Below are 576,716 nucleotides of genomic sequence, written 5' to 3'. Positions count from 1 at the left end.
CTCTGCTGTAGCAAGACATCATATTAAAAATGTTTTACATTCAGTCCTCTCAAAAACTATGGAATATGTAAAATATAACCATTTTATAGATGAGGAAAGTCAGTCTTAAGATTGTTAACTAATTGCCCAGTGTCAGATTGGAAATTTGGACCAGGTCTGTAGGACTTCAAAGCCAAAGCCCTTTGGCTCACACTCTGCGGTCAGGCATTATTCTGTTACACAGAGTTTAAGGGCAGTCTACAGCACAGGGCAAAGTCACTTCAACCATCACCAGGAACATACAGAGGACAAAGGACAATAAATAATATTGATTTTCCTCATCAATAAGTAAATAGGAAATGTATGTGATTGCCTGGGGCTTCAGACAATCATGCAGTGACTAAGGCAGCAGCAGAAAAAGGGGAGAAGTTGGAGCTAAACAAGATGAGAAGTCTTGAGTAAACCTGCCCTCTCACCGCACCCCAGGACAGGAAGAGTTTATCTGGGGCACGAAGGTCTGGAGGCTTTGCTTCTAGATTCAACCACAGAGACTTCAGGTCCCCCTTTTATGAACTGCCTCACCTTCTCATCTTCCATGTGTGTGTGTGTGTGTGTGTGTGTGTGTGTGTGTGTGTGTGTGCTCAGTCACTCAGTCATGTAAAACTCTTTTGCAACACCATGGACTGTAGCCCGCAAGGTTCATCTGTCCATGGGATTTCCCAGGCAAGAATACTGGAGTGGGTTGCCATTTCCTCCTCCATGGGATCTTCCCAACCCAAAGATCAAGCCCACAATTCTTGAGTCTCCTGCATTGACAGGCAGATTCTTTACCCCTCTGGGGAAGCCCCTCTTCTTCATAGTGCTACTTATGAATCTTCATTTTAATCAGGTCTATCTGACCATATGAATAGATGTAGGGTTTGAAAGAGGGGAGGACACAGTGAGAGCCTCAATCATTAGCCTAACAGTGTAATTTCACTCTCCAGACACTGTAGTCAGTCGACTTGTTTCTTTACTGTCATGAGTAAAGAGGCAATAAAGTGGGATGCATAGTGCTCAGATTGTGCTCCACCATCAACAACTATGGGATCTTGAACATCAACAACTATGGGTTGCTTGATCTCTCTGTGCTGCAATTTATTCATCTGTAAAAGGAGCACAGTCATAGTGCCTGTCTCACTCTAAGGCATTGCGAAGAATAAATGAGATAATACATGTGGTGCACTTAAGATGTTGCCTGGCTCAGAGTAAGCGCTCTATGAGCATTTACTATTATAACTACTATATAATGCATGTGTCATAAGAACTACAAAAATGATGCCTAATATTCAATGAAAGATGCAATGCGATTTCTGTCTATTCCTCCCATGAATCTTGTGAAGTAGATGCTACCACTGTCCCAATTATAAATGAAACAGAGACTCAGAGAGGTTAGAGAGGAGTCCAGAATTAAACAAAATTAACTTTATTTTTTGGGCTCCAAAATCACTGCTAATGGTGACTGCAGCCATGAAATTAAAAGATACTTGCTCCTTGGGAAAAAAAAGCAGAAACATTACTTTGCCAACAAAGGTCCGTCTAGTCAAAGCTATGGTTTTTCCAGTAGTCATGTATGGATGTGAGAGTTGGACTATGAAAAAAGCTGAGCACCAAAGAATTGACTCTTTTGAACTGTGGTATTGGAGAAGACTCTTGAGAGTCCCTTGGACTGCAAGGAGATCCAGCCAGTCCATCCTAATGGAAATCAGTCTTGAATATTCATTGGAAGGACTGATGCTGAAGCTGAAACTCCAATACTTTGGCCACCTGATGTGAAGAACTGGCTCATTTGAAAAGACCCTGATGCTGGGAAAGATTGAAGGCAGGAGGAGAAGGGGATGACAGAGGACGAGATGGTTGAATGGATTTATTGACTCAATGCACATGAGTTTGAGTAAACTCTGGCAGTTGGTGATGGACAGAGAGGCCTGGCATGCTGAGTCCATGGGGTCACAAAGAGTCGGACATGACTGAGCGACTAAACTGAACTGAACTGAAAATTAACCAAGGAGTAAGTAACAGGGTTGGGACTCAAGTCCAGCAAATCTGATTCCAGAAATAAGTTCTAAACCACCATGTTATTTCAGATGGGTAATAATAATTGCTAATAGCTACTGAAGTTTTGCTCTGTGCCAGGCTTTGTTCTAATAACTTTAAATCTCTTACAGAATACCTTATATCTCTTGTGAAAATTAAGCAAAATTCTTAAAACTATCTTACGGGACAGATGCATTTATTGTTCCTATTTTACAAACGAGAAAACCAAGAGGTTACGTGGCCAAGATCACACAACTGGCAGATGGCTAAAGTAAATGCACCTCATACTGAAAGGTGGGGAAAGCTGAGATGCTAAATTTAAATTTAACTGATGTACAGTCCATGGAATCACAAAGAGTTAGACACAATTTAGTGACTGAACAACAACAATATCAGATTAAGCATCACAATTTTCAAAAAGAAAACTCCTTCCTAGTATATCCATCTGAACAATTTCTGAGCCAAAACGATTAAGATAGATACTCAATGTTGGAATCATAAAAGAAGGAACTGATTAAATGCTAATTTATTCTGATTTGCCTTACTACTCAATCATCTTCCCACCTCTAATAGCAGCTATTTTCAGTAGTCATTTTCATTCTACCCTCTGCAATTTGAATAGATTCACTATTAGTGAATAAGGATCAACTTTTCATAGGAAGCAAGACCATTACCTTCATGCATTTCCTGTCCCACAGAAGTTAAGAGGCAATCTAGAGAGAGATAGTGGATGAATATTCAATCTACACAACTATGACAAGAGGAGAACTGATAAGCATCAGTTGTAATGGATAACAACTGATTGGGTGCTGAGCAGGACCACAGTAGTCCTATAACTCTTGAATTATTTAAGCAAATTATAAAAATAAGCCCTGGTTTGGTGAGCAGAGCACAGGTTTCATGGTAGCCCAAACAACTCACTGAGCCTCACCAGTGTGAACCAAGGGTCTGGTGTATGTTTCAAATGGATCTCAATGGATGTGAGCTCATGTGGGAAGGTGCCTTTAGAAGTCCCGAGAGACACGATGCGCAGCAAGGACAGAAACATACTGTTACAGATCTTGGGAACAGAATGAATAAGATACAAGAGTTAGGGAGGACGGTTAACAAATTTTTTTATAGAAAGATTGTGTAGGAAGACAACAGTGTGCCATGAGAAATAATACCAGTCAGGTGATTAGAACAAGTCATCAGACCTCTTTAGTCACTGCACAATTAAACACACCTGATTTTCTAGGCAAAAGAAAGCCCAGTATGAATCTATTTATATATTATACCTATATAATATATATATAGAATTAAGATTTGGGGCATTCTTCAGAATGTTATTCTCAGTAAAGAAAAGGCTGACGATCAACTGTGTGGTCACAAATTAACTCAGTAAACAAATAATGAATTAACAAAACATACAACAAGAACCTGATTAAGAAAGAAGACATGTTGATGAGAATAGTAATAAATTTAACCAAAACCAAAACAGAATCCGGTAGTTCCTGAGCACTTCATGTATTTTACATACATTACCCTTACAATAACCATATGAGATCAGTAGCATTATTATTAATAGAACCATTTTACAGATAAGAAAACTGAAGCTTAAGAGATTATGTGATTTAACCAGGATCACTCACATGAGGTAATAGAATTTGGGTTTAAAACCAGATGGCTTAACTTTGGAGTTTACATGCTTGAGCACCATGCTATACAGCTAAGTATTAAATTAATGGAAGTAGCCACAATTAACAAGAGCACAGATGTAAGTACCAGACACATCAAATGTTGTACACCTCTATGTGCATAGAGAAAATCCAGGATAATGAGGCTCCTGATAGCGATAAGAAACCTGACCAGAATAGAGTGATGGAAATAATGAGACACAATGAAATTCAAATGCTCTTAAAAGGATGTCTCCCCTAACCAGGAAAATAGTTTACAATAAGCAAGATTCATAATCAACAAAATAGAATGGACTTCAATGCCTGGCTTCGTCGTCTCACTTTGGAATTGACAGAGAATCAGTTTGCTGTGTAGGCATCTCATGGTAATGACGTTACTATTATTAACAGTGACAATAGTTCCAGGCAATATTTCATATTTGCATAGCAAGCCTTCAACAGAGGAGCAAAAGCACCTGGCAAACTTTCTCATTTTTATTATTGATGGCTTAGATTAGCGGAGCACTTTTCTGTCAAGGAGTTCACTAATGCTTCCATGGACTCTGGTGACACAGACAGACAAGCAATCCATTTCTGCGTTTTTATATATGGAGAAACCAAAGCCCAAAGACCTTTTTATAACTGCTTAGTAACACTGTGGCTGTGTCTACAATGACATCAAAAGGAACCTGGCATTCCCCTTCCTTACTGATGGAAGCCCTTTTTACTCCAAATTATCTGAAGGTGGGCACCTTCTCTATCTACTGGGTCCTTCCCTACCCATTCTTCCCACCTCTTCAATTCTCCTTCGCTCCCTGTAACAGCTCAGCTCACATCCATCCTCTCTCCTCCTCAAACCACTCTCAGTCTTGCTGCCAGACTCCTTTTCTTCACCCTGCTCAGACAACAGCAGTAGCTCTCCTTTCCTATGGGAAACAGACCCAAATTCACAACCTCCCTTAATCTGGCCCCAAGCTTTTTCCCAGTCGTATCTCTGACTGCAATCCCCTCTGTGCCTCTCCACACAAGCCTAAACTTAAGAACTCCCAGCCTACTCTTCTCTTTACTCATTCTATTCCCTCCTCTAGAAGTAACCTTTCTAACTCCAACGCTGACTGCTAAAATTACCTTCCCAGTTCCACTCTGATGCCATCTCCTCGTGAATCCCTTCTAACAACACTTTAGTTAAAAACGGCTGCTCCCTCCAACTCCGCAGTACCAATTTAACCTTTATTTGTTGCACTCGCTGAATTCTACCTGGGGCTACTGTGACTTATAAAGGCATATATCTATCTTTTTTTTTTTTTTTTTTTTTTAACGTTTCTCATCATTTTTTTTTTTTTAATTTTTTTTTTAATTTATTTTTTTATTTTTCAGTGGGTTTTGTCATACATTGATATGAATCAGCCATAGAGCTACACGAATTCCCCATCCCAGTCTCCCATCCCACCTCCCTCTCCACCCGATTTCTCTGGATCCCCCCAGCCCAACAGGCCCGAGCACTTGACTCATGCCTCCCACCTGGGCTGGTGGTCTATTTCACCACAGATAATATACATACTGTTCTTTCGAAACATCCCACCCTCCCCTTTTAGAACGTTCTATCACTGAGATTCACAGAGTCAACAAGGGGTTGGGCCCTGTGACAGCTAATAGGTGAAACAAGAGACACAGATCTCTGCCTTTACAGAGGTTACAATCTTACAGAATTTCTCATCTCTGAGTTTCTCCTTTGAATGACCAAACACACTATAGCCTCTGTTTCTCCACGAATGATGCCATTCTAGGTCATAAAAGAGACGTTAATTCATTGCATACAATAGATGCTTTTTAGAAGTGGTTCTTCAGACTTCCATGGTGGTTCAGTGTTTAAGCATATGCCTGCCAATGCAGGGGACACGGGTTCAATCCCTGGTCTGGGAAGATTCCATATGCTGTGTGGGCAACTAAGCTGGTGTATGGTAACTACTGAGCCGACATTCTAGAGCCCTTGAGCCGCAACTATTGGGCCTGTGTGCTACATCTACTGAAGCCCACACACCCTAGAGCTTGGGCTCTGCAACAAGAGAAGCCACCTCAATAGAAAGCCCCCATTCACAGCAACTAGAGAAAGCCTGCATGCAGCAATGAAGATGCAGCACAGCCAAATGTAAATAAATAAATACTTTTTTAAAAAAGTTGCTCTCCAAGTATCATACATGTGTTCAGTCACACAGTCATGTCCAACTCTGTGCGGCCCCATGGATTGTAGCCTGCCAGGCTTCTCTGTCCATGGGATTTTCCAGGCAAGAACACTGGAGAGGATTGCTACTCTGGGAAAGCATCATATATAGATATCCTGAAGGTCTTCAAGACTTTTTCAGAGGGGCCCCTGAGGTCAAAACTAACTCCAAATAATATTAAGACACAGTTTGCCATTTCACTCTCATTTTTCTCTCAGATTTGTAATACAGTCCTCCAGAGACTACATGGTGTGTGATATAACAGCAGATTGAAGGCATAGGTAGGTGGGAGAATTCAGCTGTCTTCCATTAAGCCAGTCATTAAACAGATATACAAAAATGCAATACCAAGCTTGTCGCTCACATTTTTGGTTTGTAAAAGGCAGTTTTCATTAAAAGATACATTATTTTTATTTAACATACCTAACAGTTTGCTGTTAATTTTTAATTACCTATTTCAAACTGATATCTTAATTTCTGATACTGTAAATACCAATGGTTGGGGGAGGCTTCCCAGGTGGTGCAGCGGTAAAGAATCCGTCTGCCAATACAGGAGCCACAGTAGATGTGGGTTCAATCTCCGGGTCGGGAAGATCCCTTGGGGAAAGAAACGGCAACCTACCCCAAATATTCTTGCCTGAGAAATCCCGTGAACAGAGGAGCCTGGCTGGCTACAGTCCATGGGGTCGCAAAGAGTCAGACACGGCTGAGCGACTGGGCATGCAGGCAAATACCAATGGATATAACGCACATGAACAAAACTTCTTCGGGTTTCTCAAAGATTGTCGAGTGTATAAAGGAATCCTGAGGCCACAAAGTTTGAGAATGGCTACCTTAGAGAGCAGGGACTCATGTGTTTCTGTGGAGCCCCAGTCAAGAATGTCTGAGTGATTAGTTGAGTGGCTTGTAATTGCACTGTTCCCCAAACTTGTCCTCTGTTAAAATAACTATCCATCCTACATGTGAGATGAATTTATTATTGATGCCGCAGCACCTCTCACAGAGGAGGCAGCCAATAAATACTTGAGAGAGGAAGGAAAGAAGGAAGGAAGGAGGGGAAGAGAGGATGGGATGGAGAGAGGAAGGGAAACAGGAAAGCAAAAAGGAAGGAGGGAGGGAAAAGAAGGAGATGTGTCTCCTTCATTCGTCAAAAATTCTACCACAGTAATCTGTCCACTGAAATTATTAACCTTCAAGTAAATGTGTCATATTGATATGATTTCTAAGGTGATTAAGATGCCAGTAGTCTTATCTGATGTGTTTGTACATCCCAAATACAGCTTAGAAACCATGATTTTAAAGACAAAGTTTTAAAGAATCTTCTCATAAAGAAATGAACAAACATTTATGCACACTAATCCTTCAATATCAGAGGATAATTTTAAGATAAAGAAAGATACAAATTAGGAAAACGGATGCAGTCAGTTTGGTTGTGTATACATAAGCTATCTTCCTTATGGATAATAAAATCTCAATAATTAAAAGGGACTTCCTATAGTTAAAATACTTTATCCCTAGATTTAGAGTGAGAATGGGTAGAATTGAGCCAAAGATAAAAAAAGGGGGCGGATCAAAGCAAAGCTGGGCATAGGCGAGTCTATCTTCAAGATCCTCTAAATCTCTATCTGGCCTATTCTTCCTTTTCAGCTGCCCATGATGCTGCTTGTTATCCCTATGAAGTCCCTTCACTGAGCAAGGCCACCCTCATCAAGGTACTCCACTTGGCCTGGCCTTCGGGGCATTAATCTATGCTTTAATTCAATCTGTACAATTTAACCCATATAATTTTTATAGTCAAAAAGAAAGTTAAACATCATCTATCACTACTCCCTCATACACAACTGAAACTCAACTAGGTTAAGACTTGCCCCAGCAGGTATTAATTCATGCCAAAGCTGCAGTGAGAATCTAACATCAAGTTCTCTTCCTTTTCCAGAAATAATATAATGAAAATTTTAAAATAATCTGCTAAACCCCTTACAAAGCACTCTCTTTCAGACCACTCTTAATTCCCTCTTCATATAACAACTTTTCCTATATATTCCATTTCCTTAGTCTCTCTCCTATGTTAATGCAGTAAGACATTTAATCAACCATGGATGTTATCTATATTCAAAATCCATTAAAGTCAATTCATACTTTAACTGAGGTTAGTTTATCAGGTTAGTTATCCAACCACTTTACCTCATAATATTTTGGGGGACCTCACAGCATAGATTGTGGGATCTTAGTTCTCCAACTAGTTCTCCAGATCCCAGCAGTGAAAACACCAAGTCCTAACCACTGGACCACCAGGGAATTCTCATAAGATTTCTATTGTAATATGAATAGTCTTTAACCAAAGGAGTAAGTGAGAATCTCAAGCATTATATCAGGGTCAGAAACAAGAGAACTGAGAACCAGAGGACATTCTGGCTCCTTAAATCATGACACAAAGTAAGAGAGAAATATATATACATCGTGCATGCATGCTCAGTAGCTTCGGCCATGTACGACTCTTTGGTGGGCTGCAGCCTGCCAGGTTCCTCTGTCCATGGGGTTCACCAGGCAAAAATACTGGAGTGAGTTGCTATGCCCTCCTCTAGGGGATCTTCCCAATCCAGGGATCAACACAGCATCTCCTGCATCTCCTGCAATGCAGACAGATTCTTTACCACTGAGCCACCTGGGAAGAGAAGCTCTCTCTCTATATATATACATATATATATACATATATATGGATATGGATAGATATATAAATAGAAAGAAAGAAAGAAAAAGAAACAGAGGAAGGAGAAAGAAAATAACAAGGAGAAAAAAACATAGCCAAAGGGACTTTGTAGAAAACTAACTAGATCACCAAAAAATGCATCAAAAATTGTACCTCTGGATACAATTTGGAAATTATACAATTGGGGAAGCAGCCTAACAACCTTCTTTGTTTTATCAACCAGTCAACATATATTCATGCAGTACTAACAAGTGCCAGGCACTGTGGTAGGTATAGACAAGTCAAAGGTAATTCGATCTGGCTCAAATCACTCACAGGCTAAGGTTGTGAAGAAAGCTGAGTGCCAAAAAATTGATGCTTTTGAACTGTGGTGTTGGAGAAGACTCTTCAGAGTCCCTTGGACTGCAAGGAAATCCAGCCAGTCCATCCTAAAGGAGATCAGTCCTGGGTCTTCATTGGAAGGACTGATGCTGAAGCTGAAACTCCAGTACTTTGGCCACCTCATGCGAAGAGTTGACTCATTTGAAAAGACCCTGATGCTGGGAGGGATTGGGGGCAGGAGGAGGAGGGGACGACAGAGGATGAGATGGCTGAATGGCATCACCGACTCGATGGGCATGAGTTTGAGTAAACTCTAGGAGCTGGTGATGGACAGGGAGGCCTAGCGAGCTGCAATTCATGGGATCGCAAAGAGTCGGACACGACTGAGTGACTGAACTGAACTAAGGTGGAGAGGTAGACATATAAACAGTTAATAAAACACTGTAGTAATGCAGTGAGAAGCTCCAATACTTTGGCCACCAGATGGAAGAGCCAACTCATTGGAAAAAACCCTGATGCTAGGGAAGATTGAAGGCAGGAAGAGAAGGGGGAGACAGAGGATGAGATGGTTGGATGACATTACCAACTCAACAGACATGAGTTTGAGCAAACTCTGGGAGATAGTGAAGGACAGGGAAGCCTGTCGTGCTGCTGTTCATGGGGTCACAAAGAAGAGGACGCGACTGAGCAACTGAACACCAAAATGGAGTGAGATAGACATACACAGGCTGAGGTGAAAACCCCAGGAAAGAACACCTTATAGAAAGATTCAAGAAGGTTTCTGGAAGGAGATAACATCTGATGAAGTCTAATGTGAGTCTAAGCAGCACCTCTTGAACACTAAATCACCTGAGAATCTTGTGGGGAAAATTCTGAATCAGTAGATCTAGGAGGGACTTGAGATGCTGCGATACTAATCAAACTCCAGAAAATGTTGGAGCTGTTGGTCCCCAGATCATTCATTCTTTGAATTCCAAAGGTCTTAAAAGATGGCCAATGACTAAGTAAAGGATGGAGAGGGTGAATACAGGCAGAAGAGATAGTATGAAGCAAATTCTAGAAGAAACATTTACATGTGTGATGAAACTGAAGCACGTTAGTGTCCCCAGGTAACTGGGAGATACTCATTGCTAAATTGGAGGTAGATGGGAGTATAGTATATTGTAAGTAGAAGGGAATTTATTACATAGACAATGGAGCATATCTAAGTAAGCTGGGTGGTTACACAGTAATAACTGCACATCGAATCTGGAGGTTTCATTGGTAGAATAATGAGCAAGAAGATAATATGCTAGACTACTTTAAATAAAGCTGCTCACAGTGAAGATGAGGGCCTAATTTGGGCTGTTAGCAATAGATTTATTTCAAAGGGAACTGATGTGAGAAATGTTTAGGAGATAAAGTAGGTCAATTTATTTTAACTTATTAATTCAAAAAAATCAAAAATGTTGCTATTTCTTTTCATTCTTTGTCATCCAGGTGTCTATTCTTAATCTGACAGTAACATGTGATCTTGAGCAAGACACTTAACTTCTTTTCACACTAGGTTTCACATTTTAAAACAGTAAAGAGTTGACCCAAATAAACACTGTGGTCTCTTTAAACCCTAAACTTTATAATCCTATGAATTAAATTCATCTCTCATTGAATAGTGCAACCATAAAATATACTCTTAAAGCCTACCACAAGACCTGGAATATAAATATTACAGGTATATTAAATATACATTGTATTACTAACTTTAAAGCTACCTAGCCAGCAGTTCTGAAAATTTGAGACTTTTAAAATCCTCCCTCTTTTTCACCCACGACATTCATTACTGGGTCCAGTTAATTTGCACTTATGTCCTACTGACGATTCTTTGGTTTATGCCCTTATTGTTTTTTGGCTGAGCTCTTGCAATAGTAGCTAGTGAGTCCCCTGGCTCTAATCTAAACCCCTTTCAAACATGATTCAAGAAACTGCTTGGTGGCTCCGTGGTAAAGAATCCGCCTGTCATGCAGAAGTTCAATCCCCGATCCTGGAAAATCCCACGTGCATGGAGGAAGTAAGCCCGTGCACCACGACTGCTGAGCCCTCAGCCTCCAGCCCACCAGCCTCAACTACCGAGCCCACATACTGCAACTCCTGAAGCCCGGGTACCTAGAGCCTGTACTGCACAAGAGAAGACCGTTCCCATGAGAAACCCACGTAACACAACCAGAGAGTAGCCCCCGCTCACTACAACCGGAGAAAATGAAGCAACTCGCAGCAATGAAGATCCAGAACAACCTAAAATAAATAAATAAAAATAAAATAATAAATTAAAAAAAAAAAAAGAAACTGAAGAACTCTGGAGTCAGAAAGACCTGGGCTTAAATGCTAAATCCTCTGCTTCTTAGCCATGTGATTGCTAGCAGGTTATTTGACCTCTCTAAACCTGAGTTTCCTTGTCTATACATCATACGGATGATAGGAGGATTAAATGTTTGTAAAGTGCTTAGCACAGTGCTTATTACACAGCAAGAACTCCATAAGTGCTAGTTGTCATTCTGAAAGACTAGTCTCATAAAGACTCGAGCAGGCACTTCACAATAGAAGATCAAATGGCCAATAAAAGTTTGAAAAAAATTCTTCCTCCTTAGTAGTCAGCAAATGCAAACTACTACTTCCATGAGTACAATTAGGTATCCACCTGATCAGCAAATTCTGAGAACTTAAAAATGAAGCATTGGTGAGAATATAGAGCTTCTTATATACTGCTGGTGGGAGTGTAAATTCATGCAATCAATTGAGGAATATATTTGGCAATATTTAGAAAAACAATGTGCACATACTCCAAAAATCAAGAGTTCCTTTCCTTGATATATATCCTAGGAAGTTCTTATACATGTACTACAGAATCTATGAGCAATAATATATATGCATAAAGTACCATATGTATACTTAATGTTATTATATATAAATATATGTACTTATTTAAAATTTATCAGGTTAATAATCAGGGTTGACTTCCTTTTGGACTGACAGAGGAAATCAACCCTGAGTATTCATTGGAAGGACTGATGCTGAAGCTGAAGCTCCAATACTTTGGCCACCTGATGAAAAGAGCTGACTCATCAGAAAAGACCCTGTTGCTGGGAAAGACTGAAGGCAAAAGGAGAAGAAAATGACAGAGGATGAGATGGTTAGATAGCATCATGGACACAATGGACATGAATTTAAGCAAACTCCAGGAGATAGTGAAGGACAGGGAAGCCTGGCATGCTGCAGCTCACAGGCTTGCAAATAGTTGGACACGACTTAGTGACTGAACAACAATAACACACTCACACAGACACACATAAGTAATATAGAAACAATCCAAATGTCTATCCATGGTGAAATGGACAAGTAAACTCTGATGTATTCACAGAGTAAAATACTACATAAGTGACTTGAATAAACTACATACATTAACATGAGTCTTATAGTGCTTCACAGGCTTCCCTGATGGCTCAGTTGGTAAAGAATCCATCCGCAATGCAGGAGACCCCAGTTCAATTCCTGGGTTGGGAAGATCTGCTGAAGAAGGGATCGGCTACCAGTATTCTGGCCTGGACAATTCCAAGGACTGTATAGTCCATGGGATCGCAAAGAGTTGGACACAACTGAGCAACTTTCACTTTCATTAGAGTGTTTCATAAAATCAAGTGATTAAGAATATATATATACTACCATGGCTTCCCTGGTGGCTCAGACAGTGAAGAATCTGCCTGCAATGCAGGAGACCCAGGTTCAATCCCTAGGTCAGGAAGATACCCTGGAGAAGGGAATGGCAACCCACTCCAGCATTCTTGCCCCAAAAATTGCATGGACAGAGGAACCTGATTAGCTATAGTCCATGGGGTCGCAAAGTTGCTCAGACACAACTGAGCAACCGTCACTTTCTTTCACCATGATTACAAGACTGAAACCCTACAAAGAAAGGCAAGGGAATCAGTGACAAAAGGCAGAGTAGTGGTTTCCTCTAGCGGGGAAGGAAAAGCATGTGGTCTTAAAGGAGCACAAAGGGCTTACTGGGAGTCTACTTGGTGGTTATAAAAGGTTGGCTCTGTAATTATTCTTTAAACTGAATTTGTTTTATGCACTCTTCTAGGTACACAGTATTTTCTAAAAAATAAGTTCCATGACATCATTCTACTTAAAATCTTTCAGAGGTTCTTTATTCTGGAATAAAATACAAACTCCTTAGCTTTGTCTTAAAAACCCTTTCATGCTATATCTCCTCTACCTTTCTTCAGCTTTATCTTCACCACCCCCATTTATGCCCCAGCACAGTAAATGACATCTAGCTCCCCCCATCAATCATGCTCCCTCAAGTCTCTAGGCCCTTGAAAAACGTTCTCACTATTCCCCTTCTTCTAGCTAAACTCTTACTGTCCTTAACATTCAGCTAAAATCTCGTTCCCTCTGGGAAGCCTTCCCTACCAAGCCCCCATCCCATCTGTCTTAGACTCTCCTCTGCGGCACTCCCTTCAGCACTGCATGGCTACCCATTTAATAGCAGTGGATACGTACCCCACTCCTTAGAAATCGCTCCCTTTTCTAATGACACACTTTATCATAAGTGTCACATACTTTAAACACAGCTCCTTTAAAGCAGGTGCTGTCTTTTTCATCTATCCCAAGTGCAAAGGATGATATCTCTACTACAGATCCTCAGTAAATGTTTGCTTAATGAATACATGTTTAAGAGGGTGCAATATATATTTTTGACATCCCTGGGAGTGACCCATAACTCAAAAGATTAAGTTCAGCCATAAAAAAAATCACTCTTGTTTGAAATCAAAATCGTTGATTACTGGCAATTACATATGTTTCTCATTCATAATAAACATTCATTTAACACATATTGATTAAGTACAGCATAGTGATGACTATTATATCTGCTTCCTCAGTGTAATCGTAATCAGACTGTAATGAGAATCATGATGTGAAATAAGTACAAGGTTAATTTCATCAATCCTCCACAGTTATGGGTTATGCATTGATTCATAGGGCGGCCTATATACCCAGAGTTATATAAGCCACTAAACAAATGAAAGAGAGCTATCGATCACTAGTTCAAAACAGCTTCTTTTGGAATCTTACAAGCATCACTGTCATAATCTATTTCTCAGAGATGTTGTTTGGCAGATTAAACCTGGTTCATCTCTGCTGGAGTCTATTGATTATTGACATTGGCAACTATGAAGCATCAAGTATTTGATTAAAATATATATTTTCCCTATGTGAACTGACATTTTTATAAAATAATAAGATTTTAAAATGATTCCAACTAGGATCTATTTTTAATACTGTCTTTACTAAGCAAAGAATTTGTAGGCTAAAATGTCCACAAATCGAGTTTTATAAAACTATGATGCAGTTTCTCTTCCCTTATGTCTAAAGAGCTAAACGCTATACAAATATATATCACATATATCTTACACACATATATATGTACATGCATGCTGTCTGTATGCTAAGTCGCTTCAGTCGTGTCTGACTCTTTGCAACCCTATATGAACTGTAGCCCGCCAGGCTCCTCTGTCCATGGGATTCTCCAGGCAAGAATACTGGAGTGGGTTGCTATGCCCACCTCCAGGGGAGCTTCCCGACCCAGAGATCGAACCAGCGTCTCCTGTGTCTTCAGCATCTCTTGTGTCTCCTGCATTAGCAGATGGGTGGGTTCTTTACCACCAGCACCACCTGGGAAGCCCCATATACAAGCATACATGTTCCTGAAAGGAATTAAGTGTCAGAATTTAGCTCAGAACCAGTATTCTACTAGAGAAGATGAAGCAGTAAAATGTAGAATTATGTTGCAGATAATAAATGCCACCGAAAAATACTGTTATGTAAATACCCAACTGCTATGCAGCCATAGGAAATTGCTCACTGCAACCGTCTTACTTAGACTAGTATCATCCAGGGTGGTAGCATCATGGTGCTGTATGACGCACTTATGCACCTAAAGACCTCAAGCTCCTTCACATGGTATTAATAGCACCACACCATCAGTTAAACATTGATTTTCACCTCTTTAGTTGACATGATTTGGGAGCAGTATTTCTTCAAATCCACACACTAAATCATATGCAACATTGAAATTGTTATATAGATCACATGTTTCCTGCAAAGGAATGCTTTTAAGTTTGCAACTCACCACTGCTTGTATGGTTTCTCATCTACAGGAAATGGGTCTAATTCAACAGCTTCTTGCCTGAGTTGCCATAACAGAGATCTGAGATGGTGTTGCCGTTGGTGTTTCTCACGCTAGCCTAAAATCAAAGCAAAATCACAATCAAGTTTGATTTTAACATTTCAGTGGGGATTTCACCTGCATTTAGAAAAATCAAAAGACTAACAAAGATGTTGGGGGATGGGTAGTGAGTACACAAGGGGAGGGAATAAAATCTCAAGGTAGTTCACTCTGTTCAAATTTATCAAACACCAGAACTTCGGTGTTGCCATCACCAGAGTAGCTGGATATTTTAAAATCTGAACATAAGCCCAATTAGTAATTGTTACTTTGGTTGACATGGATTTGAGTTTCTGATAGGAGACACCCTATTCAGCTTAGACTATAAGCTCCCTGTTACACGTTTACACAGTCTGCTCCTCATACAAGAACAATGGGTTCATATGGAAAAATGCGTTACAGAGTCATCGATAAAGGAGAAGTTGGAAAATTTTCTGAGCTATGTGAAATAAAATGAAACTAAACTGAATTTGAGCAACCATACTCCAACAAAAATTATTTAATAAAGAAGGCAAAAAATAAATTAAAATGTTAAAAAGTGAAGTTGGTGTAAAGCTAGAAAGAGACCTGCTGTATATCTGATCCAGTTATCTGATCCATAATCTGATCCAGTTACAAAAGTAGATTTGTAACTTCAGTCTGTTACTGTTACTTTTTGACATTATATTGGAAAAAAATCTCCAGGACTGTGCCAGTTTTCCATGTTCTAGGGCTTCCCTGGTGGCTCAGTGGTAAGGAACCCACCTGCCAATGCAGGAGAAGCAGGTTAAGTCCCTGAATCAGGAAGAACCCCTGGAGGAGGCAATGGCAACCCATTCCAATATGCTTGCCTGGAAAATCCCATGGATGGAGGAGCCTGATGGACTACAGTCCATGGGATTGCAAAAAGTCAGACACAACTGAGCATATACACAGTTGTTCCAAGTAAGAGCTCCCTTCCAGGCCAAGTGCTTACAACTGTTGTTGGACTTCTCCCCCACCACATCTTCCTGCCCTCCCCATCCCAACGTGGCCTACCACCATTTCAGAAGGGGTGAATTTCTTGCTCCTGTGAATCCCTATTGCATTTGTTGAATAGGGACACTTGATCATATACTACGTTTATTATTTAAGCTCATCTCCCTAAATGATTATAAGCTCCCTAATGGCAGAAGTTGTGTTGTATGTGTGTGTGTTAGTGGCTCAGGCATGTCTGACTCTTTGAGAGTTCATGAACTCCTCCGTCCATGGGATTTCCCAAGGGAGAATACTGGAATTGGTAGCCATTCCCTTCTCCAAGGGATCTTCCTGACTCAGGGCTCGAACCCCGGTCTCCTGCATGGCAGGCAGATGCTTTACCATCTGAGCCACCAGGGAAGCCCAGAAACTGTGTTACAGTTTCCCAAACTCTATCACCCACACTACTTAGATAACTCTGTGCCTGGGATACCTTCATTCATGGAATATTGATTGTGCCCCTACTATGCACCAGGCAGACACAGTCAGTGCCTGACAGAGATTATAACTGAGTAGTGAATACATGGAGTCCAGGAAGAGGCAATTACTGTGCTGCAGGATAAGGCTATGACAGAGGAAGCACAGACGCTGAATGAACATTGCCAAATAGCAGACACACCAGCCTGACTTCACTATCTGGGCTTTCAGATCCTATTTCCAATGTATGAGAAGAGGATGATTACTTTAAGAAACTCATTTTCCCGAAGCACGTGGAGCACCCAGGCAGGTTAACATCCAAAACCCACGAGGCGGTTTTACATCTATGAAGACAAGTCAGTACTGGGTTATGTGTGTGTTTTTGTGCTTACACGCACACACACACACACACACACACAATGTAGCAGAAGTCTTGTTTGTTACTATGCAGGCCACTCTGCAAATGCCTAATTGCCCTGGAGGAGAATTTCATTTTATACCTGTGTGCCAAGTGAGGTTTTAGAGCAACTATGGGTTAGGAATGCTTCTAAGGAAACTTCAGTTCTTTCTTTTTCCACTCAAAATTTAATTTCCATCCCTAGGAGCATTAGTTCGATAAGCCTATGAGTTTCACATCTCACAGTCACCAGGGATAAGATCAGTGAGAAAGGCTTGTTATAAATCTAAAATGTCAATTCAACTGGAAAATCCTTTATCAAAAATAATTAGAAACTTGCAGTCCACTTTTCAAACTAAAAAATGTTTCTTTCAATTTAAGAATTTTCAAATATCACCTGAAGTCTCCATTTAGAGTTTCTACCAAGATTCACAATTAAGAAATAGAGTTCTCTTTCATTAAATAGTGGGGGGAAACAGAACCTGAAACATACAGGCTTTCCACTTTTCCCTCTTTGCCTTGATTTTCTTATAAGGATAAAATGTACTCAAACTAAAATATCTTTCGTCAAAACCCTTACAAGTCTGCTATGAAAATATGTACAGATAGGTACATTTCTGAAAATCCAGGCTCCAGATCCAAATTAAATTTTCAATCAATATGCAGCATGATCTCGTATCTGAATCAGCAGCAGTGTCTCATTTCAGACTTATGCAATGCAATAAATATCTCTCATATGCTAAAGAAGCAAATGGACTCTGTTCTTTATCAATAAGCATCTCCCCCTGTAGTCTAAGGGCCCAACTTTTTCCACAAGTCCTTGATCCTCGGAAGAAGCTGTAAGAGACGCAAGTATGGTAGGAAGGAAGCCCCCAGCCTGTGGCAAATAAGGCACTGTACCCCTTTTGTGTCATCCTTGGACACTTTGTCCCTCTTTTAGCATAAGGGCTGCAATGTCCAACCAGAAGCATAAAAGAGACTACAAGACAAAACGGGGGCAATGGAGAAAGAATTTAAAATGTCAATTTATCACTTCTTATTCTAAGTGAAGCAAGTCTCTCTTGCCTTGAGTTCATTATTCTGACTAGCAACTAAGCAATCATTTGATTTGGGCACACCAATCCCATATAAAGTCTTATAGCTACAAATAGGACTTGCAGCCAGAACCAGATCAGGAAGGGAGAGCATCTGCCCTGGTGCTTAACAAGAGAAACCCAATTTGCCTTCTTTCCCTTATCATCTGTATTCAAAGACTACTGCACTAAGATTCACTTACATAAAGTCACACACACACACACAAAAGCCCTCCCTTTAAATATGGGAGGCTTTATCACATTACTTAAAAATTAGGCAGATTCCCTTTGCTTATGATATTCCTATAGGCTATACTAACAAGGGAAATCCTATGAATTTTCCTGTAATTTTAAAATATACATATATTTTAGGGCATCCACCATTCATTCTCAGTTCATTTCAGCCTTGAAAAATATTGACCACACACTATGAAACCATTAAACACTAATAGCTGCAGACATACCAGACAATGACAGCAAAAACACACTTGGTCCCTCTGGGATCCGTTCATGAACATCCCCTTCCAGCCTGGCAAACACGCTCCTCCCCACAGCAGATGCTGTTCTGGGGCAGACAAGCAGGAAGCTGGAGGCAGCACCTGGTCTTTCCCACTGGACGTATCATTTCTTACTGTCTCATCATCAAGAGTCTTTTCACCCACACTGTGAAGATTTTATAACACCAGGAGACTGTCGGATTAAAGACACCTTGCAACAGCGAGAGGGAGTGATGCGCAAATGAGGAAGCAAGAAGACTCTTTTAATATCTAAGGTCATACCACCTTTGTCATTGGATTTTCCAGTTCCGTTGTCAGCACGAGAAAATCCAGTGTGCTTGTGTGATCAAATAAGCTAACTTAGTACTTTGTTTCAATTTTAAGATTGAGATCAAGGTAGTGGAAGGAGTACATACCACAGAAAGCAAAACTGCTACATCCAAACTGTCTGACCCCTATAATCCGATGGCTCCAAAGTGGAGTCGGAAGCTGGCGAGCTCATCCATGAGCGTGAGCATCACTGTCTAGATGTACAACACAAACACTCACCTAAGGCAGAAAATTTACAGAAGCCTCTCTGAGAGCCATGGCCCTTCCTGCAACCATTTTAACACATGCATCAGCATTCTGTGAGATCTTCCGGGGTCTGACAACTGGCAGACGAGGGGCAGAGGGAGGAATCAGACCTCGGACTGGCAATGCCTGCTGCACTTAGACCCAATTTCCTTCCGTCTAAACTGTGGCCTGTCCCATAGGACTTAGCCTGCCTCTGTCGGGTCCTTTCATAAAAGTTACTGTCAACACCCCAAGGCAGGGAGGGCGGCTGGACAGACGCTGTGGATCTCTGCAGCAAAGACGGCCCATGTAAACAACCTTGTGATTGCTTCAGCGCCAACTGCCATGGGATAAGCCATTCTTTTGCCGTGGTTAAATTGCAGTACCCTAGGAATTTATGCATTTAAGGGGGTGAAAGCAGAAACTCAGTCTCTAGATTTAAAAGAAGAGAAGAGGGGGAAAAAAAAAGAAATATGCATGTAATTTTCTTGAAATGGCTCTCGTCTTGATTTACTTAAAGATTTTCCAATAAATCACATTTATTTTGCTGCAGGCACAAAGACATCAATTCTGCTAAATATATTGCCCTGGTCCTTTCTGATGATAGATCTTTTTCTCCCAAGTGAGCTCTGACATTTCTAGGGGACACGGTATCCCAGTACAGAGTACCTGGGAACCATGCCATAAAGAAAAAAATGCTGCCTGCTGTTGACTAGATCACTTTCTTAAAGGGACCCTTTACCTGTACGACTGCAGTGCCAATATTTCCTCTTATCTTTAACCTGACCCTCCCCACTGCCCATTCTATGTTCCTCTCCACAGCTCAGATTTAGCCTTGGGTCTCTCTGCAAGAGTGATGCTGTTAGTTTTACAACTACAATATAAAAAATACCATTCCCTAACTAAAATATGTAAATATGCCCCCAAATATCTCTTTAAGCACAACATCTCATGAAGTAAACATAAATGCACAACTTAAAGAGGTGATTTTTTAATGTTTTATGGAACCCACAGCATTTCTTAAATATGGGACTGAGGCAAGCACTTCTAACAGGCACAGCTGTTTCACTCTCTCTCTAATTTTCTCTTCCTTTTTGCAGCTCAGCATTGGTCTAAAAAACCCCTGATCACAATAAAAATGCTCCCTCCCACCCTCTGCCAACCCTCACTCCAAACAGAAAGGTTTCAACACGCCCAAGTCCTGGGAGAGATGCTCAGCGCAGAAGGAAAGGCTGGTGGCTTCTCGCCTCAGAGGTAGTTCACTTCATTAATCTCCTATCCACCCCATCTCTGCCCCGCTCTCCCATGCTCACTCTCCCGCCCCACCAGGAGCAATCAATAGACATCACACCACCCTCCAAAAAACCGGTTAGAACCCAGAATGAGCAAAGAGCCACCTACCATTCCGTGCTTGAGAACTACGATCCTGATCCAGCAGTGTTTGCCCCAGAAATCCTCCCTACTTGTCTCTCATTAACCACATTCCAAACTAATAAGGAATAGATTCTTTGGAGGTGGGGAAATTGTTTTAAATTAATGATGGACAGGTGATTGCCAAGAAAACCCAAGCGTAAAGTCACTCAAGCCCCTAGGAATCGAGGGGTGAGGAGAAAAATGGAATACTATTAAAACGAAAAAGGAAAGAAAAAAGGTAAGCTCAGAACAAGCACCAACCACCCCCATAAAAATAAAAAGAGAAGGGGAGGTTTAAAAGAAAAGAAGAAGAAGACGACGACGAATAGTGGCTTGCTGAATCACCCTCTTTCACTGCCTGGAAACCATTGTGCAGCGCGATGCTGCCTGTACCATTGTGGAACCTACCAGAGGAGACGGACAGAGGGCTTGGGGAATGGGGTTGCTATGGCAACCAAAAGGAGCACACGTGACGTCAAAGCCCAGAGAGGTCTAGGGAGGGGGGGGAGGAGGGGGAAAGGAGAAGAGGAAAAAGTCTCTGTGCGTCTGCTGCTACCGTGTTTTCCGATGAAATGAGGACCTGGCGAAATGGAGAGGAGCAGGGTTCGTTGGCGGCTGTTCTCAGCTCCTAGGACATCAGGCAGCCAGTCTGCGCAACGGAAACCGCTCCCTCCACACAGCCCTGGCCCAGCGCACCGCAGCGCTCAAAAAACAAATGCTTGCAGACCCAAACACCATTGGAAATGTACTCAATCTATGCTTTTCAACTCGCTCAGCTTTTTGCAAACAGCACAAAGGCATGTCGTGCCTCTAACTGTCAAAGCAAACAAGGATGGTAATAACCTCGGAGGCCAAGGGAGCATTTGGGTCCCACCTGGACCCCAGAGGTCATTTGAAATGTCACAACCCTTCTTGTCTGTTTCCTTATCTTTCAGAAAAATCCTAAATAAATGCCTACTAAACCAAAGTCAGCAAACTAATTCTGAGACTGCAGCTTGAATTTAGAAAGAAAATACTGATAATTTGAGTTAACAAATCTAGATTCTTTTTTTTTTTTTTTTAATTGGGTACTTCTTTAGAAAATGGATCCAAATTGCATTATTACTATTTGGGGTATATATCTCAATTTTATTTAAGTAATTTGCCCTATCTTTGACTGACAGAGTATATTTTTGTCTCCATGTATTAATAGTTTGTTAAATGTTAAATATAGGTGCTTAAATATAGATGTCATAGATTACTAAATCTAGAGTATTAATCTATAAATATTAGGTTTCTAGAGAGAGTTCGGAATAATGGAATACTCCTACAATTGTTTTAATTATCTTTTTTTTTTTAACCTGTTAAAAATATTTTTTAAGTAAGGAAATTTCTCAATACCTATTTGGCCTAACCAGGCTCAACCCTTGGGCATCTCAGTTTACATAATTGAATCAAATTCCTTTTTTTGCTTAAATAACTTTGAGGTGAGTTTCTGTGTATTGCAACCAAGTAAGACTGAGTTTTATACCACTTAACACTATGTTTTAGAACTAGCATACATACATGAATAAGGAACTTCTTCCATACGTTAACAGAAAAGATAACAACTTGCAACAGATACAAACCAAGCAATGACTGATTCACTGAAACACATTATAAAACCATATGTGACCACATCAGATTCCCTCATTTTAGGAGGGAAACTAGGGGGAAAAAAAGTCTTGTGTGTTTTCTTTTTCATCCACTGGACAAGATTTTGCACATATTGCTTTGTTCTAATTTCAGGTTCAGCAAGAAGCAGTTGATTATCCATTTTTAGTCTTGGCAAAAGACCTACCTTACAAGACAAGTTTGTCTCAAGGGAAAATATGTATTGACAAGCCAAATGACTTTATAGCACAATATAATTGGCATTCCAGCTTTTAATTTACTTTATTCTAAGTTTTGATGTCAAAAGTTAACTCTTAATAACTGGATATCAATGAGGGAAAAATGAACTTCAACTCCTACCACACACTGCAGACATAAAAATTAATTCAAGGTAAATTTACACTGAAACATGAATGCCAAAATATATAAAGCTATTAGAATAAAGTGTATCTTTCAGAAGAAAAAATAGCTTTCTGTTCTCAGAGCAGGCAAAGATTTCTTAGGACACAGAAAGTACTCACCATAATAGGAGAAAAAAAAAAATGGACTTGATCAAAATCAAAAGCTTCCAAAATAACCATTAAGAAAATGAATAGACAGCCTCAGGCTAGAAGAGAATATTCTTGATAAACATGTCTGAAAATACTCTTGATTGTCACAATTTCTAGATTTTTAAAAAAATATCCCACAACTCAACAATAAAAAAAATTTGCTCAATGGGTAAAGTCTTGAGCAGGCATTTGACAAAGAAAGATATATATATGGTCAATAAGTACATTAAAAAGTATTCAACAGTATTAAAAATAGTATTAATAACAGTATTAAAAAGTTTAAAAAAAAAGTATTCAACAGAATTGGTCATCAGAGAAATGTAAATTAAAACTGCATAAATGCCATTTCACACTCACAAAAAAAATTGACTAAAATTGGAAAAACTAACAACACTAAGTACTGAGTAGGATATGAAGAAATCAGAAGTCTCCTACATTACTTGTGGGAGTATTAAATGGTAAAACTACTTTGGGAAATGATTTGGTGGTTTCTAAGATAAGTATATACCTACAGTATGACTCAACAACTCACCTAAGAGAATAGAAATATTTGTCTATCAAAAAAAGTTATACATAAATGTTTATGCCAGCTTTATTTATAATTGGTGAAAACTGGAAACAACTCAAAGTATATCAATGGAAGAATGGGTAAGAATGGGTAATCAATATATCAACTATGGTATATTCATATAACAACACACTGTATCAGCAATGAAGAAAGAATGTTAACTATGAACATGTTAAAAACAATATATCTTCTATTAGGTGTTCATTCTTGATTTGACAAATAACAGTGGTAGATGCCAACACTGCACTGGGGTAAATTTTACTAGGGCTTTAATACGCCACCTACTCATTTCAGTAATGTTTAGATGATTAAAATGTTCTTTTAAATCTATTTTATATAGCATAGAAAAAATAATTTCCTAAAATTAGATCATCTAATACAAGCTAATTTTTAACACTTAAATATATTTCATTCCTTATTGGATAAAACCAAAACTCTTCATTTAAAGTCCTCAGTAAGAGAATATCACACTTTGAGAATGAACTATGGAAATATGCAACAATATAAATAAATCTCAAAAACATGCTATGTTAAAAAAAATAAAAGAAAAGAGAGTGTTAAGTATATAAATTCACTTATATAAAGCTCTAGGACAGACAGAAATATTCTATGGTAATAGAAATCAGAACTATGATTGAGGGAGCCACACGGCTGAGGAAAATTTATGTAGTGATGAAAATATTCAACATCTCGATAGAGGTGTGAGTTATTATGTAGATGTAAGCATTTGTCAAAACTCTTCAAACTCTAACTCTTAAGATCAGTGCATTCACTCAGTGTAAATTAAGTTGCTGTTTTCAAAAAATTAAAGTCAATTCCCAAGAAGAAAATTGCTGAGTGAACAATAAGTTAGAGCTCCTAAACCTACAAATCTGGCCCTATACCTGAGTCCTGACTTTACAAACCCAAGCAGACAAATAGAGGAAAACAACAAAATGGAAAATACTAGAGATCCTTCAAGAAAATTAGAGATACCAAGGGAACATTTCATGCAAAGATGGGCACAATAAAGGACAAAAATAGTATGGACCTAACAGCAGCAGAAGATATTAAGAAGAGGTGGCAAGAATACACAGATCTACACAAAACTGATCTTAATGACCCAGATAACCACAATGTTGTGATCACTCACCTAGAGCCAGATGTCTTGGAGTGTGAAGTCAGGTGGGCCTGAGGAAGCATCACTACAAACAAAGCTAGTGTAGATGATAGAATTCCAGCTGAACTATTTCAAATCCTAAAAGATGATGCTGTGAAAGTGCTGCACTCAATATGCCAGCAAATTTGGAAAACTCAGCAGTGTCCACAGGACTGGAAAAGGTCGGTTTTCATTCCAATGCCAAAGAAAGGCAGTGCCAAAGAATATTCAAACTACCAAACAATTGTGCTCATTTCACATGCTAGCAAAGTAATTAATGCTCAAGATTCTCCAAGCAAGGCTTCAATAGTATGTGAACTAAGAACTTCCAGATGTTCAAGCTGGATTTAGAAAAGGCAGAGGAACCAGAGATCAAATTGCCAACATCCATTGGATCATGGAAAAAGCAAGAGAATTGCAGAAAAACTTCTGCTTCATTGACTACCCTAAAAAAGCCCTTGACTGTGTAGATCACAACAAACTGTGGAACATTCTTAAAGAGTTGGGAATACCAGACTGCCTGACCTGCCTCCTGCTAAAGCTGTATGCAGCAACAGTTAGAACTAAACATGGAACAATGGACTGGTTCCAAATTGGGAAAGGAGTATGTCAAGGCTGTATATTATCACCCTGCTTATTTAATTTCTATGCAGAGTACATCATGTGAAATGCTGGGCTGGATGAAGCATAAGCTGGAATCAAGATTACAGGGAGAAATATCAGTAACCTCAGATATGCAGATGACACCACCCTTATGACAGAAAGTGAACAGAAACTAAAGAGCCTCTTGATGAAGGTGAAAGGGGAGAGTGACAAAGCTGGCTTAAAACTCACCATTCAAAAAACGAAGATCATGGCATCTGGTCCCATCACTTCATGGCAAATAAATGGGGAAACAAAGGAAACAGTGACAAACTTTATTTTCTTGAGCTCCAAAATCACTGCAGATGGTGATGGAAGCCATGAAATTAAAGGAAGCTTACTCCTTGGGAAAATAGCTATGACAAACCTAGACAGCATATTAAAAAATAGAGACATTACTTTGCCAACAAAGGTCCATATAGTCAAAGCTATGGTTTTTTCAGTAGTCATGTATGGATGTGACAACTAGACAGTAAAAAGGACTGAGTGCCAAAGAAATGATGCCTTCAAACTGTGGTGTTGGGGATGATTCTTGAGAGCCCCTTGGACTGCAAGGAGATCAAACCAGTCAATCCTAAAAGAAATCAATCTTGAATATTCATTGGAAGGACTGATGCTAAAGCTGAAGCTCCGATACTGTGGCCACCTGATGAGAAGAGTCGACTCATTGGAAAAGACCCTGAGGCTGGGAAAGATTGAGGGCAGGAGGAGAAGGGAACAGCAGAGGACGAGATGGTTGGATGGCATCACTGACTCAACGGACATGAATTTGAGGAAGCTCCGGGAGGTGGTGAAGAACAGGGCAGCCTGATGTGCTGCAGTCAACGAGGTTGCAAAGAATCAGACATGATTGAGCAACTGGACAACACAAAAAAGCAGACCAAGAAATAGAAATAGCTAGACTCCAGGTCACCAGGATCTTAACACATGGAGCAATCCCTCTGCAGTGAGGAAGACATTTGATGGAGATTTGCCTAACAAACAAGAAATGAGATGTTTAAAAAGAGATTTTTAAGGACGCCTGGCAAGAGCTAAATTCCCAGCTTCCTCTGTAAGGATTATTATTCAGCTACAGGACTAAAACTGAAGGAAATGAAGGTGATCAATACCTGGTTTTCCAAACAATAAATGGCAAAGACCTCAGGGATTGGAGAACATAAAGGAATTAAGTCAGTGAGATTGGACTTCCAAGTAGGAATTTAATTTCTAAATCTAAGTCTCAAGTACATTCACGGGGGCTAACTGTAAAACCAATTTCTGTACTAAGGTCTTTTGGGCTTCCCTTGTGTGTCAGCTGTTAAAGAATCCACCTGCAATACGGGAGATGTGGGTTCGATCCCTTGGCTGGGAAGATCTCCTGGAGAAGGGAAAGGCTACCTCCTCCAGTATTCTGGCCTGGAGAATTCCATGGGCCATATAGTCCATGGGGTCGCCAAGAGTCTGACACAACTGAGCAACTTTCAAGGAAGGAAGGTCTCTTACCAAAACTGGTCCCAGAACAGAGAGATCAACTAGTTCTCATTTGCCAGGGACTTCCCAGATTTTAGGAAGTCCACATGCCAGGAAATGCCTCAGGTTTAAGCAAACAGGGAAGGCTGCCCTATTCCAGAGTCTAGAATGGACTTGAACCCTCAGAGGAGAATTCAAGGTCCCACCTGCAAAGAAATTATACAAATGAACTTACTTACAAAACAGAAACAGATTCATAGACTTAGAGAATGAATTTATGGTTGCTGGGGGGAAGGGCAGGGGGAAGGGATAGTTAGGGAGTTTGGGAGAGACATGTACACACCGCTATATTTTAAGTGGATAACCAACAAGGACCTACGGTACAGCACATGGAACTCTGCTCAATGTTATATGGCAGCCTGGATGAGAGGGGAGTTTGGGGGAGAATGGATACATATCTATTTATGGATGAGGCCCTTCGCTGTTCACCTATCACGACATTGTTAACCAGCTATTAGCCAGTTAACATTAACCCCAAAACAAAATAAAAATTTAAATAAAATATAATAAAAACACTGAGAAAAACTGAGGTTAAAAACAGCTATGTAAATATCTTAAAATTACATCAAAATTTATATCTCAAAATAACTTTTTGAAAGTAATTTTTAATTAATATATTTTATCATTCTACTTGGATAGGAAACACATGGCCAACAGCTTACCATGGCCATAATACTCTTCAGTGAAACATAACACATTATTGACCAGAGATATACTAATGCCACGGCTGTTAATTTCTGCAAAAATTCCCCAGTCAATACTGTGTTAAAGTATTAATGGTCCTTCATATGATCCAATTTCATTTCTGGGTATTTTTCTTAAAGAAACAAAAATATTAAATTGAAAATACACAGGCACCCTCATATTCATTGCAGCATTATTTACAACAGCCAAGATATGGAAGCAACTTAAGTGTCCATTGATAGATAAATGTACAAAGAAGATTGGTGTATACATAGTGTGCATATACATATATATGCATATATACACACACACACACACACATATTTACTGGAGGCTCAGATGGTATGAGTCTGCCTGTAACGCAGGAGATCTGGGTTTGATTCCTGAGGTGGGAAGATCCCCTGGAGAAGGAAATGGCAACACACTTCAGTATTCTTGCCTAGAGAATTCCACTGACAGAGGAGCCTGGCAGGCTACACTCTGTGGGGGTCTCAAAGAGTCAGACACAACTGAGCAATTAGCACACACATATATATACTGTATATATATATAAAATCACATACAACAGAATATTATTCAGTCATAAAAAATGAAATATTGCCATTTTTGACAGCATGGATGGACCTTGAAGTATCATGCTAAGTGAAATAAGAAAGAAAATACATATGATCTCATTTATATGTGGAATCTAAAATAAACAACTGAAAAGACAAAAATCAGCTCATAGGTACAGAGATAGATTGCCAAAGGCAGGGGCCATGCCCTCTGTGCTCAGCTGTGTCTGAGTCTTTTGCGACCTCATGGCCTACGGCCCACCAGGCTCCTCTGCCCATGGAACTTTCCAGGAAGGAGCACTGAGGTGGGTTACCATCATTTCTTTGTTGCTGTTGTCCAGTCACTCAGTTCTTTCTGACTGTCTGTGACCCCATGGGCTGCAGGACGCCAGGCTTCACTGTCCTTCACCATCTCCTGGAGCTTGTTCAAACTCATGTCCACCGTGTTGGTGATGCCATCCAACCATCTCATCCTCTGCCGTCCCCTTCTCCTCCTGCCTTCAATCTTTCCCAGCATCAGGGTCTTTTCTAAGGAGTCAATTTGTCACATCAGGTGGCCGAAGTATTGAAGTTTCAGCTTCAGTCCTTCCAATGAATATTCAGGATTGATCTCCTTTAGGATGGACTGGTTGGATCTCCTTGCAGTCCAAGGGACTCTCAAGAGTCTTCTCCAACACCATAGTTCAAAACCATTTGACCCTAAGCCTTCTTTATGGTCCAACTCTCACATCCATACATGACCACTGGAAAAACCATAGCTTTGACTAGAAGGACCTTTGTTGGCAAAGTAATGTCTCTACTTTTTAATATGCTGTCTAGGTTGGTCATAGCTTTTCTTCCAAGGAGTGAGCATCTTTTGAGTTCATGGCTGCAGTCACCATCTGCAGTGATTTTGGAGCCCAAGAAGTAAAGTCTGCCACTGTTTCCACAGTTTCCCCATCTATCTACCATGACATGATGGGACCGGATGCCATTATCTTCATTTTCTGAATGTTGAGGTTTAAGCCATCTTTGTCACTCTCCTCTTCCACCTTCATCAAGAGGCTCCTCAGTTTCTGTTCATTTTCTGCCATAAGGGTGGTGTCATCTGCATATCTGAGGTTACTGATATTTCTCCCTGCAATGTTGATTCCACCTTGTGCTTCATCCAGCCTGGAATTTTGCATGATGTACTCTGCATAGAACTTAAATAAGCAGGGTGACAATATACAGCCTTGACATACTCCTTTCCCAATTTGGAGCCAGTCCACTGTTACCTGTTTTGTTCTAACTATTGCTTCTTGACTTGCATACAGGTTTCTCTGGAGGCAGGTAAGGGGTTTTAGTACTCCCATCTCTTTAAGAATTTTCCACAGTTTGTCATGATTCACACAGTCAAAGGCTTTAGGGTAGTCAATGAAGCAGAAGTAGATGCTTTTCTGCAATTCTCTTGCCTTTTCTATGATCCAATGGATGTTGGCAATTTGATCTCTGGTTCCTCTGCCTTTTCTAAATCCAGCTTGAACATCTGGAAGTTCTTGGTTCACGTGCTGTTGAAGCCTTGCTTGGAGAATCTTGAGCATTACTTTGCTAGCATGTGAAATGAGTACAGTTGAGTGGTAGTTTGAACATTCTTTGGCATTGCCTTTCTTGGGGATTCGAATGAAAACCGACCTTTTCCAGTCCTGTGGCCACGGCTGAGCTTTCCAAATTTGCTGGCATATTGAGTGCAGCACTTCCACAGCATCATCTTTTAGGATTTGAAATAGCTCAGCTGGAATTCCATCACCTCCACTAGCTTTGTTCATAGTGATACTTCCTAAGGACCACCTGACTTCACATTCCAGGATGTCTGGCTCTAGGTGAGTGATCACACCATTGTGGTTATCAGGGTCATTAAGATCTTTTATGTATAGTTCTGTGTATTCTTGCCACCTCTTTCTAATACCTAAAAAAATTAAACACTAATTTATTTTTTTTTTCATTTATTTTTATTAGTTGGAGGCTAACCACTTCACAATATTGCAGTGGGTTTTGTCATACATTGACATGAATCAGCCATGGAGTTACACGTATTCCCCATCCCGATCCCCCCTCCCACCTCCCTCTCCACCCGATTCCTCTGGGTCTTCCCAGTGCACCAGGCCCGAGCACTTGTCTCATGCCTCCCACCTGGGCTGGTGATCTGTTTCACCATAGATAATATACATGCTGTTCTTTCAAAACATCCCACCCTCACCTTCTCCCACAGAATTCAAAAGTCTGTTCTGTACTTCTGTGTCTCTTTTTCTGTTTTGCATATAGGGTTATTGTTACCATCTTTCTAAATTCCATATATATGTGTTAGTATGCTGTAATGTTCTTTATCTTTCTGGCTTACTTCACTCTGTATAATGGGCTCCAGTTTCATCCATCTCATTAGAACTGATTCAAATGAATTCTTTTTAATGACTGAGTAATATTCCATGGTGTATATGTACCACAGCTTCCTTATCCATTCATCTGCTGATGGGCATCTAGGTTGCTTCCATGTCCTGACTATTATAAACAGTGCTGCGATGAACATTGGGGCGCATGTGTCTCTTTCAGATCTGGTTTCCTCAGTGTGTATGCCCAGAAGTGGGATTGCTGGGTCATATGGCAGTTCTATTTCCAGTTTTTTAAGAAATCTCCACACTGTTCTCCATAGCGGCTGTACTAGTTTGCATTCCCACCAACAGTGTAAGAGGGTTCCCTTTTCTCCACACCCTCTCCAGCATTTATTGCTTGTAGACATTTGGATAGCAGCCATCCTGACTGGCGTGTAATGGTACCTCATTGTGGTTTTGATTTGCATTTCTCTGATAATGAGTGATGTTGAGCATCTTTCTATGTGTTTTTTAGCCATCTGTATATCTTCTTTGGAGAAATGTCTGTTTAGTTCTTTGGCCCATTTTTTGATTGGGTCATTTATTTTTCTGGAATTGAGCTTCAGGAGTTGCTTGTATATTTTTGAGATTAATCCTTTGTCTGTTTCCTCATTTGCTATTATGTCCTCCCAATCTGAGGGCTGTCTTTTCACCTTACTTCATTAGGTCCCATTTGTTTATTTTTGCTTTTATTTCCAATATTCCGGGAGGTGGGTCATAGAGGATCCTGCTGTGATTTATGTCGGAGAGTGTTTTGCCTACGTTCTCCACTAGGAATTTTATAGTTTCTGGTCTTACATTTAGATCTTTAATCCATTTTGAGTTTATTTTTGTGTATGGAAATTAAACACTAATTTATTTTAAAAGAGTAAATTTTGTGACTTTTCAATGTCAGGAAAGAGAAGGAATCTACCTATGAATGCCTTTTTCTTCTTAATGAACAGACTTTATTATTTTAAAGTAGTTTTAGGTTTATAAGAATATTGTGCAGAGAAATACAGAGAATCCCATATACCCTGCTTCCCTCTTCATGCAGTTTCCCCCATTATTAACATCTTGTATCAGTGCAGTAAATTTGTTACAGCTGATGAACCAATATTAATACATTATCATTCACAGAACCCATAGTTTATATCAGAGTTCACTCTTTGCCTTATGGGCTTCCCAGATGGCTCAGCAAGTAAAGAATATGCGTGCAATGCAGGAGACACAAGTTCAATCACTGGGTTAGGAAGATGCCCTGGAAGAGGAAATGGCAGCCCACTCTGCTATTCTTACTTGAAGAATCCCGTGGACAGAGGAGTCTGGCAGTCTACAGTTTCAGAGTCGCAAAGAGTTGGACACAACTGAGCAATTCTACAGATTGCACTCACTTTTAATTTTCTTCCTGCTTAGGAGTCAATTTTACATTCAGGAAACAACTGTTTTCATGTCAAAAGGAAGTAGATATTGGCCTGCTGAAAGTTTTTCCTAGTGGACAGGGCATTATTGTAAGACTTTAGTGGCAGGAAATGTACCTTGAACCAATATTTATTAAGCTTATAAAAGCACTGATTTTTTTTTTTTCAGTGGCAACACCTATAACTAGCCAAATTATGTCCCTTAGTGGTTAAACACACTTTGATTATAAATGCAGAATACCTGCTGCTTGGAAAATAGTAGTTATATGCCGCTTTTGCCTGATAGACTTTTTCAAACATCTGGATTTAGTTGACAATAATTATGGGTGCTGGGATTCTATTTTTAAAAAATAGCAAACTAGCTTAAACTTCCTCAGGTAGTTTTAAGCAACAGCTTTAAAAATCTAATTAGAGCGTTTGTCTTTTGAACAATAATGCTAATAGAAAATTGCCCTTCCTCAGATCCCAACAGAAGCTGGTGTGTGAGATAAAGAAAGAGCTATTCTTCCCAGACATCCTCAGGTTTATCCACACGTCCATCCATGCACATCTGCAGCAATTTCAATTTTCCTGATCCCTGCCTACTGCAGTGCCACCAAAGCACAACAAAAGCGTGGAGACAGCATGGATTATATTCGAGTCTGGCCTAGAAATTGAACTTCTAACAACTCTGTCGCAATTCATATCTTTATTAAAAGGACTATTCTTTTTTCCCAGCTTCATTGAGGTATAATTGACAAATAAAATTGTAAGATATTTAAGGTGTACAATGTGCAGATTTGACATATGTGTACATTGTAGAAAGATTCTCCCCACTGAGTTAATTATCATATCCATCACCTAACGCCACATATTTATGCTTTATTTTTAATGAGAACGTTTAAGATATACTCTCTTAGCAAATTTCAACTCTACGATATAGCGTTCTCCGCTGCAGTCAGCATGTTATACATGAGATCCTCAGAATTTATTCATCTTATTTTTGAAAGTGCATACTCTTTTACCAAGCTCTGCCTATTTCCCCCAGCCTCCAGTCCCTGGAAATCACTTTTCTATTCTGTTTCTGTAAGTTCAATTTTTTTCAGGTTCCACATATAAGTACTATCATGCAGTATTTGTCTTTCTCGGTCTGGTTTATTTCACTGAGCATAATGCCCTCAAGGTCCATCCTTGTTGTCATAAATGGCAAGCTTTCTACAGAGGTTGTTCTCACCACTGACTCTGATTTGCCCTCACAGCACTCAAAAAGCAAACAGTCATTGACACAGGCCAAGAGACAAAGTGCAAGCCCAAATTTTTGTAATCAAATTTAAGATAAAAGGTTAGCGTATCCTTTTTATAAATACAGATCTTCTATCACCACCAAATGAACTTTCCTAATATTAGAGAGCCTATTTTTAAACACTGATGTAAGAAGACTTTTTAAAATCACCAAATTAGCGAGCAAATTCTGGGTCTGTGAGATAGAGCAACAGGCTACATAATAGTAATGCATGCTGAGAGTATCCTAGCAATCAAAAGAATAGTAACCAGAGTTAATAATATAATACAGGATTTGATCTCCTTGGTCTTATATTTTTAAACCAATAGTCACCAGCATTAACTTATATGTACAGCTTACACTTGCTAGATTTTCAAATTATTAACCAAAAAAAAAAAAAGTCTGTGTATCCTAAAGATGCCATTTAACCTTTATTGAAATGCTATATTCAAGAAAGAGGGGGGGAAATAAGAATCCAAATTTGCAAATTATCTAAATTCACAAAGAGCAATGATGACAGTATAAATTCAATGAACGTCCTGTGAAAGTCTTTGGATCTATGCTGAAGACATTTTTTTAATTACAAAATAAAGTGTAAATACTTTTTAAAGTTCACTTGGAATACTGGATAGTGAAAAGAGTATTAGATTCGCTAACAGATTTTGCCTTAATCTGTTGTTCAAATAGCCATCCTGTTTCCTATCTGTGTGAGTTACACAGACCACACATCCTATTTCTTAATTTAAGCATTGACATAATGGGTGTAATAACATTGCCTCCACAGAATTTTTGTGATAATCAAATTAATTAATGTATATTACAGTGCCTGGCACAACCCTTGGTACATGATAGTCAAAAAATTGTCAACCGAATCTATTCGCAATAAGAAATATGTAACCCACAGTTAAATTTAAATTTCCTGGTATGCAACAAGGACCTACTGCATAGCACAGGTAAATCCACTCAATGTTATGTGGCAGCCTGGATGGGAGGGGAGTCTGGGGGAGAATGGATACATGTATGTATGGCTGAGTCACTTAGCTGTGCGCCTGAAGCCATCACAACATCGTTATCAGTTATGTTTGTGCACACTCCATCATGTCCAACGTTTTCCAACCCCATGGACTGTCAGCCGCCAGGCTCCTCTATCCATGGAATTTTCCAGGCGAGAATACTGGAGTGGGTTGCCATTTTCTACAGCTGAGTCACTTTGCTGGGCACCTGAAACCACCACAGTATTTTTAAACGGCTATATTCCAATATAAAAGAAAAAGTTAAAAAAAAATTCCTGGTATGACTTTGGAAGTTATGAACACTGTCCAGCACCCCAGGAGCATTCATCTTCTATTGCTTGATAATGTTCTTAAAGCAGATACACATGAGGAGGTGCAGTTGATCATATGCTACTTGGCAGGATTGAAGCAGCACTATGGAACTAATAATAAACTTGAAGGAATTTGAGCCTACCTGCCAGTCTACACTTGAGAAGCTATTCAGGACATCAGCAATTCTCCCTGGAAATTTCCCAGAGAAAATTCAACTACTTGTTCAGCAGATATTCAGAGATAAACTCTTTCACGAGAAATAGAGAACCAGATCAAGAAAACTAAGCAAAAAAATAGAACAGCTGTTGGAACCGCTTGACATTTCTATAATTTAATTAAAGTCCATTCAATTAGCAAATCACTGAGTAGCATACAAATACAAAATCCTGAGTTGGAGATTTGGAAAAGAAGTGCAAGACGAGGTACCCGTTAAAAAGAGACTCATGATCTTATTGCAGAGTCAAGACTGACCCACTAGATTAAAAAAAAAAAAACTCCTTAAATGTAAAAATATAAAATTATATAAATATAAAATATAAAAATATTTAAAAGTCCTTAAATATAGGATAAAACAGTGGAGTCTCTTTTTAGAAGAGGGAAGCCCTTAACATGGGGATCTATGCTGAAAGCAAGGACCTCAAATCCTGTGTGTATTCAGGAGGAGCATGTTCCATTGAAAACGGAGAGCTAAGTTCTAATTCCACTATGATGAACCATCTAGAAGGTGTTGGGCGGGCAGATGCTCTCCAGATTTCAGTTTCCTCTTCTATAAGATATGATAACTATTATTCTGCAGCAAAATGGAAGAAAGAGTCTTAAGATGCAATGAATAGCAGCGAGCAATGAATAGAATTTGGACAATTGGGGACTTAAGGACAGTGAGCTTAAAAGTGAAGAAAAACATATCACATTTATTTGGTTTTTTTTTTTTTAAACATATCACATTTAGACGAGAGTAAAGATATAATACTTCCCTGGTTGAAGAGAGTAGGAAAGTGGTGGGAGAAATGGAAAATCTTCAACCAAATGGTCTTACGAGGCAAAAGATGGAAACCAAGCATTTATATTACAAATGAAAATGTAAGGTAGAGACAACAGGATCCATGGCTGAGGTCAGTTCTGGCTTTTTGAGTCACTTAAAAAACATTATTTGACAATAATCATTCATAGTTGTTATCATTTGTATCACTAATATCTTCATAAACATCTTTATAGTTATTTTTGCTACTATCTTTTAAGAACATACTCTGTCTCAAGAGCTAGGCTAAATTTACAGACATCAGTAACAATCACAGAGCATTTCTTGATCACTCTCTCACTAGCAGGTACTTCCCAGGTGGTGCTAGAGATAAAGGACCTGCCTGCCAACACAGGGGATGCAAGAGACACAGGTTCTATCCCTGGATAGGGAAGATCCCCTGGAGAAGGGAATGGCAATCCCCTCCAGTGTTCTTGCCTGGAGAATCCCATGGACAGAGGAGCTACAGTTCATGGCATCGCAAAAAATCAGACATGACTAAACACACATCTCACTAACATTTATCGACAAGCCACTATGTGCTTGGGTCCACACTCCAAGACCACAGTCCTCACTATTATCCCATCAATAGGTAGGATTATTGCCCCTACTTTGTAGACAAGAAAACCAAGATTTGAAGTCATTAGTCCAGGATCACCCAGCTAATAACTAGATGCATCAGGATTTAAATACATGTCTATCTGATTGAAGTTCCTACATTGAGAGAGTAAGAAGGGAAATGCTAATGAGCTTAAATTATAAAAGTATTATCCTTCAAAGAGAACGTCTTGGCACACACGCAGAATGGGAGCACTAATCATGGCCTGTTGTTACTGTTGCCTTACATGGTTTGTTGTTGTTCAGTTGCTAAGTCATGTCCAACTCTTTGCAATCCCATGGACTGCAGCAGGGCAGGCTTAATTGTCCTTCACCATCTCCCAGAGCTTGCTCAAACTCATGTCCATTGAGTCAGTGATACCATCCAACCATCTCATCCTCTTTCGTCCCCTTCTCCTCCTGCCTTCAGTCTTTCCCAGCATCAGGGTCTTTTGCAATGAGTTGTCTCTTTACATCAGGCAGACAAAGTATTGGAGTTTCAGTTTCAGCATCAGGCCTTCCAGTGAACATTGAGGGTTTATTTCCTTTAATATTGACTAGTTTGATCTTCTTGCTGTCCAAGGGACTCTCAAGAGTCTCCTCCAGCACCACAGTTTGAAAGCATCAATTCTTCGGCCTCACGTGGTACACATGGAAAATTGTCAGGGCAGTACAACCTTGTGAGCAGAAGCAGAGAAACCCCTAAAGAGGAAGGTAGAAGAAGCCCTTCAAAGATGCAGTGTAAATGGGCAAAAACAGCTTTTTAAAAATATGATATGGCTGTGAACTGCTGAGAAACAGCAGTAGCTAATAGAACACCTGGTGTTCCTCTGCAAGGAAGGTGACAGGTTCTTTTTTCAGCAAAGGTTTTAGGCAAAAGCCACACATTATCAGAAGCGACACCACTGCCACACTGGTCAGAGACACCGGTGATTCACAAAGTGTGGGGAGCATCTGCGGAGGAAAAGAGAAGGAAGTTTTCCTTCATACACACCTGCACACGACACACACAGCACAGTCAGCAATGTAGTTTGTGGGACATTTGTAGGGATATAGAGAAGAAACTAGCTTAGAGTAATGAAGAGGCGGCTGACTAAAGATATATAGACCACAAGTAGGAATACTTGAAACGCAGAAATGGGCTAGGTTACCCACCATCACAAACAATACCAAGAGACTGCAACAGCTTCTAGTGATGCATTTGGGAGAGACAAACCAGAAATGAAGTTCAAGTTACAAGACCAATAAAAATTCAGTGGAAACAAGAATCAATTTGCAAGAAATTTAACAGTCCAGTAGAAAACACTCTCTCAATCCAGTGTGTTAAGTATTCCCTTACCTCCTGTGTCAACCTCAGACGATTTTCTGTGATGAATTCTGTGAACGTATTGTCATTCTAATGCAAAAGATATAAGTACAAATTAATTCCCTCAATCCCACAATAGTTTAACACAAAATAGCGTCTGCAGTATGCCAAGCATCGTACTGTGGGCTTTCACACTTATTCCTCTATCCTGGGCCTTATCCCACCCCTCTATTTATCATTATTATTGTTGCTGTTATTATTATTAACTGCACTGGTCTTCATCGCTGCACAGGCTTTCTCTAGCTGCAGCAAGCAGGGGATTACTCTTTCTAGCTGCAGCGCGCTTCTCACTGTGGCGGCGCCTCTTCTTGTGGAGCGTGGGTTCTAGAGTGCACAGGCTTTAGTGGTTGCAGCATGCAGGCTCAGTAGCTGTGACTCTTGAGATTTGTTGCCCTGAGGAGGTGGAATCTTCCTGGTCCAGGGATCGAACCCACATCCCCTGCTTTGACAAATGGATTCTTAAGCCCTGGACTACCAGGGAAATCCTGCCTTATCCTATCCTACTGATGAAACATAATTCACACTCATTTGGTAGGAAGGATTGAGATTTGCCTACTCAAACTCCAGTAAGCATTCAAAATAAAGGCAAACATTCCAAAACCAAAGAAGTTATTCCCTTCTTTTCCTCCTTAGATAGTTTCAGGACTTCATCTTTCAGTCTAGTCAGATAGTGTTACACAAAATGTTTTTAACTTTTTACTGCCAACTCAAAATCTGGTCAAAATATATTCCATAATATCAAAAAACACGCATACAACACCTCTAAATAAGTCATTATTTTAGCTAAGTGAATAACATAAAAGAAACATGACTTTTACAGCTGGAAATGCAGGCATCAAAAAATGGAGGCCTAAAGCTAAGCAAACACTGTAAAACCCAACAAAAAGCTTCCTAAAAAATGAGGAATCCAATTCATCATATTCAAACTTCATGAGAAAGGCACTATGACAGTTCAAAATTTTTGCCTAAAGTACATGTGTAAATCTGCTGTTAAGATCACATCCTCAACTAGACTGAATGCTTGTTGAGACCATGTCCCAAACATCCCATCATCCCTGGTAGCTAATACAGTGCTCGATAGGAAAAAGAAAAAAAAGGAAGAAATCATATTTACATAAGGACTTAAATAATTAAGACAGTTGCCTTAAGTCCCTAGCATCCGATATGCTAAGAACCAACCATGCCCTTTCCCAAGACTAATGCAGAATCTCTCAAACAAATATTTTGCGGAACACATTCTGCCATGTCTTTTGAAAACAGAGAAAATAATTTAAATTCAACGCAAGTGAACCACTAGAGTGAAGATGACTTCCAGAGACAAATTTCCTATGGGAAATTCTTCTCTTAGGTTCCTTCTGACCCTTGCTGGGGGTTTCTGCTCCAGAGTAGCCCATCAAAGGTGATGAGAAATATGATGGCTTTATAAGCAGGAACCCATTTCCAAGGCTGAGTGTCCATATCATAAATAACTAAAGCCCACAGACTCTTCAGAATTCTATGGCAGCCAGTCATTCCCTGTAAAGTAGCTATCTTAAAGAGATTGGGGAGGTCTTTGATGAAGCTTCTCCACTTCCTAAGAACTGTCTTCCCGTTGGGTTGGCACTAGCACTTTGAAGATGAAGGCCATCCGGATTCTCCTTGACTTAAGGCCAGTCTTAAACAGATCTCTGAAGACAGATGTTCACAATGGCAACAACTCCCAGCCGAGCTTTATTTATTCCATAGCTCAGAAGACTCAGATTTCCAGAAGAAGAGAAGGTGATTCTCCCAAGTCCTAGAGAGAAGTTGACCTAACAGTGAGAATAATGATCTACTACAGCTGCCTACAGAGCCTCCCAAAGAGCCTCTGCGATCAGGAGTTGGCAACTGAGCTGCAGGCCTTGGAGAGAGGGATCAGAACCAAGGGCTAGATGACATAAACTCTTACTGGGAGGAGGAGGGAACATGTATCTTGGACTGCACATTTCATGAGGGCAAGAATGTTTTCTATTTATGGCTATATCCATCATAGCTAGAGGAGTTCCTGGGAAACACTTAACGTGACCCTTCTTTTAAAGTGAATGAAAAATAATGAATCAGTGAAACAATCAAGTATGAACAGTATAAGGAGCAAATGTTTTAAAGTTTCTATCATGGATTGAATTGTGCCCCTCTCAAAAAAGATGCATTGAAATCTTAACCCCCCAGTACCTTAGAATGTGATCTTATATTTGGAAATACAGTCCAGATAATTTGCAGATACAATTAGTTAAGATGTGATCGGGGACTTCCTGGTGGTCCTGTGGCTAAGACGCCACACTCCCAGTGCAGAATCTGCCTGCAATGCAGAAGACCTGAGTTTGATCCCTGGGTCAGGGAGGGCCCCTGGAGAAGGGAATGGTTACTCACTCCAATATTCTTGCTTGGAGATTTCCATGGACAGAGGAGCCTGGAGGGTTACAGTCCATGGGGTTGCAAAGAGTTGGATATGACTGAGCAACTAACACTTTTATCCATTAAAGACAAGATGTCCTTATAAAGAGGGGAAATCCATACACAGATGGACATGCATTGAATGAAGATGGTATGAACTGGCCCCAGGAAAAGAGAGCTATCTGCAAGTCAAGGAGGGAGGCCTGGGACAGATTGCTTCCTCACAGCCTCAGAAGGAACCAGCCCACACCTTGACCTTGGACTTGAAGCCTCCGGAACTGTGAGAGAGTACATTTCCATGGTTTAAGCCACCCACCTGGTGGTATTTTTGCTTTAGCAGCCCTAGCAAACTAAATAATCCTCCAGCTTCTCCCTGCTCCTGTACTGTCTGTCCTCCCCAGAGCAACCACTGTGATCAATTATACCACGTCTCTTTGCCACACAAAATACACAATAGCTTCCCCCACGCTGAGAACACAATGCAAATTCCTTATCGTGGTCCACCAGGCTCTGACTCCTGGCTCCCTCACTGACTTCATTCTCTACCCCTTCTCTCCTTCCCTCCCTTCTCCCTCCAGCCTCTTTACTGTATCTCGAAATAGTCAAGAATGCTTCCATCTCATAACCTTCCCTCTTGCTGTTCATCTTCTCTAAGACTCAATTCCTTAATGTGTGTATTATCTGTACCTGAGTTCATTCAAACCTCATGGGAAGGACTTCTAGAGAGGACTTTTGGATAAATCTGTCTAAAAGAGCAAACCACAGCATCTTTATCCCTTATTCTGTGGCTGTACAACAGTTACTGCTTTCTGATACATTCAATGTTTACATGTCCATTTTCTGTCTTCTCCTTTAAAATGTATGAGGATGGAGACAATGGTTTATTCACATTTGAGGATACATTTGTATCTGCAGCACCTCAGAAGAATGCCTGACACATAGTAGGTACACTCAATAATTATGTGGTGCAAGACTGAGTGCAAAAATCTTACACACTTGCTCTGACATTCTTGAAAATTCTATAAAAAGAAGATATCACTCAGTCACTAAACATCTACTTGGCACTTCTTTTGCAGCTGGGACTGGAATAGACACAGGAGAGATACATATACATCTGTCATGGACGGAGCCCTTGAGAAGCTTGGAGAGAAATATAAGCATGTTCCATGAATTACAAAGGAGAAAATGGTCAGTCCTACCTGGTAGGTAAGAAAGGCTTGGAATAAGTAACAGGTGAATGTAGGCTTAAAAGAACTTTCAATATAAAAGAGGCCCCACAATCATGCCTAAGATAGCATGGGACAGACTGGCGGATTTGGATGACAGAAAGTACTTGTTGGAGCACAAGAGCTCATGGGCACAAGAGCCCAGTGCAGATGTGGTTAGAGTTGAGGTTCAATGGAACAGCAGGGGACAGATAGCTTATTTCCCATTTTAAGAAACTGGGAGTTTATCCTAGAGCCCAAAGGATTTTCCTAAGACCCAGCCCAGAGGACACATTACTAGTTTAAAGTCTGAAAGGGATCACAGCTCTACTACCAGCATCTGTTGTTGTTGTTGTTGCTTAGTCGCTAGGTCGTGTCTGACTGTTTGCAACCCCAAGGACTGTGGCCCACCAGGCTTCTCGGTCCGTGGGATTCTCCAGGCAAGAAGCCAAATCTCTAACAACACGTATCACAACTCTAACTACCAGCATCTGTTGCTGTTGTTCAGTCACTATGTCATGTTCAACTCTTTGCAACCCCACGGACTGCAGCACACCAGGCTTCCCTGTCCATTACCAACTCCCAGAGCTTGCTCAAGCTAATCTCCATCAAGTCAGTGATGCCATCCAACCACCTCATCCTCTGTCATCCCCTTTTCCTTCTCCCTTCAATCTTTCCCAACATCAGAGTCTTTTCCATTGAGTCAGTTCTTTCCATCAGGTAGCCAAGGTATTGGAGCTTCAGCTTCAGCAACAGTCTTTTCAGTGAGTACGCAGGGTTGATATCCTTTAGGACGGACTGGTTGGATCTCCTTGCAGTCCAATGGACTCTCAAGAGTCTTCTCCAGCACCACAGTTCAAAAGCATCAATTCTCCAGGACTCAGCCTTCTTTCAGTCCAACTCTCACATCCGTACATGACTACTGGTCCAGCATTTACCATATTGCAAAAAAATTGTTTTGGAATAACAGCTAAAAAGGAACACAAATATATGAGGGCAATTTGATTTGTTAGAGATGAGAACTTTGGTTGTTGGTTTCTTTTTATTTTCTATTAAAGTGCGGTTTGGTCAAGGTCTATTACCTGTTGGCTTAGAGTCTCAAGTTTTATAATTGCTACTTCTCTATGTTGGTCTGATTTCCCTGGCACCAACACATCTCTGGAGAGAGCATGTCACAATTATTTGTTGATTTTGCTTGGAGTAATTTAGCCCTCAACTGTGTGTTAGTCCCAGTTTTAACAAAGAAAACAGGCCACTCATACATAAGGACTGCCGCTGACAAATTGGTTTTTCTAGCCATTTTAGTCCTGAGCTTCAGTTTTCCAATCACAAACCCTTAGGGCATTTATCTAGTCTAACTTGTTTTCAATTTTCTTAATGAAATCCTTTTTTCTTTTCCCAAGCAAAATCTCACACAGAGTCCAGTGTATAAAATCTGTACGGCAATGTTTAATTCATTACAAATACATTATGCAGACTTAAGTTTGTACCACTTGTTTATAGTAAAAATGATCAGTGACCGCAACACGGCTTTTTTGATGAATCAGATATTTTCAATCCTGACATGGAAGACAGCCATGGACCTGTTATTACCACCAGGAAATCTGGTTCTATGTATATATTATTATTTTTGAAAATAATTTCTTTTCTGAAACTCACTCGTAGATTCTGAGAGCAATCAAAGCAGAGCTAGAAACTTTATCCTATGTCTCATTTGTTGAATATAATTAGTTTATATAAGTTGTATGTTGGGTGTTGTAAACTCACCACTCTAGACTCCAGTTTAGTTCAGTTTAGTTCATAATATGTTTTCTAACTAATTGCCATTGTTTACAAATTGAAAGATTTTCCTTAAAAATCTGGATTTCTTGCTGGAGAGGAGAGGGTGTGGAGAAAAGGGAACCCTCTTACACTGCTGATGGGAATGCAAACTAGTACAGCCACTATAGAGAACAGTGTAGAGATTCCTTAGAAAACTGGAAACACCACTGCCATATGACCCAGCAATCCCACTGCTGGGCATACACACCGAGGAAACCAGAATTGAAAGAGACACATGTACCCCAATATTCATTGCAGCACTGTTTACAATAGCTAGGACATGGAAGCAACCTAAATGTCCATCTGCAGACAAATGGATAAGGAAGTTGTGGTACATATACAAAATGGAAAATTACTCAGTTATAAAAAAAGTATGCATTTGAGTCAGTTCTAATGAGTTGGATGAAACTGGAACTTATTATACAGTGAAATAAGTCAGAAAGAAAAATACCAATACAGTATATTAATGCATATATGTGGAATTTAGGAAGACAGTAATGATGGTGCTATGTGCAAGGCAGCAAAAGAGACACAGATGTAACGAACAGACTTTCGGACTCTGTGGGAAAAGGCAAGGGTGGGATGACTTGAGATAACAGCATTGAAACTTGTGTATTACCATATGCAAAGTAGATGACCAGTGTATAAGTTCGATGCATGAGGCAGGGCACCCAAAACCATCGCTCTGGGAAAACCCAGAGGGATGAGGTGGGGAGGAAGGTGGGAGGGGGGTTCGGGATTGGGGGGACACATGTGCACCTGTGACTGATTCATGTCGATATATGGCAAAAACCACCACAACATTGTAAAGAAATTAGCCTCCAATTAAAATAATTGGTTAAAAAAATAAAAAACAAAAATAAGAATTAGAGAGCATTAGGGTAGGTCACTTAAAGTATGATTAAAAATCTGCTGCATTTCTTAGATGGCACAAAATCTTAAGTGTGCCATTTCAGAGCTCACTTCCAATTATATCTTATGTTTATTTGTGTATTTTCTTGTGCTCTTATATTGACATTATTTCAGAACCACTTGTCCATTTAGTTTGTATTCATAGCATTGGAGAGCTATTTTTTTTCCCTGAAATTGTTGCTGTGTAAGAAAATTTTATCTATTGTTCTCTAAAACCTTTACAAAATTCTGGTAGATTTAATTAAGCATGCTATTTATTAATTTATGAAATAAAAAAATATTTTTGTAGATATAAATATATCTCAATTTCTGATTTCTCTTGAAATCTCTGAGAATCTGCAAATACTGGAACTGTATTCCTGCCTACAACTACTTCTTTAGATGGTTTGCTATTTCCAGATAGCCTTACACACACACTCACACAATCTTCCACTCCATACCCTTACGGGTCCTATAGCAATTACATTTGTGCTTCCTGAACTATACATCCAAAGATGTTGGGAGAAGCTGTGTTCCCTTCTCTCTGTCTCTACTGTATCTCTCTACCCCATTACGCCAATCCAGGATACCATCAGGCTCCCTGTGGACAACTGCAGTAACCTCCTACATTCTTATTCTGGGGCTACCCTCTCTGTGCAAGCCTATTTGTGATGTATTTGCCCTGGATCCATTCCTTGTCCTTCCCTGCCTCATGTAGCCTGCATTTTCCAGACACTCCTGTTATTAGCTGTCTTCTGATTGGGTTCAGCCAAGTGGGCAGCACTACAGAAGGTCAGTTCAGTTCAGTTCAGTTCAGTTCAGTCACTCAGTCATGTCCGACTCTTTGCGACGCCATGAACCACAGCACACCAGGCCTCCCTGTCCATCACCAACTCCCGGAGTCCACCCAAACCCATGTCCATCGAGTCAGTGATGCCATCAAACCATCTCATCCTCTGTCATCCCCTTCACCTCCTGCCCCCAATCCTTCCCAGCATCAGGGTCTTTTCCAGTGAGTCAGCTCTTCGAATTAGGTGGCCAAAGTATTGGAGTTTTAGCGTCAGCATCAGTCCTTCCAATAAACACCTAGGACTGATCTCCTTTAGGATGGACTGGTTGGATCTCCTTGCGGTCCAAGGGACTCTCAAGAATCTTCTCCAACACCACAGTTCAAAAGCATCAATTCTTCGGTGCTCAGCTTTCTTCACAGTCCAACTCTCACATCCATATGTGACCACTGGAAAAACCATAGCCTTGATTAGATGGACCTTTGTTGGCAAAGTAATGTCTCTGCTTTTTAATATGCTGTCTAGGTTGGTCATAACTTTCCTTCCAAGGAGTAAGCGTCTTTTAATTTCACGGTTGCAATCACCATCTGCAGTGATTTTGGAGCCCAGAAAAATAAACTCAGCCACTGTTTTCACTCTTTCCCCATCTATTTGCCATGAAGTGATGGGACTGGATGCCATGATCTCAGTCTTCTGAATGTTGAGCTTTAAGCCAACTTTTTCCCTCTCCTCTTTCACCTTCATCAAGAGGCTCTTTAGTTCTTCTTCACTTTCTGCCATAAGGGTGGTGTCATCTGCACATCTGAGGTTATTGATATTTCTCCCAGCAATCTTGATTCCAGCCCAGCATTTCTCATGATGTTCTCTGCAGAAGGTCAGGTGAGGATAAAAGGAAAAGCCAGCACATGCATGTCCCTCCTCTCTGCCTTGTGCAGCATCTCTAACAGGAGCATCTCCCTCCCATGACTCTATCTCCTGAAGTCTTCACACAGGTCATTTCTTCTATTAAGAATAGCCTTGGGGTCCCAACAAGAAGGAGATGGCCCATTTGAAAAGGATAATTCAAAGTGGATTTATTTGCAAAGGGATTATTTACAACGATATAGGTACAGAGGAACTTGGAGAAGGAAATGGTAACCCACTCCAGTATTCTCGCTTGGAATATCCCGTGGACAGAGGCGCCTGGCGGGCTACAGTTCATGGGGTCACAAAGAGTTGGACGTGACTAAAGAGTTGGACTGAGTGACTAAATCACAGAGGAACCACAGGGGTTAGCGCTTAGCCCTCCCAGACTCAGTGACAAGGAGAGGGTCAGGCAGAGGCTCGCCTTCATGAGGAGCAGGTACCTTCAGGCGAGAGATACAGCCAACTGAACACAACTCCGCAGGAAGGAGGGAGGGGAGCAAAATCCCTCGGAATAAAATTACTTTCTCCCTTCCCCTGGGTTTCTCTACCATGGAACTATGGACATCATTTTGGGCCAGTAATTCTACGTGGAGAAGCAGGGCCGTCTTGTGCATTGCTGGGTGCTTAGCAGCGTTCCGTGAGATATTGCAACAACTGAAGATGTCTCCAGACACTGTCTAATGTCCCCTGGGGATCAAAATCACTCCCCAGGTGAGAACCACTGAAGTTCAACTACCTGTTGTCATCCATTCAGGTCAGCCGCCTAGAGCAAAGAGAGAGGTAGAGAAAGGGGGAGGATGGGTCTGGAAGGGCAAACAAAAGACAGTTGGCCCAACCCTTCACTCCACGTTAACCTGGCCTGGTATTGAACCCCCACTTTTACCTGGCGCCTACTGAGAAAGCCCCTTCCTAGCCAGCCCCCCACTTGTTAAATAAAACTCTCACTCATCATTCTAACTAACTCTTCCCTTTTATTTCCCCTCAGAGCTTATCACAGCTTGCAATAACGTATCTTATGTGTCTGTTTATTTTTAATATATGTCTCACCTGTGGACCAAAGCCCTTCTGAAGGTATGGGTCATGACTGCTAATTCACCTGTCAGCTAGCACAGCGGTGGCATAAAGTTGGAGTTCAATAAACATATGATGAATAATTTAATTATGATGAGTGAGCTAACTTGACAGTGTATGTTAATGTGCTGGAGGTTTTTGTTAGGTTAAATTTGTTTTGGATCACATTTGAGTGTTCTCGTAGTCAAACAAACAAAATATATTTCAAATATAGTCAAGAAATAAAATCTGACTCAAATATTCACATAACTCTTACCTCAAGTTCATGAAAAACAAAAATCTCTTACCTGGTAGAGCTTCCTTATTTTATACATGAAGCTAAGTTAAACTAATGAGACAGATAAAACCAGGCAAATTAATAATAAGAGTATTCACAAAAAGAATGCAGAATTTCTGTAACAAATGTAATTTGATCTATAAAAATATTTTAAATGAGAAAAATTTAAAAGGTAGAAATAAAAGGTAGTTATTGAGAGCAGTAACTTAGTTAATAAAAGTGAAAACAAGGTTTAAAATGGATAAACTCACTTGTATGCTCACATTCATAGAAGAATTGATCACAGCAGTCAGAAGATGCAAGGAAGCCACAGGTCTATCAACAAACTAATGGATCAACAAAATATGGCATAGCTTCCCTGGTGGCTAAGCTGGTAAAGAATCCACCTGCAATGCAGGAGACCTGGATTTGATCCCTGGGTTGGGAAGAGCCCCTGGAGAAGGGAATGGCTACCCACTCCAGTATTCTGGCCTGGAGAATTCCATGGACTGTGTAGTCCATGGGATCACAAAGACTCAGACAAGAGTGAGCAACTTTCACTTTCATATACATATGATGAACATTATTCAGTCTTACAAGGGAAGAAAATTCTGACACATGTTACGTTATGGATGAATCTTGAGGACATTATGCTAAGTGAAACAAGCCTGTCACAAGAGGGCAAATTCTATATGGTTCTATTTATATGAGGCACCTAGATTAATCACATTCATAGAGACACAAAGTACAATGGTGGTTGCCAGGGCCTGGAGGGAAGGGGTGATGGGGAGTTCTTTCATGGGCAAAGAGTTTCAGTTTTGCAAAACGAAAAAGTTCTAGAGATTGACTGCACAGCAATGTAAATATACTTAACACTATTCTTTAAATGGTTAAACTGGTACATTTTATGTTAGGTATATTTTACCACAAAAATAAAAGTTTAAAAAGGCAAAAAGTAAGTAAATATATAAATAAATAAGATCACTCAAAATACAAAAATAAAATTAAGCAGTATCTATAGCAGTACACGGAAAAGGCAATGGCAACCCACTCCAGTGTTCTTGCCTGGAGAATCCCAGGGACGGGGGAGCCTGGTGGGCTGCCGTCTATGGGGTCGCACAGAGTCAGACACGACTGAAGTGACTTAGCAGCAGCAGCAGCATAGCAGTACAAGGAAAGCTACGACAAACCTAGACAGTGTGTTAAAAAGCAGAGACATTACTTTGCTGACAAAGGTCCATATAGTATCACCAACTGCAGTGATTTTGGAGCCCAAAAAAATAAAGTCAGCCACTGTTTCCACTGTTTCCCCATCTATTTGCCATGAAGTGATGGGACCAGATGCCATGATCTTAGTTTTCTGAATGTTGAGCTTTAAGCCAACTTTTTCCCTCTCCTCTTTCACTTTCATCAAGAGGCTTTTTAGTTCCTCTTCACTTTCTGCCATAAGGGTTCTGTCGACTGCATATCTGAGGTTATTGATATTTCTCCAGGCAATCTTGATTCTAGCTTGTGCTTCATCTAGTCCTGTGTTTCTCATGACGTTCTCTTTTTCCTATTTGGAACCAGTCTGTTGATCCATGCCCAGTTCTAACTGTTGCTTCCTGACCTGCATACAGGTTTCTCAAGAGGCAGGTCAGGTGGTCTGGTATTCCCATCTCTTTCAGAATTTTCCACAGCTGATAGTGATCCACACAATCAAAGGCTTTGGCATAGTCAATAAAGCAGAAATAGATGTTTTTCTGGAGCTCTCTTGCTTTTTCAATGATCCAGCGGATGTTGGCAATTTGATCTGTGGTCCCTCTGCCTTTTCTAAAACCAGCTTAAATATCTGGAAGTTCACGGTTCACATATTGCTGAAGCCTGGATTGGAGAATTTTGAGCATTACTTTACTAGCGTGTGAGATGAGTGCAATTGTGCGGTAGTTTGAGCATTCTTTGGCATTGCCTTTCTTTGGGAACTTCTTAAATTAGTTATTAAAATAAATCAAAAGAATGTCTCTAGGTTGTAAAAATCTTACTAGACCCACTCCCATAATTTACATTTTAAGATAACAGGATTAGCCAGAAGGTTTTCAGGAAGGACGTATCCTCAAGCAGGATACGTTGTTCTATAATCCTTAGTACAGAGTTTAAACTGAGTTGTTTGTCGTTTAATCATCAGTTCAGGCTTAAAGAAAAAAACGTTTTATGTGACTAAGATTAAGGAATGTAGAGGAAAAAAAAAAGATGTTTGTCCTTTCATCCTCCTTGAGAATTCCAGACCACTATCTCCGCTTTGAGTGCCCCAGACCCCTTTCTCCTCCTCAGGGACCCTGGACTTCTTATCCACCTGCGTAGGAATTGACTCTCTCAATACTACATACTTCATAAAATCATTGAAAAAATTTTTGTATTTATAAGAATTGAGTTAAGTGTTTTTAAGTGCTTAGAAGATATATATAGATAGATAGATATGTGGATATACAGTAAATAAAAGAAATGTAGTCTCAGACATACATTCAGCTTCCTTTCCATGAAATCTTCTTCTTTTACTTTTCTTCCCTTTGGGTATAAGACTGAAAGAGTCCATCCTTCTTCCAACAAACTGTTCCCTTAAAAGGTATTGTGTATTTACTCTAGGCCAAGTGGCCAGCAAGTGGCAAATCCTTTAGTCTTCCAAAGGTCTGTCTATGCATTGTGGCAACAATGGCTGTCAGGATCTCCCTGCTGCCCGAGGGAGCAAGCTTTGCCCAGGCAAGGCTAGAACCTCACCACCTGTTCTCTTACTAACCCTTTGAGCCTTCTTTTTCTACTTGACATAAGATGGGCAGGTTGATCAATAATTTATAAACTCAACTCCCTTCCTGGTTTTTTAATTTTACATTTTTCCATAGAACATCTTAACATTGGAAAGCCAACATTTATTAATTTCAGAAGAATATGACCTATATGTGACCCAATAAACATTGTACTTTTATGTCAACTCAAGATGAAACATTAACCACAAATAAATGAGTTTAAACACGTATACATGACTTCAAAACCATGAAATTTTGCTTGCATTCCATAAAGAATAAAATAATAAATATTCCCTTCTTCAACTGTATGTTATCCTTTAAACAAAGATTTAATATAGGAAGAAGATACAGAAAATTTACTTTTAAAAAAATTTAAATACCATTACAAAGAGTTGGGGGAAATACCAAGAATACAAATGATTTTTAAAAAGAAAACTGAGACAACCATAAATAGAGATGACATATTGTACCTTACATAGAGTTGAAAGGCAAAAGAGGGAATACCTATGACTAAAGTGCATGATAATTGTAAAGAACTAAATGGCCTGGTTTCTCTTCTTCGATTAATTTTTCATCTTCACATCTCTTTGCTCTCATTTCTAAACAACCTAAAAGACATCATTTCTTTCATCATTATCTCCCAAAGCTTTGTGGACTATCTAGTACTCACTAGCTCCTACCATACATTTAAACATTACAAGCGTTGAAGAACACGAAAGCTCTCCTTACACATCACCATTACTGTCTTTTATCTGGGCCATCTCTAAAATATAGAATGTTGGCTTTGATTTTGTCATCAGCCTGTTTATCCATTTAGCAATTTTTATTGAGTGCCTCCTATACCAGGAGCTGGGAAATAGCAAGAAGTTCCTGCTACATAAAGGCTATAGTCCAACTGCAGCGACAGAACAGACAGACCTTTAAGCAAAAGAACTTTGCATATTCAAGGCAGAAAGAATAACCAGTGGAAGAACCAGAAGGTAGGACAGAACTTGGTATATGCAAAAAACAGCAAGAAAGCCTGGAAGGAAAGGGAGAACAGCAGGAAATGAGGCCAGAGGGGTAGCCAAAAGGTGTGGTAAGGACTTTGAATTGTATTCTGTGTAGTAGGAAGCACTGGAGAACTGAAAACTGTTTTTCCTTCTCTTTAGGTGGATGTTGTTAAAACTTTAGTGTTTTCTCTTAGTACAGGTGTACATGACAATTTCTTGATCTACATAAACTTTGCAAGATGAGTTTTCGGAATTTTATGAAACATTTGTAAATAAAAAGCAAGATTTCCAAATAATTACATTTAAATTGTTTTCTTATGCATGTAATGCTTTTGGGCATAGCACTGGCATAGTAGAATTTATTGGGGATTTTAAAGTACATAAAAACAAAATTGTTCATAGTTTGATCTTCATGCACTTTACTACCTATCTTTCTCAACTTTAGATTTAAAAATGTTTCAGTGTAACATTAAATAAACATTTCTGTAATTAATGAATGGAAGTATCATCAAATATTCTGCTGACTAGCCACTGCAGAAACAACTGGCAAATTCCTAATTGAAATGACAACCCTCTCCAGTATTCTTGCCTGGGAAATCCCATGGATGGAGGAACCTAGTGGGCTCCATTGGGTGGCAAAGAATCACACACAGCTTAGCAACTAAACAACAACATTCAACCACTTTAATCTACCAATCACTGCTGATCATTTTTACCATTCTAACAACTATTGTTAATCTACCATTTTAAAATCACTCAGTATCAGAAATGATACAAGCTTTCTAAAGGATTTCCTCACACCTAGTGAAATTTTTTAAAAAAAATTTTAAAAGCCCTGTGATTGACTTCAGCAGTGTCACTTCCTTCAACTTACAGCTTTGATAACATTTCCTAGGTGCCTTGTCTTTCTTTACAGTAAAAATCATTTAATCATTGGTCCTTTACAGATTAATCACATATGTTCAATACAAACTGATAAAGATTAGTTATTTCTGAAAATCTACTTGGTTTCCATGATGGGCTGCCCACAAACTTTAAACTAAAGAAAACAAATCTATGATTTAAACTTGTAAACACCCACACACAATGAATATAATGAGCTCCCAAAATTAAGGGGAAATTAAGAGATTGCAAATATGAGACTGAGAAGTTTGTAACACACAGCACTCCTGGGTACAATCTCCAGGATGTCAGAAAAGTGGTTACACATGTATGCTATGCTGCTTCAGTCGTGTCCACCTCTTTGTGACCCTATGGACCGTAGCCCACCAAGCTCCTCTGTCCCTGGAGTTCTCCAGGCAAGAATATTGGAATGGATTGCCGCATCCTCCTCCAGGGGATCCTCCCGACCCAGGGATTGAACCCATGTCTCTTACGTCTGCTGCACTGGCAGATGGGTTCTCTACCACTAGCACCACCTGGAAAAGTGCCTATAATTTAGTAAAATGAAACAATCAGTTGCATCGTGTCTAATGTAAGGAAAGACTATGAATAGCAACCAGATATTTAGACTAAAGAACACAAAAGAAAACCTTAGGGTTGGAGTATTTACCCAGTCTTAACCAGATAAAGAGAGACAAAAGGACTGGTAAAGGAAAAAAATATTTCATCCTACTTCATTATTTGTAATTGCATGTTTAATATCTGCCTTCCCCCACTGGGTCATAAACTCCATGAAGGGAGGGACCACATCTGTACACCACTGTATTCATAGTGCATTTGGTCAGAAGGGAATTCCACCACTCCACTCCTGGATGACATAGAGATATAGTTCCCCAAACACAATTATGGCATCTCTCTGTCCCTTCACACATCCCTCATGTAAGAGAAGACTTTCCCAGGTTGCTCAGCAGTAAAGAATCTGCCTGCAATTCAGAAGACATGGATTTGATGCCTGGGTTGGGAAGATCCCCTAGAGAAGGAAATGACTACCCACTCCAGTATTCTTGCCTGGGAAAGCACATGGATAGAGGAACCTGGCAGGCTACAGTCTATGAGGTCGAAAGAGTCAGACATGACTTAGCGACTGAGTGTGCACTTGTGTAAGAGAAATGAAAACTGGGAAGAACAATTGGGCATTCTCAGTTGCACTGTTTTCTCTCTTGGGAGCTGCCTGCCTGCAAGAGGGCATTTTTCACTTCCCCTGTAGGACCTAAGTCCCTGAGCAGGAAAACTCTGTCCTGGTCTAGGACTGGAGGGACCATGAGATTAAGTATTTCTAATTCTGAGATTCAGTTCATCAGCTCACTTGATTCTCTGACAAATCTATGCCATCATTCCTGCTCTATGAGCAACAGAGGTGATATTTTTATTTCTATCTGCTGTGCTGGTTTTTTTCTTAAATTATTCAGAATTCAGGCAGGGAGGGAAAAGTTCTTATTTATTTGGCTCTCTTGAATTTCTACGCATCGCACAATATCTGACTTACTGTAGTTACTTAGCAAATATTTGTTGATTGACTGTAGAGATTAGTACAAAAGGTTGGTTCTGCAACTGAAGTCCTCTGCCAACAAGAAGAATTAGTGTACTACAGGTTGAAACTTCAAGGCTTAAGGCCTGGCAGCTGAAAGCCCATTTTTCAGATAAAATAACAGAATGGGCTGGAGTCCTGAGATCTAGGTTGGGTTGGGATATCCTATTGGTGTCTAGGGAGATATCTACTGACATATTTCCTAGGATATCCTAGGAGATCCTTTTAGGCTGGAGACTGGGCTGAATATGGAACATCATTCGACTTAGGACTTCAATAGAGGAGAGAAGTGGGCTGACTATTCAATCAAAAGGAGGTACAGAAATTTAAAAATCTAGATATGAAGCCAAAAGGATAAAAACCAGGGACATAATACACACATGCAATCCATTCTAAATGGATTAGAATAAAGGCTTGTGGAGGGGAGAAGTTCTGGAGAAATACTCCGATCAGACTTGCAGACAGTTGCAGTGTGTTTTCTTATAAATTCTGTCACTGGAGCTGGGGTAGGGAGGAAGCAGAGGGGAGTAGGTTAAGCTGGAATTGTTTGGCTGGCTTTGAGGGGACAGCAGTCATGTTCTGAGACAGGGAAGATATCCCTCAAGCTTAAACAAAGGACTAAATTGCATTTTACTTGAACAAGAAAAAAGATCATATCTGGCCTGTTTCAACTTAATTTTGCCAATGATTTTCTGCTCCTGGGTATTATTACCAAAATGTACTCATTAAAACATCTTGTATTAAACTTGAAACAATAAATTAGGGTTTCCTTTCACAATGAACAACTACATAGGTGCAAGCCTTTACTAAATCACACAATACTTAATTTTATCCATACAACCAGAATCTTGACTTTGAAAAAGCATTTCCTGATATTTATTCTCAAGGTTCAGGCTTGGACCAGAGTGAGTCTCCGAGGCACCTATCTCTGGGCAGCCGGCAGTCACTGTGGTCACGGCCCCAGTGTTCTATTCAATCTCTTGAACAGAGAAAAGCAAGGGAAGGGAAAACCTTGGTCACCTTGTTTGGAAGCTGTTATTTTTACTATCCTCGTATGGTAGAAGAAAGGTAAAAGGAAAAAACAGCCACATAGTTCATGTTGACACAACAAGAGTAAACTGAACCTTCTTCTCCAATTAGTGTTTTCTGAGTTATTTTTTAGGGCTCTCATCATATCAGACTCCCCAAGCGTCACGAGTGGTAAAGAATCTGACTGCAATGCAAGAGACACAAGAGATGTGGATTTGATTCCTGGGTCAGGAAGATCCCCTGGAGAGGAAATGGCAACTCACTCCAGTATTTCTCATCTGGAAAATTCCACAGACAGAGGAATCTGGTGGACTACAGTCCATAGGGTCACAAAGAGCTGACACAACTGAACACATATGCCAAATGCCTCCTAATATCAATTATTTCTTTTAACTGAATCTAGTTGGTTCTTATTTACATAAAATACAATATGCTACTTGAATATAAATAATGCTTAAGGCAGTTACTTAATATAATGAGAAAGTTCTTTTATTTAAAAATTATTTTAAATATACACACATAAATATGCAAGAAATATTTAAGATCAAAGTTCATAAAATTACTAAACAAATGGTAGATTATCAGCATAAATTTGTGAACTGGATAACTGTTTTGTAATCATGTTAGAAAATTCAAAATATTAAAAGAGCCATAATGTATAATGTAACTTGTAATTTACCTCATACAGTTCAGAAAAAAAAGTGTGTTTACAGAATATACACGTGATTTACATAAAACATGCCACAGCTCCCATGGGGCATTGTACATTACTTATTTTTGTCAGTTAATGTGTATTCTCATTATAGCTATGACCAAGGGTATAAAAATGTATACGAGTATTTATATCCGACTCTTTGTGACCCCCACGGACTGTAGCCTGCCAGGTTCCTCTGTATATGGAATTCTCCAGGCAAGAATACTGGAGTTGGTTACTGTGCCCCACTCCAGAGGATCTTCCTGACCCAGGGATTGAACCCACATCTGTTGCGTCTCCTGCATTGGTAGGTGGGTTCTTCACCACTAGCACCGCCTGGGAAGCCCCTAATATAGTATCAATTTTCCCATACAACTCTAAAATCAATAACTAGCAAATATTAACACCAAACACTACAAATTAAAAAATAAACACAAGAAAAATCAAGCAGATTATCACAGAGCCAATTCAGTTATTTGCCAAATGACATATGAGGTGAACTTTATTCATTGATCTTTATGGGAATTCGGATTAAAAGAGCAGGAAATACAGTGTCTGTGGCTTGCTGCCCCTGGAAATCCCGACCACCGACTTAATGTCACAAAAATTTGTCTGACTTTCTTTGTGTTTCTTGTATATAACAAGTCAATCCAACAATGGCAACAGAATTCATGTAACAAAACAACATTCATATTGTTTTTAGTTTTGTAATGGCTCCATGGTAAAGAATCCGCCTGCCAGTGCAGGAGACACAGGAGACGAAAGTTCAATCCCTAGGTGGGGAAGATCCCCTGGAGAAGAAAATGGCAAACTCCAATATTCAATATTCTCCAATATTCTTGCCTGGGAAATCCCATGGACAGAGGAGTCTGGCAGGCTACAGTCGATGGGGTTGCAAAGAGTCAGACAAGACTTAGCAACTAACAACAATTTTAATATAAGCATAAATATAACCACATATAAAGATAAATAATAATAAATCATATGAATTATACCCATGACATTTCTGTTTTCAAAAGGAGACCTAGATGAGTGAAATTTATTCAATACCACAGCTCATCATTTTATTTCTAGCCTCAATAACACTGCCTGGCACAAAATAGACACATAATAAAATTTTATTAAATGATTTAATGAATGAATAAAATGATACAATGTATGTAATATTCTTGGTAAAATAATTAAAATATAGAACTCAATATGCTAGTTCTTAGCAACAACATCTACTTGTTTATTAATAATACTACATTGTGGTTATATGCACTATATTAAATAGATATTTGTTCCCTTATGAATGTAGTCTGAATATGAACTCTTCTTCAAACAATGAGAATAGTTTCAAAATTGACAAAGGCATATGCATGCCCATATGTACATATATCACATGCACAAACACACACACACAAGCACAACTCTTCCAAGCTTTAAAAGTATTAAGCTTATACTTTTAAAATATTGATGTTGGAAAGTGCAAGCAAAGCCTTGAATTGTAAGGGAATAGTGATACCCTTCACTTCCTTTAAACTTTTACTTTATGCTAGGTATCTATAAAAGCAAGAAATAGTAATACTAACTAATATTTATAAAGTACTTAAAGTGATTCCTATATTTAATATAAACCTGTAAGGTAGACACTGTAAGTCTCCTGATTTTACAAATTAAAAAATCAGGGCAAATTACTCAGGATCACACAACTGGAATGCAGCAGAATCAGCCTAGAGTCCAAGTTCATAACTGCTATGCCATCTGCGTCTCAGTGGCAAATGAGATTCAGGTGACATGATGGTAAGAGACAAAGGATTATAGCACTATGCAAAATCTGCAATGAGACCTCAAAGCTAAAAGTATTGCTTATGGAGAGCTATTCTGCCTATGCACAGAACAGACCACTGACCTTGCAGGCTTTCAGGAAGCACAGAGTTTAGAGATGGGCAGATTTACAGAGGCAGAAGTGAGTTGACAGTAAGTACATAAGCAAGGCTACTTGGGTCACACTTTTGCCCAGAGTTTGATCGTCCAAAGCAAGTTCATTGGAGTGAGTCTGGCTGACTTTCAGAAGTTAGAAGCTCTTACTCTGCTTGGCTGGCCCACAGAAGTATATTCACTCAGGTCAGTTTTTATTGATTCTGTCACCAGTTCTGGCACTTACTTGTTTCCATGGCTAAAAAATAACGAGTCTTTTACTAGTAGTGTGGAAACTATCGTTCTTAAACCTCCCTTTCAGTCCTCCCTGAGCCAAAGCTGCACATGAAACCATCAAGAATTGTCCAGGTGTTATTGATGCACCTTAAAGACAACTTTCCTTGGTAGAGATGTGGTTTCAATTTGAGAGTAAATCAGCATGATTTCTTTTTGTTTTTTCTTTGACTCATCTAAGAGAACAGTGGCTGCCTAGAAAGCGTTTAAGGCACTAAGAGATATGGAACAAAAGTGAAACAAACAAGAATTGAAAGTACAATATTATAAGAAGAAACTAGAAGGCATTCTGAAAATATAACCCTAGATTTCCTAGATTTACAAGGCTTAACCAAGTAAACAAGCTCTTCCTGCGGGAAGTTGCCAGGGGAAACAACATGTAAGTTTCAGCATTGGAACTTTCAGCCCCACCCACAAGCTCTTTCACCTCCTGCAAAGGGGAGAGAGGTTGGCTGGTTGTTGCTCTTCAGTTGCTAAGTCATATCCAACTCTGTGACCCCATGGACTTTAGCATGCCGGGCTCCCTGTCCTTCACTATCTCCTGGAGTTTGCTCAAATTCATGTCTATTGAGTCAGTGATGATATCCAACCATCTCATCCTCTATCGCCCCCTTCTCCTCCTGCCTTCAGTCTTTCCCAGCCTCAGGGTCTTTTCTATGAGTCAGTTCTTTGCATCAGGTGGCCAAAGTATTGGAGCCAGCATCAGTCCTTCCAATGAATATTCAAGACCTTCCTACTCTGGGCCTAAAGTGGAGGCAGCCTCCTACCCAAGTCACCTAGAGTAAGGGAGTGGGGACCTAAAGTCTATACTACTCTTCAAAGACATTTTTTTAAACAAATTCTCTCTCCCTTCTCCACTTTCCGATTCTTTTTTTTTTAATTAAACTTAATTTTTTTGTAGTACAGCCAATTAACAATGTTGGGATAGCTTCAGGTGGACAGCAAAGGGACTCAGCCATACACAAACCTGTATCTATTCTCCCCCAAACTCCCCTCTCATCCAGGCTGCCACATAACATTGAGCAGAGTTCCCTGTACTATACAATAGGTCCTTGTTGGTTATCCATGTTAAATACAGCAGTGTGGACATGTCCATTCCTGGAGAAGGTAATGGCAACCCACTCCAGTATTCTTGCCTGGAAAATCCCACGGACAGAGGAGCCTGGAGGGCTACGGTCCATGGTGTCTTGAAGATTTGGACACGACTTAATGACTGAACAACAACCACTGCTTTATTTTCTTTGGAATCCTAACTCTATAATAACGGTAAATATTATCTGCCTTTATTAAAATTTTTCTCTGAGAATAGTCAGGAGGTTACAAACTCAGAGCCAACTGAAGGAAGTGTAGTCTTGGGAGTTTCTGCCTGTGCATTGCAGCTTCACAGTATGCTGGGAAGAAGTGGTGTCAGCCGCTTTAGAGACACAGAAACTCCAGCAGCAAGAGGAGAGCCCACAGATTTCACAGGAAACAAAAGTTTGCCCCAGTGAGGCCAGCTGGGAGGTTCACTCACTGCAGATACAGTGCATGGCCTTTAAACTTCTGAGGACAAGAAGCTCTCCGAGAAAGATCACTAGTCCAAAGATCCCTGCTCGTTGGTGGGATCTCACTCTGCATAGGAGATAATCCTTCAAGAAGCTGTTCTCTGAGAATAAGGAGGTTAGGGCTTCCCAGGGCTTCCCTTGTGGCTCAGCTGGTAAAGAATCCACCTGCAATGTGGGAGACCTGGGTTCAATCCCTAGGTTGGGAAGATCCCCTGGAGAAGGGAAAGGTTACCCACCCCAGTATTCTGGCCTAGAGAATTCCATGGACTATACAGTCCATGGAGTCACAAAGAGTCAGACATGACTGAGCGACTTTCACAAGGGCTTCCCAGGTGGGGCTAGTGGTAAAGAACCCACCTGCCAATGCAAGACAGGTAAGAGATGCAGGTTAGATCCCTGGGTCAGGAAGATTCCCTGGAGGAGGGCATGGCAATACTCCACTATTCTTGCCTGGAGGTTTCCATGGATAGAGGAGCCTGGTGGGCTACAGCTTATAGGATCGCAAAGAGTCAGGTACAACTGAATGAATTAGCACGCAACACATGTCCATCCCCAACTCTCTAACTCTCTCCACCACCACCCCCCATTCTTCCCCCCTCACCCTTTCAGCAACCATAAGTTCACTCTCTAACTCTGTAAATCTCCTTCTACTTTGCAAATAAGTTCATTTGTATCTAATTAAATTTTTCATTTTCAATTCTTGCAATTACAAATCTTTATTTTCTTCAAAAATTCTGCATCTTTTTGGTTTATCACTTTAACAGGCAGGTCTATTGCAATGGTTTTCAATCCCATCCAACCCAGTACACACTTATAATAACAAAGCTTTTTATCTCCCTTTCTTACTACCATGGAGTAAAATTTGTAAATAACACAACCCATCTTTGTAAATAACACAACATATACAATTTCAACTGTGAAATAAAAAAATAAATAATATTTTACATATACACACACTAAAATCATATACATTTCAGTATTTAAATGTTCAGGTGTGCCTCCACCAGAAAAGAAAACGAAGAAGCCAGATGTTTGCCCTCACTTCATTGAATAAAGTTGTATTTAAGAAAAGGCAATATTCAATTGAATATTGCCAACCTTTCTTCTCTGTATTTGTCATTTTAAAGTAGGGGATAAATAAAAATATTCAAAGTTGGATAGATGAGAGAAAATGGCTCTTTCAACATGGATTCAAGAGCTATAAATGCAAAATGATCCACTTTAACAATTCAAATTCCACAACTGACACTGCCTTCAGTGACATATTGTGAATTCCTTGCCAACTCCTAGGAACTCTGAAAACATAAAAAGATTGTATAAAATCTTTCCTCCACTTACACAGTAATTGCATTCCTAGAAAATTCAGGATATATGAAAATCATGACAAAATATAAAGGTTTGTCCCATGTGATATATTCAAAAGTCTCACAGAATATGGGACAGTTTCTCATTGTGTGGGGCTGTCCCACACACTGCAAAACATCCAGCCCCCTTCTTCCCTGTGAGTTAAAAGCCAACTGAACCCCCAATCACTAGAAGACCCAACAAAGACCAAAAAATCCAAAACCTCCAAAACTTCTCCTGGGTAAGTGTGACATATCTTTTCCCATCAGGAATCACTCATCTACTGTCTCAAGATGCCTAGAGCAAAACTTAGATGTTACATCTCTTACATCCTGATGGGAGTGAAGGAAGTATAAAATCTTTTGGGTAGCGTACAGAAAAATAAAAGGTCTTCACCCAGAGCATAATTTTGTGTCATTCAGTGTGACTAAATGCTACTACCAGAGAAGTGAAAGTGAAAGCCACTCAGTCGTGTCCAACTCTTTGGCACCCCTGGACTATTCAGCCCAAGGAATTCTCCAGGCCAGAATACTGGAGTGGGCAGTCTTTCTCTTCTCCAGGGGATCTTCCCAACCCAAGGAACAAACCCAGGTCTCCCACATTGTTGGCGGATTCTTTACCAGCTGAGCTACTAGGGAAGCCCAAGAATACTGGAGTGTGTAGCCTATGCCTTCTCCAGCGGATCTTCCCCATTGAATCAGGGACTCCAGCATTGCAGGCAGATTCTTTACCAGCTGAGCTACTGGAAGCCCCTACTTACCAGAAGTTTACAGCAAAATCAAGATGCCAATAGTTTCCTCTTACTTAGCATATACCTATTTCCTACTTGAACTTTAACACTTTACAAAGGTTAGCAGTGATGATTAGGCTGATGAGAAAAAAGCAACTTTTTAAATAAAAGGTTTTTATAAATTTTATAATTCTTATAATTTTATAAAATTATAAAAAAGTTTTTAAAGGCTTTTGTAACTTAAAAATATATAAATGTTTAATAAATTTTATTTAAAAATTATAAAATGATGCTCTGATAATATTTCTTTACAACCTAATGTGGCCAAAAATGCTAAATATCTGAATTAACAATACCTGTGCTATTGATTTTCATATATTAGAATGTACCCTGGCCAGATTTCCAAATATTAACTTTCATCCTCTATTAATAGATGAAATGCCCACAGACAAGTGCTTAAAACTGAAAGTGAAAGTCACTGAGTCAGGTCTGCGACTCTTTTACGACCCCATGAACTGAATTCTCCAGACCAGAGTACTGGAGTGGGTAGCCGTTCCCTTCCCCAGGGGATCTTGCCAACCCAGGGGTCAAACCCAGGTCTCCCACACTACAGGCAGATTCTTTACCAGCTGAGCCACAAAGGAAGCCCTTAAAGCTGAAGGCATCTTTATAAATAGTGATACCCGTTGTCAGGGTATCACTAACCTAGCCCGGGTGGCTCAGCGGTGAAGAATCCGCCTGCCAGTGTAGGAGACGGGGTTCCATCCTTGGGTCAGGAAGATGCCCTGGAGAAGGAAATGTGCCCATGGAGCCACAAAGAGTTGGACCCGACTGAACAATTAAACAGCAGTCACAGCAGCATCCCTGGTTAGGAGAGAAAAAAAACATACTCCTTCGTGTAAGTGTTTTGTGCAGTTGGTTCTTACTCAAAAAGCAAAGTAAATACAATTGTAAGCATTTATGAATGATTTGCCTGACATTCCACAAATAGAAATATATGTTTCAGCATATCCTTAGCAGCACATTATAAGGCAAACAGGCACGTGTCTCTTACAAACGTCCTCTCCGCCAATCAGCTACTGTGAGCTGGTTTTCAAGAAGCTGCATCATGGGCGAACAGAGAAAACCTCATCTCTGCCCTTAGATAAATTTCCTCCAGTGTGAAGGCAAGGGTTAAAACAGTATTTCAAAAGAAAAAAAAAACAAAAACTGTGTTTCCGTACAGAATTATCCATGGCACCTTTAACTCAGTATAACCCTAGGGAAATCATTTACTCTCTTGGTTCCATCTAAAACAAGTGATCTGAAACAAAGACTTAACTTTGTTACTCAAGAGTAGCATGGAAACATATACATTATCTTCTGTAAAAAAAAAAAAAAAATAGCCATTGGGAATTTGCTGCTTGATACAGGGAGCTCAATCCAGTGCTCTGTGACAACCTGAATGGGTGGGACGGGGTGGGAAATGGGAGGGAGGTTTAAGAGGGAGGGGACATAATGTATACCTGTGGCTGATTCATGTTTATGTATGGCAGAAACTAGCACAATATTATAAAGTAATTATCCTGCAATTAAAAAAAAATTTTTTTTACAAGAGTTAACTGTAAAGAAAAACAAACTACCTAGCAACTCAGCATTGTTCAGTATACATGAATAGTAGCTGTTATATCTGTGTTAAGGCCCCTATACCTTCTCCCAAGTAGTCCAATATTAAGTGCCTTCCAAAACACTTAGGGCCAGAAAATCAAGCTACCAATCTCTGTCCATGTTGAAATTAAACTTCGTATTTTCCTGGGTTTGCCTCTTATAGAAACTGGCCCTCAAAGTAATGTGCCACACAGTTGCTATCTCAGAGGTTTCATTATTTTAACTATCTACATTACCAGTGCATCCTTTTTGAAAATATTAGAATAATTTTTAGGAAAGACCCCTTTTTTCCACATTTGGCCACATCTCACACATGAAAGCCTATATACAAAATCAGATATGAATTTGAGAAAGATGAAACTAGACACGCATAATTTACATCCGAACCTATTTGTATATTTAATGGCATGTCCCTTAAGCATGGTTTTAGTCCATGAAATTATATGAGAATTTCTCAAACTGCATGTCATCAGAATGCAAAGCTCTATAAATATTATCATAGATCATCACTTTAATTATTGTAAAAAAAAACTCTGCTTGAATAATTATCCTTTCAGATAAGACCAAATGGAAACAATTTACATTTTTATTTTCTGGTCATATTAACCAGAGTTTAATCTTTAGCAATACCATGCATATGTCTACATGCAAGTTATTCAAGTATATTATGATTGAAGAATAATAGAATTATCCACTCAAAGTAGTCACAACTATTTTTGCAATGCCACATCAAGCCAAGTATGAAGTGCAAAATGAGCAGAGGCCCAATCCCATACCTTAGAGTCCAGCTCAGTTCAGTTAAGTTCAGTTCAGTTCAGTTCAATTCAGTCACTCAGTCGTGTCCAACTCTTTGCGACCCCATGAACTGCAGCACACCAGGCCTCCCTGTCCCTCACCAACTCCTGGAGTTTACCCAAACTCATGTTCATTGAATCGGTGATGCCATCCAACCATCTCATCCTCTGTCGTCCCCTTCTCCTCCTGCCCTCAATCTTTCCCAGCATCAGGGTCTTTTCAAATGATTCAGCCCTTTGCATCAGATGGCCAAAGTATTGGAGTTTCAACTTCAACATCAGTCCTTCCAATGAGCATCCAGGACTGATCTCCTTTAGGATGGACTGGTTGGATCTCCTTGCAGTCCAAGGGACTCTCAAGAGTCTTCTCCAACACCACAGTTCAAAAGCATCAATTTTTTGGCATTCAGCTTTCTTTATAGACCAACTCTCACATCCATACATGACTACTGGAAAAACCATAGCCTTGACTAGACAGACCTTTGTTAACAAAGTAATGTCTCTGCTTTTTAATATGCTATCTAGGTTGGTCATAACTTTCCTTCCAAGGAGTAAGCTAGCTCTCTGTTCAATCAATTCCCTCTCTGGTAATTCAGAGATTTCATATATGAGTGTGGCACTTGGGGAGATGGAGAGAGATATAAAAAGAACTTTTAGGAAGTTATGCTCTAAGATAAGCTACATGGAAGATTCCTATACAAAGGAAGCATAACCTAAGTTTCTGTAGTCCATTGTTCAAGGCTTTGGGAGTTAGACTTATGTCTTTGACCAAGAGCTCTTACAGAGGCTGACTTCAAGACAGAGCACATTTGCCAGGTTTAATGAGGATTACCCATATGTAATCCTCAGGGCTTCCCACGTGGCACCAGTGGTAAAGAACCTACCTGCAATGCAGGAGATGTAAGAGACACCGATTCAATTCCTGGGTCAGGAAAATCCCCTGGAGGAGGAAATGGCAACCCACTCCAGTATTGTTGCCTGGAGAATCCCAAGGACAGAGGAGCCTGGCGGGCTACAGTCCATAAGGTCTCACAGAGTCAGACATGACTGAATCAACTTAGCACACACCTGTATGTATTTCAATTCTTTAAGTAGAAGTCAAATTCAAATGTGTTGATAAAAATGGGCATATTTTGACACTTTATCAGAGAAAAAAATAAAAGAAACCTTTTTCCCTTCAAGAACAGTTTTGATTGGAAAGTTAAGATCATTTAATAAGATAATTCCAAATGTGCACCCAATAAGCCTATGGTTATTTACTTCAACAAATTCAACTCAAATTTTTGGCCATCTAAGTTCATTTCTTATAGGTTCCTCTTTTATATCAAGCTTACTTCTTTTTTTTTTTCCTTTTTGCCACACCACAGATCTTAGTTCCCTGATTGGGGATAGATCCTTGACCCCCAGAGTGGAAGCATGGAGTCCCTGGGCAACCAGGGAATTCTTTGCTTCTTTTCTTAAAAGAATAATTTACTAAACTTTGTTAATAATAAAAAGAAAAGGTAGGACTTCCCTGGAGGTCCAGTGGTTGAGACTCCATGCTTCCATTGCAAGGGTCATGGGTTCAATCCCTGGCTGGGGAACTAAGATCCCAGTGTCATAGGGTGTGGCCAAAAACAAATAAATAAAGCATTCCTTTTTGTAAAAAAAAAAAAAGAGGTAAATTAGAGAATAAAAAAAATGTTACTACTATGTAAATTGACAGTCCTACAATTTTCATAATTGAAAAAATATTCATGATTATCTACAACTCAGTAATGTTTATGACCCAAAGTAATGTTTCTAATAGGATTACTAACAGGCAAACATTAACAAGCTGAATATTATTATTTTAATATTTTATATTAAATATATATTGAATATTTTAAATACTGCCATTATAGCTTTTGTTCCATTAAGTTACTTTTTTCCATAGTCATCAAGGAATATTTTTAGCTTTTTAAGAAAGAGCCAATCTATGTTGTGATGCTAATACAAGCATCCTTTACTTAATCTCAGTAAGACACTATCTTTAAATCCATGGGTCTGTTCATACTCAAAGACTTTAAGCAGAATGGCAGAAAATGGAAACAGAACTGAAAGCTCTCCATGACCCCAGGGATAACAATAGAAACATGATTCTAAGCTCCACAGCAACTCTCTCTGTGACCTTAAATATCTTTCTTGCTCTCTTTATGTCTCACTGACTTGCATAGGTTAAGGTCTTCCATAAAGGTATTAAAGATCCACTCTGTTGTGGCAACTTTAAGAGCATAACGTTTAAAACATGTGGAAGCAACCTAGATGCCCATCGGCAGATGAATGGATAAGGAAGCTGTGGTACATATACACCATGGAATATTACTCAGCCGTTAAAAAGAATTCATTTGAATCAGTTCTAATGAGATGGATGAAACTGGAGCCCATTATACAGAGTGAAGTAAGCCAGAAAGATAAAGAACATTACAGTATATTAACACATATATATGGAATTTAGAAAGATGGTAATGATAACCCTATATGCAAAACAGAAAAAGAGACACAGAAGTACAGAACAGACTTTTGAACTCTGTGGGAGAAGGTGAGGGTGGGATGTTTCAAAAGAACAGCATGTATATTATCTATAGTGAAACAGATCACCAGCCCAGGTGGGATGCATGAGTCAAGTGCTCGGGCCTGGTGGGCTGGGAAGACCCAGAGGAATCGGGTGGAGAGGGAGGTGGGAGGGGGGATCGGGATGGGGAATACGTGTAACTCTATGACTGATTCATATCAATGTATGACAAAACCCACTGAAAAGAAAATAATAAAAAATAATAATAATAATAAATAAATTTAAAAAAATAAAATAAAATAAAACATGTTAATGAAAATGAGCACATCAGATAACCAATAAGAAATAGGAACTGATAATATTTGAAATTGTTTCTCTTTGAGCAAATAATAATATGCCATTTTTTTCAAGCTTGCTTTATCAATATTTCAAAATTATTTTTAGTTATTCATTTTTTTAGAGAGGATATATCCCAGAAGAATATATCAAAGTTGGAAAACATGTAAGTTTGAAAATAAAATAACTACTTACCCTTTGTTTTGACTACTTTTTTTTTTTACTTCTAAAATGCTTGCAAATAATATTTTTAAACATTTTTAATTACTACAGTATATAATATGGTTGGATGTCATCACCAACTCGATGGATTTGAGTTTGAGTAAGCTCCAGGAATTGGTGATGGACAGGGAAGCCTTGTGTGCTGCAGTCCGTGGGGTCACAAAGAGTCAGAAATGACTGAGTGACTGAACTGAACTGATATGATTTTTACAGGTTGGGAAACCAAACTTAGTAGGTTTAAGGAGAATCAAAAACTAAAGCAAACTTCACTTGGAAGCTTAGAAGGAGTTCAAAGAGGCACAATTACCTATGGAAAGGGATAATGGGGGGAAATACTATATTTCTTTAACATCCAAACACATTTTCTTTTTGTTCCCCAGATTTCTCAACTTTACTATTTTTTTTATTTTTATTTTTTTGGATTTACTCACCATCTTATCTCTAAGTGTCTTTTTTTCAAATTGGAGCATAATTGCTTTACAATGTCATGTTGCTTACTGCCATGCAACAACTGTGAATCAGCAATAAGTATACATATGTCCCCTCCCTCTTGAACCTCCCTCCCACCTTCCACCCCATCCCACCCAAGTTGTCACAGAACACCGGGTTAAACTTCCACTTAACATATTTTCTACCTTAAATAGATTCTCATGTTCTTTTAAAATCGAAGTGACATTTAGATCTACTATGGCAGAGTTTCCCAACCTTAACCAAATCTTGGCTCACGTACTTAAACAAAAAGAAAACAGTATTTACACAATGCCCTGGGATTATGGATGAGGTTGCTGCAAGATGAGATGAAAGCCAAAGGCTTTGGGTCACCCCCAGGCACAAGCCAGCAGTTCAAATGGCTGACCGGATCAATATCTTTATACATCTGTGTCCACTGTTGTATCATCTGTAGGGAAAGTTTACTCTCCAAAATGAGAGGTCTTATAAATCTTCTACCACTTCTGGAAAACAGTGCAAAGTGCACCATTCACAACATGAGACAGTAAAAATCCACTAATTTATTGCAGCATTAAATATTCCATACAAATATTCCATACTTTGAGGGCCAAAGTATACTATAAGCTCAAGACTTGCATACAAAAACAAGGGCAATTATCTTCATTTCATAATCATACGAAAAAAGAAGCACTCAATATTTCAGATCAGTCGCTCAGTCGTGTCTGACTATTTGTGACCCCATGGACTGCAGCATCCCAGGCTTCCCTGTCCATCACCAACTCCTGAAGCTTGCTCAAACTCATGCCCATTGAGTTGGTGATGCCATCCAACCATCTCATCCTCTGTAGTTCCCTTCGCCTCCCGCCTTCAATCTTTCCCAGCATTAGGGTCTTTTTCAATGAATCAGTTCTTCATATCTGGTGGCCAAAGTATTGCAGTTTCAGCTTCAGCATCAGTCCTTCCAATGAATATTCAGGACTGATTTCTTTTAGGATAGACTGGTTGGATCTCCTTACAGTCCAAGGGACTCTCAAGAGTCTTCTTCAACACCAACAGCATCAGTTGTTCAGTGTTCAGCTTTCTTTATACTCCAGCGCTCACATCCATACATGACTACTGGAAAAACCATAGCCTTGACTAGACGGACCTTTGCTGGCAAAGTAATCTCTCTGCTTTTTAATATGCTGTCCAAGTTGGTCATAACTTTTCTTCCAAGGAGAAAACATCTTTTAATTTCATGGCTGCAGTCACCATATGCAGTGATTTTGGAGCCCAAGAAAAGAAAGTCTGTCACTGTTTCCATTGTATCCCCATCTATTTGCCATGAAGTGTTGGGACTGGATGCCATGATCTTAGTTTTCTGAATGTTGAGTTTTAGGCCAACTTTTTCACTCTCCTCTTTCATTTTCATCAAGAGGCTCTTTAGTTCTTCACTTTCTGCTATAAGGTTGGTATCATCTGCATATCTGAGGTTATTGATATTTTTTCCAACAATCTTGATTCCAGCTTGTGCTTCATCCAGCCCGGCATTTCACATGATATACTTTGCATATAAGTTAAATAAGCAGGGTGACAATGCACAGCCTTGATGTACTCTTTCCCCAATTTGGAAGCAGTCTATTGTTCCATGTCCAGTTCTAACTGTTGCTTCTTGACTTGCAAACAGATTTCTCAGGAGGCAGATAAAGTGGTCTGGTATTGCCATCTCTTTCAGAATTTTCCACAGTTTCTTGTGATCTATACAGTCAAAGGCTTTGACATAATCAATAAAGCAGAAGTAGATGGTTTTCTGGAATTCTCTTGCTTTTCTATGACCCAGTGGATGCTGGCAATTTGATCTCTGGTTCCTCTGTCTTTTCTAAAACCAGCTGGAACACTTGGAAGTTAACAGTTCATGTACTGTTGAAGCCTAGCTTGGGGAATTTTGATCATCATTTTGCTAGTGTGTGAGATGAGTGCAATTGTGTGGTAGTTTGAACATTGTTTGGCATTGCCTTTCTTTGGGGTTGGAATGAAAACTGACCTTTTCCAGTCCTGTGGCCACTGCTGAGTTTTCCAAATTTCCTGGCATATTGAGTGTAGCACTTTCACAGCATCATCTTTTAGGATTTGAAATAGCTCAACTGGAATTCCATTACCTCCACTAGCTTTTTTCGTAGTGATACTTCCTAAGGTCCACTTGACTTTGCATTCCAGGATGTCTGGTTCTAGGTGAGTGATCACACCACCGTGGTTATCTGGGTCATGATGATCTTTTTTTGTATAATTCTGTGTATTCTTGCCACCTCTTCTTAAATCTTCTGCTTTTGTTAGGTCCCTACCATTTTTGTCCTTTATTGTGCCCATCTTTCCATGAAATGTTCCTTTGGTACCTCTAATTTTCTTGAAGAAATCTCTAGTCTTTTCCATCCTATTGTTTTCCTCTATTTCTTTGCATTGATCACTGAGGAAGGCTTTCTTATCTCTCCTTGCTATTCTTTGGAACTCTGCATTCAAATGCATATATCTTTCCTTTTCTCCTTTGCCTTTTAAATCCATATTTTTGATTCATAGCCAATGTATTTTAAAAATTCACCTATCTTATATTTGGACTGGGCTTCCTAGGTGGCCCTAGTGGTAAAGAATCTGCCTGCCAATTTAAGAGACGCAAGAGACTCAAATTTGATCCCTGGGTCTGGAAGATCCCCCAGAGTAGGAAATGGCACCCCACTCCAATAATCTTGCCTGGAAAATTCCATGGACAGAGGAGTCTGGCAGGCTACAGTCCATGGGCCATAAAAAGTCAGACACAACTGAGTGACTGAGCACACACAATATTTGGACAATTAACCAAAATTAATCTCTAGCTATAAAGTAGATGCTTTCTCTTTATCACTTCCATTTTTGTGCTAGCTATTTCAACTAGTATAATTACTAACTACCATGTCAACATTTTCTGAAATCACACTCTCATGTAGCAATCAAGGATTAAGTGTTAATATAAAAAATGCCAACAGAAGGAACAAAAGAATACAAGATGTGACCAAGTCATTATGAAGAAGATGGTTAGACATTAAATCACAAAAAAACGGTAGTTGTAGAGGTTGGAGAAGATAGAGAGAGATGAAGGTGCCAGAGAGTAGAGTTAACGTTTCACTGTATGCATTATATTCTTTATATCTGTACATTCCAAGCATTTTCAGGGCAAACCTAAGTAAGCAATCCTTACAACATGGAAGGCCTGGAGCTCCTTGACCCAAAACAGTAGCCATGAAATGTGGTTAGGCCAAATTGTGATGAACTATATAAGTGTAAAATACGCATTATATTTTAAAGACCTAGTGCCAAAAAATATCAAGTATCTCATTAATATTATATTGATTATAAACTGAAATTAAAACATTTTGGTTTATTCACTAAGTTGTTTCCAACTCTTACAACTGCATAGACTGTAGCCCGCCAGGTTCCTCTATCCATGGGATATCCCAGCCAAGTTACCAGAGTGGGTTGCCATTTCCTTCTCCAACGGATCTTCCCAACCCAAGTATTGAACCCAGGTGTCCTGAACTGTAGGCAGCTTCCTGCATTGCAGGCAGATTCTTTACTAACTGAGCCACCAGGGAAGCCCATATTTTAGATATACTGAGTTAAATAAAATATACTACTAAAATTAATTTCACCTCATTATTTTTTAATATGGCTTCAAGAAAATTTAAAATTATCTATGTGGCTAACATTATACTTGCACTGGATAGTGCTGGTCTAGAGTGCAAACTTATATACGAGAGAAAAGAAAGATGAACACAGAGATAGAAAAAGAAGATGCTCTGGAATAGGTCAGGAAATAGACATTTCTAATAAGCATACCGAAAAAGTTTCTATTAATTCCTCAGTGAGAAGAAATTACAAATTAGGTCGTCCACTGTGTTTGGCCTAACTAACTTAACTGTGCGTGGTTCTCAGCCTGTAACATGAATTTAATCATTTTAAATGAAGTCTTTTGTTATCACCTTTATAAATTCCTCCTTCAAGTATTTTGATAGATATTTAGATGACAGATAGATAGCTAGATATCTTTTCTTCATGGAATAAGTGACAACCGCAAAAAAGATCCTCAAGAAAACTCCGCCACATTACAACTGTATACTTAATGTAGATTTGCCAAGGTCTAGAAAGCCAACTACTCCAAATATGTTTTCAGAGAAAGTGAACAAATCATCACTCAAGACAGGTGGTGAACTCTCCTATTTTAAAGATCTCCAAACATTTTTGAAGAAGATAGTAACAGTCTTTGACATCTTCACCCCATCTCAAGACATCAGAAACTTTCAGGGGGACTTCTCTATCTTCTCTGGGCTCCCCGGTATGAGATAATTTCCTTACCCTATGGATCAGCTACACCTACTATCACCCTCCCTGGGTAAATACTCTCATTTCTTTTTTATTTAGAGTCCTATCTCATCGATATAATAAATGAATGGCAACCATTTATTTGACTGTTAGTCCTGGCATTCAGGTCCACTCTGTTTAAATTTACTCTGATAGCCAAAGATAAGGGAAGAAAAGATGGAAACAGACTGTGACAAATGAATTTCACAGATAGTTACACAAGCTCTGAATCTGCTATGTCAAAATAAATAAACTTTCAGGCTTTTCCGGTTTCAATTAAACACCATGTGGAGAAAATTATTCTTTTTCAAGAAGCAAGCACAAAAAGCTATCTACTTTCTACTCTTTTTCTGTGTGCCCAGATATTATCATCCCTAATAATAATCTTCACTTCAGTCCTAGAGAGAGAGATGGTAGGTAGATATATACAAGGCATATAGATAAGTAAATCAACAAAAACTGTGCTCTTCAGGTAATTTAAAAAAAAGAAAGAAATACACAAAACACTGAAGTTTAATTCGGAAGAAAAATGCTGAAGGCATATTACTTCTGAAGACTGTTTTTTAGACGCCCAAAGATCTCATGGCTTATTATGACTATGTATTATATGCCAGATGCTGTTCTCACCACACTGGGAGAGCAAACTCATTTAAATTCGTTAACAACTCTATGCGGCTTCCCAGGTGGTACTAGTAGCAAAAAACCTGCCTGCTAGTGGAGGCAGACGTAAGAGATGTGGGTTCAATCCCTGTGTCGGGAAGATCCCCTGAAAGAGGGCATGGCAGCCCACCCCAGTACTCTTGCCTGGAGAATCCCATGGACAGGGGAGCCTGGCGGGCTGCAGTCCACGGGGTCGCACAGAGTCGGACACGACTGAAGAGAGCAAGCAGCGGCAGGAGCTATGTGGTAGATAACATAATATTATCAACAAGCCCCCTTAATATGGGAGATTAAAACTCAGAAAGTTAGTTCACTTTATCAGCTGACCAAGCTATTTGTTAGCAAATAGCAGAGCTGAGACTGAACTCAGATCATGTCTGCAGACTATATGCTCCCAGTCCCTGCACCGTTCTGCCTCTCTTAAGGATGAATTCAAAACTAAGTCAAGATTCTTACTTAGCACACAGCTTTTCTCCCAATATTAATGCCCCTTGTTATTAACAAGTAACATGCAATCTCCATTTTTATATTATGAGTAGCCTGAGGGCAAGAATCACTTGCGGTTGCAACCCTGCCTCAAAGTGGTTTTATCACTTCAGTCCTTCAACAAATCCAATACTGAGCACCTAATACGCACTAGGTGCTCAAACAGGTGCTGAGGGTATACTCTGGGCAAGACAGTCTCTGCTCATGTCCTCACAGTTGGAGGTGGCTGTAATACATTTTGACAAATGCTATCCCAGGAGTATGGCAGCCGTACAAACAGAAGGAAAAAACCCATTCGACTTGGCGATATTATAGAAGAATGAAAACTTGATAACTTACAGATATTTGTTTAAAGTTGTCCATAATACATATGGCTTCCCTGGTGGCTCAGACAGTCAAGAATCTGCCTGAAATGCAGGAGACCCAGGTTTGATCCCTGGGTCAGAAAGATCCGCTGGAGGAAGACAGGCAACCCACTCCAGTATTCTTGCCTGGAGAACTCCATGGACAGAGGAGCCTGGCTGGTTACAGTCCAGTCCAGGGGGTCGCAAAAAGTTGAACATGACTGAGTGACTAACATTTTCACTTTCATTTTCATGGTACATATAAAATTGTATGGTGGTGGCTTAGACACTAAGTTGTGTCCTGCTCTGGCAACCCCATGGAAGAGTTTCTACCAAGAAAATCACTTAGATGTAAATGAGTATGGGAAACTGTAACATTGAGGAACATGATGCAGCTAAAGAATTATTTTGTGGTATATATTGCTAATACCTAAATATATAAATACACTCTCATGCAGACATATAAATATACTTCTCACATCTTATAACCACATCATGTACAAAGTTTCTGCTAAACTATTATTATTTTTGCCACTGTGTTAGAAATTTTAATGATATGCCTTAGGGTTAGATAAGTTTCTGACAAAAGCTCACCTCTTCTCTGACATTATTTACATTATTATTTTTTCTTCTGACTTATTTAGTGTTATTTATTTTGCCCTTCTGCTAATGCTTTTCTTTTCCACATCCATGTTTAGTGCAGTTTCTTATGACAAAAAAAAAAAAAAGTCATATTAAAAGAGAGCAGACATCTTTCAAACCCTGAGAACATTACTGTGGTAATGCACATGGAAGATAAGTAAGGGATATCAATGACTTCCTCCCTCCCTCTCTCTTTCCTTCCCTCTTTCCTTCCTTTGCTCTCTCTTACTCTCTCTCCCCCCTTTCTCTCTCTTTCTCTTCCTTCCTTCCTTCCTTTCTTTCTTTATTCTTTCTCTTTCCTTTCCTTTATTTCAAGTTGTAGAGAGATTTAACTACTAGGAATAGTCAGTTACAACAAAGATGTGACAGCACAACAGAAAATATCCCTTTTTATTCCAAAGCCCATATGAACGTATTCAAATCGGGATAGTGTTAACAGTTGACTTAATTTCTATAATAAATTTGCTTGAATCAATTCACTTTTTCACCAGAAAAGTTATAATGAGCTTTCTAATTGTATAAGCTGTCACTCACATGTAACAGATGGCACCCTCTGAAAGAAGAGTTTAGTGGTGGTATTTGCTTCCTTGCTCCCCTGAGTTTTCTTTGGAAGCTACTTCTTTCTAATTCAATGACATTTTTGATGGTAAAGTTCAGAGGTCTTACCATAAATATACTCATAAACTAATTCCTTCGTAAGTTATAATTGACCATTATTGCTTTTATTTTTTTTGGGGGGGGGGTGGCTTCCCTGATAGCTCAGTTGGTAAAGAATCCCCCTGTAATGCAGGAGGCCCCGGTTCAATTTGTGGGTCAGGAAGATTCCCTGGAGAAGGGACAGACTACCCACTGCAGTATTCTTGGGCTTCCCTGGTGGCTCAGCTGATAAAGAATCCACCTGCAATGCGGAAGACATGAGTTCAATCCCTGGGTTGGGAAGATCCACTGGAGGAGGGAACGGCTGCCCACTCCAGTATTCTGGCCTGGAGAATTCCAAGGACTCTATAGTCCATGGGGTCACAAAGAGCTGGACACAACTGAACAACATTCACTTTATTTTTTGAAGAGTTTTGTCGATCCAGTAAATACAAGCTGTGATTATGTGCTTACATATACATGAATAGTGAATATAGATTGAAAAATCGAATGTAGGTCACTAAGTCAACTTCTTCACAGTTAATAAATTATAATTTACAGAACTATAAATTAAGGGAATTCGTATATCTGGTTTCATACTTTATTAATGGAATTTTATTTCAGATTTGTCTCTATTTCTTGAACAGGTTTATAAATATATTTAAAGTGATGTACTGCAGGAAAGACACTAAAGGTCAAGTCAAAAATGAATATGAAATATTGAAGTGAACAAAGAAGTTATCATTCAGTTTAGTTCAGATCAGTCACTCAGTCGTGTCCAACTCTTTGGGACCTCATGAATCGCAGCACGCCAGGCCTCCTTGTCCATCACCAACTCCCGGAGTTTACTCAAACTCATGTCCATCAAGTCGGTGATGCCATCCAACCATTTCATCCTCTGTCGTCTCCTTCTCCTCCTGCCCTCAATCCCTCCCAGCATCAGGGTCATTTCAAATGAGTCAACTCTTCACATGAGATGGCCAAAGTATTAGAGTTTCAGCTTCAGCATCAGTCCTTCCAATGAACACCCAGGACTGATCTCCTTCAGGATGAACTGGTTGGATCTCCTTGCAGTCCAAGAGACTCTCAAGAGTCTTCCCCAACACCATAGTTCAAAAGCATCAATTTTTTGGCGCTCAGCTTTCTTCATAGTCCAACTCTCACATCCATACATGACCACTGGAAAAACCATAGCCTTGACGTGACAGACCTTTGTTGGCAAAGTAATGTCTCTGCTTTTTAATATGCTGTCTAGGTTGGTCATAACTTTCTTTCCTTCCAAGGAGTAAGTGTCTTTTAATTTCACGGCTGCAATCACCATCTGCAGTGATTTGGGGCTATCATTAGCTTCCCATATATTAGAGGAGAAATGCAACTCATGCTTTGTCCATCCTTTATGTCTGTGAATATATGATGTGGTAAGGAAGTATGCATTATCCTGTCCTGTAACAACAGCTTTTACTGATTTGAACTTTGGCTCTAGACTGTTGGCTTCCATTGAAAGGCAAAGTAAGAAATAGCATTAAAATTGCAATAACTGGAGGGAAGCTATTGAGATTGTTACCCACTAGCGAATCCTATATAAAGCGCCACCTGATAAACATGGCAAACATGATTTATTCTCAAGGAATCCCTTTAGTTTTTTCAGTTCAGTACAATTCAGTCACTCAGTTGTGTCTGACTCTTTGCAACCCCATGAATCACAGCACGCCAGGCTTCCCTGTCCATCACCAACTCCCAGAGTTTACCCAAGCTCACGTCCATCGAGTCGGTGATGCCATCCAGCCATCTCATCCTCTGTCATCCCCTCTCCTCCTGCCCCCAATCCCTCCCAGCATCAGGGTCTTTTCCAATGAGTCAACTCTTCGCATGAGGTGGCCAAAGGATTGGAGTTTCAGCTTCAGCATCAGTCCTTCCAATGAACACCCAGGACTGATCTCCTTCAGGATGGACTGGTTGGATCTCCTTGCAGTCCAAGGGACTCTCAAGTGTCTTCTCCAATGCCACAGTTCAAAAGCATCAATCCTTCCGTGCTCAGCTTTCTTCACAGTCCAACTCTCACATTTTGGTTAGGGTCCAATAAAAAGAGAACTTGTGAATATAATAGACAACTTGGTTATCATTCTACTAACCATTCTACCCTTCATCCCTGATGTTATACCCATATGGTTCTAGAAAATTTGATTTACCCTCAGACCAAGGATAGGAGTACAAAACCTAGCATAAGGTAATCATTGCACTCCACACTCTGAGCACTATTATTGTCTCATTCACAGACATGAAATCTAGACTAATACAATCAGAGAAGGTATCAAACCTTATGCTGAAAATTCTTGTATAAAGATAATCTCCACTTTTCTGAAGTATGTCATGTGCAGGTACAATAAGTGGAATTGTTGCTGCCACTTTACTACCATGAAAAAAAGTAACCTGAAGAAGCAGATACACAGAGGAGGGTAGAACCAGAGTACCTGCATTACAACTGTCTTGATCAAACTTCATTTGAAGTTCATTTGAAGCTAAAATTTTAGTTAAGTTTCCTATTATTTTGGTCAGTCTGTGCTGATTTTTTCCTTTAATGCAAGCTAATACTTTCTGATCTTAACAGAACTCATAATATATCCCAGCTTCTGCATCCTTTCTCTTTTAACAATTAGAATCATATGAATGTTAACTAATGTCTTAACCTTCTTATGAACTCTAGAAAACTTTATATTAAACAGCAGGAATCTCATTGCCCTAATCCCAAACTCTTAAGACCCAGGACCAGTCACTTTTGTCTACCCAACTCTGAACTAGTGCCCAAATCTGAAACCTTCTACCCTTTCTGACAACTGAATCTCTTGTGCCTTGTTTCCTTAATCTTTCTAACTATAGTCAATAGGAAACAGTTGGTAAGTAAACATTTTATTTTGCACAAAATATGCCTACTGTAATCTGACAAGAAAAGATTTGATACCATTCCAGAGTCAGTTATTTCTAACCCTAAAAAATATACTTGAGATAAGAAATTAGCTAGTCCAAATGGCTCAAAATCATTTACTAGTCACTAATTCAATTTCTCTTATCTTCCTGCAAAAACACTCAGAAGACAGAAAAGAGTATTAAAAATTTAAAACAACCTTGAAAACTAAAACTGAAAGATAGCCTAACACAAGAATCTTAAATTAAGTAGTTAGAGTGTAAGATGAAGCTAGACAGAGGAAAATATCCCTAAATTGCATCTCACAGCAATATAGCATAGTGGTCAAGAAAATGCAATCCAAATCACACAAAGGTGGGTTGAATTTCATCATTATCTAGCTAGGTGAATCTGGTAAATTAAAATTTATGAATTTTATTTTCTATAAAATGGGGATAATAATAGTATCACTACTGGGGACTGAACCGTGACATTCATCCCCCCCCCCAAAAAAAATCATATGTTGAAGCCATAACCCCAATGTGACTGTACTTTGAGATAGTATCTTTAAATAAGTAATTAAGGTTAAAAAAAGTCATAAAGGTGGAGTCCTCATCCAACTGAACTGCTGTCCTCATAAGAAGACAAGATCCCTGAGGGACAACACAAGAAGAGGATATTACACTTATTAACATATATGTACCTAATACAAGAGTACTGAAATATATAAAACAAATGTTAAAGGCATAAAAGGAGAAAATGACAGTACTAAAATAATAGTAGGACTTCCCTGGTATTCCAGTGGTTAAGACTCTGCACTTTCACTACAGGGGGCATGGGTTCAATCACTGAAGGAGATCCGACCAGTCCATCCTAAAGATCAGTCCTGAGTGTTCATTGGAAGGACTGATGCTGAAGCTGAAACTCCAATCCTTTGACCACCTCATGCGAAGAGTCGACTCATTGGAAAAGACCCTGATGCTGGGAGGGACTGGGGGCACGAGGAGAAGGGGACGACAGAGGATGAGATGGCTGGATGGCATCACTGACTCAATGGACATGGGTTTGAGTAAACTGCGGGAGTTGGTGATGGACAGGGAGGCCGGGCGTACTATGATTCATGGGGTTGCAAAGAGTCAGACATGACTGAGCGACTGAACTGAACTGAAAATAATAGTAGGGAACTTAGGTTATATATGTGACACCATACATATATCAATGGACAAATGGACAAATATCAATGGATGAATCATCCAGACAGAAAATCAATAAGAAAACACTGACCTTAAATGATAAAATAGATCAGTTGGATGTACTAGATATCAAAAGAACACTGTACCCAAAAACAGCAGAATAAACATTCTTTTCAAGTGCACATGGAGCAATCTCCAGGATAGATCACATACTAGGACAAAAACCAAATCTCAACAAATTTAAGAGGACAGAAATTATAGTAAGCATTTTTCCCCCCACAACAACAGTATGAAGCTAGAAATCAACACAGGAAGAAAATGTTAAAGCTGAAACACATGGAAACTAAATAACACACTACTAAAAAATTAACTTCATGCAGCCATGTTAAAAGACACTTGCTCCTTGGAAGAAAGGCTATCACAAACCTAGACAGCATATTAAAAACCAGAGATATCATTTTGCTGACAAAGTTCCATACAGTCAAAGCTATGGTTTTTCCATTAGTCGTGTACTGATGTGAGAGTTGGACCATAAATAAGGCTGAGCACCAAAGAATTGATGCTTTCTAACTATGGTGTTGGAGAAAACTTTTGAGAGTCCCTTGGATGGTAAGGAGATCAAACCGGTCAATCCTCAAAGAAGTCAACTCTGAATATTTGTTGGAAGGGCTGATGCTAAGGCTGAAGCTCCAATACTCTGGCCTCCTGATGCAAAGAACCAACTCACTGGAAAAGACACTGATGCTGGGAAAAACTGAGGGCAGGAGGAGAAGTGAGTGACAGAGAATGAGACAGTTGGATGGCATCACCGATTCAATGGACTTGAGTTTGAGCAAACTCTGGGAAATAGTGAAGGACAGAGGAGCCTGGCATGCTGCAGCCCAGGCAATCACAAAGAGTCAGACATGACTTAGCAACTGAACAACAACAACAAAGATAGAACCAGAAAAATGATAGATATGATCCAACAATTCCACCACAGGGTACATATCCAAAGAAAATGAAAACACTGATTCAAAAAATACATGCAATGTTCATAGCAACATTATTTACAATAGTCAAGATATGGAAGCAACATAAATATCCACCAACTGAAGAACAGACAAAGAAGTTATTACACACACACACACACACATACACACACACACACACACACACACACACACACACACACACCATGGAATATTACTTAGCCATAAAAAAGAATTAAATTCTGCCATTTGCAAGAACATGGATGGACCTAGAGGTTACTATGCTTAGTGAAATAAGTCAGACAGAGAAAAACAAATACTTTGTTATCATTTACCTGTGAAATCTGAAAAATAAAACAAATGTATATTTTAAAAAAACAGACTCAGATACAGAGAGCAAACTTATGGCTACCCATGGGGAGAGAGAAGGAAGAAAGGCAAGATAGGGTTATAAAATTAAGAGATACAAACTACTAGGACTTCCCTGGTGGTCCAGGGGTTAACATTGGGAGCATGGGTTCAATCCCTGGTTGGGGAACTAAGATCCCACATGCCACAAGGCATGGACAAAAAAGGAGAGAGATACAAATTACTAGGTATAAAATAAGTAGCATGGGTATACTGTATAATACAGTATCCATTATTTTGTAATAACTTTAAATGAAGTGTAATATATAAAAATACTAAAGCACTATATTTTACAACTGAAACTAATATAACATTGTCAACCAGCTATGTGGTAAGACACTTCAGGCGTGTCCAAATTTTTGCAACCCTATGGACTGTAGTCTGCCAGGCTCCTCTGTCCATGGGATTCTCTAGGCAAGAATACAGAGTGGGTTGTCATGCCCTCCTCCACAGGGTCTTTCTGACCCAGAGATCGAACCTGCATCTCTTATGTCTCATGCATTGACAGGTGGATTTCTTACCACTAGCACCACCTGGGAAGCCCAAACCAGCTATACTTTAATTTTACAAAGTGAAAAAGAAGAGATCCCAAGGATGTACATTCAGAGAAAAGGTCATGTGAGCACACAGTGAGAAGTCAGCCATCTCTGAGTCAAGGAGACAGGTCTCAGGAGAAATCAACCCTACTGATACGTTGATCTTGGTTCTAGAACTGTGAGAAATAAATTTCTGATGTTTAAGTCACTTGATCTGTGGTATTTTATTAACACAGTCCTAGAAAACAAATCAGAGAAGGCAATGGCACCCCACTCCAGTACTCTTCCCTGGAAAATCCCATGGACAAAGGAGCCTGGTAGGCTGCAGCCCATGGAGTCGCTAAGAGTTGGACACGACTGAACGAATTCACTTTCACTTTTCACTTTCATGCATTGGAGAAGGAAATGGCAACCCACTCCAGTGTTCTTGCCTGGGGAATCCCAGGGACGGGGCAGCCTGGCGGGCTGCCATCTATGGGGTTGCACAGAGTCAGACACGACTCACGTGACTTAGCAGCAGCGGCAGCAGAAAACAAATACAGCTACCCTCATGGACTGTTGTGAAAGTTAAATCAGTTAATGGGTGATTAATCTTCCCTGGCTAACTTCTCAAAGGAATTTTGGGACAGATAATGAGGGATGTAGAAAGTGTTCTTCCACCCTTTCCCACATGGTCTTGTTTATTAATTAATACAATTATTTAATTAATCTATTGGGGCTTCCCTGGTGGTTCAGAGGGTAAAGAATCCACCTACAATGCAGGAGACGTGGGTTTGATCCCTGGGTTGGGAAGATCCCCTGGAGGAGGGCATGACAACCCACTCCAATATTCTTGCCTGGAGAATCCTATGAACAGAGGAGCCTAGCAAGCTACAGTCCATGGGGTCTCAAAGGGTCGAACACGACTGAGCGACCAAGCACAGCACAATTCATTCATTCATTGTTTATGAATTAATAAAAATAACAGGAAGAAACATTCATGAGCATTTCCATGTCCTAGCCTCCATACTCATTAACTGATTTGACGCACAGCAAGAAGCTATCTTCACGCACACCTTCCTTTTTCAGGTGACACTGGGATCCAAACTGCATTCCTCATTTTCTAACACATGCAACAAATGAGGGTCCAGAAGTAGCTAAACCATGGTCCAGAGGGTGTAACCTATATTAATCCACCATCAATCATATTCTCCCAAGAGACAAATTTCTGACAGCTAATAAATATCCAGTTCTTGAACCATGGAAGGTCGAAACCAAGGGTGGAATCAGTTTTCTCCCCTATCCCCCACTGTATTAAGGATCTCTCTGTCTTAAGAACCTTCTAGTGGAATCGCTCTTACAGGTAGGTTCTATGTAGGATAAACTGTCCATCTCCACATTGCCCAAACACTCCCCTCCTCTTCATTTCTCTAACTCAGGGAAAACATGCCTCATATTTATGAGGCATGCACACACAGATAGAAGTCCATAAACACATCAAAATATTAACAGTGACTTCCTAACACTTACTAGATTATTAAAGCTTCTTTATAAAATTTTTCTTCTTTTTTGGACTTTTATATCTGTTAATTTTGTATGACAGATGTGTGTTTTTTTCATCATTTTTGAAGTTATTTTAAAAGCGGAAGTGAAGTTAGTCACTCAGTCACGTCCAACTCTTCGCGACTCCATGGACTGTAGATCATCAGGCTCCTCTGTCCATGGAACTCTCCAGGCAAGAATCCTGGAATGGGTTGCCATTTCCTTCTCCTGGGGATTTTCTTGATCCAGGGATCGAACCCATGTCTCCAGCATTACAGGCAGATTCTTTATCAACTGAGCCACCAGGGAAGCCATCCTAAAGCTTTTATAAAAGATTCATATTCCCCTGAAAAAATAAAACCCTTCAACATTGATTATTTGAATAACTAAAGAATTGTAGTGGAGGGGGTTTTTAATATTGTTATTTATTTGCATTTAATTATTCAAAAAAAAGCTGTTGTGCTTCTCCATGATATTTTGTGCGTGTGGATTCAATTTTTAAAACTTAGATTCTTAAGTTCTTAAATAAATCATTTCCCAAATCTATGTCTTCTTCAGTCTTTCTGCTTATAACTCAAAATAACGCTTGAACGACTTGTTTAAAGCTAGCCCCAGGCTATTATAGTTATTTCAGCATGAGTCACTTAATCACAGAAACTGAATTTTGATGGAGTTGAACAAGGATGACATGAGGTATTATGTTTAATATTCCCTTACAGATGATTTCTGAGATTATTTTAATTAATCTGGAGATCCTCCTCTAGAGCCTGCTTATCTCTTGAGAGAGCCTACTGTATTCCCAGCATGCCCAACACTGTTCTTGCTGCACTACCCAGAGGATCTCTAGTCTCCGATCTTTTGCAAATCCTCTTCTCTCTTTTCAAGACTTTCCTTGTGTGGGGTCTTATCCCACAAATTCTTGACTTTCTGAAGTAATAGTAAAAAATCATTCATACTGTAGTCGTGAATTATCTCGATGGCAGATAAGTAATAAATGTATTTTACATATGGATAATATGTTTTATTGATCTTTTTACTCACATAATGCATTGCATATGTATATACGGTACACAGTTTGTCTTTGTGACCCCATGGACTATAGCCCACCAGGCCCCTCAGTCCATGGAATTCTCCAGGCAAGAATACTGAAGTGGGTTGCCATTCCCTTCTCCAGGGGATCTTCCCAACCCAAGGACTGAATCTGGGTCTCCCACCTTGCAGGCAGATTCTTTACCATCTGAGCTACCAGGGAAGCCTTAAAATGTTTTATTGATCTTTTTACTCACATAATACATTGAATATGTATATATGGTACACAGTAAGCATATAAGAGGTAGAGTGAAGAATTTTAGAGAAATATACATAAGATATCTTTCCCAAAATTTGACCTAAAATGTAGAAATTTTTCTTCATTCCATAGTTACTTCCTTGTTTCAAGTGATCTTAAAGCAACCTTTTTCTATGAACATACTGCAGCTTCCCTCATGAACCATTAAGCCCCAAACAACATAGAGCAGAGCCTGGCTCTACGGCAAATGAACAAACTATTAATAATTTCAAACTACTAGCTCCCTTTAGTACAGTAATCTACACACAGTACACACTCAATAAATGTTATTGGAGATTATGATAAATAGTATGAATATTAAAGGCACACAGTAGTCAGTAAACACTCATTAAATAACTCAATTTAACAGCAAATTGAGAGTGTTTGGCTAAGAAAAATGATTTTTGTTCTTTTAATCTGGAGTTATTTTCTCAATGTGTGGTGTTTGCCATTTCTAAATAACCAACTCAAATGTGTTTTCACTTTAAACCCTACATTTAAAAAATTCATATACTTTTATCCAAATTCATAGAAAGTGTTTTACTTTCACACATCAGTTAAAGATTATAATTAAAATAAAAGATTATTATAGACCTATTGCTAAATCATTTGCTGTGAAATGTACCAAGGCAGTAACCTGAAAGTCATCAAAAAGACTTAATAAACTATAAATTATCAGTAAAAATTAACAACTGCAGACTATTCAAAACATTCTAGTATAAAATACTCCTTATTTTGTTTTTAACAATCTTTTCTAAAGGCTAGATCAATCAATCCTATTTATCAAAAAATAGCAATGGTAGAATATTTGCAAGGATTTAATCTAAGAAGTTTTCACAAATTTAAAAATACATCTCTTTTACTGGCTTTGGAAATGCAGCCTTGACTATATATATAGATCTTTTTCTAAATGAAAAATTATTTCTTTATTATAATTTCTTTATGCTTTTATCAGTTTTACTGGTTTTTGTTTTCCTTCTCCCTTTGACAGTGCTAAAATAATTGAAACATCAATTCCACAAATTAAATACAATATGAAAAATACTGCTATTCATATACATTTAACAACTGATCTCTACAGCACATATTTGTGAACACAAAAATCAGATATATAACAATTTACCACACAACATGATCTTATCTAATTACTCTATAGGACTCAAATCAAATAAACTGTACCATCAAATTGGAGATCACATTTTAAATCAATTCATTTCCATAAAATTTGTGTGGTCATAAGCAGTAAAACCAAATTGCTTAATAATCACTTAGTATTTTGTAATACACCTGACTTGAATTTCAAGTTCATAGATTTTGATGAGTGAGTCTTCAATGAAAATGAAATAATGTTTCATATAAGAATACTCACTGAGATTAGAGAAAAACCCCTAAAACTTCAAATCACTTGTGTTTCATCTTCTAGTTTATTTCCTCTTATACCCCTTCTTAAAATTCTTAAGATTTTATTAAAATTCTTAATTCTCCAAGCCAGGCTTCAGCAATACATGAACTGTGATCTTCCAGATGTTCAAGCTGGTTTTAGAAAAGGAAAAGAAACCAGAGATCAAATTGCCAACAGCTGCTGGATCATCAAAAAAGCAAGAGAGTTCCAGAAAAACATCTATTTCTGCTTTATTGACTAGGCCAAAGCCTTTGACTGTGTGGATCACAATAAACTGTGGAAAATTCTGAAAGAGATGGGAATACCAGACCACCTGACCTGCCTCCTGAGAAACCTGTATGCAGGTCAGGAAGCAACAGTTAGAACTGGACATGGAACAACAGACTGGTTCCAAATAGGAAAAGGTGTACGTCAAGGCTGTATATTGTCACCCTGATTATTTAACTTATATGCAGAGTACATCATGAGAAATGCTGGGCTGGAGGAAGCATAAGCTGGAATCAAGACTGCTGGGAGAAATATCAATAACCTCAGATATGCAGATGACACCACCCTTATGGCAGAAAGTAAAGAAGAACTAAAGAGCTTCTTGATGAAAGTGAAAGAGGAGAGTGAAAAAGTTGGCTTAAAGCTCAACATTCAGAAAACTAATATCATGGCATCCAATCCCATCACTTCATGGCAAATAGATGGGGAAACAGTGGAATCAGTGGCTGATTTTATTTTTCTGGGCTCCAAAATCACTGCAGATGGTGATTGCAGTCATGAAATTAAAAGGTGCTTGCTCCTTTGGAAGCAAAGGTATGACCAATCTAGATAGCATATTGAAAAGCAGAGAGATTACTTTGCCAACAAAGGTCCATCTAGTCAAGGCTATGGTTTTTCCAGTGGTCATGTATGGATGTGAGAGTTGGACTATAAAGAAAGCTGAGCACCGAAGAATTGATGCTTTTGAACTGTGGTGTTGGAGAAGGCTCTTGAGAATCCCTTGGACTGCAAAGAGATTCAACCAGTCCATCCAAAAGGAAAACAGTCCTGAATATTCATTGGAAGGACTGATGCTGAAGCTGAAACTCCAATATCTGGGCCACCTGATGCGAAGAGCTAACTCATTGGAAAAGACCCTGATGCTGGGAAAGATTGAGCGCAGGAGGAGAAGGGGACGACAGAGGATGAGATGGTTGGATGGCATCACCGACTCAATGGACATGGGTTTTGGGTGGACTCCGGGAGTTGGAGATGGACAGGGAGGCCTGGCGTGCTGCGGTTCATGGGGTCGCAGTGTCGGACACGACCTAGCAACTGAACTGTACTGAATTGATATCCCTTCTTAGGAATCTGACTTAGTGGCATCAGATAACATCCAGGATAATAAGTTGTCACTGATTTTTTTATAGGAAATCTTGGAAGTAAAGATGTGAGGACCCAAGGAAGAAGTTCTAACTGTATCTTGGCCATCATGTTGGCTCCTGTATCTCCTAACATGATGCTTTCAGTGGGATTGTATTCACTCACTCATTCCATCACAATTCTGAATGCCAGCAAATATGTGCAAGTTCTGCACCACCACTGGGGTAAACAAAGAATGAAACCCAGTTCCTTCTCCTAAGGAGGCTATAGGCTACCAAGGGAAATGGGTCATACAGGTGATTACAATGAATATACCATGAATGTTTGGTAAGGGACTGCCATTCGCTTGAAAGGGAATGTGATGAGGTAATCTAATGTGTCATGTGTGCATGTATGGGTGTGCATCTGATTAATTTAAATGTGCAATAAGAATGCTTATCTTCTTGGTCATTTCACCAAGTTCTATTTCCCTTTATGGCTTCTTGATGCACCTGTAGTAGTATTGGGCTACTGATTCACATTGTTCTGGATTAGGCAGTACCGTGACTCTAATTACATTTGTGTCCTTACGTTTAAGAGCAATAAATTATTCTCTTTAGAACATGTTAAATTCCCAGTTTTAAAGAAAAACATGTAACAACATAAGCCTTTCTGACTTTTTATCTTGACCTATTCTAACCATTATTATATTTTGAATAATTCTAGATATACTGTTTTATTTTAATTTTTAGCTGTGTGTATGATTAAAATTCTAAGCAAATTACAAAACAAAACAGCACTAAGCAGAAAATAATAAATAGTCGCTATTTAATTTACCTAAAAATATTAGTGCTCCTAGGTAGTAACTGAATAAACATTTGCACTTGTTTCATATTTTGAGAAACAGATTCTTCTAATTACTTTGGTATTTACAGGATAGTACACTGATATCTCAGGTTCAATCTCTGAGTCGGGAAAATCCCCAGAGGAGGAAATGGCAACCCAGTCCGGTATTCTCTCCTGGAAAATTCTATGGACAGAGGAGCCTGGCAAGCTATAGTCCATGGTGTCTCAAAGACTCAGACATAACTGAGCCACTGAGCACACACACCTACACACATATTTCTATTTCTTCTCACCATGGTCAAATCAGACACCTTTTCATAATAGTCAAGAAATCAAGTGAACAGATTCTGATTCTCTGTCTGTGACTCAAGAAATACACTTATCTTCCTTGTTTCACATGTAAAAAGTGGAGTGGGGGCTTTTTTTTTTTAATCTCTAAGTCACCTTTCATCTTTTCTGCATTTTTTGTCATTTTTCAAAAATCATTTGTACACTATGCACTGGGCTGTAAACCAAGAATACAAAGGTGAATAAATAATACATGGTCTCTGCCCTAAGTTGCTCAGAGTCTATTAGGGGAGAGAGAACTGTAAACATAATTGTAGTCCTATTTGAAAAAGACAATAATAGTTAATATTTAATGAATCTTAAGTATGTGCCAGGTTCCGTGCTAAGTATTCTGCATGTATTATTTAATTTTTTCTCCACAATAAAATAATCATTAAGGAAACACCATCATCACCTGCATTAAACAAATGAAGACACTGAAATCTCGAGAGTTTGTGGAACTTGACCAAAGTCACACAGCTCAATGTGAGCAGGGGATGGAGCTGAGATGTGAATTCTGGTGGCCTGACTTCAGGGCCCATGGTCTTAACCATTGGGTATACAGCATCTAAGAGGAGAAATAATAGTATGGAATGCTGTGATGATGTAGGTAAAAGCAACAGGGGGTCAGAGAGAGTCATTCATTCTTCCTTGGAACACTTTATTTTACTCATGTTTTCCTAGGATAATTTTTAACAGTGCCCCTCAAAATACCTCAAGAGGATAATAATTATATGGTCATCCTATTCACAGAGAAGGTTGCATTTGGGCTTACATTTTAAAAAGCAAATGGGAAGGAAATCCAAAGATTATGTATAGCTGACTCACTTTGCTGTAGAGAAAAAACTAACACAACATTGTAAAGCAACTAAACACCAATTTAAAAAAGAAAAAGAAAAAAAGCAAATGTGAGGTGGCCAGCTGGAGAATGGGTGGTTCAGAAACAAGTCTGCTCCAGGCAAAAGGAACACAAAACACCAGCTCAGGAAAGAAGGACCTGGGCGCTGGGAAAGAAAACCAGCAGACAGACCTCAGCCAGCCACTAAAATTAGTAGTTGGTGTTAGTTACTCAGTCATGTCTGACTCTTTGCAACCCCATGGTCTGTAGCTCGCCAGGCTCCTCTGTCCATGGGATTCTCCTGGCAAGAATACAGGAGTGGGTAGCCATTCCCTTCTCCAGGGGAACTTCCCAACCCAGGTCTCCCACACTGCAGGCAGATTCTTACTGTCTGAGTTACCAGAGGTCAGTTTTTATTCCAGTTCCAAAGAAAGGCAATGCCAAAGAGCACTCAAACTACCGCAAAAACGCACTCATCTCACATGTTAGCAAAGTAATGATCAAAATTCTCCAAGTCAGGCTTCAACAGTAGGTGAACTGTGAATTTCCAGATGTTCAAGCTGGGTTTAGAAAAGGCAGAGGAACCAGAGACCAAATTGCCAACATCCGCTGGATCATTGAAAAAGCAAGAGAGTTCCAGAAAAACATCTACTTATGCTTTGTTGACTATGCCAAAGACTTTAACTGTGTGGATCACAATAAACTGTGGAAAATTCTGAAAAAGATGGGAATACCAGACCACCTTACCTGCCTCCTGAGACATCTGTATGCAGGTCAGGAAGCAACAGTTAGAACTGGACATGGAACAACAGACTGGTTCCAAATAGGAAAAGGAGTTCGTCAAGGCTGTATGTTGTCACCCTGCTTATTTAACTTATATGCAGAGTACATCATGAGAAATGTTGGGCTGGATGAAGCACAAGCTGGAATCAAGATTGCTTGGAGAAATATCAATAACCTCAGATATGCAGATGACACCACCCTTATGGCAGAAAGTGAAGAAGAACTAAAGAGCCTCTTGATGAAAGTGAAAGAGGAGAGTGAAAAAGTTGGCTTAAAGCTCAACATTCAGAAAACTAAGATTATGGCTTCTGGTCCTATCATTTCATGGCAAATAGATGGGGAAACAATGGAAAAAATGAGAGTATTTTGGGGGACTCCAAGATCACTGCAGATGATGACTGCAGCCATGAAATTAAAAGATGCTTGCTTCTTGGAAGAAAAGCTGTGACCAACCTAGACAGCATATTAAAAAGCAGAGACATTACCAACAAATGTTCATCAAAGCTATGGTTCTTCCAGTGGTCATGTGTGGATGTGAGAGTTGGACTATAAAGAAACCTGAGCACTGAAGAATTGATGCTTTTGAACTGTAGTGTTGGAGAAGACTCTTGAGAATCCCTTGAACTACAAGGTGATCCAACCAGTCCATCCTAAAGGAAATCAGTCCTGAATATTCTTTGTAAAGACTGATGCTAAAGCTGAAACTCCAATACTTTGGCCACCTAATGAGAAGAACCGACTCATTGGAAAAGACCTTGATGCTGGAAAAGATTGAAGGCCAGAGGAGAAGGGGATGACAGAGGATGAGATGGTTAGATGGCGTCACCAAGGCAATGGGACATGAGTTTGAGTAGGCTCCGGGAGTTGGTGATGGACAAGGAAGCCTGGTGTGCTGCAGTCCAAGGGGTTGCAAAGAGTCAGACATGACTGAGTGACTGAACTGAACTGAACTGAACCAGTTGCAAATATTCCCTACACCGCAACAAGAAGGAGCTTTCAAAAGCAGAGTGATACCAGGCCAGCCCTCTGACAAAATCCTGTCAGTGGTCTTCCATTGCTCCTAGAATAAAGCCTGAATTCCTTACTATGACCTCCAAGGCCCCATGGGATCATGTTTTTCCCCTGTCTCCATCCCCATGCTCACTTCAGCCTCACTCTCTCCTCTATGGCCAACTTCAAGTTTTATATCTTTTCCCAATTTCTCGGGGACTTTCCTACTTAAAGTCCTCCCCACCCCCAGCTCTACCAAATTATCTATTCCAGCACCCGGCTTAGGTCCCTTATAGCTTCATCCCCTCAGTTAACTATTTTGGGTATTTATGTTGTGTATTTATTGGCCATCTGGCTCTAACATTAGAATACCAGCCCTCAAAGGCAAAAGCCTTAACTGTAATGTTCACAGGTATATTGCTCTTACCAGCAAAGTAACCTGCAAAATACAGGTGTTTTGTGAATTATAACTGAATGAGTGAAGTGTTAGATATAAAAGCAAAAGCAACATGTAGTTGCTAACAGGACTCTCGAAGATGGAGCTTGGAGGCCACGAGCACTCTGACTTATGCACATCTCAGTCTGGACAGAATCTGACCTTTGACCGCTAACTGTCTTAACAAAGGCATTCAGAACATCTGCCAGAAACTCAAGATACTTAGTCACTCAATTGTGTCTAACTCTTTTGCAACCCCATGGACTGTAGCCCAACAGGTTCCTCTGTCCATGGGACTTCCCAGGCAGGAATAATGCAGTGAGTTGCCATTTCCTTCTCCAGGGGGATCTTTCCGATCCAGGGATTGAACTCACGCCTCCTGCATTGGGAAGCAGATTCTTTATCACTGAGCCACCAGGGAAGCCCTGCAAGATCCTTACCAGACCCTAAAATAACATATGATAGTCTATCTATTTATCAGACCCTCACCTAACACAATTCGTGATTCGTTAAAGACAAATATTTTCTTATTCACATCAGTCAATCACAGTTCTCATCAGGCAACTTTTCACAACTTTCTAGATTTTTATTTTTATAAACCTCTGACCCCCTTTTCTTCCCCGAATCGTCTTTCAAAGTTACCTGAATCTGTGCCTCTCAAATTGCAATTTTTAAGACAATCAATCTTTTCTTATTTGCAGCCTCCTAACTTATATTTTTGGTAGACAAGGTACTATACTGAATGTACTACACTCCAAGAATACTTGCATTTTTAAAGAAGATAAAAAGAGAAGGCAATGTTTAACATGTGGAAATAACCTTCTAATGTTAGACTGGAAGCATTGGTTTGAAAGAGACTCTTTCAAATACTTCAGTCTTTACCTGAAGATATATTCAATTCTGCTGATCACTTAACTGCCATGGCTTTAGTAAGGACAATCACAACAGCAAAAACAATCACTGTCATCATCTGTTGAATTATAATATCATATGCCAAGTACTTTATATACATTATTAGTCAGTTTTTTATTTGATTTAGGGTAATGATATCTTTCTTGCCCTCCACTCCACTATACTTACCAAAGATGTGAATAATGAAATTTTAAAATGACTATCTGTCTGGTTCCTAGTGTGCCTATAAAAATACTTTAGAAAATCAGAATAGCTTATTTCTTTTTTGCAAAGTGAATATTACACATTTTTAAACACCACATTTATTAATTTCATTGACACTCTTGGCAAACCAATCAGGACATAGATTTCTTTAGGGTACTTGAAGTGTACACTTCCCTAATAGCTCAGTTGGTAAAGAATCTGCCTGCAATGCAGAAGGCCCCGGTTCAATACCTGGGTTGGGAAGATCCCCTGGAGAAGGGAAAGGCTACCCACTCCAGTATTCTGGCCTGGAGAATTCCATGAACTGTACTGTCCATGGGATCAAAAAGAGTCGGACACAACTGAGTGGCTTTCACTTTCAGTGACTCACTCAAGGTAGGATTTTTTTAACACTCACTAAAGTAAATTTCAAAAGAGACTGGCAGGCATATAAATGAAAGGGTGGGAAGTTTTAAGGGTATATGATACAGCGGAGGTTATATGAAACTCAACTGGGAGTGTTATCAAAACAAGAACAGCCTGTACAGACTATGAAAATTGGAAAATCTTAGCAAACAGGAATTATACTAGGAAGAGAAACACATTAAGGCAAGCATAAGAGACTTTTTTGTAATGAATTTTAATTCTTTCCTGAGCCTTTGTTGTTATTTGCTAATGTACTTTCCAAAGGTAGAAAACTAAAATTTATTTTCTCATTAGCTTTATTCTTTTCCACAGGCAGATATCAACTCTTTGCAGACCCTCACTTCAGGAATACATACAGCTAAAATTAATACGGTCTATATTTCCCCTTGCAGTACTTACAAACACATTTGTATCACAGTGAAATCAAAATTGCTTAGGGTAAAATGTATTTTACCTACAGAAGCAATGTAAAGAGAAAAGCATTCTGGGATAGGAATGTTCTAAGATCTTTCCTCATTATTATCATATAAACTGTTCTATTAAAAAACTCAGGTGGGACAAAATAATTTAAATAGCCAACCTTCAATTGCTTTTTCATTCTGGAAATACTGGAGCATCAACAAACAGCAGTGAATAATGACTGAGCATCTGTTGCTCCTAGGACACTCTCTTTAAACTCTGAGGACACAGAGAATTTTAGGCAGAAGCCTTGCTGTCAGATGAGTGAAACATCCTGGTAGGTACACAAAACATACACGAGTCTGCAGTCAATCGCAAATCAACCATAGGATTTAGATGATGAAGGAATTAAGGCATAAAAGGAAAGAGTGAAGGCAGGCCAAGCTTAGATTTACTAGCAGGATGATCTTGGATAGGTTGCTTATCCTCTATTAATATAATGTTAGTAAGTAATAACGGGCTTCCCTGGTGGCTCAGACAATAAAGAATCTGCCTGCAATGTGGGAGACCTGGGTTTGATCCCTGGGTTGGGAAGATCCTCTGGAGAAGGAAATGGCAACTCCAGTATTCTAGCCTGGAGAGTTCCACGGATAGAGGAGCCTGGCAGGCTACAGCCAATGGGTCTCAAAGAGTCAGACACGACTGAGCGACCATCACTCAGTAAGTAATAATAAACAGGATTAAATAAGAATTAAACCAGTTAACATATTCAAAGTATTTAGCATATTATAAAAATCAACAAATGTCAGCAAGGGCAGTGGACGTCCTTGCTCATGGTTATGACAGTTAGGTGGTAGGTTACTGAAGGTGTAGATAGTTTTTATCATCTAGAAAATCTGGAGACATCGTGCCTGTCACATATGACATGATGACAGCATCCCACATCGGTCATCCCACACTAGGTCCCCAGGGTATATATGAGGCGTCCCCAGGTTGTGCTGAAATATGTCAGTATCACACACATGTCACACAGGTTTCCCTCCAGGTCTGCACCTGTGTGTATCCAGGCAGTGCTAGAGTGACATCGTCAGGCACCCTCAAGTGTGTGGCTGTGTGCTGTAAAAACACACTCACACTGTGTGTGTTTCCAGATGAGTCAAATACAAAGTTTTCAAAAAGAGGCTTCATTCTCCCTGTTGAAAATTGGGAAAGAATCTCTCTGTTGTTCTCAGAGCATATGCCTTAGAAGACTTCTGAGTGCTTTCTCATTTCTTTAAACGTATCCCACCAAAGGGACTTCCACCGTGGTGCACGGGATAAGAATCTGCCTGCCAGTGAAGGGGACACAGGTTCGATCCCTGGTCCAGGAAGATCCCACATGCCATGGAGCAACTAAGCCTGCGAGCCACAACTACTGAGCCTGTGCAGGACAACTACTGAAGCCCACACACCTAGAGCCGGGGCTCCACAACGAGAGAAACCACCGCAATGAGAAGCCTGCGTTCCGCAATCAAGAATAGCGCCCGCTCCGCGCAACTAGAGAAAGTCTGGGCAAATCAGTGAAGACCCAGCACCCCAGCACAGCCAAGAATAAATTTTAAAAATTTAAAGAAAAAAAATATATCCCGCTAAACACTAAATAGGTCTTTTGCTAGCCAGTCTTTTTTTTTTTTTTCAATTTTATGACGTAGGAATGGCTCAACATCCTGAGAGCCATCTTTTTCAAATATACATGTCAAGGAAATAGCTCCTTCTTCTTCCAGTTCCTGGGGGACTGTAGGAGCCAGACCTCAGTAGGGAGCTTGTTCCAACGCGCAAACTCTCACCTGCCAATGCAGGAGATGTAAGAGACACAATTTCCATCCCTGGGTGGGGAAGATCCCCTGGAGAAGGAAATGGCAACCCACTCCAGTATTCTTGCCTGGAGAATCCCATGGACAGAGGAGCCTGGCGGGCTACAGTCCATAGGGTTGCAAAGAGCTGGACACGCTAAAGTGACTAAGCACACTCCTCATAAAGATATGAGAACTTTGTTCTTCCTCTGGATGATGCCCATAGGCTAACACATAGCTGCCCCAGTCACCGGGTGAAGTTAGGATGAACTATGTCTGATGAAGGGTACTATCAAGTCCTCTTGAGTATTAGTCACTGTTTATCTTGAAAACATATATGTAATGGGTCCTATCTCCTTGGCTACTTAAAAGGGAGGGAGGTTTTTATTTATTTATTTATTATTATTTTTTTTTGCAATGTCTTACTGTATTACCTGCAATGCACGTCACTTTCTGGTTTAACATTTATTCAATACTACAGGTGTTTCTTCTCCAGTTTTAAAACAGAATATCTGGAGGCTTAGATTCATGAAAAAAATTGCAGATTTTATTTTGTATGAAGGGAAGCACAGAGGGAGAGTGGGAGTGTGGTGTGGGGCTTCACCTGTTGTGGAGTATGAGTATTAAGTAGCCTGGCCTTCCTGGAATGCAGACACCATATAAGAAGCAGGTAAGGAATCACAGAGGGAGAGTGGGAGAGTGGTGTGGGGCTTCACCTGTTGTGGAGTATGAGTATTAAGTAGCCTGGCCTTCCTGGAATGCAGACCCCATATAAGAAGCAGGTAAGTTTAACAGACTTCCATTGCCAGGCAAAGCATTCTATCCCATGGGAAAAGGAGAGTCAATCAAATTCTGAGTTGGGAAGATGCATGGGTAAAGAGATCATTTTAAGGAAAATAACCTTAAAGGACTTCCCTGGTGGTGGCTCAGATGGTAAAGAACCTGCCTGAAACATAGGAGACCCGTGTTCAATCCCTGGATGGGAAAGATCCCCTGAGAAGAGAATGACTACCCACTCCAGTATTCCTGCCTGGAGAATTCCATGAACAGAGGAGCCTGGCAGACTACAGTCTATGGAGTTGTAAAGAGCCAGACATGACTGAGCGCCTAACAATTATATGTATATTAACCTGAAAGCAGTATACAAGATTTATGGAAAAGGTGAATACTTGAGAGATCCACAAACCAATAGGGAGACTTGTAACATTCATATAAAGGAAGTGCATTTTAGACAACTTGCCCTTTACAAAACTGAATATGCCTTATGAAAATGTCTATGGTGATATTCTGACAACTGGTGGAATTCCACCAAACTTTGCTTCCCACCTCCACTTCAGACCCTCTCTTCAGGTCTTACATCTCTTGTTTTCACTGCTTTGCTTCAACTTAGATGCTCATACTATGTCTAGCATCTTTGTGAAGGAGCCCTTGGCAGGCCGGCTGTCTGCACTCACTCAGAGACTCCCTGCAGGAAGCTGCCTATTGAATCATGCTTGGCCACCTGCCCTAGCCCATCTTATCCTTCTCTTTAAGAAAAAAAAGAGAAACCCAGAGTCCAGAGCTCTGGACTCCTGCTAATTCAAAAAGATGAATCAGAAGAGAGAAACTGTGACTCATTTGATTTGGAGACGAGAGAGAGAGAAAAGCTAATGCTGACTTCAGTGACTCAACCATAGCTGGCTGTAAAAAGTATGCCCAGCTGGCAGAGAGAGGTGAAGAAATAAATCTCAGGGGAAAGCATCAAGGCCAGAAGATTGAGGAGCATCTCAGTGAGCCTTGTAAGGAGAGACTGGTGAGGAAAGAGCAGAGTGTCAAGGACTAAGCCCACATTCAGGGTCAGGAGGAAGAGGCATCACCTGCAAGAGGGCAGAGCCAAGCGGGCATTCAGATAGTGAAAGCCAAGAAAAGAATGAATCAAAACTTAGAGGCTCTGAAAACAGCAAAGAGGGCAACAAGAGTAAAAACAGATAAGAGATTTCACTAGTGGTCCAGTGGCTAGGACTCCATGCTCCCAATGCAGGGGGCTTGGGTTTGATCCCGTCAGTTCAGTTCCGTTTAGTCGCTCAGTCGTGTGCGACTCTTTGCAACCCCATGGACGGCAGCATGCCAGGCCTCCCTGTCCATCACCAACTCCTGGAGTTTACTCAAACTCACATCCGTTGAGTCAGTGATGTCATCCAACCATCTCATCCTCTGTCGTCCCCTTCTCCTCCCACCTTCAATCTTTCCCAGCAGCAGGGTCTTTTCCAATGAGTCAGTTCTTCACATCATGTGGCCAAAGTATTGGAGTTTCAGCTTCAACAACAGTACTTCCAATGAACGCTCAGGACTGAGTTCCTTTAGGATGGACTGGTTGGATCTCCTTGCAGTCCAAGGGACTCTCAAGAGCCTTCTCCAACACCACAGTTCAAAAGCATCAATTTTTCGGCACTCAGCTTTCTTTATAGTCCACCTCTCACATCCACACATGACCACTGGAAAAACTATAGCCTTGACTAGATGGACCCTTGCTGGCAAAGTAATGTTTCTGCTTTTTAATCTGTTGTCTAGGTTGGTCATAACTTTCCTTCCAAGGAGTAAGCATCTTTTAATTTCATGGCTGCAGTCACCATCTGCAAAGATTTTGGAATCCAAAAAATAAAGTCAGCCACTGTTTCCACTGTTTCCCCATCTACTTGCCATGAAGAGATGGGACCAGATGCCAAGGTCTTAGTTTTCTGAATGTTGAGCTTTAAACCAACTTTTTCACTCTCCTCTTTCACTTTCATCAAGAGGCTCTTTAGTTCTTCACTTTCTGCCATAAGAGTGGTATCATCTGCATATCTGAGGTTATTGATATTTCTCCCAGCAATCTTGATTCCAGCTTGTGCTTCATCCAGCCCAGCATTTCTCATGATGTACTCTGCATATAAGTTAAGTAAGCAGGGTGACAATATACAGCCTTGATGGACTCCTTTTCCTATTTGGAGCCAGCCTGTTGTTCCATGTCCATTTCTAATTGTTGCTTCCTGACCTGCATACAGATTTCTCAGGAGGCAGGTCAGGTCATCTGGTATTCCCATCTCTTTCAGAATTTTCCACAGAGGGAACCAAGATTCTGAATGCTGCAACTAAGACCCAGATCAGCCAAATAAAATATTTGGAAAAAGATTAAGGACTGATAAAATCCCTCTTTTTCCTAATAGAGTTTAACTTCCCACAACAATACTTGCTGGGTTTAATGTTAGATAATACAGTGGTAGTCCTAAAACAAAATGACTATTAGTTCAAACATGACTTCTAATATAGAAATGTGTTTCTGGAAGCTGCATGTATTGGTTTAGTTCATTTTTTGAAAGTTTATATATATATATATATATAAGTTTATATACATATATATACTATATATACAAAATAACTCCAAATATTTTCCTACTTTCCAAATGAAAAGAAATTTTCACTAAACTACTAAAAATATATCTGTTTTGTCTGTTGGAGATTTCAGTTTTTCTAAGACCTTCTTCAAATGACCCAGTTTTATGACTCAAGCACTGGGCCTAACCTATGGCTTTCCTTCTCGAACTCATTTCTTCCACAGCAATGTCCCACATAGACATCCCACAGAGAGTTGTATTTTAAATCTATGTCACAGGTAAAAAATTTTTTCTAGACTCAGTCTAAACTAAGCCATGCTAAAAATTCCTATGTTTCAAATATTTCTTTCAAAAAGTCTCTGTATTTCTTTTCTTGTCAGCATCCCTTGTTTTGTTGTTTGGTTTTGGTTGGTGAGGGGTGTTGGGGGTGTTTTATTTTGTTTGTTTTTGCCTTTCTGTGTAGCATGCAGCATCTTGGTTCCCCCACCAGGCACTGAACTCGGGTCCTGCAGTGAAAGCACTGAAAACTAACCACTGATTTCCTAGCTAACCAGGAGTTCCTACATTCTCGTCCTTAAATGTACATTTTTATTACAATCAACATTCAGAAAACTAAGATCTTGGCATCCGGTCCCATCACTTCCTGGCAAATAGATGGGGAAACAATGGAATCAGTGAGAGACTTTATTTTGGGGGGCTCCAAAATCCCTGCAGATGGGGGCTACAGCCTTGAAATTACTTGCTCCTTGGAAGAAAAGCTGTGACCAACCTAGACAGCATTTTAAAAATCAGAGACATTACTTACCAACAAAAGTCCGTCTAGTCAAAGCTATAGTTTTTCCAGTAGTCATGTATGGATGTGAGAGGTGGACTATAAAGTAAGCTGAGCACAGAAGAATTGATGCTTTTGAACTGTGGTGTTGGAGAAGACTCTTGAGAGTCCCTTGGACTGCAAGGAGATCCAACCAGTCCATCCTAAAGGAACTCAGTCCTGAGTGTTTGTTGGAAGGACTGAGGTTGAAGCTGAAACTCCAATACTTTGGCCACCTGATACAAAGAACTGACTCATTGGAAAAGACCCTGCTGCTGGGAAAGATTGAAGATGGGAGAAGGGGACGACAGAGGATGAGATGGTTGGATGGCATCACTGACTCAGCGGATATGAGTTTGAGTAAACTCCAGGAGTTGGTGATGGACAAGGAGGCTTGGCGTGCTGCAGTCCACAGTGTAGCAAAGAGTTAGACATGACTGAGCAACTGAACTGAACTGAACTGATTACGATCAAAGCACCTGTATTCAGAATAACTGATCGGCCACTGGATTTTTAAGTCTTTTTCAGAATACAAGTATAGAAAGAGTATGAACTTTGCTCAACACCCAAAATCCCACTTTCTCTAAAGAATGCTCTTAAAACCTCAGAAAGATATGAAGTCAGAACAGCACATCAAATTCTACACTGCCTATCGGTAAATAACAAGAATAACTACCATTTGTTAGCACCACTGTGTGCCAAGAAATGGGCAAGGGCTTTAAATACACTATTTTATTTAATCCTCACTACTTCTTAACAGAGTGGGTAACATCATCCTTACTTTACAGAAAAAGTAGCTAAAGCTCAAAGAGGTTAACATGAACTTAATTATACCACTAGTTATTAGTGAAATCAATATTCAGCCTAGCTTTGCCTGACTTCAGAGTGCAGGCTTTAAACTATACACATACCTTCCCCTGCAAATCACCCTATAACTTGAAAAAGAGCTATAAATATCCAATGTAAATGTTTGAACTTTGTTATAGTTTTAAAATATCAAATTACACTGGTGGATGATACTAAAATGGCAATGACTATCAACCTGAATTCACCGAAGTAGACATTTTAAATAAACAGTGTTAAAAACTGTATAGTTTATAAGATCCTCGAAGATGCTATTTAAATATTTGAACTAATATTTCAAATTGCTTATTTAACATAAAAAAAAAATTTGTTCTACCATCCAGTTAAGCAGATATTTTCATTATATTTGCTATCTTATCCTCTCTAGGAAATGAGATTACAGAATCACTTAAAGACCACCTATGCCCTACTGTAATTTCATGAAGTTCTGCTCAATGTTGGCATTCTGTTAATATTTCATAATAAAGGGATTTAAACCATAGAAACAAGCAGAGAGAACTAACTAGCATTCAAACTAGAATAACCCAAAAAAGGATTCAGCAGAAAATTAGTGCCTGAGAATAGTTTAAGAAAAAAGGTGGAGAATGGATGAACCAAGAGGCAATAGTTCAAGAAAAAAGGTGGAGGATGGATGAACCAAGAGGCAGGTTCGGTGAAGATAATCAGAAGTCAACTTTATGATTTCAAAATAGTCTTACCCACAGGGAGATTTCTCTACATGTCGTCAATTGTAGCACTCATTTCATTCACCTTGTAACATTTCTGAGATTGGATATGTTTTAAACTTGATTTCATATCATAATCCTCAACATTTTTTTTTCTTTTCTAGTGGTCTATAAAATAAATGGTGTGTTTACTATAGACAGTATGGTAGCCAGTATTCAGTGGCTCCCAGTGAGCCCTACCTCCTGGCATTCACAGACTTGACCCCTCCAACACCACACCAGGGTGGTCTGTGTATCCAACAGGACAGAGTAGAAGTGATAGCCTGTCATTCCCAAGACGAGGTTATAAAGGAGGCTGGTGCTTTGGTCTTGGTATCTCTGTCTCACATCACTCACTTTCCACTCTGAGAAAGTCAGCTGCTATGTTGTGAACAACGCTGTGGAGAGTTCATATGGCAAGGAACTAAGGCCTTTTGTTAACAGTCAGCCAGGAACTGAAGCCTCTCGTTAGCAGCCTTCTGAGTAAGCCCCCTTGGAAGCAGCTCTTCCAGCCCTGGTGAAGGTGACAGGTCACTGCTGCGTGGGTGACACCGTGACTACCACCTCACAATAGACCCGAACCAGAATCTTATGTTGCTCCAGTTTTCCTGATCCTTAGACACCATGTGTGTTAATAAATGTCTGCTAATTTGGGGAATAATTTATTATGCAGCCATAAGTAACTAACATAGATGGTCTCTTAGATTCAATAAAATAGAATAAAGATTTGTGAAAAGGATTTATTTCAAGAGACCCTCTAGGATAGGGGTCCCCAAAGTCCAGGATCAAATGCCTGATGATCTGAGGTAGAGCTGATGGAATAACAATGGAAATAAAGTGCACAATTAATGTACTTGAATCATCCCCAAACCATCCCCTGCCCCTCTGTCCATGGAAAAAATGTCCTCCGTGAAATCATCATCACCAAAGAGAACTGAAAAGTATGGAGAAGTGCTTGCGCTTCATTTCAAGTCTATGATAGTGGTTTTAACTTTACCAGTCAGAGGGCATGTCACTATTGTAGTTGGGCACACAGTTAACCAGAGCGTGATTCCCACTTGAATAAACAATAAGCATGAAGCCAGTCTTGGCTGCCGTGGCAGGGAAGGGGGGCAAGTGGCTACCTTGGCTTCATCTCAAGACCTCAAGTTTGTCAAGCCAAAGGGTAGGTTGATATACTTACAATGTATATACAATTGATATACAATGGGTAGATGAATTCCAGAAGTGAGCCACCTGAAAAAAAAAAAAAAGTGGTCTGCAGCCAATTAAACTCAGTAAGAGGACCACCTGCAAGAGTGATAGGCCTCAACAGAGTGAGTTTACATAAAGCAGATCAGCAGAAACCAAGGCTGAGAGGGGAAACTGCAGCAGGAAAAATAGAACATCACTGTTTGTTTCAGAAAAGATGCAGGGAAGCCTCCAAAGCCCCAGAGAGAAAGATCTAGCATCAGACACCTGCCAAACTCAGCAGAAAGCCCTGCTAGAGCAATGTAAATTAAGAGTTTTCTATCCCCCTTTGAAGTGATAGTCAGGGAATTTGGGATGGACATGTACACACTGCTACATTTAAAATGGAAAACTAACAAGGGCCTGCTTATGGCATAGGGAATTCTGCTCAATGTTAGGTAGCAGACTGGATGGGAGGGGAGTTTGAGGGAGAATGGATATGTGTATAATTATGGCTGAGTCCCTTTGCTGCTGAAACTATCACAACATCGCTAATTAGCTATACTCCATACAAAATTAAGTTTAAAAAAAGAACTTTGCCCCTCTTCCACTCCATCCTTGCCTCTTTCTGCTCATACTGAAGACCTTGTTAAAAGTAGCGAGGAGGGGGACAGAGAGATACTGCCCCACAGTTAGCTCAAGCTGGGGGAGGAGGAAAGATTTTAATAACTGACCGAAGAACCGAAGATGCTGCATCCAACTTAAACTAAATCAATTTTTTTTTTAACTAAGAGACCAGAAAATCTAGCCCTGTCAAGTTTTCATCCCCTGTGAAAAAAAACTGTAGAGAGATGGTAGGAGACAAAAATAAATTTGCATTTGGATTGTATCCCATAGGTTGTGCTGGTCAAACACACCAGGTCCACGAGTTTGGGAAATGGTGCATACTGTGTGTGAGTTAGTTGCTCAGGAATCAAACCCGAGTTTCCTGTATGGCAAGCATATTCTTTACCATCTGAGCCACCAAGAAAGTCCACAGCTTCCCTTTGTGCTGTGTCTATTCGCTCAGTCGTGTCTGACCCTTTGTGACCCATTGGACTGTGCCCCGCCAGGCTCCTCTGTCCATAGGATTGTCCAAGCAAGAATACTGGAGTGGGTTGCCATTTCCTCCTCCAGGGGATCTTGCCAACCCTGGGATCAAACCCTAGTCTCCTGTGTCTCCTGCATTGCAGGCAGATTCTTTACCTGCTGAGTCATGGGGGAATTTTAGGGACATATAAAACATCTGAAAAACAGAGCAGGAAAGTTGCATGCTTAGCTTTCCTTAATCCTATACATCCCAAACTTGTTTGAGCATATCTTCCTTTCTGTTCACTTACGATCTATGTTTTGGAATCAGTTCTTGTGCAAGTCACTTTGCCCAGTCAAGCCTAGATTTCTCCATCTTTGAAATAGAGACAATAACTGTTCAGTTCAGTCAGTCACACAGTGGTGTCCGACTCTTTGCGACCCCATGCGACCCCTTTGCAGCACACCAGGCTTCCCTGTCCATCACCAACTCCCAGAGCCTACTCAAACTCATGTTCATCGCATCAGTGATGCAATCCAACCATCTCATCCTCTCCCCTTCTCCTCCTGCCTTCAATCTTTCCCAGCATCAGGGTCTTTTCTAATAAGCCAGTTCTTCACACCAGGTGGCCAAGTATTGGAGTTCCAGCTTCAGCATCAATCCTTCCAATGAGTATTCAGGACTGATTTCCTTTAGCATTGACTGGTTGAATCTCCTTGCAGTCCAAGAGACTCTCAAGAGTCTTCTCCCACACCACAGTTCAAAAGCATCAATTCTTTGGTGCTCAACTTTCTTTATAGTCCAACTCTCACATCCATACACGACTACTGGAAAACCATAGCTTTCACTACATGGACCTTTGTTGGTAAAGTCAAGTCTCCGCTTTTTAATATGCTGTCTAGGTTGGTCATAGCTTTTCTTCCAAGGAGTAAGCATCTTTTAATTTCATGACTGCAGTCACCATCTACAGGGATTTTGGAGCCCAAAAAAATAAAGTCAGCCACTGTTTCCACTGTTTCCCCATCTATTTGCCATGAAGTGATGAGACCGGATGCCATGATCTTAATTTTCTGAATGTTGAACTTTAAGCCAAGTTTTTCACTCTCCTCTTTCACTTTGATCAAGAGGCTCTTTAGTTCTTCACTTTCTGCCATAAGGGTGGTGTCATCTGTGTATCTGAGGTTATTGATATTTCTCCTGACAATCTTGATTCCAGCTTGTGCTTCATCCAGCCCGGCATTTTGCATGATGTATTCTGCATATAAGTTAAATAAGCAGGGTGACAATAGCCGTACCTACCTCGTATATTATTTGAGAGCATGAAATAGTTCAAAGTACTTGGCATATAATAAAGTGAAAGTGAAGTCACTTCAGTCATGTCCAACTCTTTGCGACCCCGTGGACTGTAGCCCACCAGGCTCCTCCATCCATGGGATTCTCCAGCCAAGAATATTGGAGTGGGTTGCCATTTCCTTCTCCAGGGGATCTTCCCAACCCAGGGATCGAACCCACGTCTCCCACATTGCGGGCAGATGCTTTAACCTCTGAGTCACATATAATAAGTATTCTACAAATCCTAGGGAGGGGAAAAATCCATAGAAAGTTGGTACCTAGTTCTTTTATTTTTTCAACTTGATCACTCTTTTCAAGGAAAATATTAAAGTTGTATTAAATGCTCAAACGTGGTTTCCAGGGGTTTCCCTGGTGGTCTAGAGGCTAAGACTCTGCATTCCTAATGCACAGGGCACCCAGGTTCAATCCCAGGTCAGGAAAATAGATCTTGTATGCCACAACTAAAGGTCCCACATCTGCAACTAACACCTAGGACAGCCAAATAAATAAATATAAATAAATATTTAAAATAATAAGAAAATTTTAAATGTGGTTTCCAGGTCAATAAATACTATCTATATCACTCTCATAACTGCAGCTCAGAGCTATTTTGGTAGCTCTGGGTCCTGTATCATCCTAATCTTCTCTTCTTTCTCATAGTTGCCCTCTTTGTAGCTACACTCATTCCCATGGGTCAAAACTATTTCTTCTTTGTTTCATCAGAGAGTAGGAGGAGGTCATTGAACTGCTGAAAACAAAGACTTTGTCTTATTTATCTCTGAATTCACAGCATCTACCTAAACCCTACTACATACAAGATACCCAAAGAATAATTAAGGAGGGAAAAAAGAAAAGGAGAGAGGAAAAGACAGAAGAAGAGAAAGAGAGTTAAATAAAATATTTTGCTTTAATGTGTGAAAAAAGACTGTGCAAACTATTCAGTGTACTGACAACTTAAATGAATTGACTGAATTTACATAAGTATAGCTCTCATTTCATATTTCTTCTTGAATATGTTGGAAATTTTATGCTCTAATTCTGTTATTTTAGTGATTACCCTAAAATACAAAATGGATATTTATCTTAATATCAGATGATATAATACCCTTCCCCTCCTCTCAATTATTATAAGGACTATAACTACTTTACCCTGGAGAAGGAAATGACTACTCACGCCAGAATGCATGCCAGGGAAATCCCATGGAGAGAGGAGCCTGACGGGCTACAGTTTATGGGGTTGCAAAAGGAGTCAGACACAACTTAACGACTAAACAATGACTGTTTTAATTCAAGCTATGCCTGCTCATCTTGAAAGCTACAGTTTCCTGGTATTTTAACTTAGCTTTATCTTTCTTACCCCACAAATTAGATATAGTTATTGATGTTTAATATATTTAATGGTTATTTAGATTTCGTGGTTACCATGTTCTTTGCTCACTTTTACCTCTCAGCTCTTCCTTCTGAGATTTTGCTTCCTCTTGAAGTAAATCTTCAATAATTTCCTCTAATAAGCATCTATTATACAATTGTTCTTGAGAGAGTTTCACATGGCATAGAATTCTAGATCAACATTAACTTTATTTTGTTTTGTTTTGTTTTTTGGCCATGCTGCATGGCATAAGGAATCTTAGCTCCTGAACCAAGGATGGAACCCCTGCTCCCTGAAGTGGAAGCATGGAGTCTTAACCACTGGACTGTCAGGGAAGTCCCACAGATTAACAGCAATTTTATCTCAGTTGTTCAAAGTTTTATTACAATGTCTCTGACTCCTACTGTTACTATATAGAAATTAACTGTAAACAATTACCTTGTAGCTTTTAGATCTTCACTTGTCTTTGAGGTTCTGCGATTGCACTAGGATAGATTTCAGTGTGGATTTATTTTTATAGATTCTTCTAGGGGTTCATTGGGCCTCTAGGATTTGAGTATCCTACTTTCATTATTTTGTATAATCCTCAGTACTATTTCTTCAGAATATTGTCTCTTCCTCCTTTTCTCTAGTCCCCCTCATGCACTCCAATTAGATAGAGATAATGCCTTCTTACTCTGTCTCACATATCATGCACCTCTCTTTCATATTTCCAACTTTACACCTCAATTACGCAAGACATGTTACAGTCATTCTTCCTTTCCTTATCATGTCAAGTCTGCTGTGTAAATGGTCCTTTGGGTTTCTCATAAATTTATATATATATATATATATATATATATATATATTTCATTTCCAGAAGTCCTATAGTTCTTTTTTAAAAACTGTTTATTTTTGATAGACTATTGTCTTCTGTGGTATTTATGATAGTATCCTGCATCTTCTTTAAAAATATTAAATATTCTTTCTTACATTTGGCATCTGATAAATTCCAATGCCCAGTTTTTGTTTGTCTGATTCTGTAGTTTATTTTTACTGGCCTTTGCTCATGGCTCTGGACTTCCCAGTTGGTGCTAGTGGTTAAAAAAAAAAAAAAAAAAAAAATCCACCTGCTAATGCAAGAGACTTAAGAGATGCAGTTTTTGACCCCTGGGTCAGGAAGATCCCCTGGAGGAGGGCACAGCAACCCACTTCACTATTCTTGCCTGGAGAACCCCATGGACAGAGGAGCCTGGTGGGCTATGGTCCATAGGGTCACAAGGAGTCAGACATGACTGAAGCGACTTAGCATGCATGTGCATGGTTCTACATATATTTTATGATTTTTATTATCTGCTTACATACATAGGAATTCTATCTGAATGACTGCACTGAGGCTTGAGTTTGTAATGAATTCCTCTAGATAGATTTGCCTTTGATTTTGGTTAGTGCATGAGAAAACCCAAAACCCTAGAGCACTTAAGTTTTCAAAGGTTTATCAACCTATAATAGTATGGATTTGGGACCCCCCCCCCCAATCAATAAAGGAAAAAACTTTGGTAGGGTGGGCCTCATAAAGACTTCTCAGGAGACATGTTTTCTCCTGCTTTTCCAAGAGCCATGGCAGAGATAGGCAGGAATCCATGCATCACCCTCCAGGAGACAGGGATTTTTCTGGTCTACCCACTGAGGATGTGGAGGATTTAGCTTTATGGCCCAATCTTTCACTTTGTGCAAGTCCCAAGACTGGTCTCCATGGTCCTCTCGCAGCTCATGGAAGTGACACTGACTGTCCTTTGCCTTCTGATTCATGCCTTCTTGTCCTCTCTCCAGTAATTTCCCTTATTTTCCTAGTGGCTCATCTAAACATTAATTTTAAAAAATATTATACTGGACTTGTAGATGTCCTTTACAAGAAGAGTTATTCCAGATATCTGGTACACCATATTACCAGAAACAGAAGTTCCTGAATCTATAAATAGGGATATTTCTGGCACTTTTGCACAGTATCAGGCAGTGTTGAAGGAACTGTTCTCACTGAACTAAAATACCATCAACCCTTCTTTTCTATTTTTGAATGGGGATGGCCTTTTTTCTGAATACAGTGGAACACTGCATTGAGAAAATAATAGATCGATCGATAGAGAAAGTTTTCTCACTTTTCTACTAATGGTTAGGACTTGTCTCTCCACCATGAAAAAAAGAGGGAAAGTACTATGTTTATTTAAGAAATAGAAATGATATATCTATCAGAGGCCTTGCACAATGTAAGGCTAAAGAATTACTTTCCAACAATATTTTATCATTTATTTTTGAACACACATTCTCCTCACAAAAAATTTATTCATGAAGAAAGTATATTAATAGCAACCAGAATGCAGCCCAATACTACTAAAGTGAAAGTGAAGAAAAGTGAAAGTTGGTCAGTCATGTCCGATTCTTTGTGACTCCATGAACTATACACTCCGCGGAATTCTCCAGGCCAGAATGCTGGAGTGGGTGGCCTTTCCCTTCTCCAGGGGACCTTCCCAGGAGATCAAACCCAGGGATCAAAACCAGGTCTCCCACATTACAGGCAGATTCTTTACCAACTGGGCCACAAGGGAAGCCCAAGAATACTGGAGTGGGTGGCCTTTCCCTTCTCCAGGGGATCTTCCCAACCCAGGGATGGAACCCAGGTCTCCCGCATTGCAGGAGAATTCTTTACCAGCTGAGCTATGAGGAAAGCCAATACTACTCTGTATGCACCAAATGATAAGGAAATGGCTGTGCATCATTGTTATCTCCAAATAGACTGTGGCTTCTTTTGCATTTGTCAAGATGCAAATTCAACATCTCATTACATTGATTCTGTACATTAAACAGCATTTACCAAGCTTTGTGTGGTTTGGGGTTTTTGTTTTTGTTTCAGCTTTGGAGAACTTCTGAGGAAGAAAACACCATGTATGAATAATAATATTATCATTCAACAGGAATGAAAAACTGCTCTCCTCTGTATTGAATATTACCAGTATTTTTTTTTTTTTTTGGAAGATTATCTGGGCCTGCCACTTGCTTCCTCAGCACAATTGAACACATAATTACTATGTAAATGTGGATTTCCACATGCTTCCAAAGGAACATAGACCATTTGGTACTGGAGATTTTTGAAACATTAATCATTTGGAATATGGTACATTTGACTTAATCTGTAAAATGAAAATACTCCTTATCTGCTTTGCATGGTCTAGTAGTAAGATTAATTACTTAATTTTGGATAAGTAATTTGAACATGAAAAGCATTACACAGATGAAAGTAGGTACTAATATTAAAACAGAAATTACTGAGCTACTCTGTAAAGACCCACAGAGACATAGTTTCTGCTTATTGTTTTTCTGTCTTTATTTTTATTATTATCATGTATATTATTAGATCATTATCTAATAATTTCTAGATTTAACAATGTAAGACAACAAATAGATTTTTTCCTTTAAGACCTGACACTCACATAGGGGTTTTCCCTCTTTCACAAAAGTAGCAGTGAGCATGTTGTTCTTTAGTTGCTAAGTCGTATCCAACACTTCTGTGACTCTCTGGACTGTAGCCTGCCAAGCTCCTCTGTCCATGGGATTTCCCAGGGAAGAATACTGGAGTGGGTTGCCATATCTTTCTACAGGGGATCTTCCCGACCTAAGGATCAAACCCACATCTCCTGCATTGACGGAGGGGTTCTTTACCATGGGGCCACCAAGGAAACCCACTGAGTATGTTGCTGTGCTGTGTTTAGTCGCTCAGTCATGTTTGACTCTTTTTGACCCCTGGACTGTAGCCTTCCAGACTCCTCTGTCCATGGGGATTCTCCAGGCAAGAATACTAGAGTGGGTTGCCAAGCCCTTCTTATTACCACTCAAATCTGATTCCTAACCCAGTGATGTTGACCTGTTTCATAAACATTGTTGTATGACTTGGACCACTGCATGTTTTTTGATTGGGTGAGTATTGAGAAGAAACAGCAAGTCTCTTTTTCAAATTACTTGCAAAAAATAAAATTTAAAAGTCAGATATATAGAGATATTGCTCTAAATTTAAAATCCATTCCCTAAACCAATGGAGAAAAAGCACATTTCATTTTAATTAAAGAACTACAGATGCCCCACTTGTACTCATGCAGATTCCTGGTCATATAAAAAAAAGAATCCAAGAAATAATTATTGATTGAAAATCCAGGATTCCATAAGAAGAGAGGGAAGAACAGAGCAAACATAAAACTATCTCTGTTATTAAATGTTTCAATGACTCTTCTTTTTCCCTAGGATACAGTATAAGTTTATCTCCATAGTACAAAAATCTTTATCATTTTTTTCTACTGCCTGATTCTCAAACCTTTCAATAGTTTTTAACCAATTATTTACTGAGCATCCACTCTGTGCCAGCACTTAACAAAGAATGCAAACAGAGGAATGCAAACAGAGGATGAGAGGGAGAGAGAGAGAATTTCCGACAGCACAGAGATTAGAATCTATCTAACAGGAGATGCAAAAAGTTAACTAAGCAAATGGTTAATTATGTATACTGGGTTAAGTGCTAGGAATGCAAACAGAGGATGAGAGGGAGAGAGAGAGAATTTCCGACAGCACAGAGATTAGAATCTATCTAGCAGGAGATGCAAAAAGTTAACTAAGCAAATGGTTAATTATGTATACTGGGTAGTTGGGTCAGGGACTACAAAGGTTATCACAGGATGCAACACGAGCATAACACAGAGGCCTAATCTGAGGGGTAGAAAATCAGTCCCTCCAGGGGTGTCATTTAAGCTTAGATCTGAAGAACAAGAAAGTATCATGGCAGAGTTCAGTTCAGTTCAGTTCAGTTGCTCAGTCGTATCCGACTCTTTGCAACCCCCAGAACCGCAGCACGCCAGGCCTCCCATCCAGGCAGAGTTAGAGAGATGTGAAGAGGAACAAGTGCCTATGTGTGAAGGCCCTGAGGGGAACCGGGCCTGACAAGGAGAGGAAAGAGGGGGAAGTGGCTAGAGCTGGGGCTACAGGAGCCGGTTGGGCCCAGGTTAGAGAAGACTTGTGACCAGCTTAGCACCTCATCTTAAGAGCAACGAGAAACCACTGACGTACTTGAAGCAGTGGGTGTGAACTATTCACAAGTGTGCTTTTTAAAAAACCATTCTATCTGCCGTATGAAGGAAAAACCTGCCAGGGACAGGGATGAAAGCCAGGCTGTTATTGTTAGAGGGTTATTGCAGCAGCTTAGGATAGAAAAGATGACAGGAAATAAAGAAAGAAAGGAGGGGGAAAGGCTGAAGTCTGAGGAAAGCAGGGAGGAAAAAGAAGACTCTTAACTTCAAATGTCAAATAACAATAAAGAAAAAGTATTTTCTACCATATTAGGCAAAGAATCAATTCCCACCACATATACAGAACTTCTAGAAATCAACAAAAGACTAGCAACGCGATATTTAAGCAAACAACGAGCACTTTATAGAAAATAAAATATTTTTTAAAATATATTAAAAAAAGAAAATATAAACATTATAAAAGTCATATAAAAATGTTCATAATTAGAGCATCAAAAGTTAAAATAATAACATTTTGAGATATTTTTCACCTCTACTATTAGTAACATTGAAGGCCCCAGTGAAGGTCAATTTGGGAGTTTAAGAAGTGTTGCATGACAAAATTATTAAATAGACTTTTTACTCAAAATGTTATCTACTATTGGTGAAAATTCACATTTTACTCTCACATAAAACACATTTAAAAACCCTTCAGTAAAGAAATTACATTTAATTTGGCTTAACCCGGCAGTGCAGGCTGAGTCTTCAGAGAGCAAGCTCTCAGCAGAGATCTACATGTCTAGGCAGCTTACTGGCGACTGGTTGCCTTCCAAGAGGGCTAGAGCTGATAACAGAAATGATGCTACAGAACTCATTCTTTCTTGCTGGGAGATGACAGGATCCCGGAAGAGCAAGAGTCCGAGGGCAGCACTTAACCCTCAGATGCAAGAAAGGCTTAATTACCATGATGAGCAGTGAGGACTGAATGGCCTGACTCAAAAGGATCAATGAAAATGGAAATAAAACACAGGGCTCCCAGGGGGAAACAAATGGACCGCCAAATAAGGATAATCCTTAATTTATATGACCAAAGGGATCGTAAATGGGTGAGCAGAAGGTTGAAGTCAGACCTCCAATAGGAAAGTCATGATCCTTTCCCTAATTTCCAGACCTGAGCCAATTCTCAGACCCAGAGCTCCCTACCATAAGTAGAGGCTGGGGTTACATTAGAAAAGATTGTCAAAGAGCATGGAAAATGTATGCAGTAATTCCCTGTTCTTTCCCCCAGGGAACCATAGCAATTCACTCAGGTCATGATACACTGGAAGAAGAAAAATCCAGATCTTTTGAAGGCTGTTGTACACGGGGTCTGAGTTGATGCTGATATTTGGTGTTATTATGGAAATGAGACAATAAATGGATTTCTGGCCAAGTCTGTCTCATGGTTATCATTCATGTGAGACAGACAATATCAATTCAATGTCTTGACGTAAGGCTATAAACCTCCTGCTCCCTGTTATAATGAAAGCACCTGGACCATCTGGACATTCTATAGAGCATCACATTAATTCTCTATATTGATGATGTCATATAAATCAGGCCTGATTAGCCAGAAGTAGCTAGTATTCTGAGTGCCATAGTAAAACTAATGTGCTCTAGAGAGTAGGAGATAAACCTTGCAAAGATTCAAGGGCCTATCTCATCAGCAAAATATTTAAGGGTCCACTGGTCTGGGTCATACTCAAGTATCTTCTTCAAATTAAAGAACAAGCTATTCACCTTGCACATTTTACTTACTTATTCATCTTGTACACTTTGCCAACAAAGATCTGTATAGTCAAAGCTATGATTTTCAGTAGTCATATATGGATATGAGAGTTGGACCATAAAGAAAGCTGAGTGCTGAAGAATTGATGCTTTCGAACTGTTGTCCTGGAGAAGACTCTTAACAGTCCTTTGGACAGGAAGGAGATCAAACCAGTCAATCCTAAAGGAAATTTACCCTGAATATCACTAGAAGGACTGACGCTGAAGCTGAAGCTCCAGTACTTGGGCCATCTGACTCAAAGAGCTGATTCATTGGAAAAGACTCTGATGCTAGGAGAGGTTGAGGGCAAGAGAAGGGGGCAACAGAAGATGAGATGGTTGGATGGCATCACTGACTCAGTAGACATGACTTTGAACAAACTCTGAGACACAGTGAAGGACAGGGAAGCTTAGTGTGCTGGGGTTCATGAGGTCACAAAAAGTCAGACATGACTTAGCAACTGCACAACAACTTCTATTGGGCTCAAAGAAAAGAATCTACCTTACTGTTTTCTCAGAGAGAGATTTAAAAATTGGTCATCTATGGATCCTGAACACTGTTCAATATAGACCTATCCCCAAGTACTAGCTCTGATATTGGCATGCCATTTAGCCAACATGTATTTCTATGTAAAAGTGAAAGTCACTCAGTCATGTCTGACTCTGCAACCCCAGGGACTATACAGTCCATGGAATTCTCCAGGCCAGAGTACTGGAGTAGGTAGCCTTTCCCTTCTCCAGGGGATCTTCCCAATCCAGGGATCGAACCCAGGTCTCCCGCATTGCAGGAAAATTCTTTACCAGCTGAGCCACCAGCAGCCATTCTATGTAAGGACCCTAACTAATCAAGGGCAAAATTTCCTCATGATTTACAAATTTTCAACAAACTCAATTTTATCTTAAATAGTTCTTGTCTAAATATATAAAAATTCCATAGACAGAGGATCCTGGTGAGCTATAGTCCCTGGGGTCACAAAGAGTCAGATACAACTGAGTCTGGAAATGGATAAACACACAATCAGAGCAATAATAAGCCAAATGACTTTCTAAAATATTGTCCACCTAATCCTAAGAAATAAATCTCAATACTTTAAAAGGATTACCTTTGAAATTGTGATTCAAAATTAAATCTACCCTTCGCTCAACAGGCAAAGGCTTCCCAAGTGGCTCAGTGCTAAAAAAAAACTCTGATTGCCAATGCAAGAGATGCTGGAGACATGGGTTCGATCCTGGGTTGGGAAGATCCCCCTGGAGAAGGAAAATGGCAACCCACTGCAGTATTCTTGCCAGGAAAATCCCATGGACAGAGGAGCCTGGTGGACTGGGCTACAGTCCATGGGGTCACAAAGAGTCGGATGTAACTCAGTGACTGAGAACACAAAAGGCAAGTATTTATGTCCATTTATTGAACACTCATTACAAATCTATCATTCATCTAAGCCATGTCATAAACTATTCCAAATCAGGGTAGCTTAAAATAACACCCCAACATTTTTGTGATTCTGTGGATCAGCAGCTTGTGCTGTATTCAGCTGAGTCTCACATGGGGGTCCCTCTATGGCTACAGGAACAGACGGGTTTGACTATCTGTAATCTGAGCTTCTTTAACAAAATATCATAGGCTGAGTGACTTGAACAACATACATTTCTCATAGCTCTAGAGGCTGGAAGTCCAAGACCTGGACTTACCTGCAGATATGATATCTGGTGGTATCTTGCTTCCTGATTAAAGGATGGACTGTCTTCTCACTGTGTCCTCACACAGCAGAAGAGGCAAGGGATCTCTCTGGAGCCAGGCCACTAATCCCATTCATGAGAGTCCCAGCCTCATGACCTAATCACCTACTAAATGCCCCACCTCCAAATACCATTATATTGGGTATTAGGATTTAACATATGAATGGGGGGCATAAAATTCAGTCTATAGCAACTGGATTGGGTGGGCTAGCATGCCCCCCCCCCCATGTTTGGTGACTGGTATGGGCTATTGGACCTCTCTCTACCTGGCCTCTCATTTTCAAGGAGGCTTCTTCACATTGGAAGTAAAGGAGTTTCAAGAAGATAAGAATTAAAACACAGTCTCCTGTTACCTAAGCACAGAAGCACTACAACATCATTTCAACTACATTTTATTAGTCAAAAGTCAAAATTCAGCCCAAACTCCAGTAGGAGTTGATGAAGCAGATGGATGGGGAAAATGGACTTCTCTTAGAATAAATAGAAAATCATGCTACAAAGGGGCAAGAAGACAGGGATGGAAAAATTTGTTTGGCTATCTTTACAAGCAATCATTCACCCTAGGGTCTATGGACCTATTTTACACATATTCATCAGGTCGTTTATCCTTATAACAATGGCGTTGGAAAAAGATTTTCAGTCCCACCTCACAAATTCTGGATCAGGGTTGCATTCTCATTTTTGTCTCTGGATCATTTTATTAGAATTTTCTCACGCCTACCCATAGGTTACAATAAAATTTACCTTTTTTTTTATGTTAATCACTTTAGAAGTAGAAAGTAGACTAATAAATAGGGCTTTGTGAACAGAGAAAGATGTAGCACTAATTATGCATTGTCTCATTTCCCCATCTGTAGTGCAGGGTGAAAATATTTTCAAAGCCTGAGCTTTCTATTATAGAAATATATGGTTGATGGAATTGAGAACTGATAAGTAGCAGACCATGAGTGAGCAGGGCTGGACCCAGTGCCAAGGCTCCACTTCAAGGGAGCATTGAAAGAATAAGATACTTCTTGGTGTCATTTAAATTAGTGTTTTTCAAATTAAAGTTCATAAGCAATGAAATCAATTTAGGGAACTACCACCAGTATCTCTTAAATGAAATAAACAAATTACAGTAGAATAGAAGATATTTGTAATGTCACCACAGCACCCACAGGCTATGACTAGAGATCAAATAATTCATTATAGAGCCAGTCCCACTAGCTCCTGTCAAGCAGAGGAGACTAGATCTTCACTAGTCCCTTTTGCTCCATCTGTTAAATTAGCTACAGAGATTCAATGCTTATTGGATTACACTCTTCTAAAATCCAATTTTTGGAGTGGGGTCCTGATGGTATAATGCCTTATTTGGTTAAGAGTATTTTTTAGGCTCTAATCTACTAAGCTGAGCCAAATTCAACTAATACTAGAAACAAAGCCTTCTTAAAGCCAATACCACATATCTAAGAGTTGTGCTTTTTAAATCACCTCAGAGTCAATAACTAATCTCAAACTTAGTGATAAGATTTATACCAAATTCTTAGGCTTCTTTGGTAGCTCAGATAGTAAAGAATCTGCCTGCAAGGTGGAAGACCCAGGTTCGATCCCTGGGTTGGGAAGATTCCCTGAAAAGGGGAATGGCAACCCACTCCAGTATCCTTGCCTGGAAAGTTCCATGTACTGAGGGGCCTGGGGTCCATGAGGTCACAAAGAGTGGGATGCGACTGAGTGACTAACACATACCAAATTCTTACCTTAAGGGAAATAATCAAAATATTTTATTTAAAATTCCTATACAGAAGTTGAAACCTTTTTTTTTACCTTTCAAGCTGAAATGATCTCACAGAACACTTTAAAAAATGTCCTATTCACGTAAGGAACTACAGAGTTTATCACTCCCCTCTACCATCTAAAGAAAAATGAATACAGAATAACATCCCTCTTCCTTGGAGTTTGCACTTCTGGAAATCCAAGTCACTTTGAGCAAAATTAGACCTTGAATAGAAGTGTAAAAGTCTCTGAGCAACTCCTAGAGAGTAAAAATAAAAGTCACATAGTCTAGGTGCCAAAATCCTTTCAGTTTATTAAAAAGAATTTTTACTCATTTTACAATGTTATTGATTTTCCAATCATAGCACACTTAAGGCAGAAAATTACTAAAAGATGTTTCAGTTAGACATAAGGATAGTGATAGCAATAAAAATGATAGTTAACAACTCACTAAGTTGAGAAATAGGAAAACTGTCAAAACTCTGACAAGAGGACACCAAAACAGCAGCTTATAGTTGTTCAGTATAAGTACCGATGTAACCTTACATACACAGCCTACATGCATACCATCATGAGTGATTCTCACAAACACAATAATAATTGAAAGGAGCGCTAGTGGTAAAGAACTCGCCTGCCAATGTAGGAAACATAAGAGACACGGGTCCAATCCCTGGGTCCGGAAGATCCCCTGGAGGAGGGAATGGCAACCCTCTCCAGTATTCTTGGCTAGAGAATCCCATGGACAGAGGAGCCTGGCTGACTGCAGTCCATAGGGTCACAAAGACTCAGACACAACTAAAGTGACTTAGCACCCACACACAGACCAAAATAAAAGTATATGCTGAGTGATTCTACTTATTTAAAATTCAAAAATATGCAAAACAGATCTATGGTGTTAGGAATTCTGATTGCCTTTACAATGGAATCAATCAGCGGAAGAGGACATTTGTTGGGGAATGAGAAGGGTTGCTTCTGAATTACTAGTAATATTCTTATTCTTGATCTGTGTAATATTTTCACTTTGTGAAAACTCATAGAGCAGTACACTTACATTTTATATGTTTTTCTTTATGCATACTATATTCAATAATTTATTTAAAAAAAGATTAATTAGGTAAGATTAAAATGTGATTATACATTTTATTTCTGTTGTGATCATATTATAGAGCATAAAATTAGAGGTTGTGTCAGTTCAGGTCCTACAATAAGCAGTTGCCAAGACAGGATTAAATAGGCAAGGGTTTTATTCAGGCTAACACTAGTGTGGGAGACACTGAGAAGACAGCCAGTGGGGCTGGGAGGGCCACAGCCGCTGTGCAAGTTTGAAGTGAGTGAAGAAGGAAAGGAGGTTGGGTGGAAGGGTCCTTCACTGCGGTGTAGCCTACAGAAGGTTCAACAAGGCCGCTGGGGAGACCCCCGACCCTCAAGAATAGGCCTGCCTTAGTGCCTCTGCCACGCTCAGTCATTGACAAATGCAGCAAAGTATTTCAAGCGCAGTAGCAGACCCTTTGTTCCATCAGGCTCCCTGTGTCGGATGTGTGCTATGCATATTCTAGTGGACACTACAGACACTTTGGCAAGGTATTCTCTTTTTTATTAAAAGATATTTTTTTAGTTTCTAAATTTTTATCCACTTTTTAAATTTATATACAGCAAAATTGACTTACTTTAGGGACAGTTCTATGAACTTTGACAAATGCATAGTCATATCACCACAACCGCTGTTAAGAAATTTATCAGTTCCATCACCCTAAAAATTCCTCACCCCATCCCCAGGCCCCGGCCACAATTGCCCCTAAAATTTTTTTCTTTTCTAGACTATAAGTGAAATCACATATTATGTAGCCTATTGAGTCTTAAAGCAGTTGAAAGTAATCCATATTCTTACATGCATCAGTATTTTTTTATTTCTTTTTTAATATTTATTTCTGAGCAGTATTCTACTGTATTGATATACAACACTTTTTTTTAATCCATCCATCAATTGAGAATGTTTACTTTGTTTCCCATTTGAGATACTTATGAATAAAGCCACTGTAAGTATTTGCAAATATGTTTTGGGGTAGACAGAGTGTTGTGCCTCCTGTCAGAGGGAAAGTGCACACACTGGAAATCTATTTACCATCACATTCAAGTAACAGTGAAGGATAGAAGGGAGAACTCTAAAAGGCATTTTTTATCTACATATGCAATCAAGATCATAGAAAAACATTAGAGGCCATCTGAAGCATTATGTCATCTTCAAAGGTTTGGCAACAAATATCCAACAACCTGGTCAAGATGTCTTGGGAATGTTGTCTCATCAGATGTTGTCTACTCCAATCCTAGTTCAGTTCAGTCGCTCAGTCATGTCCAATTTGCAACCCCATGAATCACAGCACGCCAGGCCTCCCATATATTTTCAGGTTACCAGATGATGTTCGGATGCAGTCAGGATTTGACACTTTCTTTAGGTATATCCCATGGATCCAAGAGTCAACTTCTTGGAGTTTCTCAGCACAAGGGTTAGTTAGCAGTACTTAATTGGTCCTTTCCAGTGAGGCTGAAGAGGGTTCTTCTGCAGTTGTCTTTTCCAGCAGATGAAATCTCCAAGATGCAAAGTAAAATGCTTAAGGTCTTTGTTTCCCAAAAACACACAGTGAAAAGACTACTCTACCAAAACATGGTTATTTTTAATAGAAGCAGTTAGGCCCTCCAATATTGGAGTATCTCTCCTTTAGTCAGTTGTGAGTCAAAAGAAGGAGTCAAGTGAAATGGGCCTCCAGTGACTATCTCAAAGGATGAGCGTTTATGAGTTCCAAAAAGGGTGGATGTGAGATTTAGAGGAACTGATGACAATGATTCTGGCAACTTTATTTGCAGGGCCTCTATCAATTTTGCTAAATGAGTCTTAATTATGCCATTACTTAATAATGCCATTAGTGCATGTGATTAAACCAGAGGTTTGAGGATGGTAAGCACAGTGACACTGTTTTAAAATGAACCAAACAGCACAGACTTTTTGAAGCACTGGGCTAGGTGGGTTCCTCAATTAACATGAAGTTTGACAGGAGTGTTCCAGGTAGAGATAATATTTCCCAAAAGAATTTTAGCCATAAAAGAAGCAGTAGCAGCCTATCTGAAAGGGAAGGCTTCAGTCCAGTGTGAAAACATACAGATGATTGCTCAAATATATTCATATCCATTAGATGGAGGGATGCATTTGCCAAACATAACCATTTAGTTAGAAATGCATATGAGGAAGGACTGTGGTTTTTAAACATAAAATCAGACGGAGTTCTCTGGGGGTGGGAATGCCCTCAGAATACCTAGATAACTGGGATCCCATTTCCTAAAGGTTTTTCCTCTAGAGTAAAGAACAATTTTCAAAAGCTCAAACAACGTACAACACAACAGCTCAATGTAAACAGCTTCCAAGCCCTTCCTAGCCAGTCTTAAGGAGGCAACTTGGTCTAGAGGATCCAGTTTGAAGGGTTTTCTAAGCCAGTCTCCAGAAGACAGAAGCCTTCCAAAAGAATAGGCTAACGGCTGAAAAAACTGACATCACTTCAGAGAAATAACTTCTGTTCCTGAAGGAATGAATGAATTCTTTGAACTACAAATTCTGTATCTAACAATTGGGCTTCCCTGGTGGCTCAGATAGTAAAGAATCTGCCTGCGATGCGGGAGACCTGGGTTCGATCCCAAAGTTGGGAAGATCCCCTGGAGAAGGGCATGGCAACCCACACCAGTATTCTTGCCTGGAGAATCCCCATAGATAGAGGAGCCTGGCAGGCTACAGTCCAAGGGGTTGCAAAGAGTCAGACACGACTAGGCAACTAGGCACGGGAAGGTAATAATTAAGAATATACATGAAGATATATATATATGTACATGTATACACACCAACACACACTTGTGCATTCATTACAGTGTCATCTATGATATGAGAACATTGAACATAATCTAATTTCAACAATACAGAATTGTTGAAATAAGTATAATATATCTATATAATGAAGTATCATACAGTCATTTAAAATGATGTTTCAAGTACAGATCTACAGATATAAAAAAAGTATTCATGATAAATTACTATGAGAAAAAGGCAGGTCATGAAAGATATTACTGTATGTTCCTATTTGTTTTAGTATATGTGTGCCTGTAAGTGTGCATTTGAAAATACTTACACAAGAGTGAGCATTGGTTATCTTTGGATAACTGTAATAACTGATGCTTTCTTCTGTGTATTTCTGATTTTATGTAATGAGTATCACTTTAGTAATGGGGAAGGGGTAGGGAAGGAAAGCAAAGCATTACAGAGAAATAAAAACATCATATTTAATTATTAATAGTGATGGATGAATCATCAAGAAAAAGTTTAAATGTGTTTGATATACTTATTAAGGAAGGCAGATTCATATTAAATATTAAAGTATTCTATTGAGTTGAGTATGTTTCATTTGTATAGAGAAAACCTCATTCTTATGAAGAAGGAGATGAGGTATACTTTTGTGTGCATATTTGTGTGCATATGCCATGAAAGTGTGTGTGTCTGTATATTCTGTAAAGTAAGCCTGGGACTCCCTAGCCTTTTTCACTTAGTCATAGAGAATATGACTGGAAGGCAACGTTCTGATTCATCCCAAAGCCTGAATCGGAACTGCTGAAATATTTTTTATTCTTATTTTGCTACAAGAATTGAGTTCACAGAGTAACTCACACTTCAACAGTTTCCCTCAGTTTGGGTCAAAGAGACTTACTTTTGCATTACATAGTTCCAGAAACTATAGGAACCTTTTAGCCACAAAGTATGTGTCCCAAAGACATGATATTTCACAATAGAAATTTCAGGCTTTCATAGCCCATACAGCTGTGTAGATTTCTGTTCAGTTAAAGTTAGAAAGGTGATTCCCAGAGGACTTTATCCTCTTCATTTTTTTAAAATAACCTCAGCCTACTGACACCCAGAACACAAATGTTTTTCCAAACAGAAAGTAGTTTCCAAGTCATTCAAAAACACTGTACTCCTTAAAGCAATCTCAATGAAGGTGATAGTAATCTGATACACCATGAAGCTGTTGTGACCTAGAAAACATCAACCAAAACGTCAGTCAGATCAGAAACACCACCCACAGTAGAGGACCAGGAGGAAGAAACACATGCAGCACATCTAGGATGATTCCAGTTCCCTCTATTAGCCCCACTGATGGCTCTCCTGTTCTCTTCTGGTATTTTGTTAAGGAATAGAAGCGTACTACATTCCACTAGGAGCTTGAAAATACCTTTTATTTCATTCTAGGGAGACAAAAGGAGGTATCTTTGTGTGTTATTAAACTATGGAGACAAAAATCAAGTGAGCTCAGAAAAGTTTTTCGCATTCCCCAGGAAAAGATGATGGAAACCAAATCAGTCTCTGATTCCTGAAGAACAAGTAAAACTAACGCTTTATTTTTCCGTTTAACCCTTGATCACCAAAAGCAGGAGTATCAGTGGCATTTTTAAAATAAAACCACTGCTCCAGTAAGGAATGCTAACAGATGTACATGTTCTAATTTGAGTCAAATGTGGTAGAACTTGTTACAATAATAATCCAATCATTTTTAAAAATTCATACAAATTCTTAAAATATTTTAATCTTTTTTCATCGTAACTTTTCTTTACATTTTTATTATAAAAAATTTTGATGTATTAGAAATACATGCAATCAATTCAACCCTCACAACTGCCTCTAGGTCAAAGAAAGAAAACTAAAGTACTTGGAGATTAATTAACTTTCCTAAGGTCACACATAATTAACAGTTGTTAAGACTTTGTTGCATTTGCTTTAAATCTTGTCCATTTTAGAAATAAAATATTACACACATAGATGAAGTCCCTGTTTCAGTCCTCAGTGATTCTTTTTCTTTTTACATCCTAGAAGAAATCACTGTCCTAAAGATATGTATCATTTGTTACATTATTGTACTTCTATTACATATATATTTATCCATAATATGTAGGATTATTTCCTGCATTTGCTCTTTTTTACTGTATGTTTTTGTGATATAGCCACTTTAAATCATATAAATCCACTGCATTCACTTAGCTGCAATATTGTAGTCCATTATATGAATATATCACAATCTAACTATTATTTCTCCTAATGACAGATATTTAGGATGTTTCAAAGTTTTCAATACTAAAAACAATGGCACTGAGCAGATTTCTCATTCTCAGTAAGTCCTTCCAAGGAGCTTGGACATTGGCAGTCTACTCTAACAAGTAAAAAGTTAAAAATCAACAACTCTCTTGAGATCCATCAAAGAAGTGAGGTCACAGGGCAAATTGCTACCCTCAAAAATTGGAGAAAAGCATACAGAGAGTCACAATTTATCAGAACAGAAATCCATGAGCAGAAACCTTCATGGGAACACATGCTGGAGTAGGAAAATCTGAACTGTAATTGAAGAATGGCTAGAGGCTCAGTGTGGACAACCCAACAGTTAAAATTTCCAGGGAGCCTCATCTTCCAGTTCTCCACATTTTTGTGAGCTTTACCATCAGGATGTCTACCAAGTTCTCACAGTGAAGACTGAAGGGAAAAAAAACCCTTGCTTCTTGTTGGGGGGGAAGGAGAAAAGTAACCATTTTTAGCTCACTAGAGCATTCTGTTCTTGCCCTCGAAAAACTGTTTTACAAGACTCTATAATACTGGAGTTTTATCAGAGCCTAATCTACTTGGAGAAAAGGAACACCAGCCATTTAACCCCAACTCCAGCCCCCTCTAGCCATTCTGTCCCACCTAAGCCAGGGGAAAATAGTGAGAGGCACTTGCGAAGTTCATAGAGCAGGGGTGTAGACTCACTAAACGACTGAGACCAAAACGACTGAGACTATAGAACACTCCCCCTCCCCTAACACTCTACCACCACACCACTAAAGGCTGTTTACAGAAGTTTCTTTTACCCCACACATCATATCCGGTTTTAATAAAAAATGATAAGGTGTACTAAAAGGCAAAAAACACAGTTTAAAGAGAATGAACTAGTATCAGAACCAGACTCAGATATGGCAGGTCAGTTGGAATTATCAGACCATTAATTTGAAACAACTACGAATAATATGCTAAGAGGCCTAATGGGAAAAACAGACAACAGGCAAGAACAGATAGACAATATAAGCAGAAATGGAAGTTCTAAGACAGTACCGAAAAGAAGTGCTAGAAATCCAAAATACTGTAACAAAAATAAAGAATGTCTTCAATAGGCTCAAAAGTAGACTAGATACAGCTGAGGAAAGAATCTCTGAACTTGACGATATGTCAGTAGAAACTGAAAAGGAAAAATAAAAAGACTGAAAAAGACAGAAGAGAATATCCAAGTACTATGGAACAACTACAAAAGAGGTAATATAACTACACCATGGACTACCAGAAGAAGAACAGAGAGGTGAACAAAAGCCGTATCTGAAGCAACAGGACTGAGAATTTTTCCAGTTTAATGGCTGACACCAAAGCACAAATCCAAGAAGTCAGAAAACACTAAGCAGGTAAATGCAAAAAAAAACCAACCACTACACCTAGGCATATTGTATTCAAATTGAAAACAATCAAAATAAAGAAAAAAAATCTTAAAATGTCAATTACATGTCAATTTTTTTTAAAATAGTAAATAAAAATAAAAATATCCTGAAAGAAGCCAGAAGAAAAAGTACCTCATCTATAGAGGGTTTCCCAAGTGGCACAGTGCTAAATAATTTGCCTGCCAATGTGCAGGAGACACAAAAGATGCAGGTTCCATCCCTGGGTGGGGGAAAATCCCCAAGAGTAGGAAGTGGCAACCCACTCCAGCATTCTTGCCTGGAAAATTTCATGGACAGAGGAGCCTGGAGGGCTATAGTCCATGGGGTCGCAAAGATTCAGACATGGCTGAGTGGGCACACACATGGAGGAACAAAGATAAGAATTACATCTGACTTCTCTTCAGAAATCATGCAAACAAGAAGAAAATGAAGTGAAATATGTCAAGCATTGACAGAAGCAAAAACACAAAAATAGAATTCTGTATCCTCTGAAATTATCCTTCAAAAGTAAAGGAGATTTCTCAAACAAAAATTAAGACAGGAGATCAGCTTTGCAAGATATTTTTTAGAAAGTTCTTCAGAGAGAAGGAAACTAATACAAGGTCAGAAACTCAGATCTACATAAAGAGAGGAAGAAGACTAGAGGGGATGAATAAGTGAAGGTATATAGAAACTTTTATTTTTTTATTCTTAGTTGATCTAACAGATAACAGTTTGTTCAAAATAACAATAGCAACAATATATTTGGTGATTATTGCTTATGTATAAGTGAAATGAATACCAGCAGTGATACAAGGGATGAGAGGGAGAAATTAGGAATATTTGGTGTATTAGTCAGGGTTCTCCAGAAGCAGAATGAGTAGAGAGTGTTGGTGTGTGTATGTATCTACTAGTTTATTGTTCAGTCATGTCTGACTCTTTGTGACCCGATGGACTGTAGCCCACCAGGCTCCTCTGTCCATGGAATTCTCCAGGCAAGAATACTAGAATGGATAGCCATTCCCATTTCCAGGGGATCTTCCCCACCCAGGGATCGAACCTGGGTCTCCTTCATTGCAGGCAGATTCTTTGCCAACTGAGCCACCAGGGAACTCCATTTGTATATATACATATATAATGAGGAATTGACTTATACAATTATGGAGGCTGAGAAATCCCAAGATCTCTTATCTGTAAGCTGGAGACTCCCAAGAACCACTGGTGCAATTCAGTCTGAGTCCTTAAAGTCTGAGAATCAGGGAAGGTGTTTGTGTAAATCCCAGTCAAAGGCAGAAAAAAATATGATGAGTTGTCCTAGTCCAAACGGTGAGGTAGGGAAAAGAAGGGGCCAATACCTCCTTCCTCTACCTTTTGTTCAAGCCCTCAAGGGATTGGATGATGCCCTCTCATACTGGGGAGGGAAATAACTTCTTTGAGCCACAAATTCAAATGTTAATCTCATCCAGAAACACCTTCACAGACACACTAAGAAAATATGTTTAGTCTGGCTCTCTCTTGGCCAATCAAGCTGACACAAAAGTAATCATCAGGCTTGGTTACAATAAAGTACTTGAAGTACTCATAAAGCAGCACAATGTTGTTTGAAAATGTACTTGGACTGGTTGTCAATGTGTATTGCAAATTCTAGAGCAACCACTGTTGTTATTGATCATGAAGTCCTGTCCAACTCTTTCGTGACCCGCATGGACTACAGTCCACCTGATCCTCTGTCCGTGGGATTCTCAGATAAGAATACTGGAGTGGGCTGCCATTTCCTTCTCCAGGGGATTTTCCTGACCCAGGGATCAAACCCACATCTCCTGCATTGGCTCATTACCACTGAGCCATCTGGGAAGCCCAGGGCAAACACTAAAGAAAGTAAAAGCATGGTAGCGATGCCAATTTCATAGGTGTCATGGGCATTAATTGCTAAGGGCTTTAGAAATCCTGAGACAAAATATTTGAGAAGTGCATTATCTAACGTATCCAATAAAAATTTTATTTAAAAGAAAACGTTACTGTGAACATCCTTGCGTGGTTCTCCCTGAGCAGATGTGGATGAAACTTCTGAGCCACAAGGTCTTCAGGAGCATCTTCCACTCTGCTAGGCAGCACCCAAAGTGCTTAAACCAATTTACACTCCACCAGGGGTTCTTGCTATTGCTCTCCATCCCTGTTGATACTCCATAGTGTTAAACTTTTAAATTTGGGGTATGGCATGGTCGTTTTAACTTGCCTTCTACAATTATTGGGCTTCCCTGGTGGCTCAGAGGGTAAAGCATCTTCCCACAAGGCGGAAAACCTGGGTTTGATCCCCAGGTCAGGAAGATCCCCTGGAGAAGGAAATGGCAAACCACTCCAGTACTCTCGCCTGGAAAATGCCATGGACAGAGGAGCCTGGTGGGCTACAGTCAATGGGATCACAAAGAGTATTACACAACTGGGCAACGTCACTTCTACAATTATTAATGTGATTGATCATCTTTTCATGTGTTGGTTAACCTGAACTTCCTCTTCTATGAATTAGCTGCTCATTTCTTTGCTCATTTTTTCTATTAGTTTGTTTGTCTTTTTCTTACTGAGCCCTGTATATGTCCTAGCTAAGAATCCTTTGTTGGTTCTATGTGTTATAAATAAATATCTCTTCTCAGTTTTTGGAACTCATCTTTTCACTTATTTATGGTGCACATTAAATTTTTATAACATAAACTAGCCTTATAAGTGGAAGTAAGATATTTGCAGAAACAGGGTATATAAATGAGGCCTCTTCCTTGTGTTCACTGCTTTGTTATTGTTATTTATTTTTCTTTAATAAATATGTGCCGAGCACAAAATTCAAAATACACAAAATGATATATATAAACAATAAATCTTCTTCCTTTCTCTGTTCCCCCCAAGATACTTAGTTCCTCTCCCCTGAGGCAAATACTAGTGCTAACTTTTTGTATCTATGAAGACAGACCATGTACTTATGAACATTTATCAATACAGTCTTTTTTCCCATAAAATGATAATATGCTACACCATTCTATTCCTTGCAGTTTTCCCATAAAATAGGTCTTAGAAATATAAAATGCTTGTATTTCTAAACAGTCTAGGATAATAGGAGAGAACATAGAGTGGCTTCCTTCTTTTTCAAACCATCCTAGAATTCCACATTTATGGGAGAAACTATAGCCTAGTTAAGAATACGTCAGCTTGAGAGCCTCAATTTGAGTTCTAGCTCGTCTGTTAGAAGCAAGTCAGTTGTTCTGTGTCTCAGTTTTCCATTTTTGCAAAAAGAGAATAATGATTCCTAACTCATATAGTTCTTAGGAGAGTTAAATTAGATTGCATAAGTGCATACTATGGTACTTTGTTGTTATTTAGTCACTAAATGGTGTCCACCTCTTTGTGATCTCATGAACTGTAGCCTGCCAGTCTCCTCTATGGGATTTCCTAGGCAAGAATCCTGGAGTGGGTTACCATTTCCTTCTCGGGGGAATCTTTCCAACCCAGGGATTGAACCCATGTCTCCTGCCTGGCCAGGCAGATTCTTTACTGTTAGCCACCAGAGAAGCCCACAGTGGTACTTGGCACACACTGAACATTCAGGAAAACTCTTGTTATCCTCATAAATCATATTTGACTTAAACAATATCCTACTAAAGGGAATTTAAGTGGCTTCCAAATGTTCCCATTATAAACAAACAATACTACCATGAATATCTTTGTGTACATTCCTTTTTCCCACATATGAGTATTCTTTAGGATCAATACCTCAAAAATATATAGCAAAATGAAAGGCTATATGAATTTCTCAGTTAGCAAGATATGGCTAAGTTATCCTCCAAGGAGTTTGTATCAAATTATTTTCTCATCACTAATCAGTAGGAAAGTAAGTTTTCCTATGTCTTGCTAACCATGTATTATCAAATTTTTCTTTGGCAACTTAATATAGTGAAAATAAGGGCTATAAAATATGTTGCTGTTCAATTGCTCAGTTGTGTCCCATCTTTTCTCCATTGATATGAAATACCACTTTTACATTAAAATTCTATATATATATTTGAGTCTATTTCACAACTTTCTATTCTTTCTATCCATAGAGCAGTACTATACTTAAATTATGTGGCTTCCAATATCACTGATGAACATAGATGCAAAAATCCTTAACAAAATTCTAGCAAACAGAATCCAACAACATATTAAGAAAATCATACACCATGACCAAGTGGGCTTTATCCCAGGAATGCAAGGATTCTTTAATATCCGCAAATCGATCAACGTAATACACCACATTAACAAACTGGAAGATAAAAACCATATGATTATCTCAATAGATGCAGAGAAAGCCTTTGACAAAATTCAACACTCATTTATGATTAAAACTCTCCAGAAAGCAGGAATAGAGGGAACATACCTCAACATAATAAAAGCTATATATGACAAACCCACAGCAAGCATCACCCTCAATGGTGAAAAATTGAAAGCATTTCCTCTGAAATCAGGAACAAGACAAGGATGCCCACTCTCACCACTACTATTCAACATAGTGTTGGAAGTTTTGGCCACAGCAATCAGAGCAGAAAAAGACGTAAAAGGAATCCAGATAGGAAAAGAAGAAGTGAAACTCTCGCTGTTTGCAGATGACATGATCCTCTACATAGAAAACCCTAAAGACTCTTCCAGAAAATTACTAGAGCTAATCAATGAATATAGTAAAGTTGCAGGATATAAAATTAACACACAGAAATCCCTTGCATTCCTATATACTAACAATGAAAAAACAGAAAGAGAAATTAAGGAAACAATACCATTCACCATTGCAACAAAAAGAATAAAATACTTAGGAGTATATCTACCTAAAGAAACAAAAGACCTATACACAGAAAACTATAAAACATTGATTAAAGAAATCAAAGAGGACACAAACAGATGGAGAAACATGCCGTGTTCATGGATTGGAAGAATCAATATTATCAAAATGGTTATTCTACCCAAAGCAATCTATAGATTCAATGCAATCCCTATCAAGCTACCAACAGTATTTTTCACAGAACTAGAACAAATAATTTCACAATTTGTATGGAAAAACAAAAAACCTCGAATAGCCAAAGTAATCTTGAGAAAGAAGAATGGAACTGGAGGAATCAACCTACCTGACTTCAGACTCTACTACAAAGCCACAGTCATCAAGACAGTATGGTACTGGCACAAAGACAGAAATATAGATCAATGGAACAGAATAGAAAGCCCAGAGATAAATCCACGAACCTATGGACACCTCATCTTTGACAAAGGAGGCAAGGATATACGATGGAAAAAAGACAATCTCTTTAACAAGTGGTGCTGGGAAAACTGGTCAACCACTTGTAAAAGAATGAAACTAGAACACTTTCTAACACCATACACAAAAATAAACTCAAAATGGATTAAAGATCTAAATGTAAGACCAGAAACTATAAAACTCCTAGAGGAGAACATAGGCAAAACACTCTCTGACATAAATCACAGCAAGATCTTCTATGACCCACCTCCCAGAATATTGGAAATAAAAGCAAAGATAAACAAATGGGACCTAATGAAAATTAAAAGCTTTTGCACAACAAAGGAAACTATGAGTAAGATGAAAAGACAGCCCTCAGATTGGGAGAAAATAATAGCAAATGAGGAAACAGATAAAGGATTAATCTCAAAAATATACAAGCAACTCCTGAAGCTCAATTCCAGAAAAATAAATGACCCAATCAAAAAATGGGCCAAAGAACTAAACAGACATTTCTCCAAAGAAGACATACAGATGGCTAACAAACACATGAAAAGATGCTCCACATCGCTCATTATCAGAGAAATGCAAATCAAAACCACAATGAGGTACCATTACACGCCAGTCAGGATGGCTGCTATCCAAAAGTCTACAAACAATAAATGCTGGAGAGGGTGTGGAGAAAAGGGAACCCTCTTACACTGTTGGTGGGAATGCAAACTAGTACAGCCACTGTGGAAAACAGTGTGGAGATTTCTTAAAAAGCTGGAAATAGAACTACCATATGACCCAGCAATACCACTACTGGGCATACACACTGAGGAATCCAGATCTGAAAGAGACACGTGCACCCCAATGTTCATCGCAGCACTGTTTATAATAGCCAGGACATGGAAGCAACCTAGATGCCCATCAGCAGATGAATGGATAAGGAAGCTGTGGTACATATACACCATGGAATATTACTCAGCCGTTAAAAAGAATTCATTTGAATCAGTTCTAATGAGATGGATGAAACTGGAGCCCATTATACAGAGTGAGGTGAGCCAGAAAGATAAAGAACATTACAGTATACTAACACATATATACGGAATTTAGAAAGATGGTAATGATGGCCCTATATGCAGGGCAGAAGAAGAGACGCAGAAGTACAGAACAGACTTTTGAACTCTGTGGGAGAAGGGGAGGGTGGGATGTTTCGAAAGAACAGCATGTATATTATCTGTGGTGAAACAGACCACCAGCCCAGGTGGGAGGCATGAGTCAAGTGCTCGGGCCTGTTGGGCTGAGAAGATCCAGAGGAATCGGGTGGAGAGGGAGGTGGGATGGAAGACCGGGATGGGGAATTCGTATAACTCTATGGCTGATTCACATCAATGTATGACAAAACCCACTGAAAAATAAAAAAATTAAAAATAAAATTAAAAAAAAAAATTATGTGGCTTCATTGTAGCATATACATATTAATATGAGATGAGCAAGTCCTACCAAAATCTTCTTTTCAGTTCAGTCGCTTAGTCGTGTCTGACTCTCTGTGACCCCATGGACTGCAGCACGCCAGTCTTCCTGTTTTAGTGTATCACAATTTTTCAGGCTATAGTTTCTTGATCATTTTTCCACATGAGTTTCAGAGTAAACCAGCCTGTTAAAACAAAACAAAAATTCTGGTAGTATTTTAGTTTAGAATTTATAGATTAATTTAGGAAGAAATATCAGCCTAATAATATTAAATCCTCCTTTCCTTGAACACAATATGCCTTGTTGTTTCCCCAAGTCTTCTTTGTGTTCTTTAGCAATATTTTAATTTTTTCATGTAGATCTTGTAAATGTTTCTTAATTTTATTTCTAGGTATTTCATCTTTTATCACTATTGTAAATGAGCATTTTTCTATTGCATCTTCTAACTGGCTGTTGTTTATCTATTGTGCTTGGGGCCTCATTTTCTTGCTTCCAGATCTAACCCTCTATGAAAGTTTTCTACCCCTGTAATCCATCAAAATCTTCTGAAGCTCTGGGCTGACCAGTAAGTACTAATCAAAAGGCAGTACAAATCTCACCATGGTCATGAAGGTAGCAAAGACCTCTTATTTATTTTTATGAAATTAAAACACAAATTCAAGCTAAAGAATGCTCTACTCAAGACCACCAGTGGTTCCAGTGAACTCATGGGCTTCCATAATATAAAATTTTTTAATTGTATTTCAATTTACCATACTATGACATGAGATGGAAAAACTAGCAGACCCTAGCTCAATTTTAAAGTGCTATATGACCTAGGTATACCAAGAACAGTGGGTTCTCCCAAACATGACCTCCAATGAGTGATACATGCCTTTACATAATCCCCTTCAGGGCAGAAGAAACTATGACCTGCGTCTTAGTCAACAGAATACAGCACAGATAATAGGAGAAGTACTCCCTTGGTTAGGTTACATTACAAGGCAAAACGCTAGCAGTCACTCCTGTGACTGTGTTACATTATGTAAGAATGTCTTTCAGAATGGAGGGAGAGATTCTCCCACCAGCTTAAAGAAGAACGCTGCCATGCTGTAAGAGGACCACGTGCCAAGCAGTATACGAGATCTCTAGGAGCTAAAAGTTGCCCTGGATAATCACCAGCAAGAAATGAGGCCCTCGGTCCTATAACCTCATGGACTTGAACTCTGCCAGTGATCGCAGGAGCTTGAAAAAGGATCTCAAACATCCCTGGTGGTCCAGTGGTTAAGAATCCGCCTGCCAATGCAGGGGACCTGGGTTCAGTACCCGGTCAGGGAAGAGTCCACATGGCCCGGAGCAACTCCGCCCTGTGCCGCCACTACTGAAGCCCTGCATCTAGAGCCTGTGCTCTGAAACCAGAGAGGCCAACGCAGTGAGAAGCCTGCAAACAGCAACTAGAGAATAGCCCCTGCTCCCACAACTAGAGAAAGCCCATGCACCAACAAAGACCCAGTACAGCCAAAAATAAATGTTTAATTTAAATTTTAAATTTAAAAAGAAGACCCTGAGTTCCAGAGAGAAATGCAGCCCAGCTGGCACTCTGATCTTGTGAAGCTCTGAGGAAAGGACCTGGCTAAGTCATACCTGAACGACTAATCTATAGAAACTGTGAGACAACAGTGAATGTTGTTGTAAGCTTCTAGGTTTGTGGTAATTGGTTACAGCAGCAATAAAAAGCTATTAACACTGTGTCAATTCCTACCCCTAACGTTGCAGCTACAAACAGCAAATATCTCTTATAGATTCCCAAATTTGTGGTGAAGTTACTTCTGAGTGAAAAATCAGTATAATATAGTTTCGTTCTCTTCCTAAATTTAGATCTGTGTAAAGAATTCCAGGCTATTCCCAGACACTCCCAAACTCAAAACTTTGACGTAACTCTCTCATACCACATACTTCAAAACCTAAGCTAAATGTTACTCACCAGCATTTAGAACTTGTCTAAACTGAAATATGTATGGATGTGAGAGTTGGACTATAAATAAATCTGAGCACCAAAGAACTGATGCTTTTGAACTGTGGTGTTGGAGAAGACTCTTGAGAGTCCCTTGGACTGCAAGAAGATCAAACCAGTCAATCCTGAAGGAAATTACTCCTGAATATTCATTGGAAGGACTGATGCTGAAGCTGAAGCTCCATTACTTTGGCCACTTGATGCAAAGAAATGACTCACTAGAAAAGACCCAGATGCTGAGAAAGACTGAAGGCAGGAGGAGTAGGGGACATCAGAGGATGAGATGGTTGGATGGCATCACCAACTCAATGGACTTGAGTTTGAGCAAGCTCCAGGAGTTGGTGATGGACAGGGAAGCCTGGCGTGCTGCAGTCCATGGGGTCGCAAAGAGTCGAACACAATTGAGTGACTGAACTGACCTGACTGAAACTGAAATCTTTTATATGTGCAAGAGTCTATTTGAAAAATCAAAGTATTATATTAATTTATAACTGACAACGGGGAGACCAGAGTCTTATTTTAGAATAAATTGAAATGCTTCACTTATCTCTGCCTTTGCTTCTTCAGTGAACCCCTGGGGTATAAATTTTAGTGCTTTTTTTATGGTCAGAAACAAAACCACAATAGCCTAGCCATAGTTATAACTACAATAACATTTCCATGGCAAACCCAGTTTTCTAGAATTTCGCATAATATAGCTATTTGAACACTTACAATCCAGCATATGGACTCAAACTTGACATTTAATGTCTCAAGGCTTAAAGCAAACTGTTTCATCTCTTTCAAAAAAAAAAAAAAAAAATTAAAATGCTGGCTTACAAAACAATATGTTGGCTGACCAAGTCCTTTTACTGCTTGCAGTCCTTGAATTCAAAACTACATTTTTTATTAAAAGCTTTTTTCTTTTTCTTCTCCAAGTATTGTAAAAGGCTATGAAATTAGCATCTGACATTCTACTTGGATGTAAATCCTTCAGTCACTCAAAGAAAAGGATCATATCCAAAGTCACATTTTGGAAAGACCCTGGAGTAGATGGAATTTCTCAAGAGGATGGGGATTACCACCACAAAGACTTCAAGGAGTCCCCACTCAGGGTCAGAGAGAAGCACAGACAACCAGAGAAGAAGGCAAGGCCAGACTCTATTTATTTGTAAAGTCCTCTTAACAAATAAGTTGTATTCATCATTCAGTTTTAAATTTTTTATGTCCTACACTGTTATTTCCAAACTTTCTGGAAAGCTGGTACATAACAGCTTTATGTGGGCTTCCCTGGTAGCTCAGCAGTAAAGAATCCACCTGCAATGCAGGAGACCCAGGTTTGATTCCTGGCTTGGGAAGATCCCCTGGGGGAGGGCACAGCAACCCACTCCAGTACTCTTGCCTGGAGAATCTCCATGGACAGAGGAGCCTGGCGGGCTACAGTCCATAGGGTCACAAAGAGTCGGACATGACTGAGCAATGAAGAACAGCAGAGCACACAGCCTTATGTCAGCAGTTCTCTTATGAATTTGCTGCTGCTGTTGTTCAGTTGTTACATTATGTCCAACTCTTTATGACCCCACAGAGTGTAGCCCACCAAGATCCTCTGACCATGGGATTTCCCAGGCAAGAATACTGGAGTGGGCTTGCCTTTCCTTCTCCAGGGGATCTTCCTGACCCAGGGATCGAATCTGTGTCTCCTGCATTGCAGGCAGTTTCTGTATCATTGAGCCACCATGGAGTGAAAGTGAAAGTCACTCAGTCATATCCAACTCTTTGTGACCCCATGGACTATACAGTCCATGGAATTCTCCAAGCCAGAATACTGGAGTGAGTAGCCTTTCCCTTCTCCAGGGGATCTTCCCAACCCAGGGATTGAACCCAGGTCTCCCACACTGCAGGTGGATTCTTTACCAGCTGAGCCACAAGGGAAGCCCAAAGCCCCTATTTATACTCTACAAACCATTTAATCAGTCATTGATTAAAAGGCTGGGGGAGAGTGGGAGGGGATTTGGGACCACAGACATAAATTCCCAAATAGTTTGAGGAATTCCCAAGAACTTTACAAAGCAGGTTCTGACAGTCAAGGGCAGTTGACAGTAAAGACACCCAGTGCTGGCTCTAGAATGACAGCTCATTTAGAACATGCATGCACAGAAATGGAAACAAAATCTGAAGATACTGGACAATCCACTTACTACATAATCCTCACAGTAACTCCAAGAGATAGCTACTTATTTTATTTCCATTTTATAGGCGAGGAGTCTGAAATACAGAAAGAGTAAGTGAGATACCCAAGATTCTACAGCTGGTAAGTGTCAAGCTGAGACCTGACACCAGATCGTCTGCCTCCAGAGTCTGTACATATCATATGATTAAGTCAAGCGCCAGAGCAGAACGCACAGAGATCAAAGGCAGAACAAAATCATGGCTAGGAGCTGAGCAATAATAGAGAACAGGGAGAACCAGAAACGACTAAGATGCAGCTCAAATACACCAGAGCAAGATGATCCTTGTTGGGGGGAAAGTGGTAATGAGATCTTTCTACTAAATGGTTAGAGCCCATAAGGGCATCAGACCCTTGAGTTACACATAACATTCACTTTCACTCTAAGCATGCAGGGGAGAGAAATTATCGCAGGCAGAAAAGCAGCTGTGGGGAGAGGGAAGGAACACAAGACAATTTTCCCTCCCACTTCCTTTTCCCTCTCTAACTCCCCACCTTCTCCTTCTGTACATATTGTCATGCATGTGTGCGTGTACACACACACACACACACACACACACACACACAGACACTGAAATCTGAAAGCTTCCTGCAGTTTGTTTCTGGTATTTATTGAAAATAATTAGAGAAAATTAGCTGAGACATTAAACTCGACACACCATAGAAAGGAACCGTGTCAAGAGAATTTCCTATAAGCTAAGCTCGCCTATCAAAATAGCTTAGGTAACAGATAGCTTTTTAATTAATTTTAAAAGTTAGTTGCTTCAATACATAATTTGAGACTCCCTGGGAAGGCTTGTGATCCAGAAAATATTTCTTTTGTCAATCAAGTTATTAAATCTACCATTAGATTTCCCTCATTTGAATACTTTCAACTTTTAAAGAGTCTCCTATGAGTTTCAGCAACGAGATAGACTCAGCAGTTCAGACTCCGCTCATGTTACCAAGAAACAAAACAATGGAACAGCATCGAAGCATGTGTATTATCTATGGTGAAACAGATCACCAGCCCAGGCTGGATGCATGAGACAAGTGCTCGGGCCTGGTGCACTGGGAGGACCCAGAGGGATGGGATGGGGAGGGAGGCGGGAGGGGAGATCAGGATGGGGAACACATGTAAATCCATGGCTGATTCATGTCAATGTATGACAAAAACCACTACAATATTGTAAAGTAATTAGCCTCCAACTAATAAAAACAAATGGAAAAAAAAAAAAATATATATATATATATATAAAACCCCCGGGGACTTCTCTGGTGGTCCAGCAGCTAAGACTCAGCCTCTACGCGGGGCAACTAAGCCCCAGAGCCACAACTACTGAGCCTGTGCTCCAGAGCCAGGGGACCACAACTGCTGAGCCCCTGTGCCCCAGCTTGTGAAGCCCTCACACCCTAGAGCCCAGGCTCCGCAACGAGAGAAACCACTGCAATGAAAAGGCTGGGCATGCAACTGGAAAGTAGCCCTCACAGCAACGAAGATCCCGCACAGAAAGAAACAAATAAAATAAGACTCGGTGTTTTCAATGCAGGGGCTGCAGGTTCAATCCCTGATCAGGAATTGAATTCGATTCCTGGATAGATAGATAGATATATCAGTTCAGTTCAGTTCAGTTCCTCAGTCATGTCCGACTCTTTGCGACCCCAAGGACTGCAGCACGCCAGGCTTCCCTGTCCATCACCAACTCCCAGAACTTGCTCAAATTAATCCCAATATCTGTTGGATCACTGAAAAGAGAGTTCCAGAAAAACATATATATATATATATATATATATATATATATATAAGTGAAAGTCACTCAGTCATGTCTGACTCTTTGCGACCCCATGGACTATGGTCCATGGAATTCTCCGGGCCAGAATACTGGAGTGGGTAGTCGTTCCCTTCTCCAGTGGATCTTCCCACCCCAGGGATCGAGCCCAGGTCTCCCGCATTGCAGGCAGATTCTTAACCAGCTGAGCCACAAGGGAAGCCCCTATATGTATATATATCCCTAAATTAGTTTACAAAGTTGGGTAATAATAATAAATAAGAAAGGTAAATCTTACGTGCCAGAAATTAAGCAGGAACTCAAAACCAGAGGTGTGACAATAGAAGTGGATGTCATGGATCTGGAGGGCAGAACCAGGAGAGAAGGCAAGAAAACCAAGTCCTGGAAGAGGCTGTCTCCAAGATAGGAAACCTAAGGGTTGAAAAATAACTCCACCTCAGTAAATTAAAACCCCAAGGCTGAAGCATGCTTGGACATATTTCTAAATTTAAAAATATCTATCTAAATACATGGAGAAACAGAGAGTAATTAGCGTGGGTGTACACAAATAGACAAACAGAACGTAACTGGAGAAACCAGAAAGGGACCACACATACACGAGAACTGGATACAGGCACAGATCACATTAAAAACACCAGAGGAAAAAGGCCGGAAGGGCTGATGGAAAGGCTGATAGGCATGTTTCACTATCCACAAATACAAATAAAAACATCCATATAAATATCCATATCCATAGAAACAAGCTAAACTTAGATATCTAACTCACACCACACCCCAAGTATATTCAGATAGATCAAAAACATAAATGTAAAAATCAAGCCCTCCAAAGAAATATAGAATATCTTTATGACCTTCAGTAGGGAATTATTTCAACAGGGCATGAAGCACACAGACCACAGAGAAAAGGACCAGGGTCTTGGTGACAGACTGTATCATTCTGAACACAATTGCGCCCACCGCCCCAACTACACCCTCGCCCCATGCTATTTGCTTTGGCCAATGAAATGTGGGTATAAAGCGACAGGTGCCCCTGGCAAACGGAAGCTTTAAGAGCCTTCCTGCGGGTCTGTAATCTCTCCTCTGTGCTGCAAGACTGACATGTCTAAGATAAGAGCTGCATCTTCAACTCTGATCTCTGGAGTGAAAAATATGTGGAGCAGGGCCTGTCAACCCACGTGAAAATGTGAGTAAAAGCAGAACTTTTGCTGAGATCTGGGAGTTCTGTTACCATCCCACGGTTTACCTTAAGCTGACTAAAATAGCAACATTCAAACATAAAAGCTATGAAAGTAAGACTTCCCTGGTGTTCCAGTGGCTAAGACTGCACTCCCAATGCAGGGGGCCTGGGTTCGGTCACTGGAGAACTAGATCCCACATGCCTCAGCTAAAACTCCCACATGCTGCAATGAAGACTGAAGATCCTGCAGACAGCAACTAAGATCCAACACAGTCACATAAACAAATAAAAATAAATATATTTCTTTTTTAAAAAACAGTGAAAGCAAACAGATCAGGTACAGGTCTTTTCAAAGGATACGATCGACAAAGAAACTGGTATACAGAAAACAGGAAGAACATCTAGAAATCAGTAGGAAAAGAAAAACAACTCAAGGAAAATGGGCAAAGACTATGAATAGCCGTATCGCAAAAATAAAAACTAAATGGCCTATAAACATAAAAATAAACCCAAACTCATTACTAGTCAGGAACTAAAAATTAACACAAAACAATACCATAGTTCATGCCTAGCAATATGGCAAGAATTTTATTCGGACACTAAAATATATTATAAGAACGTGGAGCAGAAGGAATTGTCACATACTGCTAGAGAAGAAAGGGGGGTATAAATTTGTACAACTACTTTAGAGAAAAATTTGATAGTATCTGTTAATAGTAAAGTTTCAGAAACTCCACTCCTAGGTTCACCCCCTGAAGAAGCTTTTTAACATGTACACAAGTTTAAAGATACACACAAAAAAGACTTTATTGTTTGTAATAAGGGAAAAATTAAGACAATTTAAGTGCCTATCTACAGAAGAATGGATTTTTAAAAATTAAATATTCCAATAGGGTACTGCCATACAGTAATTAAATAGGTAAAATATATGAAATAGAAAGACATATATCAAGATGTGCAGATCTCAAATACTGACCACTGACTGAGAAAAAGTGAGATATAGATAAAGAAATAAAGACCGGGATGGGGAATACGTGTAACTCTATGGCTGATTCATATCAATGTATGACAAAACCCACTGAAAAATTAAAAAAATAAATAAATAAAAAATAAAAATAAAAAAAAAGAAATAAAGACAGAGGATAGGTTAGAGATTGATAGGTATGGATATATTGTATGAAACCATTTAGTAAACTGAAAACATAACAAACAATACTCTGAGCATGTGTGTGTGTGTCTGTCTGTCTGTCTGTCTGTCTGATATATCATACATAAGCAGCAACAACTAAAGAGAAGAGGATCCTGGTAAACTCTGGGGAGAAAAATAAGGAAATGAAGTAGGTTGCATGTATCTGTAGTATAGATTTCTTTTTTTTTTTTTTTTTAAATGTTTTTAGAGCAAATATGGCCCCAAATGTTGACATCTGTGAAGTCCAGCAGTGGACAGTAACAATGTCGAGCTTCACCAGAGCCCTGTGATCCTGGAAAACAGCAATATTTAAAGAAATCTCCCCCACTCACTCTTTTGTGTACCAGAAAACGGCTTAGCTCAAACCACCACTGGTCCCCATGTAAACTAGATAAGACTCACAGAGAGTGCCCTGGCTTACCTTCAACGTGGCCAGATACAGACCCTCCAAATTCCCATTCTCCACCTCAGAAATGATTCACTGAACTGCTTGTCCCCACTAATCCAGCAGAAGAAAGTACGTGTTAACCTGTGATTAACTTCTCTCCTATCCCAAGGTCCCTTGACTCTGGCCAGCACTCAACTCCTCCCTTAGAGGTCCCTGGAGAACAGACTGTACTTAGGGTACAAGAATCTCTAATCTATCCCATCTGGGTACCCTTCCAGCCCACTTCCGCACACCATTCCCTGTCACCTTCCTATTCTTTCTATTAAAGAAGATCCCTTTTTGTATAATGCTTGCAGATCCGATGGTCAAAGTCTTCTACCTAATTGCAACAGTCTCTTTCCCCATTGTGCAATAATCCCCTCAAATAAAGTCCTTCTCGGGCTTCCCTGGTGGTTCAGTGGTAAAGAATCCACTTGCCAATGTGGAAGACACAGGTTCAATCCCTGGTCCAGGAAGATTTCACATGCTGTAGAGCAACTAGGCCTGAGCGCCGTTAACTATTGAGTCTCTGCTCTTCAGCCCAGGAGCTCCAATACTGAGTCCATGTGCCAACTTCTGGAGCCCACACATCCAACTGGAGAGTAGCCCCTACTCACCGCGACTAGAGAAAAGCCCACGCAGCAACAAAGACCCAGCACAGAGAAGAGTAAAACAAATAAATAAAATTAAAATTTTACAATTAAAATAAATAAAGTCTTTACTAAGTCTGGATTTGTTTTTTGTTTGACAACCCCAGGTACTTCTACTTTCTCACATATTGGTTATTTCATAATATAAAAGAGATTTTAAAGAGGGCCTTATTAAATAGAAAAAAAAAATTGTTTAAAAAGAATAGTTTTCAAAATGTCTTGATGAAACAGTGACAGAACTCAAGTTGTATCAACCTTCTAGCATAAGTAGGATGAGAATTTCTGACTGACCAAGCCGGTCAGGGGACCCCTATGACATACAAGTGAAGGAACTGGGAAAGTTAAATCTGGGAAATTAAGACTCAAATGGGCAAAACAGCTGCCTTCAGATATGTAATGGGTTAATTACATGAGAAATGGAAGGAAGTCTCTATACATTGCTATTAGGTAGAATTGTGATCAATAAATGGAAGCTTCAGGAAAACCTCAGCACAATCTACTGAACAATTGTCTGACAGCATTGTCTGAAGGTGGAATGGGCTCCTCGCAAGTGCCAAGGTCCAGACATTATGTGTATGAACCACTAGGCCAAGAGTGTCAGACAGGTTGTTAGACCAGGTAACCCACTGGCTTCTGGATTCCATGTTCTATCTACCGGATAACGCAGAGAGCATCTGAGTAAACTTCAATAACCAGGCAGTCACTTACTGCCAATGTTTTCCAATTGCCAATAGTTTCCAATTCGTTAGACATAAGTAGCCAAAAAAAGTAAATGCCACCCATTGGAAAATACACGCGTTAAGAGTTTTTTTTAAGAGAGGAAAGAATAAAATCAGAATAATCAATAAGCAAAAGAAGTCATTCTTTCATTAGAGTGCCCACATGAGAAACATACAAAAAGAACTCTAACTCCCAAACACCAGATGTAGCTTATGCTTCTTACTACATCCATCTTAGAGCATTTATGAGACCAAAAAAAAATGTAAATTCTCCACCAATTTGATTGCTGAACATTGGATAGAGCAATGAGAGACTTCTCTGAAAGCCATAACAGGAAACTCTGAATGGATACATCAATCAATCTAACATAACCAAGACAATAACAAGGTTCTGGAACAGCCAAAAAAAAAATGACAGCTAATTGGATTTAAACAACTTCTTTAGAGAAAAAAAAAAAAAACTGCTTTGCAGATCTGTCAGTGACTTTCATATTTCAGCCTCCATGACCATGAAAGCCACACTAAGGGTATGATGATATTTCACAGAAGCTGTTCTTGTTTTAAATCTGCCCCTAATATAAAGCAGCCAACAGAGGAAATTGTATTTAATAAGACATCTGGCTTCTAAATGAAGATACCCATTTTTCTTCTAAAATAATGTTAATTTGGTTTGTAATTGAAACATGTAGTTGATGTCATTTAGAGTTTCCTGTCCCAGAAAATTGTTTACAAAAGAAATACAGCAGAATACTTTCAAGCTGCAAGATTACGCTTTTATCTAAAGTATGACAAGCCTGAATGGATATTTTGACATTAACATCTTCCAAGAGAATTTAATTTCTTTTTATGCAGGAGATTATATTTTCTTTCACTAAAATGAATAACACAGGATACTTGTTTTGCTATTTGCTTTATTCTATGCTATCTTTTTAATATTTATCTATTCATTCATTCATTCATTCTATCCATTCATTTTCTCCAGAATTAAATGTTTCTACTTACACCTCCCTCTGTTAAACAAAATTCTTTACCTGCTTCCATTGTATCTTCTTTATTTTTCCACTGCTTTCCTTTTCTCTTATGCCCTATCTTCCTCCTTCTTTACTTTACCTCTGCAACCAAAAGGATTCCTAATTGTTCACTACAAAGGGAAAGAACTGAATGCTAGTGGGGGGAATTACTTTGCATACAGAAGACCCTCCTATAAGAAAGACACTTCTAAAAAGTGTCATCATAGAAGACACTCAAATGTGAAGTAAAAAAAGTAATAAAAGATGGCCAAAATAACCCAAAAGTCAAACTACTCCAATCCAGAAATTAAGATAAGTGGTTATTACAGTAACCAAAGCAAAAGTTCTATTCTTCCTAAAATAGCTATTGACATTTTATTACTAATTAATTAATTAAAATATTTAGTTCTTATAGCATATTGGCAATAAAATTGGATACTATGGAGAATTCATCAAGAAAAAAACTTACTTCATAAGTGTTCTACTAATCTCTTCTTGCAAAATAAAAAATAAATCCATGAAAAGTGAGTAGAGTGGAAGCCTGCACCCAAATCCATCTCTTCTCAAAATAATTGGCCTCTCGGGTCTTCTTTAAATTATACATACAGGTATTCCTGAGTTAATCTTAAAATAGAAATTTACAATTTAAAATAAAGTTGATTATATGAAAAAGATTGTTTCTTTAAAATGTAAATCATTGTTTCTGTCATTATGCATGTCATAATATGCATTTTTTGAAGATAAAATGGAGTATATTTGCTAGCATGCTGCAACACCCCTGGCTTAATTAAAATGCCTGAAAGATGCTTTTAGCCTGCAGCAGAAATTGTTATATAATTACTCTAATGCATCTGCTATGTTTTCACTTTTTTTTTTTTAACAAAGATGAACCCAGGTGATTTCTGGGTAACTCTAATATGAATTAAGAGGGATAATTGTAGAAAATGAAAGTGTAAATAACATATGTCAAATTCAGAGTAATTCTAGAACTTTGCCTTTGAATACAATTACAGTCATTTGTTTTTTAAGAGTTTAGGGGGTCTCCACAATCACTGCAGATGATGACTGCAGCCATGAAATTAAAAGACACTTACTCCTTGGAAGGAAAGTTATGACCAACCTAGACTGCATATTAAAGAGCAGAGACATTACTTTGCCAACAAAGGTCCATCTAGTCAAGGGCTATGGTTTTTCCAGTGGTCATGTATGGATGTTAGAGTTGGACTATAAAGAAAGCTGAGCACTGAAGAATTGATGCTTTTGAACTGTGGTGTTGGAAAAGACTCTTGAGAGTCCCTTGGACTGCAAGGAGATCCAACCAGTCCATCCTAAAGGAGCTCAGTCCTGAGTGTTCATTGGAAGGACTGATGTTGAAGCTGAAACTTCAATACTTCGGTCACCTGATGCAGAGAGCAGACTCATTTGAAAAGACCCTGATTCTGGTAAAGATGTAAGGCAGGAGGAGAAGGGGACTACAGAGGATGAGATGGTTGGATGGCATCACTGACACAATGGACGTGAGTTTCGGTAAACTCCGGCAGTTAGTGATGGACAGGGAGGCCTGGCGTGCTGTGGTTCATGGAGTTGCAAAGAGTCGGACACGACTGAGCGACTGAACTGAACTGAACTGAGGAAGTCTGTTAGAGTTATGAAGAAATTTTCCTAGCAATATTCATCAGAAATAAACCAATTGTCAAAATAAACTTGTATGTGTCAAACTGAGTTACAGGACAAGAAGCTGAGTGCATTATATAGCAAATTTTAATCTCAGCTATTTTTAATTTTTAAATTGATGAATGTTCCAATGGCTACATGTGTGTGCTTAGTTATGTCCAACTCTTTGCAACACATGAACTGTAGCCTGCCAGGCCCCTCTGTTCATGGAATTTTCCAGGCAAGAATACTGGAGTGGGTTGACATTTCCTTCTCCATCCAATGGTTAAGATGGTAGCAAATCTGCCTTCAATGTAGGAGACCTGGGTTCAATCTCTGAGTCAGAAAGATCCCTTGGAAAAGGGAATGGCAACCCACTCCAGTATTCTTGCCTGAAAAAACCCCATGGACAGAGCTGCCTGACAGGCTCCAGTAAGTACATGGGGTAACAAAGAGTCAGACATGACTGAGTGACTAACACTTTCACTTTCACCAAATTCAAGAGCTCTCCTTTTTAGAAAACTAGAACTCTGAGAAGAACACAAACTTAGTCATCAATAGTTCACTTTCATTTCAGTTCAGTCTCTCAGTTGTGTCTGACTCTTTGCGACCCCATGAATCGCAGCACGCCAGGCCTCCCTGTCCATCACCAACTCTCGGAGTTTACTCAAACTCATGCCCATCGAGTCAGTGATGCCATCCAGCCATCTCATCCTCTGTCGTCCCCTTCTCCTCCCGCCCCCAATCCCTCCCAACATCAGGGTCTTTTCCAATGAGTCAACCCTTTGCATGAGGTGGCCAAAGTACTGGAGTTTCAGCTTCAGCATCAGTCCTTCCAATGAACACCCATAGTTCACTTTAGTTTGTTTAAATACATTTTTTTCAGTAGACTAATAGTATGTCTCCTACAATTTTTTCTCACAATATTTTTAAACTAGTAAAAGTAATTCTTAATTATATTTATGGATTTTAAGAAATCAAGTATTTATGGCTTAATAGTTTTATTCAGTTATCGATATGTACACATCCGAGAGGAGTGGTTTGTCATTGTACTTATAAAAGATTTTTTTTTAAGTGTACAATATAGATAGAAGATACAGTTGCAGAATTTAAACACAAGGTGAGATTCAGAAATATGTAAGAGCATGATACAGACAACCATATACAGAGAAAATATTCCTGGCATTTTTCAGGGGAAATTATGTCATTTCTGATTCACTTATATCTGGCAAAGAAACTGCTGTTTCTTCAGATGTTCTGTCCAGAGTCTGTGAAAACTGAAGTCTTTCCAAAATTTTTACCCAGAAATAATGATCTTATTTTATTTTGAGACCATAAATGTTATGTTTCTCTTTGGAGGGGGGTCAAAATCAACCATATTTAAACAGATACCACATACTGAGGCAGGAGATAGATGGGCCCCAGCCTAAGCAGCCAGAGCCTGTCCTTGTGGATAGATATCCCAGATGAGGAGCAAGAGAAGAGCTGAACCCTGCTCAGATAAGAGATTAAAGACCACATATTCCTCATTCTCAAAGTCAAGGAGAACTTCCCTACTACATACACACAGAGAATCCTAAAAGATGATGCTGTTAAAGTGCTACACTCCAAATGCCTGCAAATTTGAAAAACTCAGCAGTGACCACAGGACTGGAAAAGGTCAGTTTTTATTCCAATCCCAAAGAAGGGCAATGCCAAAGAATGTTTACCCTACTGCAAAATTGCACTCATTTCACATGCTAGCACAGTAATGCTCAAAATCTTTCAAGCCAGGCTTCAACAGTATCTGAACTGAGAACTTCCAGATGTTCAAGCTGGATTTGGAAAAGGCAGAGGAATCAGAGATCAAATTGCCAACATCCAGGGATCACAGAAAAAGCAAGAGAATTCCAGAAAAACATCTTCTTATGCTTCATTGACTATGCCAAAGCCTTTGACTGTGTGCATCACAACCAACCAGAAAACTCTTAAAGAGATGGGAATACCAGACCACCTGACCTGCCTTCTGAGAAATCTGTATGCAGGTCAAGAAGCAACAGTTAGAACCGGACATGGAACAACACACTGGTTTCAAGTCAGGAAAGGAGTACGTCAAGGTTGTATATTGTCACCCTGCTTATTTAACTTATATGCAGAGTCCATCATGCAAAATGCTGGGCTGGAAGAAGCACAAGCTGGAATCAAGATTGCCAGGAGAAATATCAATAACCTCAGATATGCAGAGGACACCACCCTTACGGCAGAAAGTGAAGAGGAACTAAGGAGCCTCTTGATGAAGGTGAAAGAGGAGAGCAAAAAAGCTTGCTTAAACTCAACATTCAAAAAAGGATTATCATGGCATCCGGTCCCATCACTTTATGGCAAATAGATGGGTAAACAATTTCAACAGTGACAAACTTTATGTTCCTGGGCTCCAAAATCACTGCAGATGGTGACTGCAGTCGTGAAATTAAAAGACGCTTGCTCCTTGGAAGAAAAGCTATGACAAATCTAGATAGCATATTAAAAAGCAGACATTACTTTGCTAACAGAGGTCTGTCTAGTCAAAGCTCTGGTTTTTCCAGTAGTCATGTAAGGATGTGAGAGTTTGACTATAAAGAAAGCTGATGCTTTTGAACTGTGGTGTTGGAGAAAACTCTTGAGAGTCCATTGGACTGCAAGGAGATCAAACTAGTCGATCCTAAAAGAAATCAATCCAGAATATTCACTGAAGGACTGATGAGGAAGCTAAAACTCTAATACTTGGACACATTCTGCAAAGAGTCGACTCATTGGAAAAGACCCTGATGCTGGGAAAGATTGAACACAGGAGGAGAAGGGGATGACAGAGGATGAGACGGTTGGATGGCATCACCAAGTCAATGGACATGAGTTTGAGCAAACTCCAGAAGATGGTGAAGGACAGTGAAGCCTGGCGTGCTGCAGTCCATGGGATCTCAAAGAGTCCAACACAACTGAGTGACTGACGAACAACAAGCATAGAAAGGCTCCTTGAAGATCAAAAGACAGGAGACGTCACCTCAGTGTAATGATGCCAACCTGCTCTTAGGCACCTTCATTAGAATCCATCTTGAATGCACAGAGGAGAGGACATTGATATTGATATATACCAAATACAGATTCAGAACCAGGGAAAGCAAGATGACTGGTCAAAGGAAACCTGGAAGAAATTCTCCATAAAGATGGTTCAAAGTGATTCACCTTAGAGCAGTGGGATTGAGTTTTTCAAAAAGAAGAAATGGAAAAGGGAGGAGATCTATGTATATGTAGGCTTCCTGGGTGGCTCAGCAAGTAAAGAATCCACCTGCAATGCAGGAGATGCAGGAGACATGGATTCAATCCCTGGGTCAGGAAGATCTCCTGCAGACAGGCATGGCAACTCATTCCAGTACTTTTGCCTGGAAAATCACATGGACAGACGACCTTGATGGGCTACAGTCCATGGGGTCACAGAGAGTCAGACGCAACTAAGGGACTGAGCACGCATGCCTCTTTGAAAGTTTTTGGTGTATCACAGGAATCCAGTTATGATTTGTTAGAGATGAATGAAGTAGCTATACAAAACAACTGTTGATAGATAAACTGAGGCATATTTTAAATGCTAAGCAAGTGAGCATAAATTATTATATATATATATATTTACCATATATATACAGTAAGATATGTATAGATATTAGAAGGTGAACAGTTTTTGTATATTTTAGTAAAAATGACATGAAATTATCCTGGAAGTTGTTTTCATTAAAAATAAGATCTTTTTCCATTTTTATTTTTTTATTTTTCCATTTATTTTTATTAGTTGGAGGCTAATTACTTTACAATATTGTAGTGGTTTTTGCCATACATTGACATGAATCAGCCATGGATTTACATGTGTTCCCCATCCCGATCCCCCCTCCCGCCTCCCTCTCCATCCCATCCCTCTGGGTCTTCCCAGTGCACCAGCCCTGAGCATTTGTCTCATGCATCCAACCTGGACTGGTGATCTGTGTCACCCTTGATAGTATACTTGTTTCAATGCTGTTCTCTCAAAACATCCCACCCTCACCTTCTCCCACAGACTCTAAAAGTCTGTTCTGTACATCTGTGTCTCTTTTTCTGTTTTGCATGTAGGGTTATCATTACCATCTTTTTAAATTCCATATATATGCATTAGTATACTGTATTGGTCTTTATCTTTCTGGCTTACTTCACTCTGTATAATGGGCTCCAGTTTCATCCATCTCATTAGAACTGATTCAAATGAATTCTTTTTAATGGCTGGGTAATATTCCATAGTGTATATGTACCATGGCTTCCTTATCCATTTGTCTGCTGATGGGCATCTAGGTTGCTTCCATGTCCTGGCTATTATAAACAGTGCTGTGATGAACACTGGGGTGCACGTGTCTCTTTCAGATCTGGATTCCTCAGTGTGTATGCCCAGAAGTGGGATTGCTGGGTCATATGGCAGTTCAATTTCCAGTTTTTTAAGAAATCTCCACACTGTTTTCCATAGCGGCTGTATTAGTTTGCATTCCCACCAACAGTGCAAGAGGGTTCCCTTTTCTCCACACCCTCTCCAGCATTTATTGCTTGTAGACATTTGGATAGCAGCCATCCTGACTGGCATGTAATGGTACCTCATTGAGGTTTTGATTTGCATTTCTCTGATAATGAATGACATTGAGCATCTTTTCATGTGTTTGTTAGCCATCTGTATGTCTTCTTTGGAGAAATGTCTGTTTAGATCTTTGGCCCATTTTTTGATTGGGTCATTTATTTTTCTGGAATTGAGCCACAGGAGTTGCTTGTATATTTTTGAGATTAATCCTTTGTCTGTTTCTTCATTTGCTATTATTTTCTCCCATTCTGAAGGCTGTCTTTTCATCTTGCTTGTAGTTTCCTTTGTTGTGCAAAAGCTGTTAAGTTTCATTAGGTTCCATTTGTTTATTTTTGCTTTTATTTCCAATATTCTGGGAGGTGGGTCATAGAGGATCCTGCTGTGATTTATGTCAGAGAGTGTTTTGCCTATGTTCTCCTCTAGGAGTTTTATAGTTTCTGGTCTTACATTTAGATCTTTAATCCATTTTGAGTTTATTTTTGTGTATGGTGTTAGAAAGTGTTCTAGTTTCATTCTTTTACAAGTGGTTGACCAGTTTTCCCAGCACCAGCAAGTGAGCAAAAATTAATTCAAATGAGGCAGCACCAAACAGGAAATGGTTGAGAGTCCTCTTAGGCAGATTCTTGGCAGACAGGAGTCAGGGGAAATACAGAGAAAGTACAGATAGAAAGAAAGGAAGTTATTTGATTGGCTACAGCTTAAAGCCTAAATTGTTTGTGATTGGTCGTCCCTACATTTTCGATTTTGTGACCTTGAGGCATCTGCAGGCTAAGATTTTGTTTTGCTTACATAAGCCACCATGGCATTAGAGCCACCAAAGTGTAATGGCCTCTCACTCAATTAATTTATCACTACATTTGGTCATTTTTCTGATTGATATGGAAAGTTCTACAAATTGCTGGCAGAGGTCAATCAGTGTTAAAATAGTTTTCATATACAATAATTGAGACATCCCAAGACTGAATCTATAATGTCGGAATCAATATACTGCTTTTTTTCCCCTCCCACCAGGTTTATTAAACATAACAAAATTCTATATACAAGGTGATCTAAACCTGCTGTTTCAAAATGTGGTACTTTCCTTAACTGGTATTTGATAAGTCAAGCCACAGAGGGTCAAAAGACAACTTCCTCTAAAATTAATAGGAAAGTGCCCAATGCCTATTACACGAATGGTCTAATTACTGGAGCTCTAGCATATTATATTATCTATAAGGTAATTAACATAAGGTACCACTGAGTGCCCATGACAGGCTTCCGAGCACTGATAGACCTCAGGAGGCCATTTTGCACACTGCCCCTGGGATGCCATCGTGTGTCTGCAGCATCACATTCCCATTATCTGATTCTAGACACACCGCAGAAATATCAGTGGGGTATGAGGTTAGCTTAGCTGCTTGCTGGGCAAGAACAGATATCACCCCGGCATGCTCATCTGACTGGGTCTGTGGCAGCCCAGATTGAGTCCTTGTAAATCTGTGCACAGGACTCCAGCAATGGATGGATTCACCATCCTGTCCTCCAAGTGCTGTTGAGAAGTAGCCTGCATCCCGCCACGTGTCGCCTCCTTCTACGCCACACTGGGGTGCCCCTCAGTCACATGACGCGAGCGGTCAATATACTGCTTTTAAAAACAGCACAATTTAATTTAGCTATGATTATATAATGAAACGGAACCCAAACAAAGTACTGAAATTGGAGTTACTATTAACGGAGACGCAACAGCTGTCCACAATTTCTATTACATATCACCTCTGGCAGAATATCCTGCGAATATTCTCTTGCACCAAATATCATACTGGTTCTTGAAACTATTTTTTTTTCTTCCTTCATCATCACCGCTGACCACCTCCACCCCACTGCACCGCAGTTTATCTCACAAAGCTGCAAAGTGTGCTGAAGACAAAGTATTGACGAATCCAGTACTTGACACAAAGTGAGCATTCCACCAAGGCCTGACCAGACATATAAATGAAGGGACAGATAAGTGAGTGAACACATTTTGACGGAGATTCAGGAGCCTCTGTCTGTAAATACTCTCTTCTACTCTGACACGGGATGAAGAAAACAAACGTTTGGAAACGCAAGTGATCAAATGTGTAGCCACGGGCATCAACATTCAGTCGCCCTAATTTCTGCCAGAGTTCAATTTGTGGGAGACAGCTTTAAAGCCAGAGGCTTTTTACCATGAAAGTTATGGAAGTGGAGGAAGAAAAACTTTTCCCGCGACGATTCCCACCTCTAAATTTCTGTTTCCACAACTCGCAGCTGAATTTCCTCTTGTGCATCCCCTAATTAGTCTCCTTTAAAATAATTGGTGGTGTTCTCGCCTGTTGTTTGAGTGTTCTCCCTAACTGTGACACAAAATGAACCTTTCTGGAAGTGTCTCCCCAGGAGGGATTTAAGCGCTTAAGGAGGCTTATTTATTCTCAAGGCTGAGCAGCCACTTAGGCCATTACAATGGAAACAGCGATTTCAAGGCAAGCGTGTACTGTTGAAAGCAGGTGCATAAGAATGTGGCTGTCTTACAGTTTTAAGAAGGCAAGAAATTCAAATTAACCCCATGAAGTAAGTCTTCTGCTGGAAACCACCACTCAGACAAGCAAAACAATAGCACGGTTCTGCTCAACTCTGGACAGCTTGATTCTCTAGGTTCTTGGGACTTTCTGTTATTTTCTTTAATGACTTTAAAGTCAAGAGGAAGTAAATCATGAAGCTTTAGTCATTCTAAACGAAAAGCCACAGGAAAGAAAAAGAGCAACAAAAGAGAAGAAGGAAATATTGAAGGTTATTAGAAATCAAACTTTACCCAAAATTTAAAATTCATTTCACAGTACAGTGGGTACAATGTTTCAATCTAGGAGAAAATTCATTTTAAATGATTTAATGCTGGCCTTGCTTATTCACAAAAACTCATTAGCTTAATAAACCAGAGGCTTTGTTTGCCAAGTCGCACACTCCTGCCTGGTTCATTTATAGGGCTAGAGGGCAACCTGACACTGTTTTGTTGCTCTTAAATTCTCCCATGTGCCTAACACGGTGATAGGTGACTGTGACTGGGGAGCTGAAATTTAATAGCACCACCCAAAACCTACTGCTACTGCATTTCATTTCAAACAATAGTCCAACAACATAAATCCTGCTTGTAGAATGAAATGCTATATGAAGTCAAGTCTCAAACACCACATTCCTCTTTTCCTTTATGCCTCTTCCCCGATGTCTACTGAACAAAAATGCACAACCTGAAAGCTGAGAGTTATGTTTTATTCAGGGGACAAAACTGAGGACTTAAGCTTGGAATACAGCCTCTGAAATACTGCTCGGAAGAGGTACGGGAGGAGCTGGGATACACAGGAGTTTCTGCAACAAAGACCAGGTAGTCAGAACATCAAAAGACTACTATTAATTAAAGAAAGCCAACTATCTCAATTTAAGGAATTTAGTGCTTTTCTATGCATGGAAAGATGCAAGAGTCTGGGCTCACTGAAATCATTCCTTTGATATGCACCTCAGCTCCCTGGGGCCAGAATATCCTGTGCTTTCTCATCCTGAGTCTCCCCAGGGTGCGTGATGGAAGAGGGGCGGACACATCCTTTGTTTACTGACGCGGCAGGCACTGTGTATTCAGTGACACCCATTCATTTCTAGCTATGTGCCACAGTATGCGTGTGTGTGAAGTGGGGGGAGGAAGAGAAAGACACACCACGCCTTCTCCCAACAATGAGAAATGTATTGTGGATTGACTTACCTTTTCCAATAAGCATTGTTTGGACAAAAGAAATGACCTGAATGAGGCATCTTTGAATTACAATGGACTGACTCAATCAACTTTGGAACCAAATCGTAGTGAACTTTTTATTTTTAATTCCTTACCACTAAACCTGCCAGGATGTGTTGAAATTTTGCACATGGGACCCAAGAGAATAAAGACACGGTGCTCTGGCACTCTTGGTTCTATCTGGGATAAAAATCTAATGAAAAATGAACATGAGAAAATTAAAATCCAGTTAATTACTGTCACTTAACAGAGACTTGAGTGTATTCAGTTTCTTGCTTACCTAATATTTTTCACTTTTTCTTTTGTGCATGTGTGTGTAGCAGTCAGGAGACAGTTTTCCAAACAGCCAATTCTTGGATTTAGACCGTGCAATAAGAATTCTAACTGTTACAGCTGGGGTTAAAGTGTTCAAACGCCTGAGGCACATCATTCTCTTTGACTAAGCTGTCAAAACATTTAAATTGTGTCCGTCTTTCCTCCCTCCCTCCTCCACAGTCTCCCCAGCAGGAGCCCCCAGCACTGAATTTTTGTCAAAAGAGAAGACAGTCAAATTGGCAAACTGTATCTTTCTAAAAGGATTTCCAACCTTCTTTGTGTTGCTTGTCACGTTTATTTCGGTATGTCATTTTTGCATTAACCCTTGCTGATTCTTTCCAGTTTGATTTCATGGAAATGCCCTTATTTTAGGTCAACTAACAACTTAACGAAAGACATCACATTTGGGTAACAGGTGTGCTTTAAAAATAATAATTGTAGTTGGAGACTTTCACCATATCTGGACAATGAGGAAAATAAGTAGCTTGCAGAAACACTTTTTAATTACTTCAACTGATAATAGGATAAACTGTAGAAAAAGACTTTCCTAAATATGTTGTTTAAATTCTGAAATGTGTACAAGGGAACAAAGAGACAAACATCACCCTCACAATATAAATAATTAAATAAATATTATTAATAGATATTTATGACTGTAACCAATCTTAAAAATTATTAAAATGTCAGAAAATGTTTATTATTAAATACCTGCCAAGACCCAAGCTCTATACTTCCAAGCATTGCATTTAATCCTCACACATCAGGCATTCAACCTTGTACCCACACGGTGCTGAGTCTTGTCATACAGATGAGAAAGACACAATATTTACCCCTCTGATAGCTCATGGTCTAGTGAGGAAAAATGACAGGTAAAAAATTGTGAAATGAAATTCAATGGATGCATGCCCACTTACAAAGTCATCTGAGAAAGCTCATTCAACTATAATTGAGAAAGTTGAAGATGTTAAGCAAATACAGATTTGTAAAAAAAAAAAAAAAAAAAAAAAAAAAAGGGAGGGGGGAGAGGGAGGTGATGCAAGTACTGAAAAATTTAAGTTAGCCAGAAGAGAAAATATTGGGGTGGGAGCAAGAGAAGGAGGCGCAGTTTTTTAGGTCAAGAAAGCAGCCTTTAAAAAGGTAGAGAGAGAATTCACTGCTGGTCCAGTGGTTAAGACTCTGAGCTCTCAATGCAGGGGGCAGGGGTTTGATCCCTGGTCAGGGAACTAAGACCTCACAGTCAAACAAAGGCAGGGAGTTCTATGAAAGCAACGCATGTTTAGAACAGCAAATGGTCATTATTAAACCTCAAAATGGAAGACGAGGTAAAGAGACCTTAAAACACAGGTTAATGGACATTGCTAAAGGTAGTGGGCTTTATGCAGACCCCACAGAGGGAGAGCAGCATAATTGTTAAACAGAGTAGCTTAAAAACTGTATTTCTAGTCTAGAAATAATGACAGTCATGGATAGTCTTTATTAATATTTCCTGTCTTTTACCTTCTACATTAATTCTATGTAACTCTCTATATAATATTGTACGTATTATATCCCCATTTTACAGATAAAATGACTGATGCTCAAAATCCTTAAGAAACTTGTCCAAGTTCATCTAGCAGCTAAGTTTCACAATGTTCTCAGTTTCCCAGTCTCGCTGATAATAGCTATAGTTATGTGGTGAAGAGCAGGTGTTTTGGAGGCTAACTGAGCATGTCACCACTTTATTTGCTGTGTGACTTTGCGCAAATTTTCATCTTCTGGAAAAGATAACTGTGATAGTGCACATAAAACAGTCAGTACAGTGCCCACCCCACAGTTTAATGCTAACCATTAGTATGATAGCAGGTCACGCTTGAGCACATTTTCCTTACAAGAACCAAGTATGGGTATTATTATCTTCATTTCACAGATTTTATTTAAATGCTTAAACTTAAAGAAATTAAGTCACTCACAGAAAGACATATAACTATTAGTATATGGGAGAGCTTGTTCTGCTCCGAAGACCACACTTGTTCTTTTAATGTAGAATATAGTGAATCAGAGACTGTCCCTGATGCCCTATAAAAGATAAATTAAAAGGAGATAAGACAGGAGGCAAGGAGTGGAATATTTAAACAGGTTTTTGTAGAAATGTAAGAGAGAGATGGCAAGTGTCTGAAATAAGTAGAGTAAAAAAAAAAAGATACTTAAAAGATATCGACAAGTTTGAATGAACAAGAGTGGACGGCAAATTGGATGTTGGGAAGTCAGGGAGCTAGAGAGACAGCACCAAGCTCCCCAGCATGTGGGGTGATTAGTATTTAGGATGTTCTCATGTAACAGCTTCTATTTGTTTTGTGCTAGGAAAATTCATTCATAGGATATAATGGGCAAGGTTGCTCAAGGAAACCTGGCCAGGTTTGAATTAGCTTTTGAGCAGCAACAATGATAGCTCAGTTGGTGAAGAATCTGCCTGCAATGCAGGAGACCCCAATTTGATTCCTGGGTCAGGAAGATTTGCTGGCGAAGGGATACACACTCCGGTATTCTTGAGCTTCCCTTGTGGCTCTCAGCTGGTAGAGAATCCGCCTGCAATCCAGGAAACCTGGGTTCAATCCCTGGATTGAGAAGATCCCCTGGAGAAGGGAAAGGCTACCCACTCCAGTATTCTGGCCTGGAGAATTCCATGAATATTATAATCCATAGGGCCACAAAGAGTCAGACACGACTGAACAACTTTCACTTTCACGTTCAAGAGAAAGAGAATTGCCCAGAAACACAGAAACATCAGCAAACTATAAGAGTAAAGGCTACAATTACTGCAGGTAATGAATCTGCAGTGGAACTAATCCACATAGAGGTATGCCTTATAGCAACATTATCCTCTAGATGGTTGAACTAATACTCTGTTGGAGATGGGAAAAATGGCCAATGAAGGACTATTGGCAAAGAATTTGACAGTATTGGTGCAGATTATTAAAATGATAGTCCTTAGGGTATTCTGTTCCTTTGCTGGAACCATCAGTTCCCTGTTAGACCACCTCCCCTTCTCCTTTATTTCTCTTTCTCCAGTGAACTCTTGGCCTTCCAGTAGATGCAGCATAGATATCATTTTACTGGAGATGCCTTCCCTGATTACACCAAATATGTCAGTTCCCTCCTCTTACACTTTCTTATGGTCTTCCCTGGTGGGTCAGATGGTAAAGAATCTGCCTACAAAGCGGGAGACCTGGGTTCGATCCCTGGGTCAGAAAGATCCCCTGGAGAAGGGAAAGGCAACCCTCTCCAGTATTCTTGCCTGGGAAACCCCATGGACAGAAAAGCCTGTTGGGCTACAATCCATGGGATCACAAAGAGTTGGACACAGTCGAGTGACTAACACTTTTACTTTCACACTTTCTTATACAATTCTTTGTAGCACAGTTGCATTGTCATCTTACATGTTTAAGAAATTAAAAATGCAATTATTATTTGGATTACCCTTTGATCAATGTCAGACTCCCCCAGTTGACTGTAAACTCTTGGAATTTATCTTTTTTCTGTTTTCCTCATCGCCATTATATCTCCTGTGTCTAGCAAAGAGCTTATGCTTAGTAGGTGTTCAAGAAACAGTTTTCTGAATGAGTTAATTACTCAAAAATGAGTAAAACTACTCAAAAATGAATGATTGGATGAATTTGTGAAAATAATAAATAAGGAAGCATATAAACAGGTGGACAAGGAGGGAACTGAATCAAAAAGGGTCAGCAGCTTCAATGAGTTCAAAAACAGTATCAAGAGTTTCATAAGAGAGCCAAAGGCTGTGGGTATTATATACTGAATTGTGTACCCTTCAAAACTCACATATGAAGCCCTGAAACTCAATATCACTTAGAGGATGGGACTTTTAGGATGTAACCAAGCTTAAATGAGGTCAAAGGAGGAGAATCCAATAGAACCAGTGTCCTTACATGAGGAAGATATACCAGGGGGGCTTAAGTACAGAGGAAAGGTCCTGCAAGTACACAGGGAGAAGGTGGCCATCTGTAAACCAGGAGGAAAAACCAACCCTCCCGCACCTTGGTCTTGAACTCCCATCCTCCAGAATTGTGAGAAAACTAATTTCTGTTTTCAAGCCACCCAGTCTATGGTACTCTATTATGGCATTCCTGGGACACTAAAAAGGTAAGCTATAGATTTTAAGTTTGAAAGAATGGAAAGTGGGGGCGGCGGGGGACTAAAACTTAATAGACACAAAAACAAATTAACACACTATAGTTTAATAACTATATTGAGTACGTGCATGCTAAGTCACTTCAGTCACATCTGACTCTTTGTGATCCTATGGACCGTAGCCCATCAGGCTCCTCTGTCCGTGTGATTCTCCAGGAAAACTACTGGAGTGGGTTGCCATGCCCTCCTCCAGGGGATCTTCCCAATCCAGGGAATCAAAGGATAAATACCACATAAAAGGGGAGGAAAGAGAATCAATCCAAGTAACTTTTGAGCTCAGTATTTTGACATTATACCCACAATTTAGGGAATAAAAGAGCTACAAAAAATCATGAGCTCTTTCTGCTGGGTTTGTCATCATGATATTGGTGTAGTTATTCTGACACTATTTTGTGTGTAGTGTAAGATTGAGAAAATAAATAATTTGATGATAATTTTGGGAGCCAAATTTCAACTTGTTAGGAAAATTAAAATGAAGATAGTCTTGTTCAGGCTTCAGGGGAGCAGGGCTCTGACTGACTTCTGACCTCGCTGGGACCTACCTAGACTACACGCCTGCCTGCAAGCACATCAATCATTTCCAGCAAGTCGAACAGTACTTTGGATAAGAAAGGGAGTGAATCTTGAAATTTCTTCAGCCCCTGGAAACCTAGCCAATCCCTCAGGGTCTAAATAATCTTATGACTCAAGAGGTGAAACAAACAGCTTTGTAAAAGTTAAAAACTGGAGCTGCATTTTTGCAAGCAAACTGATAACAGTATCAGTTTGTGGCCTGGGATTATAAGTGGGAACCCCCAAAAATGCGATTTGAAATCTTACCCATGGAGTGGATACACTGCCCAGGACCCAGGACCCTTTCCCAACTGGAACTCCAGATTGCTGTCATTTGGGACTTCCCAGCGCTTCTCAAGTCTGGATTAAGGAAAGTGAAAATTGCTCAGTCGTGTCCCACACTTTGCAATCCCATGAACTATACAGTCCATGGAATTCTTCAGCCAGAATACTGGAGTGGGTAACCATTTCCTTCTCCAGGGGATCTTCCCAACCAAGGGATTGAACCCAGGTCATCCGCATCGCAGGCGGATTCTTTACCAGCTGAGCCACCAAGGAAGCCCATAGGCATCAGCCCAATTTGGTGATGTGTACTCTGTTACTTCTCTCTATTGCTTCTATTTCTTTTCTTTTAATGACTGCATATTAAAATTAAGTTAAATAATCTATTAAAAATTGAAACTGTTTATGTGTAACAAGTAGTTTCGTTTGTTAATTAATCTTCCAAATCTTAAATGAAAGTAAAACTTTCAACAAAACACAACTGTGGGAAAAGAAGGATAAAATTATATCGTGAGATAGGGAAAAACCACTCTGAAACTCTCATAATAAAGATTCACTCACTGCATCCTAGTGAGAAAAGCTCAATGAGAAGAAGGATATGTGCATAATCCCAAAGTGTCTCCCCAAAGATGACTTAGCATTGGAAGAAAAAAATAATTATAATAACCATACATGGAGAAACCAGAACATCTTGGTTAGGCGACCAAATTAGCATCACCAGTAAGGGCAAACGGATGGTGTGGTACTCTGAAAGGGAAAATACATTGATGTTGTAGATGGGTAGGCACATAAGATCTAAGTCTAATCACCAGGAAACACCAGACAAACCCAAAGTGATGAACATCCTATCGTGTATTGTTTGAAAATATCAACCATCTGTTATTAAAGAACTTTTTTAAAAAGCTGAAGAAATCAATTTGGACACAATAGGGATAGGACAACCAACTGCAATACAGGAGCCTGAATTGGATCCTGTATTAGAGAGAAAAAAGATATTAGTGGGATAATTGACAAATTGGATTATGAACTGTAGATGGGGGGAAAAGTATTGTGTCAGTTTCCTAAACTTAACAACCATATTATGATAATGTTAAAAAAAAAGTCATTTTTCTCAGGAAACACATAATAAAATATTAAGAGGTCAAAGGGAATAATACTGTAATATGTACTCAAATGATTTGATATATATTTATAGGGGGAGGGTGGAGGGAGAATACAAAAAAAGCAAATGTGGCAAAATTTTAAAAATTATTAAATCTGTATAAAGGGTATATAGGTGCCTCTATTATTCTTTCAACCTTTCTATGTTTAAAACTGTTTCAAAATAGCAAAGTTTTTTGTTTTTGTTTTTTTCCATTTATTTTTATTAGTTGGAGGCTAATTACTTTACAATATTGTAGTGGTTTTTGCCATACATTGACATGAATCAGCCATGGATTTACATGTGTTCCCCATCCCGATCCCCCCTCCCACCTCCCTCTCCACCCAATCCCTCTGGGTCTTCCCAGTGCACCAGCCCCGAGCACCTATCTCATGCATCCAACCTGGGCTGGTGATCTGTTTCACCCTTGATAATATACATGTTTCGACGCTGTTCTCTCAAAAAACACCCCACCCTCGCCTTCTCCCACAGAGTCCAAATAAATCAAACAAATGTAGACTCTGGTAGGGGATGTTGAAACTGGGGGAGGCTTTGCATGAGTGAAGTCAGGTGGTATATGGAAAATCTCCACACTGTCCCCTCAATTTTGCTGTGAGCCGAACTTCTCTGAAAAAGGACATCAGTTAGAAAAAATCAGACATGTATATGTATGACTAAGTCCCTTTGCTGCTCACCTGAAACCATCACAACATTGTTAATCAGCTATCTCCCAACACAAAAGGAAAAAGTTTTTTAAGAAAATATCAGATGAATAAACACAAAGACAAGATGTAGAGGAGTGGGGATGTTGTCAAGTCCAAGCCTTGATTTTAAGACAGACTCCTAAATAGTCTAAGACGCAAATCACGACCTCACTTTACTAAGACAAAGATGGGGCTTCAAGAGGCCTCGAGATCCGCGGCTAACTGGAGAAGACAAGACCCAGATGAGGAGAAAAGGAGCCAAGTTCTTTCCTTGGCTCTACTTCCTCCCTTAATTTAGTCCCTTGACAGATGAGCTCACTGAAGGGAAGAAAGTAGCTTCTTCACACCATTCCCTACCTCCTCCCATTTCTGAAATGATGCTCTGCTCACATCATTAACTGTCTCATTAAAGATCCAGCATACACAGTTCAGTGATATTGGCCTTTTATTTCCTGACACAGCTGAGAATAAAGAAACTGTGGTAAGATGTCTACCCTTACCTCAGGTTTCCACAGCAATAAAGGAAAAGATACATTTTCATCATTGTCAGGTTCAGGTTTAATAAGTATGATCCTTTTGGTTGTTTTTTTTTTTTTTTTCAAGCTTCTTATACACAATTTTATGAGTTGGGTAATATCCTATAATCCAGTTTTCCTATCCAGATAAAGGGAGGGTAATACCAGATCTAGATTACTGGACTGAGTAATAGGGAAGTAATATGGAAGTATTACCTAAGAAATAGCTAGTATGTAAGTAATATCTAATAATATTCAAGGCTGAGTTTTGTGCAACATTTAAAAATAATTTTGAAATTCATTACTGTTTAGTCATTAAGTCATGCTGACTCGTGACCCCATGGACTATAGCCCATCAGGTTCCTCTGTGCATGGGATTGTCCCAGCAAGAATACCGGATTGGGTTGCCATTTCCTTCTCCAGGGGATCTTCCCAACCCAGGGATCAAACCCACATTTCCTGTGTCTCCTGCATTGCAGGCAGATTCTTTACCTGCTTAGCCACTGGAAAAATTTTGGTTGTAATTGGATATGATCTTTAAAGGGTTTCTGGGCACAATAAAGGACAGAAATGGTATGGACCGAACAGAACCAGAAGATATTAAGAAGAGGTGGCAAGAATACACAGAAGAACTGTACAAAAAAGATCTTCACAACCCAGATAATCACGGTGGTATGATCACTCACCTAGAGCCAGATATCCTGGAATTCGAAGTCAAGTGGGCTTTAGGAAGCATCACTATGAACAAAGTTAGTGGAGCTGATGGAATTTCAGTTGAGCTATTTCAAATCCTAAAAGATGATGCTGTGAAAGTGCTGCACTAAATATGCCAGCAAATTTGGAAGATTCAGCAGTGACCACAGGACTGGAAAAGGTCAGGTTGTCATTCTAATCCCCAAGAAAGGCAATGCCAAAGAATGGTCAAAGTACCGCACAATTGCACTCATCTCACACGCTAGTAAAGTAATGCTCAAAATTCTCCAAGCCAGGTTTCAACAGTACGTGAACGATGAACTTCTAGATGTTCAAGCTGGATTTAGAAGAACCAGAGATCAAATTGCCAACATCCATTGGATCATCGAAAAAGCAAGAGAGTTCAAGAAAAACATCTACTTCTGCTTTATTGACCATGCCAAAACCTTTGACAGTGTGGATCACAACAAACTGAAAAATTCTTAAAGAGATGGGAATACCAGATCACCTGACCTGCCTCTTGAGAAACTTGTATGCAGGTCAGGAAGCAACAGTTAGAACTGGACGTGGAGCAACAGACTGGTTCCAAATAGGAAAAGGAACACATCAAGGCTGTATATTGTCACCCTGCTTATTTAATTTATATGCAGAGTACATCATGAGAAACGCTGGGCTGGATGAAGCACAAGCTGGAATCAAAATTGCCGGGAGAAATATCAATAAACTCAGATATACAGATGATACCACCCTTATGGCCGAAAGTGAAGAACTAAAGAGCCTGTTGATGAAAGTGAAAGAGAGAGAAAAAGTTGGCTTGAAACAGCATTCAGAAAACTAAGAGCACTTCACAGCAAATAGATGGGGAGACAGTGGAAACAGTGGCAGCCTTTATTTTTTGGGGCTCCAAAATCACTGCAACTGGTGACTGCAGCCATGAAATTAAAAAACACTTACTCTTTGGAAGGATGTCCTCTGAGCAGCATGATGACATGATGAGTCACGTGAGGAGCATCTGATGTCATCATGAAGGGATTTTAGTGCTTTTCTAGATATCAGAAGATGCAAAGATCATGAAGACAGTTCCTGAAAATATCTAACTCTCTAAATCTGTTCCACCAGATTCCCTGGAGCACTGAATGCCTCACTCTCCACTCTGAACTCACTCGGGGCATGTTTAAGGTCAGCAGCTGCAGCAGCACAGGCAGATGACAAATGCCCTTGGCAAGTGCCAATCTGTAGCTGACACTAAGCTGAAAAGACCACTAAGGGGAAAAGACCCTGATGCTGGGAAAGATTGAGGGCAGGAAGAGAAAGGGGAGACAGAGGATGAAATGGTTGGATGGTATCATCAACTCAACGGACATGAGTTTGAGCAAATTCCATGAGACGGTGAAGGACAGGGAAGCCGGGCGTGCTGCAGTCCATGGAGTCACACAGAGTCGGACACAACTGGGAGACTGAACAACACCTAAGTTGACAAACTAACATGAATTAAATAACTTATAATATGAATTAACCCCAATTAGTGTAATTTGAGGATAAGAAATAAGATAACATATAGAGTACTCACAAAAGGTACAGCGTAAGCCTTCACACTTCTTCCATCAGGTATCACCTTCTGAAGCAGCAACTTGAGAATTCACAGGTCTATCTCTTTTTTTTCCTCTTCCAAGGAGTAAAAGTTAACTCTTGTTTTATCCACTAGAGATAAAGTCCATTTAAATATACCCAAGTTTAAAAATCGTTGCTCTCATTCCTTATCTCCCCTCTCTGGTCAGATTTGAATGGTTTCCAAGTGAGTTGATTAATCGTTCTCCACTAAAATGGACATATCTTGAGTGCTTTCCAACTCACTCTCTGAACAATTAAGCCCTTCAAAAGGCCCTTTTTTGTTCCTTTATCAGTAATCAATCCCCCCACCTCCAACGTCAAAGGTTAACAAAGCCCTCCAGATAAAAAGTCAAGTAAGGTTTACATATTCCTGATACATCAGCAAGTCACAAAACATTCATTTAGGCCACCAAACTTGCCTCCTAACTGTTCTACCATTGTTCATTCTTAGCTATATTTATACAGTAAAGTCCATATCTGCCTCTTCTTAAAACATGTTCGCTCAATCAGGAAACACTATCTACTATGTTACTGAGAACCTCCTTTCTCCTGGCCTCATGATTCCAAGAGTTAGAACTTCTGCAACAATAATTTTCATGGCTTCTTTCCCACTGGCTCACTCACTCCATCCAAGACAGAAAAGGGCAGTATACTATCGCAGACTGTGGGAGAAAGTGTTACCAACCACACTTGGTCTGCTTGGACACAGGAAAGTCAATCTAAACTACAGCGTCTATTGCAAAGAGAATGGGCAGCTCATGCTCAAAGGCCCCAACGCCTCGATGACTTCCAAGGCAGGGTCACAGGGTATATCATCAGCTTGTACTCAATTCTATGACTGGTCGACGGTGAGGTGACAGACCTTAGTTTCTGCTTGCGAGACCATAGTTTCCCAACCAGAGATTGAACTGGGCACTGGGCAATGAAAGTGTGGAGAGCTAACCACAGGACCAGCAGGGAATTCCCAACGATAGATTATTAGTAAGTCCGTTGCAATAGTATATCTATACAATATGCTCTAGTTCAACTTTTATTATTAAAATATATATATAACATCCTTCTGCTTTGATCTCCAGAGGCACCTGCACAAAGGTACTGGCCCTGAGGACAAGCAAGGACTAAATCCAGCCCAACTCCTGTACACCAAGCCAGCTCCCCACAGCTTTCTTCTAACTTATCCACCCAGAGATGGTCTTCAAATCATCTTCCTGCAGTGGAAGTTTTCTTCTACTTCATTTGTCCAAAAAAAGAAGAAAAAAATGCCTTTTTCTAATCTGAACAAAGGCAGTTTATGAGCTAGCAGCAGACGGTTGATTTCCAGCTATCTGACTCCTTTGTCTATTTCTCGATTGGTTCCCAACTTAAGAAGGGAAGCAAGTGTCATTAATTTAACTCCTAAAATTCCAGTACCACTGCTAAGCAGGTGGTATTGGATCAGGTATTGTGCTAGGCATTGCAAGGAGTGAAGGGAGAACATGAGTAAGATAGAGTCCTTGACTTCTAAAAGCTCATTGTTATACATAAATGTATGACAAAAACCCTACAATATTGTAAAGTAATTAGCCTCCAACTAATAAAAATAAATGGGGGGTAAAAAAAAAAGCTCATTGTTTAGCTGAATTTTCCAGGTTCTCAAAACCACTGAGTATTTGTTTGTTTTTATATAGAGAGAAAGTTCAATGGCCTGGAGTAGGCCTGTCCCTATGAGTGTCTGCATTCTTGGCTCCCCACTCAGGGTCTCGAGGGACCTCCCAGGCATGAGTTGAGTTGTGTGAACCAGGGACTGGAACCGTTTACAGAGGTCACAAGGGTGACAGAGCTGTGATTGATGTGAATGGACACAAGTTCCTCAAATAGAAGTGCATGGACGTTCCTGGTGGTTCAGTGTTTATGAATCCACCTGCCAGCACAGGGGATGCAGGTTCAATCCCTGCTCCAGGAAGATCCCACATGCCATGGGGCAACTAAGCTGGTGCCGCAACTAATGAGCCTGTGCTCTAGAGCCCAGGAGCTGCAACTACTTAAGCTCCTGCCCCTAGACCCTGTGCTCCACAACAGGAGAAGCCACTGCAATGAGAAGCCTGCACACTGCAAGGAAAAGTGGCCCCAGCTCCGCAACAAGAGAAAGCCCACAGAGCAATGAAGACCCAGCTTGGCCAAAACTAAAATCAATAAAATTTTTTTTAAATCATGAAAAGAAACAAAATAAGAAAATGTAGGTGCATGACAAAGTTTACTTTACACACTAATAGCAACTCAGGGCATCAGAGACAGTGGCACAACCAGAGTGAGGAGCACACATCCCCGGCCAGACAGAGGCGCCCACCTGATTGATGATCACTAAGCACCTGCTCAGGAAAAGATCTTCCGTGTCCCTCAGGAAGCTTCTTTTCTGCTTCCCTGGTGGCTCAGACAGTAAAGGATCTGCCTGCAATCGGGAGACCCAGGTTTGATCCCTGGGCTGGGAAGATCCCCTGGAGGAGGGAAAAGCAACCCACTCCAGTATCCTTGGCTGGAGAATCCCATGGTCAGAGGAGTCTGGCAGGCTGTAGTTCATGGGGTCACAAAGAGTTAGACACAACTGAGTGACTTTTGTTCATTCATTCATTCATGGAGCTTTTTCCTATCCGCTGACTCCACCCCAGTTCTGGAGACTCTAAGAACCTGACTGCCCACCAGGGTAACCAGCCCCAGACACAGCTGCTTAGTGCCAGGCTGGGTGAACCAAAGGTCCATGTCCCAGGAGAGGGTTTCCCAGCAGCTCTGGCTCAGGGCCACCAAGGTCTACTCCTGCAATCAGGAGGAAGACCCTATAACCAAAAGGACGAGAAGAGCTGAGACACGGTGGGGATGCTAAGGCCCAAAATGGCAGGAAGGCTGTCTTGAAGGTTATCAAATCTGAAACAGCCAGAAGCAAATTTTAAAGTGGTGTCATATCCTTGAATCCAGGATCAGGCAAAGGGAGCCCAGCTACAATCTGGGAACAATGAATAGGGAGAAAGAAATACAAGAGAGGTGAGGATTCTTGAGCAACTCCCTACAATATGTAGAGATTACAAAGAGAGGTTTTTTTGTTTTGTTTTGTTTTAACCTGTTTGTTTGTTTGTTTTGCAGAAATATGTTGATCCAGTGTAAGAAGTTAAGATCAACTGAACAATAAGAACTTATTTTGACACCCCTCATAGATAACATTCCTTTTAAAACTGCAATTATCACGTTCCTTCATCTTGGAAGTAACAGAATTCCTGAACCAAAAAAACAAAACATGATTTTTACAGTGTGTCTAAATTGCTTAAAAATCAAGTCATCTTGAGAAAGCTGACTCCCATAGTAATTTTGGATATACAGAGAGTGAAAGTGTTAGTCGGTCAGTCGTGTCTGACTCTTTGAAACCCCATGGACTGTAGCCCATCGGGCTATTTCCTCTGTCCAGGGAATTGTCTAAGCAAGAATACTGAAGTAAATTGCCATTTCCTTCTCCAGAGGATCTTCCCAACCCAGGTATCAAACCTGCATCTCTTGTGTCTCCTGCACTGGCAGGCAGATTCTTTACCACTCGTGCCACCTTGGAAGCCCTGTCCAAATATAAGAGAAGTGAATTTTTTTAAATGCATTAGCTATTAACCAAAAATACGGACTTAGACTTTGGCTGTAATATTGACTGCTTCTTTTTTGGTATGATTATGAAATGATCAGCCCTCATTTTTCCTTCTCAGCACCTACCATCAGGGTAATTTTCATGCCTGGAATCTGTTAGGAGGCTTCCCTCATGGCTCAGAGCATAAAGCGTCTGCTCAAAATGCGGGAGACCTGGCTTCGATCCCCGGGTCGGGAAGATCCCCTGGAGAAGGAAATGGCAACCCCCTCCAGGACTCTTGCCTGGAAAATGCCATGAACAGAGGAGCCTGGTAGGCTACAGTCCGTGGGATCGCAAAGAATCATACACCACTGAATAACTTCACTTCTCGGAATCTGCTAAAGTATTCTGACTACCCTTACCCTCAGAAATAAGCTCACATACTATGACTTCGTGACCAATTTCATATCTGAAAGTCTAAATAAAACTTATCTGCTGCTAAGAAAAAACAGGAAATGCACTATTTACAATAGCCAGGGCAGGGAGGCAATCTAGATGTCCACTGACAGATGAACAGATAAAGATATAGTATATACATACAATGAAGTCACAAAAAGGAATGAATTTGAACCAGTTCTACTGAGTTGGGTGAAGCTAGAACCTAATATGCAGAGTGAAGTAAGTCAGAAAGAGAAAAACAAACATTGTATATTAATGCATATATATGGAATCTAGAAAAATAGCACTGATGAATCTATTTGCAGGGAAGGAATGGAGACACAGACATGGAGAATGGACTTGTGGACTCAGCAAGGGAAGGAAAGGATGGGGAGAATTGAGAAAGGAGCACTGACATATATACACCATCATGCGTAAAACAGGCAGCTAGTGGGAAGTTGCTATATAACACGGGGAGCCCACCCTGACACTCTGTGATGACCTAGAGGGTTGGAATAGAGGCGGGGAGGGAGGCTCAAGAGAGAGGAAAAATATATATATATAATTATGACTGATTTGCATTGTTGTATGGCAGAAACCAACACAACATTATAAAGCAATTTTCTTCCAATTAAAAAAATAAGGAAAGAAAAAACAATAGCTGCCTGCTATTAACAAATGAGTGTGCAAAAAATTAAAATAACTTATTTATTGAAACTACATTACTTTTTCTCTCTGCTGTTAAGAATCATGACTGGAAAGAAAGTAGCTAGAGAACCAAATTAGAAGCTGGAGAGGACATTCACACCTAGTCACAGTCCCTAACCACACGCTATGTGCAAAGTAAAAAATAGACCATTTCTCACCTTTAAAAGAAACTAAAAATACTTGTACATGCTTGAAAAATACAGAATAAAATTATAAGGAGTCAGCATAAACAACAACCTACAAAAATCTTTTTAAAGTCTAAGCATTAAAGTGACACACCTTCCTACCAAGAAATAAAAACAGATTATTAACTAATCTATATGCACCTACAAGCTTCAATTCAGGGTCGCTCTTGTCAGATAACAAGGTCTGAGGGGAAAGAATGCCATAATAAAGCCCTGCTCATTCTCCCACTTCACTCCAACCCTGCCCAGAGGGAAACCAAGGTTAGGAAACCCCATCTGCTCATGACTTCCCCTTCGGTACTGACCTGCGATGGTTGCTATGGATTTATGAAGATGGCTTTTTGGGCTACACTGCTTGACTGGAGATGTTGAAATGGTTGAAAAGGGAACATGTACATGTGATGTGGTCCCTTCTCCCTCTCTTCCTCAACACCCAAGAGACGAAGGTATGGTCTCAGCCCATCCTTGCTGAGACAGCCCACCACCCACCCCGACACCCTCTGTGATTTCCACTGGCAGGCTCATGATGTTTCTCTCTCTGGGTTCTCGGGCTCCTTTTCCCGTGGGGCTCGGTGATGGACATGCACCCTAGACCAGCTGTCCACTGGATTTTGAGACCAACACTCTCTAGTTCCTTCTCCTCTATCTTGTGCTCACTTTAGCCTCTTGTTGGCATACGTGGAGTTACAAGAATAAGATTCTGATCCAGGCTGTGGAGTAGAAGCAAGCAGAACAGGTAATTAACCCCTTTTATAGCCCTCAGCTTCTCAGGCTTATGTAGAGTTCCTGGTGGTGTCCTTCCTAGCTCACTGAAATTCTTCACTGGGGATACACACACACATCTGTGGAAAGACCATGTATTTTCTTACAAATTTTTAAAATTCTTTCCCATTATGGTTTATTATAGAATATTGAATATAGTTTCCTATGCTATATGTGTATGTGCATGCTAAGTCACTTCAGTCGTGTCTGACTCTTTGTGTCTCTATGGACTGTAGCCTGCCAGGCTCCCTGTCCATGGGAACCTCCAGGTAAAAATACTAGAGTGAGTTTCCCTGCCCTCCTCCAGGGTATCCTCCCGACCCAAGGATTGAACCTGCATCTCTCATGTCTCCTACATTGGCAGGCGGGTTCTTTACCACTAGCACCACCTGGGAAGCCCATGCTATACAGTGGGGTCTTATTGTTTATCTAGTTTATGAAAAGTAGTTTATATGTGCTAATCCCAAACTCCTAATTTATCCCTTCCCCACCCCTCCTCCCCTTCAGTCACCACAAATTTGTTTTCCATGTCTGCAAGTATGTTTCTGTTTCTGATTATTTTCTTCACACTTTTTTTTTTTTTTTTTTTTTCAGGGTCTGGTAAAGAAAATTGCTAGTGGGAGGCTGGACCCAGGTTTTCCGGGATCTCATATCTAATATGGTCAAAATAACCATCTGAATCACAACTCAGAAACCAAACGTCCAATTTCAGTAGGAAATTTTAAGAGTTGGTAAACAATGTTCATATTCTCTTACTCCCTCAACCATGGTAGCTGGCAAAGTTTTAGATGGGGGCTATTCCATCAGCATAGAAAAAGGAAGGGAATTCCAGGAAAACATTTACTTCTGCTTCATTGACTATGCTAAAGTTGGATGGTATCAACTCAATGGACATGAGTTTGAGCAAGTCTGGGAGACAGTAAAGGACAGGGAAGCCTGGCAGGCTGACATCCACAGGGTCTCAAACAGTTGGACATGACTGAGCAACTGAACAAGGAACAACAAATTTCATCAGCATGGATTCCAGTAGGAGACTTGAGCAGAACTTCAGCCAATCTGTACTGAGCACGTAGCGTACAGTGCAAAGCAAATTTCGTTGTCATAGGTCACTAGGATTTCACAGTTGTTTGTTACCCAACATTATTTAACACAATGGTTGGTGGTGGTAGTGGCAGTGGCTGTGTTTCAAGAGGATCTAGACCTAAGCAGTACATAAAATTTGGTGTGTCAAACTCTGTAACTGGCAACACAGCCAGGACCATCCCCTTGAGAATGGCCTAAGAGGTGACTCAAACTATCCTAGATGTCTTCGGATCCCCCAGAAGATATCAACACTTTGGAAGCTGCAGTAAAAAAAAATGCTCTCCATAAAGATTCTGCTCAAGTCTCTATTGAGAATGTAGGACCTGTGATAGATGGGTTTATCACTGCTCCCACAGTCTAGGACCGGTACCCTACCTACTGACACATATGGCAATCCTGATGCCTAAACTTTTGTCTACACTCATCCTACATGTGCGCTTCCTTGGTGAATCAGTGGTAAAGAATCTGCCTGCCAATGCAGGAGATACGGGTTCAATCCCTGGGTTGGGAAGATCCCCTGGAGAAGGAAATGGCAAACCACTCCAGTATCCTTGCCTGGAGAATCCCATGAACAGAGGAGCCTGGTGGGCTACAGTCCATGGGGTCGCAAAAGAGTCACTAGTCACACGACCTAATGACTAAACAACAACAACAACACAACATCTTACATATAAGCTAAAAAAACACCTCTGCCCTGATGTTCCTCTCCTTTCCAGATATTACAGTGCCTTCAATATTCCCACTTTCACTGTTCAAAGAAATTTTTAGCAATTAAAGAGGAGCTTTCACAGCCTTGACAAAATAGTCATCCTACCTGTTTAAACTTCCAAGGACAATATCACAGGGTGACTCCCTTCATTTTGAACACGAAAAATTGTTAGAAAATTCTTTCTTACAAAAGGTTGAGACTTGCCTCCACATGCTTTTCTTTTACTCTAACTTGTAAAGTTTTGATCACCTATCTTGAAATTCTATTTTTTCTGTTTCCTGTAAAGAGGTTAATCCTGGCAAGAAACAGGGATTTAAGAAAGTAGATTTAAAGAAGTTTGTAGAAAAATATTCTCTCTCTGGGTCCTTGGAGTTTGTCCTGGATTATGAGTCATGAAATGGTCCAGAACAATTCCAGTGGTGAGAAAAAAAGGCTGCCCCTACACAAAGGGATGGAGAAGGAAATGGCAACCCACTCCAGTCTTCTTGCCTGGGAAACCCCATGGACAGAGGAACCTGATGGGTCACAAGAGTCGGACACAACTTAGCGACTAAACCACCAGCACCACACAAAGGGAACTAGACCAAGAGAGGCAGAAGTAGGAAGCTAGCCTGAGCTGGTACGGAAGGCATTTTCTGCCTACTGCTCTCTCTCCTGTATGTTCCTACCTTCATTAAACACTTCAGCTGGTAAAGAATCCACCTGCAGTGCAGGAGACCCCGGCTCGATTCCTGGGTCAGGAAGATCCCCTGGAGAAGGGATAGACTATCCACTCCAGTATTCTTGGGCTTCCCTTGTGGCTCAGCTGGTAAAGAATCTGCCTACAATGCGGAAGACCTGGGTTTGATCCCTGGGTTGGGAAGATCCCCTGAAGAAGTGAAAGGCTACCCACTCCAGTATTCTGGCCTGGAGAATTCCATGGACTGTATAATCCATGGCGTCGCAAAGAGTTGAACATGACTGAGTGACTTTCAGTAAACACTTAGATCATTAAAACTCATTAGTCTGCAAACTCAGTGAAGACAAGGACCTGTTCTCTCTTCTTTTTTTGCTTAGCTTTCTATCTGCATTGCCTAGCTCTGAGCCTAACATATATTAGGCATTCAGTGGGCTATTTGTTGAATGAATTATGAAATCACTAGGTGGGAGATTAGGAAGTGGTCTGGGCTTACCTTGGGGTCTCCAAGGGGGAATAATTTAACTTAAAATGTGCAAGGGATCATGCTTTATTGCTGGGTCTACATGAATGTGTGCTCAGAGCAAGAATCCAGGGAAACACTAGGTAGGCAAGCTGCACTCAGCCTCCTTGGAACAAGAAGGGGAGGGGTTTCCCACGTGTGCTGAGGTTAGGGTCAGGTGGGAGGAGGAGGGGAGATGGCTGGGGAGGGGTATGTGTGTTAGTTGCCCAGTTATGTCCAACTCTGGCAACCCCATGGACTGTAGCCCACCAGCCTCTCCTGTCCATGGATTCTCCAGGCAAGAATATTGGAGTGGGTTGCCATTGCCTTCACCAGGAGATCTTTCTGACCCAGGGATCAAACCTATCAGAATTGCAGGCAGCAGGCAGATTCTTTACCATCTAAGCCACCAAGGAAACCTGAGATACATAGGCAAATCTTAAACTCTGAGTGAAGTGAAAATCACTCAGTCATGTCCAACTCCTTGCACCCCACAGACTATACAGTCCATGGAAGTCTCCAGGCCAGAATATTGGAGTGGGTAGCCTTTCCCTTCTGCAGGGGGGCCTTCCCAACCCAGGGATCAAACCCAGGTCTCCTGCATTGCAGGCGGATTCTTTACCAACTGAGCTATGTGTTGGTAAACCCTGAAGCTAAGTGGAATGTGAACACCAGAGTTAGTCAGTGCCTTTCTTTGTCACCCCAACCTGCCACTACTCTCATTTTAAAATTCCTGACATGTTTCAGGTGTAATAACTGTTTATAAAACCTTTGCTTGCAAATCCTTAATTATCTTGCTTCTGTCTCAAGGAATTGGGTAATATGAGCTTACCGCATTGACTCTTCCCAAAGGATCCCCACCCTTGACCTTCAGCATAAGGTCCCCTTTGACTTAATTTGGAATTAGGGTCCAGATAAAACTAACCCAATTTCCTAGTAGTTCAAGAACTCAAGGCTCAGTGTGGTCTGAGCCTGACTTCTCAGGGCTCCCCTAAGAAGTTTAGGGTGTACCTTCAATACAAAAAAATGAAGTTCCAGGTGAGCCCATGTTGAGTTGAGGAGGTGAAGGGAATGGTTTTAGTGGCCTGACAGCCTGTATTCATTTACGTAGCTGTTACTAAAGGCACTGCATCAATATAATTGTTTTATTATGGAGAGTTTCAAATGTAGACAGAAATGATACAGTGAGTTCCCAGGTATTCATCTCGTGCCAACAACTATAAGCCCAAGACCAATTCTGCCATATCCCCGTCTCCATCTGTTCCTTCCCTTCCACTATATTGAAGCAGGTCCCAGATATCATATGATTTCATCTGTAAATATTTCAGTAGAAATCCCTAAAAGACAACAACTTGTCTTTAAACAGAACTCTAACACTATTATCACACCTAAAAATAATTCCTTAATAATATCAAACACGTCCTGTCAACTATTTGTCTCATAAATTTGACAGATAGGTTTTCTTTACCATGCTCATTTTAATTAGGGTCCAAGTAAGAACCAGATACGGTAAATGATGATAGCCTTTTGAGTCTCTTTTAATGCTGAAGTTTCACCTTCATCTTTTTCTTTTTTCCTCTTGCAATTTATTTGTTGAAGAATTGTGCTTTTATGTCCTATAGAATTTCTCACAGTCTGAATTTGATTACATCTCCTCGGTACATCTAACATGTTCTTCTGTCCTATATTGTTGCTGTTTAGCTGTTAGGTGACCCCATGGACTGTAGCCCACCAGGCTCCTCTGCGCAAGGGATTTCCCAGGCAATACTGAGATGGTTTGCCTTTTCCTTCTCCAGGGGATCTTCCCGACCCAGGGATCAAACTTGCATCTCCCGTGTCTCCTACATAGCAGAGAGATTCTTTACTGCTGAACCACCAGTAAGCCCTCATCCTGTGGATTGCCTGTAAGTTGGTAGTTGGATCTAGAAGTTTGATCAGAATCAAATTTAGTAAAATTTTTTGCAATATATTAATTTCTACCAAGAAAAAAAAAATGTCCACCAGAGCAATCTCAGGTTTTGGCCAAATACTTAGCCAAAATCTTTGCAGAATGTATACTAGAAGATAATGCATAAAGCACCAAGAACTTATAATTTATAAATAGACATAGGACTTTGCATCTCATGGAAAAGAGTATAACAAACACACACACGACCACCACCAAAAATAAACACAAGAAAAGTTCAAGTAACAACAACAACACTTAGCATCTAAGAAACGCCCAAACCTGGATTAATGACACACTCTCTAGCCCTTTAAATTGAAGGCTTAGATGTTCAAAACTATTTTTGATTCAAAGAATGGAGTTTTCATCCCCCAGGTCTTGGTTCAGTTTACCTCAGCTACCAGTAGAGGGCGATCAAGATACATCTAAACAACCACTTAGAAACCAGGCCTCAAACCTGATTTCAAGCTTCTCTCACAAGTCAAAATTCAACATTAAGAATTATTTATTTTGCATTTGGGGCTTCCCTGATAATTCAGTTGGTAAAAAATCTGCCTGCAATGAGGGAGACCTGGGTTTGATCCCTGGGTGGGGAAGATCCTCTGGAGAAGGAAACGGCTACCGACTCCAGTATTCTGGCCTGGAGAATTCCACGGACGGTACAGTTCATGGGATCAGAGTCGGACACAACTGAGCGACTTTCAGGTTTTCACATTTTGCATTTTACGAGGAAACATTGTACTGAAGTCATTTTATATCTGATATCTGCCTGTATTGTAAATAGCCCTTACGAGTTCTATACAAAGTGTTTGATGCAAAATGCACCTTTAAAGGTTTCCTTCACCCCAGTCCTTTTCAAGACAAGAAGAGTATAAGAACCTAAGTAGAATCTATTTCATGTGAGTTTTTCTTAAAGAAATTCTAAGCACTTTTAAAGAATGCAATACTCCCAACTCCCTTTCAAATTATAATTTTAAAACATTCAGCTATAAAAGAAGCATAAGGAAATTCAACAAATTTATATTTTTCCAATGATGACTAATTTATTTTGGAGGGACTGGGGGAGATATCGAATTCTTTCCCTCCAAAAAATAAGTCAATACTCCTTTGCTTGAGGGCTAAGGCATAAGGAGAAGAGGGCAGCAGAGGATAAGATGGTTAGATAGCATCATCGACTCAATGGACATGAATTTGAGCAGACTCCCAGAGATAGTAAAAGACAGAGGAGCCTGGCATGCTGCAGGCCATGGGGTCTCAAAGAGTCAGACTCAACTAAGCAACTGAGCAACAACAGCAAGCTTGGGCTTCATCAACTTTGGGATAAGCCTGCTGTGTTTCCTATCCTGCAAACAACTAGTTAAAAACGTCAGAACTCACTTACCTCTCCTTTTATGACAAAACATGCACTCTCCTTATTATGCTATGCATTAACATAGCTCTTTAAGCTTTATAACTCCTTTTCATGTGCTATTTCATTTATCCTCAAAACTTTATAATCAAAAACTATTATTCCCACTTCAAGACAAAGAAACACTGCAAGCAGTGAAATATTTTTTTGCGAAGTTCCACAGCTGTAGTCTACATAAACAGGACTCAAATCCAGAACGTCAAACTTCTAAAACTCAGTTACTTTATGACTCCACTGAAAAAAACCACTGCTAACAATTTCAGTTCCCCCACGCACTGGCTTCTTTCCTGTATCAATGCCTGTAAGAGTCTTAAAAGCATCAAAGTGCCTCTGATGGCTTCCACCCCAGTGCGCTTGGCAAGGGACTCCAGGAGCCTGTACTGAAGGGCCAGTCTTGGTGCCAACGGAAGGCACAGTCCAGGCTCCTTGGCTCTGTCAGTACGGAGGACTCAGGGCACAGAGTGCCCTGCAACTGTTTAGGCCCTGGGGCAGACCCAATGGACTACATCTCTAGAGGCCTTCAGATGGTGTAAAGGCTGGAGTTTTTCATGGCCATCATAAATGTGCCTTTACTCTCCAATCATTAACACCTCCATGGGGTCACAAAGAGTCGGGCATGACTGAGCAATTGAGAACACACACACAAGGGTATTTATGTTAGCTACTGTCAGAGGGACCTGCTCATCTCCAAGCATCATTTTTCCTCAACCTTCGCTGCCCTTTTGCCCTACAAATAAACTCCACTTTCTTCAGCCCCGTACCTGTGCATCTACATAGATGAAGTTGTGGAACACCCAAGTGGCACTCAGAGTAAAATTATAAAGCTCTGCATATTTGTGAAGCACTTAAAAACGTACTATTTCAGAATTACATCTAAACTACCTTCTCATCTTAAATCAAAGTCCACCTGATCAAACATTGCATTCAAATATGGAATTGAATACTTACTTTTTAAAGATCACTCTTGTTTGCAACCCCATGGACTGTAGCCCACCAGGCTCCTTTTGACCATGGGATTTTCCAGGCAAGAATACTGAAGTGGGTTGCCACTTCCTTCTTCAAGGAATCTTGCCCACCCAAGGATGGAACCCATGTCTCCTGCATTGGCAGGCAGATTCTTTACCACTGAGCCACCTGGGAAGCCCTTTAAAGATCACACCCAACTACAAAGAATCACAACTGATTCATACAGCTCAACAGCAAGAAAATAAATAAAGAACCCAATTTAAAAATGAACAAATGACCTGATTAAACATTCCAAAAAAGATATATGAATGGCAAGCAGGTATATGAAAAAGTACCCAACATCACTAATCATCAAGGAAATGAAAATCAAAATCACAATGAGATATTATATCACAACTGTTAGGATGTCTATCATTCTTTATAAAACTGGTAAAAAATTCAGTTAAGTTTCAGCATATAAAAATCAGTTACATATGTTTTATTACACTAGTAATAAACTATCAAAAAGAGAAATTAAGAAAACAATCTTATTAATAATTGTATCAAGAACAAAATACTTAGGATTAAACTTAGCTAACAATGTAAAAGATCTGTATGCAGAAATCTATCAGATGCTGATGAAAGAATTTCTTTCATCAAAGAAGACGCAGATGGAAAGATATCCCATGCCTGTGGATTGAAAGAATTAATATTTCTTTTAAAAATCCCTACCCACTCAAACTGATCAACAGGTTCAATGCAATCCTATCAAAATTCCAATGTCTGTACAGATGGCTAACAAACACATGAAAAGATGCTCAACATCATTCATTATCAGAGAAATGCAAATCAAAACCACAATGAGGTACCATTACACGCCAGTCAGGATGGCTGCTATCCAAAAGTCTACAAGCAATAAATGCTGGAGAGGGTGTGGAGAAAAGGGAACCCTCTTACACTGTTGGTGGGAATGCAAACTAGTACAGCCACTATGGAGAACAGTGTGGAGATTTCTTAAAAAACTGGAAATGGAACTGCCATATGACCCAGCAATACCACTTCTGGGCATACACACTGAGGAATCCAGATCTGAAAGAGACACGTGCACCCCAATGTTCATCGCAGCACTGTTTATAATAGCCAGGACATGGAAGCAACCTAGATGCCCATCAGCAGACGAATGGATAAGGAAGCTGTGGTACATATACACCATGGAATATTACTCAGCCGTTAAAAAGAATTCATTTGAATCAGTTCTAATGAGATGGATGAAACGGGAGCCCATTATACAGAGTGAAGTAAGCCAGAAAGATAAAGAACATTACAGTATACTAACATATATATGGAATTTAGAAAGACGGTAATGATAACCCTATACGCAAAACAGAAAAAGAGACACAGATGTACAGAACAGACTTTTGGACTCTGTGGGAGAAGGCGAGGGTGGGATGTTCCAAGCGAACAGCATGTATATTATCTAGGGTGAAACAGATCACCAGCCCAGGTTGGGTGCATGAGACAAGTGCTCGGGCCTGGGGCACTGGGAGGACCCAGAGGAGTCGGGTAGAGAGGGAGGTGGGAGGGGGGATCAGGATGGGGAATACATGTAAATCCATGGCTGATTCATGTCAATGTATGACAAAACCACTACAATACTGTAAAGTAATTAGCCTCCAACTAATAAAAATAAATGAAAAAAAAATTACAATGTCTGCATAACACATGGAACTCTACTCAATAATCTGTAATGGTACATATGGGAAAATAATTTTAAAAAGAATAGATACAGTATTTGTATATGTATATGCATAACAAATTCACTTTGTTGTATATCTGAAACTAACACAACATTGTAAAATGACTATATTCCAATAAAATCTTTTTAATTACAATGTCATTTTCTTTTTAAGAAAAAGAAAAAATAATCCAAAAATTTGTATGGACATGCAAAAGATCCCAAACACACAAAGCAATCTTGAGGCAGAAGAACAAAGCTGGAAGCATCATACTTACTGATTCCAAACTATATCACAAAGCTATAATAATCACAATGGTACAGTATTGTCATAAAAATAGACACATAGGTCAATGGAACAGAATAGAGAGCCCAGAAATAAAATCATGCATATTTGGTCAATTAAATCATGACAAAGGAGATAAGAATATACAAAGGACAAAGGATAATCTCTTCAATAAATGGTTTTGGGAAAAGAGGACAGCTTCATGCAAAAGAAAAAACTACACCAAGTGTCTTCTACCATACACCAGAATAGACTCAAAATGAATTAAAGATTTAAATTTAAGGCTTGAAACTGTAAAACTCCTAAAAGAAAACACAGAGGGTAAGCTCCTCAACACGGGTCTTGGCAATGATCTATTTTTGGATTTGACACCAAAAGCAAATGTTACAAAAGCAAAAATGAGCAAGTGGGACTATATCAAACTAAAAAGTTTCTGCACAGCAAAGAAAACCACCAAGAAAATGAAAAGACAACCTATGGATGACAGAAACTATTTTCAAATCATATATCTGATCAGGGGGTAATATTCTAAATACATAAAGATCTCACACAGTTCTGTGGCAAAAAAAAAAAAAAAAAAAAAGATGGGCAGAGGGACTGAGTAGACATTTTCCAAAGATACACAAGTGGCCAAATGATACACAGAAAGATGCTCCAACTCACTGACCATCAGAGAAATGCAAATGAAGACCACAGTGAGATATTATCTCACATTTGTCAGAATGGCTATGTTAAAAAGACCACAAATAAGAAGTGTTGCTGAGGATTCAGAGGAAAGAGAATCCTTGTGCACCTGTTGCAGGAATGCAAATTGGTGCAACCACTATGGTAAACAACACGGATTTCCTCAAAAAATTAGGAATAGAACTACCATGTGATGAGCAAGCCCACTTCTGAGTGTATATACAAAGGAAATGAGAACAGAATATTAAAGAGATTATCTGTACTCACATATTCATTGTAGCATTATTCACGATGGCGCTGGCATATGGAAACAACTTAAGTGTCCATCAGTGCATGAATGAATAAATCAGATGTGAGATACACACACACACACACACACACACACACACACACACACACACACACACTTCCCCGGTGGCACTAGTGGTAAAGAACTTGGTTGCCAGTGCAGGAGACATAAGAGACCAATCCCTGGATCAGGAAGATCTCCTGGAGGAGACTATGGCAACCCACTCCAGTGTTCTTGCCTAGAGAATCCCTTGGGGTGAAACAGATCACCAGCCCAGGTTGGATGCATGAGACAAGTGCTCAGGGCTGGTGCACTGGGAAGACCCAGAGGGATGGGATGGAGAGGGAGGTGGGAGGGGGGATCGGGAAAGGGAACACATATAAATGCATGGCTGATTCATGTCAATGTATGGCAAAAACCACTACAATATTGTAAAGTAATTAGCCTCCAACTAATAAAAATAAATGGGAAAAAAAAAAGAGAGAGAGAATCCCTTGGATGGAGAAGCCTGGTGAACTACAGTCCATGGGGTCGCAAAGAGTCAGACATGACAGAAGTTATTTAGCAAGCATGCACAACACACACACACACACACACACACACACACACACACACACACACACTGCAATACTAATTGACCTTAAAAAAAAATCAAAAGAGATCCTGTCATTTGCAACATCATGGATGGTCTTGGAGGGCATTATGCTAAATAAAATAAGTCAAAGAATGGCAAAGTGAAATAAGCCAAATAGCATGGTATCACTTACATGTGGAATCTTTTTCTTTTAAGTCAAATTCATAGAAACAAAGAGTAGAATACTAGCTACCAGGAGTGAGGGAATTGCAGGAAATGGGGAGAAACTGGTAAAAGAGCACAAACTTTCAGCTATAAGATGAGTAAGTTCTAAGCACAGCCTGGCCATTCTAGTCAATAATACTGTATTGCATAACTGAAATTTGCTTGGAAAGTAGCTCTGAAGCATTCTCAGAGAGGCAGCAAGGAAGGAAGGAAGGAAAGAGCAAGAAAGAGAAGGGGAGACAAAGAGGAAGGAAAGGAGGGAGAAAGGGATGGAGAAAAAATTACTACTGGATCACCACACCCTTTAGGGGCTTCCCTAGTGGCTCAGCGGTAAAGAATTTGTCTGCAATGCAGGAGACACAGGAGACGTGGGTTTGATCCCTGGGTCGGGAAGATCTCCTGAAGGAGGAAACAGCAACAGTATTCTTTCCTGAAAAATCCCACGGATAGAGGAGCCTAGTGGGCTACAGTCCAACAGGTCACAAAGAATCCTTCACGACAGCAACTGAGCACATCCACACCCTTATGCAATTAGAATTTGAAGTGAAACATTCCTTTCCAGCAAGTTAGCTGCCACCTGTGCTTTCAGACTCCTCCCAACCAGTGTCTGGAGAGTGTGGAATACCTGGACCTCAGGATAACACACACAGAGACAGACACAGTCTCATAGAAAGCACAGTGCAGAAAGCTGCACAAAAGGAAAAGTGGCTCTGTATCTCAGGTGATTGTAATCAGACATTAAAGGGGAGATTTACTCTACGCTGGCTCGGCCTAACTTGGATCAGCAGCAGCTGAGTTATAAGCACACCGGGAGCCCAGTTCATGAGCAAAGGGAGGGTGGGGAGGAATTCAGCAAGAACATTTCCAAACGATTTTGCTGATGCACTGGTTGTTTCAGTTATTTCCTTGCCAGGGCCGTACATACACACCCATAGGCGGTGTCCCCAGATCACGAAATCCAGTGAAAACGGGTAGGTTGTTCAGAGGATATGAACTAGACAAAAGGCTACCCAGATAATTCACTTGTCCAGAGAGGATTTTTTTGTTTTTGCTTTAATAATTGAGTTTGGTTTCTTGCTATAAACCACTTGTCACCTATCTAACATACGTGCTTAGTTGCTCAGTTGTGTCCGACTCTTTGTGACCCCATGGACTGTAGACCACCAGGCTCCTCTATCCATGGGGATTCTCCAGGCAAGAACACTGAAGTGGGTTGCCATGCCCTTCACCAGGGGATCTTCCTGACCCAGGGGTCGAATCCAGGTCTTCCACATTGCAGGCAGATTCTTTACCGTCTGAGCCACCAGGGGCTCCTTAGTAACAGAACTTTGACTTTATTCCAAGCAGTGGTGTGTCCAGCTAAATGACTGTATTTGCTGACCTCTCCTGCAGCTCGGGATGGTTGAAGAACAATAAGTGGAACTTTAGAGAAAAATCCTTAAGGCAGACAGCTAGAGTGTGGCTTTTTGTCCTTCTGATTCCTTCTTAGAAGATACGTGTGATGTCTCAAATCCTAGCAACTATCTTAGACCTTAAGACAACCTTGGGGATGGGAACCACACTGTCGACAGTAGAGAAATAACAGAAAGAGCCTGGCCCTTGCTCCCACTTTAGATGCCCCATTTAAAGCCTGGGGTATCTCTCTTCAGCCTTCCTTTATAAAAGAAAAAAAAAAAAAGACAAAAGCCCATCTTGTTAAATTCCTATCTGTGTTACCAGCAATTGAATGAAATTTACAACTAATATGCCAGCTCTACAAATCACCCAAGTTACCTGGAAACTGCCCCAATACTCATTTAAATCATTTTGGGATACAGAAACAAAGCTTTCAAACTAACCATGATAGTTATGGTGATTTGATTCTCAAGCCAAAAATTAGGTCACACAATAAGAATAGTTTGAATCTACTTATGGGAGAAGCAGATCATCAGCTCATTTGAAAGCTGGGCTGCGCTAAAACACCCAGATCCTGTGATTCTACTTGAGTTATTAAGTTCAAGCATGCTGCAGTAATCCTGACCTGATTTTCCACTTCATCAGAAAAAGATAAGTCTAGGTACCAGGTGATACACACCATTCTAACCAGGAGCTTTAGTTTAATACGTAATCTCCAAAAGTAATTTCACAAAGGGTTCTGGGCCTCCAGAAACTCACATTCTCCTCCCCCATAAACTTTGGTAACTGTGTGGTAATTACACCCATGCTTCTCTCTCTGTATCCACCAAGAAGCTTTACTGGCGCCTTATCCTATAGAACTCAGTTCTATATGCTTAATATTGGCCTCACCTAAGCCCTCTCTGTCTGTTTCCACATAGAAGGATAATAATACTTACCTTTCCTCCAAGGTGTGTTGTGATGTTTAATTAATGTTTACAAAGTATATAGTAAGCTGCAGATGAAAGATGCTAAAGAAGCATAAAGTAGTATCATTAGTCTGACTCATCACTTACCCTTATTAGGTATGCAAAATGAAAGTCATGTTGCTACAGCTAAAATAGTTATGAATACACATTAGGTCAAATATAAATCCCAGAGAGATTTAAATCTGTACGCCAGGTCCACAAAGCCAACACCTGAAGCTCCTTATTATTAGAGCAACTTTTTTGTTTCCCCTTCTAACAAGTATTTACTTGAAACCCCTTAACTTTTAAGAATAGAAACTGATTAGAAGGTTAAGGTTACAATGAAAACATGATATATTCGGGAAACATCTGAAGTTCTTTATACTTTAATATGAAGATAAAGATTCAACCTATAGTGATGTGAAACTCCATACAACTTTGAAAAACTTTTGATTCTTCCGCAATTGAAACTAGCAAGAAAATTCCAGGACTTTCCTGGTGGTCTAATGGTTAAGATCCCATGCTCCAATGCAGGGGGCCTGGGTTCAATCCCAGGTCAAGGAACTAGATCCCACATGACACGACTAAAAGATCCCGGCATGCCTCAACTAAGACCCAGGGCAGCCAAATAAATACATAAATAAATATATGTGTGTGTGTGTATATATATATATATATATAAAATATTTTTTTAAAGAATATTCTGAATTTCATAGGAAATTAAAAAAATAAACTGATAACCTTGAAAATTTAGTACAATGTTTCTTGAGTTCAAATGTGCACTATGTTGAGATATATACATACTATTTTATATACAGTCTTCAACAATTTTCAACTAAATATACAATGATATTTCGATAATAAGCACATGGTTAAGATTTTACATGTTTCTGAACCAAGGAATCATTTACACTATATGCTCTATTTTGGCAAATAAAACTAAAATATCACTTTATTGTGTAACATGGAGCTCTTTTTCAAGGTCTGCATCCTAATGCTCCCCTTGCTGTGTAGCAGAAAGAGAATTAGGAAATAGGAAGAGCCCTGCTGACAAGAAGGGCTCACTCTCCTGCAATTAGTTGGGGTAAGTCCATACTATCCATCCATAGCTTACCCTGGATGTAGAGTTTCAAAGAGAACTAGTAGTCTCAAGAGTGAAAATACAACACACACACAAACCCACACAATGAACATGCACAATATATTATCTGCACAAAGGATGAATCCCACATGGTTCTGAAAGACATCGCAATGGGATTCATCATTACGTTGTCTCAGAGAATGAGATGATGACTGCCCTTCTCTTCCAACTTCCACAAAATTGGGTCAGTTTGGAAACTTATGATCTAGTTGGGTTTACATGGAAGATAAAAAGACACATTCATTTAATCCCCCAAAAGCACAAAGTCAACATTCTTCTGAGTTGAAAGGAAAAGCTTTCTGGAGACAATTAACTTCTTATAAATTTTTTTCTAAAGAGAGAAAAGAGAGAGAGGGAGTGGGTAATTGCATTATAGGACAAGAGCAACTTTTTTTTTAATTTCAAAGTTTTTATTTTCTTTTTCTTTTTTTATTTTTTTCCATTTATTTTTATTAGTTGGAGGTTAATTACTTTACAATATTGTAGTGGTTTTTGCCTTACATTGACATGTAAGAGCAACTTTTAAAGGTCAAAGGATTTGATGACATCTTAACCAGTCCAGATTTAGTCACCAAAGTGTTAGAAATAATCTAAAATTATTTTCTTCTACGCCTTCAATTATTACTTTTCTTATCTCCATTTCTTCTTTTCTTCTTTAAGTGTGTTGTGACCCATATGTTTACAAGCTGGATGTTGCCAAAATAGACACCACCTCCTTCTATTTCCACATATTTTTATATACATTATGTGAATTAAAATGGAAAGAATCCCTATCCTGTATACGATGGAAAACCCACCTCATCCCTAACACTTTCATGAACAATAAAGGAACTTCATTACTCTGAGTCACTTCCTCAGATTTCTTGCTCCTGCCGAATTCTTAAGTGGCATCTTTGTCTTTCCTTAGGTTTAATCCACGTTGACTCAGTATAGAATATGTTCCAAAACACTAATTTCCCCAAAACACTAATCCCTTAAGATCTAACCACATTATAACTGTGATCATATATCTTTACTGAAGTTTCAATAACAACATGAGGTAAGAGGGTGCGCTGTATCACAGTGCAAAATACCAAAAGATTTAAAAATGAATTCAGTATCCCTGCTCTTCAAAGACGCATTCTCTCCACTTGAATGGGCTTGGAATTTTGATATACCTTACAATCAATCTGTACAATTAAAGTGCTGTCATATTTTCTCTTGAAAAGATTTTATTAAATTGACAGTATATCACATTATCCATTGTATCCTAAAATCAAACGGATTTGATTAAAAAAAAAAAAAAAAGCCACCTGTGGTCTTAAAAGTCCAAAGCCACACCCACAATCAGGAACTTCCCACTGATCTCCTCATCCATGTTCACTCCAACATCCACTCCATCCCCTCCCATTGTTTCCTGTTTCCCAATTTTTCCTAGTTCTTGGAGTTCTTCACATTCTTCCTCTATATTGATCCTGTAGGCCTCACAAACCTTATTTGTCTCTATGTCTTCCCTAGACCACTATTATGCTCTGAATTTTATTTTCCACTACAGCAAGGCCCATCAAGGTGACCGACTAAAGAAAACATTTTCTTTTTGAGAAATTTTTTTAATGGCTTTTGTTTTTTCTCCTTGCTTTCTCTTTTTTTTTTTCAATATTTTTAAACATGCTTTAAATTGAGATATAGTTGACATGTAACATGGTATAAGTTTAAGGTATATAACATGCTGATTTGATAAATTTATATATTGCAAGATGATTACCCTCATAGTACTAGCTAACACCTCTACTACATAAGTATTTATCATTTCTTTCTTGTGAGAAGTGGCTAAGACTCTGCACTCCCAAAGCAGGGGGCCCAGGTTCAATCCCTGGTCAGGGAACTAGATCCTACAGGCCACACCTAAGAGTTCGCATGTTGCAACTAAAGATCCTGCATGTCGAAACTAAAAGATCCTTCATGTCACAAAGAAGACTGAAGATCTGCATGCCTCACTAAGACCTGGCATGGCCAAATAAATAAATCTTCTCAAAATCATTTTTTTAAAAAAGACCTCAATAGCTTTTAAATGTACATCTCCTCCGACCACCCCATCAATTTTTCAATGTAACTTTCTTTCTACATAGATTTCTTTCCGCATCTGTAAGCAACAGTCTTCTCTTTTCACATTCTTTCTCTTGGAATTCTTACCCAGTTGGATAGCAGATGGCTCCCACCTTTCAATCTTCAACTTTTATCTCTCTTTTATATTCTGTACTGACATTTCCATTCTGAAGGATATCTTCACCAAAACTTATCACACAGACAGACTTCAAAATTAGCACATAATCCAAGGAAAATAAGGCATATTCTACAAGACTCCTATTCCATGTGAATCAACTATATGGACTACAGAGTAAAGTAACAAAGGTTTACGCTAGGAAGAAGAGTGGGATTCAATTTCCAAGGCCCCCAAGGATGTGAAATGACCTTCTGCCTGTTAGAAGACGGTGGTTTACCAGATGCCTCTGAAGTCTCAAAGCAGAGTGTAAAACAATTCAAAGTTGAATACTGAGGGATTTCCCTGGTGATCCAGTGGCTAAGACCCAGCACCACCAAACAAATAAATGTGTGCTCAGTCATGTCCAACTCTTTGCAGCCCCACAGACTGTAGCCCACCAAGCTCCTCTGTCCATGGAATCTTTCAGGCAAGAATACTGGAGTGGATTGCCATGCCCTCCTCCAGGGAATCTCCCCAACCCAGGGATCAAACCCAGGTCTGCTGCATCTCCTGCATTGGCAGGCAGACTCTTTACTACTAGTGCCACCTGGGAAGCCCAAATAAATAACTATAAGTAAATGAATAAACGATTGAAATGAACATTGAAATGAGCCTAGATGTGTAGAACTTCAAAGTCATAATACATGAAAATAAAGGCATCATTTTCCCTTCCTGACAATCCAATCTCTGTTAATGGAACTCTGAATTTTCTAGCCCCACAATTTCAAAAAATTTAGCTTTGACTTTTCTGCCTTGATCTTACCTTGTATTCCTTCAATTGTCTTTCACTTCAGACTCTAAAATATCCTTTCTCTTTGCTAACCCATAATCTTTCAATAAAATGGGCACCTAAAATGTTTCTCTATCCTCAGATTTTTTTTTTTTTCCATTTTAATCCAATCCTTCCCATCTACCATTGAACAGATTTTCATAAAGTACAGTACTGGTGATATCACTTCCCTATAAAATCTTCAAAGGCTCTTTATTACCTGTTAAATTGAGTACACACTCCACAGTAAACTCCCCATCGCCAAATCCAGGGATCAATTCTCAGTCTTTATTTTATTAACCAATCAAGAGCATTTGACAATTAATCTCTAACTTGAATTTCTGCAGTTAGTCTCATTTCAGTCCTTACTGGATAACTGATTTCATAAGCAGCTATGGTGATACTTTTAAAACATAAATCAGATAATATCACTATTCTCATTAAAGTCCTCCAATGGCTTCTTTCTATCTCACTTGGGGTAAAATTCAAAGCATGTGCAACGGCCTGCAAGACCCTGTATGATGTGGGTCTGCCTCTCTGACCTCATCCTCTACCACAAGCCTCCGTCTTTTTAACGCCACTCTAGCTACACCTGTCATCTCGGTGGTACTAAAGGACAAAACCTTCAGTACCCTCACCTCTGGGGTTTTGCAATGGCAGTTCCCTGGACCTGAGCACTGCATGGCTCTCTCTGACCCATTCAAATGTCTATTCAACATCACCACAGTGAAGGGCTCTTCTCTCTCCACTCTGTGTAACTAACATTCCCCCCAGCCTACCCAGCCACTGCCTGTTCTCCACAACACTTGGCATCATTTGAAATATTTTATTTGTGTAACATTCTATCTCTTCTGTTTCTTCCCACTAGAATATAAATGCCCTGATAGGAAGGTCTTTGTTTCTTTTACAGCTTTATTTTCAGAGACTAAAAGAGCTCCTTATACTGAAGCGACTGAGTACGCACGCATGCATGCATGAGAATATAGAACAAATATATATCAGGAAAAGATTGATGATTCAGATTGATAAATAAAAACTTGAAAGTCATGGTCAGTCGTATCCAACTCTCTGAGACACCTTGGACTGTAGCCTGCCAGGCTCCTCTGTCCATAGAATTCTTCAGGTAAGAATATTGGAGTGGGTCGCCATCCCATTCTCCAGAGGATCTTCCTGACCCAAGGACCAAACCCAGGTCTTCTGCATGGCAGGTGGATACTTTACTGTCTGAGCCAGCAGGGAAGCCAAAATAAAAACATATGCATTATAAATAATACCACTGGCAATGTTTTTAAAAGGAATACAATGAAATATTACTCAACTATAAAAAAGAATGAAATCTTGCCATTTGCGACAATATGGATGGAGTTAGAGGATACTATGCTTAGTGAAATAAGTCAGACAGAAAAAGACAAAAACTATATGTGTAACTTATGTGTGTAATCTAAAAAACAGAACAAATGAACAAGCAGAGCAAAACAGAAACAGACTCACACATACAGAGAGCAAACTGGTGGTTGTCACAGGGAAGGAAGGCATGGAGGAATAGACAAATAGGTGAAGGAGATTAACAGGTACAAACTTCCAATCATAAAGTAAATAAATCAAAGGAATGTAATATACAGCATAGATAATATAGCCAATAATACTGTAATAACTTTGGATGATGACAGATGGTAACTAGATTCATAGTGGTGACCATTTCACAATGTAAGTAAGTGTCAAGCCACTATGTTGTACACCTGAAACTAACATGATATTTTGTATCAACTATTTGTTGTTGTTCAGTCGCTAAGCCCGGCTCTTTATGACCCCGTGAACTGTAGCATGCCAGTCTTCCCCGTCCTTCACTAACTCCCTGATTTTGCTCAAAATCATGTCCATTGAGTCAGTGATGCCATCTATGCTTACATAAAAAATAAAGTAAAATGAAATAAAGGGGCAATAATACAGAAAAAAATCCACATATATAGCAAACAATAATCCTTAATATACCAAAAATTCCTATATATTCAACATACACAAAACAGTCCAGTAAAAATGGGTAATGGAAAGAAGCACAGAAAGAATAAAATGCTATTCCCAGAAGAAAAGACAAAACGGCCAATAAGCATTAAAGGATGAACAAGCAGAAAATAAAAGTGAAAACAATAATAAAATACCAGTGCTTAGCCATCGGAAAGACCAAAAAGATAAAGAGTTTGACTATATCAAGTGTTGGCAGGTGTATGGACAGAGAAATGTGGGAAAACAGCCCTTTCATTATAACTGCCACTTCAGAGGACAATGATCAGTGTCTATCAAACCAAACACAGACATACCCCACGTCCCAATAATCCCACTTCGCAAGATCTCTAGAGAAACACCCATGTGCGTAAGAATCTTTGTAAGCACTGCTTATAATTCTACAGACAAGCCTACAAAGGAGACAGGCTAAATATTATGAAATATTATGTGTTGCATCTTGGGGTAACAGGCAACTGCATACAGAGGGACAGTGTTTTACTATATTTTGTAAAAAAAAAAAAAAAAAACAAACACTCATGCACACATCTGTCCTTACTCAAATTCACAAGAAGTACCAAACAATCATTTACACATCTATCACAGCTTAAACAGCATCCACAAACCTACAACCGTGGTTGCTGGGGGGAGGAAGAGTGGATTATGTCTGGGGTGCCAGTCAGACGAAAACTGAGCCATTTCTGTGAAACTTTAATTTGGGGAGAGAAGCATTATCCATGTACTCTTGGTGGAGTTTACACCACATGTGAAATAGCCAATGTGTTTTTTGATGGCATGTAAATAAAAGAATCGTTCCTTAAGCAGGTCCCAAGACTGAAGACTGATAGTTCGGCGCTTCCCACGGAGTCCAGTACTGATTATCTAGTAGGCTCAAGTACACGCTTGTTAAAGTGGATGAATAAATGGGGATGAAACAGGAAGTCGGAGCAGGATCATAAAGAACCTTAATTTCTGAGTTGTGAGCTTGTCATTTGTTTGACGTAACAGATAAATGAGACAATACATTTAGCACAGTTGCTATTGATACATTTTAGCTTTTATGATCAACATCACATTTCAGGGCTTCCCTGGTTGCTCAACTGGTAAAGAATACGCCTGCAATGTGAGAGACCTGGGTTCGGCCCCTGGGTTGGGAAGACCCCCTGGAGAAGGGAAAGGCTACCCACTCCAGTATTCTGGCCTGCAGAATTCCATGGACTGCATAGTCCATAGGGTTGCAAAGAGTCAAACACGACTGAGCAACTTTCACTTCACTTCACATTTCAATTCTATCTTATTTCATGACCAGAAGATGGAGCTCCAAACATTTAAACCTTTTTTTTTTCTCTTTGTAGAGGTTGTGGTTTTGTTTCTACAGTTCTGGTTCCCATTTAAACTCTTCCATTTGTATTTAGTTCTCAGATGATCAAAATCCAATTGCTGACAGAGAGCAGATAGGAGAAATAACTATAGGGGAAGTTCACCCTTTAGTCAGATTTTTCTACCCCTGGGGACTTCCTTGTTCCATGCACTAGGTTCATACATTTTTATCCAACTCTTCCCATCTGGAACTCCTCAAAATAGAAAAGCCCACTCTAAACGGATGCCAACATCTCATGCTGTCCTCTTGGGAGGGAAAATTCCAACCCTGCTACACCCAGACTTTGTCACTGTGGGTATCCAGGAACTGGAGCACTGTGGGAAGAGGACCTGGAAGAGCTGGAATCAACACTTGGGACAGTTCTCCAGCTTCTGTGATTTTCTAGCATAAAACCACAGCAGTCTTCCTTGAGACCTCTAAAGACTCAAGGAAAATAATGAATTTTCTAAATTTCCATAATATCCACTCTACTACCATTATGCTGATGTTACTAATACAGCGGTATCTCTGCCTATTAATTGACGATTCATCCATTTATTGACTCTCTTTTTTCAATAAATATTGATTGATCACCACTGCAAAATTGCAGAAACGTTATGGTAGGACACACGTGCACACGCATACACACCTCCTACTCTAAGTTCTCAGTAAATTTATTCAAGAATACACAACCTAAGAAAACCAGGAGAGACTCGAGCAGGAACAGCATCACCTATTAGGACTCTTCCTTGGCCTTTGTTCCTCACACTGAGGACAAAGTTGTCAGTGATTCTGTTAAGGTTCAGCAAGAAAAATTTCTTGCTTCACCAACTGCCTTATTATATTCAGGCTGACATCATTGTTTTGAAAACAAACACCAATATATACACCATCGCTTAATGGAGTGTTTAAATACGTTTGGCTCCTCGGTTTCTTGATCAAATTCAGCATCAAGAGACACGTGTCTTCACCCTGATCCACAACCAGGTATCCTCCAGTAAAACTTCTTCTACCCATTGCTTCTTGGAATTCTTCTTAAAAGGCTCTTGTGTCTGAACCTACCAAACTTCTCCCTAGTTCTAAATCAGTATTTCTAAACATCTTCTGGTCATTTCCAACTGTAAATTCAAAAAAGGTTTCAATCAAATTTATTTTCTTTCTTGATCCCTTTCCTCTCCCCACCCAAACCTGGTCGCCTCTCAGTTTTCTGGAGATCACTTAACTCATAGTCTAGATTTAAACCCTTGCAGAAATGACTTGGACTTCACTTCTCCTTCACCTCCCACATGCAGTCAGAAAGTCCTGCTCATTCTACTTCCACAGTGTGCTCCAAATCCAATCCTTGCATATCCACTGTCAGCAGGCAACCTCCTCACCCACAATAATCTCAATAGTCCCCTGAAAGTGTTAATCACTCAGTCATGTCTGACTCTTTGTTACCCCAGGGACTCTAGCCCACAAGGCTCTTCTGTCCACTGAATTCTCCAGGCAAGAATACTGGAGTGGGTTGCCTTTCCCTTCTCCAGGGGATCTTCCCCACCCAGGGATTGAACCTGGGTCTCCTGCATTGCAGGCAGATTCTTTACTGTCCAAGCTACCAGGGAATCCCATTCTCTTTCTACTGAATCTTTGCATGCGTGTGTGCTAAGCTGCTTCAGTCCTGTCTGACTCTTTGAGACCCCACGGACTGTAGCCCGCCAGACTCCCCTGTCCATGGGGAAGAATCCTGGAGGGGTTGCCATGCCTTCCTCCAGGGGATCTTCACAACTCAGGGAATGAACTCAAGTCTCTTAGGTCTCCTGCATTGCAAGGCAGGTTCTTCACCACTAGTGCCACCTGGAAAGCCCACTCAATCTATACAGACTATATTAACACCCTACCAGAGATGAGAGGTAAAATCAGGACATCCTGTATTTTATTTGCTAAATCTGGTAGCCATGTACCATACTCACCTTTCTAAACAGAATTCTGGTTGTGTAATGCTCCTGTTTAAACTCTCTCCCTTTCTATTACTGAGTTTTTTATTTTTAGTTTTCGTTGTTGTTTTAGCTCCCTATCCATTACTGAATTAAAGCTAAGCTCTTCAGCCCATCACTCTACAAATATTTTATCCATTACTCACAGTGCACAAAATGCTCTGATTGTGTTGTCAAGTATGCAAAATAAATAATTTACAGTCTCTATAAGGAGCTTGCATGCTAAAGAATGTTATTGACTTGAAGAAACAAGCAAACATAGAGTGATAAAATCCAATTTAGTTTGAGGGATGAGAGTTGAGGAGATTCCCAGCTTTATAATCTTGTTACCTAAATTTGAATTTGGCCTTGGGCCAATGAAAGCTTTCTTAACCCCACTCACACACTAATCCTAAAAAAAAAAGTCACTTAAGTCAATTTCTTGACATTCACCTTTAGCCTGTGACAAAGCCAGCTAACAAAGCTTTTCCCCTGCATATAAAGCAGAAGAAAGCAAGATGTCTTTATTCAATTCCATAGCTGAGAAAACCAAGTATATAGTTCTCATAACCTACACAGAATCCTGAATGGTTAGAGGAGGCAGAAGGTACATTTAGCGTTCCTTCTGAAGCTATATAGGACTTCAAATCTTTGGAGAGGGACTTCCCTGGTGGGCCAGTGGCTAAGACTCTGCCCAATTCAGGGAGCCTGGGTTCGACCCCAGGTCAGGGAACTAGATCCCACATGTTGCAACTAGGAGTTTGCAAGCCACAGCGAAAACTCCTTCATGCTGCCACAAAAATTGAAGATTCTGCATGCCACAACTAAGACCTAGTGCAGCCAAATAAATATATAAAAAGAAATCCTTTAATGAATAAAGTGATTTTATTTGAATGAGCAACATATAGTGAGTGACATAGGAATAAGCAAATCAATAAGACATAATTAATATGGAAATAGCTGTTTCAAAAATACAAAATTTAAAAGCAAACCCCTGAGGATATTCTGAATATCTGCTTCCGGGGAATTTCAAACACTGAGACTAACTGGGTCACGAAGAAATCATGAGAACAAGATGGTGCTCTCTGAGAGAAGTTTCCAAAAACTAACCCTAGAATGTAGAAATGTTTCTAGCCCACATATTTATTATTTATATTTATCAGTGCTATAGAAGAATTATATGACTATAATATAATTTTATTTTAAAAATACTATTTTTGGAAACTTTTTGTGGGAGAAGGCGAGGATGGGATGATTTGAGAGAATAGCACTGAAACATGTACAATATCATATGTGAAATAGATCGCCAGGTTCAAAGCCTGAGACAAGGTGCTCAGGGCTGGTGCACTGGGATGACCCTGAGTGATGGGATGGGGAGGGAGGTGGGAAGGGGGTTCAGGATGGGGAGCACATGTACACCCATGTGTTCATGTGAATGGCAAAAATCACCACAATACTGTAAAGTAATTAGGTTCCTATTAAGATTTTTTAAAAAAAGAAAAAATACTATTTTTGGAAATTTTAATAAATCAACTACTTTAGTAAAAAATTTTAATAAAAATTTTATAAGAGAAAAAAGATAAAGCAGTTCTGTGGTATTTTAAAAAATAAATATAAGAACTGCATGGTTGAGGGAGAGGAAAGGGGAGAAAGCATATCTTCTATTCTTAGCTTTTCATAGGTTTTAAATTCTGTCACACAAATATATATATATATATACATATATATATATATATATATATATAAGTATTCAAAAAATTTTTAAACAAAAACATTGTTAAAAGAATATCAGCTCATTATAGACATATAGTGGGGCTTCCCCAGTGGCTTTCCCAGGATGTAAAGAATCTGCCTGCAGTGAGGGAGACCCAGGTTCGATCCCTGAGTCGGGAGGATCTGCTGGAGAAGGAAATGGCAACCCACTCCAGTGTCCTTGCCTCGGGAATCCCATGGACAGAGGATTCAGTCCACGGGTTCACAAAGAGTTGGATACAACTGGGCGACTAACACCTTCACTTTCACATGGCTGTATGATGGTTTCCAGTTTTCCCCAAACCCACACCATTTTCCTGCTGAAGAGCAGCTCCCCAAACCCATCATGTGCTTTTCAAACAAATGCGGTTATTACATATTTGAGAATGCTGTCTCACTCAACTATTTCAGACTCTGTGTCGTTCACTCCAACGCTTCGATTGCATTTTCCATCAAAACTCAGCTTGCCGCATGACCCAGAAGAGGTCAGACTTTTAGTTTTGGACTAAAAGCTGAGGGAACTGGCAAGGTGGCGGGGGGAGGGGGTGATCACAGGGTCGGATTCTGGCTCTGTGCCCTCTGCACCCCTCCCTCCTCGGTGGGAGCGCCTTTGGAACTGGGTCAGGGAGCAAGCAACGGGCATCTCCCCTTGTGACCGAGCAAACCGTCATCCTCTCCTCGGCGGACTATAACTTCTTGCTAGTCTATCATCTACGGACTCAGGGAGGACCAGTGGTAACTCCAGGCCTCCCCTCTGGAGAGAGGTTTGGTTACATCCTTTATCAGATGCTGCCCTGGAGGCTTCCCCCACATGTGGGTCCCTCTTTGCCCTAACACTGCCTCAATCTCGGGACAACTGCAGCTCCCAGGCTCATATATTAATTATTTCTCAGAGCCCACTTCCAGGTCTGCAGGCATGTGAGAGCCCCCTCATCTGCACTTTGAAGAAGGAGGACCCTCATCATCTGGATTTTGTTCCACTCATGCCATTTCCACTCAGGTCTCTTTCCCCACTTCCTCACCGAGCACAACATGCATCAGCAAGTCTGCTGCTTGAGAAGCTCGTGCCGTCAGGGAATAATATATCTGTTTACTTTCCAGGTGATTTGCTTGAGCTCCCCTCCTTCACACACTTGACTTGAGAGAAGGAATGACTCTGTACATCCACTCCCTAAAAGGCTGTCTTCCTCTCCCCCAAAGTTCCCTGGGAGTCATGGCTGGTTGGGTCCTTTCTCTAACTCTGGGCCTCTCATAGACTTGAGTCCTCCAGGAGGGTAGCTGACCTCAATTGCTAGTAACTTTATAAATTTAGGAAATGAACCACATTTCACTTTGGGCTTCAGTTTGGGTCTTAACAGTAGTTCCATGGCAAAAAGAAAATTCCTACTTGGCATCCTATAATATTTGCCAGTGGATTCTATCATCGATGTATGGTTAAGATACCACCACAATTTTAGTTCTAAATGATTAGAAGGTCTTGGTAATAATGGTTCTCAAATCTAGATCACATCAAACAACCTAGAAGGCTTTTCTTTTTTTAATACATATATCTATCTTAGAGCCACTTGATCAGAATATCTGGGGCTAGGATCAGAGAATTTGCAATTGAATCAAATATAAGCAGCCCGATGTTTAGAACTTGTAATTAAGACTCAAAAAAAAAAAAAAAAAAAAAAAAAAAGAAGAAGGAAAGAAGAGAAAAGAAAGAGAGTGATTTTGACAAAAAGTCAAGAAATTAATTGGGTTAAATATAAGCCCCATGAGCAGAAACCATATCTATCTGATTCATTTTTGTAGCCCCCATACTTAGAACAGGGCCTAGCATATTCTAGAATTCCAGTAAATATTTATTGCATGAATGAGTGGGTGAGTGGAACATTTCCTTCTCATGGGAAAAGAAACTACCAGTCTCAAAAACATGTACCACAACACACAGTAGGAAAACAAAAGTCTAACCAAAAGTAAATGTATTTTTTTTCTGTAGTCATCATAATATAAACAAAGAAGGTTTTTTTGAACTTGGATATAGCTAAATTGGGTGAGATGAGAAACGCTACTTAGGCTGACTGGCCACTGGGGTGAGAGTTCTCAGAGCTGCCTGACACCATGACAAGATCTCAGATTTGCAAGACCTAGAACTGACCAGGAGGGAAGAAATCCAACAAAGGTAGAATTAGAAGAGCTCCATGATCGCTGAGCTATTGATAACATCACTTGTTGCACCCTTTCCCATCATAACAAAGCAAATACGTAATGTAACCTGCCAAAGATGATTAAGCCATCTAAATTAAAGAGTGCTGGAGATTTACTAAAAAAGAATTCTCTCTCACTGGCTACCTTTTCTCCAGACTCCATTCTGTTTATCAAACTCAGTAGTTACCCACTTTGTCTAAGCAAGTTATAAAGCAATTGATTCTATTTGCGCCTTTATATTAGAGTCATGTGTAAGATCCCTGACTCTGAGAATATATTCAGATCCCCTTGATTACCAGTGTATATTGTTCAATCAGATGAGTTAATAAGAGGGAAAAAAAATAACTGATGCCTTGGGATTGAGGTGGTACTTGTTGCTGTTATGGGATATTTTTCTATAGTTGAAGATAGTACTATTATTGCTATAGACTCACCAAGGAAAGATAACAATTTTTTTTCCCCACCCCACTGCAGAAAGTACTGGTTTCTAAAGTTGAACCCTTTGGGAATGACATGTATACACTACTGATACTATGTATAAAACAGGGCTTCTCTGGTGGCCCAGCAGTAAAGAATCCACTTGCAATGCAGGAAACAGGAGGCGCAGTTGGATCCCTCGGTTGGGAAGATCCCCTGGAAGAGGGCATGGCAATCCATTCCAAAATTCTTGCCTGAAGAATCCCATGGACAGAAGAGCCTGGAAGGCAACAATCCATTCAGTTCAGTTCAATTGCTCAGTCGTGTCCGACTCTTTGCGACCCCATGAACCACAGCACGCCAGGCCTCCCTGTCCATCACCAACTCCCGGAGTCCACCCAAGCCCATGTCCATTGAGTTTGTGATGCCATCCAACCACCTCATCCTCTAATGTCCCCTTTTCCTCCTGCCCTCAATCTTTCCCAGCATCAGGGTCTTTTCCAATGAGTCAGCTCTTCGCATCAGGTAGCCAAAGTATTGGCGTTTCAGCTTCAGCATCAGTCCTTCCAATTAACATCCAGAACTGATCTCCTTTAAGATGGACTGGTTGAATCTTCTTGCAGTCCAAGGGACTCTCAAGAGTCTTCTTCAACACCACAGTTCAAAAGCATCAATTTGTTGGCGCTCAGCTTTCTTTATAGTCCAAGTCTCACATCCATACATGACTAGTGGAAAAATCATAGCCTTGACTAGATGGACCTTTGTTGGCAAAGTAATGTCTCTGCTTTTTAATATGCTATCTAGGTTGGTCATAACTTTCCTTCCAAGGAGTAAGCATCTTTTAATTTCATGGCTGCAGTCACCATCTGCAGTGATTTTGGAGCCCAGAAAAGTAGTCAGCCACTGTTTCCACTGATTCTCCATCTATTTGCCATGAAGTGATGGGACCGGATGCCATGATCTTAGTTTTCTGAATGTTGAGCTTTAAGCCAACTTTTGAACTCTCCTCTTTCACTTTCAAGAGGCTCTTTAGTTCTTCTTCACTTTCTGCCATAAGGGTGGTATCATCTGCATATCTGAGGTTATTGATATTTCTCCCAGCAATCTTGATTCCAGCTTGTGCTTCCTTCCAGCCCAGCATTTCTCATGATGTACTCTGCACATTTTAAATAAGCAGAGTGACGATATACAGCCTTGTTGTACTCCTTTTCCTATTTGGAACCAGTCTGTTGCTCCATGTCCAGTTCTAACAGTTGCTTCCTGACCTGCATACAAGTTTCTCAAGAGGCAGGTCAGGTGGTCTGGTATCCCCATCTCTTTCAGAATTTTCCACAGTTTATTGTGATCCACACAGTCAAAGGCTTTGGCATAGTCGATAAAGCAGAAATAGATGTTTTTCTGGAACTCTATTGCTTTTTCAGTGATCAAGATGTTGTTGGCAATTTGATCTCTGGTTCCTCTGTCTTTTCTAAAACCAGCTTGAACATCTGGAAGGTCACCGTTCATGTATTGCTGAAGCCTGGCTTGGAGAATTTTGAGCATTACTTTACTAGCATGTGAGATGAGGGCAATTGTGTGGTAGTCTGAACATTCTTTGGGATTGCCTTTCTTTGGGATTGGAATGAAAACTGACCTTTTCCAGTCCTTTGGCCACTGTTGAGTTTTCCAAATTTGCTGACATATTGAATGCAGCACATTCACAGCATCATCTTTCAGGATTTGAAATAGCTCAACTGGAATTCCATCACCTCCACTAGCTTTGTTTGCAGTGATACTTCCTAAGGCCCACTTGACTTCACATTCCAGGATGTCTGCCTCTAGGTGAGTGATCACACCATCGTGATTATCTGGGTCATGAAGATCTTTTTTGTATAGTAGTTCTGTGTATTCTTGCCACTTTTTCTTAATATCTTCTGCTTCTGTTAGGACCATACCATTTCTGTCCTTTATTGACCAATAACGCTGGAGAAACTGAAGTTGAACAGTCCTATAAAGACTGACAAGATCTTTTAGAACTAACACCCAAAAAAGATGTCCTTTTCATTATAGGGGACTGGATGCAAAAGTAGGAAGTCAAAAAATACCTGGAGTAACAGGTAAATTTGGCCTTGGAGTACAGAATGAAGCAGGGCAAAGGCCTGCTTTGCCAAGAGAACACACTGGTCATAGCAAACACCCTCTTCCAACAACACAAGAGAAGACTCTACACATGGACATCACCAGATGGTCGACACTGAAATCAGATTGATTACACTCTTTGCAGTCAAAGATGAAGAAGCTCTATACAGTCAGCAAAAACAAGAACAGGAGCTGACTGTGGCTCAGATCATGAACGCCTTATTGCCAAATTTAGACTTAAATTGAAGAAAGTGGAGAAAACTACTATACCATTCAGGTATGACCTAAATCAAATCCCTTTTGATTATACAGTGGAAGTGAGGAATAGATTGAAGGGACTAGATCTGATAGACAGAGTGCCTGGTGAACTATGGACGGAGGTTTGTGACATTGTACAGGAGACAGGAATCAAGACCATCCCCAAGAAAAAGAAATGCAAAAAAGCAAAATGGTTGTCTGAGGAGGCCTTACAAATAGCTGTGAAAAGAAGAGAAGCCAAAAGTAAAGGAGAAAAAAAAAGATATACCCATTTGAATGCAGAGTTCCAAAGAACAGCAAGGAGAGATAAGAAAGCCTTCCTCAGTGATCAGTGCAAAGAAATAGAGGAAAACAATAGAATGGGAAAGGCTAGAGATCTCTTCAAGAAAATTAGAGATACCAAGGGAACATTTCATGCAAAGATGGGCTCAATAAAGGACAGAAATGGTAGGGACCTAACAGAAGCAGAAGATGTTAAGAAGAGGTGGCAAGAATACACAGAAGAACTGTACAAAAAAGAAATGGTTTACTGATTTACTTTGATGTCCAGTAGAAAGTAACCCAGCATTGTAAAACAATGATACTTGAAAGCATTTCCTCTGAAATCAGGAACAAGACAAGGATGCCCACTCTCACCACTACTATTCAACATAGTGTTGGAAGTTTTGGCCACAGCAATCAGAGCAGAAAAAGACGTAAAAGGAATCCAGATAGGAAAAGAAGAAGTGAAACTCTCACTGTTTGCAGATGACATGATCCTCTACATAGAAAATCCTAAAGACTCTTCCAGAAAATTACTAGAGCTAATCAATGAATATAGTAAAGTTGCAGGACATAAAATTAACACACAGAAATCCCTTGCATTCCTATATACTAACAATGAAAAAACAGAAAGAGAAATTAAGGAAACAATACCATTCACCATTGCAACAAAAAGAATCCAATGAAAATTTTTTTAAAAGTTGAGCTCCCTGCCTCCCTCATCAGGAAGGAAGCAAACAGCTTATGTGTTTGAGGTAGACTGGAGGAGATCCAGCTTAATTCCCCAGTGGAGGGGGTGTGGAGGAGAGAAGGTAGAAGATGCCACTGGGGAGAGGGAGCATTTCCAGCAGAGAATGGAAACAGTATTGGGGGCGTCACTGCTGCCAAGCCACGGTCTCTTCTGGCCCAAAGAGCCCGGGGTTGGGGAGGCTGGAACTACATGGAGTGAGAAGGAGGCTAGACAACAGGCCAAGGAACCTCAGCAAAAGCTCCCGGCAACCAGCGAGAGAGAGTGAGAGGAGGCACTCGTCTTCGAAAACGATCCCAGGGGCTTCGATGATAAGCTTCTGGATAGTTACTAAATATAAGCCCTTAGGAAAGGGGAGGAACCCTCAACACTGATTGATATTTGGCATCTCACTGAGTCAGGAAGATCCCCTGCAGGAGGGCATCGTAACCCACTCCAGTATTCTTGCCTAGAGAATCCCATGGACAGAGGAATCTGGTGGGTTACCGTCCATGGGGTCGCAAAGAGTGGGACAGGACTGAAGTGACTTAGCACGCTTGCAAGCCTCTCACTGCCAGCCCCACCTCGTGAGAAGGTGCTTGGAGCCAGGTTGTATTAGATTTGGAAAATTAAGTGCTGTGATTTTTCTTGTGCCAAAGCATTGCAGGGAAACATGTAAGCCCTAAAGTTTGCCCAAACTCTTTAGATCCAGATTTACAGGCAATCTCTCATGGTTTACTTGTACAGGTGGCTAATCTACTGCTTGTGGGTGAATTTTATAGGCTTAACTCTCAGCAAGTAATCTTATTTCTATAGAACTAGGAAACACTTCATTGTGCTTCCATGTGCCAACAAAAATCTCCTCAAATAAAATGTGGGTGTTTTTTTTCTACTGTTCACAGACAGACGGGAGGTAACACATTTGTAAAGAAACTACGAAGTCACTAACTAGTCAGACAAGTCTCAATAGAAAATGAGAAGAACTAGATTAATTTTACTTTCTGACTAATAGAGTTTTCCATGGAAGCACCAGCTTCTGTGATTTCCGAGAAAAGGAAATGATATTTGTTAAGCAACTTGTTCAGGATTCCACAGGAGAAAATATGCAGCAGGAGTAACTGATGATTCATCTCTCAGCTTTTTTTTTTTTTAACTTTCTTTCTTCCTAACCTTTGTTTTGAGCTGCCACTGAAAGGCGTCTGGCATGTGAAGACTGGGTTACCTGGTAATGGATTTCTCTTTAATCCTTTCCTTCTTGTCCAGGTCTGGAAGAGAAATGCCTTCAGTTACCTCCTCACTCCACTGCTGTGACGGCTCCTCCATCAGTCAACCTGTCCAATTTCTCTAGACACTCTCATTAGATTAATCTTCCTAAGTCAGAACCTTGGCCATTTTATCCAAGTGAGTGAAATTGCTCAGTCGTGTCCGACTCTTTGTGACCCCATGGACTGTAGCCCACCAGGCTCCTCGGTCCATGTAATTTTCCAGATAAGAGTACTGGAGTGGGTTGCCATTTCCTTCTCCAAAACCCCCTAATCTAATACCATTCATTCAAAGAATAATGAATGAGGAATTAGGAAGTTAAAGACATTGTGCTTAATACTCTGAGACAAGACCTTGAACAAGACAGCTCTGCCTTCAGGCAGTTTACATTCTCAAAGGAAATGCAGACATCTTCCAACTTACTACAGGGCAAAGTATGCTAACTTACTACAAGGTGGTGCTTAGTTGCTCAGTGTTTCAAAATATTAATAAATTAAAAAAGAAAAACTTCTAAGGTTTTGTTTGAGGTTGCGTTAGAACTATAGATCATATTGGGAAGAATGGATATCTTAATGCTGAGTGTTTTATCCACAATCATAGTATATTTGTCCATTTACTTTAATGTGAAAGTGTTATTCACTTAGTCGTGTCTGACTCTTTGCAACCCCATGAACTACAGCCCGCCAGGCTCCTCTGTCCATAGGGATTCTCCAGGCAAGAATACTAGAATGGGTTGCCATGCCCTCTTCCAGGGGATCTTCCCAACCCAGGGATCAAACCCAGGTATTCCGCTTTGCAGGCAGATTCTTTACTGTCTGAACCAGCAGGGAAGCCCTATTATAAGGCTGAAGTATTCTAATTAAGGTTAAGATTAAGGCTATGACAGTAAAGGCCAAAGGAAAGAAGGAAGCTGGTTCCCCTTCTGATGATTCCCATGGCTTACAAAAGAATCTGAATCATGTATCCAGTGCACTTCATAAACAGGCACCATCAACTGACTCCTCAGAGGAGGCAATGGCACCCCACTCCATTACTCTTGCCTGGAAAATCCCATGGACGGAGGAGCCTGGTGGGCTGCAGTCCACGGGGTTGCTAAGAGTTGGGCACGACTGAGGAACTTCACTTTCACTTTTCACTTTCATGCATCGGAGAAGGAAATGGCAACCCACTTCAGTGTTCTTGCCTGGAGAGTCCCAGGGACGGGGGAGGCTGGTGAGCTGCCGTCTATGGAGTGGCACAGAGTCGGACACGACTGAAGCGACTTAGCAGCAGCAGCAGCAACTTACTCCTGTCTCCTGCACTCTTTACATACTCACTGCAGACTCAGTTGAATTGGTCTGTTCAGCTCCAAAAGCCTCTTGCTGTGTCCACCCCCGCTCTGTCCTGATGCCACGTTTTCTGAGGAGATCATCAGCTCAGGCCTCTCTGCCTGTCCAGATACTACCCACTTTATATACCAACTTGTCATGCTTGGGCCTGGTGCACTGGGAAGACCCAGAGTGATCGGGTGGAGAGGGAGGTGGGAGGGGGGATTGGGATGGGGAATACATGTAAATCCATGGCTGATTCATGTCAATGTATGACAAAAATCACTACAATATTGTAAGGTAATTAGCCTCCAACTGATAAAAATAAACGAAGATATATATATAGATAGATAGATAGATAGATAGATACACCAACTTGTCTATGAAGACCGTCCTGCATCAACCACCGAGAGTGGCCTTCCCCTCCTCAGCACCTGAGTCACTTGCCCGAGTCTTTCCCTGCGTCCACAGTCACCTGCACATGCGCTCCGTCTCCCGGACGCACAGGATTCTGGGTCCTCCCCATCTAATGTCTCTGCCCCAGTCCAGCGTCCTAGCCTTCCATCACCAGCTTCAGCCTGGTGATTCAGTGCTTCATGGTCTACCTCCCCAGTGCTATGCCTGGTCTTCAATCTCTAGCTCTCTCAGAACTCAGGGACCCGGGGCCTCAACATCCCACCCCTACGATGGAGGCCACACCCTCCTCCCCTCCAACACCTCTTTCAACTGTCTTCCTATTTACCTCAGGCTATGACACTGCCTCAGGATAAAAAGCAAAAACTCAGCAGAATTTGACTGGGACGACTTTAGGAATGAAAGTATAGTGACAACATGGATGAAACTTGAAAGACATTATGCTAAGTGAAATAAGACATTATGCTAAGTGAAATAAGTCATACAACTAAAGGACAGATACTATATTATTCAGCTTAGAAGAAGTACTGAAAGTAGTCAGATACCTAGAGACAGAAGGTGAAGTGAAGTGAAGTGGCTCAGTCATGTCCAACTCTTTGCGACCCCACGGACTGTAGCCTACCAGGCTCCTCAGTCCATGGAATTTTCCAGGCAAGAATACTGGAGTGGGTTGCCATTTTCTTCTCCAGGGGATGAGACAGAAGGTAGAATAGTGGTTACCAAGGGTTGGAGGGAGAGAGGAATAGGAGGTAATTGTTTGATGGGTACAGGTTTCCAGAATGGAATGAAGAATAAGTTCTAGAGATGGTGGCACAATAATGTGAATATACTTAGTGCCACTCAACTGTATACCTAAAAATGACCAAAATGGTAGGACTTCCCTGGTGGTCCAGTGGCTAAGACTCTGTGCTTCCAATGTAGGAGGCCCAGGTTTGATCCCTGGTCGGGGAACTAGATCCCACATGTTCAACTGCTGCAACTAAAGAACTCGCCTGTCCCAACCAAGACCCAGCACAGTCAAATATATAAGTATTTTTTAAAGGTGACTAAAATGGTAACTTTTATGCTATATACATTTTACCATGATAAAATAAATAAAATTTTAAAATGAATTATTCACAACATGAAGAGAAAAAGTAAGGCACTGAGAGTTTGGTGGAAAATCAAAATAGAGAACTCTATCCGCACTCATTTTTTTGAGATTCCTAACGAGCTGGCTAAGTATCTCCCCTACTAAGATTTCATAAGACTGAATATCTGCCCTGGACATACCTTTGTTCTTTCTAGTTCTTGGCTCTAGTTTCTTCTGAGGCACTTTGTGGCCTGACTCTGAATAATACACTTTATTTATTTATTTTTTAATAATACACTTTAAAATAAAGTGTGTGAGCAGTTTAGAGCCAAGGGTTTCTAAACAAATATAGTTCACCAAGGTACGACTTCCTGCTCATGGTCCTACTGTTTGATTTTCCCACCCTCTTCAGACTTCATGTCCTGTGGACTCAACCTCATTTGCTCCCTAACTAGTGAGTATATTTCTCCCACGAGAAAGAGAGGAACCAATCTCTTTCACTATCTCAGTTTCCCTCCCCCTCTCAGGGACACACCACAGCCATCTGCTTAGAATCATGGCTTCTAAAGATACATTCTTCTACTGCCTCCACAGGGATCCTGTTGCCATAACCACTGAATTTATTTACCATACAGCTCCCAAGACACTTCATTAATACTTGTCTTTTCCACCACATAGTGTTTCCTTATAATATTTACCTCCCTGGAAGGCAGAAGTACTTTCTCATATGTCTTTATATACTTTGTAATGACTTTCAAATGCCACATTTGAAATATATACATATATATGACTAGAATGTCAGACACTTCAAAGAATCATATCATGATTATTAATCCAGAAAAAAATTTTTTAATTAACCACAGAATTTCTTTTAAGCATGAATCTATGTATTACTTTTAGATTTTGCTCCTATTTTCTTTAACTCCCACAAAGTTCATGCAGGCTATTCTCAGAGTCCACTGAATTTCATTGCAACGTCCCTCAGGTATGAATCATAGAGATTTAATATATGTCAGTCTGATAAATCCTACTCACTCTAATGAAAATTTCTAAGATGATATAATTTGAGTACTGTTCTTCAATCCTATAATTCACTTAAATGCCTTTTCATAAAAATCCTCAGTAGGGTGGTTTCCGGTAAAATTCCTAGACTTTGGATCATGCCTTTGATCACTATTGTGAAAACTGTCTGAGCTCTGTCTAGGCTATAACCCATTAGAAAATTTCACCCAAATATCATTCTCCAGCAAAGGAATGAGAACTTCTTAGAGGAATGCTGATTCTAAGGCTAGAGTAGAACAAATATATGAGGAGCCCAGAGCATCTTATGGTGCCAGAAAGCTCAAACACAAAAAGATAGAGGAATGTCAAAGGTACTCAGAAGCCAATCTGAAAGAGTTCCCAATGACAAAACTAGAAAAATTTAAGCAACAAAATAAAAACATGGCAAGGAATTACAATCCAAAGTACAAAATAAAGGCAGATGAGTCCACACTAACATAAATGAATGAATGAATGAATAAACAAATAAGAGAGAGCAAATAAAATTTTCTTACAAATGACTTCCAAACATAGATAGACAAATTGATAGATTTTCACCTTCCAGGAGGTGAAAATTAATTCCCCATACACCCTCTTCCTCTTGGGTGTGAGCTAGACTTACAGACTTGCTTCCAAAGAATAGGGTTCAGAAATGGAAAAATAGTAAACTTCCAATGGAAAAACCTGGCAAACAAAAATTGACGCAGTTAACATCACCAGGAATAGTCATGTTGATAGCATGTACTCCTAATGTGAAGAGAAGGGTGCTTCACCCCTGAGATTTTCTTCTCAAAACTTGTAACCTCACTCTACACACAAGAAAAACATTAGACAAACCAAAGTTAATGAACATTCTACAAAATACCTGACCAGTACACCACAAAATTGTCCAGGTCATGAAAAACAAGAAATAATTGAGAAACTGTCACAAACTAGAGGAGATGAATGAGATATGATGACTGACTGTGGTATCCCAGAGTGGATCCCGGAACAGAAAAAGGACATATTGGAAGAACGAGAAAAATCCAAATAAAGTATGAAGGTCAATGAGAAGGAATGTGCCAATGCTAATGTTTTAGTTATGACAAATGTATGATGGCAATGTAAGGATATCATTCAGGGAAAGTGATGAGGAATATGCAGAAACTCTGCACTATCTTTGCAACTTTCTGTGAATTAAAATTTTTCCAAAATAAAAAGTTAATTTTGAAAAATCCATTAATACTTTCTCTAGTCATCTTTAGAAGCAAATAGAGAAATATTCCCCTGTTCATGGAAAAGGCTCCTTTTCTATCCTGAGACTAAAAAAATCACTACCATAGACTTATGTCCCTTTGTGTAAATGGCTTAACATGGCTTAATGCTTTTTCTCAACCTTGTCATGACTGGATTGGGGGTCTTACTTCCATTTTGAGTTTTGTTGGTGAAAAGAAAGAAACAGCCCCTTGAACTCCATTTCTAAGAAGTGAGTACCCAAGATTCTTCTGCCAAGACAGTGAATTCCAGGTGAATTTATAAAATTCTAAAATTTACTAGAAAATAATTCAAGTTAACTACTGCTGAAACAGATTTGGCAATTTATTCAAAACCAAGAACCCAAGAATCATATGAAGACACAACCCAAATTAACTATACTCTCTTCTATCAACAACTATATACTTAATTAAGGGGAATTACCCAGTGGTCCAGTGGTTATGACTCTGTGCTTTCACTATCAAGGGCCCAGGTTCAATCCCCCTTGTTTAAATATACTTAATTAATACAAGAATATATTTAAATGTGTGTACTCTTTATGTCACCCTGCTTATTTAACTTATATGCGGAGTACATCATGAGAAACACTGGGCTGGAAGAAGCACAAGCTGGAATCAAGATTGTAGGGAGAAATATCAATAACCTCAGATATGCAGATGACACCACCCTTATGGCAGAAAGTGAAGAGGAACTAAAAAGCCTTTTGATGAAAGTGAAAGAGGAGAGTGAAAAAGTTGGCTTAAAGCTCAACATTCAGAAAACTAAGATCATGGCATCCAGTCCCATCACTTCATGGCAAATAGATGGTGAACCAGTGAAAACAGTGGCTGACTATTTTTTGGGGCTCTAAAATCACTGCAGATTGTGACTGCAGCCATGAAATTAAAAGACGCTTACTCCTTGGAAGGAAAGTTATGACCAAACTAGATAGCAACATTAAAAAGCAGAGACACTACTTTGTCAACAAAGGTCCATCTGGTCAAGGCTATGGTTTTTCCAGTGGTCATGTATGGATGTGAGAGTTGGACAGTGAAGAAAGCTGAGTGCCGAAAAATTGATGTTTTTGAACTGTGGTGTTGGAGAAGACTCTTGAGAGTCCTTTGGACTGCAAGGAGATCCAACCAGTACATCCTAAAGGAGATCAGTCCTGGGTGTTCGTTGGAAGGACTGATGCTGAAGCTGAAACTCCAGTACTTTGGCCACCTCATGTGAAGAGCTGACTCATTGGAAAAGACCATGATGCTAGGAGGGATTGGGGACAGGAGGAGAAGGGGACGACAGAGGATGAGATGGCTGGATGGCATCACTGACTCGATGGGCATGAGTTTGAGTAAACTCCGGGAGTTGGTGATGGACAGGGAGGCCTGGCGTGCTGCAATTCATGGAGTCACAAACAGTCAGACACAACTGAGCAACTGAACTGAACTGAACTCTTTGTGCTATGAGATAGCTATGTCTTCATAAACTCCTTAATCTACTTTAGTAGTTAGCCAATTCTGAAAGGGAATAATCAAAACAAGCTGAGTTAAAACAATCTGATCCACCAAATTTCCAGGGTTGAAATTTTGAAACGTTTGCTTGTCTACTATAAGAAAGTACTGAAGGATACTTCAAAGCATGGTATCAACTGTGATGCAAATAATCCCACAAAATTTCTATCAAGTCTATGGCCATTGTACTCTTAAGGATTAAATAGATCCAAGAGAATTATAGGATGTATCCCAGAGAAAATTCATAGCGAAACTGAAAGTGAAAGTGTTAGTCACTCAATCATGTCCAACTCTTTGCAACCCCATGGACTATAGCTCCCCAGGCTTCTCTGTCCATGGAATTCTCCAGGTAAGAATACTGGAGTAGTAGCTATTCCCTTCTCCAGGGGATCTTCCCAACCCAGGTATCAAACCCAGGACTCCTGCACTGCGGACAGATTCTTTACTGTCTAAGCCACCAGGGAAGCCCAGAGGAAATTCCCAAAGGAAAATCCTAGAGGAGGTTCATAGTATATCTACAGCAATATCATAAGGAAAAAATGTAATGAGGACATTTTATTTCTCTATGTCCCCAGATATTGACAACTGTGAGGTTCTAGTCAACTGAAAAACTGATGTAGGAAAACTAGAAAAAGACAGTCTAATATAAGGCAAAATTGAAGCAATAACAGAATCTATCTACTAAAGAATTTAGTGATAGATAGAAGAGGATAATCTACACTAAAAACCCTCAGCAGGCAGTCTTTTATAATAATACCTATAAGAGTAAATAGGCTTACATAAATCCATGCTTTCTTTGGACAGTTTTTGGTTTTCAGTGTTTAATTTTACTTGACATAATTCAAAGAAGTGGAGCCAAGGGTAAGAAAGGGCTTTTTTGTTTGTTTTTCTAGATGGAAACAGATGTGTATTAGAGAACAATCTGTCATGAGTAACTAATGTACTGCAGTCACACAGCCCAGGCAATATTACATCCATTCATCCTGAGGTTTCAGATTTTAGGAAATAGCTTTCTCTATTTAATTTTAAAACTCTCCTGAGTTGTACTTTACATACCATCTTCTTAAAATAAAAACTCAACCTTGCTAAAATTCAACTTCAGTTTTCTTCTTTTAGTTGTAGACAAAACCTCGCTTGCTTAACTTATTTCAACATTGCATATTATCCTAATCGAAAATATTTATATGAGGATATAAATAACTATTTAGTAAATATTTGTTCAGGTTTTTCATAAGATGGTATGGAAGAATTCGAATGAACATTTTGGCCAACACAATTTAAAACAAAGAAAGAAAAGAAAACCATAGAAATCTAGAGAGAGCTCTTCCTTTCCACTTTCTTTTCTCTTTTTTTCCCCAAAACAATTAAGTCCTAAAGTCATTAGGTGGAGACAAGCAGGATAGGCATTCATACCAGGATAGGGAAAGTCACGGTGACCCTGAGTGTGGTTATATGAACATCTATCTGCATAGAAGGAAGACCCAGCAAGGATGCTGGAGACGAAGCAAGAAGAGGAAGATGTCCATGCATGAGGGTGCCTGGCTCAGGTACGGGAGACTGGATAGGGTGAAAGGGGTCAGCTTCGTGATGTCCAGCTACAGCTGCAGGACTCCCGCAGTCACTGAGAGGACTGTCCCCCTTCCTGGGCAGGAATTTAAGATGGAGGCTTGAGCTCCAAATAGGTTTCAAGATCTGAGAAAAGCAGGTACGTTTGTTCTACTTCCTCCATGGAATCAGGAAGGAGCCGCTTTCAGAAGAGCCACTGACAACCTAAGATGGCTGCAGAGGGGTATGAAAGGCAGCAGGTCAGGACTAGAGAGGGAGAGAGTGGCCAGCCTGCATAACCTCCGTGATTCTGCACAAGGAAAATGGAAGGGAGCTGGGAATAATGAGACAGCTAGCTTGCAGGCAGGTGGGGAGTGGGGACTGACGACCTCAGAGGATAAGGAGGCCCCATACTAGAGCTTGGGGCAGGCGGTTTTCAGCAGCAGCAGGGAAGATGCTAAAACTCCCAGCAGCAATTGCTCTGCACTGCACTGCCCATGCCCAGAACATAAAGAACGTGCCGCATCCTCAGCACATCAACGGGGCCAGGGACCCACGGACAGCATTTACAGAAGGCAGGACGCAGCCCGAAAGGACTGGAGGGTAGCACAAGGACTGGATACCCATCCCCTACCAGCAGGACAGTACCATGAGCTTCCTCTATTCCCAGAGGCCATTGCCTGGGCGGATGAAGGTGAGAGGAAGGAGAAATACTGAATGGGAGGCTGAAATTTGAATGCTGTGATGACCTGGAAGAGAATTATTCTGAACCAGTAGCAGACTGACTTCAGCTACAAAGAAATTTAAAGTCATTCATGTATTCATCCAAGATGTGACTATAAATTTCAAAACTAGGACCTCTATATCCAATGTTATTTTGGCCTATCCAGTATTTATTCTCTCTTCCGATACAAGGAGCTGGGCTTCCCTGGGTACTTTTTTCCCAAGGCCTGGGTGTTTCTTTGATTTTGTAGCCTGCCAAGAAATTCCTTTCCTTCCTTTAAATTTGAAAGTAGGTCAGTTTGTTATTTGCAACTAAAGGATACCAGCTGATACAAACCACAGGTTTGTGACTGCACAAGAGCAAGCACACACACACACACCTACACACACATCAACACAAGGAAAAGATGAGAAAGAAATCAATGAAATGTTAATAGTGATCATCTCTGGGTAATAAGATTATAAAATATCATTAGTTTCTTCTCCCTTTGTTTCTAAATTTTTTATTCTCCATAATGAGTACACATTATATTTTTATTCAAAATATGGAAAGATAGAGAAGTACTTGGTGGCTCAGATGGTTAAAGAATCTGCCTGCAATGCGGGAGACCAGAGTTCATTCCCTGGGTTGGGAAGATCCCCTGGAGAAGGGAATGGCTACTCACTCAGTATCCTTGCCTGGTGAATCCCATGGATGGAGAAGCCTGGTGGGCTACAGTCCATGGGGTCAGAAAGAGTCAGACACGACTGAGCTACTAACACTTTCACCTTCAGAGAAGGATTATTTATAATGTTCTGGAAAATAACATTAGGAAGTCCAGTTTAAGACATGCCATCGGTCTTTGTCTCTTGGCATCCTGGGCCAGCCAGCAGCTGCAAGCCTAAGACCTGAAGGGCAGCACCAGAGAGCTGCAGACCTGAGCTTTAGCTCTGGCTCTGTCACTGACAGGCTGTGGACCTTCGATAAGTTCAGCCTCCCTGAGCCCCAAGCATCTTCATCTGTGAAATGAAGGACTGAACTGCCTGTAAGACCATAGGGGTCACTGACCAGTCAAGCAGACCCAGGCTCAGGTTCCAGCTCCCAACATTTCTAAGATACACGTGAGACAGGACAAGATGTCCCTGTCATGCCAGCCAAGTTTTATCTTTCAGAATACTCACAAGAGAACTCTACAGACGCCGCCTGTTTTGCTTCTGAGGCCAAAACCTAACAGTGTCACTTGGATGTTTTCCATCTGGTGTTCAAGCTATCTGTTAGAAGAGAGATGGACAGCCCGGCATCGCCTGCCGCCAGCGTGAGCGCATGGTGAGCACCTGGCCCCGCCATCAGCCCCAGATGAGCCTGCGAACCCGATGGCGCCACCTGTCCCCCTAGCCTGAGCACTCTGCTGCGCCCTGCGGTCCGTGACCAGAGGCACAGGCGGCGGGAAAGGGCTTATGGAGGGACCCAGGGAGGGGCAGGTTTGCTTCTGCTGTTTCAATCCCGGGAAACCACGATGCAGAGGAAGCACACAGGAATGTGGTGCTCTATCTCACACCACATCCTCCATTGGCAGGGAGGGGGTGTGCGGCGGGCGAGTGTGACCGGGCAGGGGACCTGGATGAAGCCCAGATGAAGAACATGCACAAAGAGGACAGCAGGCATCAAGGACCTCCTGTGCAGCTCCGGGAATTCTGCTCAACGTTGTGTGGCAGCCTGGACGGGAGGGGAGTCTGGGGGAGAAAGGATACATGTGTATATGTACTGCTGAGTCCCTTCACTATTCACCTAAAACTATCACAATGCTGTTAATCAGGTATACCCCAACACAAAATAAAAAAATTTTTTTTTAAAAAAAAAGAAAAGGAAGACAGCAGCAGGCATGAAGCTGTAAGGATGTCAAAGATCAAACTCGTAACTTTTACATCTGTTGCAAACAAACCATAACTTCACTAAACTAATTTCTTAGCTATTTTTTTCTTCTTCCATTCTCATATCTATATTTGGCAACTTCCTCTGGGAATCTGCTCCCTCTTTTTACACACATCTAAAAGTCCTCTTTGGCTTCCTGGGGACAAACTCCCCATGAGGCAGAGTGATGCATGGTCGCAGGCTCTCCACCACGTCCCAGGAGACACCAAACTCTGAGGTCTCCAAGAAAAATAGAAGCCCTGAAGCCCTTTAATTCTCTACAGTAAACACTAGCTGCCCAGTTTTCTGTACATCTTCATTTCTAATCTGAGGGGAGAAAATAGAATGGAAATGGACTGGGTAACTTTTTTAAAGAAAAAGTTGAATTTGTTAAAGTCTTAAAAAGGGAAGAAGTAAAATTTGAATGCAGAAAAGATACAATAAAGCATGCTTGCAACCTTGGCAGGAACCTTAAGGGGAGCGTAAAGGGGATTAGGCTGTGTGGGAGTCAGGCTCAGTCCAAAGAAGACAAGCCCGGGAATGTTTCAAGATGGGATCTAAAGAGATGGAGTGAGTCACTGAGTGAAGAAGGGAAAGACCAGAAAACACCAGAAGACACGGTCATTCCAGCGAAGGAAACCCTTGAACCAGCAATGAGGAAGTTTAAAGGGTAGAAATGCTATTTAAACTAAAACTGAAAAAAAGCAAAGAGGGAGGGGAAAAAAAAATAGCCATTTGTCTCTTTGCCAGTTCAGTGTTGCCAATGGGGAGGGAACGGAATGAGGAATGTGGGAGGGACTGAAGAATTCCAATAAGGAGGTTATCTCCCCCAAAAGAATGCCTGAGAAAGGTTTTTTCCACAAGAGATTAAGTCATTATTCTTAAATAACCCAAGAGGTCATACATTGTCTTTTTGGGGCTTACTAATATAATCGCTGAGCAGGAAAAAAAAAAAATTCTAATATGAAGTAGGGGAGCAGGAAAGGATAAAAATCCTTCAAATTAAAAATATGAGGGCACTGATCATTATGTTGCAATGTTAGGAGCAAACTCAAAGGAGAATGTGTATGAAGGTTTTAATATCTTCATAAAGATCCCCTCTTCAATTCCTCAAAAAAGGAGGGCACTTCAATGGTTTATGGTTTAAAAAAAATGGGGGGGGGGTGTAGAAAAAGTCCTGACTCTGCAGACAAGACTGACATTATAGACTGCATCATAGTTAACTGCCTACCAACTATTCTCATTAAAAATGCTGCAGGACAGAAAGCCACAAATAACTTCTAAATCGTCCTTTATCTCTCTCTTGTAAGTTGCTTCAAGTCACAAATATAGCTCTAATTCAGTGAATCAGTGTCACCTACTCACATTCTCTACTTTCAAACCCATAACCAAAATCAGTGAACAGTGCAAGCTAATTTAATAAACAAAGAAAGTATAAAATAAAATTGTAGCCACTTTGAGAGAACTCTAGTTTCTTGATTATATATATTTTAAAAATCATTTCTATTCTGTTGTCAATGGAAATTTTTGGTAGTGGGTCTATCTGATAAGCTTCAAAAACAATAGTTGTATTGAGCTGTTGGAAAGGAAGTTGTTATGACCAGATTGCTTCCTGTGGTGAACAAAGGGCTTTTGCTGACATGGCAACTTCATGGTTACAGAGACAAGCCTGCAAATTTTGTCCTTTAGAAGTGAAAGTTGTTGATGATGTTGTTTAATTTCACTATTTCAAGAGGTAACAAAAATCTTTAGACTTACTTCCTAAGCTACAAAAGTTACAGAGTCCATGTGGGTATCATCTTAAGGCTAAGAATAAAGGGCAAAGCCCACACCTGATCAAGGATGCAGGGTTTGGAAATGAATGCAAGGATTTGTTCACCTGAAGACGTTTTAAGAAGTAGAATGGATGTTTCAGGTTAAAAGGCTGAGTCTTGGGAATGAATGCATGAAAAAATAGGATACTTTCTCTTTCACATCCTTCCTTTCTCTTTTGTCCTTGGTGTTGAGGGCATCGCTGGTAGACAGAATAAAATGGGTCACTGTCGTGATGATTAGGAAGTCCTAAAGCAGGTGTGCTCTCCCCAAGCACTTTCTCCGTGACAGACCCCTTTCCCAGAGTGGTTAAAACCATGAAGAAAAAACTCCAGAGAAATTACTATGGATCACCAGAGGCTACTTTTCAATGGCACAGCCTAAATCTGTATGGTACTGGAAGAGAAAGCAAGTATGTCTTGATAGGTATGTCTCTAAATGAAAAATATAGATGCTTGTTGCATTTTTCATGATGAGACATCAGGGAGAATACCTGATGGAAGTCCAGGAAGGAGCACAGAAGAAAAGATGTGTTAATGAGGAGAGGGAATTCAGTTTAGTATTTCAGGCATTCGTTTTGCTTCAACTCTGACTGGGGACATTTTGCCTTAGTACCTAAATAGAATACACACTATCTTCGGGTTTATATAAAAGAAATTAGTCATATATTAGACATACATTGGAGAGTAACTATATCATTCTTCCTTTGAAAATAGAAGCAAATCACTGCAACAGAACTGGTTATGTAATTTGCAAGGCTCAGTGCAAAATGAAAATGCAGGGCTCAAAACAAAGAATTCCAAGAGGGCAACAGCAGAGCATTAAACCAGGCAAGGGGCCCTTCTGAGCACGGGTCCTGTGTGACTGGCCTAGACATACACCCAAGAAACCAATGCTGCCCAACAGTTAAGATTTGGATGGATTCAATAAAGCATTGAGGGCGGGGGGAAAATCCCAGATGTCAACTTCCACTGTAAAAGTTCAAGAGGGAGAGCTTGACTGTTGAAATCAGACCCAGTTACCCTCTGCTTTTATCTGAGCTTCAATAGGTCAGGACGATGCCCTCGATTCTACTTCCAGTTCTGGTATTTTACCATTCCGACAGACCACAGTCTGCTCACTATGAACAATGAGAGCTTGGAAGGACACCATATACAACTCTCAAACCCGGAAAAGGCTGAAAATGTGTTCTACATAGTTTCAGCTTTCTTTAAAATACTTTTACTGCACTGTGAGTCCCAAGTAAATCTATGCTCTCATTGTTATGAATTAGTAGTTTCTAGAGTAAAGTGAAAATACTACTGATAATTCACTCTTCATTTCCAGTATTGCTAAAACACCAGTATAAATGCTATCATTTTCTTTTAAAGGTTAAAAATTGGCAAAACTAAACATTTAATACCTTTAAAATATAAAAGTTTATAGATTTATTAGACATCAAATAAAAATGAAAATTTATAAAAATATAAATGTTAAACATTCATTATCAATGTGATGAAAAATTTCCATAGATAAATTATTCAAAATATTTTAAAATATATTAAATATATATTTGAATTAAGATAATTGAATTAAGGGTGATCCAGAGCCTAAGAATCTGTACTCGCAATGCAGGGGGGCATGGGTTTGACCCCTGGTCGGGAAACTAGATCCCACATGCCACAATTAAGACCCAATGCAGTCAAATAAATAAATACTTTTTAAAAAATAAATGAATTAACCATGAGAAGTCAGAAATAAAGTATACACTTTTTTCTCTTTTTTTAATTTATCATTTTATTGAAGGATAATTGCTTTACAGAATTTTGTTGTTTTCTATCAAACCTCAACATGAATCAGCCAAAATACATATACCCCTCCCTTTTGAACCTCCCTCCCATCTCCCTCTAGGTTGCATCCCACCCCTCTAGGTTGATAACAGAGTCCCTATTTGAGTTTCCTGAGCCATACAGCAAATTCCCCATTGGCCATCTATTTCACATGTGGCAATGTAAGTTTCTATGTTACTCTTTCCATATATCTCACCCTCTCCTCCCTCTTCTCTATGTCTGTTTCCCCACTGTTGTCCTGTAAATAAATTCTTCAGTGCCACTTTTTTAGATTCCATATATGTGTGTTAGAATACGATATCTATCTTTCTCTTTCTGACTCACTTCATTCTGTATAACAGGTTCTAGGTTCATCCACCTCATCAGAACTGACTCGAATGTGTTCCTTTTAATGACTGAATAATATTCCACTGTGTATACGTACCACAACTTCTTTATCCCTTCATCTGTCGATGGACATCTAGGTTGCCTCCATGTTCTAGCTACTGTAAATAGTGCTGCAATGAACAATGGGATACTTGTGTCTTTTCCAGTTTTGGTTTCCTCAGGATATATGCCTAGGAGTGGGATTGCTGTTTCATATGGTGGTTTTATTCCTAGTTTTTTAAGGAATCTCCATAGCATCTTCCATAGTGGTTGTATCAATTTATATTCCCACCAACAGTGCAAGAGTGTTCCCTTTTCTCCACACCCTCTCCCGCATTCATTGTTTGTAGACTTTTTGATGATGGCCATTCTCACCAGGGTGAGGGGATATCTCACTGTAGTTTTGATTTGCATTTCTCTAATAATGAGTGATATTGAGGATCTTTTCATATATTTGTTAGCCATCTATATGTCTTCTTTAAGAAATGTCTGTTTAAGTCTTTTTCCCACTTTTTGATTGGGTTGTTCTTTTTCTAGCATTGAGTTATATGAGCTGCTTGGATATTTTGGAAATTAATCCTTTGTCTGCTTTTTCATTTGCTATTATTTTCTCCCATTCTAACGGTTGTCTTTTCTCCTTACTTATAGTTTCCTTTGCTGTGCAAAAGCTTTTAAGTTTAATCAGGTTCCACTTGTTTACTTCTGGTTTTATTTCCATTACTCTAGGAGATGAGTCATAGAGGATCTTGCTTTGATTTATGTCATCGAGTGTTCTACCTATTTTCCTCTAAGAGTTTTATAATTTCTGGTCTTACATTTAGGTCTTTAATCCATTTTGAGTTTATCTTTGTGTACGGTGTTAGGAAGTGCTCTAATTTCATTTTTTTACATGTAGCTGTCCCAGCACCATTTATTGAAGAGGCTGTCTTTGTCCCATTGCATATTCTTGCCTCCTTTGTCAAAAACAAGGTACCTAGAGGGGCATGGATGCCTTTATTTCTGGGCTTTCTATCTTGTTCCTTTGGTCTATATTTCTGTTTTTGTGCCAGTACCGTACTATCCTGATGACTGTAGCTTTGTAGTATAATCTAAAGTCAGGAAGGTTGAATCCTTCAACTCCATTCTTCTTTGTCAAGACTGTGCTGGCTATTTGGGGTCTTTTGTGTTTCCATATGAATTGTGAAAAATGCTATTGGTAATTTATAGGGATCACATTGAACCTGTAGATTGCATTTGGTGGTATAGTCATTTTCACAATATTGATTCTTCCTACCCAGGAACATGGAACATCTCTCCATCTGTTTTTGTCATCTTTGATTTCTTTCATTTGTGTCTTATAATTTTCTGTGTACAGTTCTTTTGTCTCCTTAGGTAAGTTTATTCCTAGATATTTAATTATTTTTGTTGCAATGGTGAATGGGAGTGATTCCTTAATTTCTCTTTCTGATTTTTCATCGTTAGTCTATAGAAATGCAAGTGATTTCAGTTATTGATTTTTATCCTGCAACTTTGCTAAATTCACTGATCAGCTCTAGTAATTTTCTGATCTTTAGGGTTTTCTATGTACAGTATTGGAGAAGGCAACGGCACCCCACTCCAGTACTCTTGCTTGGAAAATCCCATGGATCATGGTAGGCTGCGGTCCATGGGGTCACTAAGAGTCGGACACAACTGAGCGACTTCATTTTCACTTTTCACTTTCATGCATTGGAGAAGTAAATGGCAACCCACTCCAGTGTTCTTGCCTGGAGAATCCCAGGGATGGGGGAGCCTTGTGGGCTGCCATCTATGGGGTCGCACAGAGTTGGACACAACTGAAGCGACTTAGCAGCATGTACAGTATCATGTCATCTGCAAACACTATGAGTTTTACTTCTTCTTTTCCAATCGGATCCCTTTTAAAAAATAAAGTATACACCTTTAATAAAAATGCTTTATGAGAACAATGTGCATGTGTGCTAAGTTGCTTCAGTCATGTCTGACTTTTTGTGAGCCTAAGGACCATAGCCCACAAGGCTCTTCTGTCCATGGGATTTTCCAGGCAAGAATACTGGAGTGGGTTGCCGTACCCGCCTCCAGGGGATCTTCCCAACCCAGGGATTGAACTCACATCTCTTATGTCTCCTGCATTTGCGGGCTGGTTCTTTACCACTAGCACCACCTGGGAAGCCATAAGAAGGAAGGCATCAATTATTTGTCATGATTAATCCTTGAACAAAATTTTCTAAAGTTTTTTCCAGCTGCTGAAAAAGTGTTCTGACTATATATTAGTTGGAAGAAATGGAAAGGAATAATTACATGTGTCATCTCCAAATAATTTTCTCTGGGCCTTCATTTTCAATTAACTCTGTTTATTATTTGATAACTTTGAGATGAACTTTGGAAGCAATTTTTTGTTTCAGAGACTACAATGTTTTGATTGATAATGATTGTCTTGTTTTACTGATATTTTAAAGGAAAATATTTCAAGTTCATCTTCATTTTCTTGAATTTTATTATGTGTAAATGAAGATTCCCAAATAGAGCTGTATCAGTTTCAAAATTAGTATTTTTACATTCCATTTGTACAGAAAATCTTTGCACTGGGGGTAAAAATTAATTTTTAAATAGAAGTTTTCCACTTCTACATTACAGTTACTCCTCATTGAGACTCTTGTAAACACAAACCTGTCTGGAGTAGTTATCTTTCTGCATACATTGAGTTTTGGGGTCATTGTTCTTGATCTCAAATCATAAGTGATTCAATAATTTCTTTTGAGTTAAATTAAATTTTTTGAAAAACAATAATTTTTCCAAAACAATAGAACACTGTTATCACACAAGCAAAAAAAAATTTTTTTTAATCAATATGTAGGGTGTTACAGTCCATGGGGTCGCAAAGAGTTGGACATGACTGAGCGACTGTACAACAATTAGGGGGTTACAGAGATCATTACACAGAAGAGTGGCAGTTACCAAACACCAGGTTTGCCATCAATGTTGTGGTTCATTTGCTGTGGTGACCCAATCTCTCACGTATATACAAAAGTTAGCTTTATTTGGAGAATTCAAAGGTTATCCTTGAGAAAAGTAGAAACATACTGTAGTATCAAAAACCTGAGGCTAGAATTATCATCATTAAATTTCTGATCAATGAACAATCAAGAACTATTTCCAAGTTAAGACCAGGCAACAGCATGACAAAGAGCGTAACACCATTGACAAAGCATCTCCATCATCAACTCATGTTTCATACTCTGAGAGCAGCCAGCTCGGGTCATGAAGTAACCTTGGGGATGGAGGTTCACCCTCAATAGAACAAGATAAAAGAACCTTGGATCCCTGACACAGGGGACTGCCAAACCAGCCTTGAATTGTCTACTTCAAGACATTTACAAGAGAGAAAATAGTTTTTCTAGGTCGTTGTTATTTGAGATTTTCTGCCACACACAGTCAAGGTAATAAGACAAAATTCTGTATTACCAAGTATGCTGCTTCAAACACAGAACCTGAACTACGTGGCACTGGTTCAGTGAAAGTAGTTGCAACACTTCCTATGGGCTGGAAAGGTAGCAACTCTTCTTACGGCTTTTGTTGTTGTTCAGTTGCTAAGTCATGGCTCTTTTGCGACCCCATGGACTGTGGCCCACCAGACTCCTCTGTCCTTGGGATTTCCCAGGCAAGAATACTGGAGTGGGTTGCCATTTCCTTCTCCCAGCCCAGGGAACTTCCTGACCCAGGGATCAACCCACATCTCCTGCATTGGCAGGCAGATTCTTTACCACTGAGCCATCAAAGACGCCTCTTTGGTCTTAGAAAATATTTAATAAAACTGTTACTTACAATAACTCAGAATGTAGACCACTTGCTAATTAAGAATGTGGTACTTGGAAAATGGTCAGAAAATATAAGAATCCTTGTTGGCTATGCTTAATTCTTACAAGCTTCAGTTACAGCTAGCCAGACTTCAAGCAAAGCTGAAAAGGACTTCAATTCTGCTGAGAGAGAGCTACTCTGCTGACAGCCTGCAAACAAAGGGAACTGAAAATCTGATCAAGTAGGGCTTCCCTGGTGGCTCAGCGGGTAAAGAGTCGGCCTGCAGTGCAGGAGAACCATGTTCGATCCCTCACTTGGGAAGATCCCCTGGAGTAGGAAACGGCAACCTCCTCCAGTATTCTTGCTTGGGTAAGCCTATGAACAGAGGAGCCTAGTGGGCTACAGTCCATGGGGTCACAAAGAGTTAGACACGACTGAGTGACTAACGTGATGTGTGAAGATTTAAAAAACCAAGCCTTCTCTCCCCTAAATGAAATAGTTTTAAGCAGTGCCTTACAAACCACAGGAGACCTGGGTTTGATCCCTGGGTTGGGAAGATCCCCTGGAAAAGGGGAAAGGCAACCCACTCCAGTATTCTTGCCTGGAGAATTCCACAGGGGAGCCTGGCAGGCTACAGTCCATGGAATAACAAAGAGTCAGACATGACTGGGCAACTAACACTTTCACTGCCTAGAAATTACAATCTTAACAGTACATATACCCTATCTTACCAAAGTTGCTAAAGAGATGGATTTAAGACTTCTGCCTTCTCCAACCTGTCCATTGCTTTAGTTGACTCCCTAGTTACCATTAGCTGAGTGACGGGAAATGAGCAGAACTCAAAGGCTACCAAGAGATACCAGAATTTTCATGCAAAAGAAATTATGTCTAGACAAATATTTTGGTTCTCACTACTTACATATGCAACTGATCAGTGGCAAATAGACTGGAAGCATACTAGATTACAGAGCACTCTATTGCCAAAGAATTCCCACAAGACCAGCTTGCAAAAGGCTGAGACTGTCCAATTCCAATAACACACTGGGCATCTAAATCTGAAACAACAGAAAGTAATGGATACAGTAGCCTCTCCAACGGCTACCTCACTGGAAGATAATGAACAACGAAGAATCTCCCAGAGAGCAGTGGCAGGGCTAAAGAGGATGATGGGCAAAGGAGTTCTTCCAGGGAAGCAGAACTAGGAATTGCAAAGGGGGTGGGGTGAGGAGGGGCTAATCCAGAACTTACCCTCCTCCCAGAGAAGACAGTCTTTCCTATTTCTGTATATTGGAATGTGGGGGTTACTGGTTCTTCCCTTTACCAAATGGGTGTTTCTATTTTAGCTATCTTGCTCCTATACCACCATGGCATAAGGTAAGAGAAGCAAATAACTTATCCTTCAGTTCGTAGCTCATTGAACCAAGAGGAGCCACATTTAGAACTGGTAGAAAAGACCGTACATCATTCAGATCCTAGACTTTGGGCCTTTGATCTGACTGAGACTTTGAAATTATCTCTCTTAGAAGACAGCAGCGAATGTATTATTTACACAGGAGGAAGGATGTACAGAGCAGACACTGGAAAAGACTGATGGTTGTTCCCCAACAGGTTCTGTAGCAAAAGAACTCTTGATTTGTATCTACTCATTCAGCCACCTGAAATAAAAGCTACATTTTCCAGACTCCCCTGTAGTTAAGCACAGGGTCTTTAAGCCATGTGACTACATTCTTATCAAAAAGATGCAGATAAAAGTAGCATACACATTTCTAAGATCCAACCTTAAAGGAAAAAGACATACTCTTCTCTTTCCTTGTCTTCCTCCCCATTAGTGGAATGCAGACCTAGTGAATGGAGCTGCATCAGCTCTTGTGGACGAAGAAGTGACCTTGTGAATGGAGGTCATGCAGAAGAAGCCTAGGTCTCCAACACTGCCAAGTGTTACATCATACCTGGACCTCCTATCTCTAGACCTGCAATGTTCCATACACTACTCTTCAACCATGTGTGGTCATCGAGCATTTGAAATTCAGCAAATTCAAGCTGAGCTGAAAATGGAAAGTGCATATCAGACTTCTATTTTAAAAATGTAAAATATCTCAATAATTTTATATTGGTTACATGTCTAGCTATAACATTTTGTATACATTGAGTGACTAAAATATATCACTAAAATTAATTACACCTGTTTCTTTTTACCTTTTTAACATGGCTGATAGAGAATTTTCAATTACATATGTGATTTGCACTGTACTTCTATTGAACAGCCTTGTACTAAACTTCTAGGGGGAAAAAATCTGCTTTTTTAAGCCCTTGTTATTTCGGATTTTCTGTCACTCACAATTGAACTTCATCATAACAAATTATCTACAAATACCTTTTTAAAAATTCTGTCTCACGTCTCAGACCTCTCATCTGAATTCCAGATATATATTCTCAAATATCTACTTAACATTTCACCATGGCTATCTCAAAGGCATTTGAAACCTACAGGTCTCATACTGAATTTGTGATCCTTTCCCACATACACCCACATTCAAACCAGTTTCTCTTCCACTGTATTCTCAGTGAAATCACTACCATCCATCCAGTTATACAAGCCGGGGAACTATGTATTGTATTCTTTGACATTCACCTTTTCCCTCACCCAGAATGTTCAATTCATCATGAAGTTCTAGAAAGTGAATCTGAAGTATCTCTCTACTAGTCCACTTTACTCTACCACCATGACCACTCTCTAGTCCATCTTCCTTTCCAGAATATTCCCAGGTGGCAAAGTGGTAAAGAATCTGTCAATGCAAGAGATGCAGGTTCAATCCCTGGGTTAGGAAGATTCCCCAGAGAAGGAAATGCCAACCGGCTCCAGTATTCTGGCCTGGAAAGTTCCATGGAAAAAGGAGCCTGGTGGGCTACAGTCCATGGGACTGCAAAGAGTCAGACAAACCAGAGCGCACACACACCCCTTCCTTTCTACTCTCATCTGCTAAGACAGTCTCATCCAGCCTCTTCATCCCAGGACCTTTTTCATGCTGGCAACAGAATGTTCTTTTCCGAAACTTAATCTGGTCACATAAGCCTCAGGTTTAAAGACTTTGGATGGTTTCTTATTGCTCTTAAGATAAAAGCCAGTCTCCATTTAAAGGGCCATAATACTCTACATTGTCTAGCCCACTCACCCCTTACTCTCTGCGTTCCTGCCACATGCAATGTGCCACGCTCTCTCATGTCAGAGGGCCTTTGCTTATGCAGTTCTCCCCATCTGTGTTTCAGGGCCTTCCCTTCATCCTCTCTTTGTCCAGTTGACTCCCATTCATACTCTGGAAACTAGGAAAGCTTTTTCTGACCTCCTGTATATTACATATGAACATTATATATTCTCATGGAATTATATTTCTCTCTCTTAGATGACAGTCTTACCTTATAACTATATATTCACTTTATGTCTGTCTGTGAAAATTGCAACAGTGTCTGTTTTGGTTTTCTATTGTATTCTCAGTGCTTAGCACAATTCTTGGCTAAAAATAACAATCCCAAAGAATGGCAATGCCAAAGAATGTTCAAACTACTGCACAATTGCACTCACCTCTCATTATAGCAAAGTGAAAGTGAAGTTGTTCAGTCATGTCCGACTCTGTGCAACCCCAGGGACTGTGGCCTACCAGGATCCTCTGTCCATGGGATTTTCCAGGCAAGGGTACTAGAGTGGGCTGCCATTTCCTTTTCCAGGGGATCTTTCCGATCCCAGGATTGAACCTGGGTCTCCTGCATCTGCTACAGATGCTTTCCACCTGAGCCACCAGGGAAGCCCATTCTAGCAAGGTAACACTCAAAATCCCCCAAGCTAGGCTTCAACAGTACGTGAAGTGAGAACTTGCAGATGTACAAGCTGGATTTAGAAAAGGCAGAGGAACCAGAAATCAGATTGCCAACATCAGTTGGATCAAAGAAAAAGCAAGAGAATTCCAGAAAAACATCTTCTTCGGCTTTATCAACTACGCTAAAGCCTTGTACAGTGTGGATCACAACAAACTGTGGAAAATTCTTCAAGAGATGGGAATACCAGATCACCTGACCTGCCTCCTGAGAAATCTGTATGCAGGTCAAGAAGCAACACTTAGAACTGGACTTGGAACAACAGACTAGTTCAAAATTGGGAAAGGAATATCAAGGCTGTATATTGTTATCCTGCTTATTTAACTTATATGCAGAGTACATCATGCAAAATGCTGGGCTGAATGAAGCACAAGCTGGAATCAAGATTTCAGGAAAAAATAACAATAATCTCAGATATACAGATAACACCACCCTTGCAGCAGAAAGCAAAGAGGATCTAGAGAGCCTCTTGACGAAATTGAAAGAGAGTGAGAAAGCGGCTTAAAACTCAACATTCAGAAAACTAAGATCATGGCAACCAGTCCCATCACTTCACGGCAAATAGATGGGGAAACAATGGAAACAGTGACAGATATTTTCTTGGACTGCAAAGTCACTGTGGATGGTGACTGCAGCCATTAAATTAAACGACGCTTGCTCCTTGGAAGAAAAGCTATGAAAAACCTAGACAGCATATTAAAAAGCAGGGAAATCACTTTGCTGACAAAAGTGCATATAGTCAATGCTATGGTTTTTCTAGTAGTCATGTAAGGATGTGAGAGTTAGGCCATCAAGAAGGCTATAATTATGCTTTCGAACTATGGTATTGGAGGAGAATCTTGAGATTCTCCAGTCCAGTCCATCATAAAGGAAATCAACCCTAAATATTCATTGGAAGGACTAATACTGAAGCTCAAGCTCCAATACTTTGGCCAACTGATGGGGAAAGCTGACTCACTGGAAAAGACTCTGATGCTAGGAAAGATTGAAGGCAGGAGGAGAAGAAGATGACAGAGGACGAAATGGCTGCATGACATCACTGACTCAATGGACATGAGTTTGAGCAAACTCTGGGAGACAGTGAAGGACAGAGGAGCCTGGCGGGCTACAGTGCATGGGGTTACAAAGAGTCGGACATGACCGAGCAACTGAACAACAAGAAGGACTCAGTAAAGATTAGGGAAAAGAGTTAATGAATTTGTATCTATTTTTTTCACTTGTAAATATTCTATTTGAAATACTTAGGAAGCAAAAGAATCAGAAGCAATATAGCATGGCATTTTAAGTTCATTTAGGTTTATTTAAATAAAATAATTTCCTCAAAAACTATATTCTACCAAAGAAGAGCACATTTAAAAAAAAAAAAGGCATAAGACATATTATACTGTAAAAGTCAGGCATCTCAGAACGTCTCAGGGAAGAAAATAAATAAATCTCAGAAGTAATCTATAGGTTATTATGTATTATTATCAGTACCTTTCAAGGATTGCATTTAAGTCACCACCGTGGCCTGGTATATAGATTTACCATCTACTTCTAGGACAAAAGCTTTTCCATATAGACATACACTAAGAGACATCTTTCTCACAAACATTCTGAGTTTGGGCCCAAAGTGAGCTAGTTCATTCAGGACTCAGAAGCAGAAATATACATAGCCAGTGTTCATACCATTGAGTCTGAATCTCACAGTAAAATCCAGTGGCATTAAAATATGACAGTGGACAATTAGGGGGGCAGGGGGAACAAGCATGGATGCATTAGATCTACAAGACTCTTACAGCGTTCAATATGCATCAGAATTCAGAATTTAAAAAAATGCAGTAGCACCATTATAAAGTAGATATTCAGCTAAGAAGAAAGAAAAAGAAAAGCAAAACCTCAAATGTCAGGGCTTTAGCTGAATTAAAGTTTAATTCTTGCCCACATGAAATCCTCTGAGGCTTGCTTTTACTTTGTGGTCCACTTTCTAGACTCCGCTTTGGTATTACGACACCTCCTTATCAGCACAGGCTTCCATAACACTGGTGATAAATGTCTCCTCCTGAGAGTAACATACAATCACTTCTACACACAGTTACGTAAGTCAAAGCTAACCACATGGCTACACCTCATCTCAAGGAGGTAGGTAAGCGCAATGTTCTTGCTTGCCTAAAAATAGAGGAGAGGAATAACTAAATGAATAGCAATAATGCTATCCACAGTGCAATACAGTCATCCAGATTTGGGACAGTTTGTAGTTTGACCCTAATCTTCTAATATTTACAGTGAAAAATTATGTGTGTGTGTCCATCAAGTAAAACTAATACACTGACATTATCATACAGAAATTTATGACTTCTACTATTAATGACCACATCACATATTATTAAATTTAGTAATAATTATTTTATTTTGTTTTGATTTTGCCTATGAATTTTGTAACTAAGGCAAAACCAAATAAAATAATTTTGTTGTGATTTTATTTTTTGTAATACTCATTTTATTACTGGCAATTACTTAGAGTGTCACAATAACACAAATCAGTCACAACAATAATATTAACAAGTACACTTGAGCATCTATGGGCTTCCATGGTGGCTTAGCTAGTAAAGAATCTGTCTGAAATATTCAATCCCTGGGTTTAGAAAGATCCGCTGAAGAAGGGAACGTCTACCCACTCCAGTATTCTGGCCTGGAGAATCCCATGGACTGTACAGTCCATGGGGCTGCAAAAAGTTGGACACGACTGAATGACTTTCACTTTCTCTTGAGCATCTACTGTGTGGCAGACTTCTATACCTATTATTTACGCTCATTTTTAAAGTTTATTTAGTAATTTAATTAATGAATATCTTTATTGAGGTATAGTTGATTTACAGCATTACATTAGTTTCAGGTATATAACATAGTGGTTCACTATTTTTATAGATTATACTCCTCTAAATATTGGCAGTATTCTCTGTGATGTACAATATATCCCTGTAGATTATTTATTTTATACGTAGTAGTTTGTATCTCTAAGTTCCCTATGTCTACTTCCCCCCCTTCCCCCATCCCACTGGTAACCACTAGTTCGTTTTCTACGTGTATGAGTCTGTTTCTGTTTTGTTATGTTTATTCATTTGTTTTAATGTTTAGATTCCAGATTTAGACTTAGATAAATGATAGGTACAGTATTTGTCTTTCTGTGTCTAACATTTCACTAAGCATAATATTGTTGTGACTTTAGAAATTGCCTTTACACAAAGCATAACTGTAATTAAGCTTAATCATAAACAGTGCATGAGATTTTGTCAAGAAGATCGTTCCTGGACTTCCCTAATGGTTAAGTGGTTAAGACTCCACCTGCCAATGCAGGGGACACAGGTTTGATCCCTGGTCCAGGAAGATTCCACATGGGACAACCAAGCCCATGCGCCACAACTACCGACCCTGGCACTCCAGAGCCACGCTCCGCAACAAGAGAAGCCACAGCAATGAGAAGTCCACGCACCGCAGCTAGAGAGCAGCCCCAGCTCTCTGCAACCGGAGAAAGTCCACTGGAGCAGCAAAGACTCAGCGCAGCCAAAAATAAATTAAACAATCAAAAATGTTAAAAGACCGATTGTTCCTGATGTTGAATTTTTATTAAAGGCAGTGAACTCTGAGTGTCCCGCTTGTCTACGTCGCTTAGGAGTGCAGTCAAGATGCCTCGTGGAAGCCGAAGCCGCACTGCCCGCGTGGCCCCTCCTGCCAGCCGAGCGCCTCAGATGAGAGCAGCGCCCAGGCCAGCGCCCGCAGCTCAGCCACCAGCAGTGGCTCCACCATCTGCTGTTGGCTCCCCTGCCGCTGCTCCCCGACAGCCAGGTCTGATGGCCCAGATGGCCACCACTGCTGCTGGCGTGGCTGTGGGTTCTGCCGTCGGCCACACTCTGGGTCACGCCATCACTGGGGGCTTCAGTGGAGGAAGCAGTGCTGAACCCTCAAGGCCTGGCATCACTTACCAGGAGCCTCAGGGGACCCAGCCGGCACAGCTGCAGCAGGACGGCCCCTGCTTCTATGAGGTGAAGCAGCTTCTGGAGTATGCCCAGAGCCAGGGTGACCTTAAACTTTGCGAGCGTTTCAGCGAGGTGCTGAGGGGACCCAGCCGGCACAGCTGCAGCAGGACGGCCCCTGCTTCTGTGAGGTGGAGCAGCTTCTGGAGTATGCCCAGAGCCAGGGTGACCTTAAACTTTGCGAGCGTTTCAGCGAGGTGCTGAAACAGTGCAGATTGGCCAACGGATTAGCTTAATCAAGAAGTTCCAGTTGAAGACATGAAAAATCACCTCTTGTGACCATGTCGATTTAGCATTTAAAATATAATTAGTAGTGAAGATGTGAACTGTGAGACCACCTGTTAAACCTCTCCTTAATCATTAATAGCTTTTGTTCTTCACGATTGCAGTGGAAGAGGGCGTTGTCACTATATAGAAGTTCATTGAGATGGCATTGAGTTTGGGATTGGGCAGAAGAGGTGGTTGTGGCCTCTTAAGCGTGCTTTTCTGATGTTATTGTTTGTGATTTAATTAGAATAAAGTGATTTTTCTTTCTAGTCTAAAAAAAAAATAATAATAAAGACAGTAAAGTATCTACTTCAATAATGCATTCAAAAAATACTTATTTTGCAACCCTTTCCTGCTGTAACACTTTGGGGCCTGGATTTTTATTTTCATAGGTTTAAAGATATATTTTTTATTTCTACTGAATTTTGTCACTAGAGATACCTATTACTGAAAAATACTTCTGGTGGATTAAATCATACCTTAAAAGCGAATAAAGAGGAGACAATAAGAAACACAAAAAGGAAGGATTTAGGGACTTCTCTGGTGGTCCAGTGGTTAAGACTCTGCACTTTCAACCCAGGGGCACGGGGTGGACCCCTGGTCAGCTTGCCACGCAGTGTGGCCAGGAAAAGGAAAAAAAAAAAAAAAGTTGCAGGGAAGGTTTAAGAGAGACAGGAAGAAAAGAATACTTAGAAACTACTTGCTGGGAAACTGTCCTCCATGGATCTCTCACGTTTCTGCCTATCATGCAAGCAAAGGAACTGACTCCCCTGACCCACACACCACCGGATAATCTTTTCAAGGATGTTTGTAAGAGATCAACCCTGAAAGACTGAAGGAGTGTGTCTCTTTAGAGCAGAGGGCACATTTGTTTGTTGCAGAGCACAATTAAGATAATGTTGGGCAAAGGCTGCAGGTCCCTTATCACTGATTGGGGGCTCCTAAACTCAGGGTCCCTCCGCTGTGATGGAACCCCTCCTGCTCGTGTAGTATTCGCCTGGACCACTGCACATCAGCTCCCTAAGGCTTGTGGGCGCACAAATGACCTGAACACAAAGCCTGTGCTGCCTGATGTGCTATACGTAATAGTCTTCCTTCTCTGACCTAGGAGTCTCCTGTCTTTTGCCAGTTTCTACACTTTTAGATATATGATTTCATCCACATCCTAGAAGCCGTTTTAGATGCTCATGGTTCCCAAGTCTGTATCTCCGGTTCTATCCTGTCTTCAAGTCCCAGACCAGGTTTTTCAAATGCCTGTCAACTTGGCTATTTCAACAGGCACTTAAAAAAAAACCTGAAATAAATATATCTTTTCATTCCTAACTTGGGCTTCCCAGGTGGCTCAGTGGTAAAGAACCCACCTGCCAATGGAAGGGACTTGGGCCCAATCCCTAGATTCCCCAGAGAGGGAAATGGCAACCCACTCCAGTATTCTTACCTGAAAAATCCCACGGACAGAGGAGCCTGGCGGACTATGGTCCATGGGGTCACAGAGCCGGACATGATTGAGTAACTAAATGAAAACATTCCCTCCTTTCTTTTCATGGTTAATGGAATTAACATCCTCAAATCTCTCAAGCAAAAAACTGATTCTGGAGTCCTCTTCTTAACCATCTACACCAAAATCCTATCTATTTTCTTTCAGAAATACATTCAAAGTATGACCATTAGCCCCCATTTCTACTGCCTCTAATTAATACAGGCTTTTCTGATTTCTATCCCAAATTAATGACACGGTGCTCTATCTGGTCTCTCAGCCCCACCTCAATCTCACCTCCACTCCATTTTCCTGCCACAGTTATCTTCTTAGAAAATGCGATTACATCTTTCCTTTTGTTTAACAGTTTCCCTTGATTTCCCACTAGCTGCTCTATAAAGGCCCAGATTCTTTTGTCTGGGTATGGTGCCCTTCATGGTGTAACCAATATGCTGTTCCAATTTCATTTCCCACTCCCTACCACAACCCCAAGGTCCAAGCCACAATGAACTTCTCACATATCTTTTCAAAACGCAATGTCTTTGCACATTTTGTTCTCTTTGCCTGAAATGCCCTTTCTCCCTCTGCTACATACAGCAAATTTCCATTCTATCTTCAAGAATATCAAGAGCTCACCTCCCACACAGATGTAGAGAATGGACTTTTGGACACAGCGGGGGAAGGAGCGGGTAGGACGAACTGAGAAAGTAGCCCTGACATATATACATGATCATGTGTAAAACAGATAGCCAGTGGGAAGCTACTATATAACCCAGGGAGCCCAGCCTGGCATTCTGTGATGACTGAAAGGGAGGGGATGGGGGGTTGGGAAGAAATAGATTATCTAATTATGAGTGATTTGTGTTGTTATACAGCAGAAACCAACACACCATTGTAAAGCAGTGACTCTCCAATTAAAACATAAATTTTAAAAAGAGAAATAAAATAAGAAATGGAAAACATTTTTTTCTAAAAAGGACTCACCTCCTCTATCAAGCCATCCTTGATGTTCTCAGCATCTACCACAGCACTTATTTTTGTGTATTCAATTTATTTCCTCATGCATTTACCTCTTCCACTAGACTGAATTCTTTAAGAGTAAGGATCATAGGTTTTCATTTTTGAGTCCTAAACACCTATGCATAAGGTCTTGAATGTGGCTCAAAAAATGCTCATTAGCTTAATAACAATTTCTTATGCTAAATCAGAGTTCAATGAATACCTTAGCTTGCAGTCAATTCTTGAGCAATTAAATGCTGCTATTTTATATATTTTCATTATTCTATATTACATAAATTTTATTCTTGGAACCCTTTATTCTTTAGGTTACTTCATGCTCCTGCTCAGTCGCTCAGTTGTGTCTGACTCTTTGTGATCCCAGAGTGTAGTTTGCCAGGCTCCTCTGTCCATGGGATTTTTCAGGCAAGAATACTGGAGTTGGTTGCCACTTCCTACTCCAAGGGATCTTCCCAACCCAGGGATCAAACCCACATCTCTCACGTCTCCTGCATTGGCAGCTGATTCTTTACTACCTAAACAAACATAGTAACTATCACATGGGGGAAAAAACACATTTAAATTTTATTCATTATTAAAAGTTTAAAAGTTTGGGAAGGGAAAATACAGATGCTATTAGCTAAATTAAGGGTGAGGAGTATCTATGAATTATCTTTGCATCCCTTGGGGTCATGAAAAATCAAGAATGTGACCATTAGATACAAATGTATTACTGATCACATCATTCCTTATAATATCTGGAATTTCATTAATAAAATAAAAGAATTTAATTTGAAGATCCCAAGAGATTATTCTGTATACAAAATTATATTCTGTTCTGAGTGTGGATTTCATTGGTTTGGGCCATAGCATTTTACAGTCTACAGCAATAATTAGCTTGTCATTTTTTCAAACTGAACAAATACCTCCTGTGCTATCTCAGAAACACATCAAGGTCCTTGAGGACAGAGAACTTTTACTTATCCCTCCTCCTCTCAGGATGAATCATTCTGAATACACCTTTGCTGAACTGTATTAAACGGAATGCTTCAGTCTTTCTTTACAAAATTCTAGATGATATTCTAATAAGGCATACTCATCAACTATCTGATATAATAAAACACATGTGCATCAAAAAGAATGAAAAGATCTGCTTTTAGTCTTGTATATTATTTAGCAGAAATAAATAGAGGAATGTTTTTAAGCACTTTTTGGGCAGAGGGACCTGCAGAATAATTGCTGATTCAGTCACTGGAGATAAAAACAGTTTACTTCTGTCAACTAAAAGAGATAGTATATAACAGACCCAGGGAAAGGAGAAACATTTTTGCTTCACAGACTACAGAACTATGAATACAAAAAGAGCTAGATGCTGGGCAAAGCAAAAATAGGGTGTCTATTCATTATGGAGCCTTTTAAAGTTTTCGGTATGCAAAACAAATAACTAAACCAAAAGATAACTTTGACAATATTTCCTAATGCCTGAAAAATCCTTAAAAAATTTAAATTTAACAATGTGAAAAATGAAAAACCATTTTAATAACACTGGCAAAATCATCAAGTTATAAGATGTCCCTCCAATGTCATTTCGGTCAGTATTCAGCCGTAACCTCCATGAGTTTTATTTTTTTCTGAATGGGCTGGGCAGTGAAACCCACAAGATTTGCCCTCTGGGAGAGAGCTACTTAAAATACAGAGCTCTGCGCACTCATCACACACAAGAAAGCAGTGAATCATTCATCTTCTAGCCAAAATTAAGCTGGGTAATTGCAAGGCTATCAACCTTGACAGTTAATGTTTACATTCAGAATTTGGGGTAAAAGATAAATGAGTTTTTAACAACAATGGCAAAAATTATATGAAGTGAATTATTAATGACATTCTAACTGGAAAGAAACTAAATCTTTTTTTTTCTTTTTGATGGCAATAGTAAATGTTTTTAAAGGTATATTACTTGTTTTTCAGCCTGTCTTTTTCTTGACCACAACCAACACAGGATATAATAATTCTAAAATAACAACCTCCTAAGTTATATTATTGTAGAGTAGTTTTACAGCTCAACCCAAAGCAAAATAAACAGTAAGAAATTCTTCCCATGAATCAACCCAAGGAAAGATTGTCACCAAAGGCTCATACTAATTTTTAAATGCCTAAGAAAGGTAGAACTCTGAGGTATGACAGTTTCATTGCTAATTTATGTCATCCAAGGTTTCATCCAGTTGAGCAATTGTTTAATTAGGAAATAATATCTTGAGAGTCTTATTGGCTCTAGTTATAATCATTTACAAACTACTGATAAACTTAAGGATATTTCAAAGGGTAAAACTGTTCATTTACTTAGTGCTACTGGTTGAAATTAAATGAAACCAAAATGCAATTTTGGTTTCATTTAAAATAGGTGACAAGTATTTTTTTCTTAATACAGAACATAGAGGTAACTGATTCATCATAGTCTTTGTTTTCACATTAGCCATTTAGCATCCAAGAAACTTAATATATCATGTGAGGTGGTGCAATAGGAGCCATATTTCCGAAAATGAAAAATGCTGTTTTCATATATTCTTTCTAAACTGGCTCTTAAATTCAAACATTTAGAGAAAATATATTTTCCTTTATTAAATGTCCTGACTCAGGCAGAATTTAATAACAACTTTATTCAAAGCTGAATCGTTGTCTTGATGCTACATGATGGCAACACATTAGATGTTTCATTCTTCCAGGTACCCCCCCCCCCCCAAAGATGTTCCTCTCGACTTGGTCATTCTTTGGAAACAAATAACTGGTTAACTCACTGATGAATATACAGGGCTTCCCTGGTGACTAAGTGGTAAAGAGTCGACCTGCAATGTAGGAGAGGTATGTTCTATCCCTGGGTCAGGAAGATACCCTTGAGATGGAAATGGCAACCCACTCCAGTATTCTTGCCTGGGAAATGCCATGGACAGAGGGACCTGGGGGGGGCCACTGTCCATGGGGTTGCAAAGAGTCAGATGTGACTTAGCAACTAAATAACAATAAACAACAAAGAACATACAGAGGTGAAACAAAAAGTGAATAAAACATATTTCAAAAATTCTAACTGGTTATAATTGCTATTTTCAAACCAGTCTTCTAGTCTTTGATTAGCCTAGGTTGAGAAATGAAATATAGAGCACTTAAATAAATCACACTTATGAATCAATTCATATATTTAAGTCACATAGGTTCGAGAAAGTATACTCTTATTTCAGAATTCTTGCTTGAAAATTTAGATGCTTCATAATTTTGTCAACATTAAATGAGTTTTTATATTCCATCAACTGCAGGGCCAAGCACAAGGCTTTGTACTTAGCATGGTGTCTTTCATCTTTGGCCTTTGAAACACTTTATGGGCCTTAATTGATTCCCACCACACCCCTCTGAAACAGACTGGTATTATTATCCCCTTTTTAATAGCTGAGGAAATGAAGACAAAAAGAGATTAGTATGAGATTTGCCCAGTGACATAGGAAAAACCAGGGACTCACTCGGGGTGATCACAGAACTCAACAGATAACCAAGCTGTTGGCTCTTCATTTTTCCTTCCTATCAGCATCAGTGGTTTAACCTGCACAGAAGAAGTTTCTCATTTACCAGAGTTAAGCTGAACCACTTTCTCATCCAGAAAAATTTACATCACCTCTTAGAAGATTTATTTTACTGCTTTCTTTTTGTTATAAAGTATATTTTTGATATTTTGCAACTAAATGTACAACTTGATACCCTGAGAAAATTATAGAGTATGCCTTACTTTCAAGGAGATATAAAACTTTCAGGAAATGTCTAGCATACAGTTTTTGATCATTTATAGGGATATTTTAGAGTCCACAGAGGCCATTCACCAGAAATTTTTATGCAATACTAGGATACGACCTCATGAAGTGACTCATCTTGGCTTGTTCAGGCTTGTGCATTTTGTGAACTGAAGGTCTGCCGTAAACCCAGTTATGACTAGTTTCTCTGTCTATTGCATTATGTCTCACATTGACCGTGAAAGTAAAATGTGCGCATCCATTTTACTATCAGAGCCCAATGGCACATGTCTGCTACTGAAGCGAAATGAAAAAGAAAATGAACACTTTTTTCCCTTCCTTTTTCCATTGAGACATTCCAAAAAGTTTATCTTCAGGCTTAACCAAATCCAGCAGCTTTGCTTTTCTAGCTCTTCCATGACTAGCATGTCTTGTTAAGAGAGATAATGCCCATCTTTCAAAACAAAAATGTCTTGTCTAGTTGGAAATGCTTATTGGGAGATATCTCTTTTATTAGATTTATTCCAAGTTTGGTTTTCTCGTGCTGTCCTACCAGCCCATTATATTATACCAGAGCCTCATGCTTCCAACAAATGGTCTCTCTTCAGATTGAACTCTTCTTCTTTTCCCTGCTCAGCTTTGAATCATTTGTATAAAATATAATGCAGTGTTTACTGTTGAAGAAAAAGTAAGTAGAGGAATGGGAAAAACACACCATTTTAATTTTGAAGCTTTTGAAACTATACTATTCAAACATGTTCTGCTCTTTGCCTTTCATGCCCACTCACTGTCCTTATATAACACCACCAGTTTTTAAATTTAGGACATTATTAATCATATGATAAAGCTTCCCTGGTGGCTCAAAGGTAAAGAATCTGCCTGCAATGTGGGAGACCCATGTTCCATCCCTGGGCTGGAAGATCCCCTAGAGAAGGGAATGGCAACCGACTCCAGTAGTCTGGCCTGGAGAATTCTATGGACAGAGGAGCCTGGCAGGCTATCATCCGTGGGGAAGCAAACAGCTGGACATGACTGAGTGACTAACACACACACACAATCATGTGTTACCAGCAGTAAACATTTTGTTTCAAAATTCTGCTATACTACACAGGGAACTCTGCTTAATATTCTGTAATAACCTAAATGAGAAAAGAATTTGAAATAAATACATGTATGACTGAATCACCCTGCGACGTGCATGAAACACAACATTGTTAATAAACTGTACTCCAGTATAAAATAAAAATATCTTTAAAAGAGTAAAAAATTCTGCTCTACTAAATTATAATAAATTAAAGATCACTATATTGTGTATAAAACATGTATATATACACATATGTACATCATATATTCTTGTTGCTGTTTAGTTGCTAAGTCGTGTCCAACTCTTCTGTGACCCCATGGACGATAGCCTGCCAGACTCCTCTGTCCATGGGCTTTCCCAGGCAAGAATACTGGAGTGGGCTGCCACTTCCTTAACCAGGGGATCTTCCTGACCCAGGGATTAAAACCTGCATCTCCTACACTGCAGGCGGATTCTTTACCCTGAGCCACCTGGGAAACTCATGTAAATATATACACATACATTTCAAGAAGAATAGCAAGACTTTTAAATATGAATGAATGATTTACTCTAAGTCTCAGTTTTGATAGAACCCTGTAGTTAGCAAATCTCAATTGCTAGATATTTTAAATATTTTCCAAAGTCCACCAGTGTGTACCTATTCAGTTTAGATATGTTATAAAATAATCTTTCCCTCTTAGAAATACATTCCATTTTCCTTAAATGAAATATTTCAATTGAAGGACACATCTTCTTTCAATATTTATTGCAATTTATAATGGAATTCTTATTGTAAGGTTTGGATAGAATCAGTTATACCTACTTGTCAAATACTCCTAAATATTTACTTTAGGGAATACCTGATAAATCTGCCTGTTTTATTTGGTAGTTTAAATGAGGTCAATTTCACCATTTGGAGCTAAGCACCATTCAGCACCCTTATCTTGCTAACAGCTAATCTGAAGTAGTTAAGTAGTAATTTATTGACATTCCTCTTTTTAACTGATGCAGCAAGCATTACAAAACAGAAGAGAGAAAAAAAAAAAAACCCAATAACATGCAATAATTCTCACTGATTTCATGGTAGAAAGCTTGGTATACTATTTTCAATTCAAAATAAACTTAAAACCATTTTCATACTGTTAGTGGATTCTTTTCTGTGCAGGGCTAAAACATCATGGAGTATACTTAATGAACTGTGCAAGGAATGAAGGATGCTTCCCAGGCGACTCAGTGGTAAAGAATCTGCCTGCCGATGCAGGAGACACAGGTTTGATTCCTGGGCTGGGAAGATCCCCTAGAGAAGGAAATGGCAACCCATTCCAGTATTCTTGCCTGGGAAATCCCTCGGACCGAGGAACATGGTGGGCTGCAGTCCATGGAGTCACAAGAGTCGGACTCAACTTAGCAACTAAAGAACATGAAGGAATGAAACCTTCTTGCTCTTATACAGAGTTCACATCAGAAATAGAGCAAAGCACATTACATTCTTCTCTCATTGTAGTAAAAACCCTGTTCAGTCTCCTAGGCGACTCTCTGTTGCTGCGTATCATGACTTTTAAGGATATACTGTGAATAATATGACACTTATTATTAGTAGTGGTAGTCTTTCTAATAATCATTCTATCATGCGTTAACAAACCAGACTCACATGTGCTCCAGGCAAATGAGTTCAGTTTCAAAAGCGCTTTCATTATTTTTACTGAGAGCAGTTCACCAAAACCTCCACCCTCTTTTCCAGAATTGGCTCTTCATTGTTGTTTCTCTTTTGATTTACAGTGAATGAAAAGCTGCTCTAACATTATGGAGTTCTGTTCTTTACAGAAACTAGCTTTGCTGGGGGGAAAAGTACATATATATTAATAGTAGCTTATGAAGACATAATTATTTGAAAGCAGACAATAAGAAATTCAATGAAGTAGATAATAAAGGAGGACATTTATTCACCATAAAACATTTGTCTGGATCAAGCCATGTACTGGGCACTGGGGAGACAAAATGCAGACACAATCCTTGCTATCAGGAACTGACAATCTGGTTAGAGTAAATAGAAATTGCTTCTTCCTTTGCAGTTCATGATGGATCACTCATCCCCGCCACCCCAATTCTAATATTTATCATTCTAGTTTGGGCACTTATCACTTCCTGCTTAGAACACCACAATGTTCTCAAAAAAGAGGCTAAACTGATTTAGCCTTTGGTAAATCCCCCTATTTGATCCTTCCTGGATTGCCTATTCATTCTACCTCTCCTTTTTTAAAAATAATCATAATAATAATGTAGGATGGTGTAATCCTGCTCGAAAAGCTTAAGAATTAATGCCTTTGGAATAAAGTTCTAGTTTCTTAACACTTCTAAAATCTGATGCCAATCTACTCACCAGTCCTAACTGCTGTAATATGCCCATACTATAAGTTAAACTATACAGCAAATCATTCCCTATATATGACACATTCTTTCCCATATTTCCATATTCCTACCTTGGATAACACTGTTCCTTTGTTTAGAATTCCCTCTGTTGAAATCCTACCTATCTAAGGTTAAGTTCATGTTCCACTTCTACCATAAAGCCTGCCCAGAATTCCTCTAGGTGAAACTACTCATGCAGGCACTCCCCCAAAGCCACTTCTACTTCTGTGCGTGCGTGTGTGTGTGTGATCTAAATGCTTTGACTTCTTTGTATCACTCTTATGGCACCAGTCAAATACTACCTTGTACTGTGATGTTTCTTTCTTTCTTCCTCTCAAACATATTAAAGACCCCCACATAACTCCTGGCATGTGTCACATACACTGAGCGATTAATGAGTAAATAATGGTGAGGTGCTGAACAGATACAGTGAGAGGAACAAGTGTGCCAGACCTGAGAGCAAATACGTTGGTGGAGACCAATGTCATGGGAAGCTCTGCAAAAAGTAAAAGAAGTGGAGCTTAATATTGAAGAAAGGAATTTTATTCACAATTGTGTCGATTTACTGTTTCCTTACAAGAAAGTTTCAGCTTCTCACAGAAGCATTTCATTCATTTATAAGCTACAGGGGAGGTACAAAAAAGTGTGGAAGTCGCTAGGTAAAATTATTGTGAAAATTTCAGGAAAGGGGAAATTCAGAATACCTGAAAGAAAATGTGTCCATGGTAGCAGCATTATTTGTAGTCCAGGCAATTAAGTGACCAGATTGTACATGCTAAAATATGTTTACTTTTTTGTTTTCTGTATTCACAGTGTCAGGACTTCCCTGGTGGCTCAGATGGTAAAGAATCTGCCGGGTTTGATCCCTGGGTTGGGAAGATCCCCTGGAGGAGGGCATGGCAACCCACTCCAATATTCTTGCCTAGAGAATCCCCATGGACAGAGGAGTCTGGCGGGCTACAGTCCATGGGGTGGCAAAGAGTTGGACATAAATTGAGCAACTAAAACTTTCATTTCACAATAAGTAGGTCCATTTGGGACTGAAGTGACTTTTCTGATTATTTGATACATGTAACCAACCTACTTCCTTCTGGCTCATTTAGCAGTTTTGTTTTGTTTTTTTAATATTTATTGATTTATTTGGGCTTTTGTTGCAACACATGGGATCTTCAGTGTGTTATGCGGGATGGGATCTTTCACTGGGGTGCACAGACTCTCCAGTTGTGGAGGAGGGCTCAGCAATTTCAGCATAGAGGATTAGTTGCTCCAAATCATGTGGGATCCTAGTTCCCAACTAGGGATTGAACCCGTGGCCTCTGGATTGCAAGGCCCATTCTTAACCACTGAACCACCAGGGTAAGTCCCTGGTTCTCATAGTTTTAAGGTGAAGAGTCTCCTGACCATTAGAAGGTATCAGATGTGTAGTGGTTTTTTATATTTTTTTAAAGTTTTTTTTTAATTAGAGGAAGAGAAAGGCAAATATCATATATTAACGCATATATAAGCAATCTAGAAAGATGCATAGTGTTTTGAAAAAGAAATAAACACAAGGAGAGAAAAGGAAAGGGACTGCAATTGTCAGAAGTGGGACAGGAGATGCCTCCCCTCAAAGCAGCTGGTTTCAAACCCCCTCCCCCCACCCCACCCCCGCTTGCTTCTCCATGGCATCTTTCTCCCCTCCCTTAAGATATAGCACTTGATTCAAAAGGAATGTCAGCTGACCACAGAAAGAAGGAAAGAAATTATTGTATAAAGTGTTTATTTTTCTATGGATGCAAATAAGAAGTGCTGAGATGCCACCCAATGAATCCTGTCCTCTCTACTCTGCAGGACCCCACGTGGGCCTGGAGCTTGTGTGTGTGTGTGGGGGGGGGGGTGACCCTTTCCCCTCTTCCACCACCACCTTAAGAGGAGATGAAACAGGGTGCACGTTCTTCAGGCTGGATTTAGGCCTCAAAGTTCTGAAAAGGGTGAACGTCCGGGAGGGCAAGAAAGTCTTGGGGAGGAATTCTTCAAGCGTACAAGGTCAAACTACTCTGGAGAATAACACAATGGAGTATTTGCCTAGGCTTGCGGAACAACCTGAATTTATTCAAGCCAGCGAGAGTGGGGAGGTTCAAGGGCCTCCCACACTGGAAAGGGTGCTTAACGATCTGGCATCCTGAGAACTTCTCCACACTAGCGGGAGGAAGTTGAACTCGACAAGTGTGCTTCTGGGAGAATTCTTACATTTCCCACCGCTGTTGAGAACGCAACTGGCCGCACATGTGGCAGCCAGATGGCTCCCCGGTTAACTCCGAATATGAGCTGGTGAGGACAGAGGGAAGATGGGTCAGCCTCCGACTGGACACCCACAACACCTTCATCAAATCAAGCTCATCTGTACACAGCTTTGTCTTCTAATAGCTCAGAGCAACATTTTTACTGAGTAAATCCAGAGTATATTTTCAAAGTACACATATAACTTATTTCTCACTTTGCTCAGGAAAACAAATCCACGTTAAAATAAACTGAAAGCTTTAGTTCCCAGGAATTCTATTAAAATATTGCTTTGCAATGGTATTTAAAAAGTGAACAGGATGTAAAAATCTTAAATGCAGAAGGTGCCATATATCTCCTAACATTATGATGAGCTATTAAAATGCTCTCAGTCACACAAATTTTCTCTAAAGCTGTACTTCAGCTCATCCACAGTATCATAATTGATCCCAAAATGGGACACAGAGTTGAAGCACTTGAAAGATCTTCAAGTTCCTCTTGAATCATTGCAGATAAAATTGTGTTTTTTTCGAAAACCAACTCTGTTGGATAAAAAGCACAATGAAAAAGCAAAGACATGAATGTTTCATTTTTATGTAACACATGCTACAACAAAAATAATCCAGTATTCAGTGCTCCAGTCCAGGAAGAGATAAGATTCAGCTTGCTTACAATGCTTGTTGCCTATGACATCTCCATTTTCTTGTTTATACTGCTTTGACAGCTCACCATTTCCTCCGATAAACTTTCTAACTCTTTTATTTGGCCTTTCTCCTCACATTCCTAACACTTCAAATGTGTTCCAGTTACTTCCTTACATAAACCTCTGCTCAAGATAAACTGATCTATTTATTGTTTCCTGAACACATCATCCACATTCTTTCTACCTTTGTGGTTTTGCTCAAGCCATTCTCCATGAGTTTTATCCCTTCTCCATTACTTTTTTCTTTTTTTTAATTTTTTTAGTATTTTGTCCAAGCTGTTGCAGGAAGGGGGACCCCTTCCAGGGCCCGGAAGTGGACTCTTGTCTAACACTTGGAATTGAATTGTCCGAGGAGACACATGAGCTGAAAAAGCAAGAGATTTTATTGGGAGGAGGCGCCCAGGTGGAGAGCAGTAGAGTAAGGGAACCCAGGAGTACCGCTCTGCCACTTGGCTGGCAGTCTCGGGTTTTATGTTGATGGGATGAGTTTGCCAGTTGTCTTTAGCCAATCATTTTGACTCAGAGTCTTTTCTGGTGGTGCATGCATCGCTCAGCCAAGATGGATGCCCGCAAGAAGGATTCTGAGAGGTGGTCGGATACGTGGTGTCTCCTTTTGACCTTTCCCGAACTCTTCCGGTTGGTGGTGGCTTATTAGTTCCGTGTTCCTTACCAGGACCTCCTGTCGTAAAACAACTCATGCAAATGGTTACTAGGGTGCCTGGCCAGGGTGGGTGACTTCAGTCAGTGTGCTATCAAAACTACACAGCATGTGGGATCTTAAGTTCCCCAACCAGGGATCAAACCTGTGTGCATCGCCAGCTCACCCCCCACCCCTCACCTCACCTTGGAAAGCATGGATTCTAAACCACTGAACTGCAGGGAAGTCCCTCCACTATCTTTCTGGAAGACCCAGTTTAAGTGTTACCTCTTCCAGGAAGCCTTTCCCTACCCTCTCGCTACCAACCAATCTACACACATTCACACCCTTGCGGAAAATCCTCTTGCCTGTACTCCTCCGACAAGTACTATTCGACTACCTTTTGGTCTTTACTTCACGCCTCCGTCTATTGCTATACTGCCTATATTTATTCCCTCTTCCCAAGATCAAGGATCAGGTCAACTATTTTTACCCCCAGAAATTAGAACTAAAAAGTACTCAATAATATTGTTGGACTAAATGTCCATCAACAGAGGAATGGATAAAGAAGATTGGAGTACATATATATAATGGAATATTACTCAGCCATAAAAGGGATGAAATCTGGTCATTTGTAGAGGCTTGGATGGACCAACAGGGTAAAACAGAGTGAAGTCAGTCAGGAAGAGAAAAACAAATATTGCATATTAATGCACATATGTGGAATCCAAATAGAAAAATTATATAGATGGACTTATTTGCAAAACAGAAAGAGAGACACAGATGGGAAGAACAAATATATGGACACCAAGAGAGGAGGTGGGGTGGGAGGAATTGGGAGATTGGGATTGATTTATATACACTACTGATATGTATAAAATAGGTAAATAATGAGACCAACAAAGGTCTGTCTAGTCAAGGCTATGGTTTTTCCAGTACATGTATGGATCTGAGAGTTGGACTATAAAGAAAGCTGAGCGCTGAAGAATAGATGCTTTTGAACCATGGTGTTGGAGAAGACTCTTGAGATTCCCTTGGACTGCGAGGAGATCCAACCAGTCCATCCTAAAGGAGATCAGTCCTGGGTGTTTGTTGGAAGGAGTGGTGTTGAAGCTGAAACTCCAATACTTTGGCCACCGGAAGCGAAGAGCTGACTCATTTGAAAAGACCCTGATGCTGGGAAAGATTGAGGGCAGGAGGAGAAGGGGACGACAGAGGATGAGATGGTTGGATGGCATCATCAACTCAATGGACATGGGTTTGGGTGGACTCCAGGAGTTGGTGATGGACAGGGAGGCCTGGCGTGTTGCAGTTCATGGGGTTGCAAGGAGTAAGACACGACTGAGCGACTGAACTGAACTGGACTGAATGAGAGCTTACTGTATAGCTCAGGGAACTCAACTCAGTGCTCTGTGATGACCTACATGGGAAGGAAGCCCCAGAAAGGGGGGATGTATGAGTATGTGTGGCTGATTCACTTTGCTCTACAGTAGAAACTAACAAAACATTGTAAAGCAACTGTACTCCAATAAAAACAAATCTTTTAAAGGAAAAAAATAATAATAATACCATTACAGATAACAATGTTCCACATCCTCTTTATCGATTTCTATCGATAGACATTTAGGTTGCTGCCATGTCCTGGTTATTGTGACCAGTGCTGTGATGAACATTGAGGTACATGAATCTTTTCAAATTTGGGGCTTATTCCTGGATATGTGCCCAGGAGTGGGATTACTGGATCACACTGTAGCTCTATTTACAATTTTCTGGGGAACCCCCCTACTGTTCTCCATTGTGGATGTATCAGTTTGCAATCCCACCAACAGTGTAGGAGGGTTCCCTATAATAATGTTGATGTGATGATAATGGACTTACAGCAAACAAAGATTAGGGTGGAATCTCTTAGGAAATTACTGACCACAAAAACATGAAAACACCCTATTCCTTTGCTAACTGCACCAGATATAAAAGTAACCTATACCATGTTTTGACTAATAATCACATGTTTGCTCATTTCTTCATGGTAATTACACTCATTTTGGTATATCTCTTTTAAGACTGCATTTCAAAATTATATATTATACATAAAAATATTATTCAAAAATATGATGTCTCCCACTTGAAAACTCAGCACAGAACATTATTTCTAGGAATTTTAAGTTATAGTCAGATTTTTAACGCTTTCCCCCTGCTAAATGCCACAGTAATTTCCTTGCCTATACCAGCCCATAGGGTTTACTTTCACTTCTGAATTTTCTGATAATTGATAATTCTTGAAATAGACAAGAGACATATACACCTGAGAACGTACTGTAATCCTTTGAAAACCTTCTATAGCTGAGACTAGAATTAACAAATTCTAATCTTGGCTATACTTCTGTGTCACTTTTCCATCAGTAAAATAGGAACAATAAAACCAATCTTTTTCTTATTGCATATTAGATAATAGATAGGAGACAATAGATCTGAAAATCCTTACATGAAAGGTAACACATAAAGTCAAAGTATTGTTCATTAAGATAAAAAGCAAATCTCTTCACTGCTTGAAAAGAAAATTTTAAGTTACTAAGCACCTATAATGTGTCAGGTAGTTCACTGCTTTGGAATTCAAAGATAAATATGACCAAGGTTCTGGATCTCAAAATAGAGTAGAGACAAAGAGTTAAACAAATAGAGCAGAGGTCAGGAAACTTCACTGCCTGTTTTTGCAAGCTTACAAGTTAAGAATGATCTTTACAGAAAAACACTTGCCATCAATTTGATAAATGAGAACACTAAGTTTGAACCATAATTAAGAGAAACGTTATCCCTTCGAAAAGAATTCTATTCTGATGTTTATCTGTATCACCAAAACTGTACTCAAATTTTTTCAGTAAAAGTCATTAAAATTTGTTTTCTCTCTTATATATAAGTACCTACATCATATCTTAGAGTTTGTCTCTTGATCTGAACACTAAAAATATTTGCCAACAATAAACTTTACAGAAGCAGTGTGCTGACTTCTGAAATAATGAAACATATAGTGTGGTAGATACAGTGATAGAGGCTGCAACTTGAGAATTTAAGTTATTGAGAAAACACCTGTTGGCTTTTGTTTTCAGTCGCCAAGTCATGTCCAACTCTTTGCAACCCCATGGACTGCAGCATGCCAGGCTTCTCTATCCTTCACTGTCTCCTGGAGTTTGCTCACACTCATGTCCATTGAGTCAGTGATGCCATCCAGCCATCTCATCCTCTGTTGCCCCCTTCTACTTCCCTCAATCTTTCCCAACATCAGGGTCTTTTCCAATGAATTGGCTCATCTCATCAGGTAGCCAAACTACTGGAGCTTCAGCTTCAGCACCAGTCCTTCCACTGAATATTCAGGGTTGATTTCCTTGAGGATTGACTGGTATGATCTTTCAGTCCAAGGGACTCTCAAGAGTCTTTTCCAACACCACAGTTTGAAAGTATTTCTTCAGCACTCAGTTTTCTTTATGGCCCAACTCCCACATCCATACATGACTACTGGAAAAATCATAGCTTTGAATAGATGGACCTTTGTTGGCAAAGTGATATCTCTGATTTTTAATATGCCACTTTGGTTGGTCAACCCATGGTTTCGGGGTAGACTTCTGGGAGTAGAAGCAATAGGACTGAATCTGAAAAAGTAAGTAAAAGTAAACAAGAGTGGTGAGCAGAAGGGTCACCAAGGTGTATTGGTGGGTTAGTTCAGGTCCTCAGATAAGCTGATGCCCAGATGGGATTTCATGGGGTTAGTTTAGGTGTTCATGGTGCTTAACTCTATGCCCTACCATGGACTAGATTTCAATTATAACCAGCTGCCTGATGGTGCATATAACCAGCTGCAAAAGTGCTCTTTGAGTGGGAGCAGAGATCTCTACTGAGAAGACACCAGTCTCTATTCCTCCTATGGATATGGTACATGTTATATGTTCTCTTATCTCTTTAGTATGTTCACTATTGATTTTTAAAAGTTGCATTGTTTTATACAAAAAGTAAAATAAATTTTTTAGTGACAAAGGTCTGTAGAGAATAAAATGAGCTGAAAAAATAGTCTTTACAGTGACCTCCAAATTTTACTTATTTTCAGTAACGGATTGTGCATAGAATACATGCATATATTTATCCAGGGCTTCCCGAGTGGCTCAGTGGTAAAGAACCCACCTGACAATGCAGGAGATGTGGGCTGGTAAATAGGTTGGCAAGATCTTCTGGAGAAGAAAACAGCAACCCACTCCAGGATTCTTGCCTGGGAAATCCCATGAACAGAGGAGCCTGGTGGGCTACAGTCCATGGGGTCTCAGAGTGAGACACAACTTAGCAATTAAACAGTAACATATACTTATCCTTTCTCTCTCAAAAAATATCACAAAAATAATGGCAGGAGAGGAGTGTTTAAAGAGACAAATCCTCAAACAAAATAAAAACTGAAGAGAAAATAGCAAAGAGAACTGTCAAAAAATAGGTTAGAATCTGGAAAGCATACGATCAGGTAAGTGCTAACTGACTTCTTTTTTTTTTTTTTTTTGGTAACTGACTTCTTAGCAGACCAGAGGAAGCTGAAAGTTAAGGGCCTGTAGCTGGGAACATTAAGAAAAAAACTCATTCATTTGGCAAAACCTTGGAAGGCCTCAGGAATTGGAGGTACCAGCAGGAGTCACAAACTGGAGGTTTGGTTTAAAGTTCAAACAAGGAACAGGCCCCTTCCTTCTGTTCCCCATCTCTTGACCACCTTCTGAAGCAATCTGACCACATTCCCCTACTCAGCAGAAGACTAGAGGTTTTCCCTTTGAAGATTTTGAGCCAGAGGGACTCTGGACTTGAGGTTACTTAACACAGATAGTAGGGCTAGTGTACCATACTAAAAGCAGGTGAATTAAATTAAAAATCTGTATTCTGATTGATGAGGATTTACCTGTTCTCTTACTTAGCTCCAAGAGCACTGTCGGTAGCATTCTGGGATATCTCTCTGGTTATCTCCTGATAACTCTCCACTGAAGCCCCAAAAATTGATTTCTTGGTCATACAGTAAATGTATAATTTAATTCGTAAATTTTTAAATGTACAACTTAAATGCATACTTTTTACATGGTCAGCTATATAATGTGTCAGGTACGAAAAAAGAGTTACTAAAAATACTAAAATATAAAACTTTTTCCTATCTTTCTCAGTCTGTCAACTTGCTATGGTGTTTTTGTATGATGGTTGTGATGGTCGCTAATTATGTCTGACTCTTTGTGATCCCATGGACTGTAGCCCATCAGGCTCCTTTGTCCATGAGATTTCCCAGGCAAGAATACTGTCGTGGATTGCCATTTCCTTCTCCAGATGATATTCCTGACCCAGGGGTCAAACCTGTGTCCCCCGCATTGGCAGGCAGATTCTTTCACCGCTGAGCCACCAGCAAAGTAGTATGGTGTTTTTATTTGCTATTTAATACTTTTTAAGGAAAGAAAACTCTTTAATTTAAATTGCTAGCTTGATTTTCACCATTCATCTTTACATTGTACAGTGCCAGTTTTAAATGCAAATATGAGAACATTTAATTCATACAGAGAATCATCAAAATTATTTAATTTGTATTTTGTAGCTTATACATGCATCTGTAGTTTGCTCTTATGAAAACAGTGAAACCAATACATAAAACTAATTTAATTATTTACTTCAAGTCTTGATGTGCATACATGCTACCAACATTCTACCACCTCTCTGCTTTTGGCTTATTAGTATCATCAATTTCACCATTAGTATTTTACTGATACTAGAAAGTAACAGGAGTAAGAAAGGGTATGACAAGGTTTTTTTCTCATTCCTGTTTCTTAGAATGCCATTGCCCTCCTTCTGCATTAGAAACAATTCTGGTTCAAAGAGAAAATGTGACTTCTAGGGGATATCTGTCCCCTAGATAGTCGTAGATGTGACTTGCTTGCTTCTACCACATTTGAGTCTAACTAAATTTTCATGCAGGGCATTATATGTGTTTACAAGGTATCCTGAACACTATATGTGAATGGGACAGCAGGTAATGGCAGATATATTGCACATGTTCCACTGTTTCAACAGACTTTAATTATAAAACACAAGTTCTGAGATAAAATTATTAAGAATTTCAAGATAGCCACAGTAGAACATTAAACCAAGTGAACAATTATGTTAATTATTCATTAATCAATAAATTATTGTAATTCATGAATAATTATGTACTTGTTTGTCTCCTGGATATCTTCCTTAGTGAACTGTTTGTTAAAAAAGTTTTGCTCATTTGTCCCTGGGGTAGGGAGGGGCAACCCACATTTTTGCCTGGGTCATCCCATGGACAGAGGAGCCTGCCAAGTTACAATCCATGGAGTTGCAAAAGAGTCGGACATGACTGAGCATACACAAACACCTATACATATGTAATGTAGTTTTATAGATGTATGGCTTTAAGTGGTCTGACTTGCAAATAGACCCACTATTTACCCTTATCTATAAAGATATATGGAGAAGGCAATGGCACCCCACTCCAGTACTCTTGCCTGGAAAATCCCATGGACGGAGGAGCCTGGTAGGCTGCAGTCCATGGGGTCGCGAAGAGTCAGACATGACTGAGCGACTTCACTTTCACTTTTCTGCATTGGAGAAGGAAATGGCAACCCACTCCAGTGCTCTTGCCTGGAGAATCCTGGGGATGGGGTGGCACAGAGTCTGAAATGACTGAAGTGACTTAGCAGTAGCAGCAGCATAAAGATCTAAATGCCAAAAAACACTTACTCATTTTTAAACGTTGTTTTTTTCTCATTTTTGAATTTTGTGTTCTTAATATATTCTGAATGTAAATTCTTAATCAGATATGTTTTTAACAAATATCTTCTCCTAAAACGCTGGGCTGGAGGAAGCACAAGCTGGAATCAAGATTGTAGGGAGAAATATCAATAACCTAAAATATGCAGATGACACCACCCTTATGGCAGAAAGTGAAGAAGAACTAAAGAGCCTCTTGATGAAAGTGAAAGAGGAGAGTGAAGAAGTTGGCTTAATGAACAACATTCAGAAAACTAAGATCATGGCATCCAGTCCCATCACTTCATGGCAAATAGATGGGCAAACAGTGGAAGCAGTGTCAGACTTTATTTTGGGGGGCTCCAAAATCACTGCAGATGGTGATTGAAGCCATGAAATTAAAAGACACTTACTCCTTGGAAGGAAAGTTATGACCAACTTAGATAGTATATTTAAAAGCAGAGACATTACTTTGCCAACAAAGGTCCGTCTAGTCAGGGCTATGGTTTTTCCACTGGTCATGTATGGATGTGAGAGTTGGACTGTGAAGATAGCTGAGTACCGAAGAATTGATGCTTTTGAACTGTGGTGTTGGAGAAGACTCTTGAGAGTCCCTTGGACTGCAAGGAGAGCCAAGCAGTCCATCCTAAAGGAGATCAGTCCTGGGTGTTCATTGGAAGGACTGATGTTGAAGCTGAAACTCCAAATTTTGGCCACCTGATGTGAAGAGATGACTCATTTGAAAAGACCCTGATGTCGGGAAAGATTGACGACAGGAGAAGGGGACGACAGAGGATGAGACGGTTGGATGGCATCACCGACTCAATGGACATGGGTTTGGGTAGACTCCGGCAGTTGGTGATGGACAGAGAGGCCTGGCAAGGTGCGGCTCATGGGGTTGCAAAGAGTCGAACACGACTGAGCGACTTAGCTGAACTGAATCTGTGGCCTGTTTTTTCATTTTTGCAAGAATATTTTTTGAAGAACATGAGGTTTTAATATTGATGAGATTTATCAATTTTTTTTGTTTATGGTTCATGCTTTCTATGTCCTAAGAAATCTTTGCTAACCAAAGGTCACAAGAATTTTCTTTTGGATATTTTACAGGTTTCACATTTTGTTCTATGATCCATTTCAACTTAACTTTTTTGTATCAGTCAGTTCAGTTTAATTGCTCAGTCATGTCCGACTCTTTGTGACCCTGTGGACTGCAGCACTCCAGGGCTCCCTGTCCATCACCAACTCCTGGAGTTTACTCAAACTCATGTCCATTGAATCAGGGATGCCATCCAACCATCTCATCCTCTATCGTCCCCTTTTTTACATAGTGGAAGTGAATTTCAGGTTTAGTTTTTTGCATATGATGCTCAATTGTGCCAGCACCATTTGTGGAAAATTTTTTGCATCATTAAATCATCCTGTCATCTTTGTTGAAACCATTTGACCACAGATATGTGGGTACCTTTTTGTGCCTGCAATGTAGGAAACAGGTTTTATCCCTGGGTCGTGAGATCCTCTGGAGTAGGAAATGACAACCTACTTGAGTATTCTCGCCTGAAAAATACCATGGACAGAGGAGCCAGGCAGGCTACAGTCCATGGGGTCCCAAGAGTTGGTCACAACTTAGTGACTAAACCACCACCACCACAGACTACTATGTGCTAGGAAACAAACGCTTCACAAATGCCATTCATTTAATCCTCATATTGGCTTTATGAATTGCTATTATTATTAACTACAATTTGCTGATGCGGGAACCAAGTGACAGAAAACTTAGCTAACTTTCCCAAGATCGGTGGTTCTCAACTGGGGGTGATTCTGTACCTTTCAGGAGACATTTGCCAATGCCTTAAGATAGTTTTAGTTATTATAAATGAGGGGGAGAGTGCTGCTGAAATCTAATGAGTAGAGACCAACAACACTGCTACATAACCTACAACGCAAGGATAGCTACTCGCAACAAAGGTGACAGAAGCCATGAAATTAAAAGACACTTGCTCCTTGGAAGGAAAGTTATGACAAATCTAAGCAGCATGTTAAAAATCAGAGACATCACTTTGCCAACAAAGGTTCATCTAGTTAAAGCTATGGTTTTTCCAGTAGACATGTACAGATGTGAAAGTTGGACCATAAAGAAGGCAGAGTGCCGAAGAATTGATGCTTTCAAACTGTGGTGCTAGAGATGACTCTTGAGAGTCCCTTGGAGAGCAAGATCAAACCAGTCAATCTTCAAGGAAATCAACCCTGAATATTCATTGGAAGGGCTGATACTGAAGCTAAAGCTTCAATACTTTGGCCACCTGATATGAAGATCTGACTCACTGGAAAAGACCCTGATGCTGGGAAAGACTCAGGGCAGGAGGAGAAGAGGGTGATAGAGAATGAGATGGTTGAATAGCATCACTAACTCAATGGACATGAGTTTGAACAAACTCTGGGAGATGGTGAAGGACAGAGAAGCCTAGTGTGCTGCAGTCCATGCGGTCGCAAAGAGTCGGACAGGACTGTGCGGCTGAACAACAGCAACAACAACAACAAAATCAGAAGAAAGAGCTGGAAAAAGTGAAAGTAGTTACTTCTATGGAGGTATAACATCGGGTGGGAAAAAAGGTCAGTAGAATATTTTTGTGCATGTTTTTTGCTGTTGGTTTCTGGTTTTTGTTGTTCTTTAAGAAGACCTGAAGAAGTACTTGAATTATATTTATTTTTAAATGTTCAAATGATTAATAATATTCAAATCATAGACAAATTTTAACTTGACCATTGTTTCTCGCATTTTTGAAATGTTTAGTAATATGCAGTTTATAAGAGTTTTCTCTCAGTGAATTTTAGTTGAATGAAAGAAAAGAAATAAAAATATTTATGAAGGACAGAATATACAAAAAGAGAACCTCCATCTTGATTGACATCTTGCATATCAGGCTCCAACTTGCAACATAATGAAGCATTTCAGACAGAAAAACCTGAAGGTCCAGATTCCTAACGGAAAAGCTATTTCAAACCTAATTATAAGCAATCAAGAAAAAATAGCTTTACTAGATAATGATAGACTATCAACTCTATCATTACATATATAAAAGCATACATAATAGAGTAAGAACAGTTTTTTTTTTAATTGAAAAGTAGGTGAAATAAGGATGACTGTTACTCTCTTTATTTTCCCCTCAGTTGTATCACATGGCTTATGGTATCTCAGTTCCTTGACCAAGGATTGAACCCAGGTCCCAGCAGACAAAGTGCTGAAAGACGATTGTTTTTCTTAATAACTATTTTTAAAATTCATAAATATTGTGCAATCTTTAAAAATCTGTACAGAACATACAAATCTAACTTGGAAATTCATCAACCCCCCCCCAATAGCTTGTACTGGTAACAATAGATTTTTAACTTAAGAGGATATACTGCAGAGAAAAAGAAGATGCCAAGTTCATGTCACTACCAGAGCAATAGACTGGATCAACAGATTATCTCACTCTATTCTCAGAGAAAACAAAAGCAAGACTCTTCCCCATCTCTATTTTCTCCCCACATCTCTATTTTCTTTCTTTGCCTATCTCTGTTTGAGGTTCTCTATCTGTGCTTCCCCCACTCCCCAACCATATAATTTCACATTTTCAAAAAATAAAAAGACATCAAAATGTGTGCAGTAAGAAGTCTTAATCCTGCTGCTGTCCTCATTCAGTCCATTCCTCCCTGTCCCCTACAGGTAACTATTTGTAACAGCATGGGTCTTCTTAGCATTTCTTTATGTAAATACAAGCAAATCTAAGTATGTACATATATGCATATATTTCTCATATGCCTTGTTCTACTTCTTGCTTTTTTTCACATAGCAATACTCTAAATAAAATTTAATATGTTAAAGTCTGGCCATCTTAGAAACATTCATCCTATAACAAATGAGAAAATGTAAGTCCAAGAAGATTACATCTTATTAAAGAGATGTAATTATATTTAACAATTATTTAACAACTACTAAATAATTATTTAACAGTCTTAAAATGTTTCTCAGTTCTCCGGTACACTAAAAGAAAAATATTTGTAAAATCAAATATATACTGTCTATGTTTTTAGGCTGTCTTTAAAAGTTTTAAAGAGTTACTAGTTAAGCCAACTCAATAAAAATTTGTACTTTAATAAACAGTGTGCTTGGAAACAAAGTCATCATAAGATCTAACAATATTCCTTGTATAAAAATAAGTCAGTGTTTTTAAATTGGCTATGCTTTGTAGCATTTTCTGCACAGCTAAATAGTAATTACTTAAAATTTCAAAAATGTGCTGCTTTATCACAAATTTTAATTTCTTATATTAAAAAGCCACTCAGTATAGTCAAAGATCATAAAATAAATGCTGAAAGCTTAAGTAAATACACTGAATTCAAATATTATTCAACAATATTTTAATGGGAAGCTAAGGGTCTTAGAACTGTATAAATAATTAAACACTTCCACTTTTCTTTCTACCAATATTTCCTATCTCACACCTCCATGCAACCTGGACTGCTCAGTTGGAAACGTATTTCTTTGAGTGGAGCTCAGAATGGAGATTTGGTAGGGAAGTGAAAGAAAACTGCAGGATATAACAACCGTTCACCAAGTTAATTCAGGGCTTCCCAGGTGGTGCTACTGGTAAAGAACCTGACTGCCAACGCAGGAGACATAAGAGACACAGGTTCAATCCCTGGGTTAGGAAGATTCCCTGGAGGAGGAAAATCGCGACCCACTCCAATATTCTTGCCTGGAGAATTCCACGGAGAGAGGAACCTGGCACGCTACAGTATATAGAGTCACAAAAAGTCGGACAGAACTGAAGCAACTTAGCAAGCAATTTAATTCAAGAATATGCCTCTTCACATTGCTTCAGTCAGGCAGATTTAGCCTGGAACTGTGAAATAAGGAGTGTGTGAGTTTCTCTGTGGCCTTTCCAAGATTCTTTCCAAGAGCAAAGCCTATTTCATATTCAACAGAAAAATCACTCTTCTATGGTGAGTGGTATATGAATAAATGGTTTTCTATTCCAATGCAAATTAATACTATTTTTAGAGTATATACTAAATTCATGGGCCTCTTTTATTTTGAGTGAGAAAAAAAAATTATTTTGAAAGTAGAGAGGTGACCTAGCAGTCAGAAGTTATTACATCACATCTGTTTGAATTTCTTAAGGCATATGGACATACGCTTGTTTCAAATAAAAGAGTACATAAAGAAAGGGGATTAGGTCCATGCCTTAAAACAGAGAAAGAAAAAATGTCAACATATGTAAAACAATTAAAAGAAATGAAACATGTATTGAATCACTACTATAAGCAAAGAAGGCATTTACCCCTTACAACTTCCCAGAGGTTAAAAAAAAAAAAAGTCCTATCAAAAATATGACAAAACTGTCAAATATAGATTTTATCAGCTCTCTATTTAAGAAAAGTAAATCCATTAAAAATTGTATATATTCACAAGCAGGACATTTAAAACAAAGAAAAACAGTAAGAACTTTATCGAAACTCCATCAATGATATTTCAATTGCATCAAATTCTCCAAGCAGGTGTTCCATCTGAACAAATATGTATGTTCACTCTTGTTCAGTTTAGCACAGTCAACTAATCTTTCTTTGAGTTGTTTGTTAGTATGTGTCCTTTACTGTTGAAGATTGAGATGTAAGAATTTGAAACTCTTTATATAATCTATAAACATGAAGCTCTGAAGAGATAATTTTTTAAAACGTTATTAATAGGTATAAAGGCATAACTTAACAATTGAACTGAATGTTCTTGCATGTTACTAGTTGGCATTGATAAGCTTCCAGAAATTATGGAAATATAATGAATCATTCTTCAAACATTGAAGTAGCATGTGAACCAAATGATTTTCACAACTGATGCCAAAATAGGAACTAATTCTATTAAAATATCATTAATCGGGCATCCAGTATAATAGGAATTCTCAGAAATGTCATAGCAAATTGACAATTTTTCTCTTTCTCTTCAAAAGTATAAGAAATATTTATCATCTGTGAAAGTAATAGCAAACATGAGATCCATTTATGAAAAAACAAGCCAAAAGTAATCTTCAGCTCTTTCAAAGTCAAAAGCAGTCTTTATTGGGAAGAAGAGACTTAAATGTCCAAGGCAAAATAGCTAACTTTAATGTATATTTATGTCCTTAGAAGTACATTATAAAGTTTATATTATTTTCAAGGGCTACATATTATATTCGTTGGAAGGACTGATGCTGAAGTTGAAACTCCAACACTTTGGCCACCTGATGCAAAGAACTGACTCACTGCAAAAGACCCTGATGCTAGGAAAGATTGAAGGCAAGAGGAGAAGGGGATGACAGAGGATAAGATGGTTGGATGGCATCACCGACTCAATGGACATGAGTTTGAGGAGGCTCCGGGAGTTGGTGATGGACAGGGAAGCCTGGCGTGCTGCAGTCCATGGGGTCACAAAGAGTCAGACACAACTGAGCGACTGAACCGAACATGCTGTTATTACTAATATATGATTTTCAGAGAATGATTACAGTAGTAGTGTGGAACAGGCAACAGTAGTAACAGAGCAGTTACTGCAATAGTTAACTACTCTTGTAGTTAAGCAATAGTAGTAAGCAACAGGTTTTTGCATATATAATGGAAATATTATGTCTAGACTTTGGTTTTGCCAAAACTATACAAGTGTTAATTTCATTCATGATCATGTCAAAATAACTACCTTGGCTCTTTGTTTTCCCCTCTAAAACAGGCCTCTTGTGTCTCAAAGCTATTATATTTTACTTAGTTTAATCTATATCTATAGCAAGACTGAAATAATCATGTATGTTATCTTAAAAAGGGCTTCCCTGATAGCTCAGTTGGTAAAGAATCCGCCTGCAATGCAGGAGACCCCAGTTCAATTCCTCGGTCGGAAAGATCCTCTGGAGAAGGGATAGGCCACCCACTCCAGTGTTCTTGGGCTTCCCTTGTGGCTCAACTAGTAAAGAATCCGCCTGCAATGCAGGAGACCTGGGTTCGATCCCTGGGTTGGGAAGATCCCCTGGAGAAGGGAAAGGCTATCCACTCCAGTATTCTGGCCTGGAGAATTCCATGGACTAAAGAGTCTCACATGACTGAGTGACTTTCACTTTATCTTTTAAAAAAACCATTTATATGACACTGTGGGGGAAGAGAGAGGCAGTTACCTGGCATTGAAAGTGAAAGTGACGTCGCTCAGTCGTGTCCGATTCTTTGCTACCCCATGGACTGTAGCCTACCATGCTCCTCCATCCATGGGATTTTCCAGGCAAGAGTACTGGAGTCGGTTGCCATTTCCTTCTACAGAGGATCTTCCCAAGGGATTGAACCCAGGTCTCCTGCATTGTAGGCAGACGCTTTACCATCTGAGCTACATTGGGAACTAAACCAGTGGACCCTGAAAGACTAGTAATTTGATAGGAAATTTTCCACAGTAACAAAGAAAATAAACAAAGACAAACTAAGGATACTTTAAAACTCTTTTAAAACCAAAAATTAAAATAATCTCTTTTATAATATTTTTACATTTTAGTTGATAATTTACATGTACGCTTTTATTTTACTATTGTAGTTATAGTTGAACATGTTATTAATACAACTGTTGAGATGATACAAAAATTCATATTTTATGAAATATTACATTATTAAAATACAGATAATTCATTTATAATTTGTTTTACATTGAAATAGCTATAAGTTCTTGCTTGTTTACTGAAAGAGTCGTGGAAAAACTCATTGTTACTACAGCTGTATGCTTGTTCTCCCTCCTCTCACCACCCACTTGCTGTTTGCTGAAAGGGAGGTCTGGTGATCTTTCAAAGCATCTCCTTGAATGAGTTTTTGCACAAAAGGGCTTTTACTTTCTGTTGAAGGGAAAGAGTAGTATGTGTGTGAGTGTAGGTAGGGTGATGGCAGTAAAGAGAAAGGCATGGCATGGTGACTGCCTCTCTTTACCTCCATCCACATGAAATCATTTCCTCAGAGCCCTTGTGACGTAATGAACATAAGCAGTGTCAAGAGCCAGGTGGTAAAATATGGCACGGAGGTGGCCTTGCCCCTGCATTTGAGCTCAGTCCCACTCGTACTTTTGGTGAGCAGCTTTGGAAGCACTGAGAGATAATCCCTTTGACCCTGGCATGGATTCCCTCATGGAGGAGATTAGCAGCAGTGCAAGTGGCAACCTCGCTAATGCAAGCGATATTCAGCACTAGACTTTCAGGAGAAGGTTGGAGGACAAGAACAAAGACAAACATTACAACATTACAGAGCACATAGGGTCTGTCTCTTGGGGAATCCTGGAAATACGGGAAAGAGGTCAGACATTTTCAGGAGTCTAGGGGCCCAGCGGAAGCAGAAGGGGCTAAATTTATATTACATATACCTGGAATTCAGTTCATACCCTAGGCTGGTGAGAGTTTTAAAGAATGATTTTTGGTTATTCGGTTATTAGCTAACAGACACTCCATGTAATTCAAATTGCCGATGGTGGGACTGAGAAGACTTTCCCATTAAGAGAACTGGCCAAGAGAAAGGAAGATCATTCAAAGTACAAAGAAGTAAGAGAATGCTTATGGAAATCTGAGTAACAGGAGTATATTCTCTGATCAAAGGCAACAGGGGTCCTTCTTCCATGTAACTGTTTTGAGAAAGGAGAAAAGTCCCTTTTCCCTCCACACGCCAACACTACACATGGAATATTAATATCTCTGCTATTTGCCCTTTCCCCTTCTCCCCCCTCCCTCCCTCAATAGACTGACAAGAATAAATGTATCAACCAACAATCAACAAGATGAATATTTTCTGAATACTTTTGGTGTATAAGATACTGTGCTAAGCACTATACCAGGATTTTTCAAAATAAAATAGGACACTATTAAATGACCTTCAGTTAGTCAAACCGCAAGATTAACTAATGTTCTCCATTTCCTCTATAAGACACATAGACTGATACCCACTGACTTTGAAAGTGTACTAATGAGCCAAACCATGGGATATGAACATTTATCCTTCCTCCAGCTGAGTTAAAACAACCAAAAGCCATCCATTCATTCCCTTCACAGTATCTGAGTGCCTATTATGTGACAGGCACTGTTGTAGGAGCTAGGGACATAGCAATAAATAAAACAGACAAAACTCCTACTTTAATCAACCTTACATAAAAATCAATTGCTTTAGTTTTCCAAACTCTTAATGTAAGTTATTCTTACTAATGTAACTAGGTAATTTAATTATTTTTTTTTTGGTAATTTAATTTTTATATACTTAAGTGTAAAAGACATTTTCCTATTGAAAATCAAGTTGAAATTTTAAAATGGTTAAAATGGTTAATTTTATGTTATGTCTATTTTACCATAATTTTTTTAAAAAAGGAAGTTGAATGCTACAGAAAGACAAATTGTTGCCACAAATTACCAGAAGCAAAAAAACTGGAATATACTAGACATATACAGAAGTACTCTAAAGTCATATTACTGTGCTAGTGTCCTTAGGTTCCATGTTTCCTGTAACATAAAACAAAACAGAAAATTGTAGCTTTTGCATTTGGAAAGAGTTTATGTAAAAAAGGCAACCTGGAACTCAGGGTCAGAATCAAAGCAGCAGACTCCTGGTCAGAATCAAAGACTGGCGCAGCATCAAAAGATGTGCTAATGAATGTATAATGACAGATTTTTTTAGTAAAAGTAAAGCACTTAAAATATATATGTATAATTTTTTTTACACTTTCCTACTTTAACTTTGTAGATGAACTAAAGAACTGCTCAGCTTCAACTCTCTTAAGATAAACTTCCTCTCTTCGTGTGGTTGTCAAGTGTGGCAGGTTCAATGTTTCTCCCACTACATGATATTATAAGTCGTGAGAGGGCCCTAAACTGGTAACCAGTTTCCATAAATTAGATCATGTTCCTCTTACTTTTTCTTTTAAACATTACAGAAGAGAATGCAAAAATCAAGGCAATCAACTTTTGAGGAATTTCTTACAAAGTGATGCTTTGTTTCATTAAACATTCTGATTCCACCTAACAAAGCCTTTAATGATCAACTTTTCTCCACAGCAGCTCACTCTCATTAGACTTTACTTTATGTTCTTTGAGACAGAGCATAAACTAGGAAGCTTAACTTCTGATTTGGTTTCCATTTCTGGGAACACTTAAAAAAAAAAAAATCAAGATTAACAGTCATGAACCCTAAGGCAAGTCCTTTAGGTCAGATTTAGATGACAGTATATTCATATTAAATTACCTTGTGTGTGTTTAGACATGGCCAAGTTTCAAAAAGCAGAAGGGCTATGCGTATTTGCCATACTCCCTTCAACCAAAGTGAAGAGGTGGTTCCAAAACTTGCTAGGACAAGTAGTAGAAATGAGTCAGAGAGGACTGGCCCTGGTAAAAACTGTGAATTAGGCAGTTTGACTTCAGCGTCACACCCCTTGAATACTATATTCTTCTCTGCCCCTCCCTTGGTATCAGTAGCCCTGAGGGTCACCCTCACACCGCAAACCTCTTCCCCACCAAATTCCTCTCTCACCGTTCCTCTTCTACTCACACTGAAACTAGCTTCCCCTCATTCCTCTTTCCCCTTCACTAATTAAAATTTACCTCCCCAGTCTCTCTCACCCTCAAGGTTTAAAGTGACAACTATCTAATCTGATAAATCAATCACAGGAATGCGAGAAGAGAGAAAGTTGGAAGGGAAAGCAAATTTAACTTTACACTTCTAAAGTTAACACCTTGCAGTTTAACTCATTAGTGACTAAAAGTAAGAATTACCAGCTGAGGCATTCAGGGGAGAGAACTATTCTGAGTCAGGTGGAGCACCTGGCAAATCAAGTAGGAGGAAGTGAATGCCTTTAGCCTAACATGGTACCATTCTTCATCTGAATGGCTAGAAAGTCGTGGTCAAGTTTGGGGGCCAGGGTTTCCCTGGTAGCTCGGTTGGCAAAGAATTTGCTGGTAATGAGACCCTGGTTAGATTTCTGGGTCGGAAAAATCCCCTGGAGAAGGGATAGGCTACCCGCTCCAGTATTCTTGGGCTTCCCTAGTGGCTCAGCTGGTAAAGAATCTACCTGCAATGCGGGAGACCTGGGTTCAATCCCTCAGTTGGGGAGGAGGGCATGGCAACCTACTCCAATATTCTTGCCTGAAGAATCCCCATGGACAGAGAAGCCTGGCATGCCGTTGGCATGAATATTGAGTTTTAAGCCAGTTTTTTCACTCTCCTCTTTCACTTTCATCAAGAGCCTCTCTAGATCCTCTTTGTTTTCTACCACAAGGGTGGTGTCATCTGCATATCTGAGGTTATTGATATTTCTCCCGGCAATCTTGATTCCAGCTACAACCAAACAGTACAGGGGGAAATTAGAAAAGAACCAAGAATCTGGTTGGTGAAGAAAAGCAGAAGTTACAGGAGCACCATAATTACATTTTTTGACAATCTTTCATAGGACTACCTGACCCTAGCACCTAATAAATACTTTCAAAAATTTCTCTTCAGAATCAAAGAGATTTTTTTATAATTTCTGTCTCATTAAGTTTAACACTAATTGCAAATATTTGTACAGTTTTGGTTGTTGCTGTTATTTGATTTTTTAAAACAGTGCTGTAAAGTTTACAAATAGCTTTCATACACGTATCTCATTTACCTCAATTGAACGTTGAAAGAACATTACAGGCTAGTACTCAATGGACATGGGTTTGAGCAAATTCCGGGAGATAGTGAAGGACAGGGAAGCCTGGCATGCCGCAGTCCACGGGGTTGTAAATAGACATGACCTAGCAACTGAACAACATGTGGAACACATCAGCTATTCTTATTTCCTTCACTTTCTAGAGGAAGAAAATCATGCTCAAATGAGTTCGGTAACTTGCCAAGATTTGTACTTGAGTCTTCCAAGTGCAAATTTCGTGCTCTTCTCATTGTACTGAGCCACCAGGCTGCCTCCCAGTGCTTAGAGTTACCTTTGCCATTGCTGTCATGCAACTCCTCATCCCAGGGGAATTCTCACATTTTAAAGAGAGTTCAGCTACCACCAAAAGAAAACAACCTGCTTATTCAATGGAGCTGAGGGTAATTGCAGTCCTATCTGGTTTCCATCACTGCATTTTCTCGCTAGCTAATTCTTGGTTCACTTGGAGGTGTTAGTACTGCCTCGCAAAGTCTTCCTTAAACACTGTCAGAGTTTGTGCTCCAATGACCTGCTCATGTTTTGGTGGATGTTTATCTCTCTTCTGCTTCTCACCTGAGCAAAGTTCCCATCACAGTCCTTACTTTGTAAGCAAGAAAGGATAATATGTTCCTGGGCTTAAAGGGGGAAAAAACACTAACAGAGTTGGTACAAGCCAGAACACAAATATTTCATACTGAGATGAACACAAGAAGTCAGCTGGGAAAACACTGCTACCTACAGATTTCGATTAGCCTAGAATTCATTTCAGCCTTTTCGATTCATTTCAACCTTTAAAAGGTGATATTTTAAAATCACTGGCATTTAAAGCACATAATCGCAAAATTTTGGAGAGATATATATCCTTTTCTGAATTTGTTGAAATGTTTATTAGATACTTTCCCAAATAAACAAAACACACATTCTTGGAATACAGTCTCAAGGAGACTGTTATGGGGTGATCCCCGGGTCCCACAGAAAATATTTCTTAGGATGGTCCTCAAGTAATGAACATTCTGAGGCTCACAGACCATGCTGTCCTTGTTCAGTTGCTAAGTTGTGACCGAACCTTTGTGACTCCATGTACTGCAGCATGCCAGGCACTCCTGTCCTTCACTCTTTCCCTGAGTTTACTCAGATTCATGTCCATTGAGTTGGTGATGCTATCTAAGAATCTCATCCTCTGTCGTCCCCTTCTCCTCCTGCCCTCAATCCTTCTCAGCAACAGGGCCTTTTCCAGTGAGTCAGTTCTTCGCATCAGGTGGCCAAAGTTTTAGAGCTTCAACTTCAGCATCAGTTCTTCCAATGAATACTCAGGGTTGGACAATGTGGGAGCCCAGTTAAATTTGTGTTATGGTCAGCTATTTAATTTCTTTATTGTTAGTAGTGATACACTATGCTGACCTTTTTGTTTATAAGTTTTAACAGAAACTAGCAAAAGAGAAAGAGATTTTCTTTCATCTTTTAGAGAAAAATCAGGTATGCTAGCCTCTGAATTAGCACTGTCCTATAGGACTTCTCCGGGAATTGGTGATGGACAGGGAAGCCTGGCGTGCTGCAGTCCATGGGGTCGCAAAGAGTCTGACATGACTGAGCGACTCAACTGAATAGGACTTCTCGCCATGATCAAAAAGTTCTGTGTCTCTACTGCTCTGTATCTGTGCTATGCTTGAAACACCACTAGTTCGACTAAGGAATTGAATTTTTAATTTAATTAAAATTTACAAAAAATTTTTTTTCATGATGCCACTCTCTTAGCAACTTTCAAATATACAATAGAGTGTTATTAACTATAGTACCTTTGCCATACATTATATCCCCATGAATTTATATATCCCCATGACTTATTTTATAATGGGCAGTTTGCCTTTTTTAACCCCTTTAGCTTTCTATACAAAAGTAAACAATCTTGTGAAGATTTTAAATTAAAACATTTCAGAAATGCAATTTTTTTCTGGATTTCTAATTCTTGTAGAAACCATTGGTAACAGTATAAATATTGCCATATATCAATACATAGATATATGTACTTTTGAACAGAAATAAGATCATTTTGTATGGCCACTTGATTTTGTCACCAGGTAATATACCTGAATAACCATAGTTAACTTAATCATTCCACCATTATGGACATTTATTTTGTTTTTAAATTTTATGACTATCAACAATACTGCAAAGAATAGTCTTTTTTTTTTTTTTTTTTCCTTTTTGCCACACAGCATGTGGGATCTTCACTCCCTCTCTGACCAAGGATCAAACACATGATTCCTGCACTGGAAACCTGAAATCTGAGCCACTGAGCCACCAGGTAGGTCTCACAAAGAGATCATATCTCTGGTCATGGGTATAAATATTTTTATAGGATAAATTTCAAAAAAATAAGTAAAAGGATATAAACATCATAAATTATGAAAGACACTGCAACTGCACTCCCAAATGGAATAACCCAATTTATAATCCTACCAACGATGATAAGACAGTATCTATTTCACGTGTTTTCACCAATACCAGACATTACATCTTTAAAAATATTTTTCCAATTCAATAGTTACAAATATTTCATTTTTAGTTTTACTTCTCTATATAGTTGTTTTATTTTAAAATATTTATTGCTTTTTAAAATTTCTTTTGTAAATTTCCTATTTGTTGCATTTTTACTCTATAGAAGCTTTACATGGTTATGTAGTAAAATTTAAAATTCTTTTAAGGTTTTGGGGGACAAATGGGTAGTTACTGCTACCACCAAAATAAATTCCATGTGGATCAAAGAATAAACTATGAAGGCTATAAAAGTTCTAGAAGAAAATGGGGATAATTTTTTGGTAACAGAAAAGAGACTGGCTTGTAGACATACAAAAAGATGCTCACAGGAGAACCGAAAGTACAGATGTAATGTGATAGCATTTTGTATCTATTAGATTGGCAAAGTTCAAAAAAGTTTAATGATGAGGATGTGAAGAAACAGACTGCACTCTCAAAATTTCCATCTGTATTAGGATGACTGTAACTTGTACCACTTCTTGGCTTTGTTCATCAAAATGTAAAATGTTTCTCTAACTCATCTTTTATTGCTTCTGAAAGTTTTTCTATTAGTCCTTAGAGTTTGCATATAATTTGCAAACAAATGACAATCCTAACATTTTCAGTGTTTAATTTCTTGTTTCTATTCCACACCAGTGGATAAAGAATCCACCTGCATTGTAGGAGACACAGAAGACTCAGATTAGATCCCTAGGCCGGGAAGATACCCTGGAGGAGGAAAATGGCAATCCACTTCAGTATTCTTGCTTGAAAAACCCCATGGACTGAAAAGCTTGGTGGACTATAGTCCAAAGGATGGGAAAGAGTCATTCACAACTGAGTGACTAAGTACATTCCATGTCTAATTTCATCGGCTATCATTTCCTCACATGGACTGATGGTGGGCATTCTTGGCCTTGCTCCTGCCTCCAGCAGGAATTAGCATAGTGGTTCATTATTCAGCAAGTTTCTGACTTTGATGTAAAATATACATTCTTCAAAACTGTTTATTAAGGAACGATGCTGGATTTTACAAAATCTTTTGCAGTATCAATTAAAGCACACAATTTCTCTCCTTTGACTTCATATAGTCAACTATATAAATAAGTCTTCTATTACAGAATCATTCTTATATACTTGGCATAATTCTTAACTTTGGCATACATTTGTAATATAGTTCTAGTTCTGTTAATATTGTACTTTAATTTTATATGATTAAACTATAGATTTCTCTTTTGTGTACTCTATCAGGTTCTGGCATCACAGTCATTTATTTTTAAAACCAGCCTTTCAGCTCATATAAAACACAAGGATCACTGGGAAAAAGCCTGAAGGGCAACCACCTGAAAAGGCCTTAATGCACACACACACAGACACTCACAACACTTTAGTTTTTCTAACTACTTTTGTGAAAATTTCCAAACCATACTCTTTATACCTTCTTTCTGACATGAATGCATAAGTTATCCCAAGTATTATGGATATTGCTTTTCTTTCTAATAAATGCAAGAACTTTTCTTTCAGTAGCAAAGCAGAGGCAGGTGTTCCAATGAAAGCTTTTATTCTCACAAAACAACCTCTCCCACTGGACCTTCCCAGCCCATACTTAAGCCAGAACATTTAAAACCTCCTATTTCAGAAAAGGAGGGAAGGACTAAGGAATTGCTCCAATCCTTCATTTCTGTCTCTAGGTCAACTGGCCTGATCTTCTCATTGTTATTTACTTTCACCACTCTATTCCCGCTGCTGCATTTTGGTTTTACATTTTTCCTGCAAATAAATGTCTTTCCTCAGCTTTGCTTCCTTCATTCCACTCCCTACCCTTCCAAGTCCAATTTAAATTCCTTTCCTCCTTAATCTGACTAATCCAGCCCATTCTACATACCACAGACTTGCTCTCGTTGACTACTGTACTGCATTCAGTGTCCGGCTGCACATTCTGGCTATAATCTCAAATTGTTTCAAGAATGCTAGTTTTCTTTCTTAGGCTTTGCGTTTATCTCCTTGAGGGCAGGGTCCTTATCTTAAAATTCTGCTGTGCATTTTCTATTGTATTTAGTGCTGTAAGTAATCACACTCAGCCCACATTTGCAAGGCATATTCGACTGAATACATCCACCACAGTTATTATTCATTTAGTAAATGAGATAATGAAAACGCAAGTGCCCGCCAAAGGTAAATCATTATTATTAATTCCCTCATTCATCATACAGGTACAGCAGCCTCAGGGGCTAAGGAGCCTAAAGATTGCTGCTCTTATTTTGCTTCAGATCTCTCCACTTTGGAACCAGCCAAGAAGTTCAGATTCATCTAGGGCTTAACACCGGGGGTCCAAGAATAACTTAACTTTCAGTTCCAATTGTACCTTGTTTACCTTATACTTCTGAGAGTAAACCCAAACTTTTGAAACTCAAATGATAAGATATCCTTTGCTCATGAATTCAGTAAGACTTCCTGGTTAAATTGTGGACACCCAAATCTTTTAGCTTTCAAGAAGGTCATAGCTGCTAGGACACACTTTTACCAAGCTGTAATATGTAGCTCTATAGAAAAATGGGTGTCTTTATTTTATTTCATTATGTCAAACTTTTGACTTCATTTTTTTTTAACTTTAGGATTATCTGAATTTCAGAAGGAAAATAACAAGATTTTACATACTTGATGATGATGATGATGATTATTTCAAAAAGATGAGAATGTGAGTTTTGGGCATCTGGGGTTGACCAAGTGTTCCACCGCATCTCTGAAGATCACTTCACAGCTGCGGGGAAACTCACCGAGCTGTTTTCGTCGACCCCGCCATTTCCAAGCTGCAATATTGCGGCACGGAACTGGCACAGCCCCGCTCTTTCTCGCATTCTTCTCCTCACCCTTTCAAAGCCCAAATCCGCCCGGTAAGAAATGGAAACAAGGCTGGAGATAGGGGAGGGCAAAGAGAGGGGGAGGGGTTTATTTAGATTCACAGAGGAAGAGCAGGGCATTTTCCCATCCTCCCTCGCATTCCCCAGGGTCATAAAGTTGTGTTTCCGAAGTTGGAAGTGTGGCGGCGGTCGGCGGCACTTTCAACTTGGCCTGAAATTAGGAGTCCACCCCGGAGGGGCTAGGAACTTTTCCTGCGGGGCTATCAACCTGAGCTTCTGGCAAGACAGAACTTCGCGAAAAGCCAGGCCCGAGGCACCGGTTGTCATAGGAACCTGGGCGCCGGTCTCCTCGGCGACCTCGTCTCTAGGGAGGGGCGGGGCTGAGAGGTCGTCGGGCCAATGAGGTCGAGGGGACGGCGGGATCGGCGATCCGCGGGGCTCCAGGAGTCCGAGGAGGGTTGATTGACAGGGGCTGGGGGCGGAACCGGGCGAGCGCTAGAGGTGGAGCCCGAGTGGAGCCGGGAGCTCCCGCAGCCGCGGCGCGGCCAGGCTGACACACCGGGATTACCGCCCCGAGAGACAGTCGTGGCGGGCGAGCGGCGCTCCCCGGCTTCCCTGTTTGCCTCAGGCGTATCTCGGCAGCGCTGGGAGCCGGCGGCCGGAGTTGAGCGGCCCGGCTCCGGAGGGTTTGGGGAAGCCCTTGGAGGCGCGCGGGGCAGCCGAGGGTGCGCGAGCGCTCCAGGGTCTGGCGGTCGGCCGGGGTCGCCGCCGGAGCGGTGTTTCGGAGGCGTGGAGGAGGAGGAGATGCTGCTTCTCTTCCCCCCCTCCCCAGGCTCCTTCTCCAGCTTCTTCGGCCCACGCCCGCAGCCGCTTGGGGGAGAGGAGGTGGTGGCTCTCGGTGCCCGCGGCGGCTGCCCGCGGCCCGCCCCGACGCCGCGTCCCGGCTGCCCTTGCCCCGTGCGCCAGTAGCCGGACCGGGTCTCCGGACGAGCGGGTAAGGACGCGCGCTGCCCTGGGCGCTGGGCTGGAGGGGCGCAAACTGCCAAAGTGCGCCGCGGTCTCTCTTCCTCCTCTCTCTGTTTTTTTTTTTTTTTTTTTTTTTTTTTTTTTGCTCCAGCTCCTCAAAATCAACCTCTCTGTGGCCCTGGTGGAAGGAACTTTTCTTTGGTGGGCCTGGTGGGGGTAGGAAGGATGAGATGCTGTTTGCTTGTGAATTAGGTAGATCCGCCTTCTCGGCGGAGGAAAGCCGGATCCTTGGGAATTAAACCCCAGAGGGGATGAGTACAGAGATGGTGGGGCAGTCGAGAGTGACATTACCCGCATCGTGCTACGCCAGCTCTGTGCGTGCCGAGGGAAGGGCTCCCGGAGTCTGTTTCTCATTTCTGTAAATGATTGTGGACGTGGTGTGGTTAGAGGCCGCCCAGAAGAATGTGTATATGTGAGGGTTCGAAGAGGAGGGGGTGGGGTGGTGGGGAACAGAGAGCAGAGGGACGGACACTGCCTGATGCAAGCTCTTTTATTGCTCTTCTCTGCGTTCTGGAGTTAGCCACCCCTCTCCCCGCCACCCCCCCGCCTCCCCGCCTATGCTCTTTGCAAGATGCTGTAGTACCGAAAGCTGGGAAGCTAAAGTTTGGTAGAGGCAAGAAAGTTTTTACGAAGTTTAATTTCTCTGTATTGTAAGTATGTTGGAGAAGGAGGAACTGGGAGAAATATTACCACTAAAATAGATTTACAGCAATGCAGTTTTCGTTGGCCTTACACAGAGATGATCGACTCCTCCACGCACTTGGGCAGCTCATCTGTTCGACAGCCCGTGTCATTTTCGTTTAATTGCATCTTTGAAACAACAAACGCGGTGACTTCATAGGAAGCTTCCTGGAGCTGAGTTTACCTCTCAGAATATGGGGCAATCGGGTTTGTTTTCAAGGCGGGGACCTAAACAAAATGTAGGACACCTGATCTGTGGGTTGACGGGCGCAGGTAACTAGTTAAAACGATTTTAAAATTTAGATCTACAGAGGCTACTAAAGGATTGGGGGGGCCAGGGGGGGAGGAAAGAAGTTATTGCATTATGAAACAAGCCTTGGTATTTTCCCAAATTCTTGATGACTGGGTTGGCAGGGTCAACATGAAAACTTGCTTCATGCTCATTGCTTGCTTGTGTTGTGCTATGATACAGATTATTTCTTGTGTTATTATTATCAACATCAGTAAGTTCTTGTATGTATTGATTCAGTAAATTCTCACAGAGGCGAATGGACTGCTTTACGATCCAGTTTTAAGTTTAGTTTACCTTTTTCATAATAACTTTGTGTTCTAACTTTGATTTTCTAGCAGCTTTGTGGGAGTATGTGTGGGGGAGATGGCAGAATGGAAGCAGGAGTTAAATAGAAAAAACATCTAGGTTAGTTATTAAGAAAAGGAACTAATTTGTAGTGTGTTTCACTTTTACAAGAACTTATTTTTTAGCTCTTGTGTAGTTTGTCTTGGATTAACATTTGTTCTGCCAAAACTTTTACTTGCATGAGAAGCCCACTTATTTTTTAGGAGAGTGATTACCATCATTTAAAAATATTTATAAATGGCTTTTCATGTCACAAGTAGCACACATACGCAAACCATAAAAACCAGTGTCAATTGCAAGGATGGACTTTGATACTATAATGGGATCAAAAGTATTAAAATCTACATTATTTTTTCTGGAGGTATGCCTCAAATGAAAAGTGAATGTGAGAATCAGATAATCAGTTGTTTTCAATAAATGATAGGTATCAGTCTTGAATAGAATTTATGTATTTTTTTTTAATTAAGAAGAACAGGTCAAATTCTTGCTTTATTCTACTTTAGTAGGTCAAGGATGGAATGAGGAACATTGTAACTTCTCCTGTATCAGTTGAGTGTGTATTTTTTCAGCTCATCTTATGGCCCAGCCCAGACTTACTAGAGAAAGGGATTGCTGGGGATAAGCCTCTGCTGCTGCTTCCTTTTTATTTTTTATTTTTTTGGACAAGAGTTTGTAATTTTAAAATAAACTACAAAACACTTTTGTGGTGCAACTAAGTTGTAATTAATACCATTGAAATCGAAAGGAAACAGTGTCATACCTCAAGCCTGTGCATCTAGGAGTTAACTCCTGTCAACATTTTCTTATTTTGTAATATGCATTGGGAGAAGTCTGTGCCATGAATTAGAAGAGTGAGTTGAAGGTTTTCTCCTGTCAGGCCTGTGATGTAACCAAGTGTGACTCATTTGAGTTGATGTCCCTTTGCAAGGCTGCGGCCTGAAAAAGGAGAAAGGATATTGGGTCTCAGGACTGAAGAGTTAGTGCTGGTGGGGAAGGGTGAGGGTCTCTTTCGCTCTTTCCCATTTTTTCCACTGACAGTTTTTCTTAATTTGAAACTTAAGAACAACTCAGGAACTGCATTTAAAAAGCTTTTAATAAGCAAATTATTATAGAACGTTAAATGGTCTAAGTTAAATTAAAAGTAACGTAGTCAGTGTAAATTTGTTTATTGTTGCCCAGGAATATTGTTGCCCAGGAAATCCTATGGACAGACTCACTGTAGGCATGTCCCATCAAAACTGTGGTCTGTAATTGACAGACTTAGAGGAGGAACTTACGGTTGCAGGGGGAAGGATGAGGGAAGGGGTGGTTAGGGAGTTTGGGATGGACATGTCCACATGCTGTATTTAACCTGGATAACCAACATGGTTCTACTGAGTAGCACAGGGAATTCTGCTCAATGTTATGTGGCAAGCTGGATAGGAGGAGAGTTTGGGGGAGAATGGATACATGTATTTGTATGGCTGAGTCCTTTTGCTTTCCACCTGAAACTATCACAACGTAGCTAATTGGCTATACTCCAATACAAAATAAAAAGTTAAGAGAAAACAAAAAACTGGTTTGTAAACTGCTCAGTCAGGAAGAGTTCCAGTAATCCTGTGAGTCTAGGGGGCAAAGTGAAAACCCTGTCTTATTACTGTTTAGTGTCAGGCCCTGTGACTACACAGCCTGTATGAAGGCTGGATGGCAGTAACTAATCGCTTGTGAGGCAGTAGGAGACCAATTATTTGACTTCTTAAGGTAGAAGGACAGCAACTCCTACATGGCCTAGTGCAGAGGCTGGTGGAGATGTGGACCACAGATGAACATGTTTTTTCCCCCAGAGTTTGCTTAGGAAATACAGGAACTGGTTTAAGCACCTGTTCAAGGATGTTTGCCTTACCCTGTGCTCCACCACTGAATCCTGCTTTTTCTTCATTTTTCTTTCTTTGATTCCAGTATGAGAATTTATTGAAACAGACTTCCTCAGAGAGAATTCTGCTGTAGTGTAAAGAATGCGGACTTTACTGTTTGAGAAACATGTGCCCAAATCCTAAGGAACATCTTTATCTTTATTTTCCACATCTGTAATTTAATAATACCTACCTGTCATAGTATTTTGAGAATGAAATTAATAATATATATAAAAGTGGCAAGTACAAATTGACAGTAGTTTATTTCCTCCTTTTTTAATCTCTTTTACATATTTGAACAACATTCAGTAATAGCAAAAACTTATGATGGTACACCCAAATTATTTCTGAATGTTTAGAACATGTAACTCACCGTAGTCCTCAGGGTGAACTTGAATCTGGGTTGCTGAAAGGCCCTCTTGCCTACCAGCAAAAAAATATCTTTGGTTGTATACTGCATCTGTGCTTAATAAACAGTTTCTTGTTTTCTTTCTAGTTTAGTGGTACTCTGGCTGCATGATAGAATCACCTGGGTGGCTTTTAAAAATCTTAATGCCCAGGACTCAATTCAAACCAATTAAACTAGAATCTTTGGGGTTAAGACCCAGACATACATATTTTTGGAAGCTCCCTAAGAAATTACAATGTGGAGCCAACTTGTGAACCAATATTCTAGTCCTTTCTAGAAGGTTGGCATAGAAAATTTGATTCTTACAAATGTAGCACCAGTATTGTTATATTATGTATTTTCCTCTACATAAATCACAAGAATTTAAAGGAAATAAACTTACGTCTCTGTGTATATACCCATCTACAGGCTTTTTACTATTTGAATCAGAATGTAAGGTATAAATATTTCCCTCCAGTTCCTTAAAGCTGCACATGTTAAATTTAAGTTAATTTAATTAGGTATCATTTAAAGTTCAATCCCTTATTTCACTGAACAATTTTTTTAAACCATATTATTGAGGTATAGTTGATTTACAATGTTGTGTTTAGTTTCTGACTCAATTGTATATATACTTTTCATTTTTTTTCCATTATGGTTTATCACGAATATTAAGTATCATTCCTTGTTGTTTATCCATCCTATAATAGTTTGCATCTGCTAACCCTAAACTCCCTCCCCTCACTAACCAAATTTTAAGGGCTCAGTAGCTACTTTTGACTAGTAGCCGCTGTAGCGAACAGCTTGGCTATGGAACATTTCTGTCACCACAAAAAGTTCTGTATTACTTAGAGATTTTGAAATTTGTATTCCAATTTCTCCTTTGAAATGAGATATGTGTGACATATATATAGTCTTTTCTGTCAGATTTATAATTAAAAGTATATATAGTATTATTTTTGAGAGTTTTTTTAAGGAGCAATGCCACATTTTTTGATGCTAATATTTCCTCTTTCTTCAGGTTCTTGTACCTAGTTGTGAGGTTTTCTTTCGCCAAGTTAACCGAAAGGAGGAACTTGAGTGTCCTTGTTTGTCATTTATATCAGTATGCCCTGAATCTAAACAGTTTCAGGAAACAGAGAAATTCATCAATTCAGCCTAAGTGCTGGAATTTGATTCAAGGTTTTTCTTTCTGGAGGAGGTTCTTCTTTTCCTTTGGCAAATGAAGTCTCTTAGTTGTCATATGATATGATTGAATTTTCCAACAGAAAATCATCTTTAGTTTTAACATGACCATGCATGAGAGACTTTTTCTTCCCCAAAGAAAAAAAACGAGGCTTTTCTTCCCCCTTTAACAAAAACGAGGCTCCTAAACAGTTTGAGATGTTTGAAAGCTAACGCTATGCCATCAGTTTTAGTGGCATTTGTCACTTGTTAACTACTGAGGCACAACTGAGAGGAAACTGTACACGTAGTTCATCTCAGCTGCACACTTCCCCCCCAACCCCCTGCCAAAAAAAGTCAGTTTTCCTTATTGGCTTAGGGTTTTAGGCACTTTTTCTAGAAAAAATGTAATTTCTAAAATAAGCAGTTAAACTATTAAGGGATTATTTATTTTAGGTCTTAGTGTACTAAGATATTTACCTCTCTGGAATATATAGTGTTGAAGTGAAGAAATAATCAGTATTTTGACCCAGGAGTTTCCCTGATCGTAAGATTTTGAATGATAAATTTATTCCTCAGAGTCTTGCATATTCTTGACTTGGAGGTATGATTTCTTAGGATTATTTGAATGCAATATTGATTAAAGTCATTCCTCACACAGTCTATTTTGTTTTTTATTTTATTTTATTTTTTTTTTATTAGTTGGAGGCTAATTACTTCACAACATTTCAGTGGGTTTTGTCATACATTGACATGAATCAGCCATGGAGTTACATGTATTCCCCATCCCGATCCCCCCTCCCACCTCCCTCTCCACCCGACTCCTCTGGGTCCTCCCAGTGCACCAGGCCCGAGCACTTGTCTCATGCATCCCACCTGGGCTGGTGATCTGTTTCACCATAGATAATATACATGCTGTTCTTTCGAAACATCCCACCCTCACCTTCTCCCACAGAGTTCAAAAGTCTGTTCTGTACTTCTGTGTCTCTTTTTCTGTTTTGCATATAGGGTTATCGTTACCATCTTTCTAAATTCCATATATATGCGTTAGTATGCTGTAATGTTCTTTATCTTTCTGGCTTACCTCACTCTGTATAATGGGCTCCAGTTTCATCCATCTCATTAGAACTGATTCAAATGAAATCTTTTTAACGGCTGAGTAATATTCCAAGGTGTATATGTACCACAGCTTCCTTATCCATTCATCTGCTGATGGGCATCTAGGTCGCTTCCATGTCCTGGCTATTATAAACAGTGCTGCAATGAACATTGGGGTGCACGTGTCTCTTTCAGATCTGGATTCCTCAGTGTGTATGCCCAGAAGTGGGATTGCTGGGTCGTATGGCAGTTCTATTTCCAGTTTTTTAAGAAATCTCCACACTGTTCTCCATAGTGGCTGTACTAGTTTGCATTCCCACCAACAGTGTAAGAGGGTTCCCTTTTCTCCACACCCTCTCCAGCATTTATTGCTTGTAGACTTTTGGATAGCAGCCATCCTGACTGGCGTGTAATGGTACCTCATTGTGGTTTTGATTTGCATTTCTCTGATAATGAGTGATGTTGAGCATCTTTTCATGTGTTTGTTAGCCATCTGTATGTCTTCTTTGGAGAAATGTCTGTTTAGTTCTTTGGCCCATCTTTTGATTGGATCATTTGTTTTTCTGGAATTGAGCTTCAGGAGTTGCTTGTATATTTTTGAGATTAATCCTTTGTCTGTTTCTTCATTTGCTATTATTTTCTCCCAATCTGAGGGCTGTCTTTTCACCTTGCTTATAGTTTCCTTTGTAGTGCAAAAGCTTTTAAGTTTCATTAGGTCCCATTTGTTTAGTTTTGCTTTTATTTCCAATATTCTGGGAGGTGGGTCATAGAGGATCTTGCTGAGATTTATGTCGGAGAGTGTTTTGCCTATGTTCTCCTCTAGGAGTTTTATAGTTTCTGGTCTTACATTTAGATCTTTAATCCATTTTGAGTTTATTTTTGTGTATGGCATTAGAAAGTGTTCTAGTTTCATTCTTTTACAAGTTGTTGACCAGTTTTCCCAGCACCACTTGTTAAAGAGGTTGTCTTTTTTCCATTGTATATCCTTGCCTCCTTTGTCAAAGATAAGGTGTCCATAGGTTCGTGGATTTATCTCTGGGCTTTCTATTCTGTTCCATTGATCTATATTTCTGTCTTTGTGCCAGTACCATACTGTCTTGATGACTGTCACACAGTCTATTTTGATTTTACTCTTATGGCTAGTTTCTAGAAGTGAAGGAATGAACTTCAGACAGTGATTCCGATGTAACATATATCAATTTTCTAGGTACTGTGTGAAAATTTACAAAAGTTAAAATGTATCCTTGTAGCTGTACTTCATGAAAGCTGAAATAGATGTTTCATTAAAAAAAAACTGATCAGCTATATTTGAGTTAAAAAAATAAAAACATTTTAGATTAAAAAAACTGATAAAAAATTTTAAGTATTTTTTATTTAGGAATATTTGATTATCAAATGTAAGCTATCTAAAACTGTTTTGTGGTTATATACCATTCAATTGAGTTCAATTAGAACTTTGAAATTCTGGCAGTGCTTTGAGATATATAAAAATAAATAATAACTAGGATGTGTTATTACTTGATACATGACAGTATTGCTATTTCAGTTATAATTCAAGTCAACACATACTTCAGTGTTCATTGTTACATAATTCTTACACTTACAGAGAAATCTAGACTGTATTGTTTTCCATTATTAAAATTTAATAGAAAATTTCAGTTTTTAAATAAAAGAAAATATATTAATGTGATCACATATACTTGTGTAAATGAAGACAAAGCAGAGCTATATTTTTTTTAAAAAGAATTCATCTAAATCTTTCTGTTTGTGCTTAAAGACTTTGTCTAAATTCAAAGTTATTTTAAGGCTGTATTGAGGTCCTGAGGTTTAATTTAAAAATGTATGATACTGTTCTTCCACCTAAAGGGATTTTAAAGAATCAGTGTTGATGGACCGAGCCAGTTGAGTGTTTTTCTAATAGCAACAGTGATGAATCTGGAGTGATAACCTTATTGTGATGACCTGCTCCCTTTTTAGTTTTTCTGTATTCAGTAAGTATACATTGAGTACAGTAAGTGTACATTACATTAAGTTCAGTAAGTGCCTCTACCAGGCACTCTGCTAGCCACTGGTGATACACAGAGGTCACATTTCCAAGCCTGCAGATAAATGGAATAGTCTGTGCCCACAGATATTTAATCATCTGAGATCATGCCAAGTAAACTAGCCTGTTGACAGGATTGACAGGATATATTGACACAGAAGAGTTGTGAAGATAAAAATGAAATGATATGTGAAAACCTTATAAACATCTGGGTTGAATAGATTTGAGATCAGTTGAAAACTGATTTGAATAGACATAAATTGTTTTTAGATGCAGTTGTGTATGATGTTGACCATCCCTCTTTGATTTAGAGAGAGTATAGCACAGAATTTCGACCATGGACTCTGGAGCTAAGCTGCCTGGGTATTAATTTCTGTCTCTGATATACAGACTCTATGGCCTTGTGCAAATTTTCGCCTTTTTTCCATTTACAAAATAAGGATTATAGCTAAGCCTCTTTTATAGGTTTGTGGTAAGGATTAAATGATTAATTCATTAAAACATGTAAAGCAACAAAGCAGTACCTAATACATGTTGTTGTTCAGCCGCTAAGTCATGTCCGACTCTGCAACCTTATGGACTGCAGTGCAGCAGGCTCCATGGGGTTCTCACCTAATGCATACGGGTATTTAATAAATGTTAGGTTATTATTTTTGATATACTTACATTTTACTTATAGCAGTTTGGTTTTTTTTAAGCATTGGGTAAAGGTAATATATGAACTTAAATGTATTTTTTTGTTTCAAAGTTCATGGCCCTGCTTATTCCTTGGGTTACATGTTTGTTTCTTCCACTCATTACTTGGACTTGATTTATGTTACCTGTGCCTAACTTACACACACTTCATGGTGAAAATAAATGTCATTCTCTTCAAACTACTCTTTTTTGTTTTTTTTTTTTGCCATGCCTTGTCGCTTGTGAGATCTTAGTTTCTTGACCAGAGATTGAACTTGGGCCATGCAAGTGAAAGCACACAGTCCTAATCACTGGACCACCTTGGAAGTCTGTAAACTACTCACTTTTAGAATCCTACATCTGTTTTGAAGTTAACTTTTTAGATCGTGTGACATGTGGCATATCTCTTCTCTGAGAACGGATCTGATTCAGCTAAATAATACATTCATAGTCTAGTAAGGTGAATGATTAAGGAGGATTTACTAATTTCAGTTAAATTGGAAAGTGATTATAAAGTAAAAGGGGCAATTTTTAAAATGAGACTGTGAACATGATTAGAAAGGAGAGTCCTCGAAATGGCTCTGATAATGTGTGTGTTGGTCCCTTAGTCCTGTTCGACTCTTTGTGACCCCATGGACTGTAACCCGCCAGGCTCTTCTGTCCGTGAAATTCTCTGGGCAAGAATACTGAGAGTGGATTGCCGTTTCCTTCTCCAGGAGATCTTCCTGACCCAGGATCGAACCTGGATCTCCTGCATTGCAGGCAGATTCTTTACCATCTGAGCTATAGGAAAGTTCAGAAAGGAGAGCCCCAGAAATGTCTCTGATAATACTGTGTTTGAAGCCAAAGGTATCTATCCTCCCAAAGTGTCTATTTTGAAAGTTAACATGCTCAAGATATGTAAATTGTTCACAGTCACACAAACAGAGATATTGCTGCAGTCGGTGGAGTCACAAAGAAGTCGGTGGAGTCACAAAGAGTTGGACACAACTTAGCAATTGAACAACATGTTGTTATGCACTTAGGAGTAAGCATTTTGTAACAACGTAAAATTCTTGAGTAAATATTACTGGATATTTATCCTGTTACTGTGTGCACTTTTAAACCCTTTAATATTCTAATATACCTTATGAATCACCAAGATAATAACATATACAGTTGTCCCTTACTGTTCTCCAGGGGATTGATTCCAGGACCCATAGGGATATAAAAGCTGTGGCTAGTCAAGTCCCTTATGTAAAATGGCATAGTATTTGCATGTTACCAATGCAAATCCCCCCACATACTCTAAATCATCTCTAAATTACTCATCATATCTAATACAGTGTAAATACTGTGTAAATCATTGTAAATACTATATAAATCCTATGTGAATAGTTGCCAGCATGCTGCAAATTCAAATTTTGCTTTTGGGAACTTTCTGAAATGTTTTTCCCCCAAAATATTTTCCATCCGAGGTTGGTTGAATCTGCGGTTGTGGAACCTGTGGTTACAGATGGTCAACTGTTTATCATTTTCATTTCTTTGACAATTTAACTGCAGAATTCATAATGCATCTCTCGTAACAGGGGCACTGATTTGGGAAATATTCTGTGTGTTTGCCCTATCCAAGACCACTGCAATTAATTGTTTTGCTTCTTCCAACTAGAAATTGCATTGGGTTGCTAGTAAAGAGACCTGGCATCACAGTGACCTAAAGAAGTTTGGGATTTTTTTTTTCTGTAACATAAAATCTTGGCATAGTACTCCAGAGCTGTTGGATGACTGTTTCAAGAAATGGCAATGAACCCAGACATCTTTTTTTTCTTCTCTACCTCCTTATAATATGGCTTTCATCCTCACGATGCCCTCATGGTGACAAAATGGCTGCTAGCATTCTATTAAAAATGTTGTCCTTCTAGTTAGACAAAATATGGAAGAAATGGAGGAAATGGCAAAAATAACAAAAGGGGAGTGTGCCTGCCAGCTGAGTCAGATCTTCTCAAAAATTTTTCTTGAATTCTTTACCCAATGCTGTACATCATGGGATGCTGGGGATTGTTTTTTGCTGGGCACTTGGTTGTCCCCAACCTGACAACTGAAGAGAGTAGATATTGGGGATTCAGTTATTGTTTTCTTCAGATTTCCTGACACCTGATCTCCATTTGTTTCCAGCTTATGGAATTTAGTTGTAGTAGGTATGGATAAATTATAGGTCCTATGCTAAGTTTGGGGGTGAATACCGGACTTGGTTTTACTGACTTATTGCTTGATAACTAACACATCTATTATGCTAATTAAAGTGCCTTGACCTAGAAAATAATTAAAAACTGGATTTACTGCCTGTGGAGGCTAGTTCACAGAGATTGTTTAGTATTTTATACTTTGTGTGGTTTGATACTTAATTCCTTGTAATAAATATGAATCATTCATACAATTTTTATTATTTAACCTACCATTGAAATATTAAACTGAGATACCACTAACCTTTAACAGGACAAAGTTAATATATTTATGTCCATTCTTAAATGTTTAACTTTTGTGAAAACTAAATATAGGCTGTGTCATAATTTGCTATTCACATTCAAACAAGTTTGGAAGCATAGTATAGTAGAAAGAGCACAGATTTTAAGTTTAGATAGTCATTGGTATGTATTTTAGATCTTTTGATAATTAGAGTCATTTGGGGTAAGTGATTTATCCAATCTGTTTGATCTATAAGATGGAAAATAATATCTACCTCATAAAGTTCCATTAGGTTTATTCCTGAGTCATTACATACATAAAATGGTTGGGCCCAACCCATTGATTCAGTTAATAAGAATTATTTACCTTTCACCACCCTTTTCATCTGTATATATTGGACAAAATAGCAAATTAAGAAATATGACTAATTATACTGAGAAAAAAGCATGGCTTATCTCTTTCTCCACGCAGAGTTTAGCCTCAGAAGTGTTTTGATTAGGTCACTGACTATGCTTTGGTTATCAGATGTTTTCCAAGTAAGATCTTTTTAGACATAGTTGCTACACACTGGTCACTTTAAAGCTAAAATGGTTGACATCTTAAGGGAAATAAAATGCGCAAATCTGCCATGTCTCCTGGAATATGTGAAAACTATGGAAACTGGTAGAAAAAATACCCTCAGAATTATTTGACAATAGCTAAAATAGCAGCAATTTAAAATGTTTTACAAGTAGTATAAATTTTTGTTGTAATGGTCTTTTGTTTCTTAACTAAACTAATTATACAACTGTAAAACATTTGACTGACCACTCTGTGTTCAGAATTGTTTTTGGCATATTGAGGAATGGACTTCCCTGGTGGCTCAGTGGTAAAGAATCTCCCTGCCAGTGCGGGAGACACAGGTTTGATCCCTGGATTGGAAAGAACCCCTGGAGAAGAAAGTGGCAACCCCCTCCAGTATTCTTGCCTGGGAGATACCTTGGACAGAGGAGCCTGGTGGGCTGCAGTCTCGAAAGAGTCAGCCATGACTTAGCGACTGAGCAACAGCAGCATTGAGAAATACTAAAAAAGGAAAGGAAAATGGTTCCTACCAAAAAAATTAAAATCTAGGTTTAAAAAAAAAGCAAATAATAAAGAGAGGAAACCATTATATTACAAAACAGGCAATACAGTACAAGTTTTAAGAAAGTGTGGCTCAGTCAAAGGATTCGCTTGGGTAGAGATTGATCTGTCTTGGAGACATTATTATTATCTGGGAGCAAGCATGGTGTATCATTTGTTGTTGTTAAGTTGCTAAGTCACATCCGACTCTTGTGACCCCATGGATTGTAGCCTGCCAGGCTTCTCTGTCCATGGGATTCTCCAGGCAAGAATACTGGAGTGAGTTGCCATGTCCTCTTCCAGGGGATCTTCCTGACCTACTCACTAGATAATTTTAATACTGAAGATCATTTGTAACTTTTAGTTTAAGGTTAGAAGTAATGATCTTATTAAGGTGTGGTCATTAAGAATAGTTTATGACCCACTCTCCGTTCCATTCTTAGTGCATTTAAAAATTGTCCTTTGGTTTGGTTGACAACTGTGTTTACAGAGCCCCAAACTCTTGGTGACTGCTAACAAAGTTTCTTTTCTTCTCCTTTGAATTGACTCTTTCAGTAGGCTTGCATGCCTTGTATGTGGTTCTGTAGAAGGGAGATAAGAGAACTCCAAAATTTCTAAATTTTTGTTTATCATACAGTTTTAAAATTCATTTGCAATATAGATTGATTGACATTTGCTTTATTTGGAGAAGTGGAATTTATATTCTGGAGTTCTTTGAAACATAAAATCTCTATTCACCCTTTCCCTTAACTGTTTTCACAGCTTTTTTTTTTTTCCACTTAAGAATTGCATGGCATTCTCATGCAAATAGATGATCTTACAGTTTTTCACTCAGTGAAAAGTTTTGTTGCTCCACAAGCTTTAATTACGGTAGCAGGTAAAGTGTGCGTTATTATTTTTAGGTATCTTATTTTTCCGAGAGGCAAAACATGCGTATTGAACAAGATTGAAAAGTACAAACATTAAAAAGTCAGTCATCTTTCTAGTCCTGTCTCCAGGTCCCCTCTTGGGGTGCTTTGCTGTAATCTTCATTTTCAGTAATGTCATCAGAGCCAGGAGGAAACATTAATGAATGATATACCAAACAGATGGTTTAGTTTTCGTTAACGGGAAGCTTTACGTGCACCCTCTTAGTACGCTAAAAAGTTCTGTGCTTTTGAAAATAATTTATAGAAAGTCTTCCTTTTTTTATATATTTAACAGTTCATTTTATTTTTTTAATTTTCTCCCTGCCCCCAATTACCTCATTAGTCAAACATGTCTCATATTTTTGACCTGTTTATCTCCATTCTTTTATTACCAGTTAGAAATCTGTTAGTGGTAAAAGCAAAGTTGAGTGTTTTACCATTAACATACCATTTTGTTTGTTAAGTTGAACATTTTCTTTTAACTGAGGTTGATAAATATTTGGTACACCTGAAGTTGGATCGTTCTGCAGTTGAAAGGGCAACTTAAATGTATTTCAGTTCTTTTATGGAGCACTGAGTTACAAAGAAACCCTAGTATATAGAAATGTTTGGTATATAGAAATTTGCTTATTCTTCTGGTTTTCTTGGTTGATGCATGAAAACTGAAGACTATATATGACCTCTTACTTTATACCCAAAGTTCAATTGTATTACCTGCTTAGAGTGCATTGGCAGAAAAAGTAAGAGCGTACTTTTCTGACAACATTGTTTTTAGCTCTTTGTAATTGTGCTATCTTTTATGTGTACCTTTTGAAACAGGCAAAAAAGATAGGGTAGATTTTAGTTTCTAAATGCAAGCTGTATCAGTATTTATAAACTGGAAAATTTCACAAATTAGAGAAATGTCATATAGAAATCTTGGGAGAAAAGGAGATGGAGCAGGACTCCAGGTGGGGAGCAGGAATTTATAGTTTAAAAATATAATCCACATACAGCTTTCCTAAAATTGGTTGAAAATAAATATGCTTTTTATTGTATCTTTTTAGGAATCCTATCTTCTCCCTTAAAAAAAAAAAAACATTTTCACCATGCTTTTATACATTTGTTTAATAAGTTAAAAAATATAAGTTAATTTGTTGGGATAGTGTTATACATGCCCTTCAGTAGGTATCACTAGCCTCCGTACCTGTAGGGCCAAGAAGGGTCAGAGATGAGGGGGAGAGGAAGACAATAATGAATGATAGATATTGTGATAGATATTGTGTTCAGAATGTAGCTAACATGGACATCTGCTCCCCACCTGGAGTCCTGCCCCATCTCCTTTTCTCCCAAGATTTCTATATGACATTTCTCTAATTTGTGAAGTTTTCCAGTTTATAAATACTGACACAGTTTCACACTTTGGAAAATATGGCCTGGGCCATTGCTTTCCAGGAGAAACACAAGTCTGCAGGCCAAATAAAGCCCGTGGGCCACAGTATGCCACCCATGACCTAGATTCTTTTAACTACTTTACACTTGTATGAACTTGCCGTATTTTGTTTTGATATTTATTAAGGGATAGTAATGATGATAATGCTTCCAGCTGTCTGCCTTGATTAATATTTCACTTTAGCATATTAGTTATAGAAACATTGGATTTTTGCATTAGAAGAAAGGAAAGAATAAGACTGCTTTCTAAAATGTGTTAAGGACAGTGTCTGTGTAAATGTATCAGAGACTTGGTTCCATGATGTTTCTTAGAAAAATTTCGTTCTCAATCCCTTTCTTTCTCAAAGTCTGTCTTCTTCCTTTTGCCTGCCTGCACATCCAGTATCTTCATGCTCTTCTCATGAATGTTCTTTTCATTTGCAAGAGTTATGAAAGAAATTCTTCGTATAGAAACTCTGCAGAATGAAAATCATTTTGTGACTGACTTAAGCTGCACAAACTTCTAGACATTCTTCACTATAGCATTAAAATTCCATAGCCTTAGTGCTATTCCTTTCAAATGTGCTTTTTAAACAGAAGAATGACTGCCTTTAAGGCAGTTAGTGAAAAGACTCACACAGAATCAGTCTAGAGGGGCAGGCTCATAACCATGAAAGATTTGACCCCAAGCCATCAGGAGGGATGGTTGAACTGAGATGCCATTTACAGTGGCTCAGTCCAGAGAAATAAGCATAATAAAGCAGCAAAACTTCCGCTTCTAGCCAAGATGGAGTAACAGGGACAAGATTCTGTCCACAACAGCTAAAAACCGAACAAAATGTTGGAAACAACCGTTTTTAAGCCACTGGACATCAGGCAGCAAAAGACAGTGATATCCACGAGAGAGGGAACTAAGGTGAACCTTCGGATTGCTCAGGTTACTAACTTGAGAGAGTTTCTAGGCTGTGGTGCAGGGGTGGGAAACCGGGTGGAAAATGGTAGACACCCTGAATTCAGCACTTATTGTGGAAAGTCGGGAGAGACCAAGGCAACCAGAGTTACCAGGACAGAGTAACAGAGCAGAGAGAAGCCCAGAGGGGTTCCTACAACAGGCCCTGCGGAGGGTCCTCTTTGAGTGTTCAGCTGGGTCCTCTAAACACACGCATGTGAGAAAACTTAGGGACTGTAGAGGAGCCACACAGGAGGAAGAAAAGGAACAGTACTTGTGGATGCTGGCAGAGCTGGGAATAGTGTTTGTTCCCACAAACCAGGCTGGAAGACCTCAAGGTTCATAGGGTGTTAGATAGGGTACACAGAAGAACTCACCCCACCAAACGAGCCCTAGACCTGCATTGCTCTGGGCCAGACTAACACATCTTAAACGTTAGACCTGAAAGGATCAAACTTACAAGTTTCCAACTAATTTAACTTCATCCCTAAGCAAAACTCAAGAATAAATAGAACTACCATATGACCCAGCAATACCACTTCTGGGCATACACACTGAGGAATCCAGATCTGAAAGAGACACGCGCACCCCAATGTTCATTGCAGCACTGTTTATAATAGCCAGGACATGGAAGCAACCTAGATGCCCATCAGCAGATGAATGGATAAGGAAGCTGTGGTACATATACACCATGGAATATTACTCAGCCGTTAAAAAGAATTCATTTGAATCAGTTCTAATGAGATGGATGAAACTGGAGCCCATTATACAGAGTGAGGTGAGCCAGAAAGATAAAGAGCGTTACAGTATACTAACACATATATATGGAATTTAGAAAGATGGTAACGATGGCCCTATATGCAGGGCAGAAGAAGAGACGCAGAAGTACAGAACAGACTTTTGAACTCTGTGGGAGAAGGGGAGGGTGGGATGTTTTGAAAGAACAGCATGTATATTATCTGTGGTGAAACAGACCACCAGCCCAGGTGGGAGGCATGAGTCAAGTGCTCGGGCCTGTTGGGCTGGGAAGATCCAGGGGAATCGGGTGGAGAGGGAGGTGGGATGGGAGACCGGGATGGGGAATTCGTGTAACTCTATGGCTGATTCACATCAATGTATGACAAAACCCACTGAAAAATAAAAATAAAAAATAAAAAATAAAAAAAATAAAAAAAACCTCAAGAATATGTATAAATGCATTCAGTATCCAACAAGATGAAATTCACAGTATTTGGCATTCAATCAAAATGACTTGTAACGACAAAGAAAATAGACTGCACACAGAGGTTAGAATAGCAGAAAAGTACTTTAAAATAGGTGTGTGTGTGTTTTTTTTGTATTCTGCTAAAACTTTATTTGTGTCCACAGAAATTTGATTTCCATGTAACTAAACTAGTTTTTATAACTGTATTCCATATGTGCAAAAGTTAGTGGGAACACACTGAACTTCTCCATATGAAAACTAGAATGTGTGAGATGAAAAATACATGCGATGGGGTTAATGGCAGATTAAACATTACAGAAGAAAAGATTAGTAAACTTGAAGACATACCAGTATAAAAATCATTCGAAGTGAAACACAAAAAGGAAAGTAGTTTTTAAATTAACTGAGCATCAGTTGTGAGATAACTTGAGGTGGCCTAATATACATGGAATTTGAGTCCCTAAAGGAGAGAAGGCCATGATGAAAAAAACACTTGAATAAATAATGGCTGAAACGTCCACATTTGATGAAAGCTATATGCATGCAGGTTCAGAATCTTAATGAAGCCCAAGCATAAGGAACATGATGAAAATTGCACCAAGGCACATCATATTCAAACTGTTCAAAACGTGGTAAAGAGGCAGTCTTAAAAGCAGCCAGAGAAACAAAGAGGAATAAGGATAAGTGTGACCGTTTATTTCTTGTCAGAGACAATGCAGGCAAGACAGTGTAGCAATATCTTTAAAGTACCGGGAGAAACTGCCGACCTAGAATTCTCTACTCAATGAAAATCTTTCAAAATTGAGGTTAAATAAAGACTTTTTCAGAGATAAAATAGCTGAAAGAATTCATTACCAGCAGATCAAAGAATGAAGTTCCTCAGGCAGAGGGCAGGTGATACCAAATGGATAGAAAATAAAATGCTAATTACACTGATAAATATATATGCTATTTTTCCTGTTATTTAAATATGTTTTAAAGGTAATCTATAAAAGGCTGAGAAAAGTAGATTCGTAGGCCCATTCTACATAAGAATCCCAAAATGCAAAAATGAAATAATAATGGCTGACATATTTTGGCCACTTACTATGGGCAAGAAGTTTTATATCATTTTTCTTTTAATCCATTCTAAGAGTCCTTTAAATAAGTACCATTGTTATTACCTTGAGGAAAGTAGATTGTTAGGAGGCTGAAATAACTTGTCCAGGATCACACAACTGTTAAATGAATGAGCAGGAACTTAAATTCATTCTGACTCTAAAGCCTAGATACTTCACCGTTTTCCTACACTGCCTTCCCGGGGAAGGAGCAGAGTATAGAACATGTGATCACAGGTTAAAGAGGATGAGGAAGGAGTCAAGGAGGAAGGAATAAAGAGGAGCTGGCAGACAATTTGGCAGATATCACCAATTCCTTATGTATGTATCACCGATTATTTCTGGTTAGATGGTCAAGGCCACTCAAGGTGGCACTTTTCTTAAATTTTATTTATTTATTCACTTGGCTGCGTCAGGTCTTAGTTGCAGCAGGCAGGCTCTTCATTGTGACCCACAGGCTTCTCTAGCTGTGGCAGGCAGGCTGAGTAGTCATGGTGTGCTGGACTAGTTGCTTCACAGCATATGGGATCTTAGTTCCCTGAGCAGGGATTGAACCTGGGTCTCCTGCATTGGCAGGAGGATTCTTAACCACTGGACGATTAGGGAAGCCCTAATGTGGCACTTCTAACTCCATTATTTTTTTAATGTAAAATTTACACAGATGTGGGGAGCCAGTGAGTTCAGATGTCTTGTTTTTAGCTTCACATAGTTCAGAACGTGCCCTCTGGAGTTATGGAAGGGAGGTGATGAACCTCTCTGTTCAGGCAGCCAGCTGTTGTATCCCTTCAAGTAGTTCTCACCAGTTGGCTGGGCTACAGGCCCAAGATATTTAATACATTTTCTCTTTCATTTTTAAATAACAGTTGTAATATTTTAACACTTTACTTAACAAGGTTAGCTGCTGCTGCTGCTGCTAAGTCACTTCAGTCGTGTCCAACTCTGTGCAACCCCATAGATGGCAGCCCACCAGGCTCCCCTGTCCCTGGGATTCTCCAGGCAAGACACTGGAGTGGGTTGCCATTTCCTTCTCCAACGCATGAAAGTGAAAAGTGAAAGTGAAGTCGCTCAGTCGTGTCTGACTCTTAGCTACCCCGAGACTGCAGCCTACCGGGCTCCTCCGTCCATGGGATTTTCCAGGCAAGCGTACTGGAGTGGGGTGCCATTGCCTTCTCCAACAAGGTCAGCTAGCCAGAAGAAAAGCTAATTTGACTTGTGCTAGTAATAATAGTGATTAAGTCACGGGGGAATGGTTTAAAAATACCTATGGATAAAGATTGGTACTTTTTAATGTGCTTTTATTATGAGTAGTAAACTTCTTTTTTTTAAGAGATAATTTATTTTAAACAAAATAACAATGTAGTATGGAGGTTGTAGTATGAGATTTCCCTGGTGGCTCAGACAGTTAGGAATCGGCCTGCTATGTGGGAGACCTGGGTTCGATCCCTGGGTTGGGATGATCCCCTGGAGAAGGGAATGCCTCTCCACTCCAGTATTCTTGCCTGGAGAATTCCATGAACAGAGGAGCCTGGCCAGCTGCAGTCCATGAGGTCGCAAAGAGTTGGACATGACTGAGCAACTAACATTTTCAGTTTTTCACTGTGGAAGTGAAATATATGTAAAAGTAAAATGCATGGCTTTGGCCCACAGGTTGAGAGTGGAACAATGAAAGACAGTTGACCCTTGAATAACAAAAGTTTGAACTGCATGGGTCTACTTATATGCAGATTTTTTTCAGTAATAAATATGATAGAACTATGTGATCTGTGGCTGGTTGAGTCCGTAGATATGGGGGAACCACACATATGAAGGGTTGACTGTAAGCTATACACTGATTTTCAACTGCACAGAAGATCAGTGCCCTAACCCCTGTGTTGCTTGAGAGTCAGCTGTGTACATTGTGGCTTCTTATGAAATGGTGTAATATCATGTGAAGATAGACTGGGATAAATCAAAGATGTGTGCTATAAACTGTATAGCAGAGGTTAAAAATAACAAAAAGTCATAGCTAAAAGCTAACAAGAGATAAAATGGAATCATGAAAACTGTTGTTAATCCAAAGGCAAGAAAAGAAAAAAAAAAGGTAAGAAGCAAAACAGATGCGACAAATTTAAAAAAAATAGCAAAACAATAAATCCAACTATATTAATAATCACATTGAATGTAAATAGTTAAAACACCCCAGTTAAAAGGCAGAGCTTGTCACATTGCTTACAATTTGGTCTTGATTTTTAAATCCAATCTTAATTGATTCAGTTCAGTTCAGTCGCTCAGTCGTGTCTGACTCTTTGGAACCCCATGAACCGCAGCATGCCAGGCCTCCCTGTCCATCACCAACTCCTGGAGTCCACCAAAACCCATGTCTATCGAGTCGGTGATGCCATCCAGCCATCTCATCCTCTGTCATCCCTTTCTGCTCTCAGTCTTTCCCAGCATCAGGATCTTTTCCAATGAGTCAGCTCTTCGCATCAGGTGGCCAAAGTATTGGAGTTTCAGCTTCAACATCAGTCCTTCCAATGAACACCCAGGACTGATCTCCTTTAGGATGGACTGGTTGGATCTCCTTGCAGTCCAAGGGACTCTCAAGAGTCTTCTCCAACACCACAGTTCAAAAGCTTCAATTTTTCGGCGCTCAGCTTTCTTCACAGTCCAACTCTCACATCCATGCATGACCACTGGAAAAACCATAGCCTTGACTAGACAGACCTTTGTTGGCAAAATAATGTCTCTGCTTTTCAATATGCTGTCTAGGTTGGTAATAACTTTACTTCCAAGGAGTAAGCGTCTTTTAATTTCATGGCTGCAATCACCATCTGCAGTGATTTTGGAGCCCAGAAAAATAAAGTCAGTTACTGTTTCCATTGTTTCCCCATCTATCTGCCATAAAGTGATGGGACCGGATGCCATGATCTTAGTTTTCTGAGTGTTGAGCTTTAAGCCAACGTTTTCACTCTCCTCTTTCACTTTCATCAACAGGTTCTTTAGTTCTTCTTCACTTTCTGCCATAAGGGTGGTGTCATCTGCATATCTGAGGTTATTGATATTTCTCCCAGCAATCGTGATTCCAGTTTGTGCTTCCTCCAGCCCAGAGTTTCTCATGATGTACTCTGCATAAAAGTTAAATAATCAGGGTGCCAACATACAGCCTTGATGTACTCCTTTTCCTATTTGGAACCAGTCTGTTGTTCCATGTCCAGTTCTAACTGTTGCTTCCTGACCTGCATACAGGTTTCTCAAGAGGCAGGTCAGGTGGTCTGGTATTCCGATCTCTTTCAGAATGTTCCACAGTTTACTGTGATCCACACAGTCAAAGGCTTTGGCATAGTCAATAAAGCAGAAATAGATGTTTTTCTGGAATTCTCTTGCTTTTTTGATGATCCAGCAACTGTTGGCAATTTGATCTCTGGTTCCTCTGCCTTTTCTGAAAACCAGCTTGAACATCTGGAAGTTCACGGTTCACATGTTAAAGAATGGAAATTTTTTTTTTTTTAAAAAGGAAATTCCCTGAGGAGTCAGTGATTAGGACTTAGCACATTCACTGCTATGGCCTGGGTTCAATCTCTAGTCAGAAAACTAAGATCCTGTAAGTTGTGCAGTGTAGCCGAAAGGTAAAAGGATGGAAAAGATATACCATGTTAATACTGATTAAAAGAAATTGGCTATATTAGTATCAGACAGAGTACATCTCAGGACAAAGAATGTTACCAGGTTGAAAAAATACCATTTTATAATGACAACAGGGTCCATTCATTAAGAAAATATAACACTTCTAAACATTTATGTACCTAATAACAGAGCTTCCAAATACTCAAAGCAAAAGCAGAACTAGTGAAAATTGACAAACCCACAACTGTAGCTACAGATCAATATGTCTCCTTCAGGAGCTGACAAAATAAGTATAAATTACCTTGGAGCCATTGTGGACTGAGTTTCAGAGCATCACGATAAAGTGATCCACACCACTTTTTTGGTTTTCTAGTACTTATAAAAGTTATGTTTACACTAACTATTAAGTAAGCAATAGTATTATGTCTTTAAAATGTACTTATCTTAATTAAAAGGTAATGAACTTGCTTGATACAGGATTGCCACAAACTTTCAATTTGTAAAAATTCAAAATCTGAAGTTTAATAAATAAAGCAAGGCTCAATAAAATGAGGTGTGCCTGTAAAAAAGTCAGTAAGAAATAGAAGCTTTAACGACACAGTCAACTAACTCAACATTTATAGAGCACACCACCCAACAACAGGAGAACCAACACATTCTTTTCTAGTGCACATAGAATAATCACCAAGACAGTTCATATTCTGGGCCACAAAACAAGTTTTAATGCATTTAAATGTATTCAAGTAAAAAAAAATGTTCGGGAAATTCTCAAGAAGTTGAAAACTAACACACTTCTAGATAATCCATGGCTCAGAGAGGAAATGAGAAAGTATATTATTTGGGATAAAAATGATGACACAGTATATAAAAATGCATGGCATGTAAGCTCCTAAAGCAAAACTTGGGGCAACTTTTATAGCATTAAATACCAACCACAGAAAAGACAATATATCTCAGACCAGCTTTCTCATAGAAAAAGAAGTAAAGTAGTAAATGGTAGTAAGCTAAGTAGAAGAAAGGAAAGTATGAAGGTCAGGAAAAATCAAACAAAACGAAGGAAAAAAAGGATTGAAAATCATTGAAACTTAAAGTTGATTCTTTGAAAAAACCAAGTAAATGTATAAACTCCTAGCCAGACAGATCAGGAAAAAGAGAAGACACTAACTACCAATGTAAGTAATGAGAGAGGTGACGTCCCAATGGATTCTGCTCTTAATGAAAGAATAATAAGTGAATATTGTCGATGATTTTATGCCAGAAAATTCAACAACTTGAAATGGGCAATGAAATCTACTGAAATATAGGCTGTCTCAAACCTTGCTATTGGATTGGCCCAGAAGTTCTTTCAGGTAAAAAAAAAAAAAAAAAATGACCACTTTGATGCATTTCTTTTGTGCTTTCCTAGAGAAATTAAAATTTAAAACCTCCCAAGAGTAATGTCTTCAGATAACTCTGTTTTGCTTTTACCTAAGCAGTTCTTTAGAAAGCTTGGAACAGTACTTACATAGATTCTTTCCCTTACAAATGATGATTTATTTTAAAATACTAAACATGAAGTGGGGCTTCCCAGGTGGCTCAGTGGGTAAAGAATCCCCTGCAATGCAGGAGATGTGGGTTCAATCCCTGGGTCAGGAAGATCCCCCCTGGAGGAGGAAATGGCAACCCACTCCAGTATTCTTGCCTGGAGAATCCCATGGACAGAGGAGCCTGGCTGGCTACAGTCCTTGGGGTCACAGTCAGACACGACTGAAGTGACTGAGCACACACGCAAACATAAGGTAGAAGAAGGTTCAAAGGTTTGTTCAGTGGCTCAGTCATGCATTTTATAAGGTTCTTGGGGTTGTTTTGTTTTCTCAGCCTGCTGTTGAATATTATCTCGAATCCTTAAGGCTTATACTCCAGTAGTTGCCATAAATATAGCTGCCACAATTCCAGATATTACCTGTAGACACCTCACTGGCTAATGTGTTGGGGGCTCCCACGATCAACCCAAGTTCCATGCTGTGTCCAGACAGCTCACAGGACTCGACAGAGTAGATTGATCCCAACAAAAGGGTGCAAAGCAAAATCCACAAACGGGAAAAAGGCAGTGAGACAAAGCCTGGAGGAAACCAGGGGCAAGCTGCTGAGAGTCCTCTCCCATGGGAATCACACGGGCTCCGTTGGTTTACAGGAGTTGCTTATGGTCGTAATATTGCACATTTCTTTTCACGCAAGAGTCTTTGTCTACACTATTATATGGTTGATTTTCCAAATTGATACTTTTTCAAAAAGGATCACCTTAAATACCGTAAGAACTTTCATCTTTTCTGAGTGAAGTTATTATTTTTTGGTTTGACATTTATGAATTTCCTTCATGTTTGACAGAATACTTCTGTCATGGTCAATTACATAGTCAATTCAAGTGAAAAACCAGTTGGAATTATCGGGTAAATGTAATCACTTTGGGATTTTACAGTGGAACAAAAGTCATCATAATTCACTTCCTGATATGACGGTTGTAGTATGTTGTTAGGTGTTCGGTCGTGTCCAACTCTTTGCGACCCCTTGGACTGTAGTCCTCCAGGCACCTCTGTCTATGGGATTTCCAGGCAAGAAAACTGGAGTGGGTTGCCACTCTCTTCTCTGGGGTATTTTCCCAACTCCGGGATTGAACTCAAGTCTCCTGCATTGCAGGCAGATTCTTTACTGTCTGAGCCACCATTCCTGACCATGTGCTATGTTGGCCATGGATTAAAACAGAATAGTCCTTTAATGAAGAATGAAATTCCAATAAGGGATTGTTGATTTTGGAAATGCCTCTGACAATAGACTGCTAAAATGTAGGTGTAGGTTTTAAGAAAGTTGAAATGTTCTTCATAAACAGACTTTAAAATTATTCTTCATTTTTGAATGAAGAAAGAAATCTGTTAGGAATATAATTGCACTGCTTACTTAAGATTTAATTACTTGTGGAAGTAAGAGATTGTCATCCAGTTTCTTATTCACTAACAAGCTTGAATATCCTACTGAACTGCATGTTAATGCTAACATATTTTAGTTGTTGTTCAGTCACCAAGTTGTGTCCAACTCTTTGCAATGCCAGTCTTCCCTACCCTTCACTATCTTCCAGAATTTGCTCAAACTCATGTTCATTGAGTCAGTGATGCCACCCAACCATCTCATCCTCTGTCGCCTGCTTTTCCTTCTGCCCTCAATTTTTTCCAATGAATTGGCTTTTCACATCAGGTGACCAAAGTATTGGAACTTCAGCATCAGTCCTTCCAATGACTATTCAGGGTTGATTTCCTTTAGGGTTGATTGGTTTGCTCTCCGTGCTGTCAAAAGGACTGGTCCACATCAAAAAATTTTATTAATATCAGTTAATGACATGATTAATAATAAAAGTTAGTAAACTTACCTAAATAGGAGAAATTCTAAAAGCGGAATGGTGAATATTTACTTTAAAAATAAATAAATAAAAACTCAGTTCCACTTGTGCACTGGCCACATTTCAAGGGCTCAGTGGTCACGTGTGGCAGTTGACTTTATCATACTGTAAAGCACAAATATAAGAAACAGCCATCATCACAAAAAGTTCTGCTGGACAGCACTGTTCTAAACAATATAGAGGAAACTTATCAGATATATTCAGTTATATTTTGAAAGAAGGCTAACAGGATTTTCTAACTGATTGGATATGGGATATGAGGGAAAGATTGAAGTCGGGTGGCTCCAAAGTTTGTGGCCTGAGTAATTGGCTCAGTTCCATTTCAAAATGGAGAGCACTAGAGAAGAGGTTTAGTAGATGAAATTCAGTTTTTGATTTGATAAATGACATGGCTATATAAGAGTCAGACACTACTGAGCGACTAAACTGAACTGGTGCCTATTAGAGAGAGTATAAGATGAGGATTGTTGAATTTGGCAACATGGACATTAATACCCTTAAAATTTTTTTTCAAAATATTTTTTTATTCTTTGCCCTGTGATAATTAAGTCTGTGTACTTTTCCTAAAATGAGAATACAATTGTTTATTTGTGAATTACATTCAGTTTAAGAAGGTTGAACATATTTATGAACTTAATATCTTAAGTCTCTGCTTAAATGACAGTAAAGAAATTAAAATATTAAAGGGCTTCCTAGGTGGTGCTAGTGGTAAAGAACCTGCCTATTAATGCAGGAGATATAAGAGACGTGGGTTCCATCCCTGGATTGGGCAGATCCCCTGAAGGAGGGCACAGCAACCTCCTTCTCCAGTATTCTTGCCTGGAGAATCCTATGGACAGAGGAGCCTGGTGGGCTACAGTCCATATGGCCGGCTACAGTCCATGGGGTCCCAAAGAGTTGGACATGACTAAAGCAGCTGAGCATGTATGCACAATAAAGAGGAGAACAGATGAGGCGGCATCTGTTTCTAGAAAAAGTCAAAATTTTAAAAAATGATCCTTGGAGCAAAGGCACCTGAGGAAGCAAAGTAGAGGAAATCAAACTCAGAAAATTAGCAGTAGGATAGAAAAGTGAAAGTGAAAGTCGCTCATTCGTGTCCAACTCTTTGCAACCGCATGGACTATATAGTCGATGGAATTCTCCAGGCCAGAATACTGGAGTTGGTAGGTAGCCTTTCCCTTCTCCAGGGAATCTTCCCAACCCAGGGATCAAACCCAGGTCTCCTACATTGCGTGTAGATTCTTTACCAGCTGAGCCATAAGGGAAGCCCAAGAATACTAGAGTGGGTAGCCTATCCCTTCTCCAAGATCTTCCCGACCCAGGAATTGAACCAGGGTCCCCTGCATTGCAGGCAGATCCTTTACCAACTGAGCTGTGTAGATGGAAATATAGAAAAGGGTAGACCCATTGTCCCAGTGAACCCTGGAGAGACCTAGGCTCTGAAACATCAGGCGTGAAGGGAAGCAGGAGTGCAATGTGTGATAGAAACAAAGATGGGAACTGAAAGATTTAATGTGTTATTAGTGCTTCAGGTTATGTAGTTCTGTTGTTATTATTTGAATCAATGATTCAAAGTGTACACAGTATATCATTTTTTTCTGCCTATAGTTTCCAAAGCATTAAATGAAAATTCAAGACGCCCCCATTGCTTTGACCATGCACTCCTTCTATGACTGAACCCCTATTTTTCTTTAATTTTGAGGAGGGAAACCCAGATACATGTCTTACATAATTAGAAAGGAGTGGTGGGAGTTCCAGTGTAACATTAAATATGGAAGAGCCACTTTCAGGTTCTTCTTCTCCCATTTCTTTACTTTTGCCTTGGACACAAGGGGTAATTAGGAAGAATTACCTCTTACCTATACGATACGGCCAATTCAGTTACAGTGAGATTCAACATCTCTCTCTCTTGTGAGCCTCACCTCAGTTCTTTCTGTAATTCCCAGAAGTGAAACTGCTTTGCCTGGATTTGGACCCACTAAAGAGGACAGAGTTATGCATTGATTTAGGGGAAAGCATCTTGTAAAAATTCTACTGTATAGGGAAACATAAAATGTATATAAATAGCTATTTTGTGATGTAATTGTAATATTTAATTTAATTGAGGTATAGTTTATGTTTCATAATGTCAGCAATGTTGGCTGTTTAGACAAGAGGTTCTGAAGTTTAGTTATGAGTCATGAAATCTGGAGAAAGAGGTTCTGGAATGTTTTTGTTCTGTTCTCCTACACAGATAACCCATAAATGTTAATGAGCCCATTAATGGAACCATCTAAGTCATCAATTTTTCCTTAAGAACAGAATTTGTTTAAGCTTGTGTTTCCTGTGCTTTATTCATTTGAGTACTACCATCATAATCTTTGTCATATCCTAACTGACTGAATGCTCTTTACTTAATATTTTTAAATATCTCATCTTTATGTTTGAATTTGTTTTAAAAAAGAAATCTTAAATCTGTATTATTTTCTTAAATGAAAAACCAGTCAAATGCCCTGCCAATAGAGACTAAGTGGAAAAGTCAATATCATTTTGAAACATGAAAACATAATAATGTCATTAAATGTAAGCTTTAATAGAGTGGCCTGCCTGTGCAGCAGTGCTCCATGCTTAGGACATGTCTGTATTTGTTGAAAGGGGAGATTAGCAAATAAAACAAACTAACTAGTACTAAACTGGAACTTTCTCCATGACCTAATCAGGAACATTGAAAGAGAATTTAAAACAACCTTGATGAGGGTGAAAGAAGAAAGTGAAAAAGCTGGCTTGAAACTCAACATTTGCTAAAACTAAGATCATGGCAGCTGGTCCCATCATTTCATAGCAAATAAAAGAGGAGAAAGTGGAAGCAGTGACAGATTTTCTTTTCTTGGGCTCCAAAATCACTTTGGACAGTGACTGCAGCCATAAAAGATACTTGCTCCTTGGAAGAAAAGCTATGACAAATGTAGACAGCATATTAAAAAGCAGACACATCACTTTGCTGACAGAGGTCTATGTAGTCAAAGCTATGGTTTTTCCAGTAGTCATGTACGGATGAGAGTCAGACCATAAAGAAGGCTGAGTGCTGAAGAATTGATGCTTTTAAATTGTGTTGGAGAAGACTCTTGAGAGACCTTGGACTGCAAGGAAATCAAACCAGTCAGTCCTAAAGGAGATCAATCCTGAATACTCACTGGAAGGACTGAGGCTGAAGCTGAAGCTGGTGGTGGTTTAGTCACTAAGTCGTGTCCAACTCTTGCGACCCCATGGAGTGTAGTCTGCCAGGTGCCTCTGTCCATGGGGATTCTCCAGGCAGGAATACTGCAGGGGGTTGCCATTTCCTTCTCCAGGGGATCCTCCCAACCCAGGAATCAAACCCAGGTCTCCTGCACTGCTGGCAGACTCTTTTACCAACTGAGCTACGAGGGAAGCCCTTTTAGGAAAAGTGGTGGTAGGTGAAGCTGAAGCTAGATGCTAGGAAAGGCCTAGCATCTGATGCTAGGAAAGATTGAAGGCCAAAGGAGAAAGGAGGTGGCAGAAGATGAGATGGTTAGATAACATTGCAGACTCAATTGACATGAATTTGAACAAACTCCGGAAAACAGTAGAGGACAGAGGAGCCTGGCATGCTGCAGTCCATGAAATCCCAGAGATCTGAACATGACTTAGCAGGTGATTCTAGTGGTAAAGCATCTGCCTGCCAATGCAGGAGACAGAAGGGATGCAGATTCAATCCCTAGGTCAGGAAGATCCCCTGGAGGAAAGCATAGCTACCCACTCCAGTATTCTTGCCTGGAGAATCCCATGGACAGAGGAGCCAGGTGGGCTGCGGTCCATAGGGTCACAAAGAGTCAGACAGGATTGAAGCGATTTAGCGTGTGTAGCAACTGAACAGCCAGAACAACTTACTTGCTGTGAAATTCGGTTTTCTAAAATTCAGCTGCAAACTTTCTGTCACCACTAGCATTACTCTTAGAAAAGCTCTGCTTCATCCAAATGTAGTAATCACAGATGTTAGAAAAGATGTTTAGGGATATATTGATAGAAATGTGATATGGTGACAGAAGGTGAATTTTGGGTTTTTTCCTATTGCCGTCTTTCCACTCCTCCTAAGAAATGAAAGCCATTAGGATATGGAAGGCTTCCAGAATTGTCTCTTCCTTATCTGAATTTTAAGGGCATTTCAGCATGTTTGCTTACCCAAGACAGCCAGCATTGCCTTTTCCCTCTTTCAGGTTAAATTTTTCCTTTGTATTAGATATTTAAAAAATCAAAGAACTTGAATTTTCTTTCTTCATCTGTAGGGTAAGCCCATCTCAGGCTAGTGGCTAGTATACTTGTAAATGCAGCGTACATTCTCCTTTTCTTTATGAAATTTCCATCCATGAGCTGTCAGAAAGACTGAAAAATCCAGCTCAGTTTTTTGTATTTCTTTCAATGGAATCTCTCACTAATCTAACTTTTGATACTAATAAGTAACATCTATTAAGCAGTTATTATGTGCCAGGCACATGTTCAAAGACTGTTTCATGTATGTTAACTCGGCAACTCCCATTTTCAGATGAAATCATAGCACTTGAGTTCACATCCCAACTTCACGGTTTACTGGCTGTATGATCTTCAGCAATTTATTTAATCTCTGTTCTGCAGATCCTCATATGTAACATGGAATAGTCATAGCATCTACCTCACAGAATTGTTAAAGGGCTGAGTGTCTCTTGCTTAATATATTCAGTCTGTCCATTCACTCTTCAGAAGCCAGATCTTTACTGGTTTGATTTTTGTTTTGTTTTTTAAGTTTTTGTGGTATCTTGTTTTGGGGGGGGTGGTTTTTGTGTGTGGTTTTTTTGTGTGGTTTTTTGTTTGTTTGTTTGTTTTTGCATTAGAGAAAAAAACTTGTAAAGTTTGTACAACAGGACTGACAGGATTAAAGATTATTCTCTTTTCCTGTTTTTGGAGATATTGAAAAAAGTTTTCTTATTGGGCATTTTGACAGGTTCCTTATTCTGTAGAGTTATAAGTAGAAAGAACCAAAATTTAGTGATTGTTATGAGTATATAATACTCATAGTTCTTATAAGCATAACCAAAATTCTTATGAATATGTAATATTTGAGATTTGAGTTGATATATGTATTTTTTTTTAAACAGTGTCAGTAATTTACTGTGTGTTCTTAGATAAACCATTTCATAAAATGTACTCTTTAACCTCACTGGTATGTAGTAGCCATTCTTGTGGAGTTACTTTCCTCTATAACTTTTATAGCTATATGCTTTTCTGTTTACTTATTGTCTCTCCCCTAATATTAATATTCTAACTCCATGGAACTTGATGTTTTTGTCTGTTGTGTTCACTGCTGTTTCTTCAGTGTCTGAAAGAATACCTGACTTATAGAGGGGACTCAATAAATATTTGTTGATTTAATGAATAAAAATACAGCACCTACCAATGAATAGCACATAATAGTTTTAATAAATATTTAAATAAATGAAGGAATGAGTGGTTAAATAATCTAGTTGATGGATCATCTCATTCTCTCCCAATGTATTTGACTCTCTTCTGGCTTTTTTTTTTTTAATTGAGGTTTGTTGATATACAGTATTTTACCAAGTTTCAGGTGTACAACCATAGTGGTTCACAGTTTCCAAAAGTTATATTCCAGACTGTTGGCTCTAGTCCCTGTGTTGTACGGTATATCCTTGTAGCTTATTTATTTTATGCATAGTAGTTTTTACCTCTTAATCTCCTACCCTTGTCATGTCCCCTCCCCATTCCCTCGCCGCACTGGTAGCCATGAGTTTATTCTCTGTATCTGTATGTCTGTTTCTTTTTTGTGGTATTCACTAGTCTATTGAGAAGCTGACTTCTGACTCCAGGGATAACCATGGAAGAGACACCTGGGGACCCCTATTCACGTTATGATGTGATGTGTGATCCTATATTCAGAGACTGCAACTCCTGCAGTCCCTTTGATTTGATTTGCTAATTTTCTACACTGTAAGGGTCTCCCCTAAAATAGCCCTTTGTCATTAGTTAGTTAAAGAGCTCTAATTGCTAGAAATCAAGGATTAGCTTGACAAGGAAGTACTCCACTGGCTGATCTTTGATTCATCAGGAAAGCCTGACACTGATTGCTCCTCTTTTAAAATTGATTAATTTCAGGATGATCATAGGAGTTATTGGAACTGTGAGTTAAAGCTTTATCTGTCTGCTCACATGCTACTTTCCGTTTGACTTCGGTGGACCTGATGAAACTTCTAAAGGATAATCAGTTCCTTTGTGACCTTGCCTACTACTCACGCACCTCCTCTTCTATCTTCAGCCTCTTGACTGGTTCTTCCCTCAGCATATACACAGGGTCCCTTATAATTTAAAGTCAGACCAAACATCCATCCTCACCTTCAAATTTATCATCCTAACTTCACTTCTGTCACCAACCAAGTTTCTAGAAATTTGACTACATTTAAAATTCAGCATCAATTGCTTCCTATCCTACTGGACTAAAACTTCTTGAGATAAAGTTACCTATGACATCCAGAGAGCCAAACATGTATGCTCTCGCATTGCATGACTTTCCTATGTGGTTTGAGAAGGACAGTGATGAAGGGCAGTTATTAATGCTGCATACTAGGCCCCGAGCCTTATGTTTCTCATTTAACTCTGGGCCAATTTCCCTTAAGATAGGAATTGTTTATAACTTGCTTTAAGAAGAAAATTGATCTTATTTGCAAAGCAGAATGAGAGACAGAGACCTAGAGAATCAATGTATGGATACCAAATTGGGGAAGGAGGGGAGGAATTAGGAGATTGGGATTGACATATATATACTATTGATACTGTATATAAAATAGATAACTAATGAGAACCTACTGTATGGCACAGGAAACTCTACTGAATGCTCTGTGGTGACCTCAATGGGAAGGAAATCCCAAAAAGAGGATATCTGTGTATACACATAGCTGATTTATTTTGCTGTACAGGAGAAACGAACACAACATTACAAAGCAGCTATAGTTCAATAAAAATTAACTTAAAAAAAAAGAAAAGTGAGCCTAGAAATAATTAATTTGCCTAAAGTTACAGAACCAGTGACTTGAATCCAGACAACATGGCACAAAACTTCACATTCTTAATCTTGCATTCTGCCAAGCTCCTGTTTGAGACTTCTCTTTCATCCTCCCTAACATAATCATCTTTTGATTCTCTTCTTATTTCTCTGGCTGTTTCTTTTACAGGTATGTTTGCGAGCTCTTTTCCCTCCTGTAATTTTTAAATGCTAATGCCTTCCAGGTCTCTGTACTTGCCTCCTTTTCTTCTTAATAAAAAGTCCCTCTTCCTGGGTGACTTTATCCAAACTCATGATTTTGTCTATCATTTGCATACTGACCATTTCCCAGTCTATAGTTCAAGACCTCTGTTGATTCCACTCTCTAATTAGATCCTTTAAGAATTCAAAATTTGTCACTTTACACCTAGTCCTGATATTTGCCGTTGCCTCTTCATAGGTTGCAGTGTAAAATCCAAGCTGCTTAGCCAAACCACACGGCGCCTTCCGTGATCTGGCTCCTCCTCACCGCCGTCGCCTCATGTCTCACCTCCCCATTCTCTAGATGATCTACAGAATGTGAACGCCACCTCTGTTTCTTGTCTGTTTTCAGGTTTACAAGGTGTTCCTTTGCCTGGAAGGTCTTAACTCTAACTCTTGTATCTTCTTCAGCTGCCTTCCTCCACCTTATGAGACTTGAAAGAAAGATTAATTTGAGAGAGATTGAGAATGAATAAGCAGCAGTTCTTAGTGAGGAGACAAAGGTGAAAGAGAGGGAAAAAAAAGTCAAAAGAAGAGAGACTTGGAGGCTGCTAGCTAGAGGAATAGTGCTAGTCTTAATCTGCTTGGAATAATGAGATTGGCTGATTTGGAGGAAAAGATTATTTTATTTTAGGGTTTTTTGGCCACTCCATTTGCAGCATCTCCGTTCCCTGACCAGGGATTGAACCTGGTCCATGGCAGTGAAAGAACAACTACTAGGTCACCAGGGGACTCCCTAAATGTATTGAATTTGATACAAGAGTACCCAGGCCAAAAAAAAAGTACAGTACATAGTTAAATTTAAAAATCTAGACTTTGGAACAGGGCTTTCTCAAGGCTGGAGATAGATTTAGGAATAATCTGCCCTGAGGTGATTAGGTGAAGTCTTGGCAGCAGATGCATTCTTCAATAAAAACTGGATGTAGAGAACACTTCTAGCTTTATGAGAGTAGATGGAGATTATATGAGTTAAAATTAATTTTGATGTTGAGTGGCATTGATTAGTGTTAAAAGAGATGGTGTGATGTAATCTGAAATTAAACTCAGAATTTTGACAAGTGACTTGTAGAGGAGAGTGCATTATTCTAGGTTATTCTAACCTGTAACACATTAGTATTCAATTTGAATAATTTACCCAAAATGATTTTACCATTATTTGTCTATAAGCATGAATTCCTTTATCTTCTCCTGTGAAAAAGGCTCCACTGCATTTGCATATTAGTGATCCTTTTTTATGACAGTTGCACAAGAGCACTGTATAGTTAATTAAAATAAAAATTAAGTATGGAAACTACACCTTGAGAAATACATCTTTATGGAGTTAGTTGGATTACCACAAAATAAAAGAATAGTATAAACCACATGGGATTGGGTTGATAAGTATTTTTAAGTCATGTCATTATTTCAGTTATAAACAATAATCTCATTTAGTTGTCACAATGATATTAGATAAAATAAAAATGGCATAATAAACAGCAGTACTCAATATGAATATCTCGTGTGTCATTGGTTAGTATTTTAGATTTGGTTTTTAGATTTATTGAATTTATTATTTTAGGTAATTAGATGTTTTGTAGACTACATTTCAATTTTTTTAATGTTTCAAAATGGAAATTGGTAAGGTCAAAATCCCTTTTAGGATGGAGCAATTTGAATAGAATTTTGACTGTCTCCAAACATCAAGTTGAAATTACTTTTGTAATTACTGGAGTGTGCGTAGGTTTATTATGCTTCATCTGTGACTTGTGCAGTTATTTGGGCTTACTCTTGTTTCATTTGTTTTTATTTAGAGTCAAAGTTGATTTGTCCATGTTAATACAGAATGACATCTACTGCTTTATTTCATACTGCAGTATAGATTTACCTCCCGATTTTTAGATTCAGTAGATTTGTATAGATTTGTAAGAAAGGTCAGGAGGAGAAGACAAACATCACTTTCTCTTTCAGTGTTCAGCTTTTAATATTGAGGTTGTTTGGATTTTCCATAAGATCATAGGGGAAAACCCAAAAGAACTTTTTGGCCAACCTATTATTTGCCAATTAGGTAGAGTTTGTTGCCTTCTGCCTTCTAACACCTCTAATAGCTGACTTCTCGCTGCTCATTTAGATTGTAACTGTAGAAGCATTTCTGTTTTCTTGAGAATGCTAACTAGTAGAAAATCAGGAAAATATTACAGCAAGAGCCTCTAATAAACTGGCACTATTTGTCTTGCTTATATTAGTCATTCACTTCTGAGTCGGGTGAGCTTTGGTCCACTTTTCTGGATCACCTAACATTATCTCCCAAACAGTGTATGATAAAGGCACCTCAGTGCACATTGCTTTGTCAATTAAAGCATGAGTAACAGGTTTGTATAAACCTTGATGTCTAGAAAGACAAGTTTAATTTACTCAGCATGTTCCCTCTCTTATAAGATCCACTTTAATGGTCTGAAAGCATTATCCTGAAAACGTTAGAAGTTTAATAAGGGGACTTACTTTTTTATATTTTCTTCAACATCTGTACCCTGATTGTATTTGTTTTCTGTTGTTTCTATCGTATAACAAATTACCCTAGAGTTAGTAGCTTCAAATAGCACATTTATTTATAGTCTAATTTTATTTATTTATCTTTGGCTGTGCTTGGGTCTTCACTGCTGTGAGGACTTTTCTCTGGTTGCAGCAAGTGGGGGCTCCTCTCTTGTTGTGGATCATGAGCTCTGGGGTGCACAGGCGTCAGTATTTACAGCATATGGGCTCAGTAGTTGCAACTCTCAGGCTTAGTAGTTGTGGTTCAGGGGCTTCGTTGCTCTGAGTCATGTGGGATCTTCCGAGATCAAGGCTCAAACCCATGTCTTCTGCATGGGCAAGCAGATTCTTTACCACTGAGCCACCAGGGAACCCCAAACGACACATTTATTATCTTGAGTTCCTGTGGGTCAGGAATGCAGGTGCAGCTGGGTCCTCTGCTCAAGGTCACACCAGGCTGGAGTATCTGAAGAAGAATATCTGAAGACCTGAGGCTTGGAGGTCTTCTTCTGAGCTCTCTAGTTATTTGGTAGGACTCAATTCCCTTCAGCTGTAAGGTCTAAATTTATCATTTTCTTGCTGGCTGTCAGCTGAGGTCTGCTTTCGGCTCAGTGGTCTAACCATCGACTCCTTGCCATGTGGTCCCCTCCATAGGCAGTTGACGGCATGATTGTTGGCTTCATCAGGGCAAGCAAGGAAAAGCTCCCTGTCTTTGAATTCCTTTCTGGTTTGCTCCAACAGAGTCTTCTATATCAGGGGTCCCCAACCTCTAGAATCTAATGCCTGATAATCTGAGTTGGACCTGATGTTATAATAATGGAAATAAAGTGCACAATAAATGTAATATGCTCAAATCATCCTAGAACCATCCCCCCAACCCCGTCCGTGGAAAAATTATCTCCCAGGAAACTGGTCCTTGATGCCAAAAAGGTTGGGAACCACTGTTCTATATCACAGCTGAGTCAGGTGGGCTGCTATCCCTTGATATTTATTGGACCCACCCATATGCAAAGGATGATTATATACACTAAGATATCTGCCAAGGTATACCAAGGCGGCAGGAATTTAGGGAGCTATATCATAATTTTGCCTACCATAGTTTTGCCTCTGAGCCCATACACTTACTCACAAGTAAAATACACTCCCTCCCCTGGTTCCTGAGCTTCCCTGGTGGCTCAGAGGGTAAAGTGTCTGCCTACAATGCAGGAGACCCGGGTTCAATCCCTGGGTCGGGAAGATTTCCTGGAGAAGGAAATGGCAATCCACTCCAGTATTCTTGCCTGGAAAATTCCATGGACGGAGGAACCTGGTAGGCTACAATCTATGGGGTCACAAAGAGTTGGACACGACTGAGCAACTTTATATCATATATATACCCCTGGTTCCCAGAGTTCTTATCCTATTAAAACATCAGCTCCAAGCCCAAAGGCTCATCTAAATCATCCACATTAGGTGTAGATGAGCCTCTTGTGTGTCCCTTATCCGTGAACCTGTAAAACTATGAAACTAAAGAGACTGTTCCAAACATTCTCAGCATAAAATGGTGGGACACACCTGGGATAACTATTACAGACATTCTGGTCCAGAAGGGAGAACAGCAGGATGGAAGGTCAAAAAGGGGTCTTTGTCCATCACTGTCCCACTGTCCATAACAACTCTGAGATTCAGATGGGCAGATTGGCTTTTTTTTTTTTTTGGTTGGGTTTCAAAGTCTGGGAATAATCCTTCAAGGCTCTCAACTCTGCCCTCTGAGTCAATTCTGCCTTCTGAATCAGTCTTCCTTTTTCTAGGACGGTAGTGTGTATTTGCAGCTGAGTGGTTTCTTTCAACCAGCCTTTGTCCTGGCAGTAGAACTGAGGTTGCATCCAACAGCCTCCTTCCATTTTATATTCTTTCTTTTAGTCCAACCTGGCAGTGTTTATGCTAAAATCATTTTCTCAGGAACTTTGGTTTTTATGTGGATTTCACAGGGATTCACTACATTAGACAGAAGTTACACCTGTGAATTTTTATTTATTTTTTTTTTTCTTTTCAAAATAGTCCTTTTTCTGTCTTTGCCTCCTCCTGAGATGGCTAAGGGAAAACTCTAAAGCTTACCAGAGACCCTTAAAATCTTGACAGGGCCCTCTCTGTGACTGAATCCTCTGACCTTTTGACCTTTCTGAAATTTTAGCAGAAGGCCATTTTTTGTCTGTTGTATTTTTGGCAACCATTTCTGGTTTTTGGCATCTTTTGCTATCTGGAAAGGCTGGGTACTTTCAGAATTATGTAGTCCTGATTGCTTCCTCTTTAGCAGGAGTTTCCTCTATTTCTCTCTCTCTCTTCTTGCATTTTACTGTCAAGAGCAAGAGTAAACCAGACAGCATATTTAACACTCCTCTTGGAAATCTCCTTCGCATCATACGTCCAGTTTTGCCGCTTGGAAGTTCTGCTTTCCATGTAACTGTAGGACACAATGTCGTAAGATTCCTGCCACTATGGAATAAGGATTTCCCTTCCAGTTGCCAATAATGTATTCCTTGTTTCTCTCTGAGCCCTCACCAACACTATTCGGGTTGAAGTCCAGTCATCTATTAAAAATCTGTTTGAGGCAAATTAGACTTTCTCCAAATTCTTCCATCTTCTGCTCACTACAGTTCCAAAGCTTCTTCTCCATTTTTAGTCGCTGTTGTAGTGGAATCCCAGGGTCCCCTGGTGACTCAGATGGTAAAAAATCTGCCTGCAACACAGGACACCTGGGTAGAGAAGATCCCCTGGAGAAGGGAATGGCTACCCACTCCAGTATTCTTGCTTGGAGAATCCCATGGACAGAGGAGCCTGGCGGGCTACAGTCCACGGGGTTGCAGAGTTGGACACAACTAAGCGACCAACACTTTCATTCATAGTGGAATCCCACTTTCAGTTGCTACAAATTTAGCTCACACTTATTACCTTGCACTTCCTGTTTGTCAGGATTCTGGGTACACATGATCCTGTTCCCTTTTTCAGGATTTCACCAGATTGAAATCAAAGTGTCAGCTTGGGAATATGGTATCATCTGAGACTCACAGTCCCATGACACATTCACTGGTTGGTGGTAGAATTCAGTTTCTTGTGATCCTAGGACCATTGTCTTGCTGATTGTTGGCTGGAGTATCCCATCAGCTCCTGGAGGCCACTCCCAGCTAGCTCCTGGTCTTGTACCTCCCCATAGGCAATTCACAACGTGAAAAGAATGTTGAGGACAATCTCTGAATTCTGCCTGCAGCATTGGTTTGTTTATTACAATATAAAAAGCAAATAGGAATTTTTTTTCTTGAACTTTTGTGCCTTATCGTATTTGTTTCCTTTCCTGGCTGTTTATCCTGAGGCGTTTGAAGTCTACGTTTCTTTTTTCTAAAAATTATTTATTTATTTATGTTGGCTGTGCTGGGTCTTTGCCATTGCTCAGGCTTTTCACTCGTTGCAGAGAACAGGCTTCTCATCGCTGTGGCTTCTCTTGTTGCAGAGCATGGACTCTAGGTGCTCAGGCTTCAGTAGCAGCACTTGGGCTCAGGGGTCGAGGCTCCTGGGCTCTAGAGCACAGCTCAGTAGTGTGATGCAGGAGCTTAGTTGCTCTTGGCATGTGGGATCTTCCCCCATCAGGGATGGAAGCCTTGTCTCCTGCATTGGCAGGCAGATTCTTGACCACTGAGCTACCAGGGAAGCCCCGAAGTCTGCATTTCTTGAAGACAACCAACCAGTAGGTATTCTAAAGCAGTGGTCATAACGAAAGTCGGTGGGTGGAGAAGAGAGGTGATGTAGAAAAATCAAACTTCAAAACTAAAGTTCTGCCATTACATTGTTTTCTGTTGGTACACCCCAGTTGGTGAGAAAAAATATAACACATGTGAGAGATTTTTCTCCTCAATTTACTTTTCTCCTAGATTTAAATGATCCAGAGAGATGAAAGAGTTCCAGAATTTTTCTTTTGGTTTTTTGAAGCTGTCCTTTGAAAAACAGGGAATAGGCATATATGATTTCTATTTAGATAAGTAGTTGACTTGAGCCAGAGGCCCAGAAAGGCAATTTAGACGTGTGTTTGTTTTAGTTTCTCTTCTCTCACTGGAAAAGTATAATGGAAAAGTTGACAAATATTAAGCTTTCCTCTAACATCAATAAAAATGTTTAGACACATGCTGTTTTCTACCTTGAGGCAATGTCCAATGAAAACTTCACTGACATTTATCTCTTTTTCTCCTTAAAATCTCAATTTTTTCTTAGTCTTTTTCTAATTACACTAGGCAGTAACATCTTTCTCTACTATTTGGTCTGTATGTACGCTCTAATGGAAGAGAAGTATTCTGGTTTGTTTTTTTTTAATTAGGGAGATTAGCTTTAAGTCTTTAAGAGATCTAGTTGTGCTTTTGTTGTTTCTACTTTGTGTACATCTGGCTTAGTGTTGACCATTTTTTGGGGGATTGACAGATAAAAGGTAGAAATAATTTCACATTATTTCAAATGGCCTATAATTTTCATAATTATACTTTCAGGTCTAAATGCTTTAGGAAATTAGAAGTTGAGAGAAAAACAAGAGCTTGCTATCTTGAATAAAGGTTTTTACAAAATTATTGTGTTATATTCTAGCTTGAATAATATAAGCTACACAGCTTCTTAGATATGCTTTGGCTGTTTAAGGCAGGGAAAATCTTAGATTTAGCTTAGCCGTGGCTTTTGATTTCTTTGTCTAACAGATTTTATTTTAATGGGAGAAATTAACTTTAAGATTTCCTTCCGCAGGGGATCTTCCCGACCCAGGGATCGAACCCGGATCTTCTGCATATCTGAGCCACCAGGGCTTCCTAACTTTTAGAATAGCAGTCCCCAAATGTTTTGGCACCAGGGACCTGTTTTTTGGAAGACAGTTGTGAGGGGAGAGGGTGGTAAGGCAAGTGATGGGGAGTCGCAGATGAAACTTTTACTCTCTGGCCTGCCACTCACTTCCTGCTGTGTGACCCAAGACCTGTTTTAGAAAAAAAAATTTTTTTTCTTTTTAAAGCATGTGTTGCTTGTTGTCGGGGCTTGGTTTCTTCTGGGGGAAAAAATGCAGTTAGCTTCCCAGGACAAAGAAAAGGAATGCTGTCTTGGCTTTGGTCAGGTTCAGCTTGCTTTCTCTTTTTAACAGCTTTATTGAGGCGTAACTGACATGTAATAGACTATACGTACTGTGTACAGTTTGCTGAGTCTTTGACTTATGTGTGCACCTACCTGTGAACCAACATCACAGTCAGGATGGGGAATGTATCCATTATCCCCAAATGTTTTCTCACGCTTGCTTGTAGTCACTCCCACCTGCCTCTTCATGGGGCAATGCCGTCCTTAGGCAACTGAGCTATTTGTCATAACTATAGTTGTCACTTTCTATAATTTTGTACAAGTGTAATTATAAAGCACATACTCTCTTTTTTTTTTTCTTGATCTAGCTTCCTTTACTCAGTATAATTATGCTGAGATTCATGTTGTTGCATGTATCAATACTAGCTCATTCCTTTTATTGCTGATTAATATTCCATTGTGAGAATGTACTAAGATCAATTTATCCATGCACTTGTTGACAGTTGCTTGTTTCCAGTTTTGGGCTGTTACAAATAAAGCTGTTATGAACATTTGTATATAAGTCTTTTTATTTTTATTTTTTTAAAGAACTTGAATGTTTTAAGAAGAATTTGAGGATTATAACCTGGGAAGAGCACCTCAGAAAGTTTTGAGAACTGTTCCCTTTGTGTAGATATAAGTTTTCATTTCTTTGGGGTAAATACTTAGGAGTGGAATGGCTGGATCATATAGTAAGTAGGCTTAAATTAAACTTTTTATGAAACAGTTAGTTTTCCCAATGGTACCATTTTACATTAGCATGAGTGATGTGTGAGTTCCGGTTTCTCCACATCCTTGACTACACCTAGTATGGTCAGTTGTATGGTCAGTTGTTTTTGTTTTAGTCATTCTGATAGCTGTGTGGCAGTAGCTCATTGTTTTAATTTTCATTTTCCTAATGACTATTGAAGTTGAGCATCTTTTTGTGCTCATTTGCCATCCATGTATTTTCTTTCTTCAGTGAAACACCTGTCCAAATCTTTTGCGAATTCGATGTAAAAAATTTGCATTTTTTGTTTTCCTATTTTATTTTAATAGTTTATATATTCTGGGTTATAAATCTTTTATCAATTATGTGATCTGTAAATGTTTTCCTTTAATTTGTGACTTTTCTTTTTATTCTTTGAACAATTTTTTTCAAAGAGCAGAAGTGTTCATTTTGAGGCAGTCTTAACTTTTTTTTTAACTCTTGCCTGAGAGCAACATGTACATGCTGCTCTATTTATTTTTTATTTATGTGTTTCTGGCTGAGCTGGGTCTTCATTGCTGCACAGTGGCTTTCTCTAGCTGTGCAGAGCAAGGGCTACTCTCTAGTCAGTGGTGCATGGGTTTCTCGTTGAAGTTATCTTCTTGTGCAGCACAGGCTCTAGGAGCATGGGCTTCAGTAGATCCGGATGTGGATTAGGGATTGAACTCCTGTCCCATGTGTTGGCAGGCAGACTCTTCTTATCCACTGTGCTACCAGGGAAGTTCAAACTCATAACAATTTTTTAATTATAATTTTGATGTATCTAAGAAAAATTTTCCTGATCCAGAATCACAATGATTTTTCTGCTAACTTAAAAAAAAAAATACATACTGTATATAGCCAAGCTTATTGAAAAGTATTTTTAAATTAATATTCTTATTGAATTACAAATTCTGAAACCTAGTTGTTAAGTTTCTAAGGTCAGTTATTTTATTTTACTTGTAGAAAAGATTAGTAGTCACTTTTAGGGGAAACTTTTCATTGAGTATATAATCCTGTTTTCAAACTTAATTCATTAAAATGCCTCAGTTGTTTTAAACTGCATTCATACAGTTAAAAATTGGCTTCTAGAGACTTCCGTGGTTGTCCAGGGGTTAAGACTTGGAGCTTCCACTGCAGAGGGCATGGATTCAATCCCTGAAAATTTTATTTAAAAAATTTTGACTTCTAAAAGTATTTCAGTTGTCTGACTGACCACCCCCCCAAAAAAAAAATTCTTCTTGAGTACTTAAAGAAGTCTCTAATGAATGGAAACTTGTAAATATGCTAAGATTTAAGTTTTTTTTTTATGTTCCAGTGGTTTGTGGTATTTTATATAAGCCTGAACTCATTTTCTCAGTTACATTATTTAAATTGGAATCACAAGTAAATCTGTTATTCTGATCCATTTTTCTTAAACATTATAAACAGCTAAAATACCAACTATGTACAGATACTAATATATGGGCTTTCTTCTCTTGAAATTTTATGAAATTCATTGTAAATTTTCCTGAATTAAAGATGCTTGTAACTTTGGGGACTGCTTTCTCAACTCGCTGTGATTTCTTAATGACCTTAGCTAGTCCTTAGATACAACAATGAGTGTCTCTATGCTCCAAACTAGTGGCACACACAGACCTTTGTTTTACAGTTGCTTTGTTCTTGAAACAGGTACTCTGACAGTCCTGTTTCTTTTTTTTTCTTCCCCCAAACTTTGAACTTTTTATTTTGTATTGGAGTATAGCCAATTAACAATGTTGTGGTAGTTTCAGGTGAATGGCAAAGGGACTCAGCCATACATATACACATGTATCCGTTCTCCCCCAAACTCCCCTCCCATCTCCAGGCTGGCACATAAGGTTGAGGAAAGTTCCATGTGCTATAGACTAGGTCTTTGTTGGTTATCCATTTTAAATATAGCAGTGTGTACATGACCTTCCCAGAGTCCCTAACCATCCCTTCCCCCCAGCAACCATAACTTCCTTTTCTAAATTTGTGAGTCTCTTTCTGTTTTTAAATACATTCATTTGTATCATTTCTTTTTAGAGTCTGCATATAAAAGATGTCATATGATATTTTTCCTCCTTTGTCTGACTTACTGCACTCAGTATGACACTCTCTAGGTCCATCCATGTTGCTGCAAATGGCATTATTCCCTTCTTTTTAATGGCTGAGCAATATTCCACTGTATATATGGACTACATCTTCTTTATCCATTGCTCTGTTGATGAACATTTAGGTTGCTTCCATGTCTTGGCTATTGTAAACAGTGCTACAGTGATCATTAGGGTGCAAGTATCCTTTCAGATCATGTTCTTCTCTGGATGTATGCCCAGGAGTAGAATTTCATGGTCATATGGTAGCTCAATTTTCAGTTTTTTAAAGAACCTCTGCACTGTTCTCTATAGTGGCTGTACTAATTTACATTCCCGTCAACAGTGTAGGAGGGTTCCCTTCTTTCCACACTGCTCTAGCATTTGTTGCTTGTGGATTTCCCTCATGGCTCAACTGGTAAAGAATCCGCCTGCAACTTGGGAGACCTGGGTTCAATCCCTGGGTTGGGAAGATCCCCTGAAGAAAGGAACGGCTACCCAATCCAGTGTTCTGGCCTGGAGAATTTCATGGACTGTATAGCCCCTGGAGTCACAAAGAGCTGGACATGACTGAGTGACTTTCACTTTCATTTCATTCTGATTGTTGTGAGGTGATATCTCATTGTAGTTTTGATTTACATTTCTCTAATAACTCGTTAGGTGGAACAGCTTTTCATGTGCCTATTGGCCATCTGTATATCCTCTTTGGAGAAATGTTTATTCATATCTTCTACCCATTTTTTGAGTCATTGTTTTGGTATTATTGTGCAGTTTGTGGGTCACCCACCTGATGGGTATAGGATTTGATTTTATCATGATTGCACCCCTCCTACCATTTCTCTGCAGCTTCTTCTTTGCTTTTGGACATGGGGTATCTTTTTTTGGTGGGTTCCTGTGTCCTCCTTTCGATAGTTGTTTGACAGCTAGCTGCAATTTTGGTGCTCTCGCACGAGATGACCACACATCCTTCTCCTCTGCCATCTGAGTGGATTGTTTGTTTGATGTTGGTAAGTGTCATAAACTGTTTATAAATTTTGGAAACTAATCCTTTATCGGTCACATCATTTGCAAATACTTTCTCCCAATCTGTGGGTTGTCTTTTCATTTTGTTTGTTGTTTCTTTTGGTATACAAAACCTTTTGAGTTTAAATAGGTCCCGTTTGTTCATATTTGCTATTATTTCCATTATTCTGGGAGATGGATTGCTGTGATTTACATCATAGGGTGTTATGCCTATGTTTTCCTCTAGGAGTTTTATAGTGTCTGATCTCACACTTAGTTCTTTAATCCATTTTGAGCTTATTTTTGTGTATGGAGTAAAGAAATGATCTAATTTCATTTTCTTTTACTTGTGGCTGTCTACTTTGCCCAGCAAAGTTTGTTGAAGAGACTGTCTTTCCAGCATTGAGTAGTCTTGCCTCCTTTATTATAGATTAACTCACTGTAGGTGCTTGGGCTTATTTATGGATTTTTCTATCCTGTTCCATTGATCTATATTTTTGTTTTTGTGCTGGTACCACACTGTTTTGATGACTGTGGCTTTGTAATACAGTTTGAAGTTAGGGAGCCTGATTCCTCCAGCTCTCTTATTCTTTTTGGAGATTGCTTTGGCTATTCAGTGTCCTTTGTGTCTCCATATAAGTGTTGAGATTTTTTTTGTTCTAGTTCTGTGAAAAACATCATTGGCAATTTGATAGGGATTGCATTGAATCTGTAGATTGTCTTGGGTAGTATAGTCATTTTGACCATATTGATTCATCCAATCCATGAACATGGTATATCTTTCCATCTGTTTATGTCTTCAATTTCTTTCATCAGCATCTTATAGTTTTTGGAATACAGGTCTTCTGTCTTCTTTGGTAAGTTTATTCTTAGGTATTTTACTCTTTTTAATGCAGTGGTAAATAGGATTGCTTCTTGAATTTCTCTTTCTGATTTTTGATTGTTAGTGTATAGGAATGCAACAGATTTCTGTGTATTAACTTTACCAAATTCACTGATGAGTTCTAGTAGTTTTCTGATAGCATCTTTAGGATCTTCTATGTATAGTATCATGTCATCTGCAGTGGCAATTTAATTTCTTTTCCAATTTGGGTTCCCTTTACTTCTTTTTCTTCTCTGATTCCTTGTGCCTAGGACTTCCAAAACTATGTTGAATAAAACTGGTAAGAATGGACATTCTAATCTTGTTCCTGATCTTAATGGGAGTGCTTTCAGCTTTTCACCATTGGTATGACCTAGTTGTAGGTTTGTCAATTATGGCCTTTATTGTGTTGAGGTATGTATCCTCTATGCCTACTTTCTGGAGAGTTTTAATCATAAATCGGTATCAAATTTTGTCAAAAGCTTTTTCTGCATCTATTGAGTTGATCATATGATTTTTATTCTTCAGTTTGTTGATATAGTGTATCATACTGATTGATTTGTAGATGTTGAAAAATCCTTGCATCCCTGGGATGAATCCTATTTGATCATGGTATATGATCTTTTTAATGTATCATTGGATACAAATTGCTAATATTTTGTTGAGGATTTTTGCATCTATGTTCATCAGTGATATTGGCCTATAATTTTCTTCTTTTGTGGTATCTTTCTCTGGTTTTGATATCAGGGTGATGGTGGCCTCATAAAATGAGTTTGGAAGTTTTCCTTCTTCTGCAACTTTCTGAAACAGTTTCAGAGTAAGTGTTAACTCTTCTCTAAATGTTTGATAAAATTCACCTGTGAAGCCGTCAGGTCCTGGACTTTGTTGGAAGGTTTTTAATCATGGTTACAATTTCAGTGCTTGTGGTTGGTCTGTTCATATTTTTTATTTCTTCCTCGTTCAATATGGAGACTGTCCCTTTCTAAGAATTTGTCCGTTTCTTCCAGGTTGGCTGTTTTACTGGCATACAGTTGTTCATAGTAGTCTCTTATGATCCTTGGTGTTTCTGTATAGTCAGTTGTAACTTCTTTTTCATTTCTAATTTTACTGATTTGGGTCCTCTCCCTTTTTTTCTTGAAGGTTCATCAATTCTGTCTTTTCAAAGAACCAGCTTTTAGTTTCATTGATCTTTGTGAATGTTTTCTTTGTCTCTATTTCATTTATTTCTGTTCTCATCTTTATGCTTTCCTTCCTTCTACTAACTGCCTAAGTTTTGTTTGCTCTTTGTTCTCTAGTTGTTTTAGGTGTGAGGTTAGGTTGTTTACTTGAGATTTTTCTTGTTTCTTGAGGTAAGATTGTATTGCTATAAACTTCCCTCTTAGAACTGCTTTTGCTGCATCACATAAGTTTTGGACTGTGGAGCTTTTGTTTTCATTTGTCTCTAGGTAATGTACTCTTATAGTTCTGTTTCTTTAGAATCTATTTAAATGGTCCTAGTTCATTAGTCAATCCCCAGACAAGTTGTCATATCACTTGAGTGGATTCAGTCAATCTGTTTACTGTTTCATTCTTTTTGGAATCACTTTTATATGTTTACTATTTGTTAAGTGCCAGAAATTCTTCAGGATTAAAATGACAGGATTAAAAAGATTAGAATCTTTTTGTGGCTTTATCCAACTCTGTGGGCACAGTATTAAGGTCATGGCAATAATACCTATGTTAACCAAAAACATAATGATGATTCTGATTATTTATTTGATCATCTTTCCAACAATGTGGTTCTCCTGTAGCCTATCACCTTCAAGGAAATAAAAGTGAATTTTATGCTTATGTGTATTGTAAAGCAAGACCTTTTTGATAGTAAAATAATGCCAGTCATTTATCTGCACCCCAAGTTGTCTCATAATGTGTCCAAAGGAAGCAATTAAAATAGTAAACTCTTCAGAATGTTCATAACTTTTCCCCTCTTAAGATTTATTTATGTTTTCTCTACTTCCTTTTTGTTGCATCCCTCTTCCACTTGTGCATCTCTTTCATTCCCTTTCTTCTCTTTCCTTTCAGAGCTGCTGATCTGGAGAGCTATAGTAAAGGTGAATAAAAACAGAGAAGTGACGATGATATGCAGTTGCCAAACTTGGTGATGGTAGACAATTTATAAGCTATAGTTATGTGTTATTTGTTTGAATTTTAGAAAACCACTTTAACATTACGTTATCTTGAGACTGGGTGATTAGAGGGTTGAGGCAGTTTTTTAAAACAGTAAACCTCTTTTCTAGCAAAGTTAATACATTTAAAGTGTCTAATCTCTTGTGTTAGCTAGATGATATTACATCTAAAGACATATATTCCTTCTATGTTTTGGTGGACTAATAAATTCCCACCAGAGATATATACAGCTCTTACACTAAACAGGCAAATTTTAAAAATTTAAAATTTAAAAGAGGATTAATAACATATAAATCAGACCTCACTGAATCAAGCAATAGAGGTATAATTTTTGTAGACAGAAAAAATTCTGTTGTCTGATAGTTGCATTTAATTTTTCTTGTTCTTATTTATGGGAAAATTTTATTTTAAAAACCAATTTCTTTATACCTAGAATAGTTAAATTCATACAGTCAGAAAGTACATTGGTAGATGCCAGAATTTGGGAGAGGGAGTTAGAAGGGAGAATGAGGAGTTAGTGTTTAATGGGGACAGAGTTTCAGTTTAGGAAGGTGAAAAATTCGGAGATGGTTGATGTGAGAGTTGCACAACAATGTGAATGTACCTGGTGTCCCTGAACTGTACAGTTAGATATGGTTAAAATAGTATGTTTTATGTTAGGTGACTTTTTACCACAGTAAAAAATATTTTTAAAAAACCTATCTCTAAGCTTCCCAGGTGGCTCCGTGGTAAAGAATCCACCTGCCAATGCAGTGGACACAGTTTCCATCCCTGGGTGGGGAAGATCCCCTGGAGAAGGAAATGACAACCCACTCCAGTATTCTTGCCTGGAGAATCCCATGGACAAAGGAGCCTGGCGGGCTACAGTCCATAGGGGCACAAAGAGTTGGACCCATCTTTGTGACTAAACAACAAAAACCAGTATCTTAATATTTAATACAGTGTGTGTGAGAATGTAGCATTTGCTTTACAATAGATAATCATATGCATCTTATTTTGCCCCTCACTTTTCTTTCTTTCTCCCTTCCCTCCTCCCTTCCCTCCCTCCTTCCTGTCTTTCTTTCTCTTTTACCTTCGTGAGAAGTTATTCTTTTACCTTTATATGAAACTCAAGTTCATGCTTCTCTATTCATCCTTTAAGAATAATAACTGCAGTCACTTATGTTGAAAATATAATGTTGTTTCTTTAACTAAAAATCTGAAAGAAAGAAAGTGTTAGTCACTCAGTCTTGTCGGACTCTTTGTGACCCCATGGACTGTAGCCTGCCAGGCTTCTCTGTCCATGGAATTCTCCAGGCAAGAATACTGGAGTGGGTTGCCATTCCCTTCTCCAACAATTAGGGCTTCCCTGGTGGTTCAGACGGTAAAGCGTCTGACTGCAATGTGGAAGACCTGGATTCGATCCCTGGGTCAGGAAGATCCCCTGGAGGAGGACATGGCAACCCACTCCAGTACTCTTGCCCTGGAGAATCCCATGGACAGAGGAGCCTGGCAGGCTACAGTCCATGGGGTCACAAAGAGTCAGACATGACTGAGTTACTTCACTTTCACTTTCTCCAATAATTAAAAGTCTAGTCTATACATTAAGTAACATTTCAGTCTTCATTCAAAGATGAACCAGTTCCTTCCCCCAGCTGGGATTAGCAGTAAGTGGGAAGCAGTGTGATTGGCTTCCCTTCTTGTTGTTCATCTCCTCATCCATTTGCCAGTTGCTGTATCTGATTCCATTGGGATTTAAACTGGGGGTAGGAAGAAAGGTAGAGAGACAAACAATTTTTTACTAGCCTTTTGTTATAAAATGTTTTCATGCTCTCTGATTCATTGTGTGCTTAAGGCTGACCTTTTTTCTTGTGTTCTCATGGGTTTCCTCCACTGGATCTATCCTTCATGTGACACTTTGAAAAGCTTTTCCTTCTAGCCAATACCCAATTCTTCTTCCTCTTCCTCTGCTCCCTCCCCGCTCCTACTTCCTTTTCTGATGCTTCCTCGTTTCCTCCTCCTCCTGGTTAGTACTCTGGGAACCTCAGGCGGTATTCCAGGTAGAATTTTTTTTTAACAGCTTTGTAAGTAATTACTTAATTAAATTTTATTTTGGCTGCACCGGATCTTCTTTCTTTGCAACGGTTTTCTCTAGTTCGCATCCAACAGGGGCTGCTTCCAGCTACTTCTCATCGCAGTGGCTCCTCTTGAGGAGCACAGACTCTAGGTGCGTGGACGTCAGTAGTTGCAGCACATGGGCTCCGTAGTTGCAGTTTGCGGGCTCACGGACTCAATTGCTCCACAGCGTGTGGGATCTTCCTGGACCAGGGATCAAACCCGTGTCCCCTGCATTGGCAGGCAGATTCTTTACCACTGAACCACCAGGGAAAGTCGTTTTTTTTTTTTTTTTTTTTAAACATTCATTTTATAAAATACCTTAAAAGAACAGATAAAACTGTATTGGAGTTTACATAATGGCCAGAATTGAAAAAGGACGAATAAAATATAAATTAATAGAACACATAGCTATTTTGCCACATTAAACAAGTTTTAAAAAGGCATTAAAAATAAAATAGTAATTGAGAAGAAAGTCCATTTTTTTAAAACAGCTTTATTGAGATATAATTGACACACCATAGAATTCACCCTTTTAAAATACACCTTCAGCATTCTGCAACCATTACCACAACCTAAAGTTGGGGACATTTTCATCATTTGGGTGCGATTTCAGTATCTCCGAGCTATGTGTTCCTGCTTCCTCGCCCCTCTTCCCCTCCCCTACCCGGCCAATGTCAGAGTTGCGCGCTCCCAGTAGAGCTTGCCTCCTCCCCCAGCTCTCCTGTGTGCCCCCTGCTCCCTCTGACTGCTGTCTGAGTGATCGCCTAAGCCTTCAGATTCCTGAAGTGTCAAGCTCAAGTCTATGGTGTCCTCCCTACCTCCAGGGAACACATACCAAACACCAAAAGGCCCCTTCTCACCCCCTTCCACTCGAAGAGGCAGGAGAATCAGTACAGCTGTCTCCAAAGAAATTCTCTTTATGCAGTTTTCTCCCTACTGTTTATACCCTGTGTGTAGGCTTTAGAGCTATCTAACTGGTTCTCATTCATATTGCTTTGGAACTTTGCTAGTTCCGAAGACTCGTCTTTCTCACAAGTCACGTTGGTATCTGATGGCTAATAGTATCTTCTGTTGAAATTTCCAATTTAGTATAGTGTTTTATGTAGAAGATTATTCTTTTCTTTTAGAAAGGAATGAAGCTTCTATTTTTTTAATTCAATAACTGTGCCATTACTGTGCTATCATATAATAAAGTACATGAGAAACTTTGAGTTGAGGGGAGGGGATCTGAATAAATGATCCCTTTCTTGTTCAGGCTGGATAAAACCCCTGTGACTTTTTCAAAGCATTGTTTTACATCTTCCCTTTAACCACCACATTGCTCATTTAAGTAGACACCCCTCAAGGCAGACTCTAAGAATTAAATGCTATAGTAAACATGTGAAAAGGAAAGTGATAGGACAAAGCTGGCCTCATGTATAGAACTGTAGTTGATGTTTTTCCATCTGGGTTAAAGTATCATAAATGTAAATTAAAAGAATATATTAGGTTTTCTTGATAGCTGAATAAACAAACTCAACTTTTATCAGAAAAAGATGTTTATTTTTAAAACGTCTCTTAAAGTTTAATGAAGGATATAATTACAGAAAATAAGTATTTAACATTTTCTACTCCTTCTAGTTTCTTTTCCAAACCCACTGCTTCTGCCTATCAATAGATATACATTATTCTTAATTTAGTTTGGTTAGTGTAGAAATCTCAGTGATCATTACAAAGAGCAATTTTCTTTTCAAGGAAAGTTAATTTAGGAAAACTCATAAAGGAAGATTTTGACTAGCTCCATTTCCCTCTTCCAAAGTGAAAGAAAGAATGATTGAGCTCCATGGAAAATCTTGTTTCATCACGATTGCCTACACATTGAATGCTTTAAAAAAAATTGGCCTTACAAAAATGTCACAACAGAGGCACCTTTCTGATTTTCTGTTAATTCAACTTCTATAGTGTTTTAGATTACAAAGCGTGATTACAGGCATAGCTTCTTTGCTTGCCACAGCCACTTCAAAATGGCATTATTGTTACTGTTTTGTTATTATTCCCATGTCACATATGGAAAACTGAAGTTTAGATGTAAAATGACTTTCCCAGGGGCAAATGGTATGTTGGCAGCAAAAGCTGAGTCTAGAAATATTTAAGTTTATTTAGTGCAAAATTATACTATATTTTTAGAAATATAGAAATCAGTGAATGGGAAAAAATGTGTCCATCTGATTTCTGACTTTTTCCACTATGGTCATTGGGTCTCCTCTCTATTCTTTTCACCTGGGATGGATAGAATGAAACCTGGAACTCCAGTCTGGTTGCTTTGATTTAATCGTCTGTACTTTTGGTGTCTCTGGTACTTTGAGTCTCTCTTCTCCCATGAAGTAGTCACCACTGTCACCAAATCAGGCTTGGTCTGCTTGCCACATGACAGGCCAGTAAATCAGGAGATGAGAAATAGCGACTTTATTTGGGAAGCCAGGCGTCTGAAAAGATGGCAAACCAGCGTCCTCCAGTACCATCTTAGCAGGGTCTGGTTGCCAGTTTCTTTTATAAGAGAGGGGGAGGAGGTGAGGACGTAAAATTAGAAAGCCATAATTCTTGCAAAATATCTCCTGGGTTGGCCAGCATCAGAGAGGAGATGTGTTAATTTCTTTTCTGTAGCCTTTTACAGGTGGGCAGGGTCAGAATGTCTCCCTGTGAACTGAGCAAAGGCACTTTAGTTTAACATTCAGTCAGAGGGGCGGGACTCCTCGAGGCAGGCCATTGTGTATGCTTTTAGCTATAGACAACATCCTTCTCGTGATTATAGTGACAAACATGGCAAAAAGCCAAGGTTAAAGTTAAAGAAACAAATCCAACATGGAGTCAGATTTTGTTCTCCCCTGTTACATCACTATGGCCAGTCTCCAGGTCTGTCTCTGAAGCTGACCGTTTGGGGCTAGGGCATATGGTTGTTTTGAGAGTTCTTTTCCTCTTAACTCCTTTCTGTCTACTACCTGAAGCCACAGGACTATGTAGTATATATACTGAAGGCCATATTGAGAACTTGGATGGACAGGGACTTCATAGACTCGTTACCGATAGAGAACTTTTCCCTACTGCAAGTGCGGTAAAGTGGCTGACGTGCAGACCATCTGTTACCTTTGTTTTGTAGGTAATATGCACGTGTCACTAGCTGAGGCCCTGGAAGTTCGGGGTGGACCACTGCAGGAGGAAGAAATATGGGCCGTATTAAATCAAAGTGCCGAAAGCCTCCAAGAGCTATTCAGAAAAGGTAAGTGTGTGTGTGTGTGTGTGTGTGTGTGTGTGTGTGTGTGTTCGCAGAAAAGCAGCTAGTGTGGCAGACTGTAGAATGCAGTGCTTTCTTTTATCTCTCTTAGGACTGAAAAAGCTCAGATCTTCTCTGCTTTCACTGGAACATCTTCTGTATGCTAAGCACTGAAAATATCATAGTGATTAAAACTGAAAATCTTGCCTATCTCTCTAGAACTTACAGTCCAGTGTGGAAAATACCTGTTAATAAAATACTTATATAAACAAATGTAAAAAATGCAGTCATGACAAGGACTTCCAGGGAGGGGAGTCAGTTGACTATGAGAGCCCAGAGTGGGAGGTTTTGACCTGGTGAAGAGGAAGGAAAAGACGACTTCCCTGTAAAAGTCACCCCTGAGCTTAGACCTGAGAAAAGGAAAGTTAACCAGGCAAGAGGGAGGGAAAAACATTCCTGGCAGGAAGAATTATATGTGCATCCCTGGAATAATGAAAACTGAATAACTAGTGTGATGCTGCCTGATAAGATGGTTACCTGGTGCAAATGGCTGTGTGACATTTGGAACTAGAAAATTTACAGAGTGAGTCACCGTTTATTTCTTCAAAACCATTTGATACTGTGCTGAAAAGCTCCACACGAAGATGGTGTTTGCCATTTATACCTTATGTCCAACTCTAGTTTAGAATAGTAGATAAAGAAACCAAACTTCATCTAAACTTCATCTAAAGAAAGAATTCTGCAACTCCTGCAGCTCAATTCCAGAAAAATGAATGACCCAATCAAAAAATGGGCCAAAGAACTAAACAGACATTTCTCCAGAGAAGACATACAGATGGCTAACAAACACATGAAAAGATGCTCAACATCACTCATTATCAGAGAAATGCAAGTCAAAACCTCAGTGAGGTACCATTACACGCCAGTCAGGATGGCTGCTATCCAAAAGTCTACAAGCAATAAATGCTGGAGAGGGTGTGGAGAAAAGGGAACCCTCTTACACTGTTGGTGGGAATGCAAACTAGTACAGCCACTATGGAGAACAGTGTGGAGATTTCTTTAAAAACCAGAAATAGAACGGCCATATGACTCAGCAATCCCACTCCTGGGCATACACACCGAGGAAACCAGATCTGAAAGAGACATGTGCACCCCATTGTTCATCGCAGCACTGTTTATAATAGCCAGGACATGGAAGCAGCCTAGATGCCCATCAGCAGACGAATGGATAAGGAAGCTGTGGTACATATACACCATGGAATATTACTCAGCCGTTAAAAAGAATTCATTTGAATCAGTTCTAATGAGATGGATGAAACGGGAGCCCATTATACAGAGTGATGTAAGCCAGAAAAATAAAGACCAATACAGTATACTAACGCATATATATGGAATTTAGAAAGATGGTAACGATAACCCTATATGCAAGACAGAAAAAGAGACACAGATATATAGAACAAACTTTTAGACTCTGTGGGAGAAGGCGGGGGTGGGATGTTTCAAGAGAACAGCATCGAAACATGTATATTATCAAGGGTGAAACAGATCACCAGCGCAGGTTGGATGCATGAGACAAGTGCTCAGGGCTGGTGCACTGGGAAGACCCAGAGGGAGCGGGTGGAGAGGGAGGTGGGAGGGGGGATCGGAATGGGGATACATGTAGCTTCATGGCTGATTCATGTCAATGTATGGCAAAAACCACTACAATATTGTAAAGCAATTAGCCTCCAACTAATAAAAATAAATGGGAGAAAAAAAAAGAATTCAACTTTAAAATTGATTTTAATTAATTGATCTGAAGTTAAATGGTTCTATGAAGACCTACAAGACCTTCTAGAATTAACACCAAAAAATAGATGTTCTTTTCATTACATGGGACTGGAATGCAAAATTAGGAAGTCAAGAGATAGCTGGAGTAACAGGCAAGTTTAGCCTTGGAGTATAAAATTAAGTGGGGCAAAGGCTAACAGAATTTTGCCGGGAGAACACACTGGTCATAGCAAACACCCTCTTCCAACAACACAAGTGATGACTCTACACATGGACATCACCAGATGGTCAATACCAAAATCAGATTGATTATGTTCTTTGCAGTTTAAGATGGAAAAACTCCATAAAGTCAGCAGAAACAAGATTGGAAGCTGACTGTGGCTCAGATCATGAACTCCTTATTGCAAATTTCAGAGTTAAATTGAAATAGGGAAAACCACTAGGCCATTCATGTATGACCTAAATGAAATCCCTTACTTTATACCGTGGAAGTGACAAATAAATTCGAGGGATTAGATCTGATAGAGAGTGCCTGAAGAACTATGGATGGAGGTTCATAACACTGTACAGGAGATGGTGATCAAAACAATCCCCAAGAAAAGGAAATGCAGAAAGGCAAAATGGTTGTTGAGGAAGCCTTACAAGTAGCTGAGAAAAGAAGAGAAGCGAAAGATAAAGGAGAAAAGTAAAGATTTACCCATCTGAGTGCAGAGTTCCAAAGAATAACAAGGAGAGATAAGAAAGCCTTCCTAAGTGATCAGTGCAAAGAAATAGAGGAAAGCAATAGAATGGGAAAGACTAGAGATCTCTTCGAGAAAATCAGAGATACCAAGGGAACATTTCATGCAAAGATGAGCACAATAAAGGACAGAAATGGTATGGACCTAACAGAAGCAGAAGTTAATAAGAGGAGCTGGCAAGAATACACAGAAGAACTATACGAAAAAGATCTCAATGAGCCAGATAACCAATATGGTGTGACCACTCACCTAGAGCCAGACATCCTGGAATGCAAATTCAAGTGGGCTTTAGGAAGCATCACTGCAAACAAAACTAGTGGAAGTGATGGAATTCCAGCCAAGCTATTTCAAATCCTAAAAGATGATGCTGTGAAAGTGCTGCACTCAATATGCCAGCAAATTTGGAAAATTCAGCAGTGGCCACAGGACTGGAAAAAGTCAGTTTTCATTCCAGTCCCTAAGAAAGGCATGCCAAAGAATGTTCAAGCTATTGCATAGTTGCACTCATCTTATATGCTAGCAAAGTAATGTTCAAAATTCTCCAAGCAAGTCTTCAGCAGTACATGGGCCAAGAACTTCCAGATGTTCAAGCTGGATTTACAAAAGGCAAAAGAACCAGAGATCAAATTGCCAAAATCCATTGGATGATAGTAAAAGCAAGTGAACTCCAGAAAAACATCTATTTCTGCTTCATTGACTATGCCATACCCTTTGTGTGGATCTAGGCAAACTGGAAAATTCTTTAAGAGATGGGAATACCAGACCACCTGACCTGCATCCTGAGAAATCTGTATGCAGGTCAAGAAGAAACAGTTAGAACCAGACATGGAACAAAAGACTGGTTGCAAATTCAGAAAGGAGTACATCAAGGTTGTATGTTGTCACCTTGCTTATTTAACTCATATGCAGGGTACAACATGAGAAATGCTGGGCTGGATGAAGCACAAGCTGGAATCAAGATTGCTGGGAGAAATATCAATAACCTCAGATATGCAGATGACACCACCCTTATGGCAGAAAGTGAAGAGGAACTAAAGAGCCTCTTGATGAAAGTGAAGGAGGAGAGTGAAAAAGCTGGCTTAAAACTCAACATTCAGAAAGCAAAGATCATGTCATCCAGTCCCATCACTTCATGGCAAATAGATGGAGAAACTGTGAAAACAGTGACAGACTTTATTTTCTTGGGCTCCAAAATCACCTCACATGGTGACTGAAGCCATGAAATTAAAAGATGGTTGCTCCTTGAAAGAAAACCTATGACCAACCTAACAGCATATTAAAAAGCAGAGACATTACTTTGCTGACAAAGGTGTGTGTAGTCAAAGCTATGATTTTTCCAGTAGTCATGTATGGATGTGAGTGTTGGGACTATAAAGAAACCTGAGCACTGAAGAATTGATGCTTTTGAACTGTGGTGTTGGAGAAGACTCCTGAGAGTCCCTTGGACTGCAAGGAGATCCAATGAGTTAATCCTAAAGGAAATCAGTCCTGAATATTCATTGGAAGGACTGATGTTGAAGCTGAAGCTCCAATACTTTGGCCACCTGATGCGAAGAGCTGACTCACTGGAAAAGACCCTGCTGCTGGGAAGGATTCAGAGCAGGAGGAGAAGAGGGTGATAGAGAATGAGATGGTTGGACAGTATACCGACTTGATGGACATGAGTATGAGCAAGCTCCGGGGGATAGAGTAGGACAGGGAAGCTTGGCGTCCTATGGTCCATGGGGTAGCAAATCAGACATGACTGAGAGCCTGAACAACAAAAGCAATTAATTAAGCACAAAAATCATAACAGAAATAGGGGAGGATTTGAGGATAGTCAAAGTTCTCAAAGTGGATCCCTGGAGGGGTAACACCCGTGTCACCTGAAGCCTTGTTAGATATGCAGATACTTAGGCTCACCCTAGACCCAGTGAACAGGAAATCCTCTGGGTGGAGGCCCGTCTTTTGTGTTTTAGCAAATCTTTAAGGATGTTCTGATGCATGTTAAAGTTTGAGGGCCATTATACAGTTGAATTGCTGAAGTCCAGGAGCCATGGGAACCTTTTGAAAGGTCTAGAGGTTAGGCGGCTGCTGATTGAGTAAGGAAAGTCAGGAGCACAGAGAAAGAGTGAGGGTAGATGGTGATGCTTTGGTTTTGCTGCTGTCGTTTTCCAATCAGAGGCAGGAACTTAAAACAAGGTTAGGACCCACCCCATTCTTCTATCCCCTGGAGTAGGAAATGGCAACTCACTCCAGTGTTCTTGCCTGGAAAATTCAGTGGGTAGATAGAGGAGCTTAGCAGGTTACAGTCCATGGGGTTTCAAAGAGTCAGACAACGGCTGAGCGACTAAGCATAGAAGGACGGTTCTTCTATAACCTAGAGATTTGACAGTCTTTGATTAGAGTTAGGATTCATTTAAAGGAAATTTATTCCTTTTATCTAACACGACTTAATTAGAACCTAGTCATTTTCAGTGGACCTTGTTTGCTTCATTTTAATTTTTCAGAGAATTTTCAGAAAAGTATTGGCCCTCTGGAGTATGGAGCAGGTAGCTCTGCTGCAAAGGTGTTTTTGAAGGAAGGATATGTTGGTGGCATTACTCAGCTAATTAACAACAGTCCATTAATGTTGAAAAAGCATCTCCTACTTGTGAGGTATTGTTTGGAAGATTCCAATAAGTAGAAGGTGTTGCTTGCCCTTAAGGGATACGCACCGAATAGCCAGGTGCATGTGGAAAGTTTACTACTTCAAAAGCAGTGTGCCAGATGTGTGCTAGAGACAGGAAGTACTAGGGATGATTGGAGGAGGGAGAAATCAAGCCCTTTTTCATTGTGCTAATGGGGAGATCACTGCCCTGCCCGTGACTCAGAATATAAAGCATCTGGCACACTGTGAGTACCTAAAGGTTTCCTTCTTTCAAATTTTGTAACATTAATAGAGATTGAAACTTCCCCAGTGGCTCGGACAGTAAAGAATCTGCCTGCGCTGCAGGAGATCTGGGTTCGATCCCTGGGTCAGGAAGATCCCCTGGAGGAGGGAATGGCTCCCCTCTCCAGTATTGTTGCCTGGAGAATCCCGTGGACAGAGGAGCCTGGTGGGCTACTGTCCTTAGGTTGCAAAGAGTCAGACACGACTAAGTAACTAACACTTGCTCTTTCAGTAGAGATCAAACATCTGAATATTAAGTTCTTGTCATTGAGATGCAGTTATTGTGTAACATATTGGCCCATTACAATAAAGAGATTTATTGGACGTGTTCATAAAGTTAATTGTGAGGCAGCTGTATCTTAAACACTGCCCAGTGGGATCTGGTTTTCATAAAGCCTTCTGTTCAACTCACAGAATAACATCAGTGATACAGAGAAACTGAATTTGTGTTCTTTGGCAGCCTGGAGATTACCAACTCTTATGATTGCCAGTTGGAATTTTCTATTTATTTGGAGGAAACTCATGCTTATTTGATTTAGTTTATCTGAAATCTAAGTGTTTCCCAGATAGCCCTGTAGTTAAGAATCCATTTGCAATATAGGAGACATGGGTTCAATCCCTGGGTTGGAAAGATCTCCTGGAGTTGGAATTGGCAACCCCTTCCAGCACTCTTGCCTGGGAAATCCCATGAACAGAGGAGCCTGACAGGCTACAGTCCATGGGATCTCAAAGAGTTGGACACGGCTGAGCGACTCAGCACAGCACATCTGAAATCTCTGGTTTTTCATTCCTTTTATTTGATAGCACACTGTCTTTTTTTCTCTTTTTAGCAGTGTCTTTTTGCCACAAGTTCTTCTAACTGTTTTAACAAACTGAAATAAAAATAACTATTTTGCTTGCTTATTTTGTGGATGAATGGTGTTTGTCTTGGTAGACACACTTATGAATAATACTGAGAACATTATGGGGAACAAAGCAGGTAAAATACAGTGGTCTCCAAGAAATTTGTTTTTTTATATTGTGTTTTCTCCTCTAGATTTTCTTTGTCATTTTGTGTCTGTTATATAATCTCTTAGTTCTTATGGATTTTTTTTTCCTTTATTTTCTTGAACTTGTATGTTGATACTGTGTCTTTTTCAGTGCAAATTGACATTCCTATTAGTATAAATAAAGGTTGAAAATAAGCATTTCTACTGGGGGATTATTGAACATAAGGTCAAGAAAATTCTTTCTTCATGTTCTTGAGACTCCTAGTAATTTGAGTCCTTTTTAAAAACAAAACTGTTGTGGTAAATATTTATAGAATAATGATATCTAAGCATGACCTTGTTGAAAGATATCATATTCAAATGTGATTCCAAACATCTTAATGATGGTGATGATGATAAGTGATTCTTTTGTTATAAGTTCCTTAGTGTTACTGTCTTGTGAATATTAAAACAAGATCAGTGTGATTACTTTTTAGAGTTTTTTGAGATTTTTGTCACAACCTTGCCACATGATCTAATTTTTGTAATATCCTGTAGGATATTTGTGGGAATTTGAAAAGAATGTGTTTTTTCTATTTCTAAGGTATAACTTAAGCTTGTTAGATGTTTGTGCTTTTGAATTTTTTTCTATATCCTTATTGCTTGGCATTCTTACTCTGTCAAATTCTTAGGGAAAGTTTAAAATTTTCACTATAATGATGTTTTTGTCTGTCTTCTTACTTCATGTTTTTGTGCTATTTTATGATACATATAATGGCTGATGACTAATTTAAATGGACTGGATCTTTTTTCACTGTAAAATAAACTTCCCCCTCTCCCATTTTTACTACTCGTCGCCTAAAATCCTATCCCTCTGCTCTTAATATTGTCACCTCTGCTTCCTTGCCATTTACCTAGTATGTTTTTTATCCTTCCTTAATTTTCAAATAATTTGTATTATAACTTAGATAGCACTTGTAAATTATAAGATAGCTGAATTTTACCTTTTTGCCTCACTAATTTCTTAATTAGGAAATTAAATGTGGCCATGGAAATAAAAGTTCTGGAGGAATTTCATAATCAGAGGTCCACTTGTATCATGACTTCTAATTATATATATATTTCTCTGTTCATCTTATTAATTGATTGGGAACGCTTATGTCCGAAAATGTATACATACTTAAGATTTTAGCTTTTACATCATGGATGAACTCATGCAGGGGCTCATGATAATTAAGTTCTGGATAATTAAAAAAAAAAAATGCTGTTCTCACATGCATTCTGGATAATCTTTAGAAATGAAATTGTTGCTGTGTTGGAAGTTTTAGCTTACAGTTAAACAAATTCTGATAAAGATGACTTATCCTTTTTTCTTTTATGAATCGTACATTCAATGTCATATCTAAGAAATCTTTGTCCAACTCAGAGTCACAATTAGTATCTCCTATACTTTCTTTGGGCTTCCCTGGCGGCTCAGTGGTAAATAACTCGTCTGCCAATGCAGGAGGCACAGGTTTGATCCCTGGGTCAGGAAGATCCCTTGGGGAAGGAAATGGCAACCCCATCGGGTATGGCCTGGGAAATCCCATGGACAGAGGAGCCTGGAGGGCTGCAGTCCATGGGGTCACAATAGAGTCAGATATAACAACGACTAAACAACAACATTCTTTCTTCTAGAACTTTTATACTTCTAAGAATCAAAAATTTTTTCTGCATCTACTGAAATATATGACTTTGATTCTTTAGTGTGTAATAAAGAAATAAAAGCAAAAATAAGCAAAAGGGACCTAATCAAATACTCATAAGCTTTTGCAAAACAAGGGAAGTAATAAATAAAAGTAAAAGACAACCTTTGGACTGAGAAAATATTTGCAAATGATGTGACTGACAAGAGCTTAATTTCCAAAATATACAAACAGCTTATACAACCTAATTTAAAAATGGCCAACCTAAACAGACATTCCTCCAAAAAAGACATTCAGTTCAGTTCTGTTCAGTCAGTCAGTCATGTCTGACTCTTTGCAACCCCATGGACTACAGCATGCCAGGCTTCCCTGTCCATCACTAACTCCTGGAGCTTTCTCAAACTCATGTCCATTGAGTCAGTGATGCCATCCAACCATCTCTTACTCTATTGTCCCCTTCTCCTCCTGCCTTCAGTCTTTCCCAGCATCAGGGTCTTTTCAGTTCTTCGTATCAGGTGGCCAAAGTACTGGAGTTTCAGCTTCAGCATTAGGCCTTCCAATGAATATTCAGTAGTAATATCCTTTAGGATTGACTGGTTGGTTCTTCTTGCAGGTCAAGGGACTCTCAAGAGTCTTCTCTAACACCACAGTTCAAAAGCATCAATTCTTCGGTGCTCAGCTTTCTTTATAGTCCAACTCTCACATCCATACCTGACCACTGGAAAAACCATAGCTTTGGCTAGATGGACCTTTGTTGGCAATGTGTCAGCTTTTTAATGCTGTCTAGGTTTGTCACAGCTTTTCTTTCGAGAAGCAAGTGTCTTTTAATTTCATGGCTGCAGTCATCATCTGCAGTGATTTTGGAGCTGCCAAAAATAAAGTCTCACTGTTTCCACTGTTTCCCCATCTATTTGCCATGAAGTGATAGGACCAGATGCCATGATCTTAGTTTTCTGAATGTTGAGTTTTAAGCCAGCTTTGTCACTCCCCTTTTTCACTTTCATCAAGAGGCTCTTTAGTTCTTCTTTGCTTTTTGCCATAAGTGGTTTCATCTGCGTATCTGATATTTCTCCCAGCAATCTTGATTCCAGCTTGTGCTTCATCCAGCCTGGCATTTCGTATGATGTACTCTGCATATAAGTTAAGTAAGCAGGGTGACAATATGCAGCCTTGACGTATTCCTTTCCTAATTTGGAACCAGCCTGTTGTTCAATGTCCAGTTCTAATTGTTGTTTCTTGACCTGCATACAGATTGTTCAGGAGGCAAGTCAGGTGGTTTGCTATTTCCATCTCTTTAAGAATTTTTCCCAGTTTGTTGTGATCCACACAGTCAAAGGCTTTGGCATAGTCAGTAAGGTAGAAGACATACAGATGACCAAAGACATATGAAAGCATGCTCAACATCACTAATTATTAAGAAATACAAATCAAAACTACAATGAGATACCACCTCACACCAGTCAGAATGGCTGTGATTAAAAATTCTATAAGTGACAACTGATGGAGAAAGTGTGGAGTACAGGGAACACTTTGCACTCTTGGTGGAACTGTGAATTGGTACAGCCACTATCAGAACAGCATGGAGGTTCCTCAAAAAACTAAAAACTGCCATATGATCCTGCAGTCCACTTCTGGGCATATGTCTGGAGGAAGCTCTGATTCAAAAAAATACACATGCTCCAATGTTCATAGCTGCACTATTTACAATAGCCAAGCAACCTAGGTGTCCATTGACAGATGAATGGGTAAAAAAATGTGATACATGTGTATACATGCATACAAATACACACACAATAAAATATTACTCAGCCATAAAAGAAGAATGAAATAATGCCATTTACAGCCTCATGAATGGACCTGGAGATGATCCATCTTAATCACCTGGGGGTGATTTAGCAAAGTGAGTCAGAAAGAAAAAGACAAATGCCATACAATATGACTTATATACGGAACCTAAAATATGACACAGACTTGTCTATGAAACAGAAACAGATCCACAGACATGGAGAAAAGATTTGTGGTTGCCAAAGAGGAGCGGGAAGGTGGAGGGCTTGGATGGGGAGTTTGGGACTAGCAGGTGTAAAGTGTTGTATATAGAATGGATACACAACAAGGTCTTCCTGTGTAGCACAGGGAACTATATTTCAATATCTTGTAATAAACCATAATGGGAAAGAATGTATACATATATATATAGTAGTGAATCACTTTGTTATACCCCAAAAACTAACATAACATTGTAAATCAACTATATTTCAGTAAAAAATAAATAGATAATGCTCTAAATTTGAAACTTAATCCCTCAGTTATCTTAGTCACATTTAAGTTCTTAAAAGCCATTTGTGGCTGTGCGTGCCTGCTCAGTTGCTCACTCATGTCCAACTCTTTGCAACCCTATGGACTGTAGCCCACCAGGTTTCTCTGTCCATGGGATTTTTCCAGCAAGAATGATGAAAGTGTTTCCTCCTCTAGGGGATCGTCCCAACCCAGAGTTCAAATCCACCTCTTCTGCATCACGGGTGGATTCTTTACCACTGAGCCAGCAGGGCTTCCAGTGAGTCACCTGGGAGACCAGGTTTGATCCCTGTGTTAGGAAGGTCCCCTGGAGAAGGCAGTGGCAACCCGCGCTGGCATTCTGGTGTGGGTAACCCCATGAACAGAGGAGCCTGATGGGCTGCAGTCCATGGGGTTGCAAAAGAGGTGAAGGTGACTTAGTGACTGAACAGCAACAGCAGCGATATGTGGCTGTCAGTTCAGTTCAGTTGCTCAGCTGTGTACTATCTATGCAACCCTGCAGCTAGTGGCTACTAAAATATGCAGTTAGAATTTAATGTCCTACTACACTGAGGTTCAAGAAAAGGGAATTCCCTAGTGGTCCAATGGTTGAGAGTCGGGTCGGGGAACTCATGTGGCGTGAGTCCACATGCCACAACTACTGAGCCCTTGCACCACAGCTAAGACCCAACGCAGCCAAATAAATAAATATTTTTTTAAAAGAGAAAAACGTCTCTCCTTTTGGTCTACATTTTCAGGCAAAAACTCAAGTGTATTTACCATCAGCAAACCCTCACTGAGCAAATTGCTAAAAAGTGTATTTCAGGGTGTAAGAAATTTAATTCAGAAGGAAGAAGAAAGCTTCAAGAAGGAAAGAAAGCAAATTAGTCAACTTGATAATAATTCTAAATAAACATTGGCTGTATGAAACATCCATCATGATGTCAAATTTAACATTATAAATAGTAAGACTTAGACTTGGATAGATGGTAGGAGTAAAACAGCATACAGGTTTGATTCTATTTATAAGAGTGGTTGGTTTCTTGACCTTAAAGTTTGTAATGGTAATCACAAAACAAAAATAGAGAAAATGTTGAACTTCCAATCTGGTGGAATCAAAGAGAGTAAGTAACTCAGTGCTTGAAAAGGGGGACAAAGTACTGAGCTTCAAACTGACTTACTGGTTTCTAAGCCTTTATAAGAAATATGGAAAGTATTGTGGATTAAAAGCTTTGAGTAAATCTTTATGTAGTCTCTGCAGCTTTTAAAAGACCAAAGCCTAACTTGTCTCTCTATATTACATTCCTAATTATTTACATTCATAATTTTCTTGATGAACAGGGTTTACTGGTTGTCTTTGACATGCTATGTCTTGTCCTGCCTTCATAAAGCCAGAATGAACAGGTTCTTCAAGTTAAATGTGTTTGAACCAGATACAATTATCCCATATGTTCCCTGGAAACCAACTATTAAAACCTGAAATTAATTTAGTATCTAGCATTCTTAAAATGAATAATGTGGGTTAGCAAGTGTATAAGGCCCTTGTAGTGAACCATCCCTCCTCCACAGCTATTGTCAATATACTGTGTTTTGATTTGAAATTCTTTCGACTCTAGATGTGAAAAACAGGCCATTTTATGAACTTAAAGAGTCGTACATTTAGGATGAAATCAGCTATAGGTCATGCTCTCTAGCCCCCTCTTGGCTGACAAATATAAATTTACTATATTTTTTGTTTTAATTTAATACAAGAATTTTTTCAGTCAGGTATAGTTGGCATCATTATTCTTAATTGTGCTGTCTAATGAATTTTATAAATGTGCATAGTCGTATAACCACAGCCTCGATTGTTTCTAGCACCCTAGGAGGTTTCTCTCCTGCTTCCTCTTAATCAGTTCTGGTTACCAAGAGTAATCACCATTATGACATAAATACGTTTTTAAAAGTCTAATTTTAAGCATCCTATAAATAGAATCATGCAGTGTGGACTCTTTTGTGTCTGACTTCTTTCACTCAACATTTTGACAGATTTTTCCACATTATGTACTAAATTTTTTGAGGAAAACATTTTGCAATTCTCACATTTCTTTTCTCAAATAAAGAAATTAGGAGGCTTTATGCTTGTATCATTTAGTGACAAGTAAAGATTTTTTCTGTGTTGGGGTGATGTGTACCAGTCATGATTAATATTTTTATAAGAAATAGATTCTAATATTTCTTTTCGAAAAATAGATGTTTACCATTTAAATAAGCCTCCTCCCTCCTTTCCCTTTGAAAAGGAGAATTTCTTTCAGATAGGAGGGTGATCATCTAAAGAGCCACAGAGAATAGCATTAGTGAGCATAAAATATTTTTTATAAGTAGCTCCAGATCATGCTTGTATGGAATCATGTCACCATAAATAAAGCCAGTTCCTCTCTGGAACACTATATATTTCCTTCCACTGCAGACTGAAAATATACAGTAATCTTCATTGACTTTTTCATTTAGTTCTTCAAAAATAAAATAAATGACAGTCACCCTTGAAGTTATTGTTTTTTCAGTCTTTGTATAAATTCCGGGTCCTTCAAAGCTAAAGAGAAGTTGCAGAGTTTATCCTTTAAATTTTGTGTTCTTTTTTCCTCCTGACTTTATGCAGATAGCAAGGGTAGAAGATCTTTAACCTGAAACTTTGTATTGGCTGGAAACCCCAAAACCTGCTGCTGTGTAAAAGGCCTTTACTGTATAACTTACATCTATTGCTAATTTCTTCAGTTATGGTTTATTTTGTCTGGCAAAACAGTGCAGCAGTTGTGTGATCTACAAAGGCTGTCGTGAAGTTGTCAGGTGGCAGCACAAGCGCCAGTGCTTTAAGCAGCTTAGCACTTAGTTCCAAGATTGCATAGACAAAATTGCTAAACTCGCAATAAAAATCAAGTTTTTAAATAGATTTTACCATTCAGGATTAACATTTTTACAACTGTGGAATGGAATATTCAAATAAGATATGACTTGTGCATTTTAAGGAAGAAACCACCTTCACACAAATGTGTCTCTTGGAAGTCTACAGCCTAAAATAACACAGACATAAGAAATAGTTTTGCTCTCAAAGTTTAAACTCTCCTTGGGGAAATAAAAATTGGTATTAATCCCAGGATCTTTTCCATGTACTGGTTGTGTGCTTAATACCACATTGACATTTCAGACAGGGTAGAAGAGATCAAAGTGGCTCACCCCAAGCCTTGAACAAATACAACGTAGATATTCATTGGCTGTAAGCAAGTATCAGAAAAGAAGCAAAGTGCATCAGAAGTTCATTTGTAGTTTGCTTTCCTTTGGGAACAAGATAGAAAAAAGTCAAATAAAGATAATTTTATTAGCTGCATAAGGCAATTTATTTCTAAGTTCTCAATGACATCCTCAGTTCGTGCCATTTATTCAGCTTCCTCCTTATAAATAGAGAAGAGCTATTTAAGCCTCACTTCTAGTCTAAAATTATTTCTGATAGTCATTATGCCTTTCTAAATCGAAGTGACTTTATTATAATTTGATAAAAATAGTTACTTGTAAAACTTTCTGGCTTACCATATCTCTTATTAAATGCCTCATTTGTGGCTTTATAGGAGAAGGCAATGGCAACCCACTCCAGTACTCTTGCCTGGAAAATCCCATGGATGGGGGAGCCTGGTAGGCTGCAGTCCATGGGGTCACTAAGAGTCAGACACAACTGAGCAACTTCACTTTCATGCATTGGAGAAGGAAATGGCACCCCACTCCAGTGTTCTTGCCTGGAGAATTCCCAGGGACGGGGGAGCCTGGTGGGCTGCTGTCTATGGGGTCGCACAGTCAGACATGACTGAAGCGACTTAGCAGCAGCAGCAGCAAGTGAAAAAAAAAAAATTGAGCATTAAGGAAGGATATAAAGTCATACATATTCTATCCCATGGTATCCTTAGTAATAGTTAATTGACATAGAAATGGAGCCATGTGCAAGGTCAAGTTGCAACTTACTTGAGCTATGTACCATTTTATTCACTCTAATAAGGGCATTGGTTCTTATTTGTCTGTTGGGTAGATTGATGTGCCCATCTGAATCCCCAGGAAGCTTTTGGAAAGTACTGTGTAGAATCCTGTGCCCAGTCTCCAGAATTCACACAAAAATCCTGTGTATTAGGAAAGAGAAGGCCTCTGTGATTTCTCAGTTACCCCAAAGCCCTCAAAATCGAAGACTTTGTGACTGTTTGTCAAAAAAGCTGACACTTCGTGTCCTCACACTTGAAAATGTAACTGCAAGTAATAAAGATTGGAGAATAAAAAGAAGATGCAGAATTAGAGTTCTTGATGTTCAAAAGTTGAAAGAAAACTTTTCTTTATAATAGTCAAAATAATTTTTATTTTTGTGATCTGCAAAATATAAATTGTTTTAAGTTGTTGTTAGAGAGCAGGGCAGAAGGGTGTTTTTAAGACGTTGGACTGGTGGTCTAGAGTTAGCATTGTAAACAAATTCATATTAAGTATTGCAATTACCTTATCATAATGTTATTATATCTGATTTTTTGGAAATTCATATTTCCTATTCTTAATCCTCTTATATTCTAGAAGAAGTATGTGTGAGGCGAACGTGATAACCACTACACTACGGAAACTAGAAGAAGTATGTGAAACAGTTACAAAAGCATTATGTTGAGTATTTTGGCATATAATTTTGAGGTGTGCAGTTTTTACTGATGAGGATAAAGAAGGTTGGTGAGAAAGGTGAACGCTGAAGAAAAATGAGAGAGGGGAAAGTTAATATGTTAAAGGAACAACATGGGCAGTTTCTTCAGAATATGATAAGAATGCAGTGGAAAAATGTTTCTGCAGCTGTTTCCTTAATGCTGATCAGGTGGCCAAGGAGATTTGCTGAAAAGGAGGACAAATCCTTTGATACTTGCTGCCTTCTTTTCATATTGTTCAGTCATTTAAGCCCTATTGCTTTTAATAGTTATAACCAATATAGTTTTACTAATATAGATTATATGTATATCTTATGTATATGTGCACATGTGTTGTTGTTGTCCATTCACTAAATTGTGTCCAACTCTTTGCGACCCCATGGGCTGTAGCACATCGGGCTCCTCAGTCCTCCATTATCTCCAGGAATTTGTTCAAATTCATGTCTACAGAGTCAGTAATGCCATCCAACCATCTCATCCTCTGCCCCTCCTCCTCCTTTTGCCCTCAGTCTTTCCCAGCATCAAGGTCTTTTCCAGTGAGTCAATTCCACATCCGGTGGCCAAAGTAATCACAAAAGTTATTTTATATATACATATATATAAATCTTTTTTTTAAATTGGAATATAGTTAATTTAGTATTATGTTGGTTTTCGGTGTACAGCAGAGTTTTCAGTTACACATATACATATGTTCATTATCTTTTTAAGATTCTTTCCTCGTATAGGTATCTCAGAATATTGAATAGAGCTCAGTATTCTGGCCTGGAGAATTCCATGGACTGTATAGTCCATGGGGTCACAGAGAGTCGGACATGACTAAGCAACTTTCACTTTCACTTTTCCTGTGCTATAGAGTAGATTCTTGTACTATCTGTCTTTTATATAGTAGTATGTTTGTTTGTTCATCCCAGTCTTCTAATTTATCCCTCCCCCACCCATGTGTCCCCTTTGGTAATCATAAATTTCTTTTTGATATCTCTGTTTCTGTTTCAAATTAGATTCCACATATGAAGGATATCATATGAGATTTTGTCCTTCTCTGTCTGACTTCGCTTAGTGTGGCAATCTCTGGGTTCATCCTTACTGCTGCAAATGGCATTATTTCATTCTTTTTTATGGCTGAGTAATATTCCATTATATATATGTACCACATCTTCTTTATCCCTTTCTCTGTTGATGAACATTTAGGTTGCTTCCATGCCCTGGCTATTGTAAATAGTGCTGCAGTGAGCATCAGGGTATATGCATCCTTTCAAATTACAGTTTTCTCCAGATATATGCCCGGAAGTGAAATTGGTGGGTCATATGGTGAAACTCCAATACGTTGGCCACCAGATGCGAAGAGCTGACTCATTTGAAACGACCCTGATGCTGGGAAAGATTGAAGGCAGGAGGAGAAGGGTACAACAGATGATGAGATGGTTGGATGGCATCACCGACTCAATGGACATGTGTTTGAGTAAACTCCGGGAGTTGGTGATGGACATGGAGGCCTGGAGTGCTACAGTCCATGGGGTCGCAAAGAGTCAGACATGACTGAGAGACTGAACTGAACTGAACTGATAGTAACTGTATTTTTAGTTTTTAAAGGAACTTCCATATTGTTCTCCACAGTGGCTCTACCAATTTATATTCCCTCCAACGTTGTAGGAGGGATCCATTTTCTCTACATCCTCTCCAGCATTTATTGTTTGTAGGTTTTGTTATGATGACCATTCTGACTGGTGTGAGGTGATAACCTCATTGCAGTTTTGAGTTTCATTTCTGTAATAATTAGCGATGTTAAGCATCTTTTCATGTATTTGTTGGCCATCTGAATGTTGTCTTTGGAGAAATGTCTGTTTAGATTTCCACCCATTTTTTGATTGGATTGCTTGTTTTTTTTGACCTAGAACTGAATGGGCTGTTTGTATATTTTGGAAATTAATCCCTTGTCTGTTGCTTCATTTGCAAATATTTTCTCCCATTCTGAGGGTTGTCTGTCTTTTTGTTTATGGTTTCCTTTGATGTGCAGAATCGTTTAAGTTTAATTAGATCCCATTTGCTTATTTTTGTTTTTTTTTTTCCCCATTACTTTAGGAAGTGACTCAAAAAAGATAATGCTGCATTTTATGTCAAAGAGTGTTTTGCCTCTTTTCCTCTTACAGTTTTACAGTAACCAGCCTTACATTTAGGTCTTTGATCCATTTTGAGTTTATTTTTGTGTGCATGGTGATAGACAGTGTTCTGATTTCATTCTTTTACATGTAATTACCCACTTATTGAAGAGACTGTTTTTTCTCTATTGTGTATTTCTGCATCCTTTGTTATAGATTAATTGGCCATAGGTGCATGAGTTTATTTCTGGGCTTTCTATTCTGTTTCATTGATCTGCACTTTTGTTTATGTGCCAGCACCATAATGTTTGCATTGCTGTAGCTTTGTAGTATAGTCTTCAGTCAGGGAGTCTGATTCCCCCAGCTCTGTTTGTTTCTCAGGGTTGCTTTGGCTCTTTGGGGTCTTTTTTGTTTCCATATAAATTTTAGAACTTTTTGTTCTCATTATGTGAATTTTTTGTTCTCATTGTTTCATTGGTAAATTTGATAGGGATTGCTTTGAATCTGTAGATTGCCTTGGATACTATAACCATTTTGACAATATTGATTCTTCCAGCCCAAGAACAAGGTATATTCTTCCATCTGTGTTGTCTCCAATTTCTTTTATCAGCACCTTATATAGTTTTTAGAGAAGTCTTTTGCCTCTCTAGGGAGGTTTATTCCTAGGTATTTTATTCTTTTTGATGCAGTGGTAAATGGGATTATGTTTTTAATTTCTTTTTCTTATCTTCTGATGTTAGTGTGTAAGCATACAAGAGATTTGTGTATATTAATTTTGTATCCTGAAACATTGTTAAATTTATTAATGAGCTCTGATAGCTTTCTGGAACTATTTTTAGGATTTTCTATGTGTAATATCATGTCATCTGCAAACAATAACAGTTGTACTTCTTTTCCAATTTGGATTCCTTTTATTTATTTTTCTTCTTTAATCGCTGTGGCTAGGACTTCCAAAGGTATGTTGAATGAAAGTGATGACAGTGGACATCCTTGCCTTGTTCCTAATCTTAAAGGAGGATTTCTCAACAGCTTTTCACTGTTGAGAATGATGTTAGCTGTGGGTTTGTCATATGTGGCCTTTATTATGTTGAGGTTCGTGCATGCAAAGTCACTTCAGTTGTATCTAACTCTTTGTGATCCTATGGACCGTAGCTTGCCAGGCTCATCTGTCCATGGTATTCTCCAGGCAAGAATACTGGAGTGGGTTGCCATTTCCTTCTCCAATTACATTGAGGTAAGTTTCCTCTATACCCACTTTCTAGAGCGATTTTATCTTAAATGTATTGAATTTTGTTAAAAACTTTCTGCATCTGTTGAGATGATCATATGGCTTTTTATTCTTTAGTTTATTAATGTCTTACACTGATTGATCCACAGATATTGAAGTATCTTTGCATACCTGGAGTTAGTTGTATTTGGTCATGGTGTACAATTCTTTTAACATGCTGTTGGCTTTGGTTTGCTAGTATTATGTTGAATATTTTTGCATCTGTGTTCATCAGTGATACTGGCCTGTAGTTTTCTTTTTTGGTGGTATCTTTTCCTGGTTTAGGTAACAGGGTGATGGTGGCCTCATAGAATGAGCTTGGGAGTCTTCCTCTGCAATTTTTTGGAAGAGTTTTAGAAGTATAGATGTTAACTCTTCTTGAAATGTTTAATAGAATTTACCTGTGATGTCCTCTTGTCCTGGACTTCTGCTTGTTGTAAGTTTTCTAATTACTGTTTCAATTTCAGTACTTGTTATTGGTCTGTTCATTTTCTATTTCTTGCTGGTTCAGTCTTAGAAAGTTGTCTCTCTCTAAGAATTTGTCCATTTCTTTTTGATTGTCCACTTTATTGGACTAGTTGTTTATGATCCTTTGTATTTCTGTGGTATCAATTGCAACTTCTTTTTCATACCTAATTTTAGTTATTTGAATCCTCTGCCCCATCCTTTTTTTTTTGTTCCAGTGAATCTTAAATGATTTAATCACAAAACTTTACTATTAAGAAAATGTTAAAATATAAGGGATTTATTCTAACCTGTGTGTTTTTCTGTTTGTGCATTGTTACATCAGACCATTGACTTAACACTGTGTGTCTTTTTTTAATGCATGTATGAACTGAGTTTATGAGTGAATTCTGTGTGATAGAATGACTTCATCAGGTCCTTCAGAGTTTGAAACAGTGGACTCTGCATAGATTTTTGCCAAGTACTGTAATAGAACATGTATGTGTGTGCTCAGTTGCTCAGTCATGTCTAACTCTGTGACCCCATGGACTGTAGCCTGCCAAGTTCCTCTGTCCATGGAATTTTTCAGGCAAGAATACTGGGACGGGTTGCCATTTCCTACTCCAAAGGATCTTCCAGAGCTGAGGATCCTACCTGCATCTCTTGTGTCCCCTGCAGGGGACTTCTTTACCACTGAGCAACCAGGGAAGCTCATAATATGTGCTCAAATAGACCAAAGGACTTTTCAGGTCAAAATGGTTTCATTGTTATTCTGAGTTTTTAGATGATTTCCTGATACTTTCAGTTTTTTTGCCTAATCATGTTTGTTGCTCAGTTATGATCATTTCTTTAATTTTATACTGTAATTGCCAGGCCAAAAAATAAAATGAAGTGGACAATCTAAAGGAAATGAGAAGATCCCTCAGTGCAGGAAAAATGTGTAGATATGTCTTAGTTTAAAGGCACATCAGAAAAACATGCTAAGATATTTCTTTGCATATCAGATTTCTGCTTATTTCTAAGTTTGCCTCTAACTGCATAATATTTTGAGTAAGCAACTTTTTCTGTGGAATGTTGGTGAAAGTCTTTAAATAGAATCATTTGAGTACTGAAATCGATTCACATCAGGTTTACTCTTTCATAACAAAAGCATTCTTGAGGACAATCATCACACAACTAAAACATTATGGAACACCAAATTACAAGCTTCTGGAATTCTGTTTTTAAATCTTCTTTTGTTAGCATTCTTTGAGGGATTTTGAATACATTTGCTTTAAATTCTTCTCTTTTAGTTAGACAAGGAGGGTGAATTAGATTTTAGCCAGGACTCTAAATTTTCTCACACGAAGGTTTGCATAACCCTTTAAATTATTGAAAAATATATTTTGTGGTTTGTTTTCTAAAGAACATAGTGCTTAGATGTTGTGTGTGTGTTTTGGGAATTTGACAACAGTGTAGTTTGTTGTCACAGCTGCTTTAACTTTATTACCAGACATTTAAAAATTGCACTTGAGAACAGTGATAATATTTGTGTCATTTCTTTGTATGTGTGTTTTTTAACAAGTAAAAATATGACCCAGCTTGGTAATTGTGTTTCTCACTGCTCTCTACCATACCTCTGCTCCACGTTCTTGCTGTTCCTTGTACAAATTTAATAATTTCCTGATCACACGCTTTTGCTTTGGCTGCCTCTTTTTGGAATCTCCCCCTTAGCCAAGGTCAAATTGTACTCATTTTAAAGGCACATACAAAAAAAAATTAATTCTCTCTTCATTGTTACTGAAGTAATTTCCTCTAAATCCTCTTTTATATTCTTTTTTCCCTTTTAAATACCTTATACTTTCAATCTTATTTTTATTTTTTTAATACCTTTTATCTTTCCAATAATAATATGGACTCTCTCAGCATTGGACATGAATTGGAGCAAACTCCAGAAGATAGTGGAGGACAGAGGAGCCTGGTGTGCTGCAGTTTATGGGATCGCAAAGTCGGACACAACTTAGTGACTAAACAACAGCAACTATGAGCAAATGACTTGAAATTTTGCGAATATTATGTTTCTATATAAAAAGTGAAAGTGAAGTTGCTCAGTCATGTCTGACTCTCTGCAATCCTGTGGACTGTAGCTTACCAGGCTTCTCCATCCATGGGATTCTCCAGGCAGGAATACTGGAGTGGGTTGCCATTTCCTTCTTCCTGACCCAGGGATTGAACCCGGGTCTCCTGCACTGCAGGCAGACACTTTACCCTCTGAGCTGTTTAGATATATATACTACTTAAAATGATGGTATACTTTAGATGTTTGGTAAAAACTAACAAAAATCTATTGTTTAAAGCAAAAATTGAAAGATGCATTTCTTGTCAGTGTCATTTTTTTGACCTTCATTGTGCTGATAAGTGAATAAACAAACCTCTTAATTTCAAAGCTATGAGCAATTGTAGATAACTTCTACCTGCAGCAGTCTCTGTGGGGTGCCGCCCTGTAGAGAAGAGGGTAGGGTCGGTCTGTTGCCTGGGGCAGGGGGGAAGAGTGTGGTGGAGGTTTAGTCTCTAAGTCATGTCAAACTCTTTCAGTCCTACGGACTGTAACCCGCTAGTCTTTTCTCTACATGCAATTTCCCAGGCAAGAATACTAGAGTGAGTTGCCATGCCCTCCTCCAGGCGATCCTCCTGACCCAGGGATTAAACCCATGTCTCTTGCATTGCAGGCAGGCTCCTACATTGTAGGTAGATTCTTTTACCACTGAGCCACCAGAGGTCTGAGTGGATACTGACACCAAGAATGACGGGGCAGGACAGAGCATTTAGACTTCTGGATGGCACTCCTCCTTCTGTATTAGCCGTGATCCCTAATAGTTTATAAATTCAAATGGCAATAAGTATACCAGGAATCATAATTCTGACCCCAGATAAGTCTTACAGGAACTCCGCAAGAGAGTTGAAGTTTCAATTTCCTCTCTTAGGTTCAGGATTGGATGCTGGGCCAGTTGATAGAAAGACTGTTAAGTAAAAAATTAAAGTGGTGAAGTGGAGCTTGACAGTGATACACAAAAGAATTGTAAGAGAGAAAGTGTGACACCATACTTGTGTGAATGCCCCAGAAAAGAACAGCAAGCTGGAAGGAAAGACTGAGAAGGAGCAGTTGGTCTTAATGTTGGAGTAGCCCAGGGCGCAATCTTTCTTCTTGATTTCTTTTCAATCTTAACTTCACTTTTTGTTCATCTCAAACAGGTTTTTCATTACCATCTCTTAGGACAATGACTCCCAAAATATATCTCCAGTTCAGATCTTTCTCCTAGACTTGAGATCCAACTGCCTACTTGACACCTCCATTTGAATATTTAACAGATATCTTCAACTTAATAGGTCCCAAAGTAAAGTTGATTTCCTACCACTGTCTCCCAGCCCCTGCCCCAGAAACCTGTGCTGTTCCTATAGTCTCCTCAATCTCAGTTGATGACACACCATCCTTCCTGTTACTGAGACCAAAGTCCTGGAGTCATTCTGATTCTCCTCTTTCTCTCACTGCACATCCAGTCCATCAAGAAATTCTTGTTGTAAGTGTCTCTGAAATATACTGGCGTCCTAACAGGTTCTCACTACCACTGTGGTTCCAGGCCAGCATCATCTTACACCAGGTACCAGCGCACTGCCTTCGGAATTGTTCTCGTGTTTGTTCCCTTAGGGCTTTCCTGGTGGCTCCCCTGGTAAAGAACCCACTAGCAGTGTGGGAGACCCAGGTTCGATCCCTAGGTCAGGAAGATCCCCTGGAGAAGGGAATGGCCTTTAGTTGCTAATTTGAGAAGAATTGATCAAAGGCTATTTTATTATGTCTGTGACACACGTGAAATCTCAATATCATGAATAGCAACGTTTGGCAAAGAAAATATTGTTCTGCCTGGTTTGAGTTCTCTGGCTGAATTTTGTGGTATTTGTGCATGAGATACCCAAGAAGAAGCTTTAAAAAGAAAACGTGTAAAGTGGCTGAAAAGCAACAGTATACCTGGGCTTAACAGCCATGATGATTCATTGAAACTGATTTTGCCATGAGAGTTGTGAGTCTTGTTCTTAGCAACCTGATGTGTGGTTGAGTTGGAATATGAGGACCACTGATATGTCACTGGGCTTCAGGGCAATACAAGGCACACTGACTGAATAAGATGCATTCAAACACTTCTTTTCCTTGACGCAATTATAAAAGTACATGTTTCAAATTCATAAGAATGCAGGAGAATGTGTAGTTGCCTTTTTAACCTTCAAAGAGAAATGAATTTTAATAGTTTACTTTTTTGTCAACATAAGTCAAATTCTGCTGATTAGAATCTTGACCACAGATAGAGGTTTAAAGGTCAAAAAAGATCAATGATTCTCTTCTAATAGAAGTTTTTAGGAAAATATGTTTATTGTATATTCGATAAACTATTCCGTAGACTTCTGTCAGTTTCTTATGATTTGAGTTAGATAGCAGTATAACCCATTCAGATAGAATAATAACGTCACTGTCTGTCAGAGACCTTCTGTGACTTTGTTATAGAGATTTCTTGAGTCTGTAACTCAGTTTCATTTAGCAGTTACCTTAAAACCTGTACCAATTTCCTTTTGAAATGAGAGGTCAAAAATAAAGTTCCCTGTAATAAGTCTCTTTTATTGAGCCTAATGTATATAGTTTTACTTTTAGAAGAGGCCTGCTAAAATCTAAGGATTTTTAAAAAAATACTCTTTAAACTGAACTCTTAGGTGCCAATATAAACAAATATCTAAACAAAACAAAATTAGCGACCCCGCTGATCCCATTTGGTAGCATAGAAGCTACCTGAAATTCTCCTGAAGTGATGAACAAATGGAAACTAGACAAATATACATATTGATGCAAAAAAGAGATTTCCATTTTAGCTGGAAACTTTACTATTTGTAAATCTGATGAATTATCAAGGGAATTATTGTCTGTCAGTTTCAGGGCTCTATACTGTAAATCAGGCTCAACCTGGGATCCATAAATGGGCTCTAAGATCCATGAACACCTTTTGTTTATAGGGTTTTATATTTATGGGCAGTTTCCTTGAAAGGGTTTCTTGATCATAGTTTTCACCAAATCCTCAAAGGAATCCATGATCCCTTCCCCTACCACCAACATGTAAGGACTATTGATTCTTATTCATATCTCTGTATCACTGTGATGGAGTATTTGAACCAAGTTCACTCTTAGACTAACAATGAATGTTCTCTAGTTTCTAAAATCTGCCCTCTAGTCTAAGTTTGAAAGGCTAAGTCAGATCCAGATCCATGGTTGTTGATAATGCTAACAGTAGTAGATGCATGAAACCTTGTCTCTTTTTATAGCATGTTGATTTAGTGTATGTAACTGCACGTATCTATGACTATGCTGGGATATTCATTTAAGTGATCTATAATTGCTTAATTTTAAACATCTATCTTTTTTTTTTTTTCTTTTCATTCTGTGCGGTTACAAAGCAGTAAGCATAGCTGACCCTGCTGCTCTTGGCTTCATCATTTCTCCATGGTCTCTGCTGCTCCTGCCGTCTGGCAGCGTGTCATTTACAGATGAAAATATTTCCAATCAGGATCTTCGTGCATTCACTGCACCAGAGGTTCTTCAAAGTCAATCACTCACTTCTCTCTCCGATGTTGAAAAGGTAACATTAAGTGTTTTTTTTTTTTTTTGGCTTGATTTTGTTTTGGTGGGTGTAGGAAAAATAGACACTGGAGTACCCTACATCAACTCTCTGAAAAACTCATTGAATTTTAAGTAATCATGAAATCACTTATATATGGAATCTAAAAAATACAACAAACTAGTGAATTAAACAAAAAAAGAAATAGACTCACACATGCAGAGAATAAACTAGTGGTTAGCAGTGGAGAGAGGGAAGTGGGGAGGGATAAGAAAAGGGGAGAGGAGTAAGAGGTACAAAGTATTAGGTATAGAACAAGCTATAAGGGTATGCCGTACAACATGGGGAATATAGCCAAATATTTTATAGTAACTATAGATGGAGCATAACCTTGAAAAACTGAATCACTGTATTGCACACCTTTAACTTACATAATATGGTGTAGTATTATAAGTGAAAGTGAAAGTCGGTCAGTTGTATCTGACTCTTTGTGACCCTATGGACTATACAGTCCATGGAATTCTCTAGACCAGGATACTGGAATGGGTAGCCTTCTTCTCCAGGGGATCTTCCCAATCGAGCAATCGAACCCAGGTCTCCCACATTGCAGGTAGATTCTTTACCAGCTGAGCCACCAGGGAAGTCCAAGAATACTGGAGTGGGCAGCCTCTCCTTTCTCCAGGGGATCTTCCTAACCCAGGAATTGAACCGGGGTCTCCTGCATTGCAGGCAAATTCTTTACCAGGGAAGCCCTGGTAAAGGGCTTTGAGCTACCAGGGAAGCCCCCTGGTATTATAGTATGCTTCAACTAAAAAATAAAATGGCCATGTATTTCAGTAAGTTCATATTTAAGAATTCAAAGTAATTTTATAAAAATGTATAGATCTAAGAAAAAACATTAAAAAAATGTGAGCCTTTATTAATTCAAGGTTTACAATACTTATTAAATGCCTGCTATGTATAAAACACTGGGCTTGTGAGGAAGATACAAAAATAACTAGAAGATGGATCCTGATCATTATATGTAGAACAATAAGGTAAATACAAATAAATGCTGTATAGAGGGATAGAGTTTAGAAGAGGAGCAATTTTCTGTTTAGAATGGTACAGCAGAGAAGGTAGCATTTCTGTTGGCATATGAAGAGTGACTAGAATTTAGAAGTCCATCCTAAAGGAAATCAGTCCTGAATATTCCTTGGAGGGACTGATGCTGAAACTCCAATACTTTGGCCACCTGATGAGAAGAACTAACTCATTTGAAAAGACCCTGATGCTGGGAAAAATTGAAGGCGGGAGGAGAAGGGGATGACAGAGGATGAGATGGCTGGATGGCATCACTGACTCAATGGACATGAATTTGAGTAAACTCTGGGAGTTGGTGATGGACAGGGAGGCCTGGCGTGCTGCAGTCCATGGGATCGCAAAGAGTCAGACATGACTGAGCAACTGAACTGAACTGAGAATTTAGAAAATTGAAAAATAGGTAGGAATGGGGATTCCACTCAGGGTTGCTGTGCTGAGAGCAGGAGATTGTGCCCTCTGATGGGGAGTGTTTGGTCAACTGGTTAGCCTCGAGCATCCGCTCCGTGGAAGGCTGTGTTTAAAGGGAGACAACAGGTCAGAATGAAGAAGACAGTGAATACTGGAACCTAAAACTTTCTTCTGGGACATATTTTCAGGAGAGTGATGTGATGTGATTTGTTACCTCCAAGTTTGATGAAAGTGGATAAATGAGATGAAAAACTATGTAGGAATCTAACTGGGGCATTTTAATAATCGGAGGGAAAGAACTAAAAATTGTATAAGGCCTTGGGGACATACAGGTGGGGATGATCGGGTTATAGTGGAAGCAAAGCTAAAAGAGTTTCACAGTTGATTTGATGAAACAATGAAGAAGGAAATGTTTATGATAAGAATATCCAGTCTGAGAACAGCAGTGCCACTGATATTTGAAGATCTAATTTCAAGGCTAATTTCTAATTTCAAGGCTCTGAAAAGAAAATTTTGGAATAAATGTGTGTATTATGTGTAGCAAGCTGTGATAATTTTTATTTATTTTTGGCCATACCGTGTGGCTTGTGAGATCTTCGTTCCCTGACTAGGGATTGAACCAAGGCCCTTGGCAGTGAAGGCACAGCGTCCAAACCACCGGAGCACCAGGGAATTCCCAAGCTGTGATAACGTAGATAGGGAACTTTGGAGAAATCAGAATTGGCTATGGATATCATTTCTCATACATCAGTGCATGTAAGTGCAAAAACTAACCTAATAGTTTCCTAGTAGTAAAACTGTTAAATTAGAGGATGTGCATTTAAAATTTTCACATGTAGCTGACCCTTGAACAACTGTGATTTGAACTGCATGGACCCACCCATGTGAATATTCTTCTCAATAGTAAGTACTCCAGTTCTACATGATCCTCAGTTGGTTGAATCTGCAGATGCAGAACCACTGATCCAGAAAACCAAGCCTGCCTTTTACACAGATTTTCTAATGTGAGGAAGACCTCTTGATTTGAGCCACTGATTATATATCTGAAATAAGACTGATGAGAATTAGTAGAGGATCCAGTTTTATCTACCTTTTATATTCCGTGAGCTGCTTAAGAATTTGGGAAGGTACATGCAAAGCAACCAGTGAATAGAAACTATAGTTATGAGGTGGAGGTAATGCTTAAGGCATTAACCCTAAGAAATTTCCCATTATGTGCAAAGAGGGCTTTATTTATTGCAAAGGACTTTATTTAACACAGTATGTAGTGTTGGTAGTTTTGTATCATGAAGGTATTTATACTGGTAGTGTTTTATTAAACTAGATAGCATATATATAGCTATGTATATTTAAATAATGTGCATCCATTCTGTGTATTCTGTGATTCCTTTAATAATAAGATTTTTAAAGATAGAAGTTAATTGGAATATTGGAGATAGGCATGATGTGTGTGTAAATTATTTAACCCTTGAGATTTCTGAACCTTTACTGAGCTTCAGGATATCTACAAACCAGTGAAGTGATGTACTAAGTTTTATGTGTCTGAGCACTTTGGGGGCTGGGTGTCCTTCAAACTGGGTTATCAGTCTCTCAGGTGGGTCTGGTGACCTAAGAATCACTGCAGTAGAATCACAAATGTCTTAGTTTTAAAAATTGCTGCTGAATTATAAGTAAGTTTTCTCTAGGTAAGAAAAAATTTTGCACAAGTGTTTATGAATTCTCTCTGCAAGGTATTTAAAATCCACAATTGAAAAACCGCTTAATAGTTGCACGAGGGCTTTTCTGACTTGCTGAGGGCTCTCCCAGTTTGCCCTGCGATATCAGAATACCCAGATAGTAAACCTCCCATGTATTTAGGTACAACTGTTAGATCCTGAGTTTGGGAAAGTGATTGAAGCTTCCTTATTATTAGGCTAGGTGCTCAGAATCAAGTGTTGGGGATGCGATGGGCATTGTTCCATTCCTACAAAGTTGCCAACTATATTCTGACATCTTGAGAAAGAGGATGGTAAAGGCATTTCATAGTTTCCTGAGTTAAGGATATGCCATTTTTAACTTGTTCTCAACAAATGCTTGCTATTGATAGTATATGAAATTGTTTTTTAAATATATGATACTTAAAGTCTAGCTTATGAATAATAATGAATACTTAGTAAGATCTTGACCCATGAAAATGTTTCCTTCATTCAATGGAACTTGTTTTGTAAACTGCATATATTCAGTTGTATGAAAAAAAGTTTACCTTACCACCAGCTGTATAACATAGACACTTTGCATTTATTTTCCCTAAAATTTTACTTTTCCAGATAGCATGCCCCATTATTTAAATAACTAGACAAGTTTATACAGGTCACACAAAGCTTTTTGATTCTCTGGCTTTTCTCTTCAGTGAGTAATTGTTTACTTCCTACTTGCTCGGCACATGGTTAATTTGGCAATTCTTTTGAAATCATTTTTTTAGGACTAGAACCTGAATCAAATTCTCCTCTTGAAGAGAAAAATCTCTTCAAGATTATTGGACATGCGCCAGGGATTTGTACTATGTTCCTGGTGAACTAAAGGGATCTTAGGTTAAGTGTTTATTGCTACAAACTTACAGTGTAAGTACTCAAATGAACTAGTTTTAAAGACCAGAAATAAATAAATAAATAAAGACCAAATGCCTTTAACCACACTATACTACATTTATTCTATATTAATTCTTATTAAACCATCCTCTCTCCCCTCCTTCCCATTTGTTCCCATTTATCCTTAAATTTGACAAGTATAGTTATTATACACAGGTATTTGAAGAAACTCCAGGGCTATCTAGTAGCAGAGTCCAACATTTAATGACAGAATTAAATTAAAAATTTAAATGCTAAGGTTGTAGAGATATCATCTCACACCCGATAGGCTGACCACTATCAAAAGAACAGAAAATAACATGTGTTGGTGAGGATATAGAGAAGCTGGAACTTCTGTTTGCATTTCTGGGAATGTAAAGTGGTATAGTCATTATGAAAAACAGCATGGCAGCTCCTCAGAAAAGTTAAAAATAGAACTACTGTGTGATACAGCATCTCACTTTTGGGTATATACCCAAAAGAACTTGAAGCAAGGTGTAGATGGCAGGTATGGCATAGAACAGTGGTTCTCACACTTTATCCTGCATCAGAATCACCGGAAGGACTTGATAAAACACAGACTGCAGGGCTTACCTCCAGGATCTCTGGTTGAGCAGGTCTGGGGCAGGGTCTGAGAACTCGCTTTTCTACCAAGTTCCCAGGAGATGCTGATGCGGCTGACTGGGGAATAACTCTTTGAGAACCACTGGTATAGAGCCGAAAGCTAAATATGATGATACCTGTTTACTGCTTAGAACAGTCCCCAGCATAGAGTAAGCACCCACTGAGCATTATCAATCACTGTTATGTTAAGTGCTGTCCTAGGTCCTGGGATAAAAGGATGGATAGGACAAAGTCGTTTCATTCAGAGTTCATGTTCAAGCCCATTATAACTGTAAAGACAAAAAACATATTTCTCTTTCCCCAACTCTGTTGTGTGGTGTTTTTTGTTTGTTTGTTTGTTTTTTTAATGTCACAGTTTCTTGTATCTTTATCTCTGACTCCTGCCTTTCCATAAATCCACTTAATTGCCTAAATTTCTCAAGTCATCTTCCCAAGTCCAGCCATTCTATCCTCTCCTCTTCAGCTCTATTGCCAGGGCTATGGTAGGGTCCCCATTTCCTTTCTCTTGAACTTTTATCATAATCTCCTAACTTATTTCTGCTTCTTGACTATTTACCCAACTGCTATCAGATTAACCTCTCTGATCCTGTCTTTTTTTTTTTTTCTTCAAAAACCTTCTGCTTTTTTTACCCAGTTAAGTACAGATTCCTTTGCAAAACCTAGAAAACCTCTCCAGAGTTTGATTCCAACTATATTTCATATATATTTCATATATTTCACTCCTCTCTTTCATATGCACAAGTTGTAGTCAGTGATTATTAGACAGGTTCTATGTTCTGTGGCTTCACTCTTTTGTATAAGAGTGTCCTTCCCCCTCTGCATACTCACATCCTATGTACCAACCATTCTTTCAATGACCGTCTCTTGAAGACTTAGATATTCAGCACTATATTAGGCCATAGGTTTACAGAGATATTGAATAAGAAATAGTCTTTGTCCTCAAAGGGCAAGTAGTAATGTAAGCATCAGTAATGGAGAGACAGACAAAAAGCAATTAATAATAATAATAATAATGAAAATACAAGGATAGTAAGTCTGTACAAAATATTAAGAAAACACAGAAAGAGGACACATAACCTGTATTCAAGTCTCAGTTCAAACTCCCCCTACTTTAAATTTCTTCCCTAATCAGAAATAATCATGTCTTTTTTGAATTTCCCTAGTACAAATTTACCACTTCTTTCTTTAATTGATTCACACATATATATTCCTATGTCTTTCCTCTTAGATTTCTGATTCTAGGACCGGTAATACAGACTAAAGCTGTGGTTTTCAATCAAAGGCAGTTTTACCTCCCAGGGGACATTTGGCAATTTCTGGAGACATTTTTAGTTTTCATAGCTAGTGGGGGCTGGTGGGAGGAGGAGGAAGGTAGTATACTGGCATCTAGTGAGTAAAGGCCAAGGATGCTGCTCTTATCTACACAGAATAAATATCCACAGTACCGCTCTCCACAGTAAAGATCCCAAATGTCAGTGGTGCTGTGGATGGTCAGACCTGGTTTAGAGAGTAAGAGTATGGCTCAGGAGCTAGAATTTTAATCCTGCCTCTAGCACTTGACTAGCTGTGTGACCTGGGACAAATTACTCTTCCTCTCTGTAACACTGAGTGAACTAAAATGTAAGCCTGACATAGTAAACATTATGTTCAGTTCAGTTGCTCAGTCATCTCCGACTCTTTGCGACCCCATGAACTGCAGCATGCCAGGCCTCCCTGTCCATCACCAACTCCCAGCCAAACCCATGTCCATTGAATTGGTGATGCCATCCAACCATCTCATCCCCTATCATCCCCTTTTCCTACTCCCTCAATCTTTCCCAGCATCAGGGTCTTTTCAAATGAGTAAGCTCTTCGCATCAGGTGGCCAAAGTATTGGAGTTTCAGCTTCAACATCGGTCCTTCCAATGAACACCCAGGACTGATCTCCTTTAGGATGGACTGGTTGGATCTCCTTGCAGTCCAAGGGACTCTCAAAAGTCTTCTCCAACATCACAGTTCAAAAGCATCAATTTGTCAGCGCTCAGCTTTCTTTATAGTCCAACTTTCACATCTATACGTGACCACTGGAAAAACCATAGCCTTGACTAGACGGACCTTTGTTGGCAAAGTAATGCCTCTGCTTTTTAATATTCTGTCTAGGTTGGTCATAACCTTACTCCCTTCCAAGGAGTAAGCGTCTTTTAATTTCATGGCTGCAGTCACCATCTGCAGTGATTTTGGAGCCCAGAAAAATAAAGTCAGCCACTGTTTCCTCTGTTTCCCCATCTATTTGCCATGAAGTGATGAAACTGGATGCCATGATCTTAGTTTTCTGAATGTTGAGCCTTAAGCCAACTTTTTCACTCTCCTCCTTCACTTTCATCAAGAGGCTCTTTAGTTCTTCACTTTCTGCCATAAGGGTGGTGTCACCTGCATATCTGAGGTTATTGATATTTCTCCCGGCAATCTTGATTCCAGTTTGTGCTTCCTCCAGCCCAGGTCTCTCATGATGTACTCTACATATAAGTTAAATAAGCAGGGTAACAATATACAGCCTTGACGTACTCCTTTTCCTATTTGGAACCAGTCTGTTGTTCCATGTCCAGTTCCAGCTGTTGCTTCCTGACCTGCATACAGGTTTCTCAAGAGGTGGTCTGGTATTCCCATCTCTTTCAGAATTTTCCACAGTTTATTGTGATCCATACAGTCAAAGGCTTTGGCATAGTCAATAAAGCAGAAATAGATGTTTTTCTGGAACTCTCTTGCTTTTTCGATGATCCCGCAGATGTTGGCGATTTGATCTCTGGTTCCTCTGCCTTTTCTAAAACCAGCTTGAACATCTGGAAGTTCATGGTTCATGTATTGCTGAAGCCTGGCTTGGAGAATTTTGAGCATTACTTTACTAGTGTGTGAGATGAGTGCAATTGTGAGGTAGTTTGAGCATTCTTTGGCATTGCCTTTCTTTGGGATTGGAATGTAAACTGACCTTTTCCAGTCCTGTGGCCACTGCTGAGTTTTCCAAATTTGCTGGTGTATTGAGTGCAGCACTTCCACAGCATCATCTTTCAGGATTTGAAATAGCTCAACTGGAATTCCATCACCTCCACTAGCTTTGTTCGTAGTGATGCTTCGTAAGGCCCACTTGACTTCACATTCCAGGATATCTGGCTCTAGGTGAGTGATCACACCATCGTGATTATCTGGATCGTGAAGATCTTTTTTGTATAGTTCTTCTGTGTATTCTTGCCACCTCTTCTTAATATCTTCTGCTTCTATTACGTCCCTACCATTTCTGTACTTTATTGAGCCCATCTTTACATGAAATGTTCCCTTGGTATCGCTAATTTTCTTGAAGAGATCTCTATAGTCTTTCCCATTCTATTGTTTTCCTCTATTCCTTTGCATTGATCACTGAGGAAGGCTTTCTTATCTCTCCTTGCTATTCTTTGGAACTCTGCATTCAAATGGATATATCTTTCCTTTTCTCCTTTGTTTTTCACTTCCCTTCTTTTCACAGCTATTTGTAAGGCCTTTTCAGACAGCCATTTTGCTTTTTTGCGTTTCTTTTTCTTGGGAATGGTCTTGATTCCTGTCTCCTGTACAATGTCACAAACCTCCATCCATAGTTCATCAGGCACTCTGTCGGATCTAGTCCCTTAAATCTATTTCTCACTTCCACTGTATAGTCATAAAGGATTTGATTTAGGTCATACCTGAATGGTCTAGTGGTTTTCTCCACTTTCTTCAGTTTCAGTCTGAATTTGGCAATAAGGAGTTAATGATCTGAGCCACAGTCAGCTCCCGGTCTTGTTTTTGCTGACTGTATAGAGCTTCTCCATCTTTGGCTGCAAAGAATATAATCAGTCTGATTTCGGTGTTGACCATCTGGTGATGTCCATGTGTAGAGTCTTCTCTTGTGTTGTTGGAAGAGGGTGTTTGCTATGGCCAGTGCTTTCTCTTGACAGAACTCTATTAGCCTTTGCCCTGCTTCATTCTGTACTCCAAGGCCAAATTTGCTTGTTACTCCAGGTGTTTCTTGACTTCCTACTTTTGCATTCCAGTCCCCTATAATGAAAATGTCATACCTGCCTGCTATTAATATTCTTATATATTAGTATATGGTAGTAGTATTACTGATACTGGGATGAGATGCTTTTATCTTGCCACAATCCCTAGCTTAGTGACTTTCAGAAAAAATGTTGAATGACCAAATGGATAGTTAATTAGCTCTTCTATAAATGCTATCTTTTAGAACCAGTTCCTTTATCTTTTCATGGAACCCTGTGTGTGAAACATCATGATCAAAAGCACCCACTTCTATAAGAAAATCCTGGCTTGCTATTGTACTAAGGGAGGGGAATAGATGTTCTCTGCATTATCCACAAGAAACAGATAGATACCAAGATCTTGAATACAAATAGGGCCTAACCAAAGATCAGAAAACCAAAAATTCCCTTGGAAGTTAAATAAATATGCAATAGAAATAAGAGACAGGTCAAAACCTGTTTTGGTGGGGTTTTTTTTAGATATCTAGTTCCTGACTTCTTTTAGTCCCTGGGCTTGCTGATCTTTAATAGAACATATATGTTAATTGGACTCTGTAGGCTATCATATTCTCCTTTTTTTTCTGCTAAAGTAAAAACCAGAGACAAGTATGAAGGCCAAATACCTTTTAATAATCATTCCTTCTATGACCTTCTCCCTTCTATTCAATGACTGTAACTAAACTAGAACCCATTTATTGCTATTTATCAACCAGATGAACTAAGTACTCTTAGTAATATGGCCATGTTATTGTATTAATTTAATTACACCTTGGTATCACTGGTCTTTCTGCTCGTGTCGTTTCTGGTTATACAAGCAGTAGAAACTCAAGACTTATGAATAATACATATGGAAATATTATCCACTTTTATGCTGTAGACTATTTGGAATAAATGTAAAAGTGATTCATTTTTGTTTGTATTATGTAAGAACTTTCTCTCCACTGTTAGTAATATTTCTCCAATATTAGATACCAAATATTATACATTATTTTAACAAGATCTGATGTACCTGGAGTTATTTATAACAATTTTAACTGATTTAAAAAATACTAGAAGTTTCAAACTCATAATGCACTATCCTAATAAAATAGCAATTAACCTTTATTGCATGTTTTCTCTCATATATATATATCATATTTAGATATTTATTAAGCAAGAGTCTCCAGAGAAACCAGATCAGTCGGGGCTGTGTGTGTGTGTGTGTGAAGAGAGACTTATTAGCTCATTTGATTATAGATACTGACAAGTCCCAAGATCTGTAAGATGAGCTGGCAGGCTGGAAACCAGAAGAGCAACGTTGTTGTTCTGGTCTGAGAACCAGGAGGACCAAGGGTGTAGTTCTACTCTGAAGGCCAGAAGGCTCGGGGCCCAGGAAGAGCTGATATTTTGGATCAAGTCCAAAGGCAATAAAAAGCTGATGTCCTAGTTTGAAGGCAGTCAGGCAGAAAGAATTCTTTCTTACCTGCGGGTGGGTAAACCATTTTGTTCTATACAGGCCTTCCAATGATTGAATGAGGACAACCCCTATTGAAGAGAGCAATCTGTCTTACCCACTTTACCAATTTAAATGTCACTTTCATCCAAAACACTCTCCCAGAAATACCCAGTATAGGGTTTGACCAAATATCTAGGCATCCAGTCAAATTGACACATAAAATTAACAAATACTATACAGATGATCAGCACATGTATTGTTTATAATCTATTTTTTAATGTCATTAATCTTATATAGTTTTATATAAGTTATTAGAATAAAGTAACTCAATTTGCATACTGACAAGTAAATATAATAAAGGATCATAAAGTACTACCAGCATCTCAAAGAACCACAAATCAAAATTAATATATTAAAAGACATATATTTGAGTATGCAATTAGTCATTTCTGCTAAAGGTATGAAAAATGTTTTTCACGTATGAGGCTCTTTGAAAAGGTGTTCCCATATGAGATTCTTTCTAAGTAGAAATGTGATACAAATAGTCTGCAACATGTTGCCTTGAACTTCATGCACATTTAATTGAATTCACCAGGCATGTATTGAATATCTACTGTGTACAAGTTGTGTCGGTTGCTAAGAGGGATATTAAGATGTATAAAAAATGAGGCTCCCTCAAGGAAGACAAGCAAACATCCTAACTTTGTTGCAGGTAGTATTAGTTAACTCTTTCATTAGAGATGCAAATAAAATGAAAACTGTATCATATAAGAGAGAATGCTTTATACCACTGGAAAAGACTTATATAGCATTCATAATAGATAACACCATCTCTGGGCTGTCAATAATGGGTAGAACTTTTATTGACAGATGAAAAAAGAAATTCTTGGTAGGGGGAAATGTTCAAAAAAAGCTGGGAAAGAGAAAGATTGGTTTGCCAGCAGAGAATTATCTTTTAGTTCTGAGGTGTTTAGGTGTGATAGAGAAAGGAGTGAGAAGAGAAGGAAGACTGAAAAATCTGTTTGGAAAATAGAGATGGAGGCAAGTCAGAGTGAGTCTTGTTTATCATAAAGAATTCGGAATTTTGAAAATTGGGAGCCATGAAAATATTTTAAAAAAGGAACAAACTTTTTCTAATCTGTAATTTAAATTCTGTGAAATTCTAAGGATATCCAGTTTTATATGGATTTATCTCACGTGTATCTAAAGAGGTTTGAGGCAGTTTGTATAATTAAAAAATACAGATGAGAAAATGACAGCAAAATGGGGGGAAAAAAAAAAAAAGACCCTGGAGATGACACTGCAGTAAGATGGCTGCAAACAAAGTGTTTATTTTGTTTGCAAAGCTTATTCAGTACTGGGAGAGCTGGCTGAAAGTTTAGCTTTGAATCTCTTAACAGGAGAGCTGGGAAAGGATTAACTGTCCACTCTTTAGGTCGATAATCTTGCTTCCTGTTTCACCAGGAGGAAAAAGGTAGAAGTAATCAGGAGACTTCTCCCAAGATCCCATGACCAGATCACCCACATAAATTTTCATATTCTTTGCTTCCCTGCCTCATAAGAACTGACTGTGCTCCTCTGTGAAGCCAACTCCTTCATCTGTGCGTTAACCTCCACTTCCTCTTGCTTACTCATCAGTCCTCTGCCAGCTATCTCATCTCTCCTGCAATTCCAGTTTTCCCTCTTTTATCCATACTACCAGCATAAAAATATGTTGTCATTTTTCCAATCTTTAAGAAGCAAACAGACAATGAAAAAGGAACCTTTTCTGACCCAGCTTTTTTCTCCATGTACTACTACCCCACCCATTCTTGGTAAGAAAAGTGCTAATCAAACTCTAATGAGATTTTTTTTCTCTCTTCAGTTCAGCAAACATCTTCATAACACATTATAAGGCTTGTAGAAAAAAAGTCTCATATGTTGCTGTAGAAATGCAAAAGGATAAAATGTTGTGGGGGGAAATCAGACAAAAATGTATCAAAACTACAGATGATTTGCACTTTTATTCATAATGTTAGAGTCAATTCGAGAGGAATACTTGCATGTACAAAATGACATATCCAAAACTGTTTGCTGAAACTTTGTTTATGATAGCAAAAGTTTAGGAAATTTCTAATTGCTGATTAGCGACAAATCAGTTAAGTAAACAATACAGTAACCACAAAATATAGTTCTATGCAGCAGTGAAAAGAGTTAAAAGATTCAAAACTAGAGAGATTCAGTGCCATCTCTAAACATTCATAACCTGTCTTGTTAAATTAAAACTGCAAGGTGTCAAGTAATTTTTTTAAATTTCTGACCTTTTGTAAAAGAAATGGAAAGTCAAACTGTTTATTCATATTTTCTTGAGTTTGCGTAAAGAAACTTTACATAAGAAATGGGGGGAGAATGGATACATGTAATGTATGGCTGAGTCCCTTAGCTGTTCACCTGAAACCATCACAGCATGTTAATTGGCTAACCTCGATACAAAATAAACAGTTTAGAGTTAAAAAAAAAAAGGAACTGATAAAAATGATTGCTCATAGCAGACAGGCTGAGGAGTTGGAAAATAAAATCTGTTCTGATCATTTCCAGTCTTATTTTCTGTTTTACACTCTCACATGCATTTTTAATTTAAATTTATTTTCTTTTCCATTTATTTTTATTAGTTGGAGGCTAATTACTTTACAATATTGTAGTGGTTTTTGCCATACACTGAATCAGCCATGGATTTACATGTGTTCCCCATCCTGATCCCCCCTCCCGCCTCCCTCCCCATCCCATCCCTCTGGGTCTTCCCAGTGCACCAGCCCTGAGCACTTGTCTCATGCATCCAACCTGGGCTGGTGATCTGTTTCACACTTGATAGTATACTTGTTTCAGTGCTGTTCTCTCTGACTATCCTACCCTCGCCTTCTCCCACAGACTCTAAAAGTCTGTTCTGTACATCTGTGTCTCTCTTTCTGTTTTGCATCTAGGGTTATCGTTACCATCTCTTTAAATTCCGTATATATGCGTTAGTATACTGTATTGGTGTTTATCTTTCTGGCTTACATCACTCTGTATAATGGGCTCCAGATTCATCCATCTCATTAGAACTGATGCAAATGAATTTCTTTTTAACGGCTGAGTAATATTCCATGGTGTATATGTACCACAACTTCCTTATCCATTCGTCTGCTTTTATTTTTAATTGGAGGATAACTGCTTTACAACACTGTGTTGGTTTCTGCCATACATTAGCATGAATCAGCCATAGGTATACAGATGTCCCCTCTCTCCTGAACCTCCCACCCACCTCCCACCCCATCCCACCCCTCGAGGTTGTCACAGAGCACCAGATTTGAGCTCCCTGAGTCATACAACCAATTCCTACTAACTATCTGTTTTACATATGGTAATGTAAGCTCTCACATTCTTTTATGCAAAATATGAAATGACGGTTTTCTCAAATCATGTGTTACATTTGCTTTGGAGCAAAAAGTCATGAATATATAGTACTTGCTAGATTAACTTTTTACCATAAAAAATGATTTTTTTTTTTAAATTCTATTCCTAGATCCATATTTATTCTCTCGGAATGACATTGTATTGGGGAGCTGATCATGAAGTACCTCAGAGCCAAGTAAGTCAAGTCATCGCATTTGTACAATATTATACTTTTTAAGAAGCTCTTCTGTGTATTTAGGTGTTCCACGGTGTGTTGTCAGGCACACCAGCGTTTCTGTACTGGTTGTTCACGTTAATAATGTCTACTCTCAGAATGAAATAATAAAGTACTAAAGAAATTATTTTTCTGAGAATGTGCTTAGAAATATAGAAGTCCCTGGAGGACGGTATGGCAACCCGCTTCAGTTTTCTTGCCGGAGAACCCCCATGGACAGTGGAGCCTGGCGGGCTGCAGTCCGTGGGTTTGGACACAACTGAGGGTCTAAGCACAAATACACACCTGAGTTCCAACAGCTCAGTGACATGTAGTAGCCTCTTCAAAACTATAGCAGGAGAAATAGGAGTCCCCTTCATTCCTTCTAATTTAATGACTGATAAAGGGGAATTGTAAATGTCTTTGATGATTCATTCTTGAACAGAAAGTGACAGCCTTTTCTGAGACAAAAACTATAGGAATAGTAGTAGCTCTAACCACGTCTCAGTTTCTGCTTCGTTAGTTTTTTCTCTTGTAACTTCAAAATCATACTCACTACCCCTGCAGCAGCAGACTCAGATATTAAAGCAACACTTTCTGGGGTCTTAGGCTCTGATAACCATTGGGCTGCTTCTGGTCTTTATTTTCTAAAATAACTGATTTCCTGAAGACGCAATACATAGTAGTAAATGTAATTAAAATTTTTAAAATAGCTATATTTCATCAAAGATATGGCATATAGAATTGTTTTATTTTAGACATTTAGAACTCAAAATGAAAATAACTAGGTGTGTCTTTTTTTAATCAAATTAAGAAGCAGTAAGCATTTTAGGCTTTTATTCTAAAATTCAGACATCTTAAGGTCCATGAAAGACAAATGCTAGTCTTCAACATCTTTTGGTTTTCATTTTTTTTAAAATTTTTTTATTTTTCAGTGGGTTTTGTCATACATTGATATGAATCAGCCATATAATTACACGTATTCCCCATCCCAGTCTCCCATCCCACCTCCCTCTCCACCCGATTCCTCTGGGTCTTCCCAGCCCAACAGGCCCGAGCACTTGACTCATGCCTCCCACCTGGGCTGGTGGTCTGTTTCACCACAGATAATATACATGCTGTTCTTTCAAAACATCCCACCCTCACCTTCTCCCACAGAGTTCAAAAGTCTGTTCTGTACTTCTGCGTCTCTTCTTCTGCCCTGCATATAGGGCCATCGTTACCATCTTTCTAAATTCCGTATATATGTGTTAGTATGCTGTAATGTTCTTTATCTTTCTGGCTTACTTTACTCTGTATAATGGGCTCCAGTTTCGTCCATCTCATTAGAACTGATTCAAATGAATTCTTTTTAACGGCTGAGTAATATTCCATGGTGTATATGTACCACAGCTTCCTTATCCATTCATCTGCTGATGGGCATCTAGGTTGCTTCCATGTCCTGGCTATTATAAACAGTGCTGCAATGAACATTGGGGTGCACGTGTCTCTTTCAGATCTGGATTCCTCAGTGTGTATGCCCAGGAGTGGGATTGCTGGGTCATATGGCAGTTCTATTTCCAGTTTTTTAAGAAATCTCCACACTGTTTTCCACAGTGGCTGTACTAGTTTGCATTCCCACCAACAGTGTAAGAGGGTTCCCTTTTCTCCACACCCTCTCCAGCGTTTATTGCTTGTAGACTTTTGGATAGCAGCCATCTACATCATGAAAAATACTGTATATTTACTTTATCTCCTCATTTCAATTCTATAAATATAAATAATAAAGTTAAATTATTACTGGAAATAATAGTGTCATATTTTATTCAACCTAACTTACATGTAAAATGTGATCATATCCTATAATTTAACACTTTCTCTTTTCTGGTAACTGAAAATAAAGTCAGTATCTATAAGGTATAAATTGGAAGGGAAGTATATAAACTTTTACCTGTATTTTACTATCAGATATCATTAATTGTCTTGGAGAAATATTTAATATTAATTCAAAAGTATTTACTAAGCACATACCTTATGACAGACACTGTCCCAGACACCAGGAAAATAATGTCCCATGCCTGTGGAGTCCTTTCACGGGTACGGACAACCAGTTAACCAGTTACAATGCAGTGTGATAAATGCTGTGTTAAGGGAAATGAAACTGCCTGCCGTGCAGGGGACCCAAATTCCTTCCCTGAGTTGGGAAGATCCCCTGGAGAAGAGAGTACTGGAGAGTACTACCCACTCCAGTGTTCTTGCCTGGAGAATCCCATGGACAGAGGAGCCTGGCAGGCTACAGTCCATGGGGTCACGAAGAGTTGGACATAACTGAGCGATTAACACACACACATGTAAAAGCAGATGTGGAGCCTCTAACTAGACCTGGAGAGCTAGGATGGGTTTATTAAAGGTAGCTGTTGCTAAGCTGAGCTCTAAAGGATGACATATTACATCCAAATGGATGAGAAGTGGAAGGGAAGGGTCACAGGGACAGCGTCCGTTGAAACAAAAGCAGATGTGCTAGTTCAGACTCGGTCAGCGATGCTCTTCTCCTCACCACCCTCGCATTCTCAGTGTTTTTATTTTTAACCATGCTACTGAGTGTGCAGTGACTTATCTTTGTGATTTTATTTTGCATTTCTTGGTATAATCTTTGGACATTTAGATGTAATATTCTATAAATTATGTCAACTAATTTAAAAAAATTTTCACATTCCAGCTTCTGTTTCATCAGCAAAATGGGAACTTATGTTAAAATGACCTTGAGTCATTTGCAATATTTGAAATCTCTTCTAAGTTATCATGAGAGTATAAAATTATATTTATTATTATTTTTTATGAAATGTTAGGAAATTGTTTATTCCTCCCTGAATAGTGTGTGCATATGTGTTTGTGGGTTTTCCCAGGGGGCTCAGTGGTAAAGAATCTGCCTGCTGAGGTAGGAGATGCTAGTTCGGTCACTGGGTGGGAAAGATCCCCTGGAGGAGGAAACAACAACCATTCCAATATTCTTGCCTGGAAAATCCCATGGACAGAGGAGACTGGTAGGCCACAGTCCAAAGGATCACAGAGTCGGACATGACTGATCCACTGAGCACACACGTGTGTGTGTGTGTGTGTGTGTGTGTGTGTGTGTGTGTGAAATGAAATGTTTATATATATGTATAAGTAAAGTGAAACTGAAAGTGAAGTTGCCCAGTTGTGTCTGACTCTTTGCAACCCCATGGACTGGGCTCCTCCGTCCTTGGAATTTTCCAGGAAAGAGTACTGGAGTGGGTTCCCATTTCCTTCTCCATAAGATCTTCCCAATCCAGGGACCAAACTCGGGTCTCCCACATTGTAGGCAGACACTTTACCATCTGAGCCACCAGGGAAGCCCATATATATGTATATAAGCAGTTTATGTGTACATGTATATGCATATATATAAACTGCTTACCAAAACTCTTGGTTAATCAAAACATTCCACTTCTTAAGCATACCAAAAAACCCCAGGTTTTTTTTTTCTAATAACTCCTATTCTTAGGAGATGCATGTTAACCATCCTCCGCTAATACAATTTTTATGTTATAAAAAGGTAAAATGCAGTCAAACATTTATGCTACTACATAAGGAATTCACTTCCTGCAAGTATTTAAAGTGTATTTGGTATGGTTCCTGTGACTCTGGAAATGGTTTGTCTCCCATTCGTTCGATTTACCCTCACTGATCAACATGACCTTTTCTTTCTTTGTATTCAGCCTATCAAGCTTGGAGATCATCTCAACAGTATACTACTTGGAATGTGCGAGGATGTGATTTATGCTCGGGTTTCTGTTCGGACTGTCCTGGATGCTTGCAGTGCCCACGTTAGGAATAGCAATTGTGCACCTTCATTTTCCTACGTGAAGCAGTTGGTAAAACTGGTTCTGGGAAATCTTTCTGGGGTAAGCCACAGTTCCAACTGGTACACATACTCATACTTTGAACTTTAGTAATATTTCACCAGATTTTCTTTAAAATGGATAGTGTTTCTCTGTGAAGACTAGGAACAGGAGACTGAATTTCTTGTTCTAATATTAGTTGTTTATTTGAAACAGTGCTTAAAAGCCCACTGCAATAATTTAGTCGCCTAGATTTTATGAGAATTTGTCTTTTTTTATTTTTTAGAATTAAAAAAATTTTTTTAATTGGAGGATAATAGCTTTACAATGTTGTATTGGTTTCTGCAGTACAACAGCGCAAATCAGTCGTAACTATATATACATATAGTTATAGGGAGGGAATATATACCTATTCCTTCCCTCTTGAGCCTCCCTCCCACACACCCCACTAACCTATCCACCTCTCTAGTTCATCACAGAGCACTAGTCTGGGTTCCTTGTGTTATGTAACTATAATACTAGCTGTCTGTTTTATACATGGTAGTATACATAATGTCAGTGCTCTTTCTCAATTGATCCCACCCACTCCTTCCCCCCCAGTGTCCACAGGTCCTTTCTCTACATCAGTGCCTTTATTCCTGCCCCGCAAAGAGTTTCATCAGTACCATTTCTCTAGATTCTGTATATGTATGTTAATATACAGTATTTGTTTCTCTCTTTCTGTCTTACTCCACTCTGTATAACAAGCTGTAGGTTCGTCCACCTTAGTTCAGCTGATTCACATTTGTTCCTTTTTATGGCAGAGTAATATCCCATTGTATAATGTACCGCAACTGCTTTAACCATTCGTCTGTTGGTGGACATCTAATTTGCTTTCATGTTCTGGTTATTGTGAATAGTGCTGCAGTGAACAGTAGGGTGGGTGTTTTTTTGAATAATCTTTTTTTAGAACTTTATTCTAGCAAGTAGTATAGACTCACAGCATGTTAAAGCTAAAAGTGTCTTCTCGCCTCTTTTCTTACCTTTTTCCCCATGGAACTTTCAGTAAGTGAGTCTGTCCACTGTGAAGGCCATATGGACATGCAGCATGGGTTTTAGAGTCCTTTACATGCATTTTCTGTTGCTTTAGACCTCTTTCTTGCCCACTTAGTCTAGACCTCTTAAGTATTTCTACACCCTCCCCACCATATTTGGACATTGGCTTCTGGTGTGTGAGGGGAGATACATGCTTGTATTCCTACTAGATTAGTCCAAAACTGGGACTCCTTTATTTTCTCGCTTGTCTTAGATATGAAGAATCCCAAGACTAACAGATTGTATATCTAAAAATCCCTCCACTGTATTTCTTAAGGTGTATTCTATCCTATTTGCCATAGATTGGACATCCTTTGTTGTTGTTTTTTAAGAAAATTCTTTTCTCTCCTTTTAAAATGATTTTATTTATTTATTCATTTATTTTTGGCTGTGATGGATCTTTGTTGCTGTGCAGGTTTTTCTCTAGTTGTGGCAAGCAGCAGCTCCTCTCTAATTGTGGTGCACAGGCTTCTCATTGCGGTGGCCTCCCTTGTTGCTGAGCACGGGCTCTAGGACGTGTGGATTTCAATAGTTGTGGCTCCGGGACTTGGTTGTTCCACGGCATGTGATCAGGGATCAAACCCATGTTCCCTGCATTGGCAGGTGGGTTCTTTACCACTGAGCCACCAGGGAAGCCTTCTTTTGATTTTTGGTATTTGATCTAGATTTGAACTTTATCTGCTCTTATCCCTTCAATCGTGGAACCTTGAGTTCCTCTCTTTTATGTAGACTTTGGATAGGCTGGTTACTGCCACACTGTTTTTGCTGACTTCCTCTTAATTTCTCATCCCTAGGGATTTAGTTCTGCTAACCTTAACCAAGATGTTGTATGGCTGGCAGGATATATCCAAATTCCACATGCTTTGCCAGTTGATAAGAAACAGGTTCATAAAGTCTTCTAGGCAAATGGTTTATAAACTGGACTCCAAGGAGCCTTTGCGATTCTGTAGTGAGAGGGATGGAGGTAGTAGAGGCTGAGTGAAGAGAGTTCTTGGCTGTGTATTTCTCCTTCTTAACTGGGGCTGATTTATTTGTTTATATGTCTGTGTGTGACTTTTTTTTTTTTTTAAATAAAGATACTAAAAACTTATGAGCACCCTCAATTCCACAGGTTCCCGGCCTTTTTTGTTGCGCTGCGGGGGCTTCTCATTGGGGTGACTTCCCTTGTTGCGGAGCACGGGCTTTAGGCATGAAGGTTCAGTGGTTGTGGCGCATGGGCTTACTTGCCCCACAGCATGTGGGATCTGCCCGGACCAGGAATGGAACCCATGTCTCCTGTATTGATAGGCGGATTCCTACCTGTTGGACACCCAGGGGCATCCTATGTATTTCTTAAAAGAAATTGAGACTCACAAAGCTTATGGGACTTCCGTTTTCTATTAATCAGTCAGGGATTTAAGAGCTATCAGAGTTTGAGGAGAAAGGATACAAGTAATGATGGAGTTGAAAAAGAGGGCTGTAAACTAGATCCTAGAGACTGGATAGAAAGAAAGGGTAATCCAGGCAGAAGGAAGTAAACTTGGACCCATGCCCTAAGATGGGAAAGAGCAGGAGGTTCAAGGAACAGCGCTAAGTCTGACACAGGATTTGCTGTGGGACCTTTTAGTGGGAGAGGAGCATAGAGCGGTCAGCTGGAGTCAGCAGGGAGAGAACTCGCCTTTCCAGAGGCAGATTTCAAAGTAGAAATAATAGCGCTCCCCTCATGCACTGCCCTTGAGAGTCTCCTGGACATCACCAGGCAGAAGTGAATCTCACAGCTACCGCTTTTAAATGTTTAGTTTGTTTTATGCTGCATGATTTATGTGCTTTTTCACATTTATTTACCAAAATAGCCCCAAGTTACATGAGAGAATTTCATCCTCCTTTTAGAGAAGAGAAACTGAGGCGCAAATAGATGAAATAACTTGCCATGGCCACATCCATGGCCAATGACAGAGACACAATTGGAATCTGGATCTCCCTGACCCTGGAGCCCACGCTGTTAGCCAGCATGCCCCTCTGAGACTATCATTCTCCCCAGTAGCTGTCCTTTATCAAGCCCATCTTTGCATGAAATGTTCCCTTGCTTTCTCTAATTTTCTTGACGAGATCTCTAGTCTTTCCCATTCTGTTGTTTTCCTCTATTTCTTTGCATTGATCGCTGAGGAAGGCTAGAGTAAAAGTCAGTAGGCCAGCTTACTTGTCAGCGTTCTTCCACTGATTTAATCTTATGTTTGAATGCAGTTTTACCTGTAAAATAGTAGTAATAGTGCATACCATCCACCCATATTAGTAGTTGTAAAGATAATTATTTCAATATTGATGAGCTGCTTCAAGGTCTTTAGAAATTTGCTCTTTCTCCCTTTATTGTAATGTGAAGTTAATAGTTAAATAACATTAAGTATGTAAAGCACTTAAGGTGGTACCTGCCTTATAGTAATTGCTCAGTCAGTGTGAACTGTTATTAATAGTAGTGTTCATGCAGGAATTCCCAAAGATGATACAGGATATTGTCTCTTCTGTTACTGATAATACAGTACAATGTGAACTAATATATAATTGAAACAACACCATCATTTCAGAAATATTTCCATTTAAGTCTTCTTATAGGTAGGAAGCATAATGCCTTCAATATACTACCTTAAATGGATTTATAATTCATATTTAAACAAGTTCCACTCATCGAGAAATATTAAAACGTATTGTATGTGTGTAAACAGACAATGCATGCTCTCGGTGCCAGAGTTAAGTAATTTTTCTTTACCATTCTCTCTGCTTACTTTTATTTCTTGAAGTTTCTATTCTAATTGATCATCTGAATAAACTGTAGTAGTCTTAACATTTCAGCCCTTGTAATGTGGAATTTGATCTAATTTGACGTGCTTTATTTTAAACAGGTACCCTCGGTTGAAGTTGTTAAAGTTTAAGACTACTTAAACATTTAGTTCTAAAAGAGTATCAAAAGAGCATTGATTTAAATTTAATTGTTATCTCTCAATATATCCGTTTAGTTTAAAATGTATTTCAAATGTAACTTCTGGCAGGCAAAATCTAGAAAATTATTTTCAAAAATAATTTAAATCAGCACCCTCAATGCATAGTTAGAATCAGGAGAAAGCTTTATTATACCAGAGTTAATGTGGTTTTAAAATTTTAATCACACTTGAGAGATAAAAATAGTTTGGGGAAAAAAGAATACTTCAAGTTTATTGCTTTGAAATGGAACTCATTTTAACCACTTTAGTTTGGCTAACTTTGTTCCCTAGTTAGCAGATTAGGCTTTGATAGATGTTTCTTGGCTTGTATTTCCTGAAGATGAATTGGCCAGAACTAAGCTACATAAATCTTATCCAAGGAATATATATTAACAATAGCATATGTGGAATGTTTTTACTCAAATATTACAGCTTCCAAAAACTATCTAGCTGGTGTCATTCTGTAGACACTTACCATAAACAAAAGGGAGATTCTTTTGTCACACTTAACTTTTGATTACCTGTGTACAGACGGATCAGCTTTCCCGTAGCAGTGAGGAAAAGCCTGACCGAAGCCAGGCTATCCGAGACCGATTGAGAGGAAAAGGATTACCAACAGGTAAGAGTGTGTTAACAGAAAATTTTTAGACTTTAGAATTGTTATTTCCTTTACAAAATCATAGTTAACCTAGCTTGGAAATCAGTAATTATGATCATAATCATAAGTGTGCAAAGTGGAGGCATTGAACAGGTAGGAACATTGGATGTATTAATATATAAATCCTTGATCGTTATGCAGAAAATGTTAATACAGTCGGGACACCCACAGTATATCATTTCTTTCCCGATATTGTTATTATAGCAATAATATCTTTATTTACTTTATCGTGATATTTTATATTAAAAATACATTTTAAAGGATGATAAAACACAAATTTATGAACATAAATGTTACTAAAACAAAAGTTTCAGAAAAGAACATTATTTTTGTTGCATACTGTTATTTTCTATTTCTTTTTTTAAATGCTAATCTCAGCCCACTAAATTGATTTCATGACCAATGAGTTTCACGACTTGCACTTACCAAATAGTGTCTTAGGTTATACAATGCTTAGTAAGTAAAAACTGATGAAGAGTGGTTTTGCTATTTGCCAATAGCATTAGATAATTATAGGGTCTACATAGTTATTACATTTATTTTTTTAAGGAAATGAATACAAAATCAGATTCAAAACACATGAAGTAAAAGTAGAAAAAATACATTTTTTTACATGAAAGTTTATTTTTCAGTGTTAAGTTTCAAGCGTGGTTTATTTATAAAATGAAATTTTGTTTTTGCTAATTATCTTTGTTCTCTTTACTTCCCATCAAGCAATATTGATAAGCATGGTCATTTAAACATTAACAAAAATGTTTTGTGAGTGAAATATTTTGTATTAGGTCTAGGAGCTAGAGTAAAGTAAATGTAAATATTGCTTAAATATATTCTACTATGACACTCTAATTGATATAGTCAGATTAAAAATTAAGATGTTTAACTATTTAATTAGATCATCAGAACTCAGCTGTCTTACTTAAAACCTATGAGAAACTCTCACTGTGAAAACCAAAAACAGACATTTGATTATCTGGACTAAGCGTTTTGCAGAATTCAGAACTCTCGTGTCCAAGAGGTACAGATGTGCGTTAAGCAAGTGTACTGCTTACCTTAAATCAAGAAAAGCAATACAATTGTTTCTAATGGGAGTTGGTGATGGACAGGGAGGCCTGGCCTGCTGCAGTCCATGGGGTCGCAAAGAGTCGGACACGACTGAGCGACTGAACTGAATGGATTGATTCTGTCATGGTGCTGTCAGTTACGTGTCTGTTCTGCTGCTTTCATTTTACTTATTGTGAATAGGGATTGTTTTTCTGAAAAGGCACCAAGCTTTCATGTCATCTATATATTTAATTTACTTCGAGTTGCATAAAGTTCTGTTTCTAATACATACATTATTAGTTTATGCATAGGTCAGAAAAGAAGGCAGACTTTAAATTTTAACAAGTATTTTTAACCCTTTTTCTGTTTTCTTACTATACTTACATCCTCAAATATATATATATATAATATAAATATTTACATAAATAAAAATAAATACTCCTCAAATATGTGTGTGTATGTGTGTGTGTATAGATGCATAGACACACCTTCCTCTCATAGGTAAAAAAAAGTCTGTTTTCTTTTGTCTTTAAGGATACTAGGATTTGAGATATAGTGTGAACCTTGGTGTTAAAAATAGCAACACTTTGTTAGTCCATCAAATTTTCAATCAGTCCCCTGTTTTAGGAATACATGAGTCCTTTTTGATGGGTCATGATGAATACTTTGATAAGTGAACATTAGATTTAAAAGAAATGATTTTTTAATTTATTATCTTTCTATTTCTTACTCCTTCCTTCTCTCTTCTCTTACGTCCCTTTCTCCCTTGCTCCTTGCTTTCTTATTTCTCTTTTATGTACTTTCTCTTTTTGTAGTTCCCTTCATCTCCTGCTTCAAAGTGGCCATGTTATAAAATTGAAGTTTGTATGCTTGGATATTACCTGTTGATTTAGTCATTTTAATGCTATATTATTGATGATTAATTTTTAAAGATAGTTTTTTTTTAAACTAAAACAAGCTTAGTTTCTTTAAGAATAAAAAATGTTCCTATAAATATGAGATCCCTCATTTTATCTCTGTGCATCATGAATTTATTGAGTCTAAAGAAAAAGATCACCCTGTCATATTTAGTTTATCAAATTTTGAAAACTAACAAATGTTAATATAATTTAGTTTATATTTCAATGATTCAGTTTTATTTTATCAGACATTAATTATTATATAATATTTTAGAAGTAGCAATAGAGATTGAATTGAATCTATACCTACTCTACAATATACCTTTTTATTCTGGTTGCTGCTAAGTTGCTTCAGTCATGTCCAACTCTGTGCAACCGCATAGATGGCAGTCCACCAGGCTCCCCCATCCCTGGGATTCTCCAGGCAAGAACACTGGAGTGGGTTGCTATTTCCCTCTCCAATGCATGAAAGTGAAAAGTCAAAGTGAAGTCACTTAGTCGTGTCTGACTCTTCTCGACCCCATGGACTACAGCCTACCAGGCTCCTCTGTCCATGGGATTTTCCAGGCAAGAGTACTGGGGTAGGGTGCCATTGCCTTCTCCTTTTCTGGTTAGCTGTTTTTTAAATTTTTATTTCATATTGGAGTATAGTTGATTTGCAATATGTTACTTTCAGATGTACAGCAAAGTGATTCAAAGCTATACATATACATGTATCTCTTCTTTTTCAAATTCTTTGCCCATTTAGGTTCTTCCCACTAGGTTAGATTAGAGAGTGTTGAGTAGAGTTCCCTGTGCTGTATGTACAGTAGGTCTTTGCTGGCTATCTGTTTTATTTATAACATATTCGGTTAGCCAAAATGTTCATTCAGGTTTTTCCACATTACAGAAAAACCTGAACAAACTCTTTGGCCAACCCAATACTTTAAATAGCCAGTTATTTACTTATCTTAGATTACTCACTCAGTTGTGTCTGACTCTTTGCGACCCCATGGACTGTATAGTCCATGGATTTCTCCAGTGGATCTTCCCAACCCAGGGATCAAACCCAGGTCTCCCACATTGCAGGCAGATTCTTTACCAGCTGAGCCACACTGTTTATGAAAGCCATATACAAAATTAAGTTTTCTAGACATGTATATACTAGAGATGAGGAAAATCTACCAAATTAAGCACGTTGCTTTTTGTAGATGTTAAATAAATATTTGTTGATTGAGTATGAGAAAGTTAGATATAATAACATGTTTATAATATAATTTTAATGATTCCAAAAATAAATATATGAGACTCTGATTACTTTTTTAGATAACTTATTTTAAACATTAAGTTGCATTCAAAGTAAAAAGTAAACTGTAGTTCACCATTTTAGTTATAATATTAAAACAGTATTATTGTCTAATAGTGCTTTAGAATTATTATGACTAATAGACTGTTGAATGCAGATAATCTAGAATTGACTGTAATAACTTAAGAAAATTTACAGAGAAATCTTTAAATAGCCTACCCATTGATTTTAATTCTCTTATAATCCTGTCTGCTTATTAGAGAATAAAATGTCCCCAATATCAAAACTCAAGAGAATTTGTAAGGAATTACAGTTGGTAACACAGAATAAACCTGAATGAGTTCCTCTAATTTAGGGTAGAATTAGAGGTTCTTGTATTTAAAGAAACAGTAGCCTTTTTTGGGACTGTGTGTGTGCATGCTCAGTCGGGTCCGACTCTTTGAGACCCCATGGACTGTCGCCTGCTGGGCTCCTCTGTCTGTGGAATTTTCCAGGCAGGAATACTAGAGGGAGTTGCCATCTCCGACTCCAGGGAATCTTCCCAACTCGGATCGAACCCTCTGGAGTCTCCTGCATTGGCAGGTGGGTTCTTTTACCACTGAGCCACCTGCAGATAGCCTTTGCTGGATCAGCTATAATGAGAGAGGATTCTTCAGTTCATCTTAGCCATTGCTTACCACACTAGTAATAATGCTCAAAGGCTCTATTTCTCCTTAAAAAATTTATAAAACCACATCTCAAGGACAGAATTAATATAGTGTACTAATTTATAGGTATTATCAGACAGAAGAAGTTAGGAGCTAAGTGGCATAAACTTATATAATATAAATCTTTTTAAAAATTAACTCATAAAGAAGAAATATTATTCTATGATAGAGGTATTACTTTGGGACAGTACCAGTTCTTAACTGTCAGTGATCACTTGGGCAAAGCAACACTGTCATATTACATTAGTAGTAAGGCATTCACTTTGATGTAGATGAACCTAAAACCTTCATGTAGTGATAACTGTGGTTTATTCGGTTCCTGACCACTGTTCTCAATAAATAAAATGTTAAGATTTGACATTTTCCAGTGAGACATAGAATTAGATTAAAAGAAGTGGACAATTTTAGAGATAATTCCTCATACCTAAGTGATTTGGTTGTTCATTTAAAACATAGCAATAAAATTTTTCATCTATGAGTGAATGAACTTAAAAAGTCTCTCCTGATATCTCACCTCTGAGATCTGTTACAGAAGCTAAGGCCCAAACTCGTGGACTGTGTGTCCCTCCTTTGTTATTTAATACTGCCACTGCACGAAGTAAAATGCCTGCACTGAGCAGAAAGAAATCAAACATTTCCTGCCAAGCGAGCTTAAGGTAGAAACCCACACCTTGATCAGATCAGCACGATAGTGCTCCAGAACTCAGGCATATTGGTAATATCATGTTTCTTTTTTTTTCGTACCTGATCGCATTTGTCAGGACAGATGGGAATCAGGGAGCCTCTTTTAATACTGAAATGTCATTTTGTAGTTATTTTCTAAGAGGTGCTGTGAATTTGAGTCTGTGTGTGAGGGGAAAGATAAATGATGCTATCCCATTAAGAATAATGTTAATCATAAATAACAAAAATATTTAAAACAGTGTACTCTACAAGGAAGGTTTTTTAATTTAATAAGTGGAATATGTTATATTATGAATACTCTTTATGATCTTAAAATCTTTTATTCATACCTCTTCAAAGTTTATTGTTTGCTATTTACTTTTTAGCAAACTACATACTCTCTGAAAGGAAAATGTTTGTGGTTTCATTCTAACTTTGAATACTTATAATTGTGTGTAATCTAATGTCCGTAAATTCTCTGAACTCAAAACATCCTTAAGAAATGGAAAAATCTACCTATAGTGACTACTTGTTCTGAATAACTTGATTTTTTATTATAGAATCGAAAACTTTTCTAGGAGATCTTTTGATTTCTGTTGTTATGATTTTTCTCTCAAAAGGAACTTAAATTCTCCCTCAGTAGATAATTACATGCTGAGAAAAATAAAGCAGAAGCAAAAAAAAAAGAGGCAAAATTTAGAATTTTATGCTGCTACTTGTTCAGAAGAGCTTATGATCGTTCAAATGGGTTCGTTTATTTGTCCTATCACCATTAAGAAGGCATAGCAAATTATATCCACATTTTCGTAGATGAAGGAAGTGAGAAACAGAAATTAGGTGGCTTGCCCAAGCTCATGGATGGAATGATAAAGCCAGAATTAAAACCCCATCTTTTGACAGTAATCTTTCTGGTAGATTGTGCTACCTAAGTTGGCTTAAAAAGATTTCATAAGTTATGTATTCATTCTATTCTACAAACGTTCTTTTGAAATTTCTTTTATCAGGAACTGGAAATACAAAAGCAAGTAAGACGTGGCCCCTTATGTTATTATTCCAGTTAGGGGTGGAGGTGAGAAAATGAGTAGGAATGGCAGATATAGAATGTAATGTATAATTTTAATATAGCAAGAAAAATGTCTTCATAGAGGTCCAGCATGCTCTGTGAGTTTAGGTGAAGGAACTTGTAACTCTATCAGAATGGGAAAATACCACAGAAAGCTCCTCTTGAAATCTTTTAAGAGTAGCTACAATGGGTATTCCTTTCAGAAATACCATTAGTTAAGTTTCCTGTGATCAAAATGAGTAGTAAGGATAGCTATTGAAAGTGAAAGTCACTCAGTTCTTTTGGACTCTTTGCAACCCAATGGACTATATAGTCCATGGAATTCTCCAGGCCAGAATACTGGGGTCGGTAGCCTTTCCCTTCTCCAGGGGATCATCCCAACCCAGGGATCAAATCCAGGTCTTCCGCATTGCAGACAGATTCTTTACCAGCTGAGCCACAAGGGAAGCCCAAGGATAGCTTTTAGGTATACTTAATTAATGATTTCAGTGCTGTTTATTGCTTGTCGATAAAGTAATTATAATAGCTTGGGCACATGTTTGGAAAGCTTTGGGAAGCAGCTGAAGAGACTGCATTTTATATAGTATCAGACATGGGAGGTGGCACTGGTATTAACAGTTGATGGTTTTCACTGGGGTGGTAGACTTAAGCATCTAATACACGGGCCTAGAATGCCATGATTCTCCTCATTTATATGGCCAGATTCTATATTTAAGCTCTAATTTTGAGTTCTCAGATTAATGAAAATTTTTCCCTAAGTACTGTAGCATCACAACAGCCATGATGCTATTCTGCTATGTATGACGCCATATGTATTTTATCTACCTGTGAAGTATTAATAAGGCAGTTACATATCTCGTGTGGTTGAAGATAGCAAGTATCATTGACATAACAAGACACATCAAGACTCCTGCCCATTGGGAATATGTGATTAAAGACTAGTATGTTTGTAACCAGCTGAAACCCACTTTTCTGTGTCCTTACCTAAAGATGTATCTCCTTTTTCTTCCAAAAAGCGAACAGAAGCTGTCCTAGGCTAGAAGGTTCACTGGAGAAACCACTTAGCTCAAAACATCTCTTTCCTACCACTTCTTATCTCTTCCTTCAACAGGTCACCCACGCTGTTTCTCCCTTTAGTAATTTTTGTAGCTCATAGCTCTTACAATTTTACTTTAGATCATCTGTAACAAGTATATATGAATCACTTTGGACCTTATTTCACACCCCCACAACTTTTTGCCTGTTTTCCTGAAGAGCGATCAATGCCTTCTCCCTCCCCTCCCCACCATCTTACTTTCTCATTCCACTTCCTGTATCATCATGCCTTTCTTTGTGCTCTTGGCTACTAGAAGAGACCTTAACTGTGGTTCACAATCATCCTTTATAAGTAACAGTCATGAGATCTTAGGTTAGCTATAATATGATTTTCAGATATATAGAGCAAAATGAGTCATATTTTATAGAAACAAAGTAGGAAGTTAGTGTGAACTTTTTAAAAAATAAATTAAAGATTGATATTTGTGTAAACGCTTAAGTGAATTATATTCACTGTAATTTTGTACTACCCTACAAAATTTAAAATGATAACTTTCTGAATTTTTTAATAAACATGAAGGGAAATATTTCTATATCTACTAATTTTCATAAGGGCTTCCCTTGTGGCTCAGCTGGTAAAAAAAATCCACCTGCAATGTGGAAGACCTGGTTTCTATCCCTGGGTTGGGAAGATCCCCTGGAGAAGAGAAACGCTACCCACTCCAGTATTCTGGCCTGGTGAATTCTATGGACTGTATATTCCATGGGGTTGCAAAGAGTTGGATACAACTGAGCAACTTTCACTTTCACTTTCAATTTTCATGAAGACAATAAAAGCTAGCATTTATAAAGTAGTAGTAATCTAAGAGCCACCTTATTAACTTTCAGTTTTAAACTTCATATGGCTAGTGAGAAGACATGGTTCTTTTAGAATACCATGGCCCTTTTATATATTGCTATTAAATACTAATGTCCTAAAAGGGGATGATAATTTACTTGTTACAAATAGTCTCATGATATGTCAGTAGTGGTCAGGATATCTTTGCTGAAGAAGTCATAAGTAAAACTTTAGAATGGGAAACAACTAACCACAAAAAAGGTCTAGAAGAGACCACTCAGGGAAGATAAAGTGGTATATACAAAGGCCCTAACCTATATATAAGAGACCTTAACAGAGAAAAACCTGTGGCCTGGATGGAATAAAGAAAGTGGAGATGAATCCCTATAAAAGATTCAAGTTGCACACCCAAAAGGAGTCTAAATTATATTTGGAGTGCAATAATTATGCCTTTGAGACTTATTAAGAATAGTGACATCATGGAATGCACTTTTAAAAGATGGTTCTGGCTGTTGAGTGGAGTATAGTGGATGCAAAAAGAAGCAGGGTGACCATTGCAGTTATCTAGTCAAGTGGTAATTTTAATTAGAAATAAGGGAATTTCAGGAGAATTGGAAATAATCACATGGAGTAACATATCTGAGAATTTAGGTAGGCAGCACTTTCTGATGAATTTAATATGGGAAATGAGGAAGATGAAGGGTTTCAGGAGGGTGCCCATATTTCTGTTTCGAGCAATCAGTTGAATAATGGCACCACTGATCCAAGTTGCAAAGAGTGGGGTAATGGACATCTCTGGGTGTGGGAGGCATAAGGTTAGTTTTAAGCATGTTCGCTTTGAGGTGCTTCTGAGATACACAAATAGAAGTTCCAGTTTCTGTTTCAGATTGGAGCTCCCAGAAGAAGTCAGTGCCATGAATATAAATTTGGGAGTTGTCAATATGTGGATAGTATTTAAAGCCTTGTTAATAGAGTGAAAACATAAAGATTCTAAAAGCAACATCTGAGGAAAACCAACAATTGGATATCCAGTAGAGGAGGAAAAAAAAGACTTAGAAGGAGCTGTCTGAGTAGGAAACCAGGCTTGTAAAGAGAGGAAAGTGATTCCTCAAGAGATTGTTCTCACTGTTAGTTGTCACTGAGAAGTAAAATATGAATACAAAAGTGTCCACTGAATTTGGTAATATGGATGCCATTAGTGATAACATGATGGGAGCTACCAGGTTGGAGAGGAGCTGGAAGTTGACTAAAGTGGGTAGAATAATGAATGGGAAGTGAGAAATTGGAGACAGCAGTAACTAGAGGGGAATGTGATCAGAGGGGAGAGGGTTTGTTTTGTGATAGAGATATAAGGGAACATTTGTATGCTAATGAGAATGACTCAGTAGAAATGGGAGACGAGGAGGATGGAAGCAGAGCAGGCAGACATTAACCAAAGAAGCAAAATCATTGATAAAAGTAACAGGAGGGGGGAATAGAACACATACTGGGTATTGGCCTTCAACTGGTAGGAAATGTCACCCTTTGAGACAGTAGGGAAAAGATTGCCGAGACAAATAGATATATAGAATTAGTCATGGAACAGTGAAAGAGCTCTCTTCTGACAACTTCTTTTTTCTTGGTGGAATATGAGACAAGACCATCAGATAGAGAGTTAAGGTGGGAAAGAAGGAGGAAACGTGAATCCGTCATTGTGAAAAGTGAGTGATGTTGAGTGTCCATCATGATTGACCATGAATTTATGTTGCTGCCAGAATACTTGTTTGATTTTCTCCAAGGTTTGGCTCAGCTTGGTAGCCAAGATAGTAAAAGGAGGCAGAATGTTGAGCTCATGTATGCTTCTATGATTCTTAAATCCTTTCGATTCCTATTTTTTATCTGTTGTATTCTATAAACTTTTAAGAATATCTTTGTTCTCTATTTTTTAATACAATTTTAAATAACTCAGTTTCAATATGTGATTTAAGAATGTAATTCACCACTGAAGTACTGTAACATAGACATATGCTTATCAGTTTTAAATTATTTTATATTAGGATCCAAAATGTGTGGCAGTCTATACATCCAGATGTGGGATGGTCTATTTCCCAGTATTCTGAGCCCTGGATATATGATGTATCCTTACTTGCACTTGAATGGATTCATGTTCAGGGGAAGATGAGTTCCAAGAAAAGCAAAACATTTGAATCTAATTTTCAAGCAGTTATGTGTTGCCATTCTGAAATTAATTTTGACTATGATGTTTAAGGTAAAATGTGTGGTGAGGGAAGAAAGCTAATAGTTGTTACCCCGAAGAGGCAATTGACTTATTCAAATATGTTAATAAATAATTTATTATTACTGGAAAGGGTTTTAGTTATCATTTTATATTGTATCCATAGCAAATAACTTATCAAAGAAGGATCACAGATGGTCATTCAGGAAATCTTCAGTGTTTATGGGTTATTGATGTTAGTAACTATAAAGTATTTTTCTACATTTCTCTTTTAAATAGTGGAGCCATATATATGTGTGATTTTTTGTTGCTGTTGAATCTGTGAATTCAAAAAGTTTCTGGCTGGGCATTTTTGCTCCTCTTCAATGCATTTATAGACTGCTGCCTTAAAAAAATATTAGAATGACTTACTGGTTTTAACTATGTCAAGGACCAAAGTGTAAATAAGAATGGGTAATTTATTCCAGTTGACAAATATTGATGCATAATGTTTGAGAGGAAAAACTATTTCAGGACATGATGGTCTGCTATAGAAAAATTAAATTTCTTACATAATTTAAACCCAATCAAATTGTCTGGATTTTAAACATAATCAAATTTTCTGGAAACATATATGGTCTTAATAAAACTTTGATACTCAATAATTCCAAATACTACAGCAGGAATATTTTGTTTTTTCTTTGAGCACATTTATTTGAATGACCAGAAAATGGCAGGGCTTTATATTGAAATAATACATATTTGAATTGTGTCTTTAGCCATTAAAAGAGTATACTATGTATTCTATTATTAACTCCAAATCATTTTATGAATAATTAATATCTACCAAACTGGATAGTATCAGAATCACATATAATTTTTTAAAACCAAATAATTCACCTTTGAATATAAAACAATGTTACTTTAAAAACCAAGTTCTATATGTTACTGATAACATTTGGTAAGAAACATTAGACTCTGAAACATAGCATCCAACTAACAAACACAGCGTTTTTTTTCCCAGTTCCCTTATCATCATCACCATCCCATTTCATCTCTGATTCTCCATTTGGAGAACTGGAAAATGCCACCAATTTCATTGTCAATAGTAAGGTTACATTCCAGTTATTTTCTGAAAATTTTGTGCATACATGATAGATTCTTATCATTCCAGGAAGAAGCTCTACTTCTGATGTTCTAGACACATACAAGTCTCCATTCTGTCATCAGGCCTTTCTTAACAAAGGGCTTAGTAAATCCATGGGATTTCTATCTATCAAAGACACACAAGATGAGGAAGATTATTTCAAGGACCTTTCATCAGATAATAACTCTGGACAAGAAGATTCGGAAAATTCCTGCTCCCCTTACCCATTCAAATCTAGTGGCCCAGAAAAAAAAACTGTCCCTGGCATTGACGTGCTTCCCAGAAAGAAGATCTGGGCTTCGTCCATGGACTTGCTTTGCACAGGTGACAGAGACCTCTCTTCTGGGGAGACTGACAGATACCAGCACTGTCTTCCTAAGGCGGTCACAGTGCGGACTTCAACCACTCCTAGGAAAAAGGAGGCAAGATACTCGGATGGAAGCCTAGCCTTGGATATCTTCGGCCCTCAGAAAATGGACCCAGCGTTTCACACACGGGAATTGCCCACCTCCTCGGCAATATCAAGTGCATTGGACCGAATCCGAGAAAGACAAAAGAAACTTCAGGTTCTGAGAGAAGCCATGAATGTAGAAGGTTAGTAATTTTGTGTGTGTTTGAGAGAGAATTGAATTGTTTACAATTGTGTTTTGAAATAAAGAAGGGTTATGAAACCATTCCATAAGTCTTATTTCCACTGCCAAACCTTTGTACCCAAGTCAGGCTCTTTCTTCTTTGTCAGCTTCTATTCTTCCTCCCACGAAAACCCTGACGAAAGTACACTGTTTGCAAAAGTCATCTCTGCTAAACAGACCTGGTTCAGCCACCTTATGGTCTCTCAGTATTTTAGGTAGGCAGGGGTCATGCCTCAGCTGCTTTTTAATCCTCCAGAGCATCATCTTTCATGCACCATCTTGTGGGAGGCTTCCGTAAAGGACTGGTTCATGGAAATGAGATACAGTTAATCAAAATCAGTTATCCAAGTGCAGCTTAGCCTGGTGATAGTGCAGTGGCCTGGAATGACGCTTAGATCCATGTTTTCATTTATTTTTGTTTAGATCTCTGTTTTTTGACATCATAGTATTTAGTTTTATCAGTTTAGAGTCAGGTAGCCTAGGCTTGAATTATTTACCCTGTTCAGCAGTTAAGTGATCCTTACTTTAGCAGTGGGGCTTAATCATGCCAGGTCTTAGGTTAGACTCTGTATGTGTGTCTGCGCTTAATCACTCAGTTGTGTCCAACTCTTTGCAGCCACATGGGCTGTAGCCCACCAGGCTCCTCTGTCCATGAGATTCTCCAGGCAAGAATACTGGAGCGGGTTTTCATTCCCTTCCCCAGGGGATCTTCCCAACCTAGGGACTGAACCCAGGTCTCCTACACTGTAGGCAGATTCTTTACTATCTGAGCCACCAGGGAAGCCCATGTATATAAAATGGGCTTAATAAAAATAAATAAATTTGGTAATGAATGTAAAGTGATTAATAAATTATTATGAAATTACTATGGGAGCATAAAATGACTTTATCAATTACCAATTCTTACTATTTATAGGGGAATGCTCTTTCAAAAATACCTGATTGATGCACAAAGCACAGTATATTGAATAGAATAAAATTGTGTTCTAGTCATATGGATAGAGGCTACTTTTAGTACAGATAGATGGAACAGAAAGCAAAATAAGTGTTTTCAATCTCATCCTCTACATTTTTGAAGCTTGAAGTTTTATATATGCCCCTTGATCCCTAGACCCCTGGGACATAACTCAGGGGCTTTAAGGTGCTTCTAGTTCAGTGAGAGTAGTAACATAATGCAGGGTCATATTCGTTCAGTATTTTTAAAGTCAGTGTCCTAGTTGAATGTTTTTAATTCATAGGTTGCCCTTAAAATACTCTGCTAAAGGTTTGTCCTGTTACTTAAGTTTCAAGCATAGTTCTAGAGCTGAAAATACCTTCCACATTGTGCTTTAATTCTCACAAACGAAGCCTTGCATTTTTTTCAACGTAGGAATTGCATATTAGTGAGGAAATTGAAATTATGGAGGAAATTATTGAACAATTAATACTATAGGTTTGTATATGATTGTACTTTTATAAGTATTAGCCAGCATTATGAGATAGTCGAGTATAACCTAGATCTAAAAGTTTTCAAAATCAGGGACTTTCCTGGTCATCCAGTGGCTAAGACTCTTGAGATCCCAGTGCAGGGGCCGGGATTCAATACCTGATCAGGGAACTAGATCCTGCATGCCTCAACTGAGGCTCGGTGGAGTTAAGTAAATACATATTTAAAAGCTTTCAAAGACAGAAAATGAAAACTTAGAAATTTATTTTATGCATGATTTCACTGTTTAAGTCTTAGAGTTGTGACAGCAAAAAGTAGTCACTTTGTAGCTTAAAGTCTCTCTTTTCAGAAGTTGTATTTTATGACTATTTAGTGTTACACCACAGCTAACATATGAATATAATTTAGCTTCACATTCTTATGAGCATTCCCTCATGGAGACATTTATGTAAATAACTTCTGCCCATTGTTGCTGGGCGGGGGGGCGGGGGCGGGGGGGGGGGGCGGCAGGGAACAATCCTTCAGTGATTCAGACAGATAAAACCATGATCATCTCGGAATATAAGGAGTGAATATACACACCAATTTAGATGGCTTTCTCACATTTAAGAGGTTCAGTCGTTCAGGTTTTCTTAACATGTGAATATTAAAATTGTTGTTGTTATTGTTCAGTAGCTAAGTCATGTCCCATTATTTGTGATCCCATGGGCTGCAGCACACCAGGCTGCCCTGTCCTTCACTACCTCGTGGAGTTTGCTCAAATCCATGTCCATTGAGCTGGTGATGCTAGTTAACCATTTGCCTCCCCCTTCTGCAAGTAGTAGTTTGGATGTGTGAAGTCGGAGAGAAGTGTTTTTACATTTGAACCTTGGTTGAGAGTTAAATAGTAAAAGAATCAAAACTTTGGTGAAAATAAAATTATAGTAAAATTATAGTAAATAGTCAGTTTAACATGTTTTGTTTGAATATGTAATTTATAGGAATTTCCTATAAGCAAAACTCTGTCATGGTTTGCATGTGCATACATGTATGTGTAAGTGTAAAGAAACTCAAATAGATCAACTCGTTTTCAGATATGCATATATACATATATATCTGTAAAGATAATATATTGAGTCGGCCATAAGGTTACAACCCAAATGAAATTTTTGGCCAACCCAATATAATCTGTATAGACCCTTATTTGTTCAAAATACTAACTTGTTACCCCCCCAAAAAAAATCTGAATTGAAAAATTTTAGATTTATTATAAGAGATACAAGAAAAGGAAAAGATTTCCTTTTAAAAGTAAGATAAAATATGCTTTCAATTATTTGATGTAGGACAATTTTTATCCTGAAATCTATCTTTGGCATTAAAAGAGTTTTCAGAAGCATTTGCTCCCACAAAATATCTACCAGTTTTTTCCCTAGAGTATATTTCATAACCAAATTTAAGTAAACAAAATAGAACACCTTGAAAATGTTGGTTTATTATGGAAATACTTGTACCATGTTAAATAAGCTCCATTATTATATAGTAACCTGCAAGTAGTAATAAATTATGTTTGCTTTTGACTAAAAGCATTGTTTGAAAGGAATGTTTGAAGTTTGGAATTCAAAAGCAATAACTCTTACTAGTTATTTAGTTAAGTAACTTGCTGGTTTTATGCTGTGCTGTCTTTTTGTAAAGGTAAAATAATTTATGTTGGCTGTGCAAAGTACAGATTGTTAATATGAAGAGTTTAGCTAGTATACTAAGAAGAAAAAAGAGTGGAAAATAACAGATCACTTATTTAATTCTTATGAAAAGTAGGCTTCCTAGATCCCATTTATGTGTGACAAATCAAGCAGAACAGTGGATATTATTCATATACCCATTTTCTTACACACCTTTCTTTTGAAACATTCCTATTTTAAAGCATTTAAAAGTTATAATACTCTGTACAGTTTTTGTGATCTTTACAATTGGAAGTTGCTACTGAGGATCAGTAGTTTTAGAATTAGATGAGGTTTTAGAGCGCATGTGCTTGGGCATGTGAAGATTTAATAGCATACCCAGGATCACATAACTGGCTAATGATAAAGTTTCCATCATTATGGGAGATTGTAAATTTCCATCACAGATTTGGCATTCCAGTCTAAGGATTTCCCACTACATGTTACCTCCTAATTTTTAAAAAAGATGTATTACGGTGTCCAGTGGGATAATAAACTATCAGAAGAAAAGAAATTGCTAAATTTCAGTTCATTCTTTGGGGCACATGAACATTCATGAACTGATGGAAAAGACTGTTGTCTCCTTCAACCTCAAATGGATAGCAGTTTCCTTTAGCCCAGGCCCCATCCTCTTGAAAGGAACCTGTACCTAAATCCCCTCCACAGCATCTCCTCTGCTGACAAAACCAACCAGCCAACTAGCACAAGGGAGACCAGACTTTAAAATCATGGAGTGGTGCTGGAAGGAATTTGGGTACCATTTTAAACATCTCATTTTCAGGCATCATCAGACCCCTTAGGTCTCTTCTTAATAACATTATATCATTTTTAATGTAATGAAACAATATTTTATTATGAAATAAAGGCTCATTTGGGTCTTCCTTCAGTAAACCATACTGGGTGAGAGGTTGAGATGGAGCTCCATTTAACCATGTAGCAGACAGAGGGGTTATTTTCCTTTTTGGGGTAGTGTTTTGATGGGGCTATTTTATTGCAGGATCTGTAAAATGGTTATCCAGTACCTGATGAGATAAGAGAGTAAGCTATCAAAAAGCAACAGTTAGTATTAAGTGCTCTGATTTCTTTGGGAACAAAATAAAATTAAGAACGAGAAAGATTCCAAGGAATAAATTGTAGTTGAAAGTTAAAAATTATAAATAAAAGATTATTCCTAAGATTATTAATCATTTTCTACATTCATAAAGCCATTTCATACTGTTCATGGGGTTCTCAAGGCAAAAATACTGAAGTGGTTTGCCATTCCCTTCTCCAGCGGACCATGTTCTGTCAGAACTCTCCACCATGACCCGTCTGTCTTGGGCGGCCCTGCAGGAGATGGTGAAGGAAAGGGAAGCCTGGCATGCTGCAGCACATGGGTCACAAAGAGTCAGACACAACTCAGCAACTGAGCAACACCATTCATAAAGTAGGAGAGGAGAGGCAGAGAGGAACATAACAGCTTTCTCGCATAGAAACTAGTTTTAAAATTTGATGTCACTCCCTATTTTTTTTTCTTTATTCTTTTCATTTCACTCTTTCCACCTCAGCATAGGACTGTCCCATTCTACTCTTTTCTTTCTTTGTTTCCAGGCTTTTCTTTTCCACCTCTCTCTGTTCTATCTCAAGAGCTGAGAAGTCATCTGCTTTCTAATGAGAGTTTCTGTCCCTGTGCTGTTTGTGGGGTAATTACCACACACTCCCTGTCCATAGCTCTGTGGGTTGGCAGCACATTCCTGATTATGAGCGATTGACTTGGAACCGGTACTGTGAGTATAGTATGAACAGCACTCCACACCCTGGGTGGGGACCGTGAATAGCATTTTGCTTACAACAGTCAAAACTCCCCTGCATTCTGTGCAATACTAGAAGGAAGAGTGTAAACAACAGATATAATTAAATTCTATAAAAGTGACTATGGATAAATAGGACTTATTTAATGAGTTTAAAGTCAACCCATTGTACATCAGGTCTAAATTAAGTGTCAGCTCCTTTCTTTCAATGCTGTGTCTTCTGGTCTAGCCTAGTTTTACTCATTTATGACTGCTCTGTGAATGCAGCTTAAACTCTCTTGTGCAACTCGAGTATGTAAACACTCAAGTATGTGAGGCTGTTCTCATTATTGAGGCATCGTAATACTTCCTTTCCATTCATGTTCATTCCATTGAACTTGAAAGCGCATGTATTTTTAAAGTTACATTTCAGAAAAGCAAGAGGGTGGATTCATAAATGTTATAGTTCATCTTATTGGATGCTACTAGTGACACTTTATAGGCTTCCCTGGTGGCTCAGATGGTAAAGAATCCGTCTACAATGCGGGAGACCTGAGTTTAATCCCTGGGTTAGGAAGATCTAGAGGAGGGCATGGCAACCCATTCCAGTACTCTCGGCCTGGAGAATCCCCATGGACAGAGGAGCCTGGTGGGCTGCAGTCCATGGGGTCACAAAGAGTTGGACACGACTGAGTGACTAAGTACAATGACATTTTATGGAGAGAAATGCTTTCAAGTTCAATTTTTCAGTCTCAATATTTTAAATTTTTATCTTTCTTTTCTAAGAGCCTTAACTGGTAAAGATGAACTACTCAGTTTTTTATTTCCTTTACTGTATTTCCCTCTGGATAACAAAAAGAGGGAATTGTTATTTGAATTACTCCCTGAACTTAAATAGTTTAAATAATCAGTTTCCATAGAAGAAAGTATGAATAAACAGGGATTTTATGATATTAGTCAAATATCATATGTGTTTAAGTATTAATGACTGAATAATTACACTGAGATACAAGTACATTTAGCATCTCTGAAGAGCACTTATAGATGGATTCAGCGACTTAGCCAGAAAAAATCAAGTGCCCACTGTGTTTCCAGGGCTGATGAAATTTATATTTGATTTATTTATTTATGGCTGCACCCCACGGTGTGTGAGATACTAGTTCCCCAACCAAGGATCGAACTTGCCATTCCTTCATTGGAAGCACAAAGTCTTAAACACTGGACTGCAGGGAAGTCCTGAGATTTATATTTTAGACCGGCATTGTTCAGTAGAACTTCTTCAGTGTAGGAGATGTCCTACATCTACAAATTCCAGCTAAGTGGACCGGACTTGTAACTTGAAGTTACAAGTCACAGGTTACTGTTGAGCATGTGCTTTCTGGCTAATGGAACTAAGGAAATGAATATTTAAAATTACATAGCAACATAAGGCAGCTTCAAACCATTCTCATTTAGAATTTGTCCAGTAAAAAAATACCAGTGTTCGATGGAGGAAAAATCGGTTTGAGAAGCATTTGAGAAGAGATACACAGTAAGTTATTCTTTAGCTTAAAAACAACAGAGAATAGACATTTGATTTTTTGATTTATCCAAGTGGAAGAATGAAATTGCATTTTTAAACACTAAGGAAAGTTAAAAATGAAACCAAAACAAGTTTTCCAATGTCTATATTCATAGTAACATAATACTGATTTTGGAGTCCACAGAAATCCCTGGCTACTTTATCAGAAATTAGAGATATAATTTAAATCTAACTCATACTTAGTTAACATAGACCCAGTTTGGCTTTGATATAGAAACCTTCTGAAAAGCATGGACTGATATGTATTAAGGGAGATTTAAAATAGATCTTACTGGTAATGAGTATCTACACAAGTTTTAAGACCCAACAGTTTGGGGGTTTTTTTGGCCACACCTTATGTCATGTGAGGTCTTAGTTCCCCAACCAGGGATCTGTGGGCTCAGAATCTTAACCACTGAGCCACTAGGAAAGTCCCAAATGCAGGGTTTTTATTTTTGTTTTTTCTTTGTTGTTGTTATTTTTGGTCACATAGCATGTGGTAAATCTTATTACCCTGACCTTCAAGAAGTAAACCTGCACTCCTTGCATTGGAAGCATGAAGTCTTAACCGCTACACCACCAAGACAGTCCCCCAGCAGTTTTAACCTCCAAAATATTTCTTCACTTCATCCCAGTCTCTCAGCTCCTTCTATTGTCCATGGACTATAGAACTAGCTTTCTAAATTGATCTCTCAGCTACAATTTGTCCTCCGTTTCCCTGCCCTGCAGATTAGAATACATTTTCTTCTCTGCCTTCAGCCAGTTAATAACTTTTCATCAGTTGAGCAGGATAAAATTCAAGCTCCTTCGATTATGGCATTTAAGGCTTTCCTTTATCTCCATTATCATTTCTCTCCAGTCTTACCCTTTTGCATATCCCATCTCACAAGTCGCTCCAGCAATACATGTGTTCTCTCTCCTTCCTTCCCCCTCTTCCTCCCCCAATACATGCCATTTTATATGATCATGATTTTATTCATGCAGCTTTCTGCCTGAAGACTTTAAGCTTTCTCTCATCTTCACACTTCAGGATGATGGCCTGTATTTTTCACTGAAATTACTTGTTTTGAGGAGCTTGTTTCTCCTCTTGTAGACACCAGAATTTTGCCCTGTCTAATTCATGACTATATCCTTAGTGTCCACCACTCTGCCTGACGTATAATAGATACTCAGTTAATCTAAGCTGAATATTGCAACACAGCTCTTAACACTAAATGTTTAGTGTATTTGATGGTGCTATTTTGGATACAGAATACTATAATATTCTCTGAATTATACTATATAGTGAGGAGAAATCTCACCTTTGTCTCCTGTTTTGTCCAGCTCTAAGAGAAAATCACATACTTGTCAGTCACAGCCTGACCAATCAACAGCAAATGCAATCACTTTTCTTTAGAGCTCTGTACTGTTTGAGAGCTTTAGAGGGGGCAGTTGAAGTCATGACAACAAAGGATGCTAGAGGATGCTAGAAGAGTGGTATAGCTGGCCTAAATTTCTGGCTACGATGTTATACAAAACCCTTGTGGAGGAACTGTTCACTCTTCTAGCAATCCTACTCTGCACAGATGTTCCATCTATGAAGTCATTTATAGTTCACAGAATTTTCCTCTCTTACCTTCCTTGTTTATACATATATATATATATATATATATATATATATATATTCATACTTACATGAGTTCCGTTCCTCCTTGTTAAAAATTTTATTGATCATGTCTAGCTCTCAAAGAATTTTAGGACATGTTATCTTCTTGTATCCTGCAGTGTGATGTAATATAGAATACACTGGACTCTATTGATCATAAAGAAGGTACAATCTCTAATCTCCAGAAGTTAACCCTCTAAAAAGAAAGCATAGAGAAAAACACTCGGCATGTGAATACATAGTGTTCTTACTTTTGTTTGTCTGCTTATTTGAATATTGAAATATTTTGTTAGGAACCATAGCTATCAAAATGCAGGGGTTTAATTTTTTTTTTCCCCAACAATTCTAGTGACAAAATCAGCCATCGTGGTGCATTTCTGTTTGAAACCTTTTTCTGTAATTTGGGCCATGTATTAAAGGAGGTAAAGAAATGCCAGGTTTAAAGTGCTTATTTAATTCCTGATGTTGCAACTGCCTGAGTCTCAATTTCTTGGTGTTACGTGTCTGAGCTTGAATCTGTGTCACTTGTAAATGGTGCTTTTCGATTACACTTTGTGCTGGCTTCGGTTCATTTTAATGTGAAAGATTGTAGATTTTAGTGTTTCATCTAAAACAGCTTTGCGTAACCGCTGTGTATCATGCAAGTCTTCCTAACCCTGTGTCACAACTTTGTATGTTTAAAGTGTTAAGTGTGTTAAAAGTTGGTGGAAATTGTGGCTTTTTAGTGTCAAGAATTTATGATAGAATGCTAACCTATTGAAAAGCTGCCTTTTAATGTTGCTATGTAAAAGTGGAGTCAGTGCTCTATTAGAGTTGGAGTTTAGAGAATCCAGATTAAAGGATAGTAAAATATTTGTCAGATTTCTATGCATTGTAATCTGGCAAAAACATGGTATACTCTTAATTATGGTAAATTAATACTAGAAATAGTAGAAATAAAAAGATATTGTCAGAGACTATATGATGACAGAATCTCTATAACTAGACTTTTATCCAGATTTTTTTTAATTGAAATATAATTGCTTTACAATGTTGTATTAGTTTCTCCTGGACAGTGACGTAAATCAGCCACATGTATAAATATATCTCCTCCCTCTTGGACTTTCCTCCCACCTCCATCCCACCCTTGTAGGTAGTCACAGAGCACCAAGGTGAATGTCCTGTGCTTTACAGCAGGTTTCCACTAGCTATCTATTTTACACATCAGTTCAGTTCAGTCACTCAGTCGTATCCGACTCTTTTCGACCCCATGGACTGTAGCCTACCAGATTCCTCCATCCATAGGATTTTCCAGGCAATAGTACTGGAGTGGGTTGCCATTTCCTTCTCCAGGGGATCTTCCCAACCCAGGGATCGAACCCGGGTCTCCCACATTGTAGACAGATGCTTTACTATCCAAGCCACCGAGGAAGTCATATATATGCTCAGTCCTAATCTCCCAATTCATCTCACCCTTTCTTTTCTACCCCCACATCCACATGTCTATTCTCTACATTAATTCTTTAAGCCATTCTTCTGCAGTCCCTATTTGTCTCATCCTCTCACCACTATTCAACAAATTGCTTTCTGGAGACACTGTATTCCTCTGTGTTTATGTACCTACATTACGCGCACACACGCACACATGCACACACGCGCACACACGCAGGCACACACATGCATGCATGCACACACTGAATTTGGTGCTGCCTTTTTGGTGACATGTATCCAGGCTAATTTTATTCTCCCATTTTTTTCTTTTGCACTCATTATTATTTCTACATTAAGATTCTTAATTCCAACTTCAAATTCCGTGTCTAAAAACTATCCTTGTAGGAAGTCAAAGAGACAGAAATCACGTAGTGAAATGAGGAATAATCATGATCCTAAAGGAATTCTAGTACACTGATTTCTACAATGTAGATTTCATTTAAATATTTACTAGCTGAGAAGTTTGCAAACCAAAAATTAGATATTGAATCTAATTTTACCCTACAAGTCAAATAAATTCAGTTCTCCAGTTGTAATGGAGACAGCTTAAAATTTTGCTGTTACAGTTTTAGCACTGCTATGAAAGTAGCTACATGTGTATTTTATAAAATGGGTATTTGAATATTTTTAACAGGTTCATTGCACATGACTTAAGAATTTTGGCATTCAGAAAACTTTGTAATGATCTATAAATACTTAGGAGCATCTCTCTTTTTTTTAAAGAAATCTAAAACATTCTAATTGAAATAACAATTATTAGATTTTATTGATGCTGGGAGATGGGCACATATGAAGACTTACTGTATACTCTTTGTTTTCATGTCTGTTAAGTTTTCATAATAAAAAGTTGTGTTTGTTTTTTTTTAATCACTTGGTTAATACCACATTCCTTGGATCTGGACCAAACCTAAATGCTAATATTATACATCTAAGTGTAGACAGAAAATATATCTGTGTTGTTTGGATCCTCCGAAAAGAAGTTATTAATAATGTTAGGATCTTGTGGAAAATTAGAGATGACCCTTCTTTTGCTGACTAGATCAGAGGAATAAAGCCTGTATCTGTCTAGTTAGTGTCTTTTAGTATTAGTCGCTCAGTCGTGTCCGACTCTTTGCGACCCCATCAACTGTAGCCCGCCAGGTTCCTCTGTCCGTGGAATTCTCCAGGCAAGATCACTGGAGTGGGCAACACTCCCTGCTCCAGAGGATCTTCCCTTCCTGGGACTGAGGCCACACTCTGCCGCACTGCAGGCAGTCTTTACCTTCTGAGCCACGAGGAAAGCCCAGAGTTAGTGTCTACTGGGTGCCTCTTGTGTAGGCCATCAGAAAGTCAAGAAGTGTTTCCTTCCAGATGATCTGGAAAATATGCCACTCCATATTCACCAGTGCAGATGATCTTGGTAAAGGAGGTGTAATTTATTAATAATTTATGAAACTGTTACATTTACTGTTCAGAAATGGAAAGCTTGTAAGGCTAACCTTTCTCATAAGCACAACTGAGTAGTAAATTTTGACTGAAATCTGATTATAGCCTTCTTGTAAGCATGACTGAGTAATAAATGTTGCCTGGGAACTTTAATATCGTTAGATCTGCCATGCCGTTGCATGAAAGGAACATGGCTAACAACATTTTTTTTTAAAGGTACATTCCAGAATACAAGCTCACAAAAGACCCCTACCACTTAATTAACATAGATGCACCACTCCTGTCCTGTTTTGTTTTGTTTTTTAATCTGAGTTTAATGTTTTTTTGTAATTTATTTTTTTAATTGGAGGAAATTTGCTTTACAAGGTTGTTGATTTCTGCCATACAACAATGCAAATCAGTCATAATTATATATGTATGCCCTCCCTCTTGAGCCTCTTTCCTTTCCCACCATCCCACACCTCTAGGTCATCACACCCCTCTTGACTTAGAAGAGGAAAAGACAGGTCTTCCTACCCTCAGTTGTCCTTCCAAGCTAGTCATCCAGTTCATGTTTCTAGAGTGCTTGAGCCCAGTTACTCTGAAGTGGTAAATCATCGTAAGGCCATGTCCTCCCTCCCCCAGGTGTGGTACTGAGAACGTTCAAAGACCAACAGTTCATCTAGGGAAGATGATTTATTGTTATATTTTTAAGAGGGTTTGTCAAAGTTACATTAATTTGTCTTACAGAGGAACCCAAGGGTTGTAAACAGTTTGCTAGTTTTGTCAATAAAGGAAACAGGAAACAAAATATAGGCAAGCTGAAAGCAGGGAATACAGACCTGTGAAATAATGTAAGAACAATTATAAAGCACCACCAAAGAATAGAAATTGAAATTAAAATTTACTCTCTTACAGCCACTTTGCAGAAATAGTTATGAAACAGTGAATTCATTTAATGAAATTGTTGTTGCATAGCATAGATTCAGGTGACTGAGGTTCTTTCTCTACTCTGTCTACTGAATAGGTTTATTGTAACTTTCTACTTTTCTTTGTGAGATAAAACGATATTGCCTCCATCCATTTGGGTCTTCTCTTTGGCCTTGTTGGTTTTACTGTCCTATACGGTACAATGCCAGGTTTGGCATTCGGTCAAGTTACCTTGGGAAAATCCCTCAAAACTTTTCCATGGAAGTTCTGTACAACAAAAGAAAAAGTTCTTTGGTGCTTCTTGAAAATAGTGGTTCTTCTTACATAATCATTTAACTATGTTCATTAATTTTAAGTAGTATTAAATAAAGCTATTATTTGACATCTTCTATAATCCTTTCAAATCATGTTCATCTTATACCAGAAGAATTTGTTTTTGTTTATTTTTTTTTACCATGTCACATTCCTGTGGTAGCATGGAATTCTTTTAAGTGCTGGTCAGTATTTGTATTTTCAATTCCAAAGCTCTTTTAATAGTTTTATTTGCCACTTACATTCACTGTATACAAAGCTGGACAAAGTAGGAGTCACCCATATTATACCTGCCTCTCCGGGTAAACATTGTTGTAAGAACAATGCACAATATCCTCTCCATCAAATCCATGGCCATTTATCCTCCTACTCCTCCCGGCATGACGTCTACCCTTTGCCTCAGCATGACCTCCCAGTTTTTCCAGCCCATCATTTCCATCCTGGTTCTACAAGCCTGGTTTCTGTGGTGCCATTTAATTATTTCATTCATTCATCTCATTTTTCTTTTTAATAAGCTCTCTTAAAATACCTTCTAGCACAAGGGAATAATTCATTTTGTGAAATACCTGCCCTCAAGTTTACAACCTAGTAAAAAAGAAGCCCTCACATACATTGATCATCTGTTACCTTGCATCCCACACCACTCCTCGGGTATTTCCCATGGTCTGCTTTCTCTAGTGCCTAGAAAAAGCCACACAAGCATTCTGATTGGCTTTAGTAAAATTCATGCATTCTAGCCTCATCTAAACTCTCATTGCTACGTGAAAGCTTTCATATGTTATTTGCTGACTCTTATCACATTCTTCACAGCAGAATTTCTTCAGTCTTTTTGGGAAGTGGTTTACTTTTCCTTGCCAGGAGGAAGGCATGTTTCTAATACAGGTTTCTTAGGAGTCCCTCTGGTTTTTTTGCTCTTTTCTTTGTTTCCTTCCTCCTACGTTAGCCATCTTATGTATGTTGGGTCTTTTCCCGTCTCCTGTTTTTCCTTCACATTTTTCCATCTGTATTCCCCACCATCATTTGCAGTCTCCTCCAACCTTCAGGCTTATTATCCCCTGCTTAAAAACATTCTCAAACATTTCTCACTACCAAAAAGACCCTAATAACTCATTTAGTCTCATTTACTTTATTTTTGTTTAAATCTTTTTCCTTTCTCAAACCTTCGAACTTCTTGAAAGAATAGTGTTACTCATTTTCTCAATTTCCTGTCTTCCAGCCTGATTTGGCCTCTCACCTGTCTGTGCAATGGAAATAGTCCTCTTAAAGATCATCAGTGACCTTTGTGTATCGCTTATATTCTTCTGTTCATTCATTTATTCATATCCACTCAGAAAATATTTATTTTGTATTGCTATGCATCAGACACAGTCCTTTTTGCCTAAGTTTATGATTAGGTTGAGGAAAACAAGCAGGTAGGGAAAGACCTATAAAGCAGTGAAGAGTCACAATTATTAAGCGTAAGCCAATATGAAAGTATCAGAAGCGGTGTATAACTCAGTCTTCAGGTGGTCATAAAAGCTTTTGTGAACAGAAAAGGTGTTTTTCCTTTCAATCTTCTCTTAAAGGAAAAAGAAAAAGTATTCAAAAGAAAAGAGGCGAAACAACATTCTAGCAGGAAGAGTATCTGAGGAAGGAATTTCAAAGTTTATATGCTTTTGGTTATTTGTAAATTCAGTAGAAAGAGTGGAAAATTTGGAGAACTGGATGGTGATGATGCCCTGAAACAAGGGTTCACCCTGAATTGAGTTTTTCAAGTTCTCTGTCAATGTTTGTGTGCCCGTGTGTTTTGGGGCTGCGGGAGGAGAGAGGTCTATGCTTTTCATCTGATTCTAAGTCAGAACCTGTATCTTCACAGCGTGTAGAGCTACTGCTGTAAATGTAGTCATGGATCAACTTAGAAAGGCTGTGAATGCTAAGGAGGCGCTAAACTATATCTTAAAAACTCTAGTCTGAAGAGCTTTAAGAAATAGAGCAATGTGGTCAGATTTTTGTTTCTGGAAAGTTCACTCTCTCTCATGTGCGTTATAACATGAGACAAGACTGCAGAAAGGGGAATCCAGGACAGTTAAGCAATCCAGGCAGGAGACTTATCTTAGAGTTATCATCTGTGGTAGTGATCGTAGAAGTGTGAAGATGAGGGGCTGAGGCAGAAACATTGAGAAGGTAGAATTCAGACTTCAGTGGAGTTCCGCCCCCCCATACCGAGCACACACTGCACAGACCCCCACCCACTCCCCATGCTTACTCATCCCACTCTGGTGGGACTAAATGTCCCATCTTGAGTATTTTGTATTTCTACATTTTTTTAAAAAACAACTTTATATTGCATTGGTGTATAGCCAGTTAGCAATGGAGATAACAGTGTTGTGAAAGTTTCAGGTGGGCAGCAAAGGGACTCGGCCATACATTTTTATCAGTCCATTCTCCCCTGGTCTCTCCTCCCATCCAGGCTACCACGTACCATTGAGCAAAGTTCCTTGTGCTACACAGTACGTCCTTGTTGATTATCCATTTTAAATATAGCAGCGTTGTACTCCTGCATTTTAAATTGTTTGAGCTTGGGGCTGTGTCTCTGGACTTTTCTGTCCCTCATAGCACCTGAAACAGAGAATGATGTTTATCTAGCATCTGCTCTATTCTAAGAGCTTTGCATATGAGTTCAGTTAATGCTACAATAACCTTAGGAGCTGCGCATTTCTCTTATACCCTCTTTTCAATTGAAGAAGAGTCACAGGAAAGTTAAATACCGTCCCAAAATCATGCACTTGGTGAGTAGTAGACCTGAGATTCAAACCCAGGCAATCTGGCTGCAGGGTCCAGGCCCCTAACCAGGATGCCAAACCACTTCAAAATTGTAGTCACATTTTTAAATGACTGTCCAGTGATTAGTAAATTTAAAGCAACAGATGTTCTGGTCTCACAAGAATAAATGTAGTGCTTTATATGACTGTGGAACAGCTAATGAGACTGCTTTCTAATGTTTTTGTTTTAATCCTTTCAGAACCAGTTCAAAGATACAGAACTTACCACAGTGATCTCTTTAGTACGTCCAGTGAAACGCCATCTATTGTGTCCTCTGAATCGGATTTCAGGCAAGGTAAGAAGCATCTGAACAAGCAAAACATTCATAAGAAACCATGATTGTGCTGTTTCATTCCACTTATACCAGATACCTAGAATAGTCAAATTAAGACTGTCAGAAAGTGCTTTCGTAGATACCGGGGCGGAGAATGGACAGTTAGTGCTTGATGGGGACAGAGTTTCAGTTTAGGAAGGTGAAAAATTTGGGAGATGTATGATGGTGAGTGTTGCAAAACAGTGTGAATGTCCTTAGTGCCAATGAACCGTACAGTTAAATATGGTTAAAAATAGTACATTTTATATTATGTGACTTTTTCCACAATTAAAAAAAAACATTTAAAAAAGAAGCTATGATTTTTGTTCTCTTTTAGTAGTACTGAGATACAAGGTATGAAAAGAATAATTCTATATAAAAATTTTAAATTACAAAAAGCTTCCCGTTACTCATTTTAACACTGTTATAGGTACTTAAGGGCATCCCTCATAGCTCAGTCAGTAAAGAATCGGCCTGCAGTACAGGAGACCCGGGTTCAATTCCTGGATCAGGAAGATCCCCTGGAAAAGGAAATGGCAACCCACTCCAGTACTCTTGCCTGGAGAATCCCTTGGACAGAGGAGCCTGGCGGGCTACAGTCCATGGGGTCACAAGAGTCAGACATGATTTAGTAACTAAAACCATTGTAGGAACTTAACAGCAGTTTCATCAAATAGCAGTGTAGTCATTTTCATATAAGATGACATAATTCATTGTTTTCAAAAATAAAATGACTGTCACTAAAGAGTTTAATGACATTATATCATTAATTTGATTATATGAATATGATATGTAAAAATTATCTTATGTGTCTTCTGAGTGCTTATGTTTTAAATAAGACTATTTCATATTTTTATGACTTGTGCTGTTCCTTTTCATTCACAATTAGTGAGAAAAAGTGAAACTTCAAAGAGATTTGAATCCAACAGTGGTCTCCCAGGTGTAGATGAAACCCCAAGTCAAGGCCAATCACAAAGACCAAGGTATGTAATATGAAAAAAATGGTAATATATTTCCAGTTTCATGTGGTTTTTTTCTTCATTAGAATCAAGGAGTATTTTTTTTATTCTCTTCCCTCTGTTTTCTCCATTTTCCTTTTCTTCCCTCCTCTTTAAAGTTCTTGCAAATTCAATTATGTAAAAGATGTTACAGTTGTTTGAGTTATTGGAATCTTTTAAAATTAGAATTGGCCCTGATTATTTATAGTTTGTGCTTGATTTTTTTAATTGCCAATATGAATATAAAATAACTAACAGTAAGGAAGTTCTGAAGGTATAGCATTAAACATCTATGAGAAAATACAAACTTTGATTTCTAAAAGAATAATGCTTTTTTCAAAAGGTTACATGGACTCAACAAGTAGGCTTTCAGTACTATCTGTTGAATGAATAATTAGTAGATTACTACTAAGTAACCTATCATGTGAAATCTATTATATAAAAAGTTAAGTTTTCACTACATCTTCCTGGATTAAAAGCAGCTATCTTGTACTTAAACGTATTTTTAAGCCCAGTTTGGACTGATCAGAGTTCATTTTCATACTGAAACACTCAGTGTGCGTATGAGATGGCAGTTATTCTTGTGCTTGGGTTAGGATGGTGGTATTATAACTATGGGCTGATTTAACTTGTTTGAGGTGAAATGTGTCAACTCAGTACTGCATATATTAATGTGCGTCTTCTTCACGTGTGCACAGGTCCCTTACATGAACAGAAGTATGTTGTTAAAGTTAAGCATTAATTTGAAATTCATAATGTAATATTAGAGAATCAGAGGTTGCTTCAGAATTTACTACCAAACTATAGTAATACTTTTAAATTTCATATCTAAGTTTATTTGATTTAGGTACCATTATATACAAAAGGATCATTTGGAAATTAACAAAAATCTGCCCGTTAGCTGATTAATTCTGGCAGGCAAAGGTTTCATACCCATAAACTATTAATAGTCCAGGTAACCCTGCCCATGTGATTAAAACAGACAGTTTAATCAGGGTTAACACTCCAAGTAATTACATACATTGCACTAAAATTATTCTGTAATATTCCAGTTTTTATAAAATTTATGTCTTTTTCTCATGTTCCTTTTTAAAATGTCCGTGATACTTTCTATTAGGAAAGTTCTAATCAGTATTCATTTGCCTAAAGTGATGCAATCTTTACATAGTAGCATTGTATATTACTATAACCCCATTGTGGGAATAGTAATTGCAATCACCCTATTTTGGTAATTTTGATCAAAGAGGCTAGAGACAAAGATAGGTCTATGCTTGATAGTAGATAGTTTTATTAAAAAAGCAAAACTGTTTGGAGATGACCAGCAAAAAGAAGCAAATGTTGAATTGCACTAAGGTCTGTGTTGAATTGAGGAAGTCACTCCTCTCTATATATGTAATTTGGAGAAAGCTCATAGTTAATATGATGCCTTTTTAGCTTAATCAGAAGAAGGAATAGAGAGCAATAGAAGAATTGTTGGAATTATATGTTAAAATTGATTGATTTTATAGTCAGTTTGCTAGTTATTTAGAAAACATATTCCTCCAAACAAAGTTAAATCATTTTGTGAGACTTAATTCAGTTTTCTTGATAAGGTAACTCAAAAGCATGGAGATTATAAGAGAATCTTAGTTTTGACTGTTTCCAGTTTTTTATTTTTTTTTTTTTTATTCGGAGAAGGCAATGGCAACTCACTTCAGTACACTTGCCTGGAAAATCCCATGGATGGAGGAGCCTGGTGGGCTGCAGTCCATGGGGTCGCAAAGAGTCGTACTCGACTGAGTGACTTCACTTTCACTTTTCACTTTCATGCATTGGAGAAAGAAATGGAAACCCACTCCAGTGTTCTTGCCTGGAGAATCCCAGGGACAGCAGTGCCTGGTGAGCTGCCATCTATGGGGTCGCACAGAGTCGGACACGACTGAAGCAACTTAGCAGCAGCAGCAGCAGCAGTTTATTTTTAGGAAACAATAACATTAAAGTGTTAGCTCATCAGATCATAATTTAGTGATAAGCTGCTTTTATTTCACACTTTAAGATGGTAAAAAACACAACTTGATGTTCATAACATCTGCACTAGATATAGGTGAAACAGAAATGTTTCTTTCAAGGAGAACTTGACTATTATTGTTGTTTAGTCACTAACTTGTGTCCAACTCTTTACAACCCCTTGGACTTCAGCACACCAGGCTTCCCTGTCCTTCACTGTCTCCCAGAGTTCACTCGAACTCATGTCCATACAGTCGGTGATGCCATCCAGCCATCTCATCCTCAGTTGCCCCCTTCTCCTGCCCTCAGTCTTTCTCAGCATCAGGGTCTTTTCCACTGAGTTGACTCTTCACATCAGGTGGCCAGAGTATTGGAGCATGCAGCTTCCAGTGAATATTCAGAGTTGATTTCCTGTAGGATTGAATGGTTTGCTCTCCTTGAAGTCCAAGGGACTCTCAAGAGTCTTCTCTAGTACCACAGTTCAGAAGCATCAATTTTTTGGCACTCAGCCTTTTTTATGATCCAACTCTCACATGACTACTGGAAAAGCCATAGTTTTGACTTTGTTGGCAAAGTGACGTCTCTGCTTTTTAATATTCTGTCTAGGTTGGTCATAACTTTTCTTCCAAGGAACAAGTGTCTTTTAATTTCATGGCTGCAGTCACCATCCACAATGATCTTGGAGCCCAAGAAAATTAAATCTGTCACTGTTCCACTTTTCCCCTATCTATTTGCCATGAAGTAATGAGACAGGATGCCATGATCTTAGTTTTTGAATGTTGAATTTTAAGTCAACTTTTTCACTCTCCTCTTGGCTTTCTGCCGTTGGAATGATACCATCTGCATATCTGAGATTGTTGATATTTCTCCTGGCCATCTTGATTCCAGATTTTTGTATTTGTTACATTTAATGTAAGATGCTAAAGTCTACTTCTTTTAGACTACCCCATCTCTTCCTGTCCAAGGAAAAACACATTAACTGAGGTATTGTCTAAATTCTTTATTCAAGTGCAGAGTTTTCTGTATGTGTACAAAGTCTTCTGATAGTATCTTTAACATGCCAGTACACAATCGGGATGTTCTGTTTGTTCTTTAGGTCACATATTTGTGAGATCTATAAATAGTTCTGTATTTAGATATGTTGCTTGCTTCTTTATAAAAATTTCCATTCCTTTATCTAGAATGAAATGGAAAAACAGATCCACACAATGCTATTGATTTGTATCATAGTGGGTGGGGGGAGATTAACAGGAAGTTATGAGTCAGATCCAGCAGACTGAGTAATTTTGGATTTTGAACTATCAAAAGTGTCTTTCAGTGACCAAAAAAAGACATTCAAAGCTATTTTCCGAAAAGCATCTCTAAATTTTTGTGTGTGTGTTAACTTTTGAAGTACGGTTTTACGTAGTGCTATTCCTACTGCTTCTATGCTTATCTGTTTAATGATGTAACCTTTTTTTGTCTTGAAAGAACCTGTTTATCCATTCCTAAATCATCTAGGTTTTGTGAGTTTCTTGTTTGTTTGCATGTGTTTTGTCTATATTTTGTTCGTTTTTGTTTAGCCTCTCAAACGTTGCAGTCAGGTATTGTGATGGGACACAAAATGATGATCAATCATTTTTGTTACCTGTTTGTTGCTCTGATAGAAAAGAATTTGAACATGAAGGCTAATATATTTAATGAAAATGAAAGGTGTGGGTTAAAATGTATAGATTCAAAGTTTTATCATTTTCCTTGACCCCCATTAAGTGAGAGTTAGCCATAAAATCATGTTCAATCATTGGCTCAATAAGTGATTATTGAATACCCACCTTGTAGTAGGTACTTCTATGTGCCGGAAGTGAGATTATGAACAAGACCAAAAAATTCCCTCCAGAGATTTTATAGGGCTGAATGATATCCAGTAAACCACTGACAAAAAAGTAAGTAATGCACCATCAGAATGTGATGGTACTTGAAAGAAAAATAAATCACACTAAAGAGATAGAGAGTACAAGGGTATGATGTCCAAGTTCTAGTTTACTTAGGTAGACTGGTCAGAGGAGGCCTCTCCCAAGGGTTAGGGTTAGGATTAGGGTTAACTATTTTGAGTATAATGGGAATCCATTGGATGGTTGAGAGCATAGAGAGCTATGATCATATTTACATTTTAATGGGGTTACTCTGATCTGTTCTTTGAAAAACAGATTGTAGAAGTAAAAGACCAGTTTGGAGGCAATTACAGTGCTCCATTTGAGATGCATACAGCACAGACTAGGTTGTTAGTGATAGAGAAGAATTGGAAATAGATTTCTTCAAGATTATGCCCTTAAGGATTTACTGCTCATTCAGATGTTGGATTTGTAAGGAATCAAAATGACTTCAGATTATGTCCTAAGTAACCAGTGAAGACTGAGAGAAGGTTGCACGTAAGGAACAAGTATCAAGAGTTTGGTTTTAGACATCTTAGGCTAAAGATGCATGTTCACATCCAAGTAGAACACTCACCTAAGCAGGTGACTAGAGTCAATTCAAGGGAGAGCCTGGAGTTACGGAAGTATAAGGTAATTGAGGCCATGTGACTACATGAGACCAGGTAAGTGTGAACTGTATATGGAGACTAGAAAAATCTGGAGGTCTGAGCACTGTTGTAGTCTAACGTTGTTGTTGTTGTTCAGTCACTAAGTTGTGTCTGATTCTTTGCGACCCCATGGACTGCAGCACACCAGGCCTCCGTGTCCTTTACCATCTCCCGGAGTTTGCTCAAACTCATGTCTATTGAGTTGGTGATACCATCCAACCATCTCATCCTCTGTCGCCCCGTTCTTGTGCGCTCAGCCTTTCCCAGCATCAGGATCTTTTCCAATGAGTTAGCTGTTCAGATCAGATGGCCAGTGTTTGGAGCTTCAGCTTCAGCATCAGTCCTTCCAGTGAATACTCAGGGTTGATTTCCTTTAGGATTGACTGGTTTGATCTCCTTGCTGTCCAAGGAACTCTCAAGAGTCTTCTCCAGCAACGCAATTTGAAAGCATCAATTCTTCGGTGCTCAGTCTAACATTAAGAGATTAGAAACGAAGGAAGATCCAGGAAAAAAGACTAAGGAGGAGCCAGTGAATATTTATTTTTGACTGTGCTGGGTCCGTGGCTGTGCAGGCTTTTCTCTAGTTGCAGCAGCGGGTTGGGCGAGGGTGGCGGCTACTCTCTGGGTGTGGTGCACAAGCTTCTCACTGCAGTGGCTTCTCTTGTTGCACAGCACAGGCTCTTGGGTGCTTGGGTTTCAGTAGTTGTGGCTCGTGGGCTCAGTAGTTGTGGCACACGATATTAGGTTCCCCATAGCATGTGAGATCTTCCCGCATCAGGAATCGAACCCGTGTCTCCTGCATTGGCAGGATTCTTAACCACTGAGCCAGAAGCCTCAGAAGTCAGATGTTTAAGGACTGAATAACTATGTTATATGATGCTTGGAGGTCAAGTAGCATGCAAACTAAGAATTATCCTTTGGCTTTGATGATACTGAAGGCAATCTTTTCTGTGACTGGTTTTGGTGAACTGGTGAGGAGTCAAACTATGGGTCTGAATCCAAGAGAAAGTGGAAGATAAAGTGGAGATAAAATTTAAAGGACAGTTTTGAAGAAACTTACTCTAAAAGACAGCAGAAAAATGAAATAGAATCTAAAAGGGGATATGGAACCAAAGGAGAATTTTTTTGTTTTAAGTAGAAAATAGTACAGCATGTTTGTATAACATGAATAACCTAGTGGACGAGATGGGTGATGCATGTGAGAGGGTAACTGCAAGAGCGAAGTCTCTGGATAGGGAAGGCGGTCGGAACTCCATGCACAATAAAGGTTTGAGGCCTATATAAGTGTGCAGGAGATCTATCCATTGTAACAGAAAAGAGCAGAGCGTAGATCTGGAAAGTCTGGTGGTAGAAGGATAAGGAAGTTGTTTCCTGTTTGCTTCTTATTTCACCAAAAAAAAATTTGAAGAGAAGTCATCAGTTGAGAGAGAATGAGGGAGGAAGTTTTGAAAGAACTTTGATAAAAAAAAGAAAAGGAAAAAAATGTGAAATAGTTCTCTAAGAAAATGAATCACCATGAAGTACTGAGAACCCAGGGAGATTAGTCAGCATGGTTCTGCAGTTTCATGAGAGTTCAAGTCGTATGCCAAGAAATTATTTTCATGGTGGGCTATACAACTTCAGCAATGTGAGGGCTAGAGGGGGTTAATAGAATTAATGTATAACAGGTATAGAAAATTTAACTTCTTATGGAAAACCTCTAACTTTTCAGCCTATCCAGTACTAACTGGTTTTATGACATATGTGGAATGACATCTTTCAGATGAATTACTGAAGACTGTAGTGTACCCTGAACCATAATACTTGCAATACCAATACGTGATAAAGCAGTGTGGTCTAGAAGATAAACATGTCTAACTTCAGATCATAAACTAATCTATTAGTTAACATAACATTAAAAGTGTAAACTCTAAGTCAAGATTTCTAAAGCATTTATATATCACATTTATAGGAAGTAAAAAATTTTTTAAAGTGAAAGTTTTAACAGAGAGGAAGTGGTCAAGTCAGTGAACTAAAATTCCTGATAGAGTTAATGAATGGTTTGATGGAGAGTGCTAGAGGAAGTGAGCTAGAAAAAAAATAAGGAGATGAGATGGAGAGGGTTTTGGAAGATAGAAATAGGACATTCTAGAGGCTGCACACTTATTGTGACTGGTCATGGGAGCAGAATTCTGGCTGAGATGGAAGAAGTCAGGGTGTTGGGAGACTCCCCCGTCTCTGTAACACCACCATGAACGATGACCTCAGTGGTGTTAGAGAAGACCACTGCGTCAGGCACTTACATCTGTAATGCACAGAGAAGAGTTGGCCAACAGAACCAAGTCTAGAGCAAAGCAGATGAGTGAATGGTTTGATTTCATAGCTCATATTTCAAGGAAAGGGAAAAGACCCGGGTTTGATGCCTGGGTTGGGAAGATCCACTGGAGAAGGAAATGGCAGCCCAATCCAGTATTCTTGCCTGGAAAATCCCACAGACAAAAGAGCCTGGCGGGCTACAGTCAGAGTCAGATGCAACTGAGCAGCTAACACTTTCAATTCAAGGAAGCTGGGGGCTCTTGGGAGAGGAGTCAATAATGATCTGGAAGCTGAAATAAAAATCCGAGGAAATCTCTGTCTCATATCCAGGCCCACTGGTGTAGGATTATGAGCATAAAACAGCCCCCATCTGAAATAGCCACAGCAGGAACAGTTTCAGACGTTGAGCTGTTCAGAGAAGAGGTAGAGGATATAGATCTACCCACTGAAAATGAGACACCACAGTATACTAATACATTAAAAATAGGACTGAGGTGTTACTGCAAAGGTTCTTTTGAAATGAAAAGATAAAATTTGTCTAAGTTCTTGATACCTTGTTTAACATGATTTTTTTTCTTGGTTAGACTTAGTATGTTTTTTTCTCAATCCACTTTTCTCTTTTCTATATGGCAGACAATATGAAACACCCCTTGAAGGCAACTTAATTAATCAAGAGATCATGCTAAAACGGCAAGAAGAAGAAATGATGCAGCTGCAAGCCAGAATGGCCCTTAGACAGTCTCGGTTGAGCCTATATCCAGGGGACACTATCAAAACTTCCATGCTTGACATCACCAGGGATCCCTTAAGAGAAATAGCCCTAGAAACAGCCATGACCCAAAGAAAACTGAGAGTAAGTTGATTCTCAGGTTATTGCATCTAAACTTGGTCTTATAGGGAAATGCTATGCAAAGTACTTTAAAAAATTGTATAATTCTGAAATCTCATATTTAAGTTTCCATTGATGTTAAATATCTTGTTGGTTGACATTAAAATATTTAGCTCTTTTCATGGTTTCATTTTTACAATAGCATGAGATGGATTTACAATATCTTAACTGTATATTTTAAAAAGTATATTTGTAATCCTTAAATCAACTGACTTTATTCAGTATTATGGTGGATTACTTTTTAATATTTATTATCCCACAAACCAATAAGATCAGAGATAGAGAGTTCAAGGTTGGTTCAGAAGCTCAAGAATTCTATCAAGTACATTCCATCTTTCTGCTCTGCCATTCTCAGAATTTCGACAGTAATTCTCTTTATAGTTAAAAGATGACTGCATTAGCTCCAAGTATCATATCCTTGTATTACAGTATTCAAAGATAAGAAAGAACAAATCTTGCTATCTGTGGGGGAGTGTTATTTTATGTGTTTAGTTGGTTTATTTTTCTTTCATCATATGTCCTCTGTATTTTTAAAAACATAAGCTCAAAATGAACATAGTCTTTTCTCATATAAAATATCATAAACATTTTACAACTTTTATAATATTATTGTTAAGGGCTATGAGGTACTCTATTATGTGAACTTACCATGTACCATAATTTATTTAATCATTATCCAGATAATGAACATTTAAAATTAAAATCCTCTAATTTGTAGTTACTTTACATCCTGATAACTAAATCTTTGCAGATAGCTTCCTCTGCAAAGGAATAGCCAAGTCAAAGGCAAATACCTTTTTAGACATTTTATACATATTGTCAAATTGCCCTTTAAAAACTTCTTCCAATTTATGTTTCCTCTGATCGTGCCTGTTTCACCATATTCTTACTGACTCTCATAGTATCATTCTTTTTTTTAATCATCACCAATTTGATAGATGAAGCAATATCTCGTTTGTACTGTTGCTTTACAAATAATTCTTCAAAAGCAAAGTAAATAATAGTAAAAGTGATAAAATCTAAAGTGATTTTTTTTTCTCTCTAGTCCTATGCTAAGAAAGTATATTATCCTATTCCATTTTGGGTTTTGTTGCTTATTTCAAACAGTCTTCTTAAAAGCAAATTTGTATACCATAAAATTGACAGAATTCAAATTTTTCCTCCTAGTTTTCTAAGAAGAAAAGTGTTGCGTGGTGAAAATTACACTGAACTACAAATTAAGAGACTTGGATTCAGTTTCTAATAATTTCATTTCTAATATGATATCTATGCATATTTTAAAACTGTTTTGCGTCTCACTATGCCAGTTTTTAAAATGTGGAATTGAGTTGTAATTTATAAGACAGATTCCAGTTTTAAAGTTATTAGATTTCAATAAAATATAACTCAAATTTAAGCCAAGAGAAAGAAATTCCCTAAGACTTCATCAATTTATCATTATAACCAATACATTTGTCAAAATTAATCAGCAGTCAGGATAGCATGGGTTACCAATAATTAAAGGCACACATAAAGCATAAGGGGCACACATATATACACATCTTTTTCCTAAATCATAGTTTCAGAGAACTGATACAGAATTTTGTTACATTAAAGAGTCATAAGTGATATTCTGTACCTTTATAGTATACCACTGTTCTATATCATCTCACTAAAAACTTGGGTTTCCTTTTAGGCAATGCTGTCTGGCTTTTTTAAAAAATACATACTCTTTTTTCAGTGACTAGAGAATTTGAACTGCTGATCATTGAAGAACCACATAGTATTTTTTCTTAAAAAGAAAAAGAAAAAAATGAACAAAAAGGGAAAATTCCTAGCGGTCCAGTGACTAGGACTCCACACTTCAACTGTAGAGTGTGGCCAAATAAATAAAGGAGGAAGGATACATTTCTGAGGCTGAAAAAAGAGTTCTAGTATTCAGAGGAACGATTTCACAATTGAATTAACATTCTTTTCTAAAACATAACTTTTTATTTTTTTCTAGATTATTTTTGGCGTAGACACATTTTAGTGTTCACACTCAGTTGCCTTAGTTGATCTGTATCAGATTCTGCCTTTAACATGGCAGACCATTGTCATTTCTTCTATTCTATTTCTATTCCTATTTAAAATGTGTCCTGCTGGTTCACTGAAAATTAACAAATGCTTGAGGTTAAACTTTTACCTAAGTGGTATCGGTCACATGTTCCACACTCCGTTGATTGGATAGAATTCCCACGTCAAGTAACCAAATGAACTGTGCAGAGAAGATACAAAGAAGAAACCAACAAAAATAAATCTCCATATATTTATGGGTGCACACACACAAACACATAGACCACCTGCCTTTGGCCTCAAGATTAGCCCTGTGTTCGTTCTACATTTTTTCCCCTTTGGATGTCATGTTTCAGTCTATTTGAATCCTGCTCCCCGCTTGGACTCCAGCTTGTTTTTTTTTTTTTTTTTTTTTTTTTTTTTTTTCCCAGCTTGTTTTAAGTTATATTTTCAACCAATTCTTCCCTCTAGGCAGAAACCCCTGGATGCATAAGACGTAAAGGGAAAGAGTAGATTGAAAAGTAGTGAATGCAGAGTGTGGAGTCTACTTCTCCTAGCTCCTGAGATATTATTTTCATAGTAGAGGCAGCAGTGCGGAGCAGAGACCATGACACCTAAAATAACCCTGCATGCATGCTAAGTCACTCCATCATGTCCGACTCTTTTGCGACCCCATGGACTGTAGCCCGCCAGTATCCTCTTTCCATGGGATTTCCCAGGCAAGAACACAGGAGTAGATTGCCGTTTCCTTCTCCAGGGATAATATCCCTAATTGCCACTAATTAGAACAAAAGAATACAGGGTTCTGAGAATTTGGTTATAGGTGAATGTGTCTTTTGTAGTCACACAGCAGGTGTGGTCCAATAGAAGACTTGTTTTAGGACAAATTGAATGTCACTCTCTGAAATAATAAGATTCTATTCAATTACTTTTCACATTAGCAATAGAAAATCAAATCCTTATATAAACTTGATAACCCTATATTACTTCAATAAATGAGACTGCTGGTTTTTTTTTGAGAGAGAGTGAGTTTGGGTCTACCTGGAGTCCAAAACATGAAAACCTTTATTTATGTAAAACAGTATAAAGCTGGGCTTTATATTTTACACCTCTGGTAGAATTCAAAGCTGATAAAACTTCTATTTACAGTGTAAGGCACATTCCAGCCTTGTTTTGATAATTCCGCTGTACTTCTTTATCGAAAGTTATACATTTGTTTCCAATCTCTAGTTCTAATATGATGACCTTACATGTAGATTGCTATTATTATTATTACATTATTTTCCTTTCAAGGAAAGAGCTACAATAAGTGATAATAACTATTGATTCCTCTTCTATGATTCACAGAATTTTTTTGGTCCTGAGTTTGTGAAAATGACAATTGAACCATTTATATCTTTGGATTTGCCACGGTCTATCCTCGTAAGTAATAAAACCACTTTGTCACTCTGAGAAAATAATTTTGGTAGTGATTTTTTAAGCAGTTAAAATTCTTTTAATCTTTACACTGATAACTGCCATTCATTTTTTTCAATTGTAGACCAAGAAAGGGAAGAATGAAGATAACCGAAGAAAAGTAAACATAATGCTTCTCAATGGACAGAGGCTGGAACTGACTTGTGATACCAAAACAATTTGTAAAGATGTATTTGATATGGTCGTGGCCCATATTGGCTTAGTGGAACATCATTTGTTTGCCTTAGCTACCCTCAAAGGTACCAAGACATTTTAAATTCAGGGTAGAACATGGAAACCTGTCAACAGTGACCTCCTATACCTGTTCAACCTAACCTTCTTTTGGGAAATATTGGTGGTGGTTTAGTCGCTAAGTCATGTCCACCTGTTTGCGATTCCGTGGACTATAGCTCGCCAGACTCCTCTGTCCATGGGATTTTCTAGGCAAGAATACTGAAGTGAGTTGCGATTTCCTTCTCCAGAGGATCTTCCTGACCCAGGGATCAAACCCAGGTCTCCTGCATTGCCCACGGATTCTTTACCAACTGAGCCACCAGGGAAGCCCTTGGGAAATACTAACTACATGGATATGTCAGCATTGAGAAGTAGGAGTTAGGAACTCTCTTTTCCTAACTTGGTGCATTGTCTTAATAGCTGTGTCTTTTTAGCATCTTCTGTACCCAGCCATGAAGATTTTTCTCTGGCATTGGCTATATAATATATTTTAATTGTTATATTTTGGAGATCATTATTTTACCCATATATGTACTTTAGAAATCAGTGTGCTGCTAATATGAGTTTGAATATATAGCAAGACCCTATTTCCGAATCTCCATGTCAAATCCTTCAACTTACTCTCCAAGAAACACACGATGCCTTTCTTAATTTTTTTTTGACACAAACTTAAGTATTTGTTAGAAATAAGTAATTTATTCACACAAAGACAGCATTAAAAATTTTTTGTTATTATTGCAGAATTTCAGACATGGAGAAAGATTTTCAAGAATAGTCAAAAATTCCCCAGGACTCTTTATTCAGATTCCACTAGTATTAATAATTTATTACATTTGCTTTTTCACTGCTCTCACTCTTGCTCCCTGTGGAGACAGTCTCTTTTTTAAATGTTATCAGTTGATGACTGAAACTAAGTCTTTTCACATTTTTTAAACATTACGTCTGCTAACCTTTGACATTCACAACCACTGTGGTCTCAGAACACAGATTCGGTAGAAGCTGCTGTATTTATCAATTAGAATTGCCATAGCAATAAGAAACCCTTTGGAGTTGGGTTTTACTAAATATTTCTTTAATAAGTTACTATATTTATAAATTTCTCTTCAATATTTCAGATTCCTGTTTACCTCAAAATAAAAAGCTTGACAACAAAGTACAATAAATTACAATTGAAGGGTCAAATCACCCTGAAACCCTTCAAGATCAGGATAACACTGTCTTCTTCATACAAGAAATGTCTTTCTACTTAGTTTATTGAATTCTTGTTTCTTAAAAACAAACAATTGATTTTGTAAAATCATCCAATAAATATTCAGTTAGTGTGTACTGATGTTCTCTCACTTTACTAATTACTATTTTAGACTAATCCTGTAAAAAGTGCTCAATCACTCAGTCGAGTCCAACTCTTTGCAGCTCCGTGGACTATTAACTGCCAGGCTCTTCTGTCCATGGAGTTTTCCAGGCAAGAATATTGGAGTGGGTTGCCATTTCCTACTCCAGGGAATCTTCCCCACCCAGGGTTCGAATCCACGTCTCTTGCATCTCCTGCATTGGCAGGCAGATTCTTTACCACTAGCGCCACCTGGAAAGCACATAAACATGTAATACTATCTATATAAAAATATTCAATTAGTCAGAATTTTTATTTAAATTGTACCTAATTTCTTAAACATGCTGGATAAATCAGATTTTACTGACTAATCTTTTATTAGGAGAGTCAAGCTAAATGATGAGATGAAAGCTAAAAATAAAATGATGGTTATTGTTCCTCCTCGGTTTCAATAATAGCTCAAGTATAACAGATACTAGCTAATATTTGTTGAATGCTTACCACTTGCCACATGCTTTAAACTACCAAGTGTTTTATATCCATTATGTCACTTGATCTCTAGAACAATCCTAAAAAGCAGAAATTAACACTATCCTGATTTTGCAGACAAGAATACTGATGTCTGGATAGGTTACATAATTTACTTAGTATTTCACAGGTAGTAAATAATGTGGCTAGAAGTTGAATCCAAGTCTCTCTATCTTCAGGAGAGCCATACTGCCTGCCATCCATAGCAGTGTATCAGAATTCCCTGCCACGCTTCTTAACAATCCTGTTAACAGTATGAAACTGTTTTGTGCAAGTCTGACCACAAAATGAAGAAAGTAAAAGGCAACATGAAAGTGTTTTTATTTTATCTGAATATTTCTCATTCTGTTCTAGATAATGAATATTTCTTTGTTGATTCTGATCTAAAATTAACCAAAGTGGCCCCAGAGGGATGGAAAGAAGAACCAAAGAAAAAGAGCAAAGCCTCCATTAACTTTACTTTGTTTTTCCGAATTAAATTTTTCATGGATGATGTTAGTCTGATACAGTGAGTACACAAGCGTTTCTCTGTTTCTCTTTTGGCCTCTGGTCTTTTGACCCTTGAATTTACTGATACTGAATTATTTGCTTCTGACCATTGATAAAGTCTTCTTTATCATAAAAGAAATATTTCCACATCATTTATTCATTTCTCATGCTTAATCGTAAGCCATCTTGGCAACTAAACTTATATGCCAGTAAAAAAAGTCACCCAGGCTTCAAGATCAATAGCCTGGATGTTTTGTGTGTGTATTTATTTTCCCAGACACACTCTGACCTGTCATCAGTATTATCTTCAGCTGCGAAAAGACATCTTGGAGGAGAGGATACACTGTGATGATGAGACTTCTTTATTGCTAGCATCCTTGGCTCTCCAAGCTGAGTATGGGGATTATCAACCGGAGGTACGATTTATTTTTTTCTGTGGGACAATTATTTTGCATTGGTGTTCTTCTCCTTAGCATGATTAAAGACTCAACCTGTGAATGTTTACTGTTTAGATCTGGAGGTTTTGAGGCTAGTTCAGTGCCTCAGAATGACAAAGTTCCCCATGTATATTGGTTATTTAAAATCATATAGTATGGGATTTCTTTCTTTCTTTCTTTCCTTCTTTCTTTTTAAAATTATCCTGTTTCAGAGTTTTGGGATATCTAGTACTTAACTTCCTAGCTCCCTATTTCTAACTCACAGATACTAGACATAAGGGTTTCCAGCCAAATCTGGATCAGAGGGGTCTTCCACCTTGTCCATGGATCCTTGTGGCTGAGAACCTCGCAGAGCTCTCTGTGTGGGAACACATGCTCAAGGCCAAGTGCCCCTGAATATACACGGACCTGAGAGGAAGCAGGGAATTGGAAGAGACTGCCACTCCAGTAGCACCCATCACAGCAGTGACCCTTACCTTCAGGGACGTTTGGTCTGAGGTTGTCAGGCTTTCTTCAGGCTTACCGATCAGTTCAGTCTTTCTGTTCTGCCTCACTGAATAAAAGAGAAAGACTCCTGTACTTTTTCTAAAACTCACTCCTCAGAGAGAAGTGTGACGAGGCGTCGCTGACCTCTTGGTTGAGGCAAGAGCTTTAAAACTGGAGGAAGCGAGCAGAGACCTTCTTACCAAGCCACTCTCCTTCCTAGGTGCATGGCGTGTCGTATTTTAGACTGGAACATTACTTGCCTCCACGAGTGATGGAGAAACTTGATTTGTCCTATATTAAAGAAGAGCTACCCAAATTGCACAATACCTACGTGGGAGCTTCTGAAAAAGAGACAGAGTTAGAATTTTTAAAGGTAAGCATGCCCGGTTACAAATGATAAAACTGTAATTTTTCAAAGAAAACAAGAAATGTTGGAGGCCATATATCTAGAAACTCAGGTGCCAATAACTGAGGCAGTGTGCTTCATCTCTTATTTATTCCTGGCTAAAACCATAGTATTTTAATTCTCATTTTGTTAAAGAGGGACCTGAGGGTCAGAGAGGAGACATAGTGTTCCCAAAGTCAGTGGCTGGAATGTGCATCACAGCTGTGGTTTGAACGCATGTCTGTCTGAGTAGGGATTATATTCTTTTATCCTTTTTTATACTCTCAAAATCAAGATGTATATTGTAATAAATAGTGAAACTATGTGTAACTTTGTTAGGTATTTTCCAAGTCTCCTTTAAATGTGTTAACATACTTTCATAATTTAAAAAATTTTTTTAAAAATCAAGATATGTTGTAAAGAATAAATAATTTTGTGACCACCTGATTAAGAGGGACAAGTTCAAGTGAATTCTAGAGTTGTTTTGCTTTTTTGAAAGAAAAAAAAGCTTAAGAGTCAATTAAATCTTCTAAAAAAATAGCCTTTCCATTAATGCCAACTAATTCATTCAGGGGACTGGGGGTTAGAAAGAGTGATTTGTATCTCTGGTTCTGCCACCAGCTACCTGTAAGACCTCAGATGCATGTGTGTGTGTTTGCTCAGTCGCTTCAGTGGTGTCCAACTCTTTGCAACCCCGTGGACTGTAGCCTGCCAGGTTTCTCTGTCCCTGGGATTCTCCAGACAAGAATACTGGAGTGGGCTGCCAAACCCTCCTCCAAGGGATCTTTCTGACCCAGGGATGGAACCATCATCTCCTGCATTGCAGGTGGATTCTTTTACTGCTGAGCCATGGGGGACATCAGATGTCTAATACTGCATTTATGATTAGAAAAGACAGTGCTTCCAATATGAATAACAAATACATGATAATATTCTATTGGAAAGAGAAATTTCAGAGCATTCTTGTCTTACTGCTCCCCAGGATGTAACAGTGTTCCTTAACCTGGCTGCTCTGTGATAAGGGAGCCAGGTTTCCCAGCCCTACAAATACCTGTGAAAGGGTTTCATTCACAGACTCACGCCACATTTAATCTAGGATTCATGGTTTGTTTTGTTTAAGGTGAGTCTGCTTTTAAAGACATTACATTATGTGCTTATTTTTTTTCCCTCAATTATTACATTTTTTACACTTGCAGGAAATAAATATCAAGTTAGATTTTTGTCAACAAAGGTAGAAGACATTAGCACAGTGGAACAATTTTGCATGGGGATTTTCAGACAGTCTTTCATTTGAATTCTTGTTTCAGCCAGCGGGGTGAATGTGGACAATGTACTGAAAACCTCTCTGAGTTTCCATTGTCTCCCTCTAAGTAGGGTGCTTAGTGCATAGTAGGTTGCCCTTCTCCTCCTAATAATGTATCCTGTTCCTCCTTTTCTCTTTAGCCTGAGCATGCTTCTTCTAACATAAGAATTTTTTTAATCTCATTAATATACCCTTCCAAGGTTACCCTTCTGTTACATATCATATTGCCTTTGAAAAAATTTTTCTTTTTGTAAATCTGCTTTATTGAGGTATAATTTACATATAATAAAACTGACCACTTTTAAATGTTCGATTCAGTGAGTTTTGAAGATACATGTACAGTTAGTTGGGCAGGGCTTTCCTGGCTGAGCGGTAAAGAACCCACCAGACAACGCAGGAGACACAGTTTCAATCCCTGGGTCAGGAAGATCCCCTGGAGAAGGAAATGGCAACCCACTCCAGTATTCTTGCCTGGAGAATCCCATGGACAGAGGAGTCTGGCAGGCTACAGTCCATGAGGTTGCAAAAGAGTTGGACACGACTTAGTGACTAAACAACAACATATAGTTGAGCAGCCTCTCCGCAATCGTGGTAAAGAGCATGGGTTAGCAAACTGTGGCCTGCCTATTTTGTAAGTAAAGCTTTATCGGAACTTGGCCAAACTTATTTGTTTCCATATGGCCTGTATCTGCTCTCACACTGCAACAGCAGAGTTAAGTATCTACAGCAGATATCATATGACCCACAAAGCCTAAAATATTTGGCCCGTTAAATAAAAAGTTTGCCAGCCCCCAACATAACACATTTCCAACACCAGAAAGTTCCCTCATGCTGCTTTCTAATCGGTCCCTTCCCCCACTCCTAACCCCTGGCAACTCCTGATTTGTGTTCTATCACCATCATTTTTCTTTTCTAGGATTTCACTGAAAGAATCATGTATCACCTAGTCTTCTGTGTGCCTCTTTTTACTTAAAATAATGTTTTTGAGGTTCATCTGTGGTGTGATGTCTGTGGTGTTCAGTCACTTGGTTGTGTCTGACCCTTTTGCGACCCCATGGACTGTAGCCCCCAGGCTCCTCTGTCCATGGGATTCTCCAGGCAAGGATACTGGAGTGGGCTGCCATGGTCTACTCCAGGGGTTCTTCCTGACCCAGAGATCAAACCCAGGTCTCCTACATCTCCTGCACTGGCAGGCGGATTCTTTACCACTAGCACCACCACCCGTGGTGTATATAGTAGTTTGCTTATTTGTGACTGAGTAGTTTTCTGTTGTACGGATATGCAGCAATTTTTGTTTACCATTTCTTTAGTTAATGGATAAAAAGCTGATGTCAATACTCATAGACTGATTTTTGCATGAACATATGGTTTTGTTTTGTTTTTCTCTCTCAAGTGAATATTTAACATTAGGTTTGATGGGATCTATGGTACGTGTGTATTTAACTTCTACAAAATTACCAAATTGTTCTCAAGTGGTTGTACAGTTTTGCACTACAGCCAGTAACGTATGGAACTTCCAGTTGCTCTGTACCCTGAATAGCACTTGGTATGTTCAGGTTTTTTTTTTTCTTTTTAGCTATTAAAGTAGGTAAGTAGAGGTATATGATTGTGGTTTTAATTTGTATTTCCCTAATTACTGTTATTTTCAGCATCGTTTTATGTGTTTATTTGTTATTCATATATGTTCTTTGTTGAAGTGTCTAATAAAATCTGTTGCCCACTTTTGTATCTGGATATGTGTTTTTTGGTTGAGAAGTACATGTTCTTTGTATATTGTAGATGCAATTCCTTTATCAGATGTCTATTCTATATATATATATATTCCTGGTCTGTGACTTACCTTTGTTTTCTTATCTATGACTTTCGAAGAGCAGAAGCTTCTAATGTTAATGAAGTTTCAGCTTACCAATTTTTTCTTCTATGGTTCCTACCTTTTATGCCCCATCTAAGAAATCTTTGTCTAATTCACAGCCATGAAGATTTTCTAAATTTTATGGTTTTTAGCTATAAATTATAACTAATATATAAATTTTGTCATATATTTAAGTCTCATCCTTTTGGGGGTAACTTTCATGTATTGGTAAAGTAAGGGTCAAGATTCATTTTCTTGACATGTGAATTTCCAATTCCAGCAACATTTGTTTAGGATACTACCCTTTCCATATTAAACAACACTAATACAGCTACTGATTCTTTCCGTCACCTTTTGCCAAGGTGCATTGCTATGTTATGGTATTGTTCCAACAGGTCTGCCAAAGACTGACAGAATACGGAGTTCATTTTCACCGGGTACACCCTGAGAAAAAGTCACAAACAGGAATACTGCTTGGAGTCTGCTCTAAAGGTGTCCTCGTGTTTGAGGTTCACAATGGAGTTCGCACACTGGTCCTTCGCTTTCCGTGGCGGGAAACCAAGAAGATTTCTTTTTCTGTATGTCCATTTTAACCTCTTTTGATTCTACATTTAAATAGGTGTTGCTGATTTCCAATGTAACATATTAATTGACTTTCCTTAAATGAACGTTCCTTAAATGACTCTAGCATTCAGTAGGGCTTATCTTTATGTCTTAATACTATTTAACTCTTCTTTCTTGGTTGTAGGAAGTATTATTGAGATTTTGTTTTTGGTTTCCTCAGGAGGTGATTTTTAAAAGAATTCTTAGCTGGTTATATGCTCAGTTAACTTTAGTTAAATTACAACCAAGTTGACTTCTCTGTTAATTCAGAACTTCTCACATGGAGAAAATCTACTAATGTATTTAAGATTGATAATTACCTCAACTGCAGTGACCTTGGTCTAGCTCAGTAATAGGCCCCTCACAACAACTGTATTTGAGTCTCAGTGGTCCAGAGGTTTACTGACTTTTAAAATTAGCCTCAAGGTTTTCTACAGTTTTCAGTTTTGGGGTGTAGTCTCTGGAGATAAAGTTAGGAAAGTGGTTTTTAGAAAAGCATGTTTATGAAAGATAGGCATATTTGGTTTGGGGTGTAGATGGAAAATCTAAACATTGATGTACCAAGAGGTAAACCAAAAATCTGTTCAGGTATTTGTTTCCTTAAGAGTGTTCAGGGACTACTGACATCTTTAGTACATATTTGGGCTGAGGTCTCAGGCTCAGAGGAGCCTGGTGTGCTGCAGTCCACAGTGTCACAAAGAGTCAGACACAACTTAGGAACAACAGTGGTCTCAGAAGAGCAATGTTTATAAGGATGCAATATGAAGGTCCCAGCTGACTCTGGATAATCTTCAAACTAGAACTTTGAAATCAGTTCTAGATTTCAGTCTGGTTAGTTGGTTGATTTCCTGTGAAACCCAAAGTCACCACTAAGATAACCAGATAATAATGTATTCACTCGGGAAAGCCCAGATCATCCTCATCTTCCCAAGATTGTCAAGACCAGGAAATTACCTCGGTTTAAGTTACCTTCCCCAATGGAAATGCTGGCAGAGCAAGTGCTTAGAAGAAACCGTAGATTAATTAAAAATAAATCTAATTTGGACCAGTTTTGAAAAGGCAACAAATCAAATAATCATCCAGCATTCAGCACTCTGTCGTTTCCCAGCTGTCACATCAGCCCTGCAATAAAAATAGAACAAACTCTGATGAGCTCATTTTTAAAGATCTCTAGTAATAAAAAATAAGCCACATTTCCCCACAAACTATTCCCATCTTCAACAGCTCTTGTTTATCATGAAGTTCTCGCTAGCACAGAGCGCTCTTTTTAAACTCTCCTTTTTTTCTTCCACTGGCCTTTGGAGAGATGGAAAAGTCACCCTTTTCCCTTCTCATCTCTTACCACTGAATTCCCCTAGGCACATTTCTTTTTCATCCATCAGTTAACATTTAGAACCAATACTCTTAGGATTTGTTTCAAACCCGTACAGCAGTGGAGTTCAACATCCTTGTGAATTACTTGGTAGTGGTAAAGGTCAATGTTTGTTAGGAAGAAAATTCCCCAGCTATTTGAAGAGTTACTACGTAAACTACTGGTAGTCAGCGTGCTAGTTTGGTGCTACTGTGTCTTGAACTCCTCTCTAAGACTTGGTGACCTCCTTTTTTTCTTTTTAACAGAGTAAACAGGGTCCCCCAGATCTCATTGGTAACAACATCTAGCAAGAATTTAATAGCCTTATTTTGTTTTTAAGACCCAGGAATCATGGAGATGGCACTTGCCATCTCTTCATAACAGAATTTGAGTAATACTCTGTTACATCTTTTGTGAGTCTGTGAAATTTGACTTGCCTGAACATATTTATGCATTTGACATAAAGACAAAGGACATGAAATAGAGGGAATAATTTATAGAGTAGAAGAAGTCAGGAGCTACAGCAGAATCTAACTGGGCTCGAGCCATTCTCCAGAGACATTAGTCTTAGATCCCTGACATGATGAATGCTCATCTTTAACGGCATCTTTTAAGGCATATGGATCGCTACAAGCCAGCATATAGGTCACAGAATTAAGATGTCCTCTTATATGAGCGACATTCATTTTTTAAGAAACAGGGAGGTATAAATGATTTGTGGTTCTCTTCGTTTCCCTGAATTTAGCAAGAATCACTGTCTCTAAATACTGATGTGTTTCATCTCTGAGCCCTGTAGTTACATTATCCGATGCTTTTATATTCCAACATTTTCCATAATTTCCCACATCTTCCAGCCCAGCCTTCATGCCACCAAGATTTTTCTTGACTGAATCACAGTTCTTATTGTTGGATATTATACCAGTTTTTGATGAACTTCATTTTCTTTATCCAAAGGATTAGAACATATATTTCTTGTCATTTCTTTTTCAAACAGTTCTGGTGTTTGGAAACATTGCAGTAAACTCAAAATATCAATAATCTTTAAAGGAATCTGCTCCCCTTGCTCATGGCTTCATGCATTCGTGCTAAGTCACTCAGTTGTGTCCAACTCTTTGCATCCTCATGGAGTAGCCTGCCAGGCTCCTTTGTCTGTGAAACTCTCCAGGCAAGAATACTGGAGTGGGTTGCCACTTCCTCCTCCAGGGGATCTTCCCAAGCCAAGGATCAACCCACGTATCTTCCATCCCCTGCAGTGGCAAGCAGGTCCTTTATCACTGTACCACCTGGGAAGCCCTCTACTGATGGCTGGCATACAGTTTATATAGTCTGACTTAAGCTACAGTTTCTAATAGTGGCAAGCAATATTAATTTCATTTATTTTCTGAATTTCTAACAATACAGGATTATATTTTTCTATATTTATAGTAGATAGAAGTCAATGAGTATGCATGCCTAATGATGTGAAATAAAAATAACATCTCAGCTTATTCATTATTGTTTCTAGAATTTTTTTTAGATAGGGAAATATCCTAACTTTTAACACCCCTGATTAATATTGCAGAAAAAGAAAATCACGTTGCAGAATACTTCAGATGGAATAAAGCACGCCTTCCAGACAGACAACAGTAAGATATGCCAGTACCTGCTGCACCTCTGCTCTTCCCAGCACAAGTTCCAGCTGCAACTGAGAGCAAGACAGAGCAACCAAGATGCCCAGGATATTGGTAAGGAGGAGCAAACTGTGTCAGATGGCTCCAGGGGAAATGCATGAGTTTTGCCACAAACTTTAAAAGGACTTCCATGTTTAGGATGAAAATGACAAGATACGTAGATGTCAGGTGACTGAGTTGAGTTCATAAAGGTGTCGTAAATGAAGCCGAGGCATCAATTTCATGGATATTTTGAAAACAAACAGCCCTGATGAGTCAGGGAGTACCTATTGAACTATTTTGTGCTTAATAGGCTAGCCGATGTAATGATATCGTTAGGCTAGCCGATGTATCAATAAATACTGTAAAAATTTCAGTCATATTCTCTACCCATAGTAAGCTTACACACTGGGAAGAAAAGATCAATATACATGAAACAGTAACACACATGAGAGAGTCAGAGTTTTAAGAACAGGTTATATTGCACAGCCTCTGTGATCTATATTACAGGAGGAGAGGGAGATCAAAGGAGAGAGTATGAGAGTAGTCGCACTTGAATTGAAATTTGAAGGACAAAAATAGTTAGGTAGATCGAAAATAAATGGAAGGACTCTCCAGATGAGGAAAAAATATAGGAAACAAGGCAGGGAGCAAGGGGAGCTACGTACCATAACAGTTTTAGGGATGATCAATTTCTGTTGTACTTGGTCACATCCCTGTTCTGAGACTGACGTGAATAACTTACAGTGCCCAACGTGAGCAGTCAGGGGAGTGATTTCACTTCCTTTTGAAGAGAAACCAACAGAAGAAACTAGTTTAGCTCTGAAAATAATCAGAGCTGAAATATTGAAAGCTTACGCTCCAAGACCACGTGTAGAGATTAAGGTTATAGAAAGTCTAGTTCTGCACAGTCAGTTCTTAGAGACTTTAGTGAAGCATTCTGAAGAATTTGATTAAAAAATTAAATATGCAGTACAGCCCTATGAATTCTTTACCCAAACTTTCTCCTGTCCTAAAATCTTACAGAAAGATATATTCCCTGTTGGGTCAGACTTGGGTGATGGCAACCTATGACTAGATGTTTCTCATCTTTTCAGAATCAAGATGGTAGGGACTGTGTACTTATTAAAAATGAAGATTCCAGAAACCTGCCTGAAACTTAGTGAATTGCAATCTTTGGGCATTTGGTCCCTGGAATCTGCATTTTAACAGGCTTTCCTCTGTAATGATTTTTATGCATGCTAAAATATGATAACTACTACTACTGTGATCTTATTGTTCCTTTTCTTTCCCTACTTTGCTCTGCTAAAAAGTGTGTATGTGCTTATGTATTTTCAAAGGATAGTAAAATATCAAACTTATCAAAGCTACCCGTATTCCTACTTGGACTAATATTCTATTCAATACAAATCAGAATTGCAACAATTGAGGGTTGCATCATAATAGATGGTGGTACAGTGTGCTGTAGTGAAGAGTCAAAACCATAAAGCCAGCCTTCCACCCTCAATATTTCCACGATGGAGTGTTGTAGTTAAGAGCATGGACTATGGAACAACACTGCCAGTGTTCAAACCACACTCTATAAACTTGCAAGCTCTGAAACCATGGTCAGGCCACTCAAACTCTCTGCCTTAGTTCCCCATCTGTAAAATGATTATCATAGTGGTAATACCAGCATCAAAAGGTTATTGTGAAGATGAAATTAATTCATACATGTAAAAGTGCCTGGCACAGAATAATAAGTATTGAATAAATATCATTATTTCATCACCATCTTCAACATTGTTTTACCACAGCTACCACTAATAAAGGAGCTTCCCTGGTGGCTCAGATGGTAAAGAATCTGCCCGCAATGCGGGAGACCTAGGTTCAATCCCTGTGTTGAGAAGATTCCCCTGGAGAAGGGAATAGCTACCCACTCCAGTATTCTAGCCTGGAGAATTCCATGGACAGAGGGGTCTGGCAGGCTACAGACATGGCAGTCCATGGGGTTGCAGAGAGTCAGACACAACTGAGTGACTTTCACTTCACCACTAGTAATAATAGTGGTGCTGGGAGTAGTAGCAATAGTAGTAGTAGAATGACCCTAGGAAAGTAATTGACTTTTTAAAGTCTTGTTTTCTTCAACCGTGAAGTATGTTCAATGAATCTGTTTTGCCCCTTGGAACACAAACTGTGTATCCCTAACTCAAATGTTAAAGGACTTTAAGGTGGTATTCGCTACATCTATTCCCTGATTTTGGTAAGCTTTCAAAGGAATTATTTTCTGTTTGGAATCAGCTTAGAAGTAACCATCTGCCTACTTAACTGTCTGTACTAGACAAATGAAAATAACTGGTGTAATCTATAGGAGGTTGATGGGGGCTCACAAGTGTATGTTGCTTTTTTAGCATCATAGAATATGGGTTCTTTCTAGAACCTCACAAACCATTAAGCCCAAACTTTTACTGCTGAGGAAACAGGTTCAGAGAAAACACTGTCTCACTTCACCTCATAGTTAGAGGTCAAAGAAGACTGGACCCTGATCTCTTAATTCCTAATCCAGTGTTCTTTCTTTTTGATAACTTTCCAAAGAACTAATCTGCATGGAATTAAGATTAATAATCATTTACTGAGCACTTAACTACTTATAAGACAGTATGCTAGGTGCTATGGGTTAACAAAAATAAATGAAGCCTGTCTCTTCCAAAGAGCATACAATTAAGTTGATGATATAAGAAAATGCAAAACAAGTACAAGAGGCAATAGAATCATGTAGATTGCAGACTGAATGTGACCTTTGAGTTCAAATTTGAAACATTAGTAATAGGATATAGGTTCATTCTAATGTCCTTCCCATCCTGGCGATGCTTGTTGGAATCTATTCCAGGTGAAAAGCAGTAGGACAGTAGATAAATGGTTGGTTTATTATCCTGTTCCATGAATATGTGCCATATTCTGCCCAGGAATGAGCTATGAATGGATTTCAATAGCATCATCCTTGGTATGTTTACAAAACAGACATAACCTAAACTGAACTGTCTAATCCTATTCCTGCTAAAATTTGTCTACATTTCGTTCAGGGTAAGGAAATGTATTTGGTAGAGAGGGATTTCCCAGCAGCTGAATCTGTATAAGACTCAGTTTTGTATTTTTGAATAAACTCTGCTTTCAAAGAAAATAGAATTAATGTTATCTGTTCTAAGGGAAAAAAAGCTTAAGCTTAAGATTATTCTGGTAATTTTAAAACCAGTCTTTTTTTTTTTACTATCGTGTTTTAACTTGCTGTTCACTTCTACTTCAGAGAAAAAAATGATGAATTTTCCCAGTGACAGTGAACATGTTTATTTAAACTTCATTCTGATGCATGAACATGAAAGAATTTCAGTGTTTTTCCTGTCTGTTTATGCCTGAGATGAAATACTGATTATTAATTTTCCTAGGAATTAGAAGATAAATGAAACAGAATCTAAAGATCCAAATCAACAGCATTTGACATTTTCTTTTTAAAAACAAGTTTTTGCGACTGTTTACATAGTGGTCAAGCTGTAAATTCCCTGTAGGGTGCAAAGCAGGGTTGGTACTTTCCATGGGGGGACCAGTGTGTGTGCCTTGTGATATGAATTACTAATGCATGAACAACCAAATCATTTGAAATTCTGTGCTCCTGATCCTTTATATACATGAAAGGATTTTGACGCCAGAATTCTGTGATTCATTGCTTTCATTTATAGACCAGATGTTCAACTACTAACATGACGTTGGCTCTCACAAAAGAGAATGGTCAGTTACTTGTTAGGAAGTATCCGTAAATTTAGCCCCAAAAAGAAGACTTGGATATGTATTTAAGACTGAAAGGAATTTAAGCATAAAGATAATCCCAGCTCATTGATGTGTTCATTAACAGAAACATAACCTGTGTGGAAAAAAGTCAACAAGAGGGGAAGGTGGTATTAACATTGAAATGAAATGACAGAAAATTTGCCATAAAAGGTTTTTGTTTTGTTTTGGGTGGTTTTTTGTTTTGGGTTTTTTTGGGTTTTGGTTTTTGGGTTTTGTTTTGTTTTTTTTTTAGTAGTAGTTCTATTGAGATCTAATTCGCATACCATACAATTTACCCACTTAAAGTGCACAATTTAGTGATTTTTTCATATATCCACATAGTTAACCAAGTTGTGCAAGTATTACCACAATCTGCCATAAGCTTTTAAAATTATAATAAGAATGTTTTCTCTGGGCAAAACTCTCCTCTGCACAACTTTTTTCAGGCATGAACACACCATATCGGCGTGTCCAGGTTTGATCTTTCCCTCTCCGCATCCTTGGTTCCCTGGTGTTTTAGCAGAGGCACTCCTAGGGTTAAATGCCATTCTCTGTCAAATGTCATTTTCTTTTCTAAATGAGCACTATAATTGGAAACTCAGGGTCAACGAGCCTGAATGAACCCCAAACATTAGTAAATCCGAGATCACTAGCTGAAGTTGGAAAGGCTGACCAGGCCCCTCCCTGGCTGTGAGAAAGCTACAGGGGTGGAGAGATGGTTTGGAAATCAGGATCTTCCCACCTGCTTTTTAAAACCCTCGATTGCCACTCTCAAAGTTGCCTACTTCCGCGGGCAATCAAAATGAGTAAAAACTGCATGCTGTTTTTTCTATTTCTTAAAATAGCTCTTCTCCTAAAGGTTCTATGGTGTTTCCATCACATAAAGCAATCCTGTTTCCTTGTAGAGAGAGCTTCGTTTAGGAGCCTGAACCTCCAAGCAGAGTCCGTTAGAGGATTCAATATGGGACGAGCAGTCAGCACTGGTAGTCTGGCCAGCAGCACCCTGAACAAACTTGCCGTTCGACCTCTGTCGGTTCAAGCTGAGATTCTGAAGAGGCTCTCCTGCTCAGAGCTGTCGCTTTACCAGCCATTGCAAAACAGTGCAAAAGAGAAGAGTGGCAAAACTGCATGGGAGGAAAAGCCTAGAGGGATGAGTAAATCATACCACGATCTCAGTCAGGCCTCTCTCTACCCTCACCGGAAAAATGTCAATGTTAACACGGAACCCCCACCACAAACCATGGCGGAGTTGGTAGGAAAACCGCTTCACCAGATGGCGAGATCTGATACAGAATCTCTGGCAGGAGTCACAAAACTCAATAAGTAAGGATATAATTAAGCCAAACTACCTACTTGTAAATTCTACATTTCATACTTTTGTTTTTGATGATTTATTTTCACCATATTTTTTTTTTTTACATTGACACTTCCCTCCTTCCCACCTTTGCTTTTCCCTCTTTAGTTCAAAGTCTGTTGCAAGTTTAAATAGAAGTCCCGAGAGGAGGAAACAGGAATCAGACTCCTCATCCTTTGAAGACCTTGGACAAGCATATGTTCTAGGTCAGCATAAACTGGCTTACCTTCTTTCTCCTGTATCCCTTGCTCATGGTGAAGGGAATGAGACAGTGTTAATTACCAGGAAATTAGAATTTGGGGTCCTGTTTCCTAATTGTCTAAACTTTTTGGGAATATAAAATTTCAGACTACCTAAGAAGTACCCAAACAAAAATAAAAAGCACCAAGTCAATTCAAAAAGTTGATTTAACAGGTGATTGCCTCACAGCATGGGCTGTCTGCTTTCTCTTGGTTGCAGTTCAAAGTCATAACAGTCTTACCGAGAGAACCCAGACAGTCTGGTGCCATGGCTCTGGCTAGCCTTTGAGTTTTCCCTACAGCCTGTGAGTGTAGACTCCACTAATGCTACATGTCTTAAAGAGTAGTTTATTTAGGGTACTTTCTGAATGGAGACAATGGACAAAAGTTTATTTAGGGTACCTTCTGAATGGAATTGTCCCTAAAAGGAGATAAGTTTTATGAACTGTGCTATGGGTGTTAGGTAGAAATTCCTAGTTGATTTAAGTTTTCTCAGATTCTCCCAGCTAGCTATGAACTGTTTTAGACAAAAGTCATTTGTGTTGCTCATACATACACACACTACCTTATAAACAGTTAAGGATTCCCATTGTTCCGTGCATCTTAAAAGGGAAAAACGTGGGAATCCATCTTCCAGAAGACTGGATATTTAAGCATAAAGGTCTGAATGATTACTCAAAATAGGAAATAACTAGGGAGACAAGAGATCAACAGGGATGCCCGCTGCAGTTGTTTTACTAAATAATACTAATTAACTCCCCCTTAGAACTGAATTTGACTGGTTAGCCCTAAGCACACAGGGTTTAAAAAGTATTTTCTCACCCTGTAATTGGATTGGGGATAAGTGCAATAAATGAAGTCAAAGAGAACTGTACGCCATAGTTGTTAAATATTTATAGAAAGTCACATTACTTCATTAATATAGATTTCTACAACTTTCAGAGATTATACTATCAATAATTTAAATTAAATTGGTTAAAAAAAAACTTTAAATAGCTGAAAGACAAGACTCCATCTTATAGGTTACCGTATGCATTGAAAATAGCCTAAAAAGCCACCAATTCAATCTCTTAGAAAGTAATTTTCGAAGTGTGTTCATGTATAATGAGATCTCTTGCAGACTCTTATTTTCTTTAGGAAGGCTTTGTTCATCATAAAAATTCATCACATATCAGCTGCTGAGTAGTAAATATTCCATAGAAAAGCACAAGTAAAATTCAACCATGAAAGAAAATTGCTGTATTTGTTTTTGATTGATTATTCATTCTTTTTGAATATTGAACTTCCTTTTAAAATTTGGACACCTTCAAAAATCATTTTAGTTTCATCGTTTCATATATGACATATCAAAATGTCATTGTCAGAAACAATACATTTGTGTTTCAATTTATTCAGCAGAACAAGTTGATATGCTTGGACATTAAAAGTAGTTTTTTTAAAAAAGTTCATTGTGGGAAGACATGTTTTTCGAGTGTAAATAACAAATTGTTGCTGCCTTGATGTTTTATTGATTTTTATTATTTTATCAGAAGAAATTTCTTCTATATATAATATCTGACCATTTTTAAACTGTCTAATAATTTAATTTATACTACAGGAATGACTTTGCATAGTTCTGGAAATTCTTCATCCCAAGTACCCTTAAAAGAAAATGGTAGGTTTACAAAATGTTTTTCCCCTCATTGCCATCATATTTTTTCTCTTGTACCTTGTAAGAGCGTCGTGGACCTACTAATAAATACTTTTCAATTCCCTGCCAAGGATTTTAGGCCTTGCCTTACATTGGAGTCAAAGGAGAGTTTTTGTTTTCAGCATTTTGATGATGTGAAGGGACCTGTAATGTAGACTACTAAGAAGTGACAAATTCGAGATAAGGACACTAATTGGGGAGCTAAGATAGCTTAGATGGGAGATAATTTTGATTGAAAAGAGCTTTAACTGAGGTAGTTATTTGAAAGGGATACTTCTGCTGAATCTTGAAATAAAAGAAGTATTTATTCAGGCAGAATGATATAGATAAGTATTTCAGACCAAGGACATAATGTGATCAAAGACATGCAGACATGGGAGAAGATAACCAGATTCAAGGAAATGTACAAATCTCAGACTGGGGATGTGTTGGGGTCAAGGTGAAGGTCAAGAACTAAATGTGGACTGTCATTGAATCTTACCATAAATCTTTAGGGAAGAATCTGAAGACTTTAAATGTTGAGGTAAAGAGTTTCGAAAGAATCTGAGAAGAAACAGAATTGTAGGGAAAAAAAACTTTGTGCAATTATTTGAAAGTCATTCAGAATTCAGGTTCAGAATGTTTAGAATTTAGCTTACTTTCATGTACATTATTTTTATTTTTTAACAACTTTCATGGGTCTAAAGAATATTATTATCACTATGTATACACTATATTTTCTCCAAAAATGTTTACGTTTTACCCTTAAATTCTTAAAGTTGAAATAATCAGAAGCCTGATGAGAAGGAAGCATATATGCTAATCAAAAGTGTTAATATAGTTAAACTTGATGAAACTTTTAAGTTTTGTTCTCATTTTCCTGAGAGCCAAGGCAAAAATAAAGGCATGAATTTTGGTTGAACCATATGAAATGTATTTTTGTAGGCCAAAACTGTCAGACCCCAGTAAATTATTTTGTATAATTCTCATTCTCTAATAGAAATACAAATACACATGCAAGAGAACATTTTTCTTGGAAGCAAACTTGTGTCCCAAAGTAGATCTTTTTACTTTTATAATATCTTAAATATTCAGAACAAATAAAGATTTTTTTCATTTCATAGTTTTTAATGTGTCAATCCTCAAAAAATCTGAGGGTATACGATTAAAGAAAAAGTTAGTCAACTTGTACTTGGGCCTAAGTTACTAAGACCTTGTTGTATAGCTTTTTGGTAACCAAAAATCTATTATATAGCTTTTTTTGTTTGTTTTTCATGGACTGAAGTTAGAATACCTCTATACCTAAAAGAGCTCAATTATTAACATGCCTGTAATGGTTGTACTTATTGTCTAACAGTTCCTTGGTGCTTACTATGTGCCAAACACTTTTCTAAGTTTGTTATGTTTAGCTCCCAGTCCCACAACAGTCCTGTGAGGTGGGTCTAATGTTATTTTCTTTTCACATATGAGACGCCAAAGAACAAAGAGGTTGAGGTGCACAGTATGTCATGGGGCTGGCAAAAGCTGGTGCTGTGATGCAAATGCAGGGTGTCTGTTTCCAGAGCCCACACTCTAAACCACCCTTTAGACTGTCCCCTAGAAAAATAATGCCTAATTATTTGTAGGTATTATTTTTCCCGGCTAAACTTTTGAAAGAAGCTGGATAATAATCTATTCAAGGATGAGAACCTGAAATATGTTCTTTACTTAGATTCTAACAGAAAAGAATGTGAACTTACATCCTGAATACCAAATGAACAGCCTGTGGACAGTAGGGTCTATGTTTAAAGCTCTGGGCACCTTTATTTTCCCACCTGCCCCCTACAGCAGGGCCAATCCACCTTCCCATGGAGGTGTTCCCGTGTTGGCTTACAGACAAGTTTATATTTTCTTTAAGATTCTCCTTGAATCTCTCCAAGTAGCCCTGAATTAATTAATGTCAAGAATTGAGTTTTTACATAATAGAGCATGGCAAACATGTTTTTCCAATTAAGGTAACTGAAGATTTAGAAGTTACTTGCCCATTGGTCAAATATAGGACTTTTTGATTCTAATTTCACTGTTTTTCTTTACTTGTCAAGACTATTAGGAGAACATTAGAAATGAGCATTAACTAATACTGAATTATTTATTACTTAATATAAGGACCAATGAATAAAATTTAATCTTAACCTTTCACAACTTTCAGAGACCCATAAAGAGTGTGAAACTTAGAAACTTAGAGAATGAAAGAAAAAAGGCAAGAGTCCTCCAATCTCATGAAACAAATATGGAAAGGATTCTAGTCCTTTGATTAACTGTAATTTCTACCCCCTCCCCAAAAGAAGGTTTCTTAACCTGTCAAAAAGATACACCTTTTTTTCTTTTTTTAAATTTTTTAAAAATTATAGTTGATTTATAATATATTAGTTTCTAGAGTACAACATAGTAAAGAGTATTTTATATTTCAATAAAAGTTATTATGAAGCAATGTCTATTGTTATTACAAAGCAATAATTCCCTGTACTGTACAATGCATCTTGTTGCTTATCTACTTTATACATGATGGTTTGTGTTTCTTAATCCCACACCCCTACCAACCCTCCCTGATTCCATCTTCCCACTGGTGACCACTGGTTTGTTTCCTATACCTGTGAATCTGTTTTGCTATATATATCCATTTGTTTTATGTTTTAGATTCCACGTACAACTGATATCATGTGGTATATGTATTTTCTGTCAGAGTTATTTCCCTAAACCCAGTATTCTTATTCTCTAGGTTCATCCACATTGCTGCAAATAACAGAATTTCATTCCTTTTTATAACTGAGTGATATTCCATTGTGTATTTGTGTGTGTGTGTGTGTGTATCACATCTTCTTTATCCATTCATTCTGTTGATGGACATTTGGGTTGCTTCTGTATCTTAGATATTTGTAAATTGTGCTGCTATGAACTTTGGGGTACATGTGTATTCTTGAATTAGTGATTTTGTTTTTCCTGGATATATACCCAGGAGTGGAATTGCTGGGTCATGTGATAGTTCTGTTTTTAGGTTTTTGAGAAACATCCATATTGTTTTCCATAGTGGCTGCACCATTTTACATTCCCACCAACAGTGTACAAGGATTCTCTTTTCTCCACACCCCCAACAGCATTTAATTTTTGTAGACTTTTATTGCATGTAGCCATTTTGACAGGTGTGAGGTGATAGTTCATTGTGGTTTTAGTCTGCATTTCTGATGATTACTGATTTCAAGTATCTTTTTATGTGCCTGTTGACCATTTGTATGTCTTCTTTGGAAAAATGTCTTTTCAGGCCTTTGGGTCATTTTTTTTTTTTTTTTTTTTTGGTTGTGTTTTTTATATTGAGTTGTATGAGTTATATATTTTGGATATTATCCCTTGAGGGTCATATTTACAAAATACTTTCTCTCATTCAGTAGATTACCTTTTCATTTTGTCAGTGGTTTCCTTTGCAGAAGTTCTTAAATTTAATTAGGTCTTATTTGTTCATTTTTGCTTTTATGTCATTTGCCTGAGAAGACATATCCAAAAAAATATTACTACAGTTTATGTCAAAGTGTGGTTCTGCCTATGTTCTCATCCAGGACTTTTATGGTTTTAGGTTTTTTTTTTTATCCATTTGGGGTTTACTTTTGTACATGGTATGAGGAAATGTTCTAATCTCATTATTTGACATGTACTATTCCAGTTTTTTTAAGCTTCAGTTATTGAAGAGACTGTCTTTTCTCAATTGTATATTTTACTTCCTTTGCTATACAATAATTGACATGTTCTTGTTCAGTCGCAGAGTTGTGTCCCACTCTACAACCCCATGGACTGCAGCATGCCAGGGCACCCTGTCCTTCACCAACTCCTAGAACTTGCTAAAACTCACCTTCATTGAGTCAGTGATACCATCCAACCATCTCATCCTCTGCGTCCCCTTCTCCCTTCAATCTTTCCCAGCTTCAGGGTCATTTCTAATGAGTTGGCACTTCTCATCAGGTGGCCGAAGTATTACAGCTGCAGCTTCAGTATCAGTCCTTCCAATGAATATTCAGGATTGATCTCCTTTAGGATGGACTGGTTTGATCTCCTTGCAGTCCAAGGGACTATCACTAGTCTTCTCCAACACCACAGTTCAATAGCTTCAATTCTTCAGCACTCAGACTTGTTTATGGTCCAACTTTCATATCCATACATGAATAATGGAAAAACCATAGCTTTGACTAGACAGATCTTTGTTGGCAAAGTAATGTCTCTGCTTTTTAATATGCTGTCTAGGTTTGTCATAGCTTTTCTTCAAAGGAGCAAGCGTCTTTTAGTTTCATGGGTGTAGTCACCATCTGCAGTGATTTTGGAGCCCAAAAAAATAAAGTCTGTCACTGTTCTTCTTGTTTCCCCATCTATTTGGCATGAAGTGATGGGACCGGAAGCCATGATCTTCATTTTCTGAATGTTGAGTTTTAAGCCAGCTTTTTACTCTCCTCTTTCACCCTCATCAAGAGGTTCTTTAGTTCCTCTTCCCTTTCTGCCATAAAGGTAATGTCATCTGCATCTCTGAGCTTACTGTTATTTCTCCTGGCAATTTTGATTCCAGTTTGTGCTTCCTCCAGCCAAGCATTTCTCATGATGTACTCTGCATATGAGTTAAATAAGCAGGGTGACAATATACAGCCTTGACGTACTCCTTTTCCTATTTGGAACCAGTCTGATGTTCCATGTTCAGTTCTATCTGTTGCTTCTTGACCTGCATACAGGTTTCTCAAAAGGCAGGTCAGGTGGTCTGGTATTCCCATCTCTTTCAGAATTTTCCACAGTTTGTTGTGATCCACACAGTCAAAGGCTTTAGCATAGTCAATGCAACAGAAGCAGATATTTTTCTGGAATTCTGTAACTTTTTCTGTGATCAAACAGGTTTCAGCAATTCAATCTCTTATTCCTCTGCCTTTTCTAAATCCAGCTTGTACATCTGGAAGTTCTCAGTACACAAACTGTTGAAGCCTGGCTTGGAGAGTTTTGAACATTACTTTGCTAGTGTTTAGCAAGGGCTTCCCTGCTAGCTCAGTTGGTAAAGAAACCACCTGCAATGCAGGAGACCCCGGTTCATTTCCTGGGTGGGAAGATCCGCTGAAGGAGAGACAGGCTACCCACTCCAGTATTCTTGGGCTTCCCTTGTGACTCAGTTGGTAAAGAATCCACCTGTAATGTGGGAGACCTAGGTTCGATCCCTGGGTTGGGACGTTCCCCTGGAGAAGGGAAATGTGACCCTCTCCAGTATTCTGGCCTGGAGAATTCCATGGACTGTATAGTCCATGGGGTTGCAAAGAATCGGACACTACTAAGCGACTTTCACTTGCTAGTGTGTGAAATGAGTGCAATTGTGCGGTAGGTTGAACATTCTTTGACATTGCCTTTCATTGGGATTGGAATGAAAACTGACCTTTTCCAGTCCTGTGGCCACTGCTGAGTTTGCAAATTTGCTATCATATTGAGTGCAGCACTTCAACAGCGTCATCTTTTCGGATTCGAAATAGCACAACTGGAATTCCATCACCTCCGCTAGCTTTGTTTTAGTGATGCTTCCTAAGGCTCACTTAACTTCACATTCCAGGATGTCTAGCTCTAGGTGAGTGATCACACCATTGTGGCTGTCTGAGTCATTAAGATCTTTTTTGTATGGTTCTTCTGTGTATTTTTGCCACCTCTTTATATCTTCTGCTTCTGTTAGGGCCATACCATTTCTGTCCTTTATTGTTCCCATCTTTGCATGAAATGTTCCCTTAGTATCTCTGATTTTCTTGAAGAGATCTCTAGTCTTTCCCATTCTGTTGTTTTCCTCTATTTCTTTGTATTGATCACTTAGGAAGGCTTTCTTATCTCTCCTTGCTGTTCTTTGGAACTTCAGATGGGTGTATCTTTCCCTTTCTCCTTTGCCTTTATCTTCTCTTCTTTTCTCAGCTATTTGTAAGGCCTCCTCAGACAACCCTTTTGCCTTTTTGCATTTCTTTCTCTTGGGGATGGTTTTGATTACCACCTCCTGTATGTTAAAAATCTCCATCCATAGTTCTTCACATAGTCTGTCAGATCTAACCCCTTGACTCTATTTGTCATTTCCACTGTATAATTATAAGGGATTTTATTTAGGTCCTACCTGAATGACCTAATGGTTATCTCTACTTTCTTCATTTTCAGTCTGAATTTTTCTGTAAGGAGTTCATGATCTGAGCCACAGTCAGCTCCTGGTCTTGTTTTTGCTGACTGTATAGAGCTTCTCCGTCTTTGGCTGCAAAGAATATAATCAATCACATTTTGGTATTGACCATCTGGTGATGTCCATGTTCAGAGTCGTCTCTTGTGTTGTTGAAAAAGTGTGTTTGCTATGACCAGTGTGTTCTCTTGGCAAAACTCTGTTAGCCTTTGCCCTAAGTAACCGTAGGTGCATAAATTTATTTCTAGGTTCTCTGTCCCATTGATCTATGTGTCTGCTTTTGTGCCAGTACCATGGTGTTTTTATTACTGTAGCTTTGTAATATAATCTGAAGTCTGAGATGATGATAGCTTTATCCTTTTTTTTCCAAAATTGCTTTGGCAATTCAGAGCCTTTTGCAATTCCATATAAATTTTAGGATTATTTCTTAAATGTCATGCGTACTTTTACATTAAATCTGTAAAGTGCTTTGAGCAGTATGGCCACTGTAGTTTTCAGAGTGAAGATCTTTTACATCCTTAGTTAAGCTTGTTCCTAGATATTTTATTCTTTTTGATGTGATTTTAAGGAGAATTTTGCTGTTGTTTGCATGCTTTCTTTTTAACTTTCTCTTTCTGATAGTTCCTTAGTAGTATATAGAAAAGCAAAACTTTTTCTTTTTTTTTCTTTTTGCTGCTGCACTAGGTCTTCACTGCTGCGTGCAGGCTTTCTCTGGTTGCAGCAGTCAAGGGATACTCTTGGATTCAGTTCCCAATCTTCTCATTGTGGTGGCTTTTCTTGTTGCAGAGCACAGGTTCTGGGGCACCTGAGCTTCAGCAGTTGTGACACAGGCCTTCTAGTTCCGGCTCACAGGGTCTGGAGCGTGGGCGCAGCATTCGTGGCGCACTGGCTTAGTTGCTCCGCAGCATGTGGAATCTTCTCGGACCAGGGCTCAAACCCGTGTCTCTTGCTTTGGCAGGCAGATTCTTATCCACTTTGCCACCAGGGAAATCCACAACAGATTTCTATATGTTAATCTCATATCCTGCAACTTTACTGACTTCAGTACTATGTTGAATAGAAGTAGAAAGATTTGGGCATCCTTGTCTTGTTCCTGAATTTAGAGGAAAGGTTTTCAGCTTTCACTGTTGAATATGGTGTTAGCTATGACCAGCGTGTTGGTCACACACTTTATTATGTTGAGATATGTTCTTTCTGTACCCACTTTCTGGAGAGTTTTTATCATGAATAGATGTTGAATTTTGTCAAATGCTTTTCTGTGTCTATTGAGATGATCATGTGCTTTTTATCCTTCCTTTTATGTGGTATATCATAGACTGATTTGTGAAAGTTGAACAATCCCTGTGTCCCTGGAACAAATCATGGTGCCTGATCCTTTTTATATAGTTTTGCATTTGACTTGCTAATGTTTTGTTGAGGATTCTTGCATCTATATTTATCAAAGGTATTGGCTTGTAATTTTCTTTATTTTGTAGTGTCTTTGTCTGGTTCATACCGTAATAATGCATGGTGGCCTCCTAGAATGAATTTTCGAGTATTTTGTCATCTTCATTTTGAGGGAATCCTTTGAAAAGCATAGGTGTAATTTCTTCTTTATGTGTTTGATAGAATTTTCCTGTGAACTCTCCAGTTCACTTGACTTTTTTTGCTGGGAATTTTTTAATGACAAATTCAATTTTCCTGCTAGTGGTAGGTCTGCTCAAAGTATCCATTTCTTCTTGACTCAATTTTGGCAGCCTGTATGTTTCTAGAAATTGCTCCATTTATTCTACATTGTCTAGCGTGTTGGCCTGTAGCTGTAATATTCCCTTCTGATTTTTTGTGTCTCTCTGGTGGGCTTCCCAGGTGGCATGTGGTAAAGAATCCACCTACCAAAGCAGGAGACACATTAAGGAATGCAGGGTCAGTCCCTGGATCAGGACAATCCCCTGAAGGATCATCCAGTATTCCACTCCAGTATTCTTACCTGGAGAATCCCATGGACAGAGGAGCCTGGCAGGCTGCAGTCCACAGGACCATAGATTCAGATACTGCCAAAGAGTCAGGCACAGCTGAGCACACACAGTGTTAGTTGCTTCTCTTCTTTTAACTTCCTCTCTGATCGTTATTATTTTCTTCCTTAGGATGACTTTGGGCTTTGTTATTTGCGGGCTTTGTTATTTTTCTGTTCCCTTTAGTTAGTAGGTTAGGGGAATTTTTTTTTTTTTAATCTGGTATATTACCTTGTTTATTTGAGATTAAAAGATTGCTTTTTAGTTAGATATCAAGGACCAGTATAATTTAAATGCTAGGTTTTTTTTTTCCACCTAAAGTTTCATTAGATACATACATAGTTGAAGATTATGAAAAATAAAAGTCCAAAATGCTCACAGAGAATTCAGCAGATAGGAGAATTAACCAGAAACAAAATATAGAGTCAGATGAATTGAGAACTGAAAGGAACTTAAAAGTTTATCTGAAAAAAATATAAAAAGTTTTATCTAAACCAAGCCTTTCAGTCTATGAATGGGTTAAATATGTCCCTGAAATGTTATGTGGCTCCATTTCACATAGCTAATTTGTGCTGTCACAGAAGCAAAACACCAAAGTTTCCATCATGATTTTCTGCTTCTACCACCAGAGCAGTTAGTGTATACGGTGATATAACAATGAATAATGCCCCTCTCTGTTTTTATAACAATGTAGTGTTGCTGGTCCGTCACCTCCGGGTTTGAAATGGGTCTTTTTTCCCTAGAGTGAGTGATGAATTTATCAGGAGCCTCCTCTACCTTTTGTCCGTTTCCTCTTAGAACCAGTTTTGTGGAGCTGCTTGATAATTGACAAGGGCCTGTATCTGTAACCAGAAAAAAATAATTTTCCTTAGAAAAAGAATTATTGATTCACTTAAATCAATTAGATGGCCTTGGCCTTGTCTGAAAAGTGTTTTTACTAGGAAATTCAGATAGCTTAGTCATATATGTATCTATCATTAGTATCTACAATTATTCTACTTGGGAACTGATAGATCCTCATGAACCTTTTGAGAGATGAGAAAGGCAACACTGAAACAGTCTCTACTGCAGAGAGTGTACCTTTAATTTCTAAATTATACACGTATCAGTTCTTAAGATATTTTACAGGTAAACATTATTGGGAATAACACCAGCATGTATTACTTAAAGAAGTGGAAATTTCTATTTGAGCCTCTTTTTCACATTAAAATATTTGCAGAATTTGCTGTGGCCACAGAAAAAGAAAATTATTTTAAAGATATAAAAAATATTTACCTTGAATATTAATGCTTATTTCCATGCAGTAATTAAAATAACTCAGAAATGGCTTGGTACTTGAAATGTCTTGAAATGTCTGGCTCTTCACTTTCAGTGATTCATAAATTCTCTTTAATCCTCATTGAATTCTGTATCTTTAAATTTAGTTGGGTTCTTATGTACTATATACCTCCAGATACTTGTCTCTTTTTTTTAAGCCAACAGAAAAGTATTTTGAACATCTATGCGATAGAATACAAGATAAATATAAATTCAGTATGTGCACAACACTGTCTACTAACATGTAGCTCTACACCGACATCCTTCCTCTGTCCCCACGTTAATAAGTCAGGATGACGGGGGTGGTTCCCTGTTATAAAGAGTAGGTTAGCAAAGCTTCACTTTCCAAACTAATATTCAGCTCCACCTGACTCATCTTCTGATCTGTGCCATCTTCCCAAAAGCTTTTCCACCTTTTATCCATCTCAGCTTTTGTTAACACCTTACCTGATTGTCCAGGGTGGCTCAGACGGTAAAGCATCTGCCTACAATGAGGGAGACCCAGGTTTAATCCCCGGGTCGGGAAGATCTCCTGGAGAAGGAAATGGCAACCCACTCCAGTATTCTTGCCAGGAGAACCCCATGGATGGAGAAGCCTGGTAGGTTACAGTCCATGGGGTCTCAAAGAGTCGGACGCAACTGAGCAACTTCACTTTCTTTTCTTTCTACATGTTGTACATGTATACCATCTACATAATCCACTTATTAAATTGTACCTCATGTCCTTGAGGAGCTTCCCAGATGGTGCAATAGTAAAGAAACTGCCTGCTAATGCAGAAGATGCAAGAGATGTGGGTTTGATCCCCAGGTCGGGAAGATCCCCTGGAGAAGGAAATGGCAACCTGCTTCAGTATTTTTTCTAGAAAATTCCATGACAGAGGAGCCCGGTGGGCTACAGCCCATGGGGTCATGAAGAGTCGGACACGATTGTGCACATGCGCACATGCACACACTTGTCCCTGAAGTCTTTTGTTTCTGGCAGGAAGAAATCTCTCTGCTCTTACAGGTCCGACTCATACTTTTGTGATACAAATATTTCTTTGAGTGGTTAACATTCTGTTAATCAATCAGACTAAATCTTTGTTCTTCTAGCCTGATCAGATTGAGCTCTGATCTGAACCAACTTTATTACACTAGCATATATATTATCACTTTTTTATATTATCTCTTTTTATTTTCTCCAATTGCCTAATGAGGGACTTTCACAAGAATATTATTCAGCAAATGTTGGGTTAGCCAAAAAGTTCACTCGGGTTTTTCTGTTAAGATGTTTTGGAAAATCCCAAATGAACTTTTTGGCCAACACAATATTTGAAATTTGAAAGTATAACTGAGTGAATGAATATTCAAATCTCATTGATGAATCCTTGAATATAGAGAGCCTAATGTGTTGCTTCTAGTTGGAGAAATAAATACCCAAAAAATTGCATAATTAGTGTATGTTTGTGTGTACTTATATCCCAATATTGTTTACCTAGGAAATGTTTTATATACATGCACACGCATATTTTTTAGCCAAATAAGTAGCATAAATAACCAATCTTGTAAGTACATATTGTTGGAAATGAAAATAAAGAAATGGCATTTTTATTCTTTGAATCGGTACCTTTGACTTGTAGCAGATACTCCTTAAAAACATTCAGAATATTGATCACCTTTATAATCAAAGGCAGAAACACTCTGCATAAAGGAAATGGACTCTGTCTTCACAATGGTGATGATGAAAATTTACATTTAATACCTAACATGACTTCATCCCTTATTTGTTTCATTTTATCAGTTTCATTCTGTTGTATTTTTTATTCAACTCTAGCTCAAAATTAATCATCTATTTTAGGTTGAAAGTAGAGTCGGACACAACTAAAGTGACTTAGCCGCAGTAGCAGCATATCAGCCACTTAGATAATATTAATTTAGATAGTAACTTATTCATGAACTTTATTTGTATAAACCCAATATGTAAGGCTCTTCACACCATTGTCCAGGGATCTTTTTCCTTTTTTTGTTATCTCATTAGTTAGAAATATTGAACTACTACTACTTCTGTTGATTATAGCTGAGTTGATAACTAAGTTTTGGTCAAAAAGAAACAACACGATAGAGACACGTATACTAGAGGAAGCTATCAAGCTTTCACTAGTCCTTGGTGTTTAAGGGACGAGATTAATTCACTTCAGAGAGCTTCTGATGGTGGTGGTGGTTTTCTGAAATTAAAGGAGTCTATTTCTAGAATATGAACTATCACATTTGCATCGTTTAAGCATTAGTACATGTTGTGTAACATGTTATTATTAATAACATAATAATGCAATTTGAAATCCATGGGTAGTCATATGTTGGCAAATAACCTCTAATTTTCAAAAAGTTTCAATATGCTTAAAAACTATTTAGAGATAAATTTGCAGATTTAAACAGATGTCTTTCTGAGTGTGTTGAACTCATTTGCTGCCACTACCACCTCCTCACACACAGACAAGTGTCAACATTAAATTACAGTTAATGTTAAGAAATGTACTAATTTACTCGAGCTGCCATAACACGGTCCCACAGATTGGGAGGCTTAAACAACATGGATTTGTTCTCATACTTCTGGAGGTTAGAAGTCTGAGATCAAAGTGTCAGCAGCATTGATTTCTTGAGACCACTCCTTGACTTTGTAGATGGAGGTATCCTGTCTTCACATGATTTTCTCTCTGTGCACACATGTTTATATCCACATTCCCTCTTTATAAAGTGAAGTCACTCAGTCATGTCTAACTCTTTGCGACCCTATGGACTCTAGCCCACCAGGCTCCTTCGTCCATGGAGTTTTCCAGGCAAGAGTACTGGAAATGGGTTGCCATTTCCTTCTTCAGGGTTTCTTCCCAACCCAGGGATCAAATCCAGGTCTTCCTCATTGCAGGCAGGCGCTTTAACACCTGAGCCACCAGGGAAGCCCCCCTCTTTATAAGTAAGAAGTCATATTGGATTAGGCCACCCTAAACACCTCATTTTAGCTTAATTATCTTTTTAAAAACCTGTCTCTAAATATGGTTATAAATTCTGCAGTACTAGGAGTTATTGGTTCAGCACATTTATTTGTGGAAAGGATGGAGGAACACATTTTAACTCATAACAAGAAGTGTGTGTGTGTATTTCTGTGTTTTCACATGCTCTGATTGCTAACTAAATGAAGTAATTTTAATAATATGACAGTTACGTGGCATATTTATTGGTTTAATTTAGGAGATACTTTTCAGTGATCCACTTGCTTAAAAAAAAAAAAGGTGGAAATAAGAAAAAATAAATTTTAGTTTTGATGCCAACATTCACTCAGTGTATTTAGCATTTATCAAGTCCTTAAGATGTTTTGCTGGGCAGCAATGCCTGCTATAATCTTGAGCAAGTCATGAACTATTATTCCTTATCTGCTAAAAAGTGACTAAAAATCTCTTTACCTACCTCATGAGATTGTTCCATAAATAAAATAAGAAATAAATTGAAGCCCTTTGAGAATATAAATGTGCCAGCCAAGTCATTAGATTTAAAAGAATTAATCCTGTCTCTTTGTAAACCTTAGAATTTACCATGAATGTTTTTTATTCATACAAGTAGAAATGCCAGCCACTTATTAGTAGATTTTTATAACATATTGAGCGTTGTCAAATTCAGGAGGTCAGCTATGATGTGACAGAAAGACATAGAGTGTAACAACCTAAGTTTGTTAGTACTAACCGAGTAAACCTGCTCAAATCATTAAATTTCTTGAGATCTATTTATGCATTTGTAACTGAAATATACTGATTTCACAGGGAACCATTTATAAGGAATAAATGAATAACATAATCATTTGGTAAACTATAACTCATTATCAGCAGATAGATAATAGCATCTTATTTAAAATATGATTTTAAAGTGACTGAGCAATCTAATAGTGAGCTTTATTATTTAAATTGGAACAAGCAGACAGTCTCAATGCCTAACCATGTTATGTTAATTGTATCTTAAAATTTCCCCATAGATGTGCTACACAAAAGATGGAGCATAGCATCTTCACCAGAAAGGGAGATCACCCTGGTTAACCTGAAAAAAGATGCACAGTATGGCTTAGGTAAGTCACTGAGATTCTTCAAGGTCTGTGAGAATTCAGAATGAAAAGGTCGATTGCATAACATTGGCATTGAGGAACCTGCCCACCTGAGTCCCCTTCTCCTACTTGCTCAGTCAGGAAATGCCAAAGATGAAATGCTTACAAACATGTTTCCACCAAATTTAAGTTCTGTCTCACATATGTTACCTATTAAGTCATATTCAGTATGAGTCTGTACACTTCTGTGTGTCCAGAAGACTCATCATTAGCACCCATATCATGAGACATTTTCAATTTTACTTTTTTATTGAGACAGTTGATTTATAACGCTGTGTAAGTTTCAGGTGTACAACATAGTGATTCACAATTTTTAAAGGTTATATTCCTTTTATAGTTATTGCAAAGTATTGGCTATATTCCTGTGCTATGTAATATATTCTTATAGCTTATTTATTTATACATAGTAGTTTATACCTTTTAGTCTCCTAATCCGTATCTTGCCCCTCCCCATGAACATTTTATTTTAATGTGCTGATTCACAGGATTTCAAATTATTGGTGGAGAAAAGATGGGAAGACTGGATCTAGGTGTATTTATTAGTTCAGTTACTCCTGGAGGACCAGCTGACTTGGATGGATGCTTAAAGCCAGGTATTTATTTTTAGGTAATTTAGGGAATTTTGTAAGTATTTACTGGCTTCCCTAGTGGCTCAGATGGTAAAGCTACCTGCAATGTGGGAGATCCAGATTCGATCCCTGGGTCGGGAAGATCCCCTGGAGAGGGGAATGGCTACCCACTCCAGTATTCTTGCCAGGAGAACTCCATGGACAGAGGAGCCTGGTGGGCTACAGTCCATGGGATCACAAAGAGACACACAACTGGGCAACTAACATTTTCACTTTGAAGTATTTATTGACAGTGAATTTGCACAGATGGCAAAAGTAGAAGTTGGATAAAACAAAAATAATGAGGGGGAGGAAACATTTCTAAGATTTAGCCTGAATTTCTCTTTGCTGTAGAAGACCCTGGGTTGTCTGTTTTTACAGGAGACCGTTTGATATCTGTGAATAGTGTCAGTCTGGAGGGGGTCAGCCACCATGCCGCAGTTGAAATTTTGCAAAATGCACCTGAAGATGTGACCCTTGTTATCTCTCAGCCAAAAGAAAAGCTATCCAAAGGTAACACTGTGGATGTCTCTGAGCTGTGGATTCTGTTCCAGTTCTCACAAAAATTCAGAACCTTGACATATAAATTAGATTTAAGCTTTTGTTTCCTTTCTGGAAATTTAATATGTGTAGTTCTGATTGCTTTAATTTTATGCATCAGTACAAGTCTTTCATTCATCACTTCTAAGATTTTCTGTCTTATTCCTCTTTACACATATAAAAATGATGTGTTGTGCAAAATCAGTATCACTTGAGTAAATTCCAAGTACTTGGTGTGTTCTATCACATCTTAGGCCAAATCAGAAATAAAATTCTTAATTATTGCCCAATTAATATATTTATATAACTGTTATCTATGAAATCCTGTCTTGAACCTGTTTATAAAAGGGAAAGGATGCCAACATACCAGAAATGTAAAAGACATATGTATGTAAAAGGCACATATATGTAAAAGACTGTATAATTTTGTACCATTTCTCTAGATTCCACGTATATGTATTATCTATAATTCTTTTACGCATGTCACCTGTGATTTTTGTCTTAGGAAAGCTTTCCTAAGTGGCTTTTTAAAAGAACTATGTATGTAAGGGGTATGGAATTACCTTCTTTGATAATGACTTGGAGTCTAAAACATGCAGTTTGTTAAGACAGTATAAAACAAGTATATAAATAACCATTCAACAAGGATCAAGGATTTTTGGAGATTCAAGTTATCTTTGGATAGGGAATTAAGAAAGTCTTCACAGAGGAGACTTAACTTGAAACAGGTCTTGGGGAATGGAAATGAGTTCGGATGAAGTGGGTATACATTCCCATAGAAGTTGCCCAAAGAACGACCAAAAGAGGAGGCAAAGGAAACAGAAAGCATATTCATTGTTTGTTGGGACCTTGTCATGGTTCCAAGTCCTGGGTCAGGTGTTGTGCACATGTTACCCTGCATAAAATCCTCCCAGCAGCTATAGGGAACATCATACATGTATGTAAGCCCAGGCGTGTGTCACTAACCTGTCATTCTCATGGATGGATTTTGACTTTTCAGTGCCTTCCCCTCCTGTGCACGTGGCCAACGGCATGAAAAGCTACATGAAAAAGCCTTCCCACCTGCAAGACAACACTGCAAATTCTTCTGAGGATCACTGCTGGCCACGGGGCACCCCGAGGCACATCTCAGAGAGCTCGTTTGGGCTGTCTGGGGGCCTGCGGGAGGGAAGCCTGAGCTCTCAGGATTCCAGGACTGAGAGTGCCAGCTTGTCACAGAGCCAGGTCAATGGGTTCTTTGCCAGCCATGCAGGTGACCGCAGCTGGCAGGACTCACAGCGTGGCAGCCCTTCCCCATCTGTGATATCCAAAGCTACCGAGAAAAAGTGGACTTCTACTGACAGTAGCCGAAGCAAAGCTAAAAATACAGGCATTTCTGATGCACCGGATTACTCTGACCGTGGAGATTCAGACATGGATGAAGCCACTTATTCCAACAGTCAGGATCATCACATACCAAAAAAGGCACCGTTTAATTTGAATCTTGGTTTTTATTTTTCTCCCCCCACTTAACAAAACAAACAGCAACAAATGTATTATAGAGCAGAATAATCTACTATGAACAGAGTACATTATTCTGGAAAGGAGAAATCATTTATGTATGATGCTACTAACTGCTACTGCATTTGATGCTAACTTTCAGAGAAATTAGCAGCTTTGAATACTAATTCCAAAATGGCTATTATTCTGGAAACTTACTTCATGATTACACAAAAGAATGAATAACCAGATTATGATTGTTTTCTATAAATTGTTTCTCTCTTGCATACTTAATATTTATATTAATAAGAGAACTTAATATCTGAAAAAATTGTTCCTAAGTAATTCATATAATGGACAGTTGACTTTACTATCAACAGCCTAAATTACTCTGAAGTTCTGAATGTATGATAATAAGAACAATAACATAGAAAATTGACCGTTTCCTAGAAATATTAGACATGATATAATTTAGACCCATTTTCACAAGTGGTTTCAGAAAAGAACCTTAAGCCCTTTGTTCACTGAAAAACATTCCTCATTAATGTCTCCAGCATTCCTCCTGAGACAGTTATGTTCTTACAGATGGGCTTAGCTGTTGTGCCTGTGTTTGTATTGGATTTAAACATTAGCAAAATAAACTTGAAGCCTACTCATCTAAAGGCCCAAGTTAAAAGCTACTATATGATATATATGGATTTTTTAAAAAAAGGAAATAGAAATGCTTTCTAAGTTTGAGTGTATAAAAAGCACTGGATAAGGATTATGTAAAAGCCAAGGTTTGAACTGGATTCTGGGCTTCCCTCAGTCATGTCTTTTTACCTGAAGCCAGCCGTTTAAGCCCTAGGTCTCAATTTCCTCAGTTTTAAACTCTGAAGGCACTGGATTAGATGACTCTTAAGATCTTTTCCAGCCTTCATCATTTTTGAGTCTACTCTATCCTTTAATGTCTTGCTTTTACTTAATTTTTCAAACAGAGAAAGATCTTCCATTAATAATTCAGTTTGACTCTTAACAAGAAATGCTTTTGTTTGTTTTTCTTTGTTAAGGAATCTTCCTCCTCCATGAATACATCCAACAAAATGAATTTTAAAACTTTTCCTTCATCACCTCCTAAACCCGGAGATATCTTTGAGGTTGAACTGGCTAAAAATGATAACAGCTTGGGGATAAGTGTCACGGTACTGTTTGACAAGGTTTTCAAATGTTTTCTCTTCTCCATTTCCAGCAGCCTATCGTATGCCAATTTATTTTGAATTATTTTGCTTCAAAAGGGAGACTTGTCAAATATTTGCAGAATTTTAAATTGAATTATATCTTAAGACTTTTTTTGAAAACTTACGTGTTCTAGTCACTTTTTCCTGTGGTTTAAAAGAAATTAGACAAATGCTGTTTTCCCCCAGAGATTTCATATTTGTTTAATCTGAATACAAGACTTGAAAAATATAAAATTGAGAAGTATGTCTTGTATATACTTGGTAGCTTCTTCATCAGCATGGAATAATTTTAACCTACATCATAAATAATTAAAGTCTAATATATATTTATATGCCCTTCACTTCATAATACATCTTGGCATGTAAATATGATTAGTAGCTTAATATTAGAAGTTCCCAAAAATATGTGTAATACTTTTAAAGAAGTTAAAATATAAGCATATGCTATTTGATGAAACTGCTTTAGAATTCTATTAATATACTGTACCCTAAACTGTAATATTATCATTTATATTTGAAGGATGTTGTTTGTTATGAAAAGCCATTTAGAAATAAGGTAGAAATAGCACTCTTAACATATAGAGATCCAAAAGAAAACCTGATTTTCTATCAATTCTCAATACTGTAATCCTTTTTATCTTGTCCATAACTTCTTTAGAATTTTATTATCTTCCTACTGTGAAGGGAAATAAAAGCTGGATTTCCACAAGAGATGGAGCATCTACTCATTAGATCTCACCTACTCTGTAGCACAACCTCTATACCAAAACCTTTTAAAATGAAAAGAAAATTTTCCATTGACTCATGAGATTTGCTTTCAGATTAGCAAATATGATCTGAAGTATATTACTTCATATGCTGTTTATTTCTGACAGTTATATTCTCACACTAATATCGCACAGCTGGATTTTGCTTGCCATTTGCACCTAATGCATGGTATAGACCTCTAAAAGGAAGAGTACCTGCTCATCCAGGCAAAGATCTGGCATGTCATTATTTTCTGTATAAAGAATGTTTCTAAAAAGTAGCTGCGTTCCCATTTGGAAAACTTACTAGAAGTATTCTTGGCTGTTGAAGTAATTGCATGTGCTAATGTGGTGCCGCTGCTTTGGCCGATGAATGGAATGCTTTCTAGGTCTCAGACCTGAAAGATGGAGTGCGACATTTTTCATGTGACAAAATGTTATTTGTCTTTTTCCACTTAGGGAGGTGTGAATACCAGTGTCAGACATGGTGGCATTTATGTGAAAGCCGTTATTCCCAAGGGAGCAGCAGAGTCTGATGGCAGAATTCACAAAGGTAGAGTGTTTGTGGGTATGGGAATTACATAAGGATTATCATGTCAACAAATAAAGAAGAAATGGGAAAGTTGATGAAGACCTTCAAATTATTCATAATATAAAATAAGAACATATTATTTTAAGACTACAACATGAAAAAGCTCCTTGATATGGTTCCAAAAACTCTTATTTCCAGCTTATCCTCTGTGCTGGGCTTAGTCGCTCAGCCATTTCTGACTCTTGGCAATCCCATGGACTGTAACCCACCAGGCTCCTCTGTCCATGGGGATTCTTCAGGCCAGAATACTGGAGTGGGTTGCCTTGGCCTCCTCCAAGGGATCTTCCCAACCCCGGGATCGAATCCAGGTCTCAGGCACTGCAGGCAGATTATTTACCATCTGAGCTACCAGGAAAGCCCATCCTCTATCTAGTATCAGAAAATATTTTGTTTTAGTTCATGCTTTGTACTTTTTAAGAAGCAAATTTCCAGAGAATTGGAAAGGGGTAGTGCCCTTCTAAAAACAGTGACATCTGCATTTCTAATAAGATCTAATTAGGTTAGTTCCCTCCCATCTCTCTACATTTGTAGCTCAATGGGTCATTTTATTTCATAATTAAAATTGATTTTATAGTATGTATAATATCCAGTTTGAAAATATATCTAAGATTAGCTGTAGAGTAGAGAAAGGAATTAAGTACGTGTTAAAGAAACTCTGTGACAGATTTTTGTCCAGAATTTGTCTGAGTCTCTCCTCGAGCAAATTACTACAAAACAAGACCTTAAGGTATTAAAGAACATGTAGAATCCTTATTTTATTTTATTTTTTATTATTTTTTTTTTAATATTATTTTATTAGTTGGAGGCCAATCACTTCACAACATTTCAGTGGGTTTTGTCATACATTGACATGAATCAGCCATATAGTTACACGTATTCCCCATCCCGATCCCCCTCCCACCTCCCTCTCCACCCGACTCCTCTGGGTCCTCCCAGTGCACCAGGCCCGAGCACTTGACTCATGCATCCCACCTGGGCTGGTGGTCTGTTTCATCATAGATAATATACATGCTACAGTGTGGAGATTTCTTAAAAAACTGGAAATAGAATCCTTATTTTATGACTTGCTTCTTTCATCATTACTGCCTAATTTATAGGTGATCGTGTCCTCGCTGTCAATGGAGTTAGTCTAGAAGGGGCTACCCACAAGCAAGCTGTGGAAACACTGAGAAATACAGGACAGGTAAGAGATCATTACACCAGCCTTTTCTAGATACCTCGGAAGAACATAATAATGTGTGAACAATATCAATTTCACTGAGATCTCCAAATTTATTAGTCAAGAAACAAAGCCTAATTAATGTAAGTAAACATGCTCGTATTTTTTTCCTTACAAATTGGGAAGCAAACATTATGACAAAGATTTTTATTGTGGAAGCAGGCTTTCTATGTCACGTTTAGTCCTAATATCAACAGAGATCTGCCAGGAGGAAGGGGAGAGATTGCCTTAACATTTTTTTTTCATAAACATCCACAGATACCTAGTGGTTTTCACTTCTAGGTATCCTTCAGCCCAAAGGATAAATTCACGTTGTCCTAATACATTTTTAAGTCAAGGAGTTTACCAAATTACTTATAATGGTCTTTAAATGATTAGGATAATAATGATTTTTTTCCATCTTTAATTAGAGGATAATTGCTTTACAATACTGTGTTGGCTTCTGCCGCACAGCATCATGAATCGGTCACAGGTACACGTGTGCCCCTTCCCTCCTGACCCTCCCTTCCACCTCCTACCCCATCCCACCCCTCTAGGTTGTCACAGAGCTCTGGGTTAAGCTCCCTGTGCCCACAGAGCAGCTTCCCAATGGCTATCTGATTTTATATTAGGATCTGAATTTTCTAAAATGTGTTTATATTATTTTTATAATGGAATTTTTTCTTTCTAGTCATTTATCTTCTTTATACAGAAAATAATAAAAAACTTGATTTTGACATTTTCAGTCCCTTGCTTTTGTCTGTTTTTTCCTGCCTCTACTTGCGTTTTGATAGACCAGAGTGTTACTTTAAATGATTTTATACCACCAACTGTACAAAGTCCTAAAAACTTATTTATTTTCTTATGTAACTTTCTTCTCAGCTAATAAGGCACTCTTCTATTTATACAGGTGGTTCATCTGTTGTTAGAAAAAGGACAGTCTCCAGCATCCAAAGAACATGTCCCCCAGTGTACCCTCTCAGATCCGGATACCCAAGGTCAAGCCCCAGAAAAAATGATGAAGAAAATGACTCATGTCAAAGACTACAGCTTTGTTACTGAAGGTCAGACCTTGGGAGGCTGTCATCTCACTTTAAACTTATTCCTGGATTATTCAAAATTTGATCTTTACGTGTTGGATCATAATTTATACTGGATCTCTTTATTCTTGTCAAGTATAAATAATAATGTAAGGCAGCACTGTACTGAATTTAGGGGGGAAAAAACGCACACAGTTGTAGCTCTTGAAGTCTGAAAGGCTTTGGCTAATGAAATCAGGCACAAAACAGATAATGGTCATTTAGTGGTGCCTAAAATAGTTGTAAAATTCAAAATAAAATTTGTAAGAGAAAAAAGTAAATATAAATAATTGGTGAGAATGACTTCAAACACATATGAAACCTTGACTCTTATATTTTCTATTTTTCTGTTTGATTTTATGGACTTGTGAAGCTAAGTCTGAATAGAAAGTCACTAACAGTTCCCAGATACTGGTTTTCCTTACAAACTTTGCCAGCTAACTGGTAGTAAAATTGGGTATGTCACTAACTCATAATGAAAAAAGGAAATCAAGACTAATGTAGTGAGTTTTTCATAAGGTTAAATGTATTCATAATACAGGAGTACTCTTCATTCTAAGTTTATCTGTCTTCCTTTTGATGGGTATAAATGTCCTTTATAAACGATGGTGGTGGTACATAAGCATTGTTTTGTCTTTATTTTAGATTTTTCTTTGCTTATACAACTTTCAGCAACACTGAATTAATCCCCAAAATAAGAAGAAAATATTAGCCCAACCTATATCATCTTTCCTGATTATGAAAATAAGATTAGCTTATCCACTTAATCTTACTGCCTTCTGTTCTTCCATTATTTCTTCCATTACTTTGTCTTTAAATATGTTTCTTCATGCTTTCCTGGTTGTTATTCTGTTGATGAGGATTTTATCATCATGCCTTACAGTTTTACTGAATTAAATTATATCTCACATAAATACTAGGTCACCTGTCCACTTCCCCATAACCCTTCTCTGTCATTTGTTCTTCTTATCATACTTGTCCCTTTTATGCCGGAATTTTTCTGTCTCCTTTCTTGGATTTTTCCCTTTTTCTCTGTCATTCTGCAGTCTTATAAAAGATATAGAATTAAGGCACAGTTTCATTTTTAGAACCTTCTTTTCAGAACCCACTTTTCTAATCAAGCAGCCTATTAGTTTATGCAGCTCAGTTCGATAAGTTAAATTTTCTTAATAACAGAGTGTGAATTAGGATTTGAATATAGAATAAGAGTGCAATAAGTACATAAAAAGCTGTGAGTATGGTGGAAATGGACTTTTAAAAGTATATATGTTTACACATGCATATATAGAGAGAGCCTGTTAAGAATATTTACATTTTTTGATACCTTTTTTTCCAGAGAATACATTTGAGGTGAAATTGCTGAAAAATAGCTCAGGCCTAGGATTCAGTTTTTCTCGAGAGGATAATCTTATACCCGAGCAAATGAACACCAGCATAGTAAGGGTCAAAAAGCTCTTTCCTGGACAGCCAGCAGCAGAAAGTGGACAAATTGATGTGGGAGATGTTATCTTGAAAGTGAATGGAGCCTCTTTGAAAGGACTGTCTCAACAGGTGAGCCCCCAGCATGTGAAGTACAGCATTTTTAATGAGACAGATCAGCCTTTCAGAATGAAATGGTTTAACTGTGTCTTCATTTCTCATTCATGGTTCCCCCAGGAGGTCATATCTGCTCTCAGGGGAACGTCTCCAGAAGTATCCTTGCTCCTCTGTAGACCTCCACCTGGGGTGCTTCCAGAAATTGACCCTGCTCTTTCGGTGAGACTGAGAAAAAGTATTTCACACTATTGTAGCATGTCAACAGAGTGATTAACTCAGTTGTAGTGGTTTCATTGTTGATTGATCTCCTGGGTTTCTTTCATAGCCTAGTTCATTCTTTAGCTAGGAGTATTATCTTACATGGGTCACATAACCTGTGAGTGTATTTGATGTTTATAATATAAAGTAATTCACTTTCTCTTCTTTCTCTTCTGATTCTAGGATTTGGGGAATTAATTTTCCAAACATAAGTAGAAAAAGACATAAAATATTGGTTACAAAAATCTTTTGTCCATTTCTTTGAATCGAATTTTAAAATACAATCCTCATTCTGAGTTAGTTTAGATGAAAATGAGAATTATTTAAGATTTTTTTTTGCCTTAATTTTTAATACTAGGAATCACAGAGTAGGCAATATGTTTATCCATTTCCCTCTCTTGTGTGAAGCTAAAAGGCCCAAAATCTATTTTGGTGGTTATTTATAAATTGCATACTGGTAGTTAGGAACCCAGACGTAAGTGAATAATAATCTAATTGAAAGCCTTTGGCCTATCTACTAAAAATAGTGTTTCATTACCAATGAACATGATCACTGGGTGTCAAAGACAGCAGTGTCTGGCCCCAGAAACTTTAACGCTTATATTGGGGAGAAGAGGGAGTATTATAAAGACGTTAACAGGAAACTAACATTTCTGTAAGGTGCTTTGTCAATAGCATTTTAAGAGACTGCATTGGTTTTAGGCATCAGGTGGGAAGAACAGAGAAACTCTTTCAGTTCTTGAGGATATAAGTTGATACAATCTTTCTGGAAAGCAATCTGGAAATATTTAACAAGGCTTTTAAAAACATCTTATGTTCTGAATATAGAAAATTCTATTTCTATTACAGAAAATTGCAAGGAAATAATGAGAAACTCAGGTGAAAACCTACATACAAAGAAGTTCCAGATTTCTATTAATAGTGAAAAGCTAGAAAGAAGTCTGTATCCAATAAAAACTTGTAGCCAATTGTAAGATTATTATACAGTTTATGCAGCTGTTTGCAAAGCATGTTTAAGGATCTCAGAAAATACTCATGGTAGAAACCTAAATTTTGAAAGCAAGATACAAAGTACAATATATACTATGACTCTAATTCTGAATGAAAGTACAAGTTGTACAATATAAATAGTTGTTACTTTTACATACGATTTTTTTCCTCTAATGAGCATAAATTACTTTTATCAAAAAATTGAATATTTTAACAGGAAGTACTGATGTTTAATTTTTTCATTTTCACCTAAGTGAAAATATGTTAATATAAGTTGTCACTCTGATCTTTTTAAATGTGTCTGTTACAGACCCCCCTGCACTCTCCAGCTCAAGTACCCCTGAACAACAGCAAAGACCCTCCTCAGACAGCGTGTGCGGAGCAAGGCACCAGCTCAGATGAAAATGAGATGTCTGACAAAAACAGGAACCCGTGCACGTCCGCATCCAGGAGAGACAGTTACAGTGACAGCAGTGGGAGTGGAGAAGATGACTTAGCGAAAGCTCCAGCAAAGATACCAAATATTAGCTGGAGTTCAGCTTTGCATCAGACTCTAAGCAACATGATGTCACAGGCGCAACGTCATCACGACACACTCAGGAGTCAAGAAGACCCCATTTGTACCATGTTTTACTATCCTCAGAAAATACCTAATAAATCAGAGCATGAGGGCAGGTATTGTCGATATTGGGCTTCCCTGGTAGCTCAACTGGTAAAGAATCTGCCTGCAATGCAGGAGACCCCGGTTCAATTCCTGGGTTGGGAAGATCCCCTGGAAAAGGGCATGGCAACCCACTCCAGTATTCTTGCCTGGAGTATCCCCATGGACAGAGGAGCCTGGTGGGCTACAGTCATGGGGTCACAGAGAGTTGGACACAGCTGAGCGACTTTCACTTTCTTTCACTTTGTGTATATTCAGGTCCAACTGTATTTGTTCAAGTTTTTTATTGTTTGTTTATTTTTTTTCTATGATGTCATCCAAAATAACTACAAGAATAAGGCTCTTTATTTCTTTTTTCTTATTATGTTGAACCACACATTAAGCTTCTGATAACATTAGCTTCAGCCTCAGCTCCAAAATTAACAACTGGGAATCAAAAATATATTTAACTTTTTTCACTGATTTGTGCAGTTTAAAGAGATCGACAGAGAATAAAAATCAGTAATATTAGCATGTAACAGATGTGAAGTAAATTTGTAGTCCAGAATCAGACTAAAAATGACCTCACAAAAAAGCAGAAATAAATGTGTGTTAAGCATTCTCTATCTGTGTACAGACTCACTATGCTGGCATTGCAACGTGTTTGAAAATAGTCTTGATTTGTCTCTGTAGTAACCATCCTTCCCCTCAACCACTGGATGCAACTCCTGGGCAGAGCTGTCAATCTCAATCAGAATCTGTCTCCATAAATGCAGTGGATAAATATCATACACATCACACTTCTGAACCAACTAGACAAGAGAGCTTGACATCTTTGAAAAATGACTTGGAAAACCACCTTGAAGACTTTGAACTGGTGAGTTATTTCCTTTGTATGAAGAACATTCTATATTTTCTCAAGTGAAATGTAGTTATACACAGCTTCCCTTTAGGGACATTGCTGTCCTTTAGATCAGCCTCATACCTATGCTCAGTAAATAGACAACATATCTGCCATGTTTCTCTGCTAAGAATTCAGGGAAAAGACAAAAAGACCTGGGTACACGTCCTGACTCTCCCAGTGACTTGCTGTAATTTGGCAGACGCTATGAATGAATTACTTAATTCTTCTGAGTTTTAGTAGTTTTAGCTGTAAAATGGGACTAGTAACCTCATGGTATTGTGGTTAGGATTAAATGAAATAACATATGTAGAGCACCTAACCCAGTACCTATTATTTCCCAAATTGACGAGTTACCTGTTTACTCTTTAATCAAGTTTGAATGTAATTTCGTTCTCTTCCACACTGTTTTGTGGGTGTCTGAATGGAATCACTGATGCTGAAGCTGAAACTCCAATACTTTGGCCACCTCATGCGAAGAGTTGACTCATTGGAAAAGACCCTGATGCTAGGAGGGGTTGGGGACAGGAGGAGAAGGGGACGGCAGAGGATGAGATGGTTGGATGGCATCACCAACTTGATGGACACGAGTTTGAGTAAACTCTGGGAGTTGGTGATGGACAGGGAGGCCTGGTGTGCTGTGGTTCATGGGGTCGCAAAGAGTCGGACATGACTGAGCAGCTGAACTGAACTGAACTGAAATTGAATCCTTTTCATTGTGTTATACTAATAACCCTAGAACATCTAAACTTACAAATTCACTTTGGAACTCACATTTCTAATAAAATTAATATCCCTTGGACATAAACAGTGATAGCACAGTCATCTGAAGAAAAAGAGAATCTGAGCTTTGTCATTTCTGTCATTCTGTCTGACCACTTGGAGTTTTTAATTTCAAATGTAAAAGGTGAAAAAAAAATTGTTTGAAAAAAAATTTACGAATTTTAAATTTTTTGGTAGTTCCAATTTTTGATAAATATAGTATTTTTTGAATTTGAAGAAAAAAAATAATATCCTTAACACTGATTCAAAGTCACCCTTTTAATACTTTTTTTTTTTGTTATCTAAGTAATAAATACTTATTATAGAAAAGTTAGAAAACAAATGAACAGATTAAAACCATCACCTGTCAAAACCCATAAACACTTTAATCTTTACAGGCACTTGGTTTCCCTATATTTGTGTGTGTGTGTGTGTGTGTGTGTGTGTGTGTGTGTGTCCAGGCACTTGGTTTCCCTATATTTGTGTGTGTGTGTGTGTGTGTGTGTGTGTGTGTGTGTGTGTGTGTAGCATCTACATCTTCAATTTCATTCTCGGCAGTAGAGTGAAAATAGTCTTTGGATGATTTCCTTAGAAATCTGTCATCACGCCTGTAAGCCCTAAGGAACCCTTGTGCCTCAGTTGAAATCTTAAAAATTTTTCATACAACTAAATACATCAAGTTGTGATATTTAATCACCCGGACTTCATGTTTTTACCCAAGAAAAGCTTTCTTCTGTTGCTCTTGGCATGGGTGTTTGTTCTTGTTTATTCTGAAAATATAAGAATTGAAACTTGAGTTAAGTTCTAGGTCAACTATCACCAGACAAGCACATAATGTTGAATTTAAACCCAACTTTTATTTTACATTGGCAGGCAGGAGGTTGGAGGGGTACCTTCTGTCTAGAACTGGACATACTTAACCTGCATTCTTCACTTGGGCAAGTTAAGCAACCTTTTAAGGTTTAGTTTTCTCCTGTGTTAATCAATGGAAAGAATAGTTGTCTTTCTCTTTGTACAGCAAAATAGAATCACTGTTTCTTTCCTTAGGAGGTAGAACTCCTGATTACCCTAAATAAGTCGGAAAAAGGAAGCCTGGGCTTCACAGTAACCAAAGGCAATCAGAGCATTGGTTGTTTTGTTCATGATGTCATTCAGGATCCAGCCAAAAGTGATGGGAGGCTGAGACCTGGGGACCGGCTCATCAAGGTAAGACATTTAAGCAGACTGTGTTTGTGCCAGTGTGGCTGGACAGGCGGTGCTAGTGGTAAAGAACCCACCCGCCAGTGCAGGAGACGCACATTCACGATCCTTGGGTGGGGAAGACCCCCTGAAGCAGGGCATTGCAACCCACTCCAGGATTTTTGCCTGGAGAATCCCATGGACACAAGAGCCTAACGGGCTACAGTCCATAGGGTCACAAAGAGTCAGACACGACTGAGGAGACGGCATTGCAGCAGGGCCAGAGATCAAGCCAGTGCCGCAGAAGGAACAGTCAGAAGGTCGAGTTGATGTAATGCTCTGTTTCTCCATGTAGTTTGTGTTTTCCTTCTCCCCCTCTTAAAAATAAAGGCCTTTATACAGTCATAGTTTGGAACGACTTTAAACAACCAATCTTGAGTCTCAGAAAGAGAAAATTTCTTAAATTGCTCTAAGAGTAAATTTTCTATATTAGCAAAGTAATATCATCTGTATTAGCAATAGTAATAGCATTATTATTTCATTTATAATTACGTGGTCATTGTGCTCATGATTTCTACAGTAAAGAAGATTATTAGTAAACGAGAGACTAGCCTCTTTTTTTTTTTTTTGGCTGCACTGGGGTGTTTGTTGCAGCACATGTGGGGCTTTGCTCAGTGCAGTGTGCAGGCTTCTCATGTTGTGGCACACGGGCTTCTTCTCCCTGCATTGTGCAAGTTCTCTAGTGGCAGTGCGTGGATTTCGTTGCCCCACGGCATGTGGGATCTTAGTTCCCCCACCAGGGATCGAACCCATGTCCCCTACATTGCAAGGCAGATTCTTAACCACTGGACCACCAGGAATGTGTCCCTAGAGACCACTCTTCATTGTGAATCTCCTACTGGCTAACATAGATTGTATGAAAAGTTAGAGAAATTACTGTATTTTGTTGGCAACTCCTGTGTCCCAAAAGCTGTAATCCCACTTTGGCCCTTTCTCGTTTCTGTAGGTTAATGACACAGATGTAGCAAACATGACTCACACAGATGCAGTGAACCTCCTCCGAGCTGCACCCAGGACAGTCAGATTAGTTCTTGGCCGAGTTCTGGAATTACCCAGGATGCCAGTGCTGCCTCATTTGCTACCTGACGTCACGTTTACGTGCAACAAAGAGGAGCTGGGTAATGCAAATTCAAACTTTGGGCACAGTGACTTTTCTTGGATAGATTAAAACTACATACTGTTAAGCCTAAGGAAACAAATATTTTTCTATTTCCTGAAGGTTTTTCCTTATCTGGAGGTCGTGACAGCCTTCATCAAGTGGTGTATGTTAGTGATATCAATCCAAGGTCAGTTGCAGCCACGGAGGGTAATCTCCAGCTCTTAGACATCATCCACTATGTGAACGGAGTCAGCACACAAGGCATGACTCTGGAGGAAGCTAAGCGAACATTGGACCTGTCACTTCCTTCGGTGGTACTGAAAGCTACAAGGTACACCATAGTTACTCATGGATTTTTCTGCACACATGCATTTCAGGCTGTTAGATTCTCTTAAAAATATTCCTGAATTAATAGTTCACAGACTAATTAGATGGGGAATTAGTAAAGATTACGTGTTTCCTTCATGATAGTCAAATGGCTATGTCAGTTTCATGACTCATGTGCATCCCACACTGTCCAGACCAATCTTCAGACAGGTCTCACTGATCATAGTAGTAAAGCAATGACTGTATGTCAGTTGCCTTAGACCTAAATTCAGGCGAGTCCTGATGAGCCAAAGGAATGAGAATATATTGGTTGGCCCTGGCCGATTCCCAGAGTTGGAACACAGTCCATCCTACCGTAGCCTCATGTCTACAACCAATGGGGCATAGACTGTCGCATCCACTATACCTCCTGACCATTTCCCATTACAAGAAATGCTAATAGCAACTTTTCTTTCACTTAATAATGGAAATAATTTTTTTTTAAGTTTGTATTGGTGTCTTGCTATCAAATGACTACAAATTTAGTGGCTTAAACCAATACAAGTTAATTATCTTGACAGTTCTAGAAGCCAGAAATATAAAATAGTCTCATTGGGTTAAAAATCGAAGTGTTAGCAGAGCTGCATCCCTTCCAAAGGAGAAGATCATCCTTGCCTTTTCCTCCTTTTAGACATTAGCCATCTTTCTTGGGTCATAGCCCTCAGTCATCTTTAAAGCCAGCGATCTCAGCACCCTTGGGCATCATATCCGTCTGACTCTGACATTCCTACCTTCCTGTTTAATTTATAAGGACCCTTGTGATTACATTAGATAATCCAGGATAATCTCTTCATCTCTAGGTCGTTAATTTACTCACTCCTACAAAACTCCTTTTGCCATGCAAGATAACATATTCAAAAGTTCTGGGGATTATAATGCAGACATCTTTTGAGCCGTTACTCTGCCTTCCATATGCACATGAACCCAGGCTTTCTAGATTACAGTCTTACATTACATAAGAGAAAATTTCACATTTGTGTTTGTGACACAGGGTGGACTTTACATAGTATGTATTCCACCATGTACGAACAGTTAATAAATCATTTTATCATAAGCCTATTTCTCCTTCTGAACCTTTAAGTTAGATTGTATACTTTTCCCCTTGAACATAATTCCTGACCAGGTTCCCTCAATATTTATAAAAATTTGATTGCCTAGTATTATTTTCATAAATATATCTGAATGTTAATTAATGAAGGAGAGAAGTGTTCAGACAACTTGGGAAAATGTTTTTCTGATTCTGGAATTTTTTGCCTCCCACACTAGACTCTTGAAAAAGAAAGTGGAAGTGTTGGTTACTCTGTTGTGTCCAACTCTTTGACCCCATGGACTGTAGCTTGCCAGGCTCCTCTGTCCACTGAATTCTCCAGGCAAGAATACTGGAGGAGGTTGCCATTTCCTGCTCCAAGTAATCTTCCCAACCCAGGGATCAAACCCAGGTCTCCCGCATTGCAGATAGATTCTTTACCATCTGCACCACCAGAAAATCCCTTTCCCCAGATCTAAAATCAATTTTTGTCATCTTTCTACTTTCATCTTTGCTGAAGTCACTAAAGATATAGTAGTAGTTCCAATTACCTTCCCCTTCATCCTGCTTCCAGCTACAAACTAGCCAGTTATTATTTTATTATTTAAAGAAGTGATTCTTAATCTTTTTTCAGTCATGAATATCTCCTTCCAGCATATATCAATGAAGACTGATAAAATCTTGTCTACAGCTTCAGAAAGTACCTAGACCCCTGAAGCCCATCCAAAATAAAACTTGAGGCTAAATGGTTAACAGATAGTTTGAAGGATACCTAAGCAAATATCTTAAATAATTTGCAATATTGTTTTCTTTCTTTTTCTGTTTTAAACAACACAGAGATGGTCATCCGGTGGTTCCCAGTTCCAAGAGGTCTTCTCTTTCAGCTTCAAAGTCAGCCAAAGCCAATGGTAAGGATACAGTGATTTTTTTTTTTAATGATACAAATAGTTATGGAGAGGTAACTATCTTTTCCCAAAAGCAAATGTGGGTACTATCACTAAAGTGTTCTGTTGCCCTTCCAGACTATTTTGCAGGATATAAGTGAAAAAGTGACATTTCAATAAAAGCTTGTCTAAAATTCAGTGTATGATAGGAAAGAGTGGAGTGGCATGGACCCTGGGATTTAAAGCCAGACAGACCTGAGTTCATTAGGTCCCGTGTAACCTTAGCAAGTTACTTGATCCATATCTAATGCTCTGTTTTCTACCAGAGAGATGAAAAGGTTATTATGTAAGTTATATATACCTTATAAGATTATATACCTACCTTATAAGGTTATAATGAGGCATAAAAACAATAATATGTCAATTTATTGCAATGATTGTCACATAGTAATTTATTCAGGCAATTACTAAATTTCTTTTCTGTGCCAGACAGAGTTCTGGGCAATGTGAGTATAGCAATGAGTAAACAAAGTATCTGTCTTTTTTTTTTTTTTTTTTTAAATTTTTTTTTTAAAGTATCTGTCTTATAATCTAGCCTAGTAATAGAAATTATAGTATTAATAGTGGTGGCAGCAGTTAAGATTAATTTAATGCTTTTTCTGGACTAAGCGTTCTTCCAGGTGCTCAGATCCTCACAACAACCCTGTGAGATTGTCATATCCTCCTTTTATAGAAGCAAAAACCGAGGGACTGCAAAGTCTGATGGCTTGCCCAAGCTCAAAGGGTAAATAGTCAAAGCAGAATTTAAACCTAGGATGTCTGACTCCATGCTCTTATTTACGTAATCAGGCTCGGTAAATGTAGCTTTTATTGGCAGTATTCATATCGTATAAGAATGTTAGGCATAGGGGAACGTGGTCAAACTTAGAGTGTTTGAAATGTAAATCCAGTACTTTTTAATAGAGCTAGACTTTTAGGGTATTTGGCCACCACCATGCTCAGAAGCTCAGTCGTGTCCAACTCTTTGCAACCCCATGGACTGTAGCCCACCAGGCTCCTCTGTCCGTGGCACTGTCCAGACAAGAACACTGGAGTGGGCTGCCCTTTCATTCTTCAGGGGGTCTTCCCTACCCAGGAATCGAATCTGGGTCTCTTGCTCTGCAGGCAGATTCTTTACCAACTGAGCCACCAGGGAAGCCCAGTAGTATCCAAGTACCAAAACAGCTCAGAGAAATCTCAGCTGCAGCCATGGTTTGCTTATCTTCTGAAAGCTAAAGCACATCTGTTTCTCTCCTCCTCTCGTTATCTTGGATGCCTTAGGGGTTCTTCCTGCTGCTCTCTGATAATTCTGGTTCACAGCAGAGTCAGACTCCTTCACACAACAGTCAGGAGAGCACTTGTCTAGTGACCTCTGGGACTAGTGACTCGTTCATAACTTTGAAGACTGAAGAAAGTAGCTGTGCCCTGCCCTCCTTGTAGAAACTGCCTAGTAATCTGTCTTTATGGGATTCTCTGACCTAATTTCTTTATGAATTCTGAAAAATCATATAGTATCATTCATAGGAATATTCTTGCAGTGATGAATATGTAAAATGGTACAACCATTTTGGAAAGCAGTTTGCCAATTTCTTAAAAATTTAAACATACCTACTGTGTGATCCAGCCATTCCTCTTCTTTGTTTACTCAGAAGAAAAGAAAGCATATTTCCAGACAGAAAAACTTGTCCAGGAATTTTTTTTAGCAACTTTCTTCGTAACTACCAAAATCAGAAACCGCTCAAATGACCAAGAACTGTTGAATGAATAACCATTTGTATAAGCAGCCTATGGAAAAACCCTAATGAACTTTTAGGCCAACCCAATAATTTATTCGAACAGTAGAATATTACTCAGCAATAAAAATGAATAGACTGTTGATACATGCAACAACAAAATTAAAATAAACTCAAAATAGTTACGCTGAATGAAAGAATCCAGACAAAAAGAATTCATATTGTATTATTCAGTTTATAAAAAATTGTACAAAAATGCAAGTTTATCTGTAGTGACAAAGCAGATCAGTGGTTGACTGAGGACAGAGGGCGTGACAGCGAATAAACTATTTGTTTCATACTATTGCAATATGATTCCTTTGAATGAGTGGTTCAATTTTGGTACCCTGTTTAATTATTTTTCCTGGCGGTTTAATAAAGTATCTCCCAGAAATAATGAATATAACTTTTAAAAATACGTACATTTTTAACTGTAGAGGAAACAATCTCATTTATAATATATGTATTGAATTTTTGTGCTGAGGGCTACAGTTAAAATCAACATTTGGCTTAGAAACATAGTCTCCAGTTGCATCCGTACTTATTTCCCTGTGTAATTCGGTAGTCTTTGTGAAATGAGGTAAAGGATCTGCTATCTTTCTGGTGACTATAGTTCAGCACCTATGATTTCTCTCCCATTTAGTTGGGAAAATCTATTTTCAGTTTCAAATACTAGAAACATTTAGACCAAACTGAGCTTTTATACCAGCTTTTTTTTTTTTTAAGAAAAATAGTTGACTTTGTCCTTGGACTAAACCCTCCTCTAACATTTAATCCCATCTAATTGATTTTAAATCACATGATGTTATGACCTCTCAGTATATTAATAAAAATAAACATGCATAGAAATTGTGGGTCTTCTTTCACTATTGTCCCTAATGTGGTTCTGAGTGGCTCATCTTTTTCTTTCTGTTCTTCCTTCAGGCCCTCACATCATGGAGCCTTGTGGCAAACCTTCACTCACACCTAATAACTCATTCTCCAAGGTAAGTGAAAGACCACCTTCTTTAGATACATGTATTGATTTTAGATACATGTACTTAGTAAGCAGATTTTATTTTCTTGGGCCCCAAAATCACTGCAGATGGTGACTGTAGCCATGAAATTAAAAGACACTTGCTCCTTGGAAAGAAAGCCAGACAAACCTAGACAGTGTGTTAGAAAGCAGAGACATCACTTGGCCGACAAAGGTCCGTGTTGTCAAAGCTGTGGTTATTCCAGTAATTGTGTATGGATGTTAGAAAGTGAAAGTCACTCAGTCGTGTCCAACTCTATGCAACCCCACGGACTATACAGTCCATGGAATTTTCCAGGCCAGAATACTGGAGTGGGTAGCCTTTCCCTTCTCCAGGGGATCTTCCCAACCCAGGGATCGAACCGAGGTCTCCCACATTACAGGCAGATTCTTTACCAGCTGAGCTACAAGGGAAGCCCGTGGATGTGACAGTTGTATCGTATAGAAGGCTGAACACCAAAGAATTAATGATTTCAAATTGTGGTGCTAGAGAAGACTCTTGAGAGTCTCTTGGACTGCAAGGAGATGAAACCAGTCAATCCTAAAGGAAACAACCCTGAATATTCATTGGAAGGACTGATGCTGAAGCTCCAATACTTTGACCACCTGATGTGAAGAGCCAACTCATTGGAAAAGACCCTGATGCTGGGAAAGATTGAGAGGGCAGGAGGAGAAGGGGGAGGAGAAGATGAGATGGTTAGATAGCATTACCAATTCAATGGACATGAACTTGCACAAACTCCAGAAGATAGTGAAGAACAGGGAAGCCTGGCGTGCTGCAGTCCATGTGGTCACAAAGAGTCAGACATGAGTTAGTGACTGAACAACAACAATAGGATTTAGTAAGTAACTCACACAGTGGAAACCCACACACGAGTAATCTTTCATCATCGGGCACAGATTCAGCTCTTAAATTGGCTAATTACTTATATATAGCTTTAGTGCTGGGATTTTTTGATTAACATGCACAATTCTTTTGGTTGTCTCCTAGATATCCAGAAGAGAAGAATGTAGTTAACAGTGGGTTAACGTTGACCAGCAGTGACTCTCAAATGACAAATCTCTGCTACTAATGAGGCAAAACTTGCTTTTTGAAAGACATAGAAAATACTTCACTACATAATAAAATGAAAGAACCTAAATCATTTAAGATTAGGATAGAGAAATCTGGAGGTGATTTAACAAAATGTTTTAATATGTAATTAAATTCCACTTTCCAGCTCTTTATTTAAGGCTACATGTATGCCCATTTGTCTGGTTAACATTTCTTTTGACTTTCTGGCATGTAATGTATGGGACTTCCTGGGTGTCGTGGTAAAGAATCCGCCTGCTCATGCAGGAGATGCCAGAGATGTGGATTCAAACCCTGGGTAGGGAAGATCCCCTGGAGTAGGAAATGGCAACCTGCTTCAGTATTCTTGCCTGGGAACTTCTATGTACAGAAGAACCTGGCAGGCTATAGTCCATGGGGTCGCAAAGAGTCAAGACACGACTAAGCAGGCACGCACACGTGTAATGAACACAGCTCACAGCTGCATCTTTATTTTGTGGAATTGTTTTATCTCAGACACATCTGGTACAGTCTCTTCTGAACCTCAGTACTTGAATGTTTTTCCTTGTAAAATCCAGACCTGAGGCATTTCCCTCCTAGTAATCTGAAAATCTTATCAGCTCGACAAGATTTCTGGCAGTGAGCTGGGTTTAGTGCAGGAAGAGAAAATGAATTTACTGACCAGAAGCCCCAAATTCCATGCCTTTCATCTCACTGCGTTGTCTCGAACTTATGACATGGTTTAGCATGTCATATGATTAGGACACAAAAGTAAAACTTTCTTAGTGTCTGTATGTTGGTAGATTAAGACATGGCTACACATTATGTTCTGTTTACTCAGAAGGTCTCCAATTTCACATAGCTGAAGCAACTGAATTTCCATGTATTTCTAATGTTAGTCATGCCGTGTAGTGCTTCTTTTCTTTGTAAATAGCACCATGTTGTTGAAAGGGAGAAAGGGTAGAGTTTCTGTTTAAATTAACATAAAACTCTAGAAATTAGAACTTTTGTTATTTGTGATTGCAAACATTCTTGTTGGAATTAAAATCTTCCAGGAAGGCTCCCAAACAATATTCTGTCCTTGCATACTAACATCTGTACTGTGAATTTCTCATGTAGAACAGAGTTTTACAATCCAATGAAATTTTTGACTTTATGTAACCACTATTTGAGGCTTCTCATGTGACTCAGTGGTAAAGAATCTGCCTGCTAAGCAGGAGACGAGGGTTCAGTCCCTGGATTGGGAACATCCCCTGGAGGAAGAAATGGCAACCCACTCCAGTATTCTTGCCTGGAGAATCCAGCTGACTAAGGAACCTGCCAGGCTACTGTCCATGGGGTCGCAAAGACTCCAGCACAGCTGGGTGACTAAAGAACAACAGCAGCAACCACTATTTATAGAAATAGCTTTATCCTTGCATCTACTATCCTTTTCATTTTAATTTAAAAGGTAAAATCTTTAGAGCAAACCACCTTTTATTTGTATAAATTATTTTCATTTATTCAAATCACTTAATTTTGCATTTTTTCCCCTAATCATCTTTCTTTTTATAGGTTGCATGCCATGAAGTGCTTCACAATTAACCATCAAATTTAAAAAGTTACATTCCATTTAATAATTACTTTATAGTTACAAATCCATTGCTCTTTTCCTGGATCCAAGATGAGATTTAGATTAGATTTGAAAATCTTTACAGCCAACAGTTGATCAGGTCACTAAATCGAAGACTGTGTCCGTGAAACAACTTCACAGATACTTAAAAGATTGACTTTTTTTTCCATTTCCCTCAACTTCTAAGTTTAGTAGTACTATTTAACTTTTTTTTTTTTTTTTTTTTACAATTTAACTTTTCTGAAAAATTGTATGGAAGATAAGTCCCATAAAATATGCTTTAAAAAGAGATTTCTGTAGTCAAGTAAGTTTAGGAAATAGTACACAATGCATTTATCTTTTGACAACTCACAGTTTATATTAGTAAGCATTATGAGAATTCATGAAATAAAAATGTTGATTTAATGTTGTTTAATCTACTGTTTCTAGACATATTTGATGATAGAAAGGCCCATCCCCTTTGCATGTATCATTGCACTGGTATTTCCTAGAAGCGCTGATGCAATGTGGGGAGACAGAACAAGGATTTTCTTCTGAGAAAGACGGGGAGAATGACATGGAAGGGCAATGTGCAGTCTCTACCTAATCCTGGAAATTAGTAATATAGTAAACTAATGATTACTTTGTTTTTTTTATACTTTAGGTTAATGGAGAAGAAATCATTGAAATTTTGTACCCTGAAGAAAAATGTTCTACTTATCAGACAAAGGAATCAGCAAACCTGAATCTGTACAAAGGTAGTTTTCCAAATCAGCCATCCAATTACTCTAAGTACCCTAATAATTAAAGTGTTAAAGAAATATTGGTAGCCTTTCTTATTTGGCTTACATGCTCCTGTATTTTACAAGGAAAGATTGTTGTTCAAAGAAATAAAAGAATAGCATAAAATTAATATTATTAGCTATACTACTGTACAAATTTCCAGTATTCATTCTCACCTCTAAGATTAAAACAATTTTTAGTTGCTTGAAGAGAGAGCAGCCTTCTTTGATAATGTTTCTTGTATTCTTTGAAGCAGCCATTCACAAGCTACCTAATAACTGAGAAATTTTTTCTTAAAGATGTTTGGGCTGCCCTATTATTATATATTATATATCCATAATCTTTGTAACTTCTTTAGTTGAACTTCTTTAGTTTCTTTTATAAATTAATAGTTTAGGACTAGTTTAGGGAAACAAAACATTAAATTATTAATATTTCATGAAAAGGTGTATCACACGCATTGATTCTGGTTTATTCAGTTGCATTTGTGTGGCCTTTTGTCTTAAGAGTCAGAATAGTTCTAGAAGTAAAAAATGCTTTCCCTGTCATTGCTGTTTTTTCAGAGTAAATGCTTAAAATTTGAAGTACCTGGCATGTTATATGTGCCACATGGTCTCTTTCTCCTATCAGTATTTTTTACAATAAAACCCCATGTTGATTACTGTTTTTCAAGAATCTGATGGGCAAGAAGATGAGAACTATGATGATCCTCAAGAAGCTGAAGTTATCCAGTCTTTGCTGGATGTTGTGGATGAGGAAGCTCAGAATCTTTTAAACCAAAATAACGCAGCAGGAGATGCCTGTGTTCCAGGTAGATGAACCAGAATGAGTAAGTTGGTACCCTAAAGGACACCAGAAGCCTCTACAGAGCATTTTAATTCCTCTTGGCCCATTTCTCTTGCCCAGGTGTATTGAAAGCCAATGGGAAGTTATCTGAAGAGGGAGCAGAAGATACATACTGTGATGGTTCCCCTTTACCTGAAGATTTTACAGAGGTAAGGATAATACCTAGGTAGACACTCTGTGATGCTGTATCTTGTTAGAATTCTCTCCCAGCCTACCAGTTTCCCTTCTAAATATTAGAGATAATATCCTGAGGGCTGGTTACCTCAGTAACCTCAGTCAGAGTTAGAACTGATATCTTTTACTCATTTTGCGGAAAGAACTTACCTTTAAATCATTTAACCTCTTTTGGTGAAGGTTTCCTTTCAGGAAAAAAGTGCCCGAAAATCTTGATTTTTTTTTTTTTTTTTTTTTTTTTGGTATCTTTATTATTGTTGCACCAAATAAAAGTTGGTAATTCCAAGATCCCGTTCCAGTTAATACCTAACCTAGGTAGAAAATTTGATTTTTATCCTTGAATGCTTGTTTTCTTCTGTCTTTCTTGAATTCTTGGTCTTAATTATCATGAAAACATATTTTTTCAGTTATTCCATGGCTTTTGCTGTGATTGGCCTGCAATTTCAGTTGAAACATGTTTTAATAGATTTGGGCTGCTAGCTCATTCATAATACATTAGATTAATTAGTTGGATCCAAACTAATAAAAATAAGCTGTCCAAGAATTAGTGTTCAACATATATAAATTTGTTAAAATTTTTAAGAAAATAAAACTCAAAACTTGGAATCATCTTAAATTCATTTTCTTGTTGCTTTTGAGAGTCATCCTATGCCAAACAATTACATTTAGAATGAATAAACAACAAGGTCCTAATGTGTAGCACAGGGAATTGTTTTCAATATCCTGTAATCATGCTGGAAAAGAATATTTAAAAAAAGAATGTTTCAAACAAAAAGTCATCCCATTACAGAGAAAGTATTACTATCCAAATTTCCTTAAGCCAAAAGAAAAAAAAGAGAAACAATTTTCAAAATGTAATGATAAACTTATTTAAGACTAAGGCTTCATATCTTCTGGGATATTGAGCTGACTACGGAAAAAACATGAAATAGTGGATAAATAATATGTTGTTCAGTCTCTCAGTTGTGTCTGACTCTTTGCAACCCCATGGACTGCAGCATGACAGGCTTTCCCGTCCTTCACCATCTCCCAGAGCTTGCTCAAATTCATGTCCAGTGAGTGGATGATGCCATCCAACCATCTCATCCTATGTTACCCCCTTCTCCTCCTGCCCTCAATCTTCCCCAGCCTCAAGGTCTTTTCCAATGAGTTGGCTCTTCGCATCGGGTGACCAGAGTATTGGAGCTTCAGCATCAGTCCTTCCAATGAATATTCAGGGTTGATTTCCTTTAGGATTGGCTGGTTTGATCTTGCAGTCCAAGGGACTCTCATTAGTCTTCTCCAGCACCACAATTTGAAAGCATCAATTCTTCAGTGCTTAGCCTTCTTTATGGTCCACCTCTCACATCCATACATGACTACTGGAGAAACCATAGCTTTGACCTTACTGACCTTTGTTGGCAAAGTAATGTCTTTGCTTTTTAATACGTTGCCTAGGTTTGTGATAGCTTTTCTTCCAAGGTGCAAGCATCTTTTAATTCATGGCTGCAGTCACCATCTGCAGTGATTGTGGAGCCCGAGAAAATAGTCTTTCATGGTTGCAGTTGTTTCCCCATCTGTTAGCCATGAAGTAATGGAACTGGATGCCATGACCTTCATTTTTTGAATGTTAAGTTTTAAGCCAGCTTTTTCACTCTCCTCTTTCACTTTCATCAAGAGGCTCTTTAGTTCCTCTTCTCTTTCTGCCATAAGGGTGGTGTCACCTGCATCTGAGGTTATTGCTACTTCTCCCAGAAATCTTGATTCCAGCTTGTGCTTCACCCATCCTGGCATTTCACATGATGTACTCTACACAAAGTTAAATAAGCAGGGTGACAATATACTGCCTTGACATACTCTTTTCCCAATTTGGAGCCAATTCATTGTTCCATGTCCAGTTCTAACTTGCTTCTTGACCTGCATACAGATTTCTCAGAAGGCAGGTCAGGTGGCCTGGTATTCCCATCTCTTGAAGAATTTTCCACAGTTTGTTGTGATCCACACAGTCAAAGGCTTTAGCATAGTCAAAATAATACATAAGTCTGCTCTAATTGTATCTATATGAATCTGAACTTGCTCATTGTTTGAGGATAATTTCCCTCACAGGTCTTCTTAATCTTCCTAATGAGCATCTTCAAAAGTGTCAAAACCAAGCTGCTTTGGATTCTTATCATGCATGTACCCACACACTGTCTCATAGACACTTGATTATTTTCATGAAAAACTTACAAATAATTAATGTGTGTAAATAAAAGGAAGCGTTTATCTGTTTAGGATGTATTTCCTAACCTTAAAAAAATGGCTACACAAATATTGAATAGCTCACAAAATATCATGCTGTAGTGTTTTTTACGCAAGATGCTGTTCTTTTGTACTATCAAAAGATTAATAATTACAGCAATAAGCTCTTTGTAAAAGGTTTTCTGAATATTTTAAATCATACTGGCTTTAATCATATTTTATTAATAATACTATTTACGCCTTGCAACATATGTTCTGAAGTCTCTTAACTAAGGCCATAATGACACATCTCTCTAGACAGCATATTAAAAAGCAGAGACATTACTTTACTGACAAAGCTCCTATAGTCACAGTTATGGTTTTTCCAGTAGTCATGTATGGATGTGAGAGTTGGACCATAAAGAAGGCTGAAGACTGAAGATGTTTTCAAATTGTGATGCTAGAGAATATTAAGAGTCCCTTCGACTGCAAGGAGATCAAACCAGTCAATTCCAAAAGAAGTCAACCCTGAACGTTCATTGGAAGGACTGATGCTGAAGCTCCAATACTTTGGCCACCTGTTGCAAAGAGATGATTCATTGGAACAGACCCTGATGCTGGGAAACATTGAGGGCAGGAGGAGAAGGGGGCAACAGAGGATGAGATGGTTGGATGGCATTACTGAATCAATGGCTTTGAGTTTGAGCAAACTCTGGGAAATAGTGAAGGACAGGGGAGCCTGGCATATTGCAGTCGATGGGGTCAGAAAGAGTCGAACACCAGTTACTGACAGAACAAAAACAACCCTTGACTACAGTAGTCTCCCCCGTCCACAGTTCCACTTTCAGAGGTTTCAGTTACCCACAGCCATCCTCAATTAGAAAATGTTAAATGGAAAATTCCAGAAATAAGCAATTCATAAATTTTAAACTGCACACCATTTTAAGTAGTGAGATGAAATTTTGCACATTCTTGCTCCCACCCACCCAGAAGACGAATCATCACTTTGCCCATAAGTCAGTTAGTAGCCGTCTTGGTTATTGGAGCAACCATTACAGCATCAAAGTGTGTAACGTAACTTATTTGTGTTTCTGTAATTTATTGCACTTAATAATGGCCCTGAAGTGCCAGAGTAGTGATGCTGGCAGTTTGAATTCACCAAAAAGAAACCATAAGTGCTTCCTTTAAGATGAAATTCTCGACTTCATAAAGGAGGAAAAAAATCATATGCCAAGGTTAGTTCTATAGTACTAACAAATCTGTGAAAGTGTGAAGAAGGAAAAAGAAATTTGTGCTAGGTCTGTTGCTGCACTTCAGACTGCAGATGTTATGGCCACAGTGTGTGAAAAGTGCTTAGTTAAGATGGAAAAAGCATTCCGTTTATGAGTGAAAGACGTGAGCAGAAGACAGTGTTGAGTACTGTCTGCAGTTTCCGTCATTCACTGGGGTCTTTGGAACAAATCCCGCTCAGATGAGGTGGGGATTACTGTGGCTCTTAGTAAAGTACTTCAAGCCAGTGTCTGTGTCTTATTTATAAAAGAAGGAATGCCAGTCATAGGCGTCACTGTAAATTATCATCTAATGTTTCAAAACTCTTCACTTTAGCTGTTGCTGAACTTGTTGGATTATTTGGGGGATAACAGGGTTAGAAGGGGTGTCAGGGCTTCTGTCAGTTTTTGCTTGTACAGTCTAGCGGTCAGTTTGGGTACACATGCAGATGGCTCTGGGGTAAAGAATCCGCCTGCCGGTGCAGGGGACGCAGGTTTAATCCCTGGGTCAGGAAGATTCCCTGGAGGAGGAAATGCCAACCTACTCTAGTATTCTTGCCAAGACAATCCCATGGACAGAGCAGCCTGGAGGGCTACAGTCCACGGGGTTGCTCAGTCAGACACGACTGAGCAGGCACGCATGCACACACAAACCATACATAGGTGAACTTGGCAAAATTAGTGAGAAATCAGTTAATACAATATCAATATAGTGTATGTCAAATTGGGCTTTATCTGGTTATTTTAATGTTGATAATAACACTTTACTCTTATAAAAGACTTTATACTTTGCAAAATGATTGCATGCATGGTAGATTCCTAGATCAGGATTATAGTAGGGAATAAGAAATCCAAATGACTTTACTTGGAAATAAAAGTTTTAGACCAGACTAAAATTTTCAATTCTTAAAAACAGGTAAGATCTAAGAAGCTTTGTTTTTTTTTAGTTATCAGTGGATTTAAAACAACCTACTCTTTTTTTCCCTCCATAGAAGTTCTGTGCTTCACTCAGATCAATTGAAAATGATATCAGAGTAACTTAATTATAGATACTTTTTAACTCTACAATGTCTATAAGAAACAGGGCAAATAAACATGCAACTACAAGTTGTGGAAAAGTCTATGAAGTTTAAAAAAGAAAGTGCTTGAAAAGACAATAACCAAGGAGAACTGTGTTTAGCCTGGGTGGTAGGAAACGTCCTCAGAAGATAAAGATGCTTACATTAGTAAGGAAAAAGTGAAAAAAGGTGAGTGATTTTGAAGAGCTCAAGAAAGACCCATCAGTTTAAAGTCTAGTTAGGGAAGGCGAGAGTAAAACCAGATGGACTGTAGAGGTAGACAGAAGTCAGACACTGCAGAGTCTTGAAAGGAATTTCCCATTTAAGATCATTTGTTCTGATGAAGATTGAGATGTAAGTTTAACCATGTAGAAATGCCACTTGGCATTTTCTTCTGAGTGTAGCAAAATGCTTCTTCAAGACTTGGGTCTCTGGGACTATGCTATGAACTAATTAATTTGTGTTCCCTAGAGAGATACCCCTTACTTTAAAACTAAAAGGGCAAATGTGGTATCACTTATGTGTGCAATCTGAAGTATGATACAGGTGAACTTGCTTACAGGATAGAAACAAACTCACAGATAAAGAAAATAAACTTACGGTTACCAAAGGAGAGAGGGGTTGGGAGTTGGGATTACTTAGTTTAAGATGGACAGATACTGACTTTTATATATAGAATACATACAACAAAGACCTACTATATAGCACAAGGAACTGTATTCAGTATCATGTAATAAGCTATAATGGAAAATAATATGTAAAAGTATAGCTTTGTATGTGTTTATAGATATATATACTTTTATATGTATATAACTGAATTGCTTTGTTGTACATCAAAAACTAACACAACATTGCAAATCAACTGAACTTCAATTTAAAAAATATTTTTTAATAAATAAATGGGCAAGGTAATTTAACACATTGGAAATTTTAGATTTTAAACTGTTGTTCAGATGCTAAGTCATGTCTGACTCTGCAACTGCATAGACTGCAGCACGCCAGGCTCCTCTGTCCTCCACTGTCTCCCAGAGTTTGCTCAAACTCACGTCCATTTAGTTAGTGAAGCTATCCAACTATCTCATCCTGTCATCCCCTTCTCCTTCTGCCTTCTATCTTTGCCAGCATCAGGGTGTTTTCCAGTGAGTCGGCTCTTCACGTCAAGTGGCCAAAGTATTGGAGCTTCAACTTCAGCATCAGTCCTTCTAATGTATATTCAGGGGTGATTTCCTTTAAGATTGACTCCTTGCAGTCCAAAGGACTCTCAAGAATCTTCTCCAGCACCGCAACTTGAAAGTATCAGTTCTTCGGCACTTTGCTTTCTTTATGGTCCAACTCTTACATCCGTACATGACTGCTGGAAAAAACATAGCTTTGACTATATAGACCTTTGTTGTCAAAGTGATGTCCCTGCTTTTTAATACACTGCCTAGGTTTGTCATAGCTTTCCTCCCATGGAGCAAGCATCTTTTAATTTCATGGCTGCAGTCACCATCTACAGTGATTTTGGAGCCCAAGAAAATAAAGTCTGTCACTGTTTCCACTCTTTCCCATTCTATTTGCCATGAAGTGAACTCTTAGAGTTTTGAATGTTGAGTTTCAAGTCAGTTTTCACTCCTCTTTCACCCTCATCAAGAGGCTCTCTGGTTCCTCTTTACTTTCTGCCATTAGAGTGGTATCATCTGCATATCTGAAGTTGTTGATATTTCTCCAGGCAGTCTTGATCCTAATTGTAATCCATCCATCCTGGCATTTCTCATAATGTGCTCTGCATATAAGTTAAATAAGCAGGGTGGCAGTATACAGCCTTGACATACTGCTTTCCCAATTTGGAATCAGTCTGTTGTTCCACGTCCGGTTCTAACTGTTGCTTCTTGACCCACATACAGGTTTCTCAGGAGACAGATAAAGTGATGTGGTATTCCCATCTCTTCAAGAATATTCCATAATATGTTTTGATCCACATAGTTAAAGGCTTTCACATAGTCAATGAAGCAGAAGTAGGTGTTTTTCTGGAATTCTCTTGCTTTCGCTGTGATCCAAAATGTCGGCAGTTTGATCTCTGGCTCTCTGCCTTTTCTAAATCCAACCTGTACAGCTGGAAGAGCTCAGTTCACATACTGCTAAAGCCTAGTTTGAAGGATTTTAAGCGTAACCTTACTGGCATGTGAAATGAACACTATAGTACTGTAGTTCGAACGTTCTTTGGCATTGCCCTTCTTTGGGATTAGAATGAAAATTGACCTTTTCTAGTCTTGTGGCCACTGCTGAGTTTTCCATATTTGCTGAGTATTGAGTACAGCACGTAAAAAACATCATCTTTTAGAATTTTAAATAGCTCAGCTGAAATCCCATCACCTCCACTAGCTTTATTCATAGTAATGCTTCCTAAGGCCCACTTGACGTCACACTCCAGGATGTCTGGCTGTAGGTGAGTGACCACACCATGGTGGTTATCTGGGTCATTAAGATCTTTTTTGTATAGTTCTTCTGTGTATTCTTATCATCTCTTCTTAATCTCTTCTGCTTCTGTTAGGTCCTTACTGTTTCTGTGCTTTATCATGCCCATCCTTGCATGAAATGTTCCCTTGATGTCTCCAGTTTTCTTGAGAGATCTCTAATCTTTCCCATTTGATTGTTTTCCTCCGTTTCTTTGTATTGTTCATTTAAGAACACCTTCTTATCTCTCCTTGCTGTCCTCTAGAACTCTACATTCAGGTGGTTATATCTTTCCTTTTCTCCCTTGTCTTTCACTTTTCTTCTTTCCTAAACTGTTTGTAAAGCCTCCTTAGACAACCACTTTGCCTTCTTGCATTTCTCTTTCTTTAGGATAGTTTTGGTCACTGTTTAAAAACATGTCACAAGTGCACATGTAAACAATCATTACCTTAGGTTTTCCTTTTTCTTTTTCCTTACCTCTGTACATTCATAGCACCCATGTAAGAAATGAAAAAACAAAATGAATGTGAGCATGGGTAAATGGAACCAGCAATAATTCTTGAGCCACTGTGGATGCCTCAGCCACAGTTTGGCATGTATTAAATGAATATCATGTTGTCTTTGTAACATGAGGATGAACAATAGCAGGAAACATTGGAAATAATTAATAGGAGAAAATTGAACATTATATAAGATAGTTTTTTTTTATAGTAGGCTATTTTAATATTGATTTCTCTTTATCGTAGTCTACCAAAATGAATGGCTGTGAAGAGCATTGTGAAGAAAAAGGTAAAAGTGAAAGGTAAGAAAATAATTTTTCAAGTATCTATAACAATTTCATTCTTCTTTTAGAAGCACTCTGAAGATTTCCATTTAGATGTTGATTTTTAAGTTAATTTATCTTCTATAAAATGAGACTTGTTGAGTAAATTATGAAACTACAGTTGAATATTTTTAATGTTTTAAAAATGTTGTTACAAGGCGGTTTTAGTGACATGTGACAATGTGTCTATTATAACATTGCTCCAAAAGAAAGCAATATATTCTCTTCACCATCAGAAAGAATTCAAGAAGGGTCTACAAGAAGATACAGTGATAATAGTGTCTTCTCCTGGTATATTTATAGGCAGCTTATTTTTTTACTTCTCTATTTTTCTATACCTCACAAATTTCATTCCTTAATAAAACCAGAGCAGGTAAGAAAATAAAATAAGTAACCCCCACAAATGTTTTTCCTGTTGAAAACAGTTTCTAATGTAAGATCTTTTTTTTTGTAACACTAAATGATGTATCAGGAAAAGTTATATATATTGTTGGCCAGCAGAGCAGTTGTATGTGAATTTTACTTCGTGTTAAATGATAACCAAGCAGTTGAAGGGAGTTATTTGCAAATTGACAGTGAATTTTTCACTCAGTAAAGTTAGTGCATGCTAAGTCATTTCAGTGGTATCTGACTCTTGACCCTATTAATGTAGAAGTGCATGGTTTTATACTTAAAAGATTAGCAAATATCTGGGCCAACTACCAGTATTTAGAAGACACAGGCTTTTCCCTGTTTGGCAGGGAAGGGGGAAGAACAGTAGATCAGTATATAATTTCTTCAAGTGGCAACTGAAAACATTATTAACATATAGATTTTTTTAACATGTTCCCAATTCTCGGAAACACTTTTGAAATTTTAAAATCTCTGAAATCATGAAGGGTTATAAAATCATAGTCATTGATATTATTTCTTTCTTAATGTAAACTAAGTAATAGTGAAAAGTAAAGTCACTCAGTCATGTCCAACTCTTTGCAACTCCATGTACTGTAGCCCACCAGGCTCCTCCATCCATGGGATTTTCTAGGCAAGAGTACTGGAGTGGGTTGCCATTTCCTTCTCCAGGGGATTTTCCCAACCCAGGGATTATTTTTAATTATTAAAATTATTAAATACAGTAATAATTGTGGTAGAAATGTGTGGTTCAAGGACATAGTATTTAAATTTATTTTGGTGCGAGAACTAAAGAATATATTATAAATTTGTTTTGTTGTCATAGCTTAATTCAAAAGTCAGAAGAAAAGAAGACCGAGGATGATGAAATAACATGGGGAAGTGATGAATTGCCAATAGAAACAACAGAACATGAAGATTCCAATAAAGGCAAGAAATTTATTAGCAACTTTCAATCAAAAACAATAGATAGGAAAAATAAGTGTTTGAGAATTACAGTTTTCAGAATATATAGATATGTTATTTCACCATAGGTCTACATTATTAGATTCTATACATAAAGTTAAATCACATACACAAACATCAACGTTCATTTATATGACCAGATTTTTTGCACAATTCTTAGAATAAAATTGTCAGTGGCTTGGAATAATACATGTAAACAGATGTATCAGTTCAGTACAGTCACTCAGTCGTGTCCAACTCTTTGCAACCCCATGAATTGCAGCATGCCAGACCTCCCTGTCAATCACCAACTCCTGGAATTTATTCAAACTCATGTCCATCGAGTCGGTGATGCCATCCAGCCATCTCATCCTCTGTCGTCCCCTCCTCCTTCTGCCCCCAGTCCCTCCCAGCATCAGGGTCTTTTCCAATGAGTCAACTCTTCGCATGAGGTGGCCAAAGTATTGGAGTTTCAGCTTCAGCATCAGTCCTTCCAATGAACACCCAGGACTGATCTTCTTTAGGATGGACTGGTTGGATCTCCTTGCAGTCCAAGGGATCACCAGCCCAGGTTGGATGCATGAGACAAGTGCTCGGGGCTGGTGCACTGGGAAGACCCAGAGGGATGAGGTGGGGAGGGAGGTGGGAGGGGGATCAGGATGGGGAATACATGTAAATCCATGGCTGATTCATGTCAATGTATGGCAAAAACCACTACAATATTGTAAAGTAATTAGCCTCCAACTAATAAAAAATAAATGGAAAAAAACAAAAAAGAGTCTTCTCCAACACCACAGTTCAAAAGCATAAATTTTTTGGCTCTCAGCTTTCTTTACAGTCCAACGCTCACATCCATGCATGACCACTGGAAAAACCATAGCCTTGACTAGATGGACCTTTGTTGGCAAAATGATGTCTCTGCTTTTCAATATGCTGTCTAGGTTGGTCATAACTTTCCTTCCAAGGAGTAAGCGTCTTTTAATTTCATGGCTGCAATCACCATCTGCAGTGATTTTGGAGCACAAAAAAATAAAGGCTGACACTGCTTCCTCTGTTTCCCCATCTATTTCCCATAAAGTGATGGGACCAGATGCCATGATCTTAGTTTTCTGAATGTTGAGTTTTTGTTTTTGTTTTTTTTTTAATTTTTTTTACTAGTTGGAGGCTAATTACTTCACAACATTTCAGTGGGTTTTGTCATACATTGATATGAATCAGTCATAGAGTTACACGTATTCCCCATCCCGATCCCCCCTCCCACCTCCCTCTCCACCCGACTCCTCTGGGTCTTCCCAGTGCACCAGGCCCAAGCACTTGTCTCATGCTTCCCACCTGGGCTGGTGATCTGTTTCACCATAGATAATATACACGCTGTTCTTTCGAAACATCCCACCCTTACCTTCTCCCGCAGAGTTCAGAAGTCTGTTCTCTACTTCTGTATCTCTTTTTCTGTTTTGCATATAGGGTTATCTTACCATCTTTCTAAATTCCATATATATGTGTTAGTATGCTGTAATGTTCTTTATCTTTCTGGCTTACTTCACTCTGTATAATGGGCTCCAGTTTCATCCATCTCATTAGAACTGATTCAAATGAATTCTTTTTAATGGCTGAGTAATATTCCATGGTGTATATGTACCACAGCTTCCTTATCCATTCATCTGCTGATGGGCTTCTAGGTTGCTTCCATGTCCTGGCTATTATAAACAGTGCTGCGATGAACATTGGGGTGCATGTGTCTCTTTCAGATCTGGTTTCCTCAGTGTATATGCCCAGAAGAGGGATTGCTGGGTCATATGGCAATTCTATTTCCAGTTTTTTAAGAAATCTCCACACTGTTTTCCATAGTGGCTGTACTAGTTTGCATTCCCACCAACAGTGTAAGAGGGTTCCCTTTTCTCCACACCCTCTCCAGCATTTATTGCTTGTAGACTTTTGGATAGCAGCCATCCTGACTGGCGTGTAATGGTACCTCATTGTGGTTTTGATTTGCATTTCTCTGATAATGAGTGATGTGGAGCATCTTTTCATGTGTTTGTTAGCCATCTGTATGTCTTCTTTGGAGAAATGTCTGTTTAGTTCTTTGGCCCATCTTTTGATTGGGTCATTTATTTTTCTGGAATTGAGCTTCAGGAGTTGCTTGTATATTTTTGAGATTAATCCTTTGTCTGTTTCTTCATTTGCTATTATTTTCTCCCAATCTGAGGGCTGTCTTTTCACCTTACTTATAGTTTCCTTTGTTGTGCAGAAGCTTTTAAGTTTCATTAGGTCCCATTTGTTTAGTTTTGCTTTTATTTCCAATATTCTGGGAGGTGGGTCATAGAGGACCCCGCTGAGATTTATGTCGGAGAGTGTTTTGCCTATGTTCTCCTCTAGGAGTTTTATAGTTTCTGGTCTTACATTTAGATCTTTAATCCATTTTGAGTTTATTTTTGTGTATGGTGTTAGAAAGTGTTCTAGTTTCATTCTTTTACAAGTGGTTGACCAGTTTTCCCAGCACCACTTGTTAAAGAGGTTGTCTTTTTTCCATTGTATATCCTTGCCTCCTTTGTCAAAGATAAGGTGTCCATAGGTTCGTGGATTTATCTCTGGGCTTTCTATTCTGTTCCATTGATCTACATTTCTGTCTTTGTGCCTGTACCACACTGTCTTGATGACTGTGGCATTGTAGTAGAGTCTGAAGTCAGGCAGGTTGATTCCTCCAGTTCCTTTCTTCTTTCTCAAGATTACTTTGGCTATTCGAGTTTTTTGTATTTCCATACAAATTGTGAAATTATTTGTTCTAGTTCTGTGAAAAATACCGTTGGTAGCTTGATAGGGATTGCATTGAATCTATAGATTGCTTTGGGTAGAATAGCCATTTTGACAATATTGATTCTTCTAATCCATGAACACGGTATGTTTCTCCATCTGTTTGTGTCCTCTTTGATTTCTTTCATCAGTGTTATATAGTTTTCTATGTATAGGTCTTTTGTTTCTTTAGGTAGATATACTCCTAAGTATTTTATTCTTTTTGTTGCAATGGTGAATGGTATTGTTTCCTTAATTTCTCTTTCTGTTTTTTCATTGTTAGTATATAGGAATGCAAGGGATTTCTGTGTGTTAATTTTATATCCTGCAACTTTACTATATTCATTGATTAGCTCTAGTAATTTTCTGGAAGAGTCTGAATGTTGAGTTTTAAGCCAACTTTTTCACTCTCCTCTTTCACTTTCATCAAGAGGCTTTTTAGTTCCTCTTCACTTTCTGCCATAAGGGTGGTGTCATCTGCATATCTGAGGTTATTGATATTTCTCCCGGCAATGTTGATTTCAGCTTGTGCTTCTTCCAGCCCAGCGTTTCTCATGATGTACTCTGCATATAAGTTAAATAAGCAGGGTGACAATATACAGCCTTGACGTACTCCTTTTCCTATTTCGAACCAGTCTGTTGTTCCATCTCCAGTTCAAACTGTTGCTTCCTGACCTGCATATAGGTTTCTCAAGAGGTGGGTCAGATGGTCTGGTATTCCCATCTCTTTCAGAATTTTCCACAGTTTTTTGTGATCCACACAGTCAAAAGTTTGGCATAGTCAATAAAGCAGAAATAGATGTTTTTCTGGAACTCTCTTGCTTTTTTGATGATCCAGCGGATGTTGGCAATTTGATCTCTGGTTCCTTTGCCTTTTCTAAAACCAGCTTGAACATCTGGAAGTTCACAGTTCACGTATTGCTGAAGCCTAGCTTGGAGAATTTTGAGCATTCCTTTACTAGCGTGTGAGATGAGTGCAATTGTGCGGTAGTTTGAACATTCTTTGGGATTGCCTTTCTTTGGGATTGGAATGAAAACTGACCTTTTGTATAGACACATAGAAATACAAAATCAGAATTTTGCCATCTTGGAATAAGAAGTCAAGGAGCACCTTTTATTTAAAGCAAAGTAAGAAGAACAGCTGAAAGACACGAAAATGTTTAAGAGCAAAAATCAATTGGTCTGTCCTCACTCTTACTGCCTCTTTCTTTTAATCTGAGCTAATAGAGCAACAAAGATTCATCTAGTGTTAAACTTCTCTTTTCTCATATAAGGAAATGTTATAACAGCATGGTTTTGTAATTTGAAGTCATTGTTGAAAGAAACTAAAGAAGTTGAATTAATACTTTTTTGATTTAGGTAGATTGTTGGTATCAAAGGAAATGCTAAAATCCCATAGCACAGGTTCATCCCTCCAGCCTCTGAGCTCCTGTTGCATTCACACTCAGTCCTATAAAAGTTCGCAGTTATTTCGTATGATTGAATTTTGTTTTCACAACTAGCCTTCACCCTAGACAGACGTTAAGCTTCTTGAGTATCCCCTGGCAGTGCCTGGAATTACTGTTGTTTGCATAGTAGCTGCATCATCAAAATCCTCCTATCAACTGATTGATGTAATTAAAGCTACACTTGTGCAGACTATAGCAAGAAGTCTCTCCTACATTTTTTCCCGGATAACAGTTGTCTTCTGTTATCAGCAGTTTCCATAGACAGTGCAGATACTAAATTAGACACACACCACTTCCTTAGACACTGATATCACTTGTTTGATAAACTTCTAAAGACCCTAAGGATTTCATTTGTGTGGAGAAAACTATCAAATGCCAGAGATAGTGACACCGAGTACCAGGGATGGGTAGAGAGAGGAAAAATCAGTGTTTCCAGGGCAGTGTTCCTTTGTAAGGAATTTCTGGAGCATCCCTTCTTCATTTTTCTTCCATGTGCTTGGAAGCCGATTTACATGCAAAGTAAAAACAGGACTAAATACATTTTTATCAAGTAAACAGTGCCATTTGAATACAGAGAAACAGAAACAGTTTAAACTCCTTTAGAAACGTTTAAGTAATTGAGAGTCAAGAGCCCTGAAGAACTCCGAACATTCAGCAAGGAGTTTCCTTGAAAGTTGGGTACAAGGATCTTGCTATGGCCAGGATTTCCCTTTGTTGATTGTAGATATCTGCCTACCTGTTAATTCTATTGCCTTATTAATTCCAATACTCTCAACTTTTGTAAAAACCAGATAAGGTGAGGATAAGCTCAAATTAGTTCTCTTATTGGCTAAATTAGTTCTGAGGGAATTTTTTTTAATTAACTGGTGTCTTCTTTTTAGAGCGTCCCTTTCTGACAAATGAGGAACTCACCACACTCCCCATCGTCAAAGTGCTTCCCTCCGGGAAATACACTGGTGCCAAGCTGAAGTCAGTCATTCGAATGTTGCGGGGTCTACTCGACCAAGGAATCCCGTCTAAGGAGCTGGAGGTAACGAGCTTCTGACAGTGGTTCTTTCTCAGACAAAGTTTTATGCAAGGTTAAGAGAAATTTTGAAAAATTTGAAAATGTCTGCTTCTTTACAACCTCCAACTATAAAACCCCATCTAGTCATTTCTAGCATCCTCAGTCACTCAGTCGTGTCTGAGTCTTTGCAACCGCGTGAACTGTAACCCTGCCAAGCTCCTCTCTCCATGGGATTTTCCAGGCAAGAATACTGGAGTGGGTTGCCATTCATTTCTAGCAGTAAATTACTTTTTCTGATTAGAATCCTAATAGAATAATTTAAAGGAATCTCTTTAGACATTTTGGAGCTTGATAAATCTCCTTGAAGAATATCCTTATATTAAGATGAAGAGTTTTTTTAAAAAGCCAAGTATCCATTCTAACCATCCACTAAACTTCATAGTTAATACACTATAGATGTGATGCATCATTAGCAACAGTTTATGGATTTCGTACTGGGATTTTAGGCTGATTTGTATTAACAGGACATAACTATTTCTAAACAAAGTTTACCCTAATCAATAGTCAGTTTTGCTACCTGTACATTTAAAGCATTTGTGATCATTACAATGAATTACTGTTTATCTCAAATTTAATTTTATTTCTATTTTTGCTTAACAGAATCTTCAAGAATTAAAACCTTTGGATCAATGTCTGATTGGACAGACGAAGGAAAACAGAAGGAAGAACAGATATAAAAATATACTGCCCTGTAAGTTCCAATTTGGTTTCAAATCAAATGTATGTGTAATATAATTTTAACCAGTTTAAAACTCAACGTGCTAGTTTATCACTCACATAAGTGTGCACACACACAGAGACATACATCCAGAGATTTACATCAGTAACAAATAAATTTATATATGTAGTGTGAACTCTTCTCAAAGTTTCTATGTATTCTGAAAATTGATTAGGGGAATCTTAAATGTATCTTCAGACACTCATGAATTTTTAAGGTCTTTCTAAAAATATTAAATGGCTTCTGGATAAGCAATTTCTTAGTTCATGTGTGATAGTCAGATCTATATATTCCACATTTTAAGCACAGAGAAATGTCTGTGGTCCATAACAGTTGTGTATGTGCCTGTGGCCAGTGCGGGACTACCACGTTGCCTTGTCCTTTGAATTGTTTCAAATACCACATGGAAAAACTAGTGATCCTTTTTACCCATCCCATTTCACCAGTCAACATGTGACTTTTTAAAAATATATATGAATATGTGTATATAACTAAAATACTAACATCTAGCAACTTCTTATAATAATCATGAGTCATATTTACATATATTGGCATATTGAATTATATCACATGACACATTGACCTTATCTTTGCCAGGAAGTTCTAACTTCAAAGATAAATAACAGAACCAATCATGACAAACATGCAATAAAAATAACACAATTGAATTTTTTCAGTCAGGGTAGAAAATACAAAATTCATTTAGAAAAACCTCCTTTAAGAGTTTAATTTCTTATAAATCAAATGCATTTCAAGAAAATTTTTTTAAAAAGAATTGAATCTTAGACAAAATTTTTAAATGGAATAAATAAAAATGAAATAGAGCTTGGTTTGACATAAAGTGCAATTTGGCAATCACAGAAATAACCAGTTAAATTTGTGAATATTTAAACTAAAAATTACTTCCAATGTCTAAGTACATACAAATTAATTCTCTTGGATAATATGGCTTGTATAGTACTCACTTCGGCAGCACATATACTAAAATTGGAATGATACAGAGAAGATTGGCATGGCCCCTGCGCAAGGATGACATGTAAATTCGTGAAGCGTTCCATGTTTTTAATGGACTGTTACTCAGCCATAAAAAGGAACGCATTTCAGTCTGTTCTAATGAGGTGGATGAACCTAGAACCTATTATACACAGTGAAGTGAGTCAGAAAGAGAAAGATAAATACTGTATTCTAACATATATACGGAATCTAGAAAAATGGTACTGAAGAAGTTATTTATAGGGCAGCAGTGGAGAAACAGACATAGAGAATAGACTTATGGACCTGAGGAGAGGGCAGGAGAGGGTGAGATGTATGGAAAAAGTAACATGGAAACTCACATCACCATATGTAAAATAGATAGCCAACAGGAATTTGCTGTATGGCTCAGGAAACTCAAACAGGGGCTTTGTATCAACCTAGGGGGTGGGATGGGGAGGGAGATGGGAGGGAGTTCAAAACAGAGGGAATATATGTATACCTATGGCTGCTTCATGATGAAGTTTGACAGAAAACAGCAAAATTCTGCAAAGCAATTATCCTTCAATAAAAAATAAATTTAAAAAAAAAATGGCTTATATAAACTTTTCACTGGGGAACCTGCTTTGAAAATTTATGTTTTGACTGTATGAAATTACAATGCCTGGAGAATGAAGCAACGTACCTTTTTATTTATTGCGTTAGTTTATTATTTTGACTGCTTATTTAAAGGAATATAATTAGATAAGCAAGCATTAATTGTGCCAATCATATTTGTAATAAGTACTTTAGTAGTTTCCCAACTTGGGGGAAACTCACTGAGTTACATCTTAAATATACTTGCAACATGAGGGAAATGTACAAAATTATTTCATTGTACTACACCTCGAAAACATGCCTTTAGTAAAATATATTTGTGATCTCATCTGTGGTTATGAGGAAAGTCTCAATCTTTGACTCAACTAGTCTGTGAGGCTCTTGTTTAGCAATGCATGATATAGATGACTGTGTATTGTGACGGGAAATTCACAGATGACGCTACCAGAGTGCCTCTGGGAGATGAAGGTGGATATATCAACGCCAGCTTCATCAAGATACCAGTGGGGAGAGAAGAGTTTGTCTACATCGCCTGCCAAGGACCTCTCCCCACAACCGTTGGAGATTTCTGGCAGATGATTTGGGAACAGAACTCCACAGTGATAGCCATGATGACCCAAGAAGTAGAAGGGGAAAAAGTCAAATGCCAGCGCTATTGGCCTAACGTCCTAGGCAAATCGACCATGGTCAGCGACAGACTTCGACTGGCTCTCGTGAGAGTGCAGCAGCTGAAGGGCTTCGTAGTGAGGGCAATGACCCTGGAAGACATTCAGGTGCGTGGGTTCAGTCTCTCCATGATTGCATCAGTGTCATTCTCTGAATAAAATCTAATGATTTGAGCCCCATTTCAGTGGAACTAATTCCACCTATTATTTTTAATCTAATAGAAACTTTACTGTGACCCTCATCATGAATTCTGCAAGTTTCCTCCACTATGTTGTTTAGTGACTAAGTCATGTCCAACTCTTTTGCAACCCCCTGGACTGTAGCCCGCCAGACTCCTCTGTTCATGGGATCTCCCAGGCAGGAATACTGCAGAGGGTTGCTATTTCCTTCACCAGGGGATCTTCCTAAACCAGGGATCAAACTCGCATGTCCTGCATTGGCAGGTGGATTCTTTACCACTGAACCACCAGGGAAGCCCTTTCTCTAGTATATACTGTATTAAAATGAAAATGGAAATGCAGGACTTTTACAGAATCAACCATCATCCTTTGCTTGGTGTCATAGCACAGAACAGCTCAGAAACTATGTGCTAGAAACTCTTTTTTTTTTAAAGGTCAAACCTCGAAGTATACTCAAGAAAACTTTTTTAAAAAATCTCCACATGGAAAATAATCCCCTACAAAGACAACATATTTTAATATAGGGACAATTATAGCATACATGTTTGTAATCAGGTAATTCCGATTGCTCCACCTAAGCACTGAACAAATTATCTTGAATTAGTTAAGTGGTTATACCTGAAGTTAAGCTTCTACTGCTTCTTCACCTCCACACACCCTCACATTTTTTCCTTCCTCCACCCAGTAATGCTAACTTGGTTTGACTAATTTGTTTCCTATTAGAGTTTTAACTTTGTTAAAGAATAATTTTATTTTCATAGAAACAAAGCTTATTGACTCACGTTGGTGGCATGTAAACAGAGCCTGAGAATTTCCTTCATGATTTCTAATTCGTGATTTTACAAAGATTATACCTCTGTATTCATTTACACCAGCCTATGCATTACTTGGGGTAATGCCTGGTGCCTCAGATGGTAAAGAACCTGCCTGACATGTGGGAGACCCAGGTTCAATCCCTGGGTCGGGAAGATCCCATGGAGAAGGAAATCGCTCGCTGTTCACTCCGGTTCAGTTCATTCTCTGTCATGTCTGACTCTGCAACTCCATGGACTGCAGCACCAGGCTTCCACTCCAGTATGCTAGCACAATTGTTTGATATTTCTTAAACGACTTATTTAATCAACACATGTTTATAGAGCTTAGACTTTTTTATAGAATCTGGGGATTCAGAAGTTAATCATACAACCAAAGGAAATTGCTGACCTCATGGAAAGTAATTTCTAATAAGATACTGATGTTATGATACTGATGTTGATGCTATGAGAAAAACACCATCACAGGGACATTGTGGGGAATGAAGCATTTCAGTCAGAAAGAGCAAGTGCAAAGGCCCTGAGACAAGACTGTACCTAGTGTTTTTAAAGAACCGAGAGGGCCCTGTGCTGGAGCAAAGTGGGCAGGAGGAAGAGGTTAGGTGTGAGAGGAAGCCGGACCACATCTGTAGGGCTTTTAAGCCCCTGCAATGACTGTGGCTTTTACCTGAGTGAATTTGAAAAGGGGTCTTTTTTTTTTAAAAAAAAAAGGTTGTTATTCATAACAAAACATAATTTGCTTTTAGGGTTTCCAAAATGTAGTTTCTACCAATATTTAAAGCATGGATCTAGTAACCTTTTTTTTATTTTTCATTGGAGGATAATCACTTTACAATGTTGTGTGGGTTTCTGCCATACCACAATCTAGTAACCTCCTTTATAAAGGTCCTCCATATGTTGTCTGATGGAGTCTCTTTGTCTCTTCCATTTTTATCTGGATCTAATCCAACAGACCAGGCAAAATTTAAAAGGACAGAATAATAAGAATTAATTATATGTGAACGACGTAGTACACCTTTATCTACTTATTCTGTTGTACAATTTCAGACAGGAGAGGTACGACATATTTCTCATCTGAATTTTACTGCCTGGCCAGACCACGATACACCTTCCCAGCCAGACGACTTGTTGACGTTTATCTCCTACATGAGACACGTTCACAGATCGGGCCCGATCATCACACACTGCAGCGCGGGCATTGGACGTTCAGGGACCCTGATATGCATAGACGTGGTTCTAGGATTAATCAGTCAAGATCTTGAAGTGAGTACAGGATGTGTTGTGATCTCAGAATTTTTTATTCATTAATTTGCATGAATGACAGTTTTCTTACTACATAGAATTGTATTTTAGTAAACTTTCAAAACTGCATAGGACATGATCAAGAAGAAAATAATATTCCAAACTTATATTTGTTTTACTGGGATTTTTTAACCATGTATTTAAAGCCCCTTATGTGGTATTGCATTTTTACTCTGTATAGTCTTTAGAATTGTAAGATAATTCGTTGCTGTTATCATACTTTTAGAGACAGAAATACTGAAGCACCAAAGAAAGTGTATCTTTGAAATGAAAAAGTTTTATTTTGTTGTTGTTATTGTTACCTATAGGTGAGAAACACATACTTTATTATACAAATTGATACTGAATTGTCTATCTATAAGCAATTACTCCTGATTTTTCAAATTACTACTAAATGAGCAAAGTTAATAAGTATAATCTTACTTAAAACCTAAATTAGTATAAGTCATGCTTAAAATGTTATGATATCTTACTATACGCAATATGTAATTAATCATTATCTCTTAAAGAATTTGCCAAGAACCATACTATCTTGCTCTTCACACTCTCATGATAATTTAAGTAGGACAAAACAAAATAGTCTGTTTCTCCCTTGGGAGTATAAAAAGATCAGGTATTTTATTCTGAGCAGCAAAATATAGGAAAAATAGTTAATGGAGACACTAGAAAGTAACGTTCCAAGGGAAAAAGAATTCCTATTGGGGATTTTCTAATAGAATAAACTTCCTAATTCTTAGAAAGATCATAAATAAAATTATCAAGTGATGGCAAAGTCAGTTCACCAACTTATTTTGTCTGGAAGAGTTTCTCAAGACTAATAGAAGGGAAAGGAGATTGGGGTGAAGAAATCTATATAAGCCACTCCTTGGTGAATCTTTGGGGTTCAAAGTCAGTTATCATTTTTATATAACAGACAGACTCTGTTTCCTTTGGCAGTTCGACATCTCTGACTTAGTGCGCTGCATGAGACTACAGAGACACGGAATGGTTCAGACAGAGGTGAGTGTCGTCTCATACCTTCTGATGAAGATTTTTGTGAAAGTATTTCTAGGGCTGTCTTTTTTCAGTGTTGCCTTTTAGTTTAAAAAACAAGAAAATGCAATACCAACAATGAATAGATTACAGAGGATAGGATGGCACATTGGGGGCAAAAATTTGAGGTGGGACAAAATAGCATGCAATTAGTGGCATTTCCTCCCCAGTTCCAACCTAAAAAAGAGAGAGAAGGTAATATTTTTGCTACAGAATTTTCCTGAGGGAATAGATTCAGCAACATTGACTTGAAGGCAGAAAGGGGGTCTGGAGTTCTTAGCTTGGAAAAGAGTTGATTTATCCTCTGCTTTGGTCATTTTCATTTCTCTTACCTAAAGTCAAAAGACAGGCTGTATCACCCACTGACCTGCAGGCATGGGTCCTTCCCATGGACTACATGACGTAGAGTGTCTGTCCACCCTGCGCAGTTCCACTCTCCTCTTTGTTTATATTGGGAGCGGAATACATTGCACAATTCTGTATCCCATGTCTTACATTCAGCCCTATAACCATTTTTCCATATTTTCACAATTGCTCAAACATCACTTCCAGTAGTGGTGAAGCTATATATATATCAGCATATATTCACACTATACATCTGGTCTTCTCTTCCTCTCTCTCTTTTTCCTCTTTTCTTTTTTTTTTGTCTGGTGTGGAAGCTGTGTTCATATACCTGTTAATTAATATTTCTCTACCTCCCAAAGAATACAAAAGTTTACCATTTTTAAAATTAAAACTTGCCACCTTTCCTTTCATATACCTTTTAAATTCAAATTAGGTCTTCTAAATATTAAGCTGATTCATAGCCATTTTTTTTAGGTAAAGAAAACATATTAAAAAAATTCTTCTTTAGATCCAGGAAGTTCAGTTGTTCAACAGATATTTATTAAGTGCCTACTATATGCCAGGCACTCTTCTAGGTGCTTGGAGCCTGTCAGTGAATAAGATGAATAACAAAGATCTTCTGCCAGAATAAAAGATCTTCTAGTGGATGGTGATGAACAAGGCAGATAATAAATCCATTAACTGTACTCAGTTAAGATATAAGTTATGATATAAGATCTTTGAAAGTGATAAGTGCTTTAGAAAGAAAAAGGGTGGAGTAGAGGATGAGTCATGGCAGGCTGGGTGATATTTTACATAGAGTGGTACCACTGAGGATGTAACCCCTTGAGCAAAGATGTGAAGGACGTGAAGCAGGCAGTCATGTGGATTGGATGTCTGGGAGATAAAACCTAGCAGGCAGACAGAATCACCTTCCAGGGGGCCCACGATAGGAGCGTGTCTGCTGTGTTCAAGAGTAGTCACAACCCGTGTGGCTGAGGCAGAGGGAGCAGGAGGGGAGGTGTGAGAAGAGGTGATGGGGCCAGAGCTTGGGGCTTCCTTCCGTCTGAGTGAGATGGAGGCATCACCGGATTGTCAGTATGGAATGATGTGAGCTAACTCCCATCTTAAAGGACCACTCCGGCTGCTGCTGGGAAGGAGGGTGCAGGGTTAGAAACCAGAGGACCGAAAGTATCACCAAAGCACAAAAAACAGAGGTGGCCCACCCATCAGAGACAACGTCAGTTAGCACTCACCCAACCCGCCCCCCAGGCTTCTTCCTTCCACATTTTGTCAGTCGGGTTTCTGTTCCTTGGCATTTTCATGACACTGCACAATTCTGTATCCTGCTTTTACTTTCAACCTTATAACACAGCTTTTCCATATTTTCAAAATTACTCAAACATCACTTCCAACAGTGGTGAAGCTATATATCATATATTCACACTATTTAGCTAAAGCCTGCTCTCCTCTTTTTTTTTTTTTTTTTTGGCTCTAGGATCAATATATTTTCTGCTATCAAGTCATCCTTTATGTCCTGACACGTCTTCAAGCTGAAGAAGAGCAAAAAGAGCAGCCCCAGCCTCTGAAATGACATGAGAAGAACAGCCTTCTGGATGTCTGTCCATTTCTTTGCTCTCTACTTAAAGGTCACAGGACAGCAAGTCCATGAAACCTCCTTATACTTATTCCCCTCTGCCTTAGAGGGGTGTTCTTAATATCAGTAAATAATGCTGACATGCTGTATTTTTACAGCTGCTTCAACCTGTGATAAGTGTCAGAGATTTTTTAACACTAACTAAATAATGCAGATCTTAGGGATGATTAAGGCAGCATTTGACTATAGACATATCGAGTCTATTTTTCATGCACCAATCTTGTTTATAGCAAAATTATTTTCCAGTATTTTTTTTAAAACTAGAGCTATTTTATAGGGGATACTTGAAGCCAGTATTTAAGCTTTAAATGACAGTAATATTGGCATAGAAGAAAAAAAAGGTAGCAAACGTTTACTGTATCAATTTCTAATGTTTACTATCTAGAACTTCCTGTAATATATTTATATACTTTTCCATGAACATAGAGATACCAAATATGTTTGTAACTGCATCATGTTATACTTCAGCTCACTTTGTAAATAAAAATACACTTTAAAACATGAACAAGCCAAAAGTGTGTGCAGACAAGTTTAACATTTTCAGTGTGCTATTTTTTAACAACATCTAGGACCCTGTGAAGGCAGGAACTTCTGGACTCCAACTTCCCATCTCCCCATTTGGTCCCAGTCATGCGAACCACAGAGACTGGGAGTATTGTTGGAACCCTTGGAGATCTTCTGCAGGCTTCTGATGTGAGAGTCAGGTACTGACTAAAAGTGGCTAAGAAATTCAGTCTCCCTTCCTGCCTCCTCCCCATAAGCCTAACTGATACCTGAATCAGAATTTTCAAGTCCTAGTTGTTGCAAAACTCAGAATATCTTGCTGACAAGGGGTAATGAAAGAAAACAGTATCACGCTTCCTGGGAGGCTGATATTGATTCTGCCTGAAGGAAGCAGCTTCCCAGGCGATGCTAGTGGAAAAGAACCTGCCTGCCAGTGCAGGAGACGTAAGACTTGGGTTTGACCCGAGTGGGGAAGATCCCCCCAGAGGGATGGCATAGCAACCCACTCCAGTATACTTGCCTGAAGAATCCCATGGACAGAGAAGCCTGGCAGGCTACAGTCCACAGGGTCGCAAAAAGTCAGACATGCCTGAAATGACTTCGCGTGCAGCACAAAGGAAAGAGATTGGCTTTGAAGGACCCACTTCCGATTCTCAGTACCGGACGTGTTTCACTAACTCCTAGTTCTGACAGCATTCCTCCACTCTGCCATGAGTGATGCCATCCCAAGACCCCGGAAACTGTTTCCTCTTCATAGGATTGACCAATTCTGAGCTAATTAACTGGAATGTCTGATCTTACCCAAGATCTACTGGGAACTACTCCTGAAGAGCTGAAGCTATTTAAAGGCAGAAGACAACATCAGGAGATGCACGAAAGTCCACAGGGATATGGCTGAGTCCTCACCAGGCTGCAGGTTTGAGTCCTACCTCACAAGTGGCAGGACTACCCTGGTGACTCAGAAGGTAAAGAATCTGCCTGCAATGCAGGAGATCCAGGTTCGAGCCCTGGGTCAGGAAGATCCCCTGGAGAAGGGAATGCAACCCATTCCAGTATTCGTCCCTGGAGAATCCCATGGACAGTGGAGCCTGACAGGCTGCAGTCCGTGGGGTCACAAAGAGTCCTGAAAGTGAACACTTTCAGCTCACTTTCACTTTTTGGAAGTAGCTCTGAATCTAGCAAGAGAAGCATACTTCATCACCATCATTCCCACTTCCATCAGAACAATTTCTACAGATTGGGTCGTAGTAAAAGATTTGGAGTGGGGGTGGGGGGGAGGTTTCTGTCACTTTAAAAGCTATTTGGAAACTCCTGAGTGGGCTGGAATCATGAGACCTTGTTTTCCAGTCATAAGCACAGGAAATGAGGCCAGCGGGGCCCCGGGAGCCGGGACAGCTGGAGGTGATTAGCCCCCATCCGAAGTCCACAGAGATGGGCGGGGGAAAGCTGGAGAAGGATGCTTTTTCTGGAAAGAACGGAGCTAGGAAATGCAAACTGGGGGAATAAAATGTGAGTTTCGCTTTAGAAAGCACGCTGAGGCCACAGAGCCGGGGCGGCACGTGGAAGCACTCAGCAAACGAATGAATAAATACAACTCGGCTCCTAACACATGTTAGATAGCTAAGTACCAGAACACATACACCCGAACAGAATGGCTCAGACACAACCGAAGTTTATCTAAGAGTTCTGGGTAGGCGAAGAGCTCGGCAGACTACCTCTCCTCCCTCCAGTTGGTAGGAGCCCAGGCTGATGGAGTTTCTGTAATCAACACAGAGTTTCCAAGGTCATCGTGAGAATCATCTCCATACCCCCAGCTAGAAAAGAGGGAAAGGCTATGGAGGGACGCCTATGGGGGATCTTTTGAGCTGGGCAGCCTGGAAGCAAAGCACATTTCTGCCACTCATTCTATCAGCAAGAACTGGTCAAACAGCGTCCCTGAGCACAAAGAAACTGGGAAATGAGTTGGCTGAGCAGCTGATCCCAGTGACAGGACAACTCTACACAAAAGGAGAAGCACAAGTAGTGATGGAATCTATAAAACTGAACTAAAGTTGCATATTCTACAAAGTATATCTTAGTATGGTCCTGAGCACTGTAAGATTGGATGTATCTTTGGATTGTATTTTTGTCCGCAAGTTTGCTATATGTATTAGTAGAAATATTTCTGTATTATGATAAAATGGAGAGAAATGGTTATTGAGAAAAGGACAGGTATTCACATCTGTGGTTCCAGATTGCCTGTTAGATCTCTCGGTTTTAAAATGTCTAGTTATCTAAATGCAATGCAATACATCCAAGAAATTAACAGCTCACAAAAGCTGCCCTTCAGTCAGATATCTTGATAGTGAAAGAATGTGTTCCCATCTTACATAATGCAAGGTACTTTGTTATGGTCAAGATAAATGTAACAAATTATGCATAATATTTTAAAGTCAATTTAAATTTTAATATATCAATTTGGAGTTGCACTTGACTGCAACCAACCAAAAACTAAATCAACAGGCTTACACAATTTAGAGATTTCTTTCTTTAAGAAAACAAGTTCAGAAGTAGACAGTTGCCGGGATTGATTCTACAGTGTGATAATGTCAGATGCAGTCCCATTTGTGTATTTTTGGTTTTGTTTCCCTCTCCTGAGAAGACATATCCAAAACATTATTGTTAAGACCAGTGTCAAAAAACATACCACCTATGATTTCTTCTAGAAGCTTTATGATTTCAGGTCTTATTGTTGTTGTTGTTCAGTCACTAAGTCGTGTCTGACTCTTTGTGACCCCGTGAAGTGCAGCATGCCTATCCAGATTCCCTATCCTTCACTATCTCCCAGAGTTTGCTCAGGTTCATGTCCATTGAGTTGGTGATGCTATCTAACCATCTCATCCTCTGCCTCCCTTTCTCCTCCTGCCTTCAGTCTTCCCCAGCATCAGGGTCTTTTCCAGAGTCAGCTGTTCACATCAGGAGGCCAAAGTATTGAAGCTTCAGCTTCAGCATCAGTCCTTCCAGTGAATGTTCAGGGTTGATCTACTTTAGGATTGTCTGGTTTGATTTCCTTGCAGTCCAAGGGACTCTGGAGTCTTCTCCAGCACCACAATTTGAAAGCATCAGTTCTCTGGCACTCACCCTTCTTTATGGTCCACCTCTCACATCCGTACATGACTACTGCGAAAACCATAGCTCTGACTAGACGGAATTTTGTCAGCAAAGTAATGTCTCTTCTTTTTAATATGCTGTCTAGGTTTGTCACAGCTTTTTGTCCAAGGAACAAACATCTTTTAATTTCATGGCTGCAGTCACTGTCTGCAGTAATTTTGGAGCCCAAGAAAATAAGATCTGTTACTGTTTCCATTTTTTTCGCCTTCTCTTTGCCATGAAATGATGGGACCGAATGCCATGATCTTAGTTTTAGAATGTTGAGTTTTAAGTCAGCTTTTTCACTCTCCTCACTCAAGAGGCTCTTCATTCCTCCTCACTTTCTGCCACTATGTTGGGTGCATATATATTTACAGTTGTTGTATCTTTATGTTGGATTGATATCTTATGTAATCATTATGTAATGTCCTTCTCTTGTTACAATCTTCGTTTTAAAGTCTATCCTGTTTGATTTAAGTACTGGTGCGCCAGCTTTCTGTTGTTTTCCACCCCTCACTTTCAGTCTGTGTATGTCTTTAGATCTGAAGTGAGTTTCTTGTAGGCAGCATATATATGTCTTTTTTTTTTAATCCATTTAGTCACTTCGTGGTAATTAGTAATAGGTATATACTTAATGGCATTTTGTTCATTGTTTCCTGGTTGTTTTGAAGCTCTATTTTGTGTTTGTTTGTTTGTTTTTACTGTGTTTTTACTGTGCAAATGTGGAATCCTAGTTCCCCAGTCAGGCATTGAACCATGTCCCCCTGCAGTGAAAGTGTGAAGTCTTAAGCACTGAGGTATTGCCACCAGGGAAGTCCTGTTCCTTCATCTTTTGCTCTCCTCCCTTATGATTTGATGATTACCTTTAGTGTTATGTTTGGACTCCTTTCTCTTTTGTGTGTGTATATTTAAGTTGATTTCTTAACTTCAAGTGCATTTGTAACAACCCTGCATTTTTGTTCCCTTTCCACACATTTCATGTGTTTGACATATTTTACATCTTTTTGTTTTGTCTATCCTTAACCAATTATTTTAGATATAGATGATTTTACTACTTCTGTCTTTTACCTTTCCTACTAGCTTTATAACTAAATTTGATCTTTTTAAGTTTTTCAAACTTAAACTTTGATCTACTACCTTTATGTATATTTGCCTTTACCAATGAGACTTCTTTCACAATTTTCATACTTCTACTGTTGGCCTTTTCTTTTCCACTTAGAGACATCTCTTTAACATTTCTTATACAGTTGATTTAGTTGTGGTGAACTCTCTTAGCTTTTCCTTCTCTGTAAAATTCTTTCTCTCTCCTTCAAACCCGATGATAGCCTTGTTGGGTAGGGTATTGGCGTACATTTTTTTCCGTCACTTTGAATATATCATGCTATTCCCATCTGGCCTGTGATCTGCTAAAAAGTCAGCTAATAATCTTATGGGAATTTCCTTGTACATAACCAGTTGCTTTTCCCTTGCTTCTTTTAAATTCTCACTTTATCTTTAATTTTTGCCATTTTAATTACAGTGTGTCTTAATGTGATTCTCTTTAGTAGGTTTATCTTGTTTGGGACTCTGTGATTCCTAGACCTGAATGTCTGTTTCTTTTCCCAGGTTAGGGAAATATTCAGCTATTATGTCTTCAAGTATGTTCTCTGCCCCTTTCTCTCTCTCCTCCTCCTGTGACCCCTATACTGTAAATGTTAGTATGCTTGATGTTGTCCTGGAGGTCTCTTAAGCTGATTTTTGTTTTTTTCAGCTGTCTTCTAGTTCACTGATCATTCCTCCATATCATCTAATCTACTGTTGATTCCTTCTAGTGTATATGTTTATTTCTTTTATTGTAGTCTTCAGCTCTGGTTCTTTATATTTTCTAGCTCTCTGTTAAACTTCTCACCGTGTTCATCCATTTTTCTTTTTTTTTTTTTTTAATATTTATTTATTTGGCTGTGCCAGGTCTTAGTCTCAGTATGTGGGGTCTTTGATATTCATGGAGGCATGTGAAACCTTTAGTGACAGCATGTGGGATCCAGTTCTCTGACCAGGGATTGAACCCAGGCCCCCTGCATTGAGAGCAGAGTATGGCATCTTAACCACTGGACCACCAAGGAAGTCCCCATCCATTTTTCTCTTGAATTTGTTTTGCATCTTTATGATCATTACCTTAAACTCTGTTGGGTAAATTGCTTATCTCCACTTAGTTTTTCTGAGATTTTGGTCTTGTTCCTCATTTGGAACTTATTCCTCTGTCTTTTCATTGACTTAATTCTCTCATTTGCATTAGGCAGGCAGGTTATGTTTCCCAGTCTTAGAAAAGTGCCTTATGTAGGAGACACATGATGGGCCTCAGCAGTACACTCGCTCTGGTCACCAGAGCCACACGCTCCAGGCATTCGCCTTATGTTGCCTGCATGGGCCCTTTTTTTTTTTAATGGCAGGGCTGACTACAGTGGGCACATTGTTGGGCAAGGCTAGTCCTGGCCCTGTTCCTGCCAGGCCCTGCCTAGTGCAGTGGCTTCAGGCCCACTGGTGGGCGCCGCTGGGTCCCAGTGTAGTGACTGCACAGCCAAAGGAGGTCAGCCAGTGCCAACCCACTGGTGGGCTGGCCAGGGTCTCAGGGCAGCCCACTGCAGAACCCAGGGGGTCCCAGGGGTGAGTCCAACCCACCAGTGGGCAGGATAACATCCTTTTTAAGAAAGGAGACTGAACCTTGCTCAAGATTGTCCAAATAACAGCCGGGATTCAATTCTAGGACTGCCTGATAAAACCCATTCTAGCTCTTCAAGTGTATTACAACAAATAGCCCTGGTAAAGCCCATGTTCTTTCCGCTACACTCTGCTGTCTCAACTGCCCATCTGAGTCGTTTCCAGACACAGAGCTGACTCATTCTGCTTAACATTTCTCTGCACTCCCCCACTTCTGAACTTCATAGAGGCCCTGCTTTTACGAACACGTGATTATTTAGATCAGTTAGAATTCAATTTATTCAGTTAGAGCTTTTGTTTACATTTTTTTTAAAGATAATGCCTGACCTCTTAGACAACCTTTTTTTTTTTTTTTCTTATTTATTTATTTGGCTGTGTTGAGTCTTAGTTGTAGCACGCAGGATCTTTCAGTTGCCGCATGCAAGCTCTTAGCTGCAGCATGTAGAATGTAGTTCCCTGACCAGGGATCAAACCCTCAGCCTCCTGCATTGGGAGCACAGTCCTAGCCGCTGGACCACCAGGGAAGTCTCAACTTGACTGTTCCTATTTCCTCTCAATGACATGTTTACATACCATCTCTGGAGATGGCAATCGTCCAGTGTGACTACTTTCAAAGCCTTACCTTGATTTGTGTTGTTTCTGTCTTAAAGGATGGCTTTTGGTATACTTGTCACCAGACCTGTCTTGATGGGGGTAAACACTGGTCATGCAGTTAATACTTTGAGAATGGAACATGGGAATTTACCATTTTCTGTTAGGTGCCTATGTAGACAAATTATTTAATCCCTATCTTGTGGATCCTTTCAAACTCATGGTAATGCTCATTTTGGAACTGAGGATCTCTGAACATCCAATTCTATATTAACTGCAGCAGTTGAGAATTAACAATCATGTCACACATGTGTGTACTTCCTTTCCATATAAATATACTTGTGATACCTAATATGTCTCTGTACTACCATGAAGATGTCCTTAATTGGGAAAATACCATAACAACCACTGACATTATATATAACCTATAAGTCCCTGGGTATAGTTACAAAATAAAATTGTAAAGCACTAAATCTCAGACAATATGCCTTTACACATTTCACAACTTACAAATAATTTAAAAATGGAACCAAACAGAGCCCAATACAACACAGTAATAGAAAGTTACATGATACAAGTGGCATTTCATATCAGTAGAGAAAAGATGACTGATACAGTATATGATGTTAGGATAATTAATTAGATTTTTAACATAGCATAGAAAAAATAAACTCAAAATAGAATAAATATGTACATATTTAGTCAAACAAATAATAGAAAATATAGGAAATATTTTAATAATGTTAGAGGAGAAGGATGGGTTTTATCTACTGCCAGACAGCATACACGGCAGCTAGTAAATATGTTGACCCCAAAAAGAACTCCCTGAAAAGGGTCCACATACATTCACGAAAAAGGGGTCCTTTTACAATTCATGATCCACACAAAGATATAAATATTCTAACATTTGATAGATATTAAGGTCAAAAAGCAATTTTTAAAGACTAATAAAGCTGAACATGTGAAACTTCCATACAGCAAATGACATACAAAACTAAGAGACAAGAGAGGTAAAATATTGACAAAACATAGAGCAAAGAGTCACTGTCCAGCATGTGTTAAAATTTATCAATCAAAAAGGAAAAAATACAATAGAAAAGCAGGCAAAGGACATGAACACGCACTCATGAAAAATACTCTGCTTCACTCAATTTTAACAATGCAATTTTAAATGAGATATTTTCACAAAGCAGAACGATCATTCTTAAGATGAACGTGGCTGTGGGAAGCCAGACACTCTCAGGCACTGCTGTACAACGTTGCCAGAGAGCTCTCTGCCCAGCATTTTAATGTGCAGTCAGCCTGGCAATTCAAGTCTAGAGAAGGATCCTACAGAAACACTGGCATGGAGGCACAGGTGTTTGTAACAGCACTGTAATACCAAGAAGTTGAAAGCTATCTAAATGTCCTTGAATAAGAAATGGTGAAATGAATTACAGTCCTTCCATACACTGGAATACTTCTGTGAAGCCACTGTTCTGAAGAATGAGGTAGGTCAACACAGACTGACATGTAAAGATGCTCTGTAATATATTGTTGATTTTTGTTGTTCAGTCGCTAAGTTATGTCCAACTCTTTGCAATCCCATGGGCTGCAGCACCCCAGGCTCCCCTGTCCATCACCATCTCCTGGGGTTTGCTCAAACTCGTGTCCATTGAGTCAGTGATTAATCATTTAGTGATTTATGAAACAGTATACATGGAATGAACTTTTTAAATTATATAACTCAAATCTACATATGAGAAGAATAAACATGTGCTTATCTCTAAGAAGTAAAAATATTACCTTCAAGGGTTCATTAGATTCCCTCTAGGGAATGTAACATAATCCCTTATATTACATATATAAATCTAAGAAGATTTTCAAGCCGTTAAAGACCAATCTTCATTTGAGAAAAGACCCCATTTTTATAAGAGTTGTATGCTTTCTCCCCACTACCCCAAAGCACTTGCCCAAAGTCAAGAAATCAAGTGGGTCCAGACTGTCCTTGCCCTGCAGTGTGAGGTGACATCTCCTCTACCCAGAGTCCTAACTCTTGTGAGATTAAAATTCACAGCCTGATGACTTCATGTAACGACGGGGATCACGCTTCACTGTACGGAAGACAAGAACACACATAGCAGCTAGTAAACATGTGTAAACCCGCAAAGGAAGAACCAGAAATAGGCAGAACATATTCTCCAAGGGGATCCTATGACAACTCACAATCCACACAAAAATATAAATATGTTAACATCACACATTCAAATATTCCCATAAGCCCTACCAACAAGATTCACTCATCAGCTCTGTGCTGTCTTTACTGGCCGCTGAGGAAGGCAAGGAGTAGTCAGGCCAACAAGCCCCTACTTGGCACGTGAGATGCCATCAGTTGGCGTGGGAGCCCCGTGGAGATCCTTGGGTCCTGATGGCCCAGGACTTACAGGGGCTTCTTCATTCACCTCCAAGAAAGCAATGGCCTCTTTGGGAGAAGTGGATTTCTTCCTATGGCGGGCTTGACAACCTGGCTTCTCGTTTCCATGTTTGTTCTTCAGTCTCCTCTTGTACATCTTATATGCTAAATGTTAAAACACACCATGATTTAAAAATCACTTTGGCAAAGACTATAATTTGGTAACATTGTACATGGGTCAAAACTTTGGGGGTTTGTTTGCTTTGGATCACGTATGTATAAATACATGGGGAAATAAAGAGGAAGAAGAGAAAACTAAAACAAAATAATTCAGTGTATCAGGTTGGTTATTTCTGTCTGGAATGAACCTTGTGTGATTGAGACGCTCATCAGATTGCTGACAACTCATCCATTCATCCAGTCATTCATTCAGTTAGTCAGCAACTCATGTGAATTGCCTACTATGGATCAGGTGCTCCCCTGGTGATTCTATGAATGGGAATGGACCAAGCATATTCCTTCAAAAACAGTCTCACCGTGAGATGGTATTACAATTTGGATCTAAGACCAGGGTTTTACTCTTCTAGAATATATCTTGTGGGAAAATTAAACCCTAGTGTTCCTTATACTGATTGTTTGATCAGTAATTAGTATATAATCAGTTATATCAGTAATCCTTGAGTCTTAGTCGAATCCGTTCTGTGACAACAATAAAAAAAATTCACAATGGCTAAGATTAATCTATCAATCTATATATTTTAAATTTAACTTCTGTGAACCTGCATAATGATAGGGATAGGTAAGTACACATGTGCTGTGCTGTGCGTAGTTGCTCAGTCGTGTCCAACTCTTTGCGACCTCTGGACTGTAGCCCGCCAGGCTCCTCTGTCCATGGGATTCTCCAGGCAAGAATATTGGAGTGGGTTGCCATGCCTTCCCCCAGGGGATCTTCTCAACCCAGGGATCAAACCCAGGTTTCCCACACTGCAAGCAGATTCGTTACTGTCTGAGCCATCAGGGAAGCCCAAGGACATATATATGTATGTTTTTTTAAATATATGCGTATGCATTATATTTCACAGCCATTCATCACAATTCTTAGTCACAGAAGTACTATGAAATAACATTTGGAATATTTCTTAATAAAACATAACATGTCATTTTTGAGATTAAATAATTGCTCATGGACAGTTCTGAGAGTGCATTGTTTTTTGCAAAGCATATTGGTTTATAAGCTCACTTTCACAGTGTTTTTTTTTTTTAATATTTTTCTGTGAAACTTCCACTTGTGGCACAGGATCTTGTTTATACATTTTATGTTCCCTAGAAATGTCATGCTAAAAATGTATCACAAGGGCAGTCCATGTAGATTCATGTTGAAAAAGGAGTTTGTGAACTGGGTGAACAATGTTCAGTCAAGCCTACTCATTGGGGGCTTTACGTACCAGCCACCATGAGAAACCCATCCAGAATCTGGAAAAGTCCATAGGCCAATGTGAAGTTAAGAATCTGGACCAGTTGCTCGGCAGTGAAGGATAACTGCAGCATGGTGAAGCACATCTGAACGTTCTGAGTTCCGGTTTCTAAGGAAATTGTCCTGCACCTACCAAGACAAAATTTTATGCACCAGAAATAAGGACTATACAAAAATCTTCTCTTATGTATAGTAATAAGTGCAAGCCATGAGCTGAGACTACTAAAAATGCTTACTAAAAATGCTTCAATAATTATTTGCTGAGTACCTACTCTGTAGGCAGTCTCTTAAGAAGCACCTCTTGAATAGGGCTCTACCAACCTTCCCCTGGGAATCTGGGTGAAAAGACAAGATACACAGAAACAACACATGATCAAGTATGATCACTGGTCAGGGAGGTGCGGTAGAAATTCAGAAAAGTGGCATAAATGCCACTTTTAGAGAAGGCTTCACAGAGGAAGGGTGGGATTAAAGGATGGAAAGAGTGAAAGAGGCATTTAATGTGGGAAAATGCTTGTTTGGGGACAGGTATGAGTGCGGCCTGGTCAGTAAGCATTGCTCATGCTCTATGCCAGCCTGTGGGAAGTGAAGGACTGGAGGAGGTGAGAATGGAAAATTGAGTCAGAGATAAAACAGTGTAAACTAAAGAATCTGCCTGCCAATGCAGGAGACTCAGCTTCCATCCCTGGGAGGGGGAGAGCCCTCGGAGAAGGAAATGGCAACCCACTCCAGTATTCTTGCTGGGAGAATTCTAGCCTTGTCCTTGTGGACAGAGGAGCCTGGCGGGCTACAGCCTACGGGGTTGCAAAAAGTTGGACACGACTTAGCAACTAAATAACTAACTAAATGATGCTTGAAAATAAACAGGGCTTCCCTAGTGGCTCAGTGGTGAAGAATCTGCCTGCCAGTGCAGAAGACGTGGGTTCGAGCCCTGGGTCAGGAAGATCCCACATGCTGCACGACAACCAAGCCTGTGAGTCACGACTACTGAGCCTGGGCTCTAGAGTCACAGCTGCTGAGTCCCACACGCCCTAGAGTCCATGCTCCACAACAGGAGAAGCCACTGCACCGAGAAGCCTGTGCATTGCAGCTATAGAGTAGCCCTCACGGCAACGAAGACCCAAATAAATAAATAAAATTATTTTTTTTAAAAAGAAACATAAAAATCCTATGTGAAAACAAAATGTCTGCAATGAAGTCTTTGGTGAAAGGGTTTAGTAATAAGGTTTGTCTACTTTTCTCGGTTTTATTTGTTTTTAAAGGAAGAAAGGAAGGGAGGAAGGAAGGAAGAGCAGGAGGGAGAAAAAGGAAAACCTAGGCAGGACCCTGGAGGCTGGATTAGGCAGTTTCATCTTTTCCAATTTCCAGAGGGCGTCTCGATGTTTTCACAGATGGCAGGAGAGAGGATAGAGGCATTTGATGAGGCAGCTCCTCTACACAAACTGGCTTCCCAGGTGGTGCTAGTAAAGAACCTGCCTGCCAATTCAGGAGACTTAGAGACAAGGGTTCGATCCCTGGATTGGGAAGATCCCCTGGAGAAGGGCATGGCAACCCACTCCAGTATTCTTGTCTGGAGAATCCCATGGACAGAGGAGCCTGGTGGGCTGTGGTCCACAGGGTTGCAAAGAATCGAACATGATGGAAGCAACTTAGCACGCTATGCAACCTGGACTGAGATGTGAAGGGAACAAGGGTGTGTAAAGTGGGAGTAAACATATTATCACTAGTACAGGGCAAATTCGGTGGCTCTGATTTTATTTCTAATTATCCTGTTCCTTGTTTTGCTTTCTGCAGATTACTCTCACTTCTTTCAGAGACCCTGTCCATAACTTGACATGATTAAGCTACACAGCTGTACCTCACACCTGGATCATTCACAAAGCAAATGCAGTATCTCTGTCCTGATATTTCCCAAGCCATCAAGTGTGGAAAAAAAACAAGACTGTTGACTACACTCTGCCATAGGAATCCTTCTCTCCCGACTCAATTATTTTTTTTTTTTTTTTAATTTTTATTTTTCAGTGGGTTTTGTCATACATTGATATGAATCAGCCATAGAGTTACACGAATTCCCCATCCCGGTCTCCCATCCCACCTCCCTCTCCACCCGATTCCTCTGGATCTTCCCAGCCCAACAGGCCCGAGCACTTGACTCATGCCTCCCACCTGGGCTGGTGGTCTGTTTCACCACAGATAATATACATGCTGTTCTTTTGAAACATCCCACCCTCCCCTTCTCCCACAGAGTTCAAAAGTCTGTTCTGTACTTCTGCGTCTCTTCTTCTGCCCTGCATATAGGGCCATCGTTACCATCTTTCTAAATTCCGTATATATCTGTTAGTATACTGTAATGTTCTTTATCTTTCTGGCTCACCTCACTCTGTATAATGGGCTCCAGTTTCATCCATCTCATTAGAACTGATTCAAATGAATTCTTTTTAACGGCTGAGTAATATTCCATGGTGTATATGTACCACAGCTTCCTTATCCATTCATCTGCTGATGGGCATCTAGGTTGCTTCCATGTCCTGGCTATTATAAACAGTGCTGCGATGAACATTGGGGTGCACGTGTCTCTTTCAGATCTGGATTCCTCAGTGTGTATGCCCAGAAGTGGTATTGCTGGGTCATATGGCAGTTCTATTTCCAGTTTTTAAAGAAATCTCCACACTGTTTTCCATAATGGCTGTACTAGTTTGCATTCCCACCAACAGTGTAAGAGGGTTCCCTTTTCTCCACACCCTCTCCAGCATTTATTGCTTGTAGACTTTTGGATAGCAGCCATCCTGACTGGCGTGTAATGGTACCTCATTGTGGTTTTGATTTGCATTTCTCTGATAATGAGTGATGTTGAGCATCTTTTCATGTGTTTCCGACTCAATTATATTTCAAATCCTCAACAGTCTGTGTTCCTCAGGACGGTCAGCCCATGGATTCGACCCACCTCATATCAAAAATATTTTGGAAAAGAAAAATTCTGCAAGGTTTCTAAAGCAAAACTTGAGCTTGCCTTGCAGGCAACTATTTATATATCATTTACAATGTATTACGTACTATAAGTAATCTAGAGACAATTTAACTATATGGAAGATGTGCATGCATGCTCAGTCACTAAGTTGTATCCAAGTCTTTTGCAGTCTCATGGACTGTAACCCACCAGGCTCCTCTGTCCGTGGGATTTCCCAGGCCAAAACACTGGAGGGGGTTGCCATGCCCTCCTCCCGGGGATATTCCCAACCCAGGAATTGGACCCGCATTTCCTGTACTGCAGGTGGATTCCTTATCATTGAGCCACCTGGGAAGACCTATGGAAGATGTGCATACACTAAACACAAATACTATGTCATTTTATATAAGGAAGCTGAACATCCTTGGAGTCTGCTGTCTTCAGGGGATCCTGAAACCAGCCCCCTGCAGATAGGGCTGTACTGACCTTGTAAAAAAAAGCGAAAGTGAAGTTGCTCAGTCATGTCCGACTCTTTGCAACCCCGTGGACTGTAGCCTACCAGGTTCCTCAGTCCATGGGATTCTCCAGGCAAGAATACTGGAGTAGGTTGCCATTTCCTTCTCCAGGGGATCTTCCTGACCCAGGGATCGAACCCAGGTCTTCCACATTGGAAGCAGACGCTTTAACCTCTGAGCCACCAGGGAAGACCAAGTCTTAACTCTGCCACATTCTGGTTCTATGAACTTGGTCAGGTTACTTCTCCAAAGGGTTTGCTCATCTGTAGAATGGGTAACCAAGAGTATCTACCTCTTAGACTTGCAGTAAGAAGTAAATGAGATACACTTGGCAGAGCCTCACCAAGTATTTAGTACCATCCTGAATGTTTCCCAAGTAGACAAAAATGTAAATCCGATTGAAAATCTCCCACTTCATGTTTTTAAATACATATATGTGTCTATTCTGTTTCTTGGATAAAATTGTACCAAGGATCAAAAGAAGAAACCCTAGAATTTAAATTTAAATGGGGAGATCTACATATCACAGTGGATTTCTTCTCAAACTGACAATGTTCGTGCTGTGCTAACTTCCAAAGAATAGCAAGGAGAGATAAGAAAGCCTTCCTCAGGGATCAATGCAAAGAAACAGAGGAAAACAATAGAACGGGAAAGACTAGAGATCTCTTCAAGAAAATTAGAGATACCAAGGGAACATTTCATGCAAAGATGGGCTCAATAAAGAACAGAAATGATAGGGACCTAACAGAAGCAGAAGATATTAAGAAGAGGTGGCAAGAACACACAGAAAAACTATACAAAAAAGATCTTCATGACCCAGATAATCACAACAGTGTGATCACTCACCTAGAGCCAGACATCCTGGAATGTGAAGTCAAGTGGGCCTTACGAAGCATCACTACGAACAAAGCTAGTGGATGTGATGGAATTCCAGTTGAGCTATTTCAAATCCTGAAAGATGATGTTGTGAAAAGTGCTGCACTCAGTATGCCAGCAAATTTTGAAAACTCAGCAGTGGCCACAGGACTGGAAAAGGTCTGTTTCCATTCGAATCCCTAAGAAAGGCAATGCCAAAGAATGCTCAAACTACCTCACAATTGCACTCATCTCACATGCCAGTAAAGTAATGCTCAAAATTCTCCAAGTCAGTCTTCAGCAATACGTGAACCATGACCTTCCAGATGTTCAAGCTGGTTTGAGAAAAGGCAGAGGAACCAGAGATTAAATCACCAGGATCTGCGGGATCATCGAAAAAGCAAGAGAGTTCCAGAAAAACATCTATTTCTGCTTTATTGACTATGCCAAAGCCTTTGACTATGTGGATCACAATAAACTGTGGAAAATTCTGAAAGAGATGGGAATACCAGACCATTTGACCTGCCTCTTGAGAAACCTGTATGCAGGTCAAGAAGCAACAGTTAGAACTGGACATGGAACATCAGACTGGTTCCAAATAGGAAAAGGAGTACATCAAGGCTGTATATTGTCACCCTGCTTATTTAACTTATATGCAGAGTACATCATGAGAAACACTGGGCTGGAGCACAAGCTGGAATCAAGATTTCTGGGAGAAATATCAATAACCTCAGATATGCAGATGACACCACCCTTATGGCAGAAAGTGAAAGGGAACTAAAGAGCCTGTTGATGAAAGTGAAAGAGGAGAGTGGAAAAGTTGGCTTAAAGCTCAACATTCAGAAAACTAAAATCATGGCATCCAGTCCCATCACTTCATGGCAACTAGATGGGGAAACAGTGGAAACAGTGGCAGACTTTATTTTTTTGTGCTCCAAAATCACTGCAGATGGTGACTGCAGCCATGAAATTAAAAGACGCTTACTCCTTGGAAGGAAAGTTATGACCAACCTCGACAGTATGTTGAAAAGCAGAGACATTACTTTGCCAACAAAGGTCCATCTAGTCAAGGCTAAGGTTTTTCCAGTAGTCATGTATGGATGTGAGAGTTGCACTATAAAAAAAGCTGAGTGACAAAGAATTGATGCTTTTGAACTGTGGTGTTAAAGAAGACTCTTGAGAGTCCCTTGGACTGCAAGGAGATCCAACCAGTCCATCCTAAAGGAGATCAGTTCTGAATATTCATTAGAAGGCTGATGCTGAAGCTGAAACTCCAATACTTTGACCACCTGATGTGAAGAACTGATTCATTTGAAAAGATCCTGATGCTGGGAAAGATTGAGGGCAGGAGGAGAAGGGGACAACAGAGGCTAGATGGTCGGATGGTATCACTGACTCAATGGACATGGGTTTGGGTGAACTCCAGGAATTGGTGATGGACAGGAAGGCCTGGCGTGCTGTGGTTCATGGGGTCACAAAGAGTCAGACACGACTGAGTGGCTGAACTGAACTGAACTGAACTGATGCTGAAGTTCTAATACTCTGGCCACCCAATGCGAAGAGCTGATTGATTTGAAAAGACCCTGATGCTGAGAAAGGCTGAGGGCAGGAGGAGGAGATGACAGAGGATGAGATGGTTAGATGGCATCACTGATTCAATGGCACATGAGTTTGAGCAAGCTCAGAGAGATAGTGGAGGACAGGGAAGCCTGACATGGCACAGTCCATTAGGTTGCAAACAGTCAGACAGGACTGAGTGAATAAACAAAAACAACAGTATTTATGTATTATATACCCCACATCTTAATGATAATATTTAAGATAAATTCCTATTGTATTTCTCGAATTTGTCCTATATCCTCTTGCCCTTTACAATTAGCACTTTTTAAAAATTTGGCACAAACAATAGATAAATGCTTAATCTTTGAATCCTTGCTCATCCTCTAGAATGATCTCTATATTTAGTGAAACCATCTCACCCATCCTCTTAAACTATTAGACTAAGAAACAAGTGGTTTGAAACCAAGGCCAAATTGATGGGAAGTTGTAATTAGTGAAATTAGGATTGGGATATTGACACCATTAATGAATGATCCTTGGGTTGGGATGATCCCCTGGAGAAGGGAAAGGCTACCCACTCCAGTATTCTGGCCTGGAGAATTACATGGACTGTATAGTCCATGGGGTCGCAAAGAGTCGGACACAGTTGAGCAACTTTCACTTTCACTTTTTCATTTACGTGAAGAATACTATGATGGCTGATTCATATCAATGTATGACAAAACCCACTGAAATGTTGTGAAGTAATTAGCCTCCAACTAATAAAAAAAAGTTAAAAAAAAAAAAAAGAATTACTATGATCTTTCCACTCTCTTTATGATGAGTTGTCCTGTTCCACCCATTTTATAAGGCAAAACTCTTTGTGCTTCCAGACACAGACAGGCAGCAAAGTCTGCCAACAGCAGTGTGTTTAATTTGTCCTCTTTAAAAGTTTATGGATAATTTAACTGTACCTCTGCCAAGACTGGTGGGTAAGTAGTGCCAGGAGAAAGCCTATGACATGGCCAATCAAAGGAAAGATGAAACTGATCATCAGAAGAATGATGTCTGAATTCCAAGATCCTTTCATCAGCACCATACCAGCCACTGCGATGACCAAAAAGAGGAGTCCGCCAGCAATGGCCCCGATCTAAGACAAATCAATGAAAAGAGGTATGTGTGAACATCATGGTCTTTTTGCAAAGTCCATCACCGCTCTAAAAGCCTTGAAACCTAGAAGAGAGGAACAAAGAGAGGACTTAGAGAACCACCGAATTCTATGTCATTTTACAGAGGTCCAATGTGGTCAAGTGACTTAACTGAGGAGCTAGAATTCGATGAAGCTCAACACAAACCTAAGTCTTCTTATTTTATGATCTGTACCTTTTTCCTTTCAAGTGGAGGATTTTGCCAGAATTGGATAGTGAAATTTTTGATGGGTAGGACAAATTTGTGAAATAAGGGGAAAATCTGTTAATAAGCATCCAATACCTCTACACACAGGGCTTCCCTGGTGGCGCTAGCAGTAAGGAATCTGCCTGCAATGCAGGAGATGTGAGAGATGTTCGATCCCTGGGGTGGGAAGATCCCCTGGAGGAGGAAATGGCAACCCACCCCAGTATTCTTGCCTGAAGAATTCCATGGACAGATGAGCCTGGCGGGCTACAGTCCATGGGGTCACAAAGAGCAGAACACAACTGAGCTCCTCTGCACACAACCTCTTGGACCCCACCCTGGAATCTGTTGTCTGAGATCTGCCCTGCCTGACCATCCACCACTGTTTTCCCACCACCCTCAGCTGCCAGAGACTTCTTATAGCATTGATTCCTGCAATTCTGTCCGCCAAATGAAATTTACCGATACTTCATCAGACCACCTGTGCTAATGTGATATGAAAGGTACTGACAGATATCTCTATCCTCTCCCAAATGAATACTCTCACACTTTTGTTGTTCAACAGAAATAAAAATTCAACAAAATTTTTTTTCCAAGAAAGGAAGCGAGACCCAAAATATTGGCGGAAAATCAGGATCTTGGCTAGTTCCCACTCACATCGTGTACACAGCAAACTGCACCCAGCGACAGCATCAACCTTGATTTTAAATGACTCAGGGTGTGGAGAACCAAAACAAAATAAAAACAACCCAGTGTACCTTAGGTGTGTCCTGGGGTCAAAATCAGGGAAACACTGGGCCTCCGCCTAACCGAAGATGCTGCAACATACAAAGGCCTCTGAACTTTCTACCAAGAGAGGGATCTCAGAGTTTAAACTTTACCAAAAGCAACTTGTTCAGAAAATGAATTGGATCTATGTTGATGTCTGGCAGAAACCAACACAATTCTATAAAGCAATTATCCTTCAATTAGAAAATAAATAAATTTTAAATTAAAATGAAGAAAATGAATCAGATCTAAAATGAAAAGAAGGCTAGGAACAAAAAATGAAGACATCCCAAAATCATGATTAAAGTGTCCTAATTTTAATGAAGATACTCTAAAATATAGTTATGCACATTATTAAATATTTTCTGCCACAACTCCTATGGAAGAGTCAAAGGGTTTTGAATTTGCTCTTTACAAACATATAGAAAATATTTCTCCAATGACACTGATGAACTAGTAGAGGATTTTGAAACGCCAAAATCATTATTTTTTTTGTTAGGTACTCTTTTAAGGAAGTAACTCAAAATAGAGTACTTGAAGAGTAAGAGGTTCCTGGGACTTCTCTGGTGGTCCATTGGTTAAGAATCTGCCTTCCAATGCAGGGGACACAGGTTTGACGCCCTGGTCAGGGAACTAAGATCCTACATTCCACGGGGCAACTGCGGAGCCTGTGAGCAACTAGAGAGCAACCCATGTGTCGCAACTAAGAACCGACATAGCCAGAAATAAATAAAAAGGAAGAGGTCCCTGTGATCATACTCTTTCCTGTTGTTTGTAAACAAAATTATAACCACCCACTGCCACCCTGGAAACTTTCTCCTACTGAAACAACAGTAAAGTCACCATGTGCAATCCACAGGCATACCATTTAATCCTTCCCCCAGTTCCCTGTGCCCGACTGATCTGTCTGCCCCTCAGCCTCTCTTCTCTCATTCTCCACCCCACTGGAGGAAGGGTGGGGGTGGTTCAGTCCCACGCCAAAGTGGAGAAGAAGCATCCGTGCAGGCGAATGGAGTGGTATGTTCTGCCAGCTATAGCAAAACCCCCAGAGCTTAAGCTGAACCAAGGTATAATCCTCAAACTAAAAGGAACTGAGATTTTATGTGCCGAAATTCCAGTTAGCTCCAAATGTTTTTCTTTATAAATACAAAAAATAACTAAAACATTTTTTTAAATCTTCATGAAAGCAGCATACATTAAAAGGGGAAAAGCATATATCTTCTAAAACAATACATACTTGGAATCCTAGGGGATGGACACCATTGTTGAGAATGCCTTCTTTCAAGCCAGATAATTTTTAAAAGCCATTTAACGAGGACATGTGCTTGTTTCTCCAATAAACTAAAAATAGCCCTGAGGAACTATATTTAATGTCCTGGAATAATCCATAATGAAAAAGAATATAAAAATGAATATATATGTATATATTTATATATGTAAAACTGAGTCATTCTGCTGTATACCAGAAATTAACACAACATTGTAAATCAACTATACTTCAATTAGAAAAACAAAAAAAGACAACCCTGGAAAGTCAAGAGGAGGTAAGATGTCCCAGTTCCCATCATGCCTCAACACGTTCCGGATGATTTCATTTTGACAGCGATTTGTGTGGTCAGAAGTCCTTGCTTGTGCGTACAAACTCCATCTTTAGAGGCTCCCCCAGGAATGCTTCTGAAAGACAGCACTGCTCCCTACTCTTCCAGGAAACCAGCCACATCCTAAACACGGGGCCCCATTTCATGCAGCCTTGACCAGGCTTCACTGGAAAGCACCATGTGAAGCCTTGTGAGTGAATGGGCGCTCTCTGTCCACACGCAGGCCTAAGCTTTTCTGCCCCTGAAACATGAGTTCCACACTTTGCAGGATGTCATAAGCCTCAATGTAGGGGCCCACAGAAGTGATAAAGCAAGCCTTAGACTGGAGGAAATAGGGCAATTGGATACAAAAATGCAGGGCATGTAAAGAAACTTGCTGGGTGTGGGCTGTATTCTACTGGGCTGTTTGTCCTGGTCACTGCCTACATCTGCTTGGCAAGTGTCAGCGTCTGAAATGTCCCATGGAAATCCTTACCTTAAGAATAATTTTGGATTGTTTTGGCCACCTATAATTCACATAGATACCAAAGGCCACAGGAATGATCAGGCACACAAGGGTGATTCCTGAAGAGAAGAAACATCTGTCAGACAGTAGGTATCCTTTCTCTACCCTTACCTCCCAATCCTCAACAATTTATGTCTATTTCACGTAGATAAAAGCTTTAATTAAAGCAACAGTTTATTTCTGCATCCATCTCCAAAAAATTTTTTTAATCTTTGAAAGACAGTCTTTGAAGGGTAAATGGGAGCACTGAATGCCATCACATATTTCTCTCAGAATCCTTCAACAATCACATGGAATTTTAGAGACAATTGAAAATGTAAAGATTAGAAAACAGATGGACCCTTTTGTGTCTTTGAAATTCTTTGGTTGCTATGTATGGGGTCACCACTCTACAACTACAGCTATTATTTCTCTGTTTGAAGCCAATGAATAATTTGCTTTGCAAAGAATCCCTATTGCAAAACAAACACACCATTTGTTTTAGAAACCAAAGCAAGTTCTCATGGTTTCACTTGTAACCAGGTAACCCATAGGCAGGTAGAGAAACACATCAATACATCGTTTAGTGAACACAAGTAAATGAAGACATGGAAGGCAGGCTCAGTACAGCAGAGGTCTACTTGCCCAACAGGAGCCATACACTGACATTTTCCAGTGCCACGTTCCAAATCTGCTCACTTGAAATACTAGCCAAAGTCATATAAGTTGCTTATAATATTTGGGGCTTAAATTGTATACAAGTGCCTATCATTATATATTGTCAAAACAGAATATATTAAATCTCTTAGGAATATGAAGAAGTTGCACATAAAATTATGATTTCTAAATTAAGATTTCACTCAAGTTTTACAAATTCAATGGGCTTCAGCTGTTATCAGGATGTGGCTCTGTTCACAGTTTTGAATTATGGGCCATGGGTTGTAAGCCCTCCAAGTGATAACTTGAAACTCCAGATTGACACTTTGGAGTTCAAGAACCACAGTTTCTATCAATGCTTCAAAGACGCTGATCAAACCAGGATAGACATGATCATCCCACCAAGTTTTTCCTCCACGCTGAGTAAGTTCACAGAGCTCTCTAAAAAAAGGACAGAGTTTAAGGAGACGATGAAGGAGATATGGGTGTGGTTGTGATGTGTGGATATGCTTTAACAGTTAATAAGAATCGTTTGCGTTGAGCAGTAAAGAAGTCGAGGCTCACAGGTGATGTGACAGATGAAACCGGGGGAACTAAGGTCTCATAAGAGTCACTGAGATGCAGTCGACCTGTGGGTCACAAGGAGTCCAACTATTTTCTAGTGAATTATATAAGGAGAGTTTGTTTTTAATCAGTGAGTTTTCTGACTTTATTTTCAAAACTGAACACTCATAGGCATTAAGAACTCGGACTTTGCAGTCAGATTCCAGAGTCAGAAGTCAAGTTCTCCACTCACCAGGTGCAGAACCTTGGTCAAGTGACTTCACCTATTTCTGAAAATACAAGAAATGGGACTGGTAACAGAATCTATACTGTTGGGTTATGTGGAGAATTAAAGTAGATATATGTAGAATCCTCTGTGTAAAGCAGACACATACTAAACAACAGCTGTTATTATCACCATCACTATTACCATTTCATGTCACAAGCCCAATACAGACCTATGTTCTGATACGGAATGGTGAGATTCTGTTCGAGGTTCCAGGGCAAGGTGTAGAGATAAAGGCAGAGTGGCATCATTCCCAGGGCAGCCACTGTGGAACAGGTTGTCATACTGATGCTGAAAGTAAAATTAAAGTCATGCTTACAAGGGAGGTTTTTTAAATAAAGAATTTAATCCTTTAACCAAAACAACTTCTGGGGCACAACTTCTTACACATGACGTAACGTAATTTACTTGAAACTCCCTCCTGTCTTATTATTCAACAAATGATGGCTGGATTTGTGGTCTAGAGAAAGATTTCCGGCAGTTCTTGTCATCTATCAATTAACTCATATTTTATGAACATTTTCTTGTCCTAAATGTTCTGACAGTCACTATAAGGATTCATATTTTTCCTTATACCGTTCTTCTTTGTTGATACATAACCCATAGACAATAAGATTTCATTTTAAAGTATCTTTAGTGGGGAATTCCCTGGTGGTCCACCGGCTAAGACTGAGCTACCAATGCACAGGCCCCACGTTTGATCCCTGGACAAGGAACTAATTCCCATGTGTCACAACTATAGATCCCATGTACCGCAACTAAGACCCAACATAGCCAATTAAAAAAAAAGTATCTTTAGTAAATGTGACTATGCTATTCTATTTCCAGAATATTTTCATCGCCTCCAAAAGAAGCTCCCCCCATTAGCAGTCCCTCCCCATTCCTTTTTCTTCCATCCCTAACAACCAGGAATCTACTTTCTAATCTATGGTTTAAGACGTCAAAATTTTCCCACTTTTATATCAATTCAGAGAGGGAGCCAAGAAGTCTTATCTGGGTCCTGAAGTCTTAATAATGTTTCAGAAAACAGGGACTGAGCCAAAAGATGCCAGGCTATATTCAAGATTGCTTATTCCCTCTGACCAACAGTCTTCTCACTGGCTTACTGTTTCTATCTATAGGATTTTGTCCCTATCTGGGTGATAAAATCAACAAGAAAATGAATCAGTAATATCAGAGCTGTGTGTGCTAAGTCACATCTGACTCTGTGACCCCATGGACTGTAGCCCGCCAGGCTCCTCTGACCATGGGAATCTCCAGGCGAGAACACTGAAGTGGGTTGCCATCCCCTCCTCCAGGGGATCTTCCCAACTCAGGGATAGAACCCATGTCTCTAACATCTCCTGCATTGGCAGGCGGGTTCCTTACCACTAGCACCATTTGGGAAGCTCCAAGTTAGGGGAAATAAGATAAATGGAAGGGCCTCCCAGGTGGCACCTATGGTAGAAGAAACTGCCTGCCGATGCAGGAGTCATAAGAGACATGGGTTTGATTCCTGGGTAAGGAAGATCCCCTGCACGAGGGCATGGCAACCCACTCCAGTATTTTTGCCTCGAGAATTCCATGGACAGAGGAACCTGACGGGCTACATTCCATAGGATTGCAAAGAGTTGGACACGACTGAAGCGACTTGGCATGGATGCAAGGTAACTGGAAATGAGATATCCTTCAGGTCAACAAAATACTTCATCTTTAAAATTGCTAGGAAAATTACACAATCTGTTTACAAACGTACAAACTGTCTATAGACACGAATACTGCTGCTCTACTGATTAATTGAGGCACAGAAAACAGCATACAACACAAACCAGGGGTAAAGCAAGAGTTTGTTCACTTTAATGCTAGCCCTCGAGAGTCAGAGAATGTTTTAATATTCACTATTTAGGTTCTCAGAGCAACCTGCCTTGCACGTAGTATATATGCCTAACCTGTGTCTGTGGTGCAGATGGCTGAGAGACTGAGGCTTACTACCTCCCACTCCACCAAGGAGAGGGGGAGGAGACCCTTTGCATGGCCAAGGTCCGCTGCAGAGAGAGCAAGGGTCCTCAGCACTAGATCAGGTCAGCAAGTCAACCATCATCCTTCCCCATACTATGAATCACCAAATGTTTCCATTTAATTAAGTACCCTGCCTATAAAATAATCTGCCTGTGATGACTTTGACATTTTCTATCAAAAGAACGGTTGCGAGAACCAGATGGTAAAGAAGGCATAGTGCTGAAGAATTGATGCTTTCGAACTGTGGTGCTGGAGAAGACTCTTGAGAGTTCCATGGCCAGCAAAGAGTTCAAACCAGTCAATCTTAAAGGAAATGAACCCTAAATACTCATCGGAAGGATGCTGAAGCTCCAATACTTTGGTCACCTGCTGCAAACTCCATTGGAAAAGACCCTGATGCTGAGAAAGACTGAAGGCAGAAGGAGAAGAGGGAATCAGAGGATGAGATGGCTAGATGGCATCACCGATGCAATGGACATGAACTTGAACAAACTCCAGAAGATGGTGAGGGACAGGCAGGCCTGGCGTGCTGCAGTCCATGGGGTCGCAAAGAGTTGGACACGACTGGGTGACTGAACAACAACAATCAGAAGAATGCTTATACTCCCAGAAAAGTAGCAATCATTATACTTCAGTGATATTAAAAATACTCCTCTGGGAACTTCCCTGATGGCCCAGTGGTTATGACTCCATGCTTCTAATGCAGGGCGCCTGGTTCAAGCTCTGGTCAAGGAACTAAGATCCCACATGCCATGTGGCATGGCAAAAATAATACTCCTTCTATACTCTCAAATCATTGCCAGTAAAAATGCAAAATGGCAAAAAATCTGGAAGGAGTTTGGCAACATCTAGAAAAACTTTGGCCACCTGCAAAGAGCTGATTCATTGGGAAAGACCCTGATGCTGGGAAAGACTGAGGGCAAGAGGAGAAGGGGACAGAGGATGAGATGGTTGGATGCCATCATCAGCTCAATGGACATGAGTTTGAGCAAACTCCGGGAGATAGTGAAGGACAGAGAAGCCTGGCGTGCTGTAGTTCATGGGGTTGCAAAGAGTCGGATACAACTTAGCAACTGAATAACAGCAGCAAGCAAAATTACGCATGTGTTTACCCTTTGATTCAACAATCCCCCATCTGGGAATCTAACCCAAAGATGCACCGTCAAATATTTAGCTGACTGATGACCCTTTCAGAAAACTAGACTTAGGTAATTCACAAGTATTTGTATATATCATCCTTCTCCTGTCTGTTTTCATTTAAACATTCCTATTTCATGGTTGCTTGTTCATTGAATAGAGGTTTATTCTTTTTTCTTTTTAGAGCAATCACACAATACAACTTACTCTGTAGCTTGCTTGCTTTTGCGTTCTTTTCCACTTAATATCACAGTCAATTTTCAGGACAACAGATATAAGAAACTCATTTTTTTTTTTCAAAAGAACTGCACCATAAACATGCCAAAATTTCCTCAATTACTCCATTAATAATGAAAAATTGTTTTGAGTTTTCTTTTGTTATAAACAATATTATGATAAGCACTTTTATACATATTTCACTTGAATAATTCTTTTCTGTCTGTAGAATAGATTCTCCAAAGTTGAATCACTATGCCAAAAGCCTTTTTTTCATTTTAATAGATACTACCAGGTTACTTTCAAAAAATTTTGTTATATTTCACAATCTTCCCTACACAGGAGGTGATCGATCCCTTTTACCTCAATCTTCTTTTGTTATACATCTGATTCTCTACAAGGTTGTGCTTTCCAATGTTTATTAGCCTCTTGGAAACCCCCTCACAACAGCCTTGCTTGTCTGATTTTTCTTTTCTCCATTTGCAGGAGCTATTTTAAAAGTAGGGTTGTTGGTGTTCAGTCGCTAAGCCATGTTCGACTCTTTGCGACCCCATGGACTGCAGTACATTAGGCTTCCTGGTCCTGCACTATTTCCCTGAGTTTGCCCAGATTCATGTCCATTGAGTCAGTGATGCCATCCAACCATCTCATCCTCTGCTGCCCCCTTCTCCTCCCGCCTTCAATCTTTCCCAGCATAACTGTCTTTTCCAATGAGTCGGCTCTTCGCATCAGGTGGCCAAAGTACTGGAGCTTCAGCTTCAGCATCAGTCTTTCATTGAATATTCAGGGTTGGTTTCATATCATCAAATGTAATACCAACATTTTTCCAAGCTTATATTTTAGCTATGCTTATGACTTTTGCCACAATAAATAGCGAACACAGAGGTAGTCAAATCTGTCCATTTTTTCCCCCTGGCTTCAGTGTTCCCTGTTTTATTAGAGATCTCTCCTTCTCCTGAGGTTTTTCAAATATTGCCCCCACTTTTTACTTTTTCATAGGTTTATATTCTACATTTATATTTTCAGCTCATCTAAAATTTATGTTTTATATTGTATAAGGTATGAAACTGATCAATTGTCTTCTTTTATTTATTTGGCTGTGCTGGTCCTTAGTTGCAGCACTCAGGATCTTTGCGCGAGGGCCTGTTCGCCACAAGAAGCCGCACAGTGAGAAGCCTATGCGCTGCAATTAGAGAGTAGCCCCACTTGCCACAACTAGAAGAAAACCTTCGCAGCAATGAAGACCCAGCACAGCCTAAATAAATTAATAAAATTAAAACAACAACAACAACGAATGTTTGAGTTGGGCAAAATCTTCTGCCTAACTAAAGAGCAAATTGCGGAAGAAAAGCAATTTGCCACAGCTTTCAAATCTTTGTATCCATGAAGATAGAAGTGTCTGGGGCACTTCCTAATTCCTAGTCTATGATAGTGCCACATTTCTGGCTCTTCATACCACCACATGCTGAAAGGAAGTCGATACTATATCACTTTGATCTTGAACTTCTGGAGAACTAGCACAGCATTTTCCTCCTGTATGGCTTTGGATCAAATCCCAGAAAGGTGGGTTTCCCAGGTGGGGCAGTGGGTAAAGAATCTGTCTGTAAGGCAGGAGACACAGGTTCTACCCCTGGGTCGGGAAGATCCCCTGGAGAAGGGAATGGCAACCCACTCCAGTACTTTTGCCTGGAGAATCCCACGGACCAAGGAGCCTGGTGGGCTACAATCCATGGGGTCGCAAAGAGTCAGACACAGCTGAAGAGAATAAGCATGATGCACGCACCAGGAAGGTAGGATTCATGACAGTGGGAAGCAAACTGCAAGATTCTATCAGACTCATTCTCTACCCTTGATTACACAGGTGACGATTTCCACCGTTTACACAGATCACGCCCATCACATGCACAGTAATGGTCAAGGATGGATAGCGATCCATGACCCTGGTGCTCTGCCAACAATTACAAACGCCAACAAAGCTTGGAAAAGCACACAGTGAATGTGCATGAGTGTGATGGATAGTCACACCTTTTGTTTTACTGCCATGAAATTCCAATGCAGCATAAACAGAGGATGTGGCCAACTGGGTCTCTCGGCTATTCACCGAGGAAAATTGTTGGCAAAATCTAACTTCAGTATAACAAGATTCCGCTTGCACCAAGCAGAAAGGCCTCACCGTCCACAAACTATTATAGAGAATAATGAGACAGATTCAACAAGTCTGGACAAACAGGTAAACCCTGGACCTCCTTTAAAACATGGAAATTACATATATGTGCACTATACTAAAGTGTCGTGTCCATGGGTACACTATTTTACAATGGGTTTAAATTATTCAATGGTTTTTAGCTTGAAACCAATAAACTCTGGAACGCTGACACTCAAAACTGTGAAAGAATGCATTTGCTTTCCCACTGAAAAAAAGAAAAAAAAAAAACACTTATAAAATTATCTAGCTAGCCAGATGGACATGGAATATACTATAAGATCCGATCAATAGACTTGGCCCTAGAGATAGGTTCCAGGCCAGGTTCTTCATCCCCAAATATACACATTACTCCTGTCTGCTGCTTCTCAAGAACAGTAATCGGCATTTACTGAGCACCACGTGCTAAGTAGCAGACTTCATTACATACATTGTTCTCTTTTCATCTATAAAACAACTCTGTGTGTGGGTATTATTTTCATTAGGGAAAAAATACTAATTATGTAGCATTACAGACAGAAACTTAAGCTAAGTCACATGGATTCAGTCTCAGTTCTGTCTCTCTTCTCTTCAGTTCTCCACCAGGCCCTGTTAAGCAGACCTGAAGAATCTGAAGTCCTACTTTCAGGGTCTCTGCTGAAGGATCAAGAGCTTCTTTAAAGTCAAAATTGGCCACCGACTCTCTCAGGCTCTACCACCATGAGTGCCCAGAATTCTTTCTTTGCTGCTGAGGACAAAAACATGTCCTCAGGGAAGAACAGACTTCGTACATCAAAAGTTATCAAACTAGAGTTCCCAGGTGGCCTAGTGGTTAGGATCCCAGACTACTGATGCCAGGGGCCAGATTCAATCCCTGGTTGAGGAACAGATCCTGCAATATCCTGAATGTACTTAATGCCACTGCCTGTACACTGAAAAATGTTAAAACGGTAACCGCTATGTTATCTATATTTACCACAACGGAAAAAAGGATCTCATATGACACCAATGAACTTACCTATGAAACAGAAGCCGACTCACAGACATAGAGAACAGACCTGTGGTTGCCAAGGGGGAGAGGTAGGCAGGGAAGGGATGGACTGGAAGTTTGGGATTAGCAGATGCAAACTATTATATACAGAATGGATCAACAGGGTCCTACTGTATAGAACAGGGAACTATTCAATATCCTGTAACATACTACAATGAAAAGAAAAGAAAAAGGGACCTCAGAGAGTCTAACCCATTGCTTTTACAAATGAGGAAACAATCCAGAAAGGCAAATTACTCAAAGACACACAGGTCCTTGAGCAAGAACTAAAACTCAGACCTCTGACACAGTGCTCTTTTGCCTAACCTATATAGTAATAATGATAATAATAACTTTATGTATATATACATATACATGTGTGTGTGTATGTACATTACCTCACTCAATCCTTGCAACAACCAGTGAGGTAGTTCATGTTTTTCCCTATTTTAGAAGTGGGTTTCCCTGGTAGCTCAAACAGTAAAGTGTCTGTCCACAACACAGGAGACCCGGGTTCGATCCCTGGGTCAGGAAGATCCCCTGGAGAAGGAAATGGCAACCCACTCCAGTACTACTGCCTGGAAAAAACCATAGATGTAGAAGCCTGGTAGGCTACAGTCCATGGGATTGCAAAGAGTGGGACACGACTGAGCGACTTCACTTCACTTCCATGATGAAATTAAAGCATACAGAATTTACATGACCTGCCAAGATGACCCAGTTAGTAAGTGACTAGGACTTCAAGCTCCCAACGTGGGGGGGGGGGGGGGGCCAGATTCAATCCCGGGTTGGAGAATTGAAAAGAAAGTTATGACCAACCTAGACAGCAGATTAAAAGGCAGAGACATTACTTTGCCAACAAAGGTCCGTCTAGTCAAGGCTATGGTTTTTCCAGGGGTCATATATGGATGTGACAGTTGGACTATAAAGAAAGCTGAGCACCGAAGAATTGATGTTTTTGAACTGTGGTGTTGGAGAAGACTCTTGAGAGTACCTTGGACTGCAAGGAGATCAAATCAGTTCATCCTAAAGGAAATCAGTCCTGGGTGTTCATTGGAAGGACTGATACTGAAGCTGAAACTCCAACACTTTGGCCACCTGATGCAAAGAGACTCTTTTCATTTGAAAAGACCCTGATGCTGGGAAAGACTGAGGGCAGGAGGAGAAGGGGACGACAGAGGATGAGATGGTTGGATGGCATCATCGACTCGATGGACATGGGTTTGGGTGGACTCTGGGAGTTGGTGATGGACGGGGAGGCCTGGCATGCTGCGGTTCATGGGGTCGCAAACAGTCGGACACGACTGAGCAACTGAACTGAACTGAACTGGAGAACTGGATCCCACATGCTGCAACTAAAGATCCCACATGCTACAAAAGGACCAGGCACAGTTAAACAAATAAATTTTTAAAAAATTTTTTAAGTGTGGGATATGTTTAAATAACAGCTAGTAGTCCATTCTTACTACAGGCCATCTGTGCTTAAGGGGTTAATGGGAAATAAACCTACAGAAGTCCATTAGACTTGAATTAGGTTCTATTCAATTTAGCAGGTGTTGAAAAGACTTTATATGTATATATTCCTTTTTTCCTCACAATATCACAAAGGAACTACTATGATTTCTAGTTATAAAAAAGAGGTCCCAAATCAGGATATAAAGACACGCAGTCAAATCTCAGACCCTACCTTAACCACTTACTACAAAACCATGATGGAGAGATGGAAGGCAGAGAGTACATTGTAAAGATGCTGCCACTGGCCAAGAAAGGAACTGTGGGGCCTGAACAGAGGTGATGACAGTGGAGAGATGGGAAGCCAAGCTCTGCGTGACGCCAAGAGGCTGGGCTACAATACGAGCCACAGGACTGAACAGAGGATGAGAAGCATGGACGGAGTCACAGGAGACTGCTAAGATGATGAGCCCAAGTAACTGGGAAGAGGCCTGGGGTCAGCAATGGACTCTCAGAATACAGAAACTAGTTCAGACATGTCGATTCTAAACACCTTGTTTGGAGTAACCACATGGAGAACCACAAGTAGACTGAATGAGGCAGAGAGTTAAGACATGTGAAACACAGCTGGGGTCTCCAGAGCACTAAATCTAAATTGCATTTATAAAATGAAGTGATAGTGAAACTGTTACTCGCTCAGTAGTGTCTGACTCTTTGCAACCTCACGGACTGCAGCCCACCAGGCTCCTCTGTCCACGGAATTCTCCAGACAAGAAGACCGGAGTGGGTAGCCATGCTCTTCTCCAAGGGATCTTCCCATCCAAGGGATCTTCCCAACCGAGGGATCAAACCTGGGTCTCCTTCATTGCAGGTGGAGTCTTTACCATCTGAGCTACCAGATGCTGGACTAAATGCTCTTGGGTTTCATCCAGTATGAAAAACATAATTCCTATCAATGATTGTCTACTGAGTTTTACTTAAAAGTTATTTTTGTTGGTAATCAAGTAAGAAAAGCAATGAACTTGGATACTATTTCAGTCAATAACACTGAGTTTCCAATTTACAATTTTTACAGAAAATTAAGATTTATTACTCTTGTATCTATAAGCTTTTGAAAATCTAGTATTTAGTCTGCATTTAAGAATTTTTTTTAAAAATTTCATTTCTTGGAATTTAAATTTTTTTACTTGATTTTTGTTTTGCTTTTTTATTTGTGAGGTTTGAAATCAAAATTTTATAAGAAAAAGGGGAAAGTAGCTAATATCTATTGTGTACCTACCATGTGCCTGGCACCCTGCATATATATTTCCTCCTTAAAATACAGTCTCATGGGGAATAGGTAATTTTAACCCCATTTTACAAATGAGGCTTATAGGTTAAATAATTTGACCAAAGTTAAAAGCTAATTAAGCAAAGTAAAATGAGCTTTACCTTTTACAGACTTCCTATTATTGGCGCTTTTATTATAATGTCGGCTAATAAGAGATGAAGGTAAATGTTCTCTTTCCTATAGGTATTTAAGAACACTGTTTAAAGATCTATGCTCCTACCTAAATGTCCATCAACAGAGGAATGGATAAAGAAGATGTGGTACATATATACTATGGAATACTACTCGGCCACAAAAAGGAACAAAACTGTGCCATTTGCAGAGAGATGGATGGACCTAGAGACAGTCACACAGACTGAAGTAAGTCAGAAAGAGAAGAAACAAATCCTGTGTATCAACACATATATGTGGAATGTAGCAAAACAGTACAGGTGAACTTATTTGCAAAGCAGACAAAGAGACACAGATGTAGCGAACAAAGGTACAGATACCAAGCTGGAAAGAAGGGGGTTTAGGACGGATGGGAGATTGGGATTGATATTCACTACTTACTATGTATAAAACAGTTAACTGATGAGAAGGAACTGTAGAGCAACAGGAACGCTACTCAAGGCTCTAAATGACCTAGAGTGCTCTAAGTGACCTAAATGGGAAGGAAATTCAAACAAGTGGCGATTGAGGTAAACACAGAGCTGATTCACTTTGCTGCAGAGCAGAAACGAACACAGCATTGCAGAGGAACTATACTTCAATAAAAAAAATTTTTTAAGGTGTATGCTCATATTCAGAAGATCTAGTTGTGCTAATAAATAGCATGGAAGAAGGTGCCCACATTGCAGACTGATGAGAAACAGCTGCGACTTTAATCTGAATTTTGCCAAATTCAATTTGTAGCATTTGGCAATCGACTTAACCAATCTGAGACACAATTTTCTCAGCTATAAAATTCAGAATTATAAACGGTCATTTACAAGGTTATTTTGAGGGCCAAGAACGAAGAGAAAGAGCATCCATGAAAGCATCAATCCCATGCCTGTTCAGGGTACTTAATAAATATGTGTCCTTTTTCTTTCCAAAAACTTGCAGTCCCTAAATTTATCACTGTTACATAGGCTTTGTGTAAAGAATATTTATCATTTCTCAATTATTATGGTAATGGTCAGCTTTATTGAATTTGAATTAGCAGTGCACATTGAGGGGGGAGGGTTTAAATGAGCGAGGCAAGTGACTAATTTATATCTTTGATAAGTGGGTAACTAAAAACATAACCATATGAAAATTAATTATTGGTCTGCTTGGCATGAACCCATTAAAATTTATAGGTGAAATAAGTTCCATATGCTAAACACTGAGCACATGCAGGAAACTAGAAACCCATACCTGCAGCTGACTCACTAATGTCAACTCCCAGCAAAGCCAGCACCTCTGATTCATTCATTCATTGTACAATAAATTTCAACTAAATGGCATACATATCGAACAAAGATTTAAATTTATAAGTAGGTCTTTCCTGGGGCAAAAGGTGAAACAGCTTGTTCATAAGTAAGCAAAGATTCTAGAAAGACCACTGCTTTGTAGCCCTTTGTTTATAATTGTGACTCCATCCTTTCCTCCAATGCCCTTTCCCCCCCCCTCATCGAAACAAGTACTCCAAAATATATGTGATTAATTCATTTTCATTAAAATGTAAATGAATGATAAAGCTTAATGTCTCCCGGGGGTATTCAACTACACTGTAACTGGGAACAAGATCTTTGACCTAAATGAAAGGAATGAGATTCTAGTAGTGAATGCTAAGCATCTGCAAAGCCACAAAAAAGTTTTAGTCATTAGAGTCTTTGTGTTACTCCGCAAGTCAACTCAATAGGTCTCTTAAAACAGGACACCCCTGAAGCGCCCTTATCCAGTCCCCCAGAACACTGATCTCATAAAGTGGGTGCTCATTAGGGTCACAAGGCCCTCATTCTGCGTGTGCGGACACCACCATCACCACCACTACAACAGCAACCAACTAGCCTTAGCTTCCTGGGACTCTGATCCTATTGTGAAATTAGGACTGCTGTTAAAGCCATCAGCGTGGGTGAGAATGAGTTCACGCCCAGGAAGGGCCACTGGGTGAGGAGGAGACGTGACTTCACTACGGTGTATGAACCCAACCCCTTTACTCAGAAAAGAGTAACAGTTGCCAGTAAAACAGAGGACAGTCACAGCAAAGTTAATTTTGTTCAAAAAGGAAACTCCTGGGGACTTCCCTGGTGATTCAGGGGCTTAGACTCCCCACTTCCACTGCAGGGGGTGTGGGTTCGATCTCAGGTCTGGGAACTAAGATCCCACACATGCTGTGTGATGCGCCAAAAAACAAAGGGGAAAGAAAAAATGAAACTCCTTCTGGGACTGAACAAGTCTCTGTAAAATGTTTCCCACTAGAAATTCTATCTAGATTGGCAGAGTTTTTAACACAAATGTGTAAGCCTCCCACACCCACCCCAGGCAGGGGAAGACAGCTGAGCCTCCCTCATGTCACTTACCTGAGATCCATATCTCCATCCACCCAGAAGGTGAAAATGTTTGAGACGGCTCCCCCTGGGCAACACCCCATGATGAGGACAGCCATAGCTTGGAGGGGCTTCAGAGAGAAGCTGATGATCAGGAGGTAGGCGATAAGAGGCATGAGCCCAAACTGGCAGAGCAGTCCCACGGCGATGCCCCAGGGTCTCCTGATGTGTCCCCAGAGCTTCTGGACCTCTACAGAGCATCCCAAGGAGAACATCAGTAGGCTGATCATCAGGGCTGACACCACTGTGAACACGAGTTCCAGGTTCCCGTACGCCTTCAGCCCCGCTGGCAGCTCCTCCGCCGAACTGTTGGCCGGGCAGGCCGAGCCGCTGGAACAATTTGCTCTCATCTCCTTATCTCCTTAAGGCAGCATCACAAATGAACGTCCTGCTGTGATGGCTGGGCAGGTCTATCCTGCTGTATTTTGTAATAATGCCACCAAGTCACACGAAGAGGATCATTCCAGGAGCCAAGGGCCAGCCAGGTGATTCACCCTAATTTGGTCAATTTATTCACAAGTGGTATTATAAAAGTAATTATCATGGCCAAGAAACATAATAAACTGTGGTAAGGAAGGCTTTCCACATCTACTGATACTCACCGGTGAACATTTAAGTGAAATGAGGCAGGCAAACTCACTGTCAAGTGGAGCAACTGGCGCATCATCAGCAGTCATGTTGGATCCCAGGAAAGGAGGCTGGTTGGCAAGACATAATTTCTCCAGATTCAGGAGGGATTTCCAAGAGCCAGGATGCAATGTTTTGAAGAGAGAAAGGCTAACTCTGGGGGGAAAGAAAAAAACAAAGGCAGCTAAGCCAAAGCCACACCTCATAGCATGAGCAAAACACTTCAGCCTAGAGAATTCTATGAGGAGCATAAAGGAGCCTGGCGGGCTACAGTCCATGGAGTCTCCAAGAGGCGGACACAACTGAGTGACTAACACTTTCCCTTTCTGTTGAAGAAATTAAAACAAAAGAAGGCCAGTTGAAGAAATGTCAGGAGGGAATAAGGATCATTTCAAGAGAGCTTTGGAATTAGTCTCACTTTTTCTTCTTTCTGTTTCTATTAGAATGTGTGTCTAAAACCAATGATTAAAGGCCTGTAAGAGTAATACGGAGTTAAGGACCCGGTGCGTCTCGTGAAACACATGGAAACTCGTTTCTGATCTGAACCCAAAATAACTCAAGAGAAACGTCACTTTCCTTCGGAGAATAGAGTCGGCTTTGAGATGCCCCACCCCTGGGTCTTGAGGTGAGGTCTGGGAATTCAGCAATGAGATGTGATAAAGGGCTTGTCTGGGGAAGGCTCAGGACAGAGGCTGAGGTCAGCCTGTGACCACAATGGCCTGGGGCCTCTCTGCGTGTCTTAACCACACAATCACATGTTTTGTTGGCAAAACCAGGCGAGAAAAGAACGGTCCCATGAAACCAAGGCTCCAAAACAGCAGACACCACACCCTTTCTCATTGAAAGCAGGAAGGATATTTGTGGCACAGAGGCTGAGGACAGGGAACACTTTATAAATGGTCCCACGTGTCTTCAGAGTGACACTAGCTCTGCATTGTTTATTTCTGGATTAGCAAATTACTTTCCATGACAAAATGCTCTGGGCATGCTTGCTGTATACAAAAACAAGCTGAATTTTACAATGTGAAATGAAATCTCACTATTTGCAGGAAGTATAAACTGACTCAGGCAACCTACACCCCCAAAAGCAGCTCCGAAAGGAGAACCTTGCTGGAGGCCATTCACAGGTCTTGTTTTATGCCCAAAAACAAAGTATCATCTACAGCAAGCTTGGTGAGCTTGGCAGGAGACAACCCAGGACCATCTGCATTGTGTCTATGCAGAGTCAAGCAAAGAAATGGGCTTCCCTTGTGGCTCAGCTGGTAAAGAATCCGCTTCAATGAGGGAGACCTGGGTTCGATCCCTGGGTTGGGAAGATCCCCTAGAGAAGGGAAAGGCTGCCCACTCCATTATTCTGGCCTGGAGAATGGAGAATTCCGTGGACTGTATAGTCCATGGGGTCACAAAAGAGTCAGACACGCTGAGTGACTAAACAACAAAGTGAGAGACACATGCTAGGTTATTTCTCATATGTGGCTGTGTCTGGTGAAGCAGAACATTTTTTTAACCTTATTTAGTAAGAGAGTATCAGATTATTTCTGTTTGGGTAATGTCAAAAAGTCCCTTGGTAGATCTTTATTACTGAAAGAATCACTTGAACAACTCTTCTTAGTTATACAAATGTAAGTTTAGTAAGCCATACCCAATAGATGACCAAGTGAAAGAAACTATGGTGATTTGGTTTTGCTACTCAGCTCTAATAGCTGGAAAATGAAATGAAATGTTAGTTGCTCAGTCATGTCTGACTCTTTGCCACCCCCTGGAGTATAGCCTGCCAGGTTCCTCTGCCCATGGAATTCTCCAGGCAAGAATACTGGAGTGGGTTGCCACTCCCTTCTCCACCCAGGAATTGAATTGAGTCTCCTGAATTGCAGGCAGATTCTTTACTGTCTTAGCCACAAGGGAAGCCCTGAGGAGGGCGCTAAATTTGCAAAGTAAACTTAAGTAGTCCCCAAAGGCGAAGGTGACCTTGGCCACTTGTCTTTTAAAATATAGTGTTATCAGAATTTCTCAAATGAAGTAGGATGATTCCAACTGAGGTCCATTGACAGGAATAGTTATTAAAGTCTAATTACACACCAAGAAAGGGATGTCTGGACTGGTGACAAGTTCCTCTGGACCCAGTTGTCTTGGGAGAGATGTCACAGGGTGATAAAGGACACGTGACTGAGTACATGGACGTAGCTGGAAAAGAAGTAACCTTGAGAGGTCAAGCTTGGGCACCGCCAGGATGTGTGCAAGGCAGCAGTGAGAGCGGACCCACTGGCCTTGGTAGAACCAATTTATTCAAAACATCCTGAGGCAGGAAGCAGATGGGCCCCCCGACCCCCGGCCCCAGGATAGACACTCCAAGATGAAAATAGCAGGATAATCAGGGAGGAGGCTGAGCTCTGCCCAGACATAAGATAAGAGACCACATATTTCTCCTTCTCAAAGTCAGGAGACCTCCCTGACTACACATGCACAGAAAGACTCCTTGGAGGTCAAAAGGGGAGTGATGCTAAGTGATGCTAACTACACATAGAGCTCTTTGGTGGAATCCACTGTGGCCAAGAGACACGTGAGGACCCTGAGATATACCAAATATGGACTCTGATCCAGGCAAATCAAAGTGACTGGCCAAAGAAAAAGTCAGAAGAAATGCCGTGTAAAAGTGATTCAAACTACCACAAGGGCTCAACTCTCTCTCTCTACGCAAGTCTATCGACAGGTACTGTACTCTTTTTTCCTCCTAAATAAACACTTTTCTTGTTTCACTACTTCTGTCTTTGTGGGAATTATTTTCTGCAAAGCCAAGGAGAAAAGGAAAGATATACCCATTTGAATGCAGAGTTCCAAAGAACAGCAAGGAGAGATAAGAAAGCCTTGCTAAGTGATCAATGCAAAGAAATAGAGAAAAACAATAGAATGAGAAAGACTAGAGATCTCTTCAAGAAAACTAGAGATACCAAGGGAATATTTCATGCAAAGATGGGCACAATAAAGGACAGAAATGGTCTGGACCTAACAGAAGCAGAAGATATTAAGAAGAGCTAGCAAGAATACACAGAAGAACTGTACAAAAAAGATCTTCACAACCCAGATAACCACGATGGTGTGATCACTCACCTAGAACCACACATCCTGGAATGTGCAGTCAAGTGGACCTTAGAAAGTGTCACTACAAACAAAGCTAGTGGAGGTGATGGAATTCCAGTTGAGCTATTTCAAATCCTAAAAGATGATGTTGTGAAAGTGATGCACTCAATATGCCAGCAAATTTGGAAAACTCAGCAGTAGCCACAGGACTGAAGAAAGGCAATGCCAAAGAGTGTTCAAACTATTGTACAATTGCACTCATCTCACACGCTAGCAAAGTAATGCTCAAAATTCTCCAACCCAGGCTTCAACAGTGTATAAACCATGAACTTCCAGATGTTAAAGCTGGATTTAGAAAAGGCAGAGGAACCAGAGGTCAAATTGCCAACAGCTGCTGGATCATCAAAAAAGCAAGAGAGTTCCAGGAAAACATCTATTTCTGCTTTATTGACTATGCCAAAGTTTTGCCTGTGTGGATCACAACAAACTGGAAAATTCTTAAAGAGATGGCAATACCAGACCACCTGACCTGCCTCCTGAGAACTCTGTATGCAGGTCAAGAAGCAACAGTTAGAACTGGACATGGAACAACAGAATGGTTTCAAATCAGGAAAAGAGTACGTCAAGGCTGTATTTGTCCCCCTGCTTGTTTAACTTATATGCAGAGTACATCATGAGAAATGCCAGGCTGGATGAAGCACAAGCTGGAATCAAGATTGCCAGAAGGAATATCAATAACCTCAGATAAGCAGATGACACCACCCTTATGGCAGAAAGCAAAGAAGAACTAAAAAGCCTCTTGATGAAAGTGAAAGAGGAGAGTAAAAAAGTTGGCTTAAAACTCAACATTCAGAAAATGAAGATCATGGCATCCAGTCCCATCACTTCATGGGAAATAGATGGGGAAACAATGAAAACAGGAACAGACTTTATTTTCTTCGGCTTCAAAATAAGATGCTTGCTCCTTGGAAGAAACATCATGACCAACCTAGGCAGCATATTAAAAAGCAGAGACATTACATTGCTAACAAAGGTCCATCTAGTCAAAGCTATGGTTTTTCCAATAGTCATGTATGGATGTGAAAGTTGGACTATAAAGAAAGCTGAGTGCTGAAGAATTGATGCTTTTGAACTGTGGAGAAGACTCTTGGGAGTCCCTTGAACTGCAAAGAGACCTAACCAGTTTATCCTAAAGGAAATCAGTCCTGAATATTCACTGGAAGGACTGATGCTGAAGCTGAAACTCCAATACTTTGGCCACCTGATGCGAAGAACTGACTCATTGGAAACTACCTTGATGCTGAGCAAGATTGAAAGTGGGAGGAGAAAGGGACAGAGGATGAGATGTTAGGATGGCATCACCAACTTGATGGACAGGAGTCTGAGCAAGCTCTGGGAGTTGGTGAGGGACAGGGAAGCCTGGCGTGCTGCCATCCATGGATTTGCAAAGAGTCGGACATGACTGAGTGACTGAACTGAAAGCCAAGGAGCCAGGCCCTTGTCACTGACCACTGACCTAATGGCTAGGACCTGGTGCTTTCACTGCCGTGACCCAGCCTCAGTCTCTGCTGGGGAAACCCAGCCCCGCTTCCAGCCGCTGCAGGACAAGACCACCTGAGATCCCATTTGGTACCAAAACCTGGGAATTCAGAAAGTCAACGTAAACCACAGGCATTGCCCAGCTGCAGCTTGAGGTCCCCACTTTTTGCTCTTGCTTTCTGTCTCTCACTCTCCACTTTGCTTTCAAGACCCAAGGGCATAATCTCTGCCCATTCACAGCATTACGGGTACCCCCCCCCAACATTGGGGTGGCAGGCTAATTCCCCAGGCCATGCTGATTCAAATAATGCTTGGGTGATAGGTGACGCTGTCCTCTGAGACATGGTGGAAACATGATTTCCGACAGTACGGGAGCCCGAGGGGCCTCTCTCTCACTGTCCCATATGGAACCCTTCACTACGGTTTTCTTTTCCACTTTACTCCCAGAACAAGGTCTCTTTCTCGCTCCTTCTTGCTGTGCCCTTCTAGGGAAGGATTTCCTAGATACCATTCCTAAACTGCATCCCCACCAGAGTCACAATTGGTGCGATGTCAGACAAAATCGTCAGATGATTCTCAATCCTTATCTCAGCTGCCAGGAAGACAGAGCAAAGGATTTGGGGTTCTTCTGTTGTCTCGTCTCTCACCTCACTCAACACCCAGAAATCTACTTTGAGAATTTCTCTGCCTTTCAGCGCTCAAGCCTTGAACCCCATGCCACCTTCCATTGCGCCCAACTCCAATCTCCTCAACGGTTCTCCTTTGCATCTATCGGGTCTCTTCACTCCAGCCTTGGCAGTCTACATATCCTATGATGGAGAGTCTATCAGACTGGCTGCTACCCAGAATCCCAAATCATAAACATCACAGATGCTCAGTCAGTCACGAGAAATACACCTCAGCACAGGAAGACTTATCACAGGACATAAACGCTATAGATAATGGATCCTTCCTAAGGAAAGTCTGGGCAACCAGTCTGCACTGGTTCAAAAGCCCTTCTCTGGCCATGCCGGGGGAGAAGCCTTGCACAAGGTCACAAGGAAGGCCAAACACGTCTGGTCGGCAATCAGTGGGAGAGCTTGAACCCCCATCAAATTAGAAGGGAATTTGAGGGACAGCCAGAACCCCTCCAGGATAAAGCCTCCTGTTAAATGTTTCTGGGATGCTGGACTCCATCCTCAGAGCGCTCTCTCATTCTTTGTTGTAGGTTTCTCAACATGGGAGAACCCCCTCCAAGCCAGAAGAGACACCTCTGCAGTATATCCTTAAGAATTGGAAGTATTTTAGTAGATGGGCCAAAAAAGGAAAAACTTAAATTCTACAGTAACAGGACTTGGCCTTGTGTAAGTTGGGAAATGTAGAAAAATGGCCTGAAAGTTAGTCTCTCAATTACAATACCATTCTGCAACTGGGTCTTTGCCACGGGATGGGAAAATGGCATGAGGTCAGGTTCTCTATAAAGGCTTTCATGGTCCTTTACCCAAACCCTGCCCTATACAACTCTTGTAATTCAAAGCCTGGGAACCAGCAGAAGATTCTCTTGACATATTAGATGATCCTCTTCTCAGCTCTCTTATCTTTCAGGGGGAAAACTGAGTTCCTCCTACTTCTAACAGTATTTCTGCATCTCCAGAGCCACATACTTCTCCTGGTCCCTCTGACTGACCCAAACTCCACTTTCCCAATGTCCCTCCATATATTGTTACCCCAAGAAAGAGAGACTAGGCCTTCTGGGGTAACTCACAGTGGAGCTCTCTATCACCCAGAATTAGGGAAAGGATGCCCTCTTAGGGAAGTGGCGAATGGCAGAGGGACAATCAGATTACATGTGCCTTTCTCTTTAACTGACTTAGTCCAATGCACACAGAAACTGAAGACTCTAGTAAGTTTGTTGAAGGGTTTCACGTCCTAAGGCTGGTCTATGATTTAACTTGGAAGGATGTTCGGGTAGTCCTATCTACCTGCTTTCCTAAGGGAAAATGGAGAATCTGGAAGCAGCCCAGGGGTAGGCTGACCAGTTAGCCAAAGACCAACCTGAACATTATGTTATGGGTGAAGAAGCAGTCCCGAATCAGGAAACCTTTTGAAATTTTTTTTTTCCCCAGAAACTCTTTATTTTCCATCAACCGAATTTTCATTTTAAGAGTTTGTATAAGAACAGCTTACGATACTCAGTGGCTCTTCCTACCCATGCAGTGGCCTCAGCAGTGGGAGATGCAAACCAGTCTTCAGTGGCAGGCTGAGGAAGTCAAGGTTGGTGCCCCCTAAGGGGCTTCCTGCTGCAAGGAATTTGAGGGACATCCTGGTCCTCCATTCACAGGACATCAAGGGTTCTGGACACGGTGAATGTTTCCCTTCTAAGTTACGATAGGAATCCAGAACAATGCCGTATATATCCCTGTCTGGGTAACCCTGAAAAGCCTCTCTTGTAATTATAATTCCCAGGAGGGAGTAGAAACCAGGAGGTATATGATCCAGTGTGTATTAGAAAGGATGAGAAAGCATATTAAAAAGTCAGTTAACTATGAAAAGGTTAAAGAAGTGACCTAAGAAAAAAAGAGAAAATCCAACCCTCTTTCACGGGTGGCTTATGGAGCCATTTAAGGAAATATACTAACACAGACCCCTCCTCTGCTGAAGGTCAGTCCTTGCTGGGCCAGGCCGCCCGTGATATTAGGCAGAAGCTCCAAAAGTTACAGTTTGGCCCACAAACGCCCATCCCCCAGCTCTTAGATGTGGCCTTTGGGTTTTCAATAATCAAGATCAAGCTCAGAGGATAGAACCCAAGATGAAGAAAGACAGGACAGGATTCATGCAAAATTGATCGTTGTAGCTGTCAGTCATGCCTTGTGACCTCAGAACAACCCAAGGGGGCTAAGAAAGTCTGACAATCCATCTGCAGATAAGACCAACAAGGAAGAATGCTAAAATGCAAGTCAACAGGCCACTGAGATTGCCAGAAAGAACTCCTGGGGCCACACCCAATATGCAAACAAACAGATCACTGGAAGAGGGAGTGCCCCCAGTCCTGAAGGGGAAGCGGGGTGCTCTCGATCCCGAGATGGCCATGCTACAGGGCTAAGGTGGCCTGGGGATTCTGGCAGTTCCCCCCAACAAGACATCTATATCCACTGAGGAGCCCTGGATAGTCCTTGACATGACAGATACAAAAATCGATTTCCTAATTGATATGGAAGCCACTTACTCGGTCTTAATTTCTCACACTAGACCTTTTTGCTCCAAAAGCTATACTGTGACTGATGTCGACAGAAAGCTGGGCACTCATGACTTTACTGGGCCTCTCACTTGCCAACATGAGCAGCAAAGACTAGAGATCTCTTCAAGAAAATGAGAGATGCCAAGGGAACATTTCATGCAAAGATGAGTTTGATAAAAGACAGAAATGGCCTGGACCTAACAGAAGCAGAAGATATTAAGAGCTAGCAAGAATACACAGAAGAACTGTACAAAAAAGATCTTCACAACCCAGATAATCACGATGGTGTGATCACTCACCTAGAGCCACACATCCTGGAATGTGCAGTCAAGTGGACCTTAGGAAGCATCACTACAAACAAAGCTAGTGGAGGTGATGGAATTCCAGTTGAGCTATTTCAAATCCTGAAAGATGATGCTGTGAAAGTGATGCACTCAATATGTCAGCAAATGTGGAAAACTCAGCAGTGGCCACAGGACTGGAAAAGGTCAGTTTTCGTTCTAATCCCAAAGAAAGGCAATGCCAAAGAATGTTCAAACTACTGCATAATTGCACTCATCTCACACGCTAGTAAAGTAATGCTCAAAATTCTCCAAGTCAGGCTTCAGCAATACGTGAACCGTGAACTTCCAGATGTTCAAGCTGGTTTTAGAAAAGGCAGAGGAACTAGAGATCAAATTGCCAACATCTGTTGGATCATTGAAAAAGCAAGAGAGTTCCAGAAAAACCTCTATCTCTGCTTTATTGACTATGCCAAAGTCATTGACTATGTGGCTCACAATAAACTGTGGAAAATTCTGAAAGAGATGGGAATACCAGACCACCTGACCTGCCTCTTGAGAAACCTATATGCAGGTCAGGAAGCAACAGTTAGGATTGGACATGGAACATCAGACTAGTTCCAAATAGGAAAAGGAGCACATCAAGCCTGTATATTGTCACCCTGCTTATTTAACTTATATGCAGAGTACATCATGAAAAATGCTGGGCTGGAAGAAGCACAAGCTGAAATCAAGATTGCCAGGAGAAATATCAATAACCTCAGATATGCAGATGACACCACCCTTATGGCAGAAAGTGAAGAGGAACTAAAGAGCCTGTTGATGAAAGTGAAAGAGGAGAGTGAAAAAGTTGGCTTAAAACTCAACATTCAGAAAATGAAGATCATGGCATCCGGTCCCATCACTTCATGGCAAATAGAGGGGAAACAGTGGCAGACTTTATTTTTTTGTGCTCCAAAATCACTGCAGATGGTGATTGCAGCCATGAAATTAAAAGATGCTTACTCCTTGGAAGGAAAGTTATGACCAACCTAAATAGCATATTAAAAAGCAGAGACATTACCTTGCCAACAAAGGTCCATCTGGTCAAGGCTATGGTTCTTCCAGTGGTCATGTATGGATGTGAGAGTTGGACTGTGAAGAAAGCTGAGTGCCAAAGAATTGATGCTTTTGAACTGTGGTGTTGGAGAAGACTCTTGAGAGTCACTTGGACTGCAAGGAGATCCAACCAGTCCATCCTAAAGGAGATAAGTCCTGGGTGTTCATTGGAAGGACTGATGCTGAAGCTGAAATTCCAATACTTTGGCTACCTTATGCGAAGAGTTGACTCACTGAAAAAGACCCTAATGCTGGGAGGGATTGGGGGCAGGAGGAGAAGGGGATGACAGAGGATGACATGGCTGGATGGCATCACCGACTCGATAGACATGAGTGGGTAAACTCTGGGAGTTGGTGATGGACAGGGAGGCCTGGTGTGCTGCGATTCACGGCGTCGCAAATAGTCGGACACGACTGCGCGACTGAACTGAACTGATTCTGCACGACTTTCCAGTTGTGCCTCAGTGTCCTACCCCACTCCTGGGGAAGGACCTTCTGAGCTCCCTTGGGGTCATTCTCTGGTTAAAAGGTCCTAAGCAGCCCCTTATCTTGACTCTAAGACACACCAGCCAGAAGAGCAAGATTCTGCTTCCAGCCATATACTATAGGCAATAGACGGTTCTGTATGGGACAGAGGAACCCCTGGAAGGGCCATAAACATCCAACCTGTAAGAATTAACCTTAGGCCAGAAATTGCCTATCCTAACAAGAGACAATATCCTATAAAGTTGGAAAAGAAGAAGGGTTTACAACCCCTCATAGATAAATTCCTAAGGCATGGCCTCTTGGTGCTCTGCCATCTCTGTACAACACTGCCAGTCTACCAGTTGTTAAACCAAATGGGGAATATAGGATGGTACAAGGCCTGAGAGCAGTAAATGAAGTGGTGGTCCCTATACATCCCTCATGACCAATCCTTATATTAACACAAATCCCTAAGGACGCCAAATGGTTTATTGTACTTGACCTTAAGGATGCCTTCTTTTGCATCCAAGTTCATTCCTCCTCATACTATCTGTCTGCCTACAAGTGGACTAACCCCAACTCAGGCCAAACACCACAATATACCTAGACAGTATTGCTTCAGGGGTTTCAGGACAGCCCACACTTGTTCACCTAGGCCCTAGAAAAGGCAATAAGGAAACAGATGGCTGGCGGCACATAGATCAGAAATCGCTCATACCTCTCTTTGACCAACGGAAAATTATTAAAGGGCTACATGATTCTCTCCATCTGGAGGACAGGCAAGGTCTATGATTGTTTTCCAACGTTTTACAGGAAAGGGCTCCTGGTGACAACAGTAAGAGTTACTCGAGCCTATGCCCTTTGTGCCACCCATAATTCAGGAGGTACCCTCAAGCCTCCCCTTCTTGCTAGCCCAGTCCAGTGATGAGAGCAGGAGAGGACAGGCAATTAGATTTCACTCAGATCCCCTCTTTGAAGGGCTTCACATACTTACTAGTCTTTATGGATGCCTTTACTAGATGGATAGAGGCTGTCCCCATTAGAACAGAGAAGGCAATTGAAGTGGCTAAGTTGCTCCTACAGGAAATTATTCCTAGAGTCGGGTTGCCTCATCACCTTCAGAGCGACAATGAACCTTCATTTGTAACAAAGGTCACGCAAGAGCTTTCACAGGTTTTAGGAATTAAATACCACCTCCATTTGTCCTGGAGACCTCAGTCCTCAGGAAAAGTAGAATAGGTTAATCAAACACTCAAGAAAACCTTGGGCAAACTCTGTCAAGATATGTCAGAATTGTGGTATCACCTGCTGCCAACAGCCCACTTAAGGATCAGGGCAGCTCCTAGAAACACCACCAAGTTAAGCCCTTTCGAAATGACCCACAGAAGGCCATTCCTTACTCTGGACATGCTAACTGATCAAGAAACCCAGGCTCATTTTAAATATTAACACATTATAAATCTGGACCAGGTCCAGAAGGCCACACAAGAATACGGCAACAGAGTAGAGCCTGCTCCAGATGACCGTCTGAGTTATCCTGTTGTAAAACCTGGAGACTGGGTACTCTTATAGACCTGGAAAAATGAGTCTCCCAGTGACTAGCTACTCCCAAAATGGAAAGGTCCTTACCAAGCCCTGCTGAGTGCTCCTGTGACAGTCAAACTCCAGGGGCTTCCAGCCAGGCTCATCTGTCTAGGATTACACCTGTTCTCCACTGATATATTACAGGAACCTGAAGACCCACATTCCAGCTATCTCTGTGAATCCACCCCTTTCTCCAAGGATCTAGAGGACCCAGAACAGCCTGAAAATTCCGGGTGCATGACCTGAAACTACTGTTCAAAAAGGACAAAAGAAAAAAGAAAAAAAAAACCTTAAGACCCTACGCTAAGTATCCATAGCTAATATCTTCCTTTTGCCTCCCAGTACTCCCATCCATTTACAGAACATCTGACATGCTCTGGTAGATTTAGATAATTATTCTCTTCTTTGCTCTGACCCTTGCTCTTTGAATTCATTGAGCTCCTCTGGCCATGCTGGGTGATTTAAACATGACTCTGACTGGTGCTACTATAAAGCAACTGATTGCCTTGGTTTTTCTATGCCTTGTTGTTGTTCAATCACTAAGTCATGTCCAACTCTTTGCAACCTCATGGACTGCAGCAAGCCAGGCTTCCCTCTTCTTCACTATCTCCCAGAGTTTGCTCAAACTCATGTCCATTAAGTAGGTAATGCCATCCAACCATCTAATCCTCTGTTGCCCACTTCTCCTCCTGCCCTCAATCTTTCCTAGCATGAGAGTCTTTTCAAATGAGCCAGCTCTTCGCATCACATGGCCAAAGTATTGGTGCTTCAGCTTCAGCATCAGTCCTTCCAATGAAAATTCAGGGTTGACTTCCTTTAGAATTGACCGGTTGATCTTGCAGTTCAAGAAACTCTCAAGACTCTTCTCCAGCACCACAATTCGAAAGCATCAATTCTTCAGTGCTCAGCCTTCTTAACGGTCCAACTCTCACATCCATACAAGACTACTGGAAAAACCATGGCTTTGACTATATGGACCTTTGTCAACAAAGTTACGTCTCTGCTTTTTAATACACTAATTTATGTTACATTTTGCCTAGTGCTGTTCTGTCTTCCATACTTGTTGCAAATCTGCAACTAAGACCTTTCAGTCCAAGAAGAAGGCCTGGGACCAACAGGATCAGACCTTCCATTTTAGAAATAGAGAATTACTAGAGAAATAGAAAAACACTAAAATTTTAAGCCTGAGATTAACAAAAATATGCCGAACTTGTACAACCAGATTTCTACCCTTGTTTGAATCTCTGATTATAATAATCTTTTACTAGTCTTTAGCTCCTGCCTCTCTAATCCAACTATTTATTTTGTTTTCTCTTGGGTCATAGGACAATGGTGATACAGAGACTCCAGACACTCCCCAGAGCAGATCTTGTCAAAATAACAATGGAATTCACACTGGGGCCCTTTAATGAAACAGGGAAAGAGCTCCATGACCCTCAACTAGGTAGGGTCTAAAGCCCCTTGCCAGCCTGAAGAAGCTACAGAAAACAGAACTTTTGTCTTCCCAATAAAGATTTCTCAGGGTTTACATCTCTAAGAGATCTGAGGCAGGAGGTAGATGGGCCCCCTCAGTATAGACAATCCAAGATGAAAATAGGATGATTAGGGAAGAGGCTGCACCCTACCCAGATGAGAGACCACATATTTCTCATTCTTTAAGTCAGGAGACCTCCCCAACTACATATGTGCAGAACTGCTCTTTGGAGGTGAAAAGGGGAGTGATGCTAAATGATGCTAACTACCCATAGGCCTCTTTGGTGGAATTCATCTTGGCTGAGAGATATGCATGCAGACATGGAAGAATCCTGAGATACACAACATTGTAAATCAACTGTACTTTAATAAAATCAGTTTTACAGATAATCCTACAGAGAGTTCCCTGGTGGCCTAGTGGTTAGGATTCCAGGCTTTCACTTCTGTGGCCTGGGTTCAGTCCCTGGTCAGGGAACTAAGATCCCACAAGCCACATGGTACGACAAGAAAAAAAAAAAAAACCTTTAAAATAAAAATACTATCACCTCGTGTTGTGTGTATGAGCACATAGGGCCAGAAATACACCAGCTGTCAGGCAGGCAGGGAGGAGGCCACAGCTGCAGTTTGAGGAGGTCCAAGGTCCTCTGTGCCTGTGTCTGGCAGAGCCAGTGTGAGATGAAGAGACAACCTTAGCACCCAGATAATCAAGAGTTTGAGCAGACCTTTGAGCAGACACTGAGATAGGAGAAGACACTGTCAGACACTGACACTGAGGAGCCAGACAAAACGCACAGACGAAGGTGATGAATTAATAAGGAATTTAGTGATTTGGGGGCTTCCCTCGTGGCTCAGATGGTGAAGAATGAGCCTGCAATGCAGGAGACTTGGATTTAACCCCTGGGTTGGGAAGATCCCCTGGAGAAGGGAACTGCTACCCACTCTATTCTTCTTGCCTGGAGAATCACATGGACATTGGAGCCTGGGGGCTACAGACATGGGATTGCAAACAGCAGGACATGGCTGAGCAACTTTCCCTTTAGTGATCTGGCCCATGACCTTCCAGCACAATGTTCTGCAGGTCAAGCTGGGGACAATGTTTCATTGGCAAACCACAATTATGAGACCCAATGACACCCCATATCAAGATGGTGTATTCTTTTTGACAATTCATTTTCCTAACACTACCTCTTCAAACCACCTAAGGCTACATTTACCCAAAGAATTTATCATCGAGGTCTTCCCTGGTGATCCAGTGGTTGAGGATCCACCTTTCAATATAGGGGACGCATGTTTGATTCCTGGTCAGAGAACTAAGATCCCACATGTCGCAGAACAACAGAGTCCATGTACTCTGGAGCCCGCAAGCCCCAATGAGAGAGTCCACATGCCACAACCACTGAACGCTGGGCATTCTGGAGTCTGCGTGCCACAACTAGAGAGCCTGCACAGCGCAACAAAGGATACACATGACGTCGCAAGGAACCCGAGAGCTGCAACTATTGATAAAACTGAGGTAGCCAAAAGAATAAATATTTTTTCAAAAAAAGACTTTATCATCCAAACACCAACAGGAATGGCAGCCCTTGTCTCAAAATCCTAAGATTACAGTGGTCACCTGCTTTAACTATTCTTAAGTTCTTTTACTCACTTGTTCACGGCTCTGAGATCGAAACCCTCGATGATGATCGATGATCCCTGAGTACTAATATCCTGAGTACTAATCCCCGATGCCAAAGAATGCTCAAACTACTACACAGTTCTACTCATCTCACAGGCTACCAAATTAATGCTCAAAATTCTCCAAGCCAGGCTTCAACAGTACATGAACCATGAACTTCCAGAAATTCAAGCTGGATTTGGAAAAGGCAGAGGAAACAGAGATCAAATTGCCAACATCCATTTGATCATCAAAAAAGCAAGAGAGTTCCAGAAAAACATCTACTTCTGCTTTATTGACTATGCCAAAGCCTTTCATTGTGTGGATCACGCAAAATTATGGAAAATTCTTAAAGAGATGGTAATACCAGACCACCTGACCTGTCTCCTGAGAACTCTGTATGCAGGTCAAGAAGCAACAGTTAGAACTGGACATGGAACAACAGACTGGTTCCAAATTGAGAAAGGAGTACATCAAGGTTGTATATTGTCACCCTGCTTATTTAACTGATATGCAGAGTACATCATGAGAAACGCTGGGATGGATGAAGCACAAGCTGGAATCAAGATTGCCAGGAGGAATATCAATAACCTCAGATATGTAGATGACACCACCCTTATGGCAGAAAGCAAAGAAGAACTAAAGAACCTCTTGATGAAAGTGAAAGAGGAGAGTGAAAAAGAGTGAAAAAGTTAAAACTCAACACTCAGAAAACTAAAATCATAGCATCTGGTCCCATCACTTCATGGCAAATAGATGGGGAAACAATGCAAACAGTGACAGACTTTATTTTTGGGGGCTCCACAATCACTGCAGATGATGACTGCAGCCATGAAATTAAAAGACGCTTGCTCCTTGGAAGAAAAACTATGACCAACCTAGACAGCATATTAAAAAGCAGAGACATTACTTTGCCAACAAAGGTTCATCTAGTCAAAGCTTTGGTTTTTCCAGTAGTCATGTGTGGATGTGAGGGTTGGACTATAAAGAAAGCTGAGTGCCAAAGAACTGATGTTTTTGAACTGTGGTGTTGGAGAAGACACTTGAGAGCCCCTTGGACTGCAAGGAGATCAAATCAGTCAATCCTAAAGGAAATCAGTCCTGAATATTCACTGGAAGGACTGATGCTGAAGCTGAAACTCCAATATTTTAGCTACCTGATGCGAAGAACTGACTCATTTGAAAAGACGCTGATGCTGAGAAAGTTTGAAGGCAGGAGGAGAAGGGGACGACAGAGGGTGAGATATGGTTGGATGGCATCACCAGCTCAATGGACATGAGTTTGAGTAAACTCAGGGAGTTGGTGATGGACAGGGAGGCCTGGCGTGCTGCAGTCCATGGGGTCACAAAGAGTCAAACACGACTGAGCGACTGAACTGAATTGAACTGAACCCCTGAGTACTACAGATCCCAGCATGGATCTATAACACAGAAATAAGCACAACAGAATATCTCAGGAATGGACTCAGAAGTATGCCGTGTGATGCTGCCTTAAGGTCAGAACAAGCCACATGACAGATGGAATAGATTTAAGTTACTTTTTTTTAAATTTTCTTATCGGGCTGCTCCCCTCTCAGACCTTGTCTTTTTTCATTTTATTTTTTGTTTATCTCCTTCCATTCATTCACATACTCATCTGAGAAAACTTGTAAGTTCTTCCAGCTTTGGACAATAACTGCTCTTAGAAACTGTGAAGTAGTTACAAGAGAACACTTGCCCAAGAGTCGGAGTTTTTTAAAAAATTGAAGATGCATATTATATGGCCAAAGTCTTCACTCTAGTGTGGCTATGAGGATAAAACCATTCTTCACAGTTCCAACATGCTGAAGAATCATCTGAGGGAGAGAGAGATGCAGGCTTGGTTGTCACATCAAATGAAGCAGCATTATTCCAGCAGCATCCATCACATCCTTATTTAAGCCTTCCACTGTTAGAGATTTGAAATTACATGATATACTTTATGCTCATCACAGATGTGGCTGGAAAATTGGTATTGAGCTGGCAGCATCAGCAGAACAGAAAATGAGATGTATTTTATATATGTCAATAAAGGAATGACCTGTTTTTATTCTACAGACAGTGCAAATTGGAAGTCAAACACCCTTTGTATTCCAAAATAGAGCCTCAAACATCTTGTAATTTTCATTTATATTGTAGGATGCTTGACGCTATTAATCTATTCTTCCAATAATATACTGTTTAATATAGCCCAGAATAAATGATGCAAGCTGTCAATGGATGAGTAATCAACAAATGGCTTTGCTAGTAATTGATTTATTTTTCCTCAATAAAGTTGCAGAAACCAGTAGAAAAACATACTAGCCCCTCACAGAAAAAAAGAACCCAATACTTGAACAGAAAATTCACAAAGGAGTTAACAAGCATAGTAATCACTAATAATTTTTTAAGTACATTAAATTAACATGTAGGGACTTCCCTGGTGGTCCAGTGATTAAGATTTCATGCTGGAAGTACAGGGTGCATGGGTTTGATCCCTGGTCAGGGAACTAAGATCCTACATGACATGTAGTGTGGCTGAAAAAAAATTTTTTTAATTGAAAAAAAAAGAGAGATAACTTTGTGTTTCCTAAAAAAACAAAACTATTTTAAAATGAATGTCACTTAGTAAATAAGAGTTGAGTGAAAAAGACATTCTCATATGCTGCAGGTAGGAGTGAAAACTCATACAATCTTTCAGGAAAATGTCTGGCAAAAATGTACTGACAGCCTCATCACTGTAAGTCTAAGGTGTTGTCATAAACGAAACAGAAAGAAAATAATAGCAAAGATCAATGAAACTAAATGTTTTTTCTTTGAGAAGACTGACAAAGTTGATAAAGTTTTAGTCAGATTCATCAAGGAAATAAAGGGAGAGGACTCAAATCAATAAAAATAGAAATGAAATAGGAGAAGTTACAACACTACAAAAATCCAAAGGATCATAAGAGACTACTACAAACAACTATATGCCAATAAAATGGACAACTTGAAAGAAATGGACAAATTCTTAGAAAGGTACAAGCTTCTAAGACTGACCTAGAAAGAAAAAGGAAGTATGAATAGACCAATGAGAAATAATGAAATTGAAACTGTGATTTAAAAGCTTCCAACAAACAAAACAAAAGCAGGCATTGTAATAAATAAGCTGAAATACTAGCAAAAATTTATTATTATTATAAATGCTCCTGTTTATAATAGCACTGTCATTTATAAATATATTCTTATTTATAATAGCATTATTATTTATAAAAGCAGAAAACTGAGAACAACTTAAATGCCCAGAGTCTAATTTAAGTAAGCTTACAGCACAATGAGATACGACAGAGTTCTTAAAATGTAAACATTTTAACAGTGAGAAATGTTTATGTTAGGAGGTTAAGCAAAACAAGTCTAGATCAAGTGACATAGAAAGAATCCTCCCAGCCATGTTAAACAGCACCAGAAGAGACCAAATGGAAAGGCTCTAAAATCTTCACAGTGATTGCTTCTATATGTAAGATCTTTCTTCTTCTTTATTTTTCTACTATCTAATCTTTGAAATAACTATGAATTACTATTTGTATAAGCAAGAGAAAGGGAACTAAAAGGAGTAAAAAAAGAGTAAGTTATGGTTGTTTCTTTTTTTTTAAGAAGACATCCTTTGTTTTATAAACAGAGCAGGTAGGTGAATTACAGAGAATTCAGAAAGGAACACATAGATGATTACATGGAGATTATTTTAATCAATAATTAATCTAATCAGTCCTTGTGTAAAAAAATTCCAGAAAATCTATTCTGTGAGAGGGAAGGGGTAGTATGATTTTTTTTTTTAATTTACTTTTTATCAACCTAAAGTTCAATTACCAATTAAGTACTGCGGCACAACAAAGTGACTCAGTTATACATATATATACATTCTTCTTCACATTCTTTTCCATTGTGGTTTATCACAGGATACTGAATACAGTTTCCTGTGCTATACAGTAGAGCTTTGTTATTTATCCATTCTATATACACCAGTTTGCATCTGCTAATACAAACTCCCAATCCAACCCTCTCCCAACCTCCCGCTTTTTAAAAAAAATTTTTATTGAAGTATAGTTGCTTTACTATGCCGTGTTCATTTCCACTGTACAATAAAGAGAATTCACTATATGTATACATGGATCCCCTCTTTTTTTGGATTTCCTTCCCATTTACGTCACCACAGATCATTGAGTAGAGTTCCCAGGGCTACACAGTCGATTCTCATTAGTTATCTATTTTACTGTGTTGGGAAGATCCCCTGGAGAAGAGAAGGGCTACCCACTCCAATACTCTGACCTGGAGAATTCCATGGACTATTCCATGGGATCTCAAAGAGTCGGACACTGAGCGACTTCCACTTACACGCAGTAATCAACCCCAGTCTCTCAGAACATGCCACCTTCCCTTCCCCACTTGGTAACGCTAAGTTTGTTCCCTATATCTGAAGCTGCAGTTATTTCAAACAGCTTTCTAAAAGTTGATGACTCCATGAGGAGCCAGCTTGTTGAGATGACGCAACCATTGTCTTTGTTCATAGGTTTTTATAAGAAAACCTAACAAATACCAAAGCTTCCAGGTAAGAGATACCTGCAGCAAATGGAATGCAAGGGTGTGGGAAGGACTGATGGGCAGAGTCAGGACCTAGAGAAGGGTGGTAATGGGGCTAGCCTGAAACAGCACCTGCTCCACCTTCAGGATAAAACAACCCAAATGGAAAATGAAGCGCCTCAACACCAACTGGAAATACCTGTCTACCCTGCACTGATGCCCTGCTATTTATAATAGTACTGACAGTCCTTTTCCCAGGATCTTTTCTGGCCTCAGCTCATCAAACCAGATGTAGTTAAGATTATAACCATACATTCTTGTAGCCAGTCTAAACCCTAGACTTATGAGAAGAAAATCCACAAACTGTAACAAATGTGATTAATGGAGCTTGTCAGCCATGAAAGCAAGTGACTGATTCTGATTTTCTATGATAATAGCAGTAAAAATAGCTACCATTTAGCTCTTGCTATAAGTGTCAGGCCTTATGATAGGTCCTATCTATATGAAGGTGAACAGAATCTGACACCCCCAAATATACCACTTTGGCATAAAGATTATTTTGAGCAGAAGTCAATTAAGAAGCAGATACAAGAAGAGTTCCTTACCCTCCTCCTATTTGCCTAAAAGTAGGACATAAAGTTGTAAAAGTGTTTCCTCTCCCCTCTCTACCAGGAGGACAGGAGTTAATCGCTGGAGACAACTCTAGACCCTTTTAAACCTAGAGGAACCTACCTAACAAACCCTAGCTACCACTGGTTTCCCCATATGTTTGCCTTCCACCTCTAGAAGCTAAAAGTCGTTTTTCGTTGTTTCGTCATGTCACTAACAATGTACTGTTCCTTTAAGGTGGTATGTAAGGCGAAGTTCTAACCACCTCTTTGAGTCACTAATTTCTGAGTACTCCCATGTATACGTGGAACACATGTTAATAAACTTGTTTTTCCTCTTGTTAGTCTTTCTTTAGTCTAATTTACAAGGTCCCAGCTGGAGAACTCACAATGGGGAGAGAAAAAGACAATTTTTTTCCTCCCCTATACATCTCATTTAGTCTTTCCAACACTCCTATCATGTAGGTACCATTTTTTAGTCTCATTTACCCATGAATATAGAGAGATGTATAGAAGTTAAACAACCTACCATGGGCTAAGCTAATAAATGACAAGGCAAGATGATGGGAATTGACTCCAGGGTCCATACTACATACGAAAAATAAAATAATAAAAGTTCATGAACTTCCCTTGTACAAAATATTATTCTTGCTACTGAAACAAAATATCACATCCTGGGGACTTTCCTGGTGGTCCAGTGATTAAGAATCCAGCATCCAATGCAGGGGACGTGGACTCAATCCCTGGTCAGGAAACTGAGACCCCACGTGCTGTGGGGCAACCAAGCCCAAGCACCACAAGCTACTACTAAGCAAGCCCAGTCTGGAGTCCACATGCCACAACCAGAGAGAAGCCTGCCCGTTGCAACAAAAGATCCCACATGCCTCATCTAGACCCAGTGCAGCCAAAAAAATAAAAGAAAAAAATTTAAATAAAATAAAATCACATCCTGGTTGCTGTTATTCACCTTCCTAAACCCTTAATTCAGGCGCTGAAATACAGGTGCACTGTAAACATCTGCTAACTGATACAAATGTTTATGAAAAGGTAACAATATAAATGATACAAATGTTACTAGAAAGGTAATGTCCTAATTTACATGTCTGAATAACTCCTTTGTTTTAAAGAAATTACATGATTCAAACATTCATGATCTTAAATATAAAGAATATTTCCTAGCACTCACTGTAGGTTGTAAATTACTTTATAGAGGTCTTCCTAAAAAATACGTAAACAAAACTCAGCAATCAACTACCAAAAATGGGTGGAAGCAGGAAAGTCAGACATTTTACAGACATGATGAAAGTGGCCATTTATCTTTTCCTTCGACACTTTTAGCAGAGGTTAAACCCTAAAGCCATGGCTATTTTTTCTCTACCTATAACTTCTCAACCAGGAGCTCACATACCTAGTACAGTAGCCAAAATTAATAAAAATACAGCGTGCCACTGAGTTCTAGTATTTTGTAGGAAAACCAGGGATCAATCTCAAGCATTTGGTATAAATTTCTAGGTTTTCTGATCAGACTATTTCTAGCTACCATGCCTGGGACATTTAAGTGCTCATTAAATATTAGCTTTTGTGTTGTCATTATTATTAGTTACTATTATTACTAACACCTGTTACATCTAACTGAGAAAAATAACTATGTCAGTACCAAAAATAAGTAGTTTTTGCTCCTGCTAACAATTTTCTGATTTGCTTTTCAAAGACTTTTGTTAATAAAACTTAGTAATTTCTTTCAAATGCTAAAGAGTCCTGCAATTCCATGACGAAAGGAGACCACCATTATGAAACTACCTGCCTTTTCTCTTGAGCGAAATGAAGTCAGCTATGTATGTAAAGTAATTTTAATGTAATGTATGTAAAGCAATTTTGATATTGTTAAACTGCAGTGCATTCAACTGGGTATATCTTTCCCTTTCTCCTTTGCCTTTTACTTTTCTTTTCTCAGCTATTTGTAAAGCCTCCATCAGACAACCAACTTTGCCTTCCTGCATTTCTTTTTCTTTGGGACGATTTTAGTCACTACATCCTGTACAATGCTATGAACTCCACCCATAGTTCTTCAGGCACTCTGTCTACCAGACATAATCCCTTGAACCTAGATGGTTATATAGCATCTCTGACTCAATGGACATCAATGTGAACAAACTCCAGGAGATGGTGGAGGACAGAGGAGCCTGTTGTGCTGTCATGGGATCACAAAGAGCTGGACACGACTTAGCAACTGAACAATAACAACAAAACTGCAGTGCTGGAGCTCTGACAGTCACTCTCATGGGAACACCCAAAGTTTGATGCAACAGAGCTCCTGGGGAAGGAGGTGGTTCAAGTAATGAAGCTCAGGAAATGTCTGGTTATCTGTTGGGTTCAGGTTATTCTCTTCTTAGCTGTCCTACATATGTGGTGAGAGCAAGAGACTAAATTCCAATGGAAATACCCATTTGGTGAGCAATCTCTAAAACGATGAGAGGGAGTTTGTTTCTGGCACTTGGAAGAAGTTGTTTTGACAGAGTTGATTTGATGTAGGAAAAATGGCACCTACAACTGCAGTGTATGAAGGAGGCTACACCTACATTCCAATACTGTCGAAGTCTCTAGGTGAAAAACAAGTCTTTAGACTGAAGGCAGATGACTTGGAGAGGAGAGAGATTGAAACTGGAAAGGAGCACATGAATGGAGGAAATGAGCCTGTTAGTAGAAAATCCAAAACAGACTGAGATGCCTGATACACTAGCAACTTTTTCCTTCTCTAAGACAGTGCTAAGTCATGTCTGACTCTTGGCAACCCCATGGACTTCTGCCTGGCTGGCTCCTCTGTCCATGGGATTCTCCAGGCAAGAATACTAGAGTGGGTTCTTTACTGACTAAGCTACACGGGAAAAATATGCCCATGATTAAAAATAAAATAAACCATGGTCACTAGGTTCTTTTCATAGGTTATGTCTGTTCTGAGAAACAGTGAAGACATCACTAAGCCTTCCTGTCAGGCCTCTGTTGTCTTGTCTCCTGCTCCTTTAACTCCCAAATGAAGCAAAAGAAAATTGTAATTCGGTTTCACCTTGGGCTCCATAATGGTGGATTGGTGGCTCAGTGAAGTCTGAATAGATTCAGCAACCCCTCTGCTATCTGCCGCCAAACACCAAAGAAGGAATGGCAGTGCTGTGACCCAAGACTGTCTATCTGTAGGATGAAAGATGGTCTTATATGTATCCACCCTGTTCTCTTTCCATCATGATATAACAATTGTGTTAGAGTTAATGGCCATAATACTTGACTGTTGGTCACAAGATCCACACTAAAGAGAATGATTGTGTATTACTCTGATATCCCAGACTTGGAACTAGTTATGATTTTGAGGACTAAGTGAGTGGGTTTATATGTAAAAAGAAGGGTGTAAATGAACGGGAGTAGTCAAAATGGTAACTGGAGACATCTGTTCACTGCCGCCCGGCTGTCATGCTCCTCCTGCCATGGGAAAATAGCATGGCATTTCTTTTGGGGAAATAGCCCACCTCGTAATTCTCAGTCACGCAATTTGACCCAAACTGCTATTCCTGTATTCAGAATAGCTTAAACCAATCAGCCAGATCAGTGGTTTAGCCTTAAAACTATCGACATTTAGAGCTCTATATTATGTGTGGGGGCTGGGGCGGGGTGCTGTCCTGTATATTGTAGAATATTTAGCAGCATCACTGAACTCTACCCACTAGAGGCCTTTGTAATACCCTTCAGTTAAAGTAAACAAAAATGTTTCTAGGCATTGCCAAACATCCCCTGAGGGGGAGAGGGAGGAGGAAAAAAACCACCCCTCATAAGGAACCATTGAGCTAAATTTACCCTTCATCTTACTAATCAGAGTTCTTGATTTCAAAAAACTAATAACAGGTATACCTTATTTATAAATTATTGAGGCTTTCCTAGTGTCTCAGACAGTAAAATAATCTGCCTGCAGTGTGGGAGACCCAAGTTAGATCTCTGGGTTGGGAAGATCCCTAGAAGAGGGGAATGGCTATCCACTCCAGTATTCTTGCCTGGAAAATTCCATGGACAGAGGAGGCTGGCAGGCTATACAGTCCATGGGGTTGCAAAGAGTCGGACACAACTGAGCAACTTACACTTTGACTTTAACCATAATTAGTACTTATTATACATGAGGAATTGCTCAAATAATCCTCAGTAGCTCCATGAGATAGAGTACTAGTTGGGGTAAAGACAACATTTATATAACAAAAAGAACTCAAAATGCAATGGCCTAGAAAACAAAGACATTTCTCTCATATTCAATAATCTTGATGTGAGTAGCAAACATTGGTGAATTCAAAGACCCAGGTCCCCTCCGTTTTGTTGTCTGTTTGGTCTACATCATCACTGCCCACATGGCCAAAGCTGGATGACAACCACATCAGGGTTCCACCACCAAGAAAGGGAAGGGGTAATGGAGGAGGTATACACAACGCCTTTCAAGGTTCAGATGTGAAAATGGTACATATTCCATTGGCAAGAACTCAACTGCATCCCCACACTTAATACAAGTCAACTAGCAAATATGGCCTACCTGCAAGTCATGTGCTCAGCTATAACCCAACTATGGACTGAATGTGTCCCCCCAAATTCATGCTGAAGGAGGATTCCCCACTGTGGTATTATTTGGAGGTGGGGCCTTTGGGTGGTATTTAGGTCATGATGGTGGAGCCCTCATGAGTAGGATTAGTGCCCTTAAGAGATACAAGAGAGCTGATCTCTTTCTCTATTCATGTGAGACAGAACAAAAGGCGACCATCTGTAAACCAGAACATGGGCACTCACCAAGAATCTGACAATGCTGGCACCCTGATCTTGGACTTCCAGCCTCCAGAACTGTGAGAAACAAGCGCTTGTTGTTTAAGCCACCCAGTCTTTGGTATCCTCTTGCAGCAACTTGAACTGACTTTCAAAAAAATACCATAGCTTTGAAAAAAGGGGAAAATAATTTTTCTAGAAAACTAGCAGTCTCTGAATACTACCAGTTTACAAATTAGGTCAGTAAAGTACAGAACTAAACTTGTCCAATGCCATATGACTGGCAAGTCAATTCCAAAGCTCATGATCTTAAACACTAGACCACTATTTTTCATATCTCTGAATGATAATCTAAAATAAGAAAAGCGTTTTACTTAGCAACTTAGGACACATATGTGCATGTTTATATGTGTGTATGTTTCATGAAACAATCCCTACCCTCATCACAGTCAATGAACACCAATATCTCTATTCTATAGTACTTCATTTTTAAAATGTTGCTAAGACCCACTATATTGATTTCATAAGCCTAAATGTATTGAGATTAACAGTTAGAAAACAGTGCACCACACTCAATTCTGGTAGGAGAGCTGGAATTTGTTGAAAGACTATTGGAGAGCTCACAGTATGAACTATATGAGTAAGAAGGCTAAAGAATAAAATTCAGAAAACAGGTCAGTCCAGCGACTTCAAGAAACCCAGAATCACAGCTAAAATAATATCATGGGAAGGGTCTGTTAAGATGAACCTGATACCATCAATATTACTTCCATCTCTGCCTCTGGACACTGGATGCCATGACAATGTCACTGATATGAATGCCAAACCAGCTTGGCTTCTGTGCCTCTCTCACTCCAGATTAAATGTCCCAGGAGGAAGCATTCAGTTGGTATATTTTGGCCACATGCCTATGCCCAGGCTCTTGGGATCAGGCAGAGCAAGAATCTAGCTTTTCAGCTCACAAAACCATAGACATGAGGTTATGGTTCTGGGCAGCCCCCAAAATGAACAAACAAACAAAAAGGCAAATGTCCAATATACTCATAAACCACTAGAAGTATATATTGGTACAGCCATTTGGAGAGCAATTTGGTGTTATTTTGCAGAACAAAAATGTGCATCCTATAATGTAGAAATTCCATTTATAGGCATAGAGTCTGGATTGAAATTCCCACACAACTGCATAAAGAGACTTGTTTAAGTATGTTTACAGAAGCGTTATCTGTAATAATGAAAACTGGAAAAAAGGTAAAGGTTGATCACTTAACAAATGGACAAGACTGAGTCTTGTTCTTCTTTAAATCCTAGTACCAAGCACTGCTGAAAAATTATCAGAACCAAATAAATACTTGTTGAAACGGACAGCAATTGAATGAATTACCAATCAGAAATTATCCAGGGAGTAACACACAGGTTTGCTGCTCAGTCTCTCAGTTCCGTCCGACTCTTCGTGACCCCAAGGACTGCAGTACTCCAGGCTGCCCTGTCCTTCAGCATCTCTCGGAGCTTGCTAAAACTCATGTCCATGAGTCAGTGATGCCATTCAACCATCTCGTCCTCTGTCATCCCCTTCTTCTCCTGCCTCCAATCTTTCCCAGCATCAGGGTCTTTTCTAATGAGTCAGCTGTTTGCATCAAGTGGCCAAAGTACTGGAGTTTCAGCTTCAGCATCAGGCCTTCCAATGAATATTCAGGATTGATTTCCTTTAGGATTGACTGGTTTGATCTCCTTTGCAGTCTAAGGGACTCTCAAGAGTCTCTTCTTGAGAGTAGTTTAAAAGCTAAAGCATACACAGGACTGGACCAAAATATTCAAAGAGCCTTTAGAAGAAAGGTCATATGGGGGCTTCCCTGGCAGCTCAGATGGTAAAGAATCCACCTGCCAATGCAGGAGACCCAGGTTCGATCCCTGGGTCGGGAAGATCTCCTGGAGAAGAGAATGGCTACCCACTCCAATATTCTTGGCTGGAGAATTCCATGGACAGAGAAGCATGGCGGGCTACAGTCCATGGAGTCGTAAAGAGTCAGACACAACTGAGCGACTAAAACTTTCACTTTTCACTTTCAGGGTCATATGAGATCTAAAACACTGTGCTTCTTACCAGTTCTCCTGTAAGTGACTCTCCTAAAAGTCCCAAAGGATTTAAGAATGGCCTCAATATATTCTTCACATAGAAGACCATCTGGGAACTCTCCAAATATACACAACAAAAGTCAAGGGATCTTACCTGCTAAACTTCACCTTGACGCTGACCATCTTTTTACCTATTCTGTCTCGAGAAGACCTTATCTGTCTTGTATGTTATCACACATAAAGGTATTAAGAAAGAACACCTCTATCCCGGGTGCTCCCTTCCATGTGAAGGGAGTTCCAACAGCATTACACTCCTGGCCTCTTTCTGCCCCCTCGTTCACTCCACTTCAAGGGAAGTGGAGCTGACTGATAAGTCTGGAAGGATAAACGGGGTACATGTGGTCCAACTCTTTCCTTCTTTCTTCCCCTTGGAAGCTAACATCCTAGAAAACATGTATTCACTTATTGGAAATCACCCTGCTACCCAGAAGGCCTGCTGTGGTCCAGGCCTGCCATAATAAGATGAGGCAGGGATCAAAACTGTCTCATTCCATCCTGTCTCATTCGCTCCTGTCTCATTCCAAATTGCCCCAAACCAGCCATATTCTCTGATCTCAGCTTTCTCAATAGGTCAAACAGGCATCCAGGCCAAACTGGACCAAGCAGGTGGCTTAACAATATAGGTTTCTGGAAGATGTTGGACTTTAAATTCCATTCCTTTAAAAGCTGTGTCACTTTGGGGAAGTTACAAATCCTTCATCTAGCCCCATGATTCCTTCAGAACTAAAGTAGGGACTTGAAAACATGCCAGGTTAAACATACACCTACTATACAATCCAGGCATTCTTCTCCTTGAAGTTTCCACCCAAGAGAAATTAAAACATATGCCCACACAATGCTCAAAGCAGCTTCATGTGTAAGCATGCAAAACTGGAAACAACCCACACATTTATCAATGAATTCACGGATAAACACATGGGTATATTCATACAACAGAACACCACTCAGCAATAAAAAGGAATATATACACAACAACATGGATGAATCTCAACATAATTATGCTGAGAAAAGAAGATAGACTAAAAAAATATAACATATGGTATTTTGCATGTATAGGAAATTTTCAAAATCACAAATCAATTTATAGTACTGGAAAGCAGTTAGATCAGTGGTTTCCTGGGGCTGGAGATGGGAAGCAAGCAATGAGAAAGAATGCACTATAAGGCACATGAGAAAACTCTAGAGGAGGTGGATATGTTCATTTTCTTAATTGTGACAATGATCCTACAAGTGTCAAAACTCAAATTGTATTTTAAATATGTACAGTTTCTGGTATAGCCATTGACACACCAATAAAAGTGACAAATACGTATGTCAAAGTAAATACAGAGAAGAAACAACTGGTATCAAATCCCCTGATCACTCTTTAAAAGTGGCAACTTTTCAACCAAATATACTTCAATAAAAATTTTTTTGATCAACAAACTTCTGTCCAGGCTCAACAAGAAGAATAAAGAGAGAACCCAAATAATTAAAATAAGAAATAAGAGAGGAGAAATAGGGAGTTCCCTGGCGGTCCAGTGGTTAAGACTCCACACTTCCACTGCAGGGGAGGTGGGTTCAATCCCTGGGTCAGGGGACCAAGATCCTGCATGCTATGGGTCATAACCAAAAAGTAAGAAAAAGAAAATACAGAAACTGAAAAGATGGCCAATACCAATTGACTTATTTGATGTTTGACAGAAACCAACAAAATACTGTAAAGCAATTAACCTTCAACTAAAAACAAATTTTAAAAAGAAAAAAATCTCTAAAAAAAATAAAAAAGAAAATGAAAAGGTGGAACTACCCATGAAATAATTTAATTTCGCAGAACTGAGGGCCATGAATTTCCAGCTTGGAAAGACCTGTGGGGTGCCGAGCACGGTGAGTTCTGCTAAGAGGACTGATAGCTAATGCTGTCAGTGTTACTGCTTCCTCTTATGCCAGGCACTGCTCTGAGTGCCTGGCATATTAACTCATTTACTTGCCTCAACTGTCACTAAAGGACAGAGAAGTTAAATAATTTGCCTGACTCCACACTTCCAAAATCCCTGCTCAGGAAACGAAGAAGGAGCTAAGACCCCACATGCCCTGGGGTTCAGTCAACAAGAAGAAAAAACAAATTGTCTGAGATGACACAGCTAATAGGTGATGGAGCTGGCATGCAAACCCATTTGACCCATGCTCCACATTCAGTGCTCAAATATCTATGCTACACTGTATATAAATAGTCTTCCGCCATGATTCCTATCAGAATACTGGGATCTAGGAGGAGATGCCATAGTTTCCAGAGAAAGAGAAAAAAAAAAAAAGCAGGTTCTAAGGAATGGATCTGGAGTAAAACCAGCTTTAGAAATGCTCGCTAACAATATTAAAAACTAAACAGAATTAAACAAGGCCTTCAAAATGTAAGAGACCCGGGTTTGATCCCTAGGTAGGGAAGATCCCCTGGAGGAGGCAATGGCAATCCACTCCAGTATTCTTGCTTGGGAAATTCCATGGACAGATGAGCCAGGCAGGCTACAGTCTATGGCATCCCAAAGAGTCAGACATAAATAAGTACACTCAAAATATTACAGGAACATATTTGCAACCTAGAATTCCATACCCAGCCAATCTATCAATGAATTCTGAGTAAACTAAAGACTTTGGACAATAAGACCTTAAATTTTTTACCCATATGCACCCTTTCCCAGGTGACTACTAGGGGACATATTCCATGATAATAAAAGAATAAAACAAGAAAGAAGATGATGAGGCACATAGGAAACAGAAGCACCTCCACTAAAGAATATGAAATGGATCCCCCCGATGGTAATGTAGAAACCATAGGAGAGCTAGTTCTGAGTGTACAAATTAACAGCTCAGGTTACAGCAAGTTTTTCTCAGAGGACTTCTCAGGAGGATGAAATGATAGACTATAAAGGAATGTTCTAAGAACATTAACAATTGGCAAAGAGCTTGGGGTTGACTGAGTGATAAATACATTGAAAAGCAATTCCTGGGTGGCTTAGGGGTAAAGAACCTGCCTGCCAATGCAGGAGATGCAGGTTCAATTCCTGAGTCGGGAAGATCCCCTGGAGAAGGAAATGGCTACCTAGTCCAGTATTCCTGCCTGGGAATCCCATGGAGAGAGGAGCCTGGCAGGCCCAGCCCATGGCTAAAGAGCCAGACACTACTCTCTAAATTGGAAGTGGTCCAACAGGAGATGGCAAGAGTGAACATCAACATTTTAGGAATCAACTGCAATGGGTGAATTTTATTCAAATGATCATTATATCTACTACTGTGGGCAAGAATACCTTAGAAGAAATGGAGTAACCCTCATAGTCAACAAAAGAGTCCAGAATGCAGTACTTGGATGCAATCTCAAAAATGACAGAATGATTCCTGTTCATTTCCAAGGCAAATAATCAATATCACGGTAATCCAAGTCTATGCCCCAACCACTAATGCTGAAGAAGCTGAAGTTGAACGGTTCTATGAAAACCTAAAAAACCTTCTAGAACTAACACCCAAACAAGATGTCTTTTTCAATATAGGGCACTGGAATGCAAAAATAGAAAATCAAGAGATACCTGGAGTTACAGGCAAGTTTGACCTTAGAGTACAAAATGAAGCAGGTCAAAGGCTAACAGAGTTTTGCCAAGAGAAAACACTGGTCATAGCAAACACCCTCTTCCAACAACACAAGAGAAAACTCTATACATGAACATCACCACATGGTCAACACCGAAATCAGACTGATTATATTCTTTGCAGCCAAAGATGGAGAAGATCTATACAGTCAGCAAAAACAAGACGGGAGCTGACTGTGGCTCAGATCATGAACCCCGTATTGCCAAAGTCAGACTCAAACTGAAGAAAGTAAGGAAAACCACTAGACCATTCAGGTATGACCTAAATCAAATCCCTTACAATTATACAGTGGAAGTGACAAATAGATTCAAGGGATTAGATTTGACAGACAGAGTGCCTGAAGAACTATGGATGGAGGGTCACAACATCATACAGGAGGTAGTGATCAAGACCATCCCCAAGAAAAAGAAATGGAAAAAGGCAAAATGGTTGTCTGAGGAAGCCTTACAAACAGCTGAGAAATGAAGAGAAGTGAAAGGCAAAGGAGAAAAGGAAAGATATAAGCATCTGAATGCAGAGTTCCAAAGAATAGCAAGGAGAGATAAGAAAGCCTTCCTCAGCGATCAATGCAAAGAAGTAGAGGAAAACAATAAAATGGGAAAGACTAGAGATCCCTTCAAGAAAATTAGAGATACCAAGGGAACATTTCATGCAAAGATGGGCTCAATAAAAGACTGAAATGGTACAGACCCAACAGAAGCAGAAGATATTAAGAAGATGTGGCAAGGATACACAGAACTATACAAAAAGATATTAATGACCCAGATAACCACGATTGTGTGATCACTCACCTAGAGCCAGACATCCTGGAATGCGAAGTCAAGTGGGCCTTAGGAACCAACACTAGAAACAAAGTTAGTGGAGGTGATGGAATTCCAGTTGAGCTATTTCAAATCCTAAAAGATGATGCTGTGAAAGTGATGTACTCAATATGCCAGCAAATGTGGAAAACTCAGCAGTGGCCACAGGACTGGAAAAGGTCAGTTTTCATTCCAATCCCAAAGAAAGGCAATGCCAAAGGATGTTCAAACTACTGCACAATTGTACTCCTCTCACACGCTAGCAAAGTAATGCTCAAAATTCTCCAAGCAAGTCCTCAACAGTACATGAATCAAGAACTTCCAATGGTCAAGCTGGATTTAGGAAAGGCAGAGGACCTAGAGATCAAATCGCCAACATCTGTTGGATCACAGAAACAGCAAGAAAGTCCTGGAAAAACATCTACATCTGCTTCATTGACTATGCCAAAGCCTTTGACTGTGTGAATCACAACAAACTGTGGGAAACTCTTAAAGAGATGGGAATACCAGACCACCTGACCTGCCTCTTGAGAACTCTGTATGCAGGTCAAGAAGCAACAGTTAGAACTGGACATGGAACAACAGACTGGCTCCAAATTGGGAAAGGATTACGTCAAGGCTGCATATTGTCACCTTGCTTATTTAACTTATATGCAGAGTACATCATGAAAAATGCTGGGCTGGATGAAGCACAAGCTGGAATCAAGATTGCCAGCAGAAATATCAATAACCTCAGATATGCAGATGACACCATCCTTATGGCATAAAGTGAAGAGGAACTAAAGAGCCTCTTGATGAAAGTGAGAGAGCAGAGTGGAAAAGTTGGCTTAAAACTCAACATTTAAAAAACCAAGATCATGGCGTCCAGTCCAATCATTTCATGGCAAATAGATGGGGAAACAATAGAAACAGTGACAGACTTTCTTTTCTTGGGGTCCAAAATCACGGAGGATGGTGAGTGTTGCCATAAAATTAAAAGATGCTTGCTCCTCAGAAGAAAAACTATGACCAACCTAGACAGTATTTTAAAAAGCAGAGACGTTACTTTGCCAACAAAGGTCCATCTAGTCAAGGCTATGGTTTTTCCAGTAGTCGTGTATGGATATGAAACGTGGACCGTAAAGAAAGCTGAGCACTGAAGAATTGATGCTTTTGAACTGTGGTGTTGGAGAAGACTCTTGAGAGTCCCTTGAACTGCAAGGATATCAAACCAGTAATCCTAAAGGAAATCAGTCCTGAATGTTCGTTGGAAGGACTGATGCTAAAGCTGAAGCTCCAATACTTTGGCCACTGATACGAAGAACTGACTCACTGGAAAAGACCCTGATGCTGTGAAAGACTGAAGGCAGGAGGAGAAGGGGACCACAGAGGATGAGATGGTTGGATGGCGTTACTGACTGGACATGAGTTTGAGCAAGCTCCAGGAGTTGGGATGGACAGGAAAGACTGGCATGCTGCAGTCCATGGGGTTGCAAAGAGTCGGACACGACTGAGCGACCAGACTGAACTCAGGTGCTAAATACTGCACACACTGTTTGTTATTGTTGAGTCACTAAGTCGTGTCTGACTCATTCACAACCCCATGGACTGTAGCCCACCAGGCTCCTCTGTGCATGGCATTTCCCTGCAAGAATACTGGAGTGGGTTGCCATTTCCTTCTCCAGGGGATATACCCGACCCAGGGATCAAACCAAGGTCTCCTGCATTGGCAGGAAGTTTCTCTACTGCTGAGCCATCTGAGAAGCCTACAATAAACACTTAATTGTGCTTAAATATAGCCTTCATATCCAAGTATACTTTACTGGATTCAAATTCTAGGAAAATTGGTTCATGCAAATCCATTTCTTTCCAGTTAATCAATTCCCCATTCTCCAACCACTCTGTACAAATGAGTTTTCCTCACAGATGCTGTCTGTATTTTCATGTCATTTTCACATATGTATGTGCGTTCCACATGTTCCAGAGGGCATCCCAGAGAGACAGTATGAAAATAGGCAAAAGGAAAAAGATGATTTTTTGGAGAACAAAAACTTTAAACTTGCCACTTTAAAGTTCCAATGATGGAGAAGGAAATGGCAACCCACTCCAGTATTCTTGCCTGGAAAAGTCCATGGACAGAGGAGTCTGGCGGGCTGAAGTCCATGGGATTACATGACTGAGCATGTGTGCACAAGGGTGGAGGGAAATGAGTTGGTAGCAATAAAGTTGTAGAACTAAAAAAAAAAAAAAAGCAAATAAAGTTCCAATGAGAGGGACTTCCCTGGTGATCCGGTGGCCAGGACTTCATGCTCCATTTAATGCAGGGGGGGCCACGTTTGACCCCTGGTCGGGGAATTATTAATAGATCCCACATGCCACAACTAAAAGATCCCACATGCTGCAACTAAGGCCTGGTACAATCAAATAAATACTTTTTAAAAAATAAAGTACCACATGAGAATAATAAATGATGTTTCACTGAAAACTGGAAACTAGGTTACTAAAATAAAACCCACAATTTTTAACAAATTTTTTTTAGATTTTAAAAGTAATTTGTTTCTCTCCTTTTTTGGCACCTCCTTGGGGGTCTCAAAGATGAAAATTCAAAATATTCTTCAAAATAATGTCTCTTGGAGGCAGCGGGCAACGCCTCTGACAAGGAATTTCCCCTTACCTTGGTGCAATGTTACAAAAATCAAAATGAATAGCAGAAGTGATTCAATGCCAGCAACATTTTCATCTACTTACAGTGCTGTTCCCTGTGATACAACGGTATAAATACGTGGCTGGGACACAGATCTTTCAGAGCTGTCAGCTAAGCGCTGTCGGCTAAGAGCTGTCCAGTAACCCACAGAAGCCGGCTTATCCACCAGGGGGCATTCAGATGTATGTATCCGACTGCACACAGGGAAAGGTCAGAGTCCTTCATCCTCTTTGGATGCAAAAACCACAGAGAACAGATTCAACAGTGAGATGAGAGTCACTTAGGTGGAAGAGGTCTTCTCAAACCAATTGGTCTTTCCCTTAGGGAAAACTGAATTTTCTTGACTTCATTTTCCTGACATCTTAGGTTATTCAAGCGCTTCATTTCATACTCCCTTTCACATCGGATGGCTGAAAAATAAAGACACGAAGCAATCCAACTGACATTTTTTACCAGGCATAGCTTAGTCCAAGATGAATATTTATCACACAGAAAAATCCACATTCTTGAATACTAAACAAGAAGACAGGGCTACATAGATAGGGAGCATGGGTGTGAATGAGCAGATTTAAACACATGTCTAATAATCAAAATAACACACAAAAATTGCAATTTATTAAAGTAGTTCCTACAGAACTTACATTCTGCTGAAGGGAGCAGACCATCCTTAATGGTTTTACATTTTTTGAGGTGTACACAGCTACCAAATGCAATTTCTTCCAAGAAAGGCAACTTGATGTTGGCTAGTTTCGTGTACCACGTCTTTGTGAGTAGTGCAAGTTCCCAGGGTTCCTGTCTGGGGCAAAAATTAACTCAGTCAATAAACATTTATTGATATCAATAACAGGATATAGATAAGACATTTGGATTCTCAGTTCCATTTTCCACTAGAGATTTTGGTTTGCAGAGGAGTATTCAGGATTTTCCAGAGTTACAAATCTAGCCAGGAGAAGTATAATCTTTCAATGTATAAATATTAATACATTGAAAAATAACCATAAATTATAATGATAGGAACTTTAGCTCAAAAAACAGCCTCCATGAAGTCAATCCAATTTTTCCATGTCTTTAAAGAGGATGTAGTTTAAAACTGTAAGCTCCGTCTTTCTTGGTTGATCAAAAATATGATCACATTAGGGAAGGAACAAATGGAATATACTGAATATGGTGCTTGGCATACAGTAAAGCTTTGAGTGTGTGGTCTGATTTTTTTTTAATTTTTTAGAAATATTTATTTATTTGGCTGTGCTGGATCTTAGTTGCAGCATGCAAACTCTTAGTTTTGGCATGTGGGATCTAGTTCTCTGACCAGGAATCAAATCCACACCCCCTGCATTGGGAGCATGGAGTCTTAGCCACTGGACCACCAGGGAAGTCCATGATCTGATTTTAATTTTTACAACACCCAGAGGTAAGACAAGTGAACAAAGACTCAGAAGTTAACTGAGAACCAGAGCTGAGATGTAACCCAGGTGTATTTAGAAGTATCAACAGAATCCTTAGAAAACAGGAGAAAGGAACGAAATCCCAAACTACAGGATTTAAAAATAATCACAATGAAATTTTAATGGATTGTTTCATGCATCCTACTTTGGAAGTTTTAAGTACCAGCTACGTTTCTCAGCTACAGTCAATGTGAATTCATATGTATGAGGAAAGGGGAAAGACCTGCTTTGGTACAGGTAGAAGAAATGAGCTTATTACATACATGCCATCTGTCTTCCTCCACCAACTTCCTTATTACTTTATCATCTAACCTTAAGGAGTGACTTGAAGTCTGCAATTATTATAAATGCACTTGAACAAATACACAAAGATGTATTTACAAGAATCTTCAGTGAAGCATTGCTTATCCCCAAAACCTCACAAAGTAGTCTTAATGTCTACAAAGAAGAGCCAGGCTAAACTGCAGTACACATATGTAATGAAAGAATGAGGCTTATCCTTATCTATGGATTTGGAAAGATGAACAATCAAACAGTTGATGTTTATCTAGCACCTACTACATGCTAGATACTCTTTTAATCAGTTTACATATATAAACACATTGAATTGCCACAGTAATCTATGAAGTAGGCAAGGTGCTATTACACTTATTTTACAGGCTGGGAAGCAGGAGCAGAGAAAAATTTACTCAAGGTCACAAGGCTTGGGTTTGAAATTTTAATGCACGTACAAATATATCTATGTATACCTATATAGAAGTGTGTATATACATATATGTATGCACACATGCATAATACAGGTTTATATAAATGATGTGAATACAGGTGAGACACTGATGGCAATATGGACTAAAAGAACAAAAGTGTTCTAAAATCTAAGACGTAAATACCTAAAATCTACAATTTACTCAAGATCACAAGGCTTGGGTTTGAAATTTCAACTCGGAAAATCAGATTCTAGAATCTATGCTCTTAACCACTAGGCTACACAAGATAAAGCAGGGGAGGGAGTAAAGTTCAGTATAATCCCATGTGCAAAAATGTGTGTGTGTACACATATGGGTACGTATGTGTATCACATACAAGAGACAGAAGTTGTAGGAAAACATAAAACATTTTACCTGAGTGGGATTGGGCAGGTAGTATAGGGATGGGAATGGAGATATGAGAAATAACATTTTTATTCTCCTTTCAAAGCATTTGAAAATAAAAATGTCAAATGGTTTTGATCTTCTAAAATTACTTAACCAAAAAAAAGCCCAAAGTGAAAAACTACCTGAGCAAATGAAAGAATCTGCCTGTAATACAGGAGACCCCAGTTCAATTCCTGGGTCAGGAAGATCCCCTGGACAAGGTAGGCTACACACCCCAATGTTCTTGGACCTCCTGGTGGCTCAGATGGGAAAGAATTGGCGTATAATGCAGGAGACCTGGGTTCGATCCCTGGGTTGGGAAGATCCCCTGGAGGAGTGCATGGAAACCCACTCCAGTATTCTTGCCTGGAGAATCCCATGGACAGAGGTGCCTTAGGAGGCTCCAATCCATGGAGTCGCAAAGTCGGACACGACTGAGTGACAAAGAACACCACTGTATTCCTCTTAATTTAGTTGCTCTTATAAACAGAATGATATCAAATACTTTCTTGTGAGACTGACAGAGAAGACACTGGTTTTGCAGACACTATGCATGATATAAAATGCTATATAGCCAAAACCACAGAATCAGTGAGTCGGACACAACTGAGCGACTGAACTGAACTGATTCATGATACAAAATGCTATATAGTCAAAACCACAGAAACAGTGCTTTAAATCATTCTCCAAATACAGGAATATCTTTGTTATAAAAATTATGCTTGCAACAATGACTGTAGTGGTTATTTGCCTATAGTTCAAGGTCGAAAGTCATACTGAACTAACAGATCCAGAGTGCAATAATGAGTTTTTCCATAACTCTAGTTTTATAACCCCGTGAAATGTCTCCATTTCCTTCTTAGAATATTGTCAAAAAGTAAAATTCAATTGACTCACAATGATAAATATGTCATAGATTGTGGCAGAGGGGTTAAAAAAACAAAAATTTTAAATAAGGTAGCACAACAGTCCTGCAGAGTGAAACTCTCATGTAGTAGCAACCCATGATCACTACGGGTTTACTATTATTTCAGACAACGTACAAGTACCTTACCTACATTACTGCATTTGTATTCCACACCATATGGGTTGGTATTGATCTGTCCATTTCACAGATGTGGAAGCCAAGGCACAGAGAAGTAATTTACTCAAGGCAGCATGGGCAGCCAGGGGCAGAGGCAGGCTTTGAGCCCTGGTTTTCTTTATAGGCTTGGTTTTTTGTTTTTTGGTTTTTTTTGAGCAGAGTTCCTTTTGCTAACAGTGAGTCCTTGTTGGTTATCCATTTTAAATACAGCAGTGTATACATGAAGTATTTCCTAAAGTTCTTAACTATCCCTTCCCCCCTCAATTTCCCCACCCCAGCAACCATAAGTTCATTTTCTAAGTCTGTGAGTCTCTGTTTTGTAAGTAAGTTTATTTCTTTTTAGATTCCATGTATAAGGATAGTCATACACATTTCTCCTCTGTCTGACTTACTTCACTCAGCATGATTCTCTCTAGGTCCATCCATGGTGTTGCAAAAGGCATTATTTCAGTCTTTTTAATGGCTGAGTATATATGGACCACATCTTCTTTATCCATTCCTCTTTCAGTGGATATTTAGATTGTTTCCATGTCTTGGCTATTGTAAACAGTGCTGCAGTGAACACTGAAGTGCACGTATCCTTTCAGATCATGTTTTTCTCCGGCTGTATGCCCAGGAGTCAGACTGCAGGACTATATGGTAGCTCTATTTTTAGTTTTTTTATGGAACCTCCGTACTGTTCTCCACAGTGACTGTACCAATTTACATTTCTAGAGCCCAGTCTTCTTGATTGGAAAGCCCATATTGTCCACTTGTGGTGGTGGTGGTGGTTGTTTAGTCGCCAGGTCGTGTCCGACTCCTGCAACCCCATGGACTGTAGCCTGCCAGGTTCCTCTATCCATGGGATTCTCCAAGCAAGTATACTGGAGTGGGCTGCCATTTCCTTCTCCAGGGGAATCTTCCCAACCCAGGACTCGAACCCTGGTCTCCTGCACTACAGGCAGATTCTTTACTACCCGCCAAATACACAGGATGCAAAACTGACTCTGTACCAGTTAATCAAGTGTTCTGTTAAGATGTATCAGACACCAAGGCATTTTTAGTTAGATTTACACTATCTAAAGAGGTAATTTCAAGGTTGTTGTCAGTAGTAGAAAATGTTGCTTTGGAGTAAGAAAACTCAGACTTCTATCCTTGTCACTTCCTTACTACATGACTGAGGGACTTTGATCATATTACCATTTGAAATTTGTTTTGTTGTAAAAAACCAAGTAAGAATACTTAATAATCCTTATAAAAGCATTTTCCTAAAAAAAAAAAAAAAAAGCATTTTCCTTTTAAAAAATCAGTATCAAAAAAAAAAAATCAGTATCCAGGCACCAGAAAATGCCTCATACAGTACAGTATCTCAGGGGAACATAAGGATGTCCAGTACTTTTATTTAACAAGGACACCCCCCCAACCCTGAGTCAGTGCTTACCTGATAAAAATACTTACACTTTATAACAATTGCAGCGCAAAAGCTTTTCTACTCCATTCTTTCTTTGCAAGCCATAAGCCATGGTGAATTATTACAGTCCGATTTCCTAACACAGGTGCCTGATGTAATGACTCAGATATTCTTGTTCACTTTGCCTGAAATGATTGCAACACACCTAATTAAGATAAAATTTTCACTTGACTATTTTAATATCCAAATAATAAGAAAGATCCAGGAAAAAAAAAAAAAAGTCTGAATCTAAGCACCTCCCTAACCGATGTTCATGAACTGAACCTCTATCTTCTATTTTCCACGAACTCATTTTATCACTTCTTGCCACGTTAGGAGGTAAACAGCATCAGCATTCTGGCCCCGTATTCTGTCCTTGCCTAAAGCCTGCCAAATGGGCTAAAAAACCTCAACACCAAAACGTGTCTCAAACGTGACAGTGTTAAGCCACAAAACACGGGCGGGCACAAGGACTTTCAGTCCTCCATCCGCGAGCCCTCTTAAAGAATGCAGACCTTCGTCCCAGGTTTTCCCTTTTGCAAAAATCTGCGCTTAAAATATGACCCACTTCATGCACCACTCCCATGCCTCCTCCAGCTCAGGCTTCGGGATGGGTGTCCTCCCCGCTGGATGCGCAGATCCCGGGAGGACCCGGGTCCTCCCGAGCCCGGACTGGGGAGGAGAGATGAAGAAGGGAGGGAAGAGGGGATGAAGAGGAGGGAAGAGAGGAGAGCCGGGAAGCGGGAAGGAAGATTGCGGGGAGGGGGCGGGGCCGACCCTCCGCGCGCCATCCCCTCCCACGCCTAGCCCCGCCCCTCCTCCCACCCACGCCACGCACGCGGCGGGCGCGCCCACTCCGCCTAGGCCTCGCGAGAGTGGTGCCCGCGAGAGAACGCCGGCGCCCGATTACCCGCGCTGAGGTGTGGGAGGGTCGCGGGGCCCCCGTGGGTCGAGGGCCGAGCGCGCGCCCGTCTAGTCGCCCATGGCCGCGGGCACCGGCCTCCTTCCTGCTCGCGCCTGGAGGTGCGGGCGGCCCCGCGTCAGGCCAGAGCCTCCATAAAGGGCTTTGTGGTGCCGGCCCCGCCCGCGAGAGGTCCCGTCAGGGCCCCGAGTTCCGCGTCCCACGGCCGACGGCCGGCTCACGCTTGACGGAACCCAGCCCACAGCGGACGAGAGCGCTTGTAAGCGAGGCCTTTACCTGAAGACGACGCTTCTGACCCGGAGGGGGTTGAGTGCAGCCACCTTGGTTTGGGGGCAGTACCCTTTTCATCTTGACAAGCTACTTATGACACAGTGCTAAGTCCTGTCCGACTCTTTGGGGCCCTGTGGACTGTAGCCCATGTGGCTCCTCTGTCCATGGGATTCTCCAGGCAGTAATACTGAAGTAGATTGCCATGCGATCCTCCAGGGGATCTTCTCAACCCAGGGATGGAACCAGCATCTCTTAAATCTCATTGGGAAAAAAAAAAAATCTCCTTCATTGGCAAGCAGGTTCTTTATCACTAGGGCCACCTGGGAAGCCCACTTCTGGTACTAGCTCCTGCCTTAGTTAGAACAGGCTGCTAGGGTTGACACATTGGTAGAGGACCAGGTTGTTAACTAAGGTCACACCCAGATGGGGCAGGGATAGACTACGTTAGAGTTGAAGTGGCCATGATTTCATGGCCTGTTTTCTTTTTATAAATGAACAAATCAAGAGGCAGGGAGAGGATGTGGTCACACTGAGAGAGCTCATTCTGTGATTTCTCCATGTGGGAACCCCCATTTCTTTTATACATGCATAGATTGCTGACAATTGTAGTTATTTTCTGTGTGGCTCACTTTGAACAAATATGGTGGAAGTTAAAGCATGACTTCTGAAACCAGGTCATAAAAGCTGTTGTGGTTTCCTTCTTGTGGTCTCTCTTGGATCACTAACCCTGGAAGAGGTCGGCTGCTTGTTGGAAGGATGCCCAAGCCAACTTATGGAGAAATTCATATGCGGTGGGATGAAAGCCTCTAGCCAACAATTGGTGAGGATCTGAGGCCTCTTAACACCAACCATGTGAGTAAACCATCTTGGGAGCAGGTCCTCCAAGGCTCAGGCAGGCCTTCAGATGACTGTAGCCTCAGATCATGTCTTCACTGAAGTTTCATAGGAGAGCCTAAGCCAGGACCACTTCAAAGTCACTTCAGGATTCCTGGCCCTCAGAAAAAAATGAGATAATAAATCATCATTTTAAGCCACCAACCTTACGGATATCTGTTACAGAGCAATAGATAACGAATGTACCATTAAGTGTCTTAATGTAGAAGGAATATTTTGCGAAGAAGAAAATAGCCATATTTTTACGATTGAGGTTAATGATTTAATTAAAATGAACAGTAAAACACATTATGCTTAACTGACATTTACTGGGCAACTCATATTGCTAAGTCTCTTTAGGCCTATCATGATGGTGGTCCTAGTTGCTAAGTCTTGTCGTACTCTTGAGACCTCATGGATTGTAGCCCACCAGGTTCCTCTGTCCATGGAATTTTCCAGGCAGGAATACTGGAGTGGGTTGTCATTTCCTTCTCCAAGGGATCTTCCCAACCCAGGGATTGAACCCAGGTCTCCTGCATTGCAGGTGGATTCTTTACCAGCTGATCCACAAGGGTATTGGATAAGCCTTCACTAATTTCAACTCCTCCAAAAAGTTGTTGTTCCTTTTCATTTAAATTGGTTAAGGGAGCATTGCCGCCATCTAGTGATAAAATACAAGGAGGACTGTAAAGGAGACAATCCTAACAGGGACTTCCGTGGTGTTGCAGTGGTTAAGGCTTTTGCATTTCCAATGCAGAGGGCACAGGGTTCAATCCCTGGTTGGGGAACTGAGATCTCACTTGGTGTGGCCGAAAAAAATCATAACACAAAAACATTATTAGTGTGGTAACATTAACTATGTTTTGGTTACTGTTCTAGGTACTTCATATGTGTGTGCATGCATTCGAAGTCGCTTCAGTTGTGTCTAACTCTTTTTTCGACCCTGTGGACTGTAGCCCACCAGGCTCCTTTTTCCATGGGATTCTCCAGGCAAGAATACTGTAGTGAATTGCCGTGCCCTCCTCCAGGGAATCTTTCCAACCCAGGGATCAAACCAAAGTCTCTTAAGTCTCCTGCATTGGCAGACAGATTCTTTACCACTAGCACCACCTAGGAAGCACCAGGTACTTCATATACTTTATTTCAGTTAACTATCACAATAGATGCTATAGTTTAGTGATGTGATTTTCCAGCTATTGAGAAGATGAAATAGGTACCTCAAGCAGGTCACAGGGTTTGACCCAAGACTATCTGATTCTGGTTTTCTGCTCTCTCTACTACACTATACATTCTCCCAGGATTGTAACTAGAGCAAGGCTTCCCTGGTGGCTCAGATGGTAAAGAATCTGCCTGCAATGCAGGAGACGTGGGTTCGATCGCTAGGTCTGGAAGATCCCCTGGAGGAGGGAATGGTTACCCACTCCAGTATTCTTGCCTGGGAAATCCCATAGACAGAGGAGCCTCATGGGGGACTACAGCCCATGGGGTTGCAAAGAATCAGACACAACTGAGTGACTAACACTTTAGCGTGTATACTTGTAAATATTTTTGCAACTGCCCTTTTCAAAGACAGTTAATTTCTCATCATATATATAGTATGTGTGTGTATATATATCCCTGCTACTTTCAAGGAGCAATGTTTTGTTTCTTTTAACTTAATATGTAAATCACAGATGCAGCCTACACTTTTTTCATGCTACATCCAAAACTTCTCAAGGAATGATACCAATTCGAATGATAAAGTAATTCATCTGAAAAACTTTAAAATCACCAAAGAACTTAACAGCACTGAAAACCCTATATGTACTTCTTTACTTGCTCTTCAGTTGCTCAGTTGTGTTGGACTCCTTCACAACACCACCAAGCTACTCTGTCCATGGGATTTTCTGGGCAAGATTACTAGAGTGGGTTGCCATTTTCTCCTTCAGGGGATCTTCCTGACCCAGGGATCAAACCCATTATCTCCTGCATTGCAGGTGGATTCTTTACTGCTGAGCCACCAGGGAGCCTTCTATACCAGCACCTTCCTAATTCTCTCACTTCTCTGTCCACTCCTTCCCATGTTTCCCTCTTTCTTCCTCCCCTGAAGTTTGTGTGTGCCCGTCATTCAGATGCTCTTCTTCTGTTTGTTCTATCCCAGCACTCTCAGTGGCTGTACTCTCACTAATGTAATTATCACTTCTCTTCGGATAGGCCCCACATCTGATTCTCTAGCCAGCTTTACCTTCTTCCTGAATTCATATCCTGCATTTCCACTGGTTTGTGGGATCTTCCTACCTGAATATCCTGTCCAGTTGAAAATTTCAGCATATCCAAAATGTAATCCATCACCTACTCACTCAACCATCTCTTTTGCTTCTACTTCTAGGAATGGTGATGCCCTGTGAGTGTCCCATGAGTCACACTTAAAGTATTGAACCAATTTAAAGCATACTGTTGGGAAGCTACTCCACGCCAGCCAACATTCTTGGCCATCTTCCATGACACTGGGTCCTCACAGGTTAGGAGGGAAGAAGACAGTAGTTTCCCTAGTGCAGTATAGCAGGGAAAGAGTTTCCAGGGTTACAAAATGACTTGCTTACAGTTTAACGACTAGTAAGTTGCAGAGCCAGACTTAACCCAGGTCAGTTAAGTTTCACTCCTGACCTCCTTTGAGTTCTCCAGGTCACCTGCCTTGACTGTGTCCCTTTGTCCGTAAGATTTTCAATGCATGCTTACAACATTAACTACCCACTCATTTTATTTGAAGTCAACGGATTATGTTTCTGTACCTTAAACACATAATTTTCTGACCAAAACAAAGAACAAGAGCCTCAACTAGGGTCCAGGCTTCTCTGCTCTGCTTAGAGGCAGAAGTTACAATTTCCTAGGTACCCAGTTCTCCTGTTCTTTAGGAGGCAAAACATCAGAATGCATTATCCTGATCCAAGACTGTGAGACATGATTCACAGACTAGGATTCTCCCCAGGACAAAATCTGGAGCCGCAGGGATCCCTGACTGGCTTTAGGAGGGCACCACAGACTGCACCAGCCACGTAGCTGTGGACACCAGGGGACCTCAGTGGCACTTGAATGCCTCCACTGCACAAGCATACGGCATTTGTCGTAGGAGCAGGAAGAAAGTCTTTCTTTACTCAGCATAATAAATGAGGTCTTTGGGCTGTTACAGGATCATCCTATTAAGTTCTAATTAAAAGGTTCATCTGCTTCAGTCCAATTGACATTGCAACTTTATGCTAATTTATGATGTCACTTTAAATAAAGTAGGGGACTTCCTGGTGGCACAGTGGATAAGAATCCACCTGCCAATGCAGGGGACACGAGTTCGATCCCTGGTCCAGAAAGATTCCACATGCTGCAGAGCTACTAAGCCCACATGCTGCAACTCCGGAAGCCGCCCGAGCTCTGGGACTCACAGGCTGCACCTGCTGAGCCTGTGTGCCGCAGCTCCTGACGTCTGCGTGTCTAGAGTGTGTGCCCTGAAACGTGAGAAGCCACCGCGATGAGAACCCCATGAATCGCAAGGAAGAGTAATCCCTGCTCGCCACAACTAGAGAAAGCCTGCACGAGCAACAAAGACCCAGCACAACCAAAATAAATTAAAAAATTATTTTTAAAAAAGAACTCTGTCTTTAAAAAAAAAAAAAAAAAAGGAAAGTAGAAGCAATCAGAAAATAACAGATGAGATCTCTATTCATTAAATATTAAAATGATTCATATTTGGTTGATTTTTCAAACATAAATCTGATCAATTGAGCTTTCCTGAGTAGGTGTGCTCTGATAGAAAGGGTCTAACTAGGAATCCAGAACACTTGGATTATAGACTTCATAAATATGAATGATTCTAAGCCTGTGTGTCATTTGTGAAACTAAAAATCTCAGAAATATTTTTATGACTGATTCCATGAATTTGTCTAAATCCTTCACATAAATGTTACAGTGCTAAATCCTTGATAACTTAGTAAAGGACAATAATTTACCTATTTTATATTTTGGTATATTTTTGTAAAGAATAAAAGGACATAAATTTTGCTTGTCCTAAAACTTTCGAAGATTTATATCCCCAGGTTTACCATATCCATAAACTTTTTGATTCATTTCAGTGATTCATATTTCATTCTAAGTTCTAATTCAATTAAATTTAAGCCAATTTAACACATTTATTGAGCACTTTCTGTATGCATAGTTCTGTGATCGGCCCCTGCAGTCTAAACCATGTCCTCCCTTTCCTTCCTCCTCTAAATGTGTAAGAAAAGCTCTCTTTTCCCTTCAGGATTTAAGTTGATTATGGAACGTATACATTCTCAGCTTGGAGAAATATGGAAAAATTATTGCCTGTCTCTGTCAGCTGTGAAAGTTGTCTTGAAACAAGATTCCTTTTTTAGGCCAGAATCTAAAATTAGAATGCATATAAGCCCCCAAAAGCAATAAATATCAAATTACTTAAATTCTGGATTTAAAAAAAAAGATTATTTCAAAGAGTAGAATGTCTGACACTTGCTGAAGCACTGATTCCTAATGTTAAACTGGTTTGTGAATATCGCTCTTTGATTTTTTGTTTTCCATTTGAACCATAAGACAAATTCTTTTTAAAAAAAAACTTTAAGGGATAATTTACAAATATAATTGGATATATTTAAGGTGTACAAAGTGATGATTTTGATATGCATATACATTATAAAATGATTGCCAAGATCAAGATAATTAACATACCCATCACCTAACAGTTAACTGTGTGTGTGACTGTGTGGTGAGAATGCTGAAGATCTAGTCAGCAACTTTCAAGTATACAATTCTGTATTACTAACTATAGCCACCAATTCTTATATTTTTTTATTGAAGTATAGTTAAATTACAATGTTGGGTTCGTTACTGCTGTCCAGCAAACAGATTCAGTTGTACATGCATATATATTTTTAAAAATACTCTTTTCCATTATAGTTTGTCATAGGATATTGAATACAGTTCTGTATGTTACACAGTAAGACCTTGAGGTTTATCCATTCTATAGATAATAGCTTACATCTGCTAACCACAACATCCCACTCCAACCTCCTCCCCACCCAACTTCAGCCACCACTCTGTTCTCTATGTCAGAAGTCACCAATTAATTCTTAATTGTTTCTCAGCTCCCATTTCTACTTTCAGGGTACCATCAGTAAATCAAAGGACACCCCCTGCAGCTCATTAGTAGGCATTGCAACCTAACATGCTTTTAATTTTTAAGGTTTATTTCATATATACTGTATATTTGAGAAAGGAAATAACAGAGGTAGAATAATGCTAGAACAAACTCAAATTTTATGCAAAAGTTAAGCAAATTCTCTCAAACATATATAAGTAACTTTATAGTTTCCTCAAATACCTAAAATAAGTATTCTATTCTAAATCTCAGGAATTGGCAATGTTCAGAATAATACTTCTTATTCCAGGGAGTGCTTTATATTTTGTAAGTTGTGAGTCTTTCAAAGAAGACTTGAAACTCCATAGCAGAGTGACAATAAATTTATAGTAACTTTTATAAGAGCCAATGTTGACCTTAAAACTCTAGCCAAAATGTATGTAGAGGTGGCAGAATTCTAAAATGATCCCTGTAATGGGCTGAATTATATTCCTCCCAAATTTATATGTTGAAGTTCTAACACCTAGTACCTTAGAGTGACTGTATTTAGAGAGAGGGCCTTTAAAAAGATGATTACAGTAAAATGTGATTTGGATCACCCCTAATCCCATGTGACCAGTATCCTTATAAGAAGAGCATATGAGGACATAGACATGCACAGAGCCTGTGTGGACACAGGGAGGAGAAGATGGCCACCTTTAAGCAAAGGAGAAAAAGCTCAGAAGGAAACCAACCCTGCTGATAGCTTGATCTCAGAATTCTAGCTTTTAGAAATGGCAAGAAAGTAAATTTCTGTTCCTTAAGCCACATAAGCTGTGATGCTTTATTATGGCAGACCTAGCAAACCCATACAGCTCCCAGAGTTCTCACCTACCTATGTACACACCCTCTATAAGCTGCTCTGGAAGTCAGCTGTTATGTTGTGGCTAGAGCATGAGACTAGCCTCTCAGAGCCAAGAGCAACCACTGCTGACAGCCAGCAAGATAACAGGGACCCCAATCTTAAAACCGAAAGGAACTGAACTCTGCCAGCAGCTTGCAAGAGGCTCTGAATAGACAGTGTGCTTTGATAGAGTCTAGTCTATCAGATGAGAATGCAGCCCAGCTGACACCTCATTTCAGTCTTTTGAGGTTCTAAGCAGAGAACCAGCTGTACCAGGCCCAAACTTATGATTTGTGAGATGATAATTGAATGGTCCTATAGACTGTTAAAAGTTCGTGGTACTGATTTACAGCACAGAAAACTGACATAGTATGAACACCCAAGAGTTGGGTGATCACTGTGTGTGATGCAAGGTCGCTTACTTTATAATACCTCAAGAAAAACATAGTGCCCCGGAGGGTCTCCCTTTTTCCCATCGTGTCTTAATAAGTCCCTGAAAAGTGAAAGTGGAAGTCACTCAGTTGTGTCCGACTCTTTGTGACCCCCATGGACTATACAGTCCATGGAATTCTCCAGGCCAGAATACTGGAGTGGGTAGCCTTTCTCTTCTTCAGGGGATCGGCCCAACCCAGGGATCAAACCCGGGTCTCCCACATTGCAGGGGGATTCTTTATCAGCTGAGCCACAAGGGAAGCCCTAAGTCCCTAGTATTTTTTTTTTAATTTTTTTTTCTCAGCTCATTTTATTGAACAACTGAGTGTATAAAAAACCACATAGAGCACATTACTAGAAAAAGTATTTTATTTTTCAAATACATAATGGATTCTTTACCCTCATTTCTTTTATCTTTTTATTAAGACTAAATACATATAAATATTAATAATTTCATCTTTTCTCAAGTTAATGACAATGGTATGATTGTGATTATCTTTTAGCAACCAAAGTCTATTTCCAGAGGTTTGAACTTGATATGAAAAAAACACTGCATCAAGTCCATTGTACCTGATTTGGTGCTGCGCTTGAACTGGTGTAATGGTTTGCTCCAGGATCCAGAGGCTATTGTAAGTTTGAAAGCAAAGTGAAACGCTTAGGTTGACCTGGGCTGCTTAAGGATCCTCTGTATGGGGGTGAGGAGTGCCTGGTTCTGTTTTGCACAGGATGGCTCATCCTCAGGCTAAGCTGAAATCTCTGGGAACAGTGTGTGTGTGTGTGTGTATGTTAGTTGCTCAGTCGTGCCTGACTCTTTGCAATCTCATGGACTATAGCCCACCAGGCTTCTCTGTCCATGGGATTCTCTGGGCAAGAAAACTGGAGTGACTTGCCATTTCCTTCTCCACCTAGTATTTTTTTTTTCACCTAGTATTTTTTAATTAGAATTCTAAGTTGAAATTTCTCATTCCCTTTTCAAGTACTACACTATTCATTCAGAATTAATAGTGGACGTTTTCTTTTTTCTTTATGGCCATCCAAGATCTGCTCTGCTTCCTTTATTGAAGAGTGCCTGTGTGAGTTTTGAGGGAAAACAGGACTTACCTTGCACAACAATAAGACCAAACTCCTCTTGCTCTGGCCCCATTGGTTAGGACACCACCTCTCCTCCTGTTCTTGGCTCCCTCCTGGGTTTTGGAATCTAAAGCAGGTAATATATATAGATGTGGAACTTAATTTCCCTCCCTTTGAGTGTGGGCTAGTCTGACTTACTCTCTTCTTAACAAATAGAATAGAGAGGTGACTACGAATGACTCAGAGACTCCATCATAAAGGGCACCGTGGCTACTTACATGTTCTTCCTCTCAGATCACTTGCTTTGGGGGAGGTCAGCCACCCTGTTGAGCAGTCCTACGAAGAGGCCATGGAGTGAAAAACAGGCCTCAAGTCAACAGCAATATGAGTGAGCCGTCTCAGAAGTGGATCCTCCGGCCCCAGTCAAGCTTTCTGATGACTACACCCCTTGCCAGCATCTTGACTGCAACCTCATGAAAGATCCCGGGCCAGAAACATCCAACTAAGTTGCTCTCAAATTCATGACCCACAGCAGCTGTCAGATCACATGTCTATTTAAAGCACTAAATTTGGAGTACCTTCTTACTCCAGTAGATAATTAACATAATGGACTAGACTAAATCTCTTACATGAAAAAGAAACACAGAAGGAAAGATCCAGGAATCAGGAAGAGTTAAGAGGAGAAAGAAGTAGAAAGAGGGTGTAGTGAGGAGAATTTCAAAGTTGTTCATTCTTTTGGAAAGACAGGATGAGATTAAAGCAACTGAAATAGAAAGTGGGACTTTGGGAACAAAGAAATGTTAAAAGGTATACTTAGGAAACTTTTTGCTGTCTATGTGGTATAAATCTCTCCCCTGTATCCCGGGAAAACTTTAAGTAAAGATCTCTATATTTTAAAATAATAAATAATCTTAACACTGCCCAGTGATTTAATGTGTCCCCAGGCTCATGAACCACTTAAATATTTAAGCCTACGCTAGTCATTTTCGCCTACATCCTCAACTCCCCAACTTTTCTTGTAACTCAGGTGGCCATAGTCAAAGCTCTGGCCAATGAGACAAAGAAGTAAGTGTGTTGGGAGTTTCTGGGAAATACTTTGTTTCCTGCTGAGGAGAGAAACACAATTTGCTAGCACTGCCCCTGACTTTCCTTCCTATCTTAAGTATCATGAAAGATTGTGCGAGGCCCACATTTGTGCCAAGAAGAAGACAAGCCTAAAGATGGAAAGGTATCCAGCTGAGGGTGGCTAAGCATCAGAACAGAAAGCTACTGGAATCCTGGAGCCAATGACCGAGTAGCTACATCCAACCTGAATTGCCTCCTGCTCACCTTCTCCTAAGAAGAGAGTAGTAACATTCTTTATTGCTTAAGCCAGACGTCGTGTCTGACTCTGCAACCCCATGAACTGTGTCCATGGAATTCTCCAGGTCATAATACTGGAGTGGTTAGACTTTCCCTTCTCCAGGGGATCTTCCCAACTCAGGGATCGAACCCAGGTCTCCCGCATTGCAGGCAGATTCTTTACCAACTGGGCCACAAGGGAAGCCCAAGAATATTGGAGTGGGTAGCCAATCCCTTCTCCAGTGGATCTTCCTGACCCAGGAATCTAGCCAGGATCTCCTGCACTGCAGGCAAATTGTTTACCAACTGAGCTACCAGGGAAGCCCCCAAGCCAGACAAGCTATGGTTTTCTGTTATAAGTGGTAAAACCATTCCTGATACTGAGATGAATATTTGCTTATAGGTGGTGCCGCCATCAAGCGGTTCAACATAGTATGTGTCCACATGAGACCAAATGAGTTCAAAATCGCCTCCGACAGCAGTGAGGAGTCCTCCAGTTAGGAAGGTACCCCAGCACCTTGGTGTTCTATCCACAAAATGGATATAATTATACTTCCATCACACAACTGTCAGGGTCAGTAGTTGAGAACACATATTACTCACAAGACTGCATACCATATTATATCATAGGTATAAATTCTCATTATGTTGAGAGTTTAAAAAGCAAAAACTTACTTTTCAAAATCTTGAAAACCAAGAGAATTGTCACAAAATTTGAAGCTTATCAACTATCAATTTAGGGTCTACAGATAATCTGCTGCTGTAATTAGTAGATCTTGCAAAGATGTAGAGTGAATTTGGTTCTTAACTCTTCATTTAGTGAAGGAAATTTCCAACAAATACAGAAGCAAAGAGATTCATATACTGAATCTCCATCTACCCATTATTTACCCAATGTAAGCAGCTATCAGGGCTTCCCAGGTGGCTCAGTTAGTAAAGAATCTGCCTGCCAATGCAGGAGACACAGGTTTGATCCCTGGGTGGGGAAAATCCCCTGGAGAAGGAAATGGCAACCCACTCCAGTATTCTTGCCTGGAGAATTCCATGGACAGAGGAGCCTGGTGGGCTATATAGTTCATAGGGTCACAAACAGTCAGACACAACTGAGTGACTAACACACATACAAACAGCTGTCAATACATCTCTGGTCTGGTTTAACCTGTCACTCTCCCCATAAATGTTGTTTAATCGCTAAGTTGTGTCTGACTCTTGTGATGTCATGGACTGTAGCCCTGTATATATATATCTCTAGAACTAACTGTGCGTGTGTGTGTGTGACTCAGTCACGTCTGACTCTTCCCTTCTCCATTCCCTTCTGCCATTCCCAACCCAGGGATCAAACCTGAGTCTCCTTCACTGCAGGCAGATTCTTTAACATCTGAGCCACTCCATTTTTTTCACCTGCAAAAAGGAACAGATTAGCAGTCAGGATCCAATCTCTAGGGTCACTGTGAGAAATAAATAGCAAAACAATGGTGAATAATAGCTGTAATGACTAAATCAGCCAAGCACTTCCCTAAGCACTTTTCCTGCAGTATCTTTAATCCTCAGCATTTGGCACATTCCCAGTGCTCAGCAAATGTTCCCTTCCAGGCCCAGAAGCAGGCTTTATAGCGATAAGATGACGGAGTGGTGGCCCTGGTTAGGAGAGGTCGGTGAGAAAAAGTAGGACCTTATGAGGCAGAGTCCTCCACAAAGCGGGGAGGGGAACAGGGGTGGCTCAAGAAAACCTTCTCAAATTAGCAGCTGAGTCCTGGAGCCTGGAGAGTGAACAGTGGTGTGAAGAGATGGGAACCAGGTTAAGAGGAAATGGGGAGTCAGGAAGAGAGGAAAGTACCCTGAGGCCTCTCAGCCTCTGAAGCGGGCTCCCAATTCACACAGCACTTCCCAGCAGTTAGCACTCTGCACATACCCTTGAGTTCTGAGCTGGTCCAGACCCAGGCTAGGAGGAGGTGAGGTCAAGAGTCAAACCTACAGCCATCTCAGAATGATTGTTGTGTTCCACACAACCACAACATGCCCTTTGAAAATTATCATTTTATTTATTTTTGGTTGCTCTGGGTCTTCGTTGCTGTCCAAGGGCTTTCTCTAGTTGCCATGAGCAGAGGTTACTCTATAGCTGCAGTATGCAGGCTTCTCATTACATTGGCTTCCCTTGTTGTGGAGCTTGGAGATCGAACCTGTCTCTCCTGCATTGGCAGGCAGATTCTTACCCACTGCACCACCAGGGAAGTCCCATCACGCCCTTTGCAAATGATCTGAATGAGAATTATTTTTTATAAGACTGGTTTGTGACCCAGCTTTGGGAATGAAGGATACCATGGAGGGTGGGAGGCTGACCTGAACTTGGCCCCAGAAAGACCACCACCCCCATTATCCGGGAAGGCAGTTCCCAGCACCCACTAAGCTTCTGAGGTTCCCATTGCTGTTTGATGGGCCTGCAGAGAATATCTGATCTGCAAATCAGGGCTGGCTGGGATGGACCCATCAGCAGTCCTGACCACCCCAGCAGTCCTGACCACTCCATCTGACCTTGAGAGCCCAACCATTTCCCAGGAAAGGCTCCAGTCAGCAATAAGCTGGAAACAGAGTCTAAGAGTTAAGAAAGGATGAATCCAAAATCAATGTTTATTAGAGAGGAAAGTGTTCCCATGTTTCTGTTTCTCTCTTCAGAGGGCTTTGTGTCTAAACTGGGCTTTAAACTTGGTCTCACAATACTTCTCAGAGGGGGAATCTGTGAACCCAAAAGAATTAAGTGGAGAATTAATTTAACATGCATAGTCTCAGGCCTTGCTACCAAGCATTCAGATGCTCCGGGGGTTAGGAATCAAGAATTCACTTTTCAAAAATAAGTCCCCAGGTGATTCTCCTTTGGGTGCTTTTGGACATTTCTCCAAAACTGGCCTGAAGATCGTTGTGTCAGATAAGCACCTGGTGTCTTGGGAAAAAGTACAAATTTTGTGGATATCCTGAATGTTCAATCTGTAGGGGCAGAGTTAGAGGGGGAAAGTGAGAAAGGAAACCCAGCCATCTGCCTTTCAAAGAGGCTTCCCAGTTGAAGGTATACTGGCAGATTTTAAGAACCACCAGTCCAGGGAATAATAAAATGTTCTCTTAGAGGGGCCACGGACTAGAAAACCTATTTCTGCTGAATCTTCTTAAGGCTACTTTGGGTGTATTTTCATAAAACCACAGCCCCAAGGTCCAAATAATGAATGAGAAAAAGACACGGTACTGAGATTAAGAATTAAACCAACAATGAAAGTGTTAGTTGCTCAATCATGTCCAACTTTTGTAACATCGTGAACTGAAATCTGCCAGGCTCCTCCATCCATGGAATTCTCCAGGCAAGAATACTGCTGTGGGTAGCCATTCCTTTCTCCAGGGGATCTTCCCAACCCAGGGATTCAACCTGGTCTCCTGCATTGCAGGCAGATTCTTTACCATCTGAGCCACCAGGGAAGCCCCAAAACCAAGAATGGTTCCACATCAAAGATTTTTCTGTCCAGTTTCTCCAGCAGGAACACCACACTCTATTTGCCCTCTTATTCATCATACTTTGCCTGCAGAAGAAGTTTTCTTATATCAAGATGCTCAATAGATACCCATTGACTTGAATGTATTCCCCTTTGGAGAGCAATACATTCAACAAGTGTTAGGTTGGCCAAAAAATTCATTTGAGTTTTTTGTACCAGTGTATGGAAAAACTCGAACAAGCTTTTCGGCTAACATGATACTATATTATTTAGTGCTGGTGTTTGGATGAGTTCACATGTGTACATGGGCAAGGGGCAGAAGAAGTGGTGAACAAAAGTGGGTCTGATAAAGAAAGGGAGATAAAACTCAATGGGTTGCTAAGTAGATTTAAGTTGCAGTTAGGGAGAACATAAATACAAGTTCTAATTTTGGCTCACTTCCTCTCTTGCCCTGGGATCTTAAGCAAGCTACTTTCATTTCGCTATTTCAACCATGACTTTTTTTTTCTTTTTTTAAAGGAATATTCCTGTGGAATTATTTTAAGAAGTAAGAAAGAAGAGATTGGAAAGCACCTTTTCCTCTTGGCCAAAATTATGCAGAAGAGAATTGGAACAGTTTGATGTCAGAAATAGTTTCCTCCTTCTTTTTCTTTCTTTTTTTAAATTTTGTATTCTTCTAAAAACATTTTAGGCCACACTGTGCAGCATACAGGATCTTAGCTCCCCCAAAAGGGATCAAACCTGCATTGAGAGGGCAGAGTCTTAACCACTGAACCACTAGAGAAGTCTTTGTTTTCTTTTCTTTCCATAAACTAAAAATAATTCATTTAGTAAGTATCTACTAAGGACTCATTATAGAAGGTATGATGACTTCTATGGGCTTCCCAGGTAATGCTAGTTCTAAAGAACCCACCTGCCAATGGAGGAGACATAAGAGACGTGGGTTCAATCCCTGCTTTGGGAAGATCCCCTAGAGGAGAGCATGGCAACAAACTCTAGTTTTCTTGCCTGGAGAATCCCATGGACAGAAGAGTCTGGTGGGCTACAGTCCATGGAATCACAGAGAGTTGGATATGAGATAAGAAAGCCTTCCTAAGTGATCAATGCAAAAAAAAAAAAAAAAATAGAGGTAAAAAATAGAATGGGAAAGACTAGAGATCTCTTCAAGAAAATCAGAGATAGCAAGGGAACATTTCATGCTAAGATGGGCTCAATAAAGGGCAGAAATGGTGTGGACCTAACAGAAGCAGAAGATGTTAAGAAGAGATGGCAAGTATACACAGAAGAACTATACAATATGACCCAGATAATCACGATGGTGTGATCACTCACCTAGAGCCAGACATCCTGGAATGCAAAGTCAAGTGGGCCTTAGGAAACATCCCTATGAACAAAGCTAGTGGAAGTGATGGAATTCCAGTTGAGCTATTTCAAATCCTAAAAGATGATGCTGTGAAAGTGATGCACTCAATATGCCAGCAAATTTGGAAAATTCAGCAGTGGCCACAGGACTGGAAAACGTTAGTTTTCATTCCAACCCCAAAGAAAAGCAGTGCCAAAGAATGTTCAAACTACCACACAATTGCATTCATCTCCACATGCTAGCAAAGTAATGCTCAAAATTCTCCAAGTGAGAGTTCAACTGTACGTGAACCAAGAACTTCCAGGTGTTCAAGCTGGATTTAGAAAAGGCAGAAAAACCAGAGATCAAATTGCCAACATTCGTTGGATCATAGAAAAAGCAAGAGAATTCCAGAAAAACATCTACTTCTGCCTCATTCACTATGCTAAAGCCTTTGACTATGTGGATCACAACAAACTGTGGAAAATTCTTCAAGATATGGGAATACCAGACCACCTGACCTGTCTCCTGCGAAATCTGTATGCAGGTCAAGAAGCAGCAATTAGAACCAGATATGGAACAACAGACTGGTTCCAAATTGGGAAAGAAGTACATCAAGGTTGTATATTGTCACCCTGCTTGTTTAACTCGTATGCAAAGTACATGCAAATGCCAGGCTGGATGAAGCACAAGCTGAAATCAAGATTGCCAGGAGAAATAATAACCTCAGATATGCAGATGACACCACCCTTATGGCAGAAAGCAAAAGGAACTAAAGAGCCTCTAGATGAATGTGAAAGAGGAGAGTGAAAAGGCTGGTTTAAAACTCAACATTCAAAAAGTGAAGATTGTGGTATCTGGTCCCATCACTTCATGGCAAATAGTTGGGGAAACAGTGGAAACAGTGACAGAATTTATATTCTTGGGCTGCAAAATCACTGAGGACAGTGACTACAGCTGTGAAATTAAAAGATGCTTGCTCCTTGGAAGAAAAGCTATGACCAACCTAGACAGCATATTAAGATGCAGAGACATTACTTTGTCAACAAAGGTCTGTCTAGTCAGAGCTATGATTTATCCAGTAGTCATGTATGGATGTGAGAGTTGGACCATAAAGAAGGCTGAGCACCGAAGAATTGATGCTTTTGAACTGTGGTGTTGGAGAAGACTCTTGAGAGTCGCTTGAACTGCAAGATCAAACCAGTCAATCCTAAAGGAAATCAGTCCTGAATATTCACTGGAAGGACTGATGCTGAACCTGAAGCTCCAGTACTTCGGCCACCTGATGGAAAGAACTGACTCATTGGAAAAGACCCTGATGCTGGAAAAGATTGAAGGTGGGAGGAGAAGGGGACGACAGAGGATGAGATGGTTGGATGGCATCACCAACTCAATGGATGTGAGTTTGAGCAAGTTCTGGGAGTTAGTGATGGACAGGGAAGCCTGGCGCACTGCAGTCCATGGGGTCACAAAGAGTCAGACACGACTGAGCAACTGAACTGAACTGCTGAGTTTTTATATGGTGTTTAATAGCAGCAGTTTTTAAGAATCACTTTAAAATTTAATCTCAGATTTAGATTTATGAGGTGTCAGAATGCTCATCTGTTCAAATATTTACTAATGTTTATTGTATGCCACATGAAAGAACAGTGAAACATCCTACTAGTCTCTGCATGACTAACACACACGCTCTCTGCCAGTTCTTGCTTACAACAGCTCAGATCCTCTCTCCAACCCCACCAGATTCCCCATAAAGTACATGCATGCATGCATGTGTGCTCAGTAGCATCCGACTCTTTGTGACCCCATGGACTATAGCCTGCCAGGCTCCTCCATCCATGGGCTTTCCCAGGCAAGAATACTGGAATGGGTTGCCATTTTCTCCTCCAGGGGATCTTCCCAACCTGGAGATCAAACCCCCGTCTCCTACATCTCCTGCATTGGCAGCCAGATTCTTTACCTACTGAGCCACCTGGGGAGCCCCACAAGGTACAACCAATAAATAAAACCTGGTGATAAGACAGAGAGAAAGAGGCCCTGAGTCACATGATAAAGTCACAAGCTCTGAAATTTTATAGCCTTAGTCCAGAAGGACTGGTCATAATCCCTTTAGTGGTAATTTGGTTAAAAATAGCAGAACTTCCAAGGAACTAGGTTAAATTGAAAGAGCATGGTGATACTGGCTTATCTCATGAGACCTCAGGGTAGGAATGCAGCCAGCCCTCGGGCAGGGACTGAAATCAAGCAATGGAAAGCCAGGGGCACTGCACTCTATCTCATTTCTGCTTCTCTCTGCATTTACATTCTTTCCTGCAAGCTGATTTTTCTAGTCCTCAAAGTGCAAGATGGAATACAGCTGCCTCTCTTGAGTTTGAAGTTAAAGTTGGAAGCAAATGGAGGCTGTCTTTCTTTCAGCTCTAATACCAAATACAGAGAGAATCTGATGGGTTTAACTTAGGTTCAGTGTCCTTTCCTTGGACTGATTAGCCTTGGTGGTGATGGAAGGAGGTGAGGGGAGCTTCAGCCCAAACCTGCAGCCAGGGCCCTGTCTCAGTGAACAGCGGAGCATCCAGTACCAACATTCTCACTTTAGTGATGGGGATACAAGGTTAATCTGATGCCAGTCAAGGGCGCGTAGGTAAATGACTTCCTAGGAAGACTTCAAAAATCAAGGCAACTCTTCAACATTCTACAGACAGTGATGGAAACAGCAGAAGCCAATTCAAAGTCAGAGCCTAAAAATACAAGCATTGAAGGAACTGTAGTAAAGTCAGGATCGATGTAGCAATGTATGTCCAGGAGTGCAGTAGATGTAGATGGCCTTCCAAAACTGTTTCTCCCTCTTCATTGCTATTACAGCTCCGCTTCTGTTCGGGCATCTACCCTCCTCCACTTGGTCATGTGTTTGTGTGAATGTTGCTGCTATTTAGTCACTAAGTCATGTCCAACTCTTTTGCAACCCCAGGGATGGTAGCCCACCAGGCCCCTCTGTCCATGGGATTTCCCAGGCAAGAATACTGGAGTGAGTTGCCATTTCCCTCTTCAGGGGATCTTCTGACCCAGGAATGGAGCCCATGTCTCCTTCTTGGCAGGCTGATTCTTTACCACTGAGCCACCTGGGAAGCCCCTGCTTGGATGCTGGCTACTCCCTAATCCTGAGGATGAAAGTGAAAGTGAAGTTGCTCAGTCATGTCCAACTCTTTGCGACCCCATGGACTGTAAACCTACCAGGCTTAACTGTCCATGGGATTTTCCAGGCAAGAGTACTGGACTGGGTTGCCATTTCCTTCTCCAGGGGATCTTCCCAACCCAGGGATTGAACCCTGGGTCTCCCACATTGCAGGCAGACGCTTTACCATCTGAGCCACCAGGGGAGCCACCAATCCAGGTAATACCATTCCCTTTATTACTGATAGATTTAGGCTTGAGTAGGTGAGCATTCTCACCAATGAAACATGAAGTAAAATTGACTAGGAGTTTCTGGAAAAGGTCTCTTTGCTCCTAGAAAAGATACATTATGAAGAGATTACCTTATTCTCCATTACACCCTTTGGTGTCTGGATGTTTGATACACTGAAAATTGCCGCAGCCATCTCATAACCCTGAGTGTAAATGTCAGGCGAGTGTATGCTCCTCGGTTCTTTGTCTCATCACAACAAAGATTTGGAGTGACGGACATTAAAGCCGCTTCGGCAGGTCACAGCTCTCAGGTCTTGGACAGACCATGTTCTAGCTCTCAGGTCTCGAACGAACCGTGTGTTGTAGCTCTTAGAGAACTCAATGTTACAGCTCAGTGTTACAGCTCCATGTTATTTAGAAGATAGCAGGAAAATCCATCTTCGAGGTGTGAGGGCACCTCAATCCAAAGAGGCAAAGAGAAGACCACCCCATCGTGTGGGGGGGGGGGGCGGAGAGAGAGAGAGAAGAGAGAGAGAAAGCGCATACGCACGCGTGGGAGAGAGAGAGAGAGAGCCCTTTGGCTCCTCTTTTTATATGTTTTTTTTTTCTTCCCCCTGGGCCTGCCCTATGCAAATTGGGCTTAGGCAGGAGTGCTGTTCCACCTGATGTCCTCACTCCGGTCCTCGGACCTTCCTTTGACCTTCTTCTGCGGGCTTTTCTCTTCCTTGTCTTTTAGCCACCGCCATTTTGGACTCCTTTTCCCTATTCTAACTACCTAACAGTAAATAATATAAGGAAAATATAAAATAGGGAAAAGCTAGAAAGTGGAAAGATTAATAATAATGCCACATCACTGAATTAACTATCCTGGGAGCCATCCTACTTTGGACTTCTTATACGAGATAAATTTTCTTATTTTTTTTAAGCCTCCTGGAGTTGATTTTCATTCTCTTGCTGCTGAAGGCATCCTAACTGAAGCAGAGGATATGGTGAGAATTAAGGCTTCAAAGGCAAGTAAATTGATCCTACATTCAGCATCAAGAGTCAGAATGGAATCAGACTTCTCAGCAACAACCCTGAAAGCCAGATGATGAGATTGTGAAGGAAAATATTTTTCAGTACAAAATTTTCTGCTCAGCCAAATTACCATTCAAGTATGAAAGCAGAATGAGAATATTTTAGTACACACAAGGTCTCAGAAAATATATGTACACTGAATTCTCTCTAGGAAACTAGAAAGAATGTGCTTTTTCAAAATGAGGGAATAAACCAGAAAAGAAGATAACATGGGATCCAGTAGATAAGACCTCTGTTTTGAGAAGTGAAGAGAGAACCCATAATAACTGTGGGCAAATTTTGAAGCCACCTCCAAAGTAGGGAAAGTGTTAGTCACTTGGTCGTATCCAACTCTTTGCAACCCTATGGGCTATAGCCCTACAGGCTCCTCTGTCCATGGGATTCTCCAGGCAAGAATACTGGAGTGGGTAGCCATTTCCTTCTCCATCGGATTTTCCCAACCCAGGGATCGAACCCAGGTCTCCTACATCATACGTGGATTCTTTACCATCTGAGCCACTAGGGAAGCCCGAGGGCACCTCTACAAGACGCACAGCAGAAGGAGATGAAATGCTTTTTTTTTTTTAAGTGATGCCTATGAATATGGTGCAAGGAGTTTTATAAAACTGACAGAAAATTGAGGAAATGGGGGAATTAAGCAGAAAAGGGAAAGTTGTTATAATATACTACGTGTTTCAGATTGGATTAGTATCTGCATGAACATTTATTTGTGCAAAGTTATGGTATACTGGCAAGATTGGTGCACAGGAAAGATGTGCGAGTATGTGTGTGTGTATGAAAGAGCAACATCTTCAGGACTGGAAAGTTTAAATTTTAAAATTGAGTAGTAACATAAGCATTGTGTTTAGAAATATGAGGAATATGTGAAAATAATCAAGATTGAAAGTTGTAACCTCTAAGAGGGAAATGGCAGGGGACTAATGTTTATAGAGCAATCTTTTAGACTGTTTTTCTTTTTCTTTTTTTTTTTTTTTTAAGACTCTAGTTTTTCTTCTATGGGCATTTTAAACTGTGATTTAAAATATTTTAATAGGTAAAAAGAAACAATTATTGCAAAAAAGAAAAGGAAGGCTTAGGTAAAAAGTTTAGGTAGAAATGTGAAAACACATCCCAACGGATTGGGAGTATATTGCCTCTATTTGTTTTTGCTGATTGTATGACAGGAGGTCCTTGAATGATATCTAAGGTATACAAAATTTTATCCTGGAAGAAATAGGATTCGGGGAGTTTTGTGGGCATGACATAATCATGCCCATGGAAATCACTACATGGCAGAATGGAGAATGGTTTGGAGAATATCAAAACTAGGGGCAAAGGGGCTTTTCTGCCAATCCAGTGATTAAGAATCTGGGCTTCCACTGCAAGTGGTGTAGGTTCAATTCCTGGTTAGGGAATGAAAATCCCACATGCCACACAATGCAGCCCAAAAAAAAAGGGGGGGGGGGGGCAAGAAGACCAGTTAGAAACTTTTTCACCAGTTAACCAAGTCAGAACTGAGGACTGGAACCAAAGAGGGGAGGTGAAGAGAAAAAGAACAGCTGTGGGAAATTGGGAAGGAAGTCTTGGTGACTCATCAGATGTAAGCGCTGTTGAGAGAGGGAGGAAATTTCGAAGACTGGTTTAAGCAGGAGTGAGATCCCAGTGGCAGCCTATTTTCATAGGAATTTCCTCAGCTCATTAGTTTTGTGGAACAAAATCAAAGTGGCATAATTCCTCTTGTGCCACCCCGTCCAACCCCACTCTTGACACAATCCAACACCCATGTCAGATCTCTTAGCACAGATTTTATTAATAGGCTTAATTAACACGAAAACGTTACATATTAATTTCAAGGCTGGTCTATGGGGGACTGGAAAGCCCCTGGAACTCCACCAAGTTCCTGGTCTTCTGAGTTGAGATGAAGATTTTGGAAAGTTTTCACAGAGTTTTTGTTTTTGTTTATTCCTTTGATTTTTGCTGCCGCAACGTGCCTCGCTGGTGTTCTCGGGAAGAATACTGAGTTCTCAGAATACCGAGTGCTCATAAAGTGCCAAGTATTTGACTTAATTGTCCCTTTCTACCCTTGTGTATGTGCCTGTCACTCAGTTGTGTCCGACTCTGCGACGCCCAGACTGTAGCCCACCAGGCTCCTCCGTCCATGGGATTTTCCAGGCAAGAACACTGGAGTGGGGTGCCATTTCCTTCTCCAGGGGATCTTCCCAACCCAGGGATCAAACCAGTGTCTCCTGTGTCTCCTGCATTGACAGGCAGATTCTTTACCGCTGAGCCATGAGGGAAACCCTTGTACTGCCCTGTTTACAAATGAACTGAGGCTCAGAAATGTTAAGGAAACTGATTCTGATACATTGCTTAGTTGACAAATCTTAGTCACTCTTGGTGTAGACCCACAGCTTGGTTCTCCATACCACTACACACCCCTGTGCTCTCACTCAAAGTGGCTCCTCTCTCTGCCCTCCAGGAATGGACAGGTCTCCCAACAGCCATAGTCTCCCTTCATCTATGACCCAGATGCTTTGACTGCTCTCAAAACTGTATTTAGAAATCACTGTCTGGTACCAGTTTTGCTCAATGCTATTGAGATGTCTCTACTCCCAGTTTCTTTCAGAGGACAGAGCTAATCAATACATGTGTGTATATGTGCATTTATGTATATATGGACCTGTATGTATGAACACATACTCGTAAATGTGTGTATTACTGGGTTCATCACATCTGCATGTCTATATCTCTCTACATTAAAAACCATGCATTCTTACCAATACTTTGAATCCTAATCCATCACCATAAGGTTCAGCCTAGTTTAATATAATTTAATCCTTTCTATTAATATAATTTAATCCCTTCTCCAATAGTGAGAAACCTGGCCCTCATTATCCCTAACATCTGATCATTCCTTCTGATTACAGTCACGTCTGCCGTCTCCTTCCCTGTGCAGAAACCCTTCTCAGTGTACTTAGATCCCAGCACTCTAGGCCAGGCCACCCCACCCACCGTGTGAAAGCCCTCTCACTCCATCTGGGCTCTCGCCTGAGAGAGCTGCTGCCTGCTGCGTGAGCCCACAGCTCATTCAGGTTCTGACTCCCCATACCTGCCCCGGTGCACGGATCCCTTCCTCCCATTTTGGACTCAAACACCCAGAGCTGGGCCAACTCTCATGCATGGATGTCCTCCTAGCCCCATGTGAGTTCTGATCCTCCATATCACATCACTCCCAAGTGCTGTCCTCCTCACCTTATTCCGGCTCTGGAAAATGGATAAATAGCATTTCATCAAAATTTAAAAGTTTTTGTTCCAAAGGACACTACCAGGAAAGTAAAAAGACAATGCACAGAGTGGAAAAAAATATTTGCAGATCATAGATATCTGAAAAGACTTTCTTCCAGTGGAGATAAATGGCCAATAAATACACGAAAAGACACTCAACCTCATTAGCCGTTAGGGAAATACAAATCAAAACCATGAAATACTACCTAACATTTACTAAGATGGCTGTAATTCTTAAAAAGACAGATGATAAAAAGGTCTGGCTAGGATGTGAAGAAATCAAAACCTTCATGCACCCTTCCTGTGAGTGTTAAGTGGTACGGCCCACTTTGGAAAACAGTCTAGCAGTTCCTCAGAAAGTTAAACATGGAGTTTCCATTTGACCCAGAAATTCCACCCTTAGGTATGTACCCAAGAAAAATGAAAAACATATTTCCACTCAAAAACAATAACCCAAAGGTGGAAACAACCCGCTTGTTCATAAACTAATGAATGAGATTTTTTTTTTAGCTTTTTTTTTTTTTTTGGTCACATAGCATGTGTGATCTTAGTTCTCTGACCAGGAATTGAACCTGGGCTCTCAGCAGTGAGAGCAGGGAGTTCTTTTATTTTTGGCGGGGGGGGGGCGTTCATATACCCACATTTTTTTTTTTTCATTTATTTTTATTAGTTGGAGGCTAATTACTTTACAATATTGTAGTGGTTTTTGTCATACATTGACATGAATCAGCCATGGATTTACATGTATTCCCCATCCCGATCCCCCCTCCCACCTCCCTCTCCACCTGATTCCTCTGGGTCTTCCCAGTGCACCAGGCCCGAGCACTTGTCTCATGCATCCAGCCTGGGCTGTTGATCTGTTTCACCCTAAATAATATACATGTTTCAATGCTGTTCTCTCAAAACATCCCACCCTCGCCTTCTCCCACAGAGTCCAAAAGTCTGTTCTGTACATCTGTGTCTCTTTTTCTGTTTTGCATATAGGGTTATCATTACCATCTTTCTAAATTCCATATATATGCGTTAGTATACTGTATTGGTCTTTATCTTTCTGGCTTACTTCACTCTGTATAATGGGCTCCAGTTTCATCCATCTCATTAGAAGTGATTCAAATGAATTCTTTTTAATGGCTGAGTAATATTCCATGGTGTATATGTACCACAGCTTCCTTATCCATTCATCTGCTGATGGGCATCTAGGTTGAAAGCAGGGAGTTCTAATCACTGGACTGCCATAAATGAAAGACCTAATCACAAAAATTACATATTATGTTATTCCATTTATATTAAATATCCAGAATAGGAAAATCTATAGGGAAACAAAAAGTAGACTAACAATTGCTAAGGCTGGTTGCTTTGGCTGTCATTGTATCAAGAAATGATAGCCAAAGGGTATGTGGATGATTCTAAAATTGATTGTGAATTACAAAACACTACTGTGCATTGTAAATGAATTGTGAATTGTGAACTATATCTCAATAAAGTTCTTTTTTTTTTTTTTTTAAGCCCTCTGATTGTGTGATAAGTAGATGAGAAAGTGGCTTTTCCAATTTCCAAGTTACTCTTCCTACACAACTCAATGTCTTATATACCCAGCCATCCTTGAATTCAAGTCAAGGACCTCCCCAAGGGCTAACCACCAGGTCTCCGGTTCCTATAACAGTTTCAGGATGTAAGTCTGTTTCATAATGTAAATATGTTCTCTTGTCAGAACAAATAATAAAGACAAAAGAAAGGGAA

The 576,716-nt window shown here is 39.3% G+C and overlaps 4 protein-coding genes, 1 non-coding gene and 1 pseudogene across 15 annotated transcripts; 3 read left to right on the top strand and 3 right to left on the bottom strand.

Annotated features, from left to right (window-relative positions):
- Positions 1 to 146,907: 146,907 nt before the first annotated feature.
- On the bottom strand, positions 146,908 to 147,182 carry LOC136153072 (ragulator complex protein LAMTOR5 pseudogene; annotated as a pseudogene).
- Positions 147,183 to 222,977: 75,795 nt separating this feature from the next.
- Positions 222,978 to 223,900, top strand: LOC136152828 (coiled-coil-helix-coiled-coil-helix domain-containing protein 2-like). Its single transcript, XM_065914265.1, has 2 exons — positions 222,978 to 223,439; positions 223,562 to 223,900. The coding sequence occupies exons 1-2, from the start codon at positions 223,017 to 223,019 to the stop codon at positions 223,598 to 223,600; spliced, it is 462 nt and encodes a 153-aa protein (XP_065770337.1). The 5' UTR covers positions 222,978 to 223,016; the 3' UTR covers positions 223,601 to 223,900.
- Positions 223,901 to 261,329: 37,429 nt separating this feature from the next.
- Positions 261,330 to 478,474, top strand: PTPN13 (protein tyrosine phosphatase non-receptor type 13). Of its 11 annotated transcripts, none has more exons than XM_065914102.1 (48): positions 261,330 to 261,756; positions 313,503 to 313,622; positions 337,941 to 338,119; positions 351,821 to 351,886; positions 355,624 to 355,809; positions 360,306 to 360,393; positions 371,332 to 371,898; positions 387,152 to 387,247; positions 388,155 to 388,248; positions 395,738 to 395,957; positions 399,375 to 399,449; positions 399,568 to 399,742; positions 401,929 to 402,082; positions 402,341 to 402,479; positions 403,207 to 403,359; positions 406,922 to 407,104; positions 410,042 to 410,204; positions 414,836 to 415,253; positions 415,393 to 415,490; positions 417,121 to 417,177; positions 430,697 to 430,786; positions 431,308 to 431,415; positions 431,812 to 431,943; positions 432,971 to 433,434; positions 434,499 to 434,645; positions 435,872 to 435,965; positions 437,102 to 437,187; positions 438,113 to 438,266; positions 439,618 to 439,832; positions 439,938 to 440,036; positions 441,376 to 441,740; positions 442,399 to 442,582; positions 444,416 to 444,574; positions 445,554 to 445,725; positions 445,827 to 446,037; positions 447,937 to 448,007; positions 450,719 to 450,780; positions 454,116 to 454,209; positions 454,908 to 455,045; positions 455,141 to 455,229; positions 462,962 to 463,017; positions 464,255 to 464,358; positions 469,493 to 469,641; positions 470,278 to 470,368; positions 472,400 to 472,737; positions 474,669 to 474,884; positions 475,860 to 475,922; positions 477,778 to 478,474. In XM_065914102.1, the coding sequence occupies exons 2-48, from the start codon at positions 313,508 to 313,510 to the stop codon at positions 477,871 to 477,873; spliced, it is 7,473 nt and encodes a 2,490-aa protein (XP_065770174.1). In that variant the 5' UTR covers positions 261,330 to 261,756; positions 313,503 to 313,507; the 3' UTR covers positions 477,874 to 478,474. The 11 variants fall into 11 exon arrangements, with proteins under 11 accessions (XP_065770174.1, XP_065770173.1, XP_065770172.1 ...); XM_065914101.1 differs by having other exon boundaries at positions 337,938 to 338,119; XM_065914100.1 differs by lacking the exon at positions 261,330 to 261,756 and having other exon boundaries at positions 434,499 to 434,630.
- On the top strand, positions 471,353 to 471,459 carry LOC136153106 (U6 spliceosomal RNA). Its single transcript, XR_010660346.1, has one exon. It is a non-coding gene; the product is annotated as a U6 spliceosomal RNA (small nuclear RNA).
- Positions 478,475 to 487,038: 8,564 nt separating the features above from the next.
- SLC10A6 (solute carrier family 10 member 6) lies at positions 487,039 to 512,560 on the bottom strand. The gene is made up of 6 exons (XM_065914590.1): positions 512,184 to 512,560; positions 500,483 to 500,601; positions 498,816 to 498,904; positions 495,554 to 495,729; positions 488,695 to 488,852; positions 487,039 to 487,414 (listed from the first exon to the last, which is right to left on the bottom strand). Exons 1-6 carry the CDS (start codon positions 512,558 to 512,560, stop codon positions 487,203 to 487,205), a joined length of 1,131 nt encoding a protein of 376 aa, XP_065770662.1. The 3' UTR covers positions 487,039 to 487,202.
- Positions 512,561 to 546,689: 34,129 nt separating this feature from the next.
- Positions 546,690 to 552,200, bottom strand: C22H4orf36 (chromosome 22 C4orf36 homolog). The gene is made up of 4 exons (XM_065913981.1): positions 552,073 to 552,200; positions 551,513 to 551,650; positions 547,055 to 547,209; positions 546,690 to 546,823 (listed from the first exon to the last, which is right to left on the bottom strand). Exons 2-4 carry the CDS (start codon positions 551,575 to 551,577, stop codon positions 546,690 to 546,692), a joined length of 354 nt encoding a protein of 117 aa, XP_065770053.1. The 5' UTR covers positions 551,578 to 551,650; positions 552,073 to 552,200.
- Between the last annotated feature and the right edge of the window lie 24,516 nt (positions 552,201 to 576,716).

This window comes from Muntiacus reevesi, chromosome 22 (assembly GCF_963930625.1).
Source record: "Muntiacus reevesi chromosome 22, mMunRee1.1, whole genome shotgun sequence".
NCBI classification, from domain to species: domain Eukaryota; kingdom Metazoa; phylum Chordata; class Mammalia; order Artiodactyla; family Cervidae; genus Muntiacus; species Muntiacus reevesi.
The sequence above is the reverse complement of the archived record's forward strand: the minus strand, read 5'-3'. Positions and strand labels throughout refer to the sequence as shown.

What these genes read in the sequence shown, in the direction of transcription:
- SLC10A6 (XM_065914590.1), bottom strand. Translation starts at nt 512,560, where the DNA reads ATGAGAGCAAATTGTTCCAGCGGCTCGGCCTGCCCGGCCAACAGTTCG. An exon ending in CATTCCGTATCAGAACATAG is followed by an intron (nt 498,905 to 500,482) that starts GTCTGTATTGGG and finishes TCTTCTCTTCAG; the next exon opens with GAATCACCCTTGTGTGCCTG. An exon ending in AATCCAAAATTATTCTTAAG is followed by an intron (nt 495,730 to 498,815) that starts GTAAGGATTTCC and finishes GATTTGTCTTAG; the next exon opens with ATCGGGGCCATTGCTGGCGG.
- PTPN13 (XM_065914101.1), top strand. Translation starts at nt 313,508, where the DNA reads ATGCACGTGTCACTAGCTGAGGCCCTGGAAGTTCGGGGTGGACCACTG. An exon ending in CCAAGAGCTATTCAGAAAAG is followed by an intron (nt 313,623 to 337,937) that starts GTAAGTGTGTGT and finishes GCGGTTACAAAG; the next exon opens with CAGTAAGCATAGCTGACCCT. An exon ending in GGATGGATGCTTAAAGCCAG is followed by an intron (nt 431,416 to 431,811) that starts GTATTTATTTTT and finishes CTGTTTTTACAG; the next exon opens with GAGACCGTTTGATATCTGTG.
- LOC136152828 (XM_065914265.1), top strand. Translation starts at nt 223,017, where the DNA reads ATGCCTCGTGGAAGCCGAAGCCGCACTGCCCGCGTGGCCCCTCCTGCC. An exon ending in TTTGCGAGCGTTTCAGCGAG is followed by an intron (nt 223,440 to 223,561) that starts GTGCTGAGGGGA and finishes CGTTTCAGCGAG; the next exon opens with GTGCTGAAACAGTGCAGATT.
- C22H4orf36 (XM_065913981.1), bottom strand. Translation starts at nt 551,577, where the DNA reads ATGGCTTATGGCTTGCAAAGAAAGAATGGAGTAGAAAAGCTTTTGCGC. An exon ending in CGCTGCAATTGTTATAAAGT is followed by an intron (nt 547,210 to 551,512) that starts GTAAGTATTTTT and finishes TTTTTGCCCCAG; the next exon opens with ACAGGAACCCTGGGAACTTG. An exon ending in TCTGCTCCCTTCAGCAGAAT is followed by an intron (nt 546,824 to 547,054) that starts GTAAGTTCTGTA and finishes TTTATTTTTCAG; the next exon opens with CCATCCGATGTGAAAGGGAG.